General features: G+C 39.5%; 20 protein-coding genes, 7 long non-coding RNA genes and 1 other non-coding gene across 60 annotated transcripts in view; 16 read left to right on the plus strand and 12 right to left on the minus strand.

Moving 5' to 3' along the window:
• Nucleotides 1-38,765: 38,765 nt before the first annotated feature.
• LOC148396529 (uncharacterized) lies at nt 38,766-39,594 on the minus strand. Its single transcript, XR_015858857.1, has 3 exons — nt 39,505-39,594; nt 38,900-39,023; nt 38,766-38,830 (listed from the first exon to the last, which is right to left on the minus strand). It is a non-coding gene; the product is annotated as an uncharacterized LOC148396529 (long non-coding RNA).
• An 8,590-nt stretch (nt 39,595-48,184) lies between these two features.
• LOC148396530 (leucine-rich repeat-containing protein 4C-like) lies at nt 48,185-87,836 on the plus strand. Of its 2 annotated transcripts, XM_088379612.1 has the most exons (4): nt 48,185-48,520; nt 48,909-49,322; nt 76,814-76,888; nt 81,843-87,836. In XM_088379612.1, the coding sequence occupies exon 4, from the start codon at nt 81,906-81,908 to the stop codon at nt 83,835-83,837; it is 1,932 nt and encodes a 643-aa protein (XP_088235738.1). In that variant the 5' UTR covers nt 48,185-48,520; nt 48,909-49,322; nt 76,814-76,888; nt 81,843-81,905; the 3' UTR covers nt 83,838-87,836. The 2 variants fall into 2 exon arrangements, with proteins under 2 accessions (XP_088235738.1, XP_088235739.1); XM_088379613.1 differs by having other exon boundaries at nt 48,185-49,322.
• Nucleotides 87,837-96,053: 8,217 nt separating this feature from the next.
• On the plus strand, nt 96,054-208,166 carry rag2 (recombination activating gene 2). Of its 7 annotated transcripts, none has more exons than XM_088379128.1 (5): nt 96,054-96,162; nt 108,940-109,064; nt 160,617-160,851; nt 202,941-203,044; nt 205,693-208,166. In XM_088379128.1, the coding sequence occupies exons 4-5, from the start codon at nt 203,012-203,014 to the stop codon at nt 207,295-207,297; spliced, it is 1,638 nt and encodes a 545-aa protein (XP_088235254.1). In that variant the 5' UTR covers nt 96,054-96,162; nt 108,940-109,064; nt 160,617-160,851; nt 202,941-203,011; the 3' UTR covers nt 207,298-208,166. The 7 variants fall into 7 exon arrangements, with proteins under 7 accessions (XP_088235254.1, XP_088235252.1, XP_088235256.1 ...); XM_088379126.1 differs by lacking the exon at nt 160,617-160,851 and adding an exon at nt 202,646-202,735; XM_088379130.1 differs by lacking the exon at nt 160,617-160,851 and adding an exon at nt 202,646-202,735 and having other exon boundaries at nt 205,696-208,166.
• Nucleotides 139,719-141,164, minus strand: LOC148396532 (uncharacterized). The gene is made up of 2 exons (XR_015859097.1): nt 140,670-141,164; nt 139,719-140,367 (listed from the first exon to the last, which is right to left on the minus strand). It is a non-coding gene; the product is annotated as an uncharacterized LOC148396532 (long non-coding RNA).
• Nucleotides 208,146-215,025, minus strand: rag1 (recombination activating 1). The gene is made up of 4 exons (XM_088379125.1): nt 214,881-215,025; nt 213,568-213,922; nt 212,331-213,463; nt 208,146-211,555 (listed from the first exon to the last, which is right to left on the minus strand). The coding sequence occupies exons 2-4, from the start codon at nt 213,906-213,908 to the stop codon at nt 209,814-209,816; spliced, it is 3,216 nt and encodes a 1,071-aa protein (XP_088235251.1). The 5' UTR covers nt 213,909-213,922; nt 214,881-215,025; the 3' UTR covers nt 208,146-209,813.
• A 2,544-nt stretch (nt 215,026-217,569) lies between these two features.
• On the plus strand, nt 217,570-231,727 carry LOC148396534 (uncharacterized). Of its 4 annotated transcripts, none has more exons than XR_015859027.1 (4): nt 217,570-217,935; nt 218,508-218,673; nt 227,902-228,067; nt 229,674-231,727. It is a non-coding gene; the product is annotated as an uncharacterized LOC148396534 (long non-coding RNA). The 4 variants fall into 4 exon arrangements; XR_015859029.1 differs by lacking the exon at nt 218,508-218,673 and having other exon boundaries at nt 217,571-217,935; nt 229,674-229,887; nt 230,130-231,727; XR_015859026.1 differs by lacking the exon at nt 218,508-218,673 and having other exon boundaries at nt 217,571-217,935.
• LOC148396535 (uncharacterized) lies at nt 226,263-233,373 on the minus strand. Its single transcript, XM_088378480.1, has 4 exons — nt 232,718-233,373; nt 232,407-232,605; nt 229,668-229,859; nt 226,263-228,156 (listed from the first exon to the last, which is right to left on the minus strand). Exons 2-4 carry the CDS (start codon nt 232,591-232,593, stop codon nt 227,849-227,851), a joined length of 687 nt encoding a protein of 228 aa, XP_088234606.1. The 5' UTR covers nt 232,594-232,605; nt 232,718-233,373; the 3' UTR covers nt 226,263-227,848.
• A 426-nt stretch (nt 233,374-233,799) lies between these two features.
• On the minus strand, nt 233,800-245,360 carry accs (1-aminocyclopropane-1-carboxylate synthase homolog (inactive)). 2 transcript variants are annotated; one of them, XM_088378477.1, is made up of 16 exons: nt 245,212-245,360; nt 243,067-243,731; nt 241,413-242,107; nt 241,259-241,318; nt 241,118-241,188; nt 240,976-241,045; nt 239,894-239,960; nt 238,313-238,410; nt 237,530-237,607; nt 237,308-237,408; nt 236,344-236,433; nt 236,188-236,233; nt 235,890-236,031; nt 235,152-235,294; nt 234,840-234,993; nt 233,800-234,462 (listed from the first exon to the last, which is right to left on the minus strand). In XM_088378477.1, exons 2-16 carry the CDS (start codon nt 243,707-243,709, stop codon nt 234,044-234,046), a joined length of 2,877 nt encoding a protein of 958 aa, XP_088234603.1. In that variant the 5' UTR covers nt 243,710-243,731; nt 245,212-245,360; the 3' UTR covers nt 233,800-234,043. The 2 variants fall into 2 exon arrangements, with proteins under 2 accessions (XP_088234603.1, XP_088234602.1); XM_088378476.1 differs by having other exon boundaries at nt 241,413-242,149.
• Nucleotides 245,361-246,767: 1,407 nt separating this feature from the next.
• On the plus strand, nt 246,768-289,300 carry furinb (furin (paired basic amino acid cleaving enzyme) b). Its single transcript, XM_088378478.1, has 16 exons — nt 246,768-246,979; nt 249,208-249,479; nt 263,394-263,492; nt 266,660-266,755; nt 267,157-267,285; nt 267,371-267,447; nt 272,329-272,417; nt 274,692-274,864; nt 278,286-278,498; nt 280,847-280,947; nt 282,534-282,637; nt 284,048-284,165; nt 284,263-284,442; nt 284,794-284,921; nt 288,050-288,178; nt 288,488-289,300. Exons 2-16 carry the CDS (start codon nt 249,306-249,308, stop codon nt 289,153-289,155), a joined length of 2,478 nt encoding a protein of 825 aa, XP_088234604.1. The 5' UTR covers nt 246,768-246,979; nt 249,208-249,305; the 3' UTR covers nt 289,156-289,300.
• Nucleotides 289,301-292,219: 2,919 nt separating this feature from the next.
• On the plus strand, nt 292,220-299,452 carry LOC148396538 (uncharacterized). The gene is made up of 3 exons (XR_015859191.1): nt 292,220-292,959; nt 299,259-299,317; nt 299,415-299,452. It is a non-coding gene; the product is annotated as an uncharacterized LOC148396538 (long non-coding RNA).
• On the minus strand, nt 296,557-313,298 carry man2a2 (mannosidase, alpha, class 2A, member 2). Of its 5 annotated transcripts, XM_088379633.1 has the most exons (24): nt 312,989-313,293; nt 311,866-312,100; nt 311,300-311,755; nt 310,117-310,374; nt 309,867-310,011; nt 309,059-309,230; nt 308,742-308,869; nt 307,983-308,156; nt 307,102-307,288; nt 306,644-306,821; nt 306,150-306,352; nt 304,934-305,116; nt 304,552-304,666; nt 303,765-303,835; nt 303,507-303,672; nt 303,168-303,404; nt 302,976-303,098; nt 302,774-302,888; nt 302,474-302,607; nt 302,247-302,388; nt 302,005-302,138; nt 300,828-301,025; nt 299,019-299,129; nt 296,557-298,683 (listed from the first exon to the last, which is right to left on the minus strand). In XM_088379633.1, the coding sequence occupies exons 3-24, from the start codon at nt 311,429-311,431 to the stop codon at nt 298,531-298,533; spliced, it is 3,459 nt and encodes a 1,152-aa protein (XP_088235759.1). In that variant the 5' UTR covers nt 311,432-311,755; nt 311,866-312,100; nt 312,989-313,293; the 3' UTR covers nt 296,557-298,530. The 5 variants fall into 5 exon arrangements, with proteins under 5 accessions (XP_088235759.1, XP_088235756.1, XP_088235758.1 ...); XM_088379630.1 differs by having other exon boundaries at nt 311,300-312,103; XM_088379632.1 differs by lacking the exon at nt 312,989-313,293 and adding an exon at nt 312,651-312,769 and having other exon boundaries at nt 311,300-312,100.
• Nucleotides 311,860-320,806, plus strand: unc45a (unc-45 myosin chaperone A). Of its 2 annotated transcripts, none has more exons than XM_088379636.1 (19): nt 311,860-312,135; nt 314,355-314,547; nt 315,036-315,211; nt 315,298-315,387; nt 315,471-315,638; nt 316,580-316,748; nt 316,907-317,077; nt 317,245-317,416; nt 317,534-317,834; nt 317,911-318,005; nt 318,093-318,234; nt 318,442-318,582; nt 318,734-318,861; nt 318,945-319,011; nt 319,099-319,212; nt 319,293-319,408; nt 319,715-319,832; nt 319,916-320,071; nt 320,139-320,806. In XM_088379636.1, the coding sequence occupies exons 1-19, from the start codon at nt 312,133-312,135 to the stop codon at nt 320,424-320,426; spliced, it is 2,808 nt and encodes a 935-aa protein (XP_088235762.1). In that variant the 5' UTR covers nt 311,860-312,132; the 3' UTR covers nt 320,427-320,806. The 2 variants fall into 2 exon arrangements, with proteins under 2 accessions (XP_088235762.1, XP_088235761.1); XM_088379635.1 differs by lacking the exon at nt 311,860-312,135 and adding an exon at nt 314,084-314,250.
• A 76-nt stretch (nt 320,807-320,882) lies between these two features.
• Nucleotides 320,883-324,577, plus strand: rccd1 (RCC1 domain containing 1). The gene is made up of 8 exons (XM_088379639.1): nt 320,883-321,082; nt 321,174-321,356; nt 321,472-321,637; nt 322,734-322,855; nt 322,926-323,033; nt 323,257-323,388; nt 323,602-323,631; nt 323,718-324,577. Exons 1-8 carry the CDS (start codon nt 320,884-320,886, stop codon nt 323,870-323,872), a joined length of 1,095 nt encoding a protein of 364 aa, XP_088235765.1. The 5' UTR covers nt 320,883; the 3' UTR covers nt 323,873-324,577.
• Nucleotides 323,987-325,434, minus strand: cib1 (calcium and integrin binding 1 (calmyrin)). The gene is made up of 7 exons (XM_088379642.1): nt 325,369-325,434; nt 325,073-325,107; nt 324,862-324,961; nt 324,602-324,755; nt 324,404-324,522; nt 324,249-324,337; nt 323,987-324,173 (listed from the first exon to the last, which is right to left on the minus strand). Exons 1-7 carry the CDS (start codon nt 325,417-325,419, stop codon nt 324,152-324,154), a joined length of 570 nt encoding a protein of 189 aa, XP_088235768.1. The 5' UTR covers nt 325,420-325,434; the 3' UTR covers nt 323,987-324,151.
• An 852-nt stretch (nt 325,435-326,286) lies between these two features.
• On the minus strand, nt 326,287-333,684 carry LOC148396543 (titin-like). Its single transcript, XM_088379628.1, has 4 exons — nt 333,416-333,684; nt 333,109-333,187; nt 326,691-332,960; nt 326,287-326,511 (listed from the first exon to the last, which is right to left on the minus strand). Exons 1-4 carry the CDS (start codon nt 333,437-333,439, stop codon nt 326,477-326,479), a joined length of 6,408 nt encoding a protein of 2,135 aa, XP_088235754.1. The 5' UTR covers nt 333,440-333,684; the 3' UTR covers nt 326,287-326,476.
• Nucleotides 333,685-334,729: 1,045 nt separating this feature from the next.
• gdpgp1 (GDP-D-glucose phosphorylase 1) lies at nt 334,730-336,285 on the plus strand. Of its 2 annotated transcripts, XM_088379641.1 has the most exons (3): nt 334,730-334,958; nt 335,078-335,522; nt 335,586-336,285. In XM_088379641.1, exons 2-3 carry the CDS (start codon nt 335,153-335,155, stop codon nt 336,215-336,217), a joined length of 1,002 nt encoding a protein of 333 aa, XP_088235767.1. In that variant the 5' UTR covers nt 334,730-334,958; nt 335,078-335,152; the 3' UTR covers nt 336,218-336,285. The 2 variants fall into 2 exon arrangements, with proteins under 2 accessions (XP_088235767.1, XP_088235766.1); XM_088379640.1 differs by having other exon boundaries at nt 334,740-334,958; nt 335,078-336,285.
• A 1,505-nt stretch (nt 336,286-337,790) lies between these two features.
• On the plus strand, nt 337,791-344,053 carry rhcgb (Rh family C glycoprotein b). Its single transcript, XM_088379637.1, has 11 exons — nt 337,791-338,179; nt 339,630-339,822; nt 340,055-340,205; nt 340,334-340,481; nt 340,555-340,721; nt 340,793-340,930; nt 341,424-341,560; nt 341,648-341,772; nt 341,854-341,927; nt 342,274-342,341; nt 342,871-344,053. The coding sequence occupies exons 1-11, from the start codon at nt 337,957-337,959 to the stop codon at nt 342,902-342,904; spliced, it is 1,458 nt and encodes a 485-aa protein (XP_088235763.1). The 5' UTR covers nt 337,791-337,956; the 3' UTR covers nt 342,905-344,053.
• Nucleotides 344,054-351,553: 7,500 nt separating this feature from the next.
• On the minus strand, nt 351,554-360,357 carry LOC148396546 (uncharacterized). Of its 2 annotated transcripts, none has more exons than XR_015859207.1 (4): nt 359,438-360,357; nt 359,002-359,206; nt 357,358-357,617; nt 351,554-351,729 (listed from the first exon to the last, which is right to left on the minus strand). It is a non-coding gene; the product is annotated as an uncharacterized LOC148396546 (long non-coding RNA). The 2 variants fall into 2 exon arrangements; XR_015859206.1 differs by having other exon boundaries at nt 360,165-360,356.
• A 1,277-nt stretch (nt 360,358-361,634) lies between these two features.
• On the plus strand, nt 361,635-370,758 carry polg (polymerase (DNA directed), gamma). 2 transcript variants are annotated; one of them, XM_088379925.1, is made up of 23 exons: nt 361,635-361,885; nt 362,172-362,782; nt 363,181-363,376; nt 363,450-363,617; nt 363,700-363,846; nt 363,929-364,008; nt 364,095-364,277; nt 364,593-364,735; nt 364,823-364,943; nt 365,012-365,236; nt 365,828-365,945; nt 366,075-366,140; nt 366,216-366,341; nt 366,407-366,567; nt 366,809-366,862; nt 366,961-367,078; nt 367,560-367,695; nt 368,129-368,375; nt 368,515-368,637; nt 368,725-368,893; nt 369,092-369,300; nt 369,389-369,549; nt 370,065-370,758. In XM_088379925.1, the coding sequence occupies exons 2-23, from the start codon at nt 362,199-362,201 to the stop codon at nt 370,127-370,129; spliced, it is 3,600 nt and encodes a 1,199-aa protein (XP_088236051.1). In that variant the 5' UTR covers nt 361,635-361,885; nt 362,172-362,198; the 3' UTR covers nt 370,130-370,758. The 2 variants fall into 2 exon arrangements, with proteins under 2 accessions (XP_088236051.1, XP_088236050.1); XM_088379924.1 differs by having other exon boundaries at nt 361,636-361,885; nt 364,817-364,943.
• Nucleotides 369,987-379,581, minus strand: fanci (FA complementation group I). 4 transcript variants are annotated; one of them, XM_088379923.1, is made up of 37 exons: nt 379,401-379,579; nt 379,246-379,315; nt 378,843-378,973; nt 378,508-378,661; nt 378,351-378,408; nt 378,139-378,180; nt 377,934-378,057; nt 377,772-377,857; nt 377,556-377,688; nt 377,396-377,473; nt 377,163-377,299; nt 376,766-376,946; nt 376,604-376,691; nt 376,262-376,392; nt 376,118-376,188; nt 375,860-375,974; nt 375,440-375,562; nt 375,098-375,166; nt 374,917-375,018; nt 374,554-374,745; nt 374,353-374,474; nt 374,119-374,280; nt 373,604-373,783; nt 373,336-373,502; nt 373,192-373,262; nt 372,802-372,918; nt 372,683-372,734; nt 372,485-372,612; nt 372,239-372,304; nt 372,061-372,157; nt 371,767-371,951; nt 371,335-371,391; nt 371,203-371,262; nt 371,028-371,096; nt 370,557-370,652; nt 370,374-370,475; nt 369,987-370,294 (listed from the first exon to the last, which is right to left on the minus strand). In XM_088379923.1, the coding sequence occupies exons 1-37, from the start codon at nt 379,491-379,493 to the stop codon at nt 370,232-370,234; spliced, it is 3,972 nt and encodes a 1,323-aa protein (XP_088236049.1). In that variant the 5' UTR covers nt 379,494-379,579; the 3' UTR covers nt 369,987-370,231. The 4 variants fall into 4 exon arrangements, with proteins under 4 accessions (XP_088236049.1, XP_088236047.1, XP_088236048.1 ...); XM_088379921.1 differs by having other exon boundaries at nt 370,374-370,652; nt 379,401-379,580; XM_088379922.1 differs by having other exon boundaries at nt 370,275-370,475; nt 379,401-379,580.
• LOC148396549 (uncharacterized) lies at nt 373,405-379,727 on the plus strand. Its single transcript, XR_015859264.1, has 6 exons — nt 373,405-373,531; nt 373,621-374,809; nt 374,895-374,999; nt 375,110-375,206; nt 378,849-378,964; nt 379,289-379,727. It is a non-coding gene; the product is annotated as an uncharacterized LOC148396549 (long non-coding RNA).
• Nucleotides 379,728-379,903: 176 nt separating this feature from the next.
• trnar-acg (transfer RNA arginine (anticodon ACG)) lies at nt 379,904-379,976 on the plus strand. The gene has a single exon. It is a non-coding gene; the product is annotated as a tRNA-Arg (tRNA).
• A 706-nt stretch (nt 379,977-380,682) lies between these two features.
• Nucleotides 380,683-389,116, plus strand: fbxo31 (F-box protein 31). 2 transcript variants are annotated; one of them, XM_088379926.1, is made up of 10 exons: nt 380,683-381,171; nt 382,979-383,050; nt 383,428-383,514; nt 383,861-383,937; nt 384,009-384,176; nt 384,284-384,358; nt 384,490-384,599; nt 385,046-385,199; nt 386,057-386,397; nt 387,233-389,116. In XM_088379926.1, exons 1-10 carry the CDS (start codon nt 380,787-380,789, stop codon nt 387,453-387,455), a joined length of 1,692 nt encoding a protein of 563 aa, XP_088236052.1. In that variant the 5' UTR covers nt 380,683-380,786; the 3' UTR covers nt 387,456-389,116. The 2 variants fall into 2 exon arrangements, with proteins under 2 accessions (XP_088236052.1, XP_088236053.1); XM_088379927.1 differs by lacking the exon at nt 383,428-383,514.
• Nucleotides 389,117-389,358: 242 nt separating this feature from the next.
• ces2b (carboxylesterase 2b) lies at nt 389,359-394,282 on the minus strand. The gene is made up of 13 exons (XM_088379928.1): nt 394,089-394,282; nt 393,350-393,542; nt 393,129-393,270; nt 392,819-392,952; nt 391,569-391,722; nt 391,387-391,491; nt 391,207-391,305; nt 390,955-391,098; nt 390,799-390,876; nt 390,205-390,349; nt 389,985-390,134; nt 389,836-389,908; nt 389,359-389,742 (listed from the first exon to the last, which is right to left on the minus strand). The coding sequence occupies exons 1-13, from the start codon at nt 394,162-394,164 to the stop codon at nt 389,559-389,561; spliced, it is 1,677 nt and encodes a 558-aa protein (XP_088236054.1). The 5' UTR covers nt 394,165-394,282; the 3' UTR covers nt 389,359-389,558.
• Nucleotides 394,283-394,349: 67 nt separating this feature from the next.
• On the plus strand, nt 394,350-397,811 carry LOC148396553 (cilia- and flagella-associated protein 20-like). Of its 2 annotated transcripts, XM_088379930.1 has the most exons (7): nt 394,647-394,832; nt 394,914-395,077; nt 395,879-395,958; nt 396,062-396,173; nt 396,267-396,455; nt 397,342-397,454; nt 397,521-397,811. In XM_088379930.1, the coding sequence occupies exons 2-7, from the start codon at nt 394,973-394,975 to the stop codon at nt 397,561-397,563; spliced, it is 642 nt and encodes a 213-aa protein (XP_088236056.1). In that variant the 5' UTR covers nt 394,647-394,832; nt 394,914-394,972; the 3' UTR covers nt 397,564-397,811. The 2 variants fall into 2 exon arrangements, with proteins under 2 accessions (XP_088236057.1, XP_088236056.1); XM_088379931.1 differs by lacking the exons at nt 394,647-394,832; nt 394,914-395,077 and adding an exon at nt 394,350-394,579.
• Nucleotides 397,812-397,961: 150 nt separating this feature from the next.
• banp (BTG3 associated nuclear protein) lies at nt 397,962-424,003 on the plus strand. The gene is made up of 13 exons (XM_088379929.1): nt 397,962-398,421; nt 399,650-399,737; nt 399,828-399,940; nt 400,052-400,251; nt 400,353-400,433; nt 400,950-401,122; nt 402,831-403,070; nt 404,152-404,310; nt 405,515-405,636; nt 407,792-407,863; nt 409,776-409,820; nt 419,801-419,941; nt 423,094-424,003. The coding sequence occupies exons 2-13, from the start codon at nt 399,668-399,670 to the stop codon at nt 423,196-423,198; spliced, it is 1,521 nt and encodes a 506-aa protein (XP_088236055.1). The 5' UTR covers nt 397,962-398,421; nt 399,650-399,667; the 3' UTR covers nt 423,199-424,003.
• Nucleotides 424,004-427,545: 3,542 nt separating this feature from the next.
• Nucleotides 427,546-576,716, plus strand: part of znf469 (zinc finger protein 469) — a 160,242-nt gene continuing 11,071 nt past the window's right edge. The window contains exons 1-7 of one of the 8 annotated variants that reach the window (XM_088377676.1): nt 427,546-427,863; nt 438,359-438,413; nt 459,104-459,157; nt 478,622-478,703; nt 515,276-515,306; nt 550,239-550,426; nt 575,296-576,716. The exon at nt 575,296-576,716 is cut by the window's right edge and continues 11,071 nt beyond it. In XM_088377676.1, coding sequence (XP_088233802.1) covers nt 575,485-576,716 — 1,232 coding nt within the window. In that variant the 5' untranslated portion in view covers nt 427,546-427,863; nt 438,359-438,413; nt 459,104-459,157; ... (2 more) ...; nt 550,239-550,426; nt 575,296-575,484. Of the gene's footprint in view, nt 427,864-438,358; nt 438,414-456,312; nt 456,463-459,103; nt 459,158-460,967; nt 461,092-477,357; nt 477,449-478,621; nt 478,704-515,275; nt 515,307-532,069; nt 532,163-532,729; nt 532,804-550,238; nt 550,427-575,295 lie in introns of those variants that run through there. The other 7 variants (XM_088377678.1, XM_088377677.1, XM_088377681.1 and 4 more) reach the window with 7 other exon arrangements.
• Nucleotides 453,806-461,718, minus strand: LOC148396556 (uncharacterized). 2 transcript variants are annotated; one of them, XR_015858902.1, is made up of 3 exons: nt 461,621-461,718; nt 454,547-454,672; nt 453,806-453,869 (listed from the first exon to the last, which is right to left on the minus strand). It is a non-coding gene; the product is annotated as an uncharacterized LOC148396556 (long non-coding RNA). The 2 variants fall into 2 exon arrangements; XR_015858901.1 differs by lacking the exon at nt 461,621-461,718 and adding an exon at nt 456,105-456,161.

Genomic DNA, 576,716 nt, shown 5'->3' on the forward strand with positions numbered 1-576,716 from the left:
TTGAATTGGGAATAAGGGAGTACCCTCCAACACCTCCCTAGGTTTTGTACTTCCTTCGTGGAGGGTGGAAAACCCAGAGAGAATTGGAAGCTTTTATCACACCATCTGGTAAGCTAACAAGTTATAGACCTTGTCAGCTTCTCAATTTTGACATTTGATGTCTGTTTTTCCTGTTGCTTGTCATTCAAGATACAGTTGGGATGCGTTAATACATATAATGCTGCATGAATCTAGGACTACCCTTGATGCACCTTTCATTTTTGTATAAATTATACTTCATGTACTTAAAATGTGTTCATTTTGTTGGCAGAGATCCCAACAACTGATTTTATGCAGCCCAGGTTGCATCAATGTGGTCTGTTTAATAAATTTCAAATTGAAGGCATCATACAGACAAACAGATAGATAGATTAACATTAAATACATGACTGAATAAATAGACAATATCAACATCAGACAAACAAAATAAGAGAGGAGAATAGATCTGCTGTCGATGCAATGATTAAATAAATTAACAATAAATAACAGATGAAAGTGTCAATATATAAACAAAAAACAACAAACATTGTCCGTTTGCCAACTCTAGATCATGACGGTGAATGCACCCAAATCCCCGCGTCAAGTTAAAACAATCTCACGGCATGGGGGAGAAATTATGCCCTCAGCCTTTCTGTGGAGCAAGACGATGTCAACAGTGATGGTGGACGGGGTTGTCCTTGATGGACAGCAGGCTGGCCAACACCCGTTGTTCTGCCACAGATGTCAGATCAGGTGGCTCTGCGCCCAGAACAGAACTATATAACAGAACTAATAATAATAAGAATAATAATAAGGCTCTGTGACACACTAGTTAGCACGTCCGCCTCACAGTTAGGAGGGTGCGGATTCGATTCCACATCTGGCCCTCCCTGTGTGGAGTTTGCATGCTCTCCCCGTGCCCGTGTGGGTTTTCTCCGGGCACCCCGGTTTCCTCCCACATCCCAAAAACATGCTTGGTATAGGCTGATTGAGCACTCCAAATTGTCCCTAGGTGTGTATGCGAGTGCAAATCCTAATCAGATGACGAATGACTGATCTTCTTGCCCTACTATTAAAAGAGAGGCTGGGATCTTGTTCTTTCGATCAAGGCAGACAGGAGATCCCACCGCAGAGAGCTCAGGCGGCTTCCTCATGGAAAGGTGTGTTGGTGGAATTGAGGAGATCTTCGAAATATTCTCCCCACCAACTCATGTCTTTGGTCAAAGACAACTTTTGGTAGTGTGAAACATTGAGTTGCCTTGTGTATGAAATGTGGATTATAAATAAACTTGCCATGCCTTGAGATGTCAAGAGTTTCTACATGGCCATCATTGAGCCCATCCATCACTGTGTGGCGCTGCCAGGGAAAGGCACAGACTGCAGCGCAGTGTGCTTTGCTGTAAAGGTGATCGGTTTCAACCTGTATGTTCACCTGGGGGCATACAGGTCAGGTTGTAGTTGACCCTACTTACTCTGGACAGAGCCTGTTTGACCCTCTCTCATCAGGTAGAAGGGGACAGTCCATTCAGACCATGATCTCCCGCCACATTAACTTCTTCACCCCCTAGGTATCAGCCTCATGAACACTAAGTAAATCAGTATCCCTTAAAACCTCACTCTTCTGTCCACCTGATGTCTCTTCCAAATTGTTATCCTATTACGTGCAAATTTTATTGTTCTTAGTTTACTTCATTTTTATTATTATAATTATGTTTCATGTTGCACTATTGAACTGAAAAAAAATCAAAGTCATAAATATACAGTATCTTTCACACATATTAAGAATAAAAGTGATTCTGAGTCTCAAACTATTCAATCAGTTTTGTCTCCTTGCTCACATTATTGCCTTCACGAAGCCTTGCTGAAGCCTTGCTGACCTTCTTACAAATATTTTGACCTTTTCCCCAGTTGCTTTCACCATTTGCTGACAAGGGCACATTTCAGGTAAATGATTAGTTGAACAGAATGGCTGACAAGGACTCAGATGGACAGAACAGTAGGGTGTTGGACACTCAGGCAGGAGCTCGCGGTGGAAAGAACCTGAATATCAAAGATGAGACTGGACGGTGTTCCGAGGAAAGGCATTACGGAGCCCTGGCATGCCTTCACTGTCCAGATGACCTCTCTCACCAACTCTCCATAGATGGATGTGCCTGCCAGTGACTCAGTCCATCATGTTGACTTCAACAGCTGAGCAACATCTGCTCATGAGACTTGATTGATGAAAACAAGGAACATGAAAACTAAATGAAAAGATTGTATTCAACATAATAAGTAGCTCTCCCTTAATTATTACACAAACCCAAAGCAGATCAATAAGGAATTTGCTTTATTCGCCTCGCTTATTTGCACTCTATTGTGCGGTTATTGTTTACGCCCCATTTCATTGTCTTTTACCATTATTTTCGGTTACCCTCAATTTCACAAGTCAAAAAGCATTGACAAGGATGATAAACGATAAATAATCATAGTATCATCAATTCTGGTGCCATCCTGTTTGGGAGAGTTAATGTGTAATGTACAAACCATAAATAATACTGTGTACATTACACATCAACTCTCCCAAACAGCCACCCACACTCACCTCATCCCACCTTCCAAAAGACTCAGGAGCCAGAAACAAGGAATAGTAAAATAATGAACAACAACAAAATTAACATTAGTTACAGTCACACGGATTGCAAAGCATTAAACAGGTTAGCCCTCATGATTTAATGCTGCAATCCAATCCAGTGTGCTGCTCCCTCTGGTCACCGGGAGGAAAATAAGTGGTTGTCCCCTGACATGATTTTTCATGTCATTTTTTCCCCCCTAGATGATTAGGAATATAACCCTGTGACTCTTGTTAGGTATACATGTGCTGTTCCATTATCTGTATTCAGATACAAATTGCTTAAAAGGTTGTAAAACCGTAATGATCAATCCGAACAATTAGCATGTCTGGCATATTCAATATTTACTATTGACTTGAACACTCCATAAACTCAGGAGAAAATGATCATAGATCAGCTTTCAAATAAGTTCTAACTTATAGTCCTTATCTGGTCTGTGACACATTCCATTCCTCATGTTGGGTAACTTTACAAATCCTTGCTTGTCCGCTGATTGAACATCTCAGCATTTCCCTTCTTTTACACTCTCCATCCTCTATCTCTCCATAGCAGCTTCACACACTCATTGCATTCCTGGAGCAGTAGTGTGCTTTGCTCTTGGATTGCTTCCCAGTGCCGGACATCCTCCAAGAGGAGATTCAGTGTGTCACCGCAGATTAATGCTTTGTTAGCCGACTGATAAACTCCCACTGGTCTGGAAACAGAGAGGACTGTGGCATTGCTCAGATAGGGAGGTGATGCTATCCCAAGTCATTGCCACTCAACTTGTCAAGGCCAGGAGACTCAGATCTGTGCTCTAACCCTCTCAACAGTGTAACAATGATCTTGCTGAATGTGGAAGAGGAATAGGATGTGACAGGTCTTCTAGCACTGCAAATAAGTGAATCGGAAGTAATCAAGCTTAGTGGCTGTGTAGAAAAAAGAAAAATAATAGGCTCCTACTGGGGAGATTTCATTGAAATTGCAAGAAAGACAAATTGTTTTTGTATTAACTTTTTAATTAAAGAAGAAAATACACTCTCCGAGATAATAGGTAAACCGAGATAAAACTAATGTGGTGTAATACAAAAAGCCCTGCAATGAGTTTCCTCTTCATTTAGATTGTAATTTTAGTTTTGTGTGCATGAAACCGCTAAGGTTTAACACGATCTGGTTTGGGATGCCGCTTGACTTCCAGTGTGTTTTCACATTTAGATTTTTTTTGTGAGTCTTTGTTTGGGAATATAAATGATCGATTCCAGGGGCTGTTGCCAACATTAAACGGTTTACTGTTACCGCTCTTAAGTAACATTTGAATGTTTTTAATATTGAATACACATGTTCAAATCAGTTGACTACTGTCTCTTGTAATGTGAAAGCAATAAAATGCTCTGCAGGACATTTTAATCTTTATACAAATCAAAATGCATAGGGGCTTGTTTTAATTTATAAATGATATGATCAATGAATACTATACAATGTGGCTGGTACATTACAAGGAATTAAAATCATGTCAGCCCACAGACACACACACAATATGCAATATAATATTTATTTCAGTTTTTGACTCATGGGCAGCAGTTGTGCTTATGCATAGGCTACAGCTCCTAATCAACCTTGATGCTAAAAACTGGATGAACAGTTTCAAATCTGAAAAGCAACTTCAATAGGGCCATTGATCATTAGCACATATCTCCAGTTGAAGATGTCTTTTCAAACTCAGTTACCCATTAGTAAGACATTTCTCTCTTTATCTGTCTCACTTCATCAATCAGGTCTTTGCTGCATACTCCTCACTAGCAGTCATTCCATCATTCCCTAATACAGTTCTCAGAACAGTATCTCAATGACCAAAGTACCAGCAAGGGAAAATAAATCAAATATTAACTTTATATTTCAAGATTCAAATAGAAGTCAGTGAAATACCGTAGCCTACCTTCCCAAGTCAAACACTAAGTAGGCTTTGAAACATCTACACTTGTTTAAAATGGAACTGAAATCATAGCCATTAAAACATGTCCTTATTGTACTATTTAAAATGAGTAAACGGAAAAAGAAACATTAAACAATGCTAACAATATCTTAGACTTAATCCTGATCATAAATTATATAAATAGTATTGCAAGTTTCTTTATTGTTTTCCTTTTTTACAGTTCTAATGTTACATAGGGATTGTATTTTGTGTTTATTGTATACTGCTCTGTCAACAAATCCACCTGACAGTTTTATGCCTGCTAAGGGATTAGCATTTTTTTCTGAAGGACATTTACTCATAAAAGAGCTCTCTTTGTTCTTTTGGGACGTTCGCCAACCATTGTTAGTGAAACAGAGCTATATCACTTTTTAGAGCGACAGTAGATTCATTTCATTTCACTCTATCACTTGGTAATATACAATTACGTATATTTCAATCCTTTTACACAATATTTTTGTGTTACTATAGTAATTAATTACACCAACACAAACAACTAAAGTAGCTTGTGAGTTGATAGATACATTTTACCACAAATTTAAAATTTGACTTTCGATGAATTGGGATGTCAAACAAAAACAGAAAACATCAGTGTTGTGGCACCGTTTACACGCACGCACACGCACACACGCACATGCACACGCACACACGCACGCACACACACACGCACACACACACACACACGCACACACACACACACACACACACACACACGTATAGCCTTGCAGTTTTCAGCCTTCTAACAGTTTGTGGGAGGAAACTGTTTATCATTCTGTTGTCTCTGTCTTTCATGCTCCCATCAAGACATGTTTGGAAACAGTTCGAACAGATTGTGGAGAGAGTGCGAGGCGTTCTTGATGATTAACAGAGCTCTGCTCCTCTAACGCCTCCAGAAGAGAAAGCCCAACGATCGTCTTAGCCCCCCTAACTGCCCTCAGTAGCGCTTTTTTTTTTTTTTATCTCACATGCTAAAGCTGGAGCACCATAATGCAACTCAGTACACCATGATGCTCTCAACCACCCCTCAATAGGTCCTGGAGATGTTTGTGGTGAGAGAAACTAGTTTCAGCTTTCGCAGGAAGTGCAGTCTCTGTTGGTACCGCTTTACAATCCCAGAGGTATTTTTATTTCACTTCAAGTCTTGCAAGATCTGCAGTCCAAGGAACTTGATATTCTCGAATCTCTTCACTGTGCGGTCACTAAGGATAGCATATTCGGGTTGTGAATGATTATTTCCTTTGATTGATTCACATTAAGCAGCAGCTTGTTCTCTAAGTGCCAGCCCTCCAGGTATTAACATTTCTTCCTGTAGAATAATTCCTCAGTGCTACAAATGAGTCTCACCATTTTGGTGTTATCCGTTAACACGTTGATCTGCTTCCCCTTATATCTGGCTTTCCACTCAGTCATGTGTCAGCAGTGAAAACAGTAATGGACTAAGTACACAGCCTTGAGGGGTTCCAGTATTCAGCATGATGAATTATAGACGTGTTTATTTTTCGACGCGGACACACTGTGATCTCTCAGACATAAAGTCCAATGTCCAGGGACATTTAGTGGTGTTAAGGCTGAGGAGAGGGCATTTCTTCTGTAGCATCTGGGTGATGATGCAGTTAAACACCAGAAGGAAATCAATGTACGTGTGGTGACTGTATGGAAGGAAGATGGTGGCCTCTGTGAACAATTTGGGCAGTACCAAACTGAAGTGAGTTAAGTGATGCAGAGAGGCTGGATCTGATGTGAGCTTTAATGAGCCATCACAATTGGTGACAGCATGCAGGCATATCGTCCTTCAAATAGGATACAGGTGATTTCCTTGCCACTGGTGCAATAGTCGATGTTACAAAGAATCTAAGGACTCTGGCTTGACAGAAGGGGATGTTGAAGATGTCTGTAAGGACATCGGCCAGATCACTTGTGCAGGCCCTGATGTGAACTGCACCTCTGTGGGTTGACCCTGGCTAGGGTCTGCCATGTGTCTCTGTTGTTGTGTTTGATTCTTCAAACTGTGCGAATAAGTTGTTGTGACCATCTGGAAGTGTCATCATTGTTGACCTGATGCCTTCACTATGTCAATGAGACAAATCCCTACATCAACACATCCTACACACAATCGCTCATCGGACTGGAATCCTGGATGAAATCCAACATACCCAAATTCACCACAGACAAGACACATCTCCTGGTTGCTCCCCCTGAGGTGCTACTTAGGAAGGTTGGACACAAATCCATCAACGACGACTGCCCCATCCACTCGTCTCCTGAAGTCGGCAACCTGAGAATTATTCATCACTCCAACCTATCTTTTCAAACAAACATCAAACATAGTAAATAACCAGGTCAGTGTTCTTCCACCACAAAAAACATTTATCATCAACTGAATCTGTCGCTGAGAACCTAATTCATGCTCTGGTCATTCATCTTGAGTACTGAAAAGGTACGTAGAAATGCGTTGGATCGAATCCAATATGTCCACAACTCTGCCGGTCCACACACACTTAAAGCCTTGGCAGCTCTTCACCCTCACCATCAAACTTCTCCTAATTACCTATAAATACCTCCATGGTTTGACCCTACCATACATCATCAGTCACCTTGTATGAAAGGCAACTCATAGATCCACAGTCAGTATGTGCCTGTATATGTAAATATAATAAGTGAGCTGTTCTGCAGGCAAGCAGTCAGACACCACCAACACACACATAAACAGTCAGCTCTAAACTATGTATCAATGGGTGATGGTGCAGTGGCAGAGGTTGACAAGTCTCCAAGAGTGACACCAACAGGGTGGTAGGTGTAGGAATCTGGAAAGAAACCTCTGCCGTATGTTTATTCATCAGCATTGTGTTGCTGTAAACATGCATATTTCAGGGGGGTCAACCTACTCTACCTAAGTGGCTTCTCCACTGCAGAAAACTTTTAAAGAACTTTTCAATTTACCATGGTAATTTGAATTGGCATAGTTATTTTCTTACAGAACAATGAGTTTGCCAATAACTTTCCCACTTCACTGCCCAACATGCATATTACTATAGTATTATGGTGTGGAATGAATTAATATTTAGTCTTCTATAATTTCAAGTTTTAGAAAACAAAACTAAAGTGAAAACATAATTGATATACAAGACTGAAGAAATTTAAAAAATGGGTTTCACACTGAGAGATAGAGCCTGAAGAAACTAACCCAAAACTGACTTGCAAAAGAGCTGTAAGTATATCAACACCGCACCAAAACCTGCATGTTACAGTAGATAAACTATCCATATTGTAACAACGCACATTCCCCAAACAATGAGATGTCTACTATTTGAGCTCACCTTGTACTCCACACCAGGTTGAAGACCTGCACCTGGTGTTCCAGGTGTGAAGGTAGACCCCAATGGTACACTCCTAATGACTTGCCAGAAGGAGAGGGCACTCATACAGCTGCACACTTTACAGCCATCTATCTTCATATACACCAGAATTTAGAGAGGATGCTGACTATTTGTTTTCCATATAATAGAGAGAATGGAGTTTAAACAACGTGTATTTTATATCACTAAATATGAATAATGTCTCCTGTGCGGATGAGCTCATCTTCAATGAGGCATGATAATTAAAGGAGTCAATCAATTACGCTCGTGCATAATTTATTGCTCTATATGTTAAAAATTGTAGGCGATCACAGCATGCCAACGGCTGTGACAAGTAATTGATGACTGTACCTCATTTGAGAGTGGAATACATTATCACCAGCCATTCAGAAAAAACACATATGGGCTAATAATTACAAACCACTTAGGTTAGAACTACAAAGCTGTTAATTAAAATATGCAGGATAAGCATTTAGGGGAGCCTTTCCTAGAGGGGTGACATATTTTTGGCACAAATATAAATGAGTTTTATTATGCTAACGTTAGCGATAACCTTTAAACTCAATGCAAACTACAACGACATTTCTCATTAACCAACTATAGGACTGGCATGTCACCACTTCATGGTCAGTGAAACATGGTGATGTACAAATTAAGGCCATTTTAGTACTGAAAGAAAGAAATTGTCTTTCTTGGATCAGTATAATGATCAAGCTTCCCATACCATGTGTTTGCTGTGATTTGTATTTGAATTTAGTGTATCCTACATTATCATTGTACGAAAGATAATTCACTGACAACACATATCGACTATATTGTTGTAATGTGTCACAAGATACTACCATCAAAATAGAAACAAATGTGATAACTTGACGACCACAGGATGATGTTTGCATTCCTCAAGCACCAATCACAAAGTTTTGATTATTTTCCCATTCCTTCCTGACATCAAAACCTATGAATGGTTGTTCACTGCCCCTTTTCAATCCTTAGTGTCTCAGTGTGTTTGACTTTCACATTCCTGACCCAATTATTTCAGCCCATGCTCATCTCTGGTCACAGCATCCGATTGACACTAATCACACTGCAGATCACAAAGGTCAATTGAGAGCAATTGGTCTCTGCCCACTCTACTACACACCACAGGCTAACATTCATCTAATGACTATGCCACTTATCCTGGTCAGGGTTGCAGGGAGCTAGAGCTTATTCCTCCTGATTTTGGTTGAAAGGCGGACTGCACCCAAGAGCCGTCTCCAGTCAATGACATAAGACGTATATAGAAAAGCAATTCAGTCACTCACATTCACGGATGGAGGCAATGGAGCATAACGGAAAATGATGTTCTAAAAGTGTTGTTAAGCATGATTTGATAGTTGAAGTATTGTTATTGACTTTTGAAGCATGTATTTTAGTAGTTGCACTTTTCTTTTTTGAGTGTCTGTTCTCCAAACAACCACAGAAAATTCTCATCGAAGCTGATCAGAATCCTGATTCGGCCAGAAGTGAAAGTCATTACTAACACATACATCCATTTTCTGAACCGCTTTATTCTCACAAGGGTCACGCAGGTGCGGGAACCTGACCCAGCAGTCTTTGGGCATCCTGAACGGGTCGCCAGCCAATCAGCAAGGCACATACAGTCAAACAAATATCGACACCCACGGACAATATGGAGTGGTAAATCGGCCAACCATGCATGTTTTTAGAATATGAGAGGACATTGGAGAACCTGGAGGACACCAAACCAGGCACGGGTTGAACATGAGAACTCCGCAAAGGCAAGCCGGAACCGAAATCGAACGTTGCACCTCTGAACTGTGAGGCAGACGTGCTAACCAGTACGCAATTGTGCCACATTATTAACCTTGTTGCTATAATTAAAAGTCTAGTATAGTGTTCAGTCGACAATATTGAGTGTGCTTGGCTGGCTAAACAATAATATCGGGGCCCAATTATATGCTTAAAAACTTGCAAGTAGATATTTTCTGAGCTGCTGTGACCTCCCAATAAAACAACTATTTCCACTTGACTTTTTAATATAATTTATTAACATGTTCCGTAAACCTCCCTATTTAAGTACTATTTTAATGTACTTAACGCAAAGGCCACACACTTCTGTATTTGTTGAAGTGTTTCGCTCTTGCAGTCATAAATGGCAATGATTCTTTTGTTACTAATCAAATCCCAAGAACTATGCAAGAATGTCTGCTTCCACTAATCACATCCTAGGAACTATGCAACATTTCTGTTTCTGCTTCTAAAATATGCATTAGCCTAAATATTCCCCTCTGCACTTCAGAAGTGTCTGTTTCGTTTATCTTTTCTTTTATAGGTGCTTCCCCCTTCTCTAGCCCCCTCCTCCCTTGGTAAGGATGACTGATCTGGACAAGATTGGAGGTCGGCCACCTCCTTGAAGGCGCTGCTATAAAAATGTCCCCATTGACCAACCAGGCCGGGTTTTGAGGAGGACCAACTTCTACAAAAGCGTCCCCCCAGCAGCGCTTCATCTTATTCGGTGGACTCTTTTTATTTAAATTAACACTGCATATATTTTGTTAAATCTTGACCATCCTGCATCCAGGAGCTCCTTCTCAATGTTTGTCATATTTCCCCCAGATTTTTTTTTTTAGTTTTGCATTGCCCTCCTGCGGGTTAAGGGGATGCTGTTAATAAATAGGGTCCAGAGAAAAGACTTTTCTGTGATTAAATAGGATATGAATCAATTTAACCGGATTTTTAACTTGCATGTTCTTCATGTATCTTAAATTGTATTAGTATTGTTTTACCATTAAACCAAATGTGTAGTCTGTTATTAATTTGCTTTGGTGAGGTAGATATTAATGTGCAATATTGGATGCTCAGTGATTAAATAAGCAGTTTATTTTGCTGAAAGGGCTGCAGAAAAAGGCAACATTGAGTCTAAAAAAAACTTAAAAAAATACCCAGCTTCGAAACCGATATTTCAGAAAGCACATAAAGTGATGACGGATAACTAAATATGGACACTAGAGGGCTTCTCAAAATCTCTTCAGCGGTGCTTTCATTTTCTATCTATATCTCCATTGGGATCCTTTGCTTTGATCAGTGAACCTGTAATGTTCTCATGCAGATGCACTCTTGACAGTATGAGAGGAGGCAACTGTTGGGCAAAGGCAAAGCAAGGGACTGTAATGCAAGATTAGATATTCAGAACACCAACGTCAAGGGCAGAGAAGGCACATCGTGCTGCAGGCAGCCTATCAGAAAATTGCTAGCTGAAAAAGCAAAGCAATACTCAATCTGAAAAGCAATACTCAAATCACTAACATGTTTGAACATCATGAACAAGGCAAAGGAAGCACAAATACGTTGTTCCTTAATTAAAACATTTACTGTAAATGTTTTGTTTGTTTAAATGTATGCATATATATATTTAAGTATGATTTTGTAAAGTAAACCTTGTTTATTTAATAATGTCATCAGCATCATTCAATTTGGGTTATGTGTTTGGTATACCTCACTCAACTGTTTAAATCGAGTTTCGTGATAATGATGTATAGACATTCATGTATGGCCAGCCATGCATGGCCCACTTTTGTAATTATTCCCTGATGTAATATGATTATTGATACACCAGGTGCTGGTAATACGGTGCTCAGAGGAGCATATAATTTTAAAACCCCAAATTACTTGAGAGTTTAACATCTTAGGAAAGACCATCTGTCACAACTTCCAGTGTCACTACGTGCTACTTCAATGTTAGTCACCTCTTATCTGTGTCAGTGTTAACGGGAATGTTTAAGAAAAATGATGCTACAATTGGTATTTTGTAATGTGTATCCTATATGATCCACATGTAGAAAATCCCACTTTTTAGGTTTTCAGAATTGTGCAATCATACATAGAGGACATCACAAATATATTTAAGATTGAGATATAATGCAAGACTTTGTAATATAATCCAATGATTAGGGTGAATTTCTACAATAGTATCACATTATAATGCAATACCATTGCACTTTATTGCAAAATTGTTGAGTTGAGATGCAATGTGTTTTCTGTTTTTATTGCGTTATTTTGTTATAAAAATACTTATTACAGATCATAAATACAAAGAATTCCACTTACAGGTCGTGACTACAGTTGCTCTGGCAGTAGCATGAATGACGCGTTGCGGAGATTTTTATGCTCTAGGGATGGCCAACATGAGGACATACTTTGCATGCAAAAAGATGGGTGTAAGTGGAATATTTAGTTCCTTTACAAATAATTTGTGTTATTTTGCAATCATTTTGCAAAACTCATTTCACTGTAGCTCATTGCCGTTGCATTATATTGGAATAATATTGCATATTACGCAATCTTAAATATCTTTGTGATGTCCCCTGGCAGGCTCTGTACAATGGAGTGGCCTCAGGTAAAGACAAAAAAAACCCAATTAGAGTTAACCTTGAGGCAGTTTGTTTGGTGGAAGACAGTATGTAGTACATTCACAAACACACAGCTTTGACTGCATTAAAGGCATGAAGGTTGCCCGACCATATCAAGAAGATAGCAATTTTTTTCTATGTCTATCAATACAGAGCAGAACTTGAATTGTGTGCAGTCTTTAGGAAATAAAAGAAAGCGCAAATTAAAATGCAATGGATCGCTTTTATATGGGCACACTGGGAGCTTTGCACTTGCTTTTCTGTCTTAAAAAAAACAGTTTATGGGCTGAAAATATAGTTGCGACAGTCTTTTACTACTTTCTGTGCTTGAAAGTAATTTCTTGCTCACAGGAGATAAAGAGTGCTTGCTAATACTGATATGTTAGTATGGTGAACAATGACACATATGATCTGCTGTGGATATATTACGACTGAGCTGATTATTTTTTGCACAATAGCGTTTGCATGTACTTAATTGATGTTTTGTTAATTAATTAAAAAATAATTTCCAGCTACTAAGGATTCTCAAAATTAGATATTTCCAAAATACAGATAGTTCATCATTGCACATACTATGTAGCATTAATATAAGAGTGTATACATTGTAGGCCTATAAAGTATTTTGTGACCTGAATTAAAGCATTAGTGGGACACATTAGCATTTCACTGAATTTTCTTTTGACCTTAGCTGGAATTTCCTGGAAATACTGTTAATTTATGTACAGACTAAGAATGTTTTTTTCACGTTCGTAGAATATGTGTAGGTATGGTGTCCCCTTAGCACCCTCTATTTCCCAGCTGTCATCTGGTCTGTAAATTGTGGCCTGTTTTTGAACTGAAGGAAGTCCATTGACTGTTATTTTCTTTACAGGGTATTATATTCATTACAAGCAGAAATATATCATGTGTATTACTAATAATGGCATCTAAATGAGTCATTCTCGATAATAAACCAGGATTGGCATTTCCTGCTGAAATGTCTGACATGACGTGTCTGGAAATGGATCATGGAAAACAATTCAAGTTCCTAGCCATGAAATCACTTGCACAGCTTTGCACAAAATATAATATTGTTTCCACCAGGCAATTTGTTGAGTGCACAGTCTAGCATTAACGAACAGCATCAGCATATGATAGGCGGGAACATACTAGATTGCTTTGTGAAGTCGGCAGAGTTTGTGTTCGGTGATGTGTGCATGTGCGACATAGACACATTGCGGTGGATAAACTGCTCCCAAAGCTTCATTCCCGGTTGTCAAGGTGACAATACTTGAAGTTTCTGAAGCGTCTCCCTGTCTCATGCTTGGCGATGTGCAGACAGGCTAATCTCTGTAAAACTAGAAGGAAGCTTGGTAAAATTTCCTCAAACTTTTGACGAAAGCATGTCACAGACATGTTCTGGAGATTTTAAGTTAAGAAAAGATGCAGATCTCCTTTAAAAGCAAATTGTCCACCTTGAAGCCCTAATTAAAAGAATATTCAGCATATTCTTATTTCCCATTCATTCAATAACCCAGCATAAACCATCAGCATTTCTAATAGAAACGCTGACCAAACCCAAGCAAAGATATGGTCATGTCAATGTCTACAAAAGATATTTTACCACATGACCTCACAGTTTTCACACTGTAATTGTACTCTGTCGTTCCCCTCCATTTGACAACAAAAAAATCCCGCAAATGATACTGTCGCATAAACATAACGCCACATCTAGAATTCCGGCTAACCCTGCCCTACCTTATGCATTCTCGTGATGTTTATACCTGAAAGAAATATGATGTATTGAGTTACTACCTCACAATAAAACCATATTTACTTATAGTATAGTAGCAGCAGGCTATAAAATTGGTTGGACTCTTCACTGAGCAGTCTACTGAGTAGGCTACTTGTGGCCTGTTCTGTTTGAAAAAAAATGTCAGATGTATAATTTGCATGCTATTAATAGCCCTTCTCTCATTTTATTCAGGAATTAAATTTAAGGAGCACGAGCACATCTTTCAGGGCAATCATTTGAATTCTATGCCACTCTGTCCCACTGTCTCTATACACGTCATCCAGCACAAGCTAACGAAAGAGAATAAGCAAGGAAGGCGGACGGCTGAAAAAGGGAGGGAGTGTATGTGAGAGCGGATGGATGAATGTGATGCGTTGCAGCAGAAAACTGTGACAGAGCAGGCAGTTATTTAAGCAGAGACTGCTGTTGTAGCAGGAAGGGCACAGGAGCAGCGGCAGCTGCACTAGTCAATAACTTAAAAGTGTTCACACCACTGCTGACGACAATGTGGACAAGAGTTGGAGGCACACATTGGGATCAGGAATGTCTGGAATTCTGTGTTGCTGAGCTCTTCAGATTTGCCTTATAGAATATAATTTCTCTGTTGCTTCTCCCTTGTCTTGTTTTTAAGGAGTTTTCATTCCAATGGATATGCGGCTTGAATAGAAATGAGCAGTAGTCAGACATTAGTACCAGAAAGAGAATACTCAAGAGACAGTTTGCTCATCATGAGAATGTGCTGGGGATACAAGTTGTGTCATCCAGTAGGAAGAACCCATAGGAATAAGATAACACGTGACTAGCTGTTGGCCTTTGCTTTTCATTGTGTTTTGTATGAATGATTCACTTTTGGACATTCAGACAAATACAACATATCGAGGGGAGTTCTACTTTTTGTGAAAATGAATGTGACACTGGGATGCCACACATACACTGGTGAGTCATCTAGATCTTTTACTTTTATGGCCTTCTGGGCTTGCCTTTTGTTATACAATAGTTGTCTTCTAGCTTGAATGTGTTTTGAGTCATACAACTGCAACATAAAAGCAGCAGGGCAGCTAAAAATGTTACTTGTTTACTGGTCTCTGCTGTGTCTTTGAACGTGCTACTGTCAAAAAATAGCATATTTTACAATCAGCCTTCCACGCAAACCACCATGAAGGCACGGGGAGAACATGCAAACTCCACACAGGGAGGGCTGGAGGTGGAATCGAACCCCCACAATCTGAATTGTGAGGCGGACCGTGCTAACCAGTTCATCACCGTGCCGCCTTGTAAAGCCAATTACCGATAATTCAAATTCTGCATTGCAGTGAAGTGATCTCTTGTTCTCTCTGTCTCTCTCTGTTTCTGTCTGTGTCTCGTTCGCTCTCTCTGGGCCTGTCTCATTCTCTCTCTCTGTGTCTGTCTCGCATTCTCTCTCTCTCTCTCTCTCTCTCTCTCTCTCTCTCTCTCTCTCTCTCTCTCTCTCTCTCTCTCTCTCGCTCTCTCTCTCTATATATATACACATGATACGTTGATTAACACTAATTATTCCATATTGGACCCACTGTAATTTTCACGTAAGAATAGCTTGGGCGCCTATTGGACTGTGTACTCTCACTTTTGCCCGACAGTCGACTAAGGCACCGACTAAGGGTGGTTAGTATCGACTATAATCAAACTTCTTTGTCACACCGTTCTGTTGAGATAAGAGAGAGCATTGCACTTACACAGATTACACAGCCATCTGTTTGGATGCAGTCAATACATTCAGAGATGGAGGACAAGTTGTGTGTATATTTAAGCAACCACTCTGAGCCACATGTGTGCACTTAGGAGACCTGATTATGAAAAGATGGTAATTGCTGCTGATTAAGATATAAGAACAAACGTTAAAACACACACAATAAGTCACGTTTCATGATTAGGAGCTGACATACTTCAATTAGTTCAACTCTGACTATTTGATGAGAAGCACAATGATCTCTTTATTTGCCACCATTGCCACTGGGCCTATCATTTGCACAAATGACATTGATTACAGCTCTTTATTTGGTATACTTTCACAAACTATGGAATAAATTAGCCAATGTTGATTTTTGTTTGGTTTCCACTCTACTCTTCTGATACTTAAACAGCTCCAACCTAGTAATCCAGTGGGGAGCTGTGCATGCCAGCTTCGAACAATGGACAGAAAGCCAGGCTTTTGAAGCTAAATCCAGCACAAATCCCTCACTAAAAACAAGTTCATAACAAGCATATGTGCTATATATTATTGAACAGGGGAAACAATAGGCACAGCATCAAAAACAATAGTGAGGCAGGAGTGCACAAGTGGCCCTAAAAAGTAAGCCACAACTGACTATTCTCGCTGCTGGTTTTATGTGAACCTGGTGCAATTGGCAACCAAATATTATGGTTTTGCTTTCTTTGATTAAGTCAGAATGTATTTGTAACCATATAAATCAATCTTCTTAGAAAAGCCATTCATGGAAACCAAATTATTATTATGTTATTTGCAAAGCTCTGTACAGAAATGGCGGTATCATTGCTACTAACACTCTTCCCTATCCAAATCTTTCTTGAGGTCCATAAACTGAGGGTTATTTTGGAATTCACCCAATACTTTCAATCCAACATCAAACATATCACATATCACTTCTTTCACTTTTCACAAAAAAACATTCCAGACTCAATCAATCATTCACTGACCTTCATAAATGCCCTGATAACCAACTGAATTATGTCCAGAATGACTAGCAAGACCCCGGAAAAGCACTATGTTCCATTTATAATTCTGCTGCCTCCTTGTAGTCTACAACTCCTCCACCAAATATGCAAACTGGCTCATTCTATTCACCTCCACATACGGTATGCATATTCCCGGGCTTCAGTCAAGTTCAGCAAAGTCAACCAAACCCTGCCTACTCACTTTACAAATTCTTCCATGACTTGACCCCAGAATACACCCTGTCTGGACCTCTTCCCTCCCAACAACCCTGAGAAGTTGCATTTATCTGATTCTGCCTTATTCTCCATTCCAAACAGGCAAATTGCAGACCTTAGATGACAAAACTAGGACACCCAATCGAACCTTTGCCAGCGGCATGAAAGATAAAAGCATGCACCTCTATATAAAATCGACTTTGTTACCTGAAAGATTGTTGTCATTGTGCAAAGCAAAAGCCCTGTATTGTGTTGTTATTTTTGCCATACTTTATCACCAAACAGTAATTACACATTAGACACACTATGATTTTCAAATAGCAACACCTGTTTTTGTCATGCATCCGCATGACCGGTACTCTGGACAGCTCATCTCTCCTGTCCCTCCTGTCCTATCAGCACCATTTACAAATATTGCTCACATCTGGGGCCTTTTCCACACCTGCTTCCAGCCTGTTAGCCACCCTATTTAAACCCAGCCCTCTGAGTCACTTTGCTCTGTAGCACTTATCTGTTGCCCTACCAGTCTGTTGTTCCATGCTGCTATCCTGTATGCTATCTGTTGGGTGCCCTGTTGTCTGTCCTTGCTGCTTCCTGTTATTCTGTTCTCCTCTAACCCTTTCCCTTCAATAAACGCAGTCAAGTTATGTCAATGTTTCACCCAGTTCTTGCTTAAACTTGAAAAAAAGCCTGGTCTGAAGAATGCAAAGGGACAACTCCAATCTTCATTTAGTTTTCTTTTAATTAGGTTTCAGTTTTAGGTCCCAATTAAGTTTGTAATGTAGATTGGTCTTCAGACCAGGCTTTTTTCAAGTTTAAGCAAGAACTGGGTGAAACATTGACATAACTTGACAGTTGATAACCAGTTGTGTCTTGACCGTGAGCTGAGTGATGTTTTGTTGTTTGTTCCACTGCTACCAAACATTTTTCCTTTGTTCATTGCTCTCCATGCCATGCAGGCTACATGAAGTATATAGGTAGTTCCAGGTCTCAAGGGTTGGACTGTTTTTTTGTCTGACAATTTAATCTTTCTCTGCCCCCTCCAGGTTGGGAGGTTTGGAGATGATTGCAATTTGCCTGTTTCTGAGTGCCTGTTTGAGTGCATGTGGCTTTCACCTCTGTGTTGACATGAAAAACCAAGCTGCATTTGGTTGCCTTTTGTCCCAACTAATCTGTAGTTTCTTAGTTTCTCAATGTTAAGTGTGACATACACCCTTAAAAAAGAACTCAATTTGGGTCAAAGAGTTGACTGACCAAGGAAATTGGGTCAGTTTGCACAAAACAACTTATTTGGTTGTTTTTCATATTGCACAAACTGTACGTATAAAAAATAGTGTCTGGATATTAAAACGTATCTGAAGGCACTCTGCCAAGTCTTAGGTGAGAGGGATGGGTTCTGACAATTCCCACCAAATGCTAAAGTACAATAAAGTGGAACATGTGAGGATGTGAGTTGATGTTGACTCTGGTGGAGGTTTCTGGCCCCTGGCACCCATATAGTTGGGAACAAAAAAAATACAATTCTATCTAGTAGTTTTATTGTGAACTGCTGTGATAACTAAGTTAATCACAGTAATTCACTTACACAAATGTACTAACAGCCATAAAAATGTCATCACTTCATGTTGATGAGTGCTCCCACTTTTAGCACAAATTCACACAGTGCCTGCAGGAATTTGTTCTGTCCAGAACAATTATGGAGATTCAGCCCTTGCCGCGGTCTTTCAACTTAATATACTTCAACAGCATTAGACGTTTCAAACAATGGGCAAAGTGTTAATTTTAAACGCAAACCAAATGAGACAGTTAGAATCACAACAGTCTCAGGTCCTCTTCTCTGCTTATGCAAACAACCATGAAAAAGGTCTCTTCCTTTGGCATCTTTTGTGCTTGCTGCCATTTGGAGTAGTCGTTTAGGCTCACAGTCTCCTATGTGAGTGAGAGAGAAAAGGTGTCCAGTTGTGCGCTTTTCTGCTAACAAGGATTCTCCCGTCTACTTAAGTCCATCATTTAAACACCACACTTTCATTCCAGATATGTGCTCTGGGTGGAGGAATCCTAAAATGTGGCTGTCACCTGTCACATCAGATTTTTCGGCATATTCTCTTACTGCCTTTAGAACTGTTCTTATTATGCGCTTCTGAGACTGTATTACATCAAGCACCCTGGTTGGAGGAACTATCAAAATGCATCTTTAAAGTATATGCCACAAGTACTATTAAAATTGAAAGAGACATCTAAGAAAGCTATCAAATGTATTTAACCTGCCACTGTCACAAAGATGTTTTTTTATTTCATGATAATCTTATGCGGTATACTTCTATTGGCATACACCTATACTACTGTTATGAAAACTGTTTCATAATTTATGCAGTTATTAATTACTACATCCAGAGGTTTTTCTAATGTTATCATTCTTCCTATGTTTCAGATGAAAAAGGTACAACAACCATTGCCCCCCCCCAAAATTGCCCCCCCCCCAAAATGTTCAAATCAACACTGTTTCAAGTTTTTATTAAGCTTCTTAAGCACCTTTTACTCTCATTTGAAACCCATTTGGCACCATATTTGCTTCTATTTGTGTGCATTGACTCCACCCTCCCCTCAGAGCACATTAACTGTAAGCAAGGATGCCACTTCTTCCTCCAGAAAGAACTGTATTTTTCAGTTGAGGACAGCAAAAAGCTTGAAACATATGGAGGAAAAATTGCAAAATGTTGCTGGCAATTCAGTAGTGATTATTGAGGTACACTTAGTATTTGGCTGGCTGGCAAGGCGACTCAGGGTCCTGCTGAATTGCAGCAGGCTAATGAAGGTCTCCTCAGCGTAATTGTTTGAGCTATAAATAGTGAGACTGAGGAATACAGGCATAATATGGTGTAGTCAATAGTCCGGTGATTTAGTATCTGAACAGCATGTCATTTGAATAATGTGCAATCATTGAGTGGTGGAGCAGTCAACTGATAACTTTTTCCCAGTGTGTTGCCAACAGTGGTGGGGGAAGATGCTGCTCCAACCTGGAAGACCCAAATATATTGTGAGGGTCTGCTGACAACATCTGGCAAAATCACCCCTCTAGAATAATTTCAACCACGTCTAATTGGAGGTGGAGGAAATTAAGTCACTGTGGATCATGTTCTGCTCCCCCATTGTTGTGGTGGCTGAGCGCTGCTGCTGTGAAGTGTTTGGTGCTTGTCATGTTGGCAATCCATGAACTTGTTAGTACATACCAATGGTAAGGAATGCCATTATGTGAAGGAGCCCTATCGGATCTTTTTGGCCTTTGGGAGTTTAGAGGCCGGTACCGGGTCGATACTACTGGCTGACTAAGTGTAAATCAGATTCTTTGACAAGGTAGGAACTTGGGCATGGGAGAAGTTCGGTGAGGCCATGGAAAACTGCCGAGGAAATTATAGTCCATTGCCTGGCATCTCAGGAGGGGAAGGAGTTACCATTACCACCGTGAATAGTGGAAATGGGTCTTGGACATTGTGAGTTATAGAGAGAATACTTTATCCAAACAATCTGGGGAATCTGAGCTGGACTCTCCTGTCTCTGGGGTTACAAAGCTCCTCGGGGACAAGGAGTGGATCATATCTGCTCAGAGGTCCTTAAGGCTCTGGGTCTTGTAAGGTAGAAGAGTCACGGATACTCTGCATTGGGAGAAGCCAAATGAGATGGCTTGGGTATCTGATGAAGATGGCTCGTTTTTTGGATCCATAAATATGTTCATGATTTTCAGATGTGTTTTTTTTCGTTCTGTGTGTATTTATTATTTGTAAATGTAAAATTCAGCGTGTGAATTGTCTAGTATGCGATCATGGATCAGCATTTATTTTTGACGCATTTATCGTTTTCAAGTGAAACACACAGACACAGTTCACTCAGATTCTCATGTGGTGAAAGGCAATCTGTCTTCCATCCGCCGAGAGGCAGTGTTGCTGCCTCCATTGAACAGGAGCGAGCCATCTTTTGTTTCTCTGTTTAAAGTTGGCGATTGAAAAACAGAAAATGAGCCAAATGAATAATATTGACTTGACTTGAAAAGATCACTCAATTTTTGAGTCAATGCTTACTTTCTCTTAATTTTCAGTTTATTCATTATAAATCATTTATAATTTTTCATATAATTTTTGGGGGTTGGCTGAACCACAAGGCATGCAGCCCTCAGTGTTGTGACTGTAAGTCTGTTAGTTGGCTGTATACTTTGTTGGCAGGCTGTGGGAGTCAGACAGATTTAAACATTGCCTCTTCCTCCTCTTCAAATCCCTCTGTCAAACGCAACAGTATGCAAGAGTATGAAGAATAGGAACCCGAATGTATTGGGCTTCTGTGTAGGTGGGAATAAATAGTTGGAAAATTGCAAAATGTGCCACAGGATATTTTCCGTCACCTGTGGAGGAAAATGTGATGTTAAGTAAAATGCCTAGGGAAACTTAACAGGAAAAAATAAAACAAGATTTTAGAAGGACGAGCTTTCAGCTGCCTCACATGCTATACAGAACTTAAAAAGGAAAATGTGATTTTGGTTTTTAGCTATTCTGCTTGGGTCAATGCAGCTCTTTTGTTATTGTTGTATTCATGAAACTCATGATAGCACTGTTTTAGAAACATGTCCAGTTTTCATAAACTTGGTATATGTGTACATGTTTAGGTATATATCGAGGCATTCCATTCATCCTTATGAATGATTTATTCTGTTTGTACCAAATACACACACAAACACACACATGCACATGCACACGCACACACAACTGCATGTTTTGGGTGGCCATGGCTCAAGAGGTCAAGTGGGTCATTCAATAACCGGCTGTTCGAATCCTGCTCTCTCCTAGCCACGGGTCTTTGTGTCCTTGGACAAGACACACATCTTGCCTCCAGTGTCATTCACACTGGTGTGAACTGTTGGTGGTGGTCGGATGGGCTTTAAGCGCCTTTTGGTAGTCACCCCTCATCAGCTGTAGCTACATACTTTGCTTACCGCTACCAGCGGGTGAGTGCATGAATAATCCATCTATTCAAAGCATCTTTGAGTGTCCAGATAAGTCCAATATAAATCTGCTTTATCATTATTATTGAGAGCCCATTTCACAGATCTGTGATTTCCATATAGCCAACTTCATATCATTCAACCGTGGATATCCTGCAGTTCTTTATAAATAAATATACTATATGCAGTTTAGCCTCCCAACGAACAAGAGCAAATACATACCCCAAATGTATTTTTATGGGTGTATAAGCATATTATTTTATGTTTCTCTCACATTCATCAATTCCATCACACAATCCTAAACTGATTCATTAAAAGCCATCATAATGCAGTAAAATGTTAAAAGGCCCATTTTTAAAAAAAAAAAAGCCTGCATTTTATTTACACCAGCTTTCAAAAGTACTTTAATCCTTAGTGAAGAGCAGGGAAAACATTTTCCTTCAACAGATTGACATGAACATCAGACAAGTGGAGAATGAAGCAGCAATATGCAGCCAGCCGAAATGTCAGCAACAGGCAGCAGCAGAATATTCTCATATATCAGTACTGATCCCACTGGACATTGTAATAGGACTGTGACATTTAAAAGAAAAATGACGAAAAGCAATGCCAAAGAATATCATGCACAAAAGATGGACTAGCAATCATGTTCAGCCACTCTTACTCATTTGCAATGCAAAACATAGCTATTTAATGACAAATTATTTCCATCAAAGATTTCAAAGTGCTGCATCTTTGTGTTTGGTTTGTGTTTTTCCCATGGGGCGTAGATTTTTTTTGTCTTTTTGTCGACACAAAAGCACTGCCAAGGGAGTATAATATTCATTTGACAGTGATGAATTGCTTCCTTAAAATTATGAATAGCTGTTCACTCCACAGGACAGTGGTCGGCTTACATCCAGACAGTATAGTATGAGCTTTAATCACGCAGCTTCAGGGTGTATTCAGATCTGACGTTTTGGTCCGCTTTAAACAGACCAGGATTTGATTGTAACGCTGGTCGGGACCGAGACCCAGTTTGCCACAATACAAGGTTTTCTATACTGTATTTGGGCATGCCCTCCCCCTGATTGCACTCTTCCCAGTTGTTCCTTTTTGACAGAAAGGTTGACAGATAGAGCACAAAGATGCACAATCATTGCATGGTGCGGGACTCGGATAGAGTGCACCCATTATTCTAAAGCAAAGCTGTCTGGCAGGGAAAGGCTTGCGTGCCACATGGTGCCGTGATAGATGGGACCATTAATCAATGCGCGACGAAGCCTGGAGATTGATGTACAGAAATTCAAATGCTCAAGCAGCATTTGTAAGATTAAGGCTAGGTGGAAAAGGTTGGGAGGGGGTTACCTTCCTGTTGTGGAAAACAGGTGTAGTGCTGAGACCCAGAGGTGAGGTGGAATGAGTGTATATTGGAAATGGTTTACCCTGTCGCTGTGTTGCTTTTAATGTTCTTTTCCCACAAGGCTCTCATGTTTCACATTGAATCAGATGTCCTACATTTGTCATTGTCTCAATGACTTTTTCCTCCAGGGTGTTTTGGGCTCTGCAGGTGCCTTTCCATTTCTTATGGTTCCAATCCAGACTGGTAATAACTTTAGTCTAGATATTTACTTGAATTTTAAACTGTGGTAATGGATACGCAAATAATATCAAATTCGGTGGCACAGTGGAGCACTGATTTGCATGTTGGCTCACTGTGCATTAGTTGTGGGTTCGATCTGGGCCCCAGCCTTTCTATGTGGAGTTTTCATGTTCCGATCATCTAAACTGCCCATTGGTATAAGTGTGAGAATGAATGATTGACTAGCTACCATTCCTGCTGGTAGATTACATTTTCACCAAAATCAACTGCGATAGGCACCAGCTCACCCGTGACCGAGTGGAAAATAGATGCATGGTGTTCAACTGAAGCTGAGCATCTTGTCAGCCTGTAAATACCTTCTACCGGCTACCTGCCACTGCAACCCCGCTATGAAGGATTACTCTGAATGCTGCACTCATTGTAATCATTTCTTCTCCACAACACCTACCCGCTAGTGATGCACACTCAAATGTAAGACACGACAGCCCACAAGCTGTCAGTATTGATTTTTATTTATTTAGTTGACACCAACCTCATCCCTTCTTAACACTATTATAATCATCTTTAAAATATGTCAAACGATTTCAATATGTGACCTCAATAAGAGATTGAGGCAAGAAAAAAAGGTTATGTTCAAATTCTCTTGAGGTTGTTGCAACCTTTTTCTAGAGGACTGAACAAGTGTTTCTCTTGTCTGTTCCTTTGCCAAGTTCGCCAAGTTGACTGGCAATTGAAATACAAATTGACAAAGGTTTTTGAGGAGTGAGTGGTGTTTATGTAATGCAAAATGACACACGGTCATGTCCAAGCACGAAGCGGTCATCTTGCTTTGATAAAATGTATTATATCATCAAACAACTGAAAAAGCCCTGCTTTATCAATTTTATATTGTTTCCATGGCGAGAAAGACCTTCAGCAACAGCAAATCTAAACCCACCCTGAGAAGTGCATTGTTTCTGAATATCTCTCCCCCAGGGAAGGCTTAACTTGAGCGAGAGAGAGAGAGAGAGAGAGAGAGAGAGAGAGAGAGAGAGAGAGAGAGAGAGAGAGAGAGAGAGAGAGAGAGAGAGAGAGAGAGAGAGAGAGAGAGAGAGAGAGCTTAAGAGAGAGAGAAAGGTAAAGAGAGAGAGAAAGAGAGAGAGAGGTAAAGAGAGAGAGAAAGGTTGCAAGTCAAAACAGCCAGCACATCTGATTAATATTGCTACAGGGAAAAGTGTTACTATAGAGGTGCCAACATCCATCTCACCCAAAACAACGGCATATAAAATCGAGAAGCTACCATCTCACCTGTATCGTTACTATTTGTACAGGCTTTTCGTTAAAATTAAGATTAAATTCTCTCAACAACAGTGCAGAAAAGACAATGTTTTTGAAAAGTATAATAAACAGAACATAATATCAAAATGACTGCCGTTCTTGTTCAAAACAACCATCATTGCAAATGTGAGGTTTGTAACATAACCGTAAGACTGAAACCAGGATTACAGGGGTCAGTAAGAATTAATGCTATGAGAAGAAATTTGACATTAAAAATAATAACAAAGGAATTTTGAGAATACTAGCTGACAGTGTATTAGTTAAGTCTTCTGTTTTTGGTGTTTGAATATAAAATCATGCTGTCTATTTTTTTTCGCGATAAAAAGACTACTTTCAAACATTTGTGTTTTCAGAGTCGAAGGGTTTTTGTTTCCTTGTTTGTTTCTTTGTTTTCCCCAGAATGTATTAGTACCTTAGTTTACTTTGCCAGGCACTATGGGCCATGTTCTTCTCTGTGCACGAGTAAAAAAAGCTCCACAGTTGCACTCTTTTTTGGCTGCATGCAATCTCCCATGCACTTCAATCAATCATTTCAACCACCTAAAATGTGGGCGTTCCCTAAAAAATCTGGCCCTGTGCCCTTGGCGGTGGCATTCTCCCATTAACTTAGGCACTAATCGTCCTCATTCCAGAGAGAGGAGCATGGTTTTGAGCAGGTATTTTCAAATTGATTAGAATTTAGATATTTATCTTCTCTGAGTTTTGTTGGTCAGCTACTTTAACTTTCTATGCTTTGCTTCTGAATGTTGTTCTGTTAGGTGTTGTGTCTTTACTTGTTTGAACCTCATTGAGTTGCCTTGTGTTTGAAATGTGCTATATAAATCTAGTTGCCTTGTCTTGTCTTGAAATGGCGGTCCACTGTCCGGGTTCGGACCAAGGTCAATTGCTGTTAAACACAGATAAAGTACCAGTGTCCACCGTCGTGTACCATTGTTTTCGTTCACGTCAACCTCTGTCACACACAGTGTACACAGGTATTTTATTTTATATGTTGGTATTTATTTTATATTTATTTTACATGTGACTGGTTGTTCGTTTCTGTATGTACCCTGCGACTGCCTCACGACCAGTTCAGGGTGTAGTCTGCCTCTCGCCCAATGTTAGCTGGGATAGAGTCCAGCACCCTGCGGCCCCGTATATGGTAAGCAGTGTTGAAAATGAATATATAAATAAAATGGGTAGGACTAGTGATACGGTGAATGTCATAGCAAATAACATTTTGCTCACAGATTAATACTCTCACAGAGTATATACTAAGACCAGTTTTTGCTTCATCCTTCGCAGATGAAAATAAACAATGTGATGTTATTAGGAAAATTGCTGACTGAGTGAAAAGGAAACAAAATAAAACCTTGGGGACTGAAAACTCTAAGCCTAACTTCCACTCTCCCCAGCCCCATTTCTCTTTCAGTTAAAAACAAGCCAAAGGGAGATGGTACTAAAAGTTGCTTCTGTTGAATGCACTATGCCTTTATTGCTTCCAGTAACTCTGTCTCTGTAAGTCAGTCACACTGACTTCAACCCTAATGTAGAAAACAAAAGTCGAACAAAAATAAATAAATAAATAAAGAAATAAATAAAGAAAGAAATACACACATATATATATATATAATATATATGTAATTTCTGTAAAAACCTTGTGAATGTTGCTGAGATGGTGATGGGTAGATGGAGGTTGAGAGTTGATGTGCGCTGGATCCTTGACTGGTTTGAATGAAGGAGGGATGAGAGGTGTATGGATGTCGTATAAGGCAACTGTACGGCAGGACTAAGTAGCTGCAAAAGACATGTTAAAATAGAATCTAGTATTGACCCATCTTCTCTGAACAAAGGATGCTAACAATCTTCTATTTAGTCTATTAAGCCTGTCCATAAGTAAGAACACCCACATTGTGTAGGTATGGGTAATAGTAGGGACATGCCAGTATGTACTCGTGTCTGCATCAAAAACATACATGCAGAACAACATTAAGGTCCTTGTAAACCCCATTTTGAGATAAGTTGCCATGGTCTCCTAATGCGTCTCACCTTGCGAGTTAAGCTCAACAGCAATTCTGAAGCAAGGCAAAATCCTAATTAAAAAGGTATGGCTTGAGTGATGAAAACTGTTCATAAGGTCTCCACTCCTCTGGAGTAAATTTCCAAGCAGTCTCCAAGAGAAAGCTAGCAAAATTAGTTAAGACCCCGGGCGATGTGAGAAGAGAGCAGAGTCATAAAAACATGAACAAGTGGACTCAAAACAGCTTCCTTATGACAATAGCCTCCATAATCACAAACATGGAGGCTTTTTAGGGAATGGTAAAATACTACGGAATACCTCTTCATTAATCATAATTTAATTTTTTACCGACCTATAATTGTATATTTGAAAATCTTAAATTTATGTTTCTTCATTGATAAAACACACCTTGGTACAATCTACCATTCCTTAAATGTAACGGCAACCACTATGGCCATGCAAATGGTAACACTAAGTCAAGGGTGGAAAACACACTTCATAACCTTTCTGGCTGGACTCTAGTTACTATCTGAACGTATATTCACACAACTTAGAGGAAACCAGGTGTCAGTTTGCAGGAAAGAATGTTAAGTTGTGGGTATGCTGCCAACACAAATACCCTTGCAGAGTTACTGTGACCCAGATTGAGAAAAAGGAAGTTAATTTATTCTTTTCCAATATTTTCACTCTTGTAATCATGTGTTGACTACTTTAATGAATGCAAAACGTTGACCTCCACTCTTTAATTACTTGCCGATCCATAGGCAAAACTCACATGGCTGATTGGAGCAATGTACTAATTGGCATTTAGCTACCGTATGTGACTTAATTGATTGCAACTGTCGCACAATTTTGCAAGAGATTCAATAAACAATCACATAAGCATAGGTTTTAATCTTACGTTGTGACCCCTTTTGCCTGATTAATGCCTTCATCATGGTTTGCTGACAAACCAGGTTACATTTAATCATTTGCTACACGGACCATTTCACAATTTATTAGGTTTAAACTTGTATTCACCATTTTTAATCCTGCTTCATTGAAGGTTTTGATGCAATTTACATGGTTAGTTATGTTTTTTTCATGCCAACAATAATACGACATGTATTTACGACATCTTGCTGCACGGTGCGGCTATGTGTTCAGGTTTATGTGTGTCATGAAAACCTTGGTTGTGACCATTTATGTTAGTTAGCGTGATGTCACAATTCATCTGACCATGAAAAGTGTTGGAGCATCTACTTAACCTATCATAAAGATTGTTACACTTGAACCTGGCACAGGGGCACATAGGTGATTTTGACAGCGATAGTGCACTGGCTGGGTTGGAATTGAGGCTGCAGAGAATGAGATGCCACCAGCAGATTTACACGCCTCCACTGGCTCAACGCACATCATTAAAACCAGAGGCCGCATGGAGTGGCTTCATCTCTGTCCCAGCCCACACAGGCTACACTGGGCCCCACACATTGATTTATTTCAGCTGTCTTTCACAATGGCAGTGAGAGCACGATAGAGAGAGCGAGAGAGAGCGCGAGAGAGAGTGAGAGAGAGAGAGAGTGGGAGAGAGGGAGAAATATATTCAATTTATTGAGTGAGGAAATAGGAAATAGACGAGTTTAACTCATGAATTTCATTTCGGGTGGAAACAGCACTTTCATATGATGTTTGGTATTGACTTTGATAATTCATTGACTTGTAAATGAACCCAAACATGGAAAAAAATGTAAAAATATTATATTTATGAAGAACACCATTAGGTAAGCAACATTTAAACTGTTAAGATAGCACTTCTTATCTAATGCTCTTAGTCTGGAAGACAAGGTGCACCATTTCCAGTAACGGAAATTGATGACTTAGCGTTCATACTATTGATGATTTTTCACCAATGGACATGACATAAAGTAATTACATATACTAGTCACAGTCGTTTTGGCTAACGCTGACAATGAAGTGAACTTGTTTCTTGTTACTAAATTGACGCACATAGCCTAACGACATTTATAATCTGGTACAAACACACTACCAGCTGAGTCCGTTTTTATTAGTTATCACATAACTGTCAGGGGGTCAAATTATCCCATAGCAAATGTTTAATTCTAGCAGCGGACCAAGGTAATTGTAGCTCAGTGCTGTTACTTAGATTTAACTGATTGAGCTCATTTAGCATCTTGGATGGAATGCAGTCGCAAGAACAGCCAGGTAGCAGCTACTGGCCAGCTGGCAAAGCTTTTATGGCAAGGTATGTGGTTTTTGATGAATGAAAGTTATGGGGTTTTTTGCAGGCAATAAAGCCAAAGACCCTAAAAAGAAAATGCTGACTTTCTCCATATTTGGAAAGATGTATACGAAAAAAGTAGAGTGTAGTACATAAAGAACAACACTGCAGCGTTTTGAGTCCTGATCCTCCAAAATAACAAGGGTTGACCGTATTGTTGTTGTCATGACAACCTTTATTTGCTTCTTCTTCATACTTCATTGTTCATAAGTAACAGGATTAAGCAATGCCCAGACTGACTTGTTTCTGATGACCCCAGGATTGCTGCGAGATATAGTTGCTGCATCATGACCTGCGATGACCTCTGGTATCCTCTCAGTTGCACAAACCTGAAATACCTCAACAGAGAGGCATTTGGGAACCATTCAAAATAAACAAGCCAAATCACCTGGCTCCTCTGGATTTGGAATCCCTCTACTTTGAGTAATTGATCGATGATAAGCGTGAGCCCAGCCACCCTACGAAGGAAGCTCATTTAAGCAGCTGAACTTCTCATACCCTAAAAATTGTGACTAAATTACTGAGGATCCATCAGACAGTTTAAATTAATCATCCTTCAAGGTTTGCCAAACTAAGACTGAGGCCCGGCACAGCTCACTCATGACTGCCAGACTACATATCTACTTACACCCTTAAAATTGTTGGATTAAAAACATCTGATTTGGGTAAAAATTGGCCCGACCCGGGAAGTTGGTTCAATTTGACCCATCGAATTGGGTTGCTCAAGTTGGGTCAATTTGATCCAATTTACTAAGTGGGTCCACTTTTTAAGCCAGCATTTTTAATGGTGTACAAAATGTATCTGCATCCAGATATTTTGTGTGCAACCACTTGACAAAATAAAATTGTGTAAATTCAATACATTTTCCTACGGTGTACATCTGTTAAACTGGGCAACAAGAAATCATGAATTAACATCATATTTGGATGTAGTGCAAACAAGCATTAGAAATAACTTAAAACTGGAAAACACACTTTTTATTTTTATTGCAGTATACCCTCTGTCCAGTTGAATTGAATTTGAATGCCTGAGGTGTTGACACAAGCCTCATAATATGCTTGTTTGTTTGTACTATCTGATCAAAGAGAGATGAGTCAGCATGAGTCTGAGAAAATCTTTGAAAGGCTGGCCCCACTTTACTGGTTGCAATGTTCAACTCATTTCCCTTTCTGCTCATTGCTTTCTCTGGCCCACACACTGTCGATGCCAGCATTTGTATTTCTGTTGTATCTTTTTTCATCGAGGATAAATTATTAGGCTAAAATTTTGAACGTCTGTGAAATGCTCACCAAGATAATGTACAGTAATTTATAATGTGTTGTAGTTTGAAGGCCAGCATTAGCGCTCACAAATGTGGGTTTCCTGCTGGGGATTGTTTATTGTCTTGTCAACACTTCCCATCTTGTACTTGTTCAGCAAGACTAACCACAGTTCTGCTGTTTCTACAATGACTGTGCATACAGCTGACAAATGACTTTTTCCCCATCGGACTTCTTGTGACATTTTGTACTGGGTAATATTACTCGCAGGAAATTTCCTCTACAGTCTCAGCTATTTAACCAGCCCTTTTGGCCCTTACTTTCTTTTTCACTTCGTCACATCACAGTACTGATTGGAGACTAGTGTTTATGTTAAATTTCAAATGACTGAAGCATTTCACTTTGTACTGAACAAAATGTGCATGCAGTGGGAATAACAATAAAACATGTGTTCAAACAAAACTCACTCTTTGTCACATGAATTGTCATTAGTGAGGCTATGCAGTCGCAAGTTCGATCTCTCCATCCATTTCCTATACTGCTTGTCCTGTTCAGGGTTGCAGGAAGCTGGAGCCTATTCCAGATGACTTCAGGCAAAAGGCAGACAAGACTATATCTTGGATTAGTTGCCTGTCAGTCACAACTAGAATAAAAACAGACAAGAAATCACACTCGCCTTCACACTTCACACTACAGATATATGCATAGATTTTGTACTGTACCTCTGCAAAATTATCATCTGAAAATATCAATTTTTGTTTTTTTAAACTTTACTAATATATATATACATATATATTTTTTTAACGCAGACTTTGGGGTCTAAAATTTGGGAATCGCGTTAACCCCAAAAGTCCATTGTACAGTAAAGTTTTGCTTTTTTTAGAAATGCATGTTTTTCAGCAGCCGAAGAGTCCTTTGTTACATTAATTTAGGCCAGGCATGCTGTTGGGCAGCCAAAGGGGTCTGCTTGCTTCGGACACATCGAAGTCTGTTAACATTTTATCAAAAGAGAAGAAAAAGGCAGATGTCAATATCTGGCAGGCTGAATATGTTATTTTGATGACTTGTGAATTGGATGGAAGAGAGAATAAAACAGACACTTATTCTACGACTGTGTCCAGCCATGCCCTTTGACTTGTGACTGTGTGGATGAGGTGCTTCTGCGAACTTCCCCCTTTCTGAAACAAAAACAATCTTAGCTATCAGTAACAGTTGTATTATATTCTGTATTCATGATTCTATCCATTCTGTGGTGAGTAAAACATGTTTTTTCAAGACTTCATTGCTTCCAACCTATCCACCCATCCATAGAATTGTATCAGCTCCAGCTGTCTCACTCCTGTACACTTCTCTACACAGACACTCCGACAGGCCCCTTCAGCATTAATTACTTTGGTCATTAATCAGACCTGCACATAGCTGTTTTATCCCCCCCTAATTCAGTTTTCTGGAATGGGGCAACAATGTTAACTGGATTTGATTGGACACTGGTATGATGCAGCACACGGAACCGTCTTAAGGTAATGAGTGGTAGTCACGACGTTCTTTTAGCTAAGAACTTTTGGATTTTTCACAGCACTAAAATGAATGTCCTCACCGCAATAAAATGAATGTACTTGCAATAATTTTATGGAGGATTCAAGGAAACAATAGATGGTTAAGGGTAATTCTTAAAGTGAACCCAAACCCAACATGTCTAAACTGTTATTTTAAAATATATATATTTATATTCTTTACTATCTGTTGATATGATTAAATCTACAAAGTGTTTACAGAAAGAATAAAAATGAAACATTGCCTCTGCATTTGTCTACATGCTTATAGACGCAGACATTTTTAGGTTTTTCACTGGTGCAAGAGTGCAACTTTGCAAAAATGCATTCACCAATTCTGTCTTATAATCTAACTTTATTTACAAATAAAACATACAGTGCTACTAAATATTTTGCATCTAATGCAACATACATGTTATTGCTGTGAGGCAGAATCCTCGCATCTCCAAAATCACTACTTTTCAGAAATGAAAAAAATGCCCACTTGCTTGAGTCACCACACGTGGTTCAATTTGGCATTCTACCCTAAACGATTGCCATCATACACATTGCAGACTACCATTGTCACAACACCATCCCAAAATCATGTTAAATCACTATTTTAAAACACAACACAATTGCTCATTTATTATGCTGATTGATTAAAATGGTGAAATACGGCACATGCTGTGTACGTCAGTCGAAGCTCACACCGGCTTGACGTCTTCCTCCTTAACAGTTGTTTTCGTCTTGGCGCTGTGAGTGATATAACATGAAACGATGAACTGAATAGGCTCTCTCATTAGCGGAAATCCATCTGCAGCACTTACCTTTGTGGCTGACAGGGTTTCTCAATTCATTGTTAACAAAACTAATGTACTCAGACTTTCTAATGTATGTAACTCTTTTTACTTCTTATTGTCTTAAAAAAAAAACACAACCAGACAGAAGAGATGGGGTATTAAAACACTTCTCAGGAAGTGGAGACTCAATTGTTTACTATTTTTAACATTTTAAATTGGTTAGTAATGCAGAAAAATAACAGATGGTGTGGGGACAGACCAATAGTGCAGCACCTGCAAAAGCAATCACTCTCTGCAATCTGTTAGCATAAACAGTTCGAGGACGTCACTGTGGCACCAGACAATGCTTTTCTTTCAATCTGCAGCTTCCACCCAACATGCTGCCACCCTTAGGTTGATTAGGTATTTTTGTTTAATTGTTATTCCAAAAATGCAACATTAATTAGAAAACCATGCTTTTGACTGGGTCCAGCACATACGATGTATTTATGATTTGAGAATTATAATTGATTTCCTCTTTAAATTCCTTTGAAAGGTTTCATCTGAAGTGTTTTTATATTGAAGCTCTGAAATCGACAGCAAATATCTATCTCAGCTACCAAACAAAACTTTAACTCCCTCTGGCCACTTCCAATGCAGTAGTTTCATCTTATTTTGTCTGTTTGTCAGATTAGAATTTACATTGCCGTAGTATGTCTTTTTTCTGTTCAAGTTCATCTTGTGTAAAAGCCCTTCAGCCAGTTACATTTTACCGCAGTGGACCAAATCCATTTGATGAATTAGGACTAAACAAAAACATCCAGTGGGTTGGAAAGAAGAACTCACCAACCTTTGCGAACGTTTGATACGGGTATTGAAACCACTGTGCTTTATCAATTTATTAATTTCTGCTTTTGTTATGTATATACATGTTTTGAACAAAAATATATAGGAATAACTGTCACAGTGTCGCAATTATGGGGAGGCACCCCCAAAATGAGTTATTTTAATCCTCAAATGTGTACTCAAACAAACAGTTATAGACAGGGTACTATAGGCAATGGTCATCCAAATATGGGCGCAGTCCGAGGCTTATCTGCGGCCTTCAGTTACTAAAAAGACTGCAGCAGTTGGAATTTGGGCAATAAATGTCACAATGCACAATGAGTAATTTAATGATCAGTAAAGACCCGCCCAAGAGCAGTGAGTCAAAGCAGATGAAAAATAAGATATCACGATTGTCATGCAAAACATAACCACTTAACCTCGTAAATAAGATGGATCTTTGTTCCAACTCATTGTTCTGGACACTAATTGTATATCTGGCTGACCTTGACAGTTTAGACTGGGATCAGATGAGTTCCCCACAAGAGTAAAAGATTCATAGTGGACCAGATGCCTGTCTCGCTCCCGGAAGAGAGTGATGCAATTTGGATGTCACAAACCTCAAAGATCAGAACATGCAGTGAACAGGAAATAACAGAACACTGAGAAATACTGGTCAGGTAACAGCATTGTAGCATTTGGTGATATGTGATTTGATAACAGCATTATAATCCATTACGGCGCTTGATCTGGGTACTAAGTGCACTGATGTTGAGGTGAAAAGGATGAGGGACCTGAATGGCTTCGAGCTTGTTAAAAGGTACAAGATTAAAGCAGCTTGGTACATGCAAAATGATGCTCTTATTGAGACAGTCATTGAAATAAAAAGCTATGATGATGTGGGAATGGATGATACCTAAATGCATTACAAAATGGATGACAGCAAACCAACAAATTGAGCAAAGCATTTGGTAGTGCGCATGCTCCAGTAACAACTGTTGTGACAACTTAAGATCCCAAAAAATACTTCAGTAATACCACAGTTGAGCGACACCCATTGCAATGTGTGTATACATGGTGGTAGTTTTAAAGCTGTGATACCTCACTGTTTACAAATATCTAGGTGTGGGGCCATCAGGTCTACTTCTCTAACTCACACAGACAAAAATATACAATGAGAGTGCAGAGGTTGTCCATTAGGCAAAATAGGCAGAGACTAAGGGGGCTGCGGATTCTCAGGGTGGGCTAAAAATTCACCATCAAAATGCTGTAAATATATTCAAACAAATTATTACAAATGAGTTTTAATTTAATGTCAAAACGAAAGACAAATAAGTTGAAATCTATGTCAACAATTTAATAAGCGAAGGGACATTAAATGAATTAATTTGAAATTAGTTAGACACAGCACTGTGCTGATTCTGTGTGTGTGTATGTGTGTGTCTGGGTGTGTGCGTGTGTGTGTGCGTGCGTGTGCGTGTGTTTGTGTGTATACAAAAATAACCTGTTTGTTCTGATTGTTTTCTGTCCTGTCTATTTTGTCACTTTGAAGGATTGGTCATGTTTCATCCAAATCTGCAATTGCAAATAAGCGCTCATTACAATTACAGTAGCCTCATCTCACTGTAATGAAATACACAAAATGCTTTACTTTTCGCTTTACCTAGCACTCTATTTTTCCATTTTCCTAGAAGTAATTATTAATCACCTCCACTCTACTGGCTCCTGTGAGTGACATCTTAATCCATATTACACATTATAGTGCTTCACATCAGGCATGGGACATGAGTGTGACAATGAAGCAGATTACTTTAGGGAAAATCTATTGTTTAAATAAATTGCAGCAGCTCAAATGAGTTTTGTCCGGTTTTCATTGGGTCAAATATTGAATTGTTTAACTAGACGAAAACAACCCAAATGTCACGACAAACACAACAGCAATACATCACACCCCCACACCTCAAGGAGAGACATTGTGTTCACCATTCGGGGGTCAACATTTCCACGAGTATGCAGACATGTGTTTTGTTATAGTTTAGATTTTACTGAAGACACAGCTTGATTTTTTTTAGAAATACATTTGGCGCGTAATAACACATTTTTCTGATAATTAATAAATAGCTATAACATTCTTTTTTTTGTAAAGAAAACAGGGACAGGGACAGATGTGAACAAAATAATGAGAAAAAAAGGATAGTACACCAACCTGAGAACCGCTGACAATTTAATACAAACATTTACAATCTTTACATTGAATTAAAATTTGTTCCATGAAATTATTCATTGAATTTCTCTTCCTTCAACATCCAGTGCATAGATGTGGATGTTAGATTTTTTTTTTTGTCTATTCAGATTTTAATCTGTACGAGCACACAAATCCAATTTATCTGTCCAGTGCTTTCTGAATGAGTCGTGCTGGCAGACATGACTTAAACTATCATACCAACAGAGTTCAAATTCGAAACGGTTATTCTTGACTTCTGTTGCATGATGCTGCCAGTGTGTGTGACACGTCGTCCACTGCTGTCAACATGTCTTTTTGGTTTGTTTGTTTGTTTCTGTCATTTTTATGAACAAACTCAACAGGAGGCAAAAGTACAATTGCCAAATGCTGCTGGATATTGGTTTCTCGGACAAGATTTCTGTTGAGTTTAACCATGATGGCTATATGAACCCCTTCCACTCGCTCCTGTCAAACATCCCAGCAATCTTCGCTGTGCACCAGTCCGGGCCCCTTGAAGAAAGTATCACAGATTCCAGAGTAAACACACAAGCCTGCTGCTAAGGCTGAAGATCAGGTTGAAAGGTGTCATTAAATCTCTTACGAAGCAAATGGAAGCATTTTGTGTAATGGGCCATGGTGTCCTGATTCTTTTGCCAAATAACATACAATTAGCAAACACAGTTTTGGTTCGAGTCACCATGACATGCTGTATCAATTTTTGTTTACTGCACGAATGTGCCCTGACAGACTTACTAAATATTTTGTAAGCCAAATTTAAGAGATCAAATTGCAAATGGAAAAAAACATCAATAATGGAAATCTTTTTAGCATCTCTGGTGAGAAAATAAGATGGCCCTACAGCTTCTGCTGTTAACATCACCAGCGACTGTGACTGAAAAAGAACATCATTGTACCTCATGTGATGATGTATTCAATATTTCTATGCTTGTAAGTCAAAATAGAAATAAACACTTGTAAGTTTCAAAGCTGAGGAGCTCCTACAGGCAACATTGAGTGTGTCATTATGTTTGGGTTAACTTGATTTTGAGTTTTAATTATATGTTTTATTATGTTAATATTCAGTATATTAACTACTTTATATAAAGTTTAATAACCTTATTTTTTCAATAGAGACTGCACAGTATGCCAGAGTGTAAACTTGACCTGGAAGAGACAGCGATGAATGACACTACAACAGGAGCCTCCTGTGACAGATCGATGGCAGAATGTGACTTTTGTCAGTGTAGGCGTACTGAAATCAACCGCCAGTTGGAAGAGAACTGAACCCTGAAGTGTGAGCTTGAGCAGAGGAAAACGGATGAGTTCTTGAAGTATGACCCTGTTAAAATGAAATACTACATTGGATATCTACGTATATGTGTGTGTGTGTGTGTGCGTGTGCGTGTGTATACAGTCATAACAGATTTTTTTTGGGGACAATTTAAAACCCTGGTCAGCCATCCATGACAATCATTGCCTGCCGTGTTTACTCGTCTCCTTGCATCATATTGTTGTTGTCATGCTCGTGCCATTTTGTCCCTGGTGGCCAGAAACATGTTTGTTGTGGCCGCCGGAAACAGAATGTAAACAGCATTGGACCGTCGGATGAGTGGGGCATTCATTTGGCAGTGACAATATAAGTGATGGCAACTATTTAGCCCTGTGCAGTAAATTAAGAAGAAGAAAAGTGGGTTTTAATAGATTTAGTTGATATCCATATTCAGCCCTCTGACATTCAACTAATACAGTATATGCAGACTGGTTTCATTTTTTTCTTCTTCAAAACTTGTTTTTCTTTTATTCTCAACCATTCTCGCGTTCAACATCTAATTTTAGTAACATATTTGAACTTTTCAATCAATCAAAGGACAAAAAGCTAACTTATTTTAAATGTTAATGGCATTTTATTGCGATGAGGGGAGGGAGAGTTCATTGTTTCCAAAGAACTTTTTGGAATGACTTTTTGGAAGTAAAATGAAATTCATATTTTAATGCACAAGCAACATTCAATGCCAGTTTGAAATGTTTACTTAGTTTGAGTTTGAATTAAACATATCTAAAATCCTGGCAGGCACAATTTGCTCTTTGCAGAGATTAAATGTATCTTCATAATTCATGGTTTCTATTCTGTCATCTTGCCATAATGTGTTGATATACTCAACTTTTGAAGAGGTAAAAACACAGGATATTTCAACTGTAGGATAAACCTTTGCCATTAAAACAAAACAACCTCTGAACACTTTTTGATCCATGGAGCGTTACACATACAAATGTGATAAATACTATATACACAAACCACCAAAGTGTAGATCAGAGCCATCAAAATGATGCCCTTGGGGTGGAAATGCTTCCCCTGATGTACCCCCACCAGGGACTAACTTAAAGCTTGCAGCTTTTCATCCATTCATGAAAAGGTAACTGTTGGCGTGGAGCCTGCAAGCATCAAAGTAACATTGTTTTGATTTGTCTTCAGTTTGATATGTTTGAACATTTACTTAAATGTCTGTTGAGACATGTAAACCAATTATTGTGATTGTTTCAAAAACTGCAATTTTCACATTTTTGACTGCATGTAAACATGGTCAATGGTAGTGTTGATTGGAATGACACTAATGTGTGCCAAGCATAAAAACGTGTCCCGGTGTGTGCCGAGCATAAAAACGTGTACTGTGGAATGCTTGTTACGAGTCACAAAAAATAGAAGTTCACCAAATGATGAAAAATAACTAACAAAAAATTACCAAGTTTTTAAATACCATATTGTGATGGTATTAAAGTTGCATAATTATGAGCCATACAGGGATTCTTTTCAGTTATATGCAACAAACAATGAAGACACTTTTTCCACAGGACTACAACCCAATGACTTTGATTACTCATTCTCAGTGGAATTATGTCACATGTCCTTTATTCACTCTTTTTGTGTGCAGACAGAACAGATGGTATTTGGGAGTAACGTGTTCTCATTAGGGGTTTCAAAATCTGAATATCTGAAAGGGAAAATGAGAAAAAGGAGGAAGCAGGGTAAAATTTATTTTGGCATGGATCTGCTCTCTGACCTTCTGTCCAGTTTGCTTGTTGATGGGCAGCAACAAAGATAGAGCAGTGGGAAATTCTGACTGTTGCCAAAGAAGAATGCTCCTGGAATGATCTGAAGTCACTGTCTTGTGGCTTTCATCTTTTCTGACAAAAAACAAACGTCAACGCTACCCATTTGGGTATGCAGTTTATGTAAATTCATAATAATGACATCTGCCTTTCATGCTTCAAAGTAACGGGCAACTCCAATTGTGGAATGTATTCTTTTACTGCATTTCTCTGGGAGTTGACTGCCAAGATGTCTCTTATTGTCTTAAAAACTTTTGACCTCGCGGAGGAAGCGTTTTTAGTGTCAGTCAAAGAGATTCACTTGAACAGTATGGAGCACCACATCAGGACCTTTTCTGTCATTGCAAATGCCTATTGAACTTTATATTAAACTTTAGTCAGCCAGTAAAGGCAATGTAACTGATACTATTAGACTTTAATTTAGGCATAATGGGCATGTCAAAAATCATTGCCACAAGCTTAAGTCAAACCTTTATCGCACTAAAAATGCTGAACATAAATCATGCCTGCAGACAACAACCATAATAATATTAATAATAATAATAATAGTAGTTACAGTAATTTCCAGACTATAAGTCGCTCCGGAGTACAAGTCACACCAGCCATAAAATGTGTGTAAACCTTTGCGCTAGCAATTCGATGAATTTCCATGACCAATTTAAAAGCGTTAGATAATAAGAAGTCGGACTGTTTCATCTTTATGACTGCTTTATTACAGTGTAAAGGATAGCTAGCATCATGTTTGATTTGGAAAGGGGGATGTTCGCCCCTCATCCACACAGTCACTCACAAATCAAAGAGCGTGGCCGGACACAGTCATAGAATAAGTGGCTGCTTTGTTCTCTCTTCCATCCAATTCACAAAGCATCAAAATGAATTACTCAGTCCGCCTGATATTGTCATCTGCGTTTTGCTTCTCCTTTGATAAAATGTCAATAGACTTCGATGTGTGTGGAGCAAACGAACCCCTTCGGCTGCCCAACAACATTTCTGACCTAAATTAACGTTAACAAAGGACAGAGGTGTCTAAAAACTTGACTTTCTTAAATAAAATACAAAACTTTCTCCACAATGTGCTTTTGGGGTTCACACGATTCCCAAATTCTGGACCCCAAAGACCACATAAAATCGAGATTTAGGTGTGTTATGCTTTTTGTTTTTGATTAGTGTTGGGGGAATAACATACATGGCGACAAGGAAATATGATGACTTTCTTGATTTGACTCAAAAATTACAGATCAGAAGACTGAGTTCTCAGTTGGCAACAGCTAAATATTTACTTAATTATCAGAAGCGCCAACATCAAAATTAACAAATCGGCTTGCTTTGTAGATTTGTCACCAAAGCAAGCCTTTAATCAAACCAAATTTCCCGAGTGCGTAAACGCCTAATCTTAATCACATGTTTTGTTTGGATGATACACATACATTTGGATATAATGATTTGGCTGTATAAAGAACAATTTATTTTATCTGGAATGTGTGAGGATAATGGAGTATACACACAGAAATATATTGCACCTACAAAGGAAGGACAGTGCCCAGATTCAAACCTCCAACCTTGGAACTGTGTGGGTATGCTAATTATTTCACTTCTGTAACACCTTCAACACAGTGATAAACAAATGTATATCTAATGACACGTGACACAAGTCATGAACAAATCTGGAAACAAGCATAAGAACTGCTACATTCCAGGAAAACACCCTAATGGATGGATGGATGGATGGATGGAAGGATGGATGGATGGATGGATGGATGGATGGATGGATGGATGGATGGATGGATGGATGGATGGATGGATGGATGGATGGATGGATGGATGGATGGATGAATGGATGGATGGATGGATGGATGGATGGATGGATGGATGGATGGATGGATGGATGGATGGATGGATGGATGGATGGATGGACGGACGGATGGATGACCTCTGGTCATAAAAATAAGTGCAGAAACAAACAATGTGTTTATATTGTTGGTCAATGTAACAAAAAGCGTTTTGACAGGAAACAATCTTCTGCTGGCGTACACAAGATGTATGCTCAAATGTGACGTTAAATTCTAACGTTTGAAAATCACCCACCTCTGTTACGCAGTTGAGCATTTGACATTGCTCACTGAGCAATCCACAACTGCCCTTTGAACATGGTGGCAGCATTTCAAACTCTGTAGTCACCAAGCCAACATCGCCAAAGAGAAAAAGCATTTAAAAGCTCCATTGGTTGGTTCATTATATTGTTGGTTTAAAGTATTCATATAATATGTATTATTACTTTAAGATCAAGGGATGTTTGAGAATAATTGTCAATAATTGTCCATTTTTGCACATGTTGAATGCAGCCACCTTAATGTTGTACAGAGGCCGAGATCCACTGGAATCAAATTCCTTGTTTGGCATGCTCAATCTTGGCAAATAAAAGATGGATGGATGGATGGATGGATGGATGGATGGATGAATGGATGGATGGATGGATGGATGGATGGATGGATGGATGGATGGATGGATGGATGGATGGATGGATGGATGGATGGATGGATGGATGGATGGATGGATGGATGGATGGATGGATTACTTAAACCAATGTCCTAAAGTAATGGAAAACTCATGAGAATCATCTGTAACAGTCATCTTTATGTACTAATCGTTTTAGATAGGACTGCTGATATTGTGGAGCTTTTTTTTATCTTAGATGATTTAGGCTCTTTTGTTCAGCTCTCAAAAGCCCCCCACTTTCACTCATGACTGAGATAAGTGATTTCACAGGTTTGCTGAGGCACAGGCAGATTTAAAAAAAAAAAAAAAAAAAATCTGTGAAAAACGCCCCTACAAAACCTGTTTGGTTGACTTAAATTTTGTAGGCATAATAATTTTGATGTTAAAGCGCTTAAGTACATACCTTTTTTTCTGAAACGTGTTGGTTTACTGTGCAAGCCTTTTTTCTAATCAATAAATTGCTCTCTAAACTTTTAATGTAATCTTAATATCGGAATGGTAAATGGTTCAAATGACAATGTTTCATATTTGATACGTAGATATATTTTAATATGGGTAGACTATATTTCCATGTAAACATGGTGAATGATTGCATGAACATATACTCCGAATTTGTTGTGGAAAAAAAGACTTCTTTTTGGGAAAGTGCGACAGGTATCAAACTAAAAATAACTGCAAAAACAATAACAAGAAAAAAAAACAATGAAGTTAATTAGTTCAAACATTAATCTTTTCTTTGTACTGAATTCAAATGAATGTATGAAAAATATTTGAAAACCATTGCATTCAGTTTTTATCCAGGATGTTGTACACAACTTTCAGACTTTTTTGAATTTGGGGTTTGTTTGTATCTCCCACCCCTAGTACTTTAGAAGAGCAATGGCTTTCTGACAATGAGACAAAGCCCTTTATTTAGCAATTGGAAGAAACATCTAAGCAAATGGGGAAAAAGAAAAAAAAATAGGGACGGCATAGTGGTCGACTGGTGTGCAGGCCCGCCTCACGGTGCAGAGGTTGCGTGCTCTATTTTAGCTCTGGCCTTCTTGTGCACAGTATGCATGTTTTCTCAGTGCGTGGGTTTCCTGCGGGCACTCCGGTTTCCTCCCACATGCATGGTAAGCCTATTGACCCCTCCAAATTGCCTGTAGATGTGAGTGTGAATGTTTGTTTTTCTATGTGTGCCCTGCGATTCGCTGACGACCAGTTCAGGGTGTCCCCTGCGTACTGCCCAAACTCATCTGGGACTGAACCAGCACGCCCGCAACCCTAGTGAGAAAAAGTGGTTCAGAAAATGGATGATAACAATAAAGCCAGTATATACAAAACAAAAGAGTGTAGATTTGTAAGATAAATTGCATTTCAGCATTTCCTTTACTGACATTGGGGGACAAAATATAACTCCAAAGGTTCCTGTACAAGTTGACCTAGTAAGAAGAAAAGTGGTTTGTGAATGTACAAAAACTGTGCTGTAGTGTGCAGGTACATTTGCTGTTTTAAAAAGGTCTCTGAAAAGTCACCGTTCAATGTATCAGACATCATGAAATTAATTAAAAAAAATGTCTCAGGGTCCATGACACCAAGAGCCATGATGTTTATGATGAAATAGCAGGCAAGACCTTTGTCTCTTAATGGTGTGTGTGTGTGTGTTTCTGTATGTGTGTGTGTGTGTGTGTGTACTCCTTGCCAAAGGCTTCCTAACACATACCATTTGAACACATGACTTTATTAATCTACAGATATTACTTTGTTGTATATTCTTTTTATATTAATTTGCATATATGTATGTCTCGTGGCATGTTGTATGGTATATATTAATCTCCTTCTTTGTTATTGTATGAAAAAGAAATACAACCCTAGAAGTTCACCGTATGGGAAAATTGCATATCACACCCATATACCGCAATCAGACTGCCTCACAATATATTTTAAAATGTACCTCTCAGTTAGAAAAATCATAATAGAAACATTTATTTAAAAAAAAAAAAGATCACAACATATTTTTGTCCTTTTAAATATTTAACAAGCTTAAAAAGCAAAAGGAGAGAACCCTGGACAATTGGGGCTCTGATGGAATACATGGCCAGAACAGGGAAAAGGCCCGCAGCAATGTTTCTTCAACTCCTGCACCTTGCTATACTTTAATTTTATTGGCTCTGAACTATGCATGGTAACAGCAGAGATGAGATGTTTTTTACTGTCCCAAACAACGTCATGAACAATGCATGATGTCCCAATAAACAACACACATTATTAATTTATTCATACTCTCTGTATAGAAGAACAGCTTCGGTGCTATAGTTCAGAAGTCATCCATCCATCCATCTAAAACTTATTCTTAATCAGATTGCAGATAAACTGGAGGCTATCCCAGCTGACAAGAGGTGGGGCACACCCTGGACTGAACGTCAGACAATCCCAGAGCACATATAAAGAAATGTCAATTTAATTTAGAGTCTTCAATGAACCTATCATGCATGTTATGCGAATGTAAGTGGAATCAAAAATACCTGGCGGAAAACCACTCATGCACAACGAGAACACACTGCACAGACGAAGGCCAGAACCCGGATTTGAACCCCCAACTTTAGGACTGTGAGTTGGCTGTATGCGTCGTTTTTCAACATGCTGCCTGTTCAGAAGTTCGATATAATTATAAATATAATAATTTAATAGGTGTCAGAGTTCAGATTGTGTACGATACAAAAACTTATACAAAAATAAAAACAGAAGTTATGGTTCATGAGGTAGACTGAGAAGCAGAGCCATGAATTTGACCTCATGTTCGCTCAGTTGGTGCATTTTAAGGCTTTTTTCTCTGAATAATGGCATTTAGCAAATCCAACCCTGAAATGCAGACATGCCGATTAAAGCGCAGCACAGAAAGGTTGAATGATTTTTTATTTATTTATTGTTCTTTTTCCTCAACCCAAAATTTAGCGGACTCAGAACAAAGCTCAGTGGTCTTTCACGAAGTTAGTGGAATTCCTCAATAATAAACTGCCATGGGTCTTCTACCCCAAGGTTAAGTGAAAATAATATTTTAGGAATATTGTCTGAATCTAATGCTAATGTTATGCAAACCTTTCTGAGGTTGGCACAGCAAGCTTAACTGTAGAACTCACTGTTTCAACTGTTTCATATATTGTTTTCCACTATCTTACAAATGACTGGAATAGTAAATAAATGGACCAGTCTTTTCTAGAAGAGTGTTGCTGCTAACTACAATTGTCCTTTGACATGATCAGTAATCGCGGTTCACTGGTTTTGCATTTCCTTGTGTCAATTTGAATTCGCTAATGTCAAATGCACAGCACGCATTTTTGCTGCCAGCTTCAGTCTGACATTTCTTTTCTTTCAAGAATCTAATATTTCCTTAGGAAGTGCAAATATTTAATAGATATATACATACAGTACATACAGCACAATCATCTCAAAATGTCTGTTCAGATTGATGCAATATATGGCGTGTGTGCTTCATCATGAGAGAATATAATTTCAGGACGTTGTTGTAGTGATGTTGGTTGCAACTCTGTGATGGCAATTAACACTGGGTTTATGCAAGCAGAGATCTCAAAAAGGTTACTCAAGCTAGCGGTCAGGACACCACTCGCTACGAAGGTCTACTTCAAAATAACAGCTTACTAAGGCTCTTGAAATTAGCCTATGCATTGGTGGTGTGTTACATTGTGATTATATTTGAAGCTCCCTTCTTCTTTGACATGTCTAAATGACAGGGGCTCATGTGAAGTCCAGTTACACCTCGAAAAGTCCTGGTATTCTTGAGGCTAAAATTGAAAAGTGCCGTTATGCTCTGTGCCGCTGCCTACTGGCACACTTTAATCACTGGCAAACAACACTGTGAGGAAAACTAGATCAGACTCCAACAATTTGAAAATAATAATTTTTTTATGTTGAAGAATTTGGTAATTAAAGGCAAATTGATTGCTTAAAAAAAATCATGTAAAAAGACTGGAACATCATATGCATTTTGTTCAAACATTCTTCCTTCTGGCAATGTGTTTTTCTTTATTTTAGCTATAACACCATTTTGGCAGAGTAAACAGGCAATTTAGAGTAGCTTGAGTTGAGTGGGATACACACAGTATTGCTTCTGCTTGAAAACCACGTGGCATACCCAACACGATTATTACATTATCTAATTCCATCCCAACACATGTATTATTCAGGCTCTGACAACATAATACTCAGAGGAAAAGGAAGAGATCTGCATGAGTTGAGACATTTCTGAAAGCCACAGTGATGCGTTTTTTTCATTCTGTCAAAACATCACAATTTCCGTGATGTCAACATCTAATTTTTGCAGAGCATATATATATATATATATATATATATATATATATATATATATATACGTATATAAAATATATGTTATTTAAAAGTTGGATGCAGCCTTGTGTTCGAAATCACATTGTTAAAGACATTTCTTTGTTGTGTGTGCTGAGAGTATAACTGATAATCTATGCTGAAGTATGACCTTAAATAAGGGTCTTGCACTTACCACTTCAGAAATAAATTCCCCCAAGAGACTTCTATGTCTCGTACAAGGTCACGGGGCTTACAGTACTTTACAGTCCTCTAAGGGCGTAAACATCAGCAGAAAGTTGTGTCATACAAGCTGAGGACCTCTTTATTAACATATTTTATTTGCAAATGTATTTGTGAATTGGCTGATTAACACAGATTAGATGCACTTAAACTGTGATTAAACTGATTGATTTGTGCAATGATAATTGAGGATCCCGAAGCATCACTTTAAACACGTAAGTGTTTCCACCAGTGAAGATACTGTGGTCTCAAAAGCCACATAAACAAAGATGAAGGGTGGTGTTCACATGAATGGCTCCCATGTTGCTAATAACACCAAAGTCAGGAAAATTGGTCACCAGAAATCCGCATCTTATGATTAAAATGGCTTACTTTAACCGGGACCCCACTCTGCATTGGAGCCAAGGGTAGAATCAAATCCAAGTCAGTTATTGTTGTGTCACATAAAATATTATCCGGTGGCCATTAGTGGCTTCCTGAAGTTGAACCGACGTTCTCTCTGAGGAAAACGGCTTTCATTTGTTGCCATGTGTCACAAGAGAGAAGTGAATGGCAAAAATGTCATAATTTGGAAAATAAACATTTAAAGCTAATTAGCTGCATCCTTAAAATTGCTGGGTTAAAAATTCGGTTGTTTTAGCAAAAAAAATGTGTGGGGGGGTAAGTTTGTACAAAAATATATATATTTTTTTTTTAAGCAAAACAACCCTGGAAGTTGTTCCTGAGTCTGCCCAATGTTTAACCAAAACTGCATTCTTTTTGACTTAGCAGTTTTAAGTGTGGCTAATTTAGGATTCACATCTACTTGACTTACTATGTGAAGGGGCACCCACTTCTGGGTAACGTTCACGTTCCGTTGGAACATAGTGTTTCCGTTCCTCTCTTTGTTAATAAAGAAATACTAATAGCTATACATAAAATATAAGGATGAAAATGAAGAAGGTAAATGCAAAAACAAAAAAATACACAATTTATTTTGGAGACACACACTAGACAAAGGAGCGTGTTTCCAAAAACGGAAACCCCTATCTTAGTGTGCTGAAACAGACCAAAGGACGGCTTAAGGTTAGTCGGCACTTGACCCAGATAGGGACAAATAGACGGGCAGACAAAAAACATTTCTGTCCTCCCCAGTCTGTCCTTTTGAGCGTTCTCTACCCTCATTTTTTGTCCACAAACTGGTCATTCGTCCTGGATGGACTTCTTCATCCCTTGGACGGAATGCTCACCTCTGCTAATATTATGTGCCTTGTACTGCCATAGAGTAAAGTGATGAGGGCTACAGTCACATACCAGGATACAATAACAAACACCAGCCCCCCCTCCAGCCCCATAACAATGTAATTGTCTTTTATTGCTTTTTATTTGGTATTGAGCATTTTGCGAATGATGGGCCATCTGCCACCGGGAACAATCCATTAAGGATTGGGGCAGGTCCAAGATTTTTCAAAAACATTTTTCAGTCTTTATTTACATGAATGACGTGTGTTCCGAATTGGGGGAGATCAGCAGCATGGGTTTAATTTGAGTTTTTTTTGTGTTTGTTTGTTTGTTTGTTTGTTTGTTTGTTTGTTTGTTTGTTTGTTTGTTTGTTTGTTTGTTTGTTTGTTTGTTTGTTTGTTTGTCCATTGTACCTGTATTGAGAGTCATACTATTTATTAGTTAATGTTGATGCCTTATAGTCAATGTATTCGGATGTAATGAGTCAAGTGGAGTCACCATAATACAGGAAAATCACAGCCATGTTTAGATCAAGGTCCCTGAGCGAAATGGATGTTGTAGAAAACCCCATTAGTTTTTGACAGTGCTTTGTATCTGTTGCTCTGTGTCCCGAGGCATTTCCAAATTTAAATATGCAGTATTAATCTGAGATCTCCGCAAGTAAAACGTATTATGTCCTTTGCACAAAGAGCCCCGGGCACAAGCTCACTGCGAGTGGATTCGGTAGGTGGCAGTCGTGTCCTTTTTGCCAGACACATTAGCGGTCCAATCTGCCATACTTACAGCAAACCTCTTTTCTCCCTTGCTGTCTCCGACCCTGGTGCACCCCCCCCCCCCCCCCCCTAAAAAATATATATTTTTGACACAGCATCAAACCTAACAATAAATACAATTTTGCAGAAAATGCTTCAAAACTAAGTATGCCTCTTGCGGAGCTGCGCAAGTTAAAGTGAGCAACACGTCTACTGAGAAGAGAAACATCTTGCTTCTCCGCTCCTGATTCAGCAGCAGTGACTGAGGGAGTACTTTGTCAGTGGGAGGTAACCCACATAACTGCTTATCAATTCTACGCCTGTCCACTGTGCTGCACCGTCCGGAACACGCTCTGAGATGCTGCTCCACATCACGGTTTCATGCAAGCCTCCATGCTCGGACTGCAAACCGGATCTTGTGGCACAAGCCCGAAGCGATTGCAGCCAAGGGTGGAGGAGAAGGACGGATAGAGGGACACTTGAATGAGAAGCTCTCAGTTTCATCCCTCCCCGCGTGTGGATCGCCTGAGTGGATAGGTGAGACTTGATTTTGAGAGATTTACGCACGCGTGGCGCAGAAGTGAAGGGGTGACTCGATCGGGTTCAGTCTGCACATATCAATGCACAGAGGGGAGAAGAGTATTTAATATTTCAGAGCAACAAAAATTCACACGGAATGTTAGAGGCTGTAAAATGTGGAGACTTTTTTGCGCATCCACAAATCTTGAGAGGACAAGACAAACTCTAAAGCTACACTGAGCTGTGCAATCAAATCTATTGAAATTCGGTGGGATATCGACGGCTAAAAGTAAAAGAGCCTTAGTGAGAATTGACATTTACAAATAGTAGGAGGATATTTTTAAAATATGCCATCTATGGACGCTGATCTGCGTTGAATGGGGTTTTCTTTCTTTCTTTTTTTCAGGATTCATCATTCTGGAAGGTGAACCACCTCTCACATGGGGAGCTTTATCCATATCAGATCTTGTGCATTTATCGAACTGAAGAATAACAAGTGTGCAACTCAGGAGAAGCGCGGGGCATTAATGAGTCGAGCAGTTGCAGCAATGGCACTTGTGGGTCCTTCAACGCAAAGAGCGTCGTGGAAAAAGGCAATATTGGATATATCACCAAAATTTTGAGAGTTTTTTCCACATCTGGACTGATGGATGGAATGTTTGTTGCTCTAAGAGTGCTGCTAAATAGCCTCGGATTGTACAACCTCGCCTGAGAATTGCGGACTTTTTTTTCCCCATTAATGCAGTTTTTTGTGCTTTGACCAAAAGGCGGATCGATCTCGTAAAACCTCATCCAGCAGGATCGCTGTCTACATGAACAAGTAAGCTTGATTGTGTGCGTGTGTGTGCATGCGTGCGTATGCGTGCGTGCGCGCGTGTGTGTGTGTGCCAGCGTGTGGGCGCGCGTGTGTGCGCGTGTTATTAGTGTGCATTTGCCTACGTCCCTCTGCCTGTCTCATGTCTCACTATACATCGGCAAATTCTATTAGACATGTCACAGTTGTTAACAGTGTAAAGGAAATGTTAGCGCCTAAACATCAGACTTTTGCAACAAGGCGTTCTTTATGGTCTGAGACGATATGTGATCAATCTTTAGGAGAGCACTGATTTGACAGATGCGAAAAGCTGCACCGCGCTCCTATAAGTCTTGCTGCTTTTCATTCCGCTCCCGAGAGCTTTAGACTCAAGCTCACGTGGGGTGCAGGAAAAAAAAAAACGTGGTTTTTGCTTTATGGAGAAGTATACAACATTAAGAATCATAGGCACCACCATGGAATTGTTCACTGCACCACGTTGTACACCCCCTGAATGCAAAGTAGGCAACAGCTATTTATTCATCACGCAACCAATCTGCACCAAGACAAATTCATTAGAGTGTGTAATATAGCGGTGTTTTTGTGACTTAGAAATACAATTTGAAACACAATTTTGTTTGTATTTCAAGAGAGGCAGCGCTGTTATCACATGACTGGTTGCCTTAATCGTCAGACATCGCCTGTCATGTCGTATTCTCCTGGCATGGCCTGGATCTACACAGAAGGCACTTGTTCTTTGCTTCCATGGCTCGGTCCTTGTGGCGGAGCTGTCCCATTTTGAGGTGCTGAAATAGAAAGCGGTCTTTCGTTTCTCACAGCAGCATACATTATATGGCGGTATGTTTTAAGATGCATGCCTTCATTGGTCAGTTGTTGCTTCTGAATCTTATTTCACCAGTTCAATCTATCAAACGCGGCTGTGCATTTGGCAGAGTGGGGCCCTAAATGTGTAATTAGATAAGTTTACCATGGAAGATTTTATTTAAATTCGTCTTTTGGGTGTAATATATTACTTGTTTGATTGTACATGCACTACTACTCACTTCTACCCCCACCCCCCAGGTGATTCTGAGTATGTCTGTCATTATCAGTAAACCATCCACCATTGCCGGTGGTAAATACATAAATGGGGATAGCTGTCACATTTCACATAAAGAATGAATCTCGTTCACTGTGTGAGAAATATAGAGAGTATCTGTCACCCGCTCAAAGAAAAACTTTGGGTGATGGGATAATATCACTTTGATATGTATTAGAATGGTGATTTTGCTGTTTTTAAGCAATGAGGTCACCACCGTAATTCCTCCCCACACACTCACAAGTTTGCAGTTAGTAAAGTGTGGCAGGATGATTCCTTGTGGTTCAAAGACAGATGATTCATTTTTCCAAATTGTAGGGCAACATACAAAATGGACGTCCTTTATTGTCAATGAAAACATATTAACTACTTTAAAAAGTACAGGTAATCCTGGTATTTTATTATTAGTTTAGTGGTATGTTAGCCCTCCATAGTAGTTGAGCAGTTCGGAGACCAAAAGTGTTTTCCTGCTGTTCACACCAAGACAGTGTTCCTCAGGCATATGTTTTGAGTCCTATTTATCTAGTTGTTGGTGTCTGATTCATCTATTGAAAATTGTTCCAGTCAGGAAATTAATGAAGTTGCAAATAAGGAGCATAGTGACGAAAATCCGGGGTCATGACATACTCTACTGTATACACATGTTCGCTCTTGTCATTTATTTCCCACTTTAGCCTGTGGCCCGGTTCAAATCGAGGCCAGCACTTTGGGTCATATAATGAAATGATCATTTCTCAAATCGGATTAATCTCTACAAAGCCCATCTTCGAACACCATTAACATTCATTCCTTTCACTGATAAGGACTTGTTTCTATAATAGAGCTACTGCTATATTTCCAATATTCTATATTCATGAACTGTCTCAAGAGGGTTCATTTAATAACAATAGTGCGATGGCATAGATATGTTTTCTGTTCCCCATCTCTTTTTCTTGAGGACAAGCGGATCAATTTGTCAGGGTTGAATGCTGGGAGGAGCTGGAAGCTCCAATGCATGCCGTAGAAAAAATGAATAAGGTGTGGACATGGACAGGATAACAGGATAGGTTGAAAATGCAAGTGCTTTAAACTGATGACAGGGCTGGACAAATGGATCAATACATGTCCAGCATGTGCCTTAGGAGTTTATTACTATACTATGTTTCACATTCCAAACCATAAAATAAATTTGCAGTAACAACATGATTGGCACATTCAGTTTCTGAAGTCTTTTTTTTTTTTTGTAAACTCATATTTGTAAGGCTGTGTGGTTTTCCTAATATTTCTAAAAGTGCAAACAAATCATTCACCAAACTTAGGTTTAGAGTCTAAACCTACTTAAGACCGCGATTAGACAACTTATGGACCCTTTTTTGAGTTTGTAAAAAACGTGGTGTCATTTTGGGGGGCATGACAAACATCTAGCACGCTCACTTGAAAACACAGGTTGGCATATTTCAACGGAGTATTTACTAAGGAGTCGACGCAAAAACTGTCAATTGAGTGAATAAGCGAATAAACTCATTCCTCACTATTGTAAATGTTAAAGTATAACAATTTGAGTGATTACGTCATATGTTGACAAGTGACAGACGACGAGGATGTATCACGGACTTCACAAAATCAAAATTAGTGTGCTTATAGTTTTTAACAAGTGGAGGTGGACAATAGAAGGAATGTGCATATGAATTTTGGTTGGGATCGCTTGTAATTTTCAAACATTTACTGACACTAAAGTTGTTACAGCTCATAGTCAGACAGTCAAGCAGACACTGCTCCCACTTGCTCCTATACCTTGTCAAGGCAGAATTAGCTTCCGACGTCTAAACGGTCAAGATTAGCAGAACGATTCCAGCTTCTTACCAGCTAAACATGGGGCTCTGTCGCAACCTTAAATCTCTGAGCCCACCGCCGACTGCGTAAGCCTGCCACCGCCGGTGAGGCATCCAGGAAAACCTCCCGACCGCGTCGCCCAATCAGCCACGCAGCGAAGATGCTCCCTGCCCTCTCCGTTGCGGCTGCCTCCCCTCCATCCAGCTGGAGCAGGAGATGCAGCGGTGTGCGTCGTGCTACCCCGGTCAGACGGCCCATGTGCATCAGTTACAGAAAACTAACTACGAGACTAGCACTCACCTATGAAGCCAATCATGCAGATAAAACCCATTTTATTATTTCATACTATTCATGTTGCGTCATGTGTAAGAGGCAGCTGATGTGATTGTGATAAAAGCTCACCTAAATGGATGACAGCTGCACTTCATTGAAAAGAGTCTTGTAGTCAGACTTGTAAATGTTGTTGATCAGTTTGTCACCATAAAACCACAAAGACACTCACATCTGAATTTAGCAGTGTATCAAGAAATGTTTTTACATTGGAATGAAAAAAAGAAGTTACGTCACTGAGCAAGATACTGAACTTGCTCCAGAAGCTGCATCATCAATGTGATTTCTGTGTAAAGCACTTTGTGGGCCTTAACAAATGGAAAAGCTCTAGACACGTGAAAGACCATTTACCACTGCATAATTAAAATCTCCAGCAACCAGAAGAAAGCAAGAGACTTCTCCAACCTGACACAGATGGACACGATCGGTATCTGCATTCGCCCCACTCATTAGTCATCCTCTCCAGCGTGTCTGTCGGAATGTCGTGTCCGAGGGAAGAACAGCTGAGCAGAGAGACAGCGGCAGAACATTCCACAAATCGATGGATTAATCAATTGGTGTTCCAGCTCACCCAATCCATCTTTGACAATAATCTGGTCGACATCATAAAAGTGCTATTCTGTCATTATAGAGGCCAGGGATCACTTATTCTTTTGTAGTCTTACCTCCTCCTCTCGGACGACACTCATCATGAGAGCATGAGTGGATTAATTGGAATATACTGCAGAAGTGTTTTAACTCAGTAGCCTTAAGAATAAGAAGCTTGCTTGTGTCTTTTGCTTTTTTGACACAATGTACATATCTTTGCGTATTTGCATCATTGAAGGCAAAATGGAAATTTTAAAATCAAACAAACAACCAGAAAACAAATTTTGTTCGCTTTTTTCATTAATTCAGTCAAGGGCAGTGACCAAAATATGGATGTATCATTTTTTACTATTCATCTCTTTGTTTGAATCAAATAAATTTGTACCTTCCCCTCCAATGCCAGTTTCTCTCTCTTGGCACAGCAGGAATGTCATACAAGGCTAAAATGGAATGGCACCACCCGAGATAGGACTAATGTGGTGACTCTGATAATGCATTTGCATGAGTTCACCATGAATGCTCAAACACTCCCCCAAACACACACGTGAAGAGATGTGTATACAAATGCTCTGTGCAGGAGGCATTTTCTCTGCCTTTGGGGCCTTTGGGCGTTTCGTGTTTAAAGTGCTACTGGCTCAGGTCCACATTATTTCCTGCTGCTTATTTGGTGGTTGAATTGCAAGTGAAATGGTCAAGAGCTAGTTTGTGGTGCTTCCCATTATTTCCCAGTTATATTCAAGTAAGACATTTACATCCCTAAAAGAAGAAAAGCAAGCAAACAGAGTGGGAGGGGAAGTCCCAAAAGCTGTCTCTATGCCCCTGTCATCTACAATATAATTTACAGACAGGTGGAATTTGGATGAACAAATTTAAACTGCTTTTGTATTTGCACTATATTAGAGCGATGAGTAGTGTATGCCAACATATTCCCAGATGCTCTTCAAAATGAACGTTGTCAGCGGACACCAGCAATGGGCATCAATCGTTTGCTTTTACTTATTTCCAAATATTCATTCTGCATATTACATTTAATTTTATTCCACTTTCCAGGAGTAGGATTGAGGGTAATTGAATCCCAAGATTCATATAAGGATCTATTTTCGTGACCAGTGCAAGTGTGATAAATCTGTGCGGTGTCAATCTAGGCAAAAGCAGGCTAAACTATGTATTTGAAATTTTGGAAAGTGCTGCAGTTTAAAATGTCAATTTGTTGCCATTGTCGGTCTGAACGCTGTTGACTTGACTTGCTACTAATAGAAGCATTTTCAAATTCTACTGGTATTTTTGAATGTCCATGAACACAGCTACAGATAGATAATGTGTGGATTGATGAATGGATAATGAATGGATACTGTTGGTAGATGGGTAAGGTCAACATCTCCAAGTATTGTATTATATTACCACATACTCATTACTAAACAAGAACTGATGATGTAAGTACATGATCATCAAAATTAATTTGCTGGATTTAATGTTTTGCCACAGGGCTTGTGCATGTGAAAGCTGAAATACTGTTTGCTCTCCATAAGTGTTGGCTTCTGCATCCTCATGGGTGTAGCTTGAATTAAAGTCGAAGATCTGAACCTTAATCTAAACAAATTAATGTATACGTTATTAAAAAGCGCACTTTGGGTTTTTAAGAAAATTAAAGGCTTTTATGTGCACCTTATGGTGCGGAAAGTACGGTACACGTTTATCTGCATGTTTATCTGCGCATTTGTCAGTGTCTTGATGGCTTTTGCTCAATACCCACTCACCATGTTAGTCTATGACCCTAATGCGTCACTCATCCTGGCACCTGCATGTAGGCAAGGCTGCCCTACAAAGATAGTTTTGATCTGACATGGATCGACTTTCACGTGATTTAATTCAAGTTGTCTCTATGGTGGCAGTCTGTTCTCACCACTCAGGTCAAGGCCCTGTGTCAGAAGCTATCAGTTTGCCGCAAGACTAAATGTGAGGGAGCGAGTAAAGAAATACGCCTGAGTGTAACACTAGTCGCCTGGACATATTAGAGCATTTTGCTCCATATTTGTAGACAGTCTTGATTTTTGTGTTGATGCAAGCCTTGTTCATCGTGTTTGGGAATTTGGCGAATGGCTTTGTGCCATGCTGAGCATCACGGTGGACCAAGGGAGCTTTCTTTGACACACCAATGGTGCACCTGACAATTTAAAAACTAGACTAAGCATTACACCATTTACAGGTAATCTGTCAGCAGTGCAACAAGAATTAATGCTCAACAAACCTTTGCCCTTCTTTCCAAACTTGCAGCTGTGTGTCAGAGGATGCTCTTTGTCATGAATGAAAGGGCTGCATTTGATTAATTGTGCTGCAAGTAGTCAAGCGAAAGAACAGAGATGTAGGCAATCATGTTTGATGACAATAGTGTGCGCGTGTGTGTGAGAATGTGGATGTGTGTGTTTGTGTGTGAGCGTTTGTGTGTTGGTGTGTGTGTGCGTGCATGTGCCCCATGGCTCTATGCAGTCTGTGGCAGACTCTTCAGCATTTAGCTGCAACCTGTCTGTCATTCAAAAAAAAATGGAGCATACTACTCAAACGTATTTTGTTTTGCTGAATACATTACCAAGATGTGAACTTTTATCATACAGATATTTTAATTTGTTTATCCAAATAAAACGCATGACTGTTAATGTGTTTTATAGCATATTAGTGATTTTTTTTTACAAAGGATATGTAAAACAGTAAATCTCGGAAGGCACTTTTCAACTTTAACTTTGACTGAAAATTCATTACAACAAACAACACAATCAAATGAGGAATGAACACACAATTAAAAATTAACATCAATATGAGTTCATTTTACTTTGTCAAATGAGCTATTCCTTTGGTGACCTGGATTCTTCATCAAAACAAATGTTCTGCCAGAAAAGCAAAGAAATAATATAAATAATAGAAGTAATAGAAATAATAACAAATTCTAAATTCCACTGTCAGATTTTATTTTCTGCTTGTTTGTACTTGTACTTCTACAATGCAAGATTGGTGCTCAGCAGCATTTTCACATTTGTAATGCTGCCTGTATATAATAAGCTCTTCCAACCATTGTGAAAGTGACACATGCACTGTTTGTATTTTTCAATGTGTGTGTATTTAGAAATTCAGTCTGACAGCCCAAGTCTACTCTGACAGATTGAGTCTTCTGATAGATATTTCTATTTCTTTGAATTTACCAATATTTTGTTGTCACTTCCGTTTAAATTCCCCGCCCGCTCACAACCCTTGTATTCCTTCTACCTTGTCCTGCTTGATGCTCTGGTGCCCCATGTCCCAAGTCAGAGCAGTGAGAGCACGCTCTGGTCACTACCAAAGTGTGGCACCCTTAATAACCAAACGGCTCATTGCATCTTTGAATATCTGAACAGTTTGAATATAGTAGAGTGTGCTAAGCATGCCTTTCCAAACACATCCTTGGTATCTATACTTTATGATCATACTCAATATCTGATTGATACACGAGAGTATTACTGTAGAGATACCGTGCAGAAGCAATACTTCTATCACAACAGCCTATTGTACTCTATAACCAATTTCTCCTGTGTAATTTATTTATGATGATTGCAGGTTCAGGCAAAAAAATAAATACTGATTTCCTGCCAATAATTTCATATTGACGCTGAGAACAAGATGAAAATACTATGGGGGTTTTTAATGAACTGGGCTCGGTGCACTGACTCATCTGATTCATCCATCCGATGCATAAACAGCATGAAAGAAAGCACCTTTCCCTCTGCACGGGATTGGCGTGACTTTATCTATTTATTTTATTTATGTTGATGTCTATCACTCACCCTTTAGATTTATTCCTGATGATCCATGTGGCGCCCATCATTGTGTCCCATTCGAGAAACTGGGCTTGCTGTCAACCTACATTTTGTTTATTGTCACTGTGTGCCTAAAACATTCTCCAGACAACAGTACTAGATAACTTTACATCATCCTTCAATTGAGAGAAGGCTCTCTGGGTAAATCTGAACCTGCTTGTTGTCTATATAAATGTAAAAGAGGTTCAAGTGACCTTCAGGGTAAAGACGCTCCCTCGTGATTGGAAGAACGTAGAAACCTCAGATCAGATAGTGAGAAGGTGTCACTATTCTGCCTTACTATAACTGAGGTGCCCTTTAGCAAGGCGATTTTATTATCTCATTATTATATTGATATATACTGTCCTCGGGTTTCATATGCTAATGAGATCTTGAACTCAAAGTGACTTCTTAAATAGGCAATGAAATGCAAATGTCTGATAAAATAAGCTCTGATAACTGTATTACCCTGAATGCAGCACAATTCTTATACTGTGGAGACCACACGCACACACGCACGTACGTACGTATGAACAGCCCCTAACACGCACGCACTTCTTAGGTTCAAACAATCTTCAGCATTCAGAGTATGGAAAGATACTTGGGCACCAAATTACACATGACTTTTGAATATGGCCGACCACAGCAACATAAATTGAACATGGATTGATGGATTTTTACCAATCTAAATAAGAAAACATCCAATATGGAAGGTCACATTTGACCTTTATGTCTAATCACACCAAAGGACAATTTGGGTGATAATTGGTCTCTCTATCTGTGATTGTGTGGTTTGATCATGTCCTGCTCTAGAGTCTGTTCCAGTGATATACTGATTATGTATTGCGACAAGGGAGTATTCCGGTGTTTGTGTTGACTGCTAATTGGGCTCCAGTGTAAAGACTGTGTCATATTAATGACCCAGATCCAACTCTTGGTAATATTCATGAAGTCTGCTGCATTGCCTTTTCTCTGTGGACCTGCACAATACAGAGCTTTATAAGTGTGTTTATTGTATGTGTGGAACAATCGTTTCTATTGTGATGTGTAAAGGTGTGGGTGGAAAAAAGATAATCACTGCATATATGTAGGTCTCATCTTAACTTCAACCTAGTGTGTCTCTGATAAGTGGGTAGAGTGTTTGCTGTCATTACGTCCATGATGTAGGTGTCCTATTCTGTGAGTGATGTATAAAAAGGTGAGCTTGTGTTATTTACATCAACTGACAACAGCACTACGGCAATCGTCTCTATTTTGTCATATTACATTACGAAAGAGACATGAATTCTTCAAATCAGCCACTCTGTGTCATGATTAACAGCTGTGGTGTGTGTGTGTGTGTGTGCGCGCGTGCATGTCCACGTGCGTATGTCAGTTTAACTTAAGAGGGTCTTCTGTATCTAATAAAACAGGTGGTATTCATTAGCATGCTCTCGAGGGATTCCTGCATTCTACCAAGTCTTATCACACCCCAAACACAGTACTTCTCCTCTCTGAGGCTATATTCATTTTATTTATGGTTGTGATGCAACGTAGGGTGTTGTCATTGAAGGAGGTCAAATGAATGCAGTGTCCCTTGTGTCGGAAAATGCATGGCCTAAACCTCTTAAGGAGCCAGTACATAGTCAACTTTATGCTTTTCCTTTATTTATGATTGGACATTATGTATTAATTAGAATACATACTTTGTACCAAGAAGTAAATGTGCCAGATTTTGCTATATAGCCTTGTTTTTAATCTGCGTATGATATTTGACTTCATCTAGCTCTGGTCCTTAGTGCTGTTTAATGGGAGAATTTTACTTTTCATTACTTAGTTTCTCCTAACCTTGTTGATTGATAGGAAAGACACTTTAGTTGCCATTCATTGTGATTATGAGAAATTAATTCCCTCCACCCTTCTTGTCATCTCCTTTACTCATTTCTAGAACAATCAAACAAAACAGTACATTACACTTTTGGAAGACTTTTTAAATACCTCTTTTCCCTGATTGGGATTTAGCTTTGAACCTTGTTGGCTAATTGAGTTTTCTTGTACAAAGCAAAATGATGCATAAGAAATTAGAAGTGTTTTCCAAAGACAAATTAGATTTTAATGATGAATGAAAGTGGTTTTGGGGACTCTTTGGCTTACTGTAGTAATTCAGCACAGTAAGCAGGTAGCGTACATTCATTCTAGTCATTTAGGAATGGCAACTATCAATCTGTATAATGAATTGCATAAGTCCCATTTTTCTGTGCAAGTGCAGAAACTATATCCATCTGTGTCAAATATGCAAATAGAATTGGATGATCAAAAAGAGAGCAACCACTTTTGTTTCCTTCCTCCCAAAAGAGTCTGTGATCCCTGTCCTGAGAGACAAGACAATAGAGAATTTTGTCATATTGAGGAGAACAGATTCAGTAGTTTATTGGAGATTTTCTGTGCTTTGTGAGAGGAGGATGAGGACACAATTTGTCACGAGAATGCTGCGCCATTTTCGGTCCCATTTATTAGAACATCAAACGGATCAGATAATTTGCAATTGCAGCCTCTGCAAAATGCACTGTAATCCAAATTAATTGGAGCACTACTGAAATATGATCATTGGTCAGTGTTCATTGTTTCCCTACATCATATGTAACGGTATTAAACAATTTAACAATTAAATGTAACCGTATATTCACATTCGCAAAGTTACATTAATTTGAAATTACACATTTTATTCATTCTTTCTCTGGTCACATATGTAAGACATTTGCTATGAATGACACTACCAGGAACATAAAGCTCCAAACAACTCAGGTCCTAATATCACTGCACCACACAAACCCTTCCACCACAGTAATGTGATCGCTCAAAGATGACGTTATGTCATGTAATGATGCACCGATTGACTGCGAATACTACTTTTGCTATCATTATGTGAGCATGAAAGTAGCTTAACTATTGAAAATCTGTTGAAGAAGTTGAGAACTTTGACACTACTTAGTTAAACCAGTTGTGTCACTCTTGCTCTGACTGCTGTTTTTGGTTCCGTGTGGAGCACAGCACAAGAACTCATTGTCTTGTTTTAAAACTACTAAGCATCACGCAACCGGTTGCCAGCCTTGCGATAGCATTTCCATAACTTGACAATTGATGGCTGCAAGGATTTCTGGTAGATGATTTGCTACAGAGACAGTTATATAGCCGACCTTAACCAATGTATATTGGGTGGTATGTTTGTCATCCCCAACTTTAGTGTTTTCCTGCTTATATGTGCTGTATATTTGATTAATATGAGATGAATACATTTTAATATTATAGTGTTAGATTTGTCTTTTTATCCTTGTTAATATTCCAGGCACTGTGAGATTAATCACACAAAGCAGTAAAGCAGTGAGGGGCAAAGAAGAGTAATTGTTGTTGAAAATGGAAGGTACATTAATTTTAATTTAAGCACTGATGCAGTGCACCCTAGATCACCTTTGTAGAATCAGGACAGCATGTTATAAAGTGGCAATGAACAAACGAATGAATAGAACTTGCTATAGGCACATTATTTTCAATTTCATGCCACTGTAAAATTTCACCACCACCTTGAGCATGTTTTTTAAGGCGCAGTATGCTATCTGTTTTAAATTTCTTATGTGGTATTTGTGCTGCAGCTTTCGGTGTCAGATATACTGGGGAGCAGCGAGTATATACGTGTGAAAAATTTGAAATGTAAAAAACATTGGATGAAATAAGGAGCAATACATTTTTCTTAGTGCTGTATGATTATGATTCTTATGATATTTGGTGCATTTTAAGACAGTAAAATATATCTACAAATTTCCCTAAGGCAAAATAATGCAATTATTTTGAATCATCTCATAAAACCTTTTATTTTTTTGTATCAAACTTTATTCACGTTTTTTTTTCCCAAATCCCTGTAAGTGCTTTCTAATGAATTACTATCATCATTGTTATTATTATCATTATTGTTATCAATATTATTATTATTAGTAGTAGTAGTAGCAGTAGTAAAAGAAGTATTTTTTTTATGTGGTGCTTTACTTTCGGTTTATATTGTGTGGTAAGTGCAGAGCAGAGAGAAATTGCAAAATAATCTGTTTTATAATATTCTATGGTTGCGCTGCTGTATATTTGCAAAAATTTCATATCTGAAATCTCCCCTAACTTACTCAACGGCTAATGGTCTCTCAAATTCTCACCACTATTCTGTCCTATATATATGTCTTCTTCAAAACCAACATGCTTTATGGAACTGGGAATTCTGAATTTTCAGCACCCAAGTGCCTCATGTAAGGTTAAAGAAAGCTAAAACAATATGCTGCTGCTCAAACATTATGCACGCAAACAGGCCAGGCTCGGAGGCTGAGCTTCTGGAAAAAGCAAAGCACAGCAGTGCTATTGTTATCACACAGGGGGAGATTAGCGTTGATGGCTGTATGTGAGCTACCAGGCTTGGCTGGTGTTCTGTGTCGGATGCTAACCCAGCCCACCCCTGCTGTCACTGGTGCCATGTCACAATTAGCCAGAATAGCTGTGGGCATGAGTTCTCGCCCTGGTGGCAAATGTACTCTATCCTTCTCGAATCACACAGATATCACCACTCTGGAGATCATTGCCAGCATAATGAATACTGCCCTAGTTTTCACCTTTCAGATTATATTCTGTGCCAGAATCGGGAGTAATAGCCTGCATTGTTCTTTGCTCTAATTTCTGAGGCTAACAAGCTCACAGTAGACACAGTCATCCCAAAGTGAATCATCCATATAAGGTAATTTATGCCTTTTGCTATCAAAACATACACAATGAGGCAGGGTGTGCTCTTTTCTTGTCATTATTTATTATTATTTATTTATTAAGTTATTGTAATGCATTATCTTTTGTTCATCCATCCATCTATTTTCTGAACCGCTTCTCCTCACAATGGGTGTGCTGGAGTCTATCCCAGCTGACTTCTGGTCATACCTGAACCGGTTGCCAGCCAATCGCAGGGCACACAGACTAACAACCATTCGCACTTGCACCTAGGGACAATTTGGAGTGCTCAATCGGCCTACCAAGCATGTTTTGGGGATGTGGGAGGAAACCGGTGTGCCCGGAGAAAGCCCATGCGGGCACGGGGAGAACATGCAAACTCCACACAAGGAGGACCGGACGTGGAATCGAACCCGCACCCTCCTCCACTGTGCGGTGGGCGTGCTAACCAGTTGCCTTTTGTTGTTTTTTTGTAATTAAAAATATTGACAAAAATGATCAGTTTGAACACTGAACACGATTAGATGTGCAAAGATAGACAAGAGTCTCCATGGAACACAACAGTGTCCTCTTTGCCCTTCTCTCTCTTGTCCGCAGTCATCCTCTGCAATCTTTCTCTCTGTCTATATTAGGCACTTCTGGGTTAATCATTCCTAGAGGACACCAGTATTAAAAAGTGACACACATTCTTTCTAGTGTAGACACATTAATACATCACAGACAACATAATATCTTGAAGACCAATTGTGAAACTCTGATATCAACATGTTTTGTTTCAGACTCCTCTGAAATCCTTCCGCTTGACCTTATTCCCCATTTGTTCCCCATTTGCCCCTCCCTTCACTTTGGAATGAACGCACACGACTCTCTGATGTTCACATTATTATTTAACATTTCTTCACCTTTGCCAACATCCTTGCTCCCCATTTTGCTCTACTGAGTCATGAGCCCCGTGGGAGGCGGGTGCTCTAATTCATTTGTTTGCATACGGGAAAAATGTCCAGTTCTGATGGATGGCTCTGGCTCGTGCGCTCGCCTCTGTAGCCCAGGGTTTACAATGGAATTTGCTTAGAGTCTCTCAAAGGACTGCATCCTCAAATAGAGAGGGATAAATAAAACACACACACACACACATGCTGTACACACTGTTGACTGACATGTAATTTTCTCTTTACAATCACATGTATGCACATGTACTACACATCAGATAGATACACACATCTACTGTACATGCAAAAATCGCATATGCACACACTGGGCCTAAACATGAGGAAATTCACTCTATAGCAATTTAAGCCACATTATATATTCACTGACTGATTGTGTGATATTAGAGTAGTAACCATTAAAGTCTTCAGATGTCCTCTCACAAAATCCATTAATTGCATAGTCCAATTGATGTCCAAATTAGTCTGAATCGTGAGGTTTTTAATCAGTGAGGATGCAAACCGCTATGTGACGTGACTGCTAACATTAAGTCATTCTCTCTATTGCACTCCTCATCTCACCAACATTAACATGCACACACACGCGCTTATGAGGACTCTACAAAAATAATAATAATAATAAAATGGCTGCCAGCTGAACATGTTTTTCAGTTAGAAGCTGAAGCTCAACAATTTGTCTGCCAGATTTTAGTCAGAAATGTTTGAGGGTTTCCAAGAATTTGAGGACTAGTTCCTTTAGAAATGCTGCACGTCTAACATTGTGTGTGTGTGTGTGTGTGTGTGTGTGTGCATGTGTGCGTGTGCGTGCGTGTGTGTCAGTGTTTTGTCTGTCAGTTGAAAGTTTGAGAAGAAATGTGTGCCATGTATGTTTTGTCCACTCAGAAAAAATCGAACATTCCATTACCTATTGAAAAAAAAAAACTCACTGTAAAACCTTTTTGACTACTGAGAACAATAGAGCAAAAGTAACAAGGGAGTGATGATAATGGGCCAATAAAGTCATTCGTGATCAAAGTGAAACCTCCAATATTTCAGTGTTTACTAATGGTTGTACAAGTATTATTGATTTTTACCATTGTAATATTAAAATTTAGAGAGCAGTAAAACACTCTTTATCATATACCGTATTTTCCAGACTATAAACTGCTACTTTTTGCACAAGCTTTGAACTCTGCGGCTGGCTTATCTATGGATTTGTCGTGATTTTTGTGATGTATAATACTTATACACTCATTAGTAAAGAGGATCGCTATTGTGTGGCACCGTTTTGCTGGGCGAAGGGATGTGTGACCAGACATACGGTCACTGGGGGAAAGAGTGGTGTGTTGATCACATGTCCGTCTGCCAAGCAAATAGTGGTGCACAATTGACACGAACAAGAGACAGAATGAGATCAAGATGGACATTACTGAAGAAAGGAAGTTTTTATAGACAAGCCTTCATTATGGGGGACAAAAGAGATGCATATGATGCCGCTTTTAAGTTAAAGGCAGTCGATTTGGCTCGCTGCTGCATGTACTATAGAGGTTTCCTCCAGCCACTAGAGAGTTTTATTTTTCTTGTGTTGTTTACTTGTATGTACACTGTGAACTATGTCTTGTCACCGTGGGATAGTGGGAACGTAATTTTGATCTCTTTGTGTATCTTGGCATGTGAAGAAATTGACAATAAAGCAGACTTAGACTTTGACTTTTGACTTTGAACCGGGCTATTGTTGATGACATCTTGTTGCGTCACCCTTTTTTATTTTTAGCATTTGTTTTCCTGTCATCTCTGGAGCTTTACATGACGCTCGTATCACATTACCAACTTTAGCCCCGAAAAGCGTCGCCATTTTATTTATTATTGGTTGTGTGTTGCTAGTGGTCCCTGCACATTAGTCTGCTTTTAGTGTAAAACTCAAAGGACAAAGTGTCGTACTTTCCGGACTATAAACCGCTACTTTTTGTACAAGCTTTCAACCTTGTGGCTTATAGTACAGTACGATTTATCTATGGATTTTTCATGATTTTTATTATATTTTAAAATGATTTGTTTTGTTATTACCGGGACTATAAATGAGGATATTTCATTTAAAACACTTGCGACTATAGTCCGGTGAGGCTTATATATGAACAAAACAGGATTCCCCTAATTCTAGCTGGTGCAGCTTATCAGAATTCAGGTGTGGTTTATAGTCCTGGAATTACGGTATGTTCAAATGCCCATACATTTTTCCTCAACAGCTAACTTATTATACTGAAAAAATAGTTTTAAGTATCTGTGTACTTGAGCATTTAGACCTGAATAAGAGACTTTCTAGACACACACTAGAAGTGAGAAGGCATCACCAGCTGTCACATATTGATGGTGTGTTGGTGGCATACCAGCTTTGATTGTACAGCTTGTAGCACTGAACGCTTCAGCCTCATCTGTTATAGGATAAGTGTTCCAGATCAAACCAAAACAACATCCTATCTCCTGAGCAAATTTGAAACAAAGGTGCATCTGCTTTGATATGTGATTTATCCTTCCGCTTGCCAAATTAAATGCACAGGCCTTTGAGACAGTTCTGCATCTGTCTCTTGGCAAGGCCAAGACATCTGTGACTCTGTGGGGTGAACGGCAGGCACGTGGCAGGGGACATGTATTTTCGTGGTTCATTTCACCCCTGCTCCCTCTGTCCGTCTTCCTCTCCCTCTGCGGTCATGATTCATTCTGAGGCAGAAATGCAAAGCTTTAGTTTGATCGCGATAAGCCAGGAAGAACCAATACCATTTTGAGAGAGACCATTCACACACATTTGTTTTTCACATATATTAACTCATTATTATATAAAGTAATGAGAAGCAAGACCCCAATGATTCGCCACAAGTATATCATGTGAGCATCAACGTAAAACAAAATGCAAAATTTGCGTGGAATATATGAACCTATAAAGCAAGTAATTCATAAGAGGTTTGATGCATTCCTTTTTTTTATGTCTGGCATAACTGTGCCCCAAAGCGCAAAACATTATCCATAAATGCATGATTCAATGAGTTTGGTGTGGAAGATTTTGGGACTGTTCCTGTTATGTAATTACGGGTTGTTCAAATACCTCATCCCTTTGTGAGAGTTTCTTGTTCAGTGTTCTGTGACCTGCAAACAACATTTCTTGGCATTTTGAATTGAAATGGAATTGGATGTATTTCCATTTTCCTATACCTGACACTCCTTAATAATTCATCTTAATCAGTCATATGTTTATCAACATATGAGTCAAATATCAACTCTACCCTTAGTACCTTCACGGATGTAGCATAACCACAAGGAGAGTTCCGCATACAGTGTCCTCGTGGTTACAATGGCTGCCTCACAGGCAGGATATATTTGGTGTTTTTGTGTTTTGTTTGTTTTTTACAAATTCAAGGGGTTCAAGTATGTCGTTTAAAAAAGGGTTATCGTTCAAACAACAGGCTTTTTACAAATAAAGGCTTATGCATTAAAGATCTATGTTTGAATACCTGAACAGCGCTCTGGAGAGAAAGCTTGTTCTTTCTGTGCTAGTGTGAGTTCTCCAAATTGCTCTCAAAATAGAGAGGTAAGGTAGATTGAACACTCCAAACTGCCTACAGTTTGAATGTAAACGTGAATGGTATTTTTTTGCTATGCGTTGGTACCCAGCAATTGACCTTTAGTCCAGAGTGTGCCACCCTCTCATTTTAGTCCTGACCCCAATGAGGACAAGCAGCACTTTTCGAAGTATATAACTGTTGTGTGATATGAGGGAAACCACAGAGAAATCAAAAGCTCTTTTTTTTTTTTAAATTCATGATTAAAAGTTAATTTATTAATTTTTGGTTCGAAGACTACATTTATGTTCTCGAAACATGCCTGCAGGCTTTGGCATGTTTTTAGGCTCTGTTGTGAATTAAAACATACTGTGGCAGGAAATGTGAGTGTGGAAAAATAAGTGAATAAGTCTTGGCATTCTATCCACAGTAGCGGCATATTTTGGGGCAGCAGTCAAACTGTAATCTGTTTGTTTTTGAAAAGAATAAATAGAACTGTAGCATTTTATTCATGTAAAATTTCGCCATGCCAACTGGCCTGGCAGTGCTCTCTGAGAAAAAAATAGAGGCAAATCACAGCTGCTGTCTCACGTTTCACATTCCACTTGGTGTATTGCTCAAAGACACAGCTATAAAATCCACATGGGGGTACACTACATGCTTCGATGTCCTGTTTAATTTCTTTCCTATTTGTCACCCACAGAGTTCAGCCACTTACACAGTATGGAAACCTACTGTTATTGAGTGTTTAATCGGGTTGACGTCATAAGTTTGAAGAGTAATTGTTTAATGACAATGTTCTGGAAACTTAGATGCACCGTTCTGCATGGTCCCCTATTGCATGCAACTATCCACTTTTATTACAACACAAACCATTTTAACACCTTGTTTTTGAGAATATCAGGAGTTTAATTTTTTTCCACTTATTATAATTATTTTACACTTAAATTTATTCTTCATGGAACTAAACACTGCTTTTAACTCTGGTTATTGCTCAAGGGTAATATGGTGCAATATATTCCACGCTACTTTTTTTCCTATTGCCATTGCAGTGGACGTTTTGTCGAATGTGATGGCATCAAGCCAGCTCATGTTAAATCTATAAGTACTATGAGCTGGAGTATATTGGTTCTGTTTTTATTAATTTGTACTGAAACTTTATTGCTATTTCATTACGATTTTTAAAATTTATTTATCGTGTAATTCCATTTGGGATAGAGGGACAAAAATAAAGTGCACTTTAGAGTCTAATTAATGCTGGCCTCGCTGCAGTTCTGCATCCTCAGCAGCTCTACTCCTTAGCCGAAGGTGGGAAATGCCATGCGGAGGGAGATATATGTCAAGGTGAAAGTGTAAGAAGAAGGAGGACAAAAGAGGCAAAAGCCTAAAGACCAACAACATGGTTTTCATCGGAGGTGGAGGGAAAATGTTTTTTTTTGTTGTTTTGTTTTTACATGTGTTTTGAGTTGGTCACTTTTGTTTCTCTTAAAATAATATCATGTAAAATAATGCAGTGTTTCCCAACCTTTTTTCATTCACGGCACACCTTTTCATTGGAAAAAATCTCGAGGCACACCAACAAAAATCTGTTAAGTGTTACACCAGCTTCTATATTAAAACCCGTTATATTACAACAAAAAATGTAAAGTTCTATTCCTGCATATGTATGAAGAGTTGAACAATTGAATAAAAATGAATACTAAATATTCTTTAAAATATATATCTTTTTTAAATAAAAGTGACCGTTTTTGAAAAAAGGTTTTAGACAGTGTAAGGAAGGTCACTTTTAAAGACGCTCTGCTATTCTGACAGCGGCCGAGTGGCTATCACAGTTGAGATGTCTCGACTTGACTGTGTATTTTACGTTGCTGAAAAATGAACAATTCAGGTTCTCCAGTTGAACTGCATGCTCTGATATCCGTCAGACCACAAACATTTTGCATTTTGTTTTTTAGATAAACATGGCAGTTGTAAACTGTAGGGTATTGGGAGCCAGGTAAGAATTTCTACAGAGGAATGCTGTCACTCAAGAGTGCGTCATTGCAGCAACACTGTCATCTTAATTGTGCTTTTGCTGGGAACATGAACCGAGACGAGTCTAAGATCGTTCCCAAGGCTTTCTCCACTGCAAGTATAAGAAGCCACATTATATACTTTCTGCAGCAATCTTTATTTTTAGTATCTTGACTTTTTACAGCTCTGGGGAACCTCCCAAATGGCCTGAATGTAAGGATGTATTTGACATCCGTGTTCATTAAGAGAAATTGGGAGGAGAAAGGCACGTTTCCATGAGCTCCCATGACGACACAAGTGCGCCCCGACAGGCCACAGAGATGTAGCTTTGCAAAGCTTATGTAGCATCATTCTCGTCCGCCTAATAATTCACTCCGGTCCTGGTGGAGTAAAGGTGTCAGACAAGACATTACACAGCTGTTTCATCCCCAACACAAGGCAAGGAATGATGAAAGGAAAACACCAGAGGGGAAGGACAAGTGACTTTTTTTTTAAATAACTGGAGTATGGTGGGGATTCTATTAATGAAGAGGACTGGGATAAGAAGCTGTACTTCCCACACAGCAAAAGGCAATCCTTGGAGGAGCCCAAGGAACCACTCGCCTTGACTGCGTATGGAGAGAACCAAGGAGGGCTCTGCCGACCACAAATGTATGAAGCGGAAGAAGACTGACTGAAAGGAAAGCAAAGATGGCATCGGGAATGAGCTCTCTGTCTTTCTTCTCCTCTTCTCCCAGTGAGACAGTGGCAGTTCTCTGGTGAAGATCAGAAAGGTGTGAGATAGAAAGTGGGGGGGAGACAGTAGCCCCCGGAGAAAATATCTCCAGTCATGAATTCCACCGGGACTCCCTCTATCAGTGCTCACTTTCCATCATACGTTAAAAAATAAATAACCTCTTCAGTCAGCCTCCTTTGAGAAGTCAGCTTTTCCCAGGGGCTGGGTTCACTTTCCATGTAGTTATCGCTCTGCTGTCCCTGCTCATGGCGCCTTTTTCACACTCTGACATGCTATATTCATGAGTTCTATGGATATGATTCATCCATATTGTATTGTATCCTTATTGCGCTTGTAGGCTGTATTAACACTTGTAGTGGTTTGGCCCAGACCAAAGTTAAAAATTTGCAAACATGGTAGGCTATCAGATTCTCCTTTGAGATGAAATTTATTTTCAAGATGAGACTGATACGTATCATAAGTTATTACAAAACAAGGCTAAGATGTAAAAAAATGGTTATTTGTTTTCCTACTCTTTCTTCCTCTTTGTATTTTGGCAGTCTGTATGACTTATGGGCACACGCCGCTTCTCACAAGTCAGTCTTGGTACCACACCAGATTCCCGGTTTGTGGGAGGAGCCTCAGAATTATTAATGGAGAGATCATTTTGTGTTTGCTGTGCTGTGTTGCTGTCATCTTGAATACACTACATACTTTAAGCATTCTAAGAACACGCATGCTGTCTTTCTGCTCTTAATGTATCGGGGTCACTCACATTTTAAAAATTGGGATGTTTAAACCCAATTTAGGATATCACAAAATAATTCTAAAACTGTATTTAAATAGTGTAATTACCCATATCTTAGGCCTCAGTCCTTGTTTGGTGTGCTACTTATTTGAATGATGGATTTTCCACTTGATCAAATGAGAGAGTCATTGCACTCAATTACATTCATACAGCGTTTGAGTTCAAGACAAGAATTCATAATTTAATTTAATAACGTTCTATCCTCCTGAGACCCAGCAATTCATTTTTGCCCTCTATTGAGGACATATGTTTTTGGATCTTTTTGGTCCGTATCTCTAAATGCATACATGCCACAGCGTTTGTTCCTGTTGGCCCTTACAGCTTTTCACATTTGCCATAACCGAGTCCCGATGTCCTCTCAAAAGGACAAATTGTAAAACATAAATAAAAACATGTTTCAACATTTTTGTTTTACTGTAGTAATTGTTTTTCACCCCTAAGAATTATGCGGCGTAAAAAAACACACGTGCTAACCAGTGCTCCACACATGCCCTTACATTCACATCTTCAACCGATTTAAAATTTCCAGATAAACATTTATAATTTTGGACTGAGCTGTGCTGCAACATTTAGAGGCATTTTGACTGACACAGAGGGCTAATTTTAGTTATCATAACAAATTATCAAAACTACTATCTTAACACATGGGCAATAATATAGCAATCATCTTTTTCTCTTTATTTTTCCTCAAATCATCCATCATTTGTTTACTCTACTTTATGCGTCACTCTCCCTCAGCCTGTGTTATGAGAGATTTCTGGCCACTTATCCAGGACGAGGGAGCCTTTCTATGTAATCCCAGGCTTTCATGCTAAAAACTAAACAGAGGAAAGAACATCTTGATCGGGTACGCCTGGTTCTGATTGTCTTTTGTAAATCAAATTAGTAATACACCTTCAATTCAGTAGGAATACATTCAGAAGAAGACATGTTTTATAAGAAATGACACCCTCATGCATGAGTATGCATGCACGCACGCACGCACGCACACACGCACACACACACACACACACACACACACACAGCTCATGGAGTCAAAGCATTAACATATTTACTATCGATAAAGACACTTTCATGCTCTTTCTTTTTTTTTTTTCGTCACTCACACACATTCACATCGTTATATGTGGGAATCGAACTCACAGTGTCGGCACACATGGCAAGCAATTGTACCCCTACACCGTCAGCCACTCCCCACTCTCTTCCTTTAGAATGCATTAATCCGACTATCAATTTAGCACTTTTTCTGGTACAATGTCAGCATTTCAATCAATTTATACTCCAGGAGTCAGTCATGAAAGGTTAGGCTAAGTAATACCATTGCTGAAAAATAAACTTACTCATGATCTCTTGCATAGAGCCTATTTGGAATTGAGTGGCAACACTCACCCTACTGAAAGGTAACGGTTGCTTGGTGAGTGCAATGATTGCTTTTGTGGGACTGGATGGATGGAGACGGAGACTCTACAAAGGCTCCAGTGGTGCTGTTTGATGTGAAATAATGCTTAAATGCAATATCTGAACTTCTTTCATCCTAAAACGGGATGCCCTAAAAGGCCCACTGTAAATTATGTGACTTTCTCACATGTCTAATGTTTGGTTTTAATAGCTGCAGAGAGGAAACAACTTTATATTATGGTCATTGCAGTAGTGTGGCCTAAATGGCCATAAATTGGAAGCCATTTTCCTCAATGTGTTTCTAGCAGTTGGAGTACAGATCTATTTGATAACTAATTAATGATAACACACACAGAAATGTGCGCAAATAAAACATCAATTTAAGGTAAGGTTTACCAGTTCAGAGGCCGGCAAATTATAACAACCTCTGTCTCTCTTCCTACACATATTTTCCTTAGTATTGTGAGAGATCAGATGATTTGTTTTTGTAACATGAATGACTACTTGCGCACACTCTCTCCTTTTATTTACAAATAGCAGTCACAGTATTCCGGGAAAAACAGTTAGCTAAAAAGAGTAGAGAAATGCTACCATATAGTAACAATCTAAATCTTCACTCAGTGATCGTCGTAAAAGGTGATAAGGTGACATACATACTGTATGCAAAATCACCAATCATAGAAGATATAAAGCCAAATTAAAGCCATTTGTTCAAAAAAGCCACTCAATCACCGCTGAGAGTCTTAGAAACCCAACGGCAAGTAAACCAAATGTGGGATAGCTAAACAACGAGTGTGCAATCCATAAACAGAGGTTTTGACGTAAATTCCAGAAAAAATGTTAGATTTCTCATATATACGGCTTCATGCATTGAGTTTGAGGTAAGAAATGGCAAAAATACAGATTAAGCAGGCCACCTCCCCAAGGTATAGATAGAGGAAACATTGGGTTCAGTGTGTGATGTTGCTCAGCACTTTTATTTGGAAGATGATGCGCATAATTGTCTCAGTAAATGTGTGAAGTTCTACCTTCACCCCGAGGTCTTGCCCTGCAGTCTTTTTTTGTTTTATTTTTTTGTTTTGTATTTTTACTTCATTGCTTTGAATCAGCACCATTTTCTCTTGTGGCCTAATTTATAACTGCCGCATATTCACAAACAGTAGCACAGTACACTACTTTTCCAATATCTGGTGACCTTGAAAAAATAACCCAGTGACTTTACTGATTATGGTCTCAATTGAAAAAAATCTAATCTTGGTCAACGAAAAAAAGAGAGAGGTGATTGAGCACCTTGGAGCATCCATGTGTATATGTATTTTTTATGTAAAATTATTATTTAAAAAAATTATCACTTCTGATGTACGTATATAGTGAGTATTCTCTTTGTCACAATTTGATACATTCTCTTGCTTAACAGTGATAGAAAGACCCCATAGTGGGTAAGATTTCTTTAGTAAACAGAGCACACACTAGCAAGAGCACGACATACACAAGAGTCACTGCCTCACACGTTGGCTTGAATGGAGGCTATTGAGCTTACCAATTCAGTGACAGCTCAAGCATGCCCTTTGCCAAACCACCAGCAGACATTTTCCAGTGCTCTTATTTTTTTTCATCTCCACCCTTGAACGGTATCACATTTTGAAGATATCAGTTTGTGCCCTGTGTGATTAAATATAGCATCTGTGCTGGCCAGAAAAAAAATCAGCTGTGCATCACCCCCTCTAAAATGAAAAATCAGCTTTTATGAGTCACAGAGCGTTCATACTGTGTTTTGTGAGCAAATGTGGCCACATCGTGGTTGGAATATTAGGTTGCTGGACCAAAGAGAAGATGGCGTTCAGGGTTGTGGGATGGGTTTGGGTATTGTGTATTGTGCATTATGTATTTACAGTATATTATATGTATTTATCATTTTTATGTTGTTGCAACATTGTGTTTCAAAATATATACAGACAAGAAGTAACTGGGGTCACATACTGAAGCTGCTATAGGACCCAAAGGCAACATGAATACTGGTATAAATTGTAAGTAATGAAAAATTGTAACAGGGTGAGCTCGGACCACACTGCCCAAAAGTCGCTCTGTATGGCCAAGTTACATCGTTAATATTGCTGCGCTTGAGTAAGATGAAGAAATTCCTGTATTTCTGTTTTCCTAGAGATTCCTTCATTTCATAAATTATATACATTGCTTTTTTGTTCTTGTGAAACTCAGCAGACAGTCTAATTTTGTTCAATATTCTTATAATGTTATTAATATATTATTCTTATACTTTAATTTCTTTTGACTTGTATTTTTTGAATTCAGTTAGTTTTAATTTCCTTTTAGAGCTGGTTTGTTGGTCTTACATTATCAACTAACTAATATTTCCAACTCAAATATTTTCAAAGGCTCTTCAAATGTGTTTGCGTATCACACACTCACACATACTGAGTCTCATTTTCAGGGGTTAAATAGTACATATTTGTCCAAGTGACAGAGTTGAAAACATTTTAAGTAACTGGAATAAAAGCCATTTGCAGTCAATGACTGGATGAAGTCCAGAGATGACAGACATAATCAATTTGACTTTCCTTCTTGAAAATCCTATGACAGGCTCTCTGTAGAGCCACTTCAGTTGCTGTGTTTTTGTTCTTTTGTCTTCCAATTCATGCAATTGGCTTGGTCATTGGAGAATACAGTATTGAATTTGTTTGCTTTCATAAAGTCTTGGCAAAGAGGACTGAGAACACCTCTTCAAACAGTTGCAATCTGCCTGAGATTGGATGTTGTTCACAATTGACCAATTGTAGCAGTTTGTTTCACGTATAACAAAGCATGGCAAGTGTGAACACAGTACCTGTTTAAAATGTGCCTCCACAGTTTTTTCTTGCACTGTTGGCACACATTTTAATTTGTATTCTCCTTTGGTCCCACTTGAAGGATTTATTTTCTCAGCATCACCGCACATTTCCTCTTTTAATGTTATACCCCACTATACATTTTACACCCCACCCCCCAAAGAATGTGTCTCAACTTCCTCTGTGGAACTGGAGCGATTTTTAGTTATCAGTGATTCGTATTACATATTCTTATCGGCTTAGCGTGTTAATCCTCCTGTATCTCAGTGGAAGTATGGCAAGCCTTCAGAGGCATTTTTCAGAGGCTTTTGCCAGTCTTTAAAATGACAGACATTTCGTGAAATAAATTGAATATTGGTCGTTTTCTCTTTTATATCCTTACTCTGCATTGTATGGCTTCCATCTTATGCACCTCTTTGTAAAACTGCTTTTTAGCAGACATTTTGCTGATGGAACTCATTTTGACTCCTCTGAATATTTCCATTTGTGGCCTCATTGATAGCTTGTTCACCACCTGTTTATCTTCACTTTGCATGCTTAAGTCAGAAAAGGTGCCTAGCAACACACTTTTTGGCTGATTACTAGGGAGGTTCTCACTTTTCTACTCGTACAACGGCTCCAAACATACATTCAGTCATACCGGTGGCAGGCAAGTACATTAAAATGTTTTCAGATATATAAAAAACATAATGTAGGCTACTCGTGGTCTACTTGATTGTTTGAGTTCACTTCCGATTGTTGGGCAGGCACTAAAAAGGTATAGCTAATTTCAAGACATTCGAGTAGTTTTCAGAATACTTTCCTCTAATGGTCTGGCTTTGCTAGAAATTTTGGAAAATTGTTATTTGTCTGCAGTTTGTGGAAGGCCACTTTCTGTTCCAGCCAGGCTGTATTGTACCATTTTACCTTGAAGCAGCTTCACTCCGAATGGACTTATAGTCATGTTTTGTTTCATCCAAGATGACTACTAAAAATTTGGCAACAGTTACACTGGTTAAGTACCACATTACGGTGATATATTTGTGGCTAAAAGGCTGGCTATCGGGACTGTGATTATTGACAGTACAAACACGGGACGAAGATTATTGACAGTAAAAACACACATAAATGCGCATACGCACTCTCTCACATACTCTTTCTGTGGGAGATGAATAAAGTGCGCCACAAAAGTAGTATGTCAAAGTCAGCTTTATTGTCAATTTCTTCACATGTCAAGACATACAAAGAGATTGAAAATGCGTTTCCTACTATCCCACGGTGGAGACAAGACATATTACACCCAATTGGTCCACAGACAAATAAAACATTCAAGTGAAAAATACAAAAAGTAAAAATAAGAAGGCACATACAATGAATAAATAAGAGCAACTTGGTTGAAATGGTGCAATTGTGCATTCAGCAGACAGTCAGTATAGTAACGCAAAAGTACAAGTGGAGTAGTGCAAGTGTATTAACAAATGTAGCATATTAGAATTTCATAATTAATAGAGTTGATTTTGCTATATACTAATTTGACTCAGTCACACCTCATGCAAATAATATAATTGGAGTAATGAAATTGCTTTCTTTGATCCACATAATTGTTTTCAGTCTTAATTCTTGCACTGAAGCCAATTAATTTATTTTATCTAGTCACCATTGTCTTACTTAGGCTCATTTATTATAAAATAGGAAAAGAAACACAGTATGCGTTGTGTTAAAGAATAAAATCATTGGATTTCATGCATCTTTTTAAACTCATTGATATATCTCACCGCTTTTATTGCAAAATAGTGAAGTATTTATGCCGTCATATTTTTGACATCGATCTATCCACCCTTACATTCTTTGGACTTGGTCACTCTTGACTTCGTGAGTCGGCTTGGCCAGAACCTTCAAGCAGATACAGATGGATTTACCATTAGATCATGACAAATGGGAGTCACAACTGAGCTGATTTCAGCACTTACTACTCCTTTGGGACACTGTGCTCCCTACATGAGAACACCACTTAGTCCACCCAGAACCAGAGATCTCAATTGAACGGGTGACTGTGCATCCAATTGATTCTGCCTTGCATACATTTCTGCTAATTTCTAGCAGCTGATGTAGTCTGACCTGCAGGTCAAAATTTAAGGGTTGTAGCGCATAAGACACTGACACCAGACTTGATTTTTGTTGGACTATGTGTCTAAAAAGAGGCACCATCTCATCGAATAAATGGGATATAAAGACATCTGACTGCTTGAGAGAATCTATTTCTTTTGACTGCCTGTTTTATGCATAGGCTATAATATTGGTCGCACTGATGCAGCTAGCCGTAGTTGCAGTATTTTTTCATATCTAAAGAGCCCAATTGAGAATGGCAAATTAGAGACAGAGACTGGTTTGATAGTGTTATTCTGTACTTCTAATCCACGCTTGGTATAAAATGTAATCAAAGTATCACATTGAGTGACATCCCCTTAACGTTAATCCTGCTGTTAAAGCAGCAGCTCTGTTTATGACAGGGACATGTGGTCATTGGATCAAATAATAATTAGATGACAATTATTTGTTTCTCTGCTGTTTGTGGTCTACATATACGTATATCTATACATTATGTGTGTGTATGTAGTATGTACATTATACATGTATGTATATATCATATAGAATTATAGACATTAGCAGATCATGCATAGAAGAAGGTTGACAGAAAAACAAATTACTGCATGACACTGACTATTTGAAGATCGTGAAGAGATTTTTTTTTTATTACATCCTTTACAGCTTGGCTGTTTAAAAAAAATATATATAACCAAGCTTTCAGCACAGTACATTATTCATATTGTACTCCACAGAAAATAAAAGCACAATATGTTGAAGTGGTAACTTTTATTTTTCCTCCTTCAATTTCAGGGCCAGTATTATGTTGGATTGGGGGTTTTAAATGAGAATGACCAGAAGACCACTGAACTGTAATTGACTTGGCAGGTAAGAACTCACTCTTTGTGTGAGACGCAATACACTTGATGTGATGAAAGGGACTCAACCAGTGTTCCACTGGCCAATTGGCATTGAGAAAGAGAGAAGAGTAATAAACTCAAGAACGTAGATTTTGGCTTTCCTTTGCATGCTTTTCCCATTTCATCCGGATTCTCTCTACTAAGTGTTTTGTTTAGTTATTTTTACCACACACAACACTCCACAACACTAGGTGGCAACACACCACCGCTCAGCTTCCACTGCCAAAGGACATTTCCAGTTGACCTATTACATCATGTCAAAACATGGTAACTGTGAATGGCCGGCAGTAATAAAATGAATGTTTCCGCTTTCCTCATCACGTGCATCCTTTCCGTTTTACTAACATGCTCTTTCCTGTTACGTAAAATGTGTGTAATTTCTTGTGTCATCGGAGCTTCAGCATCCTATTATTGGGTCATTGGGGACAGCAGTCTCTGAAGCACTATCAGAAGCTTTTTCCTCCATTTATAACCCTAAATGATAATAATTTCATCATTAAATTGTATTGTTAATATGTATATTTCAATATTGATAATTAGTTTGGATTTCTGGGCTCATGCCTGCAACCTCATCTCGCTCTATATTTTTGGCACCGTACAAGTAGTACACATAAAGGTGCAAAATGTAAAAAAATGATGATGACTTTGCAACACTATTCATTTCTGCCTCTACCCTTGAATTTCACTGGCACAGCAAGAGTGTATTTTTAAAGGCATCGCCAGTTTTGTGACTGAGTCAAACTGTGCCTGAATCCAACCAACCAGTTTTTATGAAGACATCCCATAATGTCTTGAATCAAAAAATGCCTCCTAGGTTTATTATGAACTAAAAATTCAGAAGACCATGAAAACGCAGCATATGCCACAGAATGCCAAAATACACCAAAGCTAATTCAACAAACTACTGACATCAAGGTCCCAACTAAGAACGGCTAACATAAGTTTGTGATTTGTCTTCGATACAAACATGTAATTTTAGTGTGACTTCAGGAATTTAGTTTAGATTATATCCATAGCTGAATTTGGTAAGAACAGGATACAAGATGGACTGGTTGTTCGCCAATCTGGCAAAATATTGACACCTACATTGAACCCTTTAGGAAATATACATTCTACAATGAACTAAATATGCACGTTTTTTTTTTAAATGTAGGAGGAAACCATATAAGCATCTGGAGAACATGTAAACTGTACACAGGAGAGCTTGAAATGACAATCAAACCCAGACCTTATGACTGTCAGGTGTATTGTATGATAACATAATTCAACGCCAGAGTTGATCATCTTTGCCATAGTTACTAATCAACGACAATGCCAGCCTCTTATGTGAAGACAACGTACTATGTTTGAACATACTTGTATGTTCCTTTCTTCTCGGCTTCTAGTGAACACTAAAATCAGAGAGCCAGCATAGGATAAAGGAGTCAATCGCTTCAGGAATAAAACCAAGTTATAAACCCAAAAGCAAGATATCCCTGATTTAAAATGATATATTTGGTGATGTGAGCATTAACACAGGATTTAGCAATATTATTCAGTAGAAAGACCACTGTCAGACTCTGATGTTTCAACAGATCTCCGGAGACTACTCATACAGCTTCAGAAGTATGAGCTGACCTCACTTTGCTGATGCATATTTAAATTACTTACAAAACCACAGAAAAACACTGAAGCAAATGTCAAACGTGCAATGTGAGGTTGAACAAACCAGAAATAAGCTTGTGTTGCAAATTCTGCTCTCATAATTTATTCAAATGAAACCAAACTTATAATACTTGAGAATAAACTTCTTAAAGTAGGCGAGTAAAATAAATGAAATGAAATGCCAGTGATGACGTGTAACTGCTCAATTTTTTCCAATTTAAAATTTTCATTTAAATCATATCTGAAATACTACAGTTGTCTAGTTCTGTACCACACACTTAGAATTTTGCTTGCGTTTTTCATTTTGAAATGTTACCGATACTGCGCCCCCAAGTTTAAGTCTCTACTCTACACTCACTTTCTAAAGGATGAGCTTGATGCAGGTTGAGTGCTTGACAAAGAATCATCACAGGAATATAGTTTTCACAACACAAAATATTATAACAGATGATAGACAATGCCAGGGACAATTTAAAGTCATTCATGTCTCTCATTAACATTCTTATTGTCAGCATTGTACTGGGTCACAATTTGTCGAAATCATTGCCGGGTTACAATTGTGTTGCGCTAATATGTCATCTAGTTACAGCCACATCAACTGTAGCCATGGTTAAGAGATGCTTCCATACTATGAGGGGGTCCTCCCTTTTGTCTAATTAGAGTCTGGCAACCTTTCATACATAAAGAGCCGCTGTCTCATAGAAGGGAAAAAAATCACTGGGAGCCATAAACTCTTTTGATAAGTGCAGATAACCCTGCATACATCTTATTTTTGATTGTTGTTTTTTTTTACCTGATGCTATGAAAACACTGTTGCATTTATGAAACCTATGAGCTACTACAAAAATATATATATATATATGTTTGTATCAAAAGCATTCTAAATCCTGGAAAAAAAAATGCTTGGTTGAGGCTTACTTTCAAAGAAGATAGTCATCGTCTATTTGTATTCATGAAATGAAAGTCAAACTTGAATTATCCCTCGACAGCAAACAAATGATACCATCTGCATTACCATTAGGTCACGAGGGCCGTAAGACATCATCTTCACAATCACAAGATTGTAAATTATCATTTGGGATGTTTGTATTTAAAGTTCATGTTGGTTGGAGGAGTAAATGTTCTCTTTTCTTGAGATTTTTTTTTCCTCGACATAGTCATGGTGGGCGGCACAGGGCGATTCCGGTCCCATCTTTCTTGTGTGGAATCTGCCTGCTCTCCCAGTGCCAGTGCGGGTTTTCCCCAGGTGCGCCTGTTTCCTCCCACATTCCAAAGACATCCGATAGGCTAAGTGACCACTCCAAATTGTCCCTGGGTGTGAGTGTGAGTGCGAATGGTTGTTCATCTGTGTATGCCCTGCTGGCTGGCGACCAATCCTGGGTGTCCCCCGCCTACTGCCCGAAGTCAACTAGGATAGGCTCCAGCATGCCCGCGACCCTCATGAGGATTAGCGGATTGGATGATGAATAATTGAATGACTCATTATTTGCTGTATTTGCCAAAGTCTAAGAGAGCCACAGCAGAAGGATCAAAGAGCCACATGAAGCTCTGGAGCTGTAAGTTGCAGACCCCTAAATGGACACCATTTTAGAGAATGATTCTCCCTATTTTAGTGAAATCCAATACTATGACTCAAATCATGAGTAATGCAACAGCCATTGTAAAAATATTATTCATTGAGAACTACAGCTCTGTGCCTTGAATTAGCCATGCAACATTTATATGGGAAAGGGAATGTGCAAACGGTGTTTGATATGGTGCGTATCACTACTCCGCAAGAACCCATCAAGCAGGTTTTAGTTTATATTTAGAGCTGTTGGAAGAATGGAGGCATGATCATGAAGTGACCTGATTTGATTTTTATCTCATTAATCTCTTCCTCTCTGTCCTCACTCTTTTTCTTTCAAGTGTAGAACACTGGCCAACCTTCCCCTATAATATATGCCTCTCATTCTATACTCTTCCATCATTGTGTCTCCTGCATATCATGCAAGATAAAAGCAATAAGTCACTCTCATATAGTAATAAACATCATCAGCCAAGACTAATTTTCCTCATGTTCTTGTGCCATAAAAATCAGCCTAAGAAAACTAAATGGATCCAATGACAATGAAAGAGAACAAAAAAAAAAGGTATAATACATAAAGCCTCTTGTGAGGTGGTGGCCTCATCTGAAAAACCTGAATGTAGAAAGAAGTTAACATGTCTGGCATATTGTCGCCAGTGAGGGATCCAGGAAACAAAATTCCTTTTCAAATGTGCTGGAATTGCTTTCTTTTGCAGTAGACTGAAAATAAGCACAGATATGAGAAAGCATTTATATTGACATTTGTATCTGATGCACAACCCAGAACAGAGCACATATGAGTTTAATCCACTTGTTTGTCAAATGAACAAAAGTATTACATCATAGCCTGGGTCTGTCTAATTTCACAGATTATTGAAACCCAAAGAAATAGACCTTTATTTCCCACTGCATGATCAAATGACAATAGCAGTATGAACACTGGTTCATTTGTCTGAAATAATAATTGTCTCTATCAGCCCCATTCCTTTTTGTTTAGGCCACTTGTACTTTTGACAGGTGAAGAGAAATTGGCATATTCTGTGAAATATATATATTCCGTCATGCAAAATGAAAACTTTAATCAAATCCCTAAAATTGTCTTAGTAAACCTGGCATGTACTAATTGCTTTGTAATGGTGCCACCTCCTCTGGTACTTTAATTTGGACGTTTTGATTTATCGCTGTCGTTTCAAATAGGAATTGGTGCTTACAAAAGAACCTCTATTAGTCACATTAATTATTACTTTTCCCTTTGAAAATATTTGTCGGCTTTCGTCTAGTAAACCTGCCTTTTATATGTGCCTTAGACAGCCAGACTCCAAATGATACTAGTTTTAAAAATATTGTTTGAAAAGTGTAAATAAGTACATACAAATACACTACTGCCAATTACACTCAGGCACACATTTGTTTTAATCTATCTATCACTCCCATTAGGAGCACTATATTTGCATATCTGTAGTTGAGTTCCCTTCTCCTTGTTCAGGTCACTGAAGCCTCTAATATCAAATCCAAATGTGAGTCCAAATGTTGGTTGCTGCTCTGCTCCTTTCTTAATCTCATATACTCCATAAGAGAGTCAATGCGATTGTGCTGTAACACCAAATACTGATATACACTGTGATGATTGCAGTTAATTTGATTCTTTATGATTTTAAAACGACCTGTACATCATCTAACACGTATTGTCTTGTGTCTAATCTCATTCCAGCTGTCCCCGATCCTCTTTCCTGCAAGTGGAGGACCAGTCAATGAATTATGATTGTTAAACAAGATGACCTCCTCTCAGCAGCAGCAGATGATGCGAGGTCCTAGGTGGAACCAGGCCTTGTCCAACCCTTTTTTTGTGCTGCTCCTGGCCCTACAGCTTTTGGTGGTTGCGGGTCTGGTTCGTGCTCAGACGTGCCCTTCTGTCTGCTCCTGTAGTAATCAATTCAGCAAAGTCATCTGCACACGGAGGGGGCTACGAGAGGTCCCTGATGGCATTTCTACCAACACGCGCTACCTGAATCTCCAAGAAAACCTCATCCAGGTCATTAAAGTGGACAGCTTCAAGCACCTAAGACATTTGGAGATCCTACAGCTGAGTAAAAATCACATACGCAAAATTGAGCTTGGAGCCTTCAATGGACTTGCTAGCCTCAATACCCTGGAGCTTTTTGATAATCGCCTCACCACCATCCCAAATGGGGCATTTGAATACCTGTCCAAACTAAAGGAGCTATGGCTGAGGAATAATCCCATTGAGAGTATTCCCTCCTATGCCTTCAACAGGGTGCCCTCATTACGAAGGCTGGACCTTGGGGAGCTTAAAAGGCTATCCTACATATCTGAGGGAGCCTTTGAAGGGCTGAGCAATCTTCGCTACTTAAATCTGGGAATGTGCAATCTGAAGGAAATTCCCAACCTTATTCCCCTGGTGAAGCTGGATGAGCTGGAGATGTCAGGGAACCAGCTGTCTGTGGTCCGGCCTGGCTCTTTTAAGGGGCTCATTCATCTCCAGAAGCTATGGATGATGCATGCCCAAATCCAGACTATAGAGAGAAACTCATTTGATGATCTCCAGTCATTAGTGGAGCTAAATTTAGCCCACAACAACCTTACACTCTTGCCCCATGATCTGTTCACTCCTTTGCATCATCTGGAGAGAGTGCATTTGCACCACAACCCTTGGAATTGTAACTGTGACATCCTCTGGCTAAGTTGGTGGCTCAAGGAGATGGTACCAGCAAACACCAGCTGCTGCGCCCGTTGCAGCTCCCCAGCTCACCATAAAGGGCGCTACATTGGTGAGCTTGACCAAAACTACTTTCACTGTTATGCTCCTGTTATTGTGGAGCCCCCAGCTGACCTAAATGTGACAGAGGGGAGCGCTGCAGAGTTGAAATGTCGAGCCAGCTCTTTGACTTCTGTGAGCTGGATTACACCCAATGGTTCCATCATGACACACGGTGCATACAAGATTAGAATCTCAGTGCTGAACGATGGCACTCTGAACTTCACCAACGTTACCATGCAAGACACTGGTACATACACGTGCATGGTCAGTAATTCAGCCGGGAACACGACAGCGTCCGCGACACTCAATGTGTCCTCAACTGAAAACAGCAGCTTCAGTTACTTTACCACAGTGACCGTAGAGACGATAGAAACGCCACATAATGAAGGTTTCACCACGATTGTGCAACAGAAGGGAGGCCCCACTCCCTCGGCTCATACATGGAAGTCGGTTTCAGCCACTTCTTCAACTACCACAGTGCAGACCCCTGTCTCTACCCGTGCCACAGAGAAGACCTACACAATCCCTGTCACTGAATTTGGTGGCGAAGGCTCCCTCAATGGCTTGGACGAGGTCATGAAGACAACCAAGATCATAATCGGCTGTTTTGTTGCAATTACGCTCATGGCAGCCGTCATGCTGATCATCTTCTACAAAATGCGTAAACAGCACCACCAGCAGAACCACCACGTGCCCACGCGCACTATTGAGATCATTAATGTGGACGAGGACTGCGTTACAGGAGGACCGGGCATGGAGGGCCACCTGACTTTGCCTCCTCTTGAACATGAGCACCTAAACCATTACAACGCCTACAAAACAGCATACAACCATGCCTCTACTATCAACTCCATACACAGCTCAGCGCATGAACCTTTGTTAATCCGGGCAAACTCAAAAGACAATGTACAAGAGACCCAAATCTGAACATTCTTTTCTCAAATAATGGAATGACAGCAAGACTCAAACATGAATGAACCACCGTGTGTTCGACCAATCAGTGCTTGGTGATGTTCATTTAGGGACTTTGGTAATTAGGGTATGTCTGTTACAAGAAGTGTCTTTAAAGAAGTTATTTATTTAAAAACAAAGACTATCGTTAAATCAAGGGAAATCATTTATTTTTTCCTTCAACATTTAATTTTTGTCCCGCACCCTGGTTGATTCATGTTTCTTAGATTATGCCAAGCAACAATAGGTCCAAAAGAAATGAAACAAGATGACTGTTTGTTTTTGGTAAACTGTCAACTTTGTTTTCCCAATCAATCGAGAGCACACGGCATTTCTCTCCAACTGTGGAGTAAGTGGTAAAGTATTTTCTGAACAGTCAATGACTGCATTACATAAATATTAAGCAACCGCTTATTTCAAGGTGTTAAGCAGAATTGTCAGTAATATTTGATCAGACTGTGACATATGAGCAATATGTCCCACATTTTCCTATTGGAAACAAAAATACCATTGAGGATTAAGAATGACATGTAGCTGTGACGAATATTTTATTTTTTCTCTCCACTTATCCCATGCGTTTAATTTGCAGAAGAAGAATCTTATACTCAATTTCCCAGCTTCCAAATGACCACCCAGATCTCAAACGCAAGGCAAAATGGAAGAAAACTGTCAAGAAAGTGAACTGAAACATTTACAATATTTCATCCTTATTCATACTGATACCCATGATTTTCTTTCCGTATGTTTCCAAGTTTCCTAAGCTACCCTTTTAAAGCATGTACCCCTTATCTCATCTACAGGGCTGTAGGACTGCATGCTCGCAGGTAGACTGGTGAGCTTAAACCCTTTATACAGCTGTCTCAGCACATTGCCTGTAATCCGCGTACCACATTTCCACATGGGCAGTGCCTGGCAGCTCCTCATACACACCCTATTCCTGCCAGCCACACAACTTGGCCCTGTGCAGCCGGTTTTGTGGCTAAATGTGGGGAAACGGGCACCAGCCAGATGTTTATGCTACACCTGCCTTACTCCCACGGCTCCATTTACATTTTAATTGACCAGTTTGGCCCAAGGGCAAAACTGGGCAAAGGACCCTTTTCAGGAAAGCGTTCCCAAAAGCCCATCATGAAAAATAATGCCAAGCAACATAACTTGAGGGGCTCGGTGGGCAATCGGGAAAGCCCAACACTTTTCAAGTGTATTCAACTTAGAATTGTGTATGGTTTCCCACCTTGCCAACCTCCTACCTCCCAAATAATAATAATGAAAGATGCAGCGAGATCACTGTACTAATATTGCCATTCTTAAACTTTAGTCAAACAACACAAGTGTACAAGTGTATTAACAGCCCAGGTGTTGAAGAATATTGCAGCGTTTGTGATGTATTTTGAGAAAAAAAAAACTCTGTTTTTAAAACAAAAAATGTGTCCATTGGCTTCTATTTTTTATTGTACTGTTTTATATAAAATATATTTTACTGTTATTTAAGAAACACATGGCTTTGCAAATCTGTTTAACCTACACTATACTGACAAGCAGAGATAGTCATGTCATACAGTGGCCCAAACAGGTGTCCAGCAAATGTTTGTGAAAAACTGATGCTTACCCGAAAATATTATCATTGTTAATTTTATGAATAGTTTAACCGATAGGTATAGCACAAACTATATTCCCAAAACACTTAAATAATTGTTCAAATGCTGACAGACATCTTCGAACATTGTTATACCTTTCCAAACACAATAAACAGCTTACAGCTAAGCATGCACAAAGACTATGTAGAGTCCCTGACCAGATGTCAATAATTATAAGATGGTGAATTATTAGAGCCTGCGATTGGCTGGCAACAAGTTCAGGGTGTACCCCGCCTACCACCCAAAGATTGCTGGGATAGGCTCTGGCATGCCCGCATCCCTCATGAGAATAAGGGTTCAGACGATGAATGAATGAATGAATGAATGAATGAATGAATGAATGAATGAATGAATGAATATAGCGGTGAAAATTTGACTGCACATTGATGGTGCCAACAAAGGATGCTTCAGGGGCTGCATTTTTTATGTTAAAGTCTTGATGTTGTTGCTGTTATTGCTACAGTGATTGGCACTTTGGTGTATATTGACCCAAAACTGCTGGATTCACTTAGTGAGAACAGAAACTGGTGGTGGGAGATAAACTGCTGTTACGCCCTCCACTGGATTCAGTGCCACAGTCAGTCTCTCTTGTGAGCCAGTGTTGACATGGGCGCTTCATCTTTTCTTTGCAGTTCAGCTGTCAATCACAGATTTTACAATTGTAGATCAGGTGAGAGAGTGTTTGCAGGTGGAACTTCAGCACAGCTTTGGTCGAGTATTTTGGCATGTTTATGAATAAGATTAACCAGTTGTTATCTCATGATAAAAAAACTTCATTACAATAAATATCGTACATGCTGTACACAGTAATTTCAAATGACATCAGTCATAAATTAGGACCCCCTCAGACACACACGCACACACACACACGCACTCACAGACACACACACACACACACACACACACACGCACAGATACACGCACACAATAGACTTCTAACGGACAGCTCGTTTAGTTTTTTGACAGTAACCATTTTTTCAATTTATGAGACACTTAAATACAATATAAATACCATATATACTGTAGACCATATAGTCAGTAGACTATGGAAATGAGTTTTCTCTCTTATTATTTTGGTCACATAACAATCCACAAAGGATACCGAACCAAAAATATGCGGGCTCTGCTGTACTGTCTACTGTACTGTACTGTGTACATGATACACCCTGAATCTCTGCTTGTTTTGTTTGTTTGTTTTTGTGGGGTTTTCATTTCAACATCGGTCTATGTCTTTGGTCTTTCCTGCATTCACATTTGAGCTGAAGTGACCCATTTTGCACCAGAGTTCACTTGGAAGCGAACAGAGAGCACTTCTTGAAGCGGTCAGGGTCTGTTTGTTTGGTTCACACCAGGGTTCCATCGAGATTACACACCCGCAGTCAAATCAGTGGCGTCAGACTTAACATAGCCTAAGTTGTGTACAATAACTCTTATTGAAATCACATCATTTTTATTTAGAACATTTTTACATTTAAAAAAAAAAAAACATTCTCACCTCAATGGTACTTCTGAAGACAAATAATTGTCTTTCCCCCTCCAGGATTTTGAAACATCAGTATAGAATATGAGCACTTTGAGGTGCACAAGATAGTGAGTCTACCCAGCATGCCCACTGTTTGTATCAATATTGTATCGGCTACTAATATTAAGTTGGCAGTGCTTAAAAGACACCGTCATACATGTGTGCTGCACGTAAAACAAATGTCATACATTCATACATGACTAATTAATTGATATAGGTCCACACTCCATAGACAATTAAAATTTTATCCTGTATCGTGCTCTGTGCTGGCCACACAATCGTGTTCTGTGGTGGCCACACAATAATCATGAATTTGCATTTATAATTCTCTTTATTAGTTAATTTATTCGATGCTCCGGTTCTACTCATTTTACACACAAGTCTGTTACTCCAATTTTGTCTTTATTTGCAGTTTTGTTGTATGGAAATTTAAATGGTCAAATAATCGCATTTTAGTCAAGCTCCCTGATGTGTGTAAGATATTGAAATATTTCTGTTTTGACATAAGCAATTTTTGAGACAAAATGCAGTTGTAGTTGTAGATTTATACAAACATACATTTTTAAGACTGCATCATTTAAAAGAATCAATAACAGGTGTTTTTTTGTTGTGGCTGTTTGTTTTTGTTCAGATTTGTTTTTACTTGTACCAACCAGCCGTCTAAAAAAGCAATGTGCTGTAAAAGACTAAGAGATTGATTTTCATGTAAGAATTGTTACACGACCTTTAAGAAGATATGGAGATTGATTATAGAGACCAGAGTTTGTAGTACATACACAAAATATGGTTAAAATAAACTCTTGTTGTTTTTTTGTACTTGCCTGCAGTTTGTCTTGTTTTCCATCACAAATTAACGAAAACATTTTTTAGAATGTTACAGATTTACATTAAAACCTGAAATGAGTGGTCTTCCAATCAGGGGTTATGATGCACAAAAATACAGATCATTCATGAATGATTTTATCTGATGCATATTTTGATAGTGGTTACATGGATTAGATCTCCATTTTTTAATTTTACTGCTCCTCACTGGTCACAATTATTTTAATAATTGATAAATCTGTAAGCGGTTCTGAAAATGAATGATTGTTTTTAAAAAAAAAAAGATGCAATCCAAATGTTCGTCCTTTTACTATACCAAAACAGGGCATGATTTCAGTTCGATAGTTTAGAAAATATATATAAACATATCCAGTATTATGATTACGTAAGTTGCTGGTTTAGTCTGTGACACGTGCAGTGTGAAGAAAAAGGAGAGTGAACACACAAGCTGGTCTCAAGTTGGCTACAAGGTGATATTTTTTTGTGATCGATACCACAGTTAAGAGGGTGCCGGTTCGATTCCACCTCCGACCCTCCCTGTGTGGAGTTTGCATGTTCTCCCCGTGCCCGCGTGGGTTTTCTCCGGGCACTCCGGTTTCCTCCCACATCCCAAAAACATGCTTGGTAAGGCTAATTGAGCACTCCAAATTGCCCATAGGTGTGGGTGCAAGTGCGGATGGTTGTTCGTTTCTGTGTGCCATGCGATCGGCTGGCAACCGGTTCAGGGTGTCCCCCGCCTACTGCCCAAAAGTCTGTTGGGATGGGCTCCAGCACGACCTCCATGGGGACAAGCAATATCGAAAATGGATGGATGGATGATGCGCACTGGCCGGCTGATTAGCAGTACGACAATGCACATGACCAAGCTAACTGGCAGCGGGACGTACTCCGCCGCATGGCAGGCAGCCACCTTGGACAGCTCCGGGAAAGAAGCTGGTGACACCTCACCGGCGGCCAGAATTGAGCTTTTTCGACGCGAAGAAGGTGCTGCTGGCCCCATGTCTGGCTGAAATCACCATGCTCATTTTTTGTTTGAATTTTCCCAATTGCTTGCCTTCCTGCCTCCTGTGACGTCGACAGACTGATATGAAAAAGACAAAAAAAAAAAAACAGGAAGCGAGCTCCAAAATTGGGTGGATCAGTTTTTCATAAATCTCATCTTCTAAAATGCCGTAAATCACTATAGATTATTTTAGTGGCGTGAATATTAGTGCTGACATCATTTTTTTACATATAGACCAATCATATAAGTGCCAATGTTCATCCCTGTGTAAGTCTACCTTTAAGATGTGTGCACATGTCACTGACTTATATACAGTACAAATCACTGACTGAATGAATATATGAACAATTCCACTTATTCACCATCACGAAAATTGAAGCCACTGAGCACAGAACACAACAATATGAAATCCACTTCACTGGTTTCTTTTATATCAAGCAAATTATTTTAGGTGCATTACTTGACATGTTTCGGCGGTTTCTTCCGGCTCCATCAGAGTGATGAAGGCCTCTGAGGAAGGCGGAAGAAACCGCCGAAACATGTCAGGTAATGCACCTAAAATAATTTGTTTGATATAAAAGAAACCAGTGAAGTGATTAAAAAAGGAATAACAAGATGGACTTAGTACAACTAATATAAAATCCAGTATTTTTTGTCGGCGTTGTTGGTCAATTATTTCTTAGAAATGAATGTCAAATAAATGTTCTTCATATGTTGATAGTATGTACATCTCAAACACAAACAGTGCACTTAATGTCACACCTGTCAAACAATGATGTAATTTTGAAATTGCACAACTCTGAGTGGAAAATATTATCAAAACTAATCTATTCCATTTTGTTAGCCTCTGAATGAGTCATTAGTGCATTGGTAAAACATCTTGTGGCTGAGCATATATCCAAGGCAGATCTCAGCACAATACAGAGTGATTGCACTTTAATCTATCATCGGCTTTCATGATTTACTTGGTGTTGGCCAAATAAACTGAGATGGGGATTCTCGCGTGATTAAGTGATTTTGCACAAAGAAAGCCTACAACAAACACTGAAACCCAAAAGTGATGCTCTTGAGCCAATTTTCAGCAAATAAATGTTTGTTTCAAAAAGCCCGGGATAAGGAATTTAATTACAGGATACTGAGTGATTTCTAACGTGGTTGTGCTTGATTAAATAATTATCGAATTGGAGCCAATCAATGAACTTGCTTTTCTACTTGGACAAAAAACATTGTTTTTGTGTCAATGTGGTTTTTAAGAGCCGTTTTTTCATGGGTGTTGGGTCTTGATGGTTCAATTAACAAATATGTTCAGTATAACTGATACTTTGTCAAACTACTATACTTCACATGATCTCAAACAATGTTCATTTGTTCTTTACTTCTGCATTTGATTTTTTTACAGTGTTCTCTGCACAAATTGGTGGTAATTTGAACTGAGTAGCGAGTTGCCAAAAATCGAATGCCGAATTATTAATTATTTGGAGTAACACGCACCGGGGCTGGATGGGTTTTAATTTGTGCATTTAATGATGGTGTACTAATTGATTCAAAGATTATTTATTTATTTATTTATTTATTTATTTATTATTTATTTATTTATTTGTTTATTAAAAGTTATACGTTTCATCCACCTATCCTCACAAGAGTCCATGTAGCGTTGTGATGCAGGTTGAATATTGCATTCAAAATGAGGTGATGAAATTTGACTCAGCGAAATAGAATTAGTGTATATTAACAGATGTTCTTTCCCCAAAGACATGAACATGTATTTAAATCATTATATTAGACAAATTATTTATTATTGACAAATGGAAGTGGCAAAACCTAATCAAATCTAAAAATAATTATGATGACTGGACAAAATGATACCTTATTTTCTTTTCCACACCTCACCACCTACAAATCATTTTATCTTACTTTGGAATGCCTGATTCTAATGTGAATTGTCAGCTTTGGGGATTCATGACATCTTCTGAACCCATTAGCCTGAGGATTACTACTTCATCTTCCATCATCATTTGATAAACTAGTGACAGTATTCTTGACCCCTCTTTTGCTCACTTGGTATCCATGTTGCATCCACAGTATATATGTGATGCACATTTCAGGCTTGAGTAGTCTGCGTTAACTAATTTATTTAACTAATTACCAAACAGCAGTGCTAAATTGTTTGCTGATGTCGTGCAATAGTCATTTGAAACATGCTGCCAGTTTACAATAAATAACAACGTTAATGAGGTTCAGTATGACAATCACTAGCCTGGAAAGTGTCTGTTTCTTTAAATCTAGAAAAATGATCCATTATTATTTTATCATTATCACAATTATTTACATAAATTATTTAATAACATGTTGCATAATGTAGGCCTAACCTTGGAAGCCAATTATCTAGACTGTTATCAGATATTTATCACAGTTATAACAATTTTTCCAAAACTTGATAAATATGCTGTCACTATTATCTATTAGGGTTAGGGTTCTTATTTGAACCCTCCAAACAGTTGATATCAAATGTTCAATTATGAGTAAAGATTTAATCAACATTGCAATGTCGAGGGTACCTGATGTTGATGAATGTGACATTGAAACAACACTGATTTATGATCGGCCATGGTTGATAATTCATTTACTTGACAGCATTGTTGATGAACAATGATTGACAGCAATCCTGCATTTTATTAAAAAGCCATGGATTTATAGTTGAGGGGAAAACAGCATGGGGGAGCCCATTGCCTGGTGAGTAAGATCGAAAATCAGATACAGATGATTATGATTGACTGGGAGATAATTGCAAGGAACAACCGGCAGGACCCCTTGATCGAACAACGAATTCACTGGATTCTATTTAGTCACATGATATAAGTGCAAATTGTGTCATCGATTCAGTAATTAACACTCAAATGAACTATATCAATACGTATAATAAATATATGAATGAATGAATAAGTAAATAAAAAATATTATATCACCACTATATGGCATCAAATTCTACACACTGTCCCTTTAAAAAAATATTTTAGGCTAATGAAATGCAAATCCTGCATTTTGTTTGCCTAGTCCCAGTCTAACCCCTTCTGTCACAGATTTGAATTTAGTTTCTTATAAAGTGGGAAGAGTACTGGTCACTCGTGGCTACCATATCCAAAATTATCACTGAGCCACTGAGGCCATGCTTCTTGAAGTGCAAATAATCCAGATCTGCATGGTGGTTGGATGACTGTTACAGTTTTCCAGAGAAAGCAAGACATCATTAGGGATGAGCCATCCATCTCTGAAGTCATTGAAATATGATCTGCTTTGTTTAGTCATGGTATAGGTCATCCTTTGCTAACAGAACGCATCATAGAAAGCAAGTCATTGTTTTATTACTGGAGAATTAACCTATTCAAAAGATTTTTGTCTTTTTTTTCCAGTCAGATTTGTGATCATTTTTTTATTGTCTGCTTTTGACAGTGTCAGTGTCAAGTCTTATTATGCATGTTATGGTGTGGGTGGCGATGTCATGTACCATCACCAGAATCTGAATGTGTGAGCATATCAATAATGCATCCACTGTGAGTTCTTTGAAGCTATATAAATTATATTCATTATTATCATTACTATTATCATCAAGCATGACAACAATGAACCAAGCATCATATACCATTCATCACATGCGGATTTGTCTGAACAACCACATAAACACCCCATCTCTTTGACTTCAATTGACACATTTGCACAACATTATAGTTCTATAATGATTGCTATGCTATATGTGCGTGGGTGACCACTGACGGTGCTGTCAGCTGCTGCAGTACTCTGTGTCTGTGTTCCTGTAGATACTGTGATGGCAGGATTCACGGATTGAATATATTTATATATTTGTTTTATAAGTGCAGCTGTCATAGCTTCTTAAACCATTTGTACTGTAACTCATTTGGACAACAGCTTGTTTAAATAAAAATAGACTTGAATCTTCAGTTGAGCAAATGACATGAGTTTATATTGTAATTTACACACTTATTTACTTTTCTGTATCTGTATACCCTTGGCAAATAGTTATTATTGTCATTGTACATTGTTTCTGCGGAAACAATCTCACTAATATCTGACAGGCAAGAACTCTGAACAATTTCCAAGTCAATCTAATCCAGTTCTTCACAATGATTTTAGTTTTGTTTGTCTATTGTTGTTCTTTACATTTTACAATCAGCAGCTAGGTTTGGTTGGGCAGTGTTGCATTGTTTGAATTTGGACAAATGCAGGTTTGATTCTGGTTTCTCCATTCAGTCAGATTGTTCCCCCAAAAATAGCTTGGGCTTTGCTAAAAGCTCTCATATACTGACATACTGGACACAAGGGTCTTGTTAAACAAACAACCAAACAAACAAAAACATGCACCATGTAACAGGGTAAAATAATTAAAATATTTTCCATTGGGGACGGTACGGTGTCGTAGTGGTTAGCACGTCGCCTCACAGTTTAGAGATGCATGGTACTCTGGCCTTCCTGTGTGGTGTTTGCATGTTCACCCCGTGTCTGTGTGGGTTTCTTTCAGGCACTCCGGTTTCCTTCCACATTCCAAAGATTTGCATGGTCAGACGGTTTCTGCCCACATTCCAAAGACATGCATGGTCGGCCAATTGACCAGTCCAAATTGCCCGTAAGTGTAAGTGTCAATGGTTGTTTGTCGATGTGTGCCCAGTGTGCCATGTGGCAACCAGTTCAAGCTGTATCCCGTCTGCTGCCCTGAGATGGCTGGGATAGGCTCAAGTTCACCCACGACCCGTGTGAGGATGAGCAGTTCAGAAAATGGATGGGTGGATGTATTTTCCATGAAATGTCTTTTGCAAGTGCTCGTCTAAATTACATCATTAGCTGGAAGAAAATTCTGCACCTTGTGACAACAAATTGGAATCTTGTGCTGATAGCTCATAGGAGGGTTCATGGCATTGTCTCAGGAAAACTAATTAACTGATGCATTCCATTTCATCAGTCTCGGGACTCATCCATCACACTCTGACGCAAATACAAAATATAGTACTCATGTAAATTGAAGTCTCACATAGCTCCTGGCTTAGTATAGATCATTTTCATTCACCTATTATAACACAGGTGTCAAACTCAAGGGCCAGGGGCCAGATACGACCCGCCACATCATATTATGTGGCCCGCGAAGACAAATTGTGCATTAAATTTGTGTGTCATTACTAGAATCGCAAATTGTCTTCACTTTTAATAATGCCTTTTTTTTAAATATTTGACCAATTTTTACTCGTCTGATTTGAAAATGAGTTATTTGTCAGTGTGTTTTGTAGCTTTTACTGTATATAATATGAGGCGCTCAAACATTTATTTGGGTTGACAGTCATGAAGGCCCTCCGAAAGAAGCTATGACTACAGAGTGGACTGCGAAAAAAATGAGTTTGACTGATGAGTCAGTGGCTTGACCATTGTGAGCCTAAAGTGTTTGACTTCAGATTGTCTTTTTTTTTTTTTTTTTTTTTTTGTACGTTACTCCTCAAATCAAGGGCACTTTATCAGTTACACTACATATATGTAAAATGCTGTTGCAGTTGCGAGAAACAGTAAGTGAGCCATTTGATTTAATTGGTTGAGAGAGAGCGAGAAAAGATGCAGAATTTAGTTGAGTGCAGTGTCTCAGACACTGCCTGTCATGGTCCTTTTTATCATCTTTTGTCAAGGGCATTAACCCTGTATCTTACTGAGCGAAGAATGCCTGGGAACGTAGCAAATTAGTAATTTTGTTAGTGTTCATAAAAAGTTGCAATCGTCCTTGCGAATCCGGTGTTTTGATAACGGTGGCAAGTGTTTGCAAAACAGTTTTGTAAACATTGGTAAACCGTCATAAGACTTCTCTCCAAAGTTCTTTATTCGACAATGGTAAAGACATGATAATTGTTTTCGGATAATATCCATGCCCTTGTGCGTAGGATTCACAAGCATTTGCCAGAATGTGATATATCAGCACCCGTTCTCCTTATTGATCACCATGCCAGGGGAAACAAGGCACAAAGAGGAAGGTAAAGTGGAATGTGTGGAATGAATGTTTAGATGAGTTCAAGACCAGTAACAAAAGAGAGTGTTGAAAGAGTTTGCGAAAGTAATGTTGAACACACACAGTTGAAAATATGCGATAAAGTTGTGAGATGAATCTTTAGGCAGTGAGAAAAAGATTAACAACGTTATCCTAATAGTCAAATACCGCTACAATTTTGAAACTACTAATGGTTTTGACTAAGAAAACCTATAGATAATTACTTGTGGGCAGGTCACCCAATTTATTCTTAGTATGAATATTTGCATTTAAATCCCAGGTGATGCACTTTGCAAAACACAAGAGGAGCCAGTGAAATGGCAAAGACCTTTTGACACATAACAGTGTCCTCTTCGTAAACCTGCAAACTTTTCCCTCTCGCGTTGCTGGTCTGTTGATTCAAATACTTTAAACCAGGCTGTTTTGCAGTCTGATCTGCAGATCAGGTAGGAAATAAATCTTCTCAAAGAGCAGTTTGTGTTGACTACAGGCCACACTCTGCTGTAAAAATCATTGCACTATCGACAACACAGGTGGATCCCAGATGGATGCACTAGCCCATTGGGAGACTCCAAATAGACAACAACAGTATTCTTTCAGACGTACTATCTGTTCACTCAGTGTTGGGTGGTAAGGTGTCCAACGATAGCAATATTTTGCTGCGAGATGCTCAGAACTATGTTGTGTAATTTATTAAAACAAATTTAATTGTGCTGTAAAATAACTTAAATACTAAAATAAAATTAATGTCGTATTAACAAATAAGATGATTAATTCTGGTATTGAGAGTCATGTTAAAATGTGGAAAAATACACAATTGAAATGTGCAGAATGATCAGTCATCTTCTTAAGTCAATCCTTGACATTAGTAATTTGAATATGAGCAGGCTCCTAATTGCCTCAGTTTCTATTATATCTAGTCATTGTCTCTATGTATCCATTTGTCTAATTACTGTCATCTCACACTCAGAGATGTCAAGAATGTGACTGCAGACAGTAATGGCTGGGTGAAAAGCAACATAAGCCCGTGTATTCCTTACCCCATTGCTCATACAGTGTCACGTCAACCAACAGAGGCTGAGATCACCCAACAAAATATCCACTAGTCCCTCCTCCAGACCTGCAGGGGGCAGAGAAAAAACAGGGTGGCCACATTGCCTACAGACCAGTATAAAAGCTGGGCAACAAGGAAGGGAAAGCCTCTTACTGGAAGAAAGAAAACTTAAACAGAGAAAAGAAAAGTAACCCAAAGAGACTTCTCAGTTCCTGGTCACATGCAACTGGTAGGAAACAGACTTCAATGCTTGCTTTGATTGAAATGTTTGGTTTGTTTGAATTGTTTGGTTTGGGTTGCAGGTTGTGTTTGTCTTGGCTTTGAGTGGCTCAATCATTTTGTGCTTCATGTTTTCCGAATGTATTTATGCAATAACTGAACTTAGTTGATCTTAAATAATGCAATGTTTTCTTTGTTTAAGGTTATCGACCTGACTAACCGCCCTCTAATTAATTGTGCAATCAACTGCAAAAAGAAAAGAGGAAGACTGAATTGTTCTTGAGTTTCAAGGACGGCCCTTTTTCAAGTTGGGGCAAAGAACTGGGGGGAAAAGAGGACAATTTGACATACAGCGTGCATCCAATTGGGTTTGGTGAATTGGTGAATCACTGCATCCTACACCATTCTCTGGCCAAATACAGAGGAAGTCGGAAGATATCGTGTTTGTACATGCACTGAACAGTGCGGGAATGGTTATTAAGGGAGCAAGAAAGGTTTCTGTAAAGTAAAGTATTGGGGAGGGTTTAAAAAACTAATATTGTATGAGCAAAAAATGAGAGATCACTGTATTGTGACTTGACCTTCATGTAGACTTCAGTCACCATTTTGATTAATTTGCTTGAAGTTTGAAAAAAAAAAAAAGAGTTCAAATATTCAAGTGTTCAACGCACAGGGATGAATCGGCATGAAGCTATGATGGTAGTTTTGAATCACTAAATAATTATTTTGATGATATAAGTCTTAACAATCGTGACTGATATTTCCATAGTCATCCTGCTCTATGATGAACCAGGTATATTTATCAAAAACATGCACGCAAGCAGACGCACACGCATGTAGACAATTCAGTAATTTGGAAATTCTAAATTGATGGCTTCAGTCAATTTCTGTCATCTCAGATTCATTTGGTTTAGACAATCTCCTGAGACTTCCAGACACAATTGCTCTCCTCCTATCAACTCTCCAACCATTGTTTCAATTTCACAAGGGGAGAAATTGACTTGTTTCATTTGCTCTCCTCCATTCCCATGTCTATAGAATGAATGAACAGCTATAGTGATTTATATGGAAATAAGCCAATTTGAGTTTTGTCACCCTTTATTTATGGCTGTGGGAGGGTTTTTTGCACACTTATTTAAACGATATCTGTCAAAATGGGCACATATGAAGGTGTATATGACAACGTGGGTTCCGCGACCGTCTAAATGCGTGAATGGTGTGACTGCCTGGCAACCGATCCAGGGTGTCACTTGATTAAGTTGTATTGAAAATGCGCGTGTGTGTGTGCATGTTTAAATCAATAGAATGTTCTGTAATGCATCAGCTCCACAACTCACTCAGCATGCCATCAAACTGTGTGCAGAGTCAGCAAGAAGAGAATGTCAGCTGCTCATTACACACTTGACACGTGGCTCTTTACACATTTGTTGACACAGGTGCATACAAGCTTCACTATTTCGAATACTTTCAATTTTCTAATAGCAACAACAGTAAGACTCCAAATTGCCCGTGAGCGCGTTCGTGAATGGTTGTCTACTCCCTGATGACTGTTGTGGTAGGCTCCGGCACGCCCGCAACAAAGTGGTACGGATAATGGACGAATAATCAACTATCTATTGTTGAATGTTTTTTTTTCATCTTCACATCAAAAATCTGCGTATATGAAATGTACACAAAATATTCAATCCCAGTATAAAGTAAATGTATTTGTTGTTCCCACAAAGAATAATCAACAGTGAACTCGCATAGTAATTGGGGCAAAGATTAAATCATTATTAGCATATCAATGGCAGAGACAGTCTTTGTTTCCTTTTCACTAATCCTCTACGACCCTTTTGCTCTTGCTTTAATCCTCTTTTATCACATGGGTCATTACACAGAAGAAAAAGCTCCCAATTTCTTCTCCTGTCATCTACAGTAATTATATCATTATCCAACCAGTAATTGCAGATTAAAGATTGTTTTTTCTGCATATGTCATGTTGAAAATACATAAGACTATTATAATTTTAAACTATTTATCATTGGATGATTTCCATATATATATATTATAATATATATAATAATGTATATAATATATAATATATATATTATATATATATATATAATTATATATATATAAAATTATATAATTATATACGTATATACGTATAATATATAAACATATATATATATTGTGTGTGTACGTGCGTGCGTTAAATAAAATAGAGAGAGTGTTGTGCTGTATATTATTTCAGAAGCCAGCGAGTGTCTCACAATGTGACTGACCCATCACTGTTTGCGACATTTAGGTCTCTGGTTCTCCAAGGTAGATATTTTATAGCCAGCCTGAGGTCAGCCTCAGGACAAATTTGTCTGGCTCCAATGACCAGTAAATTCTACAAGCACTTGACTCAGGAGCAAAGCAATATACATTTTTCCCCTCCACAAGTTAAGTATCATGGACAGGCTACACATTTCCTATTCAAGGATAGCAAATTGAATATCTCATACTGACTTATTAAAATTTGATGAAGAGATGCCACACAATTTAGTCCAATGGCGGAAGCATTGGATTTTACAATGGTCATGCGAACATCCGTGGGATAGAAATAAATTGCTAGTTGTTGCAAACATGGTAGTTTTCTTTCTGACTTATGTTGGAGCACCGAAATAAGGCTTCACACATGGTCTTCTATTGCAGACCTTTGAATCGGGCAAAACACTGCTACTGCCCTTTGTTTATATTCTATAAGGACAAAAGAACGGTTAGTTTTCATTCAGGAAGTATCTCAATATCTTTGTTTTCATTTTTTGATTCCCGTTGTGTTTAGACATTGGTTGTACTAGCTGGTGCTGCTTCAAGAAGGCATTTTAAAACGTGTCTGTTGGAATTCTGTGAACAGTGACTTTCATCCAACAGTTACAATTCTGGACTCAATTGGTGATGTAAGACCCTTGGTCTCCTGTTGAGAAAATTGCCAATTACCATCTTTTATGCCCTGTCAGTGTTTCTTTTAATAGGACACTGCCACCTAGGGGGTCAAACAGCCTTGTCATTACTAATGCGAGCAACTGCTCTGAGTAGCACTGTTTTGAATCAAAGGCAGTAATAAGATGGAATAGTCTTAGACCAAAGCAATCAAGTGCCAGACAAATGACTAGAGAAAGGTTAAAGGCAGGTTTTGCTTGAAAATATTTGAAAACCAACTATTTTATTTTATCATATGCACACAGAAGGGAATTTTGGAATTTTTGACTGTAATTTCCAAACCAACAATGTTTAAGTAGCAACTAGGTAACAAATTACTACCTAGGGCTCGCACAACCAAAATTCTTCACGCATGTGGGAAAACCAATGTCTGAAGTCTCCCTGAGTCAAGAATCTGTGAAGTGAACAGAATGTAGCTATTCACATAGACGGCGGTAAATAAAACAAAACATGTCCTAGCAGACCTCAGTTTTCTTGATGACATGGCCATTTTATAACACTCCCATCTTTGGAAACAGTTGATAATATTGATGCATATCTGGGTTTCTGCTCTGTTGCAATCACATGTGAGATTTCTGCCTTGGAGCACTTCAGACAGAATTTTGTGTGCGATGCCCTAAATTGAGATTATTGACGCAATACAACTGTGAAATGCGAGATCTTTATGTTTGGGGTCTGCCACAAATGAAAAATATTTTAAGATTTGAAAAAAATTGTTTACCAGGCCCAAGAGAATGGGCTCTCATCCAAGACTCTCCAGTATTCTCCACACTAGTGCTTTTTGACTGACAAATGAAATGAATAAGGCATTTGGACTCTATTAAGTTAAAAAAAGAAAACTGTAAACAAATGAGAACATGCAGGTATATACTGACTGCTCAGAATACATATAGAATATATTATATGTGTGTGCGTGCATGCATGTGTAGGTGTGTGTAGGTATGCGTCCGTGCGTGCGTACACAACCTTCCCATTTGTACTTGTTGGATTTTGTCCACAATTTAGGGAGCGCGTTATCTGCGCCTCACGGCAAAAGCCTTTGCCAATCACCTGTTATTCAATTTACTCACTGCGTGCTCGTTTGATTTCTTCAGATTTAGGAAAATGCAAAGACACTGAAGCAGAAATTAGACTTAGACAGCTTGGTTGAGTTCAATCACAATTCTTGTTCAAAAAGCTCTGTTTTCAGGAAAGTGCAATACAGCGCTGGGCCCTTCAAGAGCGGAAAGTCTCCATTCAGAAAAGGGCAAAGTCCAAGGTTGTTAGATCAGTTTTATATTCAGTAGCACATTGTGGGCCGGGATTGATGGGCGATGAGTCTTCGGGGTGGGGCAAGTTCGAAGGAGAGTCTGCTTCCATGCGAGTGGTGCTGGTTATGGGCGATTCGGTGTGTTGGTGGGGGCTGTTGGTGTGTGTGTGTGGAGGGGGTTGTTGTCTTCCATCCCGTATCTCGGCCTTGGCGATCATCTTTGGCCGAGTTCTCGGGTGGCTCCTTCTGGCACCAGCTGGTTTTATCTCCACGTGACCTTCCTGTGAACATTCTCCTCCAATCTCGGACATACACTGTCGTACCGCATTCAACCGTATCTTTTTCTTTGTTAGGCCAAGATATTTCCCTCTGTGCAGAACGTTCAGTAGTAATCAAAAACTGGCGTCTAGCATTAGTCAAAACATAAGATACAATCAAGTACTGAACGGTCAAGACGACTGTGGCCGTGTCCATGATTCAGAGAAAAAACATCAGGCATGCATTCCACAGTTCCTTAAGGGTCATTAAGGTATTTAGGCAATATATCAAAAGTCATTTGTTATTTCAAAGTCCTCAGAAATATATATATCAGATCATAAAGTTATAAAAACCTTTCTCATCACCACTTATCAAAAATGTCTAGTTATGTCTTCTTTATTGATTTGGTGTGTAGGTATAATTATATGCTTCAAATGTTTCTTTTATTTATTTAATATGTGAATATACTTGTCTGCTTATGTACTTTATTCAATGAGGTTTGAGCATATCTGTTTTTGTAGCGAGGCAGGACTTTTTGTATTTCGACCTCATTCCTTCATACTACATCCTCAATGAGAATCAATACTGAAATTGGAAAGAATGCCTACAGCATAGTCATCTATTGGCATGGTGTTTCATGTTGTCACTTATGTTGCAACAGACTGGGGAAAAAAAAAGACAAAGACTGACATCCCTGAGTAGACTTACAATTGCACTTTTTCTGTCTCAAGAGAAGAAACCCAGGGCACCTGGTTTATGTTACTTGCCTTGTATATTCTTCCAGGAATTTGTATCTTTAAAATGGACCAGCAGCCACTGCTTCAGGCGATCATACTGCTGAATCACATTTTTGTTAAAGAAAATGGTACATATCGACATGTGGGATGCTGCTGAGAAAGCAAGTGTTCTTAAACTGCTAATTACCAGTAGAGGTCATGATGAGAGGAATGCATTTCGCTATACTAAAGTTGAATGCTTCTCAAATAAGGTGCTTGAAATTTGAAATCTATTATCATACATAAATGGAACAATAAAAATTAAATGCATTAAACGTACATATAAAGCTTACTAAACAGATTGACATACCACCTTTAAAAGGAAATGGGTTGTTCTCAGAATGTGTGGGCAAACTTACTGGTCAAATACTGACACATTTCAAAAGTTGTTGCTGTCTTTCCTTCACAATCAATCACCACCTTTCACTGCTTACAATATTAGACATATGAGAGAAATAACATGAACAATTTGAGATTTGTGGTGTGGTTTGTGTGTGAATGTATTTTAAGTTGTGAAAAATAGCACATTGCAAGAAAACACAATGCTTTAAAGCTATGATGGAAAAACACACGCCAAAAGTATTCTGAGGCAATGAAAAAGTTTGAAATATCTCTTACTGAGTCAATCCTTGATAAGCTTTGTACACTTTCCATGTTGAGCTTTGCCATTGCTGGTCTTTAAATGACTGTCATTTGCCAGGGTCTCAAGTTGGGAAAATGATTACTTTTGCTGAAGATAGAAATTAAATTTTCATGCTTTATTTTAGTATGATGTTTAATTACTTTTCATGTGACGTAAAACAAGATTTCTTCTAGCATTTTCGAAAATTACCCCACATTTGATCATTATCGAACTTATCGATACTGTGTTTATTTGTTTTCTTTATTTATTTTAATTTTTTTCCCCCCCAGTGGCTCAATACCCATCCCCAATTACAAAACTTAAAATATAGCCAAACCAAATTTTATGAGTAGGCTTACAGTATACCAATTATTATAGGGCTATTACCACTGCAGAGGAATACACCAGAGGTAATATTGACAGGAACACATGTCTGTGAATCACACTAACGTGATTAATACATACTGTAAGCAGATGTCAGCAGATATGCAGTGTGGGCTACCTTGTATCGATCTCATTCTCTTTGCCAACTCAGGATTTTTCTCTCTTTCTCCAACTGATGGTGTCAACATGAAGTCTAAAATCTTTTGACTAATTTCTGTGGTATCTAAAAGACTCCAAACCATCCCTAATTGGTAACATTTCTTACCTGAAATTTGAGATGATGGCTACGTTTATATGGATGGAATGATGTTTTGTCTTCATGGAAGTCTATTTCCGATATATATTTGGTCAATCTGCACGTCAAATGGATTTGTTCCCACCAACAATTTTATGCATGAACATGCAAATCCTAATAGGATCAATATTTTTAGTGTACATGAAAACAATGCATCCGATCTTTTTTTAATCTGAACCGTGACTGGATTATCAATGTTAACGTAGCTTGTACGAGTAAAATTTTCACCTATTGCATATGTAAGGCCAGCAAATCTTTTTATTTATTTATTATTATTATTATTTTTCAATATGGGGTGTCTTATTTCTGGTGTTGTAGTCCACAAATGTCTCCACACATCGGTTTAAAGCTTTTTCAAACCACTGGTACATGTCCAGGAACAGAGACGAACGGCTACTCAAAAGAGCATGAATTTGGGGTAGCCTCATGTCTGTCTTTTGTTTCTTATTTTAAATTGTTTCTCATCTCATCATATTATCATACATTTAGTCATTTACAGTTAAAGAGATATGAATAAAAATAATAATATCATAATAAAATCATAAACTAAGAGGGTGCACCACTTTCCTTCCCTCTGTATAGATGTTTGGGTTTATGTATTTTTTAAGAACAAAAATAGTGCCACTCAAAAAAACCTTCACTCAATCAAAACTTTATTTATACAGCACTTTTCATATCAAGATTGTAGCTCAAATTTTACAAATTATTTTTGAAGAACAAAAATAGTGCTACTCAAAATACCTTGACTCAATCAATACTTTATTTATATAGCACTTTTACAAATTTTACAAATAGTTTTTACTTTTTATTTTCAAATATCATCTCCCCACCCAAAATAATACTAAAAGAAACAAAAGCCTTTTCATGCACCTTTCCAATGTCCTTAACGTCATGACATTCTAGAAAAGCAATTTGAGCAATCTCTGTGACATTAAGGGGACCCGCTATGTGTGGCCATGCTGACAAAACCAGTACATCCGTACATTTCAGTTGACGTGCATCAGGAAGTCGAAAAAGTCATGCTGTTTTTTGTCAGTACAAAAGTGCTGATGTCAAACTGTCAAACCAGGAGGTATTGGAGCTTGCCTTTTACCTTAATGTGCCTAAAGTGCCTTTTAACTGTGAAAACGCAGGTGTTTTTCGCTTCGCAATGTTTTGCAGAAGATAAATGCAAAGGCTAATGCTTGAATCTAAAATAATTAATGTTGACCCCTTAATACAGTTATTACAGCTTAAACTCTAAGCTCTTAGAACATACCCATCAACTTTATTAGTCAAAATATTTTAGCTGAATGTTCATAAAAATGTTAAAGCAACATTCCCGTGTTTTCTTCCTGTGATTTTTTTTTTTTTTTTTTTTTTTTTTTTTTAATACATTGATTTGTAGAACCAGGTTATTGTGGCACCTTAGTTCCCAACTAGTGTGCCATGAAAGATAAATGGGCTTTCACTTTATATATTGCGCTTTTCTACCTTCAAGGTAATCATAGCGTGTTTACGCTGTCTCCTCATTCATGTACTGATGACACAGCATCAGGAGGCTGGTGGCTCAAGGACATGGTCACAAGGGCTAAGGACCACATTCACAATTCACCAAATTCACTTAGTGTTGTGAAAGATGGTGAAAAAACTGTGAAACAATGGTGAAACGGTGAAACAACCACTCTGCCACCTGAACCATGCCGCCCCCAATCAGATCAGTAGCGGTGTTATATGCGTTAACATGAACCTCGAACATGGGGCGAAGCATCCGGATGTACAGGGAGGTTAAACATGTTATGACCTAGTGCTTAGGTAAAAAATGTGTCAGATAAACTCAGATCTGGGCCTCAGTACCTCCCTCTGCAACTGGATACTGGATACTGGACTTCCTCTGTCAGAGGCCTCAGGTGGTGCGTGTTGGCGACAAAATCTCCGCCAGCATCACGCTGAGCACGGGGGCCCCCCAGGGCTGCGTGCTCAGTCCATTGCTCTTCACCCTGCTGACGCATGACTGCACTGCGACCTACAGCGACAACCGCATAGTGAAGTTTGCTGACGACACGACTCTGGTGGGTCTCATCACGAAGGGCGACGAGACTCGGTACAGGTCGGAAGTTGACCTTCTGACCACGTGGTGCAGGGACAACAACCTCCTGCTGAACGTCAGTAAGACCAAGGAAATCATTGTGGACTTCCGGAAGGGTCACACAACACACCTGCCGCTGATCATCGACGGTGCTGTGGTGGAGAGGGTGAGCTGCACCAAGTTCCTGGGGGTGCACATCAGTGAGGACCTCTCCTGGTCCGCGAACACCTCGTCACTGGCAAAGAAAGCTCAGCGCCGCCTGTATTTCCTGCGGAAGCTCAGGCGTGCATGTGCTCCTCAGGCAGTCCTGTCTACATTCTACCGTGGCACCATTGAGAGCGTCCTCACCAGTTGCATCGCTGTCTGGGGTGGTAACTGCACTGAACAGAACTTGAAGGCCCTGCAGCGCATAGTGAATACGGCTGGTAAGATTATTGGTGCTTCGCTTCCCTCCCTGAAGGACATTTACACCTCCCATCTCGCCCGCAAGGCAACCTCGATTGCCAGAGATGTGAGTCACCCGGCTCACTCCTTGTTTGACCTTCTGCCCTCTGGGAAGAGGTACAGGAGCCTGCGCTCCCGCACCACCAGACTCGCCAACAGCTTCTTTCTCCAGGCTGTTAGGGCCCTGAACTCGCTACCCCCTTCTGCGTAGCGTGCGGCACTGTTGCGCTATTTTCGGGAATGTCTGCTGTACGCGTTTTTACGCTCCTCTTAATTAATTATTTATTTATTTATTGTTGTGTTATTTATTCATTATTTATTCAGCACGCTTTTGTTATACTTGTTTACTGTTTGTCTGTTGTGAGCCATGTCTTGTCACCGTGGGATAGGGGGGAACGAAATTTCGGTTTCTTTGTGTGTCTTTGGCATGTGGAGAAATTGACAATAAAGCTGACTTTGACTTTGACTTTGATCTGACTATTTGCCACAAGGTGTGGTGTGAGTAACTGTTAGGCTAGCATGATCTTTGTATGTATTTATTATTTGTTCTTGTTGTTTATGATTTTTTTCAACCTATCAGAACATCCAACAATGTGCCCAGAAGTATTGTTTCCAGTATTCATGCTTAAAATACTATTTTTCTCCTTAATATAAAGTTTGAGCAAAAATATCAATAGTTTTTGATGCCACACAATTTGTGCTTTGCGGATTTATGAAAAGAAGGTTCAATTTCTCGACTCTCAGCACATCTATTTCCTATTCAGGGGGACTCCAAGTGAAATTGCAAAATAAAATAAAGTGCCCTCTTTCTTTTTATTGCTGCCTTGGCTGCTTCTTATAGATGATGCTGCCTCAAAGTAGTGAGTAGAATTGGATTATCACAAAAACGTGGTGAATGTTGTGACGTAGTCATCTTTGCGCCATTTGACCTGTTTTGTCACCGTTAAGCTCCCTGCTGGGAGTCAAACTTGAATACAGCTTGTGTGTGCAGCTTTTGAGAGAAGCATGAATGTCAGCGGATGAGAAAAAAGCACCTCATAGAGGAAGCAGTGTTCCATGAGCGGCAGTCTAGTGGCTCATGCTGCCCATTTGACAGATGTAGTAAAAGCTTTTGTCCTACTATGTTCAGGACACTTAGTTGGTCTGAAAGTACTCTCTCAAATATATTCTCTTCAATGTTGTCTTTATCAAGGCCCATGTGATAAACAGATAATATATACATATTTATGTTTTTTACGTATCACGTACCAATACTTTGCACCGCATGGAGCTACATGTTTAGGTATTTGACACTTCAGAAAAAATAAAGAGACAACTATCCTTCATACATTTTTTGTATAGTGCCGATGCAAGGTCATGTATAAACTGTCGTATATCCCAGCTGGCCTTGGGCACTTGTGCACTCTTGACTGAGAAATCATAGGGTACATCCAGACAAACAACTATTCAAACCTATGATGAAGTTTCTCATTACCTATTATGCATGCTTTTGGACTGAGAGGAACCTAGAGATCCGTGAGAAAAACAGACATGCAATCGGGGTAGTGCAAGAAGAGGTCTGCATGGAGATTAAAATCCCACCTTTAACTGTCAGGCAGACAATCTAACATCCACCATGTTGTCGATTGATTTTTACTTTTAGTAGTATTTTATTAGTAGTAGGACAATCAGAAATTCGGGCTTTTTGTCACATTACACAACTGTGATTGAGTGTAAAAAAATTTTTTGGGGGATCTTTTGATAGTTGGATAAAAGTGTATCACAGACATGTTATCAGATATTGGCATTCTTTCCCAGGGACAGAATGGTCCGTCCGTCCGCCCATTTTACTGATGGATGAAGGATGAGAACTTTTTGTTTTATAAAGGAACGACTTAGCAAGGATAAAAATGGGCTTTTGTCTGTCCCCGCAATTGTTCCCTACAGGGTCAAGTATCGACAGACGTCCCTTTCACTAATAACTGACAAAAACACCCATCCTATCTTGTCCGTGTAATACGTTAATGCACTACTTTAGACCAAATGTGAAATGTCATGAAGCGCCACTAGTCTTGAACTTGTTCACGGTGTTTGTATGAGTGATGGTGTGAATCCACTTTGCTTCAACTAGAAGGGTTTGTAATTCATTGCTCCTGGATTAAATCGATGCAGTCAATGGGGAAATGTGTCCATGGAAGAACCCGTGACCACATTGAATATACCATCCATCAATCATCAGATACACCACACACAAGTGGCTTGTCGAAAGGCTCTTTAAGTGCCATTCAGGCCTGACCAACAGTTATCAACCAACCTTTCTGACAGACATAAAAACAACCTCTGTATCACCATTTACTGTCAGCTCTTAGTAAACATTGAAATTTCAGGTAAAAATCGGCTGCAGAGAAAAACAATTACGGTATGGTCAAATGTTTACCTTGAGGTTGTGTTATTGTTTTATTTGTATGAATGCAATTATGCCAGTCCACTGCTGCTATTGCTGTTCAAATAAAGGACTGGGAAATTTTACAATCGAGGAAAGGCTATGCAAACATTTTATGGTGACAATTAAATTCAATGAGTTTTATTTCATTGTGCCCTTTTGCAAACACAAGCCTGTATGCATAAAGATGAGTTTAGCACTATGCCAGGAAATTAGGGCGACAAGAGGGGGAAAAAAAACGAGATTAAAGATAAAAACACATTTTGCAGGATTAATCTCACCTTTGAGAAAGATTCTTACATATAACAATTTTCAGACATACTTAAACATATTTTGAAAACACAGATGTGCATAAATCAAGTACACCAAAAAGTTAAATAACAAAAGCTTGACATCACTGTGCTGTTTGAGGGAAAACAGTTATAAACACCATGCCAGACTCACTCCTTAGAAACAATATAATATAATAATTTATTTCTCAATTACTATTCTATCAAGTACAGTACCATATTTCCTGCAGCATATGGTGCATTTAAAAGCCTTTGATTTTCTCAAACACTGAAAGAGCGCATTTTAATATGGTGTGTCATTTGGACCAAATTCCAAATCCTGTAAATGTTATGTGGCTGCCGCCGCAGGACGTAATATGTTTCCCCAACGCACCAATCAGAGGACATTACGTTTTTCGTAGTTTGGAGCGGTAAACCAACCAGTAATACGCAAAACCAATACGCAGTGTACGTACCTCCGCTATCGGTTTGTGCAAAGGCAAATGGCATTAGCTCCCTTTAAAATAGCATTGACAAAGAGACATGCTTACGAGGCACAAATGAAGCTTTCTGGAAAGACGGGATCATTGCCAACGAGCAACTCTTTTTATTTGTTTTTTTGTTTACCTAAATCATGGCATGCATGCACCCTGTAATGCGGTGCACCCTATGTGTGGATTAAGTACAGAAGAGCCCCTGAAATTGAGTCTGCGCCTTTAGTTTAGATATGCGTCATCACGATAAATTAGGTGTGTTCGGACCTTCGCAGTGGAGGCTCTGCAAAACCCCTGAGACTGACTCACCGAACCCCTAGGGTTCGATCGAACCCGGGTTAAGAACCACTGGTCTAGGGGCTATCAATATTGAAAAAAAAAAAATGTTGATTCTACTTATTTCTTTACATTTCTATTTCTTTACATTCTTGGCTTGAGTTGATCAACCTGCAGGCAATTCTGTTCAGAGCAGTAGAAGTAATTTTAGAAAGGCAATACATTTCAAATGATCCTGACAGTCAAACATATCGTTGCAGCATCCACGGACCAACCAAACACCCGTACGATGGACTCTGAACATCACATGACTAATCCCCGATGTGCATGTTTATGCAGCCATGCTGATCGTCATGTTGCGACTGCAGATGGGAGAACCACAAGGGTAAGTCCCTCCGTGCGGGGAGTGGTGGCATCACAAGTTCAAATATCACTGTATAACTTTGTCCCCTCCATTATTATTAGTAATAATTGTATTTTTACTATGTTTACAACATCTTGCATCTGTTTCTTTGGATGTTGTGGAGCAGTAATTGCACATAGACGATATCATCGACTTTGTAACAAAAAAGAAAGTGACGTATGCCGTAAAGCATGTTGGCACATATATAGTTTTTTGTGTGTGGCAGGGTTCCTGCCACCCTCCTCAAAATTTCTTTGTCTCAGTAAAAGCGATACAGACGTCGCCATGACTACAGTACCATTCAGTTAAGTTGTAATATGTCAAAAGTCAAAGTCTGCTTTATTGTCAATTTCTCCACATGCCAAGACATACAAAGAGGCCGAAATTACGTTTCCCACTATCCCACGGTGACAAGACATAGTACACAATATATATACAAGTAAACAACACAAAAAGTAAAAACAAGAAGGCACAAACAATGTGATTGTTCAATAGTATTTTCAGCAGGAGATTCAAATACCAATACAGTAATCCCTCGTTTATCGCAAAAAATTGGTTCCAAAAACCACCCGCGATAAGTGAAATCCGCCAAGTACGGTCACCAACAAGAAGTACGGGGCAGGCTAACTTTTATTTGAAAACTGCTAAACATGAAAATGTTTATTTCTCATAATAGTCCCGCTTTAAAACGATTCGTGTCTTTTTGTGTGTCAGAAAAAGAAATAGAATCTAAGTATTTATAACAACTCTCATATCATTGAAACAATGAATCTATAGTGATCTACATCCATTTGGAAAATGTTCAATGCCACAAAACAACTTATACAGCTTTTTGTCTTTGCTATCCCTTTGTTGTGAATGCTCTATTAGTCTATCCATGGGAAGCAATTTTATGTTTTCTTCAGCACAATTACCTAGCAATGACAGTCCATTTCAGGTTCGTCAGACTCCTCACTTAACTTTCCATATATAACCATTATCATGCAGATTGCCCCATTATCTACTGAAAAAGGACACTTGTTTTTGAGTGAGATGTCACATTATTCTCTGACAAAACTGAAAATTGTCTATTGTCAGGTGTTTTTTTGTGTACCGGTAACTTTTTTTTTTTTCACCTTAAAAACAATATTCTATTCCACCATACAAATGTCACTATTTCCCATGACCAAAGTACTGTTTCAAAGGGAGCACTGTTTGTATCTTCATGCTGCTTAGGTGCTATCTAGTGTACTGTCTTATTTGTATGCACATTTTTGGTTACCTCGGCCAGAGAGAATGTAGCTCTTTTTTTTTTCTCATTGGTGACTCACCTCGAGGCGCGCTTACCTGCATGGTTCTGTCAAAGTCCTTCCGAACCAGATACTTCTGATCCCTCAGGCTGACAGGACAATCTATCTTCACCTGAGGAAGAACTTTGCACCGTTTGTCTTCAGCATGCGCCCTCTATCAAGGAGAACCAAAATAGATATGATAAAATATTCACAGCTTTCTCCCTGATAATGACATTCAAGAATGTGTCCTCAATTCCAAATTGTATTTCCATTATTTATTATTGTAATATATTTCCGATAAAACTCAGGATTGTTTTCCAGTGTATGATCCAACTTCATCAAACATTTTTCACAGTTGAAGGGTCAAATCCAGAGTAAAAGCGTGCATAATTGAATTCTGTTCAGTATACGTATTTAGAGGGCAAATACTTCTCATCCTAAATGTTCACACACCAGTACTGAGCATATAAGCAATGGCAGGCTTGTAGCACTAACAGGATTATGCACCAAGACTTTGACTTTTACAGCCATGGCCTTAAAATAAAGGGATTCATTTCGAAGCTGTTGATCATGGGGTAACCCATGTCTTACCATATGAACTCCATTTTAGTTTCTTGAAGCATCAACAAAACAAACCACAATCACCCAATTCCAACCCAATCATAACATTACGGCCACAATTGGTGACAATACATAGTTTGTCTATGTCCTTGATGAAACTAACTACAAAAGGGAGAAAAGGTTATGCGATGATCTGAATGCTGACATCATTGACTGATTTGTGAAAGTAGAGTCAAGGGCTTGTGTGTCTTATGATGGTATTAGAGAGCAGATTCTTGGCCATTCATCAATTTTTGATAATGATCATTCTGTTCAAGTTCATGGAGAGCTTATGCTTGTCCCAGATGAGTTCAGACAGGGGTCCAGAAATAACCAGTTAATCACAGGCTCAGCCACCTTGAAACAGACAGCTGTTCTCCCTCACATCTACGGGCAGGGTCTTCATTTAACCTGAGTGAGATGGAAACGATTGATCTGTTGTGGCGACCCCTAATGGGAGCAGCGGAAAGATGAAGTTTTCGACAGTGGCAGAGACGAACACTGCATAGAAACGCCACACAAAAAGACCAATTCAAACAAGAATTAAAATGATATTTTTTGGTAAGGTAACAAAATAAATAACAGAACCGATCCGGCAGCATTTGTTACACAGTTTTGTGTCCCAAAATTCATATTGGTAAAAGAATGAATCTTCTGACTTATGCAAATATTTTATATGGTTATACAGATGTGTGATGCTGCCAATGTGAAGTAAAAAAACATGACTGGCAAACACAAACTCAAAAACATTACTATATAGTCAAACACATTTGAACGTACTCACAAATACATTCAAATGTGTTACCAAACGGAAGATGATGTCAGGTAGAGACTGGGAAGATGGCTGTAATAACGTCTTCAATAATACAGATGTCGATGTGGAGGAATTAAAATGTACGGTTCTCTCATCGATTGAGAGGAAATTTGTGGATGTTCAAATTATTTTCAGTCTGGTGCACTTGTTAGCACATTCCCTCACAGTTCAAAGGTGCATGGTTTGATTTCGGCCCCCGCCTTCCTGCGTTCGCATGGCTCGTGCCTGTGTGGGTTTCCTCAGGGTGCTCTGGATTCCGGACCCATTCCAAAAACATGTTTTGTAAATTCATGGCCTGGATGATCTACTCTCTACCGGCCATCAGTTTACAACCTACACTGCAACAGCACAAAAAATGACTCCTTGGCTTATGTCAGATCAATGAAACATCACCCCTTGGCCAGCCTGAACAAGTTCAATAACATTGTGTAGAAGGTAGTTAGGAAACCATCATGCTTCTTTGACAGTCCTACAAATCTTGCCTTTAGCCCATAGACTTTTTTTCATCATGCATGAACTGGTCTATTTAATTTATTATCTTCTTAGGTCAAAAGAATCAACCAAAATTGCTTGATAAGTGGACTCCTTGATTGGCACTGCAGGATTTACATAATATAAAGAGAACATTCAGCTAATGCAGATGACACATTATTCCATGTGTAAGAAAGAAAAGGCAAAGGTATGCGTCAGCAGCCTGTCACTCACCTCCATGCCAGATACATGCTTTAGGTGGAGCAAGCCTAAAAAATGTTAAATCTGTTCTTATGCGCACTCCGCTAGTATTTTTTTCTCTCACTTGAAACTAGATGAGGCTGTGATCCAGGTTCTTAAACCCCCTCACAACCACCATTGATCCAATTCCAGCTGTTTTAATGAAAACCCAAAGAAACACAGAAGCCTTTCATGAAGTCACTATGACCTTAACTCAGCGGTAAAAGAGATCGCAACCGCTATTTTACATGAATTTAAGGACCAGTACCATGACACAGATAACACAAAGATTCTGACTACTACACTTGACCCACACAAAATCTTGGACTTTCCTGAATGAGCGCAGCTGCACTGATACAATCTTCAAGACACTGACTAACAGTATTCTGAAAGACTGTTCAGTCTTTTTTTTTCTTTTACCACTGTTTTGTGTGTGCATCGTTTTTTACCCCAATGATAAAGCAGATGACAGTAACTGATCATTTAACAATAGTCGACCTCATAACATTTTAGTGATAGCCAATTATATCGACGAATTCTTTTTTAATGAAGGATATGTAAAAGAATAATGATTCAAATGCACACTAGCTACCTTTACATTTGAGAAAATGACATTAAAAATGCTAAAAATAAAACCATAAATAATTAGCATAAACATTCATCAATTCTTCTTCCAAGCAGTTTATCCTCACTAGGGCTGCGGAATAGCTGGAGTCTATCCCAGCTGTCTCATTGTGAATAGGCAGTTAGACTGAACAGATAAAAAACTATTCACTCTCACAATCACATGTACGGACAATTTGGAATGGTCGATCTCCCTCCCATGCATTATTTTGGAAGGTGGGAGGAAGTACCTGGAGGTAATACACGCAGGCACAGCGAGAACATACAAATTCCACACAGGAAAGCCAAGGCCAGAACCATACCCTGCATCTCTGAACTGTGAAATATATCTGCTAACATTGCCACCTATTAAAATGAACGAGTTATGTACGAACTAATTAATAAAAAATATATTTTACGAACATCAGGTCTTTTTACGCAGACTACATGATGTGATAAGCAGATACTCTACCATGTGTGTTCTCTATGTTTTATAAAAGCCCCATCCCATCCATACAGAAATACAGGTTTACAAGGTTAGATTTTAATGAGTCTCTTTGCCTGGTCACACACTCATCTGATACGGCTCTGTTGCTGCTGTTAAAGCCAAAATCATGCTATCGCTGTGTATTCAGGCCAAGCCAGGTCCATCATTAATACTGCTCTTATCATTGTGTTCGCCATGATTTCCATCCAATCCATTGTTATCAGTGAGACCCATATCAAACCGTGCCTGTCTTGTTGGGACATAGAGCAGAAGATTTGCTACCCTGTCCACAGTCTGTGTGCTCTTGCCTGTTGGCCAGGAGAACACAACAAAACCTTGACATTAATGATTCAGTGAGCACAGTAATTGAGTGCCTTTCTCATTTCCTGGCAGCTACAATACATTGGTGGCATTGGGTAGGCAGAGGAGTAGAATGATGGAACCATGCCGGTAAAATTCTCCTAAGATTAAGAAGGAGTGAGAGAGTGGATAAGGGATATGGAATGGGAAATAAAGAAAGGGCATACAATAAGAGTGTGATTGGTTAAAGAGAAAGTCAAGTAGACAATGTTCTTTACAATAATATGTCCTATGCTCATCCACTAGTCTAACAAGGGCCTTCTCAATAATTTTGTGGAATGTGAATTAAGCAGGCAAATCTGTTTTTATCTCAGTTGGCAGCCATTTTGCCACTTGCTTGTCGTGATCACTCACAGATCAGCTTGCAAATATCACATGACCAAACTCTGAAAACAGGTGACCCGTGATTTGTTGTTACCTGAGCCATGAGCAACTGTAATGCCATTTTCACCACTTTAGATGGATTAAAAGGAGTGGATTTTGCTACTTAATTCATATTTTGCAAATGCAACATGAATCAGAGCATAATGGCTGGTTTTTCAGGAACTAGATCAGAACTCTGCAAAGAATAGCAAATAAAGCCTACCTCTTGGCCATTTTAACATGTGTGAATGCTATGAGCATACGTATATAAGTAGATTTTACTATTTCACATAGAGAGGGCTCACTATAAGTGCTTCATGTGGTCAAGATAGAAAGCACATAATGGATGTACAAAATACAGAATGTGTATTATACAGAAACACTCATCCAGCCACCAAAGACTAGCTACGCATAGCTGCTTGGTGCTATTGAACTTGAGTATTGAATATGGAATTCAGCACAACCCTTTTTTTAAGTCACTTTGATGATCAAATAGGACCAGCATTTTTTGTTTATAAAAAAAAAAAAAATTGGCAAATCTAAAATGACCACAAATCATGTGTGAAATATACTCATGATATACTGACTGCTTGTCAGGACGGTAATCATTAGGACAGCTCATGAAAGAGTGTTTGAGTGTTTGCAAATCTTTTCATCATCATTATTATTGGCATTACTGGTATTTTAAGAACAGCTTGCAATTAGAATTAAATAATTCCGTGTGTGTCCGCTATCAGTCTTTTTGCCTGTGCATTGATTGAAAATAGCCCCATGATTCCATGATCATTCTTGTTAGAATTGGGAAGTAAATAAATTAACATTGCACAAAACTATAATGCAAGCTGGATATTGAGTGAACAAAGAAATGGTAAATGGGTCAGCGAATGACTGTAGTTCAGTGCAGTGCTATGCATTTCTTCTCAGGCCAGCCCATGCGACTCAGCTGCCTGTCAGCAGGACGAGGCAGATGGGAGACATAAAACGCTTCATGTCTTGACAAGGTAGTCTGTCAAACTTAGGGAGAACAGTCACAGGGGTAATGTTTTGACAAGGCATTAAATGTCTCCTTCGCAGACGTCCTGTATGTCATTGCATTAGATGGACGTCGAGATACAGATGGCTTTTCATGCATGCCGATAGCAATTCTGTACGTGTGTGTACGTGTGTGTGTGTGCGTGTGTGTGTGTGCGCGTGTGTGTGTTTGTGTGCGTGTGTGTGTCTTGAGGAGCTGTTGTCCTCAAGACCACATTAACGACACTCAGCTAATGATGAGCCTTTAGCAGTGTCACTCATAAGTCTCAAATGTCACCATGTAAGTGAGTTGTTAAAACACAATTAAACCCAATTTGATATGGAAGATCCCACCGTTAAATCAATATTACGTAATCTCCACACATGTCCACTATACATATATATATATATATATATATATATATCAAAACATAAAGTATATGCATGAACAATGAACATCTTTGTGTTTTCTCCCATTAATTGAGACAAGATGGTAAATGCAAATAATGGTGAGCTGTGAGATGAATATTCCTAAATACAGTGTAAAAATATCTGCCACAATTGTTTGACAGTAGCTGTCTGTGGACTGAATTTCTATTAGCACGAATGCAATCTTGTAAAATTTAGTTTGGTGGTATTGTGTAATAATCCAAATGATCTGTATCAAAATGACTGGCAAGTCATTGGTCAACAGTAGACAGTTGAGCTAATCTAAATATTATCTGGTTTCGAGTTTAGGCTTTCAAATAATACTCATTTATACTTGTCTATCGTCTCTATTAGGATGTATAAAATTGATGACTTGAAAGAAGTTGATGCCAAATACCTTGTTTCGAATGTGTTGCTGAAGCTATAAAACCTTCGAGTTACAACTTGTTGCATAAATTCAAGTTCATTTCTGCATGACTGAATTGAGGCTGAGCTTTCCCAATATGGCTGTCAGGTCCTCAAGCCTCTGTTCACCAGCGACTATACTCAATATTATCCCCTCTCACCTCTTACACAGCGTTTGTCTTGAGCCAAGGCCTCGTCTGCAATATGGCCAGGCAAATTGAATCTGCCAGTCAGTTGAAGTGCCACACTTATCTAATCCAAGCGACAGTGCTGTTCTCTATTGCCTATGCATGACATCCTCCGTGTTTGTAACGTAAACACCCAGCAGCATTTTATTTTCTACAAAGTATGTTTCCCACTCTGACTATAGTTTACATTAAGGTCTATCTATCATTAATGTGATTTTTTTTTTTCCATTCAGTCTTAATTTTGCTCTATTATGATGAATTGAAAATGGTTGATGGGTTAAGAATGCAGGCTATGACTGAAAAGGCCCCGGTGGTTTCTGTCTGCATAGCTCACTTGTCCTTGAGCAAGGCACGTAGAAGCTTCTCAAGTGTTTCCCAGACAGTAGCCAGCCTCTTAGCTAGTACAGGGATCTCAGACCAGCGGGCCAATTGCGGCCCGCAGGACAATCGTTAGTGGCCCTCGCCTCAATATGAATGTATAATGTTAGTTTGGCCCACGATTTTGATATGAATGGTTGTTTGCGGTGCTGATTTGAATGTGTTTTTTTGGGAGCACATACATGTGTGAAAAGCTCTTTTCTACCTTGAACTTCAATAAGTCCAATTATAGGTGCAGACTTACTGATGAGCATCTTCAAAACCTGCTGAGGGTCTCAACTGGTTCCTCCCTCACACTAAATGTGGCTCAGCTAAATAATATAAAAATACATTTCTCTAGTCAGCCACTATATGTGGTTTCTTCAGTTTTCTATATCTGCTGAATTAGTATTGTTTTCATTACTATCATTTTATTTATGTATTACTGTTTGATAAGAGAAGACCCAGACATGAGGTCTGTCGATAAGAGAAACTGGCTGTTCTAGAGGATGATGGTTGAGTTCTCTCAGTCAGATGATGAGCAAGGTTACACATAAGGGAGTTCAAATTACGATGCAATATACCCTGCAACTAGTCGCCTAATGAATGGATGAGTGTAAGGATTATTGCATTCACTTTTGTTTTTGCATAATGCATGACTTATAGCACTAGATGTTTGGTTTCTGACTGTTTCAACAGCAGCATGCATATCCTAATGTTGCACTTTGTGGCTATGCTAACAATTCATCAAATTGCAGCACAAATCTTCTCATACATCACTGATATTTATGTGCAATTACGCTTTTGATGTCTGATAGTTGTCAGATAATTATTTATTTATAGCTGATCTTTGCAAGCAAGTTGAAAATACATGCAGTATTTATATTTTAAAATATGTGACTTGGGTTGTTCCCCGCCTTCTGCAAGTCAACCGGGATAGGCTCCAGCACTCCTGTGATCTTTGTGTGCAAAAGCAGTTCCGATGGATGGATGGATGGATGGATGGATGGATGGATGGATGGATGGATGGATGGATGGATGGATGGATGGATGGATGGATGGATGGATGGATGGATGGATGGATGGATGGATGGATGGATTTGGATGGGCGGATGGATGGATGGATGGATGGATGGATGGATGGATTTGGATGGGCGGATGGATGGATTTGGATGGGCGGATGGATGGATTTGGATGGGCGGATGGATGGATTTGGATGGGCGGATGGATGGATTTGGATGGGCGGATGGATGGATTTGGATGGGCGGATGGATGGATTTGGATGGGCGGATGGATGGATTTGGATGGGCGGATGGACAGACAGATGGACGGACTGATGGATAGATCGGACTAGCAACTTTTGAGAACAATTTATTCTTACAATGTCTTACAAATGGAGCAATACAATTCCGTAGCACCAAGCAGCGTTGTTCCTTTGAATGCTTTTTATTCAATAATACAAGCCTTTTCAAAAAAGGAATTTCTTTTTTTCAGTAGATCTGGCTGGGCAAACAGCAGTGTACACTGGTCAACAAGGTTAATAATAATTACAATACTTTAACTTCCAGAGCATTGCATAGAAGCACATTCTATGCAACTCTTCGACTTATCATTTTATGTTTGCATGTCTTTGTGACCATTTTGTGTTTTGTATGATCTAAAAAATGTATCCCAAGAGGAGTACTTGCTAGTAGAATGTGGTCATTTGTGTGAGATTTTCCCTCCCAAACCAAAAGGTGTCTTTTTTTTTTTTTTGGGCTATTGAAGAGCCTCTTGTTTCCCGTCAGCTGGCATGAGGTCCAGCTCTATGATATATTCTTTTGCACAGAAAACTGTGAACAAACACGCTTAAGCATGAAAACATAAAAGGATGAGACTAGCCGAGTGCTGTTTCAAGCAGTGGTATCTTTGGTAGGGCAGGTGAGCAGCACCAAGCTCTTACTGGCCTGAAATGAAGCTGCTATTTCGAGTATAGAGCGAGATCTAGTGCGCTGGAGGCAAAATTGGTCAAACGGAAGTGCGAGGAAAGCACAAAAATAGCCTGAAATGGAGCCGCTGTTGCATCACAGAGTCAAAGCCAGCGCACTGGAAGCATAACTATGCACTAGGAAGTGTGGGGAAAGCTCAAAAATAGCCAAAAATAGCAGCTCAGTTGAAGGCTCGTGGCTCAGCGTCTCTCGACTCTGTGTGATCGCATGGCGTGGGGCCCCGCTGTCCTCTCCTTGCTGGGTGTCTGTGCCGGCTGCTCACAAAAGAGACTTGGTTTTTAGGCTGGAAGTGATTGATTCCTTTCACATTCATTTTAATAGGAAGAATTGCTTTAGTTTGTGAATACAGTTTCTGAATGAATTATGTTGTAAACCAAGGTTGTCCATTGCATTTTGGTGCCCAGTGAATTGTCAAACTGGGCATAATGTTACTGTGGCTTAAGTTTGTGTCATGAGGTTTTGTGCTTTTTATGTGCAGCATAGTAATAATTAACTTTTAAGTGCAAACCATTTGCATTTATTTTTCATGAACTCTTTGTATTACATACTGAATTTTTTAAAATGCGTTTTTTATGTGCCATATATTTTATCTGCAATAGAATATTGTTTCATTTTACTTTATTTAAGCAGTTTTAATGTTCATGGTGGTGTAAGTGTGAATAATTATCTGTCCCTATCAATGTGCTTCATTGCCTGTGTACAAATCCAATGTGCATTCTACTAGTGCTTGGAATCGCCATTTAAATTCACATTTGTTATTGTTGTTGACAGTAAGAAATTATTTGCAAATGGAATGGACCATATGTAACAAAAGACATTGAGCATTGTAGCTTACATGTTTTCACTTCCCACTTGTTTCAAGCTACTGAAATAATATCAGAGGAACTACCACATGTTTCTTTAAATGTGCGATAACTTGAGCTGTGGTTCGATGCAGGTGTTAATTTTAAGTGGAAATGTCATCAAAACGAAATGGGAAACGGCTTCAAGCAATTCTGCTTATCTTGTCCCGCCCCGATTTTAACCAAGGATTTATATTGCCTGACTCAATAATTACACTTCTATTGTGTTGCTTATGATACCACAATAACAAAAAAGAAAGAACGGGGAAAAAAAGAAACACAAGAGTGACATTCTAGAATGTATACAACAATAAGATAGATTTATGAGTCTGTTTTATTTAATTTTTTTATCATTATTATTATTATTTTCATCCAAGTCTTGATGAGATTATCAATTTTTTTGTTTGACTATAAACAGTGCTTAATTACTTATGTTTGCACTCAACTTTATTTGGCTGCAATTGGATTCAAAAATACAATTTTTGACTGGCCAACTCAATTTTTTGACTGCTTGTCTGTTTTCATGTGTCTTCAAATGACCCATATACTTAACACTTAATGAATGAATGAATGAATGAATGAAACTTTATTTTTCACATTATTATCATTAATCTTTCATACATATACATACACATATACATGACATTTAAAAAGTATGAGGAAAAGGGTCCCCGAGTGAAGCTAAGTATAAGCTTATATAACGGCCTGATTGGACGGACGGATAGACAGACAGCCACTCATTATACACACGTACACACTCTCAACCCAGCTAACTATGGAAATGTGGATTTGATTATAGGTTTGTAAAAAGTAGCTAAAAATTTGTTTTTTTAAATTGGAGCTAGAGGGCATGACCTTTAAGGCTTCATCTATTTCGGTCCAAATCTGAAGTCCCCTACAAGCAACACTCATACTGGTGCGCACACATCTGCTTAATTCAGTTCAGGTAGTCTTAGTAACTCAGAATGGCGGAAGAGAGGGAGGGTTGGTGAATTAAACACAGTCCAAGACGGAGCCCTGATGACTTTCTTTTGTAGAGATTGAAATTTTTTAAGGTGACTCGAGAAGGTGTTGCCCCACTCTTTACATTTACTGCACACCTAAAACAACTTGCATGCACATTTGGCCAAAATGCGGATAAAAACTTATTCAACTTATTTTGTCTCAGTCACTATTAAGAATTTCTTCACCATCACGACAAATGCCATTTTAATTGCTATTTAACTTTGTTGGCAGTCCTCAATAACTCGCTTCCATGTTTCACATCATGGTGTTCCAGGTTTCACATCATTGGCCTGCCTCAGTGCTAATCATTGCAAGAATTTTTGACGAATCTGAACTTGTTTATCCCTTAACACATCCCACAATAAAGGCTAATCGGTGATCTTGAGAGATATCCCATAAGCAGGCCAAGATGGTTGTAAAGGCATGTGCTTGCTAATATCATTGGATTGTACATTTAATTGTTTCAACATCTAGCACATTTATAATTCTATTGAACTCTGTAGATGCAAGCAAAATGTCAGCACATTTGGAACATTACTGAGTCAACGTGGCCCCCAAAAAAGTTGATCTAGAACAAGTTAAAATTTTTGAACTTCACAACCCTCCTTTTGATTGTTGCCAACATTTACAGCACACACCATGCCACCATATTTTCCTGTCCTGCTGTTTTTCATGCCACTTGACAGAATGACAGCTCTTATAGAGACACAAAATGCTACCACCTGTCAAGAAGAGAATGAAACAAAACTGCCTGTGTGTGAAGTGGTCCATAAGGGAGACATCAACACAATTTAAAAATCAGTTCAGACAAATAGATGGCGATATATTGAAAAACAATTACGCCAAATGGAGAAGAGAATTTGACTGGCCAATGTCTAATTGACAGTATACAATTACACAAAGTATATGATATCTTTTTTTTAGATGGAAAATATAAAAAGGTGTACAATTGGAACTCTCTTATTGGGAAATCCAATTGTTATGAGTATGAATGGTATCTATTCATATACACATTTTAGAGGACTGTATGTGAAATAGGTACAGTACTGTAAATCACATTATAACATCACACGGTGTGCACGTGCGGTTTAGGATAATAAATCCAGTGAAGTCTCTGGGTCAGTGTGAGTCCAGCACAATGAACAGTAGTTTTCTACTTTAGGTATTTGCCAGACTTTGCATGAGTAAAATTGGGCATAACATGGCATTTGTGAGTCAATGTGGGATGGAAGTAAACTTTTCCGATCCAATCATCGTGGCATGCCTCATTTGCTTTAAAATTGAGGCAGTCAGAGCACAGTAAATCCAAGTAAGCCATGCCTGACATTGCAAAAACAGACATAGACTTTCTGTGTACCATGCATGACATTGGCAGTTAAACAGCAAGTTGTCCCCTTGCGCATGATGTAATTGTCCATGCATGTAATGTAGAGAATTGGAGACCACCTTGAACTCACACTACGTTATGTTGATGAAAAATGCACAATCAAAGTTCCCCGGTTGAACTGCATGCAGGTATTTCCGTCAGTTCGCAAACGCATCACGGCCGTCAAAGCATCACTGCCATCAAAAGCACACAGCAGCACACACATAAATATGAATATGTGCTGATGCAGCACAATCAGACCGACACAATATGAGATCTCAAGATTCTCTGATTTGCCACGCACACTGACCAGGCCTTGCGCTAACCAGTGGTTTGGCGATCCTGTTTAAAATGCGCTCCGTAGTTAGTATTGGACAATTTCCCACTGCACAGCTGAACATCTCTCACGGCACACCAGTGTGCCGCGGCACAGTGGTTGGGAAACACTGTTGTAGGCCAATGAGCAACTGCATATGTAATTTCTTGATGATTCGAGATGACAACATTCTTTTCATATGGCCAACATGAGACACAATGTTTGCAAGTACCGTAGTTTCTCAAGTATAACATGTTTTATATGCACCCCAAAAATCACCCTTCAAAAATTGATTTTCCTGCGTACGCATGTATAATATGCTCACCCAATTTGCTGGTATCCATGCTCAAAAATTAAAGTATCTGTATAGAAATTTGAAAAGCTTGTGTTGCTTGCCTCACAAATTGATATAACCAACAATACAGATACTTGTATGCTTGGTTTAAACATGTTAAACACTGTGGTACTATGACTGGAAGATATAATTCAGCCTCAGTTAAGACACCATAAGAATGACCTGAAAACCATTACCAGCTGTAATGAGATGAATTCCCATGGGTACAATAGATGGACAGTTACATAGATGGGAGGTGATGAAGAGGACAAGGTGACATAGGAAATGGTTATAACCCTAGTCGTCATTGCTATTTATTTAACAGTGTTTTCTGAAACCTACAAATGACTTTAACCTTAAGTGTGGGATGAGCTTCAAAGCTTTTTGTGACTGCCTGTGGAGCGCTGAGTTGAAATGGTGTGCAATTATATTTACAAAATGCCATGCAGTTTGTTCAGGGCGAGTGACCATATTGACCATCTTACCCAGAAACCCTCAAAATTTGACATTTAAAATGTAGCTGAAGTTTATGTTTTAGGACCACATCTTGGAGCTGCATATTGCCAGAATTTACTATTCAACTTAAGAAATGCACTAAATATAAAAGCAAGATGTCCAGGGCGGTCATGCAAAAAAAGAAAGAAAAACAGTTGTAGTTCACCACAGTTCGAAGTTATGGAGACTACCGTAATTTCTGGACTATAAACCGCACCTGATAATAAGCCACACAAGCAAAAATTAGGGGAAGTTTTTGTTAAATAAGAAATAATAATAATGTGCAACAACAGTAATATAAACTATCAACGTAGAACTGGCAAAGCATGTAACTGTATTCAGGAATCTATTCATCACTTTTACTGGTTTATTTCAATTTCATCTCACACAAAACTACAAGAGAAAAATAACATCAGAATTATCGGTTCATCAAATGGTCAGCTCTAACAGACTGGCTTGCAGATCAGTAGTTGTGGCCCATTTGCATTCTGTGTTCCAGTCCATTGGTATTGCTTAGCTCTTCAATAAAATAAACAACCATAGATAGCCCTGTCCAAAAGATGGCCAGGAACTCATGACATTGGTTTAAACACAACAAAATAGTATTGAATGCCCTGTGCTTCATGTAGGACCTGTGGGCCATTATGCAAAGTGAGTGCATTTTCACTTTACTAATTAAACAGTTTACACACCTAAACATTTATATAAATAACACATTTTGACTTTAGGCAGTGCTCTGAATATAACACACAGATCATGTCTTTTACGGTCAGGTTTACAGTCAAATGTTATAAATTAGGGCTCTCAAACTCAACATTTGTAGGGGGCATTGGCGATAGTCAAGCATTTCACAAAAAAAAGCGTGCAAATGGAAAAAGGAAAACTGATCCAAATTTCTCAAGCTTCATTAATAACAGTTCAGAACATTAATTTTTTTGGAACGTGAACAAGATTGGTGAACAGATTCTCTGTCTCTGGTACTTCCCATAGTCCTCAACATGTTTAGTTCAGTAATAACATCTGAGTTGTTCAGCAACACAACTTTCCCTGTGTCTTCAAGTCGTCCATCCATCCATCCATCCATCCATCCATCCATCCATCCATCCATCCATCCATCCATCCATCCATCCATCCATCCATCCATCCATCCATCCATCCATCCATTTTCTTGAAAACAAGAACCAATCAATGTGTTTGGATACCAACTTGAAAACTGAGTGTAACATTTTGATGTGATTGTAGACAATAATTTTGTATAAAGATGGATGCAAAACATTATATGATATAGTGATTGACATCATACATATTAGGACTTTGTTAACCTTCAACTGGTCCTAAAGAAATTAAGAGAACAGAAATGGGACTCACTGCTTCTGTTCTTTCTACGACCTGGCATTAATGACACTCAGCCCTGAGCACTATTACTTAACATGTTTTGTACATTATTAGAGTACTGACTACAAAAAGTCATGAATTCTAGAAATAGTTGTTTGTTGTTTGCTTTTACAAAACACTGACACTGATCAAAGTGCTTTCTTGCTCGTGGAATCCCACACGTGGGATTTGTGTTAAATTATATATTTTACTGTTATTTCAAACTTACGGTTTTAGTTGTGTTTATTGTGTTTGCAAATTCGAGACTACACTCGTTTGAAATGTCTCAATATTATATTTTTGTCAGTTGCCAAAAATGTGATTGTTTCGATTCATTTGTTTTAAATACAATTTTATTATACAGTTGCATTGAAATTTTCCTGTTGTGAAGGAAGAACAATGGCTTCAGGTTAGAAAACCATTCATGTTTAATTTGTAGTTTGAAGACTGCTTGAGAGGGTCAAACTAGCCTCCCAGGGAATTCTTCCATGCAGCTTTAATGCATGAAAGCGGCCATATGTTTTTCCTCATTGTCAGTGCTTGACAGAATCCCCCTAAGAGAATGTTAACAACAGGTGAAGTGAGGCTCAGGGGAAAAGTCTTATTGGCACAACAGAATAATCAATTGGACCACATTATGACCATGTCGGTAGCTCACAGTTGAGGAATTTCTATTGGTTTGTGACTCCAGTATACAATCTAAAAAAGAAAATGTGCGTAAATTGTTGCCTTATTTCCTTTCAATTATATTCAGAATATACTCCATAAGCGAGATTCAATGCATAATAATTCAGTTTCTGGAACAATGCCTGGTCTTATTACCTTTTTCTATATTAGTTGGATTGACTGAATTGTGTTACTTTGGTGCATTAAAGTTTAAAGTTAAAGTCCCAATGATCATCACACACACACATCTGGGTGTGGTGAAATTTGTACTCTGCATTTAACCCATCCCCGTGTGATTTTGATCCATCCCCTGGGGGAGAGGGGAGCAGTGAGCAGCAGCGGTGCCGCGCTCGGGAATCATTTGGTGATCTAACCCCCCCCCCAATTCCAACCCTTAACTACTTAAATAGTGACAAAATTTCAGTACCAATTATTCAAATACAGTAAACGTGTGCCTCCTTTTTGGCATGCGGCTATTTCCAAAAAGCTTTTTTTGATCATACACTATGAATGATTCATTCATCCATCTTCCAAACCACTCACAAGGGTTGCAGGGATGCTGGATCCTATCCCAGTTGTCTTGGGTTAGCGGGGTACACCCAGAACTGGTCGGAAGCCAATGGCAGGGCACACAGAACTGATCAACCATTCACACTCACAATCATACCTACGGGCAGTTTGGAGTGTTCAGTCAGCCAATCATGCATGTTTTTGGAATGTGGGACAAAACCGGAGTACCCAGAGGAAACCCACACAGGCATGGGGAGAACATACAAACCACACAGGAAGGCTAGAACCGTAAACAAACCTTGCACGTCTGAATTGTGAGCCAAACGTGCGAACCAGTGCGCCACTGTGCCCCCTGCACTATGAATGAGTCTTCAATTATTTTGCATGATGCAAAGCTGTTCTTTTGGTGCTAATGGTGAAATAAGTGGGAACTGAGGGCAATTTTAGTTCAGTCAATCAGGTCATATCTCACACATCTCATGGGCCGTAGGGGGCAATGCCCACCTACCAAGTCGGTGGTGCCACACTCCCCAACTTGAAGCATTGCCACTAAAATCATAGTAGTTTTATATGCTAAGAAATGCTGGTATAGTGTTGTTTATTACTCAGACACAGACTCAGATTGGTGGGGTGCTACCTACTCAAAGGTTAATTTCAGGGTAGTGCATTAGTGTACAGTTAAAATACTTAAAGCACCACATGCAGAGATCCTCCCCTTTTCCCGGCTTTCTTTCTGCTTACCATGTGAAATGACGCAGAAAATATAAACCCGAGCACAGGGATTGGCAACCTTAAAGAGCCAGTTGACTGTCTCTCAAGTAAAAAAGAAAAGAACCACACCCAGAAGTCACAATAGCCTTTTTGATGTCTAAAGTGAGGATAACACTGCATACATATTTTTTTGTTCTGTATAATGAACTAGTGAGTTAGCGCGATTCAGAAAATGAATCTATTGGTGGAGCAGAATCAATTCTCTGTGAAGGAAAATAATTTAGTATTTCAATCTATATGATTGCATTCTCGTCTTTGCATGGTTGATGTAACTAAAACGTTTAAATAACAAATTGTGATTGTAGAATAATGATCTTGTGTAATTTGATTTTTTTTTGTTTTGTTTTTTAAAAAAAATAATTATGATCATGTGTAACTTTATTTTTTTTTGCTTTTAAAAAAATGTTAAGATTGGTAGAATTAAGAGTCTAATGATGTGTATTGCACAAGGACTGGTTGTGCATGTCACACTTTTAATTAGAGTCTATTAGCAACCAATGATGTGTATTGCACAAGGACTGGTTGTGCATGTCACACTTTTAATGAGAGTCTATTAGCAATATTCTATGCGCTCAAATCAGAAGTATGTCATAGTTTAGAAACCAGTGAAAATTAATTACTCATCGATAACAGCATGATCCTGCTCATTTAAAACAGATATGCAATACACATATTTTTAAGTACTTTTATTATAATTTTTAATTCTCATTTAATTTTTATCCTTTTCACTGTGACACAGTTGGGCGGGTGTGCATTGCCCGAGCGCCTTCTATGGATGAGCCGTCACCGATCCTAACGCTACCTGACATAAAGAGCAGTTTAAAAAAAAAAAAAAAAACTAGCTGCTCAACCGCCACAGCTTCTTCTCTAAGTGCCTTATGATTAAATCATGACAAAAGACAGATCTTCAACATCGCAGTAGTAAGGATAAAATAATAAAATATTTCCTGGCAAAAGGGAAGGTGAAACTATATTTACCAGTCGATTTATCATCCACCTGATGGTTGCAGCTTTTTTGTAATAAGTCACCTGTGGCTTCTTGTTTTGAAACCTCATTCTCATCATATAAAGAACTTCACCAAATAAGCAATGAGAGAAAATTTATATCTATCTATGGTGGGTTAGGGGTTCTATTTCTGCCTTGCAGAGAGGTTTTGGGTTAGAATCTTGGCTCAGGCCATCCATTGTGGAGTTTGCATGTTTTTCCTGTGCACTTTCTCCGCTTTCTCCAGCTTCCTCACATGTTCAAAAACATGCATGTAAACGTCAATGAAGTGTCCAAATGGTTGTTATATGTGTACTGCAATTGGCTGATGACCTGTGTGGTGTTTAAATCTTCCACATAGTCAGCTGGCATAGGATTCAGCCCACCCATGAACCTAATGAGGACAAAAGAATACGGCTGGGTGGAGAATCAAAACCTGTATGAACACCTCTAAAGCTCTCTAAATTGCTTAGCGTCAAACGTTCTGTTGCAATCAAGTGGTGATGCTCAAGTACAACATTTAGTCACACAAAACCTTAATGAATTTGCTCTAATACTACATTGTTCAGCACTGTAAAACTATGAAGCTGCAAAGCACAAATCTCATCTACGTGGGTGGCACAAGCTCGTTCTTTGAGGTGGACCCCCAGATTTGATCAAATCCTATTCATGCTTACAAAAATTCAGTATCACGACCAGACAGACACATTAGAGTGTGGGAACAAAGCAGATGTCAGGCTGGAAACGTTAAAAGCTTTAAGTAACTCTTACTGGAAAAATGTTCACCCTCACATTTCTTTCATTTTTTTCCCCTTAAGCTAGTAAAATATTGATTTTTTTTTTTTTTTTTTTAAACATCAACTATGTCTACTTCTCTGTACTGTTGAGATGTAGCATGTGGCAGACTACATTTTATGTAAAAAGGATAATAGCCATGGTGTGCCACTGTTGAGCAACCTACTTTTGAATGGTAATACAATATATTTAATATTACTTGTAACTTGTATTTAAAAGTAGATGGCTACACATTCTTTTCCACTTGTGGCATTTTCGGGTACACTCGGCGGAGTGACGTACTCTGCAGTATGCTATTCTTGACAATATTGCATTATACTTAATTTATACTTTCATGGTTATAGCTACTTAGAATATTTATAACTTTGAATAAAAGAGCCAAGTTACTTTCAGTATGAGATATTTTTTCATGAGTTGTGTGACAGCGGGAACAAGATACGGTTCCAGACCTACATAAACCAAACGCCCAGGTTAAACTATTCTGGCACATCTTACAGGCATTATCTTTTAATCAGACTGTAAAGCCTGAGTGATTGCTACCTGAGGGTGACTTTTAGCTTCATACATTGACCGATGAGCGGGTGAAAAGCCGTAGCATCAGCAGGTTCTATGTCCTACATGTTGGGTCCTCAGCAGCTTCGCGATCTGTCTCTTGTAATGCAATTTGCCTTTAATTTCCTAATGTTTCTCTAATCACCAGTCCAAGTGCACAGGGGCTAATAGTGGAGATCATAAGTTGAAGTCTGTCCTGAGGAATGGATTTAATGTGGGCTAAAGAATACAAGCTACATTATGAAATATGTCTGCGCTTTCCTCATAGAAAGCTGTCTTGCCTTGTATGTGTGTGTGTGATATTGGATGATTAGATTGGGAAAAGCCCATGCGTAGTAGTGTGGGAAAACATCTGCTCTTATGAGCTAAAATACACCGCTCAGTTGCATGCCTCCAAAACTGTGCTTTCAATTTCAAGATACTTGTGTCAAGTCAACCAGGAAATTAGCACAGTTGGGGACAGTAGTTCAGTCCTCAAAGATTTGACGAGCGCCAGATGGTCCAGGGTTCGAATTCTTCTCTGGAACTAAATAGTCTCTACTTTCGGAGCACTGTCAATATACTTTTCAGCTAAACATACACTCTCACACCTCTCTCTCTCTCTCTCTCTCTCTCTCTCTCTCTCTCTCTCTCTCTCTCTCTCTCTCTCTCTCTCTCTCTCTCTCTCTCGCTCACGCACACACACGACACTCGATTGCGTTGAATCAACAAAATACTCATTCAGTATTGACTCGCATTATCAAGTATTCACTTGCGTATTCTTTTTTGCACCGCTGTACATACCATAAATATTATACACTCGCATAGCATTCAACTGCCCTAAGAATATTGCATTCCATAACGTGTTTTACAGAATCATATTTATGTTGGACTTTATGTATATAAGAACTTTTGATTTGATTCATTACGCATTTCACTACCTTGTTCCTGTGATTCTCAATGACAATAAAGTTAAATCAAGTCAAATCTAATACGGATTTCCACAGAGGCATCCTTCGTTTCAGTGTAACAATCTGAATGCTTCAGTATAGATTTATGAATAATTCAATGCTCCCACATTTTGAACTGTTTGGTGATGTCCCCTTCCTCTTCCAACATAACAGTGTACCAGAACATAAAGTACCATGAAGACATGGAGGAGCAAGTTCTGTGTAAACAAAAAAGTGTGGAGAGTAAGTTTGTTAGTTTTTACTACCCCCTCCCAAGAAAAACAGCTTTTATTTAGACTTTACTACTTCCAATTGTATTTTTATATAAAAATAACAACATGTATTTTTGGTGCAAAACTAAAATAGTCACAGTCAATGGATATTGTGTAATAAAACATTCAATAAAATATAGAATAAAAAACAAGTTGATCCATCAACAAGTCAATTAAAAGTACAGAGAATTCAGAGACTTGCAAATGCAATAAGTGCAGTGTATAATTCAGATTCTATGGTTAGATGCATCACAATTTAAAACCATTCAGTGCAGGCCTGTGTAGTCATCCACTGACCTGTTGCTCAGTAGACAAACTGCAGGGGGTCTACCAGGGCTCCAGTAATGATCCTTGGGTGGTCCAGCATGTGGCGTTCAAAGGAATTCATGACCAGAGATGTCAGATCGACAGAATTATTGTCGTTCAGTCCTGATATTACAAGTTTCTTGAGAACTGGCAAAATGGTGGAGTGTTTGAATCAGGATGGGACTTGACACAGCTCCAAGGATCTATTGAAGATCTGTTTTGATGGGTGGGCATGGCCTCCAATTGCCCACCCGTCGTGATGGGTGTCATTCTGTGGGAGATATCTCCTGCAACTTGTTTTCTGCTGTGTGCATGAGCCTGCGTGCATGCACATATGTGAACAGTCAATACCTCTCTGACTTGAGTTTGAAGGGTTATAGCGGAGGCATACTGAGATTAAGCACTGTCTTTTAATATACAGATTAAAGAGACAGACGCAAGACAATTCAACATGTGAATGGTTAACACTGATAAATTCGACCGTGAGAAAATGTTGTCATTGATCAATACTAAGGTCATATTATTGTGCCAGAGAGTGTCAGGTAATAGTTCCTCACTGTAACATGCTACCCTGTAAATCAATGAATTGGCCAATATGCCATCATTAAAATTTCCTAGAAAAGTACCGTGATTCGTATTTAACGACCTACCGTGAAATACCACTTTCATCATCGTACTAAGAATACAATTGAGCATTGCAAGTTGATGGATAGTATTAATGCAAGTAAAGCAGCATTTTCTTTGCTGGTTTTCTTCCAACAATTTACAAAGCCACTGCCTTTTTATCTGGGATGGTATCTGGCTAGCAAAATACTTTCGAGTCACCTACTCTACTCAACAAGACTAGAACATCCGGATGATGAAGTGTACTGCTCACTACTGAATGGAGTTGAATTCAGACTATCTTGCCTTTGTACAACCTTCCTATCCGAGGGTACAGAATGTGAAGGTGCAATACACTCATAGTGTAAGAGAAAGAAGCTCGTCAGCAACTGCCTTTTTATTTGGGATGGGATCTGGCTAGTAAAAGACTTTAGAGTCACCTAGTCTAACCATGAAGACCAAAACATCCGGATGACAAAGTGTACTGCTGAGTACAACCTTCCTATCAGAATGTGAAGGTGCAATACACTCATAGTGTATGAGAAAGAGGCTCGTCAACAGCTTTGCTGTCAACCTTGTCTTCTTAAAGGCAATTAAGAGAAAGTCACAAACATGGAAGGAAGAATGATGTAGCCAAATGCAACAAAACATCGCTTGAGCATTTATTTTTAATAGAACACTAAATCTTAAATTCCCAGTGTTAATAATACACAGTTTTAAATACGTAATGCCTGTATATGCATACCTGTACATGTACAGGAAAGATTGGCTCACACTGTACCTCATTATTGCTGTATTTTGTTGTATTCCATCATGTCCCCTGCTGTGCTGCTTGAGTCACCTCAACGTATAAAGGCTCGACATGTCAATTTTGCTTTTGGTCTTTTTTTGGCATTTGCATGCTCTCTCGTCCAAAGTAGCTCCAGTTTCCATTTGATCTTAAACAAAATAAGTGAGTGCGTGAGTGAGTGAGGGAGCGAGGGAGGGAGGGATGTTAATATAATTGGTGTCTCCATGCTTCCATAGAGGAACTCATGGACTCAGCATTCCAAAAAATGTGATTAGCCACAGTGAATTGATGATTTAGCAAGGTGGTCAAGTACTTTTCCTTTTTAATTGTTTTTTTCCCTTTATAAATTAAATCTTGATCCATCAAACTATTTTCTGTTCACTTATCTTTGTCTGATAATTTATTTTTTGTTGAAGAGGAAGAACTATACAGAAAGATATCATTTGTGAAGAGGGCAAATACTTGTGTAATTGTGTGGGCACTGGAAAGGGGAAATGAAGGAGAACACAAGACTGACTTGGGACTAGTATATCGAGCTGGTGTTCAGGTTGCACTGCAGATCAGCTCTTTTTTTGACCCAAGGGGCTAATCACAATTTTAAATCATCCCCATACCCCAACTCACCATGACCCTACCAGACTCATTTGAAAAAGATGCAGTGATTTGGTCAGATATGCTGGATGTTTTTGATCAGCTCTTCTGCTCAAAAAAAAAAACCTAGCAGTGGGTTCACAAGTTCATGACCTTCACTCATAATAGAGGCCTCAGACAAAATAGAAAAGCCCGTTCACCACAAAGCTCCATCCAATGCACAATCTTGTGATGATTATTCTGTTCGTTTAAAGTTTATAAAATCATACTTCCTCTCACCTTGAAGTATAATCCTGTGAGTCCTAAACTTCTGAGGCAATAGAAATTAAACAGCTTTGAAATATTCACATATTTTAAGGCAGCACTCATTCCATCTTGTATATCTCAGACTGCATCTTAGAATTTTATGATATTCAATGCTTGCTTTCATCAAAGTAAGCAGTCCAGGAGTCAAACACAAAGATAGCAGTTGCTAAGCAAATGGGTCTCATGCAATAGCGTTTCCTATTATCCGGCTTTTTTTTTTTGCCCCCGAGTCAACCGATTTCAGCACCGTGAATAAGTGCATTCTTTTCCCCCCTATAAGGACTAAAAGTCACCTTCTACAAATCTCATTCAACAAAAGTCGCTAAACATAAAAGATAAACTCGACATTCATACTGCACACCGAGCAAAGGCTTAGAGAGCACATGGTTAGCACTTTTTAGTTCTCTTTCTCCGTCAGCAGAAATAGTGAGAGTCAATGAGAGATGGAAAGAGGCTGGAAAAATGGTTAAAAACCACAGGCGTGTTGAACTTTGCATTTATGTCTTCAATGCTACAATTTTACTTTCAGTCAGGTTCTTTCTAATCACATGTGACCATTTTAACTTAAATTCACGTCACCTATCAATGTACTCGTATAAATCCGTGAGACGTCTTCCTGTTATCTCATTAAGTTACATGCAACTATATTGTCAAATAATACCTTATTTCATAAACTAAACTAAGTCATACAGTAGAATCAAAATGGGACTAATTCACACAGAAAATGTGATATTTATATAAGATGGAAACAATCGAAGTCCTGACCACTGTTGTTGGTTTTTATTGACAACTAAGATGGAGATACAAAAGCTATTCAGTCGTCGAACAAATGAAAGACCACGTGGGACAGTCTATTGTGCATGGAAAACATCTATTATTGTGTCTTATTTCAATATTTGTCTAAGTGTTAATGTATCCAGGTAACTAGATATAACCTATTTTTTAATTACATTTTAGTTTTATTATTTAAGTGTTTTTACATTGACCATAAATTGTAATTGATTTGTTAAATTTGGGCTGTACTTGTATCGCTCTTTTCGACCTTTGTAGTCAAAGCGCTTCTTTCACACTTGTTCCTCCTTCACCTACTGATGACATACCATCGGATTCAGTGTCTTCCTCAAGTATACTTTGGCATGGTCACAATGGTTGGGGATCGAGCCCCAAGCCTCTGAGCACTCGGTGCTTAACACATCCACATTTGGGGAAAGAGAATTTTGAATGGTGACAAAGATCTGAGCAGGTCAATGTCCCACAAAGGTGTTCTCATAAAGCATGAAAAGGGTCACAGTATATGCGAAAAAAATTCACAAGGGTACCTTTTCCTCCCTGGAATTTCTCTGGTAGAGCATGGATTCAACCCAGAAGTTCAAAATGGACAGCACGATTGGGATGGATGAGGACGATTCAAAGGTGAACAGTTGTTTGAGGCTGGAAACAGACCCGACTGGACTTCTTTGAGGGACATGGTGGGACATCTTTCGCAAAGCACTGGCTGACCAAACTCCTATACACCCCTCCAGTATTCTGCCCAGTATGTAGAGAGGATTCACTGTTCCACATTCAGAACAAAATCCACACCAGTAATTTGTCAACCCAAAGTGTGGAAACAATTCATAATATATCTGTTAAAATGAGAACCAGATGGAAACACATTCAAACAGCCTTTTTGGGACGATTTATTGTTCGCCTATTTTCTTTTCTCCTCCCCCACACAATTTGGCCCTCCTTCTGCCTCAATCTACTTTGTGCATCACTATTCAAGGATTCATTATGGAATTTTTTTTTTGTTCTGCTCATTTGTCTGGAAAATCTGCTCATCATCTTTTCCTCCCATTTACTCTGATTACTTGAACAATGTGTTTACAGGACAAAACTTCCCACGTAATGAGCTGACACTACATTATTGTCCACCTAATGAGTTTTGTAACAACCAATATGCTAACATTTTGCTGCAGTATTTAACGCATGGAAAATAAGAGAAAGAAGGTAGGTGTTGTAATGAAATTGCATAGCAATAAATAAATAAGCGGTAATTATCCTATAACACTAGCAAAAAGTGTAATAGGTACATTAATAGTATTTTAATGTCATTGTTATGCTAAACTGACCTGACCGAAAAAAAATTGAATGGATTCTTCCGTGTATACAGAATGCACAAACGTCTGATAATGCAACATCAAAAAATAAAAAGTGCATATCTTCCCAGTGCTAAATAGATGTGTTCAAAAACAACCATGTTGTTGGTAGTGGACCCAGTTTGAATAGCACCTGCACATTTATCCTCATCCAGCAGCTACAGTATTTTTCCACCAAAAGGCGTACTGGATTATAAGGCACACCCTCATTGATTTTTTTTATTTTAGAAATTATTTAATATATAGGCCGCCCCGGATTGAAAGGTGCATAAAATAGAAGCTATACTGCACCAAACTGAGGTTGACTAGGGTTGCGGTATGCATCCACTAGCCAATAACCAATGAGCCCTCAGTAAACAATTGCATTTCTCAAACTATCTCCTATAAAAGTGATCGGAACCGACTAAAATTCGATCTAACACATTGGTACTGCTTACTTATGTTTCCCTTCCATATCGACATCTATCTATCTATCTATCTATCTATCTATCTATCTATCTATCTATCTATCTATCTATCTATCTATCTATCTATCTATCTATCTATCTATCTATCTATCTATATAGATATAGATATACATATATAGAGAGAGAGAGATACGTATATAGATATAGATATAGATAGATAGATGGATAGATGGATAGATAGATAGATATACATATATAGAGATATAGATATATCTATATATATCTATATATATAGATATAGACATATATACTGCACTAATACTAAGTTGAAGTTTTCTTTTTACTGCTCTCATGTTGAATCAGGTACAGGCATACCTAATTATGTGTCGGGTGAACCTGAACCAAAGCCTTTACTGAATGATTTTTGTTAGCCCACATTAAATGTGCATAAATTCCAATCCAGTCTCCCTCTTCTCGTTTATACTTATCTAGTCACCTAGCTGTATAAACTAGGACCGGGTGTTCAGCAGTGCATGTTTTAATGGTGGTCTGTGTTGTGTGTTCAGTCACCCTGCTATTTAACGGATGCTGTGCTTCAGCGGAAGAATATGGTTATTATAGCGATGGAGCTGGTAAGACACACTTGTCTCCTGGGTACATGTGTACTGTGCAAGGACTAAAGTGCATGATTATCACATTATGTGCTTTCGTTCTTGGACTGCGATCACTGATTTTGTACATTTATTTATTTTTTTACTGAGGGAACACTTACTCATCCATAAAATAGGAAGGACTTATTTCAGGAAGTCACTACTTTAAGAAGGTCACATTTGTGCTTATTCTTTTATCATAATGTGGCACATCATGAAATTCTGCAGCAAATGTGTTTCTACTTCAAAATGTTAATGTCTTACCTACTTGACAGATCGGTGTGATTGTTTTAATCGACGCCTACAGTCAGTTTACAGTACATATTCAAAATCAAGAAAAGTCATATATATATATATATCTTTTATTAAAGTTTTAACTTGGCAGCCCTTGTGCGGGTAAGATTATGACAGAATGATCTTTGTAAATTATGTATATGGTCCAATTTTAAGCATAGAAATGTGGTATGTGTTTTTTGGATTGAATAATGTATGTTTAGTTGTTGGTAGCTGGAAAAATGTGACACCCTACTACAAGCCTACGCGCAGACCAGCTTGCATTCTGCCACATGCAAATACCTGCTACAGTCAGTGAGCTCATGTAGCAGCATGATACATAAAGATAGCTAAAAAAAAAATCTATCATTTTAATATTTATATAATTTTATGCTTGTGGTGCTGGGAATATCTCACACCCCATCTGTCATCTGTGTATTCTAATCCATTTAAAAATAAGCAGATGAGGCCCTCAATTAAGGAAGCTATGTAAACAAAGGAGAAACAGCATACTTGAAAAGGTATTTTGAGACATAGTAATTGATCAGTCCCATTACACACTTTGATTTTTAAGTGATTTGCTATTTAATTGCACTCGTTCCGCAGAATAAATGCCCCTGTGAGTCACTTGGTGACCGATTTTATTGAATTCAAATCTATGTTTGGATAATGAAGTCTGAAGTGCTTATCCGAATCGACACAATCTTGGGTCTTGATGATTGGAAGAACAAACATAGCATATATTTCCGGTCTCATTCCGTCCTTACCTTCGTATTTCATCCATCCATCCATCCATCCATCCATCCATCCATCCATCCATCCATCCATCCATCCATCCATCCATCCATCCATCCATCCATCCATCCATCGATCCATCCATCCATCCATCCACCCACCCATCCATCCATCCATCCATCCATCCATCCATCCATCCATCCATCCATCCATCCATCCATCCATCCATCCATCCATCCATCCATCCATCTTCTTCCGCTTATCTGGGGTCGGGTCGCGGGGGCAGCAGCTTTAGGAGGGACTCCCAGACTTCCCTCTCCCCAGCCACTTCATCCAGCTCATCCCGGGGGACCAGGCCAGCTGAGAGACATAGTCGCTATCTTCGTAATTGTTTTGGGGAAATGCAATATTACATTTATGCACATTTTAAATCAGGCCCTTCTCTATATTTATCAGTAACCACATCTTCATGCCAGTGATGGCCACTCCAATTTAAATAGGGTGGCAAACATTTCTCCGTTGTTCTTAAACTCTCTGGAGCTCTTTTCAAATCCAGTTGTGAACTTTTTTTATGTTCATTTTTTTAAACTTTCCTTCTTTTAAATTAACAAAATACCTGAAATTGTTGAGTGATCAACCAAATGTGAATGCGGGACAAAGATAAATTATTGTGCTGATGAGAAAGGATGGAAACGTGGGGAAAAGTGACATTTGTAGTTGGCTGAGTGCTGTTTGCATTTACAACTTGGGGAAGGTGAAGGAAACCTCTTTGGAAGAAAGCTCCCACCAGCACTGCTTTATTTTTTTTGAAAAAAGAAAATCGATCCTAGCTATCCTTAACACTGTAATAAAGCAGTCATAAAGATCGACTTCTTATTATCTAACGCCTTTAAATTGATCATGGAAATTCATCAAATGGTTTAGGTTTACGCCCTAGTCATTTAGCTTTGTACAGTCCTTATGCATATCATCCATTTAAAATATTTATAAATGAACTAGTAAACTGTCTCAATTCAATATCACAGTCAGCGCTATCTTGGGGGGGTTGGGGTCATGTTTGCTATTTTGGGCATGAATGCCTGCTTATATCAATCATTGTCAGCATGCCGCCATTCTCATAAAAGGACTGGCCAGAATAAACACAAATTCTCTGAATATTGGCTCAGTTTTAGACTCTGTGCCTTTCGGGGGAGCGTCAGTCATAATCTGTGTGTTCATTAAGCATTTAGTCTGAATGTTCACAAATGTTCAGTAATACGGTGTCGTCTGTATTCTGTATATGTGAGCCCTATGATTGGAAATCAGTACTGGGTGTACCCTACTTCTTGCTATCTGTAGGTATAAACAGGATAAGTAGTATAGAAAATAGATGGAACGTGGATTTTAATTGTATGCACTTTTGTTGCATTTCACATCAGATGTTTACAAGTATGTGTTTGGGGGTGGGAATTTAACAGCAGAGCTCTAGGGGATTAGTTGGGCACAAGCTTGCGTTTGAGAATCTTTAGCTAATTAACTTAATCATTCCCATGCCCAGGAAACACGACAAGAACAGGTCACATTGATTTTCTTGGGTTTGATGTTCTCTATCTTTGCCTCCGTCCTTTCATTCCTGCCCTTCTTACTGCCCTCACTGTGTCTTTCTTGGCAGATTTGTCACTATGGCTTGGAATGCCTTCACACAATGAATTTCCTGATTGCAAATGTTTGACAAGCCTGCTAATAGCATTCAGGCTGAGGTCCTTTGCTTTCCGTCACCAGTAAAAAGGTGCCTGCGAACTTTACTACACTGTGAATGGCAGCTTTTAACGATGCACAGCAAATTTGGGAGCTTATGATCAGGGGATGCTTTGAGAATAATTGTCAATTTTTGGCTATGTGAAGCCCTTTGAGACTGTTTGTGATTTAGGGCTATACAAATAAACTTGACTTGACTTGACATGTGAAAAGAAGCATTTTAAAATATTATCTGTTTTTGTCAGATAGTTGCAGCTTAAGTAAGTGGGTAATATTTTACCCGATGCTGTTGGCGGTAGCAGGGTGGGCTGACCTTGCATGTTCAGTTAATTGAGTGTACATGAAATCTTGGTGGAGTACAGAAACTAATGATGTTATTAGGTGAAGATGTCCAATTTGTCTTGCACTTTTCAAGTTTAACTGCGCAAATACAAACATGAACATATGGACATAACCACAAAGCTATAACAAGGCAGCTAAATGCTCCCACAACACACACACAACCAGCTTTTTAATCTGTATGTGTGCTTTATACGTGCTGTCAGTGGAAGGCACAAAATCCTCTCCTTCAAACTGCGAAGGTAAATATGGCAGCAGATTGGCCATAGATAAAATATATATATATATTCTACTTCTAAATTAAAACACTGACTACACTTTTTGAATACTTTGTTAAGCCTTGAGCCATATTCATGAAATGCACAGGCTTCTTCGACAAACAGATATTGATGGATGGTGTTGTATTTAATGTTTCCATTCATTCATTGTGACAGAATGAACGTCTGTCAATATTATAGTATATCGATAACTTGATCATTGTCGACTTATTCAGCTTTCCATGGATAATACCTAAAGGCTTCGCTTTACCTTTGGAAATAATACATACCCCACTTTAGTCACTTCATACTAAAAGCAGCATTCCATCACAGGTTAAGGCATTATTGAACACAAGTTCCCAAAACATATATTGTGGTTCATCAAACATCCCTCTTATTGCTTTATTTGTAAGTGCATATGCAATCATTTAAAAATGAAGACGAGATGCTTTGATTTATTATTATTATTTTTTTGGGAAGTTGCAGTAAATACTGCCTGTTGTGGTGAACAAGAGTAGACACGTGAGTTGTTGCACTTATCAAGACCACAGTGACCCCTCCTGGACAGGTTCAACTTTTGAGTTGCAGTGAACCTCGAAATAATATGAAGATGTAGATTGGAAGAACATTTAAGTTAATCTGAATTCCGTTACCTTTGCATGACTCAATGAGGGAAGACAGTCTATGAGGGAAGACAGAAATCAGTTCGGATTGAGGTATTCATTTATTCAGATTACTGGGATGGTAGTACTTTGCAGTGGGTGAATATAGTGTTTACCAACCTTTTTTCATCCACGGTACATCTTGCAAATGCTTAGAAAAGAAACGATCTGAAGAAGAATGTTGCCTTTGATCTGAAAAGATTTTTGCTGTGGGTGAGTTGGGTGGAATATTGCTTTAAAAATGTCAACAACAAAGGTTTGGTCACCTAATAACAATGATTATAGTCTCAGTGGCGGCGCATCTGAGTCTAGTCCATAGATGTCAAACTCAAGGCCCGGGGACCATATACAGCGCACCACATCATTTTATGTGGCCCGCAAAGACAAATTTTGCATCAACTTTGTCCATCCATTCATCTTCTTCCGCTTATCCAGGGTCGGGTCGCGGATGCAGCAGCTTTAGGAAGGACTCCCAGACTTCCCGCTCCCCAGCCACTTCATCCAGCTCATCCTGGGGGATCCCAAGGCATTTCCAGGCCAGCTGAGAAACATAGTTTCTCCAGCGCATCCTGGGTCGTCCACGGGGTCTCCTGCTGATGGGACATGCCCGGAACACCTCCCCAGGGAGGCGTCCAGGAGGCATCCTGATGAGATGCCCGAGCCATCTCATCTGGCTCCTCTCAACGTGGAAACTATGGCCCACGACAAAAATTAGTTTGACACTTGCGCACTAGTCAGTCAGTCTGAAAACAAGACAATAAAAAAATAATTCATTCATCATTCAAACTGCTTATCGTCATGAGGGTCGCGGACATGCTGGAGCCTATCCCAGCAGTCTTTTGGGCGGTATGCGGACGCAGGAAAGGAGGAAGCTTTAAAAATGTGTCACTTGGTTAAGATGACTGCTTCCTGATCATTCTGAAAAGTACCTCAGAGCGGTCTTGGTGGAACTGTAGCTCACAAAGAGCTAACAAGCCATTATTAAAGTACGTACCTATCCACTTTTTTGGTGCTGCACCCTTCTTAAAATGAACCAGCCAGGACCTTCTTTTGGATCATGAAAGAGTCATCTTGTCAAGGTGCTGTCTACTTCTACTCTAAACCAGGGGCAAAATTCTTTCAACTTACTTCCCAGTAGGGTGTTGTTTCAACACCTCCAAATATGGGCAAGTTGGCGAGAAGGGCGTCGTTTTTCCACTCTACCATGCACTTTATCATTCCGTACTTCAAACATCCAGCAGCCTCATGCCAAACTGCTTTGTCGTCTTGACATCAAAGTGTATGATTCACTTGCTCTTTAGTTTTCGTACTCGTATTGCATTTTTCCCGGTTGTCAGGTTTGTTTCCATTCAGGATTGGACACTGCCAACCTTTGTCACCAACCCTGTTCAGAACTTTTTATGAACAGAATTTCTAGGTGCAGTTGACTGTATCAAGTTGTGTTCTTCAACACTTCCTGGATCGTTTCACACCTCCAAATATGACCTGCGTGAACTACTGCCTTATTCTGAGCAATGCGAAGTTTCTTCATACAAGACATAAGATTGCTTGACCAAACCGCTAAGCAATAGTCAAAATATGATGACTCAAAACCTTTAATAGCACTACCATTTAGATTCGATGGTAAATTATCATTTCAATGTTTTCCTCAACCAAATAATTAATTATGGACCTAATTAATTTTGAGGTGAAGGTAATCACAACTAGGCGACCTATAAACCATCAATGGCATGTCTTTAATTAATTTGCTCATGCCATCTGGACTCAGCAGCTTTTGTTGTCCTGATATCGTAAAGGCCTGTCATGATATCAATCAAGATCGTTTTGTAGTGCCATTAAATAATTCAGTTATGCTATGTCCCCAAACAATGAATCAAAATCCCCCTTGTTTGGAGAATTTATAGTGGATATAGAAAGTCCACAGTCTCATTTCTAAATGGAAAGTTTTTGTGACTTAAAATAATAAGACCAAGATAAGTTATTTCAAAACTTTGTCTATACTGTCACAATGGCCTCACAGTACTTCATTCCGTTTCATTCACACGGTCAAAACCTAGTCCTATTCCAAATATAAAGACATTAAATTGTGACACCTTTTTAAGTAAATATAATACATGATATAATATAATATAATATAATATAATATAATATAATATAATATAATATAATATAATAAAGATGCCACAAGACTAAACGTTTTTTAAATCTACTCGATATTTTGCCAGCATTCTCTCCCATAATGCTTCATTAAGAATATTATGGTAGCTCATTGTGAAAAGCTTAACACTGAATACTTCCCTTGAGGATGAATCTTAGAGTAAGTATGCTTCCTTCAGGGCCATTAACCATAAATATCAGTCTCTTGACCCAATCATTTCAAGTGTTAAAGCAGCTTAATTACAATCCTCTTAAGTATTTGACCTTTAATGTATTGTCTAACATGTCTCATTTATAGCCTACAAAGAGTTCTGACTCACAAAAATAAATAAATGCATTCTTTATTGTATTGCCTCTGAAGCACTCTTGTTCCTTTTTTATTGACTTATCACGCTTAAATTATTGGCATTTATTGTATACATTTTTTACTCTATTTGTGGAGCTCAGAAGCAAAATTACTATTTATGGTTCATCAAAGAAAACTGTAACCAAACAAATTTTCGGTTAATGATTGTATTAAAACAAAGTTATATTAGCTTGCAGAACCTATTTGTCGAGACGCCCTGGGCACAGCCATATTACCTGAGAGAAGGCGAGACGAAGGAGAGCCAAGATGCTGCAGCGTTGACAGCTGTCTTGGCTCAGCCGCTTCCTCACTGTTTTTTTGTTTTTGTGTTTGTCATTTGCACAACAGGCCACCGTACGTTTGACAAAAGACATTGAGTTGTAGAACTCGCTGAATGCAAACATATTAAACATTTTTACTCATCTCCACTCATTCAATCAAACAGATGCAATGGAACAGAGCATAATTAGTTTGGATCTATTGTTTTGTCTCACAATAATTTAAAATGAACAATAGCTTACCTCTTTTAAACTGGTCCCCTGAGTCAAATACAAACATAAGGTAGTCAATATTTTCTACCCCATGATTTTGCTGGCTATGTTAATGTGGCAGTTGTCATAGGTACAATAACTGATTTGAATTCATCCATGACTCACAATGGAGCATCCTTCAAAAATCTCAAAATATGTCCATGCTCCAAAATAATGATCTTCACTATGACGCACATATACTGTTGTAACTGCATGCAAGTCGGCGTGACAAAAAATGGGAAACCTAATGCAGAGTTTTTATATTTATTGAATGATATTTTCATTCTGAATAATACAGAGAAATTTGAAATAGAACCTTGAGGGAATACTACCATATATCAATTGTAGTCCCAACATTTAAATGTCATACAGGATTGGATACACGTGTCACCACCATACCTGCATCTTGTTGTTATACTGTGCATTATCCATCTCGAAGCAGTCCATTGTTAAACTGCAGCAATTGATAGTTTTCTGGCGAGTGGAGGACAGTCAGTATAGGACATAGATCCCCCAACACTGAGCAATAAATGCAAAGCTTGTTGTCCAGTATGCATTTTTCTTTTGCTCTCCCTACCCTTAATCTCCCGTCAAATAATCCTGAGAGGCGCACATAGTGCCAAACCCTAGTTATCTGGCAGAGGATCACACAGATGGGCCAGACTGGACCAGATGAACCTTCAGGTAGTATGCACAGGATGCCCTCTATCAACAAGATGCATCGTGCAGAAACTTCACAGGCTAACACAACACACAGACACTCCAAAGGAGGCCCTGCCTGGAGAGTATAACAGACCTGGATACACAGACAGGGAGGGGACTTCAATCAAATAAGGAAAAGGCAAACCAGATAAGTAAATCTGACATTATATTATAACTTGAAAACTCTATTCTTAACTGCAACGATGAGAGAATGGTGTTTAAATACACGCTGATAGCACGGGGCAATATGTACAAAATTGCGCAAGACTCCTTAAGTCCCAATATTATTATTCTGACTCTCCATTCCTGTTGTCAGTATTTAACTTTTTAAACTTGCATATTAGCCTATTATCTTAACTATTCTCGTCTTAACAGAGGAGAAACTCTATCTGAACTCCCTAAGGGAATGACAACTCTTTGTACGTTCTATTTCTTCAACATATTGTTGGATGTATTGACCACATTCACATTTTCTTAAATATTTAGCCCAGGGAGAACAAACGTTCCTTTTTTAGGCCTAATCATGAAAAAGTATCTTAATTGTCATTTCTTCTACAGTGCACTTACTTTGGTTCTTTAATGCGTGAAAGTTAGTCATAACAGCACATTCCAACACTTGCTGATAATTCCAATTTATCTGAACAAATTTAGGTCTGAAGTTTTTGTTTCTACTTTCCTTTTAATTAAAAATTCAACAATAACATTAGAAATATTAGCTAAGAATTTGACGCTGTAAAGGGGGGCTCAAACACAGGAACAACCAGGAAATAGACTTTAACAGGTACTCAAACTGGCAACTTTCAGTTATATGTAACGTAGAGTAGATCAAGTAAAATGTTTGTGGATTGAATCTGAATCGTTTTTACTGTATGAATGGGAGTTTACGGCTGATCACCTTCTCAGCGTCGCACAGTGCGCAACAGTTTGTGCCTGTTCCCGCTTGTCTCTCTCTGTGTGTACCCTGTAAAAGGAAATATATGAACACCTAAGCACCAATTCAACTGAAAAGGCTAACGAATACAAGGTGTTACGTTTTAATCATTGTAGTTTGCAAACAATATCAAAAAGTATTTCAACAGCACATAGAGTTGTGAGCATACCAACAGTTCAACCATTCCTGAGCTCTCCAACAGTTTATCATGCATATACCTTGTAGGGAAGAACCAATGAGATTTACACTGATATTTGGATGGTTGCTGAGGTGGGGGTGGAGGTATAAAGATGAAAAGTGATGAAGAGTGGGAGTATCTGGATAGTTCGTACAAACAAATACCTCTTTAGCATTCTACACAGCGCTCTGCTGCAGCCCGTTTGGTTTCCAGGCAGCACTGCATTATTAATGCACACATCTTCCCTGTTCTCCTACATTCAAAGCGTAGGGAGGGGACAGAGCGGGGTTCAATGAAAAACTGCAATGTTGCTTAAAATAGTTGCTAAGCTAAATAAACTATGCAATGTTGCATAGTTCTTTTAAGACTTGAAATATGGGAAAAAATGTTGACAATCCTATACATAAACCTATAATATGTTGCTCATACCGAGTATATACTGTATATTCATTACATATTGGACTACAGTTGGAAGACCTATATTCAGGTAAAAACAAATGATGGGCAATCTGACTCTTGTGAATTTAGCCAAGCGGTAGATAAACAGTTATTTGCTTTCCCAAATATTCAAATATAAGCCATAACTGTCAATATGGGAATTGTTTGTTCCAACTGTTTCAAACCTAGTGAAGTGATTGCACCCAGCTGCTAGAATATGCACGCACAAAATATTCAATCTTCATGTGAAAACACACACACACACACACACACTGAGACACTAATACGGAAATGGATATACTGAACAAAAATACATGCACTTTGTTTTTGTTCCCATTTTGCATGAGCTGAACTCATAGACCTAAAATTGTTTCTAAGTACACAACAGGTCTCTTTCTCTCAGATATTGAGGCATTAAGCTGTGTAATGAAACTGCACATTTTAGAATGGTCTTTTCAACAGCATCTTTTAGTAAAAATGTGCCTCCTTAAATGTCTTTTTGACTCAGATAACGGATGACTTTTTTTGACATGCATCAGCTTTCATCATAAGGTTATTTTCTTCTTTTTTTTCGTTTAAACTTGAGTGCAATTTTACCATGTGGTGTAATTTATACCTAACATTTTTTACATTTTAAAGAGAAAATGTTGCCTGTAGCTGAACCTAATGCTTACTAAACTTAAAATGATAATCCCTGATTCCACTTGGGGTGTGGCGGTGAACAGAGTACATCATTGGCAGGATGCTAACACCTCACCCTATAGACTGCATTCATTTCTGTGGAAGCTTTGAAATCAGCAGTAAATCCCATGATCACTGATTCCTGCAGGGACCAATCAATGCTGAGCTTAACCACAGTTGCACAATCTAAAGCGCAGTGCTGCTAATATTCAATATAATGTGACAATGTCATAAAAAACAGAAGCTAGAAGAACAACTTTATTATTTAATTACATTAAGATGAAAATATGAGTACACTATGATTGACATTACTCACAACATTTGAACACCATGTTGATAGTCACTTTGAAAAAAGGAAAAAAAAAAGCGTCCTTACCGCAATGTACAGTCCTTTAGTCTTCCAATCGGTTTTCAATTAACAAGCCATACATGTCCTCAATGCCCGGAAACTGCCAGTCAGTAAACGAGACATACTGTATAGAAAAAGAGGAAGCGAGAAAAAAAAGATAATGACTCCAATTTCCCCAGTTACTGACATCATAAAAAATGGATTGTGCCTCCTTACAGTTAGGCATTGAGCATGCCTTGATGCTGCAGCAGCCACTGGAAAAATGTTAACAGTTAACCTTTGGCAGCTCATATGTGGTTATGTTTTTGATGCTCGCACATTTCTCCCAGCTCTTTTAATTCCACCCTTTCTAGGGACTTACTCTCTTATTCAAGGCAATGGTGTTTGAGAAATGAATTCTTGCAGTACAAGCTTTGTCCCCCCTATGACCTCAATGTCTGTAAATGAAATAGTCAGCAGTACACTAAAGCACCAGGACATTCTGGTAAATCACCTCAGTAAGCTGGTCTGGAGGGAAGATTTGGGGAGGGTCGACGCTTGATTATATTTAAATGAAGCTCTGAAACTTATTTTTTTTGTTTTCTTATTATTATTATTTTTTTTTATTCATTATGACAATACAGCTTTTGGGAATTTTGCATTACATTATGTGGCAGCCGTGGCTCGGGAAGTTGAGCGGGTCGTTCGGTAACCGAAGTCCGGCTCTGTCCGAGTCATGCGTCCTTGGACAAGACACTTCACATACTTTGCTTACAGTGCCACTCACACTGGTGTATGTCTGGATACGAATGTTTGGTGGTCATCGGATGGGCCGTCGGCGCACACATTTCCGTCAGCCTGCCTCAGGGCAGCTGTGGCTGTTTACATAGTTTACCACCAACAGAGTGGGAATGTGTGAGCGCATGAATAATGTATCCACTGTAAAGCATCTTTGAGTCTCCAGAAATCTGATGCATTACTATTATTAAATTACCAGTATATGTTATGTTTCACGTAATCAAACAAAAGACGTAGAACATTGGCGCTGACTTTTGGGAGAGTTCCATATGTCATGGTTGTGACAGACTGTACTATGAGAAGAACAAAGATATGACGGAAAGGAAAGGAATCATCTCTCTTTAATTACTTACTTTATTTTGTTTCATTTTATTACAGTTCCAACTTACACCATAATTCGGTTTATGTCACCATGTAGGAACGGATAGACGTCATGAACCAGTCCCCTGTATATTTCTTTGAATTTTTGCCAATATTTGCCATGCACCAAAGAATGAAAGGAAAAGTAAACAAAGATTTGATGAAATTTGAATTTTTACTCGTTAACAAAAAAGCAAAATGTTTTTTTTGTAACGATGTTGCTGTTCTCAAAACGTGCAATACATAAAATCATTTTCGTAAAATACCGTTTTGATCTCGGGTTTATGACTAGTAGCAGCCTTAGAACAGACTCCTGTGGCCCAAGTGAAAATCGTGTTTTCAAGCAGTGAGTGATGCATGCAGTGCTGTTAGTTGGAAAATACGATAAATTCAGTCAGATTGCTTAAAAAAATAAATTATTTGAGTAGCTTGGAGAATCACACGGATTGTTGTTGTTGAGACCTTGAATGTGGGGTTAGCTCCAGGATTCTAAGCGGAGCACACTAGGATATTAGAGTCACAAAATGCTGCTGCTTTAAACCTTTTTATGGTCAGAAGTCACATTTGCTTCCCCAAAGCGGCACAGCAAATGCATGTTTGTACTCTAACATACTGTTGCCGGAGAGATAAGACTTGATGATAGAGACTGCATCTGTGTATATCATTATAACATTACACATGAAAGGCTATATAAGCCTAATATTTTAAAAATGCACTGATTTTTAAAGTGCTAAAAGTATCTCATATGTAGTTTGATTACCTATATTCTCACTCATTCTTAGCGAAGTCCTCTTAATCAACCTCAGGCTTAAGATCAATAACCTGCAAAGGACAACCCAATCAAACACTTATAATAACAGACCAATTAAAAATTAATCCATTGATCCTTCACCTTTAATAAGCATATTTAATTTCCAACATTATCCTCCTGCATCTTGACTCCCTGTAATGAGAGTTATTTCAAGGGCATTGTGACATAGGTGCACACAGCACACACTCAAATCCTCTAATAAGGGATTCACCTTTTCTGCTCATTATTATCAGCAGCATGGTGTTGACCTATTACAAAACTAGCCTCATTTAGATGCTAAGTTTTCTTTCACCTTCTGGCGACCATCATTAAGGCAATGGGGAACTGCTGGTAAAATGGTAAAACATTGATATACAACTGAAAACGCACATTGCCTTTGCTAAATATGTAATACATATATACACACACGCATATATATATATTACAACTTCATGCTCAAAAATTTTGAATGATGGATGAACTCAAAATAATTTTGGGGGGAAAATTGTAGAATAGTACAAGAGTAAATTGAGCAAATTGCAAATCGTGATAACGTCCTAAACAGACATCTTTCCCATCTATCCTTCAGTCCAGGTACTCACACCGCAGTTGACTTACTGACTACAGATTTGTGGCTTATTTTGAGTCCATCCATCCATCCATCCATCCATCCATCCATCCATCCATCCATCCATCCATCCATCCATCCATCCATCCATCCATCCATCCATCCATCCATCCATCCATCCATCCATCATCTGTACCGCTTGTCTTCACGGGGGTGGCAGGCATGCTGTAGCCTATCCCAACAGACTTTTGGGCAGTAGGCGGTAGACACCCTGAACTGGTTGCCAGCCAATCGCAAGGCACACAGAGACGAACAACCATCCGTACAAGTGTGGGAATTGACAGGAAGGGAGTAACGAAGAATAGGGTAGGGGCTGGATCTCTGTGCAAAAGACAAGAACACCAATCTAAATTGAGGTAACAGGACATATACGTACATGAACTGGAATTTTCCAAGTGAGGGGCGGGGTAAATTGATCTCGCCACGAGATGGAGATCAAGAATGGCTTAAATTTGCTACTAGACACGCACACACACAATTGGAAGCGGAGTTCACGGTGCCGAGATGCAGACCTGTCGCTACAAATTCTCATTTCATTTTGTCAAGATTCAGGCATGCGAAAAAGTTTTATATAAGCAATATATTAGTTGTTCTATATTGATTTAAGATGTTGGATTTATTTTCATATTATATATTTATTTATTATTTTATATTATTTATAATTTATATTTATTATTTATATTTTGCCTCTCCAGTCATGAACCTCACCGCACGTCACTGATTCACACTGTCACTGAGTAAGATTTTTTTTAAATGAATGAACCCCTCCAATGACATTGGATCTAGAGCTGTGTTTTTTCATTTATTTTTCATATAAACTATTGAATACAGTGGATAGCCAGAAGTAAAAGAATACTGTCATCTTAAGTAATCCATGAGGTCTTGGAGCAACAGAGCTGCATGGTCTGAGGCTCATTTCCTAATCGTAAATTCACACAAATCTGCTTAGAGAAAGGCAAATATCAACAAGTCCAACACCAGAGCTTCTCTATTTTCTCATTAGCCAGATAGATGGAAGATAGCTAGCATGGGGAGAGGTGGAGGCAAGAACAGATTAGTCTCTCTTCACAAACAACCACATATCCTTGACTTTTAATTAAAAATGCCATCGCAATTAGACACGGTAGTTTAAAGAACTGGCAGTATAAAAAGGGTTCAGGCACTGCTATAAAGCCAATATGGCGCTGTTTCAAGAAAATAAAGCTTCCCTTCTTTCTTTCCGTGATCCCTTCCCCCTTTAAACATAAACTTCAATCGGCTTATAGATTTCCACCAAAATGCTGCATTTGGAGTAAAAGGGGGGGAAAATAGAGCTCAGTTTTCAAAAGACAGTAAAGACTAAGGTCGAGGAACAGGGAAGGGATGCACTGAATTGAAATAATGAATAAAAGTAAATTACAACACATAGCCATTGAAATAGTTGAATTGTATAAAGTCACAATACTGAAGAAATAAATCTATGTAACTGGCATTTTGGAACAGGACACCAGCCTTGTTGCAGACAGCATACAGGCAAGCATCTGCTAAATATGAGTAACAACACTGCTCTAAGTGATACACGCATAGTGTACACTATGCATCTGAGTCAACCACACACGCAAGTCCCTAAAATAGCAGCAAACAGAAACTAGGTCTACTCGTATGGCTGGCCTATTTACTAAGGTTATTTTCCGGTTGCTTCGCCTAATCTTCACTCCTGATGATAAAATTAAGTCTCATTCTTACTTTTGTAGTTTACTATCCAGTTACTTTATATATAGTCGCTGTAACAGATCTACTGGCAGAGATGGTAGAAAACCCAAAATCAAACCCATTGACAGTACTTTTCTGTTTTGTTCAAACTGCGTGTGTAGAGATACACCACATTAACTTACTGATCTAACTTTTTCGGTCTTTTGCAGCAGAATAACAAATCAGTCTTTGTGATTTACTATAGTATTCCCCTGGGTAATTGGTTTTCTGGAGTGGTGACCATGTGGAGATGAAAAACAATCTGTGTTTGCTCTTAACAGATGCCGTAATTACCTGAGACTCACACAAGTGCACACCAAAGTAGCAGACGCACCCTTGGCGATCTACCTCAGTCCTCTTTAAGAGCAGGAAGGGCACCATGCACTTCAGCATACACTTTATCGTGACAATTACTGTAAAGCATCGAACCATAATTCAGAGTCAAAGGATTAGACCTCATGAGGAATGAGAATAAACTATGATTTAATCCACTATCACTCTCATCCAACCTAAATTTTAGTGTACTGTTTGATTGATTCTGTATAACAGAGGTCCCCAACCACCGGGCCGCGGACCGGTCCGTGGGTCACTTGGTACCAGGCCGCCAAGCCGCACAAAAAAAAAAAAAAACTGCATATGGTTCCCTGACCGGGAATTATTAATGTAACGTTCATTGACAGAGTTGAAAGAGCTCTGCAAACATACAAACATGTATTAATCTCAGTGACGACCATAATAAACTTAATGTGCAGGGAACACAAAAGTAATAATATATAAAATGGGACCACTTACAGGGATAAAGTTGATAATGCGATCCGAGCTGCACGTAAATCACAGACATGACCCGGAATAAAAATACTGCAAAGGGTTACACAGCAAGATGTAATCAACAATAGCACAGTGCCCTTTAGTGACCGGAAGAAACCGCTACAGTACACACAGCAGCTCCATTTCCTTCGTTAAGAGCCAAATTGACTGCCTTTAACTTAAAAGTGGCATCATATGCAGTTCTTGTGTCCCCCATAATGAGGGTTTGTGTATAAAAGCTTCCTTTCTCCAGTAAGGTCCGTTTTGATCTTGTTCTGTCTCTTGTTTGTGTCAATTGTGTGGCACTATTTGCCTGGCGGGCGAAGATGCGATCAACACAGCACTCTTCTCCCCAGTGACCGTGTGTCTGGTCACATATCCCTCCGTCAAGCAAAGCGGTGCCGCACAACCACGGTCTACAAACTTTTTACTAACAACTGTATAAGTGTATTAGACATCACAAAAATCAAGAAATATACTACAAGTCGCACGGCTCAAAGCTTGTGCAAAACGTAGCAGCTTATAGTTCAGAAAATACGGTAGATGTTCTTGTCAAACTATTTAGATGCAGTATTTCAGTCTGTAAAACCTGTCTTCTGTTTGGTGATGTGTCACATTACCTCTTTACCAAGTGTAATTCAGCGGGCGGCTTGATGATGAAATGCTCCCTCTACTTCAGAGGAATCTCTTTGCCGCTCAATGTGTGTGGGGGTGTGCGTGCACGTGTGCAAGTGTACGTGCGTGTGCAGATGCGTGTGTGAATCTAACATGATCATAATAACATGTGCATCTCAGGTTTGAGAGAAAATACACTTAATATTGCATGTTATGATAACATATTGTGCTTTTTGTTAATTGAGTAAAATACCAACAGTAATTTAATTCAGAATGAATACTTCCACCCGCACTAAAATGCAGTATGACAATTGCATTAAGTTGAGATGACTTTTCACAATATCTATACTTAAGAGCAAAATCCATATGCTTGTGAATTAGACCGTAGCAGTTGGTGTGACATATTTATTTATTTTCATGTTTGTGTATTTATTTTCCCAAAAATACAATAATCAAAGTAGATGCTGTCCATAATCTCACTTTAGATGGGGGGGACATTTACACCATTTTAAGCATTACATACTTTTCATTTAATTGATTTAAGATTGTGCCTTATTTTGTATTATTCAGAAAAAGTTGGTGGACAAAAAAACATTATAGGCAGTGGATGAAACCACAGGGAACGCGTATTATCAGTTGCTGAAATTGTTCACTTAAGGTTTCATGATTTTACATCAACAGACAAAAATGCAAATTGAGGAAGAGTATCTTTTTGCCTGAGGTAGGACAATTCCCCAATTTCGATCAGACCCAAAGTTAGATAAAAAAAGAAAATGGAAAGGAAGAAAACATCAGGGTCATATGCTAGAAATTAAGGGCCTTAAACCAATATCACAACAGAGAGTTCAAATTAGATACCTAACCAAAGGGAATAATTGGACTATCACGTAAAAAAAAAACTTTTACTAAATGTGAGAGAAAGCTATTACTGAAATGGGATTGAGAAACAAACTAAGTAGAAGGAATGTGGAAGGACAAAGATATAACATCAAGCATGTCTACCTCACAGTCAAATCTTAGCTCAGGCATTTCTTTTTCGAGGTTGGATGTTTGCCCTTTGCTTGCGAGGCGCTTCTCTGAATAATCCAGTGTCCTCTCTCTGGCAAAATGCGTACATGTACAGTAGGTCAGGTAGGAATCTGAATGCGAACGATTACCTTTCTGCATGTGCCCAGTGATTGATTTTTGACCAGTCAAGTGTCTCAGACAGCTGAGGGAGACGTTAACTCACCCGTGGCCCTTAACAAGATAAGCCATGAAAATGTTTGAATACATGAAAAGAGAAAGTACACTAATTGAGGAACACTTATCTGGATTCTAGCCATATTTGCAATTCTTGTCAACAGAGGGTGAGAATCTCAGTGATGTTTACTCAGTGTGAATCTAAGTTAACCTTTCTTTAAATTATTTCATTAATATTATATCTCCAAGCCGAAAAGCTTAATAGTTCCACCATCACAGGTCAAACTCAAGTCAAGTCAAACGTATTTATATAGCCATAATCACAAAAAAAGTCTCTAAGGGCTTCACGTGGCCACAGTTGACAATTATTCTCGACATCCCCTGATCTTAACCCCCAGGAGTGTAAGGGAAAACTCACAAAATCTCTTCTGGTGAAAGAATGAGACATATTGAGGAGGGACCGCAGATGGGAGGATCCCCCTTCCAGGACAACCAGGCTACAATGGATGCAGAGTGGGCAACGTTGACTACACAATATAAAAACAATCCAAAGAATAGGTCATGTAGATGTCCATAATCAAATAAAAAACTGCAGGAAGACGCCCTCAGTTGTCATGACAGCGCCTGCGGGGAGGTGATCCACCTCAGGGCTCGTCACAGTTAGTTGACAGTAACTTTCTCTTTGGGCGTCACCAAGCCCCTTCCCCAAGCCGAGGGGATGGGGGGAGGGCAGAGAGGGCACACACTGCAGCCAAATTGGCCAGCATAGGTTAATTAAAGGCAATAGCATATAAATGTGTTTTTTAAACGTGTCTTGAATGCTTCTACTGATACCACTGACAGACTGTTAAATAGGTAGTCTAAATATATATATATATATTAACACATATTAACATACTCTGTGGGACCAGGAAAACCTCAACCAATCATTGTCGGCGTGAATAGCGGCAATATTTGCTACTTAACTTGTCAATCAATCAGTTTTCCATGTTTTATTTCTTTGTTCTCGTTTGTTCTTTGTTGGCTGAAAGATCGTCTTTAATGCTTTTCATACACAAAAATTTAATGTATAATTTAATATATAAAATTATGAACATTAGAAAATTAAGTATGGTGAAGACCATCATCAATAATGGAAATCTAGGGGAGCAACCATCTTCTGTTCTTCAATATGATTATATTTGAGCTGTGTTTTTAAGGCATATCTATGTCTAATAATATTGAAGTGGGGAACTTACCCTCCCCCAAAAATAAGAGTTTAAGAAGGGTACTTTTTCATGGCATTGTAGCTCTGGATAAAAATGTCACCACAGCCCATATTCCTGTGACAGTCGTTGGTGATGGCGGACGGACAAACCATCACTGGGGATGGAATCCCCACCTCTGGGATCAGAGAAATATTTTTAAGAGGTTGTTTTAGCAATAATAATCACTACAGTAGATATACTGTAAATCCTATAGTAAAATAATTTTAAACAATTCGGACGGAGGCGTCATCACTCAACCCGGGCAGGGAAATGAGCCTATCTGCCTTCTGTGCAGGGTCCAGAATTTCTTTTCCTCTTGAGGCTAAAGGAGGGCTTGACCATACACCGGGTGCCAGGTGTATACATTATACTTAAGTTATATTGTGGAATATCAAATAAAGACTTAATAAAATAAAGACTGTAAAGACTTAACTGGGGCTTTATTCCCACCTAGCCCCGGTGTAACACTCCGAGTTCGACATACAGTGCCTTCTGAGCAGAATCTGCTCGAGTGTGTTGTATTTTAGGACTTTAAGGATTAAAGATTTTAAGGACTTTAAGGATTTCAAGACTCCATTTCATCTGCTGCTTGGAACATGTTCCACATTGTTGAAGGCAAACACGTCTTTACTTCTGGACTCTCAATAATCAAGTCATGTACAATCACAATTTTTCACCAACAGAGTCTCCATCCACGCCTGTCTACAGGCCTGGTTGTAATGTCCGCCACAAAATTCAGGCTAATTTTAAATAATTATACAACTCCCTATATTTCAATTGTGTTATTACTATTGCAGTGACCAGTAGGCTATATTAGTATATTAGTATACTGCATGCCAAGATGAGCTTTCATTTTTCTGCATTTTTTTAGTCTGTATGATGCAGTGCAAGGTTGCACAGCTCGTAAAGCACTTCATTTGTGAGCCCTCCCTTTTTTTGTCTTCTGAACATTACTACTAATTCACAGTCAAAGGCATTTATCATCAGATGTGTATTGAATCCAGCTCAGCGGACATCGAAGGCCATACTGCATTTTCCCCCCCATAGCCGGCAGTATAGTATGTTCACAATATCTAATTTTCATCCTCATTCTCTGTATCTCCAACCTTTTTGAAATGGTGGCGATGAATCTTCATTGAATTCGGTAGTGTGGAAAGCAGCTCTCTCCTAAATGACTATTGATGGTGATGCCATACTGTAGGGAATGTGAACACAGTATGGAAATGCTAGCAGAGAGAGAGCAGAGAGGGCTTGAGCAAGGAGGGAGAACAGATCCAATCAACCCAGATTCCCCATTCTTCAAGGGTAGTTTTACAGGTGGAAAAAAAAACTGAATACAACTGTAAACACATGGGCCCCTATTTTAGGGTTATTGAAAAATAAAAAATAATGACAGATCATTCTGACAAAACATTCTGTCAAACATGTAATGATATCTCAGCTAAATTTCACACATATAATCACCTACTTTTACTTCTTTTTTTGTTACTTTGTATCATTACAACCTTTCATGGATCTGAATGAAGCATTCACAGACTATTTATTTATTTAATAATGTATTTATTATTTGTATTGGGAAATTTTACTTTCTTCAATTTGACCTTCTTTTCGAAACACTTTACAGGTCTTGACTTTATGTGACTAGTAACCCAAACAACTCAAACATGTCCTTGGTTTGGGAAACTATTAAAGGTTACAGTGGCAGCACAATAATATTTGTTTGGCCTTGGCTAAGACAAGTAGCAATGTCTTCCGATACGAAGATCTAAACTCTCTTTTTTTAAACAGCGGTCCCCAACCTTTATAGGACCACGGACCGGATTATCGTCAGACAATATTTCCACGCGGCACGGTGGGCACTGGTTAGCACGTCCGCCTCACACTTTAGAGGGTGCGGGTTCGATGTTCCCAGGTATCAGTGTCTTGCTCAAGGACACCCAAGCCACGTGTCCAGAGAATTCTGGGGATGAATGGTCTGTTGCCTCATTCTCTCGAACTCTGTCAAGATGACAGGTGATTTTTCCTGATTTCTGATTGGTGATTTCTTTCTGCTGGCCAGTGACTTTAATCGGGGGCCCCCCCAGGCTCTCCCCAGCCCTACCCCCACGCACCCCCGGTGGGAAGCAATGATCTTAGCTACTTGGCTTCTGCTTATGCTGAATAGCTTGAATGGGAGGAGAGCTGTGGCTTTTCTGAAGACCATGATAGAACCCACCATTACAGTAATGAAATGTTAGAATGGCTGCAATTGTTCTCTCATTTGCGCCATCTCAGCAAGCACATTCCAGGAGAATATAGTCTTTCCTCTATAATAGCCTCTTCTTTTGCTCTGTTATCTCATTCTCTCTTTCTTTTCCATCAAATTAATTGGAAGCACTGAAAAGATGGAGTTGATTAGTATTTACAATGCCACCATATGAAATTAATCTGTGAATCAATTTTCAAGACAACATACAGGTTTGCTACTGAAAATGTCAAGAGATGTGCTTCCGATGATTTTTATTTTCTAAACAGTCACCAATTAAAAGTAATTCACATTGAAAAGGGAATGAAAGCAATCATCATTGAGGCCTAGTGAATGAACATGGTTTGGTGTAACGGGGGAAAAAATCTAATCACCCAAACACACCTAGGCGCATTCACACATATTGAAGTAGCCTGGTCCAATGGAACTCTTACCCAAATCTCAACAGCACCAAAACTACTGTAGTAGGTAGCAGGGCAGCAACTTAAGCAAGAAAGCCCAAACTTCTTTCTCCCTGTCCACTTCTTCCAGCTCTTTTAGAGTGATTCCAAGGCCTTCCCAGATCAGCCGAAAAACATAGGCTCTCCAGTGTGTCCTGGGTGGTCCCGGGGTCTCCTGCCGGTGGGATACGCCCAGAACGCCTCACTAGTAAGAGGGCCCAGTATTAGTATTAGTATTAGTATTAGTATTAGTATTAGTATTAGCGTAGAGTATTCTCTACGCAGAGGAGCAGCAGCTTGTTTCTGAGTCGAGTCATCATTTTTGCCAGAGTTTGTGTGCCCTTGCCCTTTAGTTTTACCAGCCTGCCAAAGGATTTTAATTTGTGCCTAAAAAATGTTGACCACAGCATAAGCCGAGTATAAACATGGTGAATGCCAATTTTTCCACTTTCCTTATTGTTGCTGTTTTGTATTTAGGGCTCTGTTTCTCCACATCCATAATTTTAAAATTTTAGCTAGAAATTATTTTCTAAAGTGTTGCTCACTTTGAATATTTATTTGCAAACAGACTGCGGTGCACAGGAGGGAATCTTAGTAATTTAATGCTCTCTTGCTCAGTGCAATGAAGAGTTCTTGGCACATCAGAGACTCAGACTACGATTATCGTGCTTTACAGCTTGTTCCCTCATACAGACACTGACTGTAAAATCACCCGATCCTATAAGATGTTTCATAAGTCAGCAAATGTTTAATAGTCCAGTGATGGGGAAATGTTGACTCACACAATTTCCAGAAGTTGCTGCATGTAATTCGTCCACCCTCTAGCATTTTATCATGCTGAAACAAACCACACTGACAAACACATGCTATCTGTCAAGTGGTAGTAGCATCACTCAAAACATGTCAAAAATGTATATTGAGGGCTTTAAAAGCAGGTTGCATGCTATTTTCTGAAACAACATTATAATATTTTCTTCATTCTGTTGAACAGCCTGCAGGCGCATATATGAAGGCCAATGCCGGTTTTTGTATTCATCAAGGTAACTGTTAGTCACAACAAAATTGTAGTGATCAAATGTTCCTATTAGGTTTGGTTGATGAAAGACACTGTAGGTCAGCCAACATTGGGCTGGCTAAAAGGATCTCGGCTTCTGTGACTGTACTGTAATATACTGTACTGCACTGTTCTGTACTGTACTGTATCATAGGTATCATATTCCCCTATCATAAAGTTAAAAAAAAAACATGTTTCAACCCACTCATGTTGTCAATTAATCTAACTGAAAGTTACAGGGTCTCCTGAAAGATCAACTAATTAACTCAATGCTCAACTCAATTTTACATTTATCACATTTATTTGCTTAAGTGGAAAACAAGATGTGATTGCAGTGCTGTGATATCTACACCATTATGATATAATTTCTAATCAACGTTCATTCCATCCATTCCATTTTCAACACTGCCAATCCGGATGAGGGTTGCGAGAGGTGCAGGAGCCTATCCTAGCTGACATCAGGTGAAAGGCAGACTGATCGCCAAGCAGTCGCAGGGCACATATGGAGATGAAAAATCAATCACATCAAATTAATGTAAATTATGTCATTTGTTATCAAACCCTATTAAATGACACTGCCTGTCCATGAATATGTTCCTAAGCTAAATGACATTAAAGTGGAGTTACAAATTTGGGATAAACATGTTTGATAAGAATGTCACTATTGAAACAAGCAAACAAAAAATGCATAAAAGGCCAATGCCAAAATGCCATTGTTCTTCTTAAATTGGTCTCTGAAGGCCAAATAAAAAAAAATTCTGTCATATCCAGTGAAATATATCCAGTGAAATCCAATGAATTGAAAGTACATGCAATACTACCATATGACATTTTACAGAGAGAATGTTAAGTAAGTTTCTATTGGTTTATCGAATTGTCCCAAACAGATGTTCAAGAAATGTTTCTTCAGTCAAGAATAGTGCAAGTATAACTGCAGGCGGTACTGATTACATTGTACACATGCATCAAGCTTGCGATGCCTTGATCTGAATTCTCGAGACGAGCAAAGACAAATCAAATCTCAAACACTCTTTAAAAAAACCTTAAGTATTTTATCAAAAAGCAATTGGACTTAAGGCTCTGTCTGGTTATCATCAGACTCTACAGCAGAGTGTGGTGTTGACAGGTGGCGTGCTTCTCAATGGCTTGGAAAAGGAGACTGCAAGGAAAAAAAATCTGTTTCAGAGCTGATGTACTCTTAGACTAGGGCAACAGGTCACCTTTTAGTATGACAGCAGCCAGAAGCACACAGCAAATATAAAGCTGGAGTAGCTTCAGGGAAAGACGCTGAACTGTCCTTGAGTGGCTAGGCTTAGGCTGAGGCTAAAATTAGGCTGTGTGTATGAAATTTGCTTTAGAAATAAAGCTGCCTTGAACGCCATCCAAAAATCAGTTGGAGGGCCCTGAAGGTAGCCGTTCACAATTAGTTCCCATCAAAAGTGCCAAAGTTTTAACAATGAATGGGATGAACTGCACAAATTCAGAAATACATTTCTTGTGTATACCATGTCCATTTGGGATTTGTGGAGTATCAGTGATTCCTTTACCTGTTCTCAACAGTCGGTCTGTGGAAAAAAAATGACAATTATGACGCTTAGAACTGCAGGTCATCATTGACTGCCTGGGTCACTATATGGATACATAAGTACATTATGCCCCAGTGGCTTTGCATCGTACTCACATCTGGAAACGTGAGGCACAGCCAGTAACATGAATGACTTCATTATCCAGGGACAGTGCTCTTGCCACTTCAACCTGAGCTAGTCCTCTTCAAGGTGGGACCAAGGACCTCTAGCCACAGGCCTGACAATGTTCAATAATTTTGCCGCATTTTCCTCCCAGTTTGTTTACATGGGTCACATACTCTGTGGGAATCTGCTCATTGAAGACACACTTCTATCTGGGGAATGAAACAAATTATTTTGGGAATCTGTGAATACAAATAGTTTAAAATAAGGTATTTTAACAACAACAACAACAAAACAAACTTGTGAGGCGATACATAGTGCCAGAAACCAATAGGGTTCAAAAGTTGCAAAAATGAAAGAGTAAATAAGGCCAATTGGTAGGAGCGAATCCCAGAGTTCTGCTCCTCTATTATTTCTGCCAAAATTCATGAGGGTAGCGACCATTATTTTCAAGCAAAACATATAATACTTGTACTTTTCGTGACAAGGGTCTACAATGGTGGATTTTCTACAGAACAAATGAGTTTTTCAAACAACTTTGAAATCCTACATAAAAGATAGATTTACAAGAAAAACAATTGCTGACTAAAATACATGACCTATTCAGCTTGCTACACTACTTTTCTCATAAATTGGTACTATGCTATGGTCTTCTATGAAAATTGATTATTGTCGAGGAAAATTATGCAGTTTGATATAATGGCGGTAGCTCCTCACAATGTGACGTCACTCTGTTAGGACACGGTCATTTTCATGGAGCGGGCCTTTTTTTAAGCACACAGGAGAATATGACCTGTACTGTACAGGCCAAAACATTGAACCCTGCTGTATTTCAAATTTACAACATAAACTTTTTCTTCCTCTTAGTCAGCCTACATTTTGATGGATCAATGTAACACGTGCCTTGAGAAGAATGGATTCCATTAACTTTTCTACATTCTGAAGGTCAGCCAGCTGACTTTTAAAGTTATTGTCAAAGAGAGGACACGGGAACAGTGCAAAAATATTTCCACTCTCATGCTCTGTCTCACCAGATGTCTGAAATCTTTCATTTGGACTTGACAGGGAGCTACTCAGAGCGGAGCAGCATCATTCAGGGATGGCTTTCAGACTGTGGCGTCAATCTCTCATTTTCTGTCTACCCTCTGCAAGTGCACCCCGATGTCCTACTCGCATAACCCAGTGACAGTCAGGGTGTGCAGAAATGAGGCCTACCCACTCTAAACAACAAGTCCCTGGCAAGATCACAGCATAGCTGCAAGCTGTTTCACAACCACCGTTGTGCCAAGCGACATATACGGTATGGTTGCCACTCAGCTATGACCACATAATGTGTGAAAGTTGAATTAACTGCTTGTACTACAGAATACCCAACATACAATTGTGTTTAACCAGAAAAGAAAATTCCCTCACAGTACATCCGGTCCAATCTTAGACTGCAGTGCTCAGTTCCAATTCAGTGCATACATAAAATGTTCACTGCTGTCTACTTTCAAGTGAGCAATATCATTTGTTTACATTTTAATGGTCACATCCGCATCCATTCAACTAGATTTAAATGCATTAAAATAATATACACAAAAGGCAGCAAAGTCACTGTCTAGTCATTTTTTGCACACATAGGTCTATGTGACAAAGAAGGTAGAGTTGGTGCCTCATCTGCATAGTCCATTCATGAAGCAATTAATAGCTGAATTAAAGGGATTACACTAAATGGAATTATACTTTGTTCTGGTAACCTTGGAGAGGTTGACTAATCGCTGTAATTGAGTGGTTGGAAAGATGTTCCAAAATAATTTCACTCACATATGGCACTGCATTTTCAAGTGGTCACCTAATATTCAGATTCCTTGCTTTGTCAGAGTTTGGGGGAGGGGGACACATGCCAACATATGGTAGTGAAAGGTCTGTGTTTTTGTCAGATCATGTGCGTACAATCTACTGAACTTTCTGTCTCGGAGGACATGTTGTAAAGAATGTTGGAAAAGAATGTGTGTCGTTTTCTGTGTTGAGTTTATTGGAGCAATCCACACACAACCCGACCAAAACTGTAAAATACTCAACAAATAACATCTAAACAATCTAAAAAATAGATTATACATTTACATGTACACATCCAATCATCCATCTATTATCTGAACGGCTTATCCTCATGAGGGTCCCGGGTGCACTGAAGCCTATCCCAGCTGACTTCGGGCAGTCAGCGGTAAACACCTTGAATTGATCGCCAGCCAATCGCAGGGCACACATAGACAAACAACAAATCATACTCACGCCTATGGGCAATTTGGACTACCATACATGTCTTTGGAATGTGGGAGTAAACCAGAGTACCCGGGGGAAACCCACGTAGGCACGGGGAAAACATGCAAACACCACACAAGGCCGGAGCCAGATTTTAACCCGTATCGTTGAACTGTGAAACGACGTCCGAACCACAGCACCACGGAGCTGCCCTACGTGAATACAATTTTGGCATTTTACAATGCATGAGGAGTATATAAGTGTATGTTTTAGACATACACTTCTATACCGTATTCAATAAGATCTTTTGAACAGTGTTTATACTCAGTTTGTCATCCCCAGTGCTGCATGCCAACAAAACTATTTGAAAAAAAAGTTTCAACCCACCTCCATTGTCTGCAGCACAGCACCATTTTTAGGAGATTGTCAACATGCACTGCATTCATTATCAATTATAATAATGCCAGCCTGAATATATTCCCACAATGCTGAGCCGCCTGTAATGGAGCACAGTGTTGTTGTGATGTATTGGTAAACTGAGACGTAAATTTGAATTATGGAATTGCACTTCGCTAAAAATGCCTGGAGAGTGTAGATGCGCTTAAAATGTTGCAGGACACCTAAATTATTCCAGACAAAGGATGTTTACAACACAAAGTAAATGTTCATGTTCACCAAGAGAGGTAGAAAATTAATGTTGAGAAGATATACATATTGTGGAAGTGCACTCCACACAAGGACACACAAAACAGAGGTACTTGCAGGTCCGCAACCTGGTAACTCGCAAGTGATTTATAGATTTTCTTTTTACCTTCCTCAAATTGATGAACAGTGTATTAAAGGGAAACAAATCTAAATATAGCATCTCAACAACTGTACTGTTGTCATCTATCTCAAGTATTTGGGATATTTTGATTACCTAACACTTTGCAAAGTGGAAAAATGGAGACAGGCCAACGTGCATTGTACAATACAACTCACTGTCACGGATACATTCTATAGTGCACAGTATTAATTTATCATCTAAATATAATTGCAGTACATAATTTGGAAACAATTTTCTCAGTGGCTGCAGTGGCATATGCTGCACCGTAGTGTTTGTTTATGCAGGCCACGATGCCGAGCTACTGTACTAAATTGTCACACCTACTGAGTCAACTGATCTAAAGTCTTCATCAGCTGATGGCCCAGAAATTCCTAGCAATGAGAGAGGTGGTCTGAGAAATGTTGGTATACTATCATTGGGGGCGTTGTTTAATTGCATTTTACAGTATACACATGAACTATCAGGTGGCGTGGGAAGCAATGATGTGGGGCTGTGGTTCGGTCAAAAAAAAAAAAAAAAAAATTAAATGAAACAAAAAGGCAAACAAAGCATTAATGGGGAAGGGAAAATAACAAAGACTGCAAAGAGATCTTGATAAAGAGCTCCAAAAAAGAGAATGCACGCTTCTCTAGAAAAGTGTGCCTAATCTGTAATGCGTCACACCTTTAGCAAATGTAAGAAAGAACAAATCCTATTTTCACTGGGTTGCTATTATGTAAATATATCCTGTCGGAGCAAATACTTGAAAACGCTTCAGCCGAGTTCCTCTGTACACTGTGCTGCAGCCCATCTCCACTCTATCCCTGTCTTGCCAAATGACTGTTAACAATATAGTTTGTTAAAGAAATGTGGAAACATCAATTGCTGTTACAAGTACATTTCATTAACATGTCAGTAATTGATCGTCCTGACATTCATGTCACTTTTCACTCGAGTTCAACTTTTGTTTGAAAAATGTTGAGTTATTTGACTATATTTTTAGTTGTAACAAGTGCTGAAGGTTGTCCTAAATGTATCCCTTCATTGATGCCCAAAAGAGGAAACTTTGTTATGTAACATGAACATGCTAAAGGGCAGATATACACATGCACACTCAGGATCCAAAGGACACTCATGGAGAAACATTAGCACAAGGATGCTGTACTCCAATGGATTTGGTGGGTCAGGGGAATTAATATTCAGTGCCTTGCTCAAGGCTACTCCAACAGTACTTGGAGAGCAAATGACTGCATTAGTTCAAAGCAACAATCATCCATCTACTTTCCAGATTCCTTATCCTCTTCCAGGAAGTGGCAGCCTATCGCAGGTGACCCAGGCTATGTACATTTTTATTATTGAGCCAGTAGTTTCCCCGTTAAAAGCAGAGCCAGAACCTGACTAGACAGTGTTTCTGATGAAAGTTAGATTTCCACAATGACAATATTCTCTACAGAGTGTATGGACTGGATGCTCCTATGCTTTCTGTAGTCATTTTAACAGTGGTCTGTTTCTTTGTTTTACTCTTCGACATGCCATACAATTGAAAATTAGTCTGTGGCTGGCCTCTTTTGAGTAATTTAAAGTCTTTAATTAACCTAACTAAATACTTGTCAAAACAAAAAGAAGAGACGGTCTCTTAGAGACCTTATCGCCTCTTAAAGTCCTTCTGTTGACTACATAGCACCAAATGATCAAGATGCATTTGGGATGGCTCCAGGATTTTTGTCTCCCTAACTTATTGCCATGCTTACTGCCTAATTCTGAAGAGACAACTTGAACTTCCAACTCACCCGTAACTGTATTATGTTTTGTGTGTGTAGTAGTGCTTGTGGGCATAAAAGTTGTGTCATGTGGTTGTTATTATTAATACACAGTGAAATTATTATAAAATTTGTTTTAAGATGCAATGTTATTATAATGATGAGTAATCAGTCATTTCTATCAAGCATTCACTATCTTGGGTTTCTCAGATAATGAACCCCAAGCTTCATTAGAAGGTCCTCGCCAGTGCGGAGCCTGGATGGACGGACGAACGGACGGACCGACAGACAGGCAGGCAGACAGACAGACAGACAGAGCGAGAGAGAGAGAGAGAGAGAGACTTAATTGATCCGGGGGGGGGGGGGGGGGGGGGGGGTAGAGAGTCCGTTTTCCAGCAGCGTTCATACCGCAGTGGGTATATGAAAGACATATTGATGACATTAGCACAACTTAGAAAGGGACTCACCTGTTAGTATCCGCCCTTCCACAATCAAGTTAAAATTCTATTGACAGATCCCAACAAAACTTTTTCCACATTAAAAGGTTTGGAGACTGCAGTACATTCCTAAATCCACTCCCACACGAGAACATGAATTAATGTTGATTAATTATTAATTCTTAATTCATTTACTTGTGCTTTCAACACACTACAGTCTAATAGCAGAAGTAATAAACATGCACAGGCTGTGAAGGTTAGTGATATGACCAACACACACTTTTAGCCTGACTGTGATCTACCACCATCTACCACCATGCACAGTGTCACAGCAGTACGCAGTACCAAGTAAACACTTCCCAAAAGTGATACACTTTCTCGATCAGCACAGCTCAATGTCCTTGTCAGCCAGTTCAGTCCAAAGCGATTTCACACAGATCTCTCTCGTGTATGGTGTCTGCTTCGAGCAGCTATATCTAAAGGTCAGACAACATAAGTATTATTTCTTTCACTATTGAAAAAATGTGTGTTGAATGTAGTATATCAGTGGGAGTACTTTAAAAAGCAATCACACTTGATCTTCCAGAGCTGGATTATATTATTATTATAATCTTTCTTACAAGGTGACGTGAGATACAGAGGGAGGTGTCTGGATGACACTCTGGTTTAATAAAGTAATGGGGAAGAAGATAAGGGCTGGATACATTGCCAACCTTGAAAAGAATAAGAGACTTAATCATTTACCTAGACTGTGTGAGTAATTGAAGATAAGATAAACCTATCCTCCTTGTACTATGAGGTTCATGAAGGCACCTGTTCATCTGTAAGAATAGTTTCATGGCTCCGACCGGCCAACTTGAGTTTACAAGGTGTTAATAGGGATGTGGAATTTTCCCATTATTTGTGTACCAATACAAAATAGCTTACCATTTACTCCATATTGCATTTGATCATATACATATCATATCCCTCACCACTTTGCGCTTCACCTTTCGCGAATGCAGTACTTTGCGGGTTTATAAGTGACAGGAGAACAATGTTTAAATACAGGCTGAGCAACACTGCGGACAAGCGCGGGAAGCGTGGCAGCCAATCTGTCACAAACGAGGCAGGATGACCATGTGCAACACGTACTGTTTATTTCAGCAATGTGAAAAGGGGAAAAGCTTATCTGTTTGTGTAATCTGCTTCATTGTTTAGTGAGCTATGACAAATATACAACAGAGTATGAAGTGAATTTTCCCTTGAGGGATTTAAAAAAGGATGATAAATATATTAGTAGTATGTAAACACTGAGAATCATACAAATTGTTTTAAATAAGATATTTGACTTTACTCAAAGTGACATTGGATTGGAAATAAAAACTAGGGCATCTCCACAGTCATTAATATTCAGCCTCTGAGCTCAATGCATGGCCTCACCAAACAAAATAACACATTATGCTTCAGACAAAAGCTTCACAATCCAGCTCATGAGCACTCAAGATGCATTGTGGCTTAAATTGTTTTACCAGTAAGTCGCAATTGGGCTATGGATCAAATCAGCCACAAAATGTGTCCCGCTTCTTGGTATTGCTCTTTGGTCCCCTAACACAGTTAATGCAATGCTTGTTGCATGTTAAATGGCAACAACCCTGTCTTCCTGTTGGCTGGCAGATGCCTGTTCCTCAGAGGGGGATGCAAGGGCATGGATTAAATTTCATTAGCTGCATAATTATTTCCCTTGAAGTGGATCATAACAGAATTATCATTTTTGCTTGAGTGCAGTAAAAGATGACTTGAAATCCAGAGCGCAAAAAAAAAAAACATGCTCCCTGTTTTACCGCAGTGTCCACTTTCACCTGCCATAATGTGAGAATGGAAACTATTTCATGCTTGTATGCTTTTTTTGGCCCATTCACTGTGGACGATGAAGTCTGACTAATGACTATTTGCTTCTTACATGGGCAATAAATGAGAATACAGTAAATTTGTTGCTAAAAGAGTGGAGACCTTATCCATCTAAATGGCTTAGCGAGGGATGGGATTTGGAACAGTCTGGCAATAGCTCTGAACCTAACTCACTCAAGCTTGAGAAATAGCATGGTGCAGCATGATTACGTTTCACATTGTCACCAACTGCCATAAAAACAACAAACAGAGGGCACATACTGCTTTGGGGAAAAATTTGCGCTCTACGATAGTTGCCTTCACACATCAGAGACATTTAGCTTTGGTATCGTGCCCTATGTTTGCTGTCTTTGCAATGCTAAGAACTGCAACATGCCTGGGAGGTTTGTTACCTTACTAATGGGTAAAAGTATTAGTCAGCTATCACGCACAAACGACAAACTCAATAAGGATCAGGGTGGTCTAGGCTTGCATTTACATGTTTCTCTTTGATGGATGTTTCAAATTTATATGAGGGCATCACATTGGGAAGACGAGAGCAAAGGCCCTTGTGTATGTTAAGTGAGTCATGGTTGAATGCAGTAATATATTCATCATGACGTGCATCAAAGTAGATGTGCGAATGAGGAAACACGCAAAATAATTAATAAATAATAATAATTAAAAAAAATAATATCATGCAATTGGGGGTCAAATTCATGGTCATCAAAAGAGTCACTACACCATTAGTGGTTCATCAACACTTGTTTCCTGTTGCAATATTCCAATAATCCAGACCCACTGATTTTCCAGTCACCCTCAATGTCAATATTAGCCCATGTGTTAGTTTCATTACCTAATTTCAAGATCTCATTGTGTCTGTCAGTGGTGATCTCAAGCTGAAGAGCAAGGCAATTGTGTGAGGAAAAAGTGGTTCACACACACATTGCAAAGTATCACGTTATACAGTTGCTGTGTATTACATCAATACAAATGTAAGGCAAATGCCTTTAAGTTATGTTGGATCATACCATTATGAAAATTAATGGCACCAGTGTGTACGGTTGAGAACGCATTGAGGTAACCCCCGTTGAGGCAACCAAGTCAATATCAGTTAAAAAAACAAGGAAGAGAGCTTGGCTGATTGTTGTTCATGCCTAATTAAGTTTGTAAATAAATGGGTGTATTTTCTTTTAACTGCAAATTGTCTCCCAGGCATAAACAGATATTTTAGCAGGTAGATGATCACTAATAAAAGTAAGTCATGATTTTTTCTTTTAACTCACAAATTAATCTCATGTTATAAATAGAAGTAATCTATGGAGAATCATGGTTTTATCTTCTAACTCATAAATTAATCTCATGTCCTAAGCAGAAGTAATCAATGGAGAGTTTTTTTTTTCTTTATATGGCACAATGTTTAGTTATTTTTAGTGAACTGTGGCCCCTTAAATACATCTGGTGAAGCTATATTTTCTTGGTGTGGTAAATGTAGGTGTTTGGGAATTTAGCAGACTGAGCTAGTCCTTGCCGGGCATTCTGACAGACCAAGGGTGTTTTCCTTTACATGCCGTCAGCACACCTGACAATTTGCTAACGGTAAAATAGTCAAAACTTTAGACCAGGTGAAAGCAGGTCTTAGTTGTGGCGCAGGTGTTGCAACTCGATTTTGCACAAACCATTTTTAGCTGCACAGTCAGATTGCACTCTGTGCTAGACTTGCACGGGGCACAAAAATAGAGCCCTTTATGTCAATTCAATGTAAACAATTAAATGATCGATTAAAATCTTTTAAAACTTTAAAAACAATCATCAATCCTAATCTTAGCATTGGCTTGTTTTGATAGTAATTAGTTTTTGCTGATAACATTGTAGACTTAAAAAAAAAAAAAAACACACTAACCGAATGTAATTCAACAAATTAAATGGCACAAATGTCCCTTACAACTTGCAGAGAATTAAAGCTTCCAGATTTGTGGTAAGATTCAGAAGGTTAAGTTCAAGATTTAGTAGAGTCATACAAAAAATGTTTTGTTGTCAAAGTCATTTGACGGACCAACACAATACCATTTTAACATAATAATTAACATAAAGCAAAACAATGCATTTTACTGTGGAAAAAAATAAAAACACTTATTCCTTTGCCCGTACCTTGAAATTATTCTGATTGCCAGGTACAGGTAGGGAAATATTCAATAATGGAACCATCATCGTAATTCCATCAGGGTTTGTCATAATGCAGTCCTATTCATCTGTAATAATGCCGGATTACTGGGTCTACAGGCAGTTTAATTGGATTGCTCTGAATAAATTTATCATCCAATGCAAGCAGGTGTATCAGCACGTCTTCAGCTTGCTTATGGCATAGTGGATCTTTACTGAGGAGAAGTGTAGAAAATGTAGTCGCTCCCTAATTTAGGAAGTCAGTAATATTGTACAAAACATGCAAAAACATACGGTTGGATAGTTTTCGTTTGTAAAGAAGGTCAACATGAATTTATTTAGAATTTATGAGTTGAAAACAGCAGGCATTTGATGATGACTCATATTGTGACACGGGAAGGGGTGCAATGGAATTTATAAAAGACAATAATATATGGGATTGAGGCACCCTACAATTAGCCGCAGTGGCAATTTTTCTTTTAGGATGACAATAGTATTCCAAAGTGCGTTGCACAAGTCGAATTTCAGCTCTCTTGAAGGATAGCTACTTGAATAAGACTGCAGTAGTGACTTTTTTTCCGTTGTGTATGTGCAGTGATTTAAAGTGCTTACACTCGATCTCCAAGAGTCTGTAGCTTAATGTATTTTAGCCCACTTACATCCCTGCATCAGCTTTTTCTGTTGCCTCCTGTGTGTCTGTGAAAAGCTGCTTCCTGGCACAACTAAAGGAAGGCGAGACCTTTGAATCCCGCCTGTCAAAATTCAAATGGATCCTTGGGGAGCAGTGTCATTCATTACTCCTCAGTCAATAGTTGGCAGTTCTGTCCTTCTATTGATTATCAACCGCAGGGGAGGCAAAGAGGGACACCAGCAAAGCTTTTTGTTTCTCATGTATGACTACTTCCAGCAATAAGTCCCCACAAACTCAATACATCAGTCAGTTTACAAGATTCAAGATTCAAGAGTTTTTTATTCGCCATGTTTGAGCGTGCCAAACAAGGAATTTGACTTCGGTAAATCACAGCCTCTGTTCAACATTTAGGTGACTAACAACAACACTCAGGACATGTGAAGAACGAAAAATATTCTCAAACATTCCCTGATCTTAAACTCCCAAGAGGGCAAGGAAAAACATGAAAAGAGAATTGGTCCCGATGTTCAAATGCCAAAATAGTCTTTTCTTGTCGTTTCTTTATCTGGTGTTTCTTCAAACAAGGTATTTGAATTGTGACATAATTGCCCAAATATTCAATTTTGATCATCATACATGGGAAAATAAATTGTGCATTTGAAAAGCTTAAACTGCCATACATAGGTTGAGTGGAGGCTTGCAGGTTAGAGACAGCTCCATGACAAAGGTCTCTTTCCTTGTTGCACTTTAACCCCACAGATGATTGCTCTTCACTGTGAATTAAGTCTCCTTGACACAGAAGGGAGCAACGTGGACAAGGGCAGAGCCTGGAGATACAAACCTTCATTCACGCTGTCAACTCTCATAGCCTCCCATAGAATGAATAAGCTAACTAGCTGTCATAACATTAGCAAGGGAATGTCAAGAAATTTAGATCCCAAATGCGTGATCCCAAATTGTCAGCACAGTGTGTGGAATGTTTGACTAGTATAAATAGTTTGATGGCAAATTAGGCTTTCAGACAGACCCAAAATGCACTGTCACAGATTTCCCCCTTTTTACGTTTGTGATTGCATGAAGCCAACAATGCTATTGCCAAAAAAAACAACCCAGGTGAACCGAAATTATTCCGATTTCAGTATGCATTCATGTAGCACATACTTTGGCTTGATGCAGGCGGTCTACAGAAAGAGGAACTTTAATGCTTAGATGCGGCAGTAATTCAGGCAGTTCGTGGAACCTAATGAAGGAATGAGTTCAGAGAGACCAATCTTCCAGTTCAGCCCAAAAGTGATCGATTATTGTATTGAAAAAAGAACAACAAAAATCTGAAATGCAGTAAAATAGTCATTCAGGCAGTTTGTGGAACCTAATGAAGGAATGAGTTCAGAGAGACCAATCTTCCAGTTCAGCCCCCCCTCCCCCTCCCCCCCATTAATGGTAGTGTTCTTTAAAAGAGCTACACTGCCCCCTAAAAGGTGTAGAAGGTATAGCTGGTTAGATTTAGAGGTGCACACTCTAGAATAATATCTCTTCTACTAACTGATTCCACAAAAACATAGCAGTATTTGACTACAGAAAATTAGCATTTAAATTCCAAATTCACTACGTGGCGGAACTCGTTATATGGTGCAAGGATACTTAAGTGGCATGTCTGAAAAGTGATCGATTATTGTATTGAAAAAAGAACGACAAAAAAAATCTGAAATGCAGTAGAGTAGTCTTTGCACCAAATACAATGTGTGTAGTTTCAGATACTCAAAATGCAGAGTGCTAGAAAACGTGACATCACAACAAACTATATAAATGCTGTTCATGACTCACTTATTCTTGCCGCATTGAGAAGTTCATAATGTGCCTGAGAAAGTCACAGTGTTCCTTTTAGTACATGTGGTCAAATAAAGTATGGGGGTTGTTTACAGCAACATGCTTAAACTAAATAGTTAATGCCAAAGGATGCACTCCAGGACTACTTTTGTCTCATTAAGAACCTTAGCTGAAGCAGATGGTAACAGCTGTAAACCTTGCTTGACTTCTCACCAGAGGATTGCATTCTGTGTGGGCTCCTTTGAGTTATTTTCATTTATCATCACACCAGATTCTTGCAACCGTACAATTGACACTGCTATTTAACCAAGAGACATTTTTAACACTCCTTTTCTTTCAGTAGGACAGCACATAAATAATGAACCCAATGACATGTGAGTCTTTTGAAATCAGGACAAGCACATTACGTATCTCGATACAGTGGGCTTGCAGACTTGAGAAATACTCAGTTGTATAATATATTCTTAGAATGGCCTAGTTGGTGACATTGTTTCATGTGAGCAAGTGAAGGACAAACACAGAGAGAACACTGACTTTATAACACCAACTACCTGTTATGTGTCACCTCCTTTCATTGTGTCTTTGAAATCGTTGTTTCTGTCACATGCGGTGAACTCCAGTGTGTAAGTCAACAAAACAGGTTTGTGAACAGTTACTGATGAGGATTGTCTGCAGCTGCTTCCTTGCTACGGCATGGCACTAAACCACGTCACTGACATGTACAGAAACTCACATCATTAGTGAGGCATCTAAAAGGAATTGGTGTTGTCGGAACACTCCAATTGGATCTGATCATTTGCAAATAACAGTGTGGAAGTCTGTCTTTGTGATGCGATTTGAGAAACAAATCTGATTTTCCTGTAGTCTGAACAAAGCCTTAGTGGAACATGCAGAATAATCAAATGAACTAGATGCACAAGAGGAAGGAGAAGAGGAGGAAGCAGCTGCTCCTGTAGACATGCCGTCTGTAATGAATGATGGAGAAACATTAGGGAGAATTAAATTAATCTATTAAGATTTTCGTAGTATTATGTTGAAACAAGGCAGGCCTACTCAGTTTGGTTTCAATCAGATATCTTATTGGCCCTAATAGAAATAAATGAGGGCCTGGCATTGACGTCATGTGTGTAATCTGCCATATGGCATATTTTGATAGTTCCATTTGATTTCAGCTAAAACAAATGACGAAACCCGCCATCCGCGCTGATGTTATTAGAATATAAGTGCAACAGAGTAGTTTTTAATAGACTTTATGGTGTGCAAAGGTGTGAAACAACCTTCTTCAAATAAACATTAACATTCAAGCTAAGAGCCTTGTTAAATAAAGTATGGTCGCATGGAAAAAAACAAAAAGCAATGGGTCAACTCTGTCCTGAAGTGCCACGAGTTGATCCATTTAGTGTGTATCTGCTTTAATAGGAAGGCTAATGAGTGTATGAGCAATGGCGGTGCATTGAAATTTGTGATTCCAACAGAGCAAAAATAATCAGATGCTGTCCTTTTGCCTGTCAGATGTCACAAAAACAGAAAACCTTTTTTTCATACGGTTTGTTTTCCCCCCCACTAGTGCAATGTCCCAGGGAATGAGCCTTTAACATTGATCAATTCCACAACCTGACACCATCGTGGGAACAATTAACTCTTGTCCCAGCCTTGTGATAAGAGGGCAAAGCTGGTCGGTGGACACAACACTTTTTTTTTTCCCTGAGAATTATGTGTAGCCCACGAACTTGTTTCTGAAGGTGGTCAGAGATCTTATCTACGGGTTTCATGGCTCAGTGGTCTCCCAATCCAGGGGTTGGGGGTTCGATCCCCGGCCATTGTGACCTTGTCAAAATATCCTCGAGCAAGATACTGAACTACCAATTGCTCCTGATGCTGTGCCATCAGTAGGTGAGTGTGATTTCAGTGTGAAGCGCTTTGAGGGCCTCAACAGGTGGAAAGGGGCTGTACAAGTGAAAGAGATTTTATCAAGAGATGTACATATAAAATAAACATGTGGCAATTCATTTATGGGTCTTCCATCCCAAGTGTAAATTTTGACAAATATCTTCAAAAGATATGCTTGTATTTCATATCTTGAAGAGAGTGTCAATGGTAAATGTGGATGTTATGAAGCAGGCTTCAGATTTGTATCCATCGCACTTGAGAGGGTTTGGAATGTAATGTCTCAACATCTTTTGTGACCCACTAATGACTGAAAGGAATATTCTATGGGCTCATTAATCAAAATGAAGATTGTTTGCAAGATGGAAAGTTCAACACAATGCACAGACTACTAGAGCATTCAATGGCATCATAACACGGTAATGGTTTGGGAATATGGGCTTATGCAGACACAATTTTTGACATATTTTAATCTCCCTTTGAGTCATGTTTCTGATTTCTCCTCAGATGGTCTCCGGTAGTTAATTTTACATGCATTTTGTGACCATTAATCATTTTCTGATAGTCAAAAATAAGCCTTAAGTTGTCCCTCTCTGCTGTTTCCCAAAGATGTCAAGTGAAAATAGAGTACATAATCAGATATTTAATCCTCATTATTATATAATGAAGCGACGCATTGGCACAAATGAATAAAACATTTAAACATCATTATTTCCTAACGCTGTCTTCGTGGTATGTTTGGCAGAATGACTTCCCATAATCATCTTGTGTTCTTCAACTCTCCTACTGTACAAACAGCACTGTGTGCACTGTGCACCGTGTGGAAGATAGGAGAGCTGCAAGCGACAGACAAAATGAGACCAGGCCATCCTCTGTCAACAAACCCAGAGAGTGAAAATCATCTTATCACGGCGATAAGAGGCAAATAAAGGGAGACTGTCAAGAATTACGGCCTTCGTATTCAGGTCGTGTCTTGTCACTATAAAATACAACCAACACAAGTGGAGTCTCAGAAAGAGAGTCAGGCAGAGACAGAAGGAAAGAAAGCTGTGAATATCTTAAGTCCGCTTTTTCTCCATGCATTTGCACTACATCTCAAATGAAACAGCGATTGGAAATCAGCTTTGTGGGCATAGAATACAACAAGCAGCTCTGTGTGCTGAGGCATGCCTGTCAGACCTAGAAAAAGTAGACTTTACGGATGAGTTGTGATTGCTCACATACACAGCTACACACCGAATATTAATCACGGGCAGTCGTTTCACTCTAAAAATTCAAAATGATGCCCAAAATCTGTACAATGATGCGCAAAAAAACAAGTCGAAGGCCAAATATGCCTGAAGATAAAGATTAAACAACAGTCCAGTCACGATGGCCCATTTTCACTCAAAACCTCAAGAAAATCAAATTGGCTTACATTTTCCATTTTAACAGTATGTTTTGGAGAAATCAACACCCCTGTCTACTCAGCAATATTGGCATTTTGTGTTAGGAGTCGGACACAGTTTGTCCATTTTAAGTAATTGTAGCTGTGTGCATTGGGTCCAAAAACAGCAATCAATATTTGGCCTCGCTAAATGTCATAAAATTATGACCAATCACCACCAAAACCCATATGCACATAAAATATTACAACGACCCGCACAGTATTTTTAATTTTGTGAAGGTGTGAAGGTGATAATGGGATCTCCTCATAGGATTTCACATTTAAAGTCAATAACATCCAAAATATTGTGCCACTTTCTTTTATATTTTCATAGTTTGAAGTGAATATATGTAAACCTTTGCGTGTGAATTTTGGTGACACTAGGTGACAACAATATGGAGCAAGGAAACAATATGACAATGTTTGGCTTCACCTTTCAATGACATAGGCAGGCTGAATCACTACTAATTTTGGTGCCGACCTTATTTTTACATACAGACCTGTAACATAGTGTCAATCTATGTTCTGCCCAATCAACAGTCCCTCTAAGCCCCAAATTTAAACTGCCAATTTAATGCTTGTTTAAAAAAAAACAGAGAATAAAGACTTTTTTGTAGTTCTTCTGGTTGTAGATAAGACTAATAAGATGTTTTTGACATGGAAAAAAATGCTACAATTTGCATTCCTAATTTTATATTAGCAAAATCTTTTAAAATGGTGCACGGTCTCGCATCATGTCGATAGCTTGCCAAAATATATGCATTAAACAACAAACGTGGGTGTTCAGAAATGTATTTGGGTCTTGGTATAAGATAGCCAACTGTTTGAATTCCTCCAGCGAATCAGCAAAGATAAAGTCAAGTCCGTGACACAGTGTGGGTTGCAAATGCATGGGGTGAGTCATCTGTTTACGGCTCCAAACAATGGACCAGCTCTCTGGGTCCATCAGCACAGTACTGAGTTGTTGTTTTCTTATAATCTTTTCAGCTCCCCGTGTTTTTTCACTCTTTATTTATTCAACAAAGCAAAAGTGAGTTAAAGAAGCCAAGCTGGAATACTGTATGTAACAAGCTACCGTACATAGCATCATGAATCACATTGACTTGCTCATACTGTATAATTCAGGCAACAGTCAAAGGAAGAAAAAAAAATAACCTCAGTCTTAACCTCGGAGATGACATCTGAACAGAGACTCTCACACAAGAAGAGGAGTGAGGCAGTAAACACCGTCAGGGCTGCGTTGGTGGTGACTGCAAACTATGTTTTTAAATCACAGTATGTCAAATGGAGGTCATAATAATGCAACATACAATAGTTGGTGTTGTTAGTTATTAGTGTTATTAGTCCCCCCTAGATGGATAAAGTCTTATAATAACAATATTATGATTTCCATATGGGATAGGATTTAATAATATTAAGACTTGAGACACACGAACTTGCTATTTGGAAGTGAAGTCAGATGGAACTTAACAGTTTCTGCAGAAGCATACTGTTTTTAATGCAAAGTGTAACCTTACTGTTACTTACTTGAGACTGCAAGAAGAAGAGGCATTTGTGAACCTGTTGTAGGATTAGCACCATGCACCAACTCACTACAGTATCGTGATGTGTCTGCTTGCACAAATACATCCGCTAAGCATTTATACATATAATTTTTCATGGACACTGGATATTGATTTAATAATCATTGTTGCATACCATATATAAAGTAAACTGTGCAAGTACTGTATTAATTTGATCACACCTAATTATAGCTGAACAAAAGGATCACACACTATACACAATGTGTACGTAGTATGTACGTATGTACGTATGTACATATGCATGTATGTACGTATGCATGTATGTATGTATGTATGTATGTATGTATGTATGTATGTATGTATGTATGTATGTATGTATGTATGTATGTATGTATGTATGTACTATGTACATACGCACGTATCAATGTCTGTATGTGTATCCTATGTCACTTTTTGCAGCTTTTTCCTCTCATTTACCCTCATGGCTGAAGTGATTTGTAATTAATGGTGGTTTTGTAACTCATCTATATCCCTGAGCCTTCAAGGACGATCGATATCAGTGCCTGCAGCCTGTTAGGTGTGCTCTCTTGTTCACTGCGGCAGAGCCCTACCGCCTTACTGAGTAATCGCGCGTGCATGTGTACAACATTAGCAACATTTCCACTGAATTTTTTACTATGTTATCCTCTTGACCCAGCAAATAATGCCTTAATATCATTGAGACTTGCATCCTCCATATACAACGCAATGCTCTGCAAGTCAACATTTTTAGCAGGAACTGCAGCCAAACAAAATTTATATTCAATCTAAAAAAAAATAAGCTGTATTTGACTGGAAAATCTCTATGCGTGAAGGTTGCATGCTCTTGCTGTGCTAGTATGGCTTCACACCTCCAGAGACTACACCAGAGCAGGCACATTTGATAAGGGGAAATATCCAGTGGTCCTTGGTAGACTGCTCACCTGCTCATGAGCAGACAAGGCAAGTTTTATGGAGTGCGTATTGTGTCTAGCATACTCTTGCTTGCTATCCCTACATGTACCTAACGCATTTGAAAATCACCAGAAGTGGATAGGCTGAAGGAGGAAAACCAAAATAGTGAAATGGAAGTGGAGATGGAGAAGGAGGAGCACCACAAGAACAATTCTGACATGTAAACAGAAGAGGACAAGGATAACCACAAAAGTGACTGGGGTGGAGATGGGGAGTGTACGAAAGCCATGAGGACGATTCAGAGGTGGAGACAGAGGAGGTGGTGGATGAGGCCCACTGTGAGGCCTCTCAGATGGAGAGCAACAAGCTGGGTGACAAACCGCAGCAGCAAGAGGAGGAGATTCCAGTTGAGGGCCAATCAGAGGGGGCAGTCCAGGATAAGGATATGGCTGAGGATCCTTGAGTGCAGAATACAAATGTCCGAGGACAACCCCTCAAACAATCTAAAGGTCACAAAGAGTGTGAGGGAGAGACGGACATGGGACCTAGCCCTTCAGACGAGCAAGAGCTTTGCAAGGAGGGTGATGACAAGATGGAAATCGGAACCAATCCTCAACCCTGGTGACCATGTCAAAGTGTCCTTGAGCAGGACACTAAACCCTAATATGTTCCGAGTGGACCTTTCATTTACTGGACTGTCCATCCGTCAGTCCGAGGGGGAAAAAAGAAAGTAATTATCCAACAGATGATAAATCCAATTTGATTAAAATGGTGGAGTGTGTATCAGAGAATCTACACCATTCAGTGGCTGCCAAAGAGCTTTACAAAGCCTCACATTCGCTTAAAATGGCTTATTTTAACCAGGATTCCACTCTGCACTGTAGCCAAGCATAGAATCAAATCAGAGATTTCGGAATACACATAATTCATTCGTAAAACATTCAAACTCAATGACTATTGGTCTCTTTCTCTTTCTTCTATACAACAACAAATCGTGAGACATACCAGTTATGTCATGATTTATAAACAAAGCCTTTTATCGCGAACACTATATTAAGTCTGTGACCTATTTTCTCTTAGTTCTATTTGCATAGGTATTTTGTCTCAGTCAAAACAACAATGTACATTTACAAAGTGCAATATAATGTGGTATAAATCAGATAACTTTAACAGGTGAGAGTGTGGAAAGTAGTGTGAAGTCTTTGTGAGTGCATACAGATGATTGCTGTGAGTGAATTATTCACTTATTTTAAAAGCCAACTGCTGATAAAAGAAAGTTTTACGACGTGTCAGAAATTAGTGTGCAGCAAAGGTTTCTGTCCTCTAAGGTAGAAAACGCTGTTATTTAGTTTTTGGGGTTGATGGACCATATGCTACCAACCTATTAAGCATTTCCGGTGCAAAGGTGGGGCAGGTTATAAGATTCTGTTTACGACTTTTTCAAGCTCCTGCGATTCCCTCTCACAGGGGAAAAAACAAATTCTTTGAAAGTGTGATTATATGGGTTTGCGTAATAAGTATATTTATATGTGCAAAACTTGTGCTTTTCAATGGTGGAAATGACTCCCGAAATTTTGACTTTTTAAAAATGAACTAGTAATTTACAAAGTGAAAAAAGAAATGCAGTGGAAGACTCACCACAACAGAAGACATAGGACACGTGTCATTTCATATTGATCTGAGACATCCGTTACCTCAATTCAAACAAGACTGATGAGACAACTAGGACAAGACACAAGTGGTTAGAGAGGGATCGCAGGTTGACTTGAGGAGCGGGCTGGCAAGAGCAAGTGGAGACAATAACATGAGAAACAGGAACGCTAGAGATGAAGAAATCAAAGCTTTCTGCAGCAATGAACAGCTTTGGTAGAATTGTTTGAAAATTATTCACTGCTTAGAAGCTGTTTACATATTTAAAATTCACTCCTTTTTTATAGCTAAATCTGCCTGTTGCTTCTTGAGGGAAATGGTGACGAAGCGTCTTTGACGTCAGCCATCTCTTGTGTGGCACTGCTTCAATAAAGGCTGTCTAACCAGTCTTTGTAATTATGTTCTTCTGTAGATGAATGTTCTAACGAGACTTTCAATATAATATATTTCATTGTTGGGATCTCCTGGTAGGTATTATAATTTTATAATTCAATTCCTCATCATAAGTGCCTGGAGTGCTTCTGAATGGTAGCATAGGGGTACTTGTGGATAATTGATTGTGTAGCCATAGTTATAAGCTGGCATTGTATTTGAGTTATTTTTTAGTTATTTTAAGAAATGAATGGTGTATGTACGTGTTACCATCAAGTGTTTGGCAGTATCAAAAATTTATTGTCGCTGTACGCATGCTATCAGTCCATCTATGTATGTATGCAACTACCTCTAGTATTTGTAGGTAGAGTTACTGTGTGTTACAATGAAAATATTTCTAATCTAAATGTTCTCTCGCCATGGCTTGTTTGTGGAAAATATTCAATGTGATGTACTCTATCAGTAATGCTGGCAAATCTCCTCATTTGATGAGTGACTCTGACACATTTGGAGACATTCGGAATGCTCTACCAAACATCTACCATGCCAAACATGCCTACCCAGCTCAAAACCGCTACAGTGTTATGAGGCCTCGCTCACAGTTATCACATGATTCTTGGCAAAGCTGAGGCATGTGTCAAAACATTGGTTCGCAAATAAACAAGAAACAAGAATGCACTAGGCAAAACAAAACTAATCAAAACACAGACCATGAATGGGGAAAAAAAAAAACAGATACAACTCCCACTCTTTAATGTGAGGTGGTCAGTAGACTGCAACTATGGACAGTGTAGCCACAAAGAGAAAAAAGTGGAATTCCTGATACCCGAAATGATTAAGCAAACCATCATCATAAATGTAGTGTTGGTGTAATAATACATTACGCACTACATTGATGAAAGTGGAAACAAGAAAACGAAGCAAATGAAATGTTCTGGCACCAGACTACATCCTTTGTGTATGGTGTAATGTTTCCTTCTGTGACCTTCTCTGATTCAATTCATACAAGACTGCCTTACTCAACCCCAAACCCTGAACCTCTTGTCTTCTTTGGTCTGTGTTTGAGCCTCTCTTATTGTGTATTTCAATCAATCCCCTCTGGGTCATACCCCTCAGTTGTTCACAACAAGATCACTGTGCCACCAAGCCTACGCTTCAGTAGCCAAAGAGGAGGAATTTAATCTAAGAAGAGGGAAAAAGATGGGGGCGCGGGGGGTGATGACAAATTCTAAGCACAATTTTTCTTGAAAGGTCAAGTCACACATAGAAGCCAAGCCTGCTTTTGGTCCTTCTCATAACATTGCTTTGTATTTATCGTCACTTTCCTTTGGTAGTTTGTGTTTTGGAGGTCACCCAATTCTATGGAAGTGGTGAAAGTTTAGCTTGCTTGACAAACATCAATCATAGGTGTCACTTGCAATCATAACCATAGTCCAATAACCTCAGACAAAAACAAACCAGGTAGGCAGGTATGAGATAAACAAAACAGAAGAGCAGTAATATGTGATAAAATCATGTTTTTGGTCCAGAAGGAGTAGCACAGAATGACATGGTGTCAGCAATCCTAGCACTTTTACTGTATGCAATAGTGCACACCCACGGAAGCCTGTAACAGTTAAGAGAGGAATAAGGATGCGATAAAAACAATTTCCCCATGAGCAAATATTCTGATAATTCTTGCAAGACAAAATATCTGAAATGTTTGGGGACAGACAGATGAGAAATACAGCAACGTACTTATTCGCTGCAATTATGTTTTCATTTTATAGCCTTTCCTTCAAAACAATCTATGATGTATTTTTGAGGGACTACACATTTATCACAGTTGACAAGCAGAAAGGCTTTCCTGTTGATAGCAATTTTTTCCACATGGTGAAAATGTTTGCATGTATACTGTTATTGTGTCAAGATGTCCACAGCAAGCATCCTTCTATTTTGATATCCATCTAAATTATGTGTGTTGAAATCAACACTTATGAGCAAATTTAAAGGAGAGATTTTAAAGTTTTGGATTCATTTCATACCTTTGTCTGGATAACTCCCAAATATTGTGGAATTAATGAAGACATATTTTAAATATGGCATTTTACAAATTGCCTCATAATTGCAGATTCAAACGATAATGCAATATGCAGAATGGGGTTATCTATCAAAGGGCAGCCTACTGAACAATTTTCGATCTCGGTGGGGGTAGATTTTCAGAAGGACAAAAACAATTCTTTACCTTTCGATTCCTGAAAATCCATCTTTTCATTATTTATTTATTTATGTATTTATTTATTGATTGATTTATGTATTTATTTATTTATTTATTTGTTTATTTATTGTCAGACAACTTACAGTATAATCATTATGTACATCAAAAAACAGTGTATTTAAAAGTATTTTCATTGAAACTAGAACATAGAATAATCTTGAAAATTAGCATATTCGGCCGCATCACTGAGATAGTGGACCTTCTCACTAAAGATGTGCTATAATTGATGATAAAATGTACCAGAGGAATGAGGGATATGGCTTCTGAAGCTTTAATAGTCATCTCTGCACAGCTTGCAAAGTTTAAGTTAAAAATGAGTTCATTTCAGAGTTTTATCATGGTAAACCAACCCCCACCCCCCAAAAAATGGAGAGGCTATGACAGCTGCTTCTGTACTGTTTATCTTGTTAAGGATCAGAGCAATGGCTGGAGCCTATTTAATGTGATTTGGAGCAAAGGTCAGTCATCCCACGCAAGCTGCACATTGGGTACGGTTATAGTAGTGGGGTGCAGTAAAATGTACAAATAACATCAACCCATAAAATAAGGTCATTTCAGTAACAATGAATTGTGACGCTAAATTAAGAAATACTTGTTTTTCAATCTGAGACATTATTTCCTCCAGCAAGTGACCATTCAATTCACATCTATGTATGGTTCCTTTCTTTAGTCTGATGTCTGCTGTTTAGAGCTTAATAACGCCACACTGTTGAAGCGGACAAGTGCACCTGTGTGTGTGTGTGTGGGGGGCGTATACATTCACTCAACAACTTAAAACGACTTCTTTGGATAACATTTTTTGCTTACACAATAGTTGTAAGCCTTAGTGATTTCTATGCTTTCATCTGGCATTGTGTTGCAGAGCATGCTGTCAACATCAGGTAGTTAACACCTGGCCAAGCATTCTTCTCATGCAGCATGTGTGTAACCACCCAAGATAACTGTGGTTGGGAAAAAAAGACCTCCCAGAATGCCTCTAAGCTGCGTGCATACAACCTATTTCTTGCCAGCCACCTACCACTTTTACTGTACATGCATATTATAATCACACTGGTCTTGGATGTAAATTCATTACCAGGCCTCTACATCGGTTCCATGTTTTTAAATTTTAATTTCTACAATGGCACAATACATTTCCATTCCGCAGGACAACGGAGCCACAACAAGTAAAACAAAACCTGAACTAAACTCAAAATCAAACAGATTAACCTTAACATGTTGCATCGGCAAGCTAAAACGACACGAGACAAAACACATATCATTTAATATTCGCGCTATAATTTATTATTCGCACGTAGAGCAAGAGTTCATCCATCTGGCAGTCATCAATGGCCTCCCAGTTGTCGGGGTGCCATTTGTTAAATGTCACTGGTCCATCAAATCTAACCTGAGACTACTGTCAGTTTGATGTGTGTTCAAACCCGGTTGATTTAACAATCTCCCATTGCGTAATTTGCGATGATGATCAATCCATTGGTTTTTCTGATGAGCACTTAAGAGTGATTGATTTATCACTTGGCCGTTAGACACAGTAATGTTAGCTCAACAGAAATATTGGTCGCAAGATTAAAAACTGGGCCATTTAACAAAGAAGGACTGTATAGCAAATCGTGTTCCACTCCAGTTGACGGAAGGGCACATTACATGAAACTGCAATCCACAACAATCTTTTTTACAGATGTTCCAGCTGCTGAGTCTTGTGAATTACTGCCTGACGAGCTATGTCTTGGTGGACCACTTCGAAATGCCCTAGATAGGAAACCTTTGTCAATGAACAAGCGTCAGAGTGCTCGGGTGAAAAACTTTCATTATCTTTGATGCTTCCATCACTTTTCACTTTAATTTATGGAGTTTGGGCATATTGGTGTACACGTTTTTATTTACAGATTTGTGGAAAACCGCAATAAGGAATAAAAAAGGTTCTCTGAGGGGCTATGAGTAGAACATTTATCAAAAATATTATCCCATTAAAAGTAATTGTAGTCTCGAGATGTCAGTGGGAAATTATGTGGTTTTAGATTGTATCTGGGAAATACCTGTGACTGCAACATTGTTTGAACAATGGAATCTCAATACACTACAATGCATCTTCTACTAAAAGCCCTCTTTTCTGTAGCAGAAACTCATAACACCTTTAATAACAAATATTGGGGACTCTGAAAAAGTTGTCTGACGACCCATTTTAAGACCAAGACGGCTATCGAATACTCCAACTCTCCAATATACTCAAGTTACACTATGGTGGAAAAAAAAGTTAGACTCAGACCAGAACAGCTATGCATTTAAAGTGGGTCTCAATCTCGTAGCTCTTTTGTTTTGAACTACAAGATTAATTATACAGTTGTCAAATTCCACCATTACATTGTGAGTTAATGTCTTAGTACTTGTATCCATGTACATGAGAAATAATTATAGATGAGCCATCAATTTATGGGAATCATGAAAAGCATAAACACTTTAACTTAACAGTGACAGAAAAGCCCTTTGTGGTGCTGGGTGGTGATGTGAAAATATATTGTTGTCCCAGTTTAGAACCCTAAATCAGAGTGCAAGGGATATATTTTGTTTTTAGAATGGAGGTGGGCAATAATTACATTGAGTCTCATTAGTCGTTCCCCCTTGACTTTGCGTGGTCATCAAAAAATGTATGCGGTCCCTCCTGTTAGAGCAAAAATGGATTTGTGTTGCATTAGCTAATGAAGCATGTAAATAACATTACGTCCCCAATGTGATCTTAATGTCACTGATCCTGAGATAGAGGAGCCTGGAGGAGAGTTACTCACTTTTTATTACACCTCTTCACCACTAAATTGAAACAATTGAATGTGCCTAGTCAATAATCAAAAACATATAAAGTGTAAATATAAACATAGTGTTCATAAAGTGTTTCACAAGGTTTATTTAGTTACTACACAAAATACAATTGTTTTGATGTCTTAATAATAATAATAGTAATAATAACAATAATAATAATAATAATAATAGTAAAATTTTGGCTTGGAGCTGTTACAGAGAATTCATCATTTAATGGAATGTAAGTGATAATACAATGATCTCCTTGCAGCTGCTGAACTAAGAGATATGATTGATAACTTTGGTGAAGCTATATCTTTTCTTTATCTGCCCGCAAGGGAGTCTTTGTCTTCCCATTATAATTAGCATCAAGGCTCCCTGTCTGGAAGCCATCAAGCAAGGGCACTCAGGGATGATTGAGTCAATATGTCTTCTCTCTCTCTCCTTTTAATACACAAGTGTAGCCTGACTGACATACTATTTCAGCACGTCTTTGTTTCCAGAATTCCCATTCCTCCTTCATCACGTGTTCAAGGACTGAAATAAGATGAAGGTAAAACCTATCAAGCTTACTGGACCAGTGAGATACATTAGAAATATTACAGATTTTTCTGATGGCTTCAACACATTTTTGTAACTATTGGCTATTTTTGCAAAACCCTTCACACAAATGATGAAACATTTAACTACATTTCAAAAACATTTTGTTTCATCTGCAAAACGAAATAAGTATTTTTTAACTCCGCAAACCTTTGTAAAGATGGTATTTTTGTTGCTAACAATGATCACAAGCCATCATCATATTAGCAAGCAAACAATGGGCCAATTACACAATGGTCACAGAAATAGAGGATCTATAAATGGATATTAACAAATTTGCCTCATTATGAAAAAAAAATACTTAAGAAGAGTATATACTGTAACCGTAATAGGAGTTGCAATATTACCTTGCATATTTTCTTCATTATTTTCTCCCTATTTGAATATGTCTTTTGTGATTAATTCTTCTATGATAAGTACATGGTGTGATAATATTGAGCAATAATGGTCATTGGCAAGGATATGCAATAATCTCTGAAGTTTTACAGTCTACCTTTTCCCGCTCAAAATTATAGAAAGAGATTAAATGTGTCAGTCTCCAGCTTCCGCTCAAAACCTGCTGGCTCCGCTGTTGCCATGGCTACCTGCAGATGCCTTGATGTGTGTGAGTAATTTTACCTCCTGTGAATAACACCCACCACAAAAAGATCAGATAAATCATGTCCACATTGCGTCAACAACAGCAATGCAATATTCCATCGGCCAGCGTAGGTGGCACACAATGGCCAACGGACACAACAGCCAGTTTGGGCATATATAAATGAGGCAACTCTGAGCACTGCATATTAGTTAAAATATTTCCTTCAGCATTGTTTTAGTGTGGTCCTGTATCACTTCAGTATTTGTAGTTTATTGAATTATAGGTCATAGAGGCACACTAAAAGGCAAGGTTTGTACATTGTTCTTGAATTCAAGCCATTTGATCCTAAAGACTTTCAGCATTACAGTTTATACCTTTTGCTATATCAACTCATAGTTCAACAATTCCAGAATCCAACCATCTATCGTACAATTTATTTCAGTATTTAATTGTTTGGGATTTTTATTTATTCTTTTAGACTCTGTTGACACAAAGCCCCTCACATTTCCACTATTATTATTCCTTGCAGTTGTCTACACTGACCACTGAAACGCTCATTGCACCGAAACACTCATTGTAAAAAAAATAAATAAATAAGCTGAGGATGCACTCATGCAATAAGTGGTTGTGCATATTGATGTCAAGTCATAATATACTGCGTTGAAGTGGCATTTGTGCTTAAAACAAATGATGCATTAGCCTTTTTCCTTATACCGCTTTAGAAATGTCTCCAGTGAAGTTGTATGACTTACCCAAGTCTTCGGTACACACAACAATTTGTGTCCAGGTGGAGAACCAGTGGTATAGGCAGCCATCTGGTTCATGAAATGAACCTGATTCCATAGTAATACCAAAATTCCATCGAAATAATCTGTTTTCATCATGTTCTCCGAAAAAGGTAGGCACAACATGATCTTAACATTTTCTTTCACTCTGTGTTAATTGAATGTCAGAATAAAAATTAATTAGATTAAGTTTACATTAGTGAAATTTATTAGTAAAACAATATTCAAGACAGTAAGTACACACAGGGAGAAGTGGATAGGCTACCCAGTCAGCTTCAAGATTTAAGGGTGAACTTTAGATTAACCGGCAATACCCCTAAAAAAGGTGATTTAAAAAGTGGACCAACCCCAGAAGTTGTCATTTTGAGGTAAATTAAATTTGACCAAAAAAAAGGGTTGATTTAGTGATTGAAATGTAGCTGAAATATTCCCGATAGTTAGCATTCAACCTGAATTATTGTGTTATTCCATTGAGATTGTACATATGTGGACTCCACAAATAAATATACAGCAAAGCAAACTTATAAATCAAAAGGGAATGATATAATGAGGTGTACAACCTTTTCAATGACATCTTAAAGGTTAACAAGCAACCAATAAATCCAAGGACTAAAGTGGTCTCATTAGAACAACAAAGGTATGCAGTACAAACAGAATTGGCCTGCCTACATTGTGAAGCAAAGTAGGTGCCAATCCATCTTGAAGTTAGATAGTGTAACTACGGATTTTCTGTTCAAATTAACCTCAACTGTCAAAATACTATAAAAACATGAGAATCTAATTAACAAAAATATGACATGAAGATCAAATAATGAATAACAAACACATAAAATAAAAATAAGACAAAATAAAAGCTGCTTACAATGCTCAAACAAAAAGACACATGATAGTACCACTTTTTTTCAGACCGAATACTCAACTCACGGATATCGATGGCAAGTACCGATATTACTGGTACTTTTGGTACATAAAATTCCCCTCAAAATAAAGGTGGTAGATCATTTTAAAGAAATACATTTTCTATTGTGGGATCATAATAAAGGACAGAGTGTACCAACTGTAGGTTCTAAACAATCACATTATCAGAGTCGGCTTTATTGGCCAAGTTTGTGCATGCCAAAAAACAAGGAACTTCACTCCGGTTGATCTCAGCCTCTGTACAACATTTAAGTGACTAATAACATTCAGGTGAAATGCAGTGTCTTTCAAAGGTTCCAGTATTGAGCCTCCAGATATTACTCAATTGCAAAATAAGTTACACAGTACCAAGAATGGATTTATTTGAGGAAAAAAAGAAAGTTGTAATTTGCCATTTTGCAATCCTCAAAAAAGTTGATGAAATCAGACTGATCTGCTTGGTCTTCTCTTATGGAGTTCATTGTTCATGCGGCATGCATCTTGCAGTCATGTCAGTCAATCAATCCTTCACTACCCATTGGTGCAGAGACTGTTCAGAAAGTGAAATCAATTATCGTACCAGTTTCGTCTTCCCCAAGGCTTTCTTGACCTTGTTGCTTATGAGTATTTACCATGAATATCAAATTCATAACACAGATTACATTCTTGATTACAGAACTGCTTTCTTCCTCTTGCAATGCGAGTCGCAGGTAGATGTAATCGGGGCCTTTGGGAAAGGACTTATTTTATTTGGGAGTGGAGATAGCAACAGGGAAATGAAAGACTCAGTCTCATTTCCTGTAGGCTCCCGCCTCTATGAGCTATCAAAGCACAAAATGTTCCTCTAGTGATACAAATCGCTCAGCTGCTGTACTCCAACTATAAAACAAAGACAAAATTGCTTTTTTTCACTAGCTGTTGGGACCACCATGATGGTCTGCGCTGAAGGTAGCAAATTATACACAGAGAAATGCATGACTCAATTTCCTTTTGTTAGATCTCTCAGAAAGTTCTAAAGTATTTTCCACCATTTGCCTTGTGGTAGCTGGAGCTGCAATGGTAGCCAGCAAATACATTTTACCATCAGTTTGCAACACTCTCAGACTTCATAAATAATGCACGTGTGAAATACCCAAACTGCAGACAGCGAGTTAAAATGAAAATAATAGTTGACCTCCAAACAAAGGATAATTTCCTCCTTTGTCTTGTATGAGGCTTGAAGGTGAAGGAGCTTCAGCGGCATGTTCAAAATCCTTTACTCCTTATTTGACCCATACAATTAGTGATTAACATGGCTTGCAAGACACAGGCACCATACATGACAGAAAGAGTTTGCAATCATGTTAATTTTTCGGGTCCTTCCTTGTACATTCTCTATTAAGCTGTGGTACATTTGCATTCTTAAATGCTTATAATTTTCATGCAATGTTGGTAAATAGGATGTTACATTAATTCCCTTTACACTTGTGTCACATATTGTTTTTTTTAACTTTTTCCACAGTATGTGGACTGTAGGCATATTTAAAAAGAGAAAAAGTGTTGTGATCAAATTTAAACCGTTCTGGGACACAAATCTGGAACACTTACGTCGTTTCAATACCTTTGACTTATGGTAATGTTGACATGTTTTATTTATATGGCAAGTATATCTGTATATCTTTGTTCATCTATGCCAGTGACATATTATGACAGGCAGAACAATTACTTGCTCTTCCATTAAATGGCTACAATGAAACTGCATATTCACGTTGCCAGTTAAATTAGGCGTCTTTGGCACATATGATTAAATACTAGTTAACTTGGGCTGTGCTTTCCTTCTCTATAATTCCCTTTGTACACATATTTATAGCTTTCAATTAAGACCATGAAGTCACACTGTCACATGGGCGAGGCATTGTCAGAACAAATCATGACTTCCTGCGAATAAATCAGCTTTGTGTCAATTTAATAGGCCCAGCCTTCACACTAAGATAATCATCATTTCAGTACTCATACTTATTGTGACATTTTGATTTGGTTTGTGTTGTGAGATTTAAAGTTTTCAAATGAAAAATGATATACATAAAAAACTTGACTGAACAAAGGTTGGGAAACACTGTCCAACTGTAGTAAATATTTATTGTCACATCTGTTACATTGATTATATACAACCAATTAGCAATAAGTTAATGTTTTAAAAAAAAAGTACTTTTTTTATTATGCGTTTATTCCATTGGAACAGTTCAAGTTATCACATATAATAGGGTTTGTTGTTGCATCTGATGCATGCTTTTCTTTGTTTCTTGTCTTTCGAGTGAGCTCAGAGGCAACACAATAGATTCGATTAATTGCAAAATGAGTTTTTCATTTTATTGACTTTCATTATTCATTCAATGTTGCTTCGCTCACAGCAGAGAGATGCATTGGTATAACTTTTTTTAACCACAGTGATTGAGTTACAAAGTGTGTACCTGTATAATGAGATCTACCTTCCCATCAGGCTTTTGTTTGAATTTGTACTGCTGTGTTATTGCTGCTATTGGTAAGATGTAAATTAGCTGTGCACCACAACAGTGGTATCAGCAGTTTACGTCTATTATTGTGTCAGTGTGAGCGTGGTGGTCAACAAGCCAGAACTTGTGTTGAGGTCTGCTTCAAATCTGTGATGAGGGATGTCTGTTTTATTACCTCAGTGTATTACTGTTCTCGCTTGTTTTCACTAACATTCAATTTAGGTTTCTATAAATGTGTTAGCTCACTGTGACACAAGAGAACAAAGCAAAATTAATGGATACTATGGGGATATACAAATAAAAACAGATTAGGTTAAGATGAGAAAACAGATGCAAAGGCCATTCAAATTAAAATAAATTAGTTTGTTTATTTAATAGTATCTTATTTAAAATGTCTGGATTCCTTATAATGTTTTAAATTTGGCGAGAAAAGGTTGGACAAGTCTCTATTCCTCTGAGCAGTGTTCCCATTATTGGTATGTGTGTATACTACGTGTAGTTGAAGACTGACCTCAGCATTTCTTAAAAGCCGTCCGGTCGTGCACTGCTGCCTACCATTGAGTAATGTGTGTTTCACTTTTCCAAAAATCTTTTCACTACTTTTACACCTTGCTCAGCAGCTGCAGTAATGAGAACATATACTTGTAAACTGTCATAGATCTATCTTGCTAAATTTCAAAGTGATTGTGGGCAGCCAAAGCTAGTAATGAATATAGTTTATTTGTGAAGCTTTGCAGTATGTTATAAAAAGAGTTGTGTCAACAGCTAGGTTTGTACTTTTACCAAACAACTACAACCACATACGCATTTTAAAAAACAAACATACTTCCATGTTCGAAGAGTCTTTTAAAGCACCTTATTAAGAAAGTGGGTAATAACATGACAACTTGATATTGTATTTGACTGGAACTATTTGTAGAATAGCAAGAATCTGCAAGGAATTGATTCCCATCCAAAACGAGGATTTTTTTTTACAGATGCCACAAGATGAAACCAAAGCAAGAATTTTATAAGAGGCTTCAGCTCCTTCCTTAAGCCATTGCCGTATTTAGGTGAAGGGGTTCATGTGTCCCAATGATTCTTAGGGCTAGGTTGTCTTACGAAAGTTAGCTGTGCCAGGTATCCAGGCGCAGCTCGTAGCTGATGCAAAAGAAAATAGCTTCTTGCCTAGCATCCCCCTTGTCATCCTCGAGCAGCCTGAAGTGTCGGAAGGATCGGTAACTGTTTGACATGGATTCATGTATGGTAGCTCCTGCAGCTCTTTGGCCAGACGTGCTTGAAACGAATACTTACAATGTTGAAATTTCAACAAAGAGAGGAAATACCACTAATATGCAAAAGCATTTGTACACACAGCATGACATGAACAGATTGTCACCTGTTTGATCTGCCGCGGAGCACCGGCAGCAACACTAGCCCGAGCCTGACTTGCAGTTTTATTGCAGGTAACTAACATTACTTTTCGTGCTAGCTCTAGTTAAGTCAAGTTTATTTATATAGCCCTGAATCACAGACAAGTCTCAAAGGGCTTCACATGTGCAAAATTGACAAATATTCTCAACATCCCCTGATCTTTACTTCCAGGAGGGCAAGGAAAAGGAAAAAGGAAAAAGGAAAAACCTCGAGAAGAGACCACAAATGGGAGGATACCCCTTCCAGGATGATCAGGCTGCAATGGATGCAGAGGGTGCATAGAACACATAATGTAAAACAATCCAAAGAAAAAGAGAGATGTCCATATTCAAAGTGAAGAGCTGCAGGAAGGTGGCCTCAATTGTCATGGCAGTGTCTGCGAGGGTGGTATTTCACCTCAGATCCCTCATCCCGATTGGTCGAGATGAAATCCAGACAGCCCTTTTCAGTTTCGGTGTCACCTAACCATCCGGAGGGGGGAGGGGGCAGGACAGAGAAGTCAAACTGCAGCCGAACCGGCCAACACAGGTTAATTAAAAGCCATAACCAACACAATGCATGAACTCACAACAAATGACATACTAGAAAATCAGTGCAACTTCTGCTGTTCCCTTTGCTAGACCATTTCAGATATGCGCAATTTATAAATCAGGTGTGTTCGGACCTCCGCAGTGGAGGCTTTGCTGAATCCCCGAGACCGACTCATCGAAGTCCTAGGGTTCGATCAAACCCAGGTTAAGAACCAGTGCTCTAGACCCTGCGGACTCCTTTTTGGCCCTGCTTTTTGGTCACTAAAGGACCAGCTCTATTTCTTTAACTTTAAAATCTGTCATGCAAATCGCGTCTCGTTTTATTTTAGATGGCGACGAGAGACACCGTCTCACTGGTTCAGAGGCCATCAGTACTGTACCTCGAGCTTATCTGTTCACGGAGGCACGGAGGAGCAAAAGGACTTAGGAATGTCATCGTGCGGTGATAAAGTTTGTAGTTAAAGGCTTGCATCCATTAGCCACTGTAGAAGCCCCTGATTTTCAGTAGGTGATGCTTTCTATATGAGGAGAATGTTTGCATTCTTCACTCTTATGTTTGTAATTTCATAGTTACACAATGTTGCAATATATAAAACAAAATGATCATAATCGTTTATGTGCTGCTTTTTTCCCCAAATGAGAATTGATAAGAGAATCGATAAAGGGTTGAATCGTGAAACGGAATCGAAAATGGAATCGGAATCGTAAAAATTGTATCAATCCCTATTTATGACTAATGGAAATCTCACGATGCAGCTCGTCTCTCCTTTGTCTCCAAAGCTTTCAAATGTGCTTACTTGCGAAGCTATTTCAGACCAAATGGTTGTCTTCCTTTATTTATCTAACAACACAGTAAGTAAAACTGAGCACCTACCTTAACACACTCTCCCATGTAACATATTTAGAGCATTCAGCATTCTGCCTCATTCCTCAGTGCCAGTGTGTGTGTGTGCGTGCGTGTGTGTGTGTGGCCCTGGCCATGTGCATAAATCGTGTTTCACAAATGTGGTGGCCAGTGAAAGCCATTAGTGCAGAGGCAGCCCTGAATTAGACTGTGTGAAGTAACAGTGACATCCACAGGAGAATAAAAACACATTTCCACTTCTATGTATACTCATCCCTGGTGTGTGTGTGTGTAAGTGTGTGTGTGTGTGTGTGTGTGTGTGTGTGTATATATGCATATATATATATATATATATATATATATATATATGGGGGGGGGGTGCGCTGGGGTCAAATAATTCGTGTTTCACTCTTGTAAAATGGACAAATGAGTCTGTCCACCATCAAAGTCTCAAATAACCTCAGTTAGGCAACATAGTAGTAACCCTTACTGTCCTCAGAGCACACATTTAGATTCTGCTCATAATAAACTTAACTATTACCCTAATATTCATCAATTATCCATCTGGCTTTGCCCAAGTTATTTTCTGTTGAATGCCATCCGAATGCCAAATGTTGATTGTACAATGTTCAAGTGTTTGTACTCCAGCTGCTGTCTACTTGGCAGTCTATCAAGCTTAACGGGCTAAATTGGCATGTTGTTTGTTGAATCGGGGTGATAAATATAGTATTGCAATAAGCCAAGGCCCAGTCTGTCTCTCTCTGTTGTACAAAATGTAGATGTCTTGCTTCCAGCAATTGAAGTCCATAATGAAGCTAATTATATCCAACCCTTTTTCACAGATTCAGAAATGACGTTTTTTTTTTCCCACGGCTACTTTTTCGATAATCACGATGCTGTAATTCATTTTTTGTTTGTAAATACTAATATTTGGCACATGGGTATTTAAAATGGACCCTACATGAGTCACAGCACAATCCAGTAACATTTTCCCCCTCAACACAATAATGCTGTAATTTGAAAGGGAACATTTTAATTGTATGTGTAAAAGGTCTTGAGTCACTCTATCAAACAAAAAAGCACATCATAATAAGCATATCAAGTGATTTTTCTAAAGTTCTCTTTGAATACAAAAGACTTTCTAGTGGGGTAATTTTAGTCATATCAACTGGGTTATACTATTCTTAGCTTTAAATGTAGAATATATGTAATTATTGAGTTCATGATGATGGGTCGTAATAGCTTGCATCATTCTGGAATTTTTGTGTGACAGTAATCTACATTATCATATTATAAACTACTATGTGGACAAAACAGTGCAGTGAGCAGATGCAAATTGTTGTCTTGCATCATTGCCTTTCTATCACCTGCTTGCTACTGTTGGTGCCCCACTGCCAGCACACCTGCAGACAACACAGGAGGCAAGTTGAGGCTTCCTGTGCCTCTTTTATCTAACTGAAAGGCTGTGGTTATGGTTGCTGCATTTTCGCCACAACAGGCAGAGGCACCTCCTGGAGAGAGAATGAGTCTGAGCATTAGGGCTGCAGGACCCCTACTAGTCTAGGGTATTTGTTTGGGTAGAAGCATTTCTCATCCACACAAACACAATCAGCAGTATGCAAAATAGCTTGGAAAAATACTCCATTCACAGAATGTGTGTAAAATCTCTCACCAAAATGAGCTTACTCAGAGACCTTTTGTTTGTTTGTTGGAAGTTTTTAGTAGGTTTACCCCAGAACATAAGTATTTTGGGTGGAGATTAGAGATGGGCATAATATTTGAGGAGAGACACTGTTTAGTCATTTGTTTAATTAACAACAACAGAATGCCTGATATGGGAAGATTAGCTACCTCCAAAAAAGACAGCACAACATCTGTAAAATTTGGTGTGGACAGAATATTCAGAGAACCCGCACCCCCATTATTATTGAAATTTAGTCATACCGTTATCCGTGGGTGTGTACAGTGCACTTTGTGCATGTGTGCTCGAGGGAATACCATCATTCATACACTGACAATGGCAAAAGTGTCAGGCCTGCGAGCCGTTTTTACTTTGAGCACCTGCAAGAAAATCTTGACACATCTGAAAAGGTCTTGTCCTTTGGACTTGCTGTGCTTTTGCACCTAGCAATTAAAATTCAGTGACTGAGGGCAAGCATTAACTATGCATCACTTCTGAACCAGTGTGCACATGTTAACGTACTCCCACTAATGTTTTAAAATGACACCTAGTCAGTATTTGGGCTGATTGTTTTTAAAGAACAGTAACGATTGTTCTCCTTTATGCTTTCTGTTTATGAATAAAACACTGAACTGATTAAAATCATTGCATGTTTGCTTAAATGGTCATGCATTTGATATTTGATGGACACTTGGACATTAACATCATGATAGCAAATACACACTTAACATATAAATATGTTCCTAATTATGTCTGGAACAATTCGTATCAATATTCCTGATTCCCAATTCGATTCAAGGATAATATTGGTCTGTTCAGAACAAGAGACTGAGAGCATTCAGTCGCTGGAAAACCATTCAATAACATTTTAGCCAAAAAAGTCACCCAGCTTAACTGTGAAACTAATACCTCTGAATAGTGCAGGGGAGGTTTCCGAGATTACTCTTTCTGTAAATGATGCAAAAAGTAATAATTGTTATGAAAATCTAACAGGTAGACAAAATAATGTTAAATACATTCACATTTTGTTTGAATTAAGTGCATCCAAAGTCTTTTCATGGTGAATTAAGCAGGATTAGATAGTATGGTGAGAAAGACAACAATGCAACAGTCAGAGTTTATGACCTCACCTCACAGTAGCAATCCCAACACAAATATTCTCAAATGGGACATCAGCACAAATTAGAATATAGAGTTTACAATTCATGATGATGATTTTTACTTTCACTGCAACGGTTTGCAGTCAAGTGTAAAGCAGTGGGGTGAGAATCAACACTTCCAATGGGCCTCTTTTTCTTCTAATGGTGACCTGCCCTCTCCAGGTCAGGGATGAGATCAGGCCCAAGTGAAGGAGTTCAATGATCTTGGGTTCGTGTTCACAAGTGAGGGAAGAATGGAGATTGACTGCAGCATCTGCAGTGATCTCATTTTTATCGAAACAACTTGAAGCCCCCCCACCCCACCCCACCCCCCAAGAATCATTCACAATCTTCCATTTACTGCTGCTTGTTGCAAATTGAGTTTACTTCCACCACACAGCACTTGTATCTTAAATTGTTGCACGTAAGTCAAAGCAAAGAATTGGCCAAACCATGGCTCGTATTTCTAAAAACTCCCTAATATCTCAGGGCATCACCGCCTGTTAACAATTGACAGAAAAAAAGGATAAATTACCAACCTGTTGTCCTCACAGATGTATCTGTTCATTCTGCATGCCCCTTAAAGTCAATATTAAAAATACTAGCTATAAAAAGACTGAGATTACCTATTTTTTAAATAATTGTGTCCTTCTACAAAGAGCATATGGGCTACAACATTTCATTGTCGCTTCAAGGTGCGATGTGACATCTTGCGTGTCCTCATGTGGTGCTGAGGGTCATTTGCAGCTGTGAGGGGTAACACAAGGTGAATCAGAACACCAGCCCTCACTTTTTACCAACTGAAAGACACCAGAGGACAAGTGATTGATCCTACTTTTTGAAACGCATTAGAAAATATACACTCCCCACCTGGGTCACTTAGAGTATATCAACATAATGACTGTTGCTTCCAATGGACACTTAATGCAGACAACCGCATGATTAAATGTGAGAGACCAAACCGTTAAGTCCTTTCCCAGCTTTTCCCATCTTCTCATCAGACGCTCCACTGGTTCAGCTTGATTTAGAATGACGGCTTCCTTTGCTTGCATGGCGAATCTGTGCACACGTTAGATCACAACGTGTGGCGAAACACTGCTCAGAAAAACAGTTCAAATGATTGTCTCAGTGGCTGAATTTGGTGTGATTATCAAACACAATTCTGGGGGATGACAATCACATTAGTGGAAATGAGATCTGACGTAGTGTGCATTTAGAAATCAGGCTCCCGTTTTGGGGGTCACTTACGTATATGTTTTTTTCAAGTTGCCCAAAAAATCATGCTCCTATATTCTGAGTAGACACTTTTAATGTCAATGAGAGAAGATCCAATTCAAGAAATGTATCAAAACTTCTGTTTTTACAAAATTAGTAATATTAAGCGACATAGTCAGAGTTTTGATTGTGTCGCACCAGGGGCAAATGTGAGAAATGTAAAAAACTTGCCCGCAAAAGACAGCAAAATAATGTCCAAAAAATACACACAACTATACAGTTTATCTTTCCAATGTTTAGACTAAAAGAATGTGTTTTGCATTGTAAAACTGGAGAAAAAACATTCCTTCAGCAATCATGATTTTTTTTTGTTGTTGTTTTGATGTAATCTTCACTAATAGCCCCAATATTGAGTTCAGTTCCAGTGAGAGAAAACCTCCGGTTTCACAGATTGTAGATGAACTGAACGAGCACATCAAAATTAAAGACCTCACCCGAGGAGCTGATCTCCACTGTTGCAAAGAACAGAAAAGATATACGATGTGGCATTGGAGGAGAATAGCAAAGCCATATCAACAAGTCCGCGGTAGGAGGCCCAAGAGGGGGAGGGAAAGCTGTTGTGCAGACCGGCAGATGAAAGGAGTCACGGACGATGATTCGTTTTTATTAAACGACCTGAGCTGGTTGTAATCACCTCTGTCACTGTACTAATGGAATCCAAAGGCAGATAAGAGACAGAAGAGACAGGCAGGGTCAGAAACACAAAATAATAGCATGCAGACAAAACGATCACATCAATTGGCCCAGATGGGGCAGGCTCAAAGCAAAATACGAGGTAACTGTCAAAGAGTGTATACAGTTTTGTACGATTGTGTTCATAAAAAGGAATTTCAAGCCATTTTAGGGAGCAAACGCTATTATATTTTGACAACCCTCAACCTGCCACCCCTACTTTCATATCCTTTCCTCCTTAGTTTAGTAATGATGAGCGCCGTGTAACATGAAATAACAACAGTTAGTGGGTTTTTTTCTTCCTTTACTTGTGAAATACCACTAAAAATTAAATGAATCCTCACAAGAAGAGTCTACAACTCCATTTGTTCAATTAGTCATAGACAATGCAATGCCCCAGTGAAATAGTAAACCTTTATGATGCAACATTTCCATCATCATTCCCAAGATCATTTCCTTGTGGTGGAGGATAAAGGTTGTTTTTACATTTTTACTGGCACTTAAATTGTAAAATGTCTCACCATAGTCCGCATATCATTTTAAATAAGCTAGACTAGCTGTAGAAGTCATTAAATATTGGCAGGTTCACTTAATAAAATAAATAAATAGGACAGCAAAGAGTCCCAACGAAGGCATGTGCCAAAGCATGCAACATAAATTAATCCCTTCATAACAAATATGGCCGCTTTCCACTGGCAGGAGCATTTCAAATAATAAGCCTCTTGACATTCACACAGTGCCAACAATGTTTTATGTTTCAAAGCCGTATGGTTTAGTTTTAAATATCCTTAGTTTTAGCAGCAGATTACAAAATGTATTGCTCGGTCAAATTCCAATTTGGCCTAACTCTCTCCACATAACTGATTTATTCGTGCTGATACAAAATGTCCAGCGACGATTTGTTCTGTGACAGAGCTTGTTTGTTTCCACTCAAAGTCAAAAACTCTTTGCAAACACCATCTTTCACTCTCATTTTAATGCTTGCAGCAGTATATTCATAATTAAACCTGATAATAAAGGTGGTAGCTCACAGTGGGCTCTTCCATGATGTCAGCATCACTGAGTGGCATTAGAGGCGCCTGCCAAATAACTTCTGTGTCAATTGGCGGGGATGACCTTAGCCCGCTGCTTTTCCTCTCAACATCAAATTCCACGCCTACCGTTGATTGAACATGTCTGCACAACATGCAACGTGCATAAGGAAAAGACATTTTCTTGCTTTGATTATCAGACTGAGGTCAAGGTTGGACTTGATCAAATAGTGAGTTGTGTCTTCAAACTAAAAGAGTGCTTTGTGTGGAACTTGGATTAGTCATGAAAATAAATGATATTGTGTTTTTAATATCTCCAACCCACCTCCTTAAAGCAGTTGTTCACAAGCTTACAGAAAAGTCAATATGTAAGCGAATAACAATTCCCTGTTTGATTTGACAGCATTGCTTAAGAACACAACAAATCCAATTTTCATTCAATTAGAACAAAAAAGTTGTGTGTGCAAAAACACTGTGACCATCCTAAGACTTCAAATCGATGCAGCAGAGAAAGATAGGACTCCTCTAATTTCAAAATAATCGAGAATTGGGCATTGTCCTTTTTAAAATTCTGAACAGGAATTACATTTATTGACAAAAAAAAGAATAGTTCAATGTTGTATAAAACAAATTATTTGTTAGGCGGATCAAAGTCATTTGATGCTTGCATAAACTTTGCTCCTCTGCAGGTGCTGTCTAAAACAGTTAGCTACATGCCATGCATACAGGCATGTTAAATACCACTGGAAGTAAACCACAATACATATTAGACACAAACTCAATTTAAAGTTCACAAAATGACGCACAGTGGTCACATTATGACGCTGTTTTCAAAACAAGGAGTGGACAAAAATGTATTAATTTAATGTTTTATTTATACTGCTTTGTAGTGCATATCTTTCTAAATAAAGGTTTTGGGTTCTTGGTATCCTTTGAGTTCTAGATATTATATCACAATAGCATTTTTGGCACACAGGGATTAAACCCTTTCAACGATGAAGTATATCGTCCTTTATCGAAAGTTATTCATTAATGTAGTATATCCATGCCTGGTGCTGTAGTCCATAATAATACATATTGTCAGACAGCCCACATTACTGTCCCAATGTGGCCATTAATAATCTATTTTATTACACGGAATAAAATCACTGGAAGAGCTCAAGATTATATAGTTTTATCTTATTGCATTTTGGTGGACTATTTATCATAGAGCACATTTGGGTAAATCTAACAATCTAAAGGTTTACGAATTATGGAATACACTTGCATATTAATGAGAAAAAAATACAACAAATATGAGAAATGTAGATGTAAAAAAAGGTCAATAATTTGGATGAAGTGGAGAGATTTTTTGAGGCCCAGTCGCACTCATTGCTTCAAATTTCCAGTTTAGATATGTAATGTATATTATTGACCAATCTAAAGCATTACATTACTAATGGTTGAACAAATCTGACATTTTTGGGGTCTCCTGAAAAGTGACTATTTTCGAGGCACAATGTTTTGGCCCAACAGCAGCAATATTAAATGAATGAATTTATTTGTCTCAAACATGTAAACAATACATCAATATATCAAAGTGAGTCATGTAAATTATGACTTTGTATAAGTGCTAGATACAAACAGAATATAATGGGCAGAGTTTACATGTCTGAAAAGGAGTGGGAATAAGTAAGACTTATTTTATCCCACCCCTATTAAGACAAAATAATTTGTTACCTGTAACAGAGTTACTTTACATAATACTGTGCATTTACTTTCACATTTACAGAAAGGAAACGTAAAATGCAATTAAATGATTTATTTCAATGTGATCATAACTATTGAATATTCTTTCATCCTTTCAACTTTGTGGGAACCATCTCGAGACAAATTTCTGTTCCCGTCACGGTGGAATCCAATATGGTGTGAAGGAATTTGAGTGCGCTAACTTCAACCTCCTCAAATCTCTTTGGAGTGAAGTAGAACTGAGATTCTGTGGAGACCCTCTTTGCATCCAACATCAGTGACATCATAGATGCCTTTCTGAATGTGCAAAAATAACCACATTCTAAAAACGGCCACAAAGAGACATGCTGCACATATTCGGTTCCCTTCCGATATAAAATGTCTCAGGATTTCAGTCCTGAGAAAGCGCTCTTCCTTGCCAGTGGTCACTGTAGAGCACTCCTACTTTGTATGATGATCTTAAGGCATGTTTTCATATGCTTTAATATTAAGATGCTTAGATCTGCAAGGCCTTTTGGCCCACAGGCAAACGGCACTGGAGAGTGGCCCTGCAACTTCACTTAGTCCCATGGGAGATGGGGGGGATCGAGGGTGGGGGAGATCAAACAAGAGAGGAAGAGCTGAGAAGTGATAAGGATTGACAACATTATGACAGCATTGTGGATGTATGGAAGTTGTCTGTGAAGCACAAAGGAAGCATTTTGGTTTCAAAGAAATCTTGCTTGATGGATGGATGGATATTAAAAAGATGCTACATATCTTTCACATTTAAATAACCTCTATCTGTCACGTTCTCTATATAGTATATTTGATTTACTGCTCCAAAGGTTAGCTTTTCCAGTGACAATCCTTTTTCTAAAAGACATGGAGGTACTGTTGGAACGCTGGGGAGTTTCGTACAGATGTGTACACTGAGGCGTGGACAGAACTTCAGCCTATAACAGCTATTGATTTTGCCATGATTCTGATTAGAGGGCTCCTTGTTGCAGTCAATACCTCAGATCAGTAGACTATACAGTGAAACTGATGGTCCCAGCAAGGATCCAATATTTGGCTTCTAATTAATAAGATTCTTGATTACATTTAAAACGAGAAGAGACCCTTAGCATAGGAAACAGTTCAGCATGAGTGCCTCCCAACTGTCCAGACACTAGAAAGAAAAATGCCAATCAATAATACATGCAAGATCCTGGTGATTACTTTTCTTTGAGTGATGGGCACTGTAACTTGCCCAGTAAAACTATGATGAAAGATAGTCCTGTAATATTACTTCCACTCCTATACATTGCAAAAATAAGAGTGTCAGAGTTACACTGTATTAATTCTGGACAACTGCCTATATGAAACAATTACTTTTACTGAGCCACTTGATCACTGCAGAATAGTAGTAGTAGTAGTAGTAATAGTAGTAGTAGTAATAGTAGTAATAGTAGTAGTAGTATCCTTCCATTCTCTGAACCGCTTCTCCTCACGAGGTTCGCAAACATGCTTAAGTCAATCCCAGCAGTCTCGGGCAGTAGGCGGGGGACACCCTGAACTGGGTGCCAGCCAACCGCAGGGCACACAAAGACGAGACACCATTCACATTCACACCTACGGGTGATTAGCAGTTCTCACTCAGCCTACCATTGCATGTTTTTGGGATATGGGAGGAAACCGGAGTGCCCGGAGAAAATCCATGCAGGCACGGCAAGAACACACAAACTCCACACAGGGAGGGGCCGGTGGTGAAATCATACCCGCACCCTCTGAACTGCGAGTCGGACGTTCTCATCAGTGCACCACCATTATTATTATTATTATTATTATTATTATATTAGTAGTAGTAGTAAGTCAAGCCCCTGGAATTTATTAGAGAAAATATCATGCTGGTTCAATCCGGTAAAGATACACACACAAATACAGATGCACACACACGCACACACAAACACACACACGTTTTTCACCGTGAAAAACATGGTAAAGCTACTCCAAAGAATTTCTCAATGCACAGTTAGTACAGAATGTTGCATCAAATAATACAAGTTTTCTCTTTCTGTGATCAATAAAGCATCAGAAGAGAATGTAAAGATTTCTTTTCAGCAAAGTGTAAGACCAAAAAACAACAATAAATGCATTCAATCTCTAGTCACTAAGGCATCATGGAATGTAATCACCTATAAAGAAAGTACGTATGTGCAAAGAAACACAAATTGTTTGTCCACAAAAACAGTGTGTTACTGGCTCTTTATATAAGTTAAGACCATATGCAATCTGCCGTAAGCCAGTGTATGGCAAGAAATCATGGAGATTAAAGTATGTGTTTTCTTTATTAAATAATTACCTTAAAACTAACACGGGCTGCAAGCAGGCGGACACTGGCATGGACATCAATGCATGGAGCTTCTTATTGTGATGGTCTTTGTTAAATGACACGTGCTTTGTATCATGGGCTGCTTATCGGATGTTTGGAACAAACCAATTCGCGTGAAAATCACAAAAGAATTCTATGAGTTATTACAAAACGAAGCCAAACAGAAACATGCGCCATGGTCTTCTTCGAGACCTTGTTTTTGCCTTCTTTGTTTTCTTCTTCATTTTCTTCTTCCTATTCTTTGTCTTTACAGCAGAATATCAATCAATTTATTCTGTTTTCAAATAATTGAATGGCTGTCTTTTTGAAACTTTTCATATTGTTTTAGAATCGTGGTCAGGTGTTTTATACAAATATGTACTGAATAATTGAAGTCAAACAACCTCACAAAATGGATTGGATTCAACTTTTGAGATTCTGCATTGGGTCAATGATCAGTACATTTTTAGTGTTTAGATGGTGATGATGTGACGACACGCCGTTGTGCCTTGTTTCAGATTTACAAGAAAAGGATTCGAACAGATGTCATCTGTCAAAATCAGGGTAGCAACAGCCAGATAGTGATGCATTACAAGGGACAGAAACAGGTGCCACTGTAGCGTCTAATGACTTTCTTCTATTAATTATGTACAGATCCATGCACTGCCTAAGGTGCACCCACACTGCATACTCTGCACATTACACAAAAAAAGCCCATTAGTGGCTCCACAGCATGCTTCAGCAGTACTCTGAGTGAATGCCTTGAGGTGGCCTGAAAAGTTGACTTTTCCTCTCTTTGCTGAATTTCTACAGATGGAACAATTGTTGGGAAATAAGACAAAACACTTCCAACTGACAGACATCATGTAATATCCTCCAGGAACATGGGAAACGTCTCCTCTCCACAACTCAGCTCTGTAAGCATCGGTTTAGGCACACAGGTGCTGCACACTTTTCAAGCCCTAACGGTTTTCCAGGCACTTGTGGTTTCAGCCTTTGTTTTTCACAGTTCGAGTGTTCGCTCAGCTGCTCAGAGCACAAAAACATTATGTTAATGAGAGAGTGTACATCTGCTTTGAGTTCAGTATTTCTCTGGGTGTTTAGGTGTGTTCTTTCTTTTCAAACCTCAGCTGGTCAGACAGATGGGTGGACAGACATCTTTGCCATCATCTCATCATGCAACATCATTTTAGAGTAATATGCACACGTACTGATCTATATGGCTCAATGGCCTGTGTACAATATACATATTTTAATCAGCAGGTAAATGAGATGTGCACAAATGAAATCCCTCCTAGAAGCAACTCTATTAAAATGTATGTGGGTCTGTTTGGCTTGCTGGCAATTTTTAAAGCCTGCAATTAATTTCAATGCCAGAAATGAGCACAACCTTAAGGGATGAGCAGAGGGAAGACAGAAGAGGCTTTGTGTGAGTGTAAACACATGAGAAAATAAGCACACATTGGGCAACACTGAAACAAAGTGTTTAATTGAATGCAACACAATTTAAGCTGTACAACAATAAATCTTGCATACTAATGAAGGATACAATTGATAAATACACTGGAAAATGTCTTTATCTGTCAAACAGTCTCAATAGTCTCAATAAAATCACTTGTTTTTAAGTCATTGGAAATAATTGCACTTGTCAACAGTCAATTTTAATCAGATAGTGTGTGTCCCTGATTTAAAAAAAATCTTTCCTATTTTCCTATTTCCATTATTTGTATTTAAGTTTGACGTATAAAATCTTGCGCAATATAGACTTTACCATGCCTTGTTCTTTATAGCTATGACGTTTGAGAAAAAAGGAACACTTGTTGATGAACCGAACCCTTAATTTGTAAATATTCCTAGATAATATTACTTATTATATTATTCTTACATTGTTGTTATTATTATCATTATTATTATTATTATTATTATTATTATTATTATTATTATTATTATTATTATTATTATTATTATTATATTAAAACCTGATGTGCTCGAGGAAAAACTAAAGGCAGGTAGGGAATCCAATGTGGAAGTTTGTTGACCAGTGTTTTCATATCATGGAGGGTTTCATATAGTAATAAGCTGCATGCAAATTGTTGTTTACCAATTATATGAAGATGACATGGTGATATGCCACAAATAATGCTTCTCTTAAAGGTAATAAAACTGAAATGTCAGTCAGGATTTTATGGCATTATAAATGAACACTGTCTTTTGTCACTTTTGATTTTATGTATTAGAATATTTTTATTGTTGTGGCATTGAGAATGGGCAGTCCTAAATATATCTGCTCTGCTGCAAGAGTCAATGACTAATTTTCTGTCATTGTACCTTGACTGCATAATTTAGGTCATTTTTCCGCCTTACTGTATTTTCATGCTGGTTGTGATGTGGCCTCTGTGGCAATTATCAGCATGTCTTAATTATTTAGCTGTTGTTAATTACAATTAGTGTATGACACAATTTTTGTGCTCCCTCGTGGAAATTTAGGAAGTAAAAGAATAACTAACAGACCGCTTGTTTTTTAAGGCATGTCATTGAAGCTTTTTTACAAGCATAGCTCAACATATTTAAACATCTGATGAGTTGAGACTGCACAACAAAAGCTGTCGCTGCTTTTTCTAGCTTCTTAGGTGTGTTTTATCTGTGACTGTACCTCTGAAGTGACTTGCTAAATGCATTCAGGCAGCGCTGCCAATGAGCACCAGTCACACACAGTTAACCTCAAGAACTGGAAGTGTTTGTGAGTCAACGAAGCTTCACAAACTCACTGCCAGAGTCTACTTTTGTCAAAGACAGGCTATATAAAGAGTGATTAGGTTTAGTTTAGTGATCTTAAAATTCACAGTAAAGTGAGCTAAAGGTCTCAACACGCTCGACTCCTCGGCCTGACTGCAAGGTAAGCGCATTAAAATTGATCTGAAATTACTGAAAGTTATGAGGTTATTCATGGGTACTTTTCATCATTTTATTATAATAGTATAATAACCTGTACAGTACAGACACTGTATATAAAAATAAACATGAACAAAGGATTGTTTAAAATAAATGTCAACTTGTGCTGCTGGTAATGAAGTTTTTTCTCATCATTTTGTTTGTCTAGCAGTGGTATTTCAGTAATAATGAACCAAGCTTTAGATTAGGCTGATAACATTTAAATAGTTGTTACTCCTGTACTACATTAAATGCAACCAATTTTGATATGGTTAAAAAAGAGCAAGGTTATGTAGACAGATCAATCAATTATTCATTGTTAGCCTCTAAGAATGAAACTGTATGATTGTAACTATGATGTAAGGTTGACAAAATGAATCCCACTTTATCTAGTTTGAATTGACTTGTGGCATAGTTTGCTCTGAACAAAAAAGGCCGTCCAACTGTGGTTATTTCTAATTAAAATTGTATTGTAATGTCCACATTTTACATGTGAGTTTAAGTTTTTATTATATTATTAAGATGAGACAGGGAACCATTATGTTGATAATGATGATGACCAGGAAGTAATTTTGAAAAAGTGATGAAAATAAACAACATCTGTGTGTGTGTGTGCCTGTGTGCTGTTTTGAAGCAGACACCTGCATCCAGGATGACTCTGCAACCATTAAAACCAGTCAACTGCGAAGGTCTTCTGCAACCTGGTTGTTCTCTTCTGCAGCTTGACGGTGAAGTTCTCCTGTTTGGCCAGAAAGGATGGCCAAAGCGCTCCTGTCCAACAGGAGTATTTGGTGTGCGCTTTAAACATGGTGAGCTGAGGTTGAGAGCCATATCTTTCTCCAATGACTCCCAGTACCTTCCTCCTTTGCGTTATCCTGCCATTTGCCGCCTTGATCCACATGATGGACTTCCGGAGAGTTATCTCATCCACGGTGGCCGCACCCCCAACAATGACATCTCAACAAGTCTTTATGCGCTGAGCATGGATAGTCGTGGCTGCAATCGCAAACTGACCCTTAAATGTAAAGAGAAAGAACTAGTTGGAGACGTGCCAGGTGCTAGATATGGCCACACAGTCACGGTAGTTCAGAGCAAAGGGAAGACAGCCTTTGTAGTTTTTGGTGGAAGGTCCTACATGCCTGCAAAAGAGAGGACCTCAGAGAACTGGAATTGTGTCACTGATTGTCCTCCTCAAGTGTTCTTGTTCGACATGCAGTTTGGTTGTTGTTCTGCTTACACTTTTCCAGAGCTCTGTGATGGTCAGTCATTCCACGTGGCCCTTGGGAGAGAGGACCGTGTTTACATCCTCGGCGGTCACTCTTTGAAAAGTGACGGCCGGCCACCTCGGCTCTTTTGTCTGCACGTCGAACTCCTGCAAGGTTGTCCATTATTGTCGTGTGAGCTTCTCGACTTTGGTCTGTCCATCTCAAGCGCAATGATCACTCGCACAGGCCCCGCTCACAAGTATATTATAATAGGAGGGTATCAATTTAACTCTCAAAAAAGAATGGAGTGCAGTGCTGTCATTCTGGATGAGAAGGGGATTCACATAGAACCTCTTGACCCCCCAAACTGGACTCCAGATATCGTTCACAGTGAGACTTGGTATGGCGGTGCTGCAGGGGAACAGAGAATGTTGCTAGCTGTACCAAGTGAGGGCAGGTCGTGCCAAACAAATATGAATTACTTCTATCTAGTAAACTTCCAGAAAGAGGTCGACAGCAAAGACGACCAGCAGGGTTGCAGCCAAGAGCTAACAGACAATTCCACTCCTCTCGAAGATTCAGATGAGCTCTATTTTGGCCGTGAGCCTCAAGAGCTTGATGATAGTAGTGAGGGTGAAGGTAATACGTACAATGAGAAAGATGAGGAGGATGAGTCGCAATATGGCTACTGGATCAAATGTTGCCGTGGTTGTCAGCTGGACGTCAATACATGGGAGCCGTATTACTCCACTGAGCTCCAATGGCCAGCCATGATCTTTTGTTCCAAAGGAGCGGCAGGACACTGGGTCCATGCCCAGTGCATGGGGCTGTCTGAAAAAATGCTCCTGGAACTCTCGCAGGGAAACAAAAAATACTTCTGCCGCGAACACGGGGGTCTTCCGAAGCAGGAGATGACCCCACCTCAAAAGGTTATACCACTAACACATAAGCCTTTAAAAGTCAAACAAAGGAAATCTCATACATCCCTCAAGATGCCCAGAGCCAAAAAGGTTTTCAGGAGACTTTTTGATTAACAAGTTTATTATGTTGTGAAATAATAACTAAGAATGAATTATCTATGTGTAGAATGTGTCTTTTGTCAAGTAGAGTGGGGGTCACTAAACCTTTATGAAGCTAAGAACTCATTCTTTTGTAGATTGCCTAAAAGTTTAATACATATTTCTGAAACATTTTTTCCCGAATTATCTAACAGGTAATGTTAATAATGTTATTATCTTGTTGATATTAAGGACAAATTCATTTATCGTATTTTCTGCACTACAAGGTGCACTTATCTTGAAAACTGACAGTACTCCTTTTAATAAACAGGTCACTTGTCATCATAACTGTATGTATAAATGTATTCGATTTTACCTCCAACTTTCTATACTGATTCAAATAACACCAGAAAAACATCAGTGATTAAGATGATAAATTGTTAATTTTCACTGCCCCTGATGTTGAAATTCATTTTTATTAGATTTGGAAATTTTATTGCTTGCTTGTTTGTTTGTTTTTCCTAATTGTTTGCAATTGCTCTTAGTGACCGTAGTGAACTAATCATTGAATAACATTTTCTTATTCATTTTATGGAAAAATAAATGAATCAACAAGAGAGTGGTTGTTTGTCATTAAATAAAATACAGTGATAAAATGAAAATTGAGTTTGTAGCTTTAACTTCTTCATGTCTCTTCTATTTTAGACAAATGCCAATGTTTGAGATTAAGTCAAATGTTTCTAAACTTTTGCAAGTCCCAAAATAGAAAAAAACTGCAGGATACATGTCAAATGTATTCATGAGTGTAAAAACATCCAAACATTCACTCATTTTTCAAACAGTGATATATATTGATTGTTGATTGTTTTTTGTTGTTTGTTTTTTATTGTTTTTATTCTTTAAATCATGTTTGAAATAAAGATTCATTCTTTCATTCATTCATTCATTCAATATATGTATCTACATGGCATGAATGAAATCACAATGACCTCATTTTGAGTATCTGTGAAAGCATACTTTAGAAGAAAATAATCATGTATGCACCCGACAATTGTGTTCGGCTCAAAGATGTAATAGTAAGGGGAGTTTAATTGTGTTGTTGTTATTTATAAAAACACATAAATAGATTGTTGAAAAAAAGTTCCACCTATCAACTGTAAAAATTTGATGTGCAAACTGACATGTAATTCAGTGGAGAGGACAAACAGAAAATGAGAAAAGCTAAGACGGAAATGTTTGTGAATCATCCATCACCAATTTACTTGGAGATGCAATTTATTTCGCAAAAACACATCTATGAGACAAGCCGTCATAAAATGCATTCTAAAAGATGATGTCTGTTGAGGCCAGTGACAGCCCTGCTGGTGTATTGTTGCACTTATGACAGTAAAAAGGAATCAAACATCCAATAAAATAAGAAAACAAAATTGCTTGTCGCACCCACAAATGTCAAGGGCAGGAAAAGACAATGCAATCAATCAAAGAAATAAAGTTGCCAACAAACTTTATATAACATCCTTCTGTCCCTCCTCCATCTTAAGCCAGTGTGATGAAGATATGTCAAAAGAGGAAAAGTGCAGTTTTATACCGAGCTAAAGAAAAATCCCTGCTCGAGACTCTGCAAGATGTTTGGCTTTAAAATGCATTTTAATGATTTATGAAAAAGGCCAGTATATGCTTTATTTTATGTGAAGATGTCGAATAAAGCATGATGTATTATCTAATGTGTACAAAATAAAAAAGATAAAATTTGGTTCAAAGTGACCTGGCAGATATTCCGCCCTCGAGGGTGCCAGGATAAAGCAATAAATTAATCTTTTGCAGAGGGCAGCCATGAAACAAATAGCATTAAACTTGCTGTGATTACATTTTTCTCTATTCAAAATGATGACAAATTCTCAAATATGGTCAATTTAACACATTTCTCCACTATGAGTTATACCATTTTTGTCTGCTTTCATAAATATCCACTTCATAAATTCATAAAGATGTCACATGCCTGCAATAAAATAAGCCATATTTCACTCACAGGAAAAGAAAAATGAGTTTTTTGTTGCCAAATGAGAGTCTGTGTGTCACTGACTCCAGTGGCGGAGCTAAGATTTTTTTCTTCTTCAAGGTTATCTTAGTGTGTCTGCAAAATAAATTTCTTTTTGTTTGTTTGGGGTTTTTTTTTTACAGAAAAATTTCTGAAAGAAATTCTTCTGAAAATACCAAAAAGTCAATCATTGGGCCTGGCACATATTTAATGGGTGGCAGTCTTTCCGCGGCCTCCCCTCTAGCTCCGCCAGTGACTGTCTATACAAATTGACTACCATTTCAACATGACCATCCAAAAAGCCAAGACATACAATTAATAAAGTCCACCAGCTTAAACATTGTCGTTCTGTCAAGTCCAACATTAATAAATGAATGAATAAACAAACTGAAACTTGACAAAGCTCTCAGAGAAACAGTTTTAAAAGAATAGGAGTTTAAAAGAAAAACTTAAAACCAAATTACATTAAATTAGTGAAATTGAAATATTTATGCTTAATTTCACACAAAACGTATCAAAAATCAAAGACCTCGTGGGCCAGACTTTCACTGTCCTGGATTTCTGTTGGGTCAACGGTGGCTTTGGCAGAGTACTTATGAGCCTGCATAAACTTCTGTAAGTACTTTGATGTGTAGAGCCAGTGATGTTTCAAGACATCTTCAAGCTCAAAGGCTTTTGACTGACGTGCATTCATCTTACGGAAACGCCTGAACAGTTTGTTTGCTGACTCATTCCCCTCACTAGCCCATGCACCGATGGATCCATCCCGCTCAATTATTTCGGGGACATGGGCCAGGGTCTTGTGCAGATAATTGGTTATTTTGCCGTTGTACCTGTATTTGAAAGTAGTGGAAATGAGGTCAGCGAAACTCTGGGAGTTGAAGGTGTAGCGGCAGAGCTGGTCGGGACACTCTTTGGCTGGGCATGTAGAGCGCCACACAGGCTTCATCTGGAGGTACAGCCTCATCAGCTCCCTCAGGGCCTCCCTCCTCTCCTCTGAGGGCACCAGCTCACACACCACTTGCACAGCCTCGAAGGTCATTAGCTTCCGGGCGTAGTTGCCGTTCATCCTCATCACAGGTTTGAGTTTCAGCTTCTGCCTCAGTGCTTTATCCAGGGCTGCCCGCCAGCTGCGCCGTTCCTCCCGGCTGGGATTTTTGTTTCGGTACACCTCGCCTATTTCATCCTGGAAAATTTTGTAGAACTCAGTGGCATTACCAATGTCACAGTGTAACGCATCAAGTGTGGATTGGGTCTCCATGAAGGGCTTGGCAGAGACCCCCTTGACTCTGTCCCGCAGTTCCTCTACAGACTCAGAAAATGGATTAGTTCGCCAGATTTCATAGCGAGACAAGTTCTCATCATGACTGCGTGTGACAGAATGAAGTACTATATTTTTAGAGGCCTCCACTCGACTCGAGTCACACAGTGTGCAGACATACGTGGATCCAGAGGCTTCCAAGCCCTCCAATTCACGGACCATCTTTTCGTCGTATCCTGACCCTCTAAACTGGAAGCGGAAGGATCGAGGCAGTCCAGCTATTGACAGGATGAGCCTGCTCTCCTTCATTGTGCTACGTTCTGCAACCATGGGCGACAAGACAGCTGTGAGTGTTTCGTGGTCCGCTTCATCAACAAACATCAGACAGAGGGGCTTGCAAGACAATTCTGAGTTTGGCTTTGGCTCAGTGAAGATTGTAACCTCCTGCTTATCATCTTCACCAAGCAATACAGAAACGGACATAATGGTGAAAGAGAAGCGAACAGCTTTCTCAGGGACAACTGGTCCTCCGCCGTGCTTTTCACTGACATCTCCCATGCCGTCACAAGATTCTTTGATCGTAACATTGAAGCTTTGGGCACAGGCACTGTCTTCCAGCCCCTTCTTTCTCAGCCCCTCCACAATGTCCTCCTCCAGATCCTTTATTGCGGACACCAGAGCCACATCATAGCGGAATCGGCGTGTGATGGTATTGGATGGTGAGTCATCCAAAGAGGAAGTCCATCCACAGAGCCCATTTATGATACCAACGTTGCAAGATGAAGAGACGTTCTTCAAAGCCGGCTGCCATTCAAACTGGTGAAAGCCAGGGAGAAGCTCTTTCTCTGCAGCACGCAAAGTTTGTAAGGGCTGAAAGATCTGGCGGCCGCTGGTGGCTTTGACAGTCCGGTACACTTTGTGATACTGGCTACAGCTCAGGAAAGTATTGACCCGAATGGCCAAACACACAGCAGGGTGCAACCCAAAGCCTCTGCCTGTAGATAGAGACAAATTAAAAAGTTTCAAACACAGAATGAGGCAAAATAAAACACAAAGAGAATTATTCAGCACCAAACTGTGAAGCCCAAACTTTAGAAAGAGCTGGGGAATTTTTTTCTCATTTAAATGTGGAGTCATTCCTACAACAACACAACAAGATCATGAACGTATTGTTGTCCAGAGCACACAAACCCTTGGATAAACAATGTAATGTTTCCTTATTTCTAAATGTCATAATGGGCTTGAGGATGAAAGAATAAAGCCGCTGAAAAGGCGAGCTGTATTGGCTGCAGAACAAAACAGACACCAGCTGCCTTCAATTCCCAAATGGGAACGTTGGTGCTGTCTGTGTCATTTGCAGATACAAGAGCTGCTGATGATCTGATTCTAACAGGCCCTTCACATGAGTTTATATCATTTATCATAGAGGGGTGTGAAAATGAAAGCATGACAGTCAGGCAGAAGGATAGTGAGAGCTTGAGAAATTCAGCAAAGGCCAACAATGGTAGCTTAATGGACAGAGATAGACAAGCTTGAAAAGCTTTGCAATCAAAAACACAATGGACAAGCATGAAAAGCTTTGCAATCAAAATCACAGAAACTCTTCTCTGCTAAACAGTGAACTTTTCAACTCATTGTTAATTAAGGGATGAGTGCTGCCCTCAGACTATGGCAGAATTTAATGAGCTCTAATTAATTTGTTTGTGTCTGTCTTTTGGTGCTAAGGGGGTGTAAACTGATTGAACAAGAGACTGATTCATGGCCACTTACCTTGCATCGTGACCTCCAGCTCATCTGCCATCCGGTGTTCATTCCCAGATCTCAGTGCCAGCAGATATAGTGTCAGACACACAGACTTTAGGTCACCACCTTCCTCTTTGTCTGCAAACATCTTCACCTGGTTCTTCAGATCCCTCAGTCGATGCTTCTGGGCACGACGCGTGAGGGATAGCAAGTGCTGGCGAGGTCTTCCCCCTTTATTGGTTATCAGGTAGTTGTCAAGCTGTGATGATTGCTGTCTAGCATTCTGCTTTTCCGCATCATGGCTCATACAGTGAGCTTTAAATGAGTCTAGTTTTACATGCTGACCACAGCCGTCTCTCGGACAGAGCAAAAGCAGAGAATGCAGGACTATCAAAAAGGTATTTGCAGGAGGAATGAGGTCATCGCTGGAGCAGGGTAAGTTGCAGGAAGGACAGTGAGGCCCTATAAAGTTTTTGTATTTCATAATACAGTTGTGGCAAAAGAGGTGCCCACAGGGGGCTTGAACTGGGTCAGAGAGCAGATGGTCACACACCATGCAAGTGAAAGAACAGAGGAAATCAACTGGGAAATTCTCAGATATAAGGTTGCTACTCAGGTGCTCTTTCTGACAGTGTGTGATGGTCCTCACCCAATGCTCTCTTTGGACACTGGGACTTCTCCATGTCTTAAGGACAGATCCATGAAGATGGCTGCCAAATGGTCTCAGAACTCGACTCTCACCACTGACAGTGATGTGGTTGTGGTCCAACTTGGGTCTTTTTGCTAAGCTTTGGGCTCTGGGAGTGGTTTTCATCCTTTTTCTGCCAGTCTTGTGGAATAATTGTTTCTTGGGTGAGCAAAGCTGACAGAGGGTGCAATGAGGTTTCCACTCAGGGACTTTTGTCTTGGAAAGATTGCATACACCCCCTCCTCGTATGGCAGTCATCCAGCAGCGATGGCAGAAGGAAAGCGGGTGGACGGATTCTGTATCTTCAGTCACATCCACTTTAAAAACCTTGTGGATGACCTCTGGCCATTTTGTTGATGTACAGCACATTTTGCGTAAGCAATTCTTGCTGTCGTTATCCAGAACTGCGTGAACATCATGGATTGGGCCACTGATTTTTCTTAATGGGATTCCACAAAGACGGCACAGACCTCTTCATAAAAAAAAAAAAAAAAAAAAATATTATTATTATTATTATATCTGTCAATGTGAGATGAAACAGAGCATGTTATCAAGTCAAGGCTTAATGTTAATTACCTGAGGTGGTTCATGTGAGTGTCAATTTCTGATAGCTTCATGTCCATGCTCTGGTCAGGTGGTTCAGTAGTTTTCTTGCTTTTTGCATCTGGGCACAGTTTCATAATGCTACCTGTACTGCCATTATCTAACTGTACATTTGGAGCTGTACAGACGTTAGGTTTAGTGATCCCAGACATGGCTTCCTTCTCAAGTTTTGTCTCACTTGACATAGGGGCCTTCTCCATGGACTTCACTCTAAACAGTTTAAACTTCCACTGAGTGTACTTAGGATAGGGATGGTGGAGCTCAGCCGGCATAGATGATCTGAGGCCATCTGTCTCCAGGCTTTCCTCTGCCATGATTGGACTTGAGCCTAGGAGAGGAGAAGTTGATGGAATAACAGAGTATGGGTGACAAATGTTTGGGAAAAATTCATCCCAAAGATGCAAAGACACATTTGGGGGTTTTAACTATTTCTTTGTCCCAACCCAGGGTCTTTTGGCTTGGCGCCCTAACAATTGTCATTCCTATAAAACATATCTTTACATATGTAACCTAAAATCCATTGAACAAGACGTGACTACTGACCTGCAGGACTGTTTTACACCAATATATTGACCTCATGAAACAAGCACTGTGTGATCAATATAGCACCAAAATCTTCATTTCTCTCATCTCATCTCTTCCTGCCCTGGGAGCCTATCAGACTGTATTTCTTTGACACACAGAACTTGTTAACACCCACCACCCGCCCACCCTTATCCCTGGAAGACTGTCAATCATTTATATTTGTCATTTTCCAAGATGGAGAGAGGATCGGAGCTGCGGGAGCCATAAAGTGGCTTTGTGAAGGCAGGGGGAAAATTGAAGACAGTTAAACTTATTTCACAATGCATTGATACTGACAGGGGAGGTAAAGAGGGAAAGAAAACAAGATGCCATCGCACTAAATAGAGATAATGATGTATTATTCCAAATACAACATTGTTCAATTTAGCAGCACTTAATTTAGCAGACATTTGAATATATGATGTTTCGGCAAACTGCAAATATTACAATGTTGACCTTATTCTAGCTGAATTAACATTACCACATTAGACATTACTGTAAAGTAAGCTGATCAGAAGAATGTTGAATAATCTATGAATTATCTGATAAATTTTTTGTCTTACCATAATTATACCGATGGCACTCTTCTTACAGCATCTCCTGTCTAACCATCTTTCAATGTGCTCCCTGGAAACCTCCTTCATTTTAGAGGCCTTTATTTACTTCTCTCTTTTGAGACAAACAGCTGAGGCTGTGTGCATAACATTCAGCTGGGCTCTTACCTTGTTTTTAATCTCAGCTGGCGTCAGTCCCCTGGGGCTCCTCTCTGCACGGGGGCACAAGGGAAGCCCTGGAGCTATAGGCCTAAACACACTGCTGTATGTGTTTGTCTTTCACAGCTTGAGGCATCTGTTACCATGAGTCAAAGCTCCATTGCCGGGAATTGATGCTGTCTTTACTTATGTGGCTTGTGTTTATACCTTTCCTCGTCAGGATCCCAACTGTCAACTCTCGCCACCTGATACAAGCAGCTGATTTTTGGGAGGAAAAAAACAAGGTCAGAGCCACAGCGGTTTACACATGCACAGTTTGAGCTGCAGACAAACAACTTTCCTACTCCACCAAACAGAGAAAAAAAGGCAAAAACATATACGTAAATATACAGTTTTCACATTAATGACCAAATGTGGATGTATTAAAATATAAGTGGGAGAGAGAGAGAGAGAGAGAGAGAGAGAGAGAGAGAGAGAGAGAGAGCGAGAGAGAGAGAGAGAGAGAGAGAGAGAGAGAAACTTGACATCTGGATTTAAAAGGTAATTTGTTTTGCCTTCATCATTCTTGTAGTATCACAATCACATGTGGAATTTAGTCAGTGCTTTCAACCCAAAAAGGAATGTACTGCATATGTATATTGCATTGCACTCAGCAATTTAGACGATTCATCAATAAATTGATTTATCTATGAGTCGATTACTAATTGGTCATCAGATTAAACCATCCATTTTGCTATTTGATAATCAATTAATTACTAAATTTGAAATTTTAAAATTGTCCAAATGTAATTTCAGTTTCTCAGCTGTAAATATTATCCAATTTCTGTCATCGTCTATGCAGTGGGATGATTATCTTTGTGATGAATAAAAATGTTTGCTTTTACTTTCAAAAACAATCAGCAACATTTTTGCCTTTTATTTATGATGTGTTATGGACCAAACCAGTCCCTGAATTGTAATTACTTTTTATTTGGGCATGTTGTGCTGTAATTTGGAATAATGCTTGATTATTTTTTATTGAAATGAAATTGAGATACTTTTTCGCAAGCCGATTCATTATTTAATTGACAAAATAATGGTCAGATCAATTGGTTATTAATATAATTGTTAGTTGCAGCCCTTAAACAATTTTTAGAAAGCAATGTTTAATTTCCACTGAGAAATATGGTTGCAATCGGGTGCAACACTAAAAGGCAAACGGCATCCAAATGGCATCTTGCTGAATACATTGGCTTGTCATTTTAAAATGTCATTTAAATGTCATGTCTGTTTGAAGATGTACCATGTATATATGACATAAAATATGCAGCAAAAAATATGTTTTCTGCATATTTGACCTTCAAGGTTTAAATCTCAGCTCCATCTTTTCTGCATGGAGTCACAGTAGGAATTTCTTCTCCCCATACTCACTTGGGTCGCCTTCGTCCCACATTCGAAAAACATGCTTGTTGGTTACCCAAAGCTCGAACATTCCCCAAATATGAGTGTATCACCCCTCTCCCCCAAAGTCAACCGGAATAGGCTCCAGTTCACTGGTGACCATTAAAAGGATAAGAGGTAGATAATGGCTGGATATTTAACTTTACTGTAACTCAAATTGGCAGCATAAATGAAGTAACAATTGCAAGCACAGGTGAACACAATGGTGCTACAGCGTCCAACAAAGAGGCATGAGAAAAAAACAAGGTCTGACGCGACGTGTCACTGAGCAACCTGAGCTTACGTAAACACGATAAGACATCAAGCAACGCCCAACCATGTCAAAAAAAGGACCATAGCAACTGACAAGATCAAGGATCCAAAAACAGTGCATGAGAGTGTATTTGCATGTCTTGTATGCATGTGTGTATTTGACATACTGAATTTATTGAACCTTTGACTTGAATATATGTATCCAAAGAACCTGTACAATAGATGACCATCTGTTTTGTACTGATTTTGTGCAGGGAAGTGAAAAGCAAGGTTTTCAGATAAACAACTTTTCAGACAAAGCAATATACCATCATTTGAAAAGCCAGACTCATATTACAGTTTATGACCAAGAAAAATATTATGTGGGCATGGCATTTTAAACTGATTTGTTTGCAGGGAAATCAACAAAACAACACTTTTTGTTAAATATTAGGATGAATTGCAATTAATTTATCACAGTCCTTCTCATTTTCCTGTCTTCATAAAAGGCGACGACTGGCTGGATTAATACATTGGCTGCATATGATGTAGTTTGAACTGATATTGTATGCAGTGTGTGTTTTGTGACAAATAGGCAAAGCACAATTTGACACTGTGTTGTATTACTCATCCACCTTCTGCTGAGACAAAGTGCAAGTTATATGATATATAGTTTAGCAAGGTACCACAAAATGATATACTGCAACAAAATGTTCCACTCCTGTTGATATGAATATAATTGACATGATGTTCGCCATGTATATGCATGCACTCTTGTACCCAGTAACTAAGCCAGATTGTGGAAGACAGATATGAGACTTGTTGGAGCCAATTTAGTTTCCTTGGCTTAAATTCTTATTTTTGTTTAAGATTCGCTGGCCTTGGGCCATGGACTTTTATTTGACAAAGCCTTTGATCACCTGGTCAGTCACCTGGTCAGTCACCTGGTTAGTCACCTGGTTAGTCACCTGGTTAGTCACCTGGTCATTCACCTGATCAGTCACTTGGTCAGTCACCTGGTCAGTCACCTGATCAGTCACCTGGTCAGTCACCTGATCAGGGAAATAGGCTGCTCCCACTTGGTAGTCAGTCTCAGTTAGACAAAAAAGGAAGATAGTAGTGACATAGTTTTTCACTGCTAAAAAGCCGCTTCAAGCTACTTCAAGTCTGCTCCAAGCTTGTAATTTTTTGGAAATTGAAACTTGGACTTTAGAAAACAAATTTTAGTTTACTTCTTGGAACCCTTTATGTTGAAACCTTAGTTAGATTACAAACAATTTGGATTTGCACCTATGTGCCACCTGTTTGCCTGCCTGCCTGCCATTGCCTCTCTCCCTCGGCCTGCATGCCTGCTTGGCTGCATTTTGAACATTCTACCTCCATCTTCAAAAGGGTATGAGCAACAGCTGTACACAGTGTTTTAAGATAAGCGTGTGACAAGAACTATTCAACATCTAACCTTTGAATTTTAAACTGAAATGAAACTGACACTCACAAGACTGTCAGATGAAGCAAACAAGCAATGACCCCCTGAGACCTTTGTCTCTCTCTGTGCCTGCTAATTGTCTTGCAATTGAGGACATTTTGATTCACAGGGAGGAGAACTTTCGGAGAGACCATTGTGACATAAAGTAGTGTCGTGAATATGATGAGCAGATTGTTGTGCCATTTTCAAGATTAGTTGTGCATGTGCACAAGCGGGTGTTTCAGGTGCTGTGTTTTGAGCAGCTTTGTCTCTTTTTTTTCAATATCATGTCCGCTTGCTCGGTTTTTGTGTGCATCTGTTCTCGTCAGCCTTGTTCCCTTTGAATATAGCAGTCAACTTCCTCTATCCATTTGTTTCTTTTTCAGGTGTGCCTTGTTGTATTGTCACTTTGTATTTATTGTATGCTGCATTTGAGGAAGGCGGGCGAGGAAATGTATACTAGAACACCCCTTTAAACACACTTTTAAACCCCTTTAAAGGTTGACTCTGAGTTGCAAAAAAGAGGACCCTGAGTACACCGAATGGCTTCAATATGATGTCACTTGTCAGCCATCTTTGTCTTTTTCATTCGGCTCAAACTCTGAGGGCAGAACTCGGACAGTCCGAATGGGATTGTTCTGACTTCCCAATTTCCTCAAATGCAAGGTAAGTTCCCTGCTTTCTTTTGGTCTTTGCTGTCGTGTGTTGTTGTTAGTCGCATCAGCCAAATGCAATTCATGTCAAGTTACACTTCCCGGGTTAGGGTTAAATTTGAGTATTTTCCCTGAGAGGTCTGTAAGCATGAAAGCAGAACAGCAGCAGACCTACGACCCTAAGCCGTTTGGAAGATGAATAAATTCATGAATAAAGCAATGCTTTTACCACTGTTGCTGTGCATGAACATTGTATGAGGTTAAACTGGAGTGGAATATAACAATTTGCAGTTTGATTCCAGCGGATGTCTCAGAACTGTGCCTTCTTTTTGTAGGATACTGCCGGAAAGCAATCTTCCTTTAGGGTTTGTCCATATACTGTAAAACATTGGGGAGAAGAGGACATTGTAAGACAGGAATTATATTGACAAAGGATATAGTATGTCGCAGTGATCTTGTATGAATTGCTAGCAAAAAATAACAGGCTTAGTACAGCGTAAAGAACACATAAGGGCTTTAGGTTGATCGGAGGCTGTGACAAGAAAAGGGCTGCAGAGATCAAGGCTTCCAAATACAACTGCTAAAGCCAGAAGTCTAAAAAGACCACCGCTCAGCTCAGACAATGTAGCTCTAAGAAAAAGAAGAAAAGGACTCTAAATGAATAGCACTGATGAGTCCACTATCTTTCTCATAGAAAAGTGTCAGCATGGTGTGTAGTGAGTATAAAACGTTTACACACCCCTGCTCAAATGCCAGGATTTTGTGAAAGCAGTGACACCAAAATGAATTATTTTAAAATGTTTTCCACGATCACATAAATTGCAAAATTCAACTGAGAAAAGGGTTGCACAAGTTTATATATCCAGCGTAAATTAGACGAGAGCTTCTGCATGAGCTTTCTAAATGCCTCCAAAAAATGTCAGCATTTCTGTGACTTTTATTAAGGCTGAGAATGGCGTTTCCCCTTCCATGTCAATGATGGATTTTATGTATTTGTAAATCATTAGGGGCCAAATTTTTATTTTAGGCCTCATCAAAGTCTTGCATTAACATCTCTTCTGAAAATGCAGATTTATTCTTTCCTTGGACTGGTTGCAGGTATTTCCACTTCTCTGGTGTGTTAAATAATATGGAAAGCAAGTTAGAGCAAATTTGTTTATACCATTTCAGGAGCCTCTTCAGAATTGGAAATCTCCTGTTGCCACAGAACGATGGGCATCCATAAGTTAAATAGCATAGGGAAATTAAGTCTCATACTCTGGGCGATTATGTTTAGCCTTCCCAAAAGCAAAACCTGCAACTGGGAAGACAATCCAGATAGTGATCCACTTGTAGACAATCAAATGAAATCAAAAGTATAAGCCATGATGTTTCAAGACCACGAAAGATTGGGGGATCAGGACCAGTGTCTTTAATCAAAATAGTAATATACTTCTGTGTATTCCGTGTTTAATTAAATGGCAATATCCCGATTTACAGAACAGTCCTCCTGTTGCTAGGGGACTTCGAGCCGAGTAAAAACCCTCTAAACTGCATTTGGCTTTTGTTTAAACAAGTATTCAGCCTCTTTTTCAAACTGTCTGATGCAGATTTACACAGAAGGTCTGTCATCTGAGGAATAGTAGCTTGCAAACAACCACTTAATATTTAAAATGTTTACTTTCCCTCTTTTATGGGAAGGTGAACATTTAGTGTGTTATATCTATACAGTTCTTAAATATGAAGAATTAAAAAAACAAAACAATGGCAGTACACGTTCAAAACTGTGTCAAGTAGTACCTGTTCCCGTTATGTAAAGAGCAAATCGTGGCTGCAAGGCAGCTATATGTACATATATACAAAGAAAAATCAGTTCTATTATGTATCAAGGTTTTAAATTTCCACCTAACACAAAAAGATCCATTCTGCATGTAGATCCCATTATAATTGTCTTGTCTTTTTAACTAAAAACTCATTATAGAAAATACCAAGACAGCTGTGCCCTTTTCTTCAGTCAATTCTCAAAGCTCAGACAAAGGAACAATGGGCACAGAAACACACTCAGATGCATTGCTGATTTCAAACTGTGTTTTTCGAGCACTGTGCTGCAGCAAGTGTTGCCACAGTTACCTTGAAAAGTTACTAGCTCTAAAAAGTAAGGTAATTGATAGTTACTTTTCTGATTACTTAATTTTAAAAGAAACTAAATTAGATTACAAGTCACTTTAGATATATATTTTGCAGATGACGACAGCTCTGCAAAACATAAAATGACATCTGGTTTTGCCATTTTACTTAATTGGAAGTGCATCGAGGATGTCCCGATTTTCACTTATAAATTCTCAATGTATTTTTTTAATCAGATAAATCGTATTGCCTTGCATTTTTAATCAATTTGTTTTGGCGAAATCAGGAAATAACTGCTCTCCAAATGCTCCTTTCTGGTCAGAAATATACTGTTGCCATGCCCCCATCTATCTTCTCATATGAGAGGAGGAACTGAACATAAGGAAGCAAAATGTTGAATTCTCGGCAGGGTTTGTCAAGGTCGCAAATATTCTCCAGGCATTCAGCAGATGTTTGCCTGTACTTTTCTTGTTCAAATTTCCTTGCTCACAAGAAAAGTCACTTTACTCGAGCAAACATTCTGCGAACATTTAGTTGCCACTCAGTCGCGAACAATTAGGAGTTTTTCGAAGAAAGTGAATGTTGTGTTCTTGTCAGTTTGTCAGGGTTCGTTCAAGGTCACACAACCCCCTGCATGGAGTAGACAGTGGATTGGAGTTTTGGTGATGATTGGTTAAAATTACCAGACACTAGATGACAATAGAATGTGACAAAGCAAGAAACAATATTGCAATGCTTGTTTGCCTCCTTGCTTCAAATACAAAGTCAGGCTGATGTGTGGAAAAAAAGCAGCCCCCACCCACAAATACTGGGTTTCAGGAAGATGTGTTGAATGTCGTCATAAAAAATGCAGGGAGTGAATTTCAGTGCTGACATCATTTTTACACACATGTATACAAAAGTGTCAATGTTCAGGCCAATCAACTGTCACTTTAACAATGATATTTAAGAATAAAGTTTTTCATTAAATAATAGACAATGTTTTACCTTTTTTGACTTCACATACTTTTTATTTATCTTTAAGAATCTTTTCTAAATGTCACTTTACATAAATGTATTACTTGTTTTTTTTATTTATTGAAAACTACAAATGCATTTAGTCTTTCCTGACTTCACTTACAAACAAATGATTAAAAAAAATAAAATATAAAGTAAAAGCAGGCTTTTTTACCTGACATTTCAAATGTGTTGAGGAGATTGTTTTATTTCTGTTCAGCCGACACTGAATGCCTTAACTGGGTTAGGGACCCATACACAGTAGCTCAGCATCAGTTTAAGGGCAGGACATTATTGTACACTACTGGAGCCAGGAGCAACTGACTGTGACAAAATTGACAACATTTAAAGTTAACCTTTGCTGAGCCACCTTAGGACAGTTTTTGGTTGGTGACTGCCAAGGAGCTATTTGGACATTGTACCCATTTTCCGTGACATAACAGTGTGAGGTGAGCTTTTCAAGCCTGACTACAATGAAAACTACAAACCGAGAGTCAGCGAGATGTTGAGGAAGGGCTTTGTGTGTTCGATTCCTGGCAGCATATCAGCTGTTTGTCTAAACAGGCCTGGGTTTCTCATGGGGTGAGTAAAAATATACATGCTTATAAAATAATTTTCTTTGTGCTTATCGCATTCATATTTGAGACAAAAATAAAAAAAAATGTGCCTTGGCTCAGAAAAGGTCACAAGGAAATTATTTCAGGTGAAGGGAGAAGTTGCAAAGGCCTTGATTTGTTGGTACATGACTGAAGTAAGGAAGGCTGTTTGTACTGTATTTAGCAGACAGTCTGTTTTTGGTAGAGAAATTACTATGAGAACAAAAGTCCAGGTGGTGGAGTATTAATCATTGAGCCATGACAATGAAAATATAATCCATCAGAGAGCCATTTTTGCTCTGGCCCGTCCTCTGTGCAACCTGTTGATTGTTAGGATGACGGTAGAGATGGTGTGTAATTGTCTGAGAAATGCCTTGTGATTGACTGGCATCCACCTCTCAGTCAGTCGCGGTACGCCAACGAAACAGTACAATGGTACAGGTTGGAGGAAACCAACCCAAATGGGCATGCCCCTGATTGCCTCAGGACATATCCACAGCTAAGATGCTTTTGCCTGGTGGTCACATACACAACAACGCCATGCTTTGTCACAGCATATCATTTAAACTAAATCAAACCGAACTGCTTGGTCAAAAGAGGGCTTTGCATACATGAGGAATGTGAGATTTAAATTGCGCTGAATTCATAAACAAGAAAATTGCTGTCCACCTGTCTAAATCATGGCCTTAGAAATATTGATACAGTTTGCATTTGCAGATCAGTTTTTGCTGGCAAGTACAACAGACTCTGCATACATAAGTATTTACAGTCTGATCTGAATGGGGAATAAGGGAAGGAAGCGAGTACGGTGTGTCATTTTAACCTCTATTTTTCTATTCATACTCACTCAAGCTTTATCAGCTTGCTCCCACATGACTGATATGCAGTGATTTTCATCCCTTCCCTTTCAGTGAAGGACCCACTGGAGCAATGGAGAGAGGAAAGAGATGAGAGATCGGGATTGTTTATTCAGTCAGATGGACTATCGTGTGCAAAATTGATTTGAGCTGAGGAGAAAACCATCTACAAAAGGCTCTTGGCGTGGGTATGGGGGGAGAGCAGAAATGCTGTGTCCCAACTGTAGGGTAAAACAGATGAGGATTGAGAAAGTGCCTGGATTGGATTGGATTCTTGACTGGGGTTCATCTATTCAGGGGCTTTCTGTTGAAACTGACAAATTCCGAGAACGCCAGCGTATTTTACTTGAAAATTGATTATTAAGATGGCTCTTCTGATGTTAGGTAAATTAGCATCAAATTTGGTCTGCATGCTGGAACACATTCTGGGTTTTAAAAAAGTACCTCTTAAAAGATGACTTAGTGAAGTCCTCGGGCTGGCAGGGACAGCTTTTTGTATTCCTCCATTCCTCCTCCTTGTGCCATTATGAGAAGTTACGTGTGACTATTCTTGTGGAGCTGAGCCCATTATTGTAAATAAGCCAATAAGTAACCTCACAGTGCGTGTCTCCAAAGCAAGTACACTCTATATGCAAAGTAGAGGCACACTGTTTAAGAAACTGGCAGGAAGTGATTATATTTGTAATTTAATTTCCTTGGTCACACATAGATAAGAAAATGGAACGACTACAGTTGGCCAAGGTTGACTAGAGCGATACTCGAATGGGACGTAGATGTCTGAGAAAACTCTACTTACACGATGTATGTGATGATCCAATTACAAGTCGAGGACACAAAAAGCAATGTTAACACACAAAACAGCATAAAAAGTCATGCAAAGACTTGTGTATTCTAAAGGAATTTCAAGTGCAGAATAAGAATGAAACTCCCTTTCCTTCTGTCTGCCTCGTTTCAATGTCAGTTGGAGTGAACAAATGTAATCAGCAGGGTGGTCTGGGTGGCACGTCCATCACAAAGAGCAATGGCTCATTGAGGATTCCACAGGCGAGATGAACTGAAGTCCTGGCAAAAAGCATGGCTGAAGGACACAGTGATATTAGCCTCCCTTTTTAGGATTTTTCTAACATTGTGGAGTCTTCGCATCAAGATTCCTGACTTCCCCAAATGTGTCTGCTTATGCAGTGAAGGACATAGAGGCCATGTTCTTATTTCAACAACACCAAATATTTTAAAGCTAAAGAAGGATGGTGACAATGGAGATGAGGAGAGCGTGAGGTAGATGGTTCATCACAATGCTATACAGATTTCAGTGACAGTGTGAAGCTCTTCTACGGCATCTAAATCCTCCCTCCAATCCTTTGTTCTCTGCTCTCTCCTCCCCTCATCTCGAGTCGGCTACCCCCCTGCTGTCTTGTCATTCTGCACATTTCTGCATCTTTTTTTGAATAAAAAAACTTTCAATCCAATTGTATTAATATATCAGAAAAGTTGGAAATGTTCAAAGTGAATTATGTTAAATCCAAAGAGATTAAACTGTAAAAAGCATGGAAGTCTGGCTTTATTTCATAATGTATTTTGCTTCCAAATGCGCAACCCAAGCTCCATATCTCCAAAGTTGCCTGGCAATCAAACTATTATTTTGTAGTTTATATTTGTCATGTTCTGCCAATTTTACACTGGAAAAAATGTATATATGCATGCAGAGATTTCTATGTTGCATTGCTCATCTGACAAGATTTCCTCCGCTGAGCCAAATGACATTGTCAGATATGAATGTTACACTAGCACCACCAACAGGCCAAACAAGAATCTGTTCAGTTAGTGGCACTTCCTGTCCTGCAAAATCCAGACTTATCTGTAAAATCGGACAGTGCTTTGTTTCTAGGTACATTTATTTAACTCAGTTAGTGCATCTACAGAACGGCAAGTACATACTAAGCGTTCATCCTGTGGGGGGTGATGTTAACATAATTAGAAGGACATGGCTGGATAATGAGTTTCTAATTGATATGAAGAGCAGTGGATGAGCACAGGTTGTGTTCTGCACATGCTGCCAGCTGCCTGCAGGAAGTGCCAGTGGCCTTTAAGCAGGGAGACGTCCTCTGATTGATGTCTGTTTAGCAAATGCCCTTCAACAATCAGCAGCCACAATCTCATATCTCTGTGGTTGCATCCCCGAGCATTCTCCTGTTATTGCTTCCTTTGTGCATAATCGTCTGACGTCTTGATTCACTCTACCTTGATTCACACCAGGTTTTGGGAAGATGTTTTCAAACAATGCCCCCCTCCTCCTCCCCACAAATTGGCCCAAAAGCAAGGAATCTAAATGTTTGTTCCTGGATATTGGAATTTATCAAAGACTATATACCGCCAAGGGACGACACACCACGTTGTACAAGAGAATCTTAGAAAAATGAATCCATTTGAAAAGTACTTCTACATTAGATGTTAAGTGGGTTTCCAGCTCTCTCAAATATTTAATTAGATTTCAAGAACTTTCTTTGAGGGAGCAGAGCAAACAACAGCAAATCCTGAGAGGCACGGCTGGACACAAGAGTACACACCACAATGAATTGCGTAGGTTTATATTTAGGTGGGATTCTATTTGTGGTTTGAGAGCTGATGCAGGACGACCCTCAAGGACATTTTCCTCATTTACACAGCAATTAAGCACTACCCTGTTGCTAAATTGAAAAAGAGACCAAAATCCTCTGTGGATTTAATAACAAACTCATTAGCGGGGTCCAACAGGGCGGAACTGCCTTTTAATCAGAGCACCACCTGATTAACGCCCAATTAACAAAGCTGGTGCCTCTTAATTTTCCCCACTTTGGCACATTCAGCATACAAGCCTAAGCAGTCTCAAGTCTATACTACGCTTCCTCGTGGGAATGCGAGACAACGTTAAATGTAATGCCTTTGGAGGCAGTCTGTCATCGGGTGGTCCTAACACAAGGCAGCTGCAACCTTTTCGCAACACACTTCTAACTCACGTTGGGATGATGTATGTATGCATTGTCACAGCAGATACAGAAAGCAAACAAATGAAAGCTTTGAGAGGATTTGGTTTATTTAGGTGAGGTTATTTTTCTCTTTTTCTCTGGACATAAAACTCAGTGACAAAATCAGGTTTGAAACACACCTGAGCTTCAGTACCATGTGAATGGCAGTTGCGTCAGCTGAAGAGGCAATGTTTTTGTTTTATGCGGCACTGTCTTGAAAAATTAACGAAATACAGGATACAAATACCGTATTTTCCGCACTAACTATAAGGCGCACCAGATTATAAGGCGCACCTTCAATGAATGGCCCATTTGAAAACTTTGTCCATATATAAGGCGCACCGGATTATAAGGCGCACCTTCAATGAATAGCCCATTTTAAAACTTTGTCCATATTTAAGATATATACATTTGTCCTGCGGGCCGGACTTTGGACATGCCTGCTGTCGTGGCTCAATATTGGTCCATATATAAGGCGCACCTGATTATAAGGCGCACTGTCAGCTTTTGAGACAATTGGAGGTTTTTAGGTGCACCTTATAGTGCAGAAAATACGGTATATAAATAGAATCCCAATGAAGTCATGTTGATATTAACATGGTGGTGAAGAGTAGTTTTGAAAATGTATTTTTAAAAAAAGTCTGAAACAGTACTGTCTGTATCTACAATATGTATGCAGATGCTGTGGAACAATTTGTAGAGTGGGAGTCACAGTAATAAGAGCATATTTCCAACAACCTGCATGCTAAAATTCTACAGATTAGCAACCAATGCTCAGGTAGGCACCACCCAATGCTTTAAATAAGGGCTGTTAAAAGGAGCAAAAGGGCACCCCAACATTGCTCATGAATTCAAAGAGACACTCTTCCATGCCTGTACTCACTGAAAATAATTACTTGACAAATAAATCCGTCTACGGTAGTGAATGGTTGAATCCCAGTTGGCAAAACAAAAAGGTTCGTGGTAGTGTGCACCCACTTTGGTTCTGCCACAGAAGGAAGGGAAGATGCAGACTCCGCACAGTAAAGCTGGAGCAGAGATTAAAACTCAAAAGCGCTCTATTGTGAGGCAGACATGCTAAACACTTGCTTACAAAGCTCTCAAGTTCATGTACAAACATGACATTATGAGAAGGAATATATTGCTCCATTGAAAGGATTTGCAAATTGATGATTAATGAACTAATTTGATAAAAATGTGATGCATTTCTTTATGCAAAGATAACGTTCATTTCAACATCAGGATCATTTGTACAACTCAGTAACACAATTACAAAACAACAAAAACTGAACTGTTTCTGTTAACTGTTTGTAATTCTTTTTTTTTTTATCCATTGACAGTGAGACTCATCATCCATCCATTTTCTGTACTGCTTGTCCTAATTAGGGTTGCAGATAACTGAAGCCTTTACCCGCTATACTGTATTTTGGGCAAGACGGCTGAACTGGTCGCAAGCAAATCGTGGAGCCACTCATTTTTAGTAAATTGGGCTTCATTGTTTCGTATAGTTTTTTGTTTTGTTACAAGTCAATCTGATTGGAAAATGCCCTCGATATTCATACTGCTTGCCGGTTTCCCCATGGAGTTTGCTCAGCATTTTCATGTGAAATGATTACACTCATATTCTTCATTCAAGGTACTGACATGTACCTCTTTGGAGCTATCTTACTTTTACTGACCGCAGGGTGAGGACAACCTTCACTGAAGCTACGACTCGGCTGATAGGTGACCCTCCATGACTCCACTGCCTTCTCCAGATCTTCGAGGATGTCTGGCACAATAGCTTGCTCAGCGACGAAGACAATCGTTTCCACAACTAACAGGAGGATCCAGCCTAAAGCACCCAACCAGTAAGAGGAACCTAGGATTGAGAAGTCCTTGTAGATTTCTTCATTGTGGTGATAAGTGAAAATGGACCAGCTCAATAGGAAGAAGAAACCTGTCAATGGAGAGAAAAGAGCAGTAAAACCACGAGTTACCACATTTAAAATGTCATTAAGCCTATTATTGGTACCCTCAAGCTTTTATGATAATGGAAAAGAAAGTTAAAAAGTCTATTTAAACACATTCTGCCCTTGAGGGTATGTAAATGTAAAACATTAAAGTCTTCTTGAATTTAACCCAAATCAACACAACAAAGTCTCTTGGAGGTTAAGAGAAAGAAAACAAAGCTATTTTAGGACTTTGCTTCCAAATGTGCGATATTTAAATGTCAAGACTAAAACAATGCCCTCTCCAAATCCAGTAGATGGATGTCTTCTTTCCTTGTGTATTTGGGGAAGTTGCGTTTGTGTCACCTTGGCCGGTCACGATCATTTTTTAGGATGTATTTTCCCAAAAACTATCATGCTAAGTTAATAATATTGTTTGTTTGATTGTTTGTTTGTCACTACCGTAAACGGATTTATGTGTCTGTCTGTCTGTCTGTCTGTCTGTCTGTCTGTCTCTGTCTGCCATCCATCTGTCCATCCATTGAGTGGCAAAACGTACCCATGTACCCATTTACACCATTTAAAGGAGCCATATCATACACCCTTAAAATGGCTGGGTTAAAAATTGGACCGACACGGGAAGTTGGGTAAATTTGATCGAAACAACCGTACAAAAATTGGTTGTTTAGTTCAAAACAACTCAGGAAGTTGTGTCAATTCCTGGGTCAAATTGACCCAATTTCCTGGGTTGGTCCAATTTTAATATTGCGTTTGTGAAATAAAATAAAGAGGCAAACACGGGGGGCACTTGCTCAGGTCTCAGGTCACAACTAATTATGGCTCATCAGGTTTATGAAGCTGACCCGAAACATTCATCAGAAGAATGTGTTTCACCGAATTGGAATGCACAAAACAAAGAAAATTTGGGGGATGACTTCCCCTTTAACTGTTTGCTGTTACTAAAGAATGTTAAATGGAATCTTGTGTTATGGTTATTTTTTATCTATGATATATTTGTGAAGGTAAATGTGGGGTGGGGTGGCCTCCAAATACAATTTTGCTTGGGGCTCCAATTTGGTTAGATACAGCCCTGTATCCATGTTCTATCCCTCTTGCCTTCATTTACAGTCATGAGTGAATGGCATCTATCCCAGGTAACACTGGGTCAGAGGCAGCGTACATCTCGGACTGGTAACCATGAAATGCAAAGTATATTGAGACAATTTACACATTGAAATAACAAATAATTTATAGTTACACTACCGGACAATGATGTCTTTATTTAACTGAAGCAGAGGTCTTGAGGAGGATAAGTTTCATAACTAACAGTACATAGCTACTCTGTGATTAAAAAAAAAAAAAAAAAAAATGAATTGGAATGATACAGTGCCAACTAGTCCTTAAGATGACAATTGTACTTGACTGCAATCGTTAAAACCTGACCCCTATGGGTCCTATCATTTCCATAATTCTGACAGTGTTACTCAGCCAAATAAAAGTAATCTTGGGCATGTATTACCTGTAGATAACATGGTGAGGAGCAACAAGGTGGTGGGGTAGAGTGCCTGTCCTGCCATAAGCAAAGAACGAGTGTTGGAGTAGGAGCGCACAGTCTCTGATGTCCACCAGAGGGCGAAGACAAGCGAGAGAGCTCCTGTGCTCAACGCCAACAGGAAGGACAGAACCCCAAACACTCTCTCTGCTTCCAGGGCTGCATCAGAAAATGAAGACAAGTCAATGTGAGTGGGCCTTTCTTCAAACCTCTGCAGTACAAAATGTCTTTTGTGTTGGTGTAAATGTTCACTCTGCATTTGGTTTTGTAAAAAAACAAAAATCCCCAGTTTTACTGTAATACAGCTGTGCCTCCCAACCAGTGCACTGTAAGACATCATCTGTTGTGCCTGAGGAAATTATCCTATTTCATTTCATTGGTCTGAAAATGTATATTTACGACAAATCTTTGTTCATCTGTCTATGCTAGCGACACACAACAACCCCAGTTGCTTTTGACTGGTGGCCCTAATATTGCACCTCATGAGGCCATGGATCTTAGTCCTTGCCCATCTGCATCCCTGGTAAACCTGTCTATGGACCTGCTGCAGTTTGCATACTAGACCAGCATCAGTGGACAGCGCCATCAACGAGCTCCAACGAGCTCTGCCTCACCTGGAGTCTCCTAGGAGCTCTATGTGGGTCCTTTTCTTGGACCTCAGCAGTGCTCCTGGGAGCTCTATGTGAGTCCTTTTCTTGGACCTCAATAGTGCTTTCAACACCATCAGGCCAGCCATCCTGAGGGACAAGTTTGTGCTCGCCGGAGTGGACCAACACCTCACATGACCCACTGATTTGTGGATTACCTCACCAACTGTCACCAACAATCTGGGACTGTGTGTCAAGAGACTGTCTTCTGTAGTGTAAGGGCCCCCAGGAAACGGAGCACCCTTCCTCTTCACCTCTCTACACCGCAGACTTTTCTCACCTGTCATCCATCTGCCAAAGTTCTCTGATGACTCTGCCATCGTCACGCTCATAATTGATGGGGACAACCGAGCATACAGAGAACTTGTGAGGGACTTTATGGACTGGTTCTACCTCCACATTAACACTGGAAAGACTAAGGAGTTGGTTGTGGACTTACGCAGAAGCCTACACCAGTGAACATCCAGGAAAGGGACAGTGAGATGGTAAGACCTGTGGTAACCTCTGCCATCTTCTATGGAGTGGTCTGCTGGAGGAGCAGCATTACAGCAGCTGACAGGAAGAGGCTGGACAAGCTCATTAAGAATGCCATCTCCGTTCTGGGATGCCCTCTGCAAATTGTGAAGGAGGTGAGAGAGAGGAGGATCTCAGCTAAGCTATCCTCCATGCTGGACAAAGACTCTTACCCCCTCCACCACACACTCGCTGCACTGTGGAGCTCCTTAAGTGAAAGGATGCACCGCCCGAAGTGTGTAACTGAGCGATATCGCAGGTTATTCCTCCTTGCAGCTGTCAGACTCTCCAACAAAATCCCCAGGTTGCAATGAATCATGTTTATATGTATCTAAAGCTTCAAATACAATACAAAAAATTCCAGCAATTAATCATAAATGAATTCTATTTGTGGCCATTTATAGTACAGCACTAGATCAATAGAATATATTACGCTCTAAGGCCTTATATTCACTGACAAAGTAAATTTGTGAATAAATTGAGATAAGATCATCATTAGTTCCATTGATTTATTCTTTGTGACGTAAGCTGTCACTTTTTTCTAATGCCTTTTCAAAGCCTGGATGTTTCTAAATTTTCTTAATTCCAATGAAAAGAAAACGGAAATGTTGGTTTTCAGCCGCAGCGGCCCTTGTGATAATGCTCCATTGGTCCGTGACATATTAATTGAAGAATTTGATTATCATTATTGTAGTAGCAGTTTGTGTAGTGTAGAACTCTAAAGCAACATAATGGGATGTATCCACTCTCAAACATGTCAATTGCTTATTTAAACAGAAATAAATCATGCAGTACAATTCTGTACCACTGAGAACAACAAATATGATAATGAACAAGTTCAATAAATGTCTCTGAGTGTCAATCAAAACAGAACATTGGGATATTTGTATTCCACAGAATATCTGATGTAATACGATTAGATTGTTGTGGTTCAGGTAGGTCTATCTTTCTTTGAGCAAAAAAAAATATTTATTAGAGGTATGTTTCCTCACTTTCTATAGCTATTACTAGCGTTTTGTTAGCCCAGAACCAGATAAGCGGCGTTCAAAAAGACCATGAATATTAAGATGTGGTGACATTTACCTGGTTTTCACTGTCAATATAGCCTTCAGCTAACTATAACTGCGGCATGCCTCTCGTGGGAATATTACACACCCATGCAACAAGCATGTTGAAGGAATAAGGAATTAGTAGAGAACACAACCTCTACAGCAATTGTCAAACAATAACAGTTTGCAAATTAAAAAAAAAAAAACATAGAGATCAGGTTTTCAACTATTCTCAATCTGCTCAAGTGAATGACTATCCTATCCAATATATGTAAGATATACTTGTTGAAAAGAATGCACTTCTCGGAGCAGTGACGTGCTCAGACTTGTTTACTACTTCGGTAAAGGCTTTTCTGTTTACTGTGTGGTATGACTCCCTCCGCCTGGACAATGGGGGATGCAGTTTTGCTTCTTTTCAGCACAAAAGACAAACCATTAGGTTTGACATTGCTTTATGTTTAAAAGCCATCAGAATCTAGCTGAGACGTCTTGCTCACCATTGAAGATCACACCATCAATGACAGGGTCACTCTTTGTCTTATTCCACTCGGTCCAAAGTCCGCCATCCTTTAACCAGAATGGTGTCCAGACTGCATAAGACACACACAAGCAACCACCAAGCCCCACACAACATTGTGTGAATCTGAAGCGACTGATCGTGTCCTTGAATTCTGGCAACTTCATGTTAAAAGAGCACTAAGAAAGGGGAAACAGAAGTGGACGTTTCAGGTTACCATTTTCTCGAAGTTCTCATTATCAAATTCTAACCTGTATAATGATGTCAAATGATGATAAGTCATCACCTTACCTTTGTTCAAAGCCAAATCAAAGCATATCAGCCTTTCTTGACTGTACCTCTTCTGTACTGTATTCAACACCTTGAATCACACTTTTTTTTTTGCTGTGCTCATCACCCACTCATACTCCGCCTACACTGAACTGGAAACTCCTCTAGTAGCATGTTGCTGTGACATCACTGTGGCCCACGATCTCATAGTGAAAGTGAAACAACACAGGGTTGGCCTATTTGAGGAAGCTCAAGGTTGTTTGATTATTGTAACATTAAAAGAAAGCTTGCCAATTAAAAAATAAGTGAGAACGAGCCAGATATGCACTCAAATTTGTCTGAGATACTTTGTTGGTGGCATTTCATTTGATAGAACAGCAAAAGGCTACCCATCTACTATTCGAAGTGCCGTCACAAATCGTCCCCCTTTGTTTTTCATTCTTTGAGCCAGAACTGGCCTCACAAGGTTTTATAATTTGCACAATACAGTATCTACAAAGCCAACTAGACAATAAATCTGAAACACATACCTTATGTTGTTTAATCCTGTATCAGTACACGATAAGATGACAAAAAATGTATCTACCTCAAAAAATAAATTAATAATAGAAGTAATAATAAACCCCCAAAATATTATTCAGAAAATGCTGATACAGGGCCAGGTGAAAATGTTAAGGAAAACATTTTCCTCCCCCCTTAGTTCCGCCAGTGCTCAAGCTCATTAAATAGTTTGAGGAAGAACTACAACCGAAATTGTGAGCCAGGGCCTCTAGCCTTGCATCAATGAACAGGATGAGTCAAACATTTTTAGAGACACACACTTACACACTAGAGTGTCAGCTGCGAGGGGAGACCTTGTCTCTTCACCTCACTTCTTCAATTGTGATGGCAGGTGTATGACACTTTTTGTACCTAAAGCATACAGCATATAGCAACTATTATCAATACACATTTCAAATCAACCAGGTCGGCATAGGAAATAAGAATATCAAACCTCTCAATTGCCTTATCGGCTATAAAAAAATGTCAAATAAAAATAATACAAAACATGCTGTTATGGGTGTATTAAAGGCAAACTCTAATAACAGGAAATTGGCACATCATAAACGTTGTTTTGGTTTAATTACATTTGGCATTTGATTCATCTTATAAATATCTTGATTATAGATGGACTGGAATGTGAAATTAATCACCCATCAACATTCAACTCTAAGGCATGATTACAGATGTGAAAAAAAAAAAAAAAGAAAATTAACTGTTTTTGCCATAAAGTCAGTCACAAGAGGGATTATTGAGTGCTGCCCACTGTAAATTGGCAGCCATATCGTTGCCTGTTTATCCGTAACTTCACTTTCTGGCTCGTGCCAACAGGCTTTGAAAAACATCAAGAATCTCTGGGTCTTCCTCTGCAGACCGCTCTGGCGTGTTCTTTTCCAACCAATCAGAAGAGCGGATTTGATGCTTGAGTGTACCAATCAGAGAGTCCAGGCTCTCCGAAGGCTTAGAGGCTTGGCAGTCCAGCAAGACAAACTCATCAGGGGCGAGCCAGCTTGTGTCAGGAACAGAACTCTCCTTCTTCTTTAGCTGGTCTGATGACTTGCTCTGGGGGGATGATGTTGAATTTTCAATTGTGGCATTGTCTGAAGTAGCACTGTCCTCTTTCACTGATGTCTTGTTCTCCTCACTGCCTTCTTTGACAATGAAGGAATCCCTGTCCATACTGCTTTCTTTGATTTCTTTTAAGGCCTCTCCAATTCTTTTCAAACCTAAAACAATGTAAACAAAATGAACATAAAACAAGTCAATAATTGGTATTCAGTTAATGTATGAAATGAGATCAAAGTAGAATGAAAGCAAGTAATATCAGAACTCATTTATTTTGCAGTTAATGTGTTGAGTGCTCATTTTATACCAGGAACTAAAGCTTTAAAGCTTAAGCTGAACGTAAACTCTTGGCTAGCTTCTCTCATCGTAATATTCGGTAGAAATGCAAGAAATCTCTTCAGCATTTCTTCACCTGTGGAATATGTACATCCTATATACGGAAATATGGTCAGTGCAAGTGTACTTAGCAATAAATGGATGCCTTTCTATTGGGCTGAACTAAATACTATATAACTACAGTGTAGATATATTGACGGACCAAGTTGAAGGTAGTGCTGATGGTCGGCAAATACGATGCGAAACCAGCCAGGTGTGGAGCAGGAGAAGGCTTGCCCGCAGCTCAATACAACTTTGTGTTTGAGGAAGCACCGCCACATCCGCAACTCCTCCTCAAATGAAGGGGCCCTGAGAAACTAGCAAAACAGACAAGAAGTTGACATCAAACCTCGTGAATAGAATGTTTTTAATGACAGTGACTTTCTCCTTGCAATCCAATTACCTCTGCACAAATTAGCATTTGATTATCAACCCCAGCAACTACAGCATTACAATGTGACCTTATTCAAGTTACCTTCCTGAAGTCAGCCCAGACATACAAAGCAGCAGGCCTGTCCAGGTAGGGAATATCCATTTTCTGCAACTCATTTGTCAGGTAGCAGTGAGCAGCTTTCAATCTGCGTCGGTTCTCAGGCAAAAACTCCTTGCTTATCCAATCTACACCATGACAGTGAGAGGCATCATTAGCAAAAACTCCTTGCTTATCCAATCTACACCATGACAGTGAGAGGCATGATTAGCTTCCCAGCACTACTTTACATTATGTTACAAATTGTTCAGCATGATTTGCAGCATGAGCTGAAGTAGGAGAGGGACACAGGTTAAAGCTAAATTTCAACCTCAACTATGCCAGCTGATCCACATGCAGGTTTAACAAAGAAAGAATAACCCAATAAAGCGACGGCTTGGATTGGGAAAAGCTGGTTTCCGCTGTATAAGTGCAAATTTAAATTTCAAATGCATTGACATCTGATTGCCTATGACAGACTTGAAATGTGACCCGAGACACCTTTGTCATCAGCTATCAAACCTGCGATCATGTGCTTTGTGACAAAAAGGATAAAACCAATGTATTTAAAATGTAAATGCATATTATTTCTTATAATCATTGACATGTCTGTGACATACTTGCATTCCCTGACTAAACAACTGACCATTTTTTAATGTCTCCTGGTAGGTCACGCAGAACTGACAAGGTTTCCGCAATATAGGATAATCTTGATAATGTTTTCTCCAAGTCACATAACCATACCTCTGTCCTGAAGAAGTTGTGCAACCTGGTGCTGAGTTATCCCAGATATACCATGGAATGAGCCCAATTGGGCCAAAGCCTCCACAATGTCTTGATTCTCAGTATAAAGAGTCCCTAATCTGTTTCCAGCCATTGCAAAGTCCTGGAAAGGGCAAGATGAAGTCAACAAGTGAAATAGCTCTGACTGAAAATCTTTTGCGAGGAAAAGCCGAGAATTTACAGTTCTGTCAGGAGTCATAAAAAAAATAAAAATAAAAAAAAAAGGCCTCCACATAATGTGGTGCTGCACAGCACGTACCTTGCTCAGCCCCCACATTATATGTGTCCTCTGTGGGTCGGGCAAACTGAAATAAGGGCACATCATTAGCACTTAAGAGGCAATCTCCATCCATAATTATCATGATAAAGGGTATACATGAGTAATAATAAAGAGGACAGGTTAACAACACTGTACCTTTCCAGACTGAGGACACTGTGAAATGTTACTGACTCATCAAACACTGTCAGCATGTACACTTCATCTATGATGGCATGGATCTCATTTCTAAAGCAGGAGACAGATACTGAATAGTCAGCTCGACTTACCATATGTAGTTCAAAAGGTATGACGATTGACAACAAAGTCAACATGGCATACAGTTAAAGCATAATACATAATAAAAAAAAAGTGATTTATGTATACAGCAGCTGACTAACTGGGAAGGTATACGGTGACTATTGCGCTGGCCATCGCATTTACAAAACAACAAAACATTAAGGGCCTTCCTGATCATAATGCTGCACTTGACAATATCCTGATTCTTAAAGTGTACCTACGTAGCTCAGAATTAGGGAGAAATATATAAGGTTTAGCAGCAAAAAAAAAAAATTCTGGTTACACTAAAGCAAGCTAATAATGCTTGCTGAATTTATTTGTCGAGGCATCCTGGAAGCAACCATACTTGCTTGGAAGAAGGGAGCTGAAGGAGAGCCGTGATGCAAAGGCGTTTACAACTGTCTTGGCTTGGCCGCCTCCTCAGTTCAACACGGCATCTGAGTTATTCTCGCAACTTTCCAGCATCGTTACTGATGCAAGGTAAATAACTAACTAAATAAATAAATGAATAGATAAATAAATAAATAAATATATCCAACATCTCAATGTTATCTATTCCCAACATGGTGCTGTGCATTAAAATAAAACAGGAGGATTGGCCAATGCAAGACTAGACAAGAAAATTGGAACACCAAATACATATTTATCAAATTGCACAATATTGCTCCCTTTACCCGTCAAGACTTCAATGTGGGAACTCCGACGGTACACTTTAAAAACCTGGCAGTAAAATTTTTAAAGACTTTTTAGAGCCACTGTATGTTATCTTCTGTTAAATGTTTTGCTTTACTACAGCATGTGGTAACTGAGGAGCAGACCCTACCTTTTAGCAAATTCCAAGAAGGAAAGCATCTCCTTTGGGGTGTAGATCTCAGCAAGAGGGTTGTGCGGGTTCATTAGTATAATAGCCCGAATGATAACCCCCTATTTGAAATGCAACAGTTATTCGTCAGTGAAAACGGATGCAAGGTTTCCAGAATCTGCTTTAGATGGGTTAGCACTTTTTTAAAATATTAAATGTGAAACAAAGACATGCATGGATTACCTCTTGCTTCGCCCTTTTTATAGCTTCCTCCAGTTTGCTCACGGTGAGATGAAAATGTCGACCGTCATTATTACCATCCTATAAATATTTTGCAAAAAACAAGGAAGGTCTAAACATCCACAGATAGCCAGCTGTATAACATTAACTTAAGTACCTAGTTGTACCGTATTTTCCGCACTACAAGGCGCACCGGATTATAAGGCGCACCTTCAATGAATGGCCCATTTTAAAATTTTGGCCATATATAAGGCGCAGCGGATTATAAGGTGCACCTTCAATGGATGGCCCATTTTAAAACGTTGGCCATATATAAGATATATACATTTGGCCCACGCGCCAGACTTTGGACACGCCTGCTGTAGTGGCTCAATATTAGTCCATATATAAGACGCACCTGATTATAAGGCGCACTGTCGGCTTTTGAAAAAATTGGAGGTTTTTAGGTGCGCCTTATAGTGCGGAAAATACGGTAAGTACAACATGACAAAAAGTGCTGCTAAAATGTATATAATCAAGGCAATACAGAAACCTCACATGTGTAGGGACAAGGACAGAGCCTGACTGTGAAGAGGCACAATTTGTGAATAACTGATGTGCCCACATAATTGCAGTTAAGAAGAAAAAAAAATAACCAGCGAAAAAGCAGATCTCACTCAAAAAGAAACAAATTGAGCAATTGGTAGCCTCAAGGAAAGGAAATTCTCAGAAAAGGTACAATCGTTCAAGCGTCTACTGTATATCTGTTTAAGAAACGAAAAATAAATACAAGATGAAGGCTTCTACCTCACATTGGAGTGGGACATGAAACAACTTGACGTCACTGTACAACTGCAGGTCCTCAGTAATAACACCGTAGAAAGGGCTTGGAATTAGAATGGCATCTATAACAAAAACAAGAAAAATAGAGTTATTTGAAATGCAATAGTATTTGGAACATAGAATGAGGAAACGTTCACTAATAAAATGAAATATGTATTGTGCTTAAAGAGGAACTAAACAACAAGTTTGTCTCTACATGTGCACTGCGACTGGCTGGCGACCAGTTCAGAGTGAAGTCTGCCTTTTGACAGATGTCAGCTGGGATAGGCTCCAGCACCAACCACCCCTGTCCTTGCTAAATTTTACTTTTACAAACTGTTCTTAGTAAACAAAACAAGCAGAAACACAACATGTTCTCGCCAATTTGCACTCTAGGGAGAGTAAACAGACAAATACATTGCCCTCCATAGATATCGGTGCCCCTAACTTAGATGTTTTCTGTACTTTCTAATAAATTCATTTTTTTTATATAATTTAGGACCAAAATTAAAAAAGAGGGCGGAAAATCCAACCTTTAAGTGCATATATTCAGTGGCGGACATTATATTAATAAATGTTTTCCATCAAATCATGTGGGCAACAATAATTACACTACTGATGTTAATATTTTGCATAACACTCTATTGCCAACAAAAGAGCACCTAATCTTCTCCCATAGTGTTTCACAGGATGGGAAACTACAGAACAAGGAATCTTTGACCATTCAGCTTTGCAAAATCTTTCTAAATCATCCAGCGACATACATCCTCTCATCTGCACTCTCCTCTTTCTTTAGCCTCCTCCACAGGGTTGAGGTCTCGGGACTGAGATGGCCATGATGGCAGGAGCTTGATTCTGCATCTGGTGAACCATTTCTATAACTTCCAATATGAGCGTATGCTTCTGCAATAAAAATTGAATTTATTTTAAGCCTTTATACATCTTACCCAGGGTTCCCAAGGATTATAGAGGGCACTATAAATGGTGGGTGCCATAAGCAAGTCCCCAAAGGCAGACGGAATGTTTTAAACATTTTTGGGGAGTACATACTTGATAGAAAATCAAGCACTAATAAACAAAATATGCACACTTAGAACAAAATTTAGACATCTTCGGTTTAGTTCCTCTTGAAATGACAACTACCACACTTCACCCCTACCCCCCCACCCCCAATTTTGTTTACAGGCTCAAAATTATGTTGTTATTGTTATGTTTTAGCCACGCTGGTAATGCAAACCCCTGCAAACGTTTCCAAAAGCAGATGTATTTGCTAACACAGTGGCAATTAGACATTATTAGATGTCAGTTGTTACCACCCAAATTATTTTGAAGCTGATATTGTTAAGGTAAAATTATTCCAATGATCATGCTACTGTAATTATCAACACTAGTGTGACAATGTTACAAGTCTGGTGCTGATCCATATTCTGCCACGCACTCCATCAAATCATATTCACTCCATCCAAATTATTGTAGTACATCTTCCACTTTAAGCATAAATAGAGTATAACATTTATTTTAATACAAAAACAAGTTATGCATAACTATGTACATTTGGGGACCTACCTTTTGGGTCACAAATGACTGCTGCAATGCACGAAAAGAGAGCACTACATCCATTCATCACCACAACCTGACCAAGTACACAAATGGACAGTGTTATTTCACAGCCGCAAAGAACCTTGTTGGCACATAGGAAAGCCTGACGATGCACACGTGCACACTAAACTACTTAATTAAATGGCGATTTGGCTAATCAAGTAATTCAAATTAACTGATTTGGCAACATCAGCTGTACGACAATGAGTGCAGCCTTGTTTTTAGTTCAAATTAGTTGGAGAATCGCCCAAAGCCTGCAAAGCCAGTAGGGGGTGATTCCTCTCATTAAAAATTACACAAAAACAATTCCCTCATTAATTTTTGATCACGTGCACTAGATTCATTCTTCTTCAATAAGGCAAATACTTCTCATTTACGCTGTCATATTTAGAGGAAACAGTTGATGTTATGGTTTAAGGTAGTCAGTTTGACCATACTTTGGGTTGCTGGGTTTTATTGTACAAAAAAAATGGGGTTTTTTTGTGCAACATTTGACTCAACTTCCGGGGTCGCTCCAATTTTTAACCCAAATTGTGTTGTTTTTAACCAAGCATTTAAGGGTGCATTTTTTTTAATAATAAATTTTAAAAAAAATTCAAGTACTACTCTTTTTACATTGTTTTTATGGGTTGTTGTGTGTCGAATTTTAAGAAAAATAAGAATTCATTCAGAATGAAGCGATAACACAAAATGTGGAAAAAGTAAAGCACTGTGAATACTTTCTGGATGCACTGTGTGTCTTTTGCACAATGTGTATCTATGCTGTTGTTATTTTTTCTTCCTCTTCAAAATGCTAGTTCCAAAGCGCTTGCTGTTTATAATCATTGAATTCAATTATTTAGCGATTGAAACTTGACATACCATGTTGACGTTATAACAATGAAACTGTAGCCTTCTATGACAAATTTGCACTCTATTTATGTGAGACCGCTGAAGAATGCTCTTGCTCATATGAAATCCTAAATAAATACATTAACTGTGACAAATGGCAAAAAAATTAGCATTTAAATAGTGACCATTAAATTTTGAGATCCATAACTTCCACTCACATTTTCAGCTTTCAATAGCTTTGGAGAACAGCAGTAGTGAGTCAGAAACTCTGCGACCACTTCTCTCAGGCTGAAACACAACATTGAAATAGAATAATTGAAAAATGTCCTTTTTAAATCTAAATGAAATCAAATCACTTACAATGCATGTCCCCTCCAATCACCATACTGTAACAGTGCTGGGTCAACATGTAGCATGTCAGATTGGGTCAACTGCAATGAAAATAAAAGTGAAATCGTATTCCTGTCTTGTATTGATGTATGAAAATAAAGCACATATTACCCTTTTATGAAGAAGATCATAGCAGAGCTTGTTCTCGCTTGTTCCCATATTGATGACACCCTGCAACATGGGGCACAGAGACATACCTATAGCCACTTTAGCATTTACAGAACCTATCTGCTTAATGTTACAGTCACTGGAATAAGTGACTCACATTAGGGTTGTCAATGTCATATTTGTTTTCTCTATATTGCGCAAAGCCTTCCTGGAGGATGCCTTGATGCTGTCGAATACTGTTCCCACGATTGGACAGATACACGCTGGCCTCAGGAGACTTGACACCTCTCGGACTTGCAAAAGCACTCTCGGCTGTTGTGCAGGTCCTGACTGATGGTTGTGGCTCCGGCTTTATTGTCCCCTTAGTGGAAACAGAGTGTGCAGAGGGAGTCTCCGTATATGGTTGAGATGACGCAGAGGAAGTAGTTGATGTCGCCAGTACAGCTGATGGATGATCTAGCGGAGGAACGGGGATGTTAGTGGGTGCTGTTTCTGTGGTCACAGCACCCTGTCTAATGGCAGTTAACGCCCCCGTAAGCATGCTGAACAGGTGCAGCTCATGCTGGTGCTCCTTTTCCATTCTTCTCTCTTCTTGCTGCTGTCTGCGCTCATCAGCTTGCAACTCCTTCTCGAGTCGTGCTTCCTCCCAGGAGAGGAGGCGATCTTCAGCACACCGCTGCCACATGAGGACGCTGGCAAGAGCTTTGTTGAGAGGCCCCTGGCTGCAACACTTTCCATTTCCGTGGCCACACGCGCTTTTCCCTGCCTTTGCCTTACGACGTCTCCTCTGTTTTAAGGCAGCCAGAGGACGGAGGCCCTCCCTAGATGCGTCATGTGGCACAGGAACAGTGCCTAAATGGGAAGCAGACGCATCAACGTTCAGGTCAGCTGAATCTGCGGATGTGAGAAAAGCATGAGATGACATGATTGCTTAGAGACATGCCTCTATACAAAATAATAAAACTGTGTGTGTGTGTGTGTGTGCGTGCGTGCGTGGCAGACTATCTTTGGGGGAGAGAAGACATAAACCCTGGGCCTGGTCACCAACCACTCATGGGACACATTATGAAAAACATAATCAGTCTGGAAGTTGGTATATCTGGTAAGTGTATTTACTCATTTACACCTGTTGAACTGTCCAGTTTATTTGTACAGGCCTTAGAGTCTCAAAGGGCTTCATAGATCCACAGTTGGCAAATATTAGCAACATCCCCTAATCCACCGGGGAGCACTTGTTAGCACATCCGCCTCACAGTTCATGAGTGCAGGATTCGATTGCAGCTCCGCCCTTCCTGTGTGAAGTTTGCATGTTCTCCCCGTGCCTGCGTGGGTTTTATCCGGGTACTCCGGTTTCCTCCCACATTCCAAAGGCATTCATGGTAAGCCGACTGAGCATTCCAAATTGCCCATAGGTGTGAGCGTGAATGTTTGTTTCTCTATGTGTCCTGCGATTGGCTGGTAACCAGTTCAGAGTGTCCCCTGCCTACTGCCCTAACTCAGCTGGGATAGGCTCCAGCATACCTGCGACCCTCATGAGGATAAGCTGTTCATATAATTAATTAATTGATGGATGGATGGATGGATGGATGGATGGATGGATGGATGGATGGATGGATGGATGGATGGATGGATGGATGGATGGACGGACGGACGGACGGACGGACGGACGGACGGACGGACGGACGGATGGATGGATGGATGGATGGACGGACCGATGAATGGACAAAATTTTGCAAGTAGCAGTAATGTTGTGATGCTATATCTGTAGCAAAAATACTGGTAATTTAAATTTAAAAAAAAAAATCAACAACCTGAGGGGGAAATTCTTGAATGAGCAGAATTGTCTCCTTGACCGAGTGTATCCTCTGTTCCAAGAAAAGATTGTCCATCTGTTTCCTGTTCATCTCCTGATCTGTAACACAGATCTGGTCGTGCTACATGAGCGTTTGAAAGAATTTCTTTCACTTCCTCACATTTGACATCCAGTGGATTTTGAGTTTTAGGGGGCTGACCAAACAGAAACCCACCCGAAGAAGTTGGACCAAAAGAGCCTAGTGAAGAATTCCCCTGTAAAAATGAGTCACTTCCATCTGGACTCTGAAAAAATTGCTGTGCAACAAATGTTCCACCCTGAGTGGAGTATGTGATAGCCGGTCGGTTTGCCAAGACCCGATCCATCACGTCGTAGAATTTCCAAGATCTCAGTTTGTGGTTCTCTTTAATACGACGATACTCCAACTTCATTTTTTTAATCTTCTCTCTGCACTGATCACCTGTGCGGTACATGCCCTTTTCACGCAGAATGAGTGCGATGCGGTCAAACACACGCTGGTTGCGCAATGAGCTTTCCAGTTCTATCTGGATGGACTCGTCTGACCACAGCTGCAGCAGCTCCACAATCTCTTGGTCGGTCCAGTTGCTGCCCCGCTCGTGCCTCTTGCAACGAGGGTCCATCCTTCCGCTCGCTGGAGATTATCTGCAACATAGTGAAGAATCAGAGGTCTAAACTTTATCATCACATGTTGATCTAGGATTCAAGGAGAGATTTTATATCCTAACTTGTGTCTTTAATTTATGAGGTTCATGCACTTTTTTTAGCCACAGTTCTTTTGTTTCAGAAATGACTTTTCCAAACACTTTACTCAAGCTCCACAGCACTTTGTTTGCAAATACACTAAGTACTTATTTCACGCATGTTGAGCTGCAAGTAGGGTTAAAGTTCGTTTGAATTTGCACGATTGATTCTCAATTATTAGTCTTTCAAAGGGCCAGGGCAGGTCCAAAAAGTTTTAAATCACGCGTATCCAAACCATTACCATGCATTTATTAGCAACGTGCTGCATAGACGAAAAGGGGCATTTAGTGTCAGTGTCATTTGCCTGGTTCATTTTTATCCTGGGTGACAATTAAGGTAGGAAAAAGGTTCCTTCTCATCTCTCCCACCCTGATTTTGAAACACTCACACATCATTCATTAAGGATGTGACGCCGAGGCAAGCTTCGTACAGCATAGTTCTGTTATGGTTTTAAGTATGGAGATGTGAATCTGTTGTTATTTAGTCCAGGGGTGTTTCTAAGCCTCCTTTGATTTTTTTTTTTTTTTTTGTACGTTGACCTGGGAAGAAAAAATCCTGACACTACTGATCCAAGTGAATGGGGCTAACCTCTTATTTTTTGGATTAAATCATTTGAACTTCTCGATGAATTTTAATTCCCATAAACCTTTATTATTTTATAATGTACTATACATTTACCAAAGTTCTATTTGTTATTATTATTATTACTATTATTATTATTGGCAATCCCTTCGACATTAGCAGCAGGTAGAGAATAACCTAAATAAAAGTTCGTGTTGAAGAAAATTATCATATGTGCCTTTTGAAGCAATGTGCAATGAGCGTCCCAGAGTCGGACAGTGTATCATGCACAAACGTTCGCTTTACTTGGTATAAAATAAGATATATGTACTAGGGAGGCGTGTATCCGCCCATGAATGTCTCTCGTAATTTATCACTCGGTGAGCCAAAGTCATGATTTCATTTTGAGTGACGCTGTTTATCGTGTTTCACTGTATTGCCGTTTATTATCTTGCCTCACAACGAAAGATGACGTAAGCAGATTTAAATCACGACTTCGAAATGCACGCAGTAACAGACTCGGTAAACGTTTTGCAAATTTGTAGTTAAGGAAGACAAAATCACTTTAATAAACTGGTAATAGACGTGTTTTATTGTATAAATCATTAATTTAAACTCCATTTTATATATTTGAAGTATTATCCATGCAAAATTTCAATAACTTGAAACTTTCACGAAAATCTATTTTACAACCATTTTAAGAACATAGAAATGCATTTTAAAATCCCATAACATTTTCAGGATTTTCATGACGTGCAAACTAAAACTGACCATCTAAATTAAATAATGCATTGCACATTTACCCACTTGCCTCGCTCACCGTATATCAAAAGTGCACGTCCTCGAAGTACGTGCTCGCCTTCTTCTCCTAAAGCGAGACATCTACGATCTAATACGGGCTTGTCAAATGGGGACGCCGCAACTTAGGGGAAAAAAAAAAACTATATCCGGGGCAACTGTACATGCCTGCTATCTTATTCCGGGATAACTGTCCCGGTCTAACATAGCACGGCGCAAACGTATTCGAGCCAACAGGCACCGGTCCGGTGCTGCTGTAGCGCCCTCTATTCCAGTGCGTGGTTTAATATAACTGTAATGTAAATATAATTCCGCAAGATGACGCTACCACACTGTAATAGAAATAAGAGCGCCCCCCCCCTTTTTTTTCTATCAGGGGTAAATTATTGTATTGAGATACGATACTTGTATTTATTCTGACAGAAACGATGAAAAAGTAGTTTATTTTTAAATTGGCATTTTTGTCATACATCTGTATGTGTGTGTGTTGGGGGGGTGAGGGGTCGTGGTAATCCAGTATTTATATAGTCAAGGATGGGGCGCCCGTGACCCCAGGGAACATGTTAATTAGGATTCAATGTCATGCAGAAGTGTTTTTTTTTTCTTTTTTTTTTCTTACTAATAGTCACTGAGAAGGACGGTGGAATATTTTATAATTACATATATTTAAATATTTTCTTCTTTCTGGGTGGTGTAACAGAAAATAAGTGAGAAACTCTAAATCTGTACAGATTAACGCAAATTACAACAACCTCAAACCGGAGACATGTCACTTAAAAATTTGTTTTTTAACAGTAGTTGTAGAAAACGTCTTTTATAAGATGTATTATTATTATTATTATTATTATTATTATTATTATTATTATTATTATTATTATTATTATTATTATTATTGTCTTGATGCGTTACCCTGCACCGCTGTAGTATCCTCTCTGTGATTAATAAACGATTTAACTGGTTTTATCTCTTCTTGTATAGCTAAAACATTCATCCAAATTAATTATTTCTAGTATAAACGCAGAGAAGACAATTTAAATGACCTTTAGCCGCACCCCTCCGAACAATTATGGTTTCACGATTCAAGCACGCGCTCTATACGCTTTCGGTGTGACGCATTTCCCGGACAAAGGAGCAGGTTTGTTGTCATTCAGCAGCTCTCAAGCGCTCCCATCCTCCTCTGACCCCCTGCAGCTTCAATTTACCCGTTTCGACACTCGCGTTTATGTTTGTGCAACTCTGTCTTATAAACAGAAGAACGGCGTTTAAAGGACAGAGGAATTGCTTTCGAAGGTTGAAGTCACCGGCAAAATAAAATAATGCTGAGGATGGCAAGTTGGACAAGCTAGCATTGGATTTCATCTTAAGCCTACAATATAATAGAAATAATTGTAAAGTTAAAGGACAAGTGGCGAGAGAAAGGATCAGTCCCGTCCGGCTGAAGATGGGGATGGAGTGCATGACGTCTTGGATTTTGACATGTCACGGTACGAGCGCATTTTTGTTGTTGATGAAACTACGAGTAAAACGTGTTTCCCACAGGGAGGGTCGCTATGGCAAAGTGGGCGGGTGCAATTGAAACGTTAGCAGAAACCTCATTTCTATTTTAGCCTTAAATCCGTGCCAAAGCTGCCGACAAGCATCTCACCAGTCTGCCCAGTGACGGAGAATCCGTCCCCAGTCTCGCTCCTAGGCAATGTGATCCAACGCAGGTGGACCTCTTCTTGGGGGCTTGAATGAGCACCACAATGGACACGCTCTCCGCTGCGCGTCCTCTCTCAAGTTTGTAGGAGGTAAGACTGTCACTCGTTGATTTTTATATTTTTTTTATTATGACAACTAAAGCATTTTTCCATTGCATATAGTCAATTTAATATGCATGGCTTTATATGCATGTTACAGCCTACAACAGTCAGACAATGCATTCATTTTTTTCCTAATTATCCACGCCTTCATTAGACAACTTCTCTCATCAATTGCATGTATTTGCGTGCGGTAGGAATTAATAACAAGTAAATTGACTGTTTTGTAGGCTTGACTTTCAGAAAAACAAACGCCCCACTCCCCGCCCCCCAATCAAGCTTCACGGTAATAAACGGTGTGAGGTTGGGGTAAATAAAGCGACATATAAAACTTGTAAATTATAACCATTGTAGATTTGTTAACTTTCCTTTTTGGACGGGTGTGTTGATATTGGGGGTCAAGGTCACAATAGCAAGACAAACAGTAAGCTTTTAAGATTCCACCTTAACTGTAATTTATTCCAGTTAATATCATTTGATTCTCGTTTAGTATTGAAGCAATGTGGCTTTCCCCCCCTTTAATGTTAAATCCCATTTGACTTGCAACACACAAATACTGTATACACTGCATAGTGCATACAGTTGCTACATATTTTTTCATAGAAGAAAGGTTCATTTGTTTTTACATTATAGATTCACCCTTGACCTAACCTTGTCATGTGTTGAAAATGTTACAGCAGTGCAGATCAATTTCAGCTGTAAGATCATCGGAAAGAGTATTTACAGAGGACACAAAGCAGTCAAGCATCGGAGAACAATATAGGAAGACAAGAGGTTATTATAGATATTGTTTACTCATGGGGCCATTCCTGCATTCATAGACCGCATTTTCTGGAAGTCCCACTGTCGAATTGCAGTAAGAGCAAAAAATTGGATCTGATGAACAGCTACTCTATCTCATTGCTCACTCAATTTCCAGTGCATCTCAGGTAAAAAGCTCTTTTCCTACTGTGTGTCCTGACTGAGCACAGTGCAATACGCAATTTTTTCCTGTCATACTGAACTTCATCTGCTTTTATAAATGGACACTCACCTGTCAAGGTTCTTCCGCACAATCACAGTAACATACTGCTGTGCATTCTTTTAGAGGGCAGCCCGAAGCGTGGTGGGTGCTGATTTAACTTGGGCACAGCCTGAAATAGAACTCAAGTGCTGGTTATGTTGTTCTACCTACTTACTATTCACCGGTGAAGCCAGCAAGTTACATTTTGGCCAGCTTTGTTTGCATAAATGAAAAAACTATACGATGAGCTGACTGGAAGAATCTAACATAGAAAAGGAAGAATCTGTGACATTTTTTTTAAGCAGCACATCGTTTTTTTGCTGTTCAGTCAATGGAAATTGTTGTATTTGAGTTCCTCAGTCTCTCACTTAGAACAGTAAACCAATACTTGACTTCCTTGCAAATGCTCACTTTTTAAATAGAACAGGTCGGGCGTTTGAAAAGACACTACTGCCTAGAGAACAGGAAACAGACATTTCTGTCTGTCTGTTCCGTGCCATTCTATGTTCGGTTTGCATGTACTGTGTAACCTCGATTTAACAGTATAATTGGGGTATGGGGTCGTCCGTTAGAGATGATTTTTTTTTTTCATGGCCTAAAAATACCCAGTAGCAGGCTATTAGTTGTAATTTAGCTGGGTTTTGTTGATAACATTGCAGTTTAATTCCTATTGTCTTAAATAATTGTGGATTATAACAAGAGGGGACAAAGACAATTGTCGTTATATCGTTGGTCTCCAACTGACCCTGCTGGTCATTTAGCAGAAATGACTAAAATGCTGTAGTCTTGTATGTTTGCGTCACATATCAATTTCAATTGAATATCAAATTTTCAAACAGTGTGGAGTACAGAAAATCCTAAATGAATTTCCCTTTGATTAATTATTATTAATACCACAATGCAAAAAGTATTTAATTCTATCCAATTAAAAAAAAATACGTACCTAAAACATGTACACACAGTTCTTATTTTACGAATAAGGATGTACATTTCATAATCATCACCACAAATGTATAGTATATATAGTTAACAGTGCTTTACATATTTATTGAAAGGGTTGTAAAAAGTCATGTTAAGTTTGACTGCCACCCACGGCCTCATTAATATTGTGGCTGTGCTGTCTACTTTTCGCTTTGGTGTAAGTGGGGAATTCTGACCCAGAAGTGACACCATCAAGAAAATATTTGACTTTATCTTTGTGTTTTGTCATCTCTAGGCCACTGTTCTACTTTACCACCACAAGAGAGCCCAGCTCCAATTTGGCTGTGACGCACTGACAAACCCACAAATACACTGCCCTGTGTTTCACTTGTCATGGATGCCCAGGTGGCTCTGCTGCACGTATGGACAGTCCTTGTCCTGACAGCAGAACTGAATTGGATTGATACTGCAGAGGTCTACACCAATGCTTGGGCTGTCCAGATTAATGGAGGCCCTGAGGAGGCTGATCGCATCGCAAAGGAACACGGTTTCATCAACCATGGCAATGTGAGTCGAACATATAATGCGCTGTAACTGTGCGTGCTTCGTTTGCTCTCAAGATGTTGCTGTCAAGTATGATTGTCCTGACACTCCGTGTGGCACTAACTGGTTGTGTTAGAATTCTCTCTGCAACAAAAATCTGTAGCCCACCACTCTTCTTTTAGCGCTGACTTGTCATGCATTAGACTTGCGTGCAAACCTTTCATATCATTTCTTTTAGCGTATGATAATTCCAGGTCACAAGACTTGTGAGCAGTTCTAATTAATTTTATGATAACCACTCAATTGTTAGAGTAGTAAGAATTTTAAGAAAGGTAGAGTATTGCAAAGAAAACTATACCTTGCTAGCATCTCATTCTTATTTCTAGAAATTATAATCCTTTTACTTAAACTCTCAAGCATATCAATTTATATGCGTAATTTGAGTGAATACAAAATGAGTTACAGGCCAGTGCCATATCATAAACTTGAACTTGAATTGTTGCATCCTTGAACGAACCCTGACGAAAAAAACAACATTTGGGCTGTGCGCAAACACTCACTAACCTTCGGCACTCAGTGAGATACAAACTTTATTGCTTCATTTGCTTTTTAACTGTACTTGGAGCAGTGGAGGATCACACTTTCTGCTCCATTTTTTTCACTTGACTAGAGCGGTGTAGAATCACATTTTAAACTCAAGTGAACTCAAGGTGAAAAACTCGCAAATTGGGTCGCTTGTAAATTAAGGGACCACCGTATATTATATAGTCTCTCGACTGCACAGATTTAAACCTATTTCCAGTGGGTCTCCACCAACTGCAGTAAATGGGGGCTCACTCTAAAGAGATACCATGTGGTGAGTTATGTTGAGTAAAATTTCTGGATTAAAGAAAAAAAATCTGACAATGTTGCTTGATGTTACTGGGCAAAAAAAAAAATGTAGTTGTTACGTTATGTATTATTTTCATTGTCTGGGATTTCCTTTTGGCGCAGTGCCTCATCAGCCATTTTTATTATTTTAGTCTCTGGCCACTGAGAGAAGGTGCTGCTTCAGAGGAACGATGTGCAGAATATATGTGACAGTGCAGTGACTGTACAGCAAGGGTTATGAGAGGGACATCTGGCATACATACATCTGGCAAGGCATTATGAAGCTGGGGGATAAGACTGGAAAGGTCTTAGTCATTTTTCTGTCATCCATGGTGGTAGTTCCAAAGGGAGGCTGAAGGGAACTGATGTATAATAGAGGCTAATTGGATTTCTCTTTCTAATGTGATTATAGGATCATCAGAAAGCTGATTATGTGTTCACTTCTATGTCCAGTAATGCACAAATGTATAGTATATTGATGAATGTGTAGTTTTGCTTATCGTAATTCAGTTTAATTGTGTTTGACTTGTCTTGAGGATGAGAAATTGTTTTTGTGTTTAGTATGAGGCATTGTAGAGGGGTAGGGCATGCTTTCTGATTGATTTTTCAAAACTCAATTATCTCCATGTACTTATTTGTTTGATAGTTTGGCACCAGTTGACAAATTCCATTTTATTTCAAGCAAATAAGAAATTAGATATAGAAAGCATGAGCTGTTATTGACAACCACATGATAACTATTGATACTTTATCCAGCGCAGTTGAAAACTATTTGGCCCAGTCCTGATTTCAGGTTTGTTTGGGGTTTTTAGGCCGATTGGACAATCCAAATTGCTCGTTGGTGTGAGTGTGAATGGTTGTTTGTCCATGTGTGCCCTCGTAAATATATTTTCAAGTAGCATTTTAAATGGACTTTAGAAGGACGTATGAAGTTATGACTAGTGCATAAACCTTAGCGCCAGTGATCTGATAAAACTCCATGATCACTTTAAAGATGTTAGATAATAAAAGGTTAGGCTGTTTGATCTTTATTACTGCTTTATTACAGTGTTAAGGATAGCTAGGATTATTTTTCATTCGGAAAGCGGGAAGTTCAGGGAAGCACCTCATCCACACAGTCACTCACAAGTCAAAAAGAGTCGCCAGACACAAGTAGAATAAGTGGCTGATTTATTCTCTCCATCCAATTCACATAGCATCAAAATGACTTACTCAATCTGATATTGTCATGTGCTCCCCAAATTCTGGACCCCAAAGTCCACGTGAAATCAAGATTTAGGTGTACTTGGATTGCATTTCTGAATACAATTTTATTCCTTTAAAGCCTGGAACTGTATCGGAAGGATTTTCAAGTAACCCCCCCACTCCAACCCCAGTTGCCTCATTCCAGTTTTCCCACCTAACACTGTCTTTTTTTTCCCAGTGTGGCTAAAGCATCACTGGTGGATGGTGCATCAAATGATGTTATCTTCCTCTGTTCAGATAACAAATGGCGGGAAGCTATAGAAGTAGCCATATCTCTGATTCCATACTCGCTGGAGCAATAAAATGGCAACAGCGCCAGCTGCCAGAATTGCATCAAGCTGGCAGAAACTCAATATTATGAGTCTAAGATCTAATATTTCAAAATCAGAATCAAGCTATCGAGCCATAATTCCCTCAGTGCTGCAAAATTAAGCCAAAATATTCTTGCTCTCTACTGGATAGTTATATTGCCATGGCTGTAGGACTATTGCCAATTTCTCTCAATGCTCAGACAACCTGCGTTTGAGCCACCAGCCTGCTGGGTCAGTTCATCATCTTCTTTCCAGTTCACATCAAATGACTTGCATGATCTTGTCGCAAAGCAAACAATACTACAGCCCAGTCTGCGGTCTTCAGATGTGTCATATAATTTGTCTCTGGCTGTGTGGGTTGAGTTGATATTTCTGCTCAAAGATGACTCCTCAAGTGACTGCATGCATGCAATTTGCAGTAACTTTGGGCTTTGGAGAGTTCATTGCAGTATTTTCAGGTGTCTTTTAATATTGTCAAAATGAATATATCAGAAAATATCATTTAGGCATGCCAGGAGGCATGGTTTTTGTGTGCTTGTCTATTGCTACTCATTTGTTCAGCTATGAGATGATTTATTTAAAGGTGCATCAAAGTATCTTTCTCTAGCTTGCTTTTGCTCCCCCCCCAGTACCCCTCTTCCCCACCCCAGTCACATAGCCTTGTTTTCTCTCCAGTTCATTTGTGTTTGGAGATGTTTCGCACGTAAACTCACACTCCACAGTGTTATGCAGCTCAAAAGCACAATGGTTGCCCTTGGAGTATCTGCTGTCAATTCCCACAAGACTCTGAAGGAAAAATAAGGGCAGCCTATCCAGAGAAAAGATGGGAAGTCTTTCTATCTGCTTTTTTTGGAATTCCATGTAACAATGATGTGCGTTGTGTATCATTATGGGGAGGTTTTTTTTCCCCCCCATGGTTAAATTTTTAGACGTTGCGCTCTTAACATGTACATTATTTCTGCTCCAGTCTTTAGCAGAGCTGTGAAATTGCATCTCACCGAATGTGTTTTGACAAACAAAAAAATGATTTTATCTTCTTTCGTTTATCTGGTACAATGTATTTCTCAACCTTTGGTATTATGGTAAACATCAATGCCTGTGGTTTTGATCATCAAGACCGCACGCTCCAAATGCATACAAATAAAAAAAAGGGGGATGGGTTTGCATCATTTCCTGTGATAAATGGCTGTTTTTCTTTCCACGCACCTTTATCCAAATTGCTAAGCAGATAAAAAAAAAAATCTCATATCTTGGTGGATAGTAAAGAATAATACGCCGCATTTTTTATGTATTTTTTTCATTTTGTTTGTGTTCAAACAACTAATACAGAATGACTGACAACTGTTGCTCTTTTTCTTTTTCAACCTCTCCTTCTTTTCGTCACTTACACTATTAAGCTGCAAGAAGTTCTTGCAGAGCTCTTTATGTTACAAGCGCTTTCTCTTTAGTTTTCCCCTATCCAATCTATGAGGGCACCAGCGAGATCCAGAGGCTGGTCATCCCAGGACAGCTACTCAAGGACTATGCCTAAGGCTAGACCTCACTCAACACACGTACACATACACACACACACGCATGCAAAAATCCTACCGCAACGCAAGAGTGTCGACAAAACATGACTATGTGCCTCTTTTGTTTTTAAACATCAACATACCTTTATGTGTTATTTTTGTTTTCACACGGGTTTTAGCTGCCATCAGCTGCTTTTGGCCTCCCACAGGCCTTTCCACTTCCTCCACAAGAATTGATAGGCATACAATCTTCCACTTGTTCCAGGAATTTCGAACATCGTGCGAAAAAGCGGTTCAGAAAATGGATGGATGGACAGACAGACAGACGGATGGATGGAAAACTAATACTACTGAGACAATGTCAGGCATTATTGCAGTCAAAATTTGCTTTGTGAAGAAGTAAACAAATACTTCTAAAGGTGACGGCTGACTAGATGAGTAAGAGAGCAGATGAGAGAAGTCTCCTCTGAGACAGTATCTGCTTGTTTCAACATTGTCTCCTCTTCAGGGGCTTTTTTAAAGTCAAGTCACAAGGTACTTCTGCTTCGACATTATTTCACCCACACTATACATCAAACCAACAGACCTGGTGTATTTGCCATTTACTGCCCAGATTTGTTGTTGCTTTTATGTAATTACACATTCATTAAAATCCCCAATATTTTTATACAATAATATATTTGTATATTAATTAAATGGGTTAGATTTCTGACTTGGATTCTCAGAAGCAGTGAATACATCTGAAAAACAGTGGTTTCTCTTTTGAGTAGAGGCAGTACTGCTGCTTCATAGCAAAATGTTCCGTGGCCAAATCTCAAATCAAGTCTCTGTTAGTTAACTGTGGTTAATTGTATGTGTGAAGGTGTTTCCTGTGAAATGCACCACTTTTCCTCTGCCATGTTTTGTACATTTGCAATACTCAGAAAGCTGCAGTTGAATAAGTTAAGTGAAGGCAATGACGATACAATTAAATGTGTGAAGTAATTATCCGTCACTGCAATGCAGTTGCTGCGCTGATTTGATCACAGAAATGCTCCAATTATATTGATATCCTTCAACTGCAGTCAGTAGCTGTCATCTGTAATACAACTAATTAATCCTTGCAGGAATTAAAGCTATTGGTATGACCTTATCCAAGACTCTGCTGCCGTAGGCAATTATCTGCCTTTAAACTAGATGTGGCTAGAGGCACAGTCTACTTGATAAAAATACAACCATCTGGTGATATGACGTGTTGGGTTTGATTTGATGAATTTTTGGATCTCTCTGACTTTTGAACATGAGCCAGAATAATACATAGAGTTCTGAGCTCTATCTTTGGGCATTGCACAATGCAGATAGACATTCTAGTGCAGCTGTTTTGATTCCCGCTTCTACAATTCCCATCTGCTTGCATTCAAACACTGTAGAATATTAGTAACTAATGCTAGGAAGAGAAATGTAGACATACATGTGTTATCTGTTTTCACAAAATCAAGGATATCTTACCCTAACTCAAAGGCTGTAAATGGTGATTTTTTTAAATTTGTTTTATAAATGGCGTCTGAAAAATTGTGGGAGGGGTTGTATTATGAAAAATTTATTTTTACTCTGTAAAAAAAAAATCTCTTTTAAAGATACACTATAGAATCAAAAATGCATTTCTAAAATGTGTCCTGCAACAGTGAATATGTACCTATCCTTTCCACATTTGGGGTGAGGAAGCGTGCTAGCTTCTGTCACTATTGTCGAACGAATAGCGATTGCATAGAACTTTTTAATGAAAGAGTGTTTTTTCATTCATGTTAAAATCCCATTATTGTGGTCAAAGTGTCATCTCCCTGAGGCATTGTTGTGAGCTCGCTTCAAAATGTGCTTCATTTTTAGGTTTTCTATTCGACGCACACAACTACAGTATATGGCATTGAAAAACCAAATATTTCTGTTTGCTGCACCCTTGAGACGCATTCACTGAACTGCCAGTGTTCAATTGAACCCAGATTAAGAACCATTGCACAATGCTCTCTCTTGCTCGCATGCACAACACACAAACAAACACACGCACGCACACACACACACACACACACTTTTAAAAGCCAGAACATCCCGGCTTCAGTAGAGAATGTATGCTGTGTGGAACAAATGCTGCTCAGAGACAGGGATGAATGCAGTGTATGTTGACATTTTTTGTCCCAATTGCATTCACCTTGTGAATCTATAGTGCACAGTGGAGCTGCAATGCTGCATGAGCAGCTTTATCTAAAATGTGAATGTCTCAGGGCTTCTCTGAATATTGTCTGAAATGGCATGGTAGTTATCCAGTATATGTAACACCAATTGCTATCTTTGTAAATCGGGATTTTAATTTTTTTAAGTAAAGAATTAATGTTGGCAAGGTATTTTCTTTGACTTTTTCCACAGGGCTGTTTGGATTTTTTTCCCCTTAATGAATAAAATTGTCATTTACAAAAAGCATTTTATCTTAGGTTGTCTTAAAATTGGTTTGACAATTAAATTAAAAAAAATAAAAAATATCACATGAATTGATTGATGAATGAATGAATGAATGAATGAATGAATGAATGAATGAATGAATGAATGAATACAGTGTGTATGCCAGTGTGTTATCGCTGTTTGCATGAGCTCTGAGTGCACGCAGACCCACTTTATACTGTATACTCTTGCAAGATTATACATGAAGTATTGATAGCTTTTTGTTAGATGTATCTATCAAAATAAATTGATAGAAGTAGCACAAAACCATCCTCCATAAATGCTGCATGACTGTAATGCAATTTGTCGGCTGATCTGTCATGAATGTGTATTTCTATATATGAAATATGTTCGAGATGTTAATCTGCTGTAATAACAGTATGTTCCTTTTTGTGAGTAATAGAGGTCCCGAGAGATCTAGTCATAATGCACAATAGCAAAGCATTATTTATCATTATTATGAAGGCTGTCATGAGACCATGCTCAGAGGTATTTCGGATATTCTGTGGTCTCTCTTGCTGTCAGTGCAGCCACATAAATGTTTACACCAAGCACAGCACAAATGTATAGAGCAGGGATCTTCAATCCTGATCTTCAGGGTCTGGTGTCCTGTATGTTTTATATGTCTCCCTGCTGCAACACAGGGCAAATGGTAACATTCAATTAGGTCTCTCGGCAAGACCCTATACGCTATACACGGATTTCCAGCCACTGCTGGTCGCAAGCCCAGATGAAAAAGAATGCATGGGTTGCCTCAGGAAGGGCATCTGGTGTGGACAGACAGACGGACAGACAAAGTACAGCTATTGCCATTGCCATTGTCCTTTCTTGCACAAAGCGTTCATGTGAGCTGACTAGTTGTGTTTCACGTCCAGCAACACTCCAAGATATTTACACGTCTGCACCACCTCCACACAGACTCCATTGATGGCCACAGGCTCTGGATGAGACCTGGGCCTCCTAGAGTCCACCTGCATTTCCCTGAACTTGAAAAAACTGTGCCAACTATATCATGCGAGTGGCTCGCTGTGGAGACTCCCGATAAGGAGAAGCTGACAGCAACTTACATTCTAAGAGACACTTTTTTTATGTTCTCTATTATAGTCACAACTCATCAATGTCATTCCATGTATGTACAGGTATCTCTTCCTAAATACAAAGCCATTTGTGCTGTATGGGAGCAATGGCAGTATTTGATAACTGATTTGCACATTACAGTATTCCTTACAGTCATTTCATTGTGCGAAAAAAATAATGACACATGAGCTGATATTTATTGCAGACAATGTTAGTGTAACACCCCCTTGTTTATAAGTGACCGCCACTGTTAGTCTTTATCCTTATCTTATGCTTTGTCCCTATCTTTGGAAACCAGCTACTACTACTCTAAGTGGGTTTGTCCTAATCACAATTCTTTGCACCAGTCTCAGTCATTCTGTTTTGACGCACTTGACGCGGCAATGTGTTGAGAAAAGAGTTAAACGAGATAAAATAACACCTACAGTGTGTGAACATGCTATCAATTTGTACTATCAATCATTTGCAGTTAGTGTTATCATTGCTTTGACCAGTGGCATAAGGATAAGGTGGGACGTAGCTAAATGAGGCTGCATTCCAACGTTCTACCAGCTTGAACATCGCAGGCTGCACCTTTTAATAATACAGTAGCATCAAAGGACTAAGATGTTATTCAGTAGGACACCATCTAAACAACAAACAGGAGGGAGGGATTGTATTATTGCAGGTATTAATCTCATTAAAGAATGGTGTGGTTGGTACAAGTCCTACTTTTTTTCTAAGTAGGTTTGCTTTTTTGTGCTATATGTTTAAAAGTGACGACAGCCTCCATTTTTCTAAGCTAAGCCCTTGAAGGTCAGAATACAGAGATGAGCCTGTTTAACATATTTCCTTCTTGTGTTTCATCATTGCTGCAATACACCCACAGTCATCCCTGCCTCCAGTCTTGTATCTACAAATAGATGAATTGATATTAAGTTATCTTGCTAAAAATATTCTGAGGGATAGTATCACTGATCTTCTCCATCTTCTGTACAAACAAGTATCAGTCTGGACCTTTATGTATTTTCTAGTCCAATAGCTCACACTCTTGATATGTAGCAGATGCAGGGGATAGATATACATATGTATTTTTTGCATGATGGAGCCACACGTAAGAGTTTTGAGTCAGGGATGAATTACTCACTGTCTAGAGCAGGGGTGTCAAACTCATTTTTTTCGCAGGCAGCATTGTAGTCATAGCTTCTTTCAGAGGGCCATTATGACCCAAATATATGTATGAGCGCCTCATATTATATACAGTAAAAGCTACAAAGCAAACTGACAAATAACTCGTTTTCAAATCAGACGAGTAAAAACTGGTCAAATATTTTAAAAAAAAGATATTAAAAGTGAAGACAATTTGCTATTTTAGTAATGACACACGAATTTGATGCACAATTTGTCTTCGCAGGCCACATAAAATTATGTGGCGGGCTGTATCTGGCCCCCGGGCCTTGAGTTTGACACCTGTGGTCTAGAGGTATACACTTTGGGTCAGCGTCCCAAAATGGTATTTTGCAACTTTCTTTTGATGCATTGAGGTTGAAAGACTAAAGGGAGCCCCAGTTCTAACCCCAAACTACAATATTTCCTGTCTTATGTTTCAGGATAAAACAGACAAACAAATGGCAGCCGTTTCAACTGATCACTCTCGCACCAACCATCATGAAATAAAATAATAAAATAAAAATATTTAAAAAAAAAAAAAAATCTCTGCAATGGCAATACAGATTCTAAAGATTTGCATAATTCTATGCGTCATTGCTTATGCTCTTTGTCAGATGCACTCATCACAGTGGCATATTTTTCATCATGTCTTAAGTATGTAGATCCAAGCACAGTTCTTTATCTGCTGTAAATTTATGTTCTTTATACGGTCATTAAAAAGCCTGAAAAAGACGTACTTTTTTTAGCTTTTAATATTCTTGCTGAAATTCTTTTCAAACATGAGTCCATCATGTCCCCTAATATTATTTTGAAAATTACATTTAGTGAAGGTTTGCAAAAGAAAAAAGGATGTGTTATTCTCAAGAAATGATGGTATGATACTCTACGATTCTGTTTCTGTCTCAGCTCAAGAGAATAGAAAAGATACTTTTTGCTGAATGGTGCACTGAGATTTGACATGATTCTTTTGAAAATATGATGTGATCTAATTTTTTCCTTTTAATTTTTCCATCGAGATTTGACGTGATTTAATTTTTCATAAGCTTAGCTTCATCAGGCACGAGCTGTTCTTTAATAAATGATTAAATTCTGAAAGTAGGGGTGGTGAGTAGGGTGCCAAGGCATTTGGTGGGGGTGACAGCCCCCAACCCAGAGATCCACCAGAGTAAATACTAAATTTAAAGTGTGAGAACCCACAGTTTTTGTCAAAGCCAGTTAATTTTTTTATTTAATTCATTTTATTATATTTCTTTTGTTAAAACAACTCTTAATTCGGCCTTAAATGTAGAGAACGGCTGATTTCTGTGAGCAAATTTCATCATTGTCAGTAATTAATATCCAGTAATACTCTGTCTGTTTCAAGTTATTTCATTATGTATTATTCAAACTAATCAGCGTAGAAACTGTATTATCATTTGTGATTACATTCCATGTCTTTACAGTATTTAATTTTGGTTCAGAGTGTTTTTATGCAGGGTTTCCCAAACACCTGAATTATAATTTTTTTCATCTTCAGACTCAAATGCACAGAAATATATATTATTTACGTACATACAGAAAATTGGCAGATATAATCATTTAACCAATAATGAGGAAGTTAACATGCATACTTAACAGACTTGAATTAAAAACCCCAAGAAAAAACAATGTAAATTCGACCAGTGGCCCAGTGACCAGCTTATTTACTTGATCTGTGTCTCTATTATGCTTGTGATATATTTTCACATAAAATCTTTGCAATGCGCCCACATAATTGTTTGAGGCTTTTCACAGCTTAGCTTTTCCCAAGGCAATTCTCCTGATGAATGCAGTCGAGGCAAGGAGGCTGCAGTTAGAGCTAGGATGTAAACAAATAATTACCTCTCATTTGAAAATACCCAATTAGCTTTGGTTTTAGACTCGTAAAATGAGCTTCTTCCCCCAAGTACAAACCAGGCCTTTCAGCTGTAATTTGTCTAAAGATAGCAACTGGGTCGATCGCAAATGGTGTGTTTGTGTGTGTGTGGGTGCGTGCGTGTCTGTGTGTGTCTGTGTGTGTGCGTGTGCGTGCGTGTGTGTGTGTGTGGCCATCCAAATCTGTCATATTTTTTCTTTTACTTTACATACTGTGTGTGTGTTTTGTGTAAATGCCCTATAACAAATGGCAGCAAATAAAAGCCCATTGAGATGGTGACAGTTCGATAATTGTGTCTAATATTTCCATCTCTGTGAAACAACAGTTGGAGCTTTGCATCATCTGTCAAGGTTGGGTGCTTCTTTTATAGTAGTCAGCTAATGATGTCACTTGTCTCATAAAGTTGACCCTGACTTTACACCATCTGTCCATCAGTCTGTCAATCCATCCTTCCTTCCTTCCTTCCTTCCTTCCTTCCTTCCTTCCTTCCTTCCTTCCATCCATCCATCCATCCATCCATCCATCCATCCATCCATCCATCCATCCACCCATCTTGCTGGATTTTCATGTGTAGATTTATAGGACTTTGGGTTAGGGTTAGTTTCAGATACACTGCCACTTAAGTGAAGTAAAAGAAAAGGGGGCAGGACCCCAGCAACAGTCACTGCTATTTATTCAGCGGGATAAACACCCAACGCATAAATTCAAAATGAAGAGGCGCAAAGTGCATGGAGGAGCTCTCTGCTGCCGGTCTGATAGATTCCAGCCTTCTGGGAGTATACACTAAACATGTCTTCTTCCCACTCCTATTTTAGCTAAAATGCTATTTTATTTATATTTAGTTGTTTTTCTTTGTCTTCTTACTTTTACACCCAAAATAAATAATCAATCAATCAATCAATCAATCAATCAATCAATCAATCAATCGTGCTCTTGTTCTGGCGATACTACCTTGCAAGCTCATTGATATGCACGCCCTCGCCATGCTTTATGAGTTCGAGTTTTATATCGATAGTCATCGGCCTCTTCTATTACTTTTTTCTTCATCCTCGACTACTGCACAATAGTGCATTTGCCTGTTTTGTACATTGTATTTTTTGGGGATGACTGTAAAGAGCATATAAATCCTCAAATGTTGTACATGCTTGTCCACTGTATTCATTATTATTAATGCACTATTTAACATTTTGATGCAGCGCATTTTCAATTAGCACGTTATTTCTCCAGTTATCCTTACACGATTTGCAACGACTAGTTGACTAGGAAAAGCATCGACTTGACCACTGCGCAATGATGGTTATAGCTTGTTCGATTGTTCTTTAGCCATCACATTATAGTCGTCTTGAGTATAGAAAAAGAACTGGTTGTTCAATCCCTACCGCTTAATGAAATTGTCCATGAAAATGTTTAAATAGAAAAAATCCAATGAGCCTTCAAAGTTTATTGCTGGTGGATTCTGGTGGGACTTATGGGCTTTTCTGGACATAGAAACAGTTTAGCTGGGGATCTATTTACTAAGGATTCAAAACACATTTGTTTGTACTATACCTTGAGGCATGAAGGTGTAGACAGGGTGGAAAGAGAGCAAAATAATTTAAGTGAGAACCCTGAACTTGAAAAATATGAACTTCCGAAACTGTTCAGTGAGTAGTTTAGAGTGCAGTTAGCATCTAATGCAAACTCATTATTTATTAGGAACCATAGAGTCTTGGTTTAATCTATAAATACCTTGGCACTACAAGTATTAGAAACAAGTTTGTTCCACAGAAGCACCGCCTTAGTGCAGCACAAGTCAGTCTGCTGCCTTGTCGCGATTAACGGTGATGTTGATCCCATTAATTTCATGGGTCACACCTATGTCTTGCATTATTCATTAGGTGCTTTCCTTTTATGTCTTTTTTCATTATTTTAAGATTCAAGGAGGTAGCCCATGTAAATTTTTAACCAACTCGTGAGGGCTTTTATTTCAGCCTTGGACTTTGTAGTAAAAAGAGAGTTTTTCAAAACTGTCAAAGTGTTTGTAATGATAGCTTTAGGCAAACATTGATAGAGTACTGTGAAAGATAAAGCTCAGTTTGCTCTATATATGTATATGCAGCCTACAGTATGTTGTGCTGGTGGTGTTGCGTATAATATAAAGGTACATTTGACAAGGAGTGGTTTGAATCTATCATCTCCATTTACAATTGTTGCATGAACACACTAAACCTCATCACATAGTCATGCAGCTGTTGTCATTCAAATTTGTTTGGTGTAAATGTTTCATTTACACATTAAAACGGAGTGTATTTTGATAGACACCATTGGTGACAAGTTGCTGGATTTAAATTCATTACAATTGTTTGAATCAGCAATGTGTATTTTATTTTGGCATTTTAGTTTGCATCATTCGAGCTTTTTCCCACAGCTTTCTCTTTGGAAATGGTGCAATTCAATGGGGCTGCCATGTAGATTTGTATGCACTTCGAAAGAAAATTATGACTTGTTACATTGCAAAGTAATAAGGGTGATTTACTCTCATTGGATTTGTTGTCCCGTCGTAATTTTTAAATTCAAATCAAACTGGACAGCTGGCAACTTTCTAAATCCTTCCAGACGAGGCTTCATGCCTCCAGTCTGGTCAGTCAGCCGGCAGCCCCAAGAGGGCTTCCATCCTGTTGTCTTCTCTCTCTCTTCTTTCTCTTCAAACACAGCTATTCTTCTTGGTGTGCTTGTCAAATCTTGCATCTCACTGCACTCTTCCCTCCCTTCTTCTTTGCCTTTCTGCTTCTCCTTTTCTGCTTCACGAGGCAGGGAAGGTGAGTCACTCCCCAGTGGCACCTCAGTATATATTGCAATATTTCCGCAATGAAGACTTTTCTTTACTTTTCCTTTGTTGTTGTTAAATTTTTGTGCATTAATGCACACAATTTTTTTTCATGTATGTATGGATGTATGGATGTATGTATGGATGGATGGATGGATGGATGGATGGATGGATGGATGGATGGATGGATGGATGGATGGATGGATGGATGGATGGATGGATGGATGGATGGATGGATGGATGGATGGATGGATGGATGGATGGATGGATGGATGGATGGATGTTGCTTGGCTGCCAGTCCGACCACCACCAAACATTTGTACTTAGGCATACATCAGTGCAAGTGACAAAATGTAATGTAATGTTATAAACTTATACGTATATATAAACTGAGATAAAAGAAAAATTTTCATTTCGCCAGTCATCCGGGTCATGGACGAATATGTTACTTCTTTGCTACGATACTCGCTGATGAACGCTAAATGCTCTGTTCTTCTTTAGCAGACATATTTTGCCTACTTTCTATCACAACACAGTTACCAGTTAACAACCTTTAAACAAACTGTAAACATATTTACTGTTGACATTTCTGTATTTCTGTAGGTTTTTGGAGATTATTATCACTTCAGACATCACGCTGTGGAGAAGCGAGCTTTTTCTAGACACACAGGGCTGCACATCAGACTGCAACAAGATGCACAAGTAAGACTTTTTCATTCAATCACAGCTAATTACTGAGGCCTAAAATCAATTAACATGTGAATCATTAGAAGAAACTGATGTTGATGTGAAGGACAGCTCATTTTAATCTGTTTTGGCAAGTCCCACTAATCCTCTCCTCATTTTGAAAGGAATTTTTCATATGATTGTAATCCAAATGGTCTTAGTGTAACATTTTTACATGGGAAATCTTCACCAAAATTAAATGTAGCATTAGCCACAACAAGGGAAAGTTATAGTTATTTCCAGAATATTCTGCATTTCAGTTGTATGAAAGCTAGCACTAAAATCATTGAGGATGTTTGATGAATGCCTCGACTAGATTCACTTCTATTTCAAGACTTGGGTGGTACGTTTGACTAAAGACAACCATGCAACTTACAGTATGTTTGATTTGTTTTTCATCTAAAACCATCAAACAGCCAAGGCTGTAAAAAAATGTAATTACTTTAAGATTGAGCACGAGCTGAAAAGCCATACTCTCGGACAATGTCTCTGTCTCCTGACTCAGCAACAACAATCCGGGCTTCGGTGTAAATGCAGCTGACTTAGATGAATTTTGCTTGTAACTGCAACGCTCTAAGAAACCTTGTTGTGGCATCCGTGCTCATATCGAACGACCCTGAAAACTTAATTAGTGGTAATGATTGACAGCGGTGAGAACACACTGGCTCCGAGGCCTAGAAAATGCAAAAGCTCATCAATGATAGAGAAGAAGTTAGCATAACATGTATTTTTACTCTTGACATTTTACATTATGCTGACGGTCAAATGTTCTGAATTTGAATGTGTGAAGCCTTTCTGTGTGGAGCTTGCATTGTTTTTTTTCTCCTGGTACTCTGGCCTTCTTCCACTTTCTAAATACATGTATATTAAGTTAAAAAATCCATGTTCTCACGATAGTCCATTTATCACTAACAAGCTCAGCATATGGATTTTTTGCTAACAATTTTTGTTATATAATTTTTTTTTTTTAGAAAACCATGTTCCACCACTAATTTGATTGGGTTAAAAAAAAAAAAAAGCAATCATTTTTTACCCTTTCTTTGATTAAAATGGTATGAACATAGTGCCGTGCTGCCGGGCATTCACTGTGTTGCCAGGCAGCCACTGTCATGGATTTTTTTCTTACAGAGCATTTTAAGCAAGTCAGCCAATAAAGCCCAGCTAGGCTGTGTACCAATGTCTTTGTTTACTCGCTGTTGGCCTCTTACACCGGTCTTAAGGCTTAATTTGGATTTTTGGTTGGAATCCGATTTTTGGATGTGTGTGTTAGCGTTCACATTCCAAACTAGATGTGACCTCACTTCGTCTGATGTATGAACATATGCATCTCCAAAGTGACCCGCATGTACAGCAGAAAGAAATGTCACTCACAACGCAATGTTTGCAAAAGTAAATGTGCTCAAGGGCCAATGGCCCTGTCCAAATACTCGCACTACACCCTACAGTCTTGAGTAAAGTGAACACCTAGGGGAAATACATAAAATGTTTGCGTGCGCACGCTGCAAGTGAACAAAACCTGCAGAATTTGGACAGTGCTTGTTACGTTATCGACTTGATGCCATATTGGATCTGCATCATCAAACATGGTGACAACCAGTATTTCCTTGTTTGCCAATTTTGCCATTTTAAATTATTTAAACACTTTAGTAAAGTAGTAGTTCAGTAAAAACTCGGGCTGCCAGTCGATGGTAGCTATGGCTCCCTCCAAAGAGATCACCAAAACCTTTAGTTTTGCTTTTTAACTTTGAGGTTCTACAACAAAAACAAAAAAAGACCCAAGATGTACTTACGAATGCTTGAATTAATTTTTATACCAGCCACAGCAAGCAGCTGGTGTCAATCAAATATTTTCAATAAAATTCCATCTGACAAAAATATTAAAAGACAGAACATGTGCGCCTTTTTTTGCCAACACAACTTTACAATGTGCCCTGTGGTAGCTGGTGCCAAGATGTCCGTTGCGCGTAAATAAGGAAATTAAATATTGATTTGTCACTGAAATAACATTGATGCCCTCGTACTTTAAGCCAAGTTTGAGTTGCATCACCACTACTGTATGATTGAACCACCACCGCTGATGTATTGAAAGCATTTCCATCTCGGCAGCTCATTGTGTAGGACAAGGTTACCATGAAACAAGAAATCAATGAATTAAAGAATTAAATGAAAGAATATTACCACGACACAAAGAAAGTCAGTAGAGAGAAGAAACTTTGTGAAGAAAATTCATTTGCCCTTTCAAAATCTAACATCTGGATTTATAACATTTACAAGTACCTGTACAACCAATTGTCACACACTTGGTTGCTGTCATCCCCAAAATTATCAGCTTGATCGTTTTCTTTTCTGAAACACAGTAATATGCTTTTTGCCTCTACCACTAACACTTTGCATCCCATCCCTACTATCTTCATTTTGCTTTCACAGTGCTCTTCAAAACCATCAAAATGGTTCAACCTAAAGCGCAAAACTCTTTTAAAAATGCAATCCAAGCTGTCTGGACTTTTGAGTGCAAGATAATTATCATAAGAACAACTAAGCACATCTCCTGTCCTCCTCGCCTACAATTTTGCCTTATACAAGCAGCTCGGTTTTCCCAGGAGAACTTGCTGCTTGTCTGAAGCACTACTTATACTTAGAAGACAGAAGGGATTGCAAATGTAGTCTGTATGAAAGAGTTCAACATTTATCACTTGGCTTCCATATCCACAGTATGTCTTTGGAGCCCTTTTTACACCTTTTGCCTACTTTCCAAGCATTTGGTTAGGTCAGTGGTCTCAAACTCAACTCGTTCGCATCAAGTATTCCACAAAATAATAGATATCAAGTAGGGGGCCGCAAAATATCATCCAGCAGGCTGCAAATGGCCCCCGGGCTTTAAGTTTGAAACCCCTGCTTAGACTTGGGGTAGAAAAAAGTCAAACACCTGCTACTTGGATTGTAATAAAAGATTGCAATCTTATTAAGTCACACGAAACATGCTCACCGACAGTGTGCGAAATCTGTCTCTTGTTACTTGTAGCTCGGCTCTTTGCACACAACTAGAGCTAAAGTTTGGTGGCTTTTGCAATATCCTATGACATTAAAGTCCAACAATGCCAAAATAATGGGTGTCTGTGCTTGTGTATGTTTGCACACCTCAGGTTCTATGGGCAGAGCAGCAAGTGGTGAAAAGGAGGAAGAGGAGGGAAGTCTTTGAGGAACCAACCGACCCTGATTTTTCCAAGCAGTGGTACCTGGTGTGTAATGATCTCTACTTTGTCTTCAGATTTGTTTTTCTACACTATTATTCTACACTATTATTCTGAATTCTATTATTTCTATTATTATTATTATTATTATTATTATTATTATTATTATTATTATTATTATTATAACCTAAGTAAACATAAATGCAGTTTTTAAATGATTTGATTTATTAAAGGTAAACTATTCATAGCTACCCTGCGTGAAAAGGTAATTTACTTGCTCCATTGTGAAATCATGAATCATGAAATACTTTTTAACACCACTGGGAATACATGTAAATCGACAATCAAAAATCTAAACCGGATTTTAGTTTACCAGAGGGGTACGGCTTGTTGAGAAGATTCCCGTGTCTCACATGATGTTGACCTGTCTAATATTCATATGTCTTCAGTCCACTCTGACTCATCAAGACTTAAATACCAAAGTAGCTTGGGCTCAGGGCTACACTGGAAAAGGTATTGTGGTGACTATCCTGGATGACGGCATTGAAAAAGACCACCCAGATCTCATCAACAATTATGTTAGTGAACTTATTAAGACTTTGCATTATTAAGAACCTCCTTGAAACATGCTGAGAGATATAACCTTGGTTCCTGGTCTTTTAGGATCCGGAGGCCAGTTATGATGTCAATGATGGAGATGCTGACCCACAACCAAGATACACTCAGCGTAATGAGAACAGGTAAGGTATGCAGAATTCATCAATTTGGCAAGGTATTGCTTTTAACTACCCCTAAATGAGGAAAGCAAACAAGTGCATTCAAAAAGGCTAAGAAATAGCGCGATTTAGCTTGATAATATATATGCACTTCACTACAATCAAGTTTGAAGGTGCTGCCTCAAGTCTAGAAAATTCCAATTTCCTTGGCTTCCACACAAATGCCTCACAGCCATTTTGGCGCTGATTTGTTCGAAACTTTTCGCCTGCCTTAGGTTGCCCCTCAAGCCTTTGATTACATTCATAAATATTTACCATGCTTCAATGTTGAGCATAAAGTTCCAGCAAGGAATAAAGCCTAAATCTCAATATCACTCTTTCTTGTAATGTAGTTTTGCGATGCCTCAGTCCTAGTGTGATTCACTAGGTGGAGGTCGAGATTCTGTGCAGGCCCCCACCAGACCCTGCTTTATGTATTGGTGCAATGTCATGTCGAAAGTGGAAAGTTACGAGAGTGGAATCTGGTGGTGTGACGAATGCTTCGGCGTGTTCAGTATGAATTAGAGCGGGTCTTCTTGCCTGACATCGGTGCCTGATCTCATAAATGCAATTCTGGGAGAATGGACAAAATGCACTGGTAAACCTTTTAGATAGCCCTCCCAGGAGAGTTGAAGCTGTTATAGCTGCAAAAGGTGGACCAACATCACAATGAACGGTTCAATACAAACCCTTTGGATTAAGATGGGATGTCACTTAAGGTCATTTGTGTGTCCAGGCAGTTGAGTGAACACTTTTGGCAAAACAGAGTACTTTGCAGCTTGCTTGTCTGTCACAGATTAGATTATCATCAATCAAGCAAAATTACACAATTTTTTTTTATTTTCTAAATGTTTCTTTTGATGAAGAACACACAATTTCATAACACAAAAATAAATACTAGAATAATAAAAAATAAACAAATAGGATTTTAGAAAAATGTGTGTTAATTTTTCAACACTTTTCAACGTGTGTGGGTGTGCCCATGGCAACAAGTGGGCCGTAGTCCAAACCCCATGGCGTACATGAAAGGCTACGTGTCTTTTCAAATCTTGTTCTAAATCTGTCTGTTTTCTTCAAAGACTGCAGCTTTCTTTGCTGCTGTGTATTTTGTCTTTCAGGCATAGTACATGCCACTTTGTTAAGTTTTTATCTTTTAAATATGGTGTGAGGTTTTTATTCTTTTGTGACTGTAATTGTGATAAGAAATCTTGTTTCATGTCCACAAAATGTTGTTCATTTAAAAGTACATTAATAATATCCTGTGACAGAACAAAGCACCACTGCAGATTACTCACCGCCTCTGATTCAGTTCCAATTTGGAGCCAAACCATCACCATTGAAAAGATGCACATGCACCCTTTTAAAATCAGACACTTTCACTCACATAGTACTCTATTACAGAGTCAGTTAAAGTGCACTCACTATGTGTTACCAATGAGATAAATAAAATAAATAAAGTCTGCAGTGATTTAGAGTAACACTGAACATATAGTACAGCATGTGAGTAATTTCAACATCTCCCTTGCAATCAAATTTTATGAGATAATTCATAGGCAAGAGGGAGTAAGGAGGGTTTTCAGGCTGCCACTTTGATTAAATCGCTGACACAAAGGTTGTTTCCCTTGTTTATAATTATCATGTCAGGCTCTGTGCTTCATGAGTTGGCAGTTTTGACAGATATTAGTGGAATGGAGACAGGATACACTGAAGGCTGGGTTCTTGTTAGTCCTCGCTGATCACGGCAAGGCTCTCGATCGTAACAATGCTCGGGTTTTTTTTTTTTTCCATTGTCTGTAATTTCAGTGTGATGTTGATATTGAGAGGCAGAGCGCGCATTAGAAATAGCAATTAATTTATGTGTCTGGTTTGATCAAACCTAAAACAATGAAGCCCTGAATTGAAACAAAAAAAATCATTTGGCATGCTGGAGAATGCAACTTTGTGGTTGGAACTGTTTCTCACCATATCCTTATCTCCAATCTATTCTTTTGGACAGAGCTGTCTTACACTGCAACTGAGCAAAAAACAGCAAAAACTATTGTGTTGCACCATTGACTAGACCCCATAGAAACAGATTGAAATCAAAAGTGATGCCAAGAGACACATCCCTACAATTAAGCTAAGCATGGCCATGCTGAGAGGCACATTTGGTCATGCTTTCTCGCTTCCTACTCACAGTCAAAACCCAACACAAGCAAGGGTATACTTGTGGCTGTGCTGCTCCACCAGCATTTGAATGCTCTCGTTACACAGTAAATGGTATCATTTCAGCTTCACCCACTGGAACTAATCTGTTCTCGGTATAAAACATTTGAAGAAACAGATTTGAATATAATGGCTTGCAAGAAAAACAAGCCATTGTTTGCTGAAAAGTTGATAGGTTCAATTGATTTTTTTGTTTGCAACGTGATGCAGCATCAAATTCAAAATACTATTTGCAAAAAAAAAAAAAATGTGGTCTTTAATTATTCCAAAACAAGTTGAAACAGATTTGCAAATTTGTTTATTTTATTTTTTAATTTACATTCTACAGAACGTTCCATCTTCACTGAAATTCATGGTTGGGTGATATAACATTTACATTGGATGATACACTGTAGTTGGATTTTTTTTTTTTAAATAAGCACTTTAGTCATTGAATTGTGTACTCTGGTAACATTCAACAAGTAGAAGTAGAAAAATTAACAAAATACAGTCTAAGTGTTGTATACTAGTTGGCATAAGAAATCATAAAAAATGATAATAAATTACTATCATTCTATTGAGGGGTCAAACTTGCACCATCAGAAACTTTAAACGCACTGTACAGTTGATGTTTTAGGTAACATTGCAGTTCAGTTGCCCGACTGTTAAGGAAATTATTATTTAATGGACATCTAAAATGTAAAGCAAACCTGACCTTCCTGTTCTGTTTTACTCCCGTCATATTTCCTTTTTCTTGTCTTAACATCATGCATAAGTCAAAAAAGTCAATCCAAACATTAAAATAAAAGAAAAACACCGTCAGATATCTAAGTCAAGGACAAACACCCATACTGGCCAGTTTTTCCTTGATTGGATTCTTGATTTTGTGTTGTGGACTGTATTTCCATTTAAAGTTTTAGCTTCAAGTTTTTAGATCACTACTGTGAGAGATAATCTGAGTAACAAAAATGCATCAACTAAATTAGTCCTATAAAAAAAGTTGAACTAAAATGAACTGTTTTTACTGCTTAATGTCCCACTATGGTGTCTGAAGAGGAAACTTTCTCTTTGCTCATGCTGTTACCTGCATAATGAGTCTCAATTTGCCCCTTGATTACGTCCAGTATGTAGTTAATGAAGGAAGCGTCAAGTCACCATTAACTGCTTTTCATTAATATATTATAAGAGCAGTCAACTGGAAATAAAAACTCCAGACAGTAATTGCAGCATTTAATTAAACGCACAAGTTATGTTTAACATCCTCCAATATATTTTCTATATATATATATATATATATATATATATATATATATATATATATATATATATATTTATTTATTTATTTATTTATTTATTTATAGATGCACTGAGTGCCTGGGAAGTTTACAAGTGTAAAAGTGAGTAGTATTTAAAAGAGGGTTTTATGCTTTAGGTAATTCTGATGGGTGTCATCATAGAAAATTTGGGAGAGCAAAATGAAGTTTAAAATAATGGAATTGGAAGTAAGGGGAAGAGGCAAACAAAAGGAAATGTTTCTGATCTGATTTATTGAGGGATGCTAGCAACATTATACAAGCTATGGTTTGATTGATTTAACTTGAACAGACTTGTGTAACATTTCATTTAAAACTTGGGACAACTCACCCAGAAAATGGTTCTAGGACAGGCCAGTACCAGTTTTCTCAGTGCATTGAAATGACCCAGAAATGAAAAAGTCTGAAGTTAAAAGGATTTTTATTGTATATGATATGGCATGACTCGACTGTGACTGCCTTCAAAAAAAGCCCTTAGGATGATCAGAATCTCCAAAATTGAATTGCTGAATAAGCAATATGTGATCATTTTTGTTTCTGGCATTTTATTTATTTTTTATTTTTTTCAAAAGCAGAAAAGTTCAATTCTTCCTGCGCAAACATCGAGTAAATCAGGCCCTGGGTGAGTTGGAAATGTGATGGAGTGGGAATAACATGATGGTGATACATCACTGTGTTCCAGAGCTTAATCAGGCGTTGCTTTGCTCTGACCCTGTGAAGTGACTTTGGATCAAAAAGAGTTTTGTTTTGTTCTTTGCTCTGCCATAGCAGCACTGTGGATGTAATTAGCTTCGTTTTGATACTGTTCATATAGTCCGTCCCAGAGACAGCAAGCCTTCTCTATCACATATTAAAACATTATACATTTATAAATTATTTATATGTTTAATTATTTTTATGTATTATAAATACATTTATTAATCAGCATCTCTGAGGACTAAGATGTATTATGTGTATTTGGGATCTAATTTTATGCTGCACACGACTTAAGTCTGCAAATCAATAGAGAACAGTGGAAATGTTGGTGTGCAGCCCTGTCACCTGCAGCACAAAAGCCCATGGCACAGCAAGCAACGTGGTTGCGAGCAAAGAAAATACAGTAGAGTCCGCAACTCATACACGCACTGAGGCAGTTGGCCCTGAAGTATATATCATCTCTCTGCAAAGAGGGAACTGCAACACCTAGTTTTCTTATTGATAAATAACATTATGGGGGCACTAACTATGCTGGTAACCTGCAAATGATCTCAATTCAGGGCTAACAGACTTTAAGTGTTCAGCACTCAATTGTAAATATTATGTTGGTGTCAGATAATAGATGGCTAGATGAATTGTCTTTCATAGACCTTCATTTCTGCTTTCTTCAAAGACATGGAACTCGATGTGCAGGAGAGGTGGCAGCTGCAGCTAACAATGGCGTGTGTGGCGTGGGTGTGGCCTATAATGCTAAGATTGGAGGTGAGTGCACCGTATTAATGAGGATATATAGATATTTTTTATTTATCTTGTTTTCTTTTAAATGTGCTCACACAAAGTCTGAATAAAAAATATGATAATAAACACAAGAATTATCAGACTGATTATACTGTGATGGTGCGTGGACTTACGATATTCTTATTGCGTCTTATTGTATTACATATGCTCTATACTTTTAATTAGGGACTAGATATATTAGGGATAGATAGATAGATAGATAGATAGATAGATAGATAGATAGATAGATAGATAGATAGATAGATAGATAGATAGATAGATAGATAGATAGATAGATAGATAGATAGATAGATAGATAGATAGATAGATAGATAGATAGATAGATAGATAGATAGATAGATAGATAGATAGATAGATAGATAGATAGATAGATAGATAGAATACAAGAGTTGTTTTACTTTAAAGTGTGATGGCTTTCTATTTAACTAAACTGTTTGTTTCTAAACATTTATCCAAGTACAGTTTGTAATTTACATTGTGCATTTTATTTGACTTATTTACTCATATACTTATTACTTTATTTCATTTTTTATTTATTGTATTTATTATTTATTATTACACTTACGACGCTTACTATGCCCACTATGCTACTGTGGTATGATGTACTGTTTTCACTGTCTTTGTTGTTGTACCTTTATACCTTTATATGTAAAGGGCTTTCTTACACTTGCAGCTGTTGTGAAATGCACTAGATAAAAATGCTTTCACCATCATGTACCCACATTCCAAAAACATGCAAGTTGGGTAAATACAAGATGCTAAATTTCCCAAAGGTATGAACATGAGTGGTTGTCAGTCTCCCTTGCAATTGTCTGGAAACCAATTCAGATTGTAGCCTGCCTCCAGCTAAGGTCTGTTCAACAGAACAGGACAAGCAGTAAAAAAATGGATGCACGAAAAGATGAGTATTGTACAGAGTAGTTGTAAAAAATACATTATATAAAAATTCTGATCATTTGACCTTGGAAGCGTATTTTTCCAGAACATTTTGGTTGAGCTCCAATTTCACTTTTCTGGTGCTTGACTTTGGAATTGTATCCAAAATGGTTTATTCATTTTTTTTTAGATGCTTCTGATAAAGTCTCGCAATGAACTGGAGGAAAAATGTTGTAGGTTTTGGCATCAGATGATCTGTTAAATTGCATGATGATAGAAGCCAGCCTGATGGTGCATGCAGGCCCTGAGGAACTTGAATTAGCCCCATTCCAGATGTTCCTCATAACTCTCCTTCTTTGTCTTCATTAACATTTGTCTCTCGACTGAGCAACATATTGGCCGTGCTTTTCAATAATTAATCCTCTGTGAATTTGTTCACGTCCTTAGAGCTTGCTAAAGAGCGGCTGTGTTGTGTTGTTCTGTATGTTCACGAGTACAAAGAACGACGCTTTATTGGTTGTATCCTTGCTGAGTGATGATAAAGTGATAAGCATTTAAACACTCCAGCTGACATTTGTTGGCTCAATTAACATTTGCTCATGCATCTCTCTTCCACGCACACTCATTCATTTGCGGTAGCACACTACTTCCGACTTGGTCACGCTTCTGAGTACTCACACCAGCAGTGTCGCTGAGCTGTAGGAAGTAAAAGAGAACTGCAACAACAGTGATTATGTCTACTGCTGCAACACAGTGTGTACATAATGATGACCGAGTAAACATCTTTTCTTTGTGTCACTATTTTCGATTTGGCATTCAAACCTTTGTAAGCCAAATCTCCTCCTACAGCGATCCGACTTAATCTGTGTGCAGCCCTGCCGGAGAGACTCAGCGGGTTGTCCTGAATCGATTATTGAAGTCTTAATGTGGATGTCTGTCTTGTCTCAGGTCCGCGGGTGTAGTCCCAGTAATAGACTTCATTTGAAGGTGGTTCATTTCACACCTCTCTACTGCCATTAATGTCCATGGGACTGATCTGAGGCTGCTCACATCAAACGCCCAGGCAGTGGTGTGATTAAATATATCATTTTGGTTCTACCCTCTGGACACACCATTCCGTTGCAGGCTCTCTTATCCTATTTTTTAGATGGGTGTTCATCATATGTACAAGCTTTAAAAGAAATCTGTATTTTCCTTTTCTTCCCACTTCTTTGCTCCTGTTGTCACTGATGAGACATTTCCTGTGCTTGTCTTTCCCCTTAGTTTTAAACATTCAAAGGCTGCAATTTATTCTGCTGTTCTCTTGCCTCCCATATTTAACTGCTGACCTAACGTAAGCTGCTCTGTGTGTGCATTTAACAGGAGTCCGTATGTTGGATGGGGAGGTGACAGACGTGGTAGAGGCCCACTCTCTTGGTCTCAACCCCCAGCACATTCACATATACAGTGCCAGCTGGGGCCCAGAAGATGACGGCAAATCTCTGGACGGCCCTGCTAAGCTGGCCAAGGAGGCTTTCCAGCAGGGAATCACCAAGGTTGGTCAGACAACTTAACATTACATGTCATCACACCCTTAAAATTGCTGGGTTAAAAATAACCCAATTTGGGTTGAAAATTGAACCAACAAGAATTTGACTCAATGTTTTGCCCCAAAAATCTCATTATTTTGTACAAAGCAACGCAAATTGTTTATTTATTTATTTATTTATTTATTTATTTATTTATTTAGCAAAACAACCTAAAGTTGGGTCAAAATGACACAACCTCCTGGGTCTGTCCAATTTTTAAACCAGCAGTTTTAAGGTTGCTGTTGATATTGCTGCGCATCGCTTTTAAAAAAAAAAAAAATAGCTGCTAAAGGTGTCAAAAATGTTTACACCCTTTAGACTGCTGAGTTAAACATTGGACCAACCCAGGAAGTTGGGTCAATTGACCCAACTCTGGTTTGTTTTTTTGCAAAAACCAATTTGTTGGGTTGTTTTGCACAGCAAATGGTTGTTTTGTACAATTTCTTGCATTACTGAAACTCTCCTACACATGCCTCAGTCTGTAAAACGCCTATAGCTAATCCAAAATACAGAAGCCTAGACTAACCCCTGTTTTGGCCTCCCACCATTGGTTTCCAATAAGATTCAGAATAAACTACTAGATCCTCTTGATCGACATGACCTCCCCCCCAGCTACTACATCTCTGAGTTCATCATTCCACTACACGACCTCTCCCTTCCACATATCTTGTTGGCCTTTTATCTATCCTTCACACACACACACACGCACACGCACACACACACACACACACACACACACACACCACATATCAAAGCTGATCGCACATTTGCATTCCTAGTCTCAGCTCTGTGAAGGCATCTCCCACAATCTGTTAGCTCTAATGAATCCTTAAAATATTTGAAGCAATGCCTCATTCATGTTGTAAAGCCTTTGCATAGAGCTCCCTTCATATTTTTGTATTCTGTTTTATTTGATTCTGTTTAACTTCTCTTGGTGTCATTACTGCATCTTTGTCTACATCTTTGTCCCCTCCGATCTTTCTGTCTCAATTTTGCATTGTACATGTCTGTGAAGCGTTTGTAACTATGTTTTATGAAGCGATATTTTAACAAAGGCTTATTTAATTATATTCCATACCTAAGCTAGTATTATCTTATTAAAACAACACAATTGACTGCTTTACAAGACATTACATTCATATTGAACACAATTGAGGTTAGAATGGTGTTGCCCTCGACAACCATTTTCTCAGACGGCCCCTTTGAAAAATGACTTGCCCGTCCTGCATAATGCATCCATGTAATTAATACTTCAAGAAGAGGGTTCCAAATATGGTAGTGAACAAAACAGGTTTTTTTTTTGGTCCCTCCGCTATTTTTGCAGTGAAAATGCAACAAAATTGCATACATGAATAGGCCCAAACTGTACTGCATGTGGTACCTTTGTGTGAATATCTGCATATATCATACCAAAAAAGCCATGTTCTTGTCTGTTTGGACTCGTGTGTGAATATCTACATATCATATGCGTGCGTGCATTGCCTGTGTTCACCAATATTTCGAAAGATTGCCTTTAAAACATATACCCAAAAAACTGCTCTGAGAGAGGCCAGCACCAGAACTTGAATGACCCAGAAGCAGATAGAATGAAAATTGAAAGGAGTTTTGTCACAGAGGATATGGCAGGACTCCTGACTAAGACTGGCTTTAGGTCAGTATTTAGAAGCTCCGAAATTACATTGCTGAATAGACAATATGTCATGACATTTTTGGTGTTGTTTTTGGCATTTAAAAAAACAATATCCCAAGCAGAAAAGTTCTCCCTGCCGGTTGTCATTTTGCCTGTGCTATGCTGGCACCGCTGCGTGTGCCGGTTTAGTTCCTGCCTTTCAGACACAGTATTTAAAGCCATTCAATCATTTCACCACTATAGTATTTGTCTATTTGAATATACTCCTTCCAGAACGCATGAAATGAACTGTATTGCAATATGGGTCATTTGGCAGACACAATCCTGGTTGCACCTAGGAAGAAGATCAGCTTCCACATTTGTTTGCATGGGCATTCAAGTTTGTTCCTGCATTTTCTCCACAGACCTTTAGTAAATCAAACCCTTTTGACTTCTAATCTACTTTAACTGTATAGTATATATAAATGGTGTGTCTAATTCAGCAATTCTGTGCTCCCTTGTTTCTTTAGTGCTGGGTATAAATCGGATTTTCTGGTAAATTGCCATCATACATGTGTAAATTTGCATCATGTTAAAATGAGTAGATAAGATGATCTTCAAAAGACCAACAAACATCGCTCAAACGAAAAGACATTTTCACAAAGGCTACTTTCAAGTTGTGGAGTGCTGACAGCAGATTCCCCCGTTCCCTTTTATTCCATTATGGCCAAGAAGGACAGAACTGGTCCATAGACCTGCAGCTATTACGAGCTGCAAAAAGCAGACCATCAATGTATGAAAGGGCAGCATCACTCTGTGTGCCTTTGGTGGGGACATTTCAAAAATTCCATTCAGTCATCCGTCCATTATCTGTACCGCTTGTCCCCCGGGGGTCGCGGGCATGCTGGAGCCTATCTCAGCAATCATTGGGCAGTAAGCAGGGGACACCCTGAACTGGTTGTCAGCCAATCACAGAGTACACAAAGACGAATGAACAACCATTCACACACACACACACTCTCACCATGGGCAATTTGGGGTGCTCAATCGGCCTATCAAGCATTATTTTTGGGATGTGGGAGTTCTTGGGGAAAACCCACACGGGCACAGGGAGAACATGGAAACTCCACCCAGGGAGGGCCGGAGGTGAAATCTAACCCACAACCTCTGAACCATGAGGCAGACGTGCTAACCAGTGCGCCACCGCCATTCCAAAAATGTATTCTAAAAATGAAAAGTAACCAGTGCATGAAGGCAACCAAGATTTATCTCTTGAAATGCTAGACATTCCAGTCATAAGTACCTTTAGATAACGATGCAAGATCAAATTCTTGGTGCGTGTGGAAATAAATTTCTTTTTTAACCTGACAGAGTATATAATTTGTTACTTCGGTCATATTCTTATTATGACACATAAATCACCTCACGATTGTTAGGCTGCTTGTAAAGTGCAACACTTAATCAGATTGAATGGGTGATATACTGTTAGTGCTTTAGGAAATTGGAGCAAAACAGTCTCATCGGCACCTATCGCTTTGGCGTTCATCTGGCCTCTAAATATTCCGTTTGATATCTTTTCTTCCCTTTTATCTTCTGTTTTAACACGGTGCCTCACATGAAAAGATAAGAAGACTAATGGTTGTACAGCTCACTTTCTAAAGACAACATGTAACTAACAAGGCATTTGAGCAGTGGGGCATAATCGTCTCTCTCTATGTCTCACATAATTACTGTTGTGCGGTCATTTGGAATAATGTGTTCATTCTTTCTTTACCTCAGGGACGTGGTGGACTGGGCTCCATTTTTGTGTGGGCTTCTGGAAACGGCGGCAGAGAGCAAGACAACTGCAACTGTGACGGCTACACCAACAGCATCTACACATTGTCCATCAGCAGCACCACACAATCTGGAAATGTGCCATGGTACAGCGAGCCTTGTTCATCTACCCTCGCCACCACCTTCAGCTCCGGAGACCCTGGGGAAAAACAGATAGTAGGTGTACGCAAATACACAGTATACACTCATGGAAAATCTGGGCTTTTGTGCTCGAAAGGAAACTGTCCAAATGTCAAAATGATGTAGTATTGTGTTTCAAGACAAAATGTAAGCTTACATATTCAAAATCAAACCTCGTCTAACATTGACACACATAAGGGAATCTCTCTGTTGTTAAAATAGGAGCTGACAATGACTGAGAAATTGCAACATGCCTCCTTGGCGCGACTTGTCAAAAACGCTTGCCTCGGGGACAAGGAACAGATAACTATCAATCCTCTCTAAGGATGCATGCTGCAGGCGGGCCAAAACAAATGTATAGGTGTCCTCCTTTGTTCCCTTTTGTATTGGTAGCATCGCGTTTTTCTTTGCCAGAGAACACATTTTTACTCTTCAAAAATGGCGATAAGAGTATCTTTAGCAATTTATTTTAACTGACATTCCTTCTTGTATCTCAGTATGTAATATCTTTCACACCCAGGATGAACAGAAATGTAGCTGTGAATATTGACAGATGGTCAGAAAACATGACTCGAATGAGGATAAGCGGTATGGAGAATAGATGCATGGATAGAAAATATGTTTGAGTTGAATGCATGATTTATATATAGTGTGTGTGTGTATATATATATATATGGAAGTCCCAAGATCCAAGTGGGAAACACCTCCAAAGGTGGTAGAGAATGACCAAGCCAAGATCCTCTGGGACTTCCAGATCCAGACAGACAGAATGGTAATGGCGAACCAACCGGACATTGTGGTAGTGGACAAAGAGCAGAGGAAAGCCGTTGTGGTTGACATAGCCATCCCAAATGATGGTAACATTAGGAAAAAGGAACATGAGAAACTTGAGAAATATCAAGGGCTCAGAGAAGAGCTGGAGAAGACCTGGAGAGTTAAGACTTCAGTGGTACCTGTGGTCATTGGAGCACTAGGGGCAGTAACCCCCAAACTGGAGGAGTGGCTCAAACAGATCCCAGGAAAAACATCTGACATCTCAGTCCAGAAAAGTGCAGTACTAGGAACAGCAAAGATACTGCGTAGAACCCTCAAGCTCCCAGGCCTCTGGTAGAGGACCCGAGCTTGAAGGGAAAAAGATACCACCCACGGGGGGTGAGGAAAAAGTTTATATATATATATATATATATATATATATATATATATATATATATATATATATATATATATATATATATATATATATATATATATATATATATATATATATATATATATCGGGGTTTTTTTTTAATAGGAGAGATATTCGCCATTTGAAACAGCTCCTGGGTGTCTTAAGACGTCTGTGACATGCTTGTTAAAATATCCTATGGATCAAGAGCTACTGCTCAACTTTCTTAAGCCATCTACGCTACATAAGTTCATATTTTTGGGTAAAATCATATAATGTATAATTTGACAATGGCATAAGCCTTCAACAAGGTTTTTTGCCCCTTTTTTCAAGTTTTCCGTTAGTAAAAACAAGTGGACGCCTTTGAAAACGCTGCCACTGCTGTTGTAAAACCGAATGGCCGAACCTTTTACAAACAGAAGATGTGAATATCTTCATCCTGCACATCCTTGTCCAAATAAGTTACTACTATTATTGATTTGAATAGCATACTGACTTTTGTTTGTGCGTGGCTTTGTGATAACGCTTCACCAATGATATGTGAACTGACTGTGACCAGTGGAAACACGTTCGTCATATATTTTAAATTCTGAAACCAAATACATTACCAGTCAAAGATTTGGAAACAGTTTTATATTCAATAATATGAGAAATTGTGTCCAAGCTTTTGACTGGTAGTGTACAGTATATGTATTAAATGTATTTGCGGTTTGAAACAGAACAACCAGCTTTGTGTGAAGCACGGGAATGATTAATTATGTATGATGTGCCAATGACATTTGTTATTCATTTAACCTTTATTTTCCCAGATAAGACAATTGAAAACAAATTATCATCTTCAACGGGAACGCGCCTGCAAACACCAGACTAAAACAAGATTGTCTATAGGCATATTTTGGTCCCGATACGTGCATGGGGATTGTCAGAATTGAATTTCCATAACTGCAAAAATGCAGAGACTACATTTTTCTCAAGTAAACATTGCCATTGGGGTTTCTAGTTGTATGGTTCCATTACTAGACACATGAGACTGAAAAACAAGCTGACGCTTCCATTTTCTTTCCTGTTACCAATTGCTCATTAAAGGGTCTTTTGGTTGCCGGGCCCTCAATGACTAACATACAACATCTTTCACTGTGACTTTCCAGCACACATAAGTGGAATAGTCGATGTGTAAAATTGAATGTATCTCTCATTTTCCATGTCTGTCTCCAAGGTGACAACAGACCTTAGGCAAAAGTGCACCGATTCACACACAGGAACGTCGGCTTCAGCACCACTAGCTGCTGGAATCATCGCTCTGGCACTGGAGGCCAAGTAAGTTGAATCACCCTTCTGCCACCACGGAGCCAGCCTTATGGCCCATCAGATGTTCTTTAACCTTATTTTGTATGCATCACTGTAGGCTCAGAGGTTAATATGACCATTTGTGTGCACACAGTCCGCCTAAAACCCAACCCACTTGTTCACCCAGCAAACGGATCTTTTTATAATCACTTTATTAGCCAGACAAATTAGTGACTTTATCCCCAAAAGACATCAGAATATCTTACAGCTGATTGTGACGTCAAACTAGAAAGTGTGTCACCTTATTTCTCATCCAGGTTTCCAAATTCAGCAATTCTAATGTGTTCCATGATAGGTTTACCTTTTATCTTATCTTGGCATATTTAGTTTGCTTATCTTCATAATGCTTGTAATTCCCATTTTAGCAATTCGCTGGCAGCATTTTATTTGAAACCCTGAAAAACCCCACAGGGCTATTTAAGTAAAGATGTGAAGAAAGTAAGTATCTCTGTGTGATACTTTGAGATTTCTTGTCAGGGCAAAAAATACAAAACATTATTCAATTCATTCATTATTCAATTATTCCGATTAACAATGAAGAACCCCACTCTTCCAATAAATGTTACATTTGTACATTTGAGCGCTGTCAGTTGAATTTGAGATTCAACTAGTACTTGGTGCGTTTTTGTTTTGAGGCTTCTACAAATCATTGATCTTATTCAAACTCAAATCAATTTATGTTCTATACAATTATGTCAAAGTATGTCTGACCAAAGGGGCAAAGATCACATTCAGCTTTTTTTCCCTTTCATGAGTAATATCATATCAAAGATGTTTGTGGGAGCTGGGTTCAAAGGCCATGCCTGTGATTTGTATTTGTCAGTGCTTTACAAAAAGACATTTTTCAAACTCTGATCTCCTGGCGGGGACTACAGACTGTCATCTGTAACAATGTTTCAGTTTATCACACTATAATCTCATCTATGAATTTGCCCTCCCTGTCAGATAGATTCATTCGAAAGGATGTTTTATCTTTCTGCTCTTCCATTTCTCCATCAGTCACCCTTGCCACTACTTGTTAAGTGTCACTGAAATAATGGGGAATCGTGTCTATTAAAAACACATCCCCATTCTACTGTATAGCTGACACTGACGCTGCTGTTGTGTTGGGCTTTTTCATTCAACTTCTTGGTATTCTATATATGTAACATTAAGTATCCTTTCTACAGCATCATACACCTCAGTAACAGTCATTACAAAGATGTCTCGACGCGTTCCTGTTTTACTGCGTTCACTGAACTTTAAGGCCAGTGTTTTATACCTGTGTTAAAAACCATAGTGTGAAACAGGATAGTTGTCATGGTCAACTGAAATGATCCTTGGTCTTTTTCATATTCGAAAAACATTCTGCCTCTCCATTTTAAGGTTCTGAATTATATTTCAGCAAGGGCTACAGACGGCTAAATGTTTTTCACATTCCACTGCTTCCTTCCTTTTGCTGTATAGTTAGAGGTCAGCCAAGTCTGACAGCTCATAATATATGACGGGAACTAAATTACTCCTTCTACTGTTAAGTGACATGAAGATGAAGTGGTCTCTTTCCCACATTTCGGCAGTATGAACCTGACCTGGAGGGACATGCAGCACCTGGTGGTGAGAACAGCCCGACCCAAACGTCTCAACGCAGGAGACTGGAGGACCAATGGAGTTGGACGCAGAGGTAGTACTGATGATTTTGTTTCAAAAGCATCCTTTTCTGACTTTACACATCACCAAAATGTTGGATATACGCGTATGCTCTGTGTGTTAGCCGTACTGAATGTGGCAGGTCTGTCAGTGAGGCGATGCATGTAATAAATGGACTGACCTTTATAAAGTGACAACCAGCATCGTCAGTAGCATTCATAAGCATTTTATTAACTTTGCTATGGTCTGTTACAATGATGACATATCTTGGTGTATTATGTATTAGGCAACTATTCTATAGCCTTGGGGTTTTTTTTTAGTTCTGATTGCAAGGAAAAGTTTAACTGAGGTAGAGGACAGGAAAAGAAATGGTAAAACGGGCCTCCCCCAGTGAGTAAGAGCAGGTCCCTGTTTGCCAAGTTAATCTCTTACAGTAGTCATTATTGTGCTCTATCACTATAAAAAGATATGATGTAGTTCAAATGGAAGATTTTTCCAAGATAAATATTTTTTCTAGCATTTATGTGACCTTAAACAATATGAGTCAATTTAAAAGGAAAAGGAAAATAAATCTTTTTGAGGGGTGGAAATAACACTGTTAGCTACGTTTATTTGTGTTTCTCCTCTCAAGACAGTACAAATCATAGGTCACATTGATGGTTGAAAAACCTTTGAGTGATTTATCCACCCATCCATTTTCTGAAGCACTTTTTCGCACAAGAGTAGCGTGCATGCTGGAGCCTATTCCAGCAGTCATTGGGCGGTAGACGGGGGACACCCTGAATTGGTCAGCACTCAACTGCAGGTCACACATAAACAACCGTTCGCACTCATACTCTCACCTATGGGCAATTTGGAGTGGTCAATCGGCCTACCATACATGTTTTTGAAATGTGGGAGGAAACAGGAGTACCCAGAGGAAATCCACACCGGCACGTAGAGAACATGCAAACTCCACACAGGAAAGTCGGATTCAAAATCGAAACCACAACCTCTGCTCTGTGAGGCGGACGTGCTAACCAGTCAACCACCGTGCCACCCTGAAGTGATTTATGCCAGTCTCATTTTATCAGACCACAAAAATGTGGCATTTCCACTGAGCTGTATAGAGATGTTTTACAGTCTTTATATTGCTTACACTGTTTGCCGGGAATGATGACTGGCTGAGTAGTAAAGAATTTTAACTGTAGAGTCACAAAAAGCTCAGATGTGGACTTGATAGGTTTGTGAATATCTTTTCTACTAACCGCAATAATCTCACAATACAGCTGTTGTAAAATAATTTTTTAGGTCATGTACGTATGCTGTAGGTCTTCAGTACATTGTAATTTCTTTGGTAATTTGCAATGAGTGATTAAAAGGCTGATTTGCAATTTGTGTCTCCCTTACTAGAAAATAATGCTAATGAACTGTGTGTACTAACAACGCCCCGTCCCCCCCACAGTGAGTCACTCATATGGTTATGGGCTCCTGGATGCTGGCGCAATGGTGGCTTTAGCACAAAACTGGACCAGAGTGGGGCCACAGCACCAGTGTGTTCACACAATGCTCACAGAACCAAGGTGAGTGTTGGACACATCAGTCACCATATTGCCCCTCAGGAGTGGCACATTTATTTGTGTAGACACGTACCATTAAGCTGTCTTGTCAAATCTGCAGAGACATCGGGAGCAGGCTGATGTTCAGTAAAAGCGTGGATGCCTGCTGGGGACGGCCAGACTATGTCAGCTCTCTGGAGCACGTTCAGGCTCGTCTTACTCTCCTCCACAACCAGAGAGGCAAGCTGGCTATTCATCTCATCAGTCCACTGGGCACACGCTCTACCCTCTTGTTTCCCAGGTACACAAAGAAACACTTTTTTTTCCACTCTGAATTTCACATGTGAGGTGTACAAACCTAGAATTTGTGATGCAGAGTCCTGACAGACAAATAGAAAAAAAATCTGTTAAGATAAATTTAATCTAATAGTAATTAGACATTTTCTGTTGTAAATCACCTTTTGGAAAGTTACCTGCAAAATTTGGAACTATCAAGAAACATTCCATTGGACATAATGTTAATGAAGGTATATAAACTTGCAGGATTTGCTTTATTTCTATTCAGTACTATTAAGTTGCTCTCGATAACACTTTCTAAAACACATTTTTCATTTCGATACAGAGAAAAGAAATACTGTCTCTGTTCTTGCAGGCCAAATGACTTCTCCACTGAGGGATTCAATGACTGGGCCTTTATGACCACCCACTCGTGGGATGAGGATCCTCAAGGGGAATGGACCTTGGAAATAGAAAATGTTGCTGCTAATAGCCGAGACTATGGTAACCGAATTGGCTTCCATTATTTATCACTTGCATCACATTTTTGTATTTTTTTTATTTTTTTATTTGAACTACAATATTGGTACAGTGGAGCTGGACATTAGTCTGTGTGGCGTTAGCATATTCTCCCCAGGTTTACATGGCTTTTCTTCAGCTACTCTAGCCAGCTCTCACATTGCATTAAATTCATGGCAACATTATCGGACGATTAAATGAGAATGTTAATTTTGTTTATACATATGTCCTTCAGGCGACTTGCAGAAAGTGTCCTGCCTCTCACCCCATCCGAAGTCAACTCATGTGTGACCCTGAATACAAAAAAATAAAATAAAAAATGGATGATTGGATAAACTATTTCACAACGGTACTCTGTAGATCACTGATGTCCGGCAAGGTTGAACCGTTAACAAAAGTGGAGAAAAAATATTCTAAAACTCTGTATTGATTTTTTTCCAATTATAGCTGCAGTGTTCTCTGACAACAAGTCAAGTACACGGCATTGGATAGACTTCAATATGAGCCCACGCACAAATTCAGAAGACAAAAAAAACCTCCCCTTCTAGCAGCCATTTAATCTTTTCAATAAAACACAAAATAAATCAGAATAAACAGCAAGGTCGACTCAAACATGGACAAAATTGTTGGTAACCCCAAATGAGAGAAAAGCCCACAGTGGTTAGAGAAATAACTTGAATCTGATGAAAGTAATAATACATTTTTGAAAATTAAAGAAAATCAGCCAGTTAAAATTGTGGTTCAGCAGATTTAAGAAAAACAAGCTGATGAGATATCTTTAACCAAAGTGCGTTTCCTAATTAGCATTACTGCTGTTGTTTCAGGGCATTTAAAGGAAAATTAAGGACAAGCATGTTAGAATTTCTAATAGGACAATCTCCGAGCAGCTTGATGTTCCTATGTTGCAAGTATTATTCAGAAATTCAAGATCAACGGGACCGTAGCCAACCTCCCTCAACCTGGCCGCAGGAGGAAAATGAAGGAGAAATTGAAGTGACGGATAATACAAACGGCAACCAAAGAGCCTAGAGCAACAGCCAAAGAAATTGAAGGTCACCCCCAAGGTCAAGGTACATTAGCGTCAGATTGTAACATCCATCGTTTGAGCCAAAGGGGACTTTATAGAAGTTGACCAAGATGGAGGTGGATATAAATTATTAATAAAAAAAAGTGACCCTGGAATTTAATAATAATAAAAATTAAAAATCTGATGAACCACAATTCAAAAGCAGTGACTGATTTTCATTGGTTAATTGTAATATAATTTTTTTGAACTTTTGTTACATTCAATTTCTGTGACCATTGTGAGGCATTCTTTCATTAACAGAAGTGTCAAAACTTTTGCATAATTATCCAAATACACAGTATGTTGTATTTGGAGGGATTGTGCCATTTCTTTAATTTTTGGTGTGAAGGGAATTGTTTCCATGGTAAGTGTCACGTCTCGCCCCAGCCGTGTTACTATGTGTGTCTGTCTTGGTTTCTGTCTGTGTGCTCGCCCCTCCCCTCCTGTGTGCCCATGATTAGTTTGATTATTCTCACCTTCCTCTTGTTACCTGTCGTGTATATAAGTCATGTCTGCCTCTCACAGCCCTTCGGATCGTTGTGTGTGTTGTTGTCTCGACGTCGTTTGGTTCCTGTTGTCTTTATGTCTTCACGTCCTTTGTTTCGCGTCTCTGTCGGTTAGTCCTTTTGTTATTTCGTTAAGTCATGTCAGTTTGCTGAGTCTATTAGTTTGTTTTGCTGAATAAACCCTGGTCCAAGCGGCATTTGGTCGCCCTGCTCCGTCCGATCCGTGACAGTAAGCCTTTATCTCTCGTCTGTATTGACTGAAACATCTTTGCTGACTGACCTTTGCTGCCGCACAAGATGGAAAACATATTCTTTTTCCAGCCACATTGAAAATTGTTGTCATCTTTCTCCGTGGTCAGGTCTTCCATTTATTTTGTCATTTCTGTGTCACATTACTCTCCGTCATCAGCACCACGTTTTTCTAAACTCCCCGGCTCTTGTTTTCATATGTAAGAATTAAGATTGTGCCCTTCTTTTTGTGTCAGGTAATGACGAGCACGGTGGTTTTATAATATGCCAACATATTATTTTCCTAATTGGTACGTATATTGTCTGCTGAAGGGCAAATTATCCACAGTACTGCCCAACCTTTTCGTCCTCCTTCAGTTCTAGGAAACTACAAAAGCAAGGAACAAGGAATTAAGGCACTGAGAAATTGAAAAGTGCGGTAGATAACATTTGTGTTATTGTGCCACTTCTGTCTCACAAAGAATGCCCATGCAAAATGTCAAATTGAAAATTGGCCAATTTTGGCACTTGTCTTCCCGACAAGTCTTATCATCACCCTTTGGCGAAGTCCTCATCAGCTACATTAACCTTTTTAGTTTTCCCTTTTTTTTTTTAAAAAAGGGAATAATGGTAATCACTGATTATTTTACAACCTGAGTCTTTGCTCGTCTGCTCTCTCTCTGGGCCGTCTTTGGTGTTGTGGTCACGTAACTCGCAACATATATTTACGTCCTCCTATGTGTCCTCATCACACATTTCAGTGTATTTTATTCAAAAATGGCACTGACTAAAAGAGAGCCCATTAGCATGCTGCCTTGTTTATTTACACATCATTCATCAACACTGGGAATACTCCACCCCGGCGTGTGAAATGATCCTTCATGTGGATCATTCGTTTTAAATGAACTGATTCACACAAATATCCATTTGGCACTGTTACTATAGCCTGAACAGCCCCTATATCGTTTTCTCAGAGCAGCTGGGCGTGACAGCAATGTGATTTTTCTGGCCTGGAACAGCTGACAGTAGATATTGTGTTCAGAATAATGGCATAGGATAACGGCTGAGTAAAGCTCCAAAATCTTATGAACGCTTTTATATTCGCACACTCAAATCCACATCCACAAGTCAAAACATGAAAAAAAATGTATCAAATGTGGTATTCCTTTTCAGAATTGTCTAAAAATAGCAGTCCGTGTTCTCAATGCATTTCCATGTATAGCAGCAGTACTGCCATCATATTAATAACACCATCACTTCCTCTTTTAGAAATTTTAAACTTTACTTCCTGTTGGTCCGTCCATCTCTTTCAGGAGTGCTGAGTCAATTCACGCTCACTCTGTGGGGCACAGGGTCCAGTGGGGTCAGCCCGTTGTCGTCGGACTTCCCTCGGCCCTCCAACAACAGCTGCAAGACGTTCGATGCCCAGCAGATCTGCATCGGTGAGTCATCGGTTGTCTTCACATCGGGGGAACGAACAACTTATATGGGTCACATACCAGGAAAAGTAAAATTGCACTTCATTATGAAGCGCTGAAGTGGATATTGCTTTTTTCTGATGACAATACATGTTTGCAAAGCGTACGTGCTCCATTAAAGCCCACAAGGAAATATAGCTCGTGTCAGTTTAAATTGCAAACAAGCGACTGACAGCAGACAGGAAGTAATCAGCCCGAATTTAGACGAGGACCTGATTTTAGATTTACACGTGCAAAAACAATGTTCATGGTTTTGTCTTGCTCCTGCCACAGAATGCAGCCCAGGCTTCTCACTCTTCCTCCAAGGCTGCGTTAAGTTGTGCCCTCCTGGTTTCACTTCGGGGCCGCAGCTCCTCAATCTCTCTCTCGAGAACTGGGTCGACTTGTCTTCAGTACAAGCCTGCCTGCCCTGTCATCCCGCCTGTCTCAGCTGCTCAGCCACGGGGCCCACGGACTGTCTGTCCTGCCCTCCTCACAGTCGCCTGGTCCTCACCTCCTGCCTGCACCAGAACCAGGTGCAGCGCAAATCTCCTCTTGCCGGAGGGGAGCCCGGAGGAGAGGATCCAAAATTAGATGATGATGATAAAAGCGTCGGCGGGGTGGCCCCACCTGATCCTCGCTCATCTTCTCACTTTCCTGTCGTTGTGGCGATCCTTAGCTGTGCCTTTATCTTGACGGCCTTTGCCGGAGTGTTTCTCATACTGCAACTGCGCTCGCGTGGAGTCTCTTCTGGCCGGAGGACCAAACTGCCCGACAGACATGTGGGCTTTGGTTTCGGCCCAGGCCGAGGACAGAAGAGGAAGGCTCGCATATGCTACAAGGGAATCCCCACTGTGTGGGGGGATGAGGACATGACCACTTACGAGTCTGAATCAGACAGCGAGGAAGTTGACGGTCACAGCGAAAGGACAGCTTTCATCAAGACTCAGAGTGTCATCTAGACGACCCCATTCCAAGATACAGGGGTCCTCGGTTTACAATGGAATTCCTCAGAATTTGTCAGAACATGTAGTTTGTTGTAGTGTTCCTAAAAATTTAAACCAATTGAAATATGACTATCTGAATAAATTCAGGGTTCTCACTCTGCTTGCATAACTCGTCTCTGGGCTTCCCCCCACGTTACATATTACAACAACTTATTGAAATTGAGATTTGGGAACCAAAAACATGCACCGCTTGCGACACGCATTTGAATTTCCTCGGAAATGCACCCTTAATTTTTCTAGCGTATTCCACACAAAATGTCTTTTTCTCGATCATGAATTTCATTTTTTACTGTGTAAAAAAGGAAAGTAAAACTTTTAACTAATGTAAAATGTTAGATATGAAACATTTCATGTAATTAATTGATAATTTGAACTACAATTGGCTGTTATTAAATCATAAAATTTAAAACAGGAAAAAGAAAAACTGGAACACTGATGTGAAATAATCAACAAGGAAGTGCTAGTGCCTTGTCGCGAGATGTATTCTTTCACCACTTCACACTCTGATTTGTTCGTACCTTCGAAAACATCCTTTGTCTGGAAACGAGGACCCCTGTAACAGTTTCAGACCCCAACCCAACACGATTAAATATTATTTGTACTTTGGGGAGGAAAACTAAACGGAGGCCTACTTGTCCCACCAAATGTCTTACTTATTCTGCCCACCTTTTTTTAATAATTGTGTATTTGTTAATGTGTCACTTGCTTAATTCTGAAATCCCCTATTTATATAATGGTAAAGTGGATTAGGCAGTTAGCTCACAGGTGTCAAACTCCTGCAGACCAGCTCTGGCCCTACATATCATTGCGAATGTTTGCCACAAGTTTTCCTCAATCTTAAACAAGCTAATGATAGATAAAGGCCCTTACACTGAACATGCGCTAGAATTGCCCGTAAACAAACAGATCAAGCAGATCATCTTTGGGCTAGTGGACATAATATTAATTGTAATTGAATTAGTTTGAGTAATAGAAAAAAGTTTGACACCCCTGCTTGAGCTTTTTGGGGTTTTTTTGCAATAACATTATGGTGCCATAGCAAAATACTTTGTATTTATTTATTTATTTTCACAGAATTTTAAGTGCTGATACATTTTGCTTTCTTTCACTTAACAACGCAGTATTTTATTGTATTTATATAATTTGAAGTGTGGTATAGAAAGTGTTTGTCGGGCAGCGCTTTACAGCATTCCCTGACACGCTTCCGTTGTGGTCCCTCCCAAGGCGGTTTCTGCCATTTAAACAGAGCAGAACAGCCACTCGGAACAAAGGCTCAGGTCCTTACAGTGAGAAAGACAGAAAAATGTCTCCATGTTTGTTACCGATTAAAGTGCTTTACTATCAAGATATTTCTGTTCTCTTTTCCAGCCTGAAGCAATGTTGATTTATTCCCAGAAGATCTCAGTTAAGGTGAGGACTACTTGTAAGCAAACATTACAAGTTATTTTTCCTTCAATTGCCTTGTATAACAGCCGTAATAGGACTATCGAGGACACTGTGCAAAAAAAAAAAAAAAGAGGTAAAAATGCAAGAAAAAATACCAAGTTATCGGAATCCACTCATCCATTGCATTTCCATTCCTGAGCTGACATTCGAACCCCAAACCTCAGAACAGTATGGCAGGCATACTAACCTCTAGGCTACCCTGAAGCACTTCACATTAAAACTATTAAAAGTAAAACTTTATTCTCGTTGTATCACAACCACCATTTTATTATTCATTTTATTTTTCATGGTCCCTCGTACATTGACGTAATCAGATTACACTGATTAAGTTCAAATGAAATCTTGTATTATTTTTACATATTACTTTTTCTATTTAACTCACAGTGGAATATATCACAGAGATCAGTTTCAGGCTGGAATAAAATGGTGTTGGTGTTTGCAAAGACCACTCTGTCTTTTCTATATTCTATACACACACTTAGCATTGCTAATTGTATTTGCTCTCCAAGCAAGCAGATGGCTGTTAACATCTCCCTGGCCTCGTTTCAGCTTTATCACGAAGCACCAGTACTCATTTATGCACAGATGTTTGAGCATATTTCTGATAATCAATGTCCACCTTAAGTTCCATGTCCTACTATGCACTTTAACCGTACGAGTAAGACATACAAGTATATTGACTGTCTTGTTAATAGTGCCACAAATAACACAGTACACAAATAAACCTTACTAGTAAACTCCTAAACTGCACCAGTGATACTACGAGACCCAATTCATAGGCATGTGTCACAAACTAGTAGCCACCTAGAGTTGGTTGTGCAATGATGTGTGGTGAGGTAATATCAGAATCTATCCGTCTATCTGTCTGTCTGTCTCTCTCTGTCTCTCTCTCTATCTCTATCTCTATCTATCTATCTCTATCTATCTCTAAATTAGCAATTTGAATTTAGCCCCACACTGAAATATTTTGTTCGCGTTTGAAACGTTGATTGTTATAACGCTCACATACTTTAAATGGAGATCTGTCAACAAAAGAACAAGCAATCAAGTTCGATTTGATCTTACTTGTTTAATACTTTATCTCATTCAAGGTCAAATTTAAAATGGTTATTGTCTTAAGGCCTTTTCACACTGCACTTGTTTTTCATGGTGTGGATGCTGAGGGTTGCTTAACGGCTTACCAGTCAGTAGAATGGATGCTTTTCCTGCACTCTGAAATCACTTTGCCAAGCCCAATCCTATTGGCCATCTGACATCCCAGCAACGCCGCTCCCCGGGCTAAACGTTTTGGCAAATGCCACGCTTGTGTGTCGCACTGCGATGCGACACAGCATTCCTTTTCAAGCTCACGCATCAATTAAAGAAGTGGTCCCCAACCTTTTTTGCGCCACGGACCGGTTAAGCCTCAAAAATATTTTCACGGACCGACCTTTATATAAATAATACATTTATATAAATAAATAATACATTTATAATAAATATATAAATACGATGAGATGATGAAATAAAATGATACGACTAGCATAAAAACAAGTATAAACCACATAAAAATGAAACTCAGCATTACGTTAAATTAGTGGGAGCACTGAGCTTGTTTCTCAGAAACGAGCCAGTCCCATCTAGGCGTAATCGGAGACAGTGACACCCGAAGTGGTTAAGGTTTGTCTTTTAATGTAGGATGCTTGGTCTTCATGTGTCGGAGCAGTTTTGAAGGCTTCATTGCCTCGTCAGATAGCCTGTCGCCATGTGCCGAGTGCGCTTGGCGCGTCAGTCACCTGTGGCGATAAATCCATATTTTAAGTAGGACTCCAGAAATGTTCTTTTAAAAGCAGCTTTCCTTTTGTTAAAAGTGGTAGCCTCTTCTTCTTCCGTCTCCTCATTGGGCTTTTTTCCCTTTTCAAAGAAGCTTTCCAAACATCTGTTTTTGCTCATATTTGCTCGACTGGGGTGACATGTCGTGACCACGACGAGCGTCTTGACCCGAATTAACCTGTCAAAAGACAGATGCACCGACGGATGTAATTGGGAGAGAATCACCAATTTTTTTTATATTTTACAAAATAGATTCTTACTCATTTTTGCTAGCTTTGCGGGCTCGACTGGGGAAACATGTCACGTGACCGTGACGAGCGTCTTGACCTGTATTAACTGATCGTCGATAAAAAGAATATTTATTTTTTTCTGTGCGGCTTGGCGGCCCTGTACCAAGTGACCCACGGACCGTTACCGGTCCGCGGCCCGGTGGTTGGGGAACCCCAAATTAAAGGGTTCATCAGCGGTGCGCTCTGCCATGCTAAGTGCAGTATGAAAAGGGTAGGCTCTACTTGTATATTAAGTTTCCCTCGGAACATAGTATAACTTTGCTGCTTTGCTGTAAACATATTCATTTTCCTCTGCATTTCAAATATGTCTACAGAGAGATTACACGAAGCCTTCCTTGATCAGTGGGAATGAATGATTTTACCACAGACGCTGTTGTCGCTGGCACACTAATTGAAAACTGGGGGACTGTGTTGCCTCCGGTCCAGTCTTGAAGACTTTCTGTCCAAAAAGCTGTGAAGCTGTCTGGGAGTTTTGCATTCATTCCCCACTATTTGTGTACAATACTACAAACTGATGAACCAGCCTTTCGTCTCATAAAGTCAAATAATCCAGAATTAGAACGGCACCAAGATCAAGCTCAGTAGTCACCAACACCCCTTTAAAGGGAGACATTGCCACAGTAGAGGCAGAATTGTATCTCTTTCATTGTGCGCTACATGTCCCCGTTTAGGCAATCAACATAACGACGTATGTAATTATATATAATATAAACAGATTATTTTGTTCAGACAATAAAACATTTAGGTGTTACCTATATATACCTGACGTATGTAATTTATATTAAATACCTAAAGTATATATAAAATACAAAAAAAAAGAATAACTCAGCCTGACGATGTCTGAAAACATGATATTGTATTGGAGTTGTGGAGGTAGTAGGTACATGTGGTATAGTAAAGTCATTTTACCAATAGATGGTGATCTTCCACTGTGCTCTTTCATTTTTTTGTGCGGGATTGCACAATTTGGGGTCAGGTTTGGCAATTTTAATAATGAAATCAAGGAAATATATCAAATTAAAAAAGAAAATCAGTATACTACAGCACATACAAATTAGAATCATATGTATTTCTTTTAGTTACAGCATAAATGTGTGCCTAAGGAATGCACTAGTATCTGCAACTTTGCTGCTGCTCAGATACTACAAAGAGCATGCAATTAATGAGTAAGTAGGTTGGCAACTTTAGTTTCTAAACCATTCATGAGTACTTTCTTAATTTGATTTAATTGCACACAGTTTTTTTTTTATACAAAAACACAATTCAGATGGTTAGTAGGCTACTGTAGCATATAACGTATACTTTATGTTGCATTGTGAATATTGTTTCCCGTTAATAAAACGATATACAGTATATTTATCTTCTAAAATGCAAGATGAATATCTTAAGAAGCACATATCTTATTCAGAGCATCTAAGCCTAATATTAGCATACTAATTAGCCTGTGTCCGTGGCCCTGGCTCTCTACATTATCCTCTTCAGTCCGTCTTCTTGAAAACATATTTGTGAGCTCTGCGCACTTGGCAGCATCATCATCTAAAGCTTTTCTTTTTGTTATCCTAGCTTTTTCAGCCCCATCTGGCTTTTTTCTGTCCATCTGTTTTCTCATGGGCCACTCTTCTTCCCTATAACCAGTGCCATTCAGGCACAAACTAAATTGGACCCTACAAACTTCAATGAGTGCGGGGAGGGATTGAACATGTAATGGTATCCCCCAACTTTAAACATGGACAGGAAAGAGAACTGCGATGCAAAACGTCTAAGACATAAATGAATGAATTTTCTTGAATTAAAAACATTTATACAACTTAATTAAGTTTTAGCCTATAAATGATGGTCCGGCCGCATCCCCACACATTGGCGCAGCCCTACGGGAAAAATCCTGGTTCTCCCAGCACGCCATTGACGCCAAGTTCCTATTATCGTGGCCGGTTAGTTCGAGAAGGATGGAATGTTTTCCTGAGAAGTGAAGACAGTTGGTGGCAGCAGTTTGCGATCAAATTCAGAGTCTCTGCAAGCCCTTGGCATCCACCCTGGAGCTCCAGCTGTGCCTGCAGCCAGGCCTCAACAGCCTTGCTCCTACCATTCACTATTTTATACCCGTTTTATCTTGCAGAAACAAAAAGCATTTACAGTGGTGTTAAAAATTGTTTTCCCCTTCACTCAATTTTTTTTGTTTTCTTTGCCTGTTTGTTAGACTTCACTGATTCCCACTGTCAAACAAATTTAAATATTAGACAACACAATTGTCACGTGTGCACCCAGAAGCAGACATGAAACGAAAGTTGAAAAGTAAAAGTCTTTATTAAGTATCAACAGAAAGCAGGGCTGGGCACTCAAGAAAACTAGACATTCTACCTGGAAGAAAGCTTGACGCACTGACAACTTCTCACAGAGTAACCCGAGCTTAACACAGGTGTCAAACTCAAGGCCCGGGGGCCAGATACGGCCCGCCACATCATTTTATGTGGCCCGCGAAGACAAATTGTGCATCAAATTTGTGTGTCATCACTAGAATTGCAAATTATCTTCACTTTTAATATCTTTTTTTTAAATATTTTACCAGTTTTTACTCGTCTGATTTGAAAACGAGTTATTAGTCAGTTTGTTTTGTAGCTTTTACTGTATATAATATGAGGTGTTCATACATTTATTTGGGTTGACAGTCATAATGGCCCTCCGAAAGAAGCTATGACTACAATGCGGCCCGCGAAAAAAATGAGTTTGACACCCCTGCTGTAAGAGATCAGGACAGAATAAAGTTTGACATAACAGGACAACGCATATAAGGGAAACTGTAACTGCATAGCAACTGATCCATTAGGAATCAGGCTTAAGACAGAATGAACTTATAATAAAAGGACGAAGAATAAAGGATCTGCAATTTTATAACAACTGACAAATCGAGAAACGACGAGTCACCGAGAATTCATTGTCTTATTCAATCAGAGCAAGTCATCAAGGTCCCAAAGTAGTAAGATAGCCCCAGAGCATCACACTGCCACCACTATGTTTGACTGTACGATGTTCTTTTTCATGTATGATAGATATACCGAAAAGTTGACCTTTCATTTTGTCAGTCCATAGATTATTTATTCTCTGCTATGAATGTGATTTTTTGCCAGCCTCTTCCGCCAGCTTTGAATACCCCCTTTAATTAAGTCACCATTTACAATGTGCATCCTATAATTACTTCGGTTATCTTTGTCTGACCTTTACATTGACTGTTTTTACACAATAAAATATGGACAAATACTAATTTTAAATTAGGAGGGGCATACTTTTTCGTGATACTATATTTTCAAAGCAATAGAATGTGCTCTCTAAAGGAAATACATGGTTATCCATTTAATCACTTCTGCTTTGTGTAGCTCCTGCCGGAGGCAAGTGGACAGCGTTTGAACTGACTCAATGCTGCCCCCTCCAGGGAGACTAGTCATTAAGCTCGTTTAGGAAATTGACTCCATGTAAGCGCAGTTCCATGACTCGAGTAAATAAATATTTTCAAATCATTAACATTGTAATTTATACACAGTTCAATATTTTAACTCATAATTTTAATTCATAATCTAACAGAAGCAGGAAGCCCAACTAGAAAGGCACAAACAGGATTCTCTCCTTTTCTTTATTTGTATATAGGACAATTTGTAGCTTAAGGATTTTTTTTTCATTTTTGTGTTTTCTCCTAATTTCGATTTTCTGTTTCCCCCCCCTTCTCCATTTTATTAAATTATTTAGTTTAGGTTTAAGTTTCACCGCATTATTACTCCACTGACACTGAATACAGAAGATAGCCTGCCACCATATATTGCTTCTAAACCATTTTTATTTTATGAAGACAAATTTCCACAATTTCCATGTGACATATTGTGAAAGAGCTGAGATAGAGATCGAGGGACAAAAGAGCAGGAACTTAAATGTGGTCACATTGAAATGTTAATAGAAGCCAGAGCAGCACATGGTGTGACAGACCTCCTGAGGGAAATGAACTAACCAAACAGTTATTTAATGCCCAATCATAAGAATGTGTGTCCACAGCTCCATGCTGAGCACAGACTCAGCCTCGAGAAAATGCAGTTCGAAATGCAAATGGGATTTTGTATGTAGCACAGAGTGCTCCACACATCAGCCACCTACACTGTGTCACTACACTTTAACTCAGCTCTGCCTCCCAATTTTGAAAAGTTGATAAAACCATCAGCTGGAAAAACAGGCCATTGGAATTTTCACAAGACATTTCGTTAAAGTACATTTTCAGACATGTCATTTTTTTTTACCAAACTTAGTCAATAAGATTGGTATTACTGATGTAAATTGTAACTGAAAACAGGATTCTTAATTATTGCAAATCTCCATGGGGTTGAACTTCATTATTTAAAGACAACAAGCCCGGGAAGTTAACAGCAAAAACCTCCGTTTGTTTTCTACGGATTAGAAATGAATGGGTGAAATCGAAATCATTTTGCATTCAACTACCGAGCTAAACCTGCAGTTACAGCATCACAAATTTTCCCTGACATACTCCATGCATACATAAATGATAGCACTGTGCAAAAAAAAAAAAAAAGTCTTATGCCAGCAGATTTGTTGTTTAATCCAGTAGTCCCCAACCACCAGGCCGCACAGATAAATTGGCTGGGAGCATTCATAGCAGAGCATATACATCCCAATCAGTAATACATGGGATCACCCAAGCCCATCAGGAATTCACAATGACACAAGACCACCACCCCCACAGTCAGCACTCAATGTTTGCCGGTCAGTAAAAAATCAGTACTACCATAAATTGGGCCCTGGTGGAAAAATGGTAGTAGGGCACTGGTTTAGATTTGTTAATGCTATAATCACATACAGCTACAGGATGTACAGAAAGTCAGCGCACTTACATTTTTATTGAGACACTCCCTTGTATTTCTCATAATACAGAAGTGCACTTTGACTTTCCAAACACTGTGTATCATGGCCATAATAATTCCAGCAAGATGAAAAGTTGCATTGATGCCACCATAGTGACTAAAATAAGATAAAAAAAAATCCTGTCATCTCTATCTTGATGCTTCTTTGCTCCATCCCGCTAACTGTACATGTCCCAAGTGGTGGCCCCTAACACGCATGCACTCACGCACGCACACGCACACACACACACACACACACACACAGTCTAGTGTTGGTGAAGCACAACTATACACACAGCCACTCAGTTGTGACACACCAACACAAGGCTTAAAACAAATGTTCACCCGCGATGTCAAGGAAGCTCTGAATGATGAGCAGCGCGCTTACGTGATCTACTTGTTAGTGCACAGAGCGGAGACCCACTCGCATCTCTGAATATCCACACAGGATATCATCTTTGTTGCTTTGAGGCAACAAAGAAATATAACATTAAATCGGGGAGAAAAAAAAAAAAAACGTGATTGCAATGTGTGCCAACATCAGTGTAAGCATAGAAAATTAAAAAAATAAAAGCTCATAATCCAACAAATAAAGCTTTTGAAATTGCACTCCTGCGACACACATTTTTTATGAACTCCTTAACCCCACCATCTCCTCCCTCTTACTACCACTTGCACATCATTGGGATATTTACATTCAGTAGTTCAGTTCCAGGCTGAAACACATTCTTACGCAGTAGAACCCACTGCGGCTGTGTTCTCATGAGAGTTTGTGGTTCTGCATAATGCGTTCGTCACAGCCAAATCGAGTGCCCTCTTCTGGTCCAAAGCTCCAAGGCTCCAGTTGTGGGTCCAAAGAGTCTGAGCTTGCAGGATCACGTTAGCTCCTAGCGCAGTTTGAGCTTGAAGGATGAGATCTCCATTGGATCTAGGCTGACTGTGGAATGGTTGGCCAGTGGTGGACTAGAGTACATTAGGGTCAAAGACATTGGCTGCAGCAGCTGCAGGTCCAAGTTCTTGAAGAGGCTGGAAACATTCAGCTGCACACAAGAGGATAAATGGAAAAGGCAGACATTATTACCCTGATAAACGTTTGTTGACAGCATATGTTTCTCCATTCAGCATCAATGGTCCCCGCCTCCCTGTACATTTGCTCTTGCTGAGGAATAGCGACTGGATTTGTGCACTTACATGTCCAGCAACCAACTAGTTCAACTCAAGAAACTTAAGACTGCCCCCTCCTCAAGGTGCAAATAGTCAATTTTAGCAAGCCAGGCTCATAGCTCAAAAAAACAAAACAAAAAAATTTTTTTACCTTTTACGCTGGGGCAATGGTAATTCAAGGTACAACCTGATTTTATAAGGGGCTCCTCACCTGTCCTTGGGTGGTGGTGCAGTTGAAGCCCAAGTTTGGAACATCCAAAGCACAGTCGAGGCCAAGACGGTGAAGAATTAAAGCTGTGTATGGGGATGGAGCATTGGGGTCCTGCGCATGCACACAAAAGATTCCACTTAAAAGAAAAATAGCAGTGTAACCTCTAAAATAAACTCATAACACTGGTCCTTCTCCTATTTGTCTGGAGTTGGAAATAATTTTGCTCCTATGCTGTTGCAGAAACACAAAACTGTGCCATGGTCAACCTGTTACCATGAGATCTTCACTAACTGCACAGAGTAAGTGACATTGTAAAGCAGAAATGCAAATAGTAAAAAATGTGCAAAAAGTATGAACCTAAAATAAAATGAAATAATCATTATCCAAATTCTGCAGATCTTGCTGATTATCTGAATCAGGAGTGTTGAAGCAGGTAAGCAAAACATGCAGGATACTGCAACTCAGGGCCCAAAATTGGTGACCCCTGACCTCTATAGTCAGGGCTCTCCAACACCTGGGATACTTCTTTGCTTCCTTTCTTGAGACATTGTTCCCTATGTATGTAGCTTGCATTCTACTTTCCTTTCTTCCCTTGGTCTCGTTTCTTTGCGTAGCAATAATTCCCAGTCGTCACTGCACACAACTATATAAAATCAGCCCCAATTAAGCCCATCCTAGGGCCTCAAGCAACTACGTTCTCATTTTGTTCTAAGAAATATTTGTTTTTGGCTGTGAACCAGCAGTTTTGGTCGAGTTGCCTATGGCTTGCTGAGACGAGGAGCGCGAGTGCTCTTCTGCCAACTCTTATCAGGGTACAAACGATCGGTGCTTAAATTGAGTTACACGAGTTAAGTTGGTTCATGACCATCCTTTTGAACAATACCATTTCATGCCAAGTTGTTTATTTTGAGTTGCTTTTATTGTTTATCTTATCCGATGATTTTCTTTTCCTTCTATTGTAGTTAATTTCTCTACATACTCCTTGTATTGGTGTGTTTACATAAAACGTATTAACCGCTAAGTTTTCAAAACGAATTCAACCTTTTTAACTGTAGCGTCTACTTAATGACTGATTTCAGAAGTCTTTCGTCTGTTTAACCCTTTCTAAACTTTAAAGCTACATGCACACTAAACACTTCGCTTACCACGCTAGCGTTTTGACACAACGGCTATTCATCAGCGTCAAAAGTCAACTCGCTTTATATCTCGTGAGAGGCGTTATATTTGCACATCCTACGGCCCGAACGCGCCGCTCCGCACTCAGACGCGCCAGAACACGCGGACTCCATGGACTATGATTGAATCATATCGCCAGAAACACAAGCAACAAATTTGGTGGGAACGCAGTATAAGAAAAATAATAAGAATAATCTTGTGCCCGTAGTGACGGTTGAGTGTACTGCAGGCAGTAGAATTCCGCCGCTGTTAACTAAATTAGCAATTAATTAACTAGTTAACAATTATTTAATTAATTTGATCATAAATGGCCCCATATTTGCTGGGGGTGTATATACGTCACTATTTGCGTACGTATTTCGATGATGGTGAGCACCTACTGAAGGAGTATATCCCTTCTGTCAAAGTACGCTTCACTTGAACTGTCATATTTGATGCCTGTCAGATTAGGAAGAAACAGAATTCCTATCAGAAGATTAAAGCATCTGATTCCAGGTATTGCTGCCAGTGATACATATCTGAATCATGTCACTTGAGTGCAAATAGAAATTGTGACACTTGAATGAATGCATGTCCAGTCATAATGGTTAAGCTGTAATAGATCAAATTTAAGGCTCAAGGTGGTTTCTTTACTTGGCTTTGAATGCTGCGAAGGTTTAGAAGGTGAAAGTCACAGGGGAGCATTGACTTGAGTGGCGCAAAGGTTTGCAGAGGAGGCACGCCGCGCCTTTTAGGCAGGACAGGTAGCGCCAGGACATTGTGATTTAGGATGGCGTTGGTCATGTGACCAAGCAGAGAGGGGAAGCTCATCATCATGGAGTTGTCTGTCATCTAAAGAAGGACACAGAAAATTGTTTCATTTTAGACACAACTATCAATTCACAGTGGCTGTGGTTGAAGTCTACTTCTAAAGCAGACACACTATATCCAAAAGAATCATGAGCGGGTTTGAAGAGCTACACGGTACAATCTACGTCCTTCATTCCCATTTGTTTGATCAAAAGTATCATTTGTTACTTCTAGCTATGAGGACCTATGACAAAGGAAAACAAGAGCAACAGAGCACAGACTAAGGGGACGATGATCAGCAGTGTTGCCATGACAACATTACCTCGTCAACTCTGTCACTCAACATTTTGCGGAGGAGAGTGTGAAACAAGGAAGACAGTTTTGCAAAGAAGCCATCAGGCTGAAGGCAACACAAGGGAAAGAGATGGAAAACAAATGCATGAAATGTGAACCGAGCGGAAAACATGATGACGATGATATAGACAGAACAGAATTGATTACCTATTTTGAACATGTAAACAAAATAATAATACCAATGGTAATAAAAATATACATACGGAATTAAATAAAATCTCTTGGAGGATTTTGATCAAACTTGTCCTCGAACGCGGAAGTCAAAACTTTACTTGACAATATGTTCTATACACCCCCACTCATCAAGGTCTTCTGATTAATACTGATGTTCATGAAATGTAGATTACACAGAAGAATCCACCTGCTTTTATCCATCTCAGGGGGGTGCCATTTTCCCATGGAGTGCTACTGGCTGGCGATTGAAAATGACATCACAGTGCCTAAGGACTCAGCTTGAAAATGTCACGGCTCACACGTTTTCTGGGTTTTGTCATAGATGCTTACTTCACCTTCGGTCTTTTTTTCAATTGAGATGTATACGTAGGTCATAGCTGAACATTAATGGTGGAAAAACTTTTTTTAATTGCACCAATACTTTTGTCCGTTCAGTGTACGCAAAGCTGTTTGAGGAACAAACCTCCCCCTTATCTGCTATCTTGAATCTTACCTTGTTTCCCATCAATCTCCTCTCCAGAAGTAATCGAAAGCGGTTGATTGTCCTCTTGTTGTCCTTTAGGCCTTGACCCAGCCCACGATTATCATCCTGCATCAGTCGGCGGTCCAAAATGACCTCCAGCTGGCCTAGAGGAGATCGTAGAATAACACCACATTCAAACCTTTACAACTCATACAACAATAGGAGAGTGAGTGAGAAACAATTAACAAAATTGAATCAAATAAAAGGCAAACCATTCTCCAAGCTGCTGACACCCAGAGCCTGTGCCGTGTGCAGCGTAAGCCTGTGGTGGTTGTCCTGAATGTAGGCCTGGCTGGGCATTGGGTAGAAGTTAGCTTGCAAGGGGAGTTTCTGGTGGCGGCGACGAAGCTGCATCTACGAGAGGAGGAGAGGTGGGTGACAGCTTCTTAACATTTTGAGATTGCACAGGTAATATCTAACAAAACACTATCACACTGACCTGGAAGCCATTGAGGTCTGTGTAGAAGACATCTCCGCTCTGGATGTCAGTGACCAGTCGCAGGGCCAGCTCCTTGTTGGTCTGATCTCTGATGTCCACTGTGGTGGTGATGTCCACAGAGAGACCATCCACACCTGAAAACACAATGTGAAAAGCGAAAGGAAGGACTTTACAAACATATTTTAATGGGGTGTAAGCGTCCTATTATTCGGAACACATCGGCCCTAGTAGTTTCATAAAGTAAACAGACGACAGCTTCTGCATTTGCAATTTGAAAAGAGCCCATAAGAGTTCTGTTACCTGGCACGTTGTGGATACGAATTGCCTGCTGAAAGTGTTGGTAGTTTGCCACTACTTCAGAGAAGAGAGGTCCCTCAACTACACGTACAACAGGTGGCTCGTGGTGGTCGTAGGGCTGAAAGCAGCAAGAAGGAAAAGGGCTGCTCCTTATAGGGGCAAGAGAAGCTTTGTGGGGTTTAGAACACAGAAAGTGAGTCAATACCGTTGCTTTTCCATCTGGCAGGAAAAGATAAGCACCACTTTTGTCCTTAGAAGGACGAGTTCCATACAGAACGAAGTGCATCTGAACCTTCGTTTCCTGGGGATCTTCCTTGTGTTTGATAGTCTGCAGGTTGAGGCAGATTTAGCAAAGTGAGCATCACTGAGATCAAAGACGAGTAGTTCTGACTCAAACCTCCAGCAAGCCTGTGGTCCCAGAGAAGCCCAGTGTCAGAAACTGGCTGCTGATGTAGAAGGTCTGAGGGTCACTTTGCTGAGACCGAACAGGTAGGGGGTCCAAAGCGTGGGCAGTCAGGGCGCCTCGCGGCAGCCGGAAAAGGGTGTCCGAGCGCAGAGTCATGGGCGAGTCCGGCGAGGTATACATATGGAAGACCGTGAGCGCCAGCGATGGTAGACGCACCATGAATGTAGCCTGTGAAAAGGATTGCGGTAGTAGAAATAGGCAGTGATGTTTCAATCAGTATTTTGTACTACCGAGTACAATCATTAAGATTTTTGCAAAGTCATCTCTCACCTCAAACACTTCAGCACTCATTTGATTGGATGAGCTCCACTGAGCGCTCACTTGCACGGGGAGAGTCTGTCCGTCTTCAGTGAGCACCCTCACCTTGTGAGTGTTGACCAACACGGTCACGGCACATAGCCGCTCCTGCTCAAGTGGGTTAAACAGGACCAGGTATCTGACAGCAAAATGGAAAATAGCAATCAGTCTTTTGGGATTGAAGGACCTGAAGGAAAGGGGGCGTCATGTTAGACATGACATGGGCCTTACCTTGGCCCTGCCGGATCCAGCTCGATTAAAGTGTGCTGCGGAAGGGAGTCCTGAGTAGCACGTCTGTCATCCTACAAAATCAAACACACACAAGACTAATATTTATCCATCAACCTAATTTCGTATCCTGTTCAGGGTCACAAGGAAGCTGGATTCTATCCAAGTTGACAATCAATTACAGAGCAGACAACCCCCGTACACTCACATTCTCATTTCAGGGAACTTTAGCAATGAACCTTCAATGAACCTACCAAATGGTTTTGGACTAGGAGGACATACCCAGAAAATACCCACACAAGGACACAGTGAAGAGAACACCACACGGCAAGACCTACATTTGAACCATTGTCACTATGGAACAAAACACTGAGTGCCCTATTTTGCCTAGTGTAAAGCGCAGTCTAACTGTGCGCAGTTTTTTTCATTTGGTATTTCGCCAGACAAGCATAGGTACAAAAAGGTGTTCCCCGGTGCCTCGGCAATTGCGTGGTAATGGGATGGAATGCAGCTGCTCCCGGCTAATCAAAATAGCTCCCCTCATTCCCTTTAAAATGAGTGCAGTCCTCGACATCTCAGAAGCAGAAATTGACTCAATGGGACTAGTGCAGGAGATTATCAAACAAAAGAACAGGCCTAGAGAGGCGCAACGTGGTCAATCAAACTTGTCCCATGCAAATAAATATGCACCCATTTTTACACGAAGCACATGGCTCCAGGTCAGTAAAATGCTACTGTATGTAAATTGTTTATTGTTCTCTTAGAAATCACCTCCAGTGTTTGCTCTTACCGTCTCTAGGAAAGGCTCTGTTTGGTAGAAGCGATAGAATTCTTTGTTCTTCATGATTAGGAAATGTGCAGCATTGATGATAACTCTCTTCAAACCGATGAGTGAGCGTAGTAATCTATGGATGACAGGAGACAATCATCACGCAATCAACATCAGATACCGTGTTATTTTTCGACTGGGTATCAAACCTGTAAAACGGAGGATTAAATGATCCTTTTCATACAAAAATTTATTTAACCTTAATTAATCCAGATAAGGCAATTGAAAAAGGATTCTCATTTACAATGCCAGCTTGGCAAAATGTTTCTCTTATCTTTATTTCTTGAGTGAACTCATCTCATCTCATCTTAATTTGTCTATCACAGCCACTGTCATTTCCTACCTGGTGCCATAGTCGACAACAACATTCTCTTTCGCAGTACCAGTGATGCCATCATGATGCTGGAAGAGGCCCACAGACCGCCTGGCATCAACGAGCAGGGCGTAATCTGAGACCGGATAGCGTCCTTCCATGCCCAGGTGTCGGGCGTTGGCGACCGCTAAACTGTAAAGTATCTCAGCTCCCCTGAAACACGCATAACACTTACAATTACTAAGAGAAACTGTGCGAGAGAGACTTAATCTGTTTCCCAACCATAAACATCCCATCAGACTTTTGTCAAACTGGGACTGCACATTTCTTGTTCCATGACTACAGAAATACACCACTGATATATGTGTGTTTGTTTTCAAAGCTTCTGCTAAAGAAAGGTGCAGTGAATGCAATCAAGTGGACAGATACATCCACACAAGGTCTCCACTGCCCAATATGGTGCGGGAGTGACTCTGCCTAGTTTGTACAGCCCTGGTTTCCCTTCATGTTTTTGTCAGAATAGAATTGAAAACCACTACATTATAATTGAATTCTTGAATTTTAATTTGAAATGAGGTGGCAAACAGGGAGCATATATACAACTGAAATTCAAATTGCAGGAAGTAAAACTGAGATTCAATGAAATTCATGATGCAAAATGTACGTGTATTTCACAATTAAGATTTACAGCAAAAATGTATTTACAGCTTAAATTTCATAAAGACTATGTACACAATCATTAAAATCAGTGGTAAAGTGGCATAATAGTTTTTTTAACATTAAAAGCCTACGCAGATAAAACAGATCAATTATACTGTGAACACTTTTGTTTGATATGAAGGGAGAATGGCACTTCATTTCCGAGAATACCTTGCTCTATCCAAGTTGAAAAATGGCTACAAACATTTTGAACCACACCTGACAAGTAATGAGAATGAGTTACTCTGGATTGCATTCAATTAAATTCTACTTTCTGTCATTCAAATGCAAGTCAACATTCTGTGTGGGATGGAGTCAATTCAAATTCACATTCATCCTGTGAATTGAATTTGAATTTTGCATAGCCCTGAAAGGGAACTTCCAGAGTCATATCATCTAGTCTGTCTGTCTAAGTAAGCAAGGAATATGTGAGGGATATTTGATATGTGAGCTTGTTTGCAGTGCATGCCAGTTCCCTGTTGACCAGTTGGCACACACAAAGCACAGTTTGCAAAGTAAGACTGATGAGAGAATGGAATGCCCTAACCTGAGGTGTGATTCGATGACACGATCCAAGCTCTTATAAAAGGGCCGGGATGTAAAGTAGCCAGTCCAGTAGTGGTCTTCTCGGTCTGCATAGGCAAAGAAATCCCCACTGAGCACGGGGAAGTCTGTAGGTCGGGATCCTTGAGCCAATCCATAGGATTTATACAAAGCATTGAAGTAGTCGGTGAGAGTTCCAAACTGAGCCTGGAGATGTAAGCAGAGATGCGGGAAAAGTTCGACCTTAAGAAAATACATTGCTAAAACCGAAATGCAGAACAGAACAAAAAGATACTGATACCTATGCCTAAGACTTTCTGGGCTTTGAATTAAACACTGGTCCATGACATCTTTTGTTGCCTCAGCAAGTTAAATAGAATTCATTACCATATAAAAGTGTGACCTGTCCACTCAAATACTCACTACAAGCGAGGGAGCATGGAAAACAGTAACCAAAATAGAATAGTGGCTGTGACAGTTGCCAAATTCCTTTCTCACCTTGACATGCATCTCAGGGTGAGAATTCATGTAATCGAAGAGCTTCTGATAGTTGGTATACTGCTGGTCCCATTCCAAGGCCTTGTCGTAGCGAAAGTCATCCCCCAGAGGGATGAGAAGCACCTTGCTACGGTAAAGTTTGGACTTCTTGCGGTACTGATCCAGGAGGAGTTGTGCCCTGAATTGATGTAGACAGCATGTGCAGTCTTCAATACCAGCTTTCTAAGAAAATTACTACAACATTGGAAATAGCAGGGTCATAATAGGTGAGAGCCATTTGCCATTAGTCAGTAAAATGTGCAGTCAGATGTTATTTATGTTTGTTAAAAGCTGCCTACGAGGCCTGAAGAACAATCTGTTTGGATAGTTACCTTCCTCCCTGTATGCCCTCTCGCTGACGTTTGTTCATGGCTTAAAAATAGAGTATCACTTTAAGATTTTACAGCAGTATAACACACCTTTCTGCTACATTTGCTTCGACCACAGTTTTTGGTGGCACTTTCCATGGACAGTTGATACGGCCACCTGGTAGCCTCTTGAAGTCAAATTGGCAGCAGATCTTTGGGTCAGGCCCGCATGTATGAGGCACATCATAGCTGTAGAAGGGCATCATGTGGCATAAGATGTCTGAACTGGAACCAGTGTCTGGCAAGGGAATACAAGTAAGCATTAAAATATCTTGGATTGAGAACATGCATCCATCCATCCATTTTCTATACCGCCTGTCCCCACTGGGGTCACAGGCGTGCTGGAGCCTATCCCAGTTGTCATTGGGCAATAGGCGGGGGGACACTCTGAACCGGTTGCCAGCCGATCGCAGGGCACACAGAGACAAACAACCATCCACACTCGCACTCACACCTAGGGAGGGCCAAAGGCTGAATCAAACCCGCACCCTCTGAACTGTGAAGCGGACGTGCTAACCAGTGCGCCACCATGTCACCCATTGAGAACATGTATCTTGAAGCAAAAGGAACTGCTTTTAGAATAAACAGTACACAGAAAAATGTTGAGGGGGACTTCAAATTTTTAACAAGTTTGAGAAAATGTACCTTAACATTTAATAATGAACACATTATTAGTAACAACACAAATAATTATTAATGTAATTTTAAAAACTGAAACATCAATAGGTGAAGAACGAGAATCCTCAATAGGTTTTCTATGCATTTGTTATGGAGGAGTTTAGAAGCGTGGGAAGCACTCGTTCCATTGTTTTTAGAAAATTCTCCAAGATGGTGGCCACTTGTCACATTACTATTATTAGAGTGAACAATGACAGTTTAACTCCCTGGGTTTGTATTACAGTACAATCTATCTTTTTCTGTGCTTAACTCACCCCAGGGCTGCCGCCACATAAACTCCAGGTTGCGTGTGGCAGCAAAATGCTTTTTGACTGAGTAGTGGACCCTCTGGATGAGCATGTTGGTCAGGTTGGCTCTCTTCAGCACATAGGCCATAGTAGAGCTGTGCCCAAAAGGGTCTATTGCCCATCCACTGTGGGGGGTTGCCCCTGGAATAGAACAGAAAGTAAAAATAACGTTTCATATTCACAATGCAGGGAGGAAAAAGTTATGAACCGTTGGTTTATTGAACTGGTTTTGCTTCCTTTAACAGCAATATATCCTCCCCCCAGACGTATCCTGTAGTTGCAAATCAGATGAGGATGGATTTCAGCTCATTCCTCAAAAAAACTGTCACACTCAGTAACACTCTTGAGATGTCTGATGTAAATAGATCTAATGAGGTCAAGCTACAAATATCAGTCGGATTGACTTGGTGGATTTTTTTTGTACAGATTTGGAAAGATCAGTAAGTAAGTAAGTAAGTATCAAAAAGTCTTGGTGTTCATAAGTCCACAGTTCAAACCCTCATTGCTCTGGCCGGGCATCCCTAATTTATATATTGTTTCATCCTAAATCACCTGTTGAGTGAGAGACTTAACAAACTGAATGTGGCCTTGCAAGATTTCATGATGGGAAAGTGACAAGGTTAGAACCATTTCAACTTTAGTCTCACAACATTATAACACATTATAATGCAATAATAATACAATACATTAACCATCACAGAGTAACACGGATAGTTTCTGATGCACCTGTGTTTCTCTCCAGCCACTGATGTCCCTCAATAAGTTGGTCTATCATGGCGAAGTAATGAACGTTGGCTTCGTCTGTCATCACCCAGCCTCCTGTGACAATCTCGAGCTGTCCTTCGAGGATGAGTCTGTTGAACAGAGAGATTTAAAAAAAGCAGGTGAGAAGAAAGAATCCTGCCCCAATGTGCAAAAATCACATTACCCAGATAGAAAGTTATTTTCACAATCTGCTAGTGCGTCATTGCTTTAAAGCCATCTGGGCTAGTTTTTTTGCTGGTGGAATTTAAAAAAAAAAAAAAAATGGAGCACCGACTCACTTGCGTGCAGCCTCCTGCTTTTGTGCATCGGCACCCTCCCACCACTTGGAGAAAAAGGAAATCTCAGACCAGATGAACTTTCTGCGAGGATCTTCAGCCAGCTTCACCACCATGTTGTTTAAAATATGTTGTGTCTGGTCTGTGAAGTACTTATCAAACGTCTTAACCCAACCTAACAAGAAGATAGATTTCTGTTACCACCGCAAAAAAAAAAATCCAGGTACACTAACAGTAAGGGAAAAGGGCAGAAACGGATATAAAATATGGCTCATGATTTACAAGTCAATCTATTTTGTCCACAGAGTTAATTGGCAGAGTCACCCGTTCCATGCACTCTTTAGTTCCATACATGGCAAAGTACAATTTAGAACTATCTGGTAACAAGTTGACTTACAATTTAAGAAAAAACATGCATGGGAAGTACGTATCTTTTTTTTTTTCTTCAACTGTAACTTCTCCGCCCCCAACAGCTCCTGCTTTACATTGCTTGCGCCACAATAAATGCATGAGTTTAAAAATAAGAGACAGAACAAATGAAGAAATAAACCAAAATTTGGGGGACAAATCTGCTCTTTACACCACTCAAACAAAACAATCATTTTTACAGACAAATAGTCTGATTGTGGGGACGGGAACTAAGTGAGCAAACTCTTTCAAACTTTGCCTAATATGTGGCACCTCTAATGCAATACTGCAAGTATTCATACTCCACTCTGAAAAATACCGATCCAGACCACAGGTGAAAAATGTTCCATAAAATAAAATGGAAAATTGATCAGTTTAATGCAGGCGGGCTTGAGGTGATTACCTGGATCATTATGAGAGTGTGGGACCACAAACACTTGCAGAGGTTCTTTGTCCCACTCATCAGCATCGTAAGTTATGTCAAATCCCTGTTTCCACACACCACCATCCGGGTTGTCAAACTTGAGAAGGGAGTATACATCCAACATCTGAAAATGAATATGTAAAATACAGACACACAAAAACAGGTTCCTATTACATTTGACTGAATAAAGTGACATGTGTGCATTTGTTCCAAATTGCAGTAAGCTCACCTGAACATCTGCCTGACTGTGACTGCCTGCAGCCAACTGACAGTCCTGGGGCTTGACAGCGAGGAAAGTGGGGCGCCCGTCAAAGGGAAGGACCCAGGAGCCATTGGCACTCCTAAAGGGCAGGTGGCCACTGGGAGACACTGCTCCTGTGTCTGTGAGCTCCATCACAGAGTCTTTTATGTGACTGATGATTTGATGGTTTTCCTCGAGCAGCTGCTCCAACTGCTCTATCCGGTTCTGCAGGACTGAAATTTGGCTCTACAACATACAAAGAACAAGGTAATATGAGGGCACTTGAATTTAACGGAACAACCATATTAATGTTCGCTGAAAAGCTAACTCAATTTGAATTTCAACCAGAATGTCCTGAAAAAAATGTGCCTAAAACATAAAAATAAAATTTATAATTTTGGGATTTCATCATCTACTGTCCATAATCTACCGTAATTTCCGGACTATAAGCCGCGACTTTTTTCCAAAATTTTGGACCCTGCGGTTTATAGTCAGGTGCGGCTTATATAAGATTTTTGTGATGACTTGATCACTTTTACTCTTAACACTATTATATACAGTAAAAGCTACAAAACAAACTGACAAATAACTCGTTTTCAAATCAGACAAGTAAAAACTGGTCAAATATTTTTAAAAAAAGATATTAGTATTAAAAAGCAGCAGCTAACGCTATGTAATTCGGTTACCCATCCATTTTTGTAAACCATGCATCCATGTCAAAAACCCATGAAAAAGATGTGGTCACAGGTGCTATAACAGCATTATTTCGTTCTTGAAAATAATGCATACTTTCTTCTTTTAGACGCTTAAATAATACAGTATAAAGACACTAAATAAATCGGAAACCATCACTGATACTTATATGAAGAATATACGTCTAGAGCCAGTGCCGGTTTTGGCAGGGGAACCACAATACGGCTCATGGTGGCTCCTAGATGTTTTTTAAAACCTTAGCTCGGCTAATGGTGATAATTGACAATATTTATTATTTACAATTACAAATGACAAGATAATGTGTTATTTGACACTTTGAATCTTCTCCTGTACTTTCTGCCCAATGTCAATGTGCAAAAGGTCAATTTAGCAATCAATCCCAAAGAGATTGACTAAATGAAATGTACTACATATCATGCAACAAAATCCAAAGAGAGCCGTGTACATTTATTCTTACACGTGGAAAGTTTCCTCCATTTTGTCGCCTTGCAGGGTCATGCTGGACGCGGTCCAACATGAGATAAAGTGAGAACACAGCCACACAGAAGATGGCCCCTCCACACACTGTCACCTGTTTCCTCAGTTTCATCTTCTACACGCTCTTCTACAGATTCTATAGGAACCACAGCTGCTTTTTCAAGCAACACAGAAAATGGGGCTCAAAATAAAAAACACCTCTTCATTGGGCAAAAAAAAAATAATAATAATAATCCCAAGGGTTTAGTTCCTCACAAATGTGTCCTCCAGCCTCCATTCATGATACTGGTGACTACACAGAAGTGGGCAGTGGCTGCAGTGGATGAGAATTAAGCGAATAAATCAGCAATAGCTGGCAAGAAGTCCATCAGCTCTGGCCAGGCCACAGCCATCAGTGAGCTGTTTTAAAATGGTCGTTGTGCTCGATCATCCAAATCTATGAGACAGCAGGAACGGAGAAAACAAGCTCAAAATAGATGGAAGAGGTCCAACAGGAAGTCTCGTGTCTCTGCTACATCAGGTGACTCCCAGTGGGCCGGCACTTACTGATCCAGTCCCCCACTGCCACAGCAGCAGCTAATCAGTCAGTACAGGTTTTCTTCGCTCCCTTCCAGTGGCTTAACAAGTCTGCACACTGGTCTGTTTCATAGCTGATTCTGGTTCTTCAAAAGCAGCTCCAGGCATTCCGGGGAAAAAAGTTGTCCTCACAGTGCTGTCATCAAATTGAAAATAGCAGGAAATCAGTGCTTGATCACAGTGGCCAAGAGGAAATCTTCCTTAACTGCTGAAACAATCAAAGAAAAAAAAAGATTAATGGTGAGTGCAACATTTTGTAATCAGGCTATTAAAACTAACATGCTCCATTGAGTACACGTGACAGGAACAGAGTGGTGAGAAAATGCGATACACGATAAAAAAGAAAGGGGGAAACGGTAAGGAAGCAGATGGTGGGGGGTGGACTTCCTCTAAGCTCGAACGGATCTTCCCGGTTCAGCACAGTGTGCAATCCAGCAAGACTAATCGGCTCACTTCTAAGAGCTGACTATTAGAAAATGATCAAACAATAATCTTGATATAATATGTCCATACCACCAAATGTCATCTCACCAAATGCAGACGAAGTACAATCACGTACGTAGTATTTACCCAGTTTGAGCAATGCGCCCACTGGCTTGTGTAAACAATGACAACCCCACCAAACTCTATTCTATTGACAAAAGGCTGCAGCTCTGTTAAGATTTAACTTTGACGAGTTTTAGACAAGAAAGCACGTCGATGAAACGGAACGCAAACGTTAGATTCCCGATTACACCGGCAGCTGCTGAACGAACCTGTAAGGAACATAAATGTGTCACTAATCCAAAAGTCGCCAATATACTGCAATGGAACAAGCTAGTATTCAGTGACGAGGTATACAATTGAAATGCCTTAATACGCTGATTTACGAGCATGACGGGATTATAGATACATTTCACAGTATGAAAGTATAACGCAAAACATTGTCATCAATGTGTTTGCCACGACAAGTGTTGGCTTGTGGTTTACGTGCAATAACGTTACCCGAGTGAAGTACAGCTAACCTATTAGTTTTCGTCTAATCCCGTGCAAAAGAAATTCTCGTGACTTAATCGAGGATTCTGACGTTTAAAATTAGGAATTCTGACGTTACCTGTCAATGGGGCAAGTGGACCGTAAACGAGGAGCGCCCCTTGTGTGTACGTGTGTGCCTCAGGCTACATACAAGTCACTTCAAGGCTGACAGCTAACCGATGATAGTAGACTAGCGTGAGCAGCTAGCTCGCTAGCTAGCTAGCTAGCTTGCGTCGTTAGCTGCTGCAAAAGCTTGAAGGAGGAGAGTACGATGATTGGTCGACAGCTTCGGCTGCTTGCGGTCAACAAACAACCTCGTCCTTTCTGTGGACTCATCTAAAAGCCACGTTGGTCTCGTACTAATCACTAACTCGATAAGCAAGGCTGCTTCCACCCGTTCCGAACTCTAAGCTTTATAAAGAAAGTGTGACTTTGATGTCTGTGTACAAGATGAAATAAAAAAATAAATAAATGTCCGCAAAAAAAAAAAAACATTGTGGTGTACAATTTAAAGATGGCTTTAATCAACATCCAAAATTTGAAAACGGCTTGATTTCTATTTATTTGTTTATCTCTAAATACAAAATGTGATCACATGGTTTGTTTATGTCTTTGGAGGCCGACTCACCATTTGGCAAAATAATATTCGAATTTTCATCTTGTATATTTTTTGCTGTTTTTTTTGTTTTGTTTACATCAGATAATAAGTTAGACGCCTTTTCCCCAAGGAATACTTACTCTTACTAATTGAATTATGTTATTTTAATAGCGTGGGTTACAAAGGTCTGGCCTTTCTGACATTTGCATGTTCTGTCCATGCTTGGGTTTTCCTTCTGCCCATGCTTGGGTTTTTCTTTGTTTTGACTTCATCCCACATTCTCAACACAGGTTAGGTTCATTGAAGACTCTTTATTTATGTGAATGTGAGTGTGAATGCTTATTTTATTTACACGGTTTTAAATGATCTCCAATGGCTTTTTGGTTATTTACCCTACTAATCAAAGATGTTTATTTATTAAACAAAATTCGTGTCAGCAAAAAGAATGTAAACTATCTGGGTTAGAACATATTGAGGACATACAATGGGGATGTAACCACAACCAAAATATTTGATTACAATGTACGAGCGTGCTTGTTTTCCTTTTATAGTATTGCAGCCTATGGAGGTGGCCAACGTCATCGTTTCGCGCCATACACCCGGAAGTGGAGCCCATTAATCATTTACGAGAAGTTAGAAGTGTTTGCGAGTACTTTTTATGAGTAGCTTTAAGTTAAACGTGAAATACTCAACGCCGAACCGTGTGGAACATTTTGAAGATGAGCGAAACAGAAAACGAGAAGGTAACAAATTTGGGTCACGAAACAGCAGACGCATTGTTCGATTCACATCGGAGACAGTGGTGAGCTGAATTCTTTTGGCCATTTTTTTTTTTTTTTGCTTTCAGGGTCCTGCAGCCCTGAGGGAAGAGGGGAACAAGCTTTTCAAGGCTGGCGATCTGCAGGGTGCTGTGTCTTGTTACACCAGAGCACTGAAGCTGAGTGACAACAAACAAGAAAGCGCTGTACTTTACCGCAACCGATCTGCATGCTACTTGAAAATGGAGGACTATAACAAGGCAGAGACGGATGCCTCCAAATGTAATACAGTCCTTGTTCATGGCGTATTTCCTATAGATGTTTTACACTGATTCATGAAAAATGTATCAGACAATTGTTAGAATTGATTTCCCTCAATGACACACCCTGATACACACCCACTAAACTGGGCACTTCATTTGGTACACTTAAAAATCTGAAACCCACGATTCAATAGCTAAACAAGTTAACCACCCTAGTTAAAAGTTTTAAAATATGTGAGAGTAAGATAAACACGTTTGACAACCTCACATGCTTTTGCTACAATAATTTTGATTTGACCCTGTTGTTCTGATAGTGTACTGCACTAAGTATATGTCTCTTGGCTAGCAAAACTTTGGATAATTGTCTTGGTAAAGGTCAATTTTAATATACAGTACAGACCTGATACTGCATTAGGTTTTGAATGTGAATATAATTGTATAGCCAGTGTTTCTATGTGCACAGTTACCTCTTATAATTATTTGATTCTTTGTTTGTTTGTCTTTTAGCTCTCAATACTGACCCAAGCGATGTGAAAGCCAGATTTCGGAGGGCTCAGGCTTTCCAGAAACTTGGACGTTTTGACCAGGCCTTTGTGGATGCACAGACGTGTGCCCAGCTTGAGCCCAAAAACAAAGCATTCCAGGATCTCCTCAGACAGCTGGGGGCAGAGATCCAGCGAAAGGTGCTGTAAAATACCCTTAGGAGTATTCTGTGATCTTCTGAAAAAAGGCAGTGCTCACCAGACTTTTTTTCTTTTAATTTTTGTAGTCACTACAGTTAAACTCCACAGATGCACGTGTGCAACAGATGTTCTCACTCCTTGTAGATACATCTGTGAAAGATTCTGACCGACAAAAGGTAGGTTTGCCTTCCCAGGAAAGACTCTATGATATGATGTGTTTCTACTGTTCAAGTAATATAGGTCAATTGACTGATTTCAGGCTGCCCAAAATCTGGTGGTGTTATCTCGAGAAGACGCAGGAGCTGAGCAGATCTTCCGTAACGATGGCGTGAAGCTGATTGACCAGCTTCTTCATTCAAAGCAGGAGGATGTAGTCCTTTCTGCTCTGAGGACTCTGGTTGGCTTATGTACTGAGCATCAGTCCAGAGTAAATTCAACAATTTTCCCTTCATCCGATTGCTCTACTGATTGTCTTTGTTTGAGGCTGTCATAGTGGACTTAGTTGGGAGAGTTCGGCTAAACCCTGGACTGGGTCCCAGTTAAATCACAGGCTTGACTATGAAATTAAGGTTGTAAACCACTGTTATGATGAGCAGATCCCTGTAGATGGCAGAATTGAGGCACTTTGCATTTAAGATTAGCGCCGTTTTTGAGTTGAGGATAAAGGGGAGAGGGTGAATCTCTGCTTGTCGTGTTGACTATGAGTAGGAGAAATGCCAATATGTTGGAAATCAAACAAGTTTGGGAACCTGGCACAAGTACATATCTTTATGCTGTAAACGGAGTATGTGTCATGGTTTTTATTTAAAAGTATGTTGCAATTGTGAGTAAAGATGACAGTTTATGGAGTCAATGGCGAATGGCGTTTAAAAAAATGCCACAATCAATGCACGCTATGAATTAGCGTTAGTTACTTCTATATCTGGGAGAAAAAAATATACTGTGGGTCTTGAAATATCAGTCAAAATGCTCTAACACAGCTGATAATATGGTAAACTCCTATGGAACTGTCAAGAAATGAGAATTCAAGAAGCATGATTTTGACAAAAAACAAGACAGTTAACTAAAGAACATGCCAAGTTCATTCAGGGTGGTCCTCAGTCTTTTTTTACTTTACTATTTACCAGCAGTTAATTCACCGCATAGATCCACTCCCCAAATATTTAAAAAAGCCTGTCTAGTTGACATACATTTTCAACTCTGAGAAAATCTAGAAAAAAAAAACTGCAGTGTACTGTTCTTGCCTATGTCTGCGACTGTGTCGTTTTAATTTCTTGACTTATACTGAACATACATATTTATCTGCATTACTGAAAGACTGCACCGCATTTCTGGTCTTCATGCTGGAATGTATGCTTTTATTCCTAGACGATGGCAATAGTGAACGAGCTGGGCATGGAGCAACTGTGTGCAATCATGGGATCGGGAGGCTCTGCTGTTTCACTCGCCACCTGCCACCTGCTGAAGGTGATGTTTGAGGCTCTCACGCAGGGCATGAAGAGGGAGATCAGGGGAAAGGAGGAAGCTATACTTCCTGGTGAGTTTGGACTCAAGTCATTTTTGTTTCATTCAATATTTCTTTCACCAGAGTCTCAGAATTTGATTTTCAAGTACAACAGAAACATGTTTCTCAAGTATTACTGTATTTGATTAGGTGCCTTCTCTCAGGTAAAGTACATTCAATTTTTCAAACAGAACCATCCAAGGAGCTTCGGTCGATGTTGCGTCACCTCTTGGAGATGATGCCAGCGTCAAACGTGTCCGGACCTGGAAGAGACAACGCCATCAACCTTCTAGTCAAACAAGTACCCCGCAAGTCCTTGAAGAACCCAGACAACTCCCTGACTCTATGGGTGATTGACCAGGGTATCTTAAGAAAATTTAATTTCTATAAAACCATCATATTTCATCTTTTGAGTCTTGTTGATGTAAGAGACAATGAGGAAATAGATGTTTCTGCTTATCAAAGGCAACTTCAGAGATTTTCTTTATGTTGTGTAGTGGCATGGGTTTTCTTGGTTCAACTCTTGCAGGGCTGCATAAGATTTTGGAGGTGGCTGCATCAGTGCCTGAGCTCTCAGAAGGGCCAACACTTACAGAGAACTCCCACATGAGTTGCTCAGTCTTGCTTACCAAGCTTTATGACGATCTTCAAAGTGACAAGGAGAGGGAGAACTTCAATAATCTGTGTGAAGACTATGTTCGGTGAGTTGGTAACCCAGGTTGCTCAAAAACAAATCAACTGTGTTACCAAACAGAGAAACTGCGCTCTTTATCTAAATGGTAACTTCCTTCACATATTGCTGTTTATATTTGGTTTAGACAACACTTTACCCAAACGGGCCTTGGAGGCAAGCTGCGAGCCATCCAGACCGTATCTGTGCTCCTCCAAGGGCCGAGCGATGTCGGCAACCGAACCATGGAGATGTCAGGAATGATGGATGCAGTTATATCCTTATGTGCCTCTGAAGATGTGATTCACCAGCAGATAGCAGTGGAGGCTCTTATTCATGCAGCAGGTAAAGCTAAGAGAGCTTCCTTCATCACAGCCAATGGTGTGGCGCTTCTCAAGGACCTCTACAAGAAAAGCGAGAATGACAGAATACGTGTGAGAGCCCTGGTGGTAAGCAAACCGGTGTATGACGTCAACGTCTCTAAATTTGGAACAGATCTAACAATGGCCCTTTGTGGTTATTCAGGGGTTGTGCAAGCTTGGATCAGCGGGAGGGACTGATTTCAGCATGAAGCAGTTTGCCGAAGGATCCACACTAAAGCTATCCAAACAATGCAGGAAGTAAGAATAACTTCTTCATTTTCCAACAGAGTTCTGTTAAGGACTATTGTGTTGCTAAGTGGTGGTTGTCGAATACTTTCCCGTTAGGTGGCTTTGTAATGAGTCGCTGCCTCCTACGTCCCGGCGATGGTCCGTGGAAGGCCTCGCCTATCTCACCTTTGATGCTGATGTGAAAGAGGACTTTGTTGAAGACAGAAATGCTCTTCAGGCCATGTTTGAACTAGCAAAGGTTTAATTTGACAAGTGTTTTCAACTTGTAATATTAGACACAAACATCATAATTCCTCACTCTTGTTACATGATTTTTTTTTTTTTTTTTTTTTAAATCTGTTTTTTTTTTTCCTGCTCCATAGTATGTGAGACTATCATCAGTATAGCACACATACTGTACCAATCTTGGATAACGTGAATATTCTTGCCTTTATTTTTCTTGCAGTCTGAGGACAAAACAGTACTCTTCGCTGTAGGCTCCACTCTGGTAAACTGCACTAACAGCTATGAAGTGGAAAAGCCTGATCCTCAGATGGTCGAGCTGGCTAAGTATGCAAAGCAGCATGTGCCGGAGGAGCACCCCAAGGTAACGTTTCAATACCCTTTGAAAAGTGGTTGTCTGCCTCTTCTCCTGAAATGTTTGTGAGTAGGTAGATCCAACACTTAAACAGAATTCCATACATACTGTAGTTTTTATTGTGTAAAACTAGATCATGTGAAACTTTGTCCTCTGTCAGGATGCAGCTGCCTATGTGGAGAAGCGGCTAACAAAGTTGCTGGAAGCTGGAGTGGTTTCGGCATTAGTGTGTATGGTTAAACATGAGAGTCCGGCTCTCACAGATGCCTGTAAAGAATGTATCTCCAGGTATGAAGTTGGTCGGAGCGTTTTTTTTTTTTTATGTGTGTGCATTGTGTACATTTACTCATTCTGTTTGTCATTCACATCAGGGTGTTCTTGGCTGTAGTGGAGCGACAAGAAGACAGAGGCACAGTAGTAGCCCAGGGTGGGGGAAAGGTATATTGGTGTACATCAATATGCTTAGTTGAGCCCTTACCTAGGGTCTCATGTCATCTAATGTACAAATGTTGTTTTCCACCATAGGCCCTCATCCCACTGACAACTGATAACACTGATGTAGGAAAGGTCAAAGCAGCACAAGCACTTTCCAAAATTACTATCACATCTAATCCAGAGATTGCCTTCCCTGGAGAAAGGGTAAAAAAAAATCCACTAATGTGATTCTGCTTTTAAAACTATATTTTTGGTGTTAAACTGATCTTCTGTTGTTATTACAGATTTATGAGGTTGTGCGCCCTCTTGTCAGTCTCTTAAATCTTCACTGCACCCTGCTACAGAATTTTGAGGCACTCATGGCTCTGACCAACCTGGCTGGAATCAGTGAAAGACTCAGGTTGGCCACTAGGGGGAAGTGTCTCCTTAGAAAATGACATTAATTCAGTCATTTGTAGTTGTTCATCTTTTTTAACAACAAAATGTGACTGCAGGAAGCTTTACTATGCATACTAAGTACAATTAAATGTTGCCACCAGTCTAAAGCAAGAGAATGTTTGGAAGACTGTTTTAATTCATTGTTTTAGTCCTTTTGTCTTCTCTTGACTTAAATATATCTCAACATTTCTCACCCTATTACTTTTTAATTTAGTTTAGTTTGGTTTGTTGCTGCTTTTGTTGAAATCTTTTTTTTTTTTTCACACAGACAAAAGATGATAAAAGAGAAAGCTGTGCCAAAAATTGAAGGTTACATGTTTGAGGAGCACGACCTGGTCCGAGCAGCTGCCACAGAGTGCATGTGTAACCTCATCCTGAGCACAGAGGTATGGCATACAATCTGATGCATGTGTTGAAGAGCTGAACTCGGAAGCCTAACGGTGTGTTTACGCCTGATGTGCATAATCAGGTGCAAGAGCTGTACCTTGCCACTGGCAACGATCGCCTGAAGCTCCTTGTACTCTACTGTGGCGAGGACGACGAAAGGCTGAGAAGAGCCGCTTCAGGCACACTAGCCATGCTGACTGCCGACCAGCCTGAGCTTTGTGCTCGTATCACCACAACAGTGAGCAAAGCTTCGTGTCCCTCACCGTGACCGTGGCATTGCTACTCACACAACACCTCTTTTTCAGACCACCCACTGGCTGGAGATCCTGCAGGCACTGCTACTCAGTGAAATATCTGACTTGTGCCATCGCGGTGCGGTCATTGTTTTTAACATGATGCGAGCTGAGAAGAGTCTGGCAGAAAAACTTATTGAGAGTGAAGTCCTGGAGATTCTGTTTGTCTTGACAAAGGGAAGACAGGGCACATCAGTACCAGCCTCAAAAGTAGCTCAGAACTGCCTAGATAAGGCAATGGAGTATGGCATCATCATGAGTAGAGAGGGAAAGGACATGCAGGAAGGAACTAAAGCTTAAATCAGAGCAATACCCAGTACCTGAACATTTCAGCCATTTCAACGTTTTTCCTGCTGAAACACTCCTAAAAGACCAAGAAGTTCCTAAATTTAGTAAAGGAAGCAGCAACGACATTTTAATGTTATCATTTTGTCACAATTTTTTATACTTTGGTAAAGAAAAGTACTGTATTTATCACACTATAAAAATATGTATATTTGCAATGACATGTACACCAATGCACAAAAACGTGGTCCACTTTTCATGCAATTTTACGATTATTTGACACTGCATGTTTTAGGTTTTTGCCCCCAAAACATTTTTATGAACTATTATTTCCACTCGTGTGTGTTCGGGGGGTATTCCACAATAAACTTGAGTGGTGACTTTTTGTGAATGCGCATGCGCAATACCAGTTATTTTGTGGGAAGCTGCATCGTTAACGTTCTGCCGGAGTCACCTAACTTAAGCCATTCTAATGCCCTGGTTTGGGTTCGGCTTCAACGCCTTTGGACAGATACATGTATGTGAACCTGTTAGTACAGACGACGACACTACCAACAGGGTTAAAGTGATAACGCCATTTGAGTTCAAGTGTCATGTTGACGGAAGCTGCTGTCGAAAAATAAGTGGACTCCGAGCGAGCTGGAGTCGAAGAGCAACCCTTCACGCAAATGGTGAGCGACCGATGAAAAGTTGCACTTAGCTAATAAAATGTAACGTATATGCATTATCACTGAAAGTGGCTCGATGTTGCTGTGTTGCCAGGTTTGTGCTTGGCAGGTTTCAACACTGCGAGTGGCATTTGTGGGACGGGGTGCACGGACGCCACTGTCGGGGAGTCTTTCTTAATCCTCGCTTTTCCAAACAGAATTGAATCATGGGACCTGGACAACGAGAAGAAGACCCCAGTATGGAGCATGGAAGTCAAAACTCCATCCGAAAGCGCTGGTAATAATTGCTGTGGCGTTTAAACGGAAGACGCTCTTCACCATAGCGCCATCCTCTGGATTGATTTGGGTGTTTGTATCAACATCTTCACTGAAATCACTTTGCTGCTTTCCAGGTACGCCCCTGAATCTGCCGTTAGTCCCAGATGGTTACATTGCCATAAAACCTCCTTTCTATCGGCCATTGTCTCCACACCTGAGGGCCACCAAGCTGGCTCTGGGTGCAGAGCACTGCGTTCTCCTCAGTGCCTCTGGAAGTGTGTACACATGGGGACTGGGCAGGTATAACTCAGACACTTGTCAGTTTTGGTCTTCTCGCGCAGTGTTTCTAAGCCTCGTTTTTGCCAGGGTGCATATTTTGACAATAAATAAGTAAATAAATCACCAGGAATAAGTGGATACACAGAAGACGGAATAATTACACTGTGTACACTACGGTTCAAAAGTTTGGGGTTACTTAGAAATGTCCTTTTTTTTTAATAAAATGGCTATTTTTCAATGAGTGTAACATTAAATTAATCAGGAATACACTCTATACATTGTCAGTATGGTAAATAACGATTCTAGCTGCAAACGTCTGGCTTTTAATGCAATATCTACATAGCTGTATGAAGGCCCATTTCCAGCAACCATCCCTCCAGTGGTCTAATTGATAGTTTTCTTCACTACCTTTTATGCAAGAACCACACAAGAGACAGTTTGCCCTTTTTATGCTTGCAAGTGGAGAAAGCCATCATCACTCTTGTCACACGAGCGCCTGAAAGCAGTCTGACTTTCGCCTCTTGCAGGAGTCTATTTATTGAGAGAAAGCAGGGTGATGGTGAGGGTGAACAGGTTTCAGGGTCGCCTCTGCAAACTGATTTAGTCAGTGCAGATGGTCTTATCTCTTTGTTTTACAAAGTTGTATAAACAGATACTGGTGGAGCATCTTTAGACAACAAACTAAGCAAGAACGTTTGCACAACATGGAACATTTCAACAACTCAAGGGAATGTGGAAAGTTTTAACGAGTCAAGGGAAGGTGGAAAGTTTTAACAGTTAATGATTCTATTCAACATAATCATACGATCAAAATAAATTGTCAACCCTAACACTAATTGTCCATTGTTTGCTAATTGTGTTAGAAGGCTGATGGATGATTACACTTTAAAACTCTTGTGCAATTATGTTAGTTTTCATGGAAAACACAAAATTGCCTGGGTGACCCCAAATTTTCTGAACAGGAGCGTACCTCACTGGCCTAATTACATGAACAAAGACAGATTAAACGAGATGGCATACGGTTAACTTTTTTTAAAAGTAAAATTTCCCATTAAAGATTTGGTATCCCTGCTCTACAGAACACCATTATTGTATTATTTTTTTAACTACTTTACAGTCACGGTCAATTAGGGCACGGTGTCCTCTCATCTGAAGAGCAGCCCAGAGTGGTGGAGGCCCTTTGGGGCATGACCATGAGCTGGGTGGCCACAGGAGGCTGGCACACTGTCTGCATTAGTGGTAAGAACCGCTTGTGATGCTGCCAGTGTAATCAGGGATGCCCATAAATGCTATTTCAATGTATTGACAGACGGGGGTGACTTGTATGTGTGGGGCTGGAACGAGAGTGGCCAGCTTGGACTTCCCTCGCGAGCTGTTAGGAGGGCACAGCAACATCAAAAAAGTCAAAAGGAAGCAGGTGGGTTATGTAAAATATTTAAAATGCTGCATTTTCTGTCAGTCATTCCAATGACCTTAGTGCTGAAATCATATTTGCATGCATGATGCTTGATATGTAGCATGAAGAATATCGACAGCATTTGTATCACAATCGTTGTCTTAAAAATAACATTTCCAAATGAAACTATGTTTAACAACTACAGATCTTTCAACTCTTGTTACCAACTTGTTTTTATGTAAAGACACACTGGAGGGAGAGAAGGACGAAGAAGTGTTCATATCTATCCAGGCATTCCCAGCACTACTGGACGTTACTCCATCGTGTGAGATTAAGACAGTTGGCTGTGGCTCCCGTCACACAGCTGCTGTGACATGTAAGTCATGATGTCACTTCCCTATGTCTGCATGAAATTACTACTCCCAATAGGTACATGTGAAAACTAGGCTCAGAGCATGCAGAGAGCACAGATCGCTCTTTAAGATTGCGACTTCCAAACAATTTCTTAACTATCAAACTCGCACGAGACATTTTTTTACATTGAATTGGGGTTGGACTTCTGTTTTCAATGTGATCTTTCTCATTTTAGCCACAGGTGACCTCTACACATGGGGATGGGGTGAGTTTGAGTCCAACTCTAATATTCATACATAATTTACATTTGATTTACAAGAGAGATGGTAACTTCCTTGTTTTTCTCCTCAGGTCAATACGGTCAGCTTGGATACGAGACATCCTGTTCAGATGAGCCGCGCCGTGTGGAGTTCTTCAGTGAACAACGAATGCGTGTTGTCGATGTGACGTGCGGGGCATGGAATACTTTTGCTGCTGTCGTCAGGGAGGAAGTAGCTGCCTCTTAAATATTATGGAATCCTATTGCTAAACATGGACTTTGCACTGTATCGTACAAAGTGACAACTTAAGACTTGAATTACAGTACAAGTATTTTGTATACACTCAATAAGACGCTTGACAACTTTGTAAAACTTTTTATATGGAAATATAAAGAGAGATTTAAAAATTACAAATAGGTGTTTTACATAACAGTAAAGTCAATAAATTCCATAGAAATTTACAGCAAATAACTACTTTATATAACTAATTAAACAATAATAAATGTAGGTGGTCAATTTCTGTCTTCACAGCACAATCTTGAAGGAACTGTGGAGAATATTTTGGAAATATGTTAATTGATTTGTCAAAGGCACACATTTTAAATTACATTTTCATGTTCACCTGATAAAATCCGGTGACCTTGAAATGACGTGCTGAAACTCTGAGAGGTTCACAGTTCCATCCTTGTCAATGTCTGACTCGTCGAGAATCTAAACGACATCCGGTATTATTACACATTTGATTATGTTGTGTCCATATTGCAGGATCTCGCTCACGTTATTGATGAGCTGTCTCATTTCCTCGGGTGTTAGTCTCGTGTCATCGGTCTCGCCGGTCAGGCAGTTGACCAGTTTCTCCAGATCACCACAGTCAAGAGTTCCATCATCATCAAAGTCTAAAGATGAGAAAATAGCTATTGCTTTGAATAAACCAATCACATGCTAAATTTCTTTTTACGTTAAGTTTCTTTTTACCAAATATACGGAATGCATAGTGGGACTTGATTTCCAGTGTTGCCGAGTCACTGAAGGCACTCAAAAGATCTAGAAAGTCCTCAAAGGTGAGGCTTCCATCTTTCACTTCGGATGTTGAAAAGACGTGGCAGATCCTCGTTCGAAATGGGTTAGACTGAAACAGGAACAAGTACAAGGGTCATTGCGGTTTAGTAATACCTGGGAAATTCCTTTTAACCAGATGAATGACTCCGCTATAAGAGCAGTGACACATTTTGTACCTTGAGTTCTGGAAGGGTGAGGATCTTCTCCATGGGCACCCTGGCGTTTGGAAGGTCTCTCTCATCTTTCATGAGCAGCTCAGTGAATCTTTTATGCGCCCTGGTATTAATAGCCACAACATAATATTGTGTTACATAAGCAGCTACCGTATTAATCCTGGCCATTCAAACAACAAATATATTCAGCGTGTGGATGCAAATGGTCACTTACAGAAGAATTTCTTGTTTTGTTAAAAACGTCAGCTCCTGAAAGTAGAATGACAGTCACCCACAAAATATTGGAAATCCTATAGTACACGGTGTTAGCAACATATTACTTTTCTGACTTCGGATTCAACATTATGAGACACCACTGTTGTTTTAAATTGAAAATTGGCGTAGAAGGCTGCTTCTTTTGGGTTACGCTAAAATAGCTTTAAGTTGGCTAACGTTGCTGGGTGGAACAAGTGTTTGTTTGGCAGGAAATCAGCCAGGACGGCATCGCGTTTCTTATAGTTGATCACTTACTTGGTATTCTGAGAGCAAATCCTTTCCAAGTTGACTCGCCGTTGTCCCCATCTTGTACTATAGTTAGTTTCCAACGTTAAACTTTTTTGTCTTATAAACACTGTGTTGCCGCTGTACTTCCGGTGAGCCTGTTAACCATTTCATGCTTGACAAGCTCCGCGTACGGATGTTAGCTAAAGTCCATAAGATCATACAATCTATGGTCACCAAAGTCCCTAAAGACATTTCTTTGTATTCTCAGGGTTGGTGACGCGGTGCTTTGTCTACATATATAGTTGTTATACAGTCTGAAATATGGAAATTATTTTTTTAAACATAAGACGTTTCTCGCATTGATTTGTCTTTTCATCGTTTACATAATTCACGTAATATCGCCCGTTTTTTTTTTTTTTTTTAAATCATAACGTTTAGAGGCAAAGCGAATCATGACCAAATGCAACATTAATGCTAAGTATGTTTTGGAGCAACATATGCTGCCATCCAAGCAAACGTATTTCAGCAAGACAATGAATGCTAAGCCACATTCTGCATTTCTTAAAACAGAGTGACTTTGTTGTTAAACAGAATGCAAGACATTCCACCTACAAAGTTAAAACAATTGTGTGTTAGGAAAAGTGGTGTAACAGTAATAATCATGACCCTCTGTTCGTTTTTAGAACATATTGCAGGCATCAGAGTCCAAATAGTAGAGAAAAGTAAAATAAACTAAGGTTTGTTAGTTTGAATATTAAATATCTTGACTTAGTGTATTAAATACAGGTAAAAAAAAATTGCAAATCATTCTATTCTGTTTTTATTTACATTATACACAAGTTTCCGACTTTATCGGAATTGGGGTTTGTAGATGGATGGCTGGATGTTTGAAACAGATCAATTGTTTGATGTAGCTCATCAATAAGCATAACTAATGTTTTACTATTTCAAATCCAAACAGGTTATGTCATCTTTTATTTAATTTCATTAAACTTAGACAAGAATGCCATAAAAACATTTTAGTTTGACTACAGTACAATATGCGTAAATTCAAAGAACTTGAACAAAGTTTGGATAGCTCAGCAATCTTCTCAACATGCCGAAGAGTTCAGCTCAACTCTGGAGGAAACACAAACTAAGCACCCGGGTTTGTTTCCCAGTTTGTTGAATCTAAAATGAAATACATAAAAAGAGAATCAGTCACACAACGGAATACAGTGGAACAAAGTGCTAACATAATTAAAACAGCATGTAATAATTCTTTCTCTTAGATTCATTTGACTTAACAATTTATTTAGCTGGTAGCTCAACATTATTAATGTTGTTTTTTTTTTTTTTTCAGACTCTACCTGTCATTGTTGTTCCTTCCCTCGTCTCAGCCGGGACACCGATTCCAAATTCATTTTCAGCGGTGACTCTAAAGTAGTAGATCCCCCTTTCCTCCAGGTCAGTCACCTTATAGGACAACCTGTGGCATCTGTTTGTGAGTCTTGTCCATCCTTTTCTGCTGATGTCCAGTATGTCAACAAGATAGTTCTTAACGGAGGCTCCTCCCTCATTCTCAGGAATGTCCCAAGTAACTGTGGCAGAGTCCTTGGTAACGTTTTTAACAGCTAAATGTGTTGGTGGACCAGGGGAATCCAGAACCTTCACACTTAGAGTTAAAGAGGCATTCCCGGCATCGTTTTGCAATTTGACTATGTATTTGCCTGTATCATCGCGGGTTACTTTTTCCACAGTGATGGAGGTGTCTGAGTCGGTGGTGTTGATCAGTCCTCTGATTCTTAAATCCACATCTGCTTTTTCCCAAGTCACACTTGGAATAGGTTTGCCCGTGAAAGGCACGGTGAAGGTGAAGGCACTTCCTTCTTTGACATGGAGGGTCTTCTTCATGTCAGTGCTAATATCAAACCTAGGTTCTTCCACTCTATCCACAGTCGCATAAGGATCCGTTTCAGGACTGGCTTCACTGATGCCTACCTTATTTATTGATCTAACAACGAAAACATATTCTGTCCCTGAAGTGAGCCCAGTTACTTTAAACTCAGTTTTATCTGTGTTTTGTGTCCCAACGGACCAGTCTTCTTCTGCGGATTTTCTGAATTCAACTTTGTAGCCTGTAATTGGTGCTCCTCCATCAAACAGCGGCTTGTTCCATGACAGAGTGATTGAGGACTTGGAAGAATCGAGAAGTGTAGGTTTTCCGGGAGGGGATGGCAGAAACTGTGGATCTTCTGCCACGGTGAGAGGGCATGGTAGACTGGGTTCACTTATCCCTGCAGCATTCTCTGCAAAAACCCGGAATTCATATTCACATCCTTCATGTAAGCCGGTGGCTTTGACTCGTAGGTCGTAGACAGGCTTCTTATTAACACGCAGCCAACGAATGCCTTGCTTGTCCCGCCTCTCAATGATGTACCCGCTGATTCGGCTCCCTCCATCAGATACTGGCCTCTTCCAGCAGATAGTCATAGCGTCACTCGTTGCACTTGTGACCTCAACATCCGTTGGAGCAGATGGGATGTTGAAGGGGTCGACTGCCCTGATGGGATCACTTTCCAAAGTCTCCCCTTCGCCATACTTGTTTACTGCCCTCACCCTAAAGAGGTATTCATTCCCTTTGAGCAGCTTAGTTATTTTGCAAGTAGTTGCCATCAAGTCACCATAGATAAGAGTCCAGGCCACACGACTGGTTTCACACTTCTCAACGATATAATGCATGATCTCTGCACCGCCTGTCTCGTGAGGGGGTCCCCATGATAAAGTGAGTTTCTCCGCTGAAAGTCCAGACACTTGCAGGGGTCCGGCTGGAGGACCAGGCCTGTCTAAGACTTTGCATGTAAACGCAATAGATGTGGTACCCGCAGTACTCTGGAGGCTCAGAGTGTACTGTCCAGAGTCTTTTCGAACACACTCCCGGGTTAACAGACACGTATGCGTCTTGGTTGTTGTAATCTCAACCCTACCCTTTGTGCCAATGGTTCTACTATTCTTTGACCATAACACTGTAGGGTTTGGGCGACCTGAGATGTCAGCATCTATTCTTAGGAGATCCCCTACTTTGACAACCAAAAGCTGTTTAAATTTGTCCTCTATGATAATTTTAGGTGGCTCCACATCATGCTGCACAGTCACGGGTCCTGTGGCCTCAGATGGTGCACTGAAGAGCTCAGCTGCATTCTTTGCAAGAACCCTGAAATCATATTGTTCACCCTCTGTGAGACCAGTCACCTCCCAAAAGGTATCAAGTAAGTTGGTGAAGTTACATTTTAGCCAACATGTATCCGGAAGCTCTTTCCTCTCTACAATGAAAGTAATAATTTTAGCCCCACCGTCATAGTTTGGTTTCTCCCAGGAGAGGGAAACTGAAGAGTTTGTTACGTTGGAAACTGTGAGGTTTCGTGGGGGGTCACACTGGTCTCTCGCTGCAACAGGCTCAGAGGTATTACTGCGGGGACCTACACCAACAATATTCTCAGCATAGACCCGAAATTCATATACGAGGCCTTCTTCAACGTTTGTAACTTTGAATCTGTTCTCTGTCACTGGACTTTTGTTTAATTTTGTCCACAGAATACTACTTTGATCTTTGCGTTCAATATGATAGCCAATAATCGGGCTGCCACCATCACTGCTCGCTGGGTCCCATGTAATGACCATGATAGACTTTGAGGCAGTCACAACAGAGATATTGCTTGGTGGACTTGGAACCTTGAAAGGATATTGAGCAACAACTGGTTCAGACTCAACAAAGGAGCTCTTCCCGTAGCGATTTTCTGCAGCAACACGAAAGTAATATTCAGTGCCCTGTGTCAGACGGGATATTTTTATCGAGGTCCTGGCAACGGTGGCTGACACAGTCTGCCAGATTGTGCTGTTTGTATCTCTCTTCTCAACAACATAATTAGAGATTTGACATCCTCCACAATAATGAGGGGGCTGCCATTTCAGAGCCACAAATTCAGCGCTCACTTCTTCCACAGTAAGATCACACGGTGGTCCAGGTTTTTCAAAAACATTCACATGGATCTCAGCAGATGTCATTCCAGCGGAATTGGTGACGGTTACCTCATACAGGCCAACATCTATCTTTGTTGCATCTTTGATTATGATTTGAGATGATGTCTCTGATGTACACACATTGACCCTGCAGGTCTCTTTGAGTATGTTGCCATCTTTCTTCCATGTTACAGTGGGCTGTGGTACACCCTTGAATGGCACATCGATTTTCAAATCATTCCCTGCCTTCACGCTAAATGTGCTGGACAGCAAACTTATAATGGGTTGAGCACTTGTGTCTTTCACGATAACAGGTGTCAACAGGAGCTTGGGCTCACTCTTCCCCTTTTCATTCACAGCACTAACTCTGAAGAAATACTCCATTTCTTTTGTCAGTCCATGAATGACTGTTTCCGGTGTTTTACTCTCAGAACAGGTTCTCCACTTGTCATGTCCTTTTGCTTGCATTTCGACAATATAACATGTAATTTTGCTGCCTCCGTCATGATCTGGCTTTTCCCATGAGAGTTTTACGCTGTCATTGGTGACATCGCTGTGTGTAATTTTCCCAGGAGGAGAAGGCACTTCAGACACTTTAACAGGCTCTTTTGTTTCAGCTGATTGTCCACTTCCATACTCGTTTACAGCCAAGACACGGAAGTAATAAAAACATCCCTCTTGGAGGTTGTCAATTTTACACGAGTTCCTTGTGCAGTTACTACACACACTTGTGAAAACCTTTCTATTCTCCTCTCTCTTTTCCACGGCATAATGTGAAATCACTGCTCCTCCATCAATGAGAGGAGCCTCCCAGGTGATGAGCACAGAATCTCTCTGAATATCCTTCACTTGGAGGTTTGTTGGTACACTGGGAGTATCCAACACTCGCACATTGACGAATGCTGACTTAGAGCCCTTGCAGTTCGTAACTGTCAATACATATTTCCCCGTGTCATGTCTGTTCACATTTTCAATCATCAGCAATGTGTAGGTCCCTGTCACCTCTATTTGTGCGTTCTCACTGAGAGCACCACCTTCCTTTGACCATTGGACTTCAGGTTCCGGCCTTCCTCTGATAGCAACATAGAGACGTAATGTTGAACAGGCTCGAACACTAACTAGCTTTCTCAAAGCTGTGTCCAACTCAATTTCGGGGTGCTCTAGTTTCTCAGCTGCAACCACAGACCCTGGTAATTCCACCGGTTCGCCGACTCCATTGGCATTTGTTGCGCGCACACGAAAGTTGTACTCCGCATTTTGCTTCAGACCTTTTACGGTGTCTTTTGTATCTTCAGTGTTTGGTGTGCATGTTAGCCACTTATCATCTGCTGCTTCTTTCATCTCAACAACAAATCCATTGATGGGCGCGCCACCATCATAGATAGGCTTGGACCACGATAGAGAGACAGTACTGCACGAATGGTCTGTCACTTTAAGGTTGGTAGGGGGACCAGGAGGGTATGATGTATCACACACTTTAATATAATCGCTTGGCTCACTGGGTGCACCAACACCAGCAGTATTCTCTGCCGATACTCTAAACTGATAATAATGTCCCTCGGTGAGTCCTGTGCATCTGAAGCGCAAGTCATTCAGTCTTCTCTTGTTGCATTTTGTCCACCTAACACCCTCTTTATCACGTTTCTCCAGGATGTAGCCATCTATCTCAGAGCCCCCGTCAGTCTCAGGTCTTTCCCACGTCAACATGACAGAGTCTCCGGTCACAGCACTGGCAGCAGGGGTAGAAGGGGCACTGGGTGTTTTGAAAGGATTTTGTGCGATGAAAGGTTCTGATTCCAGATATTCCCCGACACCAAATTTGTTCACGGCACAAACACGGAATATGTATTCTCTCCCGGGTGTCAGCTTGGTTGCTTTGTAACTGACAGTTTCAACATGAGGATCAACTCCGGTCCATGTAACACGGCTTGTCTCCCTTTTTTCAAGAATGTAATGTGAAACACTGGCTCCGCCGTCATTTAAAGGGGGGTTCCAATGAAGATTACACTTTTCACCACTGACAGCTTTCACCCTTAAAGGTCCTTCTGGAGAACCGGGTCTGTCCAGCACCTTTACATTAACCGGCATGGATGTTGTTCCATCAATGTTAGTGAGACTCAGGACGAAGCATCCCCCGTCCACTCGTGTACAGTCCCTGATAGTCAGTGTTGTATGAGTGATGGTGTTTTTTACATTAGTCCTTGGGGTAGCTTTGTTAATTTCCTCACCATCCTTCAGCCACCTTACTTCGGGAAGGGGTTTTCCAAAGTAATCCGCTTCAATTATAAGTGTTTCCCCAGCCTGAGCAATAACTGTACTCTTGAACTTGGGGTCCATAATTGCAGAAGGTCTTTCAATTACATCTTCAGCAAAGATGGTCACACATTCAGAAGGTTTGCTCCAGACACCTGCACCATTCTTGGCAGTGACCCTGAACATATAACTTTGGCCTCCCGTCAGATCTGTAACTGTGAACTGATTTTCAATAACATTTGTGAAGTTTGCTTTCGTCCAGCGGCCATCTGGAAGCTCCATCTTTTCAACAACGTAGCCTGTAATAGAGCTGCCACCATCATAGCCAGGTTTGGCCCACTGGAGTGTGATATTCTCTTTTGTAATGACAACAGCTTCAGGTTTACCAGGTGGATCACAGGGATCTCTTGCGACATAACAGTCAGATAGCTTGCTCGATGGACTGAGTCCAGCAATATTTTCAGCAAAGACTCTGAATTCATACTCAATGCCTTCCTCCAGGCCAGTCGTTTTGAATCGGGTGTCAGGTATGGCAAGTTTGTTCAGCTTGGTCCATAAGATGCTGTTTTTCTCCTTTCGCTCCAGATGATAGCCAGTGACAGCACTACCTCCATCTCTGCCTGGGGGTGCCCATTCAACTAACATACTGTACTTTGACACTGTGGATATAAAAGGTGTACCAGGAGCCGCAGGCACACTAAATGGGTACTGTGCAAGTACAATTGAAGATGTGATGGCAGCACTCTTTCCATACCTATTTTCTGCAAACACTCTGAATTGATACTCACTACCAGTCTTTAGTTTAGTGACTTTGATTGTTGTCCGCACTGTCGTTGCTGATACCGTTTGCCACTCCATGTTAGTAATGTCACGTTTCTCCACGACATAGTTGTCAAGCTGACAGCCTCCTGTGTATTCGGGTGGCTCCCAGGAAATGGACACATAGTCGGAACTAACTTCATCAATTTTCACAGGCCCAATGGGGGGGTCGGGCTTTTCAAGAACGACCACTGTGATTTCTCCTGTGTAGCTTCCAGCATTGTTGCTTGCTGTGATGGAGTATTGACCAACATGCTCCCTGGTAGCGTGTCTGATGTGAAAAACTGTCATTGATGATGTAGTTGAGATCTCCAGCCTGGATGTCTCTTTGACGGCCTGTCCATTTTTTTTCCATTCTATCTTTGGGGCTGGATTACCCAGCACTGGTATTTCTACTTTCAAATCATCACCATTTTTCACTGTAAACGTAGTAATAGTCAGTTGGAGGGTTGGTTTTAAAGCCGTTTCCTTTGCTGTATCGACAGCAGACTGGTCTTTGGGATTTTGTGTGTTCCTTTCAACAGACCCAGCCATCTGCCCCGTAGAACCTCAGAGCAAATAAATAAAACATTACGTAAGACTTTATCCCACAACGATTTAAAGAAATGTTGAGTTTGTAATTATATTTTCAAAATGCAGTTATAAATCAAATTTACTGTGAAAACTTTATGACAACGAGATGTGTGCTTTGCATACCTTCAACAATAGCAGAGGTGGATGACTCGGGATTAGTATCATGTAGGGGCTGAGCCGTATCATTTCTTTCATTTCCTGTCTACAAAATAGATCGATGTTAGTGAATTAAATTAAAGCACTGATGCGTAATTCTTACATGATCCCATGAAAAACTTTAATATGCTAATGTGTTAAAGTATGGCATGGTATTTTAATAAACAGATGTATTATTGTTCAAGATGAAAAGATACAAACTATAAACGATATACAAGCTAAAATGCGTACAATGTTGTTATATTTTTTACATAAGTTTAAAAAAAGGACTTACTTCTTTGTCTGTTCCTGCCTCCATCCTTATTTCACAGTAGTTGTCCTTTTACTCGGCAAGAAAAAAAAACTAACAAACAAAACCAACTTATCTTAATGCTGTTTGAGATATTATGAAATGAAGCAGTGCTCCCAAGCTGCCGAACACATATGACTTCCAGCAGTCACCGTCTACTTTATCTCCAAAAGCATGCAGTTACTCAGCCGCGAAAATAGACACATGACTGAGTGGCCAGCTGCTGCTTCTAAAGTTAGTCCAAACCATGGGTTACAAAACAGTAAGCAGACATGACTAGACAAAAAATAAATAAATACTAGATAAATAACCACAACCAGACAATTTATGCTACATTGATATAATGAAATGTAATTCTGCTAGTTAGTTTGCTTCTTCTTTTTTTAGACATACAGTACAGTGGAACCCCGGAATCACCTCGGAAGTCAACATATTCGGTTTTCAACTCAAAATGTCAGGAAAAAGTTGTTGTTTGGTGGGTTGTAGAGCACTGTAAGGTTGCACTGTGCCAGAGAAAAAACATGGATCCAAAGAAAGACGCAAGAGAAAAGCAGTAGAGGATAATGGCGAGAATGACGATAGAACTGAAAAAGGTGATCATAGACAACAATAAAAGAGACGTTCGTGTGATGGACGGATTCAAAGTGCCGAGCTTGACCATAAATTCATTTTTGAGGAATAGCGCTAGTGTTACTAAGGGGGTTACCTGGGGTTACCGGCCAGGTCCCGGTGGAAACAACAAAGAAAGGAAAACACTGACAAAATGCAGCCACCTGATTTTTCTTATGGAATAGGATTCCCCTTCCATTCATTCGTGTTCACAGATTCAGCGCCAAATCAATGTCACATTATGTAGATCTTAAATTTATTTTTTTAATGGTGTGTTTCTTATTTAATTTATATAGCATATTCAACTCTATACATTTTCGCTCCGAAAATTAAAAAAAAGGGTAAAAACTTGCTGGCTGAGAACAGATTATTACGTTTTCAGTTATTTCTAATGGGGGAAATTGCTTTGGAACTCAACGGTTTCACTTCTCACCACTCTTTCTAGAACAAATTAGCGTTGAGATCCGAGGTTGTACTGTATTTTAGCAATATGAGTAAACAAGATGAGTATTGCATGGGGCTGTAACAATACACTAAAGTTAAGATTCTATTCATACCATTCTTACTAATATTATAATACCTTTATTTTGGCATCTCAAGCAGGAAATGCAAGTGTAACCGATAGAAAGAATAGAAACGTGACAGGGGCTGAACAATTGTAAAATAATATAGGATACGCGCTTTGTTTGCCTATATATGTACAATACTGTTGTTTATATCTTATTCAAACATTTACTCGCTTCATATTATCGTGATGATGACGACAAATAAACACAGGTAACAGTCAAGTCACGGCCGGAAAACTGTGGATAGCTTTTGTTTTGGCAATTCAAACCGGAAATACGAATACCAACGACGAAGAACAACGTAGCTATTCGGGAACTAACAGGAGCTCACCATTAGTTAAACGTGCACAAATGTAAGTCACTTGTTTTGCGTGATCATACGTATGATTTACTTTGTAGTTGATATTCTGACTGAAATATTTATTGTCCTTTCACCCTATGAATTGGAACCAAACACCTGGCATACGACTAGACGCAAAATGACGCCAGCCTGTTTATCTACGCAAGCAATGTAAAACGTCAACACCCTCCACCCACCTCCACAGTCATGCCAGTCCAGTTTGTTTACTGGAATCAAGACTTTATAAAAGATGTGCCCGTCAATACCAATAACACGTCGGCATGGAAATCGAGGTTTGACACTGCCATTCAAGCTGGATGGATGGACAGGATGGAGAGGGGGCTCCTTCGCTACCGTTTGGAGGATTTACAGACACGTATCCTGCCTGGCCCCTGTGGTTTTGTTGCCCAGTTAAATGTCAAGAGAGGAATAGAGAGAAGAAAGCCTCAAGAGATCCTAAGTATTCAGCAAGATTTTAATGCTGAGCTGTTTAATTTTAACAAAGTCAATCCAGATGAGATCATATTTGAGATGATTAAGGAATCTGAGGAAGGGCATGAAATTGGCCGTCAATCGTGTAAGACTGTTGTGTTGGTCAATGTCAGTCCTCTGGAGTTTGGACATTGTCTTTTTGTTCCAGATCCAGCACGCTGCTTTCCTCAAATCCTCACAAGGCTTGCCGTTCAAGTTGGTATTGAATCGGTGCTGCTCAGCTCTGATCCATCTTTTCGTGTAGGCTTCAACAGTCTCGGAGCATTTGCATCTGTCAATCATTTACATCTTCATGGATATTACTTGAATTATAAGCTCAGTATTGAAACTATTCCTGTTCGTCCGCTTATTCCCGACAAAGGATTTTATACTTTGGGAGGATTTCCTGCAGGTTTTCTATTCTACACTGAATCCAAGGGAGTGAAGGATGTCGCCAGTGCCATCTGTCATGTCACTGACTTCCTAGTGGAGGCCAATGTCGCTCACAACCTCTTCATGACCAGAGGAGCCCCACCCTGCGAAGAGGATAATGACAAGTTATTAAGAAAAGGCGTACGCATTGCCGTGTGGCCCAGAGTAGCTTGTTTTGGTACCAAAGAGGAGTCCGCTCTCAATGTTGCACTATGCGAGCTTGCTGGACATCTACCATTTAAGAACAAGAAGGACTATGAGCTCACCACTGAGTCACGTGTTATAGAAATCATTCAGCGTTATCTTCTCCCACATGAAGATTTCCTACAATTGGAAAAGCAGCTGACTCATCATTTAATGACACTGTAATGATTTGACAAAACATGTTGAGGTCTGCTCAGTCCTTATAATATTAATAAATGACAAATTTAAACTTTGCCAAGAGTGTGTGTGCTGTCACTTTCAAAGATGCCAACAATTTTCCCAAATGATGATAAAAACCAGAGAGAGATTATTTATTAGTAGTCAAGGAGGCCGTTATTCATTTTTCAGTAAAAGGGAAAAAATATTTACATAGATGTATATTGAGTGATTGATGGAAATAAGGAGATATACTGATATAGTGTACAGTAAATGTCACAAGATAAAAGCTGTAATTCTGACCTTTTGGGTGACATTCATCTTTTGATCCGAAACCCAATATATGATATGAACCAAAGTAGCCTACAATATATTGAAAAACAGGACTCCACTAGTATTTTTGTTGTAGAAGACCAAATCTTGCCAATCAGCGTGTAGGCCAATATGAATCGAAGTCGAGCATGATCCCAGTGGAGTATTAGCATGTGCTTGAATGACATCACCAAGACAGTGATGCCAACACAAATGATTAGTGCAGCGAGGTGTGTTTTCATCTGATGATGACCTTGTTTTTCCTCAATATCAAAACACATAATTGATTAAAAAAAAAATCATACGACTACGACTTAAACAGACTCTGTGTGTTAATGGAACTGTTCTGTGGTCACCTGTATTCACCTTGAGCCCGGTGCTGTAATGGTTGACTGAGTCAAACCTGTCAAGCACCTTTCTCATGTCTTGTGGGAAACGTTATTTACAGTGCATGCTTGACAGGGTCTGACTACTGAGGTCATGAGAACAACCCCCCACCCCTCCATGAAATCTCCATTACATCGCACACACACACACCACAAACATGCATGCACACTGTGATGTGGGAGGAGTAACCAATACTATCCCCCCCATATAGTGTTTATATGCTTTCATTTTTGAGAAATAAATAATAATTTCAAAGGTAGAACCATTGTTTGCTAATATACACATAGTTCTTTTTATTCAACTGTATGTATGCTACCTGTTTTAAAAACTAAGGGGAGAAAACTTGTGAGCAAGCAAAATGTTTTCCCTTTTTTATAAACTTTCACAGTCTTGTACTGAGAAAAAGAGGGAAAAATGATGTAACAATTCACACAATTTTTAAGACCTAACAAGCTGGCTTGACCTCTGTGATATCAAAATAATCTATTTGTTGTGCTTTTATCACTTTAAAATTTATAACAAAAATGGAAAAATACACCTCGTGTTTTTTTTCTATTTGGAGAATTATTGAACTGCCTTATAAGTCCCCAATATCTCAATCAATCAATCAATGAAGATATGAACAGCATGTGACTTCACCTTTCTGTGTTTACATCATTTTGTCTCATCCTCAGTTTAGGTAAAAAAAAGTAACAAGCCTAGCATGACAAAGCAGTAAAAAGTCCTGACATCTATTTTCAAAGGTCAGGGGTAAAAGTAAAGCATCTCAAAAATAAACACAGCAATCCATCAAAGTGCAGATACCTGAAAAATGTACTTCCTGTGAGTACATAAATACTATTTGTACTCGGTTACCTCCTGGCACTGCATGTCAGCCTTCCAGAAAGTGTCGAGGGAGTAACTGTGGGAGTGTCCTCTCATCTTTGCTCACCTTCATATGAGCTTGGCGTTCAGTTTGTTAGGAACTGCACCTGAGCACTTCCAAGCTGAATCAATCAACTCCCAATCAAAATTGGCAAAAAAAAAAAAAAATTAGAAAACTCAACAGGATGGGCAGCGTTCAAAGCTTCAGAGAATTCTGTGATCGTACTAAAAATACAAATGTTCGTCTTAGTCTTCCAGCAGTGTGTATCGTTTGGCAAACAGCTATGATTATCTTGTTTGGAGTTTTTATTCGTTATGATGAGGAGTCCGATGCACACTGGATAGAGCATCGGAAAATAGAAAATATATCAAGTGACATTGAGAATGACTTCTACTTCAGATACCCAAGTAAGTAAATTTATATAAATCAGTGTCACTTTTTTTCCATGACAAATTGCTCAATACAACCTCTGCTCTTGAAGTATTTGTGAATGAAGTGTCTGTATTTTACTTTTAGAGAATAATTTCAAATGACTTTTTACAATGGACTGGAATCAATTGATTTATATGCAATGAGTTGACATTGCTGACGTCAACAGGTGATTATTTCTCTTGAAGGTTAGTTTGTTAGCCTTATCACCAGGCTTGCTAAAATAAATATAACATCCTGGTTTTATACTCTCTTTTTTTTCATGATGAGATCAATAACAACCTGTTGTGTTGTGTCACAAATAACCATAGGTAATATTGTGAAGAAACTGTTTTTTATTATTATTATTATTATTATTATTGAGGCAAATAAAGGCTGTTTTCTTTACCTGCATTCCACTTTACACTATGCTGTTACTAATGTCTCCTAATGTTTCACAGTGACAACATATTGTGCCAGTAGATGTCTCAAATGGTTTGTGGTCATGTTTTTGTAAAGGACACCAGCGGGTGATGCTGGTATCCCTCAGAGAGCCAATAGCAGGACTTGTTAAAAAAATTCCCCTTTCAAATAGATAACAATGATCACTGATCTACACTGACAATGTACAGAGGTAAAGTCACAAAATACTTGTATTAAAAAAATAAACTAAAAATAAAAAGTAATCTAATGTATAAATAATAATTTTAAAATAACTATGAAATAGACACACCTTTTTAGTCTTCACCAAAACTAAATATACATTGACCAAGTTTCAGAATATATTCATATTCTGTAAGGGAAAAAAAATGCGAGCAAATACATTTATAAGTTGACTTTTAAGACATTTAATATAAAGTGCAACACAATCCAGTCCAGGACCTTGGTTGACTTTGGTCACCTTTCCAAACACTTATTCCTCCTTGGAAAATAATTTTTGAAAATCATTGTCACAGGGTCAAACAATTGCAACCTTAAAGGGTAAGTCAACCCTAAAATGTTCTTTACAATAATATGTTGTATGTGCCCCCGATTAGCCGAAACACGACATTCTGATTAATATTGCATTTGTGGAATGTGAATTAAGCTGCTAAATTCATTTGTTTTTATGTATCTCAGGGGGCTGCCATTTTGCCACTTCCTGCAAGTTGCATAATGTCCGCCCCCTGACATGGATAAATACAAGTGGATTTTGCCTGTTGAATTCAAATTCCACAAAAGAAACATTAATCAGAACACTGTGTTTTGACTTGTCAAGCTACACGGAACATACATATTATTACAAGGAAAATTTGGGACTGACTTTTCCCTTAAAGGCTTTTTTGACAGTTTTTTTTTTTCCCCTGTCATACAAATGTTAAATAATGAGCCATTATTGTGCCATTATTGTGCCATTATTGTGTCGTTATTGTGCGTGACCGATGTCCTAACACAGCTTTTTTTGTCAAGGTTTTCAAGATGTCCACGTAATGATCTTCGTGGGCTTTGGCTTCTTGATGACTTTTCTCAAGCGCTACAGTTTTGGCGCCGTGGGTTTCAACTTCCTCATCGCAGCATTTGGCCTCCAATGGGCGCTCCTAATGCAGGGCTGGTTCCACTCCCTGGATTACACTGATGGAAAGATAAAAATTGGCGTTGAAAAGTACGATTGACCGATTTTTTTTCAACCTAATTGTATCCAATTATTTAAAACAAGCGATGCTCATAGTCGTTTTTTGATACCGAATAAATGTTTGATGGATTCCACCAACTGTTTCCACAGAAAGCAAAACAGTCAACTTCTCAATAGAGTTACATTAGATTTTTTTTTTTAAGAAAGCTGATCAGTATTTACAATTTTAGTGACTCCTCAATGTTCTATTTGTCTCTTCAAGTTTAATTAATGCAGATTTCTGTGTGGCGGGCTGCTTGATTGCCTATGGAGCCGTGCTTGGTAAAGTCAGTCCAGTCCAGCTGATGATCTTGACCCTGTTTGGCATCACATTGTTTGCTGTGGAGGAATATATCATCCTCACTGTCATACACGTGAGTGGGAGCACAATGGTTGTTTCTCTTCGGCTGACCAGCAAACCAAGTCTGGCTCAGTTCTGAAAGGAATGCACAGATCAAAAAACCTGTTTGGTGACTAATAACGAACCCTTGTTGACCTGAAGGCTCGAGATGCGGGAGGCTCCATGGTGATCCACACATTCGGTGCTTATTATGGCCTTTCCATCTCGTGGATGCTCTATCGACCCAACCTGGATCAGAGCAGTCGTCTTCAGGGCTCAGTTTACCACTCAGATGTCTTTGCTATGATAGGTTGGCGCGCGTCACCAAATGCTTTGTTGTTGCTCTGACTTCTTCCTAATATTATTTACATATATATGGATAGGAACTCTCTTCCTGTGGATGTTCTGGCCCAGTTTCAATTCAGCTATCGCCGACCACGGCGACGGGCAGCACCGAGCCGCCATCAACACTTACCTGGCTTTGGCTTCAACAGTGCTCACCACTGTGGCTTTCTCGAGCCTCTTCCAGAAGCACGGGAAACTAGACATGGTAACACTCCCCGAGGGACTTGATGAGAATCTAATTTAGTTCACGAACATTTCTGTTTGTCTTCTGCACAGGTCCACATTCAAAACTCCACTTTGGCTGGTGGTGTTGCGGTGGGAACTGCAGCAGAATTTATGCTGATGCCCTACGGGTCTCTGATAGTTGGGTTCTGCTGCGGTGTCATTTCCACATTGGGTTATATCTTCCTCACGGTATTGTTTACATTTAGAGTCGATCTTAACGAGCATTTTGATGTTGGTCAAGTTCAGTTCCCTTGGTTCTTCAAGAGCCAATTGTACACTTCTATACTTTGTGGGAACAAGTACCATTTCTGTTCCAGTACAAAGCAACATGACATGAAGGGGTTGATGCATTAGTTAATTCTGAAAAAAAATCAATGAATCCCTCAGATACCAAGACGTAAAGTTAATTAAAAAGGTGTACCAATACTTTTGTCACTGTCGTTGTTCATTAGGGGAAAGTTCAGTGTAACAAAAAAAGGCCAAAATATGCAATTATCCACATAATCCTATTTTTTTTAAATATGATTTATTTTTAATTGATACCATTTAGCGTGGAATGAGAACTTGGTAAAAGTGCAGACTGGTCATCAGCCACTTTTGATTAGGGTCAAAATGCTGTCACCTGTCGTGGAGGCGTGACTTCATAGTTGTTGAACTGCACTTTGTGACACTTCTTTCACAGCCATTCATGGAGAAGCACCTGAAGATTCAAGACACATGTGGAATCCACAACCTCCACGCCATGCCTGGGCTCATAGGTGGCATTGTGGGCGCTATTACTGCTGCAGCTGCCTCTGAGTCGGTGTATGGTAAAGAAGGGTGAGAAGCATGTCGGCATCATGGGATTTTAGATGAAGTCAGACTTTTGACCACCCTGAATCTTTTCTTTTCTTTTTTATTGAAAAGACTGATTAACACCTTTGACTTTGAGGGTGCTTTTGAACACATGACCCCCACAAGGCAAGGTGGTCATCAGGCTGCAGGCATCTGTGTGGCTGTTTGTTTTGGTGTGGGTGGAGGCATCATGGTTGGTAAGCTAAATACACCGCAAAACTCTCCAGGTCCTTCCATAGTTTTGGTGCACTTTCATGACATCTTTGCATCCTTTACAGGTTTTATTTTAAGATTACCCATCTGGGGCGACCCGGCGGATGACAATTGCTTTGACGATGAACCCTACTGGGAGGTTAGTGACTCCACCAATGTCATAAATAAGTGCCTTTTGCAAGTCACAACACATTTTAGTATAGTAAAGTAACCAAGAGTCAGCGACGGTTGTTAACTCACCTCATTAGAGCAACGACTAGCGGGAAATCACTAAGTTAAGTTGAATACAACAAAGTTACAATGCAATAAATAGGAACGAGCTCCGCTCTAGCACAAATCACAGAAAGTGCAACTTTATCGATGATAAAATGTGATGAAGAAAGCAGCTGTGATTATGCATGATTAATATCTATTTTCCAACTTTTCAGGTAAAAATGGCAGTTAACAGAGTTGCTACCCCTGACTGATGTTGAAATTGTTTGCAGGTGCCTGATGAGGAGGAGAGTATTCCACCAGTCCTACAATACAACAATCACATGCTCAACAAAGACATGTAAGTGTTTTATTTTGGAGGCCAACAATGTTCAGGTTAAATGAATATATTCATATAGTCATTCAGTCATTCAATAACTGCACCATGTAGATTGTTAGTGTTGTGGATATTGTGCAATATTGTTAAGTTCTTAACACTGTAAAAGCTTTTTAAAAACGTTTTACCCAAATTATAAACGTTGAGCACCAAAAACAAAAATAATAATTACACACTAAAATATAATTGTACTAGTTTGACATTAGTACAATATTTTAAGCGAGGTGCTATCGTTGCATTTATTATCCTCTTGGTGGCAGCACTGGTTTTACTAAAAATGAACACGGACACGCGCATGCACACACGCACGCGCATGCAACTTGCACAAGATGACCTTGGAGATGCAATGTTGACGGTAAATAACCTCATTCGATGAGACATATGAAATATTTTATTTTCGTCAATGACACATTTGAAGTGACACATTTTACTGTATAATTGGTTGTTTGTTAAATGTGTTTTTAATTATGTGCCTTTATTGATTTATTTTTAGAACCGAGTCAAATTTCACCATGGAGCAGAACTGACCCATTGTCTTGATTATGGTGGTTTGCTGTTCTCTGTTAGTACCTTTTTATAATCTTGCTGATACAATAATTCATTCCAAAAAAATGTGTATTGTCCAACCAGTGAGTATATTTCTAGAAATTTAGGTTGGATAAACAATCTAACGTGTAAATAATAGGTCAATTGATCAGTTTGTTTAGTTAAATAGTTTCCATGGTCTAATTCAAGACAGTATTTACTCAAGTGAATTCACAATACGAATTTCGCCCCTTAAACAAGCAGGACACAATAACTCTGATCTTTTCTGAGCTAATGTTGATTTGTTGTTGTCTGAGAATTCCAGATTGCAATGATGTTAATGCCAGATCAAATGTTTTTTGTGTGATGACGGGTAAAATTAGAATGGATCACTGGAACGCTGTTTGCATTGTTCGCTTGTGGTTCGCTTTGTGTGTCGAATCCAGCCACACTTGCTTGATGTCATGGTTTTAAATTTTGGGTTGAATGTATGAGGTACTGTATAGGCCTAAAACATTTCTCCCATTTTTCACATGGATGTTTTGATGTATGACTTTGAGTTTTTTGTGTGTCTGGCAGTCTGTCTGCCTGCCTGTTATTCGGTATAGTGAGAGAATTTCCGGTGCGTGTGAGACTTTTTTTTTTTAATGTTTAGTGAGATTTTTTGTGGGAGGTAAATGTTATTTTTGGATGTATAAAAATCATCAATGAGTCACTGGACAAGATGATCTTTTTTGCTGTGTGTTCATGGTATGTAAAGAAAATATTTGCAACTTATAAATTCCACATTTGACTGATTTTGCTCAAGTGTCAGAAAGGTGTTGAATTTCAAAATATTTTAAGTAGTCTACTGTATCAAATTGCACCAAGAGATGTTTCTATTACTTTTTTTAAGGCTCTTAAGTCTGTGAAGACAATGGTGGTGTCCCCAATTCCTTATTCACTGACGCCACACTTCCTGCTCACAATGCATTGTGGTCTACGTTAACCGATTGAGTGACCATCGATGCACACAAATGTTCCAAGTATGTTGTGGCAAAATCTGAGTTCACCATTGTTTTTCTCACTGCACATTCAGTCAATGGCGTAAAGCCTATATAGTGCATTATATAAGGAATATTTTGGACATAAAGACACTGCCTATTTCTCAACATCTTTATAAATGCATTTTGTTTTTCTATTCAGTCATATCTCTTGAGAATCATAATTGAGTTTTCAACGAATGGACAAGGTGTATCCACTCAGTGTCAAATGGCCTTGAAAGAAAATGTTGGTTTATACACAAAAAGAAGGGTATGTCCTAGATCTCCAGCAAGCACTTTTGCCAGGGGTCAGACAGACTGTGAAGAAGGCTCCAACACATGCAAGGGGCACTATGGTGACTAAACATGCCCTTGCCTTTTCAATGTGACCTCAGTTCAAAGGGCAGCAAGTAATAAAGGTCAAAGTCAGTGTTTCATTCCATCGATCTGACAGAGGATGACCAGTACGGAAAACAGGCATTGTGTAATTCCTTTAGATGTTTCCCACAAATGAAAAGCAGCAAGGAGTTTATCTCCACATTCAGTGGTAACAAAAACAGGCTTCCATCTTAAGTCTTCCGCTTTTGTCTTCAGGAGCATGTTTGAGTAAAGGAGGTAATGATGCCACAAGTGCTCCAATTAAAGGAGATGCCGCCCTACTGGGAGAAACGGTTCCCACATTTCTGCACTAATACCACACACACACACGAACGCACGCACACATAGCCCTTCACATTGGATCCCAGTTCCCGCTCCAACTTGACTCATGTTTATTCTCCATCTACTTAAAGGACAAATGCAGAACTAATTCAAGGCATTGTTTACATGACAGTTAGCCTCCTTAAAGGTGCAGGTGCACTAGGCCCAGGGGCCTCATGAGACCCAAGTTGAGCGTCTTGGGCTCAAATGGCTCTATCGTGATGTTTTGATTGACAGGTGGGGGGGGTATAGAGAGGGTGGGAAAGGAGTACAGAACAACGCCTCCAGAATGGAAAGTGCACAAAACATACTTCCAAACAAGGGGCCACAGAGACGCTCATTAATGATAAAGAGCATGCCAGTAAATGTCTGTTTACACTGTGTGCCAGCCATAGTGTTTGCAGGTTGAGATTAGTTTGTAATCCTTTACACATGGCTATGAAATTTATAGAAAGACAGAATTAACATTGGGGGGGTTGTGGGAGGGTGCCTGCTGATATTCATTCATGACAAAAGTAGTACAGTGGAACGTTAGAGGTCTGTCCTGTGTTGTGGGGCAACCTCTGAGATTTTTTTTCCCTATTGAAAATAGTGGAAACACAATTGCTTGATTCAAATAGGATCATTATCAGGCTTCTGCAGAATTGGATTAGCTGATCATTTGAATCAGTAGGAGAGAAACTCCTTAAACATTCAGGTGAGCAGTTTCAGACCCTTGGTCCAGACATTAGCTGCGTCCAAATTCACAGGCTGCATCCTCCAAGGCCGGTTTGAAGGCTGGGTCCTTCACAGCCCTGGAAGCTCCACCTCCGTGGATGGCATGAGACGTGGCGAATTTGGACAGGTGGACTATCTCTGTAGAAATTAATAGGCAGCGTCCTATTTATGCACATTTTTCATCTTCGTTTTCGACAGCTTGGGCGAGTGAGTTTGTCAAGCAGTGTTAAATGCATTGCTGTCGAAGAGAGTGGAGCAGTGTCTGCCACAAAGCCGCCGTCACAAATTTCTTTTCTAACAGAGTGCAAAAAAAAAAAAAAGTGAATCAAAAATACTTAAGCGCTACCCATGCAACGGATCTGAACAAATATACATTTCTACGATATTGTTGGCTAAATGGCATGTTTTGATATTTCAGTACATTAACCAGAAACCTAATTTATATATGTTGGTCAATACATAAATTCTAAAAAACACAAAACCTTGAGTGCTTTAGTTCTTCAGGTCTATGTTTGACACCTACTGACAGTTATGTTTACATGTTTGGAGTTCTTAAATAAATATTTTAATAATAAGAAAGAAGCCCGTCGCCATGGAAATGAAGGCCAGTTTTAACGCTGCATTTGTATGCCATGTTACATGTAGTCGGGTCGCTTCGGGAATGATATCATGTAGGTTGAAAACAGGTTCTTGTACACCAGGGCTATTCAATTAATTGATTCATTCAGTTGGGGCAAATTTTCAACTACCATGTTTTTCCTGAACGTGTTGGGAAAATTCTGAAATAGATGGCCTCAGGGTTGTTTTCAACTTTAAAGTTCCACTGTGTTTATTAACTAGCAAGACCAACCTTCCAAGGTTTAACGGCACTTGTTAATGTTTTCAGGGATTTGTGTTAAAAGTCTAACAAACTGAGCCATAAAATGCCTTGACGAAGCCCTATGCAAGTCCATAATTTTTTTTTATAAACTACAGGTATTTAAATTAGGGGTCTCAAACTTGCGGCCCATGGGCAATTTAGATAATATTTTGCGGCCACCTACTTGCCATTCAAGTTTAATGATATGCGGCCCTACGTTTCTTGTCTTGGCGTTGCTTGGGTGTTTGTTTGTTTGTTTGTTTGTTTGTTTGTTTGTTTATTTAAGATTGGACTAGCTGTACTTTTTTTTTCATACTCAAACTGAATTTTTGTGGAATACTCGATGTGGCCCAGACACAGCCAGACTTATCTCCAGTGGCTCCAACATTGAGTTTGGAACCCTTAGTATAAAACCTTTCTGTTTTCGCTACATGTGTTTTGTAGGCTTTAGTTTTCCCAAAACACACACAAAAAATCAGTGAAAGCTCCCACCTGTGTGTGCCCCAGGTATCTACCCACTCCACTAATTGTCAACAGAGGCTTTTTAAATGTCTCGATCAGACCACAGTGGCGAGGAACAGAAGATTAAGCATGATCCTATTCGATCCCCGCAAGCCCCTTCTTACGGTCCGTTCCACCAGCTTTTGAAAAGAGGAGGGGGCTCCATTCAGACCTGTGATATGAATCCCAGACGTATGGACGAGAACAGAGCTTTCACCCCACCCTAGTTTCACAGAAAAGACCCCTTTTTGGCAACCTCTAATTCTGGTTGCTACGGGCATCTGGGTTCAATGGCGCGCTCCTGTTGTGAGGGGACAAAGCCTCTCAGTCACCCAGCCATGGTTGCTAAGAGAGGCAGAATGTATGGGGAGGGACAGGGCTGTTGTTGTCCCAGGCCAAATGTCTCTCTTAAGGCGGGCGAGAAGGAGTGATTGACAGGTGGCTACACGCTCCGCTGCAGATCACCCAGGAGGTCTGAGGGAGGTGACATTATATCTGTGACTGGGTGTGTGTGCGCACTTTGGTGAGTTATGCAGTGAGAGCAGACGGAGTATATGATGGAGTTATGTAAATAAATTCAAAAAGTCGCATCAATTAATACTTATTGCGGAGCTGCTTCTGGTCTCTTTTTGTAGTCATATTTTGATATTTTGGGGAAAGTAAGAACTTTTTAGAACACTAAAGCACTACTCAGTGCAACTATTGGGAAATTATGCAGAAGCAACTATAAACATTGTTGAACTCATTTAAATGGTACTGTGTTGAATTAACATTCTGGCAATTTATTGATAGCAACTAGTTTTGAAGCTGATGCATTTCAAGAGTAGAAAGAGGTCTTAATTGAATGGGGGTGCTGCCATGTCACAAACAGGAAGTGACCGCAATGGCTCTTTTTCGCCACTCAAAATACACACGAACAAACAACAGCACAAATCTCAGTCAAATTGTTTATATTATCTATGCGGTATGTCTGCAAAATCACAAGCAGTAAAATCCGACAATTCATCGTAAAAGGGAAATAATACTGAGTCAGCATTTAAGCATGGAACTGGACCATCCTCCTTGGAGAACAGTGATGAAGGTGAGACAAACACAGCTTTGTGTTTTGTGCAAACATCAGTTCTCCTTCCAGGGCTGTGCAGCAGATAAAGTGCAGCCTTTTGGATGTAAAAGGGGTCCACGAAGGACCCTGCCTGGCCTCACTTAGATGCCTGAGACTGTCTGAGTTCTGCACTCCCAGACACAGAACCCTTCCACTCGTCAGATGCCGCCCGTCCCCTTCCCCGTCTCCCCAACCCCCTTCCCCTTGACCTTGACTCCTCTGTCACCACGGCCCTCCAGACAGTCTGGGGTCAAAGGCTAACACAGCAGTCACACATCAGACACGGTTCGAGTCCCCTGCGTCCATATAAATGCTGAATGATAAATGACCTAAAACCAGCCTGTTGGAATGTGCCTTTGAATTCCTGAGGTGCTTTCACAGCTCAAAAGGATGGCGGGGAAATATAACGACATGTAGTATCTTTTTATATTCTTAAATAATTTTGTATATGCATTACTGTCTTAAAATGGGTACCAAAGACATGCATGATATATTTTCATGCATTCAGCTTGCAGTGCAAATGTTAGCTTGCAGCTGTTGACTGTGAATGCCAGCCAATCACAGACTATTCGCATGTGGTAACTTGTTACCTACCGCATTGTGCAGGGCCGATAAAACAATAGTAGCTTGCACAGATCCAAATTTGTCCCTAGCAAAGTTAGTTAAGTGAGCAAAAACTAACAAAATAACTTAAACTACAATTGAATGAAAAAATCCTAAGAAAAATAAAATGAAAAAAATGCTTTAAAAAAAAGAAAACAAACTGAAACGTTAATCTGTTTGGATTATGATATAATTATAAATGAACCAAAAATGTCCTTCGTTTTCGTCTATTGCAATACATTTTATGCACGAGCCATTGGGCTCAATTTTAAATGTATACATGTATTATCAAAATGTTTTATGTGACTTACCATGGTGTTGTTTTATTCTTGTGCACAAGCAAAACACATTTTTTAAGAAAGAGCAAAACCTATTACTAAAACTAACCAAAATTAAACTAAAACTGTGTTTTTGAAAGGAAAAAAAAACTAATACAAACTAACAAAGCCACCCTGAAAACGAATTAAAACTAACTAGATTTAAAAAACAAAGCATAATATATCATCAATTTATCTTGAATCATGCACCTCAGACTAAATGGATTTTAAAAAAATCTGAACTATTCAAAGTTCATTGAATGCGTGCTACAAACACTGCAAATCTCTTTTTTTTTTTTTTAGAGTAAAATATCAACAGTTTACTTAACAATGTGAACCCAAATTGTTAACTGCGTATTTAATAAAAAGCTGACAGAATTAATAGGATAAAAAAATCTGACTCCACAAAGAGAACTCAGGTTTACTGAGAAACACCTCTCTGTGATTTAACAGTGTTTTGATTGTTTTGTTTAGCTCCATTCAGGAGTTCAAATGTAAGCCAGAACTAAGCAATAACTGCCTGAGGGAAACCCAAATAAATGTTTTTTTTAAATCAAGATAGTTAAACTAATAAAAAAAAAAGTCCAGATTATTGAGGACTATCTGAGAGAAAACCTAATTGCACAAATACCCAATGGCAGAAAGCCCCCCCTTGGCTTTTCAGTGCCTGTGTTCACTCACAAGGTGAGGCACTAAACGTGTGGAAGGCGTGTATACATGAGGAGCACCTTGTAGGATACATTAAATCAGCTCGATTGGGAGTTTAGGCCAGGGCCAAGGCTCAAATGAATGGCCCACTATTCAGAGTGGGAGGATGGTCGGCTTCAGAGGAGTTCACAGGCCCCTGTCTCCATTCTTATGCTAAAGCTTCGCTTACAGACTCTTTCACGAAGCATAAACGGCTCAGAGCGACTTTCCCTCCAAAATGTGGAGACTCACTGGGCAGAAATCATTCAACTCTTGCTGCATCAGAGATTTCATCTGGAGAAATTTGCTTGCTTTTGCTCCATATTCCAGACTATTATAATGTACAATGTAACATTTCCATGAAGTGAAATGTGCTCCTGTTTTGCTCTTCTGCACCTTTGCTGACTCATCTTTTTTTTAGGACGTTACTGTTGTTTTTTTTCTGGGCACTTTTTGCAGCCAGTGGTCACTGGGGAATGGCTGGAAATAGCCTCTTAATTAGCAGCCCTTGACCTTTGACTCTGGCTCCTGACCTCAGCATCTCTCTGCTCTGTTTATTGTGCTCTGGGGGTCCATCCTGATCATGGCCTCTGACCCCTGGTGTCCTGCAAGTACTTCACCAAAACAAATAGACACCTATTAAAAGGTCGATTTTAGCCTACATGGTCAATACAGATGATGGGATTCTCAATTATAAATGGCAGTACGCATACAGACTTTAAAACACACTATACGTTTTTAATAATTAAAATCACTCCAGTGGAGCAGTTTTATTAATGTGTTTATTTCAGCATTCCAGAGGCTGGTTTCATTAATTGCTTTGCATTCAACCAGAAAGGGAGGACCTGCTACAATATTTGAGACATATGGAAAACATGGCGCCATGAACTCCTCTCACTGAATCTATGTTATTTTAGACTAAATATATAAGTATTTGATTACATTAACCATTTTATTTTACAGTTATGTGAATTAATAATGTCCAAATGTAACTGTTATATATTGGTGCAATGGGAATTAGAATATTCCCATATCGAAAAAGATTTGGTCACTTTTTTTCCCGTCCATCCAACCATCATCCATTCTCTGAACCACTTCTCTATATCATATTATATTATATTATATTATATTATATTATATTATATTATATTATATTATATTATATTATATTATATTATATTTCCTACTTCATACAGTACTGTTAGTGTTGTGGATAGACTGACAAATTTACAAGTAGTTTTCAGTTTCTCAAACGTTAAGAATAAAAATTTAATTTTCAGTCTGCAAGAAAATAAACGTGGAGTTTCAATACAAGAATATGACGTTGCTTCACTGGCCCATCATGTTACAATTGTTTAGGCCTTGAAAGTACCTTACCGGGGTCCTGTGAAATGTGTGCATTGCACTTGTTTTTCTTGTATCTGAAGAAACGGATGGAGTCCAATCCCTGTGCGCGTGTATAATCCGTGCGTGTTGTGCGCGCGTGTGTAAGCGTGAGTGCGTACCCGAAGCATTAAATGGAAGAGAATCCCGCAGTTTTTATTCATCTCTTCACATGCTGTTTGTTTGGGTGGGAACAAGGTATCACGCCATGTAATCGGACCGATTTTTCATGTCAAACCAACTAGGTTATTGAACGTATTTTATTTGAATTAAAACCACGCGTGAAGATGCTGTCAATTCAAACTTTATTTTTGGCTTCAAAAGGCGGGACAAGGAAAAACGCCTGCAAATCTTGCACATTGAATTTTTTTTCTCAGTCCAGTTTCTTTTAAACTAAAGTAAAACTTTTTTCGGATGCTTAGAAAACGTCGACGTAAGTATTAATGCATTACCCTTCAAAATAAAATACACTACTATTTTCTATGGTTTTAAATTAAGACTTTAAGCATTAATTATTTTTCTCCTTCCTACTCTTTTCGAGCATGCTAATGAAGATGGAAGAATTTTTTTATTTACCTTCATTCATTCTTGTGTACGTGTGTGTACATGGAGTATACACAAACACACACACAATTTTAATGAGTTACTGTTATGTCATGTCAATCAATCAATAAACGAATTCTGTGTTTATTTAATTTAATTCAAAAGTATCCATCATTTTTCATTATTAAGACTTCAAATCACACTGAAAACATTGTGCACATATTTGTCATTGTTTTTATTTAAGATAACACATTACATAGTGCAGAAAGGTTTAAAAATTAAAACAAATCTTAGTTTAAGGTTGAAATGAGTTATATCTTTGAAAAAAAAATGATGATATTTTGGTCCAAAATATGCACGCAGGCTGGATGTTCCACAGTTTGTCATCGCCATCCTGAGGACATAATGAAAAAAGAGACTCCATCAACTTTTCAACCTATACAGAATGTATAACATGTAAATTGGATTTTTTTTTTTTAAAGAAACAAACAGAAATACGTTTTCAATAATACAAGTGCATCGATGAGTTTTGTTGAATGGGCTGACAGTAAATACGAAACATCAGCTGAGACAGGTTTAAAGTCGCCTTTTTTTTTTTTTTTTTAAAGCTTCTGTATCTACATGATGTTTTTCTCCCCCTTTTTCCAGCTCTATCATGGAGGCATCGCAAGGCTTTTATCCCCACGGGGAACCAGACCCAACTCTTTCGCTGTCAATTTTCACCCACTCCCCAATTCACACAAGCCTTTTCTCCCACCATGCCCACAATGAAGGATTTGTCCTTGTTCTTTGTCCACCTCTGATAGCTTTTTATGCCTGCTCCTTTTATTTTCTGCAGACAGCATGCAGCATATGCAAATACACACTCCTTTATTCGTGAGGGGTGGGGGGGGCCCTTCCCCCCAATGAATGCAACCTTAAATGAGGCCACACTTTCACATATTTAGAGATTTACGGAGATTTACACTTATTCCAATCAGATGGCTTGACACTTTCTCAAAATGCATACAAACAACATACACACAATGGATTTGATAGTTGTTTCATTTCACATTTGAGAAGAGTGACATAATTGCACAAATCCAAGATATCACTTATAATAAGTGGAAGAAATGACAATGGTGCATTCACAAACTGGGCAGTAATAAACATGTCACTCTGTCCATTTCCTTGAGACATTTTGCATAGACAGACAGCATGAGCTCAAGTCAGTTTGCGAAAGTCTACTCTTTAATCAAAGCTTGATTTTATTCCATTTAAATTCATTTTGAGGGAAAATTACAAAACGTCTGTGATTGCCCAATAACCCAAACTACTCAATTGTAGTTCTTACTATTAGACTCCTCCTGTAAGTGATTTTCTTGTTTGAAAAAAGAAGCTGCACTTTCTTCTAGATGACATTTGTGAATGTGAATGGACGTTTAGTGCATGTGTGTGTGTGCATGTGTGTAAGCCACAAAGCAATGACAGTTCGGCCTTTTCATTTCTACATTACTGTGCCTGCCAGCCTCTTCCCCTAGCAACGGCAGCAGAGGTCAAAGGCTATGTAACCTCCAACACGCATGCAGGGAACACCTCTGTCTCCTCTCACACTCGGCAGCCGCACTCATGAACTTGAACTTAACGCTGGAGAAATGTTGGAGCCAACTGATGAATGATCACGTCTGAGCAGAACGCAGCCAATAATTGTCATGGTAGAAGAAATGATTAGAAAAAAAAGTATTAAAGGCACAGTCACCTAATTCACCACTGCTGAAGGACCTGAACTTGGAGATTCCTCTTAATCCAAGCGTGCGTCTCGCCATCCTTCTTAAAGATACTTAACGCTGAGCTTTGTGCTAGATTAGTGCAAGAAGCATTGAAAGAGCCCATGTGACACTTGCTTGACCCACATGGCAGGGCAGCCCCCACTCTCGGGTTCTGCCCATGAGCTGAGCATTAAATATTACAGCGTGTTAAACATTCATACGGCAGTGAGAGATCCAAAGCTGAGCTGGGGACTCAGGAGGACCTTAGAGTAGCACAGAAAGCAGAACAAAGCCCATAGACAAATGACTACTATCTTCCTTCAAACTCGTGTGCTTATCCTCATGTCAATAAGCAACATGTGCAATAGTTTGCAGAGATACGTGTGTGTGTGTTTGTGTGTGTGTGTGTGTGTGTGTGTGTGCGTGTGTGTGCGTGCGTACATTTAATATGTACCTGACATCCATTATCGAATGAAAGAAATGCATCTGATTGGTCAAAGTCAGAAAAACGCATACAATCACATAAGAAACTTATTGTACGTCTTTCCAATATGCATACTGCATGGGCCATTATCACCATGATGATATTTTTTGATTAACCGTATTGGCCCGAATATAAGAGGTTTTTTTTTTGCATTGAAATAAGACATGGGGGTCGTCTTACATTTGGGGTCTAGACATTATACCTATTCACAACGCTAGATGGCGCCATTTATCTTTAACGCGAATGCTGAACTTAACTCCCCAGGCCAAAGCGAACCCGTTATGAAGAAGAAAAATAAAAATAGCGGTAGCAGTTTGCATTATTTTATTGCAATGTTTTTCCTTATTCAGATTTGTTTCAAGACTACAGTTAGTTAGACTTCACTTTGATGGTTAATGTAGTTATTGCAATTTTGTTGTTTTATCACAGTAGATTGTTTTATTTACATTTCAAAAACCAGAATCCATTCATTTACAAATGTGATTGCACTTTAGTTTACATATTTAAATGTTCAGATGTGATAGACAGTTTTTGCATGATTTGAATGAGGCAAAATAACATGCTTTTTCTCTCGAATATATTGTTATAATCATTTGTTTCAAATGTACTGTAATTATTTTCTGTATAAAAATTGAAATTGGTGTTCAAAAAGTCTTGAGTCTTGAAAAAGAGGGGGTCGTTTTATAATCAGGGTCGTCTTATATTCGGGCCAATACGGTATTGTGCAGCCCCATCCATCTATCCAGCCATCTATCCCGTCCGTCCGTCCGTCCGTCCCCATCTATCTATCTATCTATCTATCTATCTATCTATCTATCTATCTATCTATCTATCTATCTATCTATCTATCTATCTATCTATCTATCTATCTATCTATCTATCTATCTATCTATCTATCTATCTATCTATCTATCTATCTATCTATCTATCTATCTATCTATCTATCTATCTATCTATCTATCTATCTATCTATCTATCTATCTATCTATCTTAGTTCCACCACAAATTCTACACAATCATTCATATCATTTCATGTACCAGAGAATAGGTACCATAAAGATTTGAATGCTCATGGTGCAGAGAACTCTAAACATTCATGTGCTAAATCCTCTTTCCTGGCCAGATGGATAGTCTTGATTGAAAACACTCTTTGTTTTCATAGATTAAATCCAGACGCTTATGTTCAATCACCAGGCACCCAAATTATTGAGTGCTTGACTATCATCTAACACCCGCCTTAAAAAAAAACAGAAAAATAATAATATAAGCATTCAGTTTTGATAGGAGTAAGTTACTCTCTTTGAGGAGATGTGGTCACACTTGGCTCTACAACAGACCAGCTGATAGTATTTTGTGGTCAGCTATATTCATTTTAAGACCATCTTGATCTGTATTTCAACCCCATGTTTTATTCTCATCTGTTTGTAACCATTTGTTTTCAGCAAAAATGTGTGGTTCATGAATGAGGGTGTGCACGATGTGCAATTTGTAGCTGCGTGTCTGGATTAAGGTTGTTCAGACTCAGATGCGCTACTGACATATTTGCATTGTGCAAATTTGTTTTCTACAGCAAGCTTCACCATTGATTCACACTTGACCTTTATATCATGCTTTCTCTTCTATCTGCACCTACGTAATCAAGTGAAGAATAAACTTTCACTGTGTATGAATACAAACATTTAAAAAAATAGACACGGGTAAAATAATATATTACAAATCTGCACGTTTGCCGCTTATTATGAATGTTTATCTGTGAGATCCATCATTGGGCCTGTCATGCAGACTGGGTCACAGGCACGCATACGTTTGTGCCATTTCAAATGTTTCAGACCATCATGGTAACATCAATTGCAGCCTGACGTTAAGATAAGTCAAAAGGTTTGCAGGCAACATACAATCAGATTGAGACTGCGAATGTGTGGCCAACTTCTAATTGCATTCCACCTGCGATAAAAACCGAGAGTGCCATGGTGTAGGTCGGTGACTGCGGTGTATGAATGTGTGTTGAATCCCTCTCAATTGCTAGAGAAAAACTGCATCGCATCTCCATGCCTTTCAGACATGCAGAGGGGGATGACTAGACTAATGAACAGTCAGGTGGCACTCTAGCCCCCCCCCCCCCAAAACACACATATCAAACACACATACACTTGCAAACACATTAAAACTCAGCGCCTCGCCCGACCTCGGTGCTCCGCACGACAGTCTAATGTCTCAGGCATCTGCTCGTGTCTAGTCTGGAGGGCCTTTCCCACCCTGCCCCCCAGGTCGGGCCCACTGCGGCACCAGCTCTCACAACTGTGGGAAAGGGAGCTTTTTTAGAAGGGGGGAAGGTGTGGCGGGGTGTCAGAAGAGTGTATGGGGGGACATGTGTGGGGGGGTGCTAAACAGCTATTGAGAGGGCAGTGAAAGAGAGAGAGCGGACTTGAATGATAATGTGAAAACGCACAACGCTGTTCATTAACACACAAGCATGGCAGCTGTGCATGTTGGCGGTGCACACACATGCTCACGTGTTCCCGCTTGCTGCTCCTGACTGCAGAGATGCCCGGGCAGCCAACCGACGGTCACAATATTAGCACAACACAACGCAAAAGCTGAATCCAAATTGATCTAGGACAAAGTGACAATGCTCAATTGTGACACTGTCCAACTCTATATAGTGCTGTACACTCTCTGCAACCATAATAATAATAATAATAACATTCAAATGGATGAATACCTTTCTGAGTGTCATCAATACTGAGAAACATTCCCTTTGCAATGAAATGTTGTACCCAGCTCTTAGGTTGAATTATGCCTATCTGTATGTATACAACTCCTACTGTGTGTGTGTGTGTGTGTGTGTGTGTATGAGTGTGTGTGTGTGAACTGCGGACGTGTCAGACTGAGAGTGTGCGTAAGTAAGGTGGCAGGGAATTTTAATATTTGATGTCAACAGATGCACGCTATATGACATCGGGAGACTTTTGCGATAAGGTGTATGGCTGTGAATACACAAAATTTTTATCCACAACATATCGTAATACTTTTTAATCTAGAGATATCCATACCAACCAATTACACTAATGAAAATCAATAATTTGAAATTGAACGACATCAGTGAATGAACGGAAAACTCACAAAATGTATGCGCTAATGTATACTTGGGATTTTACACACCTACACTCAACACACACACACACACACACACACACACACACACACACACACACACACACACACACACACACACACACGAGTCCAAAAGTAGGATTAAAGTAGTAATATCACATCAGTAAAATTACTGATATAGATGAATATTTTTTTATTTATATGAATAAAATTGTTTATTACACACACACACACACACACATCGATATACTTTTTTACATATAAAATGTGGTACTTTACAACATATGTCAATCACATGTGCCAGTGGCATCCACCATGCTGTTTGCAAAGGAGCACCGTGACAAGAGAGGGTGGCAGCTTTCCTTCAACTAGTGCCAGCTCATTAATTTTTTTTGCTACCCAGCCCCCTTCTATCACCACCACCCTTAGCCACCCTCCCTCCCTGCCTCCCACTATCACCCACTAACTGCTAATTAGCAGGAATAGGAAAGATGAAAAAGGGGGGAGGCCATGTGTGTGTGCATGTGTGTGACTGGGGAAGAAATAAGGAACTCATCTTTTCTTCATCCACGTTTCTATCAGTCAGTCCACACACTTACACAGTAGTCATTCGTACTCCCACTTACTCCCCACTAAGCCCAGTGTTACCCTCCGTAAAATGGATGACGCAACCCACCTTGTACGTCAGCGCAGCCATTTTGGATATCGCGGCAACATCTCCCAAGATGGCTTTCCAGACGGCGGCCAGGATCCGAGATCGGCCAAGGTCTTTGTCTGCCTCTTGGCAATGGGCACAGTGTCTGTCATTGGCAGCGCAGATGGCATCCCATCGCTTCTGGGCAAAAAGGAAAGGGCGGAGGAAACGCGACGACCTCGTCCTCTTTTTCGCTTAACAATGCTTCCACCATCTTTTCAAGAGTGGCACTAATTGAAACTCTGTAACGACAACATCAGTCAGGATTTAGAAAACGAGCACACGTTAAATCGTTGGTAACGATGAAATCTCATAAAGAACGTTTGGATGCTTGACTCTCAGATTGGCGATGAAATGTTGCCGTAAAGATGGAATTATAATTCAGCTGCTCATCACATGAGCGAGAACGTAGGTAAAGAATCATTTGTGTGGTCGAGGTACAGAGAATGACACAATGGTGCCCGGGAGCATCCCATAAATAACCTCGAAAGGGAAGAGACTCCGACCACAGCCCTTTTCACATACCTAATATCATGCAGTGAAACGAAGCAATTAGACAGCGAGCTCCACTGCAATAGGTGGTTAACATACTGAATGCAAACTCATCTCACTCTGGTGCTCTTCAGGCTTTAGTGGCTCACACGGATATGGACTGCATGACACTCAAGGAGCAAGTTGAAAAGTTCAGCTCCTCTTTACAGGATGGGCCGCCCCCTCTCATTGAGGCCCGCTACAATATACCTCAAAGATTGGTTACAGCTTTTAAACACGAATGCCAAGTGGTTTTTTTAAATCCTGTTCTCCGGAGGGTCTGAGACCACTCCACTGCATCATTAGTAGTCCTGGAGACTTTATTGACGGCTCAAATCACTCATTTCCCCTTTTCTTTCTTCTGTCAACAAAACGCATGAGATATTCTACATTTAAATGAAATTAAAAGATTCACGTCGGCACTTTATGACAATATTATGCACCAATCTAGGTCATTCAGGCATTATGAGTATTTTAGTCTGTATCAAACAAAGTGCCCACCGTGTATGTTAGCTTATTTAACAATGAAGCCATGATACAAAGGAGCCTGATGCCTAACTCAGGATCCAAACCTGTTCGAAACAAGCCGTTTATACCACTGGATTGATTAGTGGCTTGGTGATGTGCATCCTTAAAATACGCTTGTGTGAAATCCAATTATACCCAAAGATTATACACATTTTGTATTTCTGAACACTTTAATATGATTTGAATTCATATTTTGTGGTCATTCAATGTGCCATATTTACATTTGCATGACATTCCAATTAGATAAGATCACCCATTAATATTTGTCCACTTGACTTTTTTTATCATTACACTGTAGCTCTACTGATTTTGGACATTCCAATTATAATATTATACTGTTGCAAACTGTCATGTTTATTATGCTTGTACTCCACAGTCCTTGATTTCTTTTTACTGCTGCAGGTATCTTGTAATTTTCATTGTATTTCTTATATCCAGTGGTATACACGTGTGCTCGAATATGTAAGCACAATTACAGTTTACAAGCTGACTGCTTGATATTTGTACATCATCAAGGGTATAGCATTATTTTTGCAAAAATGTTCAATGAAAGAAGAAAATTCTTACCTTTGAGGTAAAGGCCGGTTTTCGTTGCCTTTCTTGCTTTCTCTCTTTAATTCTCTTTAAACGTTCATTCTGGAAGTCATTCCTACATTCGGTTATCTAGCTTTATGACAGGTATTTAACACTCATACAGCTAGATAACCAAAGACAGAAACAGACTCCCAAACCATCTCTGATTGTTGTAACCACACAGGATGCCACATAGCATCTAGAGGAGGTAAACACGTGTCAGTGTATTTCCAAAATGAGTCAAAATCCATTTACAGCATTTTGTGAAATAATCCTAAAACACAGGGCAAAATAAACGCATATATTTTTTTCAAATATTATAATAAATATATTTTGTTACATTTTAAGAACAGCTCACAAAATGACAATAAATCATATTACAGTCCCCGTTAAAAATACAGCAGGTATCGAGTATCTGTAAAGCATGCACCTTGGTTAAAAGGAAAATAATAATGAAAGATAGGCCGAAAGCCGTCCACTTGGCCTATTTAACATTAATTAATAAAGTTTATTTTTAAAGTCATGGAAGACATTGAAAATCAAACCCTTGTTGTCCATTATTTTTCTTTCGTTAGAGACGCGTGATCACATTTATATTTCCACGAACATAACAGAATATCTTTGATATTAAAGCGATTTACGCGGCCGCGACTGTGCCCTTTTTTGAGCGTCAATTTTTTTACAACCTATATTATACACTTGGAAGCGTTCAAACTCACGTTGCATGTGGTCATCAAGGTTAGAACGCACGAAAGAAAGAAAGAGGCGAAGGCGTGAAACGTCAAGATGACCGGGACCATGTCTCGAGTCCTTTCTAACTCGCCATTTGATAAAGTTGACGTCCTCAGACTTCGTTTTGTCTCCTTGATGTTGTAGAGCAGCCCCGATTCTTCACTTTTAATTCAATTTATGTCATTGGCCTACTTTTACAACTATAGGGTTAGGCACACAACGCCAAAATATTCTGTACGATATTATTAAGTAGAAGATTATTATATTTAGTCATAATATCTGTCTTACGTATTTTTCATTTATATTTTTACGAAGTGAGCGCGTACATCGTGCGTTCCATGGATGCAGCACGGCAGTAAGACTCATGGTGTGAAGCAAACCCGTGATGTAGGCATAAATCGTCTCCTTTAAAATCATTCTCTTACCTATTTGTGAGACTGTAAAGTCCCTGACCAACAGTCGACTTGAATATGCCACACGGGGTGTTTTTTCTCGCATGGGGCCCAGGTCGAGCATCCTTGCCCATCCTCGTTCATCCACCTTTTCCCTCTCCTCCAGGCTGCGCGCTTCTTCTGTCAGTCAAGCCGCTCTGGGATGACGTCACAACCAGCGCCCCGTTTGACCAATCGCTGAGTCCAACTGCTTTCAAAGAGTGTTAAAAGTGTTAGGATGTTACCGCTATAACATATATAGTTTTGGTGCAGCAGATTCCTTTGTTATTTTGCGGCCTTATTGTAAAAGAAATGTTGTAAATGAGTATATTGATTTTTGACTCTGTGTTTCATTGTTTTCCGTTTCACTCCTGCAGTTGCTCTGGTCTTTTAGATGTTTGGACAAATCGTATTATTTGACAACAGAATACAGGAATAATCAAACATATCAAGGCAAAAATTAGGCCATGATAAGGTCAAAGGAATTGGCCGAGTTTAGAATCATGCTCTATCCACACTAGAATTTTTTCACTTCTCCATTTTGTAGTGCTGTTTGAATGCATAGTACTAATTGTGGGTTGTCCCACGTCACCTACATGGTGCCCTTACCCAAAAAAATTGGAAATGGAAAATACTTGTAAAATAATTTTTTAAAATCAAATTATTTAGACTTGATTTATTTTCCAGCTAATTTTGTGAATCATTTATCTGTCCAAATTATGTCAAATGTAGCTGAGATTCCCAAAATAGACATACAGATGCAAATAAATAGCCTGTAAAGGTCTATCCTCTTTCGGTGCAAAATAAAATAATATTCCACCAAAGCAGTAGTCCCCGAGTTGCTCCTTGGTTATAATGGTGGTCCCTTGGACAAAACCACTTGAAAACCCCCCAAAAATTTGAGAACCACGACTATGATTTACTCTATAGTTGTGGTTCTCAGATTTTTAGTCTATATGCCACCTAAAATATTGATTTCTTCAAGTACCCCAATAATAAACTAATGATTTAGTTAAGAGTTAAAATAAATAAGAGTTATAACTGTACCTACATTCTTTTTTCAAGATTACACAGAAATGCACATGGATTGAACTTAAAAGATAAATACAACTGAATTGCTACCTCAGCAGTGTTTCTTTCTCATATCAAAAGGGGCCTGCATACAACTTGCGGTAGTCTATTTTGAAATACTCTTTTGAAATTTACTGTGTATTGTGATCAGAGAGTAGTATGTGAGTATGAAGTCAGATGCCTTATCCATTAGGCCACACGGCCAACTAACTCGGTTTCTGGACACTCAAAATTTGCAAATAAATTATTCAACGGCATATCAGGCACCCGTGTACTTTAATATAGAATTCAGGCAATTGAATAGAATTTTTTAAAGTCATCCAACATTACTTTTGTGAACAAACGGAGTAAACACGGTCATCCAGACCACCAGATGTCGCTAAAGCACTGTCTTCTATTTGACAGCATGCTGAAGCAGCGGAAGCGTTCTATAAGAATCTATTAGTCACTTTTGTCACATTTGTGGTTGACAGCCTTAATCAATTTGTGCGTATTTATGTGTCTTTTGGTCGTTGTCTTGTCGTGAGAGTTAGGCAGACTTGAAGTCGGAAACTATTGGCTCGTTAGTTCACAATCGAGGCAAAAGCAAGAGACAAACATTGTAGTTGGTAACACGTGGATGGATCCATCCTGATTTGACTTAGGTAAGTTGATAGAAAGACGTCACCTAGTATCATTGTTCACATATATCAATATCTGTCTGATTGCTTAGTGCTCACCGCGTTTATGAAATGGTCCTATAAAATTGGTCGTCTTTTATTAAAGACTACACGGATGATATTTAAGCCATTGTTTTCATCTGACAGTTGGCTGAAGTGCAAGTCAAACATTGTATATACTGATGCAGTTTTGAATGTTTCTCATGAGCTTGAGGCTGATGTGATTATGTCAAATACAGTATAGTGATGCGGTTCTGAATGTTTTTCATAGGATGCAGTGATCTTTCCAGATGAGGTGATGCTGCATGTGACGTTGAAAGTGATCCGCTGTTCTGTGCACAAGTCCGTCCTCTCCACAAAAGGGATATGGTCCCGTTCCCTCTGCTCCACAAAGCCCCACTCAGTGCAGGGCGAGGATACAGGAGAGACCCGTCTGAACCCCCTTAACATCCAGATGCTCTCAAAAAATCTCCACGAGCAGATCTTTCGAGGCCCGGTGCCCGAGTACAGTGAAGAAGATGTGGAACGCGCTATAAAGCACTTGCAGAAGCATCAGCTGTGGGGGAAAGAAACGGCACTGTTACAGGACGTAGAGCTGAAGCTTCCCAAAATGTACGGGGACAATATTGATGAGCACTTCCGTGTTTTGGCCCAGAAGCAGAGTCTTCCTTACCTGGAAGCGGCGGCGGAGCTGCAGCAAGCAGAGCTTCCTCCCATGCCTCAGGAGTGGACATGGCAGGTCGGCTGGACACGTTATGGGTCCGATGGGGAGAGTCAAAGGGTTGACTTCCCAGACGAGACCGCACTTGTGTTTGATGTAGAGGTGTGCATGGCAGAGGGACGGTGTCCAACTTTGGCAGTTGCTTTATCGCCGACACATTGGTAAGGGCATGCCAAGTTAAATGATTATGTTGATAAGGTCAATGCAAATGGTAACGTGGTGAACTAGTGGTAAGCAGGTCTGAGGTTTGGGGTTCGAATCTGGGCTCTGACCTTCTGTTCAATGTAGTGTTAGCGTCCGCACTATGCTCCATACGAGCAGTTTCATTTTGTATTTGTCTTTTTTGACAGTCCCGTTCATTAAATGGCCGGGAGTGCATCAGTGACTTTTTTCTCACATCACTCAAATGGTGGTGTGTTTAAAGCTTGCTCGCATCTCTAACCAAAAACAAAATCAAGCGAAGGCTCATATAACTTTAAAAATTTGGGGTACTTGTAACAGTGTACCACCATACCTGGGTTCTGTATGTTCATGCAAGTTGATGTGTGTCCATTACTAGGTACTCTTGGTGCAGCAAGCGTCTGATCGAAGAGCGCTACTCCTGGTCAAACGAGCTCATCCTCGCTGACCTTATCCCATTGGAGACAGCAATGAACACCGTCCGTCCACCAGGGGGTCAGTGGAAGGAACGGCTCATTGTGGGCCACAATGTCAGTTTCGACCGAGCTCACATTAAGGAGCAATACTTACTGAAGGTGAATGTTTTAAAAAAAAGGCTGTATGAGTAGCGGGACTGTTTTCACATTTAATTCATATTCATTTCTCAAGGGGTCTAAGGTGCGCTTCATGGACACGATGAGTCTTCACATGGCTATCTCGGGCCTGACGGGCTTCCAGCGCACACTATGGATGGCCAACAAGTTGGGCAAGAAGGTGGGCCTACAAGAGGTCAGCCAGCACATGAAGAAAGTGGGACAGAAAAGAGATAGTCCCAAGGTCTGTGTATTTGACACTGGGTTGGTGTTGTTTTAGACATAAACTAATGAAAACATTCACAATTTAATGTTTTTGTGTTTAGATTGGATTCTGGGACTGGGTGAATATTGGCAGCATCAACAACTTAGCTGATGTCCATGCCCTGTATGTGGGAGGGCCACCATTACAGAAAGAGATACGAGAGACCTTTGTAAAGGGCTCGATGATGGATGTCAGGAACAACTTCCAGGTCTGTTTAACTTTGTGTCCATTGTTCATCCAGCTATCAATGCAACAGTGTGCCGTAGCCTTGTCTTTGCTGTCCCCTGCAGGAGTTAATGCAGTACTGCGCCTCAGATGTGCAGGCCACCCATCAAATATTTATTGAACAGCTGCCCCTTTTCATGGAGAGGTCGGGACTCGGAATACATATTTCTTAAATTGTAGTAATTGGTGGATCTTTACAATAATTTTTTGTCCCCCTCCCCCCCAAACAAGATGTCCCCATCCAGTAACATTTGCCGGAATGCTGGAGATGGGTGTGAGCTACCTTCCTGTCAATCAGAACTGGGGGCGATACTTGGAGGATTCCCAGGACGTTTACGAAGAGCTCCAGAGGGAAATGAAGAAATCTCTCATGACTCTAGCCGATGATGCATGCCAACTTCTGGAGGAGGAGGGGTGAGACAAAAACCTTCATTTCTGGAACTGCATTTTGTCAGAATAATATACTTACTCCTTGAGAGTAAAATATAATTAACTTGAATCTTCTATACCAGAAGAAAAGTCAGAACCGTAAAGGCTTGGATGCATGGATCCCAAACTCAACCCCATTTAAAAAAAGTAGAAGGGATCAATTAGTACCAAGATTATCACTCAGGCCCTTTCACCTATCATCATTTATCCCAGATGTTACAAATACTTAAATATCATAAAAATTACAGCATCATATATTTTAGGTTTCCTTATCTCATGCTTTATGTATTTTTCCCCTAGATTCAGAAATGATCCTTGGCTTTGGGACCTTGAGTGGGATGTGCAGGAATTCAAGCTGAAAAAGCTGCCAGCCAGCAAAAAGAAGTCATCTGAAAAAGCAGTTGAATCCCAAACTGCTGCTCCTCTTGCAGACTGGATGGAAGGTATCTCCTCAAAGTGTGGCTAACCAGATTATAGAGGTCTTCATTCCAAAAAGCCATTATGTTCTGATTTACTTCTACAAGATACAGGGCCACCATCTGAAGAGGACACTGCAGCGGGTCCTTGTCCCAGCAGGCTAGCTGTGGATAAACTCAAGAAAACAGTGACTCGACTTCCTAAGAGAAAGCAACACCTGCCTGGGCATCCTGGGTCAGATCTCCACAGTGACAATTTTACTTTCACTTTCCACTGCTCCTCAATGTCAACTGCATCATCAGGTGGTATCGTAAGCTGTGTGAAAAGATGTCTGCAGACAGCTGGTCTCCTGGAGCAAACCTCATTAGTCTTCAGATGAGAGTGACCCCTAAACTGATGGGTCTGACATGGGACGGATTTCCCTTACATTACACAGAGAAGCATGGCTGGGGATATCTGGTTCCGGGACGTAGGGATAACTTGGACTCCCTGGAGGAAATCATCGGGCCAGCCGTTTGCCCTCACAGGTATGTTGTGGACCGTGCGCTAAAATAGTTGTTCTCAAACTGAGGCAGTAAATTCTGTGGAGACTTTTTCTCAATTAAATTAACATACCAAGCTAATTACTGTCTCCTATACCTTAGTTTAGGACAGTTTAGGGCTCTGATATTGTGACATCTCAAATAAATGTTTCTTCCCTGGCTAGATAGCAATGTAAGGTGAAGGGAACTCAGCAAAAATAATGTGAGCACATTGGGACAAAATTATTTAACATGGACTGCTTTCACAAAGGCCACCATGGGTTTGGCAGTATTCAAAGAAAAAGTGAGTGGCTTTTTAAAAAAATGGTCAGTTGTGAATACACGTTGAAGTTATTTTTAATCAAATTCGGTTATGGTTTAGAGTCTAATCATAAACATAAATAGATAACACCTCCCATGGCATTTGGGAACTCACCTTAGTTATGATCAAGTGCCATTGCAATTATGAGGGGGGGGGGGGGGGGGGGGGGCGGTCCTTGGAAAACTTTCCTCTGCACCCAAACTGTTTGAGAACCACTAATCTAATTACTAAATGTCGCCTGGATAGGATGTATTTGAGCTTTTTGTCCTCTACAGAGAGATTGAGCGTGTTTACAGAGAGTATTGTGATGAGAACTGCAAGGGGGAGCCTGAGTTTGGGGACTGTGCACCATCAGATGACCTTATGTGGACAGACAGCGCTGTTTGGGCAAAGGTACTGAAGCAGAATGTGATATGACTCACTGTGCTGCTTCAAAAACATCCATTAAAAAATGTATATATTTTTCCATCAGATGCTACAAAAAGGGCTTCCTACTAAAAAAAAATTTTTTCCCCCCACCAGGTGGAGGAGTACGGATCACTGGAGAAACTAACAGAGGAACAAGGAGTGAAAGCGCTGACAAACATGGTGTCCAAATTGACCTTTGTTCTAATGTCCTAAAAATGTCGCATAAAACATTATACGTAGTTATTGTTTTTACAGAAGCCACAACCTAGCCGCAAGTCCCACCCTGCCCTAGAGGACAGTCATTGCCACTATCACCAAGGAATCGGCCCCTACAACGAAATAAACATACCTGGGTGTTGGTTTTTTAAACTACCACATAAGGTAAGGTGTCAGTGCTTAGTCAGTTAGTGACTGGCATGAAACTCGCAAATCTCTGTCTGTTTCAGGATGGTAATCAGAATAACGTTGGCAGTCCTTTTTCAAAAGACTTCCTTCCTAAGATGGAGGATGGGACTCTCAGAGCGGGAAGGAGTGGAACGAATGCCACACGTGCCTTAGAGATCAACAAAATGATGTCCTTCTGGAGGAACGCTCATAAACGCATAAGGTATCTCGTTTAGCATTCATTGGATGACCACATTTGATAATGTGGTCATCCAATGAATGTGTACAGTTTCTTGTCATTGCAAAATTTCAGGTCTGACGTTCTCACAGAACATTGTTGATTCATGGATCGTGAATTTTGCTGTTAGAGTGTTGTATAAAAAGGACTAAAACATTTGAGTACTCCAAAGCTTTGATCATATAAAATTGCTTGAAATCAACCTGGAAAATATCATGTTTTCTAGCTCCCAGATGGTTCTATGGCTACGGAAAGGAGAGCTTCCTCGTGTGGTGAGCAGGTTAGTAGTCTACTACCATTGCGTAGTATCAGTAGTGACCACAAAAAGTAAAAAGGGAAACTCATTATTTCATACAATGATTGGTGTGGTTTCCAAAGGCACAAAGACTTTGATGAAGAGGGGCAGTACGGTGCGATATTACCTCAGGTGGTCACTGCTGGAACTGTCACACGAAGGGCTGTGGAGCCAACGTGGCTGACTGCCAGTAATGCACGTGTAAGAGACACACTCATCCCTCCCTATGTACACATCTAATGGTTATGCCATTTTGCAGTGCTGTTCAAATTCGTAGTCACTATACATGTTTATCACCTATCAAGTGCCCTCAACATATTACACAGTGCATTTTGGAAAGTAGTGAACGACCAATGATCACGAAATAAAGCAATGTGTTCCATGTTACAGTGCGCCGATACAGAAAAATTATTTTGTCTTTTCAGAATATAGTTGGGTTTTTAGCTCAAAACCAATTGATAGGTTATGGCAGCAAAATATCTTTGGTATAAGAAACACAAATAAGGATTGGTTCTTGTTATTTTTGATCATCTTGACCTTAATCCAATACGTCATAATTATGCAATAGCTGCAAATACTTAAAGGCATGCTTGTGTAGTGTTTGAAATCAAAATCCTTATGAAGTAATTTAGGAGTATGGAATGAGTATTCCAAACACAATCTATCTGTTTTGTGTCCTTAGCGGGACAGAGTGGGCAGTGAGCTTAAGGCGATGGTGCAAGCACCACCAGGTTACCACCTTGTTGGAGCCGACGTGGACTCTCAAGAGTTGTGGATTGCGGCTGTGCTCGGAGAGGCTCACTTTGCAGGCGTACATGGTGAGATTTGGCATCTATCTGTTCATTTTTCGATACCATTGTTCAAGGTCACGGTGGGAAGCTGATTCATACTCTTTCTTACGTCGGCCTATCCTTCCCATTCTTTTTTACGTAGCAAATTGAATCATATTTTGGCCTCGCTTAACTTATTCATTGTGTGCTGTGAATAAATTGAATTAGTGTAATTTATTTATCTTGCATATGCAGTACTCAAATTAACCTAAATAAATAAATTATATTACAGATTACTTACTTATCTTGAGTGTTGTTTATCGCCAGCTTCTGCTCTTTTGAAAGTAAAGTCAACTTCATATGAGGAGCTGTAAAGGCTTAATTCTTTTTCGGTGATGAAACTTGAGTCAACCTGGAACAACAAAAACACGTCATGTCGCACCTGTAAGCCAGTCACGCAAGATCTTTCTGTGCGGTTCAGGTTGTACGGCGTTTGGCTGGATGACACTTCAAGGAAAGAAGAGCCAGGCCACCGACTTGCACAGCCGTACCGCTGACGCCGTGGGCATCAGCAGGGAGCATGCCAAGGTGTTCAACTATGGCCGCATCTACGGTGCCGGGCAGCCCTTCGCAGAAAGGCTGCTGATGCAGTTCAATCATCGCCTCAGTCAGACAGATGCTGCCAGTAAGGCCAGACAGATGTATGCTTTGACAAAGGGATTACGCAGGTACTCTCATTCATTGGAATGCAGTGCCTTGACTTAAGAGTTTGAAATTGTGCTCTACTCATGCTCGTAACACAAAGCACTTTCCAAAATGACAAGATGATGCATCTCTGTGGTGTTTTTTTTTTTTGGGGGGGGGCAGATATGAATTATCAGATGAAGGTGAGTGGCTCGTCACTGAGCTGGGAATTGAGGTGGAAAGGGAGGAAGATGGCAGCGTTTCCCTCCAAGAGTTGCGGAAGATCAGTAGACTGGCTTCACAGAGGTGAGAAATGATGACGATTAAGCAACCACAGTTTTGTACATCTCGGATTATTATTCATGTTTTCTGTGTTACTATTTGACCCAAAAGCTCTCGGCGGAGGAAATGGGATTTAGTTAGCAAACGAATATGGTTTGGGGGTACAGAGTCAGACATGTTCAACAAACTGGAGAGCATTGCACATTCGGACCAACCAGCGACACCTGTACTGGGCTGCAGGATAAGCAGAGCTCTGGAGCCCAAGGCAGTGAAGGATGAGGTGAGTGACGCAACCGAGCCAAAAAAAAAATAATCTACAGTGGAAGACTTTAAACGTTAGAGGTAATTTATTTGTCTAACATTTACTATTATAGTTTGCAACAATAGCCTCACCTGAAGTACACGTTCTAAGGCTTAGATTTTTAATGTGAGATCTCGTGTATATATATATGCCAGTTTATTTTTGTTTTCGTGTCAGTTCATTACTAGCAGAGTGAACTGGGTGGTCCAGAGCTCTGCAGTGGATTACCTTCATCTGATGCTGGTGGCGATGAGGTGGCTCTTCGAGGAGCACGACATCGACGGCCGCTTCTGCATCAGCATCCACGACGAGGTGCGCTACCTCGTCCGCAGCGAAGATCGATACCGAGCGGCACTGGCATTGCAGATCACCAACCTTCTTACCAGGTCTGACAAATGATGGGATGGATGCCTCTCAAAACTAAATTGTTGGAAATGCGATTTATAGTATTCTGTGTTCTTCTGTCTCCCGCAGGAGTATGTTTGCACATGCATTAGGCATGAGGGACCTTCCACAGTCTGTGTCTTTCTTCAGTGCGGTTGACATCGACACGTGTCTGAGGAAAGAGGTGACGATGGACTGTGTGACCCCTTCCAACCCTACCGGTGTGGAAAGAAAATATGGCCTTCCTCCTGGTGAGCCTCAAACCAAATACTGCATACTTATTGACGATTATTTTCAACGTTGATAGTTGCAAACTGCCAGCCATTGTAGCAGAGTGCAGTTATGTAGTTGAGTGAGGTGATCCATATTATTTAAACAGCAGTCAGTACACTGCTTACAAACATGAAATTTCAAGCATAGATTTCACTGTCAATCAAAATTGATCACTATAATTGTGACTGACTTTTGATTACAGTTTTATTATTAGATCTTGTTAGATTGCGGATATATATTGTGGAATGAGTGATTTATTGATTAAGCTTCCAGTTACAGTAGATCAAGCATTAAGCTAATTCAGTTAATTTATTACTTAGCACCAATGATACAGTATAGTACAGTTTAATGGCAACTATGGGAGAACCTCTACAAGTCAGTTATGTGTTAAGTAATAGAAAATATGCTAAATATGGATGGATGGATAGATAAAGTTTATTAATTAAATTGCACATTTGGAGAAAACAGATGAACATACAAGATATGCTTTCAGGTGAAGCCTTGGACATCTACCAAATAGTTGACATCACCAAAGGTTCCCTTACTAAAGGAAGATAACAGTTTATGGACCAGGCGAAGGACTCTCGTAACATGAACGCAAAATGGAGAGATGCCTGGAAGTGCATCAGCTTAGTGATGCGTGTAACCAATTGGAGCGGCTTATTGTTTTCGCTTCTTTTTCCGTTTGGGTTCTTGAATTTCTTCTACATCTTGTGACTCACCCTAAGGAACACAAACGGATACAAATGCTGAAAGCAGGCCGGGACAGATTTACCCCCCTTTGTATGGAGATGACGCTTACTTCCACAGTGTCGTCTTGTTCTTGTAGGGCTGCATCCAGAGTGGCAGCATTGATGCGGAAATCTCTCGAGGTGCTCAGTTTCATGTATTGCATCAGATTTACCTGGACAGTGCCAATTGTTGAAAAGATTTTGTTTTGTTGCACACTATTTTTTTTTTCCTCCAACAGACATTCAACACATACCTTTGACTTCTTTGAGAGTGTGATCATGTATTTCTCATACTCTTCAATGCTGAAGATCAAGTTTGGTATGGCCTTGGTCTGACGCAGAAGTCTTGCCTACCCGGAAAACAACATGGGTGAATTCATGTCATGCTTTCGTTTCAAATGTATATTGTACAGTTTATAGACATTTATTTTTAACAAAAATAATAATGTATTATCAGACGTGTGGGCAGCATTATTGTGCTTAGTAGGGCACCGGCAGTGAAGGCAAATTCATAACATTCAGAGTTGAGAGAGTTAAGTCAACTTGGATGCTGCCGCGCGTCCCACGCTTACCCGCAGTGACGCACATTGCTCAGAAGCACACCCCGCGCTATCAACGTGTATTTAAACGCCGTTTTCCCGTCACTTATAAACCCGCGAAGTAGCGCATTTGCGAAAGGTGAAGCGCGAAGTGGTGAGGGATCACTGTAAATACAAAGTCCTTACAGTGGCAGCAGTGTTCACTTCGTTCTTCTTTTTCTTTTTGTCTGCACCTCCAACACTTGAATCTCCCCCCTGCAGAGAATGAATGGAAACACTCACCAACGGTATTTGATATTAAATCACAGCTGGTGTCCAAACAATGCATGTATTGATTTTGATCATTTGAATCCATCCATACCTGAACATATGTGATGAAACAGTAGCATTGTGGAGTCAGATGAGATCCAGACAGTTTGACCTGTGTTAAAAAAAAAAACACATTTAAAAAAAAAAAAAGCATGACAATCTCTTTCATGTGGCCCATACTCACCAGCTTTTCAAAGCGTGAAGGTAATCTACCACTCTGACTGGCACAAAATTGAATGTACTAGAAAGAAAGAAAATACATTTATATCAAACTGGATACCGTAAGACTAGAATTGAAATACACAAAAAAAGTACATTTCAAATTAAGATTGGGAATTGTGGAAGTATCCAAACTGAAAACTTTTTGAATGTAAATGAACTGAGAATTGAGAGTAATTGAATGGAAAGGTATTATATTGAGGCTTAAACATTTGGTTGTAAGAAACGAGAACAAAATAACCCCTTGTCCACATGAGGGCATAATTTCGTAATTCTATTTGTTTAGATTAGGTTACTATTGGAAGCTACCTGCTTTATTCCCATTTATTTCCACAAAAAGTTTAGAATTTTTCCTGTGAATTTTGCATCCCTGACAATAAGGAGACAGAGTACATACATATTTAACCAGCGTAGTGAGGATGGTATAAGTGCGACTCAACGCTCGGAGCAATGTGATGGTGCAGGTTCCAAGCTGCAATGCGGTCTGGACCAACTCGTTTAATGCCGTCAGAAGGGTTCCAAGCTGCAGTGTCACTGCTTTCTCAACCGGATCCTGGTGGCCTGCAGATTGTGTGTCCGCTTCTACTTGTCAGAAACATATCAGTCATTATTCATAGACAAGAAATCCACACGTAAGCCTTAAACTTGCGAGTGAGCATTATTGTTTAAAAAAAAAAAAAAGAAATCCTACCTGGATTGGATTTGTCAGTAGCCAACTGGCTTTTCCTTTTGCCAATTAGCCAGTCCACTTCATCTAGCACCTTGTCCACTAGAGGCAGGACCAGCATCTGTAGTTAAAAGATGCCAAACATGTCTGTTATGACAAAGTAACTTGGCTTCTCGGAGGGAGCAGTGGGGGGAGCACTTACTGCTGCTGTTGTTGCTGTTTTCATGCTCACAATAGCAAAGTGGGACTGCTTTTCTACCTCAACATCCTGATAACAAAGACAACAATAAGGCTGATATGACAGTGTGCATTCATCCCTCCCATTTTCTATACTTTTAGTAGAGTCAGTAATGATGTGGCAATAACAAAATTGTCGCTGCGTCAGACATACTTCTAAACTCTTGCTGTCCAACATTTCAGTTTGGCAACAGCATCTCACAATTTGTACCTCATCAATATCTCCGAGGTGGCTATGGATGTCCTGACAGAGTTCGAGCAACAAGCTGGTAGGGCTCTTAAAAAGAACATGCAGGCTGAAGAGAAGTGAAAGTAGCCCCTTTGACAAAGCAGAGTCCTCTGAAAACAAGGAGATCTTTTAGTACAACTAATCAAAACCAGACAATGACACACTCTGGCATTTACTCACCAACGCTGGTCTCCTTGCAGATTTTCACTGTCCATGTGATCATCTGAGCAAACTGTTTGTTTGATGCAAATGTTAGCAAATGTACCATAAGAGCATTTAAATATAAGTACTATGTGTACCTGCTGAGAGGAGGGCTTTAGCTGGAGTGAAAGCACGCTCAAAATGTTGACCAATAGCTGAGCTTCTTTGCTGTTAAATTCCTCCTCTCCTCCACTCAACTGGGCGAACAGCGCTCTCTGTTTACAAACAACGAAACGGTCAATGAGTGGAGACTTTTAAACAATACGAGCAGCAATCTAGCCATTCATCATCGATACTGCTTATCCAGTACAAGGTAAAGGAGAGCTGAAGCTTAATCCTGCTGACTTTGGGCAAAAGGCTGGGTACGCCCTGAAATGGTCAGCAACTTGAGTCTTTAATCAAAATTAAGTTTGGAATGCGTGAAAAAGTTGAGTGCTTAAAAAAAAACAAAAAAAACCACAGCAAACATGTCGAGAGGAAATAAAGACCTGAAATTGACGAATGTAAGAGTATGTCATCTGTTCGCAATCTTCTGACTCAGCAATGTCCTCCGAATTGTCTGAAAGATAAGCCAGATTGCAATGAAATTACACTCTCATGTGTTTTATCTCTGTTAAACTTGAGAGTCCAACCAATGAATGAGAGAAGTTTGGACATCTTATCAGGGTAGCGCTGCTGGCAGGTAGTGAATATCCCGAGAAGGCCTTCCAGGCTCAATTGTGACAGGCTGGATCGTTTTTCTTTTTTCCCAGCATCTTCCGCTGCGCTGGGAACGTTGGTATACCGCCACATCAGCACGCTGTAAAATGGTCGTTGCGTTACAAACAGGTATCTTGTGTACAAAATGTCAAAACACGTCTTCCCTGAATGTATATCAAATGCAGCAAAATGATCCCTTACCTTGTCATTTCACACAGGAAGCGGAACATCAAGTTCGAACTTTGGCCATCTGGGCCGTCAGTAACTCCACTATCTTCTAGCTGCTGGATCTTCTGCACAGCCACGCAAAGTGCATAACGTACAAATTCTCCACTGGAGCGCAGCACGTTGAGAGCCTCTTCTCTGCTCTGAGAGCTGTCTCTAGAAACCGCAATATTCTTTCTTTATTACCTGTGCCAAGGATATGTATGTATGTTTTTGTACTTATGTTTGCATCTAGTACTTATCATCATACTACGTCTACTGCTAGACAACAGCCATGTGCTCTGGGAAGAGCTTTTCTGGGTATGCTGTCCCAAATTTTAAGTGTAATGTTACGCAGGGTGGGCAGATGCATCAATTTTCACACACTTGCGAATAAGTCAATCCATTCAAATTGCACTATTCTGGATCTTAAAGGGTCAAAATTGTTTCCTAAGTCTTGACCAACGAACAAGGAAAACATTCACAAGAATACAAAGTGCACTTGTACATACCTAAAGAGCGCAGTGACCAGAGTCGATATGAAACGCGCCGAGAGCAAACTTCGAGGAGTCTTGTTTGCCAGCTGTCGACCTTTCCCGGATTTCTCCCTCAAGATCTCACACAACTTGTTGTAGCGGTTAAACAGCTCCAACAGCTCCTCAAAGGCATTTTTACTACAAGTGTCCCACAAAGTTTCCCGATATGAAATTCCCCACATAATTATGAAACACGAAAAGGAATTATACCTGTAATTGCCTTTGACAAAGTTGTACTCCAAGAGGACCTCATAGAGTCCTATTACGAGCCCAGCGTAGATATTATTCTTCACACCAACACTGGATGCGGTGGAAAATTCTGCTGACTTGTCCTGATGAAACAGAATACGACCATGGAACTGGGAAGAATGGGGTCGCTTCAAGTGTAGACAATTGACTGTGGTGTAGTACCAGTTCAAAGTCCTCCATTTCACTTTTGATCATGCGTTTTGTGATGCTGTCTAGGATCGTCTGTAGCTCGGACTGGTACCCCTCATCCTCGTCGTCGTCATCATCATCACTGTCGTCGGAACTGATTTTGGCTGATCGCTTCATATTTGCAAGCCACAACAAACACTGCACGGTACAGCCTACCAGGTGGGCCTGAGATTGTAAAGAGTCACACAGCAGATAAACAAAATTACAGATTAAGGCTTCCACTCTTGAGGTAAGATTCTAACAGGACTTTGACATGGTAATAATTGTCTGATCCAGAGGGATGTACAACAGCCATAATTAAATTTCTTTTTCAGCTTCACTAAATTTCAACGGTACCAGAGGCTCCTGAAGGTGGATCTGTTCTGCATTAGCTGTGATGCAAGGCTGCAATTTCACCGGAGGCAAAAGATCTTGTTCAGGTTTGTAGTACTTCCTCAACTAGGAAATAAAGAAACAAATCTAAAATGCATATAACGTGATATGGTCATCATACACGAATAGTAAGAGACGTTTCAACCTGTGAAAACAGCGTCTGCATGACGGAACTTGCAAGTTGGGAGTTCCGACGAAGAACATCATAGAAGCCCTTGAATAACACATCCGTCAACACAGCTCATTCAAAAAGGGTATGTATCTTTTCTTAAACAAGAATGCAATGTAATATTATGCAGTTTTGACATGTTGGCTTCTGCTGTCGGGCTGTCGCTGGAACTCGTTACGCATTTGTTTCGCAGCTATACAATCACCACAAGCAAAAGCAACCATTCAGACGTTCAAATCTGAATCGATGTATATTCCCTGCAAAATGTATAGAAAATCATGGAAGTTGATCACAAGACTTTAAAAAAACATCACAAACCTCATAGAGCATAAGGCGCACGTCAGCCTGCTGGCCAAGGCAACGGCGCAAGCCGCTCAAGATTTCCAGACAGAAGGCCTCATTGGCAGCAGCGTTATATCGAGAATGAACATCCACTTGGATCTGGTTGGATTTACGGGACAACAGTTGAGCAACTGGCAGAATTCATATCATAAGCATATGTATTTTGCCCTCTTGTTTTATTACGATATAATTCTAGCTTCACGTGCTTTAAAGGAGTCGCGCATTTTTTCATGTTAAGAATTCTCAGGTCGCTGGAAAACATGACTTCAAAAATTCGGCAATTTTCCAACATGTGGAAACAAACTAACCCTAACTAGCCCTTTCAACAATTTCAGGCAGTCGTACAAACTTGAATCACTTAAATGCACATTACAAATAATGCGAGTAATGACCTACCTGGCTGGAGGAGATTGTCTGGCTGCACTGACTGGAGGCCAGGCTGCCAAGCACTTTGAAGTTCTTCAGCAGCAACAGAAAGCCAGTAACAGCGGACTTTCGTCCATCCAACTGGCTGGAAAAGAGTCAGAGGAGATCTTTAACAGGACTCTCAAGATGCCCATTTGGCTAGTATGTAGGTAGCTACCATGATGTGGCAAATATTCAACAGTAAAATACAATTCCAATGACAAAATAAATAATGCAATGTAACAGTACCTTGAAAACATGGCCTTGCGGAGCACCAGAATCAATGTGTCTTTCATGGACATGCTGACTTTCAGCAGAGGCTGGAAGTCAAACAGTGAAAACATTTAGAACCTGTTTCTAGTTACATATTTGTATGCTGCGTGGTTTTAGTACCTGGATAGCTTTTAGCAAGCCCTGTACAGTGGGCAGGGGGAGATATGACAGATGGTCAAACATCTCGGTAACCTTGGAGGATGACTCCAGCAATATCATTGGAGCAGAGGTTACAATGTCTGAGAAAAGGTCTGAGGACACACAGACACGAATCAAATTAGACTCGACAGCACTTTTTTAATTTAAGAGCTCCACTTGCACAATCTACTGAGATGCAATACAAGAGTGGTGTCCTTAAATCCCACCTGCCTTTACAAAGAGTAAAGTTGAGTTTTGTACTGTATTGGATCATACTGTGTAAGTGTACATAACAATGTGGGAAATGATTGAACATTGCGTTACCTAAAAAATGATTGACAGGTGAGGCAGTCTTTGCGACCAGTCGATTCAGAACTTGCTCCAGGATCTCGCCTCTGATTGCCTCATGCATCTTACAGCACAGGATGACAGTACAGTTAAAAAGTACGAGATATTACCCCCCCCCCCCAAAAAAATTTTTTTTACCTTAAAGCCCTGGAGGAGTACTTGACCTCCAAGTTTACATGCCAGCTGAGTGGGAGTCCGGGCCACAGTAGAAGAACCTTCATTGGGCTTTCCAAATGGTCCGGGTTTAGGTCCAAACGTATCCATTAGAAAGAAGCCCAGCTGCACCAGGCCCTGGGTCACATGATCCCATCCAAAGACACTGCACAAAAAGAGTCATGCAAAGATATGAATGATTACATTAGAGATGTCAAATTAAATTAACTCATTGATAACTAATTGATAAAATATTTGATAGTGACAGCATTTGATGACATTGCCTGTACAGTTAATAAAAGCTATGACCCTGTAACACATTTCTCCCTACTTTATCCATATTTTGATTGCTGTCTATGACAAAATGAACTCCTGCCCACACCTGCTATTCACCGTGTCTAAAATCATCTCAGCAACACTTAAGTGACCAGGCACAAGGTCCTGCAAGAACTTTGACCCCTGCAGGAGCTGCTCATCTTTGAAGCTCTTGATGATTGCCCCCTTGAAAAGTGTAAACACCTATTGAAACCAGAGAATGGAGGAGGGGGGTGTTTGTCATGAATAAGCTAACAAGAGACAGATGACGATAAAAGTAGCATGATAGTGACTTCTGACCTTTTCCTCATAGAGCTGTATTCGTGTCACAGAGAGCAATACAGCCACGCTGAAAGGGCAAAAGTCCCCAAAGGAAGCCTGGTGGAAAGGAACAATAGATGACATCCATGAAATGTATTCATTCAGTTATGTCAGTTTTAGGAAGTGACAGATGAGGCACCTTGATGCTTTTCAGGAATTCTCTCCCAAGTTCGTGGTCGAGCCTCAAAGCAAAAACAATGTGGAGAATAACAGTGCCCTCCACATGTCTTAATTGGTCCTGTGGAATAGATTGAACTTCTAAATCCAAGTTCCTGAAAATGGGAAGAAGGACGGTCATGAAAGGGAATGACTGGTAAACACGGGCAATGTCACTTGCATTGTTTAAATCACCCACTCTCCGTGTTTCTGCTCCTTTTGGTGGTGAAGGTCTTGCTGCTTAAAATAACTAACAATTCCCTCGAGGACCTGTTTCTTGCAACCCTAAAAGATGCAGCATAGCATTTTAGACTGAATGGCGGACTTGATAGCTAGACATGCCTGTCACACACAATTCTACCTTTGCAGATAGCAAGAGCAACTGATAAACAAGTGGCGGAATCTCCTGCAGGTCGAGCTTGCTGAACATCCGCAGCGTTTTTTGCACCACAAACTGCAATTCATCCGATGACAGGGGCACATCTCTAAAATAAAGCAGGGACATTCAAAAGGGTAAAAACACGACTTTGAAAATGTTGGTAAATACAACTAAAGCGATAAGTTACCTGAACATTGTAGTTAGGTGGATAACACATTGTGGGTCCCATCTGCAGCAAAAATACAACTTGTGGTGAGTTTATACCCCGAGTGTAAATGATTGTTCAGTATTTACTAATTTTTGGTGATTGAATTAAATTGCCACTGTTACTTAATGTTGCTATGACTAAAAAAAGAATATTTTGTAAGGCTGAAAGTATGAGTTATTGCATTACATCACCTGCTAGAGCAAAGGCTGTTGATTAGTTGTTTCTTGTATTGCTCACCACTGAGCTCACCTGAAGTTTAAAAAAAAAGATACAACAGAAAACAGTTCATTCCAAAGTTTAAACGATATATAATGTATAATAGCATATTCATTCACTATTTGTACGAACCTTTGCCGTATGACAATGTTTCACAAGCGGTCAAGGCAGTAAGTACAGTAGGAAATAGCTCCAAGGATTTGCCATTGCCTATTTTTCCTGCCTTGATTTCTTCAACAAATAGATTTGCTAGTTGTGCAAGACAGGGTCCAACCAGAGTGTGCGTCTGCATTTACAGAAGACAATCAAACACTTATAAACCCTTATAAACCAAGTAATACACTGTAAAGGCATTCATTGCGACAAAAACAGTTTCCACAATTATCTTGGATGTGAACGTGTTCATATTTTCCATTGCTTTATTCTCTGTTGCATTTTTGTAAGATTATTTAATTATGCTTTTGTACCTCCAGCATGAGCAGTCCAATGAGATCTGCTGCCACTTCACTTTGGAGGTCACCAGACTCACAGAGAGGGATGCAATGTTGATAAAGCAGGAGTCTTCGTTTGGACCCATCAGTAGATCCAGGTGGTGAGCCTAAAATCAAGTGGCAACATACATATATATTGTTTATCTGGCAGCGATTATGTGTGTAATGTGTAAAAGTCACACTTGGTAATAGCTAGAATGATGATAAAGTGTCGAGAAAGGGGTTACAAATACATACTTTACAATAATTCACTAACAAAAAAACCTGAATGAGAATCTGCTTTATTACCATTGTCATTATAGGAGTTCACAAACTAGGAACTTTTTAATCGTGCAACACGAAATAAGGATAAATAGTAAAAATATCTAAAAGTTCTTACCTTTGAAAATGGCTTTAATAATTGTGCCTATATTTCCCTTTAGTGCACAATTGGAAATCAGCGCAGTCAACTTCAAAACAGAAAAGTGTTTTCCATTACTAACCAGGAAAGATTTGAACGAACAGTGCAACTCATGCATGTCAACACCAGTTTACCTTGCCTTCAGTGAGAGTGGACAAATATTTCTGAAGTTCTCCAGAACTGTCAGCATTGGATAAGGAAATAATTCTGTCCACGTCTGCCTTCATTGTGCAAGATCAACACGACAAGGTAAACAGTCTTTCCACAACCTTCTCGCAGGAGCATATTTCCCGCCAGCAGCAAGCACTTCCGGTACCGTTTGGTGTGTTGCAATGTTTCCTCCAGACGCATCATGTTTAAATTTATTCATTCGTAAACACAAATCAATCATACATTTATCTCAAGCATAAAATGAATTCAAAACGTATCTGTGAAACGTTATTAAATAGGTGTCTTTTTTTTTCTTGTGCCGTACATGTTTTATTTATTATTATATTTAACTTCATTCAGCTATCCCCGTGATATGACCAAAACTATCAAGGCAACATCCTTAATTATCAATCATAATTAATATATTTAACCATTTTACGTAGTTATCTATAGTATAAAGAAGTAACATCATCGTTGATTCTTCAACGGGCCAGTGGCGCAATGGATAACGCGTCTGACTACGGATCAGAAGATTCTAGGTTCGACTCCTGGCTGGCTCGATACTTTTGACAATGCTCCTTATATTTACACTCGCAAAGTAGATTAGGAGCTCATAAACCAATCACACACTTTAAACTACATCTAATGCAGGAAAATTATTTATTATACTTAAGTCCATTTAGGCTCTGGCACTGCTCCAGGATGTTTTTTCCCCCCCTCTCCTGGTGCATCTCATATGACTGATATTTAGGGGAAATGACAATATAGTTCAGAAATATATTTTATATCATGAAATAAGATGCCGGGGGGCTTAACAGGGCACCACAGATTTCTGACAGATCTCGGTGCAGCATATTCCTTGTTTCGGGTAATGTCATATTTTTACTTTTAAGTAATATTCTGCAACTTTAACTTTGACCACTTGTTATCTGCTATGATATTTGTACTTTTCATCAAGCATTGCTTCCAGATAGTTTACACAAAAGACACATTTTTGTTTGGTGGCCCAAAATTACTGCCTTATGGGGCAAGGATGGTTGAGCCCAATGAACTCTGCCTAGTAACAGGCAAACGTGAAGTAAAAAAATTCCAATAAATGTGGTTGGTCAAATATCATAAATATTTACAATATTATATGATTATTATATGGTAAAAAAAACCGACAAGAATCATGCGTATTTTGTAAACCCTCAACAGCAGCACTATGCAAATTCTTAGCTGACGCGAGATGTATCCCCGTCCTTCCACTTGCTCCACTCTCTCCAGCGGTGTCCCACGTTGACGTCACATTAGAGGACGAGATCAAGCACACTGCAGCGGAAACACGAGTGGAATCGAGTGATGTAATGTCGCCTGCCTGCTGACCACGGATGGCTGTTTGTGCCAGGCTCTGCGGAGTGGGGCAGTCGCGGAGGTGCCGAAGGCGACCGCGGCAGAATCAGCAAGAACAGGCGAGCGATTCGGACATGGACGAGGAGGAAGAGGAGCGCATCGTGGGCCAGAGGCGCGGCGACGCCGGCTGCGGTAGAACGGAAAGCGGCGTCAACACTACAGGGCCGAGCCGGGCGCACCGCGGCGGGGGAGACGGCACGGAACACCCGCACCCGCAGGCCTTGTCGGAACTACCGCCGGAGCTTTTAGTGGAGATCTTCTCCTTACTTCCCGGACCCGCGCTACCCAACGTCGCCTTAGTCTGCAAGAAATTTAGACAAATCCTCAACACAGAAACCATCTGGAGAAGGCGGTGCATGGAAGGTATTAAGACAGCAGCGAGAAAAGGCCTGCTGCTAACCTCTTGTTGTTACATTGCGTAAACGTCACACGACGTGACATTTTACCGTGCGATAAATTAGATGTGCCCGGTGCAGCGTAAATATTTATTGGCTGTGTATTGATCGGGAACGAGAAGGCCCCGACAACCAGCTGTCAAAGCAAATGTGAACCGGCTGACTTTGTTTACAGGCCCTCCTCAGCTCGGCAATCCCACTGCAGTAGGCTAGGCTGCCCTTCTATGGAAGGTCCTCCGGTTATACTTAGATCCGTGTTTCCCAACCTTTTATTTAGGCAAGGTGCACATTTTGCATGAGATGAATATCACTCTATCTCGCTTTAAAATGTACACACAAATAATCAATTTGAAATTTGGCCCTGTTAGTTGAACAAAATCTTAGATATTCTGTTTTATGGAAGGAAACAGATGCTATTTAGACCTTTATCCATCTAATCATTCTGTCATTATACATTGCTGGTATGGATAGATGAACAAAGATGCATTATCAGTCGTAAACAATTTTGGGACCTAACCACGGCAACTCATGAAGCATTTCCTATGGAAAGGTTAAATGGCATAACAGTTTCCGCTCTCAGTGCAAACAGCAAGTTACTTGGAGACCAGCTGACTTATTAAATGTGTGAGAACTCGGAGTTGTGAGTTAGGAACAGTATAATCAATAGTTCTGTGCTAGTGCATTTCAAGGTGGAGATGGCATTCAAAGTTCCATTTTAAAATCGAGGAACTCGCTCCGAAAGCCAAAACTGCTAATAAGCAAGTGCCACTTGTCAACTGAGTTTTGAGTTTAATACGCTTGCAATGCTGTTACAAGGCGTTTACATGCTGACCGGAAGCTAACATGCCACCTTACAGCGATCGGGAAGTGCTAAGTGCACAAAGTCCATTAAGATTGATTAATGGATAGCACACTACAAGTATGGAACCACAGGTTTAAATATAGCAAGCTGACAGCCTTTATATATTTATAATACAATCATGTTGCATGAGATGTGTTGCAGCTGTGTACCGATACTGCACAACACGCTGTACAAAAACTTCAAAATCCAAGTTTGACACTGCGCAGCTTAAAAAGACAGCAATACTTGACTTGCACCATCTATGATGAAATTTCCTGCCACCCGTTGAGCAGCTGTCTCGTGCTTCAGAATTAGAAAAGGAATTTATTGCCCTAAGACTCACTCTGAAATCCAAGCTGAAGATCTAAGATACAGTGAAGCCCCTTGTACTGTAGCAAAATACACAAAACAACCAAAAGTCTTAAGGCACTGTCTATTACACTTGTAGAAATTGAAATATGTATGTCTTTATGGACCTTTTTGGGTGCACTGAGGCAAAGCGGAAAAGAAGAGACCTTTTCCAAACTGACCTCTCACAGAGAGATAGCCTTCCTGTTAATGCAGATTCAAAATTGATTCAAAATTAAGGGGGATGTAAACCAGGTTCTGGTGGGCTGGGTTCCACCTCTTTTGTCGTCATTGTGTAAGATTGTCCAGTTTGAATACATAGTAGCATCTTATACATTTGTGATTGCACGGCTTCAGAAGCTGCTTGATTCCCCTCATGTCTCTTTGGGTCACGTCTCCAGGTAGTGGTGTTGCTACCATAAAATTTCGCTAGTCTGCCACACCACTTCATTAATCTGTTGTTTTTAATATCACTGTCAAAAGGTGTAAAATCCCACTGTGCTAATACTAATTTCAATAATGGAAGTGCCCATCCCTTCTAGTTATAGTTTTCATACTGTATATGTATTTCTTTTTTTTTCTGCAGAATTCCACATAAAGGAGGATTTGAGAAAGACAGAAGTGGGTGGAGTTTCTAGCCGAGACCTCTATGTGAAACGTGAGTGAAATTGTTTTACAGTGAAACTATAAATTTGTTATTACTTATACGTCATCAATGTTATTACTGAAATTTGATTTGCAATACTCACTCATATGGAATGTAGTATATAGGCTTATGTTAAGTCTTCATTTTAATTCTCTCTCCAGGGGGTCCTTCAACATTTTTTTTTTCTGCATCCCTAAATATGTTGATGTTTCTTACATGAAGTACTTTAGTGACTAGAAATTATTCCTGGCAAAAGCCTTGGTCCTTTATATTTGGGTATATTGATTCAATATTTTGGCACATTGTGCACACATTCACTTGAGTGCCTCGTTGATCGGAGCTCACCTGGATCTCTGGCTCCTCTACATGCCTGTGTTGTGACTGTCTAGGTGTTAACCCACGAGTGAAGTCTGGGCGCTTTGTGAAGCTCCTTCCGGATTACGAGCATATGGACTATAAAGACGTGTACACACACCGTATGTAAACGGGCTCTGACTTATTGCCGACAGCACGCTGGCCTTTGTGTGTTTGTTGGGGGTGCTACTCATGGTGTAATTTTGATTGAAAGTGTTCTGCTTTGTGTGAGAATTGCAAATGCTTTTAGTGCCACAAATAGAAACGTAGATTTATAGAGTTATGTTGAGCATGTTGGCAGCGGGAAACTCAATCCCATTACATATTCCTTTGAGGTTTCACACAAATTGAACCCTGTACTAACTGAGACTGGGAAAGAAATAACGTGTGCAGTGTGCCCTCACGTAAAGTATTTGCACAGCACTATTTGGAGTACTGATTATGGTGCATTGTGTTCTTGTGTTGCAGTGCTTCATCCATACAGGCACATTTTGGGATTATGGCAGCCTGACATAGGCCCTTACGGGGGGTTACTTAATGTTGTGGTAAGCATGACTATGAGATGGAAATCTTTGGGAAATGCAATATTAAGAGACTGATGTTTGATAATTCCAAGGTTGATGGGCTGTTCATCATCGGTTGGATGTATTTACCACCACACGACCCTCGTGTGGAGGATCCCATGAGAAAACGACCTCTCTTTCGTATCCACATGTGGGAAAGCAAGAAGGCCACTGTGGAGTGTATGTATGGACACAAAGGTCCCCACAAAGGAGACATCCAGGTGAGCAATCACACACAACGTAAGAGAAACCAGAACATGGAATAAATTAGATTCCTAAGTGTCAATGTGATAAGTATTTAATTTTTCTATTATGTTTTTATTTGTAGACTGTCAGGAAGGATGAATTCTCAACAAAATGTAACCAGACGGATCATCATCGCATGCCAGGAGGCAGACAGGAAGTAGGTCAAATCAAAAGTTACTGTATTTCCTCTGGTTTGCGATTTTTTTTTTCTTCCTGGAGTGGTTTTATTTACTTCAAGTCAAAAGTCATACAATTCAGCATTCAGGTGGTCTGTGGATGTTTGTGTAGGAGTTCAGGACATGGCTGGAGGACGAATGGGGCCGGACGCTAGAAGAAATCTTCCATGAGCATATGCAGGAGCTCATCCTGATGAAGTTCATTTACACCAGCCAATATGAGTATGCAACATTTGCATGCACAGGTTTTTACCTCACATACTTTGCGACTCGTGATTTTTTTGCACTTGAAATTCTAATATTGCTGTACGGATTTGAAAAATCGTGAAAACATTCTGCATTCGGTTATAAATAAATATGATAAGGCTTAATTTTGATTGTCATTATCAAAGAGAGAATAAATAATGGATCAAATTGTCTGCCTGTACAAAGTGAACAAATTTCAAAACGTCCATTCACTAATGTGTATGGCTGGCTACATTTCTTGATTTGAAAATTTGGCCCACCTGAATTTGTATTTGAATAGCCTTGGTGTACTGCATTTACAAAATACTGATCATACTACGCATGTGTAAATTTGAATTGGACATCTTTACCTGATTAAAGTCAGAGAAGAAGTAAATCATTGAATAATTGGTCAACAATTTCCCATTATTTTCTCTTGTCAGCAACTGCCTAACATACCGACGGATCTACTTGCCTCCTCCAATGCCCTCTGACTTGATTCAGCCAGGCCTCTTTAAAGGCACCTATGGCAGTCACGGTTTGGAGATTGTCATGCTCAGCTTTCACAAGACCTCGGCAAGGGCCACCAAACTCACTGTAAGTCACTGCTCTCCTACAGTATCTCAGATATCAGCCAACTGGCTGTTGGTTTTTGCCTTTAATGATTTGCCTTTTGCTGTGACTAGTCTTGGAACACAAAGAAAACACAGGGTTTTTGCCACTGTCACACACCACCTGTGTTGTCAATTATTAACAATTGCCCAAACACAGTGATTATCCTGGGCCAATACCTTTCATACTATGCAAGATACCGTCGCACTCATCTGAACTGCAAACTAAATAAACTACATAATAGTTCAACTTTTAACACATGGAGTATTTTTTTTTTAAACAAAATGAAAAAAGGGAACATGGAGAAATATTAAAATATTTTTTACAAATGTAGAATATGAAAACAATGCAATATAGTTTACCGTCTTAAGTGTTTTAGCAGGTATTCAAGATTCCAAACAAACAAATTGAACAGATTGTAAGATACAGTGTTAACATCACTGCATCTTGCAAATGTGCATCATCAAAAGATGACACGACTAATTGCTACGTTGGTCTGATAGCTGCACTCCTGGTCAGTAGCAGCTAAACTGCTGGCAGCAGTATGTTCAGACTTGCTCACATTTTCATGCAAACTATTCTTCGAGAAAGGACCAGAATATGAAAATGTTTAACGGACGCCAGTCTCAGTTGTTCTCCATTGCGATCATAAGACAACAGAGCATGATTGGGTGATTGTTTAGTTTCCACGACATCAGGCACGGCAGACTCGGTTTCAGATCAAGAAATTAATATGAAATACAATAAACATGCTATTTTCATCAGATGTCAAGAAGGGCTCCTAATATAAATAGAAATGTGTAGACTGTTTAAGGTAACTGAATTTTGTATTATATGTGCAGGGAGACCCCAACGTTCCCGCTGGGCAACTGACTTTGGATATTGACCTGGATCAGCCGCTTATCCTTCCAGACTTGGAACATCAGCGCAATCTAGAGGAGCTGTCACGCCTCGTAATGGGAGTGCATGAACAAGTACAGAGGCAGGTGAGGGAAGGGACCTCTGAAGGCGCTTGTGGTGATGCTGCCGCAGCAAACGTGGCAGAGGCCAATCGTGGCGTCACTTCTGACGGCTGCCAGCCGGGTCCAAGTGCAGACACTGGTTCATGTGAGAGCCAACCCTTCGTCCTACCCCTAGGAGTCATGGCTCGCAATGAAGTGTACCCACGCACTTGCAGAAAATGGTAAGAACATCTCACATGTATATCGTATACGCATTCTCAGTGACAGAGTGACAAGTGGAACAATAAATGCTCTTCCATTAATTGGCAAAAACCAGAGGAACATTTTACTGCTCAAAATTTGCTCTTCTATGGCTCAGGAGACAAATTTCAGAGTCCCACCTCAGCCTCGTTTTGACTTTCGTCTCCAGTGTTTTTCATGCGTTTCTCCTCCAAAATTCATGGGGAAAAATAAGTAAGAACTAGTCATTAGAGGGACTCATACTTAATTGCGAAACCTTGGAAATTTCAAGTATCATCAATTGCTCCTCTATCGCTCATTAAAAGTGATAATTAGCAATACTGCTTTGACCTCTAATTTAAATGGCACCAATTTCACAGCCAGCACGCTCTTTGAAGGCTCCGAGTAGTGATTCTTGACTAGTAGAGCAAGCTAACATCTCTTACACAGTCATTCGGCTTTATAATCGCGAATGGCAAATAGGCTGACGAATGATTGGGATGATTAAATATTCTGGATCTGACCGAATCTTAATATTTTTCATTAAAATGAAACAAAGCATGCCAGCTGTAAATTATTGTCGTTTGTTATGCCTCGTTGTTTTATTGTGGTTGATAATTGAAACTGTGTCAATCACAATACAATACTTCAAATAGAAAAAACCAGAAGACCTTTGTAACCTTCAATGAGACATTTTCAAGCAATTCATTCTACATAATTAAAAAAATGCAATGTGGATCACAATCTAATCAGTCCGATAGTTAAAATAGTGTCAATATTGTGGAGAGTTTACTCTATCTCAGATATTGACTGAAGAATTTGTGTGCCATCCATCAGCTTCTATGGGACGGGTCTGATTGCCGGGCATGGCTTCACAAGTCCAGAGCGCACCCCGGGGCTATTTGTGCTGTTTGATCAAGATCGTTTTGGTTTCATCTGGCTGGAGTTGAAGTCTTTCAGTCTCTACATTCGCCTGACGGACAACCTGCCCCACGCACATGCGCCAAACTTGGAGCGATTCGAGGCCATGCTGCGCAACATGCAGTCTTGGACGTCATGAGGCCCCAAGCTTTAAATCCCTTTCTGGCAATACAATAAATCATAAGAATAATAACAATAGAAATAACACTACACAGTACATTATACCTCGCTCTCATCCCCACAGCGGTACATATTGGTTTGTGGCATGATCTTTTCCAGCCTCTCTTTCTCAAATCTTTTGTTTCACTGTCTCATAAGGGCAGGTTTATCACTTTGACCCATCCTGACTCATGTCGCTCCAGTGCCGCAAAAAAAAAAAAGGGTCACAAGTGTGTTTATATATATACGTATATATATTTATTTATTTATTGACATCCTCCAGGTGAAACAGAGGTACGATATTGCTTACCACTTATGGCTCAATCTTTATGTGCCTCTGATTCTCAAATCATGTCTGTACTTAGTAGTGTTTGAAGAAATAATGGCGTAAAACGCATTTCCATTCAGTGCCCGTTATGTTTTGTTCTACGACATGCTGCATTTTATTTGGCTTTGCAGCAAACTATTTTTAGGAACAAGTATGCCTTTCAATTTAGTTTTTGAATTACATGATATTAAATATACAGCTTCTCAGGTATTTTTTGTCATGAAATTGTGAATCACAGGACGCCCCTTTCATCTATTTGTTGTCAGAGCTAGTTAGGTTAAATCAGTTTTAAAGCTTGCCCAGTTGGAATAATGTGGCTCTCACAACAGGGCATCTGCCAAACAGATTGCAAAGGAATTGCTCTCTTATCAAACAGTGTAGCTCCGATTATTGTTTGATTTGTGCTCTTTGAGCTTTAGTGATAATATTTTTAGTGAAATGCTTGGGCTCTTAAAAATTATTTAAGCACGCCTTACTTGAAAATGTCAGTTGAAAACATGTCTTGGAAAAGTATAATATAAGCTATACATTCACTGGATTCATTCACTGTATGAAATTATTATTGGCAGATTTTTTTTTTTTGCAAGATACAAAATTGCAACATCCGGTGTATGTATCATCATATTTGTACTTTAAATGTTTGCCTCACCTTGTTATCCCATTCCCAACTTTCCTTTTTTAAATTTATTTCACAACACCGTGTCGCTCAGGTGTGCCCAGATCCGGTCTCCGAGAGGCCCTATTCAGCCTATTATTGACGTATCCCTATTCCAACACACCCGATTCAAGTGATCAGGATCGTCATTAGGCTTTCGCAAACCTTGCTGATGAGCTGATCATTTGAATCAGGGGTGTTGGAGAAGGCATATACTTACAACAGTCCGGATGGGGTTTCTTGAGTACAGGACTTAGGTACCCCTGGTCTTACAGGACATTGTAGAACCCAAAATCATTTACCAAGTATTGTGTATATTATATGTATGTCATGTTATGGCTTGATGGCTTTGCCCAGTAGCTTTTCTTCTACAAGTGCACTTTTCTGGGCAGTATAGTAACTCATATTTAAAGAAAGGGCACACTGGGCAGCACATTCGTAGTAGTCTGCAGCTATACTAACATTTGCAAAAATAAAAATATGAGCTTTTGTCTTGTTCATCTGAACCTAACTATATGGTTCAATAAATTTTCCTATCTGCAAACCATTTGTACCAGGCTATTTAATTGGTATACCTTAGTGTTGCTTTGGGCGGGGCTCATTTGGAGTCATTTCCAACTCTTAAATTGTACAAATTAAACTGAGTCATTTTCTTTAACTGTAGGTTTTTGTGGTTTTCTTTTGAGTTTACAACCAAGACATTTGCAATATTTTATACGGTGATCTATGTGGTACTACGATAATATTTTTTCATGATGTAATTATAGTGGACTGCACCTATAGCACCATTACCATCATTCATTCTCCAGAAAGGGGTACACGTTTGGTTTCACCAGTCACTTGTTAAAATCCAAAATTTTCATATAGTCTTCACCTAAATTATATATAATATGAATAAACAATGGTCACACAATGTTTAATTGATGTAATTAAAATGTTCTGGACGTAGTTCTCATAACGCATTCATAGTTCTCACGACACTCAAAATCAGTTAACAACTACTGTATGTCACGATGAACCACTACATTAAACTTACAGTATCAGAGTATGTGATCTGAAAAAGACAGCTTAAAAAGAAAAAGTGAAAAAATGCAAGCCTTCTAAAATTCATTGTGCTCCGTCTTCTGATGTTGTCGAACCTTCTCTGGGATGGTCTGAGTCATGAAGACGAAGCGATCCTTTTTCAGGTGCTGGGAAATGACCTGCTCCTTTGCCCTTATTACCAGGTACTTTTCTTCTTTTTCATATAGAGGCCAGTGAGCAAGGCCATCACCATTCGGCGACCTACATGAATGCATAGTACAGTAAAGCTTGTTTTAGTAGTTGTTTCATTCTGTTTGGATCTGAATTAAACAGGAAGGACTTTTGGTTAATTACCCCGTCCGAGCAAAGTTGCCCCAGTAGGCCATCATTGTTCGGCTAAGTTGCTCTTCTTCCTCCAGGCATGTAGCTGAAATGGAGAGCTTTAGTGAAACACTTTGCACTCAAAGTAAACAATGTATATGAGGTGTCAAACGAGGTCCCACCATTTAGTCGGATATGGGTTGTTGCAAAGCACAACCCAAACACTGTAAAGATTTCGTCTCCATGGTCACACCCTACAAAGTTTGGTCTTTTTGCCTTCAAGAAATGAGGTGGATGCCGGTACTCATACAAGTACACACGTGCGCCGGCATCTAGAGATAGAAGAATCGACAGTTGGTTGCCACTGACAAATTGATGGGAATGTTTGTGCATTCACAGTACCTCTGTGAGCATTTGAAGACTTAATGGCGGGAATGGTGAACAACAAATCCCCAAAGAACTCAGTAAAACCATCTCGATTTTTCTCTCGATCTTCACCAGTTCCGATATATTCCTCTAACATTAAATCCATGATGAGGGTTTGGGGCTGAAGAAAATTAATGACACTTTAAAGGGGAGGGCAACCGCAAAATTCTATTCGTAGTAATATGTTCTGTGCAGCCCAACGAGTCAAAATACAGTGTTCTGATTAATGTTTGTGGAATATGAAATTAACAGGCAAAATCCTCTTGTTTAGATTCATCTCAGGCGGTGGCCATTTTGGTACGGCTCAGCAGTTTTCTGAAGCTGAACAGTGTTTGGTTGTGACCTGAGGCCTGGCAACTGTGATGTCATTTTCGGTCGACAGCGAAATGGCCTCAACCTGAGATTTTGCTGCTTAACTCATATTCCTCAAACACAACATTAATTAGGATGCAATGTTTAAACTAGTGGGGGCACATAATACATATTGTAAAGAAAATTTGGTGGTTGACTTCCTCTTTAAGAAAAACTCAGAATGATGAAGTAAAGAATGGCAAGCATCAAAAGCCTTACATTGGAGTTGAAGACCATCATTAAGTTTACAACTTGCTCCCGGTCTAGTCCTTCAGTCCAGTTTGGCGGAGCCATGTACTAGGAAAAAGGGAAGAAGTGATGAGATTTTCATGAGTCTCAGAGACTGCAGAAACATACCATATTAGTCACACTTACAGAAAGAATTAACCAGCCTCCTTCATGATCATTAATACCGGTCATGAATGGGACATTTTGAATCTCATGCTTCTTATATAGCTCATTTACTGACTTTGTCAGGAAATGTCCATCTGTAGTTACGGTAATTCTTAGTGTTGGATCCTGAAAAAACATTGGATAATAAATAGCAATTACAAAAATTGGGCACATTATTGATACAAATCAGTCTTTTTGCATGATAGCTCATGAGTCTAAATCAATTTCGCATACCTGTGCAAGAGTCAAAAATAGATCCAGATCAAGGTTTCTCATGCAGGCAGCAATCGTCTGTGTGCTTTCAATGCTACATCCAGATGCATTTGCAACAACCTGAAGATGCACAACAAGAACTCATCAGTTTGAAATGTTACATTCAAACCAAGCTTTTTAGATTTGTGACTTCTGATCAACCTGTGCTCCTGGTAAAGGATCATTTATCACCAACATATCCATTGCAGCAGTGCCACTTTCAGCAATGGCTCGATGGAACAGTCCTTTGGATAATGGTGATAGAAGCTGTATATAAACCCAAAATGACTGCATCAAATCCCCTGTCACCATGAATAAAGAATTTCAATATTAGTGATTCTCACCAACAGGGATACGCTCACTCCACCAGCAGACTCCCCGAAGATGGTGACTGATGCTGGGTCTCCCCCAAAATTGTGAATGTGATTTTGGATCCAGCGAAGGGCTTCAACCTGGTCCAGCAGACCAAAGTTACCAGACACCTGCTCGTCTCCGGTACTATGTAAGAGGTACATGACTACAAGTTATGACTGTTGCTCACATATGCTTCAAATACCTCCAAGGTCATACAGTATTTGTGATGAGAGACCATCACCATTTTTTTTTTTAACGACGCATGACATGAAAAACGTCAGCAGATCTGGCAACATCTCAGTGCAGCTGGGTTCAATTTTTCTTTGGCTTTCTACAAAGCTAATTGCAAAAGAAGTACCGTATTTTCCGCACTATAAGGCACACCGGATTATAAAGTGCACCTTCGATGAATGGCCCATTTTAAAACTTTGTCCATATATAAGGCGCACCGGATTATAAGTCGCACCTTCAATGAATGGCCCATTTTAAAACTTTGTCCATATATAAATCCATATATTTGGACACGCCTGCTGTAGTGGCTCAATATTGGTCCATATATAAGGCGCACCAGATTATAAGGCGCACTGTCGGCTTTTGAGAAAATTGGAGGTTTTTAGGTGCGCCTTATCGTGCGGAAAATATGGTAACAGGCTCAACAAGCTTTTAAGAAAATAAGAATTTGAAAAAGCGGACAATATACACTAGAATGCACTTGCGTTTGCAGACACGTATACAAAAAGGGAGCACAAGGGGACTCCAATACTACCTACGATGCAAAAAAACCATGCAGGATTTATCTGTAGGATCAAAAGTGGACGTCAAGCTGGCTCTCAGAACATGTTTGAGTACTCATGGTTAAGTGGAACTTCATTCAAAGCCAGCTGTCATATTTGTGTGATTATCCTAATAGTTTGCGAACTTTATCTATACTTAATTACACTTGGCTTCTTCATTCAAGTTAATATCTTGGGTGGGTTTACAGCAAACATAACTCTCAAAGTCCAAACTGATTTGGAGGTAATCTGATCTAGCCCGCCTACAGATGATCTTAATGGTTGATTAATTGGACATGCTTGACTCTTTGTATCTGGAGTGTGCATAACTGTATACTCTGCCTTTTGCCCATAGTTAGGCAGGATAGGCTCCTCCCTACAATACTGACCAGGATGAGCGTTTTAGAAGACAGATGATTTCATTGCATGCACTTGCTGTTTTGAAGAATGCAATTCATATTATTTACCTGAGAAAGCCCAAAACTCCCAAGCGATATTGAATCAGCACAACAACCACATCCTGGTAAGCAGCCAAGGCGGATCCGTCATACACTGAAGCTGATCCCAAAGCAAAACCTCCTCCATGGATCCATGCCATGACCTGGTCAGAAATAAATGAGCCCAAAACACATTTTTAACAGGCCTATGTTGAACTTAACATTTATGGACCGTTAAGCACTCATAATGTAATGACTCAACCTAAATCTTGCGTACAAGTAAGAAATTGAGCAACTGTTGAGGCATAACTGGAGTATGAGTGCAAACATTGGTTCTTACTGGGAGCTTTGCATCATGAGGTCTGCTTGCAGGAGTATAAATGTTGAGGTAAAGGCAGTCCTCTGAAACGTCCGGGATTTCTTGTGCTCTGCCACCAATCATCTCCATCAGATCAAGAAGGAACTGTCTATGTTGAATGCACCTGACGAAAGAACATTAATGTAACAATAAAAGTAAGAAACAACACATTTGTCACACAGCTGGAGCACAATTATGCTTACATTGGTGGCTGCTTGCTGGCATCTCTCACTCCTTCCCATCCCTCCACTTTCTGGGGTGGAGCCAGTCTCAGACCAGGGCCTACAGGTGGCTTGGCAAATGGAACACCCAAGTATGCATTGACCCCCGTCTCCTTCCCTTTTACATTCACATGCTGTCCTTTCAGGCTGCCAAGCTCCGTGTGAATGACAGGTGCTGTCAAGATCATAGTGATGAATCAGAATGATGTGATTATCATTGATCATGAACAGCCAAAACACACTTGTCGGATATTATTGACTGGTATTTTTTTCTTCTTCTTTCTAATACTGGGCAAATCAGGTAACGTGGTGGAGTAGGGTGGTGGAGAAGGGGGACCTTACAGGTCATGTTACTAGCAAAGAAATTGCTAGACAATGTCAGACAAATTGCTGGACAGTTATGGAAAATCCCAGAACATCATATTACGTAAGTAAGGTTAGTAGCACAGAGGTGACTGGTGTGTAGGTTTGTGCACGTTTGTGTTCCAATTACGTCATTATGGTGATTAAGAAATATTGTAACGGAAAGAGAATCCTTCTAGTTTCTGCATGAGCAAGAGAAGAAAAAAAACCCCAATAATCTTAAAAAACTAGGAGTGCCAAGTTCTTTTGGACACGAGGTCAGCAGCATCAGTAGAATTTGCTTTTACATACTGAAGTTTAGTTCCATGTACTGTATGGAAGCAAGAATATACATTTCAAATGATGGAATGTAACTCACCATCACTTCCTGCTGCAATACATAAATAGAACAAAGCTGAGAGAAAGCAAAGCGTTTCCTCTCGACGGAACTTCATGTTCCTGGTTGTGCGAATGTCAACGCTGTGATCGGGGCTTTGTGGAATGCGAAGAAGTGTGCCGAAGTCAGCTACCCTTTGCACTCTGCCCTCACTGGCGCGGGTTGTGGTGCTCTTGCTGCTTTATTGGCAAGGGAGCGCAACAAGCTCGTCCTGGCAGTAGCCGACTCCGCCCTCACTCTGCGCACACTGGGCTCTGGTGCTGTTGCTACTTTATTTTTAAGGGAGCGCAACCAACTCGTCCTGAATTGATATTAGACGCTAGATTGATTGAATTAAACCTTTAAATTTTTAAATGGCATTTTTAAGTTTATATTTCATGGTGAAGGTATTTAATTTGGGCACTTTCGCTCCAATGTAGCCGCTATGGAGTTTTATCGTTTACCTGAGTTGCGACAGCATGCTGTCATAAATGGTATTTGTATTTATGAGATTAACAGTTTTTCATTTGCATTGTATTTATTTATTCACTAATCGGATGACATTTCAACAAAGCTGGTTGGTGTGTTTTAAATTGTCGCCTTTGAAAAACCCGGAGCTTTAGGAAGTAAAAACTTTTAAACATGTTGCCTTTCGTCAGAGTCAATTAATTTTACGAAGATAAATGGATAAACTGAGGAAACAGAATGACGATTATGTCATCAAGACGCGCAGCGTGTGGCTGAAAGGTATGAGGTGTGCTTGTTTTCTTTACGTGTGCTTGAGTGCCTTTGATTGAGTGCTTTTGCTAAGCATGCAGACCTTTTCAGCACACTTACAACAACAACAAACGTGCATCTGGATGTCTGACCCAATCGGGTCCCGGTGAATGGGACCGAACACGCACAACATGTTTAGAAGCACTTTTCAAGGTGGATTTCTATCTATATTATACAGCATCGGCAGCAAACCTCTTCAGATATGGGATATAAAGGTAGATCTCTGAGAACTTGAACCCTCCGTCTACGTTTGGTTATTTTCATATATTTCTATACTGCCAGCAATACGTTTTATGACGCCTGTGTTATCTCATTGTGGTGCACTCGCTGTTGATTTGATCCTTTAGCATAACATTTGATATTAATTATAACCCGTTATTTATTATTAACAGCACACGTATATAATGTACTCCTATTACGAATATAATACACCGACGTAAAAAATAGCAGCAATGAGGTTAACATAAATTTTAATCTAAAAAAAAAAAAAGCTTAAAACTTGCATGTTTATATATTTTAATGAATAAATTTACACAACACAATTATTCTACGGTAATTGCAGTGAATAAAATGAATAAACCTCTTCCAAATGTAGTTTAGGACCATGAAATCATCAATTTCCCAGTATTTATGTGCTATTTATATTCTAGTGTAGTTAAATTCAAATTTATTTATACAACACTTAATGACAAAGGTCTCAAACTGCTCTAGAAACCCACAATGACAAATATAAACGGCATCCCCTGATCTTGACACCACGAGAAGACAAGGTAAAACTAAAACAAAACTAAAGCTAACTCTTGGGAAGAACAAAAAACCTTGTGTGTAAAATAGACAAGTGGGCTATTATCACTGCTTTTCCAACAGCAATACCTTTTATTTGTCAATGAGCGTTATGAATGTCTTTTGCTAAATATAGAATTTAAACTATTGTCATTCCTCAAGTTAGTAGAGACGCATAATTGGAGCCTCAGTCTCGCACTAAAATACTACTGCATTTATTTTGTATTTTACAGGTGAAGAATGGTCATATTAAACGAGTTACAGACAATGACATCAACTCTCTGGTGTTGGAGGTGGAGGGTTCAAATGTCAGGTGAGTTCGATTTTTCAGCTCAAATCTTCAGAAAAGGTGCACCACTGCTAAAGGATTGTCACCTTTGACTTTTCTGTGCCACCACCTCCCTGTGATTCTACAGTACCAACTACATCACATGTCCCGCTGACCCGAGGCAGACACTTGGCATCAAAATGCCGTTTCTTGTGATGATCGTCAAGAAGACCAGGAAATATTTCAGCTTTGAAGTCCAGGCACTGAAACATGTTCTTAACACGTGATTATAGACAGTAACTATTGCTATTCAGGGTGAGCCATAATTGCTGTATTCCCTTTTCCACTTTCAGGTCTTAGACGATCAGAATTTACGCCGGAGGTTTCGGGCAAGTAATCACCACAGCAAGACGCAAGTGAATTCATTTATGTGCACAATGCCAATTAGTGTTGATGACCGCTGGAACCAGTTTCAATTCAACTTGGTAGACATCACCAGGAGGGCCTATGGGACCAGTTATGTAGAGACGCAGCGTGTGCAGGTATGTGTGCGTATGGACAGCAGAAGAAAGTGATCCCCAGAAATGAGTACAAAAAAAAAAAACAGCTGTAAAAAAAGACTAACAATATTAAAATGTAAAAAGTTAAAGAAAGATAAAGTTCAAATCTTCAAGTTGTCAGGAACGCAGGAACACTCTTTATAAGGCAACGCAAGTAGAGAACAACAACCAAGTAACAAAAAATAAAATGATCGACTAACCTCGGTGGGTTATTTTTATGAGCTTGTATGCCTAAATTCAGTTATTGTCTCATTTAATCTACGGTTAGGTCGAGGGGCAGAGTCACGCAGAGCTCTATTTATTCGGTAATTGTTCCTGGCCAGATGACGGCGCGCTGGGCACCACCTAACAAACAAGCCTAATCCATCCAGGCTAAACACTGGCTCTCCTCAAATCTTAAATCTGCCGTTGATGCCCGCTGAGCTGAGGTTACATATACTGTAGGTTTTGGATGAAATACTCATATCTGAGACAGTGCTCGTTTGATTGTTTTCAGAATATATTGGTTGAACTCTAGCATATTCAACTCTCTTTCCACCTTTTAACCTAAAATGTACAATATAAATTAATTTACTTGATCACCTGTTGGGGACAGTATACTGCATACTTGTGGGATTGTGAAATATTAGTGTTTCCGGGTTCACTTTGCATCATCCTGCACTCCCTGCCCATGAACACCTTTCTTTTTCTTCTACAGCAGAAGTGCCCTTAAGGAAAGCACCTGAATCCTTCAATAGGTCTGCGTTCAATATGATGGGTCAAAATGAGAAATTGACTTTAATATATGCTTGTAAAGAACACATGACTGTAGTAAACAACCCATCTAAAAAAACTCAGTGTCATTCTGTCGTGATCTGTTTTCTTTCAGATTCATGCAAATTGTCGTATTCGGAGGGTATATTTCACCGATAAACAGTACACTGAGGATGAGCTCCCACCCGAGTTTAAGCTGGTTATTCCTGTCAAGAGACAGGACGCAAGGTAGGGAAAAAAATACTGAACATTTAGATCATTGGATTTTTTTTTAACTCTTTCTTTTTCTCGCAGCAAAAAGGGAGGTCCTCGACCTGCTCCACCTCGACCGACCTGAACCAAGTTTGAGCACAACTATTTGTGTGTGTAGCCGTTAGTTTAACTTTGAACATCTATTATATTCAAAGTTGAAAATGTTTCTTTTTAGTTGTGTCTTTTCCTATTTTTTAAACAAATTCCACTTCTTTATTGTTTGATTTATTTACATTATGAATCAATGTAATACAAGTGTTAATCATAATACTGGAAACTTGTATAATGTCAGCTTTTTGACAAATTATTTACTAAAATGAAGTTTTAACCTCACCAAGGTAGTCATGTAGCATACATATTGCTGACCAGGAAGCTTGATCTAAACGTAAACATAACAGATATTCATAACCCAAATATGAACATACAAATATATGAATTATTTACAGTAGACACATGTATGGGGTTAGGTATTAAAAAAAAAAACTTGGATATTCATCTTTATTATATTTAGATGTTTACATACTGTACTACTAAAATTTGCCAAAGAAACGGCAAAAATATAGTACATCACTTATTGTTAAAAATACTATATAATTTAATAGCACATCTAATCCAAATTGATTATGTATGGACACAAACTGTTGGTTTTTGGGACTTTTATGCCCCGTATGATTTGAACACAAGTGTATGCGCAGTTAATTCATTTTATTAATCATTTGATACGTTAATTGATCACATGTTCCGTAAAAATCTGTGAAACGTGATCATTTTAGTACACCGACAGTGTTTAGTTATGAGTTCACCAAGCTTGTAAAGTCAGTGAACGCACCACGCGCGTTTTGCACCATTGAGCATGCGCGCCGCGCCGCTGGCTCTTCTCTCGCGAGGAACGACGCCGTTATCGGAACCTCGACAAACAACACGAGAATTCATCATTCACACGGTAATATAAGCCGATACAGGACCGAATACCTTGTTTGCCACTAGTGAGGGGGTTAATCCCTTAGAAACTACATTTCATAGTTATTTCTCGCCGCAGGTTTTTGACAGTCTTACAATGATTTTGTGGCCTTTAGGCCCAACTAGCATGCTAACCACCAGGCTAGCTTATATAGGACTACTGTATTTGCATCAGCTTTAACATTAGCACACCACTTCGCGCCAGCTAACATTTGCTAACATTCAAACATGATCTGATGGGTCTAATGGTTTATGATAAAATAAGTAAGTAGTTCGCGATGAACAAATCAACCCGCATTCTAATATTTTAAAATATCCAAATAAGAAAATCCTTTCTGGGTGTCCCGAAAAAGTACCAATCCTGGTTTTGATCAGAGTAGAGGAGACTGCACCACAATAGCATCCTTAAAATGTGGGGGGGAAAGATCGTTATTATTTCATGTCTACCAAGGCTGCAACGTGCAATAAAAGCTCAAACAAGCCAATGTCACCATTGGCTCGTACAAAACAAACCAAAACATGGTTTTACAGAATCTGCCCGAGTTGTGAATGAATGTGAAATTCGGGCATCATTTGCGTCACACATGACAAGGTCCAAATACCACATTTATTTGTATCATCAAATATTGTTGCAACAACTTCAGAGGAATGAATAAATTTTCTTTGACGACTTGAGCATAATTGTAGCCTTGGTGTTTGTGAATTTATTATAGTCTTGACGTTTTTAGAAAGTAAAAAAACTGCACTCTTCAGAAGTAGGCCCTGTTCTTTGGAAGAATGACAATGATAAGCCAATAAACTGAAGCACACATTCAGTGGGCAAACTCCAGTGGACAACAGCACAGAATATGGTAATCCCAGATGCCTCTTTTGCACGGAGTTCATTACAAACCAGGATAGGGATGCACAGATGTCTGCTTTCACATAAGCATTAATCAGATAACCCTCATTTAGATGTGTGAAAATGTCAGCATTGGATGTCACATGAAATATTTGCAGAATTGTAAACTTATCTACATTTCTAGCGTCTTTTCCTTATCTCATCCACCTCCATGGAAAGTTTCAAACATCCAATATAATTCCTCAAATTAGTCATCGTAATCTTGAAATTCTTGTACATATGCCATTTTGAAATTTTCTTCAATGTTATAAGTGTGGTAAAGTGTGATTGTTGAGAGGGTTTATATTCATACGAATTGTTTGTTAAAAAGATTAATCTCATCTGAGCTATGTCCGAAGAGGAGTTGGAAGAAATTGTACAAATAACAGTTGAGGACTTCAGCGCAGAGGGTCGAACAGGTAAGAGTCATTGAAAGCGATGTGAAAAGATGTCAACATCCTTTTGACCTGTGTTTGTTACTCCAAGTGCGTCTTCTTTTTGCATCATAGCAAGCATGCTGGACAATCAAGGACAAACTGAAGCGAGTCCTCAAAAGAAAAAAAGAAAATTCAGCAACAGTCAAGAGAACAGCAGCAGCAACCAAGACATAGGCTATATTAAGGTATTGAAGCTTTTCTACACTAGGCACAGTTTGAAGCTCTCTTTTTACGACAGTTTATTTTTCTGACTTTTGGGAACCGCTGATATATTTGTATTGGAACAATCTTCTCAGAACTTGATGGTCTCGTTCACTGCATCAGTCAGCCAGAGATTGGAAGGCATTGAATCCAAGCTGCAGGCTCTGGATGCCACATGTAAGGCTCTCGCACAAAAGCTGGATAGCATGGTGCCTTGTGCCAAGAATTCTATTCAAGTTCCAATGGTTGCCGGGTCACCCCAGGGTGCCACGCAGACTTGGAACAAAGTGCGATGGTAAGCATCATGGATTTGAAGAAGGCACATTGATATAATTTGAGTAAGGAGGAAGTTTCTAATGTGTCAACCGAACACTTGTTTCTCCACTTCCTGTGTAGTGTTGTTCCACAAACAAATGTGATCGTGAGCAGCGAGTCCATGAAGCAAGAAGATCCCTCGCTTGAAAACCTGCTCAGCAAGTGAGTTGCTTGTGATCTTATGTTGCATTGGAAGCACCTCGGAAGTAGTGTCATTTGTCTGTAACAAACAGATATTTGTCTGCACCTCCTCATGAACAATGCGCTTTCTACAAAAAGCAGGTCGACAGAATGTTTGTCTTGAAGATATGCAGGCTCCATATTTTTAGCCACCTTCCACACAGACATTTTAAGTTTGCATCTAATTTTGAACTGTATTCAACCGCCCCATAAAGGTTTCACAGTCACTTAGTACCCTCTACCGGTGGGAAGCAAATACTGCAGTCAAGATTTGCTGCATGGGAACGAGCATTCTTGCTCAGTCACCCACTTTTGTGAGCTTACATTTAGGTAAAGGTTAGTTTAATGACCATCACTAATTACACTATGGTATCCATGGTAACGATGCTCAAATATCAAATTATTATCCACCAAGTAATTTCATCAGTTTTTTTTTTTTTACAAAGAAATTTTGAGGTTCTCTGATGTATGAAACCGGAATTATGTGTCTTTTTGTAGCACAGTGGCGAAAAGGCGCCAAAACACAATTCTCGTGAAGGTGCCTGGCCCTGAGGAGAGTCAGGAAGAAGTGGAGAGCGGCTCTGAGGCTAGTGATTCCGTTTCCAATGGCGGCCATCCCAACAATGCCCAAAATGGACAAAATGTCACACTCATCACACTCAACTCAGAGGGTAAGCAGTCACAGCTTTTCTATGACACTTAAATGTAAATCATTTTCATTTTCAAGTACTCATCAACATTGTTTGATACCTTGATATAAAAACTATGCTGGTTTCAGCCATCACAAATTAAGACTAGAGCAGATATTGTCATATTATGTTCTGTTTTTGCTCTCAGGTAATAACAGATGGTTGGCTAAGTTGCATACAAATCATTTCACATAGAGCGACATTTCAATACAGTGTGTACTTCTGATGCCATCTGTGTCAGCGCTTATGAAGAGCAGCATAATATCAAACCAGAAAAAAAGGTCAGATGATTTATCGAATAAGGCAACATGGTGGAGCACTGGTTAGCAAGTCTGCCTCATAGTTCAAAGGGTGCGGGTTCGATTGCAACTTCGGCCCTCCCTGTGTGGAGTTTGCATGTTCGTCCCGTGCCTGCGTGGGTTTTCTCTGGGTACTCCGGTTTCCTCCCACTTCCCAAAAACATGCTTGGTAGGTCAATTGAACACTCCAAATTGCCCATAGGTGAGTGCGAGAGTGGTTGGTTGTTTGTCTCTGTGTGCCCTGCGATAGGCTGGCAACCGGTTCAGGGTGTCCCCCGCCTACTGCCCGATGACTGCTGGGATAGGCTCCAGCACGACCGCGACCCCCGTGGGGACAAGTGGAACAAAAAATTGATGCATGGATGGATGGATTTATTGAATAAAATTGCTGTCTCTCATTATATTTTATTGAAGTATAAGCTTCCTTAGCCAAAGGCACTGACCAAAGGCATCTCTATCCCATGACAGACCTTGGCCTTTAGGTTTGTCAGTAACAGCCAGGATGATCCTTTTCTTTTTTATTTTGGACTGCATTGCTTCCATTTCTTCCAAAAGGAGACCTGAATTATAGATTTGTTTAGCGATAAAACAAATTTCCACTGTGTGATGACCAGATGCCTCAGTGGCTGGGAAGTAGTCGACAGGATGTCTGGACTCACTCGTGTTTTACCTGGCATTTGTGCATGCAACTACTTATTCTAGTTATAGTCGACATTTTGCCAAAGTCATCCTGAGCCCATGTGGTTGTATTAGCTAGGGATGAGTGATGTTTTTTGATGCGGGGCCATCTAAGAGATTGGCTATCGCAGATGTTCATTTTCACATTGGGTCTTTGCTCTTTGCACATCGAAACTCCTCCAGATTCTTTTAACATGAATAATCACGAGAGGATGAAATATACAAATTCAGTCCTGTCTCGTTTTGATGAGGAGCGCTAAATGTTTTCAAGAAATTTACACGGGGAGTTTTAGTGTGTGTAAAATTAAGATTAGCGATTATAAAACATGTTCCCATAGCTATTTATCATTCATTTCCTGTTTCATCGCAGGAAAGTATTATGTTAAAAACTTTCATTGTCTGTTATTATATATGCTTTGGCCTTCGGTCTTTTATGATTTACTTATGTTTGTTTTTACTGCGAGTTTCAGACTTTCCTACACTCGGGCGCAGAAATTTCACTCCTTCTTTTTAACCATATGAGGGTGCTGTTGTATTACATGAGTTATGCCACATGCTCTTACCCGTTTGGTGTCAGTTAAGCAGTTTTTCCATTATTAATACAGTGATTAGAATCTTCCACAATCAATGATGATGTTCTCAGGATAGCTTAAGGAGCGCTATACTGTATGTATGTCTGTTGTTTAAATGATTTTTTTATTTGTATTTTTCAGAGGACTACCCAGGAGGCACATGGTTAGGTGATGACAGTAACCCCGAGATGCGTGTTCGTTGTCCAGTCTCACCAGCCGACATGCTCCATATTTCGTCCAACTGCCGCACAGCAGAAAAAATGGCTCTCACGCTCTTAGACTACCTTTTCCATCGGGAGGTCCAGGCCATGTCCAACCTCTCTGGACAGGGCAAACATGGCAAAAAGCAGCTGGATCCGCTCATGATTTATGGCATTCGCTGTGAGTCCTTCCACTTAATTTTGTTCATTTTTGGAAAATGGTTTAGTGCTACTATTGAATGACTTCATTGAGTCAGTGCAGTGTTTGTCCGTACCACCGTTGCATGATTCGCGTCGAGCTTATTGTATATCAAAGTAATACACATAAACCTTAACTCAGCGAGAGATTAAATCCTTACCCCTGGAATCAGTAAATGAACTTTGAGAACTTCCCATCATTCACCCTCCTGCCATTACAAAGCAGCATTGAATTGAACACAGAAATAGGCTGCAGTCTCTATTCCCATGGTGAGTTACAACAACATGCATTCATCATTGCACACAAGCGTTAATGTGCAACACATTTTATAACATACCAGACTCTAAATGACAAGCACATGTCTGGAAGAATGATCTGAAAAGAGTCACGTTCAAGTCACCGAGCTCTTTGAATCCTCTTTGAATCCTGTAGCCACATACTGTATTTTGCACATATGGATTGTATGTGAGATTACTGCGAGGGTACAATGGTATGCTGGAACTAGAACATACCCGTTGAATGACTCACTCCGCCTTCCTTGAAAAAAAAAAAAAAAAAAAAAAAGGAAAAGGAATGAAAGGACACCTGCTACTCCTGTCTGAACTTGTCCTACTGAGTGTGAAGGGGCATTTTTTTCCCCCCATATGACATTTCTGTAGATAGCTTGCAGGTTCACTGGGGTACACATTCATGTAGATTTGAGATGTGATCAAACAGCTCATTAGGGTGGCAACCAATAGCTATAGTTTCATCTGAACATGTTTCCCAGACCAAATTATGTTGGATCAGACTGCCGTAAGACCTGAAGGTGAAGAATGAAACCATAAATAGCTTCAATTTTCATTCAATTGCTCCTTATTTTGCACTTTTGGGAAGCTTTAGGAGATTGTCAATTCTAATGCCCTTTATTTGTGATGCTAACACAGTTGGCATTCATGGTCTTCTGCTTGTTATGTTCATGGATGTAAAATATTCAAATCACCAGTATAAAGTACTTTTATGCATTCAAAAGAAATAATCTTATATTTGTGTTGTATAAGAAGACCTCTCTGCTTCTCTCTAGGCCACTTGTTCCACAAATTTGGCATCTCCGAGTCAGACTGGTATCGCATCAAGCAAAGTATTGACTCCAAGTGTCGCACTGCCTGGAGACGTAAGCAGCGTGGTCAGAGTTTGGCTGTCAAGAGCTTCTCCAAACGCACACCCCGCGGTTCAGGTTCAGGTAAATGTACAAACAACATGCACGATATTGGTTTCAAACAGTGTTGTTGACAGACGGGTGACATCTAGATGAGACTTCACTTTGGTGTTATCCCTATTTTACTGCATTCCATAAAATTCCAAACGCATGCACGTGTGCATGAATATCAGGGACACGGCCAAACGGAGCGTGGTTTAGATCAAGCTGTGCTGAATGGCTGATGTTGTGGTTGAACCAACTTAAGGATTTCAGATTCACAGAGGCTTCCCCCCTCACCCCTTAAAAGACAGATCACACCAGTACAAGCTCTTATTTCTTTTTAGGGCTATTGTTGAGAAATTAGGGCACCCGAGCGCCCAAATAGCTTGCAGTCTGGTGCCTTGTTCCATGATTAATGTGATCACTCTTCTGCCCCATTATTCATGACAGTTGGCACCTTGCACAAAAGAATTGAATGTAACGACTGAAACTTGTTGAGCAATCTCGACACCAAGCCCAAATCGGTTCATGTGGCCAAGTGTGAGCACAAGGGTACACTATACTTGGACTGATTCTTTTCCAAAAGTCTTCTTCCCGACATTGATCGTATTTGATTTTATTATTACAAGAAATGAATTCATACCCACTATTTGCCGGCATTTTTTTCTGCATTTTTAAACATACCATTGGTATGATTTATTATTTCTTTGTTGTCTTTAATCTTACGCCCCGTGGCGAAGACCTGCTAACATCTTTCACCGCTATTTCTTGATGTTGGGGAATGTGGCGCTGTAGTGGGTCCTATGATGGATCCACCATTCAAGGGTGTCAGGCTACTGGTGAGGTGTTTAGAGTCTGAGGTCTATCATTTAGATTACTTGCTCAAGAATCCGTGTTTGTGTATGCGAATGTCTGGGATACATATCCAATTTAAACAACCTTGTTCGCGAATGGCTAAGCTTTGTACAAAAAAAATTTATGGTTTGTATTTTCTCTTGTATGATATTCAATACAGTGCTGACAAACTTTTTTGCGGTGTAGCATTTGATGTTCAGGCTAAGAACATGAACCTTTTCTTTCCAAGGAACCCCCTAATATGCCCTTAAATATGGATACAGAATGGCGCATGTCGGGGCATGTAATAAGGAGTTGTCTTTAATGTGGGCTTATATCAGCCTTAATTTTTGCTCCGCTCACGCAAGCACAAAAGCGCCATTCTAATTTTAGTATTTCTCCTTTGGAACAGAGGGAGGCCTCTCAGAAGAAACCACCCAGATAGAAGCAGCCACCCAGCAGACCCTGCACTACACACTGGCCAATCAGCAGGTCCAGTTCCATCACATTGGAGAGGATGGACAAGTTCAAGTGGTGAGTATCACTAGTTTTGTCTTTACTTGATGATTCTCTGAATTGGTCATCACTGTGGGAGTGGCGGGTCTTAAAGTACAGGTTATTAATGGACAGATACTAACTTTGCCATCCAATATAGTGAAACAAAAAGCAGAAATGTACTGCATCTTCAGGGTTGGTGCTGGATAACTGCTCCAGCTGTTTGGGTCAAAGGTTATAATCAGACCATTACAGCATAATAGGTGGGCTGACACACAGGAAGTGTCTGGTACTGGTTATCTTTTTTTCTTGTGTAAGTCGTAATGTTCAAACCACACAAAAATGTTTTTTTTTTTTTATGTGGCAATGGGATGCTGTCAGAACGTATGCACATAAATTTGTAGTATGTACAGAGGTGTGAAAAGATGGCCAATGGTTCTAAAAAAATATATACGTATATTTTTTTCATTATTCTGTTTTTGATGCGATTCCTTCTCTCCCAAAAGTACGTATACATGGCACCTGCTGTCCTCTTATATCATGCTGAAGTCCAACTGTTGGTTAAAGGTAGTATCGTGATGCCACACTACTGGGTCTTGTCCAGTTCTACAGCTTCTTGGCCATCATTTGACGTAATACTGTTAGAATTCAAAGCCACTCGTCTTGGAGATTGTCATTTTGTTTGCTGATGAAAGATCTCGTCATGATTCGCACTGTTGAACTTTTTCATGTTCACATTGCTTTTTGGTTCCGAGCAACTGATTCTCTTCAGTGACATAAATGTTGTGAGGTGTATTAAGTTACATATGGAAATGTAGTGTTTCTGTTCGTATTTCTGTCAAGCTCTGTGGTATCTGTCAAAACCCCTTGACAAGACATGTGGCATGCAGTGTTTATGTATTTTTATTTTTTTTGCGCTCCCTCCATCTGCCCTTACTTTGCCATTTGTTCTTTTGCTTGGCCCAAATTTAGATATGCGATCATTTGCATTGGCTGTCAAATTATGGTTATATTTATGCATATTGCATATTTTCTTGGATGGTTTACAACTTCTGTGGTTGCTTGCCAATCACATATGGTCTTCTTGAGAAATACTGTACACAAAATATGTACATCTGATGGCACTTAATTCCGCTTTTCTTTATTTCCTCTTTTTCACAAATACATTGAAACTAAAAATGAGCAGTGACGTGTGTGAAAATGAATGATTACATAAATAGTACATAAAGCAAGAATCTACAAAGATTCAACAATTAGTGTGACGACACGGTAGTAAACATGGTGCTGTCCCAGCTTTTTAGCTTTTTAGAAACATGTTGCAGGCATCAAATAAAAAAAAAAAAAAAGAAGTAAGATCTACATAACGTGACATTGATGTGGTGCTGAATCTATGAACGCGGAGGTGGAGAGGAGGATTATTGTTTGTAAGGGAAATCCCCCTCTATAAGAAAAATCCGATTGTTGCATTTGGTCAGTGTGTTCCTTTTTTTGTTTTTCCCACTGGAACCTGGCTGGTAACCCCATGTAACCCCCTTAGCGACACTAGCAGTTTTTATTGCCTCTCTATTCCTCAAAAATGAATTTATAATCAATCTCGGCACTTTGCCTAGTCCATCACACAAACGTCTCTTTCATACTTTTCTGTGATCGCCTCTTTCAGCGCTATCGTTGTTCTTGCCACTTTCCTCTTCTGCTTTACTCTTGCGTCTTTCTTGGGACCCATGTTTTTTCCCTAGCACAGGGCAACCTTATAGTGGTCTACAACCTGCAAAACAACAATGCCGACTAACGACAGATGGGACAAACTCTATTTTGTTAACAATAGCCACGTGAGTCGGGTCGGTTTCCGAAGGTTTGTCCGAGAACCGGGACGAAGATTTCCCGACATTTTGTGTCAAAAACCGAATATGTTGATTTCCAATGCGGTTGACTTCTGGGGTACCACTGTATTAGGCATTAAATATCATACTGCAATGAGGGTACATTAATTTCTTTCAACGCCCCCGATAAACTTGTATGCAATGTAAAAGATTTTTCTTCACCCCTCAAATCTATGCATAATACCACCCTTCAACTTCGGATGTTTTTTCCCGAAAAAAAAAAGTGTTGATCCGAAGAAATCATGGCATTAGAAAAAAAAGTAATCATGTATTTTCAGTATTTTTGATATTTCATGAAAAATATTCCTTTTCAGATTCCACAGGGCCAATTGCACATTGCCCAGGTTCCTCAAGGAGAAGAGGTGCAGATCACTCAAGACAGTGAGGCAAGTATGCATGGATTTATCCGTGAAGTTATGTGAGGAAAATAACTCTTCACTTTTTCTACTGTTTTTCTGCTGTATCACATTTCAAACTTGCACAGTAACAGGTAGAGTCGGAAGAAAAAAATGAAATATCAGCGTATGTTGCAAAGAAGCTCGCGCACGAACTGTTTTCTTTTCTTATATTGCCTCACGCAATGGTCTCGGGAACACTGAATAACCAAATGGCTCATTTTAAAAACTGAGTTTCTGAATAATTGGGGTGAAACAGTGCACATTCTGAGCATATTTTCAAACGCACACACGATGTGAGAAGGGGAATTTTGGGGGTGACAAACCTTGGGCTTGGTTTTTGTAAACCAGACATGTTTTTATCCAATATTTAGTCCATTAACTGATCGTTATCACTCGTATAATACTATGAACTTGTTTCTCACAGTTTATTCTTGTCAATTTGATTCTGTGCTTCGTAAGAGTACCCCTATGATAACATTTACATCATTGCTACAATTGTTGTCAGTGTGTCATAGCTTTAAATGTCCGACTGACAATGTGACAAATTATAGTTCATCAAGTTTTATGAAATTGCATTGGCTGTAATCGTGTCTTCTGTTAGAATACATCTGAGTGAAGCATTTCCGCAATAGCTGACTCTTAAAGTAAAGTCATTAGTGCTTTGAATAAAAACAGATGTTGCCTGTTGCATGCCTTCATGTTTATATACCCGCCTACTTATTCATAGAGTTATGACTTTTGTTTCCATGTAAATCTCAGATGTCTCATGTCCCCTACCAGGCATCCCTGCATGTGCTCACAAAACTGACTTCCCAGCTGAAATTAAAATTTAAAGCCCACTGACAGTTGAAGACTGATTTTGGCATTAACATCACTCTGGAGTCAGGTAGTTGGGCAGGGATTTATTTTATTTATTTTATTTAAGTGCCAGTTTATGTAAATATACACGCATGTCATCGCAGACCGTATGCTGTGTTCGGCACGTGCATTACTGGTTGATATTTCTGCAGGAGCCACTGACGCTTTACCCCACGTGTTTTTCACATTTCCTACCCAGTTTTGCAGCAGGAGGACGACATGAACGATTGAGTGAGAGAGACCAGGAGTATTGAAGGGATAAAAGCTTTAAAGACTTTCCTGTTCTTTGTGGCTGAACTCCGATTTTCTTTTCTCCTCCCCCCCTTTTCCTATTTCATGATTGTTTGTTTTTTAGAGTTCAAAGCTTAGCAACAGAATCCCACTTCTCCCAACTGCCACTCACACCGAATATGTTTTCATTAGGAACAGACCCCTTTCCATCAAGACATTAGGTCCAGCAAGCTCAAAGAGGAAATGAGCTGTTTGAGAGATTACACTCTTCTCTGGCCATACGACATCTTAGACTGCTGCAAACAGTGAAATGCAATTAGCGAAAGAAAATTGCAGAAAATTGTGACATGTTTAAATATGGCACATATGGTATGATCCAGTTTGTGAATTCCTGTTTATGTCATTGTGGTCGTTCAGAGTTTTTATGATCGTCGTTGCTGTTTGAATTTGTTTTCCAGAAGTCATGTTGTGAGCAGACATGACAGAATAGTATTAGTGTTTATGAGCTAACACTTATGGCAACTCCATACTGAGAATTCATACAGCAGTTGAACTATACTCATACTGACTGACAGAGTGGATTGTGAATTGATCTCGACGTTTTAGCGTAAACAAGCTCAAAGTTTAAGCTAAAGTTTTTAATGAAATCGTTTTTCTTGTTAGCAGTTTAAAGATCCCATTAAACACGTAAGCAAATTAGGACGCATTAGACTGCGTATGTGGGATCTGTTGCTTGGGAAGAGGTGCTTATTTTTAGATTTGATTTGAACGTGCAGCTTTTTTTTCATGGCATGTCATTTCTGTCTTTCAGGGGAACCTCCAGATTCACCAAGTGCATGTTGGCCAAGATGGTCAGGTAAGAACTGTGACTTAAGTTAGAGGAATGAAAGCATTGTAAATTTGTTTGAGGATGACATTTATACCAATCTTTTGTGTTGTGTCGAGAGGGAGAGTTAGTTTGTTGGGTTTGCTGCCGTATTTATTGTCTTTTGCGCCTCTGGGCCTCCTCCGCCGGGTTACCGTAGCAACCAGCGACGGCATTGATTTTGGAGAAAAGTTGCGGGTCACCGTGGTCTATTAAAAAAAAAAAAAAAAAAAGAGAGGCATTAAATCTGCTTCAAGATATTGACGAAGCAGTGTCTGAGGATAAGTGGACGCTGGATGGCTTGGTTGAGAGCGAGTTCAGATGACTGGCACTTTTTAACCACCTCGCAGATGGTTCCAAAAATGGTTTGAATGCAACCACTTGGCTCCGAAAATGTCTACAGGATAAGCAAACATCATTGGACAAGTGGGGCAGTTTCGGTGTGGAGTGGAGCTAATGGAAAAGTACCTTTAGGAGCACATTTATCTGTTCATCGCCATTAGAGAAGAAAACGTAGGAATGCTTTTCAGCTTTTGCAGTATTTGTACCTAGGGGTTCAATTGTGCACCTTGTAGGGTCCATCACAAATGTTTTACCTTGGAGACCAAAAATGGCAGTAGCCTCTTATCTGTCACATCTACACAAGGAACAACCTACCCAAACAATATAATGTATGGCTTTAGAATATCTACATAAAATTGACAACAATTGAGGTTAGCACGTTGATGTGACGCACGGCAACTCTTCCAGTTTCTCACTTGGCCTGTTTTGATAATTATTGCCCACTGCTGGTCTAGAGACAAAGCTTTTGGAGAGGAAATTCTTTGTCATGCTGGCGGTTTGGTAGTTAAATTCATCATCGTCTGTGGACTTTTTTTTAAATCAGGATTAGTGAGATTTTTTTTTTTCTTACTACAAAGCAAATGCATGTTGGTGGGTGAAGTTGCTAATGTGAAAAGCTGCTTTTTAATACATTTTCTTGTGTACAAACCTTTAAGACCAGTCAGACATTTAACATAGTTATTCAATCTAGTATGACTTGCTTTTTTCCAATTAAGCGGCAATTGTGATTACATGACCATAATTTGCAGAGAAGGAATGGCACCAGACTGTGTGAAAATAAATAATCACCCTTCACCAGATGTAATATGTCAAAATGTTTAAAATGATGTAATGCGTTAGGATCTTAAGCCGCATCCTGGATGTGCATCTGGAAATATGCTCTTTCTGCTGCTCAGTTCTTTATTCAGTTGTTGAAGATCTCAATCACCCATCTAATTAATTTGTGTGTACACTTGTTTTGAGAGCTTTTGATGGCGTTTTATTGGTGTGTTCGCAACTGCTCGATGAATGCACCAAGGATCGTTGCTTTTCGTCTGTGTCTCATAAACACAAAGGCGATGTCCTCAAATGACTTTCTTTTTGAGTCCGACTGCAAGAATTCCTCTCTGGCTCCCTCCGTGTTAGTAATTTGTCCATTGTGAAGTGCTGCACCAGTACACATTTATAGTACCATTCAAATTTGCTTCTTATTAGGTTTAGCTTTTGTTCCCATGACAAACACGCATTAGTTAAAAACCTCTGCATTTATTAATGTGTGCAGACTTTGGTTCCTTGTACACAGGCACCAAGAGATTCTAGGATGTGAGAACTAGAAAAAGCAAAAGGCATTTAATTCCCTTGGGTTTGTTAGTGAGCGTTGTCCAATGAAATGCTATCATAGATTCATTTTTAGACTGATGTGCTGCTGTTTGTATTTGTAAAATGATACGCTGTTCCAAAACAAATTGAAAGGGGCTTTTTTTCTCCTCTCTTGTTAGACGTTAGGCCTTTTATTCAAATGTTATGGTACTACTTCACACAGACATCAAGTCATCTCTTAAATCTTATTCACTGACAGAACATGAAGGCCAATAGGCCGGGCCGGTACAATGAGTAAACTCACCTATCTATGTAAATTCATATACAATACAACAATATCTACCTCTGCAAATTTGAACCTATACATTAATTAAAATACACAATGAGCATCATAGTTGTGCTCATAGAGAGATAGTATTACTAATCACATTACTTTTTCAATTACAAAAAGTCTGTTACCATGTCAACCAGTGATAAAATAATAATTAATAATTAAAACATTGCGGAAATGAGAGGGGTGTACTCACTTTTGGGAGATACTGTTCACGTGTGAATTATTGTAGTGTTTGAAAGTGTTTGCCCCTTGACTGTTTATTTATTTTTGCATGTTTGTCACAATTAAATGTTTCTCATCATCAAACAAATTTAAGTAGACACAAAATGGCAAAATTATATCGAAGAGAATTTTTTTAACAGGTGTGACATTATCACTCTACAACTATCTTTGGTAATTGGCAGAGGGGAATTTTCAAAATGAAGACACTATGTGTATTTTACTTTTTGTTTTGACTTCATAACATCGCAATGGCCGATCAGGGACCGTGGAAGTGATATCATGAGTACTCTAGTCTAAAAAAAACTTTGGACAAATGAATGCCCCCTTTGTTTACAGAGAGGTCCTCTTGAAGCATTCTACATATGATGTCACTGTTTTTGTAATCTCACAAAAGAACATGAGGCTATATTTTTGTAACATATCCCAAACAGTTAATCACGTTGAGTTCCCTTCCGCTGTCTCTCTCCCTGGAGCTGTATTCTTCTCCAGCCCATTTCAGTGTTTTTTTTTTGTTCATCTGTTCCTGCTGAAACTATGGTTACACATGTCTTAAATGACACCTGCCACCTTGTGACACTACGGGTCACAATCATTGTCAGCTAGTTACTGCAGTATCTCTATTGGAATTTTGGCTGCATCTGGTTCCATTTGATAACATTGTTTAACCTTCACCACAGCTGAGCTGCATCGGGATTCAAAAAGGTTGTTCACCTCAATTGTTATCCTACAGACCGTTAAGTTTCTAATCACAGTTCTCTTCAGTTATTCGCCGTTTACTACGTTTATGTATGATATAAACAGAAGTATTTGGAAAGAGATAACAGGTCCTCCAACTGCTGACAAAAGCAATTTAAGATTTTTTGGTAATTTTATCATTTTTTAGAGCTCACTTCCATCCCTCATTATGCTTGTTTCTGTTGCTGAATCATCGCCCAAGTGTACTGACCAGTTATTGATTCATTGAGCCACTGATCAGTCTTACATTTCCACCTATATAGGGTGTAGGCAGGACATTGATAGAGGTGACACAACATAACAGCTAGAGCTCAATTTACCAAATAAACATAGCACAGTACATTATAAGGATAATAGAAAAACATCAGCAGGTTTTTAAAAATTCTCTGTTTTATGACATTAATTTTCAAAACATAGCTATGATATAACTATAGTATATTGTTTTGCAACTGACATACTTTTCTTCTCTCTTCTCAATGTAGATTTTCAAATTTTTATTCAGTTATTGACAACATCGCCTTTGTTGTAGCAGCCCAATTGGATTCCATTACCATAGATTAACTTTTAAATCCCCACAGTGGAAGAGATGGGAACAGATGGCAGACCAATGAAACTACATATATTATACTCTTTTACTGTACTTCCTGAGTGCCCGTCTCCTTTGTTACTACGCTGCGTTGATGCAGACCAAATGCGGGATTTGGAAGATGAAAGGCAAGACCGATAAAGAGGACAATGTTAGTGTTGGAAAGGAGAATCAGTGGAGGAGCTGCTTCATGCCATTCATGATTAAACACTCAGACCAGTTGAGCTTTGAATAAGAAAAAAATAATAAAATTACTGGATCAGCTGCCACCTAAAATTGAAAGAAGTCTATGCCAACTCAAATGGCTTAGGAAGTGTCTACATTGGCCTCAAAGGAATCCATTTTATTCTCATATTTCCATATTTTCTGGCATACACGTTCCTCATCAAATCTGTCAAAGCAGGAAGTAAGACCCATGACAAAAGTCTAAAACAAGGGTATGAAGACAAATCACTAAGCTTGCCATTCAGAGGTGGAGAAAAAAAACATCAATTTAAACATTACTTGTCACCTGCTTGCATTGTTTCCAACAATGGACCAGATGCCCACCAAAGGACGTTAAGAATGTCAAAGTCCAGAAGACACACCCCTTGCCTTGCCTCGCCTCCTCCTCTCGTTGAACCTCTTCCATCTTTTCGCAGCAGATGTTGTTGCGCATCTGCTGGATTCTCTCAAGCATCACTGTTTGGGTCTGTGTGAGAAGTAGGTCAGAGATTAAACAGAGGAGAAGAAAGCTGGTTCTTGGCAGCAGCCTACCAGGACCTGTACATGGACCTGATTGACCTGATCCAGACTAGGAGTTCAATTAGTGCTTGAATGAAATCGCTAGATCCTGTTGTTCATTGCCTTTTCCCTCTCTGCTCAGGGGTACTGTTGCTGTTTTGCTAGTAGTGTGTTGAGATTCCAGTCACTCACACACATGCAGCTTAAGTAAAATGAGGTAAAAAAGCTACAAAGACCATGCTTTATGGCCCATTTTAGTGTAAGGGCAATGTACAAAAGCGGGGAGGCCTAGTGATGGATACTGTTTCAAAGGAGTAGAAGTCTGTTTTGTGTCCTCATGGCATCTCCGCGTAGAGATACAGAGCTAGGAAATCCTAAATTCTGTTCGTGTGTGTATCATTCATTGGCCGGTACACTTGTGGCTGTTTTATTTGGTCTGTTTGGGCAGGACCCTGGGTTACAGGCTTTGTGAGTAAGAGGGACCAGATGTTTCCAACTTAATTTCAATGTGACTCAACAACAGGACAAGCTGTGTGCAGACCTGCATCATCATTGAAGTCCAGAAATGCTTACATTTGAATATGTTCAAGTGGAAATTTACAAGGAGGACATTGAAACACTCAATACGTATTGTCAACTTTGAAAATGTAGGACAAGAGGACCACGGGGCTTTTTGCCGTCCTGCATCAGAATTGCATTTCTTACATTCAAGGTTATTCAAAAGCAGTTTTACTAAGAATGACAAGCAGTTGCTGTACTTTATATTCTTTGCTGCCGTGTAAACTTTTTTTTCAAATTTAATTTTGACAACCTAAACTGCCTCAGCGCTTTGAAATTTGCAAATTAGAATACGCATCAACAACCCGAGCAAACATTTGATTTAGTGTGTCCCTGCTGCGATGATGTTAAGGCTTCAGAATTATGTGTGGGAAAAAAACAACACGGCCTACAAGGGGAGCTGTAAAATTTTAGTGTGAATAACTGACAAACAACAACTTGCACCAAAGCGCTAAGAAGGGAGAAAGGATTGTGAAATTCACATTTTGGACCCTCCATCAGGATATTATGTTAACGGCGGAATAGAATGGAATGGAATAGAATAGAGTAGAATACATAGAGAATGGAACGGAATATAAAACCCTTATTTTCAATTAAAAATCTAGAAGAAAGTAGAAAATACAAGTTGAGGTTAACTGTTGATGCAAAAGGTGTTGCCAAATGGCCATCTGGTGTGTCAGGTCAAGCGGAATTGTGTTTTAGATGTTTGAAAGGAAATGTCACAAACGGAACTGCGAAGTTGGATTGTGCAAGTACAGATGTAACCTTATTGCAAATGGATATTTTATTTGTTTTTCTGTGTCATAGTTTGGCATTGTAAGAGTCCTAGACAACCTGCGTATTTCAAATTCTGTTTGCATTAAATGAGATGGTTCAAATCATAAAATGGCCATCATCTTAAAATAAGGAATGCACCATAACTATAAAAATGCCTTCATTAGTTAGACGGGCCAAGTTTGGATTTGCAAAGCGGAGAGAGAGAGAAAAAAACTGAGCGGAATTTCCGTCCTTTTGGTTTGAGGGGCCTGACTTAATTACAGCTGTTATTTTTGTCATCAGTCCCCTTTTGATTTTCTGGATCAGGGTCAGGATTTGGGTCATGCCGGGTTCGTCATAGAGCCTCTGTAACCCACGTCTTGATATGATTCTTAGTTTGATGGTGGGAATACGGGAGAGAGAACTTAATTAGGTGCAGGTGTGAAGATTTTGTATGGGAGGAGATAGGAAACTGTGGGTCAGGTTGCAAGGTCACAGTCAGGACGGGACATACGTTTAGAGCAGGGGTGTCAAACTCATTTTTTTCGCGGGCCGCATTGTAGTCATAGCCTTTTTCGGAGGGCCATTATGACTGTCAACCCAAATAAATGTATGAGCACCTCATATTATGTGCAGTATAAGCTGCAAAATAAAACTGACAAATAACTCGTTTTCAAATCAGATGAGTAAAAACTGGTCAAATATTTAAAAAAGAAGGGATTATTAAAAGTGAAGACAATTTGCAATTCTAGTAATGACACACAAATTTGATGCACAATTTGTCTTTGCGGGCCACATAAAATGATGTGGTGGGCCGTATCTGGCCCCTGGGCCTTGAGTTTGACACCTGTGGTTTATAGCATCCTGCACAACATTGAAACCTGCACAGTGCATATAGCTGAAATAATCGTGTTTTTTGTCTTTCCGCAAGTCTGAAATAAAGGTTGATGAGTTCAGACAGAGAGAGATGTCTTAGGCCAGCATATTCATTTTTCCGGTCGACTCTGCACTAAACAAGCAACGAGAACACGACTATGTTTGGGCATCTTTACAGCGGAGTTGCAGCCAAAACAAAGTCCAAAAGCCTTCCCACCCCACCTATCTAACTAGAGATAGTGTTACTGCTGAGACATCTGTCCAGAGTTGGCAGATACAGATGTTGACAGCTGTGAAGCGGAAAGGAAGTTCCAGCCACTCTCAAGTCCAAATGTTTCCTTTTTTTCATTTCCTTGTTTTGCCTTTGAGAGGTTTCCTTTGGGAATGAAAAGAACTAAATTAGTGTGTCATTTTCCTTTAAACACAGAATAGTATCGCTTGTTGTATAGGTCTGTATTTCTTCTTAAGACTGGCGGCTTCCATGAAATGGGATTTTCCTTACTATTCTAACTCCAGCAGACAAAACATCAAAACAAGCATTCACTCAGACACTCAGCAGATGATTCATGTTATCATCTGATCCACAGATTGCTCTGAGTCTTTTTGGGGATGCCAGTTTGCAGCATGTACATAGTTCATTGTGGAAATCTATTAAGTCTTGCTGATGCGTCACAGGACTGGAATTTACGTACATAACTTGGTGTACGAAATTAAAATATTTTTGGACGACATCATATGTTGAACTCAGTCATTTTTGTAGTGGTGTCTCTTTTTAAAGAGAGAAGGGTGATTTGATGGTTCTCAACATGATTCATTTTTGTTTTTCCTCTTGTGTTGCCATCATGCTTTTATTTATCGTTGCTGGCAGCATTACAGCGTCAGCATTTTGGTTTTTTCACTTTTTCCCCTCAGTCAGAATCTTGCATAGCTACTGAAGATTCATTTTAAACTACTAAATAGTTTTGCTGTGTTATGTGTCAATAGTGTAAAGTGGTAGACAGACAGCATTGAAGCCTACTTGCCAGCTCGAGGGTTTGTGAGACTCTTTGGGTGTATTCAGACCTGACTGTTTGGTCAGCTTTAAACGGACCAGGGTGCGATTGGAAGTCTGGTCTGGACCTCTTGTGAAGGTATTCTTGTTTTCCACCACTCTTAAGCTTGTGCGCAAGTGGCCCAACAAAATATAAAGGCTAAGCAAGACACAATCATTGTCGTCTCACAAATAACTGTATACTGTATACAGCAATTTGAACACTGGCTTTTTATTTTAATTTTGTAAATACTTGATTTGATTTATCATACGGACTCACTTCTCTCAAAATCAATTGCAAATGAGAATCTGTTCTCAAATGCCTTAGATCAGGGATTGTCCACTGGTGGTCCGCATTGGTATTGCAGGTGGTCCGTGAAATTGGAAATGGAAAATAATTGTAATATTTTTAAAAAATATATATTTTTGTATTATTTCAACTTTATTTGTGTTCCAGCTAATTTTGTAAATCATTTACCCATCCAATATAATATAGCTGAGATTCCCCAAATAGTCATACAAATGCAAATATATAGCCTGTATAGGTCTATCCTCCTTCAGTGCAAAATGAAATAATATTCCACCAAAGCAGCGGTCCCCGAGTTGCTTCTTCGTTACAATGGTGGTCCCTTGGACAAAACCACTTAAAAAGCCCTGGTTTAGATGGAACAGAAAAAGGAAAAATGAATTTAAAAAAAAAAAAAAACATTGTTGAAGGCCATACTCCACAGTTTAGAATTTGATTTTCAGCCCAACAAGTACTGAACCCAATTTAACTGCACTGTACCTGATTACTGAAAACCACGTGTTCTTACTCAATGAGTCATAGGACAGGATATGCTGCTGAGACTTTCCTGCAAAGATTCTCGTGTTCCAAATCTAGCTGCTTTTCTCAGCCTCTGTTTGCATCTTCACACAGCTGAGAATGCAAACTACTCTCAGATGGAAGTAGCGAGCTGAGTATAACAAGTGTTTTGCAACTAGCAACGATATGCATGACTGGATCAGGACCACTGTAAAAACAATATCTACATGAACCTGCCACAGACCAAACATAACCACTTGCACCTTGTGATGATTTAAGACAGTTTAAGAACTTTATCAATCAATCCTCCCCTTTAGAAGAAATAATCTTCAGTTGACCAAGTTCTCTTACCTTATTGACAGGAGAGTGAAACTTGATTATATACTCAATTGAAGTTAATCAATAACAATTCAATATTAAAATAATCCTATATAATACACTGGTCATGTTGTTTCACCACGCAACCGTAGAAACAAAGCAGACTACTTGGCAATAGAGCTGTGAAGATTTCTTTATGTCTCAGTGGGTGAAGAAATACTGAAACAGCTGGTTCCCCATTTCATGTTCTCACATGACTGAATTATTGGCTTAACGGATCCATAAAATGACACTTTTTTTCACCACACTGGCTCTTGCTTTGACAATTCAAAAGCCACAAGAAATGAAGCTTAGCTTAGAATAGAATCGTAAAGCATGTCACTCTGCGTAAATGTAATGTCAACAACTCTTCTCCGAAAATTCATTACCACTCCAAAACTCTCCCACACCAATCTTTCATGCAGATTTTCTTTTGATCAATAGTCCTTTCTTGGCAATCAAACGTGATTCATTTAACCCAGATCTAACAGTTTTTCGTTAAGAGTGCGACTGCCTCAACCTCAGTCAACCCCCTTGTTTTATCCTGTTAGTCAAGCAGACTTGCACACAAATGACTTCCAGCAGGCTGCCTGGATTTGTTTGGTGTTTGGCGGTGATGACACAGCAGAAATTATGGCGAAACTTTGTTGAAGACATAGCAAGCTGGTGGTTGGTGAAACAATTAACTAAACCAGAACTATCCAAGTTCAAAGTAAAAAATCAGACTGGGGAGATGGTGTGGAAATGAGGTTTGTTTTTTCTGCCTTTTATAATGCCTATTGGAGAAGTCCTAACCAACCACAGCACTGAGTGCAGCTGGAAGGCCACTTTGAAGCAGACCTCTTAAAAACTTCACTGAATAATCACGCAAGCAGCATTTGATGAAACCACTGGGATGAGACTTTTTCTAAACACAAGCCACTGAGTAACAGAATAAGTTGAAATGTGAAATAATGTCATCGTTTATCGCAGAAATCTACTCGTATCTCTTTCACATAAAACTGTGATTCTTTCTTTTGCCGCAAAGTTGGTTTGTATGTTTATGTGACACAACTCACTTCCAGTCTGACACCTGTGGTCAGTTAAAAGATGTAAACACATCAGACGGAACATAAATGAGGCATTCAGCTGTTTGCTTTTATTAGGCTCTTATTTCTTCCTCTGGTGTGTGCTACACTGTCAATCATAACAAGTGAGTCTGCTGCTTTGCACATTCTGCGGGATGAACTTGATGAGGGGCATTGTTTTATTCAGATCAGTTACACTATTCGGTCAAAGTTGAAGCCAGATGACTTATCATTGATGTTTCTTTGCCCTCCCTCCCCATCTGTTGGTCCCCCATGTGTAGGTACTCCGGGGAGCTCAGCTTATAGCGGTGGCGTCAGCTGAAGGGGCTGCAGCAGCGGTCGAGGGCGCCGCTCTCCCTCCTGACATCCAAGTGCAGTATGTTCAACTTGCCCCCGTCACAGATCACACAGATGCAGTGCAGGTAAATAAAAAGCACCCACGGCAAACTCTTTGAGTCACTTGTACCCAGTGTAAACAGTTGCCTAGTAACACAGTAACAGAAATCGGGTAACATTCCAAGTCCATGAGTAAACACATCTAAATCAGTCACAATCCACTTTGGTTTATAAAGACTTCATAATAAACTCGAATAGTAGTTTGTGGAGCTCAGAAGTCCACCAACGGTATTATTTTAAAAACTCTCCCCCAAATCTGCCTTTACACAGATAAATATGCTCGGTTTTAATCAGTAATGTCAGAAAACAATGCTAGGTCAAGAAGTATTAAGGAGTGTGACAGGTTTGAAATAAAACCATCCGCATGAGAATGAAGTGTTGACTTTCAGCTTTAATTGATGGGTTGCACAAAAATATGGCACTCAACGTATTACAGACATAAACAATTATCAATCATATCGACTTAATAGTAACAAATAGTAACAAAAAAATAAAATAAAACGCTAAAACAACAAAGGCGAATCCACTGTTTTGATAGGCTTTTACTAGCAAAACAACAACGCTTTAATATGGTCACTATCATCAGGCTTAATACAACAGACATCACCGAACAAATAAAGTCCATCAATGATACAAGCAACACAAAAACTGGGATATTTTGTTGATATAAATGAACTTGAAGCTACATTTTTCTGTAACGATATTAGCAATGTCCTCCTGAAATGCAAGAAAGCACCACAAAACAAATATAAAATCTCTGAATAACTCATCATAGTGGTAAATCAAGAGCCGCCTGCTGCATATTGTGCAGAGAAATACATATTTCATTGAGTCTCCTGCGATTTTCTGTGAAATACACTTTTTTGTTTGGACACTCCCTCAAAATTGCATGTGTATTCATCATTATAAAAAACGAAAAAAGTGAGCACTGACCAATTAAAAAATATGAAGTTTACCAAATCGTGAAACAGGAGGTGTCCGATTTACATTTGTTGATTTTAACAAAAATATTGTTACTTGTGTCAGATTCAGATGATTTCTGTAACCATGGTGGGTTGTTTCTTAATCAAGGGAAGGCTTACATCTGATTTTTGAATCATACCTAACCTGATGTCCAGACAGTTTTGCTCTGCTTAGAATTTGTCAAGCATGACTGCCACCTTGATGCGAAATAAATAAGAATTTGCTGGCGTAGTTTGAAAGTGTCGGGAAGGTTTCAGACCCAAATTGCAAATAGTTCCCGGTGTGATTGCCACCACATGCAGTGTATTTCAAATACTGCACCACGGCAAGCAATCCAACTATTTGTTTTCTCAAGTGATTGACGACATTCTAGGTTGTTCTTTTGCAACTACATCAAGCTGTTGGATCATTCAACAGTCTGCTTTCATTTGAGCTTGATTTTAGTTTGGTATGGTTGCTGTCAAGCAAACAACTTGTTAACTACTTGGGCTCTTTAGATCAGACATTGTTCGAGGGTTTTATTCAATTTAAGGACGCTCTATTTTTTTGTAATTCAATTGTGCATTCAGTCAGAGCATTTTTAGATCTCACCAACCAATAAATCCTTGACAGCAACGTTCCAGCGGTTATACTGGGAATAAAAACTGAAACACTGCTATGAAGTTTCAAGCATGAATCAACCTGATGGGAGCCACAAAGGGAGCTGAGTGGTACAGAGTGTGGTATGACAGTTTGGTTTTTATGTCAAAAACTGTAAACACTCCTGATTTACAGTTCAAAGTTCAGCCAAAGGTTAGCACTGGTATGTACTGTATACTATCTCTTTGAACATTGTGGAATTGAGAGAATTACTGTCATCTGTTTCCAAACACATGGTAGCATTTAAACAAGTTCTTGCAAAATGACTCACATTTTGATTTATTTATCTCCGCATTTGTATTTCTCTATACTGGATAATTTCCCTGCCGCACACAACATCCAAGACAATTTCCTCAAGATGGCGATAATCTGCAGAAATCTTTGTCTTGCTTACCCCCTGCTTAGTCTAACCCAGCTACCATAGAGTTCCAACACACTCGCTAAATGCACATAATCATTAAATCATGTCAGAACAGTCTTTGTAGAAGTGTAACCATGAGATTGTTATCCTTCCAAATGGAGAGCGAGGCCCTTGCTGCGATACTTCATTATGGCCAGAATCCGAGATTTTCAATGAAAATCATCCATGTGAGTTTTACTTGGCCTCTTTAATAAGCAATGCTTAAAATATGTGACATGCTGTGATGCAGCTGTGTGGAGTGTGCAGGGAGAAAAAACCCTGCAGGTGTGTTTGATGGAACCCCCGGCAGTGACTCATTCCTGACAGTCATCACAATTTGCACGCACATACCAACTACAGTCAGAGGGCATTCAAATACACTTTACGTCGTCAGCATTGTCAAATTGATCCAGCTGAAAAATGACATTCTGCAATATCTACGCCAGGCCTGTAGTTGGACAAAACCAGCACTGTGGTCTGCCATTTCTGTTCTGCTCTAGCGTTGCAAAATAAGATGCCTTGGGGGTCCTGGATTCAAATGAAATATATGGACTGGCTTTAATAATGATGCAAAATGTCCAGATGATGAAACAAGTGAACATAGTTTAAGAACGTAATTCCTTTAAGTTTGCATAAATTAAAAAAGCTCACGAATCTATCCCTGGCCTCGGTGGAGCACTGGTTGCCACGTCCACCTCACAGTTAGGAGGGTGCGGGTTCGATTCCACCTCCTGCCCTCCCTGTGTGGAGTTTGCATGTTCTCCCCGTGCCTGTGTGGGTTTTCTCTGGGCACTCCGGTTTCCTCCCATAGCCCCAAAACATGCATGGTCGGCTGATAGAGCACTCCAAATTGCCTGTAAGTGTGAGTGCGGATAGTTGTTCATCTCTGTGTGCCCTGTGATTGGCTGGCATCCAGTTCAGAGTGTCCCCCACCTACTGTTCGATGACTGCTGGGATATGCTCCAGCACGCCCGTGACCCCTGTGGGGGTCAAGCGGTACTGAAAATGGTTTGTACTGTAAAACATGACAGTGTCCTGCGTCTACTATATTTTTATAGCTTGACGGCAGGCGGCTGCACATAGCAACTGCAACTTCCTATAAAAATCAAGCATTTCATACAAAATCATGTATAAGATTTCAGACATCTTTTTTCCTCCGTTTTTTGCTTATCCCAGGGTGCCGAGCTTGCCCCCGCCCTGCAAGCAGACATGGAAGTGAAGGATACCATCCAGGGAGAGAACGGCGAGGTGGTCCAAATCGTCAGCTCTGTGGCTACCTGAAAGAGGCGTCTGCTTTTTGGACTTTCCAAACGTTAACCGCTTACACAGCGCTACGGTGCGGCGGAGGTCTGCGTAAGCAGACAAACTGACAGACATTGAAGTCAGAAACCCGTTTTAACCAATCCCATACGTCAATCCAAAACAGCGTGAGCAAGCCAGTTTTCTGTTGACGCTGTCCCTTGCCAAGCAGATGTTCATCGTGCACTTGACTGTGAGTCTTCAAAATCAGCTGCTGTCTTCAGCTGGTGCGTTCTTCTGAAGGAGGAATCATCCCACCCTGGAATCCACACCGGGATTATTGTCTATCCTGGGCGGTTGCTGTTGAAGCACGTCGGCACATACTCGTACATTTTTGCAATGATGAAAAATAGCAACGTTGGAGAGTTGAGTGGCTGGGTCCTGCATTATTATGTTTTGCCCCCCTAACCCCCCCCCGTATGTTAATGTTCTCATCAAAATTCTGGTGGCACTTGAATTTTGCTGAGAACCGCTACTCTCGGGATAAGTTTGTTTTATCAGTCTTCATAATTGAATCCATATTTTGTCTCTTGGCTGGGAGCCTCCTCCCTTCACTTGCCTCTTCATGTTCCCACATTGTTCTGGTTTGTTGTTTGATTTATCTATTTGTTGCTTGCTGGGAGAAATGCTTTTGTTTTGAAAGAGGTAGACCATGAAATACAGGCTCTGGTGCCGGTATAAGTGGCTTGTAGAGCACCAAGGAAAGCCTGAAGGTGTTAATATGCCCAGCTTTGTCTGGGGAAATATACATTCATGTGAATAAACCATGTTTGTGGTTGTTGTAAAAGTGTGCTTTGAGTTTGCTTTGTTTTGATTTTCATTCATTTCCATAAATTGAGGTTTGCAAAATGGCTTACATATGTTTCCAGACTTACGCCTGCATTGACAAAATATACAAACGGCGTCAGAAATGGTTCTGAATACCACCTTTTTAATTGATTCATTTGTCTTTCTGGTAAATATTTACCATGGCCACGAGGCTTCTGTATTGTAAATTTCTTCCATCCACTTTGCGAGTTGGACAGATAATTCTCAAAAGATGAATTTATTTAATGGCAGCAAACTAAGATGATATCACCGAGATATTGTTGAAGCTGTGTATTGCTTGGTGCAGTTTCCCATGCTCGGTGTGATGTCATCGTGTATTTTGGAATGGGAGAAAGAAGCAGGCGACAAAGTGAACTTGATAAAACAACATCCCTGTCTGAAGTCTTGACTGCTTCCTCTTGTTTCTCTCTCAGTCTGTTGTTGCTGTCTCTGACCTCTCTTCACGGCCACTTCATCTTGTCCATTTTCCTCACTCCCCGTCTTATATAACTGCGCTGCTATGCAACTCTCACTCCTTGCTCATTGAGTGTTACACCCCATTTACTCCCCTTTTAAAGTCTTTCGCTAAGCCGGTCAATAGCTTGGAGGGGATCAACTGTTATGTCCATCTTATAAAAACAATCCTGACATCGCTCATTTCAAATGCCTCCTCCCAGTGATCTCTCCATGTTGCACTCAGAGCAGGCTCTTCTCTTCACTTTTACAATCCTGGGTTCCCTCCAGGTGTTGCTGTGGTTCTCCTAGCAACGGACCCTCTCTCAGACTGGCTCGAAGATAACCTGCTGGAAACAGAAACAAAGCATTGATAGAAGAAAACCGTGTTTAGGAAGGAGTGTCCTGACTGACAGATTACTAAACAAGGCAAAATGTTCTGCACTTTGTCTTTAGAAGTTTACGGTATTTCTCCTTGGCAGATGTATTCAATTCACTGACGATATACTATCAGACATTTGTGGGATGAGAAACACATATGTGTGTTGCGGTTGGATGGTTGAAGTCTTATCAGAATCATCCAGCCATGAAGGTCCTACCACATCATCACGCGACATTCAGGCGGCAAGTATAGGAAGCTCAATTCTATAAAATGTTACCAGAAGGCACTGGAAATTCCTTAGTTGTCCTTTCATATGACCTCTTGTATGCTACCAACTTTATGGGAAAAAATCTCTGTGTGGGAGAACACAAGAGCCTTGACCTCAACTTGACACAATTGTCCAACAATAATGATTTTACACATTAGAAATGTTCTTTTGGCTGAATGCACAGTTATTCCCCACACATGCACACTAAAATCTTTAGAAAAGTTGCTATAGATGCGAAAGCGAGACCAACTCTCATATTTACAACCTGTGTAGCAACAACACTTTTGTTCTTACAGTGTATGTATCTTCCTTCTCAGTGCTGGTCTGATTTAATATCTGCATATCGGCATGTCATAGTTACTGCTCACCTGCCATCAGACCCTTAGAAGGAATGATTATCTTGGGATCCATAAAGATCATTGGACACAACAATCCTAAACAGACAGAGCCAGGATTGTTCTGATTTATGTGGAGAGTGCGATTACACTAGGACTGCGGTGTTTAAATTGGACCTCGTCATGCAATCCTATCATTTAAAGTACTACGAGCAAAACATACAAAGTATGCAAGTATCAAGACATGCAAACGTGGTTCACCAAGACATCTCTGTTTTCTCTCTCTCTCTTTCTGCTCTGTGCTTGCAAATGACCAAGATTCTGTTTGTGTGGCTGTATTTATTTATCAAACATCAGTAAATCTTGAAGCACTGTCTCATCTTGATTCATCAATGATTCATTTTGTGTTATTTTCATAAATCTATTTTATTGATAGCCTGCTATTTTCACCTTACCTACCGCATTTAACTGGCCCTAGTAGCGAGGACGGCCTTCAGAATTATTCACACACCAATGCTGGCAGCAGAGAGAAAACTGGATTTAGATGCCTTGCTCCAGAACACCTTCGTAGTGACTACTGTATGTAAAGAACATGGTCATTTTTCAGAACCTGTCTTGATCTAGGATAGGATTTGTTACCCTATTTGGCTCTCATTTTAGTTGTAGCGATGAAAGAACAACGTTTCAACAGACGAGGATAGAAGGCAACAATCTCCAGGGAAAATGTAAAAATGCACATCCAATTTGTTAGTCAGATAAAGAATCCGAATCTGACCGAAGTGATTTTATATTATGTAAATTTACTTGCCTTGTGTAATCCTGTCGAGAAGGTTGGATGCTCTCTTATTTCCAAGGATGATGAAAGTCTATTCGATGTTACATTACTTTTATTTATTTTACTTTGATTTATTTCTATTTTATTTATTTTATTTTCCATCCCCTCAAGGACTGTTTTTTTTTTGTGATGAGCAAAAATTTACTTCAACTTTCATGCTTTTACTCTCTTTAGAGCTGGATGGACACCCATGTTCCTTTTTTTGTCTATTCAAAGAAAACCCATGCATGTACCGATGTTAACTCTACATGGGAAAGCCAAAGTGTGGATTTGAACCTACAACCTCGGGTTGTTACGTCATGAGTTATTGCCACTGCAGCACATTCAATATGTTTTGCACCATTTTTTTGCAGCGTCAGCATATAAACGTGATGACTTGTTATTTCAACATGAAGTAATCTATTATATATGAAGTTGACCAGGTTATATGAATTGTACGTTGCACTTTGAATAAATATAACAGGCAGCCAATGTTTTTTGAGTGTGTGCGGTCTTGGCTGCCTGTTACATTTGTGTTGTGTGACATCACCATGCAGGTGGGAAAAAAAATTACCTGCAGCGCGCAGACGAACGATGCCGTCTCTCCGCTGTTGATCCCTCGGGTGCACTGTATAATTAATTGTACCCACGGCCCGCTAAATTCCCATAACTTTCCATGGAGCCAACAGAATAGAGAGACACAGCGGGCACAAGACGCCCACATCCAGGTAACTAACCAATCAGAAGAATGCTGTTTTGTGTCTCAAATGAAGGCGAACAAAGTGAAGTTTATGTCAGTTTAGCCTGAAATTATTCATATTAAATATTTTTTTAAATATTAATTACTGAACAGGCTGTTTGTTTGGAATTAGCTTGGGAAAAGTGGTTTTTGTTCATTTCCAATCTAAATTATCTTGTAAACCTGTTAGGTTGTGTTATAGGGGCCACTTTCTCCAAGTTTTTAATAATACCAAAATTTCAATTTCAATCAAGACCTCAACTGGTCTTGATTGAAATTGAAATTTTGGTATTATTAAAAATAAGCCTACCTCTTAATTCACAATTTGACATCTTTTTTTGTTGTCCATCATCCGTCGTGTAATAAAAAAAGTGTTGGTTTCGTGATTTCCCACCACTGATTGTTCCCAGGTAAATGTGTGTCTGTTGTCACATTATTTGCATTCAAATCAGAGTTACTCTTTGCAACCATGCGTATGTGCGTGCTGAACGGGATGTCATGTGAACAGCTGTTGCAAATCCTGCGTCTAGTCTCAGCGGACCACGTGTTGTTTGAAAGTTGAGCGCGCGCTCATGAGTCCCAACTTCCTATTGATGTCACCTAGGGACCAACTTGCAGGAAGGAACACTTTGACGCCTCATTGGTGTTTATGTGCAACTTTCGGAGTACGACTGACAATTCCACCTAAAGGGAATTTCTTGGAGTGGAGTAGAGAAGTGAGAGGGGAGGTCCTCTCGCGTTTTCGCGACCAGATGTGTGAGGAGGGGTACAAACACAAGCAGAAACACACACCGATCAAGCTGGCAGCACAGATCTTCCAGTGGACATCTTTAACAATTAGCAACTAATGTAAGTAAAAGGAAAAAAAGCGAGAAAGAGAGAGAGCGAGAGCGAGCGAAAGGCGTCGCAGTTGTTTGTCCAGTTATCAAAGTGCGTGCGTGTGACGCTGCAGCGGTGGATGATGAACTTCAGACATGATGACGTAGTTTGTAACAAACTGACAGATGCTCCATGTCTTGCTCCTCGCAGTTGTTTAACTTTTCTTTTGAAAGCTTCAAGTGCAGCCAACTCTAAATAGTGTTCCTGTTGCAATTTCCTCTACAAATGCATTTTACATCTTTGTCAATTCGCTTAATTGGAAGAGTATTTATTTCATTGGCAAACCTGCGCACTTTGGATCAAAATAGAAAAACAATCATGTACTAATACACACTCTGACCTCACGAGTTAACTAGTGCCACCTTTTGACCTATTAATAAAGAATTAATCCTTATTAATAAATTACTGTGCTGCACTGTGGTAACTCTAATAGGCCTAACTACTCCTGGACGCTAATATCACCAAAATATCCACTCCTACTCTTGCCTCTCTCGTAACATGCAAGTCTTGTAGTTGACTTAGTCTGCCAAAATTGTCCTAATGTGCAGAAACGTGGAAGGCAGGGGTGGAAAAAGTTACTTGTAGTAAAACAGTCCTCCTGAATAAGAGATGCGTATGAGTCTGAATATTAAGTAATCACATAAATGATCAAATGCCGATGCAAATTTACATAGATTATAACGATCAGCTTTGACTTGCACAAAATATAGACGTATCCATCCTGACATTACCTGTATGTTTTTTTTAAACATACAGGAAGTGGTTCTCGGAATTATACTTCACCTTAACAATTAAAATTTAAAATAGTTTTTTTTTACAGCCCTTGTGTTGAATGTCATTAATGCCTAGCTTGGGCTTGCCTTTTTTAGATTTCTAGGATATGTGATCTAAGCCTCCATCCATTTATTTTCCAAAGCGCTGTCCTGGTTAGGATGAGCTGAAGCCTTATCCAGAGGACTTTTCGTTGAGACGTATAGTGTACTCCTGAAAGGGTCACCACAGGGCACATGTTAAAAAAAACAAAAAAAAAAACATTCATAGAATTTGAAGTAAGGGTCAACAACATGCTGCACACACGGTACCCACAAGGATTACATAAGTGGCCGTGGGCTTGTTCTAAAAATATCTCACTAGGGATATAGGATGTTGTGATTATCTTTCTGTGTTGTAGAAGTGCAATTTAACACTTGCAGAGAGTTAGAGAAATAAATTAGTGGGTGTTGGTATACTATGTTAGGATATTGCTTAGCTCCTATTTAGTTGTTTTTATTCAACAAATAAATTAAAATAATTGTTTAATAAATGGCAACTGAGGAAATGTTTCAGTACACTAAGTTGATTAATTCATTGACAATTACGGAATAATTGATTGAATAACCAATTGTACAAATATTCAAAATTGATAGTCCTAATACTTATGGTGTAGAAGTGTTATTTTTCACACAAATATTGACTCTAATTATGATTTCACTACTGCATGAGTGATAGTTTACGGTGCATACCGACTTGCGTACAAATTCTTTGTTTTTCACTTCCATGGAAGCAGAACTGCATCGTAAAGTGAGGAGCCCCTTTTTTCTCCGATTATGTGTCTATGTTGCACCAAATGGGAACTAATTTAGCTGTTATGTTCCTTGGAGGCTATAAAGAAAACATCTTGTCCGCATAAAACCGCCTCACCAGATGTATTTGTCAAATTGCAAGGTAATATGTTAGGAAAGGGAGTTTTTCCCACTTTATAGTTTAATGCCCCTTGGACTAATGGATTCTGGGAGTCACTGCGATAGAGAGAGAACAGTGTCAGTTGTATCCAAGCTGCAAGAAAGTTGATATGATCAACTTTGGCATGAAGTGAGGCTGCATACTTGATTCTAATGAAGATTTCGTACATTTGTTGAATAATCATGAATAACAAGCTCCATTAGCAGCTTTTCTTTTTTCTTTCTACTGACCTGGTTGTAAATGCTTGACACACAGTACCTGGCACTGCGTCGTTTGCCTCAGTTATTTCTACCTCCTTATCGAGGAATGTTCCTTGGCAAATGTCAGGTTGCATTTCAGAGAAAAATTCAGATCCTTAACAACATCAGTGTAAATACTATGCATCATTGTGAGGATAACCTCACACATGCATTGTTCTAGCTTGCTAAGCGCCCTCCATCAGAGACACAAATAATTTTTGTACATATATCATACAAAGTCATTTTATTCACACTCTATTGAGTTTGAACAAGCTAGAATGGCCCTTTTGTTTTCAGAGGCATTAGGGACTGAGCGAGATCATCTAGTTTGGACCGAGTCCATGTCTAATTCCATGGGAGAACGACTGCTTGTTTGTTAACGCCAGAAAGCTCTTATGTGCTTATGCGATGAAAGAAAACTCCACTTTGACTTTCACTCTGCAGACGTAGAAGAGCTCTGAGAAAAGGCTGCGTTTGATTTAAATGTTCTTATTTTTGTCGCCACTATAAATATGACGATGCCAGATGTGGCATGCAGTATAAGTTGTTTGTCGGGGGTTATAAATGGCTGATCTAAAAATGTATTTTCCTCTTGTCAAATTGCACCAAACTTTGGCTAACTGGGACTCCGCGGCTTTTCTGGTTGTTAATCACCACAGTCTAACGTATCATCCCACCATTTTGGTTTATGTTCAACCAATCAGGATTTACCAGTGTCACAGTGTGCATGTGTGAAGCCAACTACTTTGTGTTGATTTATATTGTTGTGAGTGTGCGCGAGTGGAGATACATGTGAGATTTATTGTGTTTTTGACTGTTTATGGGACTTCACAAAGTGAACTCCTCGCCTCCCATGAAACACATTGCTGAGCCTCCATGTCTGATTGTGGGATTGTGTCCTTGTGTTACGAGCAAGGCATCCGAGGCCAAGCCCAGTCTGTACAAGACATTCTGCCACCAGAGTCACCAGAGACCATGAAACAGAAAAGCCTTGTTCAATCTCTGGCTTGAGAAACTGGATATATTTCAGCTGTGCAGATGATTATTTCACAGCACTGTTGGGGTAGAGGAAGAAAGATGCACTTTTGAGTTTGGATGAGACATGCACCCCATTCTCACGTCTAGGTTGCGTAAGTTCATGATTAATGATGACAGACGTGGAGTTTGTAGGACACCATTTTAACATCAACGTTGCATTATGAATCTAGTTGGATAATAAAACTCATAGTACAGAGAGGAGGACAGTTTAATGTCAATTTAATTTTCACTTACTTCTTGACCACAAATTACGGAATATAATTTAGTGATGGCTGCTGATTACTTAGCAGCTGACTACTCCTCCCTCTTACTCAACCAGGGAAAAATGCTTTTGTAGGCTCCAATGTTATGTGTGTCCAATATAAATTGGATCGTTTTGGTAAGTTTGGTGAAGAAACAACAGTAGGCGTAAGCAAAGGAACGCTGTAATCTGGTGGCAGCAGCATGCTTTGAAATATTTTTTCTTGGCTAAGAATTGAGGCTTTAGTCAAGATAGATGGATTTATGTATACCGTTTCAAATATGATCTATAACGGCCCTAAACCTTCAGATATGGTCCAGCCAGAGCGTAGGCCCAAGTCCAATTGCACATCTGTGAGGTGACCTGAGCTTTTAGCTTCTGGATATTATTTGTTGGGTTGTAATTGAGACCCGAAGCCCATTATGTGCAGCTAGTCATATTTTTTTAAATATCTCCTAGCAACACTATGAAAATTGCAAATATCAACAAATCCATTTAATGTAACCAGTTAAATAAGGTACACAACTTTTCTCAGACTATTACAGGTGAGCTGCTTCAGAAAGAATCCGTTCAGCTGTTGTATTCATCTTTGTGTTTGAATGTGCCAGCTCTATGGAAGATCAAATATGTGATGTCATGATATAAGTAAACAAAAGAGAATGTAGATTAGAGGAAAAACACAAACTATTTAATGGGCTCTGCAAAGGACAAGAACGTTGTATTTTCATGGGTATATGACTCAGCTCTGCAAGCTTGAACCTTTGTGATTAAGGTGGAGGTTGTTGTTCCCAGCCGTCCAATGGCCGAGCCGAATTTTAGCGCAATTAGAGACGATGAGACAAGATAGGGAGACACCCATGGTGGATATTGTCACTACTCAGCACCATGATGAAGTGAGTGTGGCTGGCAGCCATCCTGCAAAGGCCCCGGGAGAAATCTCATGTAAACAAGAAGGAACAGAACAAAACTCCTTGCTTGCACTGGGTGAACTCACTTTGAGTCAGTTTGTTGCAAGGCCAGTGTGAAATCAGCCAGATGGTTTTATGGGTTAGTTATGGACGAGTTGTTTATTCTTGTGAATACACACAATAAGAATACACATTCGAGTTGTTTGTTAAAGGTGTGAATTATGAAGAAACAGTCATGGAAGTGCTATCTGGAAGGTAATTCTTCACCATCTGGATTAGCTCTTCTTGGTCACATGATGATGAGTGGGTAGAACCTCCTCTCCTCCACCACCACTACACGTGCGCACACACACGTACACACACACACACGTACAAACGCTGCCTCTCGACTGCAAACTATTCTGTTCTTGTTTTGTTGAAAAGACGGCTGTCACAATCGATCAATTATTGAGTTTCTATACCGCTTATCCTCATTAGAGTCACGGGTGAGCTGAAGATTCTCCCAACTGACTTCCCATATCCGGGACACCCTGGACTGGTCACAGGTTAATTGCAGGACACATGCTGGCAAACAAGCATGCACACTCCCTTTCACAAATGTCAGTCTCCGATTCCTTCCGCTCACTCATCCACATGGCCGCTGGTCAATTGCTAGCTTCAGAGTCACCTCGTCTCCAGCTGGCAAGGCACTGAAGTACTCCGTCAGACAGCTGCTCAAACTCCCATTCCACATCCTCAGCTCAGATGCAGTCACAGAGCTTGCCGTTGGAAGTTTGTCAATTTGCGCGAAGGTAGAACAAATCACCGGTTAACCAATGGATTTGACATGGTTACTCATTGGATTAACGAGTCTGAATAGCCTGAATAAAACGATGTCTACGTTTCAACACTTGTCTGTTTTTGGGTGACACGGCGCAATATGTGGCTTGCGAGTCTGTTTACGGTCAAAGCTTCTAGATTTGAATCTCATCTCAAGCCTGTTTAGATTGTGTATTCTTGTGTGGTCTTTCACCAGGCACTCTGGTTTCACCCCGCAACCTCTAAAACATCCATCCATCCATCCATCTTCTTCCGCTTATCCTCTAAAACATGCAAGTTAGAAAATGTGTAGACTCTCAATCACTCACACTGCAGATGATACGAATGTGAGTCTTAATGTTTTTTGTGTGCTTGGCAATCTAATGGGATCAATCCAAGGCCCACTTATGTTTGTACAGTATATGTGAAACATGTTGAAATCTGGGTAATCTTTAGGGATATGATTACAGTAGTAGTACTACTGCTCAATTTGCATTGTGTAATGGCTCATTTGGTTGATCAGTATCACTGTACCATTTTATATTGCTTAATGACTTTCTGAGCTTTGAACATTGCTGTTCATGCCCTAAATCTACATTTTCCTATGTCTTATTTTGCTGTACTCGTGAGACAAATTCTTTTTGTAATTTAATAATCATTAACGTGATTAAATGGGGCATCAGTGTCACACGGGGTTGTGATAACCAGACTCCCCAAATTGCATTCTGGGTAGTTACTTACTGCTCCAATGTGTGGCATCGGTGATGACAGGTGTGTGCTGAGTTCAAGACTGGGGGAGTTTGGAATGAAAAAATGCAGAGGACATAAAATACAAAGAATTCTGTCAGAACTTTCAGTAGTGATCCAAAGTGTGATCTGTAATAGACGGCCATTTCACACCGCATTAGTGTTGGAGGTCGTTTTTCATCCTTGGCTTATATTATGCACTCATATTTAGAGGCTAGTTTATTGAATCAGATGGGACAGATGGACATTGTTCCATGGTTTAGAAAAGGAAACGTCACCATTTTATCCTCCTATAAATAAAAGCATTAGTGCAGCATTTACATTTTACACAATGAGTAATTGCAGTGTGTATTTGTAAAGCGATAATATAATCTAAGTATCATAAACTGTTGGTAATTTTGGTCATTACTGTTCAGGGCTTCCACGCTGAGATTGACAAGAAGGCATTTTAAGACTTACGTTGTGTTGGGTGAATTTATTTAAATGTTATATTCGAGCTTAGCCCTTGTTTATTCATATTTTTGATTGTTTTACAGCTCACTCCTCTTTTTGTTTAGTACTAACTGCTTCCACATGTCAGACTTCACCAGCCCACACAAGTCCACAGTGCGTATGGGTTTGTAATGTATTCGGGAGCTTTTAATAGCTTTAGTCAGTCCTGAAGAGCCTGAAAGCATGAGTGGAGGAGCTACAGAAGCCCCGCTGATGAGGGCGGAGACTGGTGGCTGGATGATGGGATAATGCAAAGACAGTATGAGGAGGGAGGCAGATTTGGGCAGACATCACCTCAGGCCTGCTTGGTGATGATGAAACAAGGTTGGCTCTGTGGGATGACTGGTGCAGATGCTTCCAACTAGAGCACTTGCCATTTGTAAACATACTATACAAATGGCACTCTTTTCATTTCCAGATAATAATGTACTGTACTGTATATGACTGAAGGAATTTTGCTTAAGGAAAGATACATTACTCAGTAGTGTGGGTGTTTTTGATGGATTTTTTTTTCTTTCCAGCAAGTCCAGTTAAGCCTTTCGCATAATCACAGGATGTGTTCCAATTATATATAATAGCAGATATCTGATCATTGCTTCCATCCCAGGTGAAGTGTACTTTAGCCCATTTTTTTTTCCCGTCAGAACGAAAGGTAAATGAGAAAAACAGCTGTAATCTTTCATGGACACAAAAACAGTCACACAGCTACCATTTCCAATGAAAGGTTTTCTAGTACCTATATGATCAAATAACAGATGTCCTCTGCCAATTTATTGGTCTCATCTTTCTGGGTAGCTGCCTTGTTTGTGAAAGGAAGCCAGGAGTGACAGCAAAGAAGCAGAGCCCAGAATTTACAACAGTAAAGGAACGAGGCTGCAAAGAAGATCAACTTAAGGCAACATGCTTTGATTTGTGACATCCTTCTTCTGGATATGGGAGAGTTGTTATTTCCAAAATCTTATTTCCCATTGGGAATTAAATCACTTTTTAATTTTCCTTTTAAAATGATTTCCAACACTGCTAGATGCTAAGTGACAAAGCGGTGCAAACAACCTTGGCATAGCAAAACCACAATCACTTCTCTACTTTGTTATCCAGCCCCCCCATAATTCAGACCATTTGTTGGCGCATCTTTGTTTTGCCTGTTACCATTTTCCTAGGTTACATAGCTAACCTTGGGTGTATCACATATTGTATAGTTCTGATTTCAGTCCTGAAAAAATATCCTGAGAACCTTCACTGCAAAAACATCTCAGTTACTTAGCCAGCTGAGTATGGATGAACGCTGAGTCAGACAGACTTGAATTCTGTTATCTTTCTGCTTAAATCTTCACACTGCTTCTTAATTCACTTACTGATGACATACCATCAGGAGCAAGTGGGGGTTCGTTGTCTTGCTCAAGGACACTTTGACATGGTCACAATAGCTGGGCCTGGGTTTGAACCCCTAACCTCTCTGAAGGGAGACGACCACCCTACCACTGAGAGACCAGACTATGACTTCTTTTTCGGTCGCCTTGTCAGATTACCAGACATTGTGTCATAAAATTATTCTTTGTTTTTGACTGAGCAAATAGCTACACTACAAGTCTGACTCTGACCAGACCCCGCCCGATCATTGCGTGCTGCCGCCAAGACCACGGTCCGACCGCAGAGTTTGTCTGGGAGGCGAAACAGAAAGAAAGGCAGCAGAGAAAAAATTGTGGGCATGCAGGAGGACCATGTGACACAAGTGGAACAATGGTCGCTTTGCATTTTAATCTGGAATGTTTCCACACTTCTGCCATCTTCCAGGTCTTAGTTCATAAGAAAATATGGTATGCCAATGAAGACCATTATTCATAAAATGCATGTTCTTGCTACAGCCCCCTAAATCAAATCACTGAGAAAGTTGGTAGCACAATTGCTAACAGTGGAAAAATTAGTGTAGAGCCCTGCCTTATAAAATAATGATGATAGATTGTCAATAGTAGGAGAAAGTAGCCCTTTAAACACAACCTCAATAGAATTTAATGAAAACATATTTGATGTTTGTCAATTTGCCATGAAGAAAATTAACAAAACTCTATGTAACAAAGCAACTGTTTGATCTGATGAGTTGACATCTAACATCAGAAAAGTGCTTCTCTCAAACTAAATTAAATGTTGTCCCTGCAAATGTAAACAAAATCAATTACAGTGTATGCAAGATTTTGTTTAACGCCCCATATACATGCTTTGTAGGTTGCGTTGTTTTAATAAACATTTTTTAAGGAAGGAGAATAAGCCTCTCTACAACATGAGTCTTTTGGCCTGCTCTGTTAAATGTTACACTCAGAACTGATGGGGCACTTAAGCAGAGGTATTTGCAGCCTATATTATTCAGCAGTGGGAATTTAATTTGACACTGCTGTAATATTTGTCTTTATGTACTGTATGTGAAGTCACACCACTGGTAACGTTGGGGTAGCAATACACTTTGACTTGATAGGATGAAACCTCGGTGAATTGTGTAATGCATTTGGATAAGCACTAGTAGATGTCGTACGTTGCCTACGTGGTTTATCAGAGTGCGGATATATGGCTTCTTTTGAAAAGCATGAATGGACAAAATGGTTTTGACAATGGTCATCCACCAGTCTCCTTTCGTGTCATATGTAAAACATTATGATGTAATTCCACTCATGTCCCTTCAGTGCTACTGTACTTGTGTAATCATGCGCATTTTTGAGTCTTATGTTGTGTGTTATTCTACTCACTTGTCCACACACTAGACCTTTGGCCTATTTACATTCTTGTGCAATTGAAAGCAATGTCATATCACCCAATCATAATCAAATCAACTGGTTTAGACAAGAGAATGGAATGTACCTTTAATTATGAATCAAGTCAAAAACTCATCTGCTGTATATTTAAGATTTCACTCTCATCATTGTTTGCTGGTAATAGTCCCTAATTTTGCATGCCTTTCAACATAATTGTGGTGATGGAACCAATAGAATACGCTAACCCTTGTTTGCTAATACTCAAGCAACTTCATCTTTTTTTTTTTTAGCCCTAAAAGCATGTTGTGGCTTTGCTGTATACATATTACAGATCCGCTTCAAGTGTCTCTACTACTGTACTGTAATTGGCCGCAATGTTTTCCATATGTAGTTGTTTTATTCCGCCAGCTCTGTATACAATGTCATCCTGAAGGGATAATGCATTTTTTTCAAATTCCAAAATTTGGCCACAGAGGGATTTCCTCTTGGAGCAAACAATGTTCGGCATCCCAGAAAAGTGAAAGCAGGGGATGATCTTGAAGAACAGTTGTCAGCTGGCGGAAATGATCTATGCTGTTATGACTTGATTTGGCCATTTACTAGTGATGGGAGAATGAAGTTTAACATTTCCTTCATGAACCACTATATATGGCCTTGTTGGTTTGACTAAAGGAATGTTAAGTGTACTTTCATCCCAATTTTGAACAGAGCTCCAATTTAGAGGAGTCAAAAAAATACAACTGGCTCATGAAGCAAATTTGAAGCTTCATTTTCATATTAGTACTATTACCTCACAAACGGTTTAACACATTCAAATATATTACCTATATATTACCTGTTTCTCTGAGCGTGGAGTCATCAAGGTCAATAGATTCATTTTAAAACACTGATTGAAAAGCGATTACCTACTGTATTTATTTCACGGCAAGCTTTCACCTGGAAAAAAAAATCTGGTTGTGTGTTTTATCCAAGACGTAGAAAACGCTCTCCCTATTTACAGTACATTGACTAAATTCATTCCTATGGTTCAAGCGTTTGTGTACTTGGCAGAATTGAGAGTAACACACATTTTCACTGACTTTTATTAATTTAGTACAGTTGAAAGCTAGCAAGTAGCTATGCAACACGCAGCATATAAAGCACAGGTGTCAAACTCAAGGCCCGGGGGCCAGATACGGTCCGCCACATCATTTTATGTGGCCCGCCAAGACAAATTGTGCATCAAATTTGTGTGTCATTACTAGAATTGCAAATTGTCTTCACTTTTAATATCTTTTTTTCTAAATATTTGACCAGTTTTTACTCGTCTGATTTGAAAACGAGTTGTCAGTTTGCTTTGTAGCTTATACTGTTTATAATATGAGTTGCTCATACATGTATTTGGGGTTGACAGTCATAATGGCCCTCCGAAAGAAGCTATGACTACAATGCGGCCCGCAAAAAAAAATGAGTTTGACACCCCTGATATAAATGTATACATATGTATTGCTGTATTGTGTGTGTTACATGACATGCTTTTGGTCTTTTCTCTGATAGGAATGTGATACCAAGCAAACTGAGAGCAGCTGTTGAGCCTTACCTAAGTGAGAGGGTAAGTACAACACTTTAAAAATAATTATGTTTGAATTGTATGTATACCAAAATAAATAATATAAAATAAATATCTATTAAATAAAATGGCATCTGTTTTACATGCAAAGTTAAAATGATCTGTAAACATATGCTCTACATAAATGTACATAATTGTGATTCCTGAGTCAGGTTCAATGAGCTCATTATAGTTTAAATCCCAAATCTAATCCAAATTAATAGAACACGTTTTCAGAATCCTTTGCTGACCCCAAATGCTTGCGGTTACAGAATACAAAATTAAACTGTGCAAATCCATATTCTGTACAGTGTTTGTACTGTACTGTCTGTATTTTCTGATAGAAGGAAAACGTTCAAAAGCTTATTCAGGACTCATACAATATTTTACCACAAGGGGGCGGTGGTATGGCATCAATGGAATTCGTTTAGATATTAAGTAGATGTTAACAACTATTAGGTAGATAGGTTTGCATGTTTTTAATCCCAAATACGTACGTCTTCACAATCAGTCACATTTTGTCTTTGGTGAAAAATGTTTTTTGAACTTTGAATATAAAATATGTAGTATGATTGTGTGTTACTATATTAAATGAGATTTACCAGATTTTAGAACTGTCCACCTGTGAATAATTGATAGCGGTAATCGACAAAATAGAATAATCAAATGAGACCATGGCATTGACCAGTCTTGTGATTTACCTCTTTAAAAACATTTAAAACAAAGACAAATTTTCACAAAGTGAAAAGAGAATGAAATGATGTCTAAACGATTTAACATTTAAACAGAATATACGGTTTGTAAAACAAAGACACATTTTCACAAAGTGAAAACAGAATGAAATGATGTCTGAATGATTTAACATTTAAACAGAATATACGGCGACAGCAATATTTGCTCAAGGAACTTTACATGTTTCTTTTAATTTACATGAACACGGTTTGTTCAGGGATCAATATTGACCTTGGCCAAGAATAACCTTATGATAATTGGTCTCATTATATTTGCACTCCAAATCTTGTCAAGCTGTATAAATGCTGTCGTCTTTTTAAGTGACTGTTGAGTAAAGGTTTACTCTTTCTCAATAGCTCACAACTGGAATGGGCGTTATGATTTATGAGCTGTATTACAAATACTGGAAGCAGCTACTGTCAGGGGAGGGGACTGACATATTTATTTTTGATTCACTATTTGCTTGTGTGTAACTTCAACATGATTTACATCGCATGTCCAAATGCCCAATTTTGATTTTATGCCCAGAATCCAATTTTGTTGACTGTTTATTTACATTTCCAGTGACACGTGGATGTCATTACATTGCCTCCGCAAGTTGTCAACACTGGCTAGTGACTAAACAACAATACACAAATATTAAATGTTACAGTTGTAATTGATGACTACTTAAGCGGTTAGCACGCGTGCCTCACAGCTCCGAGATTACACATGCAAATCTCGGCTGTGAGCTGCTTGTACAGAATTGGCATGTTCTTCCTCAAGATTCAATTTGCTTTACTTGTCTTTTAGAATCGTGCCTTTCTTGCTATACACAGTATGATGTCATGCATGGTTCTGTATTTTTGTGTGACTTTAGAGGTATTCGCTCTGTAGATTTTGTTGAAATATCAAATAGTACAAAACCTCTCTGCATTTATCTCAAGAGATTCTATTCTACTACTTTTTGTTTTGCTCACATGTGCCTAAAATGTAGGCCCTAAATCATGTCGGTGACATCCAGAAGCTTCTTTGGGATGACTATGGTCTGTACAGGTTTGCTTCATACCCATGCAGTGATGTGTGCTGTCGTGGAAAAGATGTTAGCCTGTAATTGATGCCTATCTGTGCTCTTGCATGTGTTTACATGTGTTTGATTGACATCCCACTGGCACATAATCAGGCGGTCTGAGTCATGCCAAGTTTTCATTGTCAGTAAAGTCAGGATAAAGAAAAATCCATTCTCAAGGTCAGTGTTTTGTACAACGTAGTACATAATTGGGGATGAGCGTGCTCCACAACCTTTAGGTCAGCGGTCTTACGGCAGAGGAAACAGCAGGTGTTCGCCACAACCTGTATGTATGTATGTATCCTACTGCAATGCATGCGCCTGCTGCATCTCGTCTCTCTGGCACACATCATACATGTGTGTACATCTCAACATGGACCACCCAAAGCTTTTGAGGACTTAACAATAACAGGCCCGCTTACCTCAAGCGATATGGCTTTGGTTCAGTCAGCGGTGGATGGGCTGGACAACATGCTTCCATATCACAGCAACACCAGCCGCCACTTTGTTTGGCGTACTTGTCACGCTTGTGATCCAGTGTCTTTATCTTCTTTTGCGTGAGCAGAGATATACCGTAGCAGCTTTGTATTCAGTCTTTTAGCCATTCATGTAAGCCATCATAGGAATCAAAAGATTTCCCCGGGTTTTTCTTTGACAGTGGCTTGATTGCAAAACGTGCTGCTCTTTTACCATTTGAAAAACAATTTTGTGTAAACAAATTCCTCTGGTTAGACATCACTCTCATTTTTGTGACCCTTTATTTTGTGATCTGTTTTTCCTCCTTGTGAGCACAAATGTACTGTGGTACTGGTAATTAATATGATAATATGTGTGCTGGCATGATTTTTTTCCAGACATCATTGTGAGCCATGTTAAATTGAGGCCTGACTGAGGTTTGTGCTGGAAACAGTGAGGAGAAGCCTAGTACAGTATGTCTCTGTCTGTGGCTGGCTTAAGTGGCAAAATAACATTTGTGTTTTTGAGCGGAATACACATTAGCAAACTTCAGCACAAAGTATATATCCAGATAACCAAGTGGATATTTATCTTTGCTCACCTTGGTGTATGTTTGCTCTTTGTCGAAGAGCGCCGATTCGACTAACCACAGAAGCTGGGTTTATTTGAGCTGCATAGCTTGACAGAAGTGTACTAATGCACTTAATTCAAACTCAATTTCAACACCAAGCTTCTTACCCATTTGACATGTTGTTTTATTCTTCCAATGTGTTTCTCAACACCTGAACCTAACTGTTTATGCGCAACGGTCTCATTTATGGCGTTAAATTCTCAGTGGACAGCACAGTGTCTTGTTATTGTACCAGTAATCCCGTTTATGAGGTAGAAAAGGTTGGTTCCGTTAAAACGGACAGGCACTGGCTTCCCCGGGTGTCTGATAAGAGCAATGGACCGCCGTATGAGCTTCGGTGGGTGGTACGCCATGAGCCCACCTGCTCATGCTGTTTGGAAACAATCAACACAAATACGGCTCTTAAATTTGAGGTGGATGGGGACAATGTAATAAAACTGACATTAAGTTTTAGTGCTCTGCACTTTTGGGTCAAGGGAACATACTTTCAGGCCAACAATAATGTCCATGACACAGCTGATAACTCAGCATGTAGGAGAAAGAATAGCAAAACACCGGGATCCTGCTGTGAGGTATCCATATTCCATATGATTTCAATATGTAAACTTTAATTACTATAGGCCCCGTAAAATGCTTTTTCCCTGTCCACAATTGACAACAGAGCTGTGATCTTGAGATTTAGTGTGCGGTCTACTATACTGGATCATGCACACAGATGTGGGCCTTCATATCGATTTTGTATGAGATGCTGGTTGTTGCCATGTAGAAGGTCATCTTTGGTCATATTAGATATGGTTGTTATGGGAGGGCTCTTGCTTTGTTTCATAAGACCTCGCCATCGGTTTTCCCCCATATTTCTCATTCAGATGGATGCTATCAGTCAAAATGTTCATAGAATTAAGTAATGAAATAGCCCAGCTCTGCATAAATTGGCCTGTCTGTGTGATGAATTGTATCCATATCTGGCCCGACAGTGACTATTTTAATTGCTAGTGATTACAGTCTGTCTGCAATTAAAAGGTCGAAATGACCATTTTCTTTCTGTGGGAACTATTCTATCTGAGCACACAGCCTCCTCTCTTCTTGGGTTGCTAAACTGGACTTAGTGTTGCTTATGTTTTACTTGGTTGACTTCTCTGCTCGCTCTGCACGACAAATTTTTCATTAGCTATGAATTGCACTGATTCATTTCACAAAATCACATACGGTACAGCAGTCATGTGGGGAAAAAATGCATTTTGATTCGTTAGCAGTTTATCCATGCTGAGATGCTTGTGTCTAAATTCAGGAGCTGCATCATTGGGTGTATATGAGGGCTGCTGCAGGAAAATTCAATACAGCTCATCATGGCAGGCCTCGCCAGCACTGTTTCTAAGTCTACATAATTTCCACACGTCCAATAGGAGGAGAAGGAGTATGATGTTGTTTTTTTGCCTAATGTCAAAGGTTAAACTTTGTGGGATCTCAAAACCATAACATTTCAACAAATGTTGAAAGACTCATTGTACACGACAGCTTTGCCTTTAGGCCTGCAGGGCTTTGGTTTGGCAGCTTTTCCTTTTTCCTGTTGCTCTTCGACTTTGCCAGTTTAGTAATCGCTCATCCGCTTGTAGTGCAAGGTCATAGGAAGGCTTGAGACTGTGCCATCTGATCTAGGGTGAGAATCTGGCTACACCCATATAGACTGACAATGACACTATAAGGGCAATTTAGATTTAGTGAACCTATTAGACATAGTTTGAGATGAATGAAAGCCAAATTACCTGAGGAGATCCCAAGTTCTTTGCTTGGCAGACTGCAGAATTTTGTACAAAATGTGTCCACAAGGGGGTGGACATTCAGCACACATGTACTGAGTGCACTCTTAGAGGGACAACTGTGATTGCAGATCCTTCTGCAGAATCTCTCTGGATACATGCATAGTTTTGTCTTAAATGCCATTCAGCTTGCTTCGGTTTATCTCAAAACTGCCACTCTTGAAATTTCTAATCTTTAAAAGAACTGATTTTTCAATAATTCTGTACAATAGCACACTTGTATTTAGAAAAATCTTATGGCCATTGGCTCCTGGCTCCATTGTCATGTCCTTTTCACCTTATTTAAATCAGTATTATCAGTATATCATTTTGAATTCCTCCTGATCACAGGGGCACAATAATAGAGTTCACGGCAACAATTCTAAAGGCCATAACTGACACAGAACCCAAAAGATTATTATTTTCATTTTGCGGCATTAAAGATGATGGGCCCAAAGTGAGATTTTTTTTTTTTCACAGGGGCCCCATATTCCTGACGGTTCCCTTGACTGCAAATATATACATTCCAGAAAATGGGAACGGTTTCCCTTACACTTAAGTCTGAGCAGTTTTGATAAGAGTAGCAAAATATCTCCTTTCCTAAGCCCAACATGCAGATACATATATAAATTATATCCAGTATTGTATATAAAACAGCCACTGGGAAATTTAGTAAAGTGCACACACAATTCAATTAATTAAAAACTCAAGTTCTCAGTTGACTGGAATATCCATTTGAACTTTCACTCATATAAAGAGCAGCAGTGCTTAATATGTTGGGGGACACCTGGGATCATCCACCATCATTATTGTTGCACACTCCATCACACCCTTCCAGTGTTATCGATGCATTGAGTTTGATCCAAAAATATTGTTTTGCTATTGTATTTGGAACTGCAGCTTGTCCAACTGTCCCACTGTTAGTCCATTGTCACACGTTCCAGCATTCCAACTTCTCCCTCGAGGGGATTTTTTTTGGGGCTTGTATTGGCAGGATTAAAGTTTGTATTGGCAGGAATGTTTGGCAGTACATTGGACTATGAGTTCAAATAGGGGACGTGCCTTGAAGTGTATTAAGGTAGGCTGTTTATTTTCTTAAAAATAATTGGCGAAAGAGCTAGACTGACAGGGCTTATATCCAGGTGCAGTCAGTCAAGATAAATGATGTGCACGAAGGCCATAAATGATACATAGGATTTCTTTTTTACTTATCATGTATCAAACATGGAAAGGGGCGGACAGTATGTTGTTTGACCCACTTTGACCCTTCCCGTCGCTAAATTCCGAATGATTCATCTTTCAGGTATGTAAATACGCCAATGTACGTTACAGTTAGTATGTAGGTGGCAAAAGATGCGTGGTCGTGTTTGCATTGTCAGGTTAAGACACACTTGTGGTGCTTGTTTTTAATACGTCTAAATAATCCGCCTCGAAATCCGTTTGAACTTGCTGAACCCTCATGCTCCAGTGATTCGCCATTTGAGAAACCTCGCCCCTTTCTAACTCACTCCGCATTAGCATTCCTTAATAATGTCACTTGGGTCTAAAATCAATTGTTTTTATAGACATCTGGAGTGTGATGATGCACATCTTATTAGCTCTGTTAAATGCAAAGTGAATGGATTTGTTTCATCTTATCACAGTTTACCTCGCTTGTGTACGTATCGCTTTATAGCACACAATAAGTGTGTTTTCTTCTGACCTCATTAGGCAAGGATGATGCTACCTTGGAATGGAACTGTGTTCCAGTCACTCAGTATTCACATTTACAGCTGCTTTGAAGGTCACCAGTGTACACTGGGTGTTGCTTGACCTTGACTGGGGTGTGTTAAACTACTCAGAGTTGTTGTTGACATATGAGACCAGAGGGAAGTTATGAAGGAGTGAGGTGAAAGGGAAAGCCTTATAAGATGGACAACTGAATTTTGAGAAAGTTTTAAATCAAGAACTGCAAAAGGAGGTTTTGCTGGCCCAGGTCAGAATTAGCTTGAATATGAGTCATCATTATTTAATGAATATTGCCAATGCAAAGACAGAATTCACAGTTTCTTTTAGTATGCAAGGGACCGGCTCGGTCTCTGTTATACTCTTCTCAAGATGGAATTTGGCTGGAATTGGTTGCTCTTGAAGATCCAGTCATTCCATGGCTATCTGGGAGACTCCTGATGATGTTGACAGATTGCAGATGATTACAGCACAGCTAAAGTTAGTACGTCAGATTTGCAGACAGGCTTGTAAGCCCATTCTGAGTCTCATTGGACAAATCAAAATCATTAAATGGTAACATTATGATATAGTGTAGAATGTGGAGATGCATTCCCTTTTTATTTTCAAATATTTTGAAAAAAGATTCTGCCATTGCAGTCAAGATGAAATTATTCAGCATCAAGTTCATAAGGGATTCTTAAAGATGATTTCTTTATATACTTTTGGAAAAGTGTTTCCCATCACCATTTTGACAGTATTGATATTTCTGTAAAATCATATTTTAACACTTCATTATCATTTTTACCCTTATTTGCTTTTGATACCCTTTCTGACTTAACTTTAAATGATATTGACTTTCTATAACACCTTGAAAAACATGTTCAAATAACAGGAATTGTCACGCTCGTATATAATTTAAAATCCAAAAACTGATTGAGAAAACCCAGACATTGCACGAAACTCAGAATCAGAATCAGACGAATCAGGATCACCCTACTTCAAAGAAGATTTGCACAAAGCTATCCCCAGTTATTTTTTACTTCAGACAAAGTATTCAGCATTCAAGTTTCCAGAAGAAATTTTCCAAAATGAATGAGAGCAGTGACATTAATCTTGGTTGCATTGTTCTGTAACCATTGTGGCTTTGGCCGCAGAGAGAAATGTAGTCTTGCACTGACATCATTGTTAAGGACAATTAATTTGGAAGTGACAACAACCAATTTTTGTTTCATAAACAATCTGCAATGTTACCCACATGAAGCTCTAAATCTTAGCCATTGCTGCCAGTTCTAAATTGTTGGTTGACACAAAACAGGGACAACCATTTAATTTCGCTCTTATGTGCAGAAAGGATTTATGCAGATGCTTCAAGTTGAATACAATTCAAAATTAAAACCAAATAAAATGTTAAAACAGGGATCTAAATCGGTTGTGATATGCATTCAACTGAATATCTTCATCTTTTGACAAAACCTTTTGTCCTTTGTGGGTGAATGCTATTGACATTTTGTTGTTTGGAACATGTGGAAAAAAAAATACACATGCACATACAAACTCATCAACTATGTCTTCTCCTGATTTTGAACATCTGAGACAAGTTTGTCATAATATGTTAAATAGCAGAGGTGGACATCATCCGTCTATGCCTGAGTTTCCGTCCCTGAACCACATGGGCCCCGCCTGTCCCTCTCGTCAGCGGGAGCCAATCGGCGTTGAGAACATAATTTCCTCTTGGCCTACATGTTTTTTGAGATACTCTAAATGTCCTTTTCACTATTCTGTCATTATTTTAGCTACCGTCTACTAAGTATTTATGGGGCTGATGTCATTTGACGCCCATATTTTTAGCCACTCTTCATTCAGCTTTATGGTGATGTAATGTAGAAATTCCCAGATTAAGTCCACTGAATGTTTTCACTAAAAGATGTGCATGCTGTTGCCAACAGGTGTAAAAGTTGTGGAGACTACCGTATTTAAGAGGATTGTGCGCTTTATATTACGCTAATGGTTTTTGCACCATGGAAAATTTGGTGAGAGCCATGCAAGAGCAAAATGATGGTTGAAGAGCTCAAATTGGAAGTCTTTGTGGAATTATCGCAGGGAAGCCAGCAGCCGCATAAAAGCCGTGTTTTGTTTGCCTTAACCCGCTCATGTCAGCCCTTAAATCAGGGGTGTCAAACCATTTTCTTCGCGGGCCACTTTGCAGTTACGGCTTCCCTCAGAGGGCCGTTATGACGGTGCCATTGAATAAATGCTTCATCGTCTCATCGGATTATTGCATATACACAAAAAATTGATGGATGGATAGTTTTGAAAACAGCAATAAGAGTTTGTTCAATTATTGCTCAAATTACTGTAAAAGTGTAACAAAAAATCAACAACAAAAAAAACGTGAGTATTTATTACACATGCCATTTTGAAATTTTGGTACGGATTTTAGCAAGGTTAGTGGAAGTTTGCTTTCTGGGCAGCATAAAATGGTATGGCGGGCCAAATCTGGCAGTTTGACACTGTGTCTTAGATCAACAAGTGCATCGGTCAAAAGTCGCTATGTTGTGATACGTTTTTCTATCCCAAAACGACCTCTTATTCTATCCTGAATTTGGCTCACACTTTTTGCATGCTAGTTTGCACCTGCCTTTTGACCACAAAATTAGTCATCCCAATTAATCTCAAATTTGACAAATCACAGTGCACATGCCAAATTAAGCTATTTGCATAGACTCGTTCCAGGATGCTCAAGATGCACGTCAGTATTGCTGGTTTTGGCTGACATATCCTGGCTGCAACCGGTTAAGAAATCTTCTTGCACATCTGTTTACGTGAGCACTCAAGTTTGCACCCGTTTTTGCATGTGTCAACCAATGGTAAATCAGACCCATTGTGTAACTCATTCTGTCATAATATGTTCCCATTAATTGACATGCATTTCTATGCAATTATCTTTACAGGCGAAAATGGGAGGAAACCAAAGTTGACATAATGTGAATAACTTGTTTCTGTTGGCTTTAGGCTTCACTTTGTTTTGAAAGAAGCCAAGTTAGTTTTGATAAGGATAAGTACTGAACTTAAAAAAAAAAGTTTTGTCTGTCACATTCACTACAAAAAAGGAGTTATCATATTTCATCAAGCAAATGGCCAAGACTTCGATCAACACAAAACTCAACGCCATTCTTCCTTTTCCTTTGATTAAGAATCGAGCCATATTCTTCAAATTGTTGGTGGCTGCAGTTATTCACTATGCTACAGTTTCTTGCTGTTACGACATCAAAACGGAAATATGTCCATTGAAGTTTGACAAACAAAAGCACAATTTGGATTTACATATTGAAAAATCCAGTGTAGTTGTTCCAGTGAAACAAATCAAATGTTACGATGAGACCATTTCCTACCAACCAACCTTTTCATTTCATTAATTTCTGTTGTGTTGAATTCATAACACATGTGCTTTTTGAAGTTCTAATAACTCAAAGTACATAAAATCATGTGATCTAACTAATGTGCAGCAGACCGGTATGATATGATTTACTGTCAGCATGTCGCCCCGCCATATCATATGGACACCTCCAAGTCCATTCACAGAGAAAACAGCATCAGCATCAGGAATCTTTTATCCAGCACACATGTTCAGTATGTGGCTCATTACTTTTTACCGTCCTTTCTTTCACTTTATGGAATGTTGCCAAAAAATATCACGTTTCAAAGCTGCGCTAGTTTGATTTTCAAGTATTAAGTATGTGTGTATGTGTAGTGTTGATGTAAGCACATATTCTCAATAGTGTGTTCTGTCGCCTGTGTCAATAGACAGTAACATTGACATCAGCTACAGTAACAGCCTGCAGCAAAATGAAGAAAATCAGGACTTGTATGTATCAAAGTCAGGCTGTGTTTTCATTTGGTTTGGACGATGTTCAGTTCATATCTGTCACAAAGGAAACACTTGCTTTATCTGTTGCAGAAACCCGACACAGTCATTCCAAGTTTTATCTTCAAGTCACATGATTTGGGATCTTGTTTTATTTTCAGACTCTTATATAATAGAGGGCATATGGAGTGAATCAATGTTCATTGTGCCTTACAGTATTAATTTAGATTTTTTTTGACTTGCAATTTCACATGAATTGTGAAAAAAAAGTTGCAGTGTCTCAAGCTTTGTCATCGTTTTGTCATTGTTACGGGCGTCTCTCTGGGCCCCCTTCAGTTCAGGGAAGTAAGCGCTTGCTTGGGTTGCCTACCCTGTTGTTGTGACCTATTACAACCCTTTCCATTACAAAGACAGTAATATTAATAATGATGGTTATTTTTCTCCATTGTTGATCAAGTACAATAAATGAGGTCGAATGTTACGGAGAAATGTTTGTCCCAGTCTCACTGCACTTTCAACATATGCCTGTTGAGTGACTTTAAGGCATCATCAGTATCAGAGGAGCATCCAGCTGATGCATCAGACTTTGAAGATTTTGACATGCAATGTAATAACACGGCTTTTTCCTTGATGTTGCTATTCCAGTTTTGTTTGGAGTGTTGGGGTTCTGCACATGGAAGTGATTACCCTGGGGCACACGAGTGCTTTTCCATAGAGAAAAAGGGGCCTGGAGACCATCCATGTACTTTACCTGGGGTCTAACTTGTCCCTGAAGTCCCCTGTATTCTCCGTAGAGAGGAAGGAAGTGTTTCCATTTGCAGCTATGCATGAAGTGTGTGAAACCCAGAGGACGAAAACAATCTATGGTCTTTGAGAAAAAAAACAAAACAAGAAAGGATAATACGATACAAATAAGAACCGTGTCGTACGATACTGTTGTCTGTTTGTTTGTTCCACAAAGCCCAATTCCGATTAATTTGGAATTCATAATTTTCATTAATTTTCAAAATGAAGAATGTTAATTTTATTATTTCTTTTTTTTTTGGAATAGTTGCTCATTTTGAACTCACTATTCCAATATAAGACAGATCACGGGCAACAAAAGACTGGGAAAACTGAGAAACAATCACAAAATGCCTGTTTGGAATATTGGAGTGGCATGATTGGGTATAAAAGGAGCATGCCTGAAAGGTGAGGTTAGCCACTTTGTGAACCATCATGTGAGCAGATTGTTCAACAGATTAATTTACATTTAGGGATTCCATCATCTATGGTGCAGAATATCAAAAGATTCAGAGAATCTGAAAAAAATCTCTGCACGTATGTGACAAGGCCAAAAACCAGCTTTGATGAACACTTCAGAAAACGAATTTTAGTTAACACAGTTTGTCGCTTTGTATACAAATGCGAGTAAAAATTCCACCATGCCAAGTGAAAGTCAAATCTAAACCAACAACTCGGCTTCTCTGGACCTTAGCTCGGCTAAGATGGATAGCTGCAGAGGAAAAGTGTGCTGTGGTCTGACGAGTCCATACTTCAAATTGTTCCTGGAAGTCATTGACATCGTGTCCTCCAGGCCAAGGACGAAAAGGAGCATGCACATTGCTATCAGTGCAAACTTCTCAAGCCAGAATGTGTGAGTGTATAAGGATATGTTAGTGCCAGTTTGTGGCTAATTCTCACATCTGTGAAGGCATCAGTAATGTTGAAAGGTACATGGAGGTTTTGGAGCAACATATGCTGCCATCTAAGCAAACATTATTTTCAAGATGTTTGCAAGACAATATTTTGCGCATTTAACCCATTTTGCATGTGTTACAACAGCGTGGCTTTGTAGTTAAAGAATGCAAGTACGAGAATGGCTTGCAAGCATTCCAAACCTGTCTCCCATTGAAAATGTGGTTCAAATTATGATGCTTAAAATACAACAATAGCGACTGAAAATGTACATCGATCAAGAATGGGAATGGATTTCACATATAGACAATTAGTGTCCTAAATCCCCAAACAATCGATGAGTGATGTTGAAGGAAAGGTGATGGCTGAACATGTCCTTGTGGCAAAAGTAAGAAACACAACTTTATTCTCTCACTGACTGCCAACAAGTAAGTCAAGGCACAAGTGAACAAAGGAACAAAAGACAATATTACATAAGAAAGAACATCCGCATCAACCCCGCTGCCAATTGTGCTTGCTGGGTGAGAGGCCTGCTCCTAATGTCCGCCACACCCCTGTCCCAACTTTTTTTGGAGCGTGTTGCAGGCATCAAATTCAAAACAAGGTAATATTTAAAAACAACAACAAAAGAAAATAGATTTGATCTATTTTATCTGAAAACGATCTGCAAATTACTATAATCGTTTTTTATTTACATTGTGCGCAACGTCGCAAATTCATTCAAATTGAGATTTGTAAGGACATTACACCTAAATTCATTCCACGTGTTGCCACATTGGATTATTGTCCACCCTTTCCCTAGTTGGTACTTGACTATCTACATACAGATTGCCAATTCAATTCTGCCTGGTTGTTGAAATTGGTGGTCCGGCTTCACTGAGCATGTAGTGAGCGAAGGGGAGCCAGAGAAAGCTCATCTGGACTCCATCAATGCTTGGTAAATCGAGCCTACATGGAGCTATTGAGCCAGACCTTGGCTCCCACACACCATCACAGAGAGTCAGACAATGGCTCCAGATTCAAAATGACGCACACATTGTCATGATCTCAAACCAAGTGCAAAAATGTAAATCTGTTCAAAGATGGCTGTAAACACTCTCAATGTTGGGCTTGTTGTAGCTGAAAACGTGAGTTGAATTAAAAAGATGTTTTGCTATTTGGATCCCCCTTGAATATAAAATACTAAAACATTTTATCGTCTGCCGTCAATCTTTATTTGTTATCTTAACTCCTCTGGCCACATCCAAAAGGTTGTTATTACGACTGTCTCTACGGGTCTAGTCGACAAATAATTATGAAAGTTTGTTTTATATTGACAGCTAGAGGTATGAGCTATAGACAGTTTTTTTTTTTTTTTTTTAATTCAGTTATATACAGTTTTTTTTAATATCCTGATAACAATATACTGTATATTAAAACAGTATTTTTGTTTAAACTCAGAACCTTTCTGATACATCACTGCACTGGTAGTGACAGTGTTCAGTTTTAACACATTACTGAGAATGACAACACTGAAAACTATCAAGATGAGCATGGTAAAATGTGATGAATTAAGAATTTAGCTAAAAAGTCAGAGCCCACATAAAGGTAGCAACTTTGGTTATTTTCACCATCTGTGAGATTTTACTTCAGTTTGAACTGAAAAGTTCTACCAAAAGGAACCCAGAGTCTAATATCACATTGTACCTCTCTGTGAACCTAAAACACGTCACCCATTTAAAATGCATTGCGTGTGCAAGTAATCGCGGTTTTCGTATATGCAGTACGTCAGAAAAAAAAAAGTTCTTTCGCAAAGTGGCCACTTCAGTAATAGTCATCATTTACAGATGAATGACTCGTTACACCCTTATTGCAGAGCAAAATATTTAATTTAAAAGGAGCAGTAAATTGGAGTCATTTAAAATAATGTCTTGCTTCATCCCATTCACTCTACGTGCAAAGTGATAAGTGTCTGAAATCCACCCCATAATTTGGGCAACTAAATCATCTTAAGTGCGCCACAAGCTTCTGTACCTCACCACATTCCTGTGCCACCCAGAGTCCAAATTACTGTAAACGAAACCAAAGTCACACCATGGAAACAGAACAGTGTCAGTTTGGAAAGGAAATAATTTATTTCAACATGAATGAGTTTCTCTGATTCCAGAGAGGCTCTACTCCTGTTTCTTATTTATTTATTTATTTATCCATTTATTTTACTTATTTAATTCCTTTATTTAATTCATTTATTTATTTGCTGACTTACTCACTTACATATTTGCCACAAGTACTTTTAGCCATTTTAGTCATTCATTAGTATGCCGTGATAGATTCCCTTGTGGCAGAAACGTCAATATGTACAGTAATAGTGACAGGCAAGACTATTGAATGCTCTTCCACTAGATGGAAGGTACACTTAACTTGTTGCCGTTCATACAACAGAATAAGAACGTATAGTGTAAAACCTAAACCTGTTTATTTGAACATTATCGACAGTATGTCATTAGTTCGGTAGACAAATGTAGAATATGTCCACTTGATTTCATATTTTAATAATACCTGCCGTCTCCTTTTACATACCTGAGTGATATTTATCAGTCTCAAATTTCATTGTCTCTGCTCTCAGAAATACCTGGGAGGCCCAGCAACAGTTTTTACCCAACATATAATGTCCGTAAAACACCACAGCAGCAGCACCCAATGTCTGATATTATGTACATGTAAGAGTCACCGCATATTTAAGTTGAATAGAATGTATTTTAGCAAGGCATTTTGCGCAAACATCAGAATGGCATTGTCCATCCTATTGGGCAGCTGTTACACTTTCTTTTATCGACCCACCTCTAATTCCACTTCCTTGGTCCAGGGTGAAGAGTCAAGGTGATGACGGGCCAGAGAGTTCACCACTAGGTATCTCTTACAGGTCTCACTTTGAATAGGGGTTTGTTCCCTGACATCTCAGTCTCTCATCACCACCCCATCAATCCCCTACATCTGTGACCATCCCCCACAGAGACAGGCCCCCATTTAGTCCCAGAACGGTTCATACTTCCCCACAGGTCCAGGTCTCTCACAGTGTGAAAGCATTCTGACAGCCTCGATTATCTATTTATGGCTGTTTATGGCAAACATATTGAAATACCATGTGTACTGCCCAAGAGGATGAGACCATCCCCCTCGTCATATCCATAATGGAGGCCTTCTCTTATGCTTTCATCCACACCGAGGTTCCCTGACCCAGTAAACGCCTGCAGGATCAAGGTCCCCTTTGGGAATAGAGGTGGATGTTATCATAGCAGTCCTGCCCAAGTGAATGTATGCCAATTAGCATAGCTGGAAAATGTTGTTTTGCTAGTCGTCTCCACTAAACCCCTTTCCCGATTGCTGGTGAGCCAGAGGCATGTGTGAATGTGTATACTGTATGTATTCACTTTGCACGCATGCAGGTGCCCATACTTGCACACACACACTTGCACACATTTTAAGTTTCAGACAGGTTTATTGGGTGTTTGCACTGGAGAATCAACATGAGCTTGGATGACCATTTGTGTGTTTTTCCTGCTGTCTCCTGTGGGAAAAGCAGGTATATTAGACGCACATTTAGAATTTATTTTACTGACAGCCTGGGACATTGGGCTGAATTGTGACACACACATTGCAATATTCAGTGCAGAGAATTCAAACGACAGGCAAATTATGTCACACTTTAAAGAGCTCGTATGTAATCTGCGAATGTATGAATTAGGCTTTGCAGCTGTATCTGTTTTCCGTGTTTTGCGTTCCTAGTGTGCAGGCAGCATATGTAAAAGGATGAAAGTTAGCCTGTGTTTTTATGTGTTTGTATCACTGCCAACTGGAGCTGGACCAGATAAACACCCATTTGTAACAACTACAGTCATTTTCACGCCACATGCTTGTGATTGTTGTTTTTTTAATTATCCAGATTGTCCAGCCAACATTTAACTGTTGTCTTTCATTACAGTGACAATGACACAATACAGGAAGAAGCAAATCCAAAGTCTAATATTTAAGATAAAAACTAACCATATGCTTAATACATTATGGATTGAGTGGGTAAATATACAATGCTCTATATACAGTAAATGGTTGCGTCAACAGCTTTATCCTTAGTTGGCCATAGATTGCAAATGAGAATTTTAGGAGGCAGTGCAAAAGTGGAATAAAGTGCTTGGGGCCTAAATGTAAAAGTGGTGTGTGCAGTAAAACTAACACTGCTCATCAAACCTGGAGGTGGCAACATCATGCCGTGGGGATGCTTTTCTTCAACAGGGAAGTGGATGCTGCCAATCCTGTAAGAAAACCTGATGGAGGTTGCAGAGGGCAGGTGATTCATCTTCCACTTCCAATGACCTGAAACGTATAAAGCCAGAGTTATGGCTTACAGTGTAATGGAATGGTTTAGATCAGGAGTCTCAAACTCGCGGCCCGCAGGACGAATGTGTCTTTTTGGGAGCACGTAGTACTTGTGTGAAAATATCTTTTCTACCTTGAGCTTCAATAAGTCCAAGTATAGGTCCAGACTTACTGATAAGCATCTTCAAGCCCTACTGAGGTCTCAACTGCTCCCTTCCTCACGCCAAATGTGGTTCAGTTATGCGAGAGGAAGCGTTGCCAGGTCTCTAGGCATAAGTCATGTTCAGAACAATCTTAAAGTTGTGGTTTAATTTTAATAACAGGGGTGAAAAGGTTTTTATTCGAGCTTAAAAAAAACCCAATGCGGTACAGCCTCACCCCAAACTCTACCTCGAGTGGCCCCCAGGTAAATTGAGTTTGAGACCTCTGGTTTAGATCAAATCAAAGACAATTCTCTTTTTAAGAGTGCGCAGAAGAAGAAAGAAGATTTGGCAAAAATTCAATGAATTTCAATGTCTGGTAGCATTGCCCCAAAATATTTTTTATTCTTTTATTTTCTTGTCGTTGTGAGTGGCAGCCTCCCAGCAGTGTTCTCTCTTTTCTCTTTATTTCCTTCTTTCCACCACACCTCGCCGTGTGCGGATCGGCTCGGCAAAGGCAGATATTTTTCCTGTGCCCTGGCAGCCGGGATGTCTGTCTGTCTTCTCTCTATAAATAAAGTGAAAGGATATATCTCCTGCAATTACTAATTACGGCACCTTTTATCTATTTTCGAGAAATGCATAGCCTTCTCTGACCAACTGGCAGTGTGGCAATTTCCCATGTTAGTTGAGAAAGTTTTAGATTTAGTGTACAGTTCTTTAGTAAATTTACTTTGGTGGAATTGACTTGAATCATGAAGTGAATTTGTTTCAGTTTTGTGTGGCAATACAGTATAAACAGAAATTTTGTATGTAGAACTTCCCATTTTCTCACATTCTCGTCCCCTCACACTGGTTTAAGATTGTGCAGTACCTCGCAACACTTCCACTTTTAAACATTTGACAGTTCAAAATGCACTATAAATTTAGCCAACCACAAAGCCTAACCTCACACAATGCACTGAAAGTGAAAAGCATTGTTTTTGACACAAGGCACGTTCTTTAACACTGGATCTTAAGCCAGTCTTACCACAATACCAAATACTTGTACTTCCCTCTGGAATAGCGTACTGTACATTCCTACATCCAATAGCCAAGCACACCCTGTCCTATAACAAAAATGATTTTCCACCATTTACTCTGACTGAACAGTCCTTGGATAACGACAGTTAAACACTTAAGCAATATGCAAATGGGATACAATGTGTCTTCAATCATAAATTTTTGGATACGGTCACTTTCTAGGCTACGATGTAATGAAAAATCACTGGATGCTAATAGTTATGTACTGCTGATGATTTGATAGATTGTCCTTGGTGCATTTGCTGTATATAAAACTGTGACTGACACCAAACATTGTAATGGTTTATATCCTTGTTTTATTGAAGGGTGTTTGAAGTAAATTATAGTGTTATTATTATTCTCATGACTATTTTTATATGATGTCATATAGCCACATACTGTTTATATTGCTTTGCCTGTTTCCATTCTGTATGTTTGAATGTATTTTGTGGCTATGTGAGAAAACATTGGCTTGTGGTTTAACATTTAGCAAGCAGTTTAAGGATCTTCGTCAAAATGCTGAAGACTGGAGTAAATTTTGCCGAAATGTTTTCATTTCACTCTTCATCTGAGAGTAAGGATAAGGTGGGAGCAAGTGACTTTACTCTTTTGGCGTCTGACTGCATACTATCTTGAGGAAAACATGTGGAGATTGATTGTATGAAACTGGATTCCTACTTATAAATCAGTGTCCATCATGGCTTCAACATGGCATTGCAATCAACTCAGTCTTGCATGCTCAATCTGCAGTATTAGCACAACAGTCCGCAGTCAATGAATATATTCCTGTTTTTCTTCTGGAAACCCAACCGCAGCCTGATTGTATCGCTGACATAATATCACAGAGCGACATATACAGACTACAATTATTAAGTTCTATTTAGTGACACAAGGTTTCACTTGACACGTTGCGTTTATATTAATCCAATAGTTGTCCGGTTCTGTGCTTCATCAAACATCAAAGCCTGTCAGATGTCAATTGCTGTAGCATGTTCATTTCCATACTTTCCACCTAACAGAGCCAGGATACACAGGCTAGATCAAACTTCCAGCCTCCACAGTTAAATGAATGTCATGTGGTATTCAGCAAGGGATCAGGAGGTGCCTTTTGTCTTAACAAGTAAACAGCTATTTGTCTTTGAGTTTTTTAAAAAAAAAGCTAAAAACACATTAACATGTGGTGTATTTGTCTTTACCCGTTGGGTTTACAGCACGTACATTTTTTTATCATCGCATGCCAAACCCTTGACTGGAGTTCACGTTGGTAATGTTTTATTTTTTTTCCGTTGCTGATGCAAAATGCAGCAATGTGATGCTTATCAGCATGCAGCTGGTGTATGACTGGTTTATGCTGGTTTATCTTGGAGTCAATGGAAACTCTAGTGTCCGGGTAGAAGTTATGAAACGAAGCAGGGAAAAGACTGGCTACGTGTGGTTGTAATAAAAATTTGAAACCAGGAGCCGCACACTCGTCCATCTTGGCAGGGAATCTCCGACACTGGAGAGGAAGACTAGCAGCAGCGGTGTAGCCAAGCAGTCGTCTAAGCCCCAGTTCTTGCTTACCCCTGGAAACAGGTTTTCCACCCTTTATTAGATCTGATTTATAATATTTGTGAAGCACTGGGAAACACAGGTTCATGACACCATGCGTTCTTTGGCAGACAGAGAGTTGTGTGCATTCTCAAAGGGGTAATGAGCTAAAATGGCTGCAAACAGAATGCGGGGAGCAAAAAGGGGATGTGCGTGCCAACCTCTTGAGTTTATTTCTGTAACAGAACTGTCTTGATCCAGTAAAAGACTGGAATGCTTTCAAATTGCGTATTTCATGCGCTCATTGTTCCAAGACTCCATGCACAGTGGTTTTGGAGGAGATGCAATCTTTCACACACATTCTCATCCCTAACTCTCAAGTCATTCCAAGTCTAAAGGGTAACGCACAGACTCTGTCTGCTGCTTGGCTAGGTGTTTGGATGTTTTAATGCATTTGCACTTTGTACAGTATGTGAGTGAGTGATGATCCCCCTGAGTTGAAGTTTAGACACGTGCCCTATATACTGCTCTACTAAGCACTTAATGCAGTTTAATTTGAAACGGAATGTGTGTAGCTGTTTGAACCTAAGGTTTCCCCGCAAAATTTGGATGCAGGAAGTGGCAGATACTGAATACTGAAAAAATATTGTGCTTTAATCACATTTTGGATTTTGCCACGGTATCTATGGGCTCTCACAACATTCCATAAATTGTCCTATAAATGTTGAGCGTTAATCTCAGTTTTTTTAAACTTGTTTAAATAACAATGTGAAACAAAATAATACCTGACTAACCTGTCTGTGAAACGCTATCCACATTCTGAAATGCATCGGAAGGACTTTCACTTCAGCTACTTAAAGCATTTTGGACGAGGATAAAACCAGGAAACTTTTTTGCTCGTAGTTATTTTTTTTAAAGCACCTCTTTAGCACCTATCAACTCATTTACCGCCATATAAATGTCATAGATCAATTTTAACAGTGAATGAGCTAAATGGTTTTAGGCAATTATTTGTATTTGATTGTGAATGGCATTTCAAACAAGATGGTCGTGGTACCTGTTAGAATGAATGTTTCTTGTCAGTCCTGTTGCGATTGCTCAATGTTAAATCAATAACTTATTCTTTTCAATAAGATTTATTGCACAACGACCTTTGTAGTCCAAGTTTAAATCTGTCCATGTATCTTGTCATCTCTCACTACCTTCAAGCCCTCATCAAAGTCTTTCTCAGCGTTCCTCCAACCTTTGAACGACGCAGCATGTGATCTAAGATTTTTAAGATGACTCTGGGTTTTAAGGTCACATCATTGTCTGTGGCCGTTTCTAGAATCTGCTTTGTACTTGTGCAGCAGCTTTTAATTAAAAACGTTCCGCTTCATTGGCTTGCAAAGTCAAAGACTAATGCGTGCTCTTTCTGTTGTTCTGACAAATCTCTTAATATATTTGATTTGCTCATTTGTTTGTTTTTCAATGATCTCAACTTTGGAGTTCGCATAAGCAAAATGATTAGCTTAGTACTTCATATTACATATGTGCTTTGTTCTTTTTCATCTGAGAAGTAAAATAAATAAATCTTCAATTTTTCAGTGGAGCGAATGGGCACGGTAGATCTCTGTACATGTCCTGAAGATGACCCAGTGTATTGGCAGAGTCCTGCAACAGCTGCATAACATATTCTCTCTTTTCTTTCTTCCAGTTCCAGTTTTGACCTTCGACTCAACTGACTTGCCAAAGACCAAAAGACGCAGCGGTATGTTTCAAGTCCCTTTTCAAGAAAGTTGTTTGTGCTTTGGTATTAAATATTGAATCGCACCTAACAGGAAGCAGACATAGACTGACACACATGCACACACAGTCTGTCTGCTTGCCCCTACGGTATGGTTTTAATTTTAATCCATAGTTCCACTTCTCTCCACCTACCACAGTGTGTGAATCGGATGCAGAGTTTTAATGGCTTTTTCTGAGCTTTAATTACACACAAGAAGTTTTTTTCCCTATGCAGGATGTGGCAACTTGTGTGAATGGATGGTTTTATTGGTCTCGACTCGTACACAACTAGAGGTGAGCAGTTGGTGATCTGCTTTCAATGTGGCCGGCAAACAGTGCAAGATTTGTACGGTCGTGCACATTCGTGTGAGTAATACGAGGTGGAATCAATTAGAGATGTGAATTAACCCTGGAGGTTGCTCATTGATCCCTAGAGTTCTTTATCACGGTTCTGCTCTGGAAGTCTCTTTTTGGCAGCCTGAATGCATGCAGTGCCGCTCAAAAGGGCTGTTGGACCCTCTGTTCTGTAAATCATCCCATGACTCAGAAGAACTACTACTGAGTTGTATAAATCAATGAGAAAAGTTGTTGAGTTTGGTTTGGTATCCACTCTAACTTCTTGATATCCCCCTGTTGGTGAATCCCTTCCAGCAGGAAACCCCGGAGGCTACTTTAGGACAGGTTGATGGAAGGAATTTGAAAGGAGGCCTATAAAAAAAACAAAAAAAACCACAGACAGAATAGCACATAGAAGCAGACAGATACAGACTTAAACACTTGTAGAGATATGGAGGAAAGAGAGCAGGTGACAGGGAGTTGAGGAACGTTCCACCAAGTCAGACGAGGGGATATGAAAAATGACGGTTGCAAAAAGAGCACAAGAAATAAAAAAGGAGGTGTGGAAATTTGAATGGAGTGGAAACTGGGCTTGAGGCCACTCAGCAGTTCCTCCAGAGCCCTGCCAGAGCAATTAGCCATCAGGAGTTAAGAAAGTGAACTTAAAGAAAGTCCAGCAAGGGTTTGCTGGGATTTGGATGGTGTTTTAAGCCCTAATGTGGGAATGCTTTTGGATCCTTGGTCTTTTTTTTTATGGAGAAAGACAGAGTTTGTCTGTCTTTTAATGGGATCAAAGCAGCTCAGGTGAAGCATTCTACCCGCACACACACACAATAATAAATTCTTAATAATCTGGCGTGTATTTAGGGAAAGCGCTTACTTTACTCATGTCTCCCTAATAAAAACATTTTTACTTTTGAGAAAACTCTTGGACCTGTTAAATATTGTAGGTAAGTTGTTTGAAAAATATAAATACATTTAACAAGCTGTGGTCTTTTCTGAGGCTGTGTGTTCAAAGTAACATGGCTGTATATGCTTTTAAATTACTCCATGTGTACTTTATATAACAATTAATTGCATTCTTTTAGAGCTGAAATTACCCTAGATAGCCAGAACTGACTGTCATAATGGCTATGGTATGATTTTTGTGATTTGTAGTATTATTTAATCCGAAAATGTAGCTTTGCTAGGCTTTCATTGATGCATATTCATTTTTGCCCAATTATAACGTGAATGGATTTGAGTATTTGTGTAAACACATTGACAAATCAATGGCCCACATTTGCGGGAGTATTTTGTATAGCACAGTCTGCCTTTCACTGCCTTGTATAGCCCATTGGGGCAATTTAGCAATCAAGGGCGGAAGCACTCTCTCATAGTGGCCAGGCAGTAGCTCTACTGTTAAAGGCATTTGGACCTTAAAGCTTTGTTGTTTATGTAACCAAGAGAAAGCGGAAACTCCCTCGTGGCTCTTTTAAAAAAACAGATGCCGGAGAGTTTTGCTTTGACTTTTTCATGGTTTATTTGCTATGCAGGAGATTATGGCATTTCCTCTTTGACATGAATCTTTCCTCAATTTATGTAAGTCTGACTCAAAATGTGGATTGATATGTAGTTATACAAAGGCTAATTATCAATTGGTTGTTTTGACAAATGGTAGTATGTAAAAAAAATATAAATCGGTCACCTCTTCACTTCACAATTGGTAATTGCTAAAAGTAGGACAAGTAATTCTGCTTTTCATTAGTTAGTCTGTATGCGTTTAGCAATAGAATAGTGACTCTTTCTTACGTACTGCTATAGTTCTCTTGACAAAAAAAACCCTCAGAAAAGCGAAATTAACGTAGAACACAAGAGTGAATTTTGCTTTTGTGATATCACACATGATGATAGCTTGAACACTGTGGTTTCTATTTTTATGCCCAGAGCAATTTTAGGAAAAGGTGCGGTCTAAATCAGCGGCAGGTTCGACCTTGTCTTGGTATTTTAGACACGCGAAAGCAGGTGCAGCCGGATTAGCCCTAACTCTTAAAAAAAAAAGGGTGTTTTGCACCATTGTGGATGTGCACACAACCGACTTCATCCGCCACCAATAGAAGAGGCTCCTCACCTTCCCTTTAAATGCAATCCGCAAGGGGCGCACTGATAGTCCTTGACATGACAGAAGAAGAAACTGATTTGCAGGCACGGGGAGAACATGCAAACTCCACACAGGGAGGGCTGGAGGTGGAATCTAACCCGCACCCTCCGGACTGTGAGGCAGACGTGCTAACCAGTGCCGCCCCAAATTAAACCATCCATTGCTAATATTGTAGGACCTCATCCGATTGTCTTGTACTTTTATCTTTATGGACCCTTTTCATTTGTCAAAGGGGTTTGTTTCTGCCTTACGGCTGACACATAATTGGATTTTTAACAATATTTCTCACAAAAATGGAAATGATACAATTGATATACATTAACCACCATTTTTAGGTATGGAATTTAAAATGAAGATACTAAATATCCATTTGAAGTATTGAAGTGGAATCTTGTTAATCTTTCTTGGATTTGTTGCTTCACGGCCATTTCTTGATTTGAACTGAGCTGGCAACTTTAGGGTCTGAGATATTGATAGATTACAGATCTACACCTTTGGAAGTGCTTCATGCATTTTCCACAGTAATGGAATAATTGAAGGAGTGTGTTTTGATGTTAAGCTGGCCTCTGCCTTTGTTTAAACAGCAGTCACCTATCATTTCCATTTCTGTGTGAGAGGGCCGTGCATTAGTGGCAGAGGAAAATGAATGACCCATTTGTTTTTTTCTAAAAATAAGCTTTTTCAGGAGTACTTCTACCCAATATAGCCCTCACAGACTGCCCCACTGGCATGTGTGCTGACACATGCACAGGCGAGGTAACTCTCTGCGGCCATGCGGTGGATTACTACTTCTTGTCATGATGTGATTGACAAATTCATTGTTTCATTGACAGTGTGTTTTTCATCATTTCTTTTTACACTTTGAGAAAGTACTGTCTTATGTCTCATTTATTGACACTCAGGCAAAAAATACAGTGATTTTACTTTTAGGCCATATTACCAAACACTAAGGCTACAGCCGAGCAATGAATCAATCTGTTTCTTTCTGTCAGTGACACGTAACTGTGTTTTCCGTTTAGTGTGATTCAACGCTTTTGGCAGGAGCACTGTAAATTGTTGAGTGATAGACCTAAGGTGAAATGAAATGATGATGAAATCCTTAATGTGCTCTAGTAAAACTGATGAAATTAAAGTCAAACACACAACATAAAAGGTTATAGCACCCAAAAGCAGTAGGAATTGAGCTGCAATTGAGCTATTCAACATTTTTTCCCGTGATTTTTAACAACAGTCAGCCAGCCAAGACACACATTGCATCTTTTGTTCTTAGTAGTTAATTCCCCAGCCCCTCAAAAGTGAAGTACCGGTAATTGTAGTATTTAGCAGACTTCATGTAATTTAAAATTAGTATTTTATTTGGACTATGTTAGGATTGTACATCTTAGGCAGCGTGGCTCAGTCGTAGTGTGTTCGCCTCTCAACTCTGTTTGTGGGGTTGATCCTCAACCCTGGTGACCATGTTGAAGTGTCCTTGAGCAAGACACTGAACCCCAATTTACTCCATTGTGGACTTGGCAGCATCCTACATGGCAGCAGCTTCCCATTGGTGTATGTATGTGTGTGTGTGAATGTGATGCATTGTAAAGCTCTTTGGGCACCATGTAGTGTATATAAAAAGGTATATAAGCGCAATCCATTTAGCATTACTATTTAGGCCAGATTCAAACTCGGGATTGACCGATTATGGATTTTTATATAATCGATGCCGATATTTAGAGTTCCGGGTCAACCAATGACCAATCTGAGCTGCCAATTATATGGCCGATTGTTAGGGCCGAAGTTTTGTGGTTTAATAGCTTGTGGTTTAATTTATTCATCTATGTGAAGACACAAGTTATGATAATGATTTATCACAATAATGATCAATAATTATGTAACAACGTAGGATACAGATAGAAAAACGTCAAACAACCTTTTTTTCCCCATAAAATTTGTTACCCTTTTCAAATGATCCCTTCTACATCACAATGTACTGTTCCTTCTAAGATATTTGAACTCCAGCTCACTCACAACCCTAATGATGATGATCGTCATTCTATAATACTGCGGTCTAAGATTATTTCCCTCCATGACGTCATGCTTATGAGAGCTAGCACCTCCTCTTCCCAGCACAGCTGTTGTTTAACCAAAGTGATATAATTACACTAAAACTAACAGAAAGGTTCCTAGGATTGTAAATGCTTGCTACTTAGCAATTGCAACTCGTGAGAAATACGATCTGAATAATTGTTCAGGTCACCTGTGGGCATCCTCCCCCCCCCCTTCTACTGTCCTTCATCTGCCCACCCTGATCACATGTTGTTATTCATTGCTTGGACATGTTTCTGCCAGCACAGTAGCACATGGTTAGGACGTCTACCTCGCAGTCAAAGGTTCTGGGCTCAAATTTCGACTTGGACAGTTCTTTGTGGAGTTCTCTCCCTGACTGCATAGAATTTTGCGGATACCTTTGGTTTCCTCCTGCATTCCAAAACATGCATGTTAGGTTAATTGAAGACCCTCATTTGCCCCAAGGTCTTAACAGCTGCTTGCCAAAATGTGTCCAAGAATTAATTGCTGACCAGCTCAGGTTATACACCGACATCTTTGCAAAGTCAGCTACTGTAAGATCCAGCTCACCCATGACTGAGAGCACGAAAAGCTATGGAAGATGAATGGTTAGCTAGGTTAATAATGAGGAAGTAAAATAATAATATACTAAAATATCAGTAATAAAACATAGTAAATACAAACAAATATGGGCTGATTGGCCACTTAAGGCATTTTTTTTCTGCATGCAGACAGTACAAATATCAAGATAAGAATAGAAGAAAGTTGGGTTTGAGCTCTATTACATGTATCACATGTATCTCAAGAATGTGTCTTTGAGTTATTTTACCTGTCTGCGTATGTTCCTACAGCTTTTTCCTTTGATTGTAATGTTTTTGAGTTCAAGGGAAGCCAAAATTGAAATGAAATTTCATTTAATTGCACATCCCTAACAGAATCTCAGCATCCTACTGAGGACACCTGTGTGAATGCAATTGTGGGGTCATATCATGAGTTGGCGCAACATATGATCAACACAATGTTCCCCTCAGCCTATAAAGATTCAAGTTACATATTTCCATAAAGATTACAATAACATCACTGCATTGCATCCGGATTGGCTCTCCATGTATTCATCAGACAACTTTCATTTGCTTAAAACATGATATTCTTTAGACACGTTTTTCAATGCTTGATTTGTTGTAACAAAGTGATGACAATGCTCTTTTCACCCTATTGTGTGTCTTCTCTCATACTCAAACCATTTGCAATTTTTTACTTCAGTGAAACCATGTGTGTGAAGGGCGGTTTTGGCAGTCCAACACCTAAATAAAAGAAACAATGTTACCAAACAACCAAACAAATGAAACAGAAAATTTCAAACTATTATAATGTAATTGGCAGTCATGGGAAAATAACTCAGAGATGATTGTTTCGTGCATTTTAATTATACAGAAAGCCCCATTGTCCAAATTCTTTGACACAATATTCAGAATATACAGCTCTCAAGAACTCCAACAAGTTAACTAGCAATGGCACATACCGGTTAGCGCTACAGCCGATGGCAGTAATGTAGAAGGAATAATGCAACCCAGAAGGCAAATTGGGTGAGATGTCTTAATATTACTTGGAAAGGGTAACATTCACATTAACCATACTTAAAACGGCAAGGCATCTTTAATGACACATTTCATACACAAAGGAACTCAGTGAGCTTCAAACAAGCAAAGACACAACACATACAAGCACCTAACATCATTCTGGAGCAAAGAAAAAAAAGTATTGTGCAAAAACAAAACATACATTGGGGCTAACTTCACTTATGTTGGCAGATAATTCCATTTGTGAGCTGCACAAATTGCTAAATGCAGCCTCCTCACCATGTTTACGTTGAATTTTGGGCTCCACTCATTAACTCAAGTCTGCAGATATCAGATATATTATTAGGGAAGTCATTAGGGAAGGCAAAATCATAAGACCTCCATGACACCTGTTTCACTCGTGCACAAAAATTCTATGTCCTGATTTAGATTTCCAGTCGTTGGCATGTTTTATGTCAGTGTTACCTTAGCAACGGCTTCCAGAAAGTCAATGTGTGACCAATTTTGTGGAAACAAGAAGGATCAACTAGTTTGTTTCATGAAAAACAATGACTCTGGCGACAAGTCTTAAAAACAGCACGTAGACTTTTATGAGGGGACCTCGTCACCGAATTCCCTATGGTGCTCAATTTCTTTTAAGTTTTTTGGTGAATTGTTCATGCTGCTCTTACTCTCGCTGTTGTGCTGTAATGATATGTTATGATTTTGATCTGTTTCCTATTTATCTCCTCTCCCTCGTGCTACACTTTATGTGTCAGCCGCAACTTTCTTCATCATGGCCCAGCCAGCATAGCACATTGGAGACTCGGTCTGTGGGTGGGAAGCAGTTGCATGCAAGGCACACTTTGGGCCGCGTGCCGTGGACTTTTCTCCCCCCGTAAAACCTCTGTAGCCCCCCCCCTTCAATCACTCCATTTTTCTCTCCTCTATCTTCACTCTCCCTTTCTCACAGTTCCTGCACTGGGGGAAAAACTTATGGTGTGGTTTATTTGTTCTGGTTTGGTGTCAGTTCTCACATGTCCTTGGCAGGCTTTCATACCTCCATGACAGTAGCCTGGATTGCGAGGGATTATCATGATATAGTGTGCACGTGTGAGTCCCCCTTGACAGTTCATGCCGGTGTCTTTGCAACGCAGTGTGGTTCAAGGTCAGAAAAAGAACATGTGTGTGAGATATAGCTTGTCACTGTTACTGTTGGAGTAGCAAAGTGCTTGACTGCCAGTGCTCTAATGCTGCCACAGAGCTTTGTTCCCCAGCAGTCAGGCTCATCTCTTCTCATCTCCCCTCTGCCTCACCTTATGTGCATCTGTCTTGTTTATCTTTCTCCACTGGGGAAAAAGCTCACTGACCTTGTCAGGGATAGTGTGAGGCCAAAAATTCAACTGGTGATTTGAGGGGAATGAATGAGGAGACAAAAATGAGCAGAGGCTTTGGGACATGAAGTTGAAGTGAGAGGCAGAGTCTTTCCATCCAAGTCTTTCCACTAATCCTAAATTGCAGCCACTGGAAGACAGCATCCTTCTCGAAACATGTGTTCACCATTAATCTACCCATTGTGCGAGACGGCCTGTTTTCACCAGAGAGAAAAATGAGAATGTAACAAAGTTGCCCCTAAATCCTTATATTATTGACATCACATTCAGGGATATGAAATGGTTCTATATGTACTTATATTGTTTAATTGGAGGAGTTTTGGGGGTTTACGCATAAATAAACCATGTTGAATTTTCAAATGTGGCATTGTTCAGCAAAAAGACAAAATGCAGCTTGTATTTCTCTAAAGAGAATGACTTTCATCTGTTGAAAAGAGTAAACTTGAGTATAGCTTTGGTAAATATAGTTGGCTCAAATGTTGTCTTTCCAGCCGCAATTTGAAATGAGTTATTCAGGACCAGCAGTGTGTCACGAGTCAGCAAAAACAGTCTGTTTCTATTCAGTGAGGAATGACCTCTTTGTCTACTTTCCAAAACATCCATTGAAACATTTTAGTAAACCATTTTTTACTTTTTTGTTTTTTTCATTATCTTCCCTGGTGGCATTGCTGCATGCGCCATAAGCCTATGTGACTTTTTCTATGAACAGGAAAGTATTCAGAGTACCTAGGTCGTGTTGACCAGCAGTCACCGACAGCCACTCTGATATATGAGTTGGATGTAGAAGGGGAGAGGAATTAAGGCAGTCTTCTGCTGTTGGGAGGCACATAAAACATGACAAAAGCGGCATTAAATATATCTACGTAACATTTGCGGTCAAATTTACAACATGCCCTAGGGAGATGTTAATGCCAAATTTATTTTTGCAGCACATTTCATAAGCCAAGCATAAGCTCAATGTGCTTTAATATGGAAAGCAAGATTTAAAATGTATATTCAAACAGACAAATAATAAACAAACAACAGAATAAGGACGGTAAAAGTCTGTAATGAGAGATATATTGTAAGATTAAATTTGTATGATAGGGCAGAGCAGCACCATTAAAATATTTAAAACAAGTAAAAATTAAAATGGATTCTATACTTAACCTGGAGCCAATTAGGGGAGTTTAAAACTGGAGCAATGGAGAGCATGCATTCTTTTTGTTATTTGAATATGTTTCTTTGAACCACTTTTTGTTACTCATGACTGTGAGGTTGAAAAATTTAAAAAGTATTATTCCCAAATGTTGGTACAATATGAGCCATACATACTGTATGGTCATAAAACAAAGCGCCTGCTATGCTAAAGAGGCACTGGTAAATTTAGCAAGTTTGATTATTATTAACAATAATGATGCTTAATATAGATGGCAGAATAAAGACCTCTCTTTTCACATATAACGGTAAATGCACCAAGTTTGGTCGATTTCAATTGACTACCTTGTCATCTGACCCTGCATTCATTTTCATAGAGGTTTGCCGTGATGCTCAATGAAAGGCCTACATAGACACTGAGCATCCTGCAGGGCTGTGAGCTTCAAGTAGCAGTCCAAATATACAAAGTTATTCTCAAACAACGCATGCCTGCCAACGACAACACTCATATTTATTTATGTATTTATCTAGATTTCCTGTGTACTAGTTGAGATGTTGGGCGTTGTGGGCCATGCTATCTGAGGGCCATTTGACAAGTCCTGGCGACGTCGTGCTGTATTGCATTAGGCTGGGTTATTTATCCCGGCGACTCATAATGCTCCTGCTGTCCAGTCGAGCTGGCAGCTTGGCTCACATACTCCCGCTACGAATGTTTTGCTCTGCTGCAGCCTGAGGGTTTACTCTCTACGTGCCTGCATAAGTTATTTGTTGTAGTCAAGACTTTCTCTTTGACTGGTGCTAATGGTTTTTTTTTATATATTTGACAGTAAAAGAAAGGGAATGTAACTATTGATGGACACGCACGGACACATTTAAGTTTCTCAAGTTGTTCATTAAGTTGTGTGCATTCTTGGAAGAAACATTGCTGTATATCAAAATTTCTTGGGGGAAAAACGGTATGTAAAAAAAAGAAATAATCATTCTTTTAGGGCTGACTGCAGTGATTTTTCGATAATGCTTTTGCATCTCTTTCCTAAGTTTGAAGATGGGATTCAGGATTCAGAAGAACCTTTCTGCATCACAAGTGCAATAAAGGGATGATTCGAGGAAAGTGTGAGCCAGCTCTAATTATAAGCTTGATCAAAAAGGAACGTTTTAAGCCTATTCTTAAATGTAGTCATGATGTCTGTCCACACAAGAGAATGATATCAAATTACTCATAGGTCAAAGATAAACACTCAAAAGGTTGCGAGCCTGATGGTTTAAGAACTGACCATTTTTTATAGAACACATACAATTTTAGAATTTCTAATAGCAATTTATTCAATACAGTTTGTGTAAGGTGGATGAAATATTGTAAACTGAATAAATATTTGATCAAACTGGAATAACTGCCTCCATTCAACCTATACCGCTGATCCTCAGTCCGTGAGAGAGCTGGATCTTATTTCAGCTGACTTAAAGCGAGAGGCAGAAGTTAACACATTAATGCAATTAAAACACACATTAATGAAATGGCTTTACGGGTTGTTCCTACGTTGTTCCTACTTGTGTTTGTTTTACAAATATATGTCAAGGTTGGGACAAGTTACTGTTCCATGGCACAGATAAAACATTCAAACATTCCCATATCCTATCTACATACGCCTCCTGTTTATAGCAAACGTCAAGTCCAATTCTTCACGGCAAGGTAGCTTTATTTATACAGCACATTTCATACACAAGGTAACCCAATGTGCATTACACATAATTTAAAGTACATTTAAAAGCATTTACAAACAAAAGAAGTAGAGAAATTAAAAGTACCTCACTAAAATGACTAAACTGCAACAAGATCATTTGAAAGACCTGCATCGTAGTTATGGGAAAAGTAATTGCATAGTTTTCAACCTGGCTTTGAAAGCATTTACACTTTACTTCATTGGTGGCTTGACCCATTTCCATTTATTTTGGTTAAGTTGAAGGAAATGTGCATTCATTCACTCAATTTGTTTTAGACACTGGCACAATTCTAAATTGAACTGCTGTCATTTGGGGACATTGAGGGTAACATGCAGGCTGAACAAAGTGAGTCCAAGGAGGACGATATAAAGCGTCAATTGTTATTAAGTCAAGACAGCAAGTTGAGGGATTCAACTGTATCTTTGATCACCTGTATCATTTTGATATTGAGTTATTCTTGGGTGATTTCAGGTGTTGTATAAGTTTGTCATTGTGCTTATTTGTGTCCTGAGCAAATTTGTAGCATTTATCCGTTGAAAGAAGTTGTAGCTTTATTTGATTTTGGAGTTCATCAATGACAGCAAATATTGCTGAGTTGTATGATTTCAGAAAAAAAAAGTCTTGCCATTGCTAACTCTTTGTTAAAATTATAGAGGCATTGTCTGTACATGTCAAACTGAATTTGGAGTTTAGTTAGCCAGTTGCGCTCTGACACAGAGCAAATGTGTAACATCATAGGCCTCTTTTTTTTTTTTCTTTTACAGTCAGCACTCCTGACGCTTTGGTTGCATAAAACAGACTGAATTTAGATTTGAGCTACACGCAGGCTGACAGATTCCGCACTTCCCTGATACGGCGATATGTGGAGATATTTTTGATAAATCAACTGGCTTTTTAAACACAGGCTTACTTTTAGTAGCTGGTCATAAAGAGGAATGATGAGGTAGTTCATATGACATTGTTGACCAATTTATGCAAGCTTTATGCATTTACTGAATAACACCTCTCAAGTGCTGTTGTTTTAAACACCAAACAACTTCTTCAGCTTGACAGCATGATTACAACATTTGTCTTTTTGCAGAATATCTCACTCAGCTGATTCGTATTTTCAAGTTCCATTGTTGCATTTATAAAATATGAGCTATGAAAGGATCTTGAATATGAGCCGAGCATAAAGTGGCCTCATCGTGATTCAGCCATGGCTAACTGGGGTGCTTCGTGTTGGCAATGCATGACAGAAGTTTGACTAGGCTGATCCTCCATGACATTGCCGTTCCCAGTCTTAGCCAAGTCCCAAATCCTAAACCATCAAGTACAAGTCAAACCTCAATTTTTTTCCTTTTTTTCAAGTCGCAAGCACTCAAAATGTTTCAAGTCATAAGAACCCCATCTCTGGTTGTAACCAATTTTTATTTTAAGTAGTTGAAAAAAGACAAGCTGATCAAACAATCTCTTGTTGCTGCTGACATAAAACAATAACACCAACCCAATGATTAGATGAACTTAACTTCAGTTATTCACATTCTGAGTCGTCTTGTACGCGATACATTTTCTTGTCAACATATTTTGCACGCAAAGAACAAACCTCAGTCATTTTGAACCCAAAGGACTTAAAATACACCCTCATGACTGAACAGTAGCTTGTTTGTGTTACTCAATAATGCTTAATCAACAATCCAGAGCAAACTATAGTCTGTCATTATCCCAAGGAGTGTGCCAGTTTGGCACATAGTGAAGACTGCTGTCTGTTTCAAACAGGAACTTAGTGAGACTGCATCATGCATGCACACACGGATGCACGCGTGCCACAGTCTGCAGTGCAGGTCAGAACATGTCCATAAGCACACACATACATACACACTCACACACTATCATGCCAAGTGAACGTGCAAACTAAACGCAAAAGTGCAGCAGTACACGTGAACTAATTTACAGCCACGCACAGAGATTTACTGCATGCATCATTTAAATATAATAGTGGAGTCTTGTGGTTGAGATGAGTAACGTAAAGAGAGATTATTCACGACTTGGAGAGAGTGCTGGATACTGCAGGAAGACATCTTTATTTCATTAGGCAGGATAGGAATAGTTCCACAGGGCCCGAAGGCATTTATTACACAAAGACTGGGCTCAGTATGGCTTCTATAGTAGGCACAACACATAACATTAACTAGCTCCTCATTATTTGGGATATTCTCATCAGACGGAATTCTGACTTTGTGTGTCTTGTTCACTGATAGCAACACGCGCATATGTTTACTGTGTCCTCAGGTCTCTCACTGTATTTGTTGCCCCTTTGCTTTGTGTATTTTTTCTGAAAACATCTCAACAGAAGAGCGTATGCACGTGCAAACAGACTTGCGCGCGCACACACACACACACACACACACACCCTCGTGCAAAATGAATGACAGGCTTCAGAGTTGTGCTTTTGTGTTGACGGTTCACAGGAGCTGGGAAGTTAAGTGACGAGCATTTTTTTTTTTATTCATTTTTTTTAGCTGTTTGATTCCTTTCACATGATGGAAGAGAGGCTATGGAGAGACATGCTGTCATGGAGTGATGGATGATGCTCTTTCATAAGGCCATCACGAAATTAATAGGCAACCCTGTGAGCATTGGAAGTAGCAAGCAAAACGAGGACGACCTGTGCTTCCCAAACATCAACTAACTGTCAGACTGAAAATGTCAGCAATTAAAAAACAAGTGGTTATAAGGGTGGTAACATTTGCCGCAGTGGTGATCAAAAAAGACAGCAGGCAGCGGGGGCTCAGGTCAAAGCCAGGACAAATAGACTTTCAGCAACACTCAAAGAGGGACGAATACTTTAGATATTTGAACAGCATGATGCTTTTGCATCAAGTTTTGGTGGAGTTTGTTGAAAGGCAGCTTTCCTGCCATATATCAACGACAATCCTCACACATCTTTCCAACAGATGTGGTTAAAGTTTAATGAACCGACGAGCACCAAGACAAAGAGACTACATGTTCTCTGTCTAATTGGCTTATTTGATTAGGAGATTTTTATTTTGTTCTCCATCTGATGTCAGACCAAGGATGTAATGGAGAATGAGTCAGAGCTGGAGACAAAACTCCAAAAAGAGGACACCAACTCACTGCAACCATACAGTTCTGCTTTTCATTTACTTCGAGCTCATCATTTTATGTCTTGGCTGCAATTTGCTTAAATTCATTTTCCTGAATCAAATTGGATGAGTGCACATGGTTGAGTGTTCTGGTTGAGGTTGGTTTTTTCCTAACAAAACAAAATGGCAGTCAGACCGCCCATTGAGACCCTACACTCTGCTTTATATTAATGCAAGACTAGGGATAGGTTTTAGTCGTAGCCCACAACTTAAATACATTCATTTTTTTGATAAATGGTCTGCTGATTGTGCAAAAACGCAGGGAGGTAATAAGAAGTAACAAAGCTCTTCTCTCATCGCTTTGGGCTGATGAGATGATTCGAGTGTATGGGAAAAGTTGAGAATTCAGCAAAAAGTTTGCTATTAAATAGTGACACCAGTATGGTAAAACCATAACTCATTGGTTTTGAAAGTATCATCTGCTCCTCTCGCGGTTAGTTGAGACAAATGGCTGACGCTTGTCCTTCACACTGACACGCATGCACACGCAAATGCAAACACGCACACGCTCATCAAGAAAACAAAATGCTGTAAAGGGTGACAGAATTATTATTTATATCAGTTGTGGTTGTTTGTGTTTGTTGAATCAGTTGGGGTTGTTAGTGTGTCTACAGTTATTTTTAGTCAAGTGTGTAAAACTGTTTAGGGCTATAGGATTAGTGCTAGGAGTTTTGCAGGGGGAAAAAAAACTCCCCAAATCATGTTTTGGGCAAGACACCAAGCAGAAACCACAACCTTGTGAAGCTATGAATTCATAATTTAATAGCTCTGGAAGGTTGTGGTTCCTGTGTACGTAAATTATTAGCAGAAAGTTTATCACTTTGGGCACACAAAGAAAGTAATGGCAATGACAGTTTTTATGACTGTGCTGATAATATTTGGAAGACTCCAGATCCTTAATCTTTAATCGAAGAAAGAAAACGGAAAAGAGGGTTTGGGATGGATACTTGCTGTGTCTTGAGAGAGTTTTCTTGAACACTGACGTTCACTTTTTTGAGCAAAGATGAAATTGGTGTACTTTTTTTTTTGAGTGTGCATATTATTATTTTAACTTTTTGCATTAGTTTCCCTCCAGCATCAAAGCTGACTGGAAGCCACAAATGTTTGACACTGATGTATGGATTCCTGGGTCATGTCCCAGGTTTTGCGATTGTAGAAGCTACTGTATATCAACATCACTCTCCAACAGTACTAGCATTGATTGAAAAATAATACATGAATTAATAAATGAACATTGAAAATGGTTTTCTGATCTTTGTAACTACTGAAGATAATATTAGCCATTGCGCACAGGAATGGTTACCTTTCACATTTGAAATGGTACGGCACAGATTACCGTTACCTGGGAATGTCGGAATCTCTGGTCATCTGTACCAATTTTCGTACGTTTGTGTGTATTTGTTCGTGGTAAATACATGTCCATTTATTTAGTAATGAAATGTAGCAATGTGTCAATTTAACGTTTATTTAACAACATAATGAATTCAAACTAAAATGAGGGTGATCTCTTGTCTTATTTATTCTTTTGATTTCAAGGCTAAATGTTTGCAGTCTAAAGTACAACTAAAGGTATTGGCGACGTAGTTTCAATTCCGTTGTGAATCTCATGGGTAGCTTACTTGAAATGACCAAATTCTGTTCTCTCATGCTTCCTTTATTTCCCTATCTCATCTTGTTAAATGAGATGAACAGCATAATTCCAAACATTTAATAACATAGCTGACTCATTTTCCAGTCACTCTTTGTCTTTATATTTTATGAGAGCAACACATTTGGAGTCTTGTCCAACTCTCCAATGAAATTAGTTCTGATGTGTGCCGTAAAGCAAACCAGACATATGATCCTTTTTGCATCCATTTGTCTTTTTTTTTTTTTTTTACCCAATGTTGGATTTTCCATCTCTTATGAAAACCTCTGTGAACAATTATAGACACTACAATAGCAATAAAAATGTTTGACACAATTAAACAACCACATATAGACTTGTAAAAAAATAAGACTGACTAGTTTGTTTTTTGCTTTATTTTTGTGCACACATGGACTTTTTATTAATAAAATTTGAGTCGACCATGATCTTCTCTCGCGCAACACTGAAAAACAACTTAAATATGTTTGTTTTAACTAACAGGAGATTGGCATAAAAAACAAAACGGCAGAGTAGTGACTACATACATATACATAAAGTATATGACTTCTATGTTATAGGGATGTTTACAACAACAATGATCAAGGACCATTAATAACAACAATAACTAATAATAATTTAATTTAATAACAATTAACAACAACTTCTCTAAATAAAAAGGTTCCCTAAGCTATTGCTGCAATAGAAATTAATTGTTCATTTGTGTTAAAAGTAAATCTATGCTACTACATGTTTTTCATCGAGTAAATGTTTTATTAATCAAGGCCATAAACTGACAAAGATGAGGAATGTGTGGTAAAAGACGCTTTTTCTTTCGGAAACGAAAACACCAGCGAATGTTTATGATCCATGGTTGAAGAATAAGATCATGGTTTTTGGCATTCGGATTTCACACTGCCAGCGACCGCCGCACTCCTCCTGTGTACACATTTGAAAAACAATAGCAGTGATGAGTGGTTTGAAGGGAACAGTGCTGAGATCCGTGACTTTATATACAGCAGGCGTGCCAGAGCTTGATGTAATGCAGATTTTTTGTTTGAAGAACAGAATTTGAAGTTTAAATTGACGATTTGCCAGAAATTTAGTCAAAGCTCCAGTAATAGCTCTTTGAATCAGCGGCAAAAACATGACACTTGTGGTACAATGTATTTTTTCCTGTGGTAATGAATGCAAAACTTCTTCTTCTGGGCACGCACCCAACTCAGGCTGAGAAGCTGTAACATTAAAGTGTACAATGGAAACATTTCAAGTGAGGCTAGTGGAAAATGGTGGTTTAAGTACCATTAGCCAAAGATCTTTTTCTTCACTCTTGGGATCATACTCTGAGTCATTATAATGACGTACTCTATGATATCAAATGAAGACCGGTAGCCACTTTTTTTTTTTTTTTTTTTTTTTGGACATCATAATGAGAAGTCATTGGTGGTCCCAAGATGGATTGTTTTTGAGGAGGTCCTTCCTGCTAGCAGAACGGCCACTTAGAGCGACTGATGTGCAGCCTGTGAAAAGACCAGACAATTCTCCTTCCTTTAAAGCAGATACAAATATGAATATGAATCCTCATTTCACAGCCCAGTTGAAATTATCCTGTTTTGTCTGCAAATGGGCTCAACACGAGTGGCTGTGCGTTACCGTGACGACAAGGGGCAGCGCAAGGGTCTTACTGGTTAGACTCAAGTGGCAGCCTCAAGTCTAGAAAGAAATGAGGTGTAACTTCACTGTTGAAATTAGCATTGTATAGTATGGCATACATAGTATGACTCATTTTTAAAAAGTAAAGCAAGTAATATGAAGCTTTTAGTAATCCTTTGACTGTAGTGCATATTGCTGTCTTTCTCGTACCCTGATTGTTTCGGGCTGTGATTATTTCCCCCCTCATCATCAAACAGAATTTCGGTCTTTCACGCTCATTGCGTATCATTGTAACAGGTGGCCCCTCTGATTGATAGTCCTTGCTTCCCAGATGTGTACATCTAGTGTGTATGTGTGTCACATGCAGCAAAATTGAGAATGCATTTGCCATGCAATGCTCGTGTTTGTTGAAGTATGTGTTTGTGTGTTTGAGTGTAAACACATGGTTCAGTAGATGTGAGTGTCCGCATTTTGGCCCCGGGCTCCCTGACAGGGGACAAGATTGATCACTTATGTATTGTGAGCCTTTTTCAAATTAAGGCACAATAGCTTTTCAAATGTATGACTTCATCAGATACTGTGACATTAATGAAATGTGTCTCCTCAAGCTCAGACCATGCATTTTGTTCCACGACAAGCTCTTTGCTGCACTGTGTCATTGTGCTCAGCTTTCGCCAGTCTGAGTGATTAGATATTGGATGATCTCCTATAAGTGAGCTCATTGTGGTCACATTACAACAGTGTGGTCTTACTTTGTCGACATGCTGCACAAGGATATCAGCCGCAATCATGCATCTCAATGTTCTCCTGCACCTGAACACTTTATTTTATCAGTTAAGTAAAACAATTTGAGTTATTCATCCCTGAATAAATCACATGCATTATGATCGTCTCACGTTAGAATTTTTTTTTCAGTAAAAACACTCGCAGTGGCAGCCTAATTTAAAAATTGAGAACGCGCAGCTGTCAATTTCGCAGTCCATGATATTCATACCATTGAGCTGTCCCAAAAAAAACCCCGACAGAGTGCGGATGGGAGTTCGTCTCTGTGTGCCCTGCGATTGGCTGGCTGGATGGATGGATGGATGGATAGGCACCAAATTTAAAATAAAATGAGAGAAACCACCTTGATTGGCCATGATTGAATTAGGCTTGGACCACTCCCACACCAGCACAGCCCTCTGTCATTCAGATCTACTGGTCTGTGCTTTATTATAAAATGATCAACATTGGGGCATAGAGTATCACCACACGCCGCAGAGGATTTACACTGGTCACACAATTCAAGCCCTTAATATTTAATCATAAAGCCTTTACTTGTGATAACTGCATCAAACCTGTGACTCTGTGACATCACCAAACGTTTGAATTCTTCTTTTCTTTTCCTAGCGTTCCAAACAGTGAATAAAATACTTCGTTTTGGCAAGGCCGTATCAATTCGTCTGTATCACTAGTGTGCAAAACATTTCTGTAGCCTTCTGAGTCAATTTTTCGAATAACATCATTGAAAATAGGTGAGTCTTTCCTACACGAGTCCATGCAAGCCAAGCCCATGTATGGACATCACCTCCACCATTCATCACAGATAATCTCTGAACATAGAGGATGTATGGAAGCAAAAGGTTGCCTTTCCATAAAGTAAAGTTTAATTTTCCATTAGGACATAAAAGTTCAGTGAATTATCATTGGATTTTCTGCAAATTCCAGTCTGTGCTTCCTAATGGTTGCTAATGAGTGCTTTGCTCTTTTGGTGTAGTGTCTGCACTTCTGTGCATGTAGTCATCTGCAAAGTGTAGGCTGTGATACAGCCAATGTCTGCTACTTAGTGGTTTCTTTCATCTTCAAGACATTCCAAATGACTCAATTGGCTGTGGCTAATGTTTGTGCAATGGTTCTGATTTATATTCTAATTTCTTCTGAGCTCCACAGTGGCTTTGCCCACCCATATACACCACTCTGCTTTTCAAGTAGGTTGCACCATTAACTCTAAATGGTTTCATGGTAAATAGGCAGAATTTAAATCTGGTCGCGCGGCATGGTGGAACACTGGTTACATGTTCTACCCAGCCCTGCTTGGGTTTTCTCTGGGTGCACCGATTCCCTCCTACTTCCTAAAAACAAGCATGGTAGGCCTTACCGCACAAAGACTGCTGGGATAGGCTCCAGAATGCCTGCGACCCTCGTGAGGAGAAGCAGTTCACAGAATGGATAGTTGGAAGGATGGATGAAATCTGACACTTAGACATAGACAGTCACACTATTTATTATTTAATAATTCGAGTGCTTGGACACACGTCGGCAAAATTACAGTAGTCACATTTCCTAAAAACTCGCTCATGACCTAAATAGGCTACTTCAAACAAAAAAAGTCATCTGTTGTGTATCTATCTGATCCAGATGTAAATGTCTGGTAAAAAAAAGAAAAAAAAAAAAATGAAATGTTGACCCCCTGTCTCATAATAATGTCAAACCCTTACAGGGGTCTTAACATTTTTTGGCGAGACCACCTGCTATTAAAAATATTTTCCAAGTATACAAAAAAACTGTCAGCTCCCAAATTTACTATTTTGAAGTGGATAGAAAAATCTGTGCATACTCACTATAATTTGACTTTCTAGTTAGAAGAACACCATACACATGGAACTTTATAGAGACATAAAAACCCAACTCTCTGCTCTTTTGTGCAGACTTGTGACACATCGAGGAATGGCTTTGGGGTCATCACGGGTCATCTACTGTCAACGAGATGTCAGCACAGCCAACTTGGTGGTGAGTGCAGTGTGCTTTGACTTCACTGAAAAACAACAAGCACAAACACACATCCGCGCGTCTAAAAAGTGCAGTCATGGTTCCTCTGTCCCCCTTGGCAAAGGAAAAATTCATATGTGTAGATGGTTTACACCAACTCCCTCCTTTCTACACCTGCCAGGACAGAGCCTTGTGCAACACTTCAGCATCTGTTTGCACCCCAAGGGTTCAAATTTGGCATTCAGATCTTTCTGATTTGCCTCTGGTTAGTAAAACACTTTATATGATCACTAAGCATCCGTCACTGTTGGATTCAATCCAAACAGCTTCTGTGTGTAGAATCATCAGCGTTGTTATCTTATATGGTGTGTGATGAGCGAGATGTTGCTTCTTAATGTGCCGTCTGCGCGAACCCTGGGAATGTAGGGGTATCACACGTATGTGGTTTTCACTGTCAGTGTGTTACCAATGGCTTTGTGTAACTTAAGAGCCATGACCTGATAGGAAAATCCCACAGTGGCCACTGTGTGTTATTTCAAGTATTATCAATGGCTGCCGCTGTGTTGCTGCTACAGCTCGCACTTATTACAAGAGTATGTGAGTCTGCCTTTGGTATACAATATACGTACAGTGTAAAGCGCTTGTGTGTTGTTCTGCGTTTTTGCCCAGAATTAAAGAGGCAATTAGTGCATTCTCAGTTCATTACATGCATGACAGTGTGGCTTGCTAAAAGTATGGCTTGGTAAAAATAGCAGTTAACCAATGCTACGATTGCTATTCAATATTGAACCAGCAACTTCTCCACACAATTCATCATCTATTCTGCAAATACGAGACACTTTGCATTTGATCCTCTTTGGATGGTCAAAAGCGAAGTTAGCTCAAACAAGCAGTTGCTTGAAACGAGTGGCGCCTACTTTTAAAGTTGACGTTGGGAGAATAATGGCATCTCTGGCCGCGTTCACATACGCAAGGAGCTTCGACTGTCCTGTGTCATGGAAAATCAGCGCTTTTAAGAACACTCAAACCATAAAAATGCAATGCCAACACGAAAACACATGTCAGAAGTCGCCGTGCCGATGCTATACAGAGAATTGAAGAGAGTGGTTTTGGAGGGGTTGAGGTCGGCACAGAGTGTGCTTCTTACATGTGGCAGTTGGACCGACCCTTACATACGTAACTATCACTTCTCATTTCTTTGAGGGTTAATTTTCTTTTTACTTTTCAATACAGAGCTGCCAATGTGGGTTTTTGTTTGTACTCCATCTGCACATATACGTTATCGTGCCAGTTTTTTAATTTACTATGACAATTTCCTAGTGCAAATAAGTTGTAATAAGTTTATTATTATTAAGCTTTTTCAGTGTTATAGTACCAAGGCGTACTACATGTATTAGGTAAGCAACACGGCATGGAGCTGACACATTTTGGCTATACATCAAACTCAAGACTCTTTATTTTATTGAATTCTATTATTGAGTGGCAAATACATTGTATGGGACTCGTAGCGAGCTTCATAGTGTTACTGGTGTGTGGTAGGCGTGGCAATGCAGTGCCCAAACCCCTGTCAAGAATTTGCGTGCAAATGAGAGGATAGTCTAGGAAGTTTACATAATCACATGGGCTGTATGGCAATTAAAGAGTCGCCCCACTCTAAAGGTGTGTGTTTCCAGCAACATGTTCATAAATCAAAGCCACCACTTGCGCATTTTAGTATCAGAGGTGTCCGGCCAGTTGTACCCTACCCCCAAGTTGATTGCAATATCATGTTTTGCTGCATTTTTCTTGTGATATGTGTTCAGTGATAAGATTGACGGTTATCATCCTCTGCCATCCTTTACGTCAGGGGATGGGTGCTAAACAAGTTTGTATGGCATGTATCTGTTATCATGGTCACCAATATTTGATCATGTGATTGGAAAAAAAGTCTTACATGATGGACTAGATTAAATTGTGCTGCTTAATAGAAACAGTTTCAGAGACACCGAGTGTGTCAGCAGGTGGGGTTGTTTTATCTAGACTCAACTACTGTGTGTGCACCTCAAACCCTAAACAGATTATCAGAATGAAAGCTAGCACAATGGGAATACTAATGTGTTCAAAGGGTGTGAAAACATTCCTGTTATCACTATGGAAAACTCTCCCAGCTGTCATCAGAAGGAGGAAATATTATGAGTCTGTCTGCCTGCAAGTGTGTGTTATCCTGGGACAAGCCTGCTGTGTTTATTTTCTGAAAGAGAAGACATTTAGCGTTCACATCACACAGTCCAGGGTCCCATGCTGTGCATCTGACAAGAGAGAGACTGGGTCACAAAAAGATAAAAATAAAATCAAATCCACAAAGATATTTACTAAAGATTATTAATACAATTTCAAACAAATTGTTACCCAATTTACAAATAATACGATTGTTAAAGACCCCCCCCCCCCCAACTCACACACACACACACACACACACACACACACACACACACACACACACACACACACACACACACACAAAGGCAATTGTCAGAGACACATAAAAGCAGAGGAAAGGTAAACAGAGTTTCCAGATGACCATCCACGTTGGGATCTCAGATTACAGGAAAACTTTTCCAAAGCAACATTCTCATTTTAGTTTTTCCTCTCTGACTTTCTTGCAATTTGGAACTCCCTCACATGTTTCCATTGGGCAACAGAGTTACGAGTTATGGCTCCTGTTTTTGAATGCAATATTCTTGAAAGCACTTTTCATAGTTTTTCAAGCAACGTCTAAGGCCTTAGGAATATAATACAGCATTATTATCTTCAGATTTCCCTGCCTGTCTCAAATATATTTTCCTATCACCTCTAAAATTTCATCCCGTTTGATGAATTGAGTTCGTGATAGAATCAACTAAAAAAAAAAAAAAAGCAACTGCTGCTATAACAAAGTACAATACAAAAGATTTAAAACACATAATTACACATATATCTAGAACTCACTTCACAAAAATTCTTTGTTTTAGTTCAGTCTTTATTAGTTTTAGTATTAGTTTTACTAAGTGCAAGCTAAATACAAAGGTCACTAAGTATTATTTAATAAAGTAAAGTTAACTGCAATTCTAAAAAGACTGTTTGACCTTCCTTCTTCTATCCGGACATATACCGAATACTGCAATACCGAAATAAATACATAAAAATTTAAAATGAAAGCTGCGTGATATTGATGAACAAAGATTATAACAAAGGACATTTCGTTATAGGTAGATTTGGGTAATTTTATAAAAAATGTTTGATTTGGTTTCAGTTTTTTAGAAAAAAAACCCTGAAAAGTACTTTTAGTTTTATTACTGATTTCTGTTAAATTTTGTTGTGCTTGACGTCACTTGCATTGGCTGAAGCGGTTGAAGTTGTCAGAAACAACTGCATTTTTCAGTGGAAGCAAGATCTGGTCATGCAGTGTGGTGCCTGCCTTTTTTGAAGGCCATTGTTTATTTGTCCATGTTTACACGTTTGAGACAACGTGAATTAATATATTTCTCAATTAGCTGTATCTTGTGTGTGGTAAAAGTACTGGTGTCTATCTTTGCATGAAATCAACTCAATTCAGGCAATACGTGTTATTGTTAAATCATGTGTAAATTCATCAGATCGTATCACACGTTCAAATGACACAAGCCTATAATCTATTTTCTTTTTGTCTACACACAATCGGTGTCCGCACATGTACTATAGCTTGATGGTTGCCATTATGGACAAGAGGAAGAGAAAAAAAAGAGCCGAGATAAAGTTGGGGACATAATGAGCACAGACACAAATAATGTTTATGAGGTAAGAGACGCTGATATCAGATTAAATAAATCAATTAATCAAAGTCAAGCCACTTTCCATAAGGAGACTAATACAGTCAAAAGAGACAGACCCGTACTTACGTAATGATGGGTATGTCCTGTGTTGGTACTTGAGTAGTTGCAGATATCTAAGTCAATATTATTTTTAACATTCATGTCATGTTTATTTGAACAAACCCTGTCACCCATCCCCCATTTTGTCATACCTTGTCTTGATCTTAATAACGATCACCGCAGGAGGGTATTACCCGCTTGCTCATAAATATATGTTCTCAGAGTGCTGAAGTATGTGAACCATCAATCAGCCATTTTTCACAAGATAGCCTTTTAGTGTACTGAAGCACACTATGAATTTGAGACCTAGAATTTTTCAGAGTGCACTTCTAACCCTGTCAAAGGAAAACATGTCACTGCAAATTACCTGAAGCCATGGTTCTATCTCTGCTGGGTTCATCTGGGCTGTCCTTCTGGAAGAATGACGACTTGTGGTTTTACCTATACATCATACGCTAACGTGATGCCCCGGGGTGGGAACATACGGGTCCTTAACTGACAAATCTCTGTCAGTGTGTGCTCTTGTTCTTCTAAGACTCACTCTTTAAACACCTACCAATTTAATGTTTTTTCCCCTCCCCTTTTGCTTACAAAACGTTTTTCTTTATCTGTCTAATTCAAAACAATTCATGTCATGGGTCTTGCTGAGGGATCAGAATTTAGCGATATGTCCTTGATCGACTATGAGGAAATCCTGAATTAACTTATTATTCAAGATTTTTTTTTTTTATGGTATGAAGAAAACCAGTTCTAAATTGACGTTTCAATAGCAGAGTAATGCCTGGAGGAGTGAAAGCCTGCATGGATGCAGCTCAACTTCACTTTATGGTTGTCACGTGGATTTTTTGGAAACAGCAAGTTGAAACTGACCCAACATTGTTTCCAAAGCATTAACCTGTATTTTGCTAGGACAATTTATGGCATTTGTGATAAGATTGTCATATGATAAGACAATCGTATCCGGTGGCATCAGCTTCTCACGCTACACTTTAACTGCTGTGCAGTAGCCTCAGGCTTTATACAACTGTCAAGACAGAGTACACCACTGAGATTAAAGTTTTGAAGAGGAAGGGCATGAAAGAAAGCGGTTGTTGTGAAGTACATGGCATGTGACGATTCACTTCATGGGGTAATGGGACAAACTTGCACCAAATAATAAATATTAATTGTCAATTGACATAGTATTATGCAAATAAAACAAATCTATTATTATTGTTATTATTAATATATTATTATTTATATTGATTTTTTTACAGCTGCTCACTACTATTTTAGGGAAGTCAGTAAAAAACAGTCTCCAAGGGTAACAGCAGAGGTGTGTGCATCAGTAAATTTTGCAGGTCCATCATTCATCCTTTGCCAGTGCTCAGCCGTCATCATCAGACCATAATTATTTCTAGCCGGGCCAGTCCGTCTGTCCTCAATCAGTCAGTCAGTGAACTTTTTTGTCTTTTACCTAAAATTTACATAAGTAAAGGTAAAGGGAGTTATGAACACTTGAAAGCAGCAGTCAATATTTCCCGCAAAACCTTCAAGTCTGCTAAAAAGCAAACAAAAACGGTCTGAGTAAGCCTGCTAAAATATCTAAGCTTTCTTTTGGCTTAATCAAAAGAAATTTAAATGGTGGCAGTTGAATGCTGACTTCCATTTAGCAAGAGTTTAAATGTGATTGGTTGATTCTTAACACAGCCACATCATAGTTATGAGTGTGTGTAAACTAGTACAACCATATTATGTTAGTTGTTTATTTTTATGTTCCACTCGAAGTGTTAAAAAAAAAGTTGTGTTGCACAGTACATGCAGGCCACAGGTAAAAACAAGTCCTGTACAGATTTAGCTTGGTCTTCCTTTTTTACATCATAAAAGAATATTTGCACTGGGGTATGTAGACTTTTTTCATCCCCTGTATTTTTTTGCCTTACACTGTGTATTTTCACTCTGTGGCAGTTTTATTTTTTTTCTCAAATGTGCTTTATAACGTTGCTGCTAAGTGAGGAAAAGATTTGGACAGAGATGCACACAGAAGAATGTTCCAGCAAAATAAGTGACAATGCAAATACCAAAATTGTCTCAGGGTTGTGACACTGTAAGCAGAGCTTTCTTCTTTATCCTGTTTATTTTATTTGTGGCTTTTGCGAGCTTTTATTTACTATGTGGGGATAAGTGTTTTCTATCAGAGCACATTATGATGGTGAGGACGCAATCCTTACCAAAATAGTTTTACACTCCCTGTGTTTTTTGTTTCTTCCTTCATCTTGCTAACCGCTGCTCTGATCTTGCTGAAAGTTTCTTTTTCCAATCTGAATTGTTTTTTTTAAATGAGTCAAGGGAGATGAACAGCTTTTTGGGCAGGCGGGACGGAGTCCTACAATTAATAGCTGAACTAAATTATTTACATGGCCAGAAGGTTTGTGTGTTTTCCCCACACTCCATGACAGTTATTATATCCATATGTTTGAGATTAGACTCGTGCAGGTAGAGGAGATGGGAAGTAGTTACCTGATTTTTACAACTTCTTTTACATGCTTGCCTTAAGATATGATTTATTTAATCTATAGTAATTACGGTTTAACTTTTAGTGCCAAGGCTTGGCAAGGCTTCTGTATGTAATAAATTAGTTTTACTCTGGGGCTGCTGCTTTATATTATGACTCCACAAGCTAAAGGACTGAATAAAATGTAACTGGGCTCATAAAACAATGATAAACATTATCTTTTAACATCATCTCTGTCCTTGTATTTGGATTGTTTGAAAAAAAGTTGCCATATGAAATCGTCATTAAATGTCATTTAAAGGTGGAATTCAAGTTAAGGTTCAATATGCTGATAAAACTTGCGCAGACATTTTTGTTGTTGAATTTACTCAATTTCATCTCGTCAAGTAGTCATCAATGTTTAGGAAAGTGAGGCAAGGCTGTTCAGTCGTTTCATGGAGGTGACACTTATGCACGTAATAAATGAATCATCGAAGTGGCAACAAATGTGTGGGATTGAATTAAAGTCAAGTATAAATTCAGAAGTGTCATTCAAAACAAATTTACAGATTCATGGACAATCAGTCAATCGCCTTCCGAGCAGTCTGTCTCCCCACCTGCGCAGAGCAGGTCAAGGTCAAATATATGCAACCTTGCTGTTCAGACTCCAGTCACATTGCAGAAAATCCAAGACGTATCCGATCTAGGACCACATATGAAAGCGACTCAGGTCGGCTTTAAAAAAAATAGGAATTGAGTCGTTCAGACAAAAAAGACAAAAAAAATTGTGAATTTTATACCTGCATTGATGCAGATGAAAATTGAGTAAATTTAACACACATTTCATTCATATTAACCCAGATCTTGAAATTAAAAGTATGTCCAGGCCTTAGAGCTCAGTGTTGGGTGGAATCATAGCCACTTCAAAAATGACACATTGCCCTACAAAAAACACTGAGGGACAAATGGAAGTGCAAATTTAATTTTCTTTTCATGTACGTATCGATATATTTTTTCTATTACTCCATTGCTTTTAGGCTGTTTAGATTTCTGGCAGTGAGATTCTCTCTGACTGGAACAGATGTTGTGCTTGGACCGTATTGACTTTGTTCTGGTGTGACTGCATCAGAGGTTGTGGTGTAAAAGAGTCTTCTGCCCTGAATGCTTTCTCTCCTTTGTGATCATAACTTTAAGGCCAGAGGTGGTATTGAGCCCAGTCCGCCTCTCTCCAAGCTTTGGTTGCTGCCACAAGTGGGTGTGGATATTCCTGCCCGAACAAACACCTCCTTGTCGAATCACACAGTATTGTATATCTAAAAGGGAATCGGCTATCGACTTTTTGATCCGTGATACACATGTTCCCAATTGTAGAAATCAAATCCAGATTTCCTCAAACACAAAAGAAACAATCATCAAATAAGGATATTGATGATTCCTTACTGTTAAAATCTATTTCTTAAACCTTCTCTGAAGTTGATTGAAGATTTCTCGTCCTATTAAAAGACCATCACAAGTAATAGAGATATAAGGAGCACAGTCTTACCGTTACAAGGTCAATGTATAGTTTGGCAGCTACCTTCAGAAAAGTATGTTCATTGATCTGCAGTCTACATATTTCCAATCTTCTACTGTATGGTTTTGTTTACATAAGAGACATAAACTGTCGAGAAATTAGATCGATTGTGACTGTAAATCCGTAACCTTAGAACATTGGAACATAAAGGGATGGTAGTTTATCTTCACATTTTTTTAGGACTTTAAAAAAATCCCTTTACTTCCCATAGGCTATGTTAGAAATGCCAGGGCCTCCATTGAAACAAATGAGAGTAGGCAACATTCAACTAAATGGACTCCACGACTCATAACCGGTAAAAAAAAATTGACTACAGGCTTCAATATTCCTTCCATTGGTAGATGTGAAATTATAAATATGGTTAAGTATTGTCATAAAAAAATGTTTATACTGTATTTGCAGCATTTTTATGTCTTTGAAAACATCTGTGCATTTGCTGCGCTGTAATTTATGATATCACCACTTAAAGCAACAGTGAAAAATCAGTGTCCCGGCTCGCCATTTGTGATATCTTATGGTGCATACTGCAGTGCCTGTGACTGCACAGTTTATTTGATCCCGCCCCATTTGATTGGTGCTTGTTTGGAATGGAGAGGCAACAGAGGCCAGGAGGCCAGAGTGGTGCAGGGCCAAGCTGTTCTGGAACTTGTAATGGAAAAGCGTCTTTAGTCATATTTTTACTGGTCACACTTCATATTGGACAACATTAAGGGCAATGGAATTAGGTTTGGACTGGAATTTACAGTATTGTCATAGCTAGCTTCGTAAGATCACTTTCTATTTGTATTTGATGATTGAAAAAGACATGATTTACAGGATCTAACTAATGCTCATAACAAACTAACATATCACTACCAATATTTTGAATTGTCAGGGCAAATCCCAATACACTGTATGTGGTGTGTATGGTGAAGACTCAGTTGCTGTTGAGCAAACACATTTGCCTTGGGCACAAATTTATATTGGCTCGTAAACTTACGAAATACCCCTTTTTTTTATTGCAGAAAATGCCAAACAAGGTATGTCATTTGTTTCTTTTCAGGAGTGAGGTTAAATGGTAAAAAGGTTAGTCTGTCTATATGCTGCAGGGGTCCCTTTTTGACTTGATTGTCAAGAGATGAGACGACTGTTGCCTTACTTATGTACATATGAAAACTGGGGTGCTGCCAAAGCACACGCAAGGCTGCAGCACATTCCAAAATGTGTCTCCACAAGCAGCCTTTTTCACTCCATTTTAATTTTTCATGTGCTGGGGGGTATTTCTTGTGTTTTGTAAGGTTAATTCATACACACTATTTGACAACTTCCTTTTGAGCGGTTTGGCACGGAAAAAAACTGACATAATAAAGAATACGGTAATGATTACATTTTAATCACAGCTAATGAAGCAGTGAGTCTGTGAGAATATGTCCCTGCAATTACAGGATATCTGCTACATTTGAAGCCCACGAACAACACAACAGCCAGTAATTAGGTGCAGCGTCAGTGTTATTCCAAAAATGCATCCTGTTTTGTTCTGCTAATCTTCATTCCATTTAAATGGAAATAGATATTTTTAAATGCTAACAAGATCCAGTACAAAGGGTTAATAGTGTGGGTATCAAAGCAAAACTTTTGTAGAGCTTTTTTTATTGTAAGGCTCAATTACACTTGAATACTAAACAAGAGCAGAAGTTTGTGGTGGTAAGGCCAGAAGAGATTTTCCATATCGGCACCACAAACTAAACCATAAGAGAACAGAATCAAAAGTAATTTGAAATGACCTATGCTGATTTCCATCTCAAAAGACAATAGTAATCATCCCTGCCACAAAAGAGCAAAACTGTGCATGAACATGATTTTAGATGAGAAGGCAGTTTTAAGTTTAACTTTCTATTTTAATTTAATCCAGTTATGGTCCGTCGCTTTGTCATGCAGTTTGGATGGTCTCTCTGTGTTCTTGCAAACGGATTTGTTGTATTTGTTGTATATTGGATCGCCGATGGAAAGTATGTTAAGTGACAGAGAAAAAGAGGGAAAATAAATCTTTATATCCAAAATCTGATCTGCTGAAAAACTCAAATTTTCTCCTTAAGGGATTTCCTGAGATTACTAAAAACAAACACACACACGTGCAATGTTCACTTCTAGAGGCAATAGATTTGCAGAATTTTAATAGGAGCCTTATTAGGACCCTTGTTTGGCCAGGATTAATAGCTTCGACATCCAAACAGATTCAATTATCTAAGGTTAGTTTGTAGACGTGGCACAATATTGGGTATGTTGTTGGAAATATATTGGGATCTCCTGGAGAGCTGCCAAAACACAGCCTTTCTTAAAGGCTCAAGTTCAGCAGAGACAATGACCTCATTTAGTTGTTTTATTTTGCCAGTAAGCATTTTCCTCATGACGTTATGGTTTCGATAGCTAATTTGGGGTTTTTACTCAGTTCAGCAACATGTTGTAAATTGTTACTAAATTTAGTAGATGTTAGGTGAAGCACAACAAATGCTTTAGGGCGCAACCAAAGTAATGTAGTTTGCCAACAAAGAAGAACAAAAATTCATGCATGTATGGATGCATAAAATATTTTTATTTATTTATTTATTTTCTTGGTAAATGGCAATGGACGATTAATATCCCAGCAGATTAAAAACAACAAACTTAAACAAACTTACAATTAAATTAGAACAGTACTTTTAAGGAAAAGAACATCTGCATCTGCATATTAAATGTAAATTTACATGGGGAGGTACAGAGTGAGGGCACAACAACAGAAAAAAAGGCAGATTTAAATCCTCACACACCTCAAGTCAATCAGTATTCTGAAAACTACACTTATTCAAACAACTAATTAACAAATGGTTATAGTTTCACCCCTATCAATAGTAGCTCAACTGTATGGACAAACCAATGTGGACAACGAAGCTTGTTGGAGATGCTTGTCTGCTTCCTGACTACTGTCAAGGAACCTATCTGGCAGACAGGACTATTTGTAATCCTTTGTAGTTTAGTCCTACTTTGCTCTGCTGTTTTTTGGGGTTCCACTGGGTCCAAGTCAAGGGCCACTTCGTTTTTTTTTTTTATGTATTCGGTACCCCAAAGTTCCATAAGAAAGAATGGGGACTATAGAAAAAAAATATATTTTGAAGAATATTGTTGGCAGTAGGTTAAAGCACATATTGAAGGGATTTTACTGTGGATATTTAGCAGCAGTGCCTTTGACATTCTCTCCACTCCGCAGAAAGCTCTTCATTTGCCTGCTTTGGAAAAATGTGGCAAATTGTTTTAGACAAATTTGCTACGTCAGAATGTCTGTGCTATATTTCAATTCACTGGAAAGAGTCACATTTTTTTTAACCATACTAACATTTTTTTGATACGCCTTTTAAGATCGGTCTATAAAGTGTATTTCTTGGATACTTGAAGGGAAAAATGTGAAGTGTCAAGAGCTTTGTTAATGAATCCTAAAACTACTTTACATCTTAAAAATAGCATTGATATCCAGGAGTTTAAAATATATATGCTACCCCTCCTACACGCACGCACGGAAACGCACGCACGCGCGCACACACGCACACATTTCATTAACATAAACATGATATGAGTAGATTCTTACTGTCTTTAAACGTTAACTGTTATATAACTAAAATTAGGAAATGTGAATCTAAAAACTAAATAGAACAGAATGCCCATTCACTTAAAGTTTACGTGGAACTGAATTGGCAATATGATGCTTAGTCAAGAAGATTCTTTGGCATCACATCTTCATCTTAAGAACAGTTCGACATACCATTTTGGTTTCTTTGGTAATGATGTTGAGAGTCCATTATCAATTATAGTCTACGTAGAAGCATCAACCATAAAAAAAAGGAGGTTTAGCGACAGACGCTTTAATGGAAAATATGGCAGAGGCACTTCCTGTAAGGAGTCAGACTCATCTGTATGAGATTTAATCCTCCCCCTAAACATTAATGTCATCCTCACATCATTCATCATCTATATCTACATATAATACTGAATACATTCTTCATATAACACAGGCTGTGGTCCTGGCAGGGGATTTGTGGGGGAGAGGGGCTCAAGGAGCGGTTAGGAACAGACTGAAGATAAGCGTCAGCAATGTAGTAGCGCAAAAACGTTTTGTTAGTTTTGGCTGACATATTGTCGACTTTAAATGAATGCGTCATGTACCAGTTCCCATCTTTCTGTCAACCATCTTAAGCTTTATTTAATCAATCAATAGCATTTCTTTCTGTCACTTATTCTTCGCCACTATATGACTGATCTTTTCCTGGATCAGACAGTCATCTCTTTACATTCCCAAGCATTCTACCCAATAACGTCACATATCTGCGATTTGTCTGCATCTTGTCAGTGCTTGTTTCTCTTCAGTCTTTGTTAGTCCATTTATGTCAATACTAGCTACATTAAATTGAGAAAATCATCCACTTTCTATACCACTTGTCCTACTGATGAGTCTATCCGAGCTGACTTTGGACGAGAAGCGAGTTCCGTTCACACACATTCATTCACATCTATGGACATTTTAGTTAATCTAACGCGCCAATTTCATTCATAAAATCGGACAAGGGAACACCTGGCCACATATATTGACCTGAATTTCAGCTCTTGTGCATAGAGATTTTTGGCTCATCTTTTTAAAATATTTTAATAGTCTATACTGATCTCTGATTTGAAAACTAGTCCTTCATTAGTTTGTTTTGAAGCTTATACTGAATATGATATGAGGCTCTCCACCAAAGGAAACTATGACTACGATGCATCCCGTGACAAAAATGAGTTTGACACCCCTGCTCTAGAGTCGAGACAACAGATTTCAAACTCAAGGCCCGAGGGCCAGATACGGCCCGCCACATCATTTTAGGTGGCCTGCGAAGACGAATTGTGCATCGAATTCAACTCCAAAATTTCAAATCGTTTTCACTTTTAAAAAATAGAGATATTGTTATCAATTTTTATTACCATCAATTTTTTTGATTTGATTTCAATATTTCATTTTTAAATATTTGAAGAGTTTTTATTAGTCTATTTTGAAAACTAGTTATTCATCAGATTGTTGTGTAGCCTATTTATACAATATGAGACGTTCATACATCTATTTGGGTTGACAATTTTAATGGCCCTTTGAAGCAAACTATGACTATGATGCAGCCCGCGACAGAAATAAGTTTGACACCTCTTATCTAGACCATCTCCCAGTTGAAGCGTAACCGGTGATGCAACAGAAGAAAGACCCAAAGTACAAAAGTAAATCAACAACTGAATGACTTCCACAAAAGGAAATACACCCTCCGTAATAGCGCAGTCAGACATGACCTCAACCCGTGCATGGCATGACCTTAAAAGAGTGATAAACACCAGCTTTCTCAATAGTATTTCAGAGATTAAACTCAGAATATATGTTTTGCACTTGATAGTGTCCATCTGTTCAATTTAACACTTCAATATATTTTATATACCGAAGAATTTTATATTAGACACTTATTTTTATGTATTTTTAGTCTTTATTAATTATTAATTGTATTTATTGCAATTTATTTGTACTCTGTTAGCCTGATACAAGCAGGAAAATATTTCAAATATAGTATACCTCAAACCCTGATGTGTTACGGGTTTGGTTTCTTATTGAATTAAACTTCAGTAAGTATACACATCTAGGTCTAATATGCGTATTACCAAGATGGAATGGCAAATGAAGAGTGAATGTTGAAAGTTGTAGCGTAAAAAAAATGTGATGTGATTTATCTACTTAAGTGTAGGCATGCGTGTGAGTGTGCGTGGTCCCATTAAGACTAAGCAGAACCTGATTTAGAACAAAGCCAGGGGGCAGAGAAGAATTCAGGTCATCAGAGAATGAGCCTCCACTTAGTAGACAGGTGGACAGGTCGTAACAGAGGCCTCATTGTCCCTGGCTTACAGAGGCAGACAGGTGTGCCCCTCGCCCTCAGCACTCACCGCCAGCCTGGCAACGTGACCTGCTCTTTGATTCTTTGCCTCATCGTCACCATCTCTACACACATGCATGCATGCGCATACCTACTGTTCCACTTTATTTCTGCACCTTGAAGTGCATGCAAATTTTGCAATCTTAGTACTTATGGGTGGGAAAGAATTGGGATATATATTTATATATTTCACTGTTCTGGCTCTGGCCAACACGCAACTATGTACCCGTGCTCACTTGTTGACTAGTTTGGATTTTTAATATAATGAGATGGTCTTGTCTAGCTTCTCTCAGCTTTGCATAACTGGATATCCAGCCAAAATCTGTTTTATCACATCAAATAGTTCAAATCACTTTCTCTGTATTTTGGCTATAGACAGAAAAACCTCTCAACACTGTCAAGACTGAAGCGAGTTAAAATGATGTTTCTCTAGGGCTGAAGCTAAGTGCTCACATATGCCACTAAATATTTTATGCAGTTCATACTTGAAGAAAATAAACATGAGAAAATAAGACTTTTCACTAACTAGTGAACAAGTAACTGGTTTTCATTTTTAGTTAATCCATAGTTTTACTTAAATTTAAATTGTGCAAATTGTCTTTTCTTAAAAAAAATATTACTAGGTGAGATTCTGAGCCAGAGTATTTTCATGTTAAATTATTTCATCCCTTGTGTTATATTTTTACGTTTCATGTTTGTTTTCTTGTACATTTACTTCAGTATCTAATTTATTTCAATACATTATCATGATAATATTGTTGAAGTATTGTTGCCATAATATTGTGTTTTATATTGGTTTATAATTTATTAGGAATACTGTCAGTTAACACAACGGTCAAGTTGACTGCTCCTCCCTGGCTGGGCTTGGATCACATCCAAAAGTTCATACCCTTGTTATTGAGCAGCTCCAACAGTTTGCTCTATCCTTATACCACCTCAAGCATCACCCTTGCCACAACATGCTGGACATCTTCTTGGCTCTGTGCCCACTTTCATGATCCTGTCTTTTAAAGCAGGATTAGATGTCTGTTATCTAGTGTTGTAGTTCAGAGTTGTGATGTTTTGTTGCTGTGGTCGTACAAACTTTGGTGTACACTAAAATGAGAGCCATACCAGACCACCAACAAAGCCTAACTGGTAACAAAAATGTCTGGCGTTGTGCTTGTTATGAAGAAAAAAATGTGGCCTGAATAGCTGTCTTAAGGTTGTCGTCTTTCCGCTCAATTTTTTTCTGTACATTATTTAAAAAAAAGTTCAGTTTGAGCTATCAAAGTAGCAAATATTATTGAATTTCCCATTGCAATATTTTGATAATTTATACTTTTTTGTTCTAACTGTATTCAGTTTTCATTGCCAAGTTGAGTCAAGCAATCATGAGCGACTTTTTCCTTCTGCTACTGCAGTTTACACAAACTATGCCAAATAATATACAAATTGGCATATCACAGCATATAAGGATGATACATACATTACAATAAATCTGAAGGATTTTCACCTGTATCAGCAGAATAAATGTATCTCTCCAAGCAAAGAAATACAAATGTGCTGTCATTTGCAAATGTCATGTTAATACTGGGGGATTAGCTCTGAATGTTGTCAATTGTTATAAAATCAGGGATTTTCCAAGTTTTACATGGACATGCAGAGGCCAGTGTTTTCAGTTCTTCCTCCCAATAATGATTGTCCATTACACCGAATCATTATTTTAGTTGTAGCGATTTGGGTTTTATGTCAAAAGCTGATTATGAGATTGGAAATCAAACTTTTGCTTTTAGTTTCCAGTAACTAGCATCTGAATCTGATAAATTTAAGACACCACCTTTTGTGTGAAGCAAAATTTTCACATGAGCAAAAGTAAAGGAGCATGTGAATGACAGGTGCGTTTTGTTGCATAGTTGTCTTCTGAAAAAGTAGCTAATCATACAGTAAATGCTGATTCATTACTGGTTAGCAGTGTGAGTGCTTGTTCCATTATGTTTACTCACTTAAAAATCTTATCATCTAGGAGTCGAAACTGAACAGTTGTCATGTTGGCTTACATCAATCACGGATAGCGAGCTCCCAAAGCATTTTTCAGCACATTTAAAAATATGCATGTCTGTCCTAAGCTTGTCTCTCCACTTGCAGCTGTGTGCATATTTATATGTGCATCCGTTTAAAAGTGGAAATGACTGATCATGCGTGGCACATGGCTCCCCCCCTTGTCTTTGACTTAAATTCAACATGACATACATTTTTGCGTGCAATTTAATATTTCCCTCGAGGTGAAAAGGGTGGCAGGCATGAAAGGAAATGAAGGAGTGAGATCTGAAAATTGATGAAAAAAAGATTTCATTGTCAGTGAATGTGCAAAACAATACCACGCCGCTATCGCATTGCACATTAGTCATCTATCATGACACAAGATGAACTGATCCTTATCAGATTCACATGTTCATGCTCCAAGCCAGATCTTTATGTACGTATGTCTCAATTTGTGTGCACTGTGCATAATCAAAATCAAAATGTTGTATGTGTCAAATATTTGTGTCAGGATCTGTCAGTGTAAATTGTGTGCCCATATCAACAGTTATGTGTGTGTGTGTGTGTGCAGGTGTGTGTGTGTGACTGCAGTTATTATCTACAGTATGTAGTATGAGGCTGCACATAGTACGTTTATGCAGAACTAAGAGGATAATTTTCACCCTATCTGTCTTTCACAATATCTACTATAAAGACTAAAAAACATTCCATCACATGTCAAGTAATACATGCAATAAATACAAACAAATAAAAAAGCTTTGATTTCTCCTTTTACACTTTCACCACATATTGTTCTCTGCTCTGGACCGACTAGAAAAATATGCATGATTTATACTGCATCACACATTTGACTCTGAGTAAACCAGTGGTCTCTTGTAAAATTTCTCATCCAATTTTCCAAACCATTGTATTGGAGAAATCAAGCAAATACCAGACCATTAGAAATAGTTAAATTTGACTGTCCTGCAGTCCTGACTCTTTCTACATTCTTCCACCTGCTTATTACATTATTATCCAGAAAGCTTTGCAAACAGTGTGTCCACCACCACCTCTTCTGGTCTTCCGCATTTAAAGCCCATTAAAGACACATTTGGCCAGAATGTGGATTTATAGTTTATATTCTACATTCTTAGTGAGTCAAAGAGAGAGGAATATCCATGACTTGTGGTGGTCATATTTCAGCCTTTATTGCAAAAGTCAAGCAGTGAGGGTTGATGAGTGTTTGCGCACGTGCCAAATGTTGATTTATTTATTTTTCTCAGGGTTTGCTCAAGGTTGGAAATATCGGCCAGGGATTTTTTTTGTTAAAAAACTTCATTGTGGCAAAAAAAAGACTTGCAACTGTTGAATCCAGCCACATTTCAGAACGGAAACACCAAATAATAGTTTGTCTTCGATTATACATTTTGAAATCATCTGTAGCCAAAATCGTGACTGATTGAAATTAAAAATGAATTTGAAAAATTAATCGAGCAACCCTAATATGTACTGGAGTTAACTGTCCGCAACACATACAGTATATGCATTCATTCATGCATTCATTCAGTCAGTCATTCTCTGACGCTTCAGCTGTTTAGGTTTGTGAGTCAGCTTTAGTGTGCACTGGCTGGCTGACTTTGGCTGAGAGCCAGGTCACATCCCTCACCAGATACCAATCGATTACGAGGCCCATATAGCCAAATGACCAGCCGCACTCGCATTCACACCGATGGGAATTTTAAAGTACTCCGTGAAACTAACTTGCATGTTTTTGCAATGACAGCGGTAGCCAGTAAAGTCTGGTTTCCTTCAGAAGAGAGCTGATGGTGTATAATTTGTATTAAACCAAACCAAAGCAATTAATGTTTACTCAAACCAGAAGCCCTGACTGAATGCAGTGGTAAGAGCACTGCTGAAGGCCAGGGATGTTGCCTTCAGGGCATGCAAATCATCAGTATTCAAAGCAGCAAGAAAGAGCTGGCTGTGGCCTTCAGCAGGGTTAAATATTCCTATGCACAGAAAGTCCAGTTCCACTTCACCTCCAATGACCCCCAGAGCATGTGGAAAGGCATTAATTGCAAACAACAAAACTAAGGAGGCACGATGCTGAAAAGATTATTTCCCTGCCAGATGCCTTGTGACCCTCAAATAATTCATAAGTGAGGAAGACCCTGCAATGCTGCAAGCCCTGATAACATCCCACGGTGGGTTCTGAAAGACTGTCCATCAAGGTGCTACAGGCATTATTAACATCTCTCGCCATCAAGCACCTGGCCCAACCTGCTTAAGACTCCCTCCATCATCTTTGGACCCAAGGTTTCTCCAGTGACAGGTCTGACAATGACAATCGACCAGTAGCATTTTATGCTTTGAAAAACTGATTATGGCAGTAATACAGTGGACGTCGCTGTGGACCCTGAACAATATGCCGACTGGAATAACCGCTCCACTGAGGATGCCATCTCATCAGTAGTCCACAGAGCCTTCACCCACCTGGAAAGAAAGAAAGGCTACTTTTCCTAGATTTCACTTCTACCTTCATCACCATCATCCCACAGTATAAAAGCTGAATATTTTTGGTCAGGGGAACGAGATCCTGGACTTCCTGACCAACAGACCACAGATTGTCAGGTTCCACAACACCGTCTGCTCCTCCATCACCCTCAGTAGTGACTCACTCACTCCAGGGCTGTGTGCTGACCGCCACCCCCCTAGTTTGCACTACAGACCTATGACTGCTCTGTGGAAATGCCGAGCTTTCATAAAGTGAAGTTTTTAGCAATACTGGGAAACATCATGAATAACGATGAGTCAGCGTACAAAAAGGAGTTAAAACATCTGGTGGACTGGATCAAAAATAATCTTTGTATCGGTGTAAAGAAAGTGAAAGAGAGAGTGGTGAACTTTGGGAGGAACAGATGCCTCCTCACCCAAATGCACATAAGAAGAGCAGCAGTAGAAATGCTCTCCAGCTACAAGTACCTTGGAGGCAACTTTTCCCAGGACCTCACCTGGAGACAAAACACTTCCTGTCTGTTCAAGAGGGCTCACCAACATCTCTAATTCCTCGGGAAGCTGCAGCAAGCCGGATGGAGGCGCTATTTTTTGAGAAGCTTCCACAGATGTGTTGTGGAGAGTGTCCTTAGCGACAGCAACACAGTATTGGTTTCATACTTTCTCATCAGCCACTTCTCATGTCCTCTTGTCTCATCCCATCAGTCATCTGCTCGGTATCTGCTATTTTGGTCCTCCAAGTGTGTCTCACCTGCATAATTAAGCCCGGTTTAGTTCCATTCTATCGTGCAGTTTTTGTTGGATCCTTGCCCTCTATCTGTTGCAGTTTTTGTATTTGTATTGAACTTGTCACACAAAGTTTCCATAGTCTCTGTATTCTACAGAGGGAGATTCTTTTTTGTAAAATTTGTCTTTTTAGTTACATGCTTTATTTATTTATGGGATGCACTTGGGTCCACCTGTCCCTCCAAAAACTAAAATGGATACTTAGAGCGAAACAAAACAAAATAAGTGGGCATAGTAGGAAGGTGACTTTTGTTCTAGGACAGGATGCTGGATACTAAATATGACAACCAAAAATGGAATTTGTATTGCATTTGCTTTACACACATACATAAGAAACATTACATGTTAATTTCAGAACTTTGAGTGACGATTATGAAACAATTCAGTCCAACTGTCTTGAACAGATTGAAAGCATCCATCCATTGTGACCATCTCGCCTCAGTTGACATGGGTCCTTCCTCGCATTCGGTCAGGAAGCCAGAGACACTCTCTTGTGTTACGCACCATTACATACTTTCAGGTTAAGTTACATGGACTCCAATTTACTACAGCTGTCTCGATTTCTCATCTGCAGTGTGGCAAAAACTTTTCACAATTTAAATATCTCGTCTACCATCCATCCACAGCAATCACAGCCTATTCCGTCCCCCACGTCGTCACACGACCTTTCGGTTTTGTCTTTGGTGGACCCTAAATGTGGTTGCCAGGGTACCCAGCAAGAGGTTACAGAATCAGTTCTAAGAAATAACCAAATTTTGTATATACAACAAATAGTGTATGTCATGTGACTAGGCTAAATTGGTAACCTTCAATTGTTACCTTTTACTTAGTCATCAATTTGATCAAGATCTCAGTCAGAATGGAACCTTTTATCGCGTTGACCGCTTTGCGACTGGAGAACTATGCCGCTTCTCAATGGCTGATATAGATTTGTGTAAATGACAGCTGTGTTTAATCTAATTTGTGGTCATTTGTTGAAGTTAAACTCTGGGAATGTGGAAAGAAAATATTTAAAGTGATAACAGGTAACCTGCGCCTTCTGCTCATTTTTCATCTCACTTTCACTGGGGGCACCGCCAAGACACACATGAGCAACTCTGTCTCCGCCAGACTGAATAAGAGCTCGACTTTAGTCCAAATGCATTACTGGCCAAGCCTGGAAAAGTTATGAGAAAAGCCATGCATTTTCATTCCATCCTGCTTTAAAAAAAAAAAAAAAAAAAAACAATCCCAGAACTCAGAAACAGAAAAAAATCCATTATTATGCATTTTTTGATATGATCAATGTACATTTTTGACGCATTACAAGCAGGGTTAGTGGTAGCTACATTGGTGAACACATTCAGTCTCAGTAGGGAAAAAACCATTTTGCACATTTCATGATGTGTTGCATGCATTGCTTGTAATGTGGAAAAAACCCATGTGATTCATGGCATCAATGCATCACTGAGTAGAATTTAATTAAATCAATAAGCGAAGTATATCCATTCTCTTTATTCTTCACTGTGTGACTGAGCTCTGATGCTTTGCCACTGTCCTGTTTAGTGTGAGTGTTCAATCTTCTTATGGTAGCTTTTGGCTTCGTAGCTTGCCCAGTGTTATTAAATTATGGTACAGTCAACTTATTTTATGGTTTATCTAAGGATGGGAAATGACCCAGCCATCCATCCATTTTCTTTTTGAACTGCTTATCCTTATTAACATTACAGGAGAGCTGGAACCAATTCCAGCTGACTGAGCGAGAGGAGGAAGGACCTTGGAGCAGGTGCCAACAAATTGCAGAACGAATATAGATAAACAATCTTTCAAATTCATATTCACAAATAAGGAAAACTTGGGCTCCCACACACACCTCTGTGCGCCAGATGTACTAACCACTCGTACACAGTACTGCTCTGGAGATTGATTCATTCATACATTTTCACTGTTGCTTACCCTTCTTGGAGTTAGTGGTATGTCCAAGACTGTTTGTCAGAGAATTGCAGTACACATATACAACCATTCTCACTCATAGTCACACCTATGAATGATTTATGAATTTATCTATCATGAATGACCATCGACATTAAATCGACCTCAGTTAGTTAAATTTTTGGCGTAATCTACAGCAATGCTTGTGTACCCCTGAACATCTTTGTCATACCGTGAATGCCTCCTAGTCCACCCCCTACTGAGACAGCACAAACATTAGTGTTTATCGCACTATAAGGCGCACCGGATTATAAGGCACACCTTCAATGAATGGCCTATTTTAAAACTTTGTCCATATATAAGGTGCACCGGATTATAAGGCGCACCTTCAATGAATGGCCGATTTTAAAACTTTGTCCATGTATAAGCTATATACATCTGGCCCGCAGGCCGGACTTTGTACACGCCTGCTGGAGTGGCTCATTATTGGTCCATATATAAGGCACACCTGATTATAAGGCGCACTGTCTGCTTTTGAGAAAATTTGAGGTTTTTAGGTGCGTCTTATAGTGCGGAAAATATGGTAACAACTACACATCGCTCTGTGTGCATCTTTTCTGTTTTATGATATTTTGAAATAGCTATCAAGTTAAATTAAATGTTGCAGGATCTGGGCGTCAATGTTTGAGCACTGTTGCTCAGAGTAGGAGTGGGTGGTGAAATCCAATGTAAGGAAGCAGAGGAGCTTGCTTATTATTTAAAGGGGATCAGCCCTAGTCTTACATGAGCCTCTTTCATATAGTGCAGACAGGTCTCCTTGGTTTTTCAAGAGACTTAAAACACCATGACATCACCAGCTAACTCTTTGAGTGCTGTGTGGGCCCTGGGGCGGAAGCAGGACCAGGAATGCTCTACACCGTGATGAATTGGAGAATGAATAGATAGTTTGGTTCTTTTTAAATAGTCATTTTTCTCTCTGATGGCCCTTAATGATATAGTGGACAGCAGTTTAAGCAAAGACCTATATACTACATGTATATAAAGATTTCAAACTGCTTCCAGATAGACAGTTGAGGGTTGGGTTGTGGGCTGTTTAACATAGGTTTAACAAGAGACAAATTATAATACCCACACATTTTAGGGAAGACCACTTCCTAAATTTACACTAATGCTCACTCAACCTTCGAAGACATCTGCCACAGCTGCCCAAAATTAAAGGTGACTTATGATATAAATTTTGCACAATTTAAAACAGTTCCCAGGTGTCTTTTGACAAGTCTGTGGACATGCTTTGATCAAAATGCAGCAAGGATCAAGAATTACAGGACATTTCACACCCCTTCCACTTGTGTTGTTGCCTTGGTTTTGAGACCCCTTTTTAAAGGAGCCATATCAGGCTACAATATAATTGGTTGCTGCATATGACATATTATATGACGTGCTGCAGTAACCACTCATGCCGCCCTCTTGTCAAAACACACATGAGGAAATAAACAAAAGAAAAAGAATTGTAAGAACGGAAGTCAGAAATGAACCTAAAGTGTCGAACCATACGATCTTGAGGATTTCCAAAAAACGTGTGTATCTACTGTTCAGTACTCCTATTTTGTAAATGGCAAGTAGTAGAATAACTGCAGCAGCACTGTACAAACTATACAAATACTGTGTGCATGATTATATGTTGTTCTTCAGAATTTCTCACTGAATAGCAACAAAAACCACAATTCATATTCATACAAACTAACTGTAGGCCAATATTGTTAATTCGTAAAGACAGGTAAAACTTGTAAGTTATGACATCGTTACCTTTTGAATATATTTGCTGAGGCTCCAACAACCCTTTGAATAACAACCAAAACTGGCCTTGACTCAACATCCTCTGGAAGACATTTTAATTCCTATAATGAGAAGAGGAACATGTTCAGTGATTTAGTCCTACATAAACCATTTCCACCGCAAACATCACAGGTGTTAATAATAACATCAACACTTTTTTTCACTTGACCCAGTAAGTGGTGCCAGTATGACAGAACACTTGATTACACCATACCAGGACCTTGAAATGTTCAGCCATCAAGTTAAATAATTACACGTGTTCTTTTCCAACTGGGATTTGTCACCTCGTTCTCAGTGGAAAATCCTGTTGTGCGATTCTCTTGTTTAATTGTGACATGAGGAATGATCTTGCTTTGGGTCTCAAATTGTTTTGACATCAGTTAAAATGCTCCCTTATGATAATGTTGAATTTTCTGATGTTTTTTCCTGCAGTCGCAAAAACTTGGCTTTATTTTTCTTTTTATAGGATTGATGTGTTAAGTGTACACTTCAGTCAACATGGCCATGATGGATAATGGTTTTAAAATTCTGATCCTCTTGCCTGGTTTGTTGACATGTAACTATGGTAGCCTGTGAACCGCATCTGCACATATTAATGAGTGAGTGATAACATACATCGTTATGCCACTTTGAAATTAAAAATCCTCCAAAGTTCTAAGATTTGCAGTTTGACCAAAGACATGGCCCAAAGTTCAAATCGTCATCATGCGATGATATGTGGTTCAGATTCTGGAACATCAATCCATTAATTTTCTACGCTGCCAGTGTTTTGTTCGGTTTTGGGGTTCAAAAGCTTAGAATTTTTGGTTTGAACTCCGATTTGTTCAAACTTGGGGACGTTGAAAACGGGGAATTTGTCTGTACATGTTTTCTGGAATGTGAGTGGAAACATCCAAACTCCATAGAAGAGCAGAGATGTGGTTGATGGTTTTCTCAATTGTGACAACTACTTGAGAATCACACTCCTTGTTTTTTCTCCATTTCTTTCTTGAGAGATTGTTAAATTGCTGACAGAGATTGTTAAATTACTGACAGTACACAAGTACAGTGTATAGAGTGAATAGTTATTGAAATAACCATATTGTGCCGTCTTGTGACCGCATCGGTGATCGGTCCATTTAAACTTGTTAATTGGTGCCTGGTCCCGAAAATCCGGATTGAGTACAGCCTTGTTTATTGTTTTAACATGATAACTTATTATGTTATGACAACAATACATCCCACACATTATTAGAAGTTATCAGCAGTGTTATGATTAATTGTTAAGTATGACACATCTAACAAAACAAAATGAAGCATTTCTTTCAGGTTGAGGTCACTAGCTGAGTCATTTATGTGTCTTATAAATCAAAGTTACTAGTTACAGTGCATCCAAAAAGTAGTCTGTTTCACTTTTTCCACATTTTGCTATGTTACAGCCTCATCCAAAATGAAATCGATTTTTTTTTCCTGACAATCTCATACACAACACCTCATAATGACAATGGGAATTTAGTTTTGTTCCTTTAATTTTATTGCAGGAAAACCTTTGTCTTAGTTTGATGTCCTGACAACTCAGGAGCAGAAATCCTGAATGTCTTTTTACATTGCTGCGTTATCATTCCCTCAATTCTGACTAGTAGTCCAATCTTTGTTTCATCCAACCTTTTCCATTCTTGTGGTCTCAACTTATTAAGTTGAAATATGAAACATCACATTCCATCCATCCGTCCATCTACACATCGATTTTCCGAACTACTGTTTCTCATGAGGGTCGCGGGCATGCTGGAACCTATCTCAGCTGTCTTTGGGCAGTAGGCGGGGGACACCCCGAAAGGGTTTCCAGCAATCGCAGGGCACACTTAGACGGACAACCATTCACACCTACAATCACACCTACAGGCGATTTGGAGTGCAGAGCAGTCTCTAATAAAATGTATTGTCCTGTGCTGTTTTGATGTCTGCTGCAGAATATGGCTTATATACGAGTCATCTTCAGAAGTCAAATTTAAGTTTGTTATTGAGATGTGGTTTTGATCTTTAAACTTATTCTGAGTCAATGTAAGAACATAACAGATGAAGTAAAAATATGTCAACATCTTGATTGTCCCAGATTGTCTTAGTGTTGTTGGGATCTTCCAATGTCCGCAACGTCTGAGGCACGTCTGTTTTGTTGTGCAAAAGAAGTAGAATCTTGAAGTACAGCCAAATAAGTGCTACGCAGTTAAAAATATGAACTATTGTAGAGGAAAACTGACCATTCCAAACTGAGGTGGGAGAAGTTGTGGCAGGGCGAGTACATATCGTGCAGTAGAGTAATTGTGTGAAATTCTTTTTTGATCTCTGGGTTTAATGATACATTTGCCAACTTATAATACAACAGTTACTGTTCCCCTGAATGTCACTGTTGCAGAAAGTTTGAACTTCGGGTGTCCCGTATGACTCAGAAAATAAACATTGAACTCAGTGGCTGAACGAATCGTCTCTGGTAATGAAAGACGACATGTTGAGTTGGAAGCAGAGGGAAGAGACTTAAGCTGGAAAGCTCCCTCCCAAGTGTGCTTGGAATAAACCTGACAATCTACCTCTATTAGTTAGCACGCTCACATTTGCTGCCGTTGAACTGTTGCCTTGGATGGTTACACGTCGATAACCGCAGCGACGTCAGAAATGGCACCAGTCATAATAGTACAATTGTTAGCCATTATCATGATGACGGACTTGTCCTCATTTGACTGAGCATTACACCATGACAGACTGATTGCATTTAACAGTCTTTAAATCATCTTAATTGTGGTCTGGCGTAACATACGGTGGCAGAACATTACAAAGTTGTACAGTTCTAACCTTGCCCTTAATGGGCACATACTCATGTCATGATGAACCAATTACATGGACCGAAAGTTGTCCAGCCTGTATTTCTAGCTCGCTACTTCTTTGTTTCCTGTGGCACCTGTTAGGCCTAGCCCATAAAAGGTCGGGTATTTTTAAAATTGTGTATTTTTCTTTGAATTTTGTCCAAACACAAAGGCCTGGGAGGTGACCTTTCATATTTGTGTGCAGCTACTGTATGTATAAAAGACATTTTTAGGGTTGGTCTCTTGTTGATATCAGTGTGTCCCCTTTTTTTCCTGGAAACTTTATTTCACAACTGAACAAAATAGTAACTAATGTTTGTAAATAAGCATTAGCGACTATTTTGTTGGATTTTGCTTTGGTCTAATATAGTATAATAAGATATAAGTATAATAAGTAGAGGCCCTGTGTTTTCTGCTGAGTGCAACATGAGCAAGAGAATTAATTGCAACTGAAAGCAAATTAACTGTAATGACTAGCTTGAAAATGACCGCAGACACTTTCCAACAAACATCATGTTTACCGTCCATTAATTCTCATTATTTGTCTTTTAGCCATGTTGAAAGGGTAAAGGAAAAGAGGAAAATTGAGAAATACCACAAGGGTGAAGCATTCTCAATATATTTGGACAACCATTATGGTAGAGCTGGTCGGCGCATACCTTTCGCTATTTGGCCATCTTTCCTCGATGGCCAACTGCTTGCCTCCACTCAGCAGAAGCAGAGCCCAGAGTGTGAAAAGCAAGCCAGTGCCCTTAGCTTGAGGACGATAAAAGCATTTTGACTTGCGGATGCAACAGTTACCTCTTTGCATGTGCGCCGTGGCAAACTATCCCTCTTCCAGCCAACTTTGGGCGAAAGATGGGCTACACCCTGGACTGGTCACCAGTCAGTCACAGGGCAAATAAAGAGACATGCAACACATCTTCTTACCTTACGTTTTCCATAATTTGTTCCCTTTAAAATACATGACACAAAATATCTGCATTCACCTATATCTAAAAATGCCACTTTCCTCATATGCTTCCTTCAAGCATCTTCAAAGGGGGAGTATTTTTAGTTTGTTGTTGTTTGTTGTGGTTTTGTTAGTTAGTGGTTATACTTCGCTATACTTATGACAATTAGGGATGTTAGAATGTGACTTAAAATATTGCCTCTACGTTTTATAGTAGCATCAATTTGAGGCTGGAATGAATTAACATTATATCACAACATTATTCCCCAATTAGAAGAACATGTGAAAGTCAACTAGCATTATGGAAAAGATTGTGGTTCCACTGAATAATTTTCCATTAATGAAGCAATGTGTAAAATGATACAAAAGTTTCATCCCTCTCACCTGCATGTTTGACTATTCTGTGTCTCAATATGAAGACATACTTACAGAAACATACATTCAGTTATTGCCTTAGTTTATAAGTCATGGGTGATTATAGTGTTCTCAACAGTGGCAGAAGTGGTAGTTGGGCCTGCCTTTAGGTTAGCATCACCAGAGTTGTGGGTGGGCTTGCAAGATTGTCACGCTTGGCGGATGGCAATTTGTGGCAGAGTCTGTGGCTCGTATTGAGGTAAGCATGAGCATAGTAAGAACTGGTATTGGTTTGACTTGGCGGAAGCTGATAGAACTCTAACTGTCTGCTGTAGATTAGAAGGGACAATATGTGGAGGAAGATTAAAATTGGATTTATTGTGCTTGCTTGCTTTTCTTTAAACATGACGCTTGGCATTCATGCTAAGGTGTCCAATCTGTTTTATCAGTCCTTTTCTTGTCTCAAGTCTCAACTTATCACGTTGAAATATGAAAGATCGTCCGTCCATTCATCCATTGGTTTTCTAACCCGTCGTTCCCCACGAGGGTCGCGGGCATGCTGGTGCCTATCTCAGCTGTAAACAGGGGACACACTGAACAAATTTCCCGCCAATTGCAGGGCATACATAGACGGACAACCATTCACACTCACAATCACACCTACGGGCAATTTGGAGTGCTCAATCGGCGTATCATGCATGTTTTTGGAATGTGGGAGGAAACTGGAGTCCCCCGAGGAAGCCCACGTAAGCACGGGGAGAACATGCAAACTCCACACAGGAGGTCCAAAGCCATAAGCTCTGTGAAGCAGACGTGCGAACCAGTCGACCACAGTGCCACATATTCCATTCATCGCATTTTTTTTTTTTAACTGCTCACCTTTATAATATAAAATTGATGTGAAACATTGGAAAACAGCAGTCCCTAATGTTAGGGTGAGTGTGATCACATCGTAAGCGTACAATTTGCAAACAATTTTATTTTGCATCATACCTGACCTCATGTAGCCAAACTATAGTTCCCAATTGAGCCACTAAATCCTTATTTGAGGATGAAAATACTGCAGAGATGCTCACTCTCTCCAATGTTCTCATGTGGTTCAACGGAAGAAAACAATAGACACGACGACATTTGATATCACAGAATACAGAATGCCCCGACATTTTCAATTTCTCGATATTTCCACCAATCATGTTCTCGATGTGGAAAATCCCACAACCATTTTTACAAAAGTCAGCCCACTAGAATCGCTTGCGGCATGGTACACCTATAGATTTGATATGGCTTTAGTCCAGAAACCGGAGGCTCTGACACCAAATGAAGTTTTGATGCACACAATGAACAAGTGCTTAGTACCATATTTTCCGCACGATAAGGCGCACCTAAAAAACCTCCAATTTTCTCAAAAGCCGACAGTGCGCCTTATAATCTGATGCGCCTTATATACGGACCAATATTGTCCAAATATATGGACTTATATATGGACAAAGTTTTAAAATGGGCCATTCATTGAAGGTGCGCCTTATAATCCGGTGCGCCTTATAAATGGACAAAGTTTTAAAATAGGCCATTCATTGACGGTGCGCCTTATAATCCGGTGTGCCTTATAGTGCGGAAAATACGGTACGTAATAAGTGATCTGAGATCAGTGATGAATGTGAATAGTGATCACATTGCGTATGTTTTCAGGACCTTGGTATGATTACTGACATCTATGTAGATATTCGAATAGGGCTGTATGATATGAGTTATGACAATGGCAGGATGGGCGCCCAGAAGTGTAATGACCAAGTATCAGGCCACCTGCCAGTCACCCGAACCCCTCCCTCCCTGTAAATTTAAATGTTGTCTGGGATCTGTCACAGTCTTCATGCATTTTGGAGGACATTCAGACTTGGGAGCTCATACTTGACAGTTTGCTCAAGAGGAAAATCTTTTCCCCAAGCCACATGTGCTGGTTGAACACACATCTGTTTAATAGCAACAACACGGCAAGGGTGATGTGTTTTGTGGTAGTACATGCATGGGTGTATTTCACTCTCATCACTACCCTATGTGTCTGTTAAAACAATTATGCAAGCAAAACGTTGCCTTTGTTCTACAGCTTTATGCATGTAGTGACTCAGATTGGAGGAGGTGACAGATGTGTCAGCCAAGCTGCTGCTCTTTCACACATCTCAACTCATAACCTGGATGTTTAACTGTCATGGGTACGTATTCATGGACACAGACATTTTCTTTGGCAAGGGCTACCAATAATGCGTTTGTCTGTATTCTCATGTGACTTCTGCAGTTCAACGGATTCAAGATCCCTGTCGGATTTTTAGGTTCAGTGCTTGTGCTAAAATGTTCTGAAACAGTATAAACCAGGCACACTGATTTTGATATATGCTTGCAAGAACTGCAGGTCCAAACTATGACAAATTGAAAACAACTGTATTTTTGTTCTTGTCGGCACTTTCCTTGAGTAGTAGCACAGCCTGGTTTTGCTGTATTTATGATTTTGGTTGTGTGGTTTGCTTGTTTGTGTTTGGACAAGAGCAAGGCTCGAGGCCTGAGGCCTGCGTGTGTCAGAGAGGTTAACCAACACAGCCAGTGGGCTCCATTCTTGATTTGTGGACTGGTGTTTTTTTTTTTTAAATCACAATTTGGGTTATCTGGACTGGAGGCTGAGGATTTACAGCAATTCAACATTGGGTAGCTTGAATGCATGTGTGCTTTAACACCTGTTTGTCCATGGGGATGACAAAATGATATGGCATGAATGTTAAAAGATGTTTAGGAGCTGCAAAAGAGGAGAAAAACAGAAAACTTGAACGAATGTCCTTCTGACTTAAAGTAGTGCAATAAGCATATATATATGAATTAATTATGTAATAATATATATATGCGTGTATATACAATATATGTACATACTCTCTCTCTCTCTCTCTCTCTCTCTCTGACTCTGTCTGTCTGTCCGTCCGTCCGTATGCGCTTCTAAAAATCACATTCATCAATTATTATTTTTATTTTATTATTGATTATTGAAATAACCGTTAGTTGCAGCCCTAATATACATGAACTATGAAGTGTTTGTGACAATATCCAGTCATATCGGTCAACCATGAAAATGTTGAAAGCGTGTTTTTAAAAAATATGTCCCGACGATGTTTTACATCAACTTGGATACAAAGCATCTACTTAACCTAAGCGGACGGAAGCAGCCACGCCGTGACATGAATATGCATCCACAGCTCAGACTACTTTGTGTGGTTGCAAGGTTCCCAATAGAGACAAACAAGTGGGTGCTTTGAAAACCACATTGTTTAATCCGGTAGAACTGGACTGTGTGTCATCTCCGCCTTGCTTCAATTTGTTTGGGAAAGTTCAATCACAGCAGTCGTACTTTAGTGTGGACCAACACTGTTTGGAGGAAATGGTCTTGGTCTGGGTCACTATGAATTTGAGAGTGGTTTGTTTGTGGCAGGAGCATGATCCGACCTCCATTTGACCCAACCACGAGACACACTGGCTACCATAAGATACTGTTGCTCTGAGCAAAACATTTTTGATTCCAGAAATGTTCACAGCTTTTGGACATTTTTCATGTACCGTCCCAATGTCAAGTGTGAAAAACAATGATTTAGCAAGGCCCTGACATGATGTTTATCGGTTTATTTGGGAGCGTCTTGATTTTGCCATTGTCGAAGCAAAGGGAAATTGTACGTATTTTCCAACTCATTCTTGTCAGACCAAACGATAAATCATGAGAACACCTTGAGTCTATTACTCCACATGGGGTGCTAATGCAACATTTGTTGGTCAGACAGTGATGAGTAATTTGGTGGTTGAGTGGAAGGATAGCAGAAACATACCTCGTGAGTCATCCATGTGGCTACACTGGGATGAAAAAATCTAAATGGTAATGATTTACTCGCGAGACAAACAAAAAGCCTGTCTTCTGGTTTGTCTTGTCATACTGCTGACTTTAGTAAAGTAAAATAAATGAGTCAGCAGTATGATCCTTTTTTCTTTTTCTTTGGGGTAAATCAAAAGACCTGCTTAACTAAGATCCCAAATAGTGGGGGCTAAATTGCATGTTCACTCACCCTAATAAACTGCGTTCATGATGGCAACAGCTACAAATGTGGCTGGGACTGCCTTATTTTGGGATTATTGTTTAATTAAATGGAGTACAGAGTTGAAAGGAGTCAAAGATGTTGACACAATGAGCGCAAAATTTTTCCCGGACGGCCCTCATTTTGTCTGTACTATGCTGCCACTGCTTTGTCTCAGGTTTGATAAATCACATTGTGTGTGCTATACCGATATATCTGCATATACTACTACCATAATGCGTAAAATGAAGTGCACAGCAATTTTGCATATATATATATATCCTGGGTGTGCCACTTTGTAGAACAGCTCACACATCTATTTGGTTAAGTAGTCAAGTTTGCGCCTGTTTTTGCACGCACCAAACCTTTACTAAATTATACCCACTTTTCTTCTTTTTGTGAGCCTGTGTTGAATGGTTCATCACATGTTTGTGCTGGAAGTTGAAGAATGAGTTTTTATCGAGCCCATCACCTGCTTGTAGAGTATATTGTTATTGGCCAAAAGCTAATGAGTGTGAAGGACCAAAAAAGAAAAAAGAAAGCATCAATTCAGAAGCAATATATTTGGAAATAATGACTGGCCCTTTACCTGCTTGTAAAGTATATTGTGTGAAGTAATAAGTGTGAAGGACCCAAAAAAAAGCATCAAATCAGGAGCAATATATTTGGAAGTAAAGCCTCAATGTTATAATTTAAATGATTTAAAGCCCTATTTTGTAATTTTGTAATATTTTGTAATTTTAATTCACATTAAAACCGGTTAAATGTAATAGAAAATACCCACAATTTCCCAGATTTCCCAAACAGTTGACGAGACTTGTCCTGACTATCCTGACTGTTTTACGTCAAGCGCACGTATGCCTATCTACAAAAATAGGACCAATTGTCAGAATTATAACCCAACGCCAAATGCACGAGTCCAAGACCAAGAACTACTTTGTCTCTCTTGAAATCTGCAAAATATTCATTAAAAAATTCCTAAAAGCACTTCCTGTTGATGCACATCAAGAGACACCACCAAAACAGACCATTTTAAATTCCTTGTGATACATTTAAGATTCAACAGAAGAAAAGGTTTTACATAAAAAGTCAGCTTTATACAAAAAAAAATCAGTTCTCAACATTGAATGACTCTGAGATATTACTTTACCATGTTTTTGTTATTAGAATGGGAGTTTGTGTTGGTGTACAGCTACATTCCACGAGAGTTGTTTTTGATACCTTAGAAAAGGTAACCAAAATATTGATTTCATTCCTCCTTGATACTGTTAATTTAAACTCAACATAGTTTTGATAGAGCTCTTTTGTTTTTGTTTTATCTATTGTACTCTTTTGATCCCCTGGTGAAAAACGTTTTACACACATATTTACACATTTGTCAAAACAAATGCTCTACTGGCCTGTAAAAGAGAAGGGCGTGTGCACTGTCATGCCTTCGAGCTATTTGTCTTTAGACTTTTCCCACAACTGTCGATCACTATGCAATTTGTTTTAATTACGAGCCATGGTGAAAATTTCCCAATCAACTTTTCTTTTTGGTTTTGTTATTTTAGTATTGTCTCATTTTGCCCTTATGACAAAAGCAATTAATCAGTATGTGACTAAGACGTAATGACTTTTATCTCCTGCTGATCAGTAAATTATGGTGGTAAAGGTTAAAAGTGCATGATGGGTGGACAGTAACTTTATTTTTGTGTCAATGATGTAGCATATATCTGATAAGACTGCCCTCATTCAAGTGCGGTATTTGGACTGGAAACTATGTGATCAATGTACAAGTTTATCATTACTGAAAGTAGAAATTTCCTTAATTCATCCATCCATGCCTTCTTCACACACAATATCAGATGACATGCCCTCGTGAGGATAAGCAGTTCAGATGATGAATGGATGCATTGCATATGTTGGAATGTTCCCTCACATTGCCTTAGCAGTGCTGCGACTGAGTAGCGCAAATTTTACACCACATTGCTGTAGGCAATGTGTGTGCCCCCAAAACTGTTTGTGGCGAATAAATTAGTTGTTGTTTATCAATGAGGCTCATTTGCACGGAGGTGGGCAATTTCTCCACCGACTACCTCATTTAAATGCCACCGGCACCAACCAGACGCATTCTGTCCGGCATTGTAGTTTGTGACGCATTTTACCATCTGCGTAGGCTTTGTTGAATTAGATGCCATTTGCTCTATTTACACCAGTTAGTGACACGCAAAGGTGAGGCAACCCTTTAGTGAACTCGACCCTGGATGTCTAATTTTAGTAAACGCTGCAATCTATTTAAACAGGCTGCCTTGCTAAGGCTTGAAGTTTTCTTTTGACATGTTGAAACATTGCAGGTCGTTCAGACATAAGTTCCCAAAAACATCAAATAAACAAAAAGAAGGGGGTTTAGCAAGCCAGAAAAGTAGCAAAGAGAAGCAGAATATAATATCTGAAGAAAAATTATTAAAATTGCTTTTCAACTGTTGGAATTTTAACTCCCGAGGACGCATAACTAATAAAATGAGATGTTATGATAAGGAAACATAATTCTTTGACATGCTCATAAATCATGCAACAAGAAAGTTTAACTACATGATAGTTGTTTTCAGTTGTCCATCCAAAAATATTAAAAAAGATCCAACAGTCAGTCATAATCAATCGCTACATTCTTCACCCTTAGCTCAATGAACACACTAAAAGTAATTAAATTGTGTATGTAAAGATTTGCTTATCGATCATAATATATCACTTTACTCAAAAGGTTTTATATTTTTGAATTGGGCATTTTTTATGCCGCCTTGGGTTTATGACTCCTATGCAACAACAACAAAATGCTAAGTCCTTTTTTTAAAGCATTTTTGCACATTTAAAATGTTAAGCGTTAATAGTTAAGGCAGACAAATACACTCATTTCATCGGAGTTCCAAATAAAACACAATCTGATTTACACCCAAATCTGGTAAATTCTGGAGGAATTATAATTGTGTATATGCATCCCGGTTTTATGGGGTCACATTTCCACAAATAAAGCTCCGCTGCTTGTTGTACTGTACCGGTCTGTCCTACACAGAATGGTAGCTCATATTTTTTGTAAGAGTGTCCTGTCTGGTTGTGGTGGGAAAGTGTCATGTTGGAGTCATTAACGTGTGAAACATGAAATATACATTTCTTATTTCAAACCAAGACTGGGCTGCTTGGCAGATTATCCAAATCATCTTTTCATTCAACTAACAGTGGAAAACACAAGCATGTGTAGCAAAGCATACATTTCTTGTTCCTTGTTTCTCTTGTGTGTTGAACCTGACCTCTTTTGAGTCTCCTGGCCCTTATGTTGACTGATTGAGCAAAGCATTATTTGGCCTTCACAATGCAGCAGGGCTTTTCCCTGCTGAATCCATTAAGAAATGTTTATCCTCACACTCATGCCGGGGTGGTCTCGGAGCTCGAGGTTAATGGGCATACGATGTAAGAGCTCAGCTGCGCAGCCACTCACATGTAAACTCAAAACAAGCATGACATCACATTCATATCCTGTACATTGTGCTCATGGGGAAAAACAAGGTTACATACTGCAGCTGCATTTGACATCTTGCTCAGGCTTACGACAGGTAGGATTAAACAAGATGTAGCTGAACTAGTGATACTATAGCAGAAGATTACCTTTAGTTTAAGAGCTTCATATTTTAAGTGAAACCAGCGCTGTTTGGGATTTTGGGGAGCCTCAATTATTTTTTTTTTAACCCATTGAATGGTTCAGTTGATCTTGAGTTGGTCACCTTAATTGCTACCATAAATGATCTTTATGGCCATGCCAGTCCATCAAGAAAGTCTAGTTTATGGTCCACAATGACAAATTGAAATATAATGTGTCCATTACAGTCAAAAACTCTCGTTTAGTTGTGTGACTTTTAAGGACACTCAAATGGGGATTATTAGATTAAACCTCTTAGTATTTAGATCGGTGACTTGAGCTAGGTCGCTCTGCCGCTGCGACCTTTCCTGCTGGCTTGGCATCTTATCTATGACACCCTTGGCACACTTATTTGTTGATTTCAGTCAAGGCCATAGAGCCACACAATCATATGGGGTTGGCAGAGTCGCCAACCACTGGTCATAGGCTACCATTCCAGAAAACACAACTTCTTCTGCACTTAACTCCTCCTTATGTGTTTCAAAATGAGTTCTTTGTTCCAACGTCATGATGAGTCAATGTTTGGAATTGAAGTTTTACTGTTTTACTTTGAAGCCTGGATGGATTTTGTTCAACGATTTAATAAGGTAACTGTTAGTGGATGAGCTATTCTAATCCCACTGGGGGATGTGTGTCACTGGACTGAGTAAAGCAGGTCTTATTACGCGTACATCTGCTCAGCACTGAAATGTGCATTATATTATCATCACAAACACATGGAGTGGCACCTGGCTGATAAAAAAATAAGCACTCTTGGATGTTTGCAGACTAAACATGCATCTTTAGATTACTCATCATCACCAGCCCCTGCTAACTACTTTTTAATTCTCTTTAATTCTGGTCACATTGAAGCCACTCGTGATCTAGTGGGGCTTCAAGTCTGCATTACATTAACCACGTCTGCCTGCTTGAATCCAACTAAAAACAAAATCTGTTATTTTACATTTGAATGATTTGTAGCGGTGCAATTTGATTCTTAGCTTTACTTTGTAGTGCAGTAGATGAGTTCATGTACAATATTTACTTGGTTAGAGCACTAGATGTGATGTTTTTCAGATTCTCTTCCACAAGTTGCATTAGTGATTCGTGAAGTCACTGTCAAATTGCACATTGCATATCCGTTCGAAAAGGTATTTGGTCTGACGATGGCGCACATAGGACTGCATATTTTGTTTAGCATTTTTGGGGATTTGCAATGATGTTTGGACAAGGTCTTTTGATGTGGCTAAGTTCTGGATTCTGAAATGGTCAGTCTGAGTCTATCCACAATTCCCATAAATCCTAAAATACACTCATTCCATTTTATTGTAATTTGACTCTTCTGAAACATACAGACTAACATTATACCCATAACCACAAAACATGTCATCTAGCGTAGTTTGTTAAATAAACAGAAGGCTGCTTGCTGCCTTGAGTTAAGGAACTTTGAACAGCAACCAGAGCATCTTTAAAAAGAAATAATAATAATAATAATAATAATAAAAAGAGCCACTTTTTACAGGTTGTGTCAAAGGAGCTTTGGCTGTAACAATCTAATAGGGGGGAAAGCATTACCGATTTTTTTTTTTTTTTTAAACCAGGCAGTATATTGATTTAAACCTGTAACAAGAGCTAATCACTTGTATGTTCATACTGTATATTTGCTTGAATTTGAGTTGCAGTGGATAGATGTCTGTAACATTTAATATCTGCACACTCTGACTACAAACTTATTTTTCAGTTGATGCCGTGTAATGATTTTAATTTGTCTTCTTTTTTGTTTCTAGGAGTAGACGTTTACATGTGACGACATACGTGGTAAGTACAAAATTCACTTAATCTCAGTCTAAATGCAGTTCAGCTCAAAATGATTCACACTGCCACACTGTCACACAGCCACGTTTCAAGTTAAAATGTTAACACTTGCAAAATATCAACAAAACTTTATAAAAACGTTTGCTTTTTTTGTAATATGAATAACCTTGAGATGTTATACAATTTCCATTTAGAGCATATAAATATTTATATTTAGAACAAATAAATGATTGATTCACACTGCCACACTGTCATACAGCCAAGTTTCAAGTTAAAATGTTAAAACTTGCAAAATATCAACAAAACTTCATAAAACAGTTGTTTTTTGTCATGTAAATAACCTTGAAATGTTGTACAATTTCCATTTAGAGCATATAAATATTTATATTTAGAACAAAAAAATACAACTTAGTTTGACAAGTTTTGGATGCTTTGTCCTGTCCAATGTTGTTTTTATCAAATAAATATTCACTTTAATGAATAGTTTGAGAATAGCTACACATGACGATTAATGCCTCAGAATACAAAAACCTTTGTGACATCCTTCCTTGTGCACATTTGAATATTTCTTGAAATTTTTGCATGTTCGACACAAATGGTCTCTCCCATGGATACAAATCTGCCCTCATCTTTTTTGCCTACCTCTTTCACATGTAAACGCCCGTCCCTAACCACAGCCAATGGGGGATAATGTCTGGTTGATGCTTTGCCCCTCCCCTTGGGATGTAAATGTTGTTTTTCTCTGCTGACCAGCACACTCCCAAGAAAGGACAACAGTCTCGCAAATAACATGGTTGAAGGCTTCCAATTACAGCCCTGTCACTAACTCCACTGACATGTAAACACATGATGGAGAGATGGACAAGGAGAAGGAGTGCAGACAGGAGTGTGTGGGCTTGTGTTTGCCAACAGACGTCAGGGCCGCTGGTTAGTATGGCAAATATGACATCATGCCACCGTTGGAGTTGTCTCATGAGATACATGCTTTTGTCCTCAAGAGGCTAGTTGGACTTTAAACTTCTTATCATGAGTGGATCAGTATGTTTTCCAGTTTAAATGCAACAGTCAGAAGATAGTATATGGATAATATCTGGGAAATATTATGATCACATGGTAAGCTCTGTCACATTTTCAAATTGTCAGATGATACGTTAGTCACATTTGGCCATACAAATGACTATTACAATAGTTTGAGCCACTGCATCTCTGTGATCCTGTGGCCTAAGAGAAGACAGTCCAAGTGCTGGCTTCAACTGGGCCTCCTGACCAAAAGTGTGATAATTTTAGACTGAAGTCTCTCACATGGTCTGGAGCAAGGACAGAATTTGGAAATAAACGTGGAATTTAGCTTAATTGCAGTTTACAGATTTAGGAGGGGCACTGTTCTCTTCTTTATTTTCTTGCATAAATAGAGAGTGACTGGAGGCCAAAGATATGAGGTTTAGAAACCACAAAAGAGGTTCAAAAACGTCACAGGCAATAAGGCGACAGTTGAGCCCAGTTCTTTGCTCTGTCGTATGTCTGACCAAGCTCGTCCACTAATGGAAGATTCTTCTCTTCAATCACTAAATCCATCAATTTTACTATGGCACCAAAGCTTTCTGGTCTCCCCAATAAAATGTGAGTGTTGGTATTTAACTGCTTTAAGCGCAGCCAAGAAACAATGTTGGGTTTTTTCAAATGCTAATTTCTGCAGGAGGTTGAATGAGTTGGTGAAGGTTTTAGATGGGAATTTTCCCTACTTCATTCAGCTGGAGCTCATGAATCTTCCTCTGAGGTCGCCAAACTTTGACAGCCTTTCTGCATACTCTGTTCGTTCCAGATACTTCCCATTACCTCATTGCCATCAATTGTAAATTGCTCCTAGTCCTTTCATATTTTAAGGTATAATTTTACAGTCATACCTCTACTTACAAACTCAATTGGTTCTACGATCGGGTTTGTATGTAGAAACGTTTGTAAGTAGAAGCAACATTTTCTATACAAGGGGTTTTCAACTGGTTTTGTCCAAGGGACCACAGTATAACCAAGAAGCAACTCGGGGACCACTGCTTTGGCGGAGTATTACTTTATTTTGCACCGAAGAAGGATAGACCTACAGAGGCTATTCGCATCTGTATCTCTATTTTGGGAATCTCAGCTGCATTTGAAATATATTTTGGATGGGTAAATGATTCACAAAATTAGCTGGAAAATAAATCAAGTCTGAATAAATAAATCCATTTTATTTTTTAAAAATGATACAACTATTTTCTATTTCCAATTCACCACCTGGAATACCAGCATGGACCACTGGTTGACAATTAATGTGCAAATAATGCTTGCCGGACTATCCCAAAAGTCATACTTTTTGCCCCATTACTCTGTGTAAATTTCAGTTTTGGTATCAGGGGACTGTGCAAAGTGTGAACTGAAAACGTACATAGGGCTTACAGTATTCATGCTCGGCGCAAGTCTCGTGCAAAGCACGTCTGAACTGTACGCAAGAGTGGAGTTTCCTTTCTCTTGGCATTTTTGCAAACTCTTGGAGTTAGAAATGGGCGGTTTGTTCCATTGCGGCAGTGAACACAGCTGACCTGCTTTGCATCCAATGGAAGTTGATCTTCTCAATCCCTTTAAATTCAGAGCACAACAAGCACACTTAGTCCATACGGGAGATAAAAGCAGTTGTAACAGTCGAGGGTAACAACTCGAAGCAACTTTTTTAGAAATTTTCATTTTTGGAACTATAAACTTTGTTCAAAAATTTTTAATTATGAACTACACGAGTTAATTTCAATTAATTTGTGAACTGAATTTTGAACTAGTCTGTGTAGAAAATGAACATTCCCAACACTGTTAACAGGAGAAATACTATTCCAAACATGTTCAATAAATGCTGTTCCAATTTCCAAAACATAACTGTGTCAATAATTGGGATTTCTATATAGAACAAAATAATCGTGATTATGATTTTAATCCATAATCGAGCAGTCTTAACTAGTACACAAAGTCATGTCAGTGATTATTAGTACACCAAGTACCATATTTGGATTATTGGACATTTCCTTTCTACTAAAATGCCCTATTTGTGCGTGCATGTGCTAGTGATTATGAAAATAAAACACAAGTATGAAAGCCCAGTGCAAGACTGTGTTTTATTGACAAATATTTATGTAATACCTACTGTGGGTACAGCAACACAAACAATGATCTTAAACATTTTTAGATGAGACACAGCAGGGTTGCATTGCTATATAAATCTAAAATATTTCACGTTTGGTCATGAAAGTTATGTGTTTTCCTTGTATTAAAATATTTCATAGTACAGCCTCTATTAAACATGGGATTAATGCACATGACCATGCACGTGTGGTACATGCTGGGAAGGAGGCCTTTTGCAGCCATAAGATGAAAGATCTAGTGCTTCTCAGTGATGAGGAAAAATATCTTCTAACAGTGTGCTCTGTTAGAGAATATGTTGTCCAAATACTGTATGTCTACATTAGTAAGAAATCATCCGTGCTTCAGACCTGGAAAAATAGTCGCCTCAAAGACAACAAAGATCAAACACAAGTCTCCAAGACGTTAACTGTACTGTGTACTGTCTATCATGTTGGAATTCCCTAGTCTGATTTGAGGAGATGGCGTAGAATAGATATTGTAGACAGAATGTAAGGCCATGGTTTTCCAATGCTTTTGGCATTCTTTTTTATTTTGCCAGCGTTCAGTTCCACAATTTTGTGTCAAGGTGTCATATTAAAAGAGCGAGCTTAACATCTTTCAGAGTAGAGCCGCCAGAATAAATAAAAGATCACCATACTGCAAATTGAAAATGTTATTTTGGAGGGAACCTGACTTTCAAAGCCCATTGGAATCATCATTACATCCCCTAGTTTGCGGCACCGTGACTACAAAGCCTGGTACGTAAATTTGACAAAATAGCAGATTTTTTTTAAATGTTAGACAAAAGAAAATATCACCATGGATGTTGTTGCTACTGTTATAGTGTGCGACATTCTCAAATTGACTCACACAGCACACCACACTGGCATTTGAGTTTTATATATCAGATCAAGTCTCCCCGAAACCCGATGTTTGTCATAGTACCTTGACTGACCTGTGAGAGGCAGCCAGCCATGGGCCCAACTAAACTCCCAAAAGACAGTGAAGACAGAAGACGGTTAGGTGTCCGGAATGCCTTAGCTGAGCCAAACTTCAGTGAAGCAAAGAGCGGAAGAACGTGCAAATGTTTTGTTGGACTTTGTGAAGAACAAGTTTCAAAATCCACTCGTGTGAGTCTTCCCCTCCGGTCGTGCTCCCATGCACAGTAAAGTACAACCGCTAGATTTAAAAAAAATGGGGGTTTCAAAGAGTTTGCAAAAAAGGAGAGTAGAGAGTTGCAAGTCTTCTCTGTGTGCAAAAAAAGCCTCTATAATTTGTATTAAACTGGAATTATTTTTGAATATTTGATCTTATGTTACTAATAACCAAATAAATCATATAAACCTAATAACTCTTATTTGTTATTTCACTGCGGTGGAAAGCTCTTCTCCCTGTCATTTTTGTTGTGGTGAGTGACTTGTGAGACAGATGACTCAACGCAACTGGTTGCATAATGCAACTATTTGCGCCTCTATTTGTGAAGTGTAGTAGAGGCACGAGCTTCAGGTTGCTTCCTAATTGAGCGTCATTAGCTTCCATGTCACAATTGTGATGTGGCTTGGCTGACCTCTGTATTGACCAGTAACCACACAATTCGCAAGCGGGAAGTTTAACAATTATACATGTTGGCGCAATCTATTTTCCAAGCAGGAAAAATAACTCTCCAAAAAAAATGATCTATAGAGTGTGTGCTGACTCCCATTTGCTATAACTTTGGCAGCCACATCCCCGTTTTAGTGTGCACACTTGTGCAACCACAATATTTCAGATGTTTATTTTTACTTCCGCTCCACGAGAAAAAAATCTGGTAGACGATTTACCTTGGTTGCGTCTTTTTTATTTATTTATTTCAGTGGCGGTGGAACAACTTGTGGAGTGGTGTTGGGGCGGTTCCAAAATGCTCTGGGGGCACGTCCAACAAAGAGGGAAACTATGCTAAAAAATAAGTACAGTACAAATGGCTTTGCTAGTTTGCCACTGTACAATTTTGCTACTGATAAGCAACATGTACACCACCCAGGGCAAGAAATAAGGAAAGCTAAAATATGTGATAAAATAATTAATGGGGCACATCAAACGCAGGCAAAAGATTTTTGCCCCCAAGTGCCCTGATTCCCGCACCTTTTAGTATATCACATAAAAACAGACATTTGAAGAGAGGTATCTTGACTTTTGGATATTTACTGACTGTAAAAGATTTTTGACCATGGATGTAACAATAGGTATTTATGGGAGCTCCATTGGGTGATGTGGCCACTACCTCTCATTGTTTCATGCAAAATTCAAAACCCTGATTAGAGATACACCAAAGCAAGTTGCTATTGTAAATGTCTTCCATATCAACATAGCAGAGCAGTGCAAGAATAGGCTTATGTATATGAAGTGAAATTAAGACAGCATACTGCCATTTAACCTCATATGCTCATATGTTGCCCTTTTTTGACATACGTAATGTGGTGCAAGCGTGTTCTGTAGTTCGAGTGTTTGGAGAGAACCATTGGAGTGGCATGTGTTTAACATGCCATGTGGAATAGATGATAACACCTTAAAGTTGGATTAGTTTGAGTTTGGAGCTGTTTGTTCTTCCTTTACGCTAACCCTCCCTTTCTTGAGAGCTTAGCAGGTGATTGACAGGCAGAAGTGATTGTGGGGGTCACAAGGCGTGCAGACCCGAAGGGGTTGGACCTTCTTTCATGACCCAACATGCAGGCTGACACTAGACTCTGGTTTTCTAGTGACAGACAAGTGGTTTATTAGTGTAAGCAGGGTGTGGTTTTTTTAACCTGGATCACATCATGGACCTTGAAAAACAGGCACATTTTTCTTAACCCGAAGAATGGAAATAAATTACTTCCTTCAGCACTGTTCTTCAATACATTATATTATAAGCAAGTGGGCCTGTCAGGGATAATGAATCACTTCCAAAAAGGTTGTTTTCCTCGACAGGAATCTGTTATCGACATAGTGCATCTTTCTTTACTTTGACCCTTCAGGTCCGTTTTGCTGGAATCGTTTGGCTTTCATCCTGGAGATGTGACAGTCTGCTGCATATTATGTCTTTTTTTTTTCATTCCATCCATCCATTTTCCAACCTGCTTCTTCTCACGAGGGTCGCGTGCGTGCTGGAGCCTATCCCAACTGACTTCAGACAGTAGGCGGGGGGCACCCTGAATTGGTTCCCAGACAATCACAGGGCACTTACAGACGGGCAATTTAGAGTGTTTTATCGGCCTACCATGCATGTTTTTGGAATGTATATGTATGTATGTATAGATATATATGTATTATGTATTATATGTATTAAGTCATACGTAGTTTTTGAGACAAGAGTAAGCCTTAAGGTAAAAACACGGATACATTACAGTATGTAGTGCCAAAATTACACTCCTCATGCAGCTTTTACGTTATGAACTGCAAGAAGACCCCTGAAAGCAATACAGTGAAAGTTGACGGGTTGAAAAACTACTGATTATAGATTATTATGCAGTGAGGCCAATTCTAGACGCGGCAAAAGGCTCCAAACTCCCACTTTGATGTCCCCTGTACTGATTTGCAACTAGATAGTCAGTGGTCGTCTGAACCAGTGTTTACACATGAATTGAGCTAAACCGTATATTTTACATTGGAAAAATACCACAGCACGCCATAAATATGAACACTAATGATGGTATGATGTGAAGTTACAAATTTGTCAACATGAACTCTGATTTATTGACAAAAAGCAATCACATCGGTCTGGACCAATTAAGTGAAATTGTATCTGATAATCTCTCATGGCACTTTAATGTGCTGTGACACAGTGGTTGGGAAAATTGATCTAAACTGATGCATCATTTTTATTTTTAACAATAAATGCATATTCAGGCATTGACTAAGAATCCTCGGTTTACAGTTGAGTTCCATTCCTGTGAGGTCGCCTGAATGTGGACATAAATTTAAATGCGCCATAGGCTCAGTAGCCTCTGCTAACAGCATAGTTGAGTCTGAATTACGGGTACATTAATATGTCTTTGAAAAAAATGACTTATTAGCCATAAATAGAAAGCCCTCAAATGAAAAACAGTAAATTGAGACGTTCAACTGAGCATGCATGCAAGTAGTTCATTCCGTGCCGTTGGGAACCTCAAAACCCAAGTGTGTTGGAAATACGTGAGGCTGTGTGCGTGCCTGCGTGCGTGCGTGCGTGCGTGCGTGCGTGCGTGCGTGAGCTGGACAGTCCTCTTTGACAAAATAGTCTTCAATAAAACAGAAAAAGTGCTCAGGCTCTTCACTGATGAGTAATGCAACACTCCAGTATGTAGTGTAACTACATCATAAATCCACAAGTAATTAAAAAATGTTTTAATTTAGGTTTTCTGTGTCTATAATCTTAGTACAAATTATTGTACTTTGAAAGCTGACATTTCCCAGCACTTTGCCACCAGTGTTGCCTTTCACTTTTGAGGCCTGATGAATAAGGCCATTAGGGCCATAATTACAGAAATGACACTTATCAATGCAAATATTTTCAAATAACAATTTTGCTTTGTTGAATAATCAGTCCTGCCCTCACACAAAATTACAAATTTGTACAGAGCATCCACGTTCTCTGAGGTAATGATTATAGCCCACCCAAATGATGCAATTTAAGACATTCGTCAATTGTAATGACCTAATTATTTTAAAACCCACAAAGACAGCTCCAACTTTTGACACCATTCTTCTCCATACTGAATAGAAATTGAGTTGCCCATGTTAACTAAGATGGGCAGTGCTAATTTTACTTTTTGTGGTTGTAAATTACAGAAGTATAAAATTTGAATAGTTGGATAATGCCTTAACAGTTCTAATATCTCTGTGTGGAAAATAGACTCTTACTCCTTATTGATTTGTACCAGTCTCCTGCCAGACATTAAATAATCCTTTCCAGAAAAATGCCAAATCTGTGGATCAGCTGGATTTCCTGCCACTAACAATGACATACTCCAAAGTTAACCATTCATCTCCATTCAACTAGGCATAATTGGACCGACTAAAATTCCAGAAGTTTTCTAGTTTTGGTGCAGTTTATTCATCATCTTCGGGTGGCGCATCTATAGAAGATGCGGAAGGGGCAACACCCCACCTTGCCATGGCCGAATGATGTGATGAGAGACGGCGCATCCAGTGGTAGAGGTGGTGGTGGAGTGGTTTCAAAGTGACAACAGCAAAATATTTTAAGTAGAGTTTTATCATAAATGACATTGAGTAAATTGAGGAAATAATTATAAATGTGGTGTCCCAGTGTCCTGAGGCTGAGCTTTGGGACACAAGACAAATGACAAACGTACTGTGACATAGTGAAGAAGGCACGGGAGTAGTTGGAGCTTTTTTCTAAGAATAGAAATGTTATCTTAATATGATACACAGGAAAAAGCTGTGTTCAATGGCAAAGGAAGGGTGTTGGAGAAGGACATTGTTGAGTCATCCCACAGCCAAAGCAGGTTTTGTGAAGTGATCAGCACTTCTCCTCACCTTTAGCATTCTGCTCCAGTTACTGCTTCTTTTCTGATGACTAGTAATGTGAAGCTTGACACTAAAATATCACCAGATGTTTACGCTGTCAATTGAACGTTTATGCATCTCAAATCAATTAATACTCTTGATTGGGTCATTCAAGCAGTAATGTACAGAAACAACTGCAAAATTAAAATATTAAGATCTTGTCGAAAATATGTGATTGGTCACAGCTACTTTTTCATTCACTTGAGTAAGTGTATAATGTATCACTGCAGTAGCGCATCACACTGCTCATTCAATCTCAGTCGCATTCTTGTCGTTATCTGTCAGTTATTTCAGTTCCAAACGGAGAATTAATGTTTGTAGGAAAACAGTAAGGAGTTGATGCAACACAACATACCTTGCAAAAAAAAGAGGCACAGGCCCAGATGGAGAAAACGGGGCGCTTCAAGTGGAGTTGTTCAAAGTAATAATTACACATATGAAACAAGTAACAAAATAAAAACACACTTCAACAAATCTCTGAATCAGTTCATTTTGGAGTGACATGTGTATCGCTGAAATAATCTAACTGCTAAAAATTCTGTTCACCTAAAGTGGATTACCAATGTCATTGAATTATACAGATATGATGTAATTGGACATGTAGGTACTATTTACTTGGAAAGATGGATAAGAATTAAATTTCACTTGGAAACTTAACCGGGGAAGTGTATCACTAAGTGCTTTAGCGAAACTACACAAGGCTGTCTGAAACAACAAGGAAGTTCCCAGAAAAACACGTGGAACACAATAATTGGTTGTGGAATAATTAGTATGTCAAAACCACCACAATAATAATTTTAGCTGCTCACCAAGAATCATGATGGTGTGACAAGTCCATTTGTCCCGAAACACGTCAGGGTGTGGAACAAGTAAAAAACCATAAATAAAACCAAACATGTCTTAACCAATGTCACGTTAGTTATAAAAGTTTGTTCCCCCGACGACAAAAAGGATTTTCTAAAGCAAGTGGTTTTCCCCACTTAATAGCTCATAAAACTTCTGGATTTTGAAAAAAATGATGGCTCATGCTGATATCTTGTATTCTTAAAGAAGCTGTAATTATAAATAGTCACTTTATTCTAACACATTGTTTTTGCACAAGATATCGTGTCAGATGAGTATCTCCAGTACCTCTTTGAAATCTACTCAGTATAATGTACTATTTGGAAAACTGATATGAATATCATGAAGTGCTTGGTGTTTTATCTCAAATTTAACCTTGACTTTATGAGATTTATGCAACGTAAACAACCAAGAGATGCGCTAATGAAGGATTCTCAAGACCTGAACGTTACTGCTCTATATTTTAGCCTAATTCAATGTTTCTTTGTTCTTCCCTTCATCCATTTTGATGGTTAATTTAATTGTTTTAACTGTCCAACCGCTTCTTGGAGTGAATATTGGCAGACTGTAGGCATTTATACGTTACTATATTTTTCCAAACATATTTTGATAGCTTATATAAAAGCAATATACGGTATGGCATTTAGGTGTGTTAGGAATGACATCCCCACTTTTATCCAGATACTCACCAAAATTCTGTGGGTTTTCCGTTGGCCCCTTTTGAAATTGCATTTCAGTCATGAAACATTTGAGAGTGGGATGTGTTGTAGACTTTATATTTACATAAACATTGTTTCCACTGCCTGTAAGTATGTCAGTTACCATGGCACTACATAATGTCAGCGACACCAAGCTCGGGCTTGTTAAGGTATCTGCAAAAAGCACATGGATATTAAACAAAGCCTTTACTTGTCTCACTCTCACTAAACCCTTTTTTTCAATTTATCCATCTGTACTGAGATGACAAATGCAGAAGGAATATAGTAAATGAATAATCAAATGCACGCATCACTGTGACTTCTCCTACTAAACACATTCGAACTCAAATCCTTGGTGTCATGGTGATTACAAGAAGGAAACTTGTGTCATCACCAGGTTCATTGAGGTCAATAGCTGCGTAGTGTTTGATTATCTCCATGAGTTGGTAATCCAAGTGTTATCTTTGTGTCGTTTGCATTGTTGTGTTAGCTCTCTCCAGGTTCATTGAAGACTCAAAATTCTTCATAGGTTTGTTCATCAGTTTGTGATTGACCGGTGAGCTAAATCGTTTTGTTAGTAGGTGAACATGAGTTTTTTTTTTTTTTTAAACCCAGATGGTTCTCTGGAACCTCTGTTTATATTTAACATGTTCATTGGTCCAGCCAGCACGTGTGCACAAGCACACTTACATACGCGCTCACCTAAACTCCCCCTTCGTAGCGCCAAAATCTGTACTTTGATCTCTTTTTTTTCCAGACCTCTCAAAACAAGGTATTCAACTCAAGCAGTGAATCTCGCTATAACGGCTGCATTTCTGATACGTGATGAAACAGCAATTATTTTCCGTGAATATACAAACTATGCACTGTATTATTCCCCCAAGGGTGAAATATTGCCTAGCTTGCTGCTCATTGAGGTAATCTCTCCATCTGTCGACACTCCAAAAAGAAGAATCTACAGGTTGAGGGCTTCCTTGTCTGCTAGTAATTCACATTACAGATTTTTTGTCCATACAATGTCTGAAACACTGTGGAGAGTCCATGTTTAGATGTTTTAGCACAATAGATTTCCAGCAGTTTGACTGTTCAACCAAGATATTGTGGTTTATTGGTAAAATGCACTTATTTTTGTCGATTAATGTGTGCAACATATACTTGCCTCACATTTGGAATGGATTATTGCTTGTACATCATTAGCACAAACGCAATTTCATCCCACACTTGAATACGATCTTATTTGCATACAAAGTCCTGTGTAAAAGGAAAACCACTCTTCGAATTGACTTGCAACACATCCAGCGGCCAACAAGAAACACCACGTGTTGGAAATTTCTATCCAATGGTGTTTAAATTCCCAAATAATACACGCATCGTTTCTACTTTGCGGATTTTTATTTTTCGCAGGTGATTCTGGAACGCATCTCCTGCGGAAAACGAGGGCTCACTGTATTGCCAGACTAAATTATACAGGACGAACTTTCGTCCTGTATTCTTTTTTCCAACCCACTTGAAATAAACATACAGTTGATATGAAAAGTCTACACACCCATGTTCAACTGCCAAAGAAAATTAAGATATTGAAGCTCTTGCGGCGAAGTGTAGTGTTGTTTTCACAACAATCATATCTTTTGGAACCATAGCGAATTACATTTTTCATAATATGCATAATGTCTCCCCTTCAAAATGAGGTTGCATGTTGAACATAAACAGTTGTAAAATCATGACATGATGGCATTTGTATCACAATTTTATCCAAATACTCTTTGTAGGTTTTCTTTTGGTCCATAATGTTTTTTTGTTTTTTTATTGTATTACTTATTGTTTATAATGTCAAATAACTGCTGCAAAACAAGAATAGAAAAAAGAAAAAGGAAATGGTTGCCAAGATAAGAGCTGTGCTCAGTGCTGTATCCCAGATAGTATAACCACTGCCATCATATTTCTGGTGAAGATGCTTTACTTTACTGGCCTTGCACTTGCATTGATTCTTGGGGCACCATGATACTTCTGAATACGCATATTAAGATTTTCTCAGATATCTGATTGTGATCCACCACGGAGGGAAATAAGAATAGGAACATATTTAGTTGTTAGTTGTTGTGACTTTCACTGAGGAGCTTGGCCGACTCTCTTGTTTTGGATAATTGTATACTGCCGAGGATTGTGGTGCCTTTCTCTGTCTCCCTGTGACCTTGGCTAAACAACCCATATTTAGGTTGTATGTCCTCTTCATCATAAGCTGGCTCATCCTCATGCTGTCTAACACACCCTCACAATCGTGAGGATGCCAAACTTTGGGACACCTAGATTCATAAAGACAGTCACTTGTCTAGGCTCGACTCCTTAGTTTTTTCCGTATGGAAACAGTTGATCGTTGAGCGTTTGAAAGAATTTATATGGTCAACAATATTTTGGTCAATGCTGTCACTAAAGGTTGAGAAGTAGGGTAGTTCTTATCGATCCGTCCGTCCTTCCTTCTATTCATTAATCCACCCATCCACATATCCATCCATCCATCCATCCATTTTGTTCCGCTTATCCGAGGTCGGGTTGCGTGGGGCAGCAGCTTGAGCACGACCAGATTTCCCTCTCCCTACCCACTTCGTCCAGCTCTTCCTGGAGGACCCCGTGGCATTCCCAAGCCAGCTGGGAAACATAGTGTCTCTCTCTCCTGGGTGGGATATACTAGAACAACTCAGCGGGGGAGGCTTCCAGGCAGCATCCTAACAAGGATATATTAGAAAGCTCGGCCCAACTATTCAGCCCCATGGATCAGAACTCTTCGGAAAGAGTAACCTTTGTGTCCAGAGCCTTGAAATGGCCCACAAAAGGTTCCAGCAAATTGGGCTGCCACCGTACAGGGAATTAGATAGTCATGGAAATCTGTATTTGTCCCACGAGGTATCCAGCCCAGGGGCAGCACGGCTCAGCTCGACCAGTCCCAAAAAATAACCAGCCACAATCGCTATCCCTCCACTCTCCTTAGCTAAACCACCACAGGCTTCGATTCCACGACCTTCCATTTTACACAACTATGACAATTCCCAGTTGTTCTGAGACGTTTCTCTCCCGACTCGCATCAAAAAGTCTCGAAAGTTCTCCATCTCGAACAAGACGTGACGTCGCCCCATGCTGCGGTGCATTCACACCACATGGGAGAACCAATTATCACTCAGAACATTACATTAACAGAAATTAAGAATACTTTTAAAGGCTTTATTAGCACAATGTATGACTTATGAGGACTCCTGAGTAATAGGCATAGTACTGTTTATTAATCTTGATCAAATGCTGACCCAAACATTTTTATTTACACAAACATATTGTTGAGGTCGGTCCCCCACCCTCCACTATTGTGGTGTTTTGGCGAGGGGACATGAGAATACTCTGATATTCACACATTCTGGTGTGTTATTACAGCCCGTTCTGTTTTTGGTCATAAACCATCCAAAAAGTCACAGTAGGCCCATGTGTATTTTATTTTCTTTATGAAATATTAAGTTACTTGTGAAACTATGAGCATAGACTATAACTACATCGAGGGAAATTTTTAAATATTGAACTATTTTAACATTTTAGTCAATTGTAAGTTAAACTGTTGTCCAAATAGATTAGGAGGAGAAAATATAGTACACGGCAGGATAATTGCTTGAAACTTTGAATGGAAAGGAGGAGAAATGCTTAAATGTGTCCCAATTTTTCATATTTAAACCGCTGTGGATGTTTGGAACGTTCATCCACCTATCCATTTCCTGAAGCGCTTCGCCTCACGAGAGCCTATCCCAGCTGACTTCAGGCAGTAGGTGGGAATACATCCCGAAAGTTGCAAATTGCTTTTTTTTTTTTTAACTTGTCTTTGCAACAAGCATGATTAATCTTTCTGACAGCCAAATTTAATTTACACTAAAGCCCTTGTCTATAACCCCTATCTATACATTCTTATGACTTATGTGTGTTGTCATTTCCTGCATCAACTTGTATGCTTGGAACCTGCGGCAAATCAGAGTAGGAGCAGGTGTTGGTGCAAACGTTAGACTGATGGGATGAATTGCGTTCTTTTCTTTCTTTCTTTCCGTCCCATCCTTCCTCCTTCACGCTCACATATTCACTTCAACATCAACTCTCCTTTGCTGTCAATTTTCTTTTCAACTTAGTGAAGCAGGGAAGAATTTGTCGCTGCTGGGTGTGGATTCCAATCATTATCTGATGAAATCATCCATACAATGCATATGTATTTATTATGCTTAGGTCTAGGAGATTGCATTATTCATCGTACTTTAACCATGGCGTGGCATATTTTGAGGCTTTCGAACACAAGACATCCAATATTGTGCCTTCATTAAAACAAGGATTGCAGTGTGTCTTCTGTTGTGAGGTGCATGCAGTATGTTCCGAATTATTACGTATGTAATCATCAGAGTTTAATTATGAAAAAACCTGCCAGTAAGCTGTAATTTTTAGATTTGAGAAATGACACGGCAGCTGTTCAACATTTGACAGGGAGGGAATCTTTCTGGCAGGTAGACACGTGCTGCTTTTCACGGTACAGCACACACTATATCTAGACAGTTAACGGCCACACCGTGAAGCCCACTTGAATGTGTTGCCCCAGAGCAAAGCTGTGTAATCAAATGCACATATACACAGATAAACCTCAATTTTCTTCTCTAAAATGGTACCTCTGTTATGCAGCCAAATTCAGCAACCAAAACCACATAATAACTTCAGTGCAAATACAACCACAGCTATTAGGTGAACACAGACAGTTTCTGTCAAAGCTAAAACAATAAAAGTCCCAATCTCATATTTGAAGCAGCCACTTAATGCATGTTTTGCTCATTCAGTTTTCAGTGATTATTGTACATCGTAATCCAGTGTACAATGTCGCTCTTCTTTTCAAGTTTCAGATACATTTTACCCATGATGAATAAGATTGTGAAAGTTTCAAATCCTCAAGTGGGTGATGAAACCCGCAATTGTGTTGATTTTCCAGCATTTCCCAGCATCCATGATGGTAATTCCTGCCCTTAACTGGAATTGGGACGAACACTTTCCAGTGAGTGTGCGTTGCAACATTTCTCCGTACTTCCTATCTTCCATATCATCATCATCACCCCCTATGCGCTCACAATTTGTATTTTTTTGTGGGTTTGCAAGTATGCAGCGCACATCAAACACCTTCCAGACAGACATGTGTGACCCAAACTGGAATCAGTCTTATCATCTTGAGCACATTAGTACTGCCCATGACAGATCTGGACCAAGGGTGTTTCAGACTACACAAAAAGTACTTGGGAAGATTCTGGGGGAGTGAGGCATGACCGCCCTTTTGAAAAACGAAGCAGTGCCAGATTCCCAAAGACTACATCATGACTCAGAGTTCAAGGCTCCATACTTGTAAACAGCATTGTTCACACGACTTTTAGTCCAAAACATACATGTGTGTTATTCATAAAGACCTACTTGTGCGACCGAATGTTAATTATTTTGATTCAAGTGCATAATGGGGAAAATGTGGGTAGGAATAATACAGCAGGATTATTTAATCAATGTGTGAGTCCAAGATTTGTTGAAGATGTAACTTCTCATCTCTGCACAATTCCATGGGTTTTGGTAAAGCTGCATTCATTGATCTTGATTGTAATTTGCGTTTTAGCGTAAATCTGGGCCAATGGTTTGCACCAGGTCATAGCATGAACATAGGTATGAACCGGATCTAGTCACTTCTTAATGGCCCAACCAAACTCACGGCAAATAATATAACAATTGTAGAACATAAATGCTTTTTTAAAGGTATCACAATTCACGGTGAGTTTTCCCTTTAAATGGACACATTCGCCATTGACTTAACACAGTACATTCCTCACATTCTGGACAGAAAATGTCGGGCTTTTTTCAACCTTAAAGTTTAATATGTGTATTGTGTGTGAGAGAAAGTTGTACTTGAGAGAATCATATTGCAGTGTCATGTGCAGTGCTTTGGAACCAAAGAGAAGACATTGGCATTTTCCATTATACCTAGTCCTAATTTACAGTCAGCCTCTATGGCCCATGCATACATACAGTGCTGGTGTGTCCCTCTCGCCTCAGACAGATCAAAGCATATAGAGGCTCATTCCACAAGAAAGCTATTTGTTAGTGTATGTGTGTGTCTGCACGTTATATAAAACAGCAGCAGGGTGCACAGCAGAAAAATATTTTTAAACAGTGGAGGGGCAAGACAGAACATAGAATAAGAAAAAACTAAATTTGTTTAGCTAGATTTTTGGGTTATTTTCCCCCAGAAAGAGTTTGAAGGAAATTTTGGCAGCAGAGTGAAAGCAAACCAAAGCGGTACTGTAAGTGCCTATTAAAAAATTAAATGAATGTGCAGTAGCGAGAGAGATTTTTTTTTTTTTTTTTGTAGTGGTAATACTCTACATTTACTCCTGAGGGTGTTTTTGGAAGCCTTTCTCATCAGTCTGGGCAGGACCTATTTGCACCCCCCCTTTTTCCTGCCTCATTTCTCTGCAGTAGAACGTAACTCAAGCCACGCGTTGACTTCAGGTTGAGAAGTGAGTGAGGAAAAGAGAGACAGAGATAAGGAGAGAAGACACTCACAGGCATCTCACATGTTGGAAATTGGAGTCACTCACGCAGCACCGAGTTGAGGTGAGGGGTTAATATCTTTCCTTGTGCGTGAATGTCAATTTGTGTGTGTGTTTGTTTGCAAACAAATATTTTGCTGAGAGTCCAGCAACAATGATTTCTATATTGCTGGATTAACAAGGTCAAAGCAGACCTGCCCTCATACCCCCAATGAAGTCATGTGTGTACACCATCGTCACGTCAGTGATGAGACTTTGACACACGTGTGACAAGTTTACCTTTCCAATCTCACAGTTGGGTGTGTGCATGAATCACCCTGTGAAGTGGAGAAAAAGACTTATTGTTAGAGACTGCAGACACCATGCACCAATATTTATCTGCATGTGCATGTTGAGTCTCAGTGATTCATTGTTTGATTCAGCGTCTGCGATATTTGCAGAAAACAAGGTTTTGTTTCAGCTCTGTTCTGCTGTGGACACCAAAGGGCCAGACCTCAGAGTATCAAGACCTCATCTGGCCACAATATGGACTGCCTGCACATTTTCTGTCACGTTAAAATGTTGGATTCTTTTCGTGCAAGATTCATGTTTGCAGCAGACCTCAGATGCTATGAAAGTGATGAGAAGCAGTAAGCAGATGTAGTGAATTGATCTAAGGATGGCTTTGGAGACACCAAAGAATGCATCAGCTTGTACCTGACAGAGGTGTGTAACAACATGCTGCCACCCATTGCTGTTAAGATGACTTTTCTGTCCAATTGCACATACAATGCAAGGAAGATTGCCACATGCATGTCATTATTCACCTTTGGTCACGGCCCTCTCAGGGCTTGCAGTGTGTTGTTGTGGGATGTCAGGGTGGGGCTAACGTCTAGAGCAGACAGAGAGCAGACGTCTGTGCCCCCACCACACCTGTAATGCCGGGTAAAACCTGCTCAGTCATGCCAGTCTGCCTCCATGTGCCTGTCTAACCACCACACTTGTTTAAAAGGTGGAAAAACTTCCTCAGCTTTGCCAGGGCTGGCATTCCCCATGTGAGTGTAATGTTATAATTTGCAACATTAGACACACGCACAGCTGGGTGCCGTGTGTTTGTCAGTCGACCAGATTAGTCTCTCGAATTTTAGAGTGCTGCAACATCCATAAAACGTGTACTGTGTCAAATAAGATTTGATGAAATTTGTCACCAAATCACCAATGCAGCCACTGCTCAAACTTTGTACTCAACTCAAGCAAGGTTCATTCATGAGACCACAGTCTGCAGCGAGGTCAGCAGGACAACGAGATGGAAGTCTTGTTCCAGCATACAATGGGCTGAGAAATGCAGAAATGACTGTTCTCTGAAAACGCTGGAAAAAAACAGAACGTCATCAAAAGCCAAAGTAAAACCTTTGGCTATAAGTAAAACCATTTGAACAGATGGAAAGATGAGGGTGTGACAAAAATATGTACAAGAGAGGTAAGGGGGAGTGGATGACGACTCGCTACTCAGTAAATGCTGCAGCAATGAGCAATTTGTACCTTATGGTAAACTCCTCTTCCTGCTCCTCCCTCCTTTTTGGCTGCTTTAGACCTGTTCTGTAATTTTCATTTGTCATTTACAACCTCTTCTGTTGAAGCAACTCATTGTGTGAATGCTAAAACGAAGGGTGGAATTATATGAAATATATTTTTTATTACTTGCACGCCAACACATGCAAACTGCCTTTAAGTCTAATCCACTGTATTCATATTCACACAGAAAAGTGAGAATTTGCTTGTTCCTGACCTTCAAGTCACAAAATATAAAAGTCCAAGATCATATATTAAACCCAGAGATGTCAAGATTTCGGTTAATTTCAGATTGTCACAAAGAGGGGGAATTTGCAAATATTACTTTGTAGTGAGGAAGTCTCAGTAAGGAGTCCGTTAGGGGTGGAGAGGTCAGATAAACAGCAGACTTTGCCATGGGAGACCGCTGTTCAGTTCCTGTGTCCAACTGTGAGTCCCATATGTATCATTAAAGTCAAAGTAATGCATGGAGGCTTGGCCATTTACTACTGAGCTGCATATTAATAACAAGCATGCAGAAGTATTAGTAAGAAATAAAATATAATTTTGTTTTGCACTGTGTTTATGGCTGTGTAAAAGTAATGACCTGCAAGACCAGCAGTGTGCCACAGGCCAACAAGCAGCTGAAGGCAGTTTATTGCTGCTGCTGGGTGGTAGTTTGCAGGTTCACTGGTGGCATCTCACACTCAGACTGAGGTTTGCTTCACGGTTCAACGCTTCCCATCCGCTTTCCTATCAGATCACCAAGTTTAGTGGACCGAAGACAGTGCAAGTTGAATACTTTTCAGGAAGTCAAACAGCACTTGGATTCATAGCCCAATAACACAGCTGGGCTTTTGCCAAATTGTCTCCAAGCAGCAAAGAATCTCTCCCATACCTCAGCTCATCATTTCCTACCAGATAAATGTTGGACGTGACCCACTTTTGACCAGTTTTTGACAGCTGAAATTCATTCTTCATTTTATTTTTAAACTGCTGTTGATACAAATCTGCGTTTTATTTGCACGTTTATATAATGTAGCAATTTTACCCATTTTTAATCAAAACCTCTTTCTGCAGATGACAAATGTCCGTGATACATGATCTCTTTATGCTCCAGTTACATTGAGTCGAATATCCAATGATTTATAACTGTGGTAAGTCAACAAATTAAGTGTTAGGTGAACACTGAGCACACTGTCAAGAGAACACATATAGGCTGTTCAAAGTAATGCGTGTAATTAAGACTATAATTATTTAGACATAAAACTATGTTACAACAAAGCTGTCTATTTTTACACTTGACATTTCAAGCCTGTACACAGCCTGTAACCAGCCTTACAATTTTCTCAGGGGTGCTAGCAGAGGAGCAGGGGCGGAGGGCACGTTGAGATAATTTGTTTCTAACAATTATCGAAACTTTGAACTCTGGTATAAGAATGATAACTTGCTTAATGAACCAGAATTCCTGCCGCAAGCTTTGAGCCAATCTCCTTTGTAGTGTTTATTATTGTTGATTGTTCAAATATACAATGTGAACCCACTTTGGTGTGGTCTACGGGCTCCATTAAGGGCTGTCCACCATAGCTGCTGATTTTGATGCCGTCATTATGAAATCATGAAGTCTCCCCAGCTGGAAAGGAGGGCAGCGTGCCAGACTGTGATGGGGCCAGCGTAACAAGACACCCAAGTGTAGACATTTGTTTACTATGCATACTATCTAGAACTTGACTAAAACTAATTTGGCTCTCTGTCAGAGAAGCACCGCTGTGAGTATTTAAAACAAAAATCATTTTTTAAATTTTTCAACAGGGTAGCTTGTTACTGCAGCAAAGTGGCCTGTTAAGTCTCACATTGAATGTTGGGGTTTGCAAAATGGCAAATCTGGTGAAAATCTGTTCTGCTTGCATGTGGTATTTAGACAAAAGAAGTTAACAGTCCATCCATCTAATTTCAATAGTGATTTTCATCAATAAGGTTGCGGGTGAAGTGGAACCGATCCCAACTGACTATGGACGAGAGGCTAGGTGCGTCGCGAACTGCCAATCAGAAGGGCAGATATACACAAACAATCGTTCACCTTTTTTTTACAATTTTGAGTTCTCAATAAACACAATATGCATGACTTTGGAATGTCGGAGGAAGGCGGGAGCTGAGACTTATACCCCAAACCTCAGAACTGTGAGGTAGACGTGTCTATAACTGTGCCGCAGGAGCAATTACAGAAATCTCATTGCTCGTTTATTGCTCCAGTACTTTTTCTGATGAAAAAATAGAGCAGACCAGTCAATAATCCAAACAGTCAATATGTTTTTTTTCTCCCAATTTAATAAAAGGTACTCTTCTGTGCTCACTTTCAAATGGCCAGCGGAACCAAACAGGCACAGGTAACCCTCCCCAGTGACTAATCTGACTGCAGTTTCCTTCCTGGTGCATGTGTAAATGCGTGGGTGTTTGCAAGTTTAGATTTGCGGTTTCAAGGCTCCGTCTGTGTGTCTGTGTATCAGCGCATGCAGGCAAGTCTTTGACACAAAAAGTGGTCGTTGCTCTGCGGTTGCGTGGCCTAGATGAACTCAAAAGTCGCACACGCACAGACTTTCCCCAGAACACCTAGAGGTGACTCCCTGTGGCAGTGTGCCCAGTGTGTCGCTAAAACCACAGAGCGGTACATTCCCAGACTCTGAGAGTGAGACGAGATGAGCAAAGTGGAAAAGACACATCAGTCGATGGTGGTTCCGTGTTTGTCTGATTGTGTTTGTGCACACAAACTTGGTGGGAGAGAAGCAAGGCGGGGAGGGTGGGGGTCTCTCAGCTGTGGCTGCTTTTTATTAGATGGTGCAAGTGCTCGCTGGTGAGCTCCCATGGTATGGCTGTGTAAATGATTTGGCAATTTCAGCTAGCGCATAATTTGACATCTTGACACTCGATGACTCTTTTTGATTGGCATACAAGTCATACATGTCTCAAGGCTACCACATTTGCCATGAAAATATGCCATTCAAATGAACAGGCTTGAATCCACAACGGTATTTGTTTTAATTTCCTCTATTTTACGCACTAGACAGACCTGGGCTCTGGCAACAGAATGAGGGATAGGGAAGAGGGAAGTTAAAAAAGTCAAGAGGTTTCCTTTTGTTCATCCTGCAACCTGCTGTTGATCAACGTGAGTCAAATGAGCTGACAGATGGTGTCGGCCGAAAAGAAATCGCTATGCTATCTTGTAGTGTTTCTAATTTAAAGCTCTGCCTCTGCGCAAAATGCTTTGGGGGTGTAGCTGAACAAGAAGCATGCAGATAAAGGGCACAACATGCAGTTTGGATTTTGATGAGAATTGAAATTGTCTGGGACTTCCTCGTCATACAGAGTTCTACTAAGCAATAGTCAGTTTGACTGTAATGGAATTTTGGCAAGTTTCTATCAAGGTTTTGCTGCTTTATTTCCATTGCAAAATTGTGACCGCAGCCTGCTTTGGAGTCTGCAGGAGGTGAGTTATGCTTTTCACATACTGTGGATTTTGGGTGAAGTATCAATTTAGGTTCACCGTGGAAAAAGAATAACGGGCTGCAATCTATTGCTCATTGTTGGAATAAATGTGGATCTCTGCATGTGTGCGGCAGTGCATATCGAACATTTTTGTTCAATGGTTTTAGTTTAAATAGCAATGGGGGGGGGGGGGTCATACTAAAGCTAAGTCTGGAGTTGATCACCAAGTCAGCAAATGCAGCCCAATATCTAGAATGACGACTGTCGGCAAGTGGTTGAAGTCCATTTTGACAGAAAATGCTGCAGCAGATCGAGAGTGGGTGCGGTGTTTGACTAAGAAGTGATGAGCCAAGAGAGAATAGACGATGAGGATGCCACCATCTGTTAGCCACATGCATACCCCACAGCTGTCACATAAATCTCAGAAGAGCTCAGCAAGGCTGCATTCCGCCAGGCAAAACATCCATTGGGTCTCTACCTCATCGGGCCCACAGCATGCATTCAATCCATGTAAAAATTAATTGAGCTAAAATCATACGCCTTGGATTTATAAAGACAGGTCGATTTATGACAAGCGAAAGGGTGAAGTGTCGACCAATTTGACAGTGGGGAATTGTGACAGAAAAGAATGCTATTATCACTGCGTCAGCATTTGAGGACTTGTTGAAAATGTTAGGCAATCACTGCTAGTTGAGCGCTGTGATTTACTGCAATAATTGATGTTGAAAAGTACTGCTGCTAGGAAACCATTGATTCAAAGTCTTGTTCGTCTGGTGTGGTCTTGTGGCTCTCCACTACATTAGGAACAGTGGATGTGAAAATAACCAACATGGAGACAAACAAATACACATGGTTTAAGGTCGCTCGGGTCAAACCCGATCTCAAGGAGGCAAGAGGAGGCCTGTGGCTACACATGTGCAATGACGGATCATTTTTTCTCCATTGCATTTGATGAGTGGGACATTTGTGTCGCCCGTGTTAAATCCCAGTTGAATTAAACTCGCCAAACACTTGAATTTACTCGCACAATCTAATCTGAAATCAACCACTGTTGGATAACAGTAGATTGTGTCGGTGTGCCCAATCAAATGTCCAGTATGTGTCAATCAGGCCTGTTTCTGCTTTCTCCTTTTTTTTCTTCTCTCTGTACAAAGTAGCTGAACTGACCTAAGATTTGTGAATTCTCAGAGAAAAAGATAGTCAAACTTTTCCTGGTCTCAGGTATAAAAGATATACCGTATTTTCCGGACTATAAGGCGCACTGGACTATAAGGCGCACTATTAATGCACCATGTCAGATTTTTAATCCAAATCAAATCATTCTCCATTTTCTCTTTTTTATTTCAACTTCACACGCAACAAATTACTTTATAATCATAAAATAATGATCCATAGTCTTTTTGATTCATGATGCATAGTCTTCAGCGGGCCACTTACAATGCTTCGGGCCAGTTTAAATTTAGGAATTTGGTCCATATATATGGCGCACTGTTGGCTTTTGAGAAAATGTTAGGTTTTTAGGTGCACCTTATGGTCCGGAAAATACGGTATTGGGAATTCTTTACTATGATTTTACTGGAACGTTATATCATTTGAGATCATTGCTGTTAAAGAAATAATATAATAACATAGCAATCATGGATGAGTCATAACTAATTTGAAGTTCTGCTTCAAACTTGCTTGTCATATGTTCAGTATGTTCAGCACTGCGGGTGACCAGATCAGGGCTGGTGAGAAAACCCAGTCATTACATCACAGTCACACAATGTGGCAGATGGATGGGGCTGAATGTTTTCCGGGCAAAACGTCAGACTAGGATTTAAACTAATGTAATGTTAAATTATTCATACTGCTCTGATCAGCAGAAATAGCTTGAGAAAAGAATCGAGCCAGGGGTCTGGCTTGTGTGGCAGGAACATTGGGACATTCTATGGTTACTTTAGAACTTGAAAACCATAAAATGATTGAAGTTCTCTACTGTCAAAAAGCTGCGCTGTACATCCATCATGGATCTGTCATTCAGCATGATTCCCTCATATGATGCCGACTTGCCTAATCTAGATCACACGATGAAAGACAACGTGAACGTTTGACCACAGAGTTGATACGATTGATTGTGGAAAAATTTATGTTTGAGCGTCTGACTGCTCGACTGGCCGCATGGGTTTCGTTGCATGACTACTTTGCCTCATCTGGATGAACTGACTTGATTCCAGCCAGTCAAATGCTCAGTCCGCAGCTGCACAGCAGGGACAGCTGTGACTCTCAATCCCATCTTCTGTATCTGTGTCCAAGTCCCACTAATCGCAACTGGATCAGTCGCCTTCCAATAAGATGCATCTTAAATTACAACCACATTGTACCATGACTGAGAAAGAAACGTGGTCAAGATTTTGTTGAGTGTGTTTGAAGCAAATCTGCCCAAATGCTTGCATCGTTTTAGGTATTTTTGGGTTTATAAGATATTACAAGTAGCATCATTGCTTTCCCAGGGACTTGTCTATCTCTAAAAGTATCTGCCACATAATCACAGCCTCCCTTCAAATCACGTCGTCATACAAAATGTAAAACCTGCGCACCTTTCTTCCTGTATTTTTCCTCTTCTACATCTTTCCTTCATTCTCAGCCACATGTTTTGGAAATGAACAAAAATGCAAGACAAAGGAGAAAAAAAGAGAACGAGACAGTTCCAAAGCAAGATGGCTTGGATTAAGCTGGAAACATTCATTTTCATCTGAATTACATTATTGGTTTGAACTCAGTGTCCTCAGAGAGCAGGCAAGGCGTCACCAGCTCCCCAGATGGGCGAAGGAGTGGTCATTAGATTTGTCACAGTTACCACTGGGAGCACATGAAGTTGAGTTTGGGTGAGCTTTCTTGTGTTTTTTGGGGCTTTTTTTTGGTTTTGTTTTGTTTTTTCCAAAGTACGCATTTGTTTTTGATAAAGTCTTAGTTTATACTTTGGCAGTAACATGAGATAAGAATCTAGATGTTGTTTATTCATGGTGGCTTTGTGAGTCTGTATTGATAAAATCATTCATACAGAAACACATTTGATGACAATGAGATATGCTCTGCACCCTAACATCAAAAAGATATTCTATTGTGTTGGACCTACTTCGCAGACAAACAGAAGAAAAAGACAAACAAGACACAGTAAACAAAGTTTAGCGATAAATATCACGATGACTGGATAAAAAAAGTATAAGAGCAAACGTTCAACTTTTTTGACAGTCCCATTGTTAGAAAAACACGGGCACAGACCAGAAATGTAAATTAATTTTCTCACAGTCATCAATGCACGTTGAATGCTTATGTGTTCAAATATTAGCATAGATTGTGTCCCATAAGAATATTGGGATAAAATGTTTAAATGGCATGGTTTCACAAAACTCAGAATGAATCAAAGCCATCCTTCATCTTTACGTATCATACATCATATCATACTATGTCTGTTTGAATAAATGATACATTATACATTCAATTTGATTTTAGTCCAAAAATGGCAGTGATAAAGAAAATACTTTTGTAGTTTATCTTATTTGATGAGCCTTGTTTAAACGGTACCCCTGCATCAGATCTGGGGAAGGTGTAAAACCTCATTATTGCCAGTCATGAGCTCAAATCGTGTGACAGTCATTAATCAAAATCACAACAGTCAGCTTTTTTGTTCAGTACATTTAGTTTTTGCTGGTTTGATTAGGAAGGGAATGGGGTTGGTTTGGTCACTAGCAGAAGTACACATTAAGGACAGCTTTGGTGGCTAATGTTTCTTTTTCAACAGTATGGTTGAATTATTTTAAAAAGTCATAACCTTGTAACTGTACAAAGCAGTTTTTTTTTCTGGTCACTGACAGTGTCTAGGATTGTACAGTATGTTTCTCAGCACTGTCTATTTATTTTTAGATGAGACTTTGTTTGCCAAATGTCCTGCATGTGTTTTCTCCAAATTCTTTATGGACCAATACCGCTGTGTTTGGTATATCAGTGTAGGGTGCCAAAATATGGTATGCAGTATGTATGTGGAGCATGGTTCTTTTTTTTTTTAGCCTTCCAATTTTAAATGGGGAATGCAAAAAGAAATGTACCATTCTGAAATAACTGTACTGTATGGTGGAAACAGGGCTCATTTAACCTCCCTATTCTGCTCCAAAGACTTTAAAGGCGACGCCACAGATTTTACATTCACACTCATTTCAGTCCATCTGTGCTCATGCTCACCCATAACTGAGCATAACTGACATGCAAACTTTTTGGGGAGCCCTTGAGACAAGACATATGACTATTGCATAATGTATGTGGCCAGTGGCTCCAAGTCAGGCATGACTTGCTGCTTTCAGTGCTCCCAGTTCTATTTCTCAGAATAGGGGCCCACTCTTTTATTGGCTGTCTGGTTTTTTTCTTATCACGGTGAAAGGATTCTGATCAGATGTGTAACAATACGAGCCTTCACATGCAGGCACAGCAGAGATTTAGTCTCAACTGTACTTTTAAATCCACAAGACAGAAAAGTGCTATGGATAAATAAATCATACATTTCCTTTACAGATAACCCTTGGAAACCTTTTAACGAAAAACAGCAGACGTAGCAGCTTCGGTAGCTGCAAGGCTTCAGTCACGATGATAACTACCAAACGCATACAACTCAGCTTCTGCGAACTTCTGAACTTGCAGGTAGTTTGAACAAATAAAGTTAAACATGCAGATCTGAACATTACGCTTAAAAAGGGCTGTGGAATTCCTAAAGGGAATCTTGATGAGAGAATAGAGATGCTAAAATGATGCGAAGGCAACCTTAAGGTTAAAAATAATGTGTCCCTACATGTTAGTCAACCTCCAATTGTTCAATTTTCAAAACCAATTTCCCAGGAAAATATTTGGAATTTATTTTATCTAAAGCAGGATTAGCCTCTCACCAAGAAAAAAAAAACACTATTGATAATGTTTGAAGTAACATTTGGACAATCTTATCGGAAGACTGAAGTGTAAAACTGATTACTACTAAAAACGATAAAGCAATCTTCCTAGCTTTAAAGACGATCAAATGTTTACATCATTGTTACGCTGAATGCAAATCAGCTTCCTTCACATAACTTCTGGAGTATATTTTTCTACTGTTCTCACAATTATTATTTTAACATCCTTTGTTCGGACAGGTCCTTCTTTTAGAATAAGTATTGCAAAATTAAAATGGATTAAAAAAACAGAATCCAATTTTTACTGTCATGTACGACAGCATAGAACTGCAGAAATTTTACGGGTAAATTTTAGCAGCTTTCATAACCAAAAATGTCACCAAAAATCGTAAGCCTCCTACCCCAAAAAAGATTTGTGTTGTCATACTCAGGCAACTCTGCAAACCTTCCTTATAGAATAAAAAGAAGCTAGGCTAAGGCTAAGTACCAGCTCTTCAAGCTCTTCACCTTGTCGTTCTTATTATGGTGAATGACTTGGGAGACTTGTTGTACAAACACTCAACCAGTTGCTCCTCAACTTGTGCCTGGCAAGAGCAGGGTTCAAGCCACAGTTGGATTCCTAATTGACTATCATTGCGTTTTAAAATGATGGAGTCTGTTATGAGCACACACGTCTTTGCAATGGACAGGTTTAACAGCCCGACTAGGAACATTAAGTAGGGAAAATCAAGAATTAGAATCATTAGATCATTTGATAATTAGGCCTTTACTGTCCTCAATCAAAGGGGTGGGGGAGTATGTACTCTAAATAGTCCTGATTTGTACCCCACTTAAATTCAAGCCAAAGACCACATTTCTGTATTAGACATTAGACACAGAGTGAGGTAAATTATTCATCTTTTTTTCTGCCTAATTCTGCTGGGTGGCACACAAACGCCACATTACTGGAATACATCTCTGTAATGCAACGTAAGCGCCAGCAGACAGATGTTTACCACATTATCCAAACTTACCATTGTGCAATGACTATAGGGGACACTGCTTGTTGACATATACTTTTTTTCCAACGTTGTGCCACATCTAACTTCATTCACAATGCCGAAATGTGGCATGCCTCACCTTCACAGAGCAGAGTGACAGTGGTCAGTATCTCCTGTGGTTGTATATTTACCTGGCTTGCATCTGGATGACCTCTGACCACAAGGAATACATCCCCGTGGGAGAGGGAAATGTGCCTGTTAGAGGCCAACTCGTGGGCGGCAGAGCGGTTTTATACACAGACTGGCATTATCTGCAACTTTTGCTCCACTCAGGGCCACTAAATATACCCTCGGAGGCCTTCCCAGGCTCCTTCAGGCTGGGGAGAAGCGGCCACTGCTCGGGCCGTGGGCCAATGACATGGCTGCGGACCTCCAAGGAAAGTATTTTTAAGGTCAATTACAGGGTATGGTCCTTTTTAAATGGCCGACTGGTGCCGAGGAGGCCTCATATTAAAGGTTTATGTGGCAGAGGACAGAGAGAAGTCTGCCGTCGCTCACCCCAGTTCCTATTGTTACCATGCGCTTGCTGAGACAGTGCGCTGTGCAGACAGATTCAAATTGTGATAGCTATCTCTGTGTGATGCCAATCAAGATTGCGTAAAGTACACAACACGATAAAATGTATCTTACAGAGCAAAATCAAATCAAAATAGAGCAAACAATTTATTAAGGGCAGCATGGTAGTTTGGTGGTGAGCACGTCTCCCTCATGGTTCATCCTTCCTGGGTAGAGTTTGCATCTTCTCCCCCTTCTTGCTCAGGTCTTCTTTGCTATGCCACCTTCCACCCACACGCCAAAAACATGTTACTTTAATTAACGCTCTGAATTGTCCGTAGGTGTAAATGTGAGCGTGGATGTATTTTTTTTGTCTGTGCCGTTTTATTGAGTACAGCGTGAACCGTGCTTCTTTCCCCAAATCAAATGGATTAGCTCCATATCAGCCACATTTTTGATTGGATTATCCATTTTTATTTATTATTGGTATATTTCAAGTGGTTATTCATCAGATGTGTATTTTTGTGATTGAGCAAGATCGCACACATGCAGGCATACAAGGTGAGACTCAGAGTGAAAGAGCGCTGCACCACTTGAGGTGGCAGACGATGCCTTGCTGAAGGGTACCTCGAGAGGCGCCAGCAAACACAACTAGATAACATTTTTAGGATGCTTTTGTCGGTAGTTGCCCTTGAACCTGTGACATTTGACTCAAAAGCACATCCTTAAAGACTGAGCTACATTAAGGATATCATGAGGTTAATTTCTAAGAAATTGATGGATGGAGTGATAATCTATCAAAAAACAACTTTTTTAGAATTTTTAGATTACAGATTGCACATTGGCTAGCAGTTCTGATATTAAGCGTTGGACTCCAGGTTCTAGTCTTCTGTGTGAAGATTGCATGTCTTCCCTGTGCTAACACAGTTTTTCTCCAAGTACAGGCTTCCCAAAAATGTTGCATGTTAGGTATTGAACACTATACATTGTCTGAGTGTGAATATACTGCAACTGTGATTGATTTATTGTGTGTAAGTGCCCTGCGATTGTCTGACCACTAGTCTAGGGTGTAGTCCGAAGCAGCTGGGCTGGGCTCCAGCTCATCCGCGACCCTAGCGAGGTTATACAAAATGGATGTCAAATTACATACATGCTTTGGTGGCTTTACTGAGAAAATATGGATCAGTATATTTCCTTCTGAGTACCGGATGGGAAGAAAATGTCTTTCAATGTATGTAGGCTTTGTAAAAAAGCAAAAAATTTAAACCGCGCCTTTGTAACAAACCAACAAAAACCAATATGACTGTTGGAGTGGAATAACAATACGCACGTAGTTGTTTCTCTACTACAATAAGGTCTGGGGATTTTATGCACATCCTACCCTTCATGTCTCCACGGTCATTATGAAGCACACAAATAATGAACATAGTCTCACTGCCGTATCAGACGCATTTTGTCACCCTTTAAAGGGATTATCGTAATTCCCGGCACTAATGCGAACGCTCGCCTATTGGAACAAACACAGCTCTGCATACACAAAGGCCACACACGCAGACTGGCACAACTGCTCAATATAAAACATACAGCAAGATCATTCTGGTGCTTTTCATGATTCATTCCAACATGAATCCAGCTCACCATAAATATAGGCCTGTCAAACTGTTTCTACCCCACAGAGAGGGAGGTAGATGGTACAGTAGACACCATTCACCTCTGTGTATTTGGAGGGGGCAGAAGGAAGGTTGGATTTGGTGGCTTTGGTCTTGCTGAAGAGGGAGGTGTTGATGGGACAAAAGGGGTGGGGGGGTCAGGAGGCTTGAAAGGCCTATTTGTGCAGATGATGGCTATGTTTGCTTTGCTGTGGTTCCACAGCAGTTCAATGGACGCTCTATCCATGCATAGCTATTTCTTCTTTAACGCTTTAGTAAAACAGGATTATTACAAAAGAAGATGGAATGTGGAGCGGTATGGTATTTTTGTTCTCTTATTTCTTTATCACTGTGTTTCACACATGAACAACAAATGACAAAACGTAGTTCAAATCTTGTGAGACAATGGGCGCCATTTTTATTTATTTTTTTATTACTTAATGACAAATTTTCATTGCCATGTTTAAGAGTTAGTTTACCCTTGATGAGGGGCTGCGCTCTATTGAGTGGCACTCTGGTATCAAAGTCCAAATGTGAAATTTCATAAGAGTCTGTAAGGTATTGAAGGAAATGTACTGTCGCTGAACAAGTTCCTTTTATTCGGTCAGACAGGTTGATTTTCACAATAGGTGGTTAATTTCTTCAAATGTCTGAATTCAAATGTTCAAATTATTACATACTATCTTCATAGTTCTATTATGACACCTTGTAACCGCTCACTATTGATGTTTTACATCATCTCTTCTTACATAAAGATGACATTTTTGTAAATGTTTGAAGAGACCCTGTATTTACGTACATAAAATTGCAACACATGAATGCGATCCATTTTATTGATTAAGGTTGGCCCCACCAGTATTGGCATGGATGCTGAATTTGCTTTGAATTAAGTATTATTCAGCACAGCATTATTCTTCTCTTCAGTAGAAATTTCTTTTCACAGATTGACGCCATTTGCTGCTTGTGAAATAGCATGGTAATTACCCCTGATACATTCCAAGGGCCTTGCCGCATGCTTAAGATTTGAAAGATTTACCCATGGATGGATGGATTTTACTTTCTACCTTTTAAGTGGAATGGCTTGTTACAGGTTAACTTTGATTCTTGAATTTGCCAGGAAAAATACCTGGCCATGGAAGGGGCATGAACTACCCAAACCTGAATCCAACCCGTTCTGTAATGTGGTTGATATTTTTGACACAAGTGTTTTCAGAAGGACTATAGCCAGATTCCGAATCAGCCCATGTTTACTCTTCAGAGAACACAAAAAGCTTGGTATGAACCTTTTGGTTTTCTTTTGCCAAAACCTTGAATCCAGTCTACCTCCTCACCTAAAACCGCCAGACGGTGTCTTCCTGGGAACATCCTCACTCCTGGTCCACATGGATGGGCGAGTACACATCGCCAGGCTGCTAAGTCTACAGTGGCTGGGGTGCCCTGTGTTTGCCCAGGGAGGCAAGCATATGTTCGTGGCTGCTGGGCTCAGAAAGACACACCAGTGTGTGATTGGCCCATCACTGGTCGATTTGAGTGTGAAATTCCTGGAACTCAGGCGCAGTCAACTCTATTGGACAAACTGTTGAAATTTGAGTCAATGGATTAATATTGCTGCCTAGTGGTATACAGTTCAATGGAAAAGAAAAAACACTCCTAATCCCAAACACATAGAGTGCGTGGCACAAAATATACTGTAATCTCAGTCGAATACGTCCTAGATCATTCAGGTGTAGCAGCCAAAGAGTAGCAGTGTGTTTTCACTGTATGAAGTTGCTCTCACTAGTCCTAACTGGGAATTAAAGGAAACTGGTGTTTGCAGTAAACGGGAAGCCTTTCATTTCTTTGGAGCTTTGGGTGTGTCAGCAACTTGACCTGGAGTGACCCTTGATACAGCTGTGCTACTTCCACAGAAAACTCTAATTGCAGGTATTATTTAAAATGCGTTTTCAGGAAAAACACATTACTGTACACACATGTCAGGCTGTTCTAATTGCTGCATACAAGCTAAGCATTTTTCTTGATCTTTTTGAAAGACAGAAATGGACTGTGAGGTCTTGTTAAGTAGTCTGCTCGCACTTGAATAAGTGTGCCAAAGCAGGTGATCCTGTTTCTGAAATACAAATATCATACAAAGAGAAATAAATATTATAAAATGTTTGGCTCATTCATATATTCTCAATGAAAATCCGCTTGCTTAATCAGGGCAGCACGCCAGCCAAGTGGTCAGCATGTCTTCCTCACAGCCGAGAGGTTATGACTGCAAATCTTGCCTCATTGTGGCACTGACGTAAACTTTGTGTAAAACCGATCAAGACTGTCTTGTGAAAGTATTTGGAACAGCAAGCTGCATTGTACCTCGCACAGCAATAAAATAAATTAAAACACCCGATAATTGCTCAAGAATAGCATGGGGAGTGGTTAGCACATCTGCTTCACAGTTCTATGGTCTGGCCTTTACTGTCTAGAGTTTGCATAATTTTCTCATGCTTCCTCCAACAACAAAAAATCATGCACGTTAAGTTAAATAAAGACCCTGAATTGTCCATAGGTGTGCATGTGACTGCTTGTTTGTCTCGTGACTATTATAATGTATCAAATTGTCTGGCGACCATTCCAGGGTGTACCTTCGCTTCTCAACTGCGATAGAAAATGCAAGATATTTTTCATTTTTATGTTACGCTCGCTCTGTTTGGACTAAATTCACTTTTTATGTTTTTTTTTTTATGTAAACTTGAAAATAGCACAAATAATGAAAGCTGTCACGCTGAATACATGTTGCAGTAGTACAGTACAGTATGTGTTCTGCTCTTAACCAACTGCCTAAAATAAATTATGAGTTGCTCTTTAAAAAGAAACTCTGCCACTCCTCCAATATAACTGAGTTACAGTAATCTTAGCTTTGAAAACAAAAGCACAAAGATTCATTATTCCCAAAACAGAACAGCCTCACCAAAATGTCACATACAAGGTTTGCTGCCAAACCTCTCCATCTGTATAAACCTACTGTATAGTGTACTGTACTTTTCAGCTCAGACTGGTGGCAAAGTCTGGTATTACCTCCCTTCAACTGAACTCAGCCGAAACCACAATGTCACTAGAGACAGGCTTGCTGTCATTACTGCTCCATTTCGTCCATATTACGGTTTATATCTATTTACTATCGTTATGGTAATGACGATTTGTGTTTACATGGCAGGCTGTAAACAATGATTTGGAATGTTGGATTTGTGTTTCATCGGTGACTAAATTTCCAGATTCGATTCGCACAACACAGCAGAAGACTACAGACATAACTATTTCTTAGATTTTGATTGGAAAAGAGAACTCAAATTTGTTCGTCAGTCCTTTCCTGTCATCCATACTGTGCACGTTTATGCAAGTGTGTCAAACCTCAACCCCAGAACGGACTTTTCACAACCTACAATGAAGGCAGCCCGTAATCTTAAGTACTGCTTTGTGGAACTGCATAAATTTGACACCATTATGCCACAGTGAGGGTCTGTGGAGGTGTTAATGCTAGAGTCGGAGAACGCCAGAGATTTGTAATGCTTCCATGCCTCTTCCACTACTGCAAAATGTTTACTTAGGTATAAGTCATCTCAAGGGGATTTTAAATTGTTTTAAAACACGACTACAACATTAATGGAGTGAGTATTGTTAAGTATTCTACCTTATGCCAGTATTTGAACAGTCAAAAGAAATATTGAATGTTATTTTTGAATAAATGCATGCGGAATTCTCCAAAACAAGTAGTTGACGCAGGGACTCTGGCAGTATATTGGATATGGCGGGACGCTGCGGTCGTGTTGCTTTCAAATTGTCTGTACGATCAAGGCCTGTCCAGTCTCTGTTGTGCACTGGAGCATGACCTGACTGCAAATGAGCTTCTTTGGGCAATCTCTACTTAAGGCAAAAATTTTGCGTTTGAGGTCCAGAGCCTGCTGTGCATTTCTCGGACTCACATCGCAATGTTTTTTTTTTCTCTCTGTCTTTGAGAAGCCGTTGGTCTGTCATCTTTAACCTCCCTATTTGGCCTGGTTTAAACTCTCGGTCTGGTAGAGAATGGTTTGCGTGTGTCTTAGCTGGGGGCAACGTGCCTAAGTTGAGTGTGCCCAACCTCTTATAATTATAGACAGTAAACAGCAATAGTGTCTTTGAGGGAGAGCAAGTTCTCTGGGGTTTGAAGAAATGTGCAGAGGATGAGATGGCGCCTCAGTCGGAAGATGGGCAAACGCCAAATGTCATCCTCAATTTACACATGAATGACACGATAACAGTTGAAGTGAAAGAGAGACGGTTTATTGACCTTAGCACACAGACACAGACGTTGCCCCCATTTGGTGTGATCTTCCTTAGAGTCATAATTAGACGAGTCATAAAAATCTCAGGTTCATAATGTGCCTTTGCTGACTACGACTGTCAAACTGATCAACCGTTTTGTTCCATATATCTTCGAGTGAACGTCTTCTGCTTTTCTTTCCGTCTGCCCGTCTGTCTGTGTCATTCGGCAGCCCTTTTCACTCCCCCCCACACACACGCTTAAGTGAATCCCCACTGCCTCGCAATCTTCACTTGATCCAAATTTAATTCTACTCCTTGTGTTTTTCTTCCCCGCACTCATTTAATAGGCCAACCACACAGACACAGCTTGGATGGCATGCCATGCATGCTTATTTTCGAGCTCTTCAGCGATGAGGCTGCGACGCGTCTGACCCAGCGTTCTCATGCAAACTTTAAAAACAAACAAGAGTTTGTGGATTCTTGTAGTATGCCATCTTTCTGTCTTTCCATCTCCCTCCTCATCTTTCTGTCCCCTCTCTGTGTGCACGGCACAGTATTGGCTGGTGTCAGACTGAGAGGTTTTCTTTGGCAGTCTGCTCCCCCCTTGGCTGGGACATGCCCCGCTTGCTACTGGCTGCGAGTGGAGAAGGGAAGCGGGGAGGTAGCAGGGAGGGAGACAGGGGAGGGAGACTGTAGGGGTGGAGGCGTGGTCTCCAGCTGGTAATGAAGTCTTCTCTTTTCATCCTCAGAAGGCAGACTGTTAGTGGACGGGCCTGGGATCTGCGCGGCTCCTCTGCTTTCTGCCGAGTGTCACTCTGCTTAGCGCTGCCTGCACGTCTCAGCGCCCGTCTACGCAGCCGAGAGAGATAAGCAGAGGCAGAGACTCCGCTCGTCATGAGACTTTTCCTCATACGCACGCCACATCAGAACTCTTGAGGTAAGCTTTCCGACTGCTCCTGCCCGCACCGCTCTCCCATACTGTCTGTCTGTGTTGATTGTTGTGGTGGGGGCTGGAGTACCATGTGGGCTGTCCGTTCCTGGGCCCTCCCACTTTTTTTAGGGGCATTCACGTGCAAGTGTTTCTGATTCCACTTTGTTGATGCACACCTTTTACCTGAGTCTAGCCCTGCCCATTTATATGCTAATGACTCACATAATTGACATAAAGAAGTGAACCATCAAGGAGTAGGGAATAGGTAGAGGATTGATACTCACTTGACAGTTTTGCTTTATTTTAACTATTGTATAAATGCAAGTTTTAAGATTGTTTTTGATCGTGCAGGTTGGGCCATACAGTGATCGCATGGTGCTGTGTGTTTACGTTTGTGCACTCGTACTTTATCTTTAGGAAGATTGATGCAAATGGCTTGTGAGACTCTACCACTAAATATACAGGAGACAGTCTGTGTTCCTCTGTAGCTCTGTGACAAGCAGGCTTTGATGTAATTTCCGTGGAAGTATTCTGCTCCCGGAGGGCCAATTCAGATCCGGTCTGCGACAAACCCACTTTTATCTACAGTCTCCTGGAAATCCATCCATCTGTATACTTTCACTTTCCTCCTTTCTGCTCCTATTGCCCCGTGTGCGCTTACGCCACAATCGGCCCCCGGTGAGGTCTTGACCTTTGTATCAACACCTCCTCTATTCTCAATGACAGTATTCCAGTTTCACCCTCCGTGCGCGCCGGTCTGAAACAACTTATAGGGAACGAGTCTTTCCGATACCTCTCCTGGAAAAATAGAACTCTAAGTGACTTTCCATTAGTTTGTGCTGGGCCACGAGAATTATAGTTTCCCAAATGAATAGTGTACGGGAGCCCAGCTTAATTGAAAAAACACAAGCATGGTCTGCCATGGTGGAGACGGTACTTGTGTCACTGCTGAACTGTGTGAATGCACTTTCCAGAACTGGCAAGGGAGGAGTGCAGGAGAGAGGAAAGTACGGAGCAAGAGATAAAGGCAAGTGTTTACAGTGTTTATATTTAACCCTCTGCTCTGACAGAATGCGTCAGAGTGGCCAAAAGAAGTCATCATGAAACAGTTTCTTGATCATTAAGCTTCAAATAACAAGAGCATTAGCCACCGTAAAATCTACTTGATTGCAGTCCAGTAAACAGCAGTTTTTTCTCTCATGCTCCTGTCGTCATATTTAACCAGCCTTGGAGCAGAAAGAGGTTATTTTAGTCGGACCACCAAGAAGTCTGTAGAGGTGTTACAGTATTGCATAAACAAGAGCAGACTTTTTCAAGCAATCCTCAATCAATATATGCGTCATCTCTTTCTACTCGCCGCCTGCAGTCGCTCTGCTCTGTTTCTGTCACAGCCTCATATGGTGATGATTGAGATCCTGTCATTGGTTTCAAATGGCACATTTATCGCACACGCTTGCCAGTCACATCTGTTGCCAGGGCTTTGTGGCTGTGGGGGAAAGCATCTCTTGTTGACTTCCTCACTGGGTGGCTCAGTTGTTTGTCAGAGCACCATGACTCCTGACCCCTCTGCCACCCCTAGCTGTCTCACTGCCTGTTAATGTAACCTTAGACGCATTTACAGCCCTGTTAACTCCGGTCTTCCACCACTGCGAGTCTGCCTAACATTTTGGGATCAACACTTGTGACCCTGAGATTTGGGAAAAGACTAATTGTCTATGATCTATAGGAACATCCACAGGGGTTCTGGATTGGGAAGGCCTGTGAATCAAATGATTCACTGGATTCTAAGATGATGCACGTCAAAAAGAGACAGACAACGCCAGGAAGCTAGTCTGTTTATTATTATTCCTCTTTCGTATTTTCATTTCATCTCTACCAAATATAATACTGAAGGTGTGATTTTGTGTGTATGTGCGTGCGTGCGCGTGGACATAGGTCATTGGCTAGTTTGTTTTATTATCATCTCAGCAGATATAGGCCAGACTGGTTGCTTATGTTACATAACAGCATGAAGGGCATTCCTCCCCAAATTCCCATGAGGAGTAATTAGGGGCAAGGCTTTCAACTTCGCTGACCCAATACTGACTGTCACCACAGATTCCATATATGTGACCTCATGCAAAGTTGAAACACCCATACTTATAGTTACTATTGACTGACTGGATACACGCACACACACACAGATATATATATATATATATATATATGTATATATATATAGTGTTTGAGTACATATCACCATCAAGTGGTAATCTTATTTATTGCATTTTGTTATGACTCATGACTACAATCTGCTTCTTGAATTTGTCAGTCACGTGACAAGACACCAGTCGCCCTGGGTAGCAGACTGCATTCATGCAGTGTACAAATTTGTGTGATCTTCTTCTGGGTGCACAGAAAACCTTAATAAACCACATTAAATGGTTTGATCTGTATAGCCATGTAATTTTCAGCTTGATTCAAAAAAGAACTGCCTTAAAATGTATCACGAGTCTAGGTTTTTATGTGATGTGTTCAGGTTATGTCAAAAAAAAGTTCGGTCAACTTGGTGTACTTCGCATGATTATTTTTTTAGCTGTTGTTGTTAAGCCTTTGTAAAAGTGTGTTTTCCATTACCTCTATTACAGTTGGCATATATTTCCATATGAGACAGGTAGGAGGCGCCATGATTGTTCTGATTGCGAGTGAAGATATGCAAAGTAAAATCATCTGTTTTTAGTTAGAAAAGGATTGGTCATCCTTTTCGCAGTTCTAATATTTTACCTCGGTCCGACTTTGACCTGTGTTTTCCATTAATCTCACAAAACCGGATTGTCACTTTTACTGATTACAGTAAAGATAAAATACATCTCTGTCTTTCGAAAAAAATACTTAAAAGTAACCAGAAATTTCTAGAGACGCTTTCTATTGTACCATTCCTGCTGGTGATGTCCACCTGGTTGTCCTCACCTGGAATTGGGCCTCCATCCTATTGTAAATTGATATTTTGAAAGCTGAGCACTGTGAGCCTAGTGCTGATGTAAAACACATGAGTTAGAGATGAGGAGAATCTATCAGCTTCCATCATTTGATTCCCTTAACCGACCTCCTCCTACTCTTCCCTATCTGTGTGTCCGTGTCCACCCTTTCAAACACATTCAGCATATTTTCCATCCTACCAAATATGACTCACACACCTTCAACCTAAATGGGCTCCTGAGACTTCCCCACACATTCCGTCACTCGTGCAAACGGATGCGTAGGTGTGCATGCAGCATGTGCTTGTATTTATCTGTTTGTTGACCGCTTTGCATCCTTGGCGGTGAATACATTTCCTTGTCATGGTATGCGATAATCTGGCTGTCTGTTACAACCGTCATGTGATCATTAGATGCTTTACTCAAGGCAGAAAATTGGCTCGAGTTTTTGCTTTGCTCCTGTGCTCCTGCTGCTGCTTGACTGCAGACCCAACAGCTCTGATTGATTCTGACAGTGACAACAAGAACAGGCTGCTTGCAAAGACTTGAGGAGGACCTCCCCCTGTAACCACATTGAAAAGTCAGACTAAAGCCAAATAAAACAATGGAACGCATTGCCCCCCTGCTCAAAACTTCCTTGGAAATGTTCAAGCCCAGTGATATAGTGTTAGTCAAGCATTACCGGCACACACGCAGTCGCTTTTTTAGTTTATATAGCATTAAATCGTCTCCCTGGAATTGTGGACTAGACTAAATGGATTTGCCAAGCCACTGAAGCAGCCTCCGTGTATACACAGAGTTGATCAGGCCTTTGGAGAGAGAGGGACCGGTAAATTATAGGTCAGACTTGACCTGGGTCCTGGAACTAAAAGGCTTCAAGCGCTACTTTCCCTTTTTCAAGACTTCCGCATTCTTCCTCTTCCCCTCTCACTTCTGCTGTTTGACTCCAGATGTGGCATTGTTAGGACACATTTGTTTTGGGCCTGTGGACCTGTGTAAAGTCTGACGTCATGCTGTATTTAAAGGGAAAGCCTTGAGCATTGGCTGGGGTGCGGGGAGGAGTGAGCTGCTGTGGTTTCGATTTAAAGCTTGGGTTGAGGGATCCTGATGACTGTCATACATATAGCAGCAGTATGACCTTTATTGAAAGTGTTGATAGACAAAGTCAAAGTTCAGCATAACCACCCTACTTTTTGTCATCCAAATTTACCATACTTTAAGCATCAATTGAAGGAAACCTTTTTAAAATGTATTTGCAAATGTGTTTTTTGGGAGGCTACCTGTAAGCGAATGGGCATTCCTGTTAATAAAAAAAGCCTTATGAGACTTCGAAAAGGGCAAGTTCTTAAGGCCAAGTTGAAACATACTACTGTGTACAGCATTTTATAATTTATTTTCTCAAAAAACAGTATTAGATGTATATAACATCAACACCTTAAGGGTGGATGGCGGGCGGCGGGGGGGTCTCTCCAATGACTGCGCTTTTTGTGAAACTCTCAGTATAGTGGATAGTCAGTAGCACAAGACTATCAGGGTCTACTGTCAGATTCCCCATGGGAGCTCTGCCTTCAGCTCTGTTTGGCTCTCAAACACACATGTATTTGTCAGGTCCTCTCCAGCATCTCAGCTTCAAACAGCTCACAGCGCCAACCCTGCTGAATATTTCCGGTTCAAATGGGCACGTTTGCTTCATCCCTCTGTGTTCCCTACGTTTACTGCTAAAGTTCATATTGGCTTCTTGGCACTTTTGTGAGCAGACACTTGGAAGGGCACCATGAGCAGATGACGGCCATATTTCCGTTAGTCATCCATGTGCTGAGAAAGGAGAAAGCACTATTGTGAATACTGCACTGATGTCTGTGTGTGCAGCAAATGACCTCCTCCTCACACTGTTGTCCTTAGTAAGTCATAGCCTTACAACGTGTACCATTTCAAGTCCCTTTTGGTTATTTGGTCCCTTATTTTTAAGTCAACTTTGCAAACTAGGTCTCGATTGCTTTTGAAGTGACGTCGGCCTCAACTATTCGGCATAACAGAAAGTTGCTCATTTGTAATCAAGTGTGTTTCTTTGAATTCGACCTGCTGGAAAAGATGTTTTGGATGCAGAAATGTGTTGGTCCCTCTTGCGGAACTGCAGTTTGTCAAACTCTTGTCCATATTGACGCACGTACGCTCAGAAATGCAAACAGAGATCTGCATCATTTAGATTGGTTTTGGCGTGCAAAGTCATAAACTAAATCAAGAAAATGGTGTGGCATGTTTGTCTTTTCTCACACAGTCCCTCTGACTGTTGTCCTGCGTCTCACACATCGTGAAAGTGCAACAGTTTAGCCCAAAGGTTAAAGGGTCAAGCACATCTAGGTGATGTGCGTTTCCGGCCCATATTTTGTTTATGAAGATGTGTTTACACACCATGCAGTCTTGTCAGACACTTGTATATACCCCACACCCTGCTTCAAGCACACACAGCTGGCACAGCCAAACATACACAGGCTGTTTTAGGGGAGAGAGGGAGAGGGGAAGAGAAAGGGGCGGGGGGTGGGGGGTGCATGTGTTTGTGTGGTACATAATGGATATTCACACGCTCTCAACACTTTGAAAAGGGAAGCAATCCAGAATCCTCAATCCCAAAATATGCAGTGATTGGAGCACAATTGTGTGGAAATGTAAACGCAGTCCGATTCCTACAAACAAGTTTTATTCAGCTGGAATGATTTGATGTGCATTTGGCAAAATATGAGTGCATTATGTTTCATCAGTTATTGCCTTGGGGTTTTAATAGAATTTTGCGGTCTCTTTATCTTCGTTTCCAACAGCCTGCATCTCGTGTAATCTGCCAAAACTTTGACTCATCCATTTCCATTCATGAGTCTGGTTAAGTATGTATCCGTGCCATTGATGAAGGTTGCACAAAACAAAAGGAAAGATTCATCTTGTAAATGTGCAGGGTCAGTCCAAACGTTAGCGGACTAAATACACTTCACAGAGTATTCCTGTCACCGTTTGCCAGGCTTAAACAGGTGGCTGTGCGCTAGTAAAAATGGGATGTAGAGGTCAGTCGAGTGGCGGGGAGGAGTAATGACAAACTTCAGTACAAAGTGAAATTTAAGCATTATAATTTAAGGGGCGTGTCAGTGTGACTGTCAACTTTACTTGCTTTTTCCTTTTTGTCCTTCGTGTCTTTTTGTTTCCCCGCTCTTCGTTTCACTTCTTTACTTTGGAGAGTTGCACAACTTAATGGATCAGGAAGGAAACCCCTAAATTGGATAATTCGTCTTAAATTTTCCAAATATCAGTAGACATTACCATTTGCCAAGCCATAAATAAATATTTCACTGATTGCAAAAGCAGGAAATCTATGTCTCTGAGAGGAAAAAAGCCTCTTTAAAACTTTGAAAATAGCCCTGGAGCATGCAAAGTTGGATTTCACTGCTAAGTTTAGCGTAAGAGCTTTTGCCGCAGAGCTTAAGAATTATGACTGCATGGTTGTACACTGCAAGTAAAAGTTGTTTGTCTCGCACTGTATGCGTGGGCGGGTTTTCACCTACATCCACATGTGTTTTTGTTAGAAGGGCTCTTGTGTTTTTTTTCATGGCTATCAGCTGGTTATATCTCAGCAGTGCAAAGTTTGAACACACCCCTCAAGTTTCAACTTCAGCACAGTAGTGTATATCTCATTTCTGTGTTTGGATGTAGCCTGAAACTGCCATAGAGAAGAAAGGCATGTGTTATGTGAACCATGTGTGATGGCTGACGCACATAAGGTGAATTAGTGGTGCGAGGGGGGAGTCTTAAACAGTGGGGCTTCGTCTACCATTCTGGTTCCTTTCCTATCTGATGTCAGTCATGAGATTGACAGTCTGTGCGTATAGATGACATCAGTTCCTTCACAACCACTGAGACATAAAATGATCACTCATCGTTTTTTGTGAGTCCTTGAGACTCACCTTCTGCTTGAATTTAAGTATTGTCTATTTTTTTTGGATTATACTCCTTGGTCTCCAAATATAGTAGCTATGAGGAAAATGACACACAATAGGCAACATACCTACAAAACAACTGTAAAAACTGATGTACAGTGGCATTGGTAAGCCAAGGAACACATGTTTTTTTTCTGTAGGTTGAGAAAAGAAAGAAACAGAAAACACTGAAATCCTACGGCTACTGTATCTTGTCATGTACGGATGTGGACAAAACCTGTGATTTTAGTCCTACTTATTTTAGTCCTAATTCATTGTACCCATATGCTTCTCTGAAGTTGTTACTGATTGAAGATGGACAATATCTGTTTTTAGTGATATTTTTAGCATGCTATATGCATCCCTCAAAAGTAAAAATACCCGAGAGTCACTTTAAAGTTAAGCAAGAAGTATTCAAGGGTAACTGTGGGACAGTGACGTGATACAACAAAGAGTCTGTGGTGGCAGTGGGGAAACTCGTTACAGTAGACACTCCAAATTCAACATCTGCATGTTCAGGAGCTCTGGGTGACTTCCCATCAAGACAATTAATTCCATTGAGGTCAATTGTAATTGAAATAATTTGTGACGAGCAAGACCGGTAATGTTTTTAACAACATTATAGTATAGAAATTAGCTAACTACTTTGTAGCAAGGCCAAAACTACAATACAATAGAATTTCTCATCGGAGTGAACACAAAGTGGTAAAAATTATATAAGTTTCAAAATAAGTCTCTTTAATAGTAAAATGTTGTTTATGTCCATATTTTTCTAGCAGTGCCATAAATAGGTAATAGTGAGTGTCATTGACCATTTTTCATGAATGTCAGTCCACCATCTGAAGTTAATCTTGTCACAGAAATACTCAGAGTTGTAGAGTCAAGTCCGCTAACTAGGGCCTGACCGATTCATCGGCCCAACGATTAAAGTGGCCAATGATGACCCTTCGAACTTCGGCCAAAGTAATCAACCAAATGGCCAGTATTTTCAGAATTTTTTTTTTGCTTTTCACAGCAGTTATACAAAAGTAACACTCGTATCATTATTTATGACACATAAATCTATATTGTGATATAGATATAGATCCTTGAAATTTGTCGATAAGGTCATTCAATGGATACGTTAATCAAAAACTGACCTGGATTGTCCACGCAATCTAAAGTTACTATTTGACTAAAAGTAAATAACAAAATAACATAGTGTAACATAAATAATACATAAATTTGTTAAATATGACACACGTAACAAGGGTTAATGTAACAGCAGAGCTCACCATATACCCCACTCATCAAAATAATATAAATAAAAGAAGGTTATGTGGTACAGTAGATGTTTTTAAATATGATACCTAAATTCTATTCCATGTATTGTAATAAGATAAATCTGTTTTAGACCCAGAGATGAGCGGTATTTCCTGTTGCATTTGTTAGATGGCAAACCTCTGGCCTCAGGATTCTCTCTTACAATAGACAAGCTCATATTCAAATCATCCCCTGGATCATAAATGGCTTTTACTCATAGCTGGATTTTGTTTTAGAAGCTTAAAGTCATCCAAGGAGCTTAGCTGTCTTGTAGACTGAGGTGTGCACCTGGAAGATGGATGAGGGAATCCCCCAGGCTCTCTCACATCAGACTCACATTAGCTTCCATCTTTTTTCTTCTGAGCTTCTGTCATCTTCCTACTTCTCTTATCTGGATATATAAATAGAGTGCATATCTTTAGTCTCAGATGCTCCAAGAAAAGAACTAACAATGTTATTAGCTGAGTTGTTACGTGTTCCACCCCCCCACTGAAATGACAGAGCAGTGATGGAGACACAGGGTGGGCAGGGCAGAGGTATTACGATCAGGTTTCTCTCTAACTACAAGCCACCACTGAGTCAAAGCCAGAAAGACCTGAGGGCTCTTCATCTTCCAAGCAGACTTTTGTTGGTGAAATACTATGAACGGTCCAAATAAGCTATCCCATTCCATTTCAATATCATTGCTGACATTTCATTTGACCTGAATTTGAAATTAATAAAACTTGAGAACGAGTGAGCCTGAAAGTTGAATGCATCAACTGTGCAGAATTTGAACAGCCGCTTCTTTTTTTTTGCGGTATATGTTTCAGCAAAAGTAACTTACAGGCTAAGTGTGTTTGAATATGATTGCATCTTATAAAAGTCATTTTTTTGTGTCATCAGCATCCGAAGGATCAAACAAGTCCTTTCATGAGAAGCTTTTTGAAGTCCCTTCTTATGCTTTACCTCAAATCTGTCTTCTGTGATCGGAGGGCATTGAGTCATTACTTTACAGACATTATCAATGTCCAAATTAAAATGAAGATCCGCTCAAATTACACTTTCATTTCGCCTTTATTGTGCTACTCTTTGCATGCTCACATTTTACCCCACCTTTATTTTGATGACATCATTACGATGCCATACATTTTCACGGTCTTTCATCAAGCATAGACCTGCAGGTTTCAAACACACAGCTGTCAGAGAAGATCCAAATTTTAGTCATTATTGTATGATTTATCACCGCTGAATTCCCAGGGCTGACAGAGAGTAAGAGTCTCGTTGGGCGTGTAATAAAGAGATTAAGGCGACTACCATTAGGCATAAGGCAACCTGGATCACCTACTGTAGTGATCATTGACAGAAATCATATCATATGAATGTCATGTTGATGCTATGTCACTGATGCAATATCTTTTCACTCTTTCGCTGTCACTTGTCGCAGTCTGTATGTCTTTTGGGACTGTTTTGTAAGCACACAGCTGCCGTGCTTTGTCGTGCTTTTGCTTGAGTCTTCCACAGACACTGCAGGTGGCACAAATGAAGAGCAGAGAATCCACTTGAATTTAGTGTATCAGATGACTAAAGTTCAAATGGATCTAGCACACTTGACAACTGTAGGCAATCTTGAAAGCAAAACATTTATTCATTTAATCGTCATTCCTTACTTAAGTACCTTGCGTAACAGCTGAAGCTTATTCCGTTGGACTTAGATGACCCAGGATGTAGTCCTGCCTCTTTCCTGTTCACACAGGCGAGTGATGTTGTTAATCCCACTATATATTGATACCCTCTTCTGAAATGTGAGTGGAAATTTGTTTTGTTGTTTAACCAACCCCACCAACAGCCGTTAAGACATTGTCTGGTGCTTTATTAGGTGGCAGTTGTAATAAAAAAGCAAAATATTTTCAAATGAACAGAGCCATGTGTTGCGAATGTAATAAGAGCTGCATCATCCTTTCAAGATAGCCTTGGGTCAGTGAAAGTAGGCCCAGTAAAACCAGAGGACGATGTCTCCAATTCTCATTTCAAAAGTTCAGAGCAAAGATGAGGTGATCCAAATGGTGAGTGATGTGATGTGATGTGAGGCGAGCTCCACTGTGTATTGAGATACACTAGGCGTATCAAACAGATGTGTTTTCTCACAGCTTGTGTTTTTTCTAATTTTTTTGGTCACAATCTCAGACTCACCCATTTCTTGTTGTTCAGACGGAAGTGAGCAGCCCCCACAAGCAGAGGAAGAAGTTTAGTCTTTTGAATGATGTCAGTGTTTGGAAAGGATGACTGTTGGTGGTAGAGGCTGAGATTAGTCTCGCGGAGTAGATGAGAAGAGAGTTTGCGGGGGAGGTAACACGAGATCCCCCACAGAGATGCTGAACTCGGCCCGAGAGAGTGAAGGAATAAGACGCCTTACACGAATGAAGAAAAACGTTCCACTTTATATCTGTGTGCAATCTAAAAATAACCTTGCTTCTTTGCCTACTGCCCACTGGGCCAGACTTATTAAAAGCGTCTGTTTCAAAGAGAGAGTGCATCTGTGCTGTAGAGGGTGAAAAAAAAAAAGGTTGAAAGGGGACAAGAAAAGAAGGAGGGATTCAAATGGAAAACTGAGCTCAAAGTGGCAAGGCTGAGCCAGTGTCAGAGCAAAAAGGGGAGTGATGCAAGGGAAGTTGGTGAATCTTTAAGACCGTGAGAATGAGTTTGAGAAGACTGTTGAGTGGGATTTAAACAGTTCCCTCTTCCCATGCCAGTCAGCTAGTCGGGTTCTGCGCACTACCATTACATACCCATTTGGCCGGGAGATTTTGTGGGTCTACTCTGAGCAATAAAAGCTCGTAAAGCTTGGAAATGTAGAGTAACAGATGAGTCTTTATAGAGGCCCGTGGCATGCTCCTTTAGAGGTTCACCGCGTAAATAGTGAATCACATAGCCCATATCGTCACCCATTCTTTAAATGTTTCCTTGCTTCCAGCCTCTGAGCTTCCACTCTGGAGTCACAACTTGCTACTGTACCAGGTCAGACAACCACCCAGTCTGATGTGTCATCTTTGTGTTCTTTTCCCCTGACCTCCGGGAAAATAAATGGAACAGGACAATGATGGTTTGTTTTTAAGGGGACTGGGATTTGTTGAATCGTGATGTGAAACGTTTAATAAAGATGGCTCGGGGTTCTAAAAATACGACCCACCGTCTCTTAAACGTTTAGCTTTCCATTGGAAACTAAAACAGTCTTTGTCCTACTAGACGCCCATCTGCTCAAGGATGGGAGAATCTTCTAGACTGCACACTTGTGGTTTTTCTGAACAATTTGAAGCAAATCTAGCTAAGAATACCAACAGGTGCATTCACTGTGCTCAACATTCTGGTCAACCAACTTGACCGTCCCTTTGACCTGTGATTAAGAGCTGCTGATTCTAAGCTTGTTTCATTTCGAAATGCCATTTAGAACGCCAACCTATCATTCGCATGCATCCATGAGCTTTCTGGTCGGTCTTAGGCTCTCTGTGATTGCCAGAAAATTACATATGTTGCAGATATTCGCTGATGATTTAAAGACTACTTGGCTCAGCATTGCAGTTGCCTAACATTGCTGATTAACAGTTCAAAGCAAGTTGAAGAGCTTCTATGGTCACTTTTTTTCCCTCATGGAGGCACCTTTGACCCGTCCACATTTCACAAGCTTGTACTCCATGTAACCTCTATATTGTTACGAGAACAGAGCACCAGCTGGGCGTTGTCTCACTCATCCATTGAGGTTGGAGAGAGCCCTTGAGTTACCAAACAAGCACTAGTAGTCAAACGGCAGATATATTCTCTACTAGTTGATGTGCGTATGCTTTTACAAAAAAAACATATTCATTTAGTAGCTGGCTATTGGGAATTCAGGTGAGAGATCAGCTTTTGGAAGATATTCCATTAATTCCAGTTGTCTCAACTCCTTAATTTGGGGGTTTGCTTTCTTTGGTTGGATAAAGCTTTTAAAATTTGAAACATTCTCTAAATTTTATGGGCTTATAAATCATTCGAAATGCTTTCGGCTCCTCTTTCTGGATGTGTGCACAATACTGAGGTAGATGAAGGTTACAGAGGATCTGAAGACAATTGACCAATCAGATGGGAATATGTTTCTGTTAGTCTTTTCCAAGAACTGTTGCATACATATACACCCCCACATAAGCTGTCATTGTTTGAACTTGATCTATTTTTCCGTGGAAACAAATTTGATCCAATGTATCTCGGGGTCTACATTTATCACAGATCAAGAGATGCAAAACGACACCCCTCCATATGTTATAATATTTTACCATGGGATATGCTTGGATACTCATGAAGCATTTTAAAAATATGTTTACAAAACAGTAAACAGGACATTGATCTAAAGTTTTGAATGGGTCACCGTTTCATACACCAATGGTGATTGGTATTGACACGTTTTACCAAAATCTAGGTTTGTATTGATCTGTTGTCCTCACATGATCATTAAATTGCCATTGTAAAAAAATGATGATTATAAATCTGTTTGAAGCTCATATTTATACTGTAATGCTGTGCAGAGTGGTCACAAGCATGGATGGGATTTTCAGACCCTGTAGCTTGTCCCTCTGCAGGCTTAATGGTCTGTGACAGGACTTCCGATCCCAGCCAAATGTTTCCTTCATCAGAGCTGCTCATGGCTGTTATTGGTGCTGGTTGAAATTATGTTTGATTATGCAAGTCTTGGCACAGCACACAATCTTTAAACCCGTTCTTTCTATAATTTAACGAACAGCCAGAAAGCAGATGTATACTCCTTTTCAAGTTGTACAGTCATCAAAATATTTTTCCTCTGCCATTGATGTTATTGCAGACCAAAGTAAAAGCAAAACATGTTTGTAATGAATGCCTTAACTGCTCACTGACCTGAAGTCTCATGATGTATATAATGGTCTTGTGAGATTTGCTGAGGTCTCACAATATATTGTGAGGTCGTGTATATCATACATGAAGACTGAAGGCATATGTTGCCCAGAGAAAATTGAACTCCCTCAGGCATGCTGGACTTTACACATTAGTGTACTATGTAGAGTAACTGGGAAGTCAGTACAAAACAGTAGATATTTCATTTGTATGGGTTACATTCGTACAATGAACCATGCCTTGGTGAGTCACAGTTCTCAAGTCAAGCTGCCCAATCTTAGCCAATGGGCAGTCCCCCATAAAGTTATGAATTTCTCATTTAATCATACGTTTACATTTATCACTAAATGGATTTTAAAAGATGTCCGACACTATGTACACGTTTTTGAATGGTTAGTTTTCATTTGAAGGTCAACGAGAGGATGATTAGTGATTGTTTATGCAGAGAGTGAGGAAGTCTTGCACACTGTAGATTTATTTCTCAGCCACAGAGTAGAAAAGCATTTGAGCAGATCTATTAGACAAGCAGCTGTGAAAATAGGGAAGACGGAAGTAAAGTATAATTCATATATTTCCGGATGAATTGCTCCAGCTCTTACATATTGTTGTGTTACATTCTGAAGAGGATAAAGTTGATACGGCTATGCTAGGTCTGATTTTCCAGCTCCTATGGAGTGTCAGAGAGATGTGATATAGGAAAGGAGTCAACTGCTACTTATTATATAATATTGCATAATTTTGCATACACACTGAGGATATTCATCTTCTATGCTGTCTCAGTGCACAACATTCCCAGGGAAAATGGTTTTGTCTTAATAAGGTTGAAATTAAAATGTGGCTGTTGAAGTGCTCTTGAATGGTTGTATTTTCCTTAAGTCGTGTTTTTGGATAAATAATCCAAAAAACACGACGTTCTCTTGGGGTCACTCTTTGGCTTGGCCCTGCTGCCCACCTCAGATACACAGGCGCGCACACAAACACACACAGATCTGTGAAGCCTGAGGGGCAGGGCGTGTTTGATGCACAGAAGACACTTTATCTATACTGACCTCCAGCATAGGTCTTCTCATGAGCCTGGGTGGAAAGAAAAGTGATCTCTGCCAGGGATTTTGGTCCATCTCCTCACCTTAATTCAGATGCTTAGCTATGGAAATATATTTGTTCTGCATGACACCAGCAATGCCATGAAACTCATTCAGACTCGTCTTGCTTGGTGGAGTTTATTTAAATGACAGTAATATTGATCTTGTACTCGTGCAATCCAGCCAGTTTTCTTCTGTGGAGTTGTTGTTTCTTGCAGAGTTGTGTCTTGGGTTGTCAAATCTCATGAGTTGACTGAGTCAGTGTACAGCAACCTTCAGAAGAGCCTTTTGGCTGAATCAGTGACAGTATTTTCCGCCTCGGTGGAACTAGGTGAGTCAGTGGACATGTCTCTGGTGCTATCCTGTCCACATACATCAATACCAGTGTTGTTTAGTTTTGGGACAGCAAGGACTGGATCAGTACGAGTTCTGTTCCAACCACTATTGGTCAGTGCTTCACACTCTCTCTGTGGCACAGCCGGGGCAGCATGAATGACTTCTTGCACTGGCCTTACAGAGCATCATTCTTCATACTCTCATCTAAGGCTGACATCGAACGGGGAAGCCCATGAAGCCTGCAGGCTAAATGTTTTTCTATCCCTCTGGTAGGCATGGACGTATCAGGTGCTGTTTTAATGCGTTTTAAGTAGAAAAACACGCAGTGTCCAATGGTCCAAGGTAGAAACGACAAGGACAGTAGTCAAAACGGCCTGAAGCTCATACTATTGGCCCTCCCCGTGCAGTATGCAAAGGGCAAAGCAATAACATCCAGGCCAGTGACAGACTCATCATTAATGTCCCAGGTATGTTTATTTAAAGTTATTTACCCACTTTGCCATTTCCCGCTGAATCTTAAATGCCCCTACCTTCTACTGTATGCCATCGGATGAAGACCAGCTCATTGGGAGCTGTCTATCCCTTGACTTTAGCCCCTCCCACTGCTGCCTTGTATAGGTGGGACAAAGTGAGCATTCCAGGCATAGATGAAACACAAGTCCCAGCCTTCTCCTTCCCATTTTTCTTAAGGTTATTACCGCTACACCTAAACTGTTGGGGTTCCTGGATGCAAATGCAGCTTTTTCCAGAGCATGTATTTTTTATTTCTAAAGTCTCTGTGTGAGAATATTGTGACTGGTCTCAAAGTGTCCCGAAATGTACAGTCCCCTCCAAAATTCATTGTTTTTGTCATACACTGAAGATATTTAGTTGTTCAATCAAAAGATCAGTATGACTAATGTCCAGAATTTGTAACTCGTGATGGTAGCAGTAGAATGAAGACATACAGACTGCCGACATCCGAGAAGAAAGTGAATGGTCTTCACCGGGTTTTAACCTGATAGAGCATGCATTTCACCTCCTGAAGAGGACACTGAATGTCTAAGCATTCAGAAACAAGAAAGAACCGAAAGATAAAGGCCTGGAAAAGTCACATGCAACATCTAGATGTAAATTCCACTAAATCAAATCTGGAATTCTGAACTTGTCTTTTGACTGGCAACACAACAAAAACTGAGGAATTTTCTCTGCCGTTCCAATACTTTTGGAAGGGACTGTGTGACCTTTGCTCCATGCTTTGCCTTGTTATATAACAGATGCCAGAGGCGTGCCTTTACCTGATCCATACACAAATACCTGACACCAACTTGCTTCATCTCGAAAGTACCAAGGAGGCACAAACACTGTTGGCTTACCAGGCACCAGGGAAAAGTGACACACCAGCAGAGTTGACTTCAATGCCTGAGAGAGGGGAATATTTGTGAATTAAATAAAATAAAGCCATCCTCGGGCATGCTTAGGAGAGAAGCAGGGAGGGGCATTTGGGTAAAAATGAATAGAGTCCTGTGCTCAGCCCTTGAGTGGACTGAACCCCTCTGTTTGTGCTTTTTTTTTGGACTTGACACAGTGCTGCCTGTGAGGAGTGGTTTGGGAGCAGGAAGCGGTTGTGTAAGGCGATCTGCAGATGCTACACAGAGCCCCTTTTCAAAAGCAGTTCTCTTGGTCCTATTATGCATGGGGACACTTCAGGTAGTCCTCCTGTAGCCGCCATATCATACAGACAACGGCCACACCCACTGATTGATCGAAAAGACTGAAGATACAAAATGAGTAGAGTGGATGTTGCAAAGTGGTGACGGGGGTGTATATAGTACGTACACTCTTAAAAATGTTGGGTTGAAAATTGGACCGACTCAGGAAATTGGGTCAAATTTTAATCCAGCATTTTTAACGGTCTATATATGGGCTGCGAGCAGTCACAAGTATTTTGTAAAAAGGAAAACGATTTTACCTGATCCACAAGAGGCCTTCAGCTGCAACTGTAAATTGCTGTCTGTGGAATCCAAGATGGTGAATCATGCTATAGTTGACAAGCATTTTTCATGTTACTTAGAGGAAGATTTGAAATTGTATCTGGTATTTGTAGATTTGAAATCTGTCCACCTCCTGTCTCGTAAACCTGCAGCTCCCACGCGTGACTTCTTGATTTCTCAAGCAACACAACTGTTGTAGGTGAATTTAGAATCCTGTAATTGCCAAAGGTCACAACCCCTGCTCTGAAACTGCAAATAGCTCCAAAGATGGCCTACAAACAAAGCATTTAGTTTAAACCAACCAGGAATGCGAGGCACTCTTCCATCACTTTCCCTTTTATTCAGTTTGAAGTTTCTTGACTATGTTTAAACCATGACCAAAAAGTGGCTTTCAGTAGGATGCGTACCACCTCAGAAGAAGAAAAGGGTTCAATTTAGAATCCTTCATGAATGTTTGTCCTAAAAAAGTCACTGTATGAAAGGAAACCTTTTTTTTAATACGGCAATATTATTATTTTGGAGCATTACCTAATGAGCAGCCAAAATGTTCCTGTTCTGAAATCAAACAATGTTATAGTATCGGTGAGGTGAGGCAAGCTTTAACTCAATCATACAAATATAAAAATAAGCAACACATTGTTCAGCACTTAAATCAATAAAACATGTAGTATTAATATATAATATATAATAGTGAATTTTGGCAAATAGTTCCAATTCACAATCATACCACCTCAGCAGTGTCTGTCTGTCCGACTTAAGAGATTCCCATACATTAATGTGGCTCTACCATGTGTTTGACTGGCAACCAGTCCAGGATGACGTTCACTTTTCACCTGGTCAAATGGGATAGTTTGAAAATCTTAAAACGGTTTCAGATTGGGGTCAAGTGTATGTTATTGCAATATACTTTACAGCAGTTGTCCCTGGTTAAAAGTTAATTCGACATATGGTTCGGGAAATTGCTCAAGACATGATAATGAAAATGTGCATCATAATTTCATTCCAAAAGTGTTGTCATCAAGTTTACTGTCGCATAAATGAAAGATGTCCTCATGTTTTTTTGTATTCTATACAGTATTTTCACACTGAACTGAAAGGACTAATTTGAAGAAAGAAAAAAAACCTTAATTTTAGCCTGCTTCATTGAATGTAAGTTTGTAAAGAAATTATCCGTCTGTTTAAGTAATTCAGCTTCAAGCAAACCATTGAAGGCCTTACTGGGTCATGGAAAACGTTTGGAAAAAATCAGGATGCAACCGAAAAAGTCATCTGGACAAGTCTGAGTTCACTGTCCCAGATGAAGAAAAGCATGAGTCACTGCCACAAAAGTGCCGCTACTGTTTTGTGACTATGAACATTTTCAATATCATGTCATTCATTGACACAGGCTACTTAGGAAACCCTGAGTTGTAATTAGGTCATTTGGACATTTCCCTGGACTATTTAAAAGGAGTCAGTCAGTCAGACTGAATATGGAAAATTCTGGTTCTGACTCATGCTCTCTTTGCCTGGAATTCCCTCTTTACCATTGGCCAGAGCTGAGTTTTTACTTTGACTCAAATTGAACTGAATTAAAAAGGAAGAAAAAAGTATCAACTGAAGGTTTTCCCCCGGCTGCTAACCTTTCCACTATGCTCAACTCACCCGAGCTGGAAAGACTTGTTATAAAATTCCTTTCCTTGAGTTTGCATAGGGCTGATTTTTGTTTCCTATACAATACAATACAATACAATACAATACAATACAATACAATACAATACAATACAATACAATACAATACAATACAATACAATACAATACAATACAATACAATACAATACTATACTATACTATACTATACTATACTATACTATACTATACTATACTATACTATACTATACTATACTATACTATACTATACTATACTATACTATACTATACTATACAACAGTCAAATAGCGCAGACATTCCCTCCAAGATCAGTGCTGCTGGGAATGCGCAATCAACAAGCATAGATATCACTCTGCTGAGGAATGTCAGGGCCAAAACGCTGGGAAAGTTCACAAAGGGTTCACACGTTGGACAAATAAAACACGACAAAAAAACAACAACAACAAAATAACAACGGAGGTCTTAAGAGTTCTTGAAAATGGCTGCCACTACAGCGTCATCTTAGCAAAAAAACACCAAACCTATTTTGCTTTTTCCGTTCTTGTCACGCAAATTGAAGCGAGCTACTTTTATGTGCTTTTTGCGGAGCCATAGACGTAGCAATCTTTGTAAACATTTGTACATGATGTAATGTATACGATAGTATGTATTTGTATAAGTGTACTTTTAAACACTGCTTTGCCACATTTAAATTGTAACATTTTTAACAGATATTCCACAGCAGGTTAATTGGTGTTAAGGCTGCCTAAAATTTTCAAATGTAGCCCAATAACTTCATCTCTCACGAGGCAAAGAAAAGCATCACACTAACAATCATCTTGGTCACACATTCCATTGTGAAATTATACCTGAAAGCCTTTGCAGACACTTTTACTGCAACCACACATGCAGATACGCAGTATAATAGTAAAGTGTACAATTATATGCAGTTGCGTGCGCACATGTACTCAAAAGTCTTCTTGTAAAGATTCTCTCCTAATTGCTAAAACGGTTGTAGATTAAAGCTTCACCCACACATAGTAATGTTAAAATTTTGAAAATTAAAAAAAATACGAGCATGCCTCATCTGGCAGAATTGTGTATGTATTCTGTTCCCTTACTCTGCCTCATGTTGAAACTCTCTTACACATATTGGGTTATATTTGTTAATGTTTCATTCGTTAATTTCATATCAGGGGTAAAATGTAACGATCTGTTCAATTAAGGATGTACCCGATTTTAGCAGTGGTGGTCAACAACATGAGATGTTTCACACATTTTTTTGGGAAGGTCGAAAAGAACATTCTGAAGATAAGACATTTCATTTATTTACTGTCCCGCTACAGATGTGTGATTGTATTTTTTTGCATGGATTTTATTTTATTTTTTTAAATGCATTTTTTGTTAACAGAGCCAGTGAGTTTTATTTATTTATTTTATTCATCAAAGATACTAAAAAGAATATAACAAAGCGACTACCGTTTATCGTTTCTGAGAAAACATATGTCCTAAATAGTCTTCCCATGAAAATACTTTTACGACTCACAATATGGACTGTGACTGCGAGGCATGGATAAATCATTGATATTTTGGCCCGTTATGCTGAATCTCCTGTACTGCTAAAGTGTTCATTATATCATCGTATCACATATGACAGCTTGAATGGACTTCTGTCAAACAGGTGGTATTAGTGACATTCCTACTTGCCTGTGCACGTTTGCCTTAGATGACTTTGTTCATTGATTCATGGTAGGAGGCTGACAGGTCAATAAGAAAAATACCCCAAAGCAACAGTTACACTGTAACTCTGCCTTTACAGGCCCACTCCCATCTTTCGACTTTCACCTACATGCTGCTGGTGCATTTGGTTTTCTTGTGCATCAAATATATGTTTCTGTCAAATACAGTACAGTATAGAAAATACAACATGCACCAATACCGATATCTGTACCTCTGCCGATGTTGTATGTCTGTACTGGTTAACTCTTGGAGATATCATTAACATAAGTTTTTCCATCCTTTTTACTTCCTGCACTGTGAATGCACAAAATACACAAAATCTACACCTGAATAATTGAGTGTGTCTTAGTTTGCCTATATTCATGACTTACTGTAGATAGTTCCTACATTCATAGAGCATCTATACTCTATTCCCCCCTCCAAAAGTATGAAAACAGTGAGACCAATAACTTAAGTCTGAAAATATTTCGAGTGTCCATCAATGGATGAATATGAGACAAGCGATAAATGTTTCACCTTTGATATCCTATTAGCATCTGGATCTAATACAGCAAGATGATGCATAATAAGATATTGCTGTTTTGTGTGAACCCACCAATCATTTTTGTAAGTAACTTGAGACTGACAGGTGTCTTAATCTTTGTTCATGAACTAAATGACAGCAACTCAAAAGTCTACAGAAACATTTTAAATATCAAACTGTGTATGTATTCTGTTCCCTGTTAAACTGTTGGTATCTTTGTCTTCCAATACATACATTCTTTAATGTCGGATGTTTTCAGTTAACAAGGGAAAAGAACTTGACTCACTCCAGTATTTTTGGAGGCGACAGTATGATGATCTTATATGATCTTATTTGCAACCGTTGAATGACGTACTACAACAATACTGGAATTATTAAATTCATCGAATATATCCATTTGTTTTTCTATTCATAACTGACTAAAAGTGATGATTTATGACTTATGTGCTGTGTGCGGTTGAGACCCTTGAGCACTTCTATAGTATTTCCTCCCCCACTTTTTGTTTGGATTTGAGGGGTCCATCTGCCACATTCAAATCCAGTCGGGACCACCCCAAGGCCCTATTCTCGCTGTTTGGCTTGCCTAAACACTGGTGAGTTATGCAGTTCCAATATTTGTCTCCATCTCCCCAGTGTGTTGTCATTCAAAAAAGCACCCTGGTTAATTCTTCAACTATTAAAATTCAGGAGTGTTGCCCCAGACATACCTGTGACATTAAGATAATCCTATACTTATTTAATCTCAAAGTATCTCTTTCTTTTAATAAAACGCATTTTGAGAGGGAACCAAATACTTTTGCCCTGGCTAAAGAAGGGACAAGCAAATATTGATAGAGTGAAAGAAGGAAGGTCGAAGAAATATACCTGAATGAAGGAATTTGTCAATTAAAGATCAGATTCACTTGCTTAACTGCGGGAGTCAGGCTAGGTTTTTTCACTTGTACTTCCCCTGCAGTCCTACTCCTTTTCCTTGTTTTATGATCAATCCAACAATATACCTGTTTTTTGTAACAGCCATGCAAGTAATGTTCCATACGCATGCAGACACAAGGGAAATTATGTCAAAAAAAGAGGAAAGAAAATGACCTTTAAACACTAAAACAAAGATTCCATCATGTTTGTGGAATGTCGCGGCTAGCAATATGGAAACGGAATCCAGTGGTTAGAATAAATAAATAAATAAAAGAAAACTCGTCTGCGAAATGGGGCGAAACTATGGAGCCTCTGGAATTACACACCAAAGTCTCTTTAGATACACTTATACACGAGACACTCTGACTCACACACACACACGCTTACGTCTTCCCTGCAGCGCAGCTAACCGCACTGGGTCAGGGTGGAGTCAGGGCTGGTGGAGGTATGAAGGCATCACGATAACAATCTCTCTTTGGTAATGCACGTGACATTTGAACTGCAGTAGCGCTGGCATCCTTTTACTATTCTAAAGCATTCTATAAAGCTATCATCAGTACGGAGGAAGTTGAACTATGTCAAAGATTTAGCCCATAAATCACAAGTAGGGAGGTAAGGTGTGTGATGGGATACTGACAGAGTACTCATGATCCCACTTCCACCTTCAGGCTATTTATATCGGTGGCTGTATTGCTGTGGAAACACGCTGCACCGTCCTCACATCATTGACATTTCTTCCCTCCAGAATGCAGAGATCTTAAAGGCAAATTGCTTGCATAATGGATGTTTCCAAAAATACAGTGTAGGCAGGCACACTGACTGAGGTTTTGGCAGTGTGCCCCAGTGTGGGCTCTGGGCCAGCCCTTCTGACTGCACGTTCCCTTCTCCGGACTAGTCATGCCGGCAGCGGCTTGATGAGAGCAGCAAGACAGCCTTTCTTCCACCAGCTCACCCCCCCCCCCCCACACACACACACACACACACTCCTGATTATACAATCTACTGAGCGTCACACTCACATCGATGTGGGATTTTCCTGAAAGTGAATGACCTTTGCTGTTTCCTTTTTCCTGAGCTGACCTCATTTCTTGTGTCTCAGACAAAAGTGCAAGTGTCTAGTAAACCTGATGCTTGTATGATTGATTTGTTTTCATTTCCATTAACAAAAATTGCTATAGTTTGTCAGTGTGTGTTTACCAGTCATGACAAGACAATGATTTAATTAAGGTTCTAACTATCCATAAGTGTGCTATACACATAAGGTCACCTATCCTGGCACCAATGATGTGCTTCAACCGTTTATTTGAGTCACATGAGGTTGATATCTTTTGTTACAAAGACCACATTAACAAAGCTCAGAGATGCTGAGTCAGTAGTCCCTTAAGATAACAGACTTTGTGAGATCTGCAGCTCATTGGCAGGAGAAAAGAATTTCTGAAAGCAATTATAACTCAAAACAGTGAAGTGATGAGCTGACAGTGTTACCAGCATATTTTCACTCAAGCAGACACTGCATTTATGCTGCACCATAATGATGGAAAGGACGTTCAGGAAATTGAGTTTTCACTCAACTACCCCTTACCCACTTCCTCACCCCAGAGAGAACGTGAATACTTACCATGCATGTGTAATGGAACAAATCTCTCCATTTTCTCAACACAAAAACATCTATACCATAAATGTACCACTTACTGAGTGCTCAGCAATGTCAAGCTGCCTTAATGGTGGTTTTGTGGGAACGTCAAGTGGGATGCTTGAGAAGCCTGATAATGTGAAAGACGACTTGGAGAAAGTAAGCATGCGTGCGCAACCTTAATTGACCTATGAAGCCCCACTAAAAGCCCCACTCTTTTGGAACCAAATTTAGAGCAGCCATGCAAAATTTGTTTTCACAAGGCATATGCCTTCCATGCTTGCAGTTTTGCCTCCACCAATATTCTTTTGACAGTCCAAGATCAATTTATACTTTGCACGATAAAATCAGATAAGCCAGCCCAAATAGGTGAGGTCTCACAAAATAGTGAGACTGATATGCATGACCTGTGAAAAAATAGCTAATTGAAACCGATCATGAGTGTGGTTAAAGTATAGAATGTATTGAAATGCATCAGAATGGAGGGAAGCATTCTCAGCTTACATTGGAAAAACAAATGAGCTGTTTTTTTCATAAACTGACAGCTGAGGCATTGGTGCTACTTTCTTCATACTGGTCTTTTTGTTGCCATAGCCATTCATCCACTGCCCTGAACCTCAACGGTCATTCTGGGCAAATACAATTGAAGCTATGATGTATGATGGTGACTGTTGACTCTGAGGAGATGGATCAAGCACTGAGGAGATTCTGGCAGGGCCTTTCATGCTACTTTCCCCAACCTGTAGCTAAGACAGCTGCAGACAGTGTGTGCGGAGCTGCGGAGAAGATGTGATTTTTCACAAACAGGCCTAAAACCCAGCCAGGTCACAGCCTCAGGCCCCCCTTCTCATGTGCTAAATACCTTTGAGAGGTTTACCAAAGGCTGCGACGCAGAAACATATGCCAGGGAATGACCTTGAAGGATTTTTTTATTTTTTTCATCTCAGCGCTACTTCCCAACCCCAACCTCCTGTACACGCTTACTGAAACCCTTTTACAAAAACCTGCCTGGTCTGGGCGTAGGTGTGATTACTTCTACCGCATTCTCATTAGGTAATTTTTGAATGTCATTTCTACTCACTTGATGTGGAAGCAGCAAGGTTAATATGTGCAAAGGCTATTGTATTATTGTGTAAAATCTAATGAAGATGAGGGTCTCTTCTGTGGCTTCTGCCAGTCATAGCCATGGAAAAAAGAAAAGTAGGTCAGATTTAAGTTCCCTATGAATGACTTTTTGGTGCTAAACTTTAGCTTTCATCTGGTCTGGCCTCAAAAAGAAGCAGTGACAGTTGTGGCCAAAGTAAACGAAGATCTGAGAGGCAGTGTCTGGGATGCCTGAGGAAAGCAATAAGCGTCACTGTGCCTAATATTAAATGTCTAATGACGGACCCACACATTCCAGATATTCCACCATGATCTTATTCTTCTTTAGCAAAAGCACCATAACCTTGTGCTGCTATAGTCTGTGAATCATTTAACGACTGTCATCTTTTTAGAGACTGGATTTCTATTATCCTGTATTGTTGTCTTCCTCCTCATTTTAAAATTGCACGTGTGATAAAATGATTTGTCTGAGAACCAGCACGTATACTGTAAATACTACATTGTGTTTTCCCATAATTTGGACCTTTCTGACTTTGGGTTTCACTTGGTAGAATTTGGCAATATGATAAGACGCTGCAGTTGGTCCTTGGAGGCCACTTTGTCGCATGATGCAATGGTGCTCTCTGCTGGCTGAAATGGGGAGAAAAAAATACACTTGACTCATGGAAGTCATTTCTAAATGTTAATGCTGCAGGTCCAGTTACTCGATCACAGGTCATGTCTTTTCACTATAAGTTCATTAGCATTAGATAATGAATACTGTTTGGCAAGGCTATTTCAATATGTTAGGAAAAGTATTTTGATAAAATCGCTTCAGCCTTTTAACTGATCCCGTGTGTTCCTCCAGGTCTGATTTGCTGGGCTGCCAGATCATCGGCGCAAAATGAAAGTCAAGAGATGAGCCTGCAGCAAGCAGCCTGGTCCTTGCACTTCCTGCCCGTGGACGTTTGCTGATTCATGCAACCCAAAAGACGATGCCTCTGTCACCCAGACACCTCATCTGAGAAGCTGACCTTCAAAGCACTCATTGTGCACCATGGCAGGAGAGACTCAGCGATTGCATGCTGTCAAAGAGCTGGGCGCTGAGTCCAAACTGCAGGATGAGGGGACGGCGATGCAACAGCAGAGTGTCAAAACCACAAAGGAGTCTTCAGAGCACTTTTCAAGCGACGCCAGATCCAGCAGCAGAGGCCCCAAGCTTGACGAAGTAAAAAAGGAGTGCAACGGTTCTCAGCAGCGTGAGGCTGTAATACGGCCACAGCAGGCTGGCAAGATTGACTTCAGATCATTGCAGAACAGATCAAAGTTTGCCATTGACAGAACCTGGTCCAGTGGCAAAGGAAGTCCCCAATCACCAAGTGGAAAGGGGCGTGGCAGAGAGAAGAACAAGCGCTCTGGAAAGTCAGAGCGCGTCAACCCACAGCACCTGTATAGTCTCAGCATCACCAACACTCGCGCCAACCTCAACATTGGGATTGCCTACCCACAGCAGAAGGTTTCACCAGCGACAAAACTGGACACCAGCCGTGGCCCAGTCCCGGGCAGCTACAGATTCCACACTCCCAGCATACCTGAGAGGGCAGTTGAGCTCCAGCAAGAAGAGCTCAACTACAGCCGTTGTTTCGAAGAGGCCTCCTCCAACCTTACCTCTCCAAGCTATACCTCACAGGCACTGGGATCTTCAAGTGGGACATCGTCACACCAACATCCCCCCCTGTCGCAGAAACAGCAGCCTGCCACGATGGAGAACACCAATGCACAGTCGGGCGGCCAGCTGATCTTGACTGACTTTCAGCTGAGTGCCTCGAACACGTGGCAGTCTCCTGAGAGAACTTTTAATGGTGCTAACTACGCTTCATCGCAAAAATCCACTGCTCATACAGACAAGACAAATAGCCTTGTGCCTGGCTCTTTTCAATATGGATATAATTTTCTGGAGGAGTCAACCTCTGACTCTTTTCCCTGTGACCAAAACCCACAACCCCAAGACTTTACAGACTCCTCCCTCGGTTCTGTTCATGGGACTCATAATTCATTTTCCTTTTTGCCTGTAGAGGGGCCAAACCTTGCTCAAAACGGCAACAAGTTCAGTAATGAACAGCAGCCGGAGCCCAGGCGCTCTTATCCTCACACCCAGCAGTCACAGTTTATTCAAGCCTTTACTCAGTGCCCCAGGAATCTGAGCGAGGACTCGACCAGCAGTGACAGCTCCGCTTCCGTCTCGCAGCAGCCGGAGCAGGGCAAGAATCAGAGCGCAGACGATCTTGG

The sequence above is a fragment of the Syngnathus floridae genome, chromosome 6 (assembly GCF_059516105.1).
Source record: "Syngnathus floridae isolate MCC-2025c chromosome 6, RoL_Sflo_1.0, whole genome shotgun sequence".
NCBI classification, from domain to species: Eukaryota; Metazoa; Chordata; class Actinopteri; order Syngnathiformes; family Syngnathidae; genus Syngnathus; species Syngnathus floridae.

Bases quoted from the DNA above. Each gene is read 5' to 3' on its own strand.
- rhcgb (XM_088379637.1), top strand. From the start codon at position 337,957: ATGGGCAGCGTTCAAAGCTTCAGAGAATTCTGTGATCGTACTAAAAAT. The intron at 339,823-340,054 runs GTACGATTGACC...TGTCTCTTCAAG, and splicing joins ATAAAAATTGGCGTTGAAAA to TTTAATTAATGCAGATTTCT. The intron at 340,722-340,792 runs GTAACACTCCCC...TCTTCTGCACAG, and splicing joins AGCACGGGAAACTAGACATG to GTCCACATTCAAAACTCCAC.
- fanci (XM_088379920.1), bottom strand. From the start codon at position 379,493: ATGAAGGCAGACGTGGACAGAATTATTTCCTTATCCAATGCTGACAGT. The intron at 378,409-378,507 runs GTTCGTACAAAT...TTTAAACTTCAG, and splicing joins AACATTGTCATACGGCAAAG to GTGAGCTCAGTGGTGAGCAA. The intron at 378,058-378,138 runs GTAACTTATCGC...GCTTTATTTTAG, and splicing joins CACCTAACTACAATGTTCAG to AGATGTGCCCCTGTCATCGG.
- rag1 (XM_088379125.1), bottom strand. From the start codon at position 213,908: ATGGCAGAGGAAAGCCTGGAGACAGATGGCCTCAGATCATCTATGCCG. The intron at 213,464-213,567 runs GTAATTAACATT...TTTTTTATGAAG, and splicing joins ACTCACATGAACCACCTCAG to AGGTCTGTGCCGTCTTTGTG. The intron at 211,556-212,330 runs GTAAGTGGCCAT...CTCTATCTACAG, and splicing joins GCTGGAGGTCACGATGCAAG to GCAGAGGCTTTGGGTTGCAC.
- gdpgp1 (XM_088379640.1), top strand. From the start codon at position 335,153: ATGCCAGTCCAGTTTGTTTACTGGAATCAAGACTTTATAAAAGATGTG.
- rccd1 (XM_088379639.1), top strand. From the start codon at position 320,884: ATGCCCTGGTTTGGGTTCGGCTTCAACGCCTTTGGACAGATACATGTA. The intron at 321,357-321,471 runs GTAATAATTGCT...GCTGCTTTCCAG, and splicing joins AACTCCATCCGAAAGCGCTG to GTACGCCCCTGAATCTGCCG. The intron at 321,638-322,733 runs GTATAACTCAGA...ACTACTTTACAG, and splicing joins TACACATGGGGACTGGGCAG to TCACGGTCAATTAGGGCACG.
- accs (XM_088378476.1), bottom strand. From the start codon at position 243,709: ATGGACCCTCGTTGCAAGAGGCACGAGCGGGGCAGCAACTGGACCGAC. The intron at 241,189-241,258 runs GTAATATGTGCT...TTTTCATTGCAG, and splicing joins ATGATCTTCTTCATAAAAGG to TTGACCCAATCTGACATGCT. The intron at 235,295-235,889 runs GTATGGTTATGT...GTCATGGTGTAG, and splicing joins ACAACTTCTTCAGGACAGAG to ATTGGATAAGCAAGGAGTTT.
- banp (XM_088379929.1), top strand. From the start codon at position 399,668: ATGTCCGAAGAGGAGTTGGAAGAAATTGTACAAATAACAGTTGAGGAC. The intron at 403,071-404,151 runs GTGAGTCCTTCC...GCTTCTCTCTAG, and splicing joins CATGATTTATGGCATTCGCT to GCCACTTGTTCCACAAATTT. The intron at 409,821-419,800 runs GTAAGAACTGTG...CCCCATGTGTAG, and splicing joins ATGTTGGCCAAGATGGTCAG to GTACTCCGGGGAGCTCAGCT.
- ces2b (XM_088379928.1), bottom strand. From the start codon at position 394,164: ATGAAGTTCCGTCGAGAGGAAACGCTTTGCTTTCTCTCAGCTTTGTTC. The intron at 392,953-393,128 runs GTAAGAACCAAT...ATTTCTGACCAG, and splicing joins CTCATGATGCAAAGCTCCCA to GTCATGGCATGGATCCATGG. The intron at 390,350-390,798 runs GTAAGGCTTTTG...AATTTTCTTCAG, and splicing joins TGATGGTCTTCAACTCCAAT to CCCCAAACCCTCATCATGGA.
- rag2 (XM_088379128.1), top strand. From the start codon at position 203,012: ATGGGAAACGTCTCCTCTCCACAACTCAGCTCT. The intron at 203,045-205,692 runs GTAAGCATCGGT...GCTGTTTTGAAG, and splicing joins CCTCTCCACAACTCAGCTCT to CAGACACCTGCATCCAGGAT.
- LOC148396530 (XM_088379613.1), top strand. From the start codon at position 81,906: ATGACCTCCTCTCAGCAGCAGCAGATGATGCGAGGTCCTAGGTGGAAC.
- man2a2 (XM_088379633.1), bottom strand. From the start codon at position 311,431: ATGAAACTGAGGAAACAGGTGACAGTGTGTGGAGGGGCCATCTTCTGT. The intron at 308,157-308,741 runs GTGCATCAGAAA...GTTCTATTCCAG, and splicing joins GTGGCTGGAGAGAAACACAG to GGGCAACCCCCCACAGTGGA. The intron at 306,353-306,643 runs GTGAGAAAGGAA...TTACATCTCCAG, and splicing joins ACCCTGAGATGCATGTCAAG to GCTCAGTTTGGAACTCTCAC.
- polg (XM_088379924.1), top strand. From the start codon at position 362,199: ATGCTGCATGTGACGTTGAAAGTGATCCGCTGTTCTGTGCACAAGTCC. The intron at 363,377-363,449 runs GTGAATGTTTTA...TCATTTCTCAAG, and splicing joins AGGAGCAATACTTACTGAAG to GGGTCTAAGGTGCGCTTCAT. The intron at 366,863-366,960 runs GTTAGTAGTCTA...TGGTTTCCAAAG, and splicing joins CTTCCTCGTGTGGTGAGCAG to GCACAAAGACTTTGATGAAG.
- cib1 (XM_088379642.1), bottom strand. From the start codon at position 325,419: ATGGGGACAACGGCGAGTCAACTTGGAAAGGATTTGCTCTCAGAATAC. The intron at 324,756-324,861 runs GTACAAAATGTG...TTCCTGTTTCAG, and splicing joins TCACCCTTCCAGAACTCAAG to TCTAACCCATTTCGAACGAG. The intron at 324,523-324,601 runs GTAAAAAGAAAC...TCTCATCTTTAG, and splicing joins CTATGCATTCCGTATATTTG to ACTTTGATGATGATGGAACT.
- LOC148396535 (XM_088378480.1), bottom strand. From the start codon at position 232,593: ATGAAGTTGCCAGAATTCAAGGACACGATCAGTCGCTTCAGATTCACA. The intron at 229,860-232,406 runs GTGAGCAAGACG...TTTCTGATGCAG, and splicing joins TGATGGTGTGATCTTCAATG to CCCTGGAAGCAGAGAGAGTG. The intron at 228,157-229,667 runs GTAATACATGCC...CTCCATTGACAG, and splicing joins CCTCACCATGTTATCTACAG to GTTTCTTCTTCCTATTGAGC.
- LOC148396553 (XM_088379930.1), top strand. From the start codon at position 394,973: ATGGGACCGAACACGCACAACATGTTTAGAAGCACTTTTCAAGGTGGA. The intron at 396,456-397,341 runs GTATGTGTGCGT...GTTTTCTTTCAG, and splicing joins TAGAGACGCAGCGTGTGCAG to ATTCATGCAAATTGTCGTAT. The intron at 397,455-397,520 runs GTAGGGAAAAAA...TTTTTCTCGCAG, and splicing joins GTCAAGAGACAGGACGCAAG to CAAAAAGGGAGGTCCTCGAC.
- LOC148396543 (XM_088379628.1), bottom strand. From the start codon at position 333,439: ATGGAGGCAGGAACAGACAAAGAA. The intron at 332,961-333,108 runs GTATGCAAAGCA...ATTTGCTCTGAG, and splicing joins CACCTCTGCTATTGTTGAAG to GTTCTACGGGGCAGATGGCT. The intron at 326,512-326,690 runs GTAGAGTCTGAA...ATTTCATTTTAG, and splicing joins GGAAGGAACAACAATGACAG to ATTCAACAAACTGGGAAACA.
- unc45a (XM_088379635.1), top strand. From the start codon at position 314,227: ATGAGCGAAACAGAAAACGAGAAG. The intron at 315,212-315,297 runs GTGCTGTAAAAT...TAATTTTTGTAG, and splicing joins GGGCAGAGATCCAGCGAAAG to TCACTACAGTTAAACTCCAC. The intron at 315,388-315,470 runs GTAGGTTTGCCT...GACTGATTTCAG, and splicing joins AAGATTCTGACCGACAAAAG to GCTGCCCAAAATCTGGTGGT.
- furinb (XM_088378478.1), top strand. From the start codon at position 249,306: ATGGATGCCCAGGTGGCTCTGCTGCACGTATGGACAGTCCTTGTCCTG. The intron at 263,493-266,659 runs GTAAGACTTTTT...TGCACACCTCAG, and splicing joins GACTGCAACAAGATGCACAA to GTTCTATGGGCAGAGCAGCA. The intron at 284,443-284,793 runs GTACACAAAGAA...CTGTTCTTGCAG, and splicing joins TCTACCCTCTTGTTTCCCAG to GCCAAATGACTTCTCCACTG.
- fbxo31 (XM_088379926.1), top strand. From the start codon at position 380,787: ATGGCTGTTTGTGCCAGGCTCTGCGGAGTGGGGCAGTCGCGGAGGTGC. The intron at 383,938-384,008 runs GTAAGCATGACT...GATAATTCCAAG, and splicing joins GGGGGTTACTTAATGTTGTG to GTTGATGGGCTGTTCATCAT. The intron at 386,398-387,232 runs GTAAGAACATCT...GCCATCCATCAG, and splicing joins CCACGCACTTGCAGAAAATG to CTTCTATGGGACGGGTCTGA.